Source organism: Lacerta agilis, chromosome 3, assembly GCF_009819535.1.
Source record: "Lacerta agilis isolate rLacAgi1 chromosome 3, rLacAgi1.pri, whole genome shotgun sequence".
NCBI classification, from domain to species: Eukaryota; Metazoa; Chordata; class Lepidosauria; order Squamata; family Lacertidae; genus Lacerta; species Lacerta agilis.
Window position 1 is genome coordinate 60,075,204 of NC_046314.1, and position 539,192 is coordinate 60,614,395.

Here is a 539,192-nt window from a genome sequence, read left to right on the forward strand (position 1 = left end):
AATACATACATGTTTATCCTGATTTTCTTCTGTCATAGAGTCCAGTGGTCACCCATCCAAGAGCTAGTCATAACCAGGTCTACTTAGCTTCAGCCAGATGGTGGCTTCTTTTTAGCCTTTGGAAAATATAACTGGAAGTAGAAAGCTAACCCTTTCAGGTTTCCTTTTATCTGATGACTGTAACAATATAATTGTATAAGTGGGTGTTATAAATAAGATAATAAGGTTTGTGATCATACTGTGAAAGCTAAAGATACGTTAATAATGTACTTAATTTATAGCTATGTAGAAGGCAGGGCATCATAAACCAGAAAACACAAATATGCCAACAGAAAGCTCATTATAAATACAAAATGAAAAGCTTTATAAAAGTAGGACTTGTCAGCTGTTTTCACTGCTGCATACAACTGAATTCCAAAAAGGACAATGCAATTTATTTGATGAAAGGGGCAGGTTAATGAATATGCAGCAGTTGAACTTTGATTCCACCATCATCCTTGACCATTAACCATACTGGCTGGGACTGATGGGTAAGGTTGCCATATTTTGAAGAGCAAAAAAGAGGACACATTTGCCGACTTGAACTTTTTAACTTTGGATCTCTATGGAGATTCTCATCATGAAAAAGGAGGACGTGTCCGGGAAAATAGGACATATGGCAATCCTACTGATGGGAGTTTGCATCCACCAACATCTGGGGGCCCAGCATTCCTCACCCTGCTTTAAGGTGTCCATGTGAATCACAAAGCTTTAAATTGGCTCTCAGCGAAGAACAGAAGCTTACCATGCAGTGACCATTCATAGGCTCTACATGGGAATGAACTATTATGAGTGCAGCCAAATATAAGCAGTTCAAAGTGTCATGGATTCCAAGAGAATAGTTAAATATGTCAAGCAGAACAAATAGGGATTCACTTTCCCTGACTAGTTCCTAGCATAGGTCATCCACCAATGTGGCCACAGCCATTTCAGTCCCAAACCTAGGCTTGAACGTAGATTGGATAGGATAGATTGGCATTGTATCTGTTTTGTGTGCCTCTATCACACCCTCTCTCTCTCTCTCTCTCTCTCTCTCTCTCTCTCTGTGGAAGCAGTGGTAGAAAGAGCTGCTTTGCATCTGGTGTTTTTTGTGTGATGTTCAATAGATGACAACCTGTGAGCATACTATAATTCACATCTCAGCAAAGAGTGAATATTATCAAATGCCAAATACCTTGGTCTGAGAGTTCAGATCTAATGAATACATCAGGGCAGGGAGAGAGAGGCTCCAGGATTTGCACATTCATGGCCAACTGTTAAATATGTAATGAAAGCAGCATATCTGAATTATTTATCGTGTATTGGCTCCTAGAGCTTAATTTCCATCTATTTATGTTTGTATACTCTCTGTTGTTATATATGTTGCACTCTGGTCAGTGACTGAAATAAATCGCTTCATTGTAATGAAAGCAGCTGTAGTTAATTTTAATCAACTAAATCATTTGGATCATCCAACACAGGTAGGGGAAAACTAACAGAACAGCAGGATTAATCTGACCCTTCATTTACTTATTGAAATCAGAATATAAAATAATACCTCACAAGTCCCACAGTATATTTGAGCCGATAAGTGTAATACCTTCCTTCTCATGGAATTAACTCCCATTCTTGCCCTTGCTTGCCTATATTTCCAGATAATTTTATTGGACCACTAGTTTCAATTTCACCCATGACTTTTCTAAAACATATAAAGTCAGCACTTGCTATAACAATTAACTTCCTAGTAAAAGGAGGGCAAAGGGGGCAGTTCTGGGCATTATTTTCCTACACACGAATCATGGCATTTTAAAAGGAATCTCTAGTTTCATTACATTTTCAGTTTTCTTCCTTCTGTTCTAACCAAATTCAGCTCATCATAGAGATAAGTGAAATGGTTGCAATATTTTTTATGTGCCACCTGTCCTTGGACAAACTACTTAAATTTTCCCAATAACGTATTTGGGTCCAACAATATTATTTTGTTCCAAGTCTTGGGACAACAAGACTTTTTTCTTCTGACCATTCTAAGAGAGACACTGCTGGAGACAGGAACATACTGAGATGCATACTCACGTTTGAGAGGCATACTAAATGAATTCTGTTTTCATGGTTTGGATTTCAACATTAAATTGTGGATAACTAGCAACTCTCCTATTTTTCCCCGCCATTTTCATGGGTTTCCTGCAAAAGCTATTTCTACTTTCTTCCTGTAGTCTGCCCTGCAACTTCCACCTCTTCTGTAGCTGCCCTGTTCTCAATGGCTAGGAAACAGAAATAAAACTGAATGTGTTTTTTTTTTAAAAAAAAACAAACAACACTGCAGATAGCTTTAGACCTAAGCAGTCTGAAAGATCAGATTTTCAAAAATGTTTCATTTGCTCTGTATAATATCAGCTACTTTATACAACCAAAGCACTACTTTTTCACAAGTTTCAAGGTGGTCAACAATCAGATAATTCAAAACATTTAATTCTTTTCATAAGCACAGGTTGCCTAAAACTTTCAGAAGAATGCATGCTTATGTGCAATCTGTGATTGTAACAAAAGGTTCTGATTATCAGGCTGCATCCCTAAACATATCAACTGGAAAGAAAATCCTAATGAACTCCATTGAAATTTATTCTAAGTAAACTTACCTATTATTTCATTTCACGTCAAGAGATTATTATTACTTATATTTTAAAACTGACCTTGAACTAGAGGTTCCTGTATCCATATATATTTCAAGAAAATACATGTGAAAAATATAAGATATCCAGGATTTGAATTATTGTCTCACTTGAATCCTTATCTCAGTAGAGTAGCTGATTCCATACAGGGCAAATCAAGCATTTTTGAAGATGTGTGATTACATGATTCATACTATTTGGGATGTATGAAGGGACTGCAGGCTTTGAATTAGCCTCTTCTAGGAGTTATGCAGGTTATATCCACATTTGCTTGGATGAGAAACAGAATGGCTGATCCTCAATTTTAAAAGATTAACATTCCAGAGGGGACTGGAACTACAAATCTCAGCATCCCAGGTGGGAAAGTAATGGTATACACATCACAATCGGTCATGGAAGGCCCTGCTCAGACTGCACCTAATTATTGGAAATTGAAAAGGGCAACTCATTTTTGTGACTGTTCCATTCCATTACTCATGACATCTCTGACCAGAATCAATACACCTTTACTGCAAGATTTTAAAATAATCGATGCTTAAGGCTCTATTTCTAGTGTGATGTACTTGGCTTGAGTGACCAACCTACTTTGATGTCCTGAGGCAATTTAAACATGATACCCAATTTACTGTGGCATAAGATTTCATAGACTTCATCGAGTCCATGAGATGCATGAAATATTATTCTGAAAACACACACACGGTGGGGAGAAAATAAACTGTTACAGATAGTGGGCCCCAAAAAGCCATGAAATGCCAAAGGTACAATCTGTTGACATTTGGACGTAGCTCAATGTCCATACACAATAGCAATAATTTTATTGTTGCCAATCTTCCTAGCATAATATAACTAGGAAGCCTGTGTTCTTGCCAATTGTTGTTCAGTCGTTCAGTCGTGTCCGACTCTTCGTGACCCCATGGACAAGAGCACGCCAGGCAAGCCTATCTTTCACTGCCTCCCGCAGTTTGGCCAAACTCATGTTAGTAGCTTCTTGCCAATTAGGTAAAGGTAAAGGGACCCCTGACCATTACGTCCAGTCGTGTCCGACACTGGGGTTGCAGCGCTCATCTCGCTTTACTGGCCAAGGGAGCTGGCGTACAGCTTCTGGGACATGTGGCCAGCATGACAAAGCCGCTTCTGGCGAACCAGAGCAGCGCATGGAAACGCCATTTACCTTCCTGCCGGAGCTGTACCTATTTATCTACTTGCACTTTTGACTTGCTTTCGAACTGCTAGGTTGGCAGGAGCTGGAACCGAGCAACGGGAGCTCACCCTGTTGTGGGGATTCAAACTGCTGATCTTCCAATCTGCAAGCCCTAGGCTCTGTGTTTTAACCCACAGTGCCACCCGCGTCCCATTCTTGCCAGTTAAAAAGGTAAGGGGACCCCTGACCATTAGGTCCAGTCTTGTCCGACTCTGGGGTTGCGGCGCTCATGGGCTTTGTCTCATAGAGGGCTGTTCAAATTTGTAGGATCCCTGTCCTCCTTTGGATTAGGTCATCTGAGGGGGGGGGGGTAAAAAAAAGATGGGGCATTTTTTTAAAAATAGAATTGCTCCTTATTTTGCAGATTAAAGAATGGCACTGGGTCAGAAAAAGCTGGAAGACAATTTATCTACATTGTAGTGTGTCAGACATAGAAAATGGATGAAACAAAAATAACCCATACCTGTGGCACATTCAGGGCACGTATTTGCTTATATGTATATAGCCAAATTGGTCAAGCAAGAAACTTATCACATGATACAAGGGCAGCTTAAACAGTAGTGGTTTTTGCTCTTCAGCTACAGAGAAAATTCCTCACTTTCTTCCTACTACAAAAATGGATTCCTTTAATATTTGGTACATAGAAAGCAGGTTTGTACCAAGACTGGGTTCAGCTGAGTCAATATTGTCTGCATTGGCTTTCAGCATCTTTCCAAGTTTTCGGATAGTGATCTTTCCCAGCCCCACCTGGAGATCTTTAGCAGGCAAAAATCATGACTCTGCCACTAAGCTGTGTTATTTACAAGTGAAGTACCAGAGTTCTGATCCTATGCAATGCTGTAATGAGACAATAGCAGGTTAGAAATAAGAATCTGAAACAAAGCTTTCAGATTTTAAGGAACAGGTTTCATTTTGCCACTATCACAACACTGCTTTGTCCTTTTTGTGCAGTCTGAATGACGTACTGAAAGTTCAACTATATTTGCTAGTTAAATCATTCTAAAATGCCGCAAGTTTGGCTTAAACAAGATTGTCACATGGAGAAAAATGCCACTCAGCTGGCAAACGAAATTGATGATGATGAGATAGGAAATGTATTTCCTTGCTATTTGCCCACTATTGAAAAGTGAGTAATTTTAAGAATGACATAATGAAGATAGAAAGGAAGAGGAACACATGTTCACTTGACAGTTCGGGGAGGAATGCAGATGATTCGGTAGACATTTCTGTCTGAAAGAGTTTGATCATGTTATCAGTGCTAACAGGTCTGTTACAAGAGTGCCAGGCTGCCTTGAAGTGAAATTGAAATGAGTCATGAATTCCATCTCATTTGGGTTTCATTTATTTATTTTAAATACATTTTCATTTGTGATTTGTTATATTGCAAGCCTGCAGGGATGCCCAGCCACTTGCATAGCAGCCAACATTTGACAGATTAAGACTGATATACCCCTCCTATCCTATGTGTGAGAATAGTTTTCTATATAAAATGGAGAGTAAGTGGTATGAACACCGTTCTCTCTGGCCCCATCTGCACTATGCATTTAACACAGGCCTAGGAACTGAAGTTTGTTAAGGGTGCTGAGGGTTATTAGGAGACAGCCCTATTCCCCTCACAGAACTACAATTCCCAGAGTTCTCAGAGAAGAGGGATTGTTAAATGACTCTAGGAATTGTAGTTCTGTGAGGGGAATAGGGCTCTCTGCTAATACCCCTCAGTACCCTTAACAAACTTCCCAGGATTCTTGGGGGGAAGCCATAGTACTGCTCTAAATGCATAGTGCAGATGGGGATATATTGTTTTCTATGTATATATTTATAAATATATTTCCAATGCTTTGTGGATTTCATCCAGCAATGACCTATGCTCGGATTTCTTGGATTTGGAAAAGTATTCTGTGGTGACATTCTTCATTTTCCTTCTACCGGTATGTTGCCAAATGTCCAGTGGGCAGACGAGAAAGAAGGGTTTGATTGTTGAATGTTATATACTAACCGGTACCTATAAAACCAATAACATATAACGTGTGTGTGTTGTGATATTATGACATGACGAGCTGCGAACGCTGCAGCAAGGTCACAAGACTCAAGAGTCATGTTTCCTCTCTGTGGGAATTACACTGGGCATACCAGCTCCCACACATGTGATGTCATTGTATTTTACTATTGTATTCTTTACTTTCTGTTTTGCATCGGAGATGAAGGTCGCATTTACAGACAGCTCTGAAATAATGAGCTGCTGCGCAGAGGCATACTCTGCTTTTTATCTACAATAAAGTAGATCTTAGCCAAATGGCTTGTGTATGTTGTTTTCAAGCTGGGAACAACTGCATATTACATTGTGCCCCTGGACTCTAGGAGCCAGAGGGCACGGAAGCTTCGTCCGTCTTGGGGTCAGTCTCTCAACTTGCCCCCGCGGGAAGTTTTCATGACATTGGTAGCAGTTGGCTGGTTTCCGAACATCGGACCTTTGATGACTTCTGCCTGATGTTTATCTGCCGGCAAAGAAAGCAGCCTCAAACTGCGTGCTTCATTCCGGGGGAGTTTTTCGAGCTGAAGACGGCCGTTTCCCACTGTGAGAAGACACGTTAATTGACTGTGAGTAGTACCGGAATGATTTACGAGGCAATAAACCTCAAAAGGCTAGGTTTGTTTGCTTAATTTGCTTTCTGAAGACAGAGGGTGAAAAGCCTGCTTTTTCGCCACAATGGCAAAGGATAGCAAGCAGAGCAGCAGCTCCCTTTGTCCAATGCTCACTGATGAAAATTATCAGACATGGCGTATTAAAATGGAAGCTGTCCTGACCAGGCAGAATTTGCTTGATGTTGTCACTAATGCCCCTCCACTGCTCCCTGGTGGTCGATGGCTGAACAGGGATAATCAGGCGAAGGCGACCATTGTTTTGCATCTTGACCAATCTCAGTTAATACACATCAGGGATTTGCTTCACGCTAATGATTATTGGGTTGTTTTGCAAAATGAACATTTGAGGATAGCGGCAGGGAGTTCCATGCTGCATTTCCAACGTCTCACCAACCTAAGGCTAAAGGAGGGAGACAATTTGCGTTCGCATCTTAACCATATGAAAGAATTAAGAAGTGAACTCGCACAACACAACGTGCAATTAAACGAAGATGTGTTTTGTTTCATGGTTTTGAACAGCCTCCATGCCGGTTATAGTGCTATTGCATCGCAGCTAGGTGCCCTGGATGCTCAAAACTTAACCGTTGCCAGAGTCTTCTCAACTTTGCTAAATGAGCAAGATCGTTGTGCTGCTCAAAATGAGGCTAATGGCAGGGGGAGTGAAGCGTCCTCAACCCCACCTAGTGGTCCAACTGAGCATGTGCAAGCTCTTAAAGTCATACGCTGCACAAATTGTGGTCTTAGAGGACACAGTTTCCAGACCTGCAGGAAGCCCAAGAAAGGATCTACTCAACAAGCCAGTGGATCTACAGGCAAGGCGCAAGCCAAAGTCTACAAAGGGCGCACAGTTGCATTGCTTACACAAGGCGTGCAGGAGCAGGATGACATTAACATTGACCTGGCTTTTGTTATTGATTCAGCTGCCAGCCACCACATGACCGCAAACAAGCGTTTATTTAAGACTTTTAAGAGGCTGGACTCCACCGTGTCGCAGGTGAGTGGAACACACCTGAAATCGACTGGAGTTGAAACTGTTTATCTTCAGAGTCTCCAGCTATCTATAAGCAACGTTCTCTATGTGCCAGAAATTGCCTACAACCTGCTAAGTGTACCGCAGCTTACCGAGAAGGACTGCGAGCTCAGGCTGCGCAAAGGACTGTGCACAATTTATAAGGATGGAGAAGTTATCCTTACAGCTCAGAAGAACAAAGATGGACTGTTTTTACTGTCTTTTGAATCTACTGACTGTTGTTATGATGTTGTTGACTCTTATTTTGCAGGTGCTGCGAAGTCCAAGGAGACTACCAAACAGCCACGCAGGGAAAAGGTCACAAGATGTTTCCAGCAGGTCTCTGCTGATGTAATAGGGCTTTTGCCACAATCTAGAGGCGGAGCTACCTGTTATTTATTGCTGTCTGACCATTTCTCTAAATTTTCTTGGATTTACACTATGAAAAGTCCGCAGCAAGTCTTGGCCAAGTTCACTGAATTTTGTGCTAAGATAGATTTCATGCATGATGGCAAAATTGAATGTTTGTATACTAATCAATTACCAGTGTTTGATTCACAGGAGTTCCAAGAGTTCCTAAGTCAACATTGCATTCAGCACAAAGTTGCTGTCAGTCAATCATCATGGAACAAAGATTTGTGTGTTAAAATTAACACAATACTACGTGAGGGTATGCAGGCGCAATTGCTAAGTGCAAAGCTGTCTGAACAGAATTGGGCTGAAAGCCTATCTGCCTTCACATATGCTTGGGTCAGGAGTATTCCAAAAGGAATGGAATGCTCACCTTATGAGATACTGTTTAACAGAAAACCTTCTGTTAAGCATCTTAAGGTTTTTGGTTCTCAGATGTGGGTGGAATCGCTTGAAGGTGCAACCATCCAAGGCATTTTTATGGGCTATGAGAAAGGTCAATACAGAATTCTATTGCCTTCCTCAAACACAGTAATTCTTACTCAGGAGGTAGAACCTACTGTAAAGCCGGAGACACAGGTTCTCCAAAGCTTTCCCATTGATGTCAATACATATGAGGATTCTGACACCAGCAGTAGCAGTGCAAGCTCAACCACGGCTAGTTCCGACACAGGTGAAACTGTCATTGAGAGAACTCATGCTAGTTCCAGGCCATCAGAACAAGATGATGTGCTAGGATCTTTAGAGCCACTGTTTACAATTGGTAAAGTTTCTCCAAAAAGTCCTGTTCAGGAGAAACTCAGCAAAGAGGATCTACATCTTGTGTGTAGATCTGAGAGAGTAACGAAGGGTCAGGCACCCAAACGCTACTCCAAAGAGTTTGCAATCTCAGCTGTTGCAAATGTAGCTGTAGTTTGCACTCAAGACAGAGACACTCAGGCTCATTTCACAGATGTGGAGAGGCCACATCAACAGGTTGCAAAGTTCAACACTGTTTCTGCCAACACACACAGAGCAAGTGCTGTGGTCTCCTGGAGAGTTGGTTATCAAAGGCTCCAACTGGTAGAACCAGTCTCAGAGAGTTCCAAGGATGGAACAAAGACAACAGATTCATACTGTGTATATGATAACTGTTTGTTTACTTCTCTTAATAATGCCTTAACTTTCGCCGCTCTCACATTGTCTAATATCGGGGGAGGATGTTGTGATATTATGACATGACGAGCTGCGAACGCTGCAGCAAGGTCACAAGACTCAAGAGTCATGTTTCCTCTCTGTGGGAATTACACTGGGCATACCAGCTCCCACACATGTGATGTCATTGTATTTTACTATTGTATTCTTTACTTTCTGTTTTGCATCGGAGATGAAGGTCGCATTTACAGACAGCTCTGAAATAATGAGCTGCTGCGCAGAGGCATACTCTGCTTTTTATCTACAATAAAGTAGATCTTAGCCAAATGGCTTGTGTATGTTGTTTTCAAGCTGGGAACAACTGCATATTACAATTGTGCCCCTGGACTCTAGGAGCCAGAGGGCACGGAAGCTTCGTCCGTCTTGGGGTCAGTCTCTCAACTTGCCCCCGCGGGAAGTTTTCATGACAGTGTGTGTGTGTGTGTGTGTGTGTGTGTGTGTGTATATATATATATATATATATATATATATATATACCAAAGCATCACAGATAGCAAGAGGTATGTAGCAGCCTGATGAGGATATGTGCTTATGGGTTGATCTTGAAGAAACCATTTCAAGTTCTATGTATGCTTTTAGCTGTAGCCTATACACGCCCAGTGTTAAAATACTGAAATTAATATTAGAGTTTTAAATATGTTGCTACTGCTGCATGTAAATTAATGGTGAATCAGTAAATTACGTTGCTCATGATATGAGAAGTTTGAGAGCAAATGTGCAAGTGGCAACACATCAGTTTAACCAGTGCTTTTTTCTGGTGGTACGCAGGGGTACACATACCCCTAAACATTTTGTGAATCTAATGGGAGAAGAAACATTTTTTGGAAAAAAAAAATAGTTTCTTGTCTAGCATAGTGAATTGTCACTTTCATTGCTACCCCCGATGGCAGCCTCATTTCCTTTCCCTGTGTTTCCTGAGTCTCAAACTGAAGCGAACGTTTAATGTGTGAAGTAGTGTGGAATGTGGATGTGCGATAATATGAGGTAATTTGAGGTAATGCATGTTCTTTGTACTTTTGTCCAATTACTGTATTTATTTTTCCCAATTTGAACTATAAAATAGTGATTTTCTTGAGTCAAAATGAGAGTATCCCTAAACATTTTTTAAAAGAAAAGAAGCACTGAGTTTAACTGTCACAAAGTACAGTGGTACCTCGGGTTAAGAATTTAATTCGTTCTCGAGGTCCGTTCTTAACCTGAAACTGTTCTTAACCTGAGGTACCACTTTAGCTAATAGGGCCTCCCGCTGCTGCCGCACCGCCACCGCATGATTTCTGTTCTCATCCTGAAGCAAAGTACTATTTCTGGGTTAGCAGAGTCTGTAACCTGAAGCATCTGTAACCTGAAGCGTCTGTAACCCAAGGTACCACTGTACATGTATCGGGTTCCACAAGCCTGAAGACACCAACTGTATTTGACTGTTATTCTGTGCTAATGGAATGGCATGCGAGGAGTGCCACAATATGATATCACCCTGGGTGGTATAATATTTTGTAAACCACTGCACGAGGCCATACCCCCTGAAAAGTGGATTAAGCCTTTTAAAATAAACGAGCTTTTATAATGGGGTTGTTGTTGTTGTTTGTGTTTTTTTACCGAACAGAGAGAATTGTATTTAATAAGTTCTAACTAATAACGTTTAGGTAACATATGTTTTATTCAAATAACATAAACAATTTTTTTAGCATTCAATGATAAAATAAAAGTATGTAACCTTTGTTCGGGAAAAAAATCTTCCTTATCTGTTCTTAAGTATGTAAATGAGTCTATCATGAACAAGTTTACATTCTAACACATGGAACAGATTTTCTGTGAAGTAGGAAGTACACTTATCACTGCAAGGAAAGTGCGGTTCAAATGATAAGATTGTATTTGCTTCACTGGGCTATCTTGCAGCAAATCTAACAGCACAGAGCAAACAATCCATTGTGGATGAAAACTCATTACAATCTATATCTAACCCAGCTCCTGAAACAGAAGCAGATGGGTGCTAACTAATATTGAAGTGTCATTTAATCTTCCATTGCTCTGAACAAAACCATCAGCTTCTAACTTTCCTGAATTAATAGCATTAGTGGAAAGGAAATTCAATACAGACAATGCATTTTAAGAAAATGACATCCAATATAAGCATGGTTACTTTTTCAGAACTCCTTTTATACTCTTTAAAATCCTATTTATTTTATGTAAATCTATAATTTCATTTGGCAGAAAAATATGTTAATGACATCTGCCTCTGGACCACAGAATGCAGATAGATATTAAAGACAGCTCTAGTTAAGATGAGGTTGCAAGTTTATTCTATTATGTTTCTCCTACAAATGGCGACGTTCAGTTCATAAGATGCCCATAGGAAGCCCGCAAGCAGGGCTTGAGATCAACAACATTCTTCCTACTTGCAATTCCCAGCAACTGATGTTTGCCTCCGACAGTGGAGGTAGAACCACTGGCAGAGGAAGAGGAGTGCAGGGGGAGCACACCACCCCTGGCAGTGCGATCCCGGCGGGGTGCCAGCGTGGCTCCACCCCCTCCACCCGTGCTGGGCGCACCACCCCCGCAGGTGGCCCGCTCTACCCCCAGGAGGTGCACCACACCCCTGCGGGTGGCACACCATGCCCCCGCCTGCCCTGGGCCTCAGAGGGCTTTGCCAGCTGGGGAGCTTCACCAGGGGCCAACTGTCAGTGGCCACACATCAATTGAACATGTGAAAAATTGTCACCGCCTGTACTTACCTGAGAGTAAGTCCCATTGAACTCAGATTGCTCTATGAATTATTTAGAAGTTTTCTAACAGGCATTCCAGGAAAAAAATTCCAAGGCAGCTAACATTTTTTAAAGAAACGACTCAAAATGGGGGACATTAAGGAGAGATGTAGGCCCCAGGGAAGCCAAGCTACCTCTGCTTAGCAAGGGTAGCGCCATGGCATTCTATATAATAGCAGTTTATAGAGCTCCCCTGGGAGAAGATAGAGCCTAAAGATGGTGGCCGCTGTCTGTGTAGTTACGTTGGTGGTGGCAGAAACAAATAGATAACAGTATTGGTGTCCTACTCCGTATAGAGGATTGCCAGTTGATAAATGAATTAACTGACCCATATTTATTTAAAAACTAACATGAGTTTTGGATTCACGGTAAAGCATGATAATAATTGGCAGTGTACCCTTAAGAGAAGACTGCTTGATAAACTCACAAAGTTTCCCTCCTCCAGGGAACCTCAGGGCCAGGGAATAAAAGCATCCCCTCTCCCCGGCCACTTTGGCTCTCTTTCACTGCTTTTTCCTGACTGGAATGTGTCTTTAACTCTGATAATGACTCTTATTTATTGCTTTCATTCATTCATTCTTTGTTTTATAATACAGTGGTACCTCAGGTTACATACGCTTCAGGTTACATACTCCACTAACTCAGAAATAACGCTTCAGGTTAAGAACTTTGCTTCAGGATAAGAACAGAAATTGTGCTCTGGCGGCACAGGGGCAGTGGGAGGCCCCATTAGCTAAAGTGGTGCTTCAGGTTAAGAACAGTTTCAGGTTAAGAACGGACCTCCAGAACGAATTAAGTTCTTAACCCGAGATACCACTGTAGTTTTTATTCAGTTTTACAGTTTTATAGTCATCACTATAACATTATCTCAAGAAAAAAGAAAAATATGATTCCCAAAAAAAACCCTCCCCCTGACTCCCCTCATCTTCCCCGTCTGGTTTGTTACATTATTTGTTGTAAATACTTAAATCAAAAGAAGGATCAGGAGCCACCTAATTGTGCGGACCGAAGCTTAATAGCAACAGCACAGAACTTTGCCACCGCAGCAGTGACCTTAGGGTTGGCATCTGATAGGAGCCAATGGGTGTAGTGTTCTTCGGGACATCCAGGAGACTCACATAATAGCGGAGAGATAAGTTTGTTCCGTAAAGCCCTATAAAAGCAGCAACGGAGAAGTACATGGTCTGTAGTCTCTAATTAATTTTAATGTACTTTAATTTTAATATGGCCAACCTCTTTTAGATCAAATCTCAGACCAATTTTAAATTGCATTTATTATTGATTCTGTATGTGTCTTTTTGTGTGTGTGTGTGTGCTGGTCGTTGACCGTAATAAAGTACTTAGACTTATTTGTTGTATTCTGCATGTATGTACACCACCAAATCTTTTTACATTGTTATCCTCCATATTTAAATCATTCATTCATTCTTGCTTGCCAAAATGAAGGACACAGAGGGCTATGTGACTGTGCATAGGAAATAACCACCATACAAAGATAAAATCCAACTTTATTGCTCTGCTCCCTTTTGCCTTTGATCCCACCCACCACTGTCATGTGACCCCCTAAATTGTTGCCCAGAAGGAGATGTGGCCCTCAGCAGACCAAAAAATGTTCCCCATCCCTGCCCTAGCTGATAGGGGACAGCTGAGCACCAGCACGTATGTAATACTGCGTAATAAGTAAATTTGCATTTCATAGGTAATGATTTTCCACCCAATATTCCACCCAGAACCTATTATGTCCCCTGAGGTATCTGTGCTGTAAAAAAACAACTGTGAGACTAAAGATTTGTTATTTCCAACACAGGCATCAAAGTGAACTGATTTCTAAAGGGCAAAGATGTAATATGCCAAAGAAAAATAGGGAAAAGGTAAGAGATGTTGAGACAAAAAGCAACCTCTCTGAGGAATGAAAGAGGAATGATACAGTAAAGGTAAAGGTAAAGGGACCCCTGACCATTAGGTCCAGTCATGTCCGACTCTGGGGTTGCAACGCTCATCTCGTGTTACTGGCCGAGGGAGCCGGCATACAGCTTCTGGGTCATGTGGCCAGTATGACTAAGCTGCTTCTGGCGAACCAGAGCAGCGCACAGAAACACCGTTTACCTTCCCACCGGAGCGGTACCTATTTATCTAGTTGCACTTTGACGAGCTTTCAAACTGCTAGGTTGGCAGGAGCAGGAACCGAGCAACAAGAGCTCACCCCGTCACAGGGATTCGAAAGAGGATATTAATTGTCATTCCCGAAAAAGGCATTTCCTTTACAGTTATTTGGATAACAACTTCATCTCTAGAACAGCAGAGACCCGGCGGCTCTGAACTCAAAATGAAAAGCCCGTATAACCGATGCTGTTCACAGATACTGCATTGTTATGAAATTAGATCTACATTTTGTTTGGGGTAAACATGGAATAATCTACCATACAATTCTTCTTTTATTTTAGTATTAATAAAAACAAGGGCTCAAACGCTGAACTGCGGCAGCTGATTTCCTGATAAAACCTTTGTGGCGTTTCGTTGGAATGAAAATGCCCTATCTATAGACATTCAGCAAAGATATTGCTATATTTATCAGGGAACACCATCTCAAAACACTGGCTTATTGGCTGATGGTGCCAATATTCAGAAGAAGAGGCATGAGAGCTGAGGAGTCCTGATAAAGTGGTGTGTATCAGTTCTGACTGGGGCTTCCCCATTCACCTCTGTCTCAGGGAATGCTCCATTTGCCCATTGTGTTCTGCTCGCCAGACACTGAAATGAATGGGCAAGTGTCTACTGACATAAAGTGGCAAGTGTGAATTGAAGCCTCATGAAGTTTTGGACAGAGGAGTGAATTTTGAGTGACGCTGCACACTTGGGGCCAAACTTGTCACTGCTTTAATGTGCCTTTGCATTTAATGTGCACGTTTTAAAAACAATTACCGGTATACAGCATCCCTGGAGGGAGGGCAGGCTGATAGCTATCTAGAGTGCAGCATAAAAAGAGCTGGGATTTACCGTAACCCCTTCCTGCTCCACTGACATCTTGGGGAAATTTTCCACTGTGAAGCTGTAACTTGTATTATAGGATGGAATCCCCCATTAGCATCTTATATGCTTGCTACTTGCATTTTTTTTTAAAGCACATTAAATGCAAAGCCACATTTTATATTGCACCTAGTTTGCCCTCAGGCATTTAGGTATCTAAAGCAGCCAGGTTTGTAGTGTATTGGTAGAAGGGCGGGTTCGTTAACGGTAGCCATTTCCTGGCAAGGAGACTGGGTGGTTATCCCCAAAAACCAGCTGTCCTTTCTGCATTGGTGCTGCAATCTTGGAAACTGGCTTTCTGATCCACAAACCAGGAGAATGCAAGGCTGTGGTGATATATCCCAACATGAATAGCATGTGCATCTCGAATTAGATGAGATGTGTCATAGAATGTGTCGCAGATAAAGAAAGAAAAATACACTCGGGAACAGCAATTACTGGAAAATATAAGCAAACTAACTTCCCACCATCTCAGGAGGCAGGGAATATACTGGCATGTCTATCTCCTTTGCAATTATGACTATGCATTGTGCTTGTTCCTATGTTGTTCATTCAGTACTCCATCAATTTGCTGAATGGTTTATTTAGGAACAAATTAATTGCATCAGAGATGGTTCCAAACAACTCCCACTGAATGTCAGGCTGCATCATTTTCTGTCACAACTCAAAACATTCAGAGTGACCTCTGTTTGCTTCTAGTGAAAAGGATTGATTTTCTTTTTAGGTTAGAAAAAAATATTGCAAAACACAGAAATAATTATGTATATTTTCCTGAAAACCTGAGACACGTCATGTGACCTTCTGTGAGTGAATTGCTTGGGGATAGGATGCAATGGATGGGAGTACAATGAACTGAATTGTGCCTTTCTTATTGCACTTAGGTTGTGGGACTCTCTCTCTCTTTCTCCCTAGAGAGGTTCTTTTGGCTATCTCCAGGTGAGCAACTTACAGCAGTGCAATCCTGCACTGACAGCTGAGGAGAGTGATGAAATGCCGGGTGGACTCAGAGGGAAGGGCAGGTATAGAGTGTCCGTTGAGAACTGCAGTTAAAAGAGAGAGATGGGCAGTGCAGGACAATGCAATGGAAGAGAGGAGGACAAGGATTTTAAAAATAAAATAACTATAAAAAGAGGAGTTGGGTACGGTATGCCAAGAGAGGTTGGTAAATCTATTTCTTACTCTTTGTCAATTGGCTCTTTGTTCTGAATAAATTAAAACAGTTTAATTTTATTAAATTAATGAAGGTGATCTGGATCAGTTCTTGAAATGAACCCATGACCCCTTGTGTTGATATACACATTTGAGCATAAAGAGAGAACTTGGAGAGCATAAAGAGAGAACTCTGGAACTTGGTAGGTGCTGGTAGCAGATTATTGAGCATTTTTCATGGAAATCTGGGCTCAGTGGAACAAATGGGTGACCAACCTGGTGTCCTCCATGGTCTTTTGGGTAGTCTTGAAATGCCACACTTATATCTGTACACTCAGAATCACAGAATCATAGAATGGTAGAGTTGGAAGTGGCCCTACGAGTCATCTAGTCCAACCCCCTGCAATGCAGGAATCTCGGCTAGAACATACATGACAGATGATCATCTAACCTCTGCTTAAAAACCTCCAAGGAAGGAGATTCCACCACCTCTCATAGGAGTCTGATCCAGCTCTTACTGTCAGAAAGTTCTTTCTGATGTTTAGTCAGAAGCTCCTTTCTTGTAACTTGAATCCATTGGTTCAGGTCCTTCCCACTGGAGCAGGAGAAAGCAAGCTGTCTCCATATTCCATGTGACATACCTTTAGATATTCAAAGATTGCTATTATATCTCCTCTCAGTCTCCTCTTTTCCAGGCTTAACATACCCAACTCCCTCAACCATTCCTCATAAGGCTTGGTTTCCAGCCCTTGATTATCTTGATCTTGACTTCCTCTGCACATGTTCCAGCTTGTCAATATCCTTATCTGTCTGAGAAAGCCTCTTTCTGAGATCCTGGAAAGCTGCCACTTGCCCTAGTCAGTGGATGGATGTTTAGTTTGCTGCTGTCCTTGCATGTCAACTTTCCCCACCTGATGCCCTCCAGACATTACTGGAGAATGTTGCTCATCCACCACCCCTCTGTTGGTGCTTAAGGCACCAAAGACTTTAGTATGTCAGGGCATCTTCTCTGAACCTTCCAAATAAGATATTAACTTATATTTGCTTTGCCATTTTGCCCCCCCCCCCTTCTCCAGAAATGATCTCCTTCTCATCTGAACCTGGCTAAGAAAATTGCTCTATTCCAAGACTCACAAATTTCCAGGAGGGAGAAATTTTCCAGCAGTCTCTCCTAATCTGAATTTGCTTGCAGGAATTTGGAATTGGGGAAGGACCATAGGTCAGCGGTGGAGCATCTGTTTTGCATGTGGAAGCCCCCAGCTTCAATCTCTAAGGTTGGGAGAGAGCCCTGTGTCTGAAATCCTGGAGACATGCTGCCAGTCAAGGCAAACAATAATGAGTTAAGTAGACTGATGGTCTCACTCACCCAGTTTAAGACAGCAATAGCTTTCATAGTAGTTGCTGCTTGTGGATTTAAATTGGTGAGCTTCCTTGGAAACAATTTTGATGGAAGAGACAGGACGGACATATTTTAATAACCAAAAGTATAATAATCATCCACACAAAATTCTGCAGAAGCCCACGGTACAGTTCTTCCATAAAACATATAAAATCACTGCAAAATTCAGGCATAGAAATGTTTGCACCCTTTGCTGATTTTGTTTTCAGGAATTCTGCCATTCTTGCTGCAGAACTGGGGCTACCTTTGTGCAAAACTTCATTCAGCTCAAAGGCCACCAAGGGCTGAGCCAGGCATGACGCCAGGCATCCTATTGACCCTAAAAGGCTTAGTCCCAAGCAAGAGCATAGTAAGGACTGCAGCTTCCTGATGCTGGAGAGAACGTGTGTGGCCCCATCATTCACTGGAACTTGCGTCCTCAGCTGCATTGGAGGATTATTATTAAAAGCTCTCAGTGACAGGAAAAGTGTTGTGTTCTCAAGGCATTGCATCCAGCATACTCCCTAGCAGATGCAAAAAAAAAAATGAAAGGCAGGAAGATTAAAAAAAAAAAAAGTTTTTATCAAATTTAATCTTGCCAGGAAGGAAAGTGAAATATTTGGTATTCCTCTGTGATGAGAACTTGTTTGGGATCCAAAAGTAGCTTGTAATTGGTTTTTGAACGTTGCTTTTTTATTTAGTCCACTCCATTTTCCTCCCATCTCCTTTCCTTTTCCCTCTCAGTGACCTTCTGTCATCTTGCATCCGTTTTCAACCATCTCTGGAAATCTTCAAAGGTTTGAGCCTGGCAGTGCTGTAGCTGTTAATACAGAGACTGTGTCCTCAATTTATCAAGCGAGCAGAGCTTTGTAGCTCAGGGATAAAAATGTTTCACTTGACTTTACTTCAACACCAACAATAATAAGGGAGTCCTACCTGCATAAATCTGAGCAGCTGGATAGTTGTTCAGTAAAAGCTGGAGCCACTGCCTTTTTCTATTACTCTAAGCCAGCATTCTCCAACCTGGTCCTTTCCGGATGTCACTGTGTTCCCAGCTCCCATAAGGCCAAGCCAACATGGCCTATGGTCAGGGATGATGGAAGTTGTAGTCCAACAACATCAGGAGGTTTCTGAGTTGGGAAAGGCTACAAAGTGAATAGGCTTTAAGTCTGTAAGTGTAGATTTATTTTTAAGGGGTCTGTGTGAAAGGGGAAGAGAGTCAGAGGTAAACTTGGGGAAGTATTCAAAGATGAAGAACTGTGCGAGACAACACCAAAACAATTTTCTTCCAGGCTACTGTGAGGGGGTTCCCTTTTGGCCATGCTTAAGGACTGCAAGCACCAGCTTCTTTTGTATGTCTGTAATGATGGCAAGAAGGGGTGGCTAGCTCACAGGCTGTACCTGTCCCCAAAGTGGTTTCTTGTGCCCCCGACAAACTCATTCAAATGTGTTGTGACTTCTTCTCTCTCTTTTTTTAATATTCCCTGTTCCCGGATGGCATGCCAAGTAGTTCCACAGGCTTTGGGGAGGGGAACCCTTAGCACTCAAAATGCCCCCATAAGCAATAAATTCTGAAAAGTTGCCTGCCTGGCTTCTGAGTACCTGGAAACCTTTGGTAGGCAAGCTTTTTGTAACTTGGTAAGACGCAAGAAAGATCATATCATTCATCAGAGCCACCCTTTGGGCAGCAGCGGCAGGGTAGGATGTGCTTTTAGCTCAGTAAATTATTCCATCATACTTTTGGACTGAGAAAAGTTTAAACCCCTCCACCATACTCAGAACTGTGGCAGTTGTGTACATGCCTGTATTTGTGTCCATACACACAGCAGGTGCACCCAAGAGCATTTGTGCCTTCATCAGTCCTGTTCATCACCACTGACACACAACCCTTGGTGTGTTGAAGTCAGGCCAGAAAAAGTTAGCCAGCTCTGATTTTAACCCATTTTTTCTTATTTTACTTTACACATTTTTAAGATATCTCAGACGTTTATTGCAGGGTTTTTAAAAAAACCTGTTCCCTCATCCTCCTGAAACTTTTGAGAGGGAAATAATTCTACATTTTCACTGAGCTCTAGCCCACATTATTTACCGTATTTTTCGCTCCATAAGACGCACTTTTTTCCTCCTAAAAAGTAAGGGGAAATACCTGTGCGTCTTATGGAGCGAATGGTGGTCCCTGGAGCTGAATTGCCCAGGGGCCAAAAGCAGATTGTGCTTTTTATTTTACAAAGAGAAAAGGGAGTGTTGAAAGGACCCCGCTCAGCAGCTGATCAGCAAGAGATCGGGAGAGAGATAAGAGTCCCGGCTCCCTTTCAGCCCCGCCCTCCTTTGTTGAATGAGCTGCAGAGGGAGGTTGTTTGTTTCCCCAGCTTCATGTGACTGGCTGATTAGATTATCTGTCTGGAAACTGTAGAAAAGGCTCCCTTTCCTTAAGATTTTTTCAGAAATGTGAGTTAAACCCCATAAAAATGGGGCTTTTCCTCTTTGCTTTTCCCCCTTTGCAAAAGGAGCTTTGCTTTCCCCCCTTTGCAAAAAAAGCTGCAAAACCTTTAGCTGATCCTAAAAAAAACCCCAAAACAAAACAAAACAGGGCTTTCCCTTTTGCAAAAAGCTGCAAAACCTTTAGCTGATCCTTAAAAAAAGGCATTTTGCCTTTGCAAAAACAGCTGCAAAACCTTTAGCTGATCCTTAAAAAAAAGGCCTTTTGCCTTTGCAAAAACAGCTGCAAAACTTTTAGCTGATCCTCAAAAAAAAACAAACAAAACAAAACAAAACAAAACCAGGGCTTTTAGAGGAAGAAAACCAGAAAAATATTTTTTTTTCTTGTTTCCTCCTCTAAAAATGAGGTGCGCCCTATGGTCCGGTGCGTCCTATGGAGCGAAAAATACGGTATACCCCGCCCATCTGGCTGAGTTTCCCCACCTACTCTGGGTGGCTCCCAATCGAATATTAAAAACACAATACAACATTAAACATTAAAAACTTCCCTAAACAGGGCTGCCTTCAGGTGTCTTTTAAAAGTAAGATACTTGCTTATTTCCTTGACATCTGATGGGAGGGCGTTCCACAGAAGGCCCTCTGCCTGGTTCCCTGTACCTTGGCTTCTCGCAATGAGGGAACTGCCAGAAGGCCCTTTGCACTGGACCTCAGTGTCTGGGTTGAACTGTGGGGCTGGAGATGCTCCTTCAAATATACTGGGCCAAGGCTGTTTAGGGCTTTAAAGTTCAGCACCAACACTTTGAATTGTGCTTGGAAACGTACTGAGAGCACATTTTTATACAGGAAAGAGGATTTATATATTTTGAGTCAATTGTGGGCACACCAAACTGAGCAATAGCAGTTTTACTCATGGGATATATATTTTTAGTAGATTTAATTATAATCCATCCTCTCCATCAAGCCTCTGGTTAGCTAATTGTCTTACCGTACAAGAATATTGATACATAAAAGCACCCACTCTGAAACAATAATATCCAAATGTATAACCATTTGTACTCTAGGTATATTGCCTAGAGAGGTAAGACATTGCCTGCAGTCAGATTTAATGCATGGTGCTACTTGCACAAGCAGCCTCAGGCTGTTTCCTCCTAAAGCACTGCTGCAAAAATGAGATTGGGAGGTTTTCGCTTCAATTTCCAATGAACTGTGGTTATTCATTATGTTCAGACTCAGGAAAACTGGGCTTGTGGTCCTTTAGGAGTGAGGAGAGGGCTTTTAAACAACTGAGGAGTAAAGAAAGAGAAATGTCTGGACTTTGAACTGTTGAGTTGTACTCTAGTTTTATATTCTAAACAGGCTATATGAGGAGGCCTCGTAGACCAGAACTGGCCCAGTAGCTGATGTTGTGATAAGGGTATTTTGCCTAAATGTCAGCACAACCAGAATTTATATAGCTTCCTCCTGCATAAGAAGAAACTCCCCACACCCAATTTTCAGGCAAAAGCAATAACAGCTGCAGAACAAGATATTGTTGTCTGGAAATTTCCTCTTATTAGCAGCATGCCTGCTATACATGCTTGGTGTCTCTGGTGGCAGGAGAATCGTACCCATGACCTCTACCCGGTTTGAACCCTTGCATGTTCTTTGGAAAGAGAGACTTCTAATCTGTGAATATATTTCTAAGATCAACATAGCTTGATTCCTCAAATGAAATATTATGACATCGCTACCATCTGTACATCTTTTATTGTATTGTATTAGCTGCTAAGTGAAAATTAATAACTGATAGTAGCATAATTTGGGGCTTAAGGCCCTGTCATTAGGAATGTGCTCAAGTGTGTGTAATATGCCTATTGTATGTGTTCCAAAGATTTCTAGGAGCTGACATCCAAAAATTCATCTTTCCCCTTTTTCACAAAATGAGCCAAGATCTGGAAGCATATTCAGCTGTGGGGCAAACACTATTATGACATCTGTTTTTTATCTTGTGAGCAAAAAATACAATTTTTATGAGATTATTATAGAAGTTATTTGTATTCTTTGAGTATAAGGCATAACTATAAACCGAAGGAACTTGCTATGCTTATCTCAGTGCATGATAAACAAAAAATTATAAATAATGATGCATGCACATTGTGCATTTAAAACCCCTCCCCCAAAAAAGAATAATGGGAAATGTAGCTTGTTAAGAGTGCTGGGAATTGTAGCTCTGTTGAGGACAAACTACAGTTCCTAAGATTCTTATTCAGGGGAGGGATGAGTTTAAATGTATGGTATGCATGCAACCAAAAACAGAGTGGTTGTTTATGGTGGTTAATTCAGTATTTAGATAGCAGTTCTGAATTTAAGTTTAGATATTATAGCTCCAAACAAAAAAATGACTCCAGCTGCAATACAGTGCTCATTTTCCTGGGAGTAAGCCTTATTGAATACTGTAAAACTTACTTCCAATTAACATGTGCAAGATTGGACTATCAGAATCACAAAACCTATTTTACAGATGCACCTAAGGATCTGTATGTGTGACAGCTTGCAGATGCTGTCAGCTCTGATGACACTGATTCCCTGTTGAGAAATAAAAAGATGGATTGAACCTCTCCATCCTCCAAAAAAAAAAAAAGATAGGTGCTGTCAAAGTTAACATGCACATTCATATGTTGGGATATATGCAATGGGGATTCAGCCATGGGAGCCTTGCACCAATGTGAGCACTGGGTCTTAAATGAGCTTTTCCCACCATGCAGCATGTTATATTGGTGAATGCAGACCAAATCCATCAAGAAAACACATGCTCAAGGCACTGACGGCACATGCAGGATGTCCTGACCTACAAAGATAGAGGAGCTACCTGCAAAACTAACTTCATAAAGTATTCTTAACAGTTGAATATTGCACTTTGGGTTCTAATCACATGCAAGTTTTCAGATCAAACCAAACTCCATAATGCCATGTGTCATTTAAAGTTTTATTTTATTTGCCAGAAAACTTTTAAAACTTGGACTGAGCTATCAACCGTGGAATCATGAAGCTAAAATACAGATTAAATTATCTGCAAATTTAAAAAGGGGAACTATTAACTCATTTATTATAATAAATGTTGCATGGTTGCTCTTAAGAGCTGATCATTTGAGGAAATCAGCTTTATCTCTTTAAGATGTTAGCAACTGCCCAAGTAGGCCTGAAAGATTTATGACCGAGAGAGGTTCTAAAAGAATTTCAGCAAGAATAATGTATCTAGTAAGATTGATTGCATGAATCATTTCTGCTGGAGGCTTTGGGAGACTCAGAATAATTCAGTTTTCCTCAAAGATTGGAGCTTCCACTATTTCCTTCTTCCATGGAAAAATCAAGTGAGAGGTTTTGGATTGTCAAAATTAATGTGTCTTTTTCAGTATTTTAATTTTAATACAGGCAATGTTGTTAAATATGCATTTCCTACAATATATAGGAAGACATTCCCCTGTTTACTGAGGGCACTTTCCACCCCAGCTTAAAAATAAACACCATTGCTGGAAATATAATTCTGCATCTTTTGCTTTTCCAGAGCAATCGTGTGCATCTCGGAAGTATACCCCATTAACTTCAGTGGGGCTTAATCCCAGGTAAGTGTCTAACAGGACAGCAGCCTTAACCAGTGAAGGAACTGTTTTTTTATATAAAAAAAATGGGTGATGTGGCATCAGTCCCAAGGCATTCAAAGAAGTATAGCCAGCTGCAAGCTGAAGAGAGTGCATTGTACCACTGTGAGCAGAGCAGAGTTTTTTTTAAAAAAAAGAGTCAGAGGCAATAAAAAATAGAAAACCTTTAGATACCGCATAGGTTAAGTAGGGTAAGCAGCAACCTTGACCCCAAAACAATGAAGAATTTTACTACTGTGTCCTGTTATTATTCTTTTTTTAATACCCAATCCTTGAGCCAAAAAAAAAAAAAACGGCTTTTAGAAAGGGTTACAAAAATCAGGTGGTACCTGCTATGAGGCTCAAAATCTAAATGTAGAAAAGGGAAGGAAGGCAGGAAGAATGGAATGCAAGCTAAAGCAGCCAGTGTCTGTGATTATTCTGGCTGTGCTTGTTTGAACAAAGTGCAGCTGCTCCCTGAAGCACTTTCTTGCCCCCTCCCCTCAATAAGATCCCTCAACATCCAGGCAGGAAGAACTTTTTCTCTTCCCACCCCGCCCCATGAATTTATTGCAGGGTTTCATTTTGGCCCTTCCACCCAGCAAATTTTTGCCTACGTGTTATTATTAAACTTAGTAGATGCTTGCTACCTAAAAGATCTTCAAGCAACTCACATTTAAAAACATAACATAGGACTTCCGGCGAGGACGCCATTGCGGGCGGTCGTGGGTCGTTTCGGCAGCAAAACGACCCAGGCCGGCCCGGGGGTAGGAGCCCCGCTACCGCACAGTGGGGCTCCGCTAAACCGCGGGTCGAGTGTCCCGCGGCATGGGCTCTCCAGCGAGCCCGCTATGGTGCTGAACCCTTCTCCCGTTCCCCTTGTAAAGGGGGAGCGGGAGTGAAGGGACAACGGCGCCGGGCTGTGGAGGCATGCCCCAACCAGGCCGGTGAAGCGGCGGCCGCCGCCTGCGATGAGCGAGATCGTTCTACCTGATTCAGAAGGAAAAAAGAAGAAACCCGCAGGCCGTGAGTACTGGAATAATCGGACCTAAATTTTCTGACATTTGGCGCTCCGGGAGGTACGTTAAAAAGGAAGCCCGTTCCTCCCTTTGTTTAAAGAAGAAATAACTGTTTCTGATTGTGACTGCTGCTGCAATAGTGGATACAAAGTTTTGATGCAGTGTTTCTTTTGACAAGTGAGACTGGCTGAACCCCTTTTAGGGGAGCTAAGTTGGTGGAAATATTTCTTCTTGAAGTTGTTGGAATGCAATCTTTTCACCCTGACTCCAGGGGAAATGGCTGCGGAAACTTATGATTAAAGATGGAAAAATACTGAAACTTGATACCCTATGCCCACTTCTACCATGTTTGGTTTCGTTTTCAAGCTGGCTTTAGATTCAGGACTGACTCACGAACAAAGGATTATTCTTTTGAACTTAGAATTGCTAAATCATAAATTAAACCTGTTGAACCAGGATGTCGAAGAAAAGTTATATCCCACAGGAAAGACTCTTGAGAATCTTGTTAAACTGGAAGAAAACCTTGGTAGGGAACTTAAGGAAATTTTTGAAATGCAAAGTACAGTGTCCATGCAACTCCGAGAAGATGAAAAATCCTGTTGGGGTGAGAGACCCAGGATTAGAAGACAATTTATATCCAATTTCTGGGGTGAGAGCCCAGAAATGATGGGAAGAAGATTTGTGAATCTACGATCAGAAGATGATTGGAACTTTGAAATGGAGATGCTGGAAGGTGATGATTTGTGTACCCTGAAGCTCCCTGCAAGGACTTTTATGGACTGCGTCTGGAACTGTGGATTTATAGAAAAAGAGGACATTCTGGACAATGGTGTTGGAGTAAGATGGAGAAATGTCTGGGGGGAGACCCCGAGATGGCGAAGGAAAATGGTCAGAAAAGGGATAGGGTGAAATATTTAAAGTATAACTAGGATGGTTTATTATGGTACCCTGAAGTCGGTGTGTTAAGATTTTAAGATTTTGAACTAGTGAAGAGATATGTTAATTTTTTTATTAGCAGCAGTTTAAGTGAAATAAGATGTATGATGTGAGTTAAGAAGTAATAGGTTAGTTTGAAGTAAAATTAAATATTAAGAACTATGTTTAGATTTTTTGGATGATTTAAATTTTAAAGATGAGAAGTTATTAAAGTAAATTAGAAGTGGAACCAAAGGAGAGAAAACGGGGGAAGTCACCCAGTACAGATTCAAACAAGAATTTTTGTTGTTGTTGTTCTAAACAAGAAAAAGAATTATTGGTGTTTTACTGGTGGTTTGTATTTGTTTTTCATTATGTCTTGATTGTTGTGTTTGTGTTGTTGTATGTGTTCTGTTGTTCTTTGTTGTGAATAAAACCAATAAAATTCTTATAAAAAATAAAAACATAAAAACATAACATAAATGCAGTATACCATTAATGTACATCATACCTCTGATAGTACAGTGCAGTGACAGGCACCTATGTTTTTGGTCTTTTTCTAAGTACATTCCTAAATGTGGGAGAAAATTATATCTCTTGATAGTCATGAGCACTGGTATGAAGCTGTAGCCCCAGCTTCCCTATGAACCATTGTGCCATTTCTTCCTTTAATTTGTGTTTTTATTGATAGATAGATAGATAGATGGCTGTCTAGCTCTTATACAATATTCTGAAATCAGAAACAGTTAGGCTTCCCTTGTCCTGGGAAAGGTGAAAAAGCTGTAATTGGATTTTGTGGGGGAACAGTTCAGAAGAATTAGAGCCTTTGATGAGACATGGAGAATAAATCAAGGAGTTTTACAGATCCTCATCAAGAGTCGCTGCAGTCTTTCTTTCCCAACAAGCTTATTAGTTCCATACTGTGACTTCCTTTCTAGTCTCTATAAATGTCAACTGACTGAGACACAGAAAGGATTGACGTGTTGTTCTCTGTTACTCAATTATGTGGATGGCTGTTGTTAGCTAGAGAGGCATTCTGCCCATGAATGAGAACCTGGCATCCTAACTGCTTAGCCAAACACTCGGTGACCATCCTTTTAAAGCTGGAGAACACATTCGTTTCCCATGAAGAGGCCATGGAAAATAGCCACCCTGTAGTGACTCATCCCCCTTCCTGTTACAACACGTTTAAGTGTGGTCTAAAGTTGCAGAATGGAGCCATCAGACCATGAAGCCCTCTTTGCATGTAACAAGCGCACATTGAATAGGGGAGTACGATTACACTCCCTGCCATCCTTCCTGCCACTGTTTAAATTCTGAAAGAACCTGATCCTATATAGTCTGTTGTGATTGCAGCCTCTGGCTGTGCAACATGGGGGGGGGGGTGATCCCAAACTGAGATAGACCAGCATTTGTTCTCAGGAAGGTTCTTTTAGAAGTTATACTGAATGCGTATGAGGGCAGAGGACAGACAGTTAAACTAATCCTACCTCACCCATCTCCATCATAATCTGCAAAAACTATTGTTGGCGCCACACATCTTGCCTGACGTTTACAGCAGAACCTTTTGCTCCCATCCAGCCAAAAACAGTTGCTCAGACTTCCAAGGACTGACCATCTGTTCCCTCCTGTGCAGACAATCCTTAGTTACAGCTAGGCAGCTAGGCATATACAGATATTCTTGCGCAACAAGCCCCATCTGCACTATATATTTAAAGCAGTATTATACCACTTTCAACAGTTGTAGCTTCCCACAAAGAATCCTGGGAACTGTCATTTATTCAGGGAGCTGAGAGCTGCAGATCTCTCACATTGCTCCCATTTCCAGAGTGGTTTAACAATCAGTCTCTCTTTCCAGGGAACATAATGTGAAGTCATTTTGGTAAAATGAAGAAAATTGCATTATGCTGCAGGAAATTCAGGGGCATGTATAAAAGTTGGTAAATGCTGACAAGTGTTAGCATTCATGTCTAAATATATATATATCAGAGTTGGACTGATCACCTACTTGTGGTTCTTGTAATTTGTGGGTTTATGTTCATGAAGTGGACATTTGTTGTTGTTCAGTCGTTCAATCGTGTCCGACTCTTCGTGACCCCATGGACCAGAGCACGCCAGGCCCGCCTATCCTTCACTGCCTCTCGCAGTTTGGCCAAACTCATGTTAGTAGCTTCGAGAACACTGTCCAACCATCTCATCCTCTGTCGTCCCCTTCTCCTTGTGCCCTCCATCTTTCCCAACATCAGGGTCTTTTCTAGGGAGAAGTGGACATTATGTAGATATAAAATATAAATGAACACTTTTAGAACACGTTATGGAAGCCAAGTGATTATTCATCTGGGACTGAAAACACATGTAAATATTGACTGTCATGGACTGGAGGAAGGGAAGAAGGCTCAGAGCCAGGGGGTCAGTTGTGGGACCGTGCTGCAGCGGCTATTCACAGGTACAGTGAATGGTAACACTCAAGTACCATAAAAACAAAATGTAGAAAATACCTCAAGAGAAACTGAATGAACATGTTGCTTGGTATTTGCCTCCTATTTGAAACAATAGGGAGGAAATTAAAATGCCCCATCAAACATAATAAGCATATCATGGCATACATGCTTTGCTAGCATCTAAAAACACCTCAAGACTTCAGACTTTCATTTAGTTGTCAGGGGAATGTATTCTGGAATTTACCTGATGTTGAGCCAAGAAGCCCATGAATGTCCTTAATTTTAAGACAAAATAAAATAAAAAATTCTTTCCAGTAGCACCTTAGAGACCAACTACGTTTGTTCTTGGTATGAGCTTTCGTGTACATGCACACTTCTTCAGATACCTTCAGATTCCTTAATTTTAAGGAAAACCAAACCATGTCCTGCTAATGAGCACTTATAATACCCATCATGAAGAACAATTTGCTTGAGGCTAAATAATACTTTTTCGGATCTTCAGCAAAAAAAAAAAAAAATGCTTTTGAATTATGGTGCTGGAGCAGACTCTTGAGAGTCCTATGGACCAAGAAGATCAAACCTATCCATTCTGAAGGAAATCAGCCCTGAGTGCTCACTGGAAGGACAGATCCTGAAGCTTAGGCTCCAATACTTTGGCCACCTCATGAGAAGAAAAGACTCCCTGGAAAAGATCCTGAGGTTGGGAAAGATTGAGGCACAAGGAGAAAGGGACGACAAAGGACGAGATGGTTGGACAGTGTTCTTGAAGCTACTAACATGAGTTTGACCAAACTGCGGGAGGCAGTGGAAGACAAGAGTGCCTGGCGTGCTCTGGTCCATAGGGTCATGAAGAGTCAGACACAACTAAACAACTAAACAACAACACAAAATAATACTTTATTGCAAACCTCCTACTGTGAAATTATTATTAAAGTCAGGAATATGAGGCTTCTTTACAAACTAGGCTTGTGACACATTGAATATCCCTTCTATAACGTAGACCTCATCTGCAGTATACATTTAAAGCATATCATTACTGCCATGTCTTCCCCCAAAGAACGCTGGGAAATGTTGTTTGACCCTGTTGATTGGTCCATGTGTACATCATCTCACATGTTGAGAATCTGTGGGTTATCACAGGACAAATTGCCTGTGCATTTTGTAGAGGGATAGGAACACAAGGAGTTGCTTTATATCAAGCCAGCCCATTGATCCATCTAGTTCACTGTTGTCTACCACAGACAAGCAGCACCTCTCCAGGATTCCCCACCCCCCATCTCTATCTGGAGAAGTCAGGGGTTGAACTTGAGAACCTTGACATGAAAAACATGTGCTCTACCATGGAATTAGGTCTCTTCTCCACGGTCTTGTTCTAATGCCGTCTTGAGCAATATTTCTGCTTCAAATATCCAAGTAATATCTGCTCAGTGCTCTCCCACATTTCTCTCCTAATCATAACAGATTTACTTTCTAGTAGGATGTTCAAATTCAAATTGCTTTTTTCACAATTGAAATTATTTCAAATACATTAGGGCTGTGCCGAGATTTCATCTTGAATCTTAATGAGCCCCCTTACCTGTGTCTTCAGTAATCCTCCCAATACAGGACTTTTATTCTACTGAGGCTTGTAGGAAGTCAAAATATTAATGGAAAGTTGTTTTGAGATTCAATAATATCAACTGGAGCATATTTAAATGGCCCGGAAGCAGGTTATCTCATTTTATTGAAATGACATTTTAAACAATGTTGTTGATCTAAATCAGGGTTTCCCAAACTTGAGTCTCCAGCTGTTTTTGGACTACAACTCTCATCATCCCTGACCACGGGTCCAACTAGCTAGGGACTCCCCTCCCCCCCAGCACCCTCCTCCAGACCCTCTTCCTTTCCTTCTCTCTCTCCCTTTTTCTGCTTCCCAGAGTCCCTCTCCCTCTGGGGGCTTCCTTGGAGCCTTCAGGCAGCTCAGTTTGTAGCGAGGGGGAAGGGAGATGCAGGCAGGTCTCGTTTTGGAAAAGCAGTGCCAGGGGCTGTGGGAGCTTCCAAGAGCCCTTATGCCACCTTCTCAAAGTCAGGCGGGCTTTGGGAAGGTGACAGGGTCCACCCCCCCCAAAAAAAAAATGCTCAACAACACTGCCTGGATTTTCGTTTTTGGAAATATGGCAACCCTAGGTTTAGGGCTGCAACTGGTAGTTGAGACTGTTCTACCCACACAGTTCCTGTGGTGATAATAAGAGCAAAACTGTTCCATTAGTGAGTATGTGAAGCTGGGGGGGGATCTATAACACCACAGAGAATGGCAGTGCAACATTGCATTTTTTAGTAACATTTGTTTGTTCCACACTTAGTCATCCATATAGGAGCAAAACTGGATCCTGCTAGTGATTTACCTGGTTTGGGGAACTTCTTTTGTTTTATTATTTCATAGTTAATTTGAGCAAATTTCCTTCTTCTTTTTTTTAAGACTTACACACATTTAAATTTGATTAGCATTGGCAAACAAGTTAAAAGGAAAGTATGTAATCAAATTACTTTGCTAATCTGTGTGATTCTCATCACTTGGTTTGGCTTCTGCCACAAAATGAATGACATACAAAAGAGCATCAGCTGTTGCCTTGTTAATTAAAAGAGCATCATTGTAAAAGCTATTTTAAAATATGTTAAACTAAAGCGAGCTTATATTACCAAATGTAGAAAACCTCATGAATCTAATGTAATGTGAAGTGATTAACCATGCTATGTAGGAAGATTTGTTTGGTTTCTGCTGTGAGACTAGGGTCCCAATCCATAAATCCTCATAGGCAACAGAAGGTTGTACATGGGGTCCTGGTCACAAAGTATCTCCACTCCCACCACACAGTCAACGCTTAGTACATTGTGCCATCAATTTAATCAATGTATTTTCAGCTCAGGATGGGCAAATTGACAGTTTCAGCTTCCATTGGTTTATCATTTATCCAATCTTAAATTCAGTTCTCCACTTTTCCACTTCAGTTTGTGAATATATATATTTTTTTAATCATCATGAAAATTCAACAGCATTTTAGTGTGAATTTCTCCTAATAGACACATTTTGGTAAATCAATTTTCTCTAATGCATTATATTCACTAATATATTAATTTATATGCACACTTTGTCCTAGTTATATGCATTCTTGTACACAGTACTTGGTTGAAGAAATGATTTGCAAAATTCAATGAAGAAGCGAATTTCAAAGGACGGCTGGGTATTCTTTCAAATTAGGTAGGTTCACCTCAAATTGTGAACTGAATTACATTTCTTCCCCATCCTTATATTCTGCTGAAGCTACTGCTAAATGTAGATATAACCCTGGAGAGTTTTCACTCAGGAAACTGCAGTGGCCCAGTGCAGGAACATTTACCAGTAGTTTATTTCTTTTTTCCTTTGTGCTTGAAAAAGTGCAGATAGTAACTGCTTCTGTTTTCCTGACAGATGGAGTACAGTAGCATTCTCCTCCTTATTCTCTCATTAAATTCAAGGGAATAAAAGTTAGCCATTTCCTCTCAGCCTTGGTACAAGCAGAGAGCAACATGTTCATTTCGCGCCTTCGTTGATATATTTTAGGCCTCTATTAAAATCCATCTTTTTCATTCATGCTTTACTTTTAATCATGTTCAAGATTTCCCCCCCCCTTTAGGTTCCAGAGCAGTTTTTACTGGGTTCAGTCCAGACTTTCAATGAGCGGAACTCCATTCATGGGAAAGAGGGATGGCTATTTTTTCCTATTCCTCCTTCCCCTTCCTCTTATGTTCCCTGACAATTTGTTATGGAAGGTTGAGGGACAAAGGAAGGGAGAATAAATTGCCTTTATCCACTGAGTCATATTAATTTCTATGTACATAAGAAGCCCTTTTGGAGCAGAAGAGCAAGTCAACAAATATGTGAGATGACCAAATTTGGAAAACTAACAATAAAATGCAAATTGTAAGCAACCTTTTAGAAACTATTATTATTGAAGGATGAAGCCAGAGCACAACAGTAAAATGGGCACAAAAAGAGGAAGACATATTTCTAGGAGGAATATGATAAGTCTTTGGAATAAAAATGACAAGTTCTTTATAAATAGAGAAATCAGAGAGGACTGGTATAAGGTCATTGCCAGGGTGGTATGTGTATATAACAGCAGTTCCAATACACAGAATAAATAAGAATTATAGCAAAAGATCTGTATCTTTCCTGATATGAATGCTCTACAGCTGTGGTCCCCAATATGGCATCCAAGGGCCCTATGGCACCCTTGGACACACCCATTTGGACTTGTCAAGGTCTCCTGCTCCTCAAATATTCTGTTTTTTTATTTTTAAGGGGAATTTTTGGCTGCTTCTTGGTTGGAGGAAATTCCTGTTTGAGGGGAGGGTGGTGATGGCCTGCTTTTTTGTCTGTGTTTTATTTGATTGGGAAGCATAGAAACCAAATTGCAATGGGTCTAATCTGCTTCCTCCAGTAGTACCTGCACTTGGCTGACCATCATCGTCTCTATCACCTTGTCCAGAAAGAGCATGTTAAAAACTGGGTGGTAGTTTTCTAAAACATCTGGATCCAGGAAGGACTCTCTGGGCCAGGCCAGTCAATCCTTTCCTACTATAGGCCAGGATCTGGATGGCACTCAGTTGACCTCACCACAACAAGCATCGTGTCCATGTCCTCAGACCACAACACTTAAACTGATCCCACATCAGTACCCATTATTCATACCCTCCAAGCATTTTCATTCAGCTCCCCAACCTACTTTCAGTAACACATTAAATTAAAATAACTGTAGCTTACTATTTATTGTAGCATTAGAAATAATGATAAGCAAATTGCAGTCACAAGCCTTTTATATCCCTTCCCTTCTCCGAAAGGATAATTCAAAGAACCTGGAACAACTCAAAGCATGACCAAAAGCTGTTTTGACATAAAATTAATTTATCTCAATCACATTCTGCTAGGCTGAGTATTTTGTTCTTAGTTAAATCATCAGTGACAGAAGACTGAATATTGTTTATGAGTTGCCAAAACTCATAAAACTATATATTCCTTTATTCAGCCATTGTCTAAAAGACAACAGAAAGATAAGGCAAATCTGATTTATAGCATAGATTCAACTATGAATCTGGCTCCATTTCACTAGCACTTTCTTGATTCCGCAAGTTGATTGCTTTGCTCAAATGGAATTTTTCATAACAATTAGGGTTTATTGACTAAGATGTAAAATATAAACTACTCGTGTATATAACCTGCTAGCAGAGAATTATTTCATTTGATTTCATTTTTAAAAAAATAAGTTTTTGTGCATTATATAATTTAGAAAATGCTTGAAACTGTTGTGATCTCTGAAATTGTGAGTATAATGGAACAGGAGAACTAGCTGCATCAGCTTTGGCTGCTCTTGTGAATCTTTTAGCTGCTAATGATTCTGTTAGCATAATTATACAATGAAGAGAGGCTGCAAATGCATCATGCAAATAAAAATACAGTAATGTGTAAAGATTACAGTTATTTGGCCTTCTAATTAAATTTCCCTCTTGGCCTTCCTGTCATAATTTCCTGTCATTTGATGGCCCATTAAGAGGCACAGATACAGTAAGCAAAGCTATGCACCCTTGTCAGTCTAATCACTTTCTATGCAACCTGCCTGTTCTGATGGAATTATTCTGAAAAGATATACTCTGAATCCTATTTAGACATGTTGTGCTGCACATACTGAGCCAAAACTTCCCGCTGACATCCCAGCAGTTTTGTCTGAAGCTCTAACAGCAATCACACTGACCCTTTGATATTTCAAACAATTTTTCAACTCACCCAAAATCAATTCTGTTGGCATCAATGTGAAGGTCATTTCTACTCTTTCATATTTTTATGGGATCTTGCATTACATAACATGTTGTTTTTGTGCAGCAATGATAAGAATTGGATCTGCATTTGATCTTCACCCAGGCAGGCTACCTCCTACTGTTTCATTGAGAGGATGTTATCAGGGAAGTATGTATTCTGTGCTTTTAAAAAAAAATAGCCTGTGGTGTTTGAACACTTCACAATGTTGTTCCACAGTGGGCTAGGGAACCTCTGGCCTGTGTCAAATGTGGACTTTCAAATCTGACCCTCAGGCCTTTCCTCAGACCACACCCTCTGCATCCTCACTGAATGTGGGAATATGTCTTTGAGCTTGTTTGTGTGAATGATAAAAGAGGGTGATGGAGAGAGAGAGAGAGAGAGAGAGAGAGAGAGAGAGAGAGCATTGAAATGTTTTATTTTTGCCTGATGGGAATGTAGCCTACTGGACAAAGCTAAGAGTTACATCTATTGTTCTGCCCGTGTTTGCCTATTGTTTCATCCAGCAGTGGCAAGTGTTTCCTGGCATTTGACTCACTAGAGAATGTGGCCTTCAGGCTGAAAAGAACTTCATCAGCCCTTCTGATGGCTTCACTCCATGAAAAACAACTTTAATAAAAATTGTATCCATTTACTTTTTGCTCTGATTGGGAAAAAAATGGCGGTCAAGGTGAGGAATGCAGAGGTTTCATATCTGTTGATGTGGCATGTCTGTATGGGGAGCATCTCCACCACACTCACTCACTGTGTTTCCTCTGCTGTCCTCCACCAAGCCTAATATCAAATCTGAGCACTTCCTTGGGCAAAAGTCTCTGGGTATCCTCCTCTCTTTCTGGGAAGAGGAAGCAGGTTAGTTCTTCAGACTGACAGCTCCTGATAGCTATTTGGTTTGCCTACACAGTGATGGCTAACCATTTTGAATGCATTCAGTGGTGATAAAATAGTTCTTAAATGATGAACATAACAGCATGGTATGCATACAAGAACAGAGATGTGGATGAAAGACAAATAGTGTGAGCAAAGCATTGTATATGGTTTACAAATTCAAGAGATTAGCAAAAACTCAGTGTTTTTAAATCTTATCAGCAAAGCTCAGGGGAAAACATTAGCAGCCTGGTATCTTACACTAAGGCAGCAGCCAGTCTACAAAACCCCTGGGAGCTTGTGGGTGCAAACTGTTTGTCAATCAGGGACTGGGCTACTTACTAATTGGAGAAAATGTGGTGCATTAAGTGGTTTTTAAGGGGTAGGGAATTCAGCATGGTCATCATCCTACAAATAAACAAAAAAGATCAATTACATATTGATTGCTAGACCTGATCAGTTGCCATTTTGGCAACCACATTAACAAAAAAATAAGACCTATTTAGGAGGTGTTCTAAATTACATGTCATGAGGAAATGAAATGCTCAGTTATCCTCTGATGTCTTGAATTTGCAACCAGATCTTTAATGTGCATTTCCTCCCAGCATCTGTGTGAACTTGCTGTGTGAAACTGCCTTTCTCAGTTCCATCATGAAAGGCTAAAATTACTCCTCCGGGAGAAACTCCTTGATCATCAACAAATGCAATTACAAACACATCCCCATTTTTCTTGTGCCAAATGATTACCATGACGTATTTACACATACCTCTTGCTCCGCAGATGCTACAGCACCTGCCTAATTGCACCCCCCCCCCCGCACTCCACAGGGATGTGTTATTGTACTCTTTAGACTGAATAATAAGGAATCGAGTAGAACCACATTATAGCAGTGGACTCAATCTCCTGTATCACACATTCATCTCACAGTCACCACAGGGGTACAAATCCCAGAGGAATTTGGAAAACAAACGCCTTTCATTTTTGTGGGAAGCAATATACTGTATGTGCCCTGCATAGCTGTATACTATGTATGCAGAATGAGAATGGATTTTGGTTTTAAGGACATGAACCACAATCTTTTTTTAAAAAAAAAAATTATAGTTTTATTTAGATCACCAACAACCAAAACACAAACAGTGAAACCCCCCCCAGCAGCCAATACATTGAGTATACATGAACAATAAAAACATATTCAAATCAACCATATGTACAATTCTATATATATTAACACTCCACAAGGTTTATTTAACTTTTAACATTTTAATTACCCCAAATTGTTCAAACCTACCCAAATAACTCAATATCCTCTCAAACCAATCCTCCTTTTCTCACTGACCTTAAACCCTTTCATTCTGTGTATCTTCACTGTTAGGTATTCTAAAATTATAATATTATTCAAAAATTAAACATGAACCACAATCTAATAAATGCTTAGGGTGTCAGATCCTCTAATGCACAAATGGAACTCTCCCATCTGGGAGGAACTGCCCTTTCCATTTCAATGGGAAGCAGTAAAACGACAGCACAGAAAGAGGCACCTGTGTCTGTTGGAATCATCAACATGAGCTCCCAATGTGTAAGAGCTCCTTGTGCAGGGATTGCAGTCAGGACTCTGAACCACAGTAGGGAATGTGAATCATCTGCAATGTCACATAGGATTCTAGACACCATAAACACTCTTCACTGTAAAATTGATGCATGCACAGTGAGGCCTATCATCATGGAGGGCTGACCATACCTTTTCCTGTTTTAAAAAGTTCGGTTCTTGGCAGCATTGCTGGTACAATGTTGAACACTCCTTAACGGTTACAACCTTGGCGGCTCCAGGCATGACAAGCCAAAGCCAAAGCTCAGCTGTCATCTATCAAACCTCCCAGAGGCAAAACGTCAATGAGATCTATTTTGCCAAGACTCACAGAGCTGTGAAAGTTAATTCTGACAGCCTGCAATCATCTGTGTATTGGGCTGCTGGGCAGTGGGGAGCGAGAGCATCTTCTTGCATATATGGCCTGCAAAGATCCAATGTATTGCATAAATCTAATCAAGTCCCAAATGAACAAACCCATAGGCATGTCCTTGGTATAAGTGTGTACATGCTCATTAGTTAATGTTGAATTTGTTATTGGAGGCAAGCAAGCAAATCGGGTAATCTAGTCTCAGAGTGTCGCTTCCAAAAAAATAAAAAAACAGTGAGGGTAAGAGGAACTCCCACTTCAATCTGGGTTTCTTTTACCACTGCACATGACTTGCCAAAATAAAAGAATTAATGTCCCCTTTGCCCAGAAGATGCATCTGGCTGAATGAGGTTGGTTTACAAGCCCAGGCACAGTTAACAGCCTTCAGTAATTAGTAGGTTAATCTCCTTCCATTTAGACTTGCTAATACCGTACACCAGAGAGCTTGGCGAGATTAATTAAAAATGTTACTGGGCTTTCACAGTTCCTGATTTCCATACAGAGTCTTGAAGGATTTTGTGCCATTCTCACTAACAAAGATACAGCTAGCGGCTATATAGGTGCTATAGAAATGGACATGGCTAGTGCAAGGGGTTTTCTAGAAGGCAACAGCCTATGCTTTGGACATGAATCTGAAATCAGGGCAATGGGCAAAGGGGGAGAGAAGAGGGAGAGTCATTCTTACTTATCTATGCATTGAGACCAGATGGAAACTGAGGTGAAGGGCTGAATCTGTACAGTGCAGATGAAGCCTCACATTGCCTCAGGGCAATGTTGTATCTAGAGCTGATTCCAAGATTAAAATCTGAAGCCCCTTTCAATGGGATGGATGGGTCTGTCTTTCTCTAGCCACTTTCACATGTGTTCATTCATCATCATTATGTCATGTGCTGTTCCCACCTTAATCTGCATTTTTGTGGGGGGAGCATGCATGAACAATTATGTTTTCACAAAATACACATTTCTATATTATTATTTTCAATCTTAAAATATACATTTTTAAATGTACTCGGTGTGTTTTTGAGTTGCTAACATTGCAGAATTTGGAGAAGTGCAAAAGCTGAAAAGGTAACTTATGTGATGATCCACATATTAGTCTGGGTGGTTGGTTCACATCAGAAAACGGAAAAAAATGAATTAATCAAGCCTCCCTATATTCCACATCACAACAAAAAGAACCAACATGTATCGTATGCATGAAGAGTCTCTCCTACACATACAAAACCCTGAATTTATTTGTCCACCCTATGCTGTGTTTTAATTTGTGAATATTATTGGCATGGGAATAACATTTTCAGGAATACAAAATGTGCTTCAAAGGCCTTTTCTGAGTTGCAAACAGTGTTTTCCCTTCTCTGCTGCTGCTTTGACACCATTTTTCAGGGTTTCTTCTCCTTCGTTGTTCGATCTCAACCTGTCAGGAATCATAGAACGAGTGTGATATCATGATGCTACCTATTCAAATCTGTCCGGCTACATAAAGTTGTATCCAATGCTAGTCAGAGTAAATCCATCTCTGAAGTTAATGGACATGACTAACTTGGGTCCATTAATTTCAATGAGTCCCCTCTGAATGATACCACAAAGGCACTTCAGAGTGAGAGCATGAAACATTGTCCTCACCCTGAATGGGTTAATGCTTTTCTTCCTGTGTATAGTGCCCCAAAATTCCCTTTTCCTGGAAGAGAAAGCTTTGATCAGAATTCCATCATTTCACCTGAGCCCTGTGTACGCCCCATGTTGCACTCAACATTTCTTGCATACACAAACATACTTGTGTACGTGCCACATCACAATGTTCTACATCCCATCATATGTGGAGCAGCATACCAGCCTTGTACTTTCTTCCTTTATGTTGTTATGTTTATCAAAATTCAGTAAAAGATTAATGCTCTCTGTTGTTAAACCAGAAACTCTCCTCCCTCACTCCCTCCTTCCCTCCCGCTCATTGGTAGCTAACAAACCATTGTAGTATTTTGGTTTCTTGCTGAGTTATTGTCTTGATGTCACAAACGATTGTGGCTTTTCATGTGAAGACAATGGAAAATCCATAAAGCTGTTCTTTGGGCAAATATAATTGAGCATTTTATTGAAAAATGATACTAAGGTTGAGACACAAATGAACAAAAGCCAAAGGCAAATTACCGTAAGCCAAGGCATTCTGTATTTACCAGCAACATCTGCAGCTGTACATTGTAACAGAAGCATTACCCTTAATCTTTCATCCCTTGTGTTCACAACTGAAAGAATAAGGGGAAACACAACAGATTCTGTAATCATTTGGTTATTTCTTCTTTTTCCCATTGTGTTCCATTGTTTGCCATGGTGTTCATATTGCTCACACTGTGGAAAAGGTGACTGCAATGGTCCAGTCTGTCTACTGTTGTCTTAGACTTACATGAGCCCCATTTGGGTGTTCTGTTCTCTTGTGGGACTGACACACAAGCAGAGAGAGCGGGGGTTGCGCACACTAAGCTTTGTCACTGGAGCATGGGAAGGCTATTGATTCTTTTGGTCCACTTCTCCCCCAGATCCACCCTTGGCCTGCTCAGTTCCTTTTTGCCTCTGACACCACTAAAGCTTTGACATCAGGAGGGCAAGGGTCCCTGAAAAGGTCCCTGCAGTGATAAGGAGGGGGCCCCATGACTTTCACACTCTCTGAAAGTCAACCTTTGTCTTAAGGCTCCTAGGACATCTTCTCAAGGCCAATAGAAGTGCAGCCTAAATGACTTGGGGGAGGAGCGAAAAATATCTTCCGTTTATCTAATCAGAGGAAATAGATAATAAGAAAATAGAACAAGGTGAGATGAAATGTCAAGAGGAAATGTACGGCCAGAGACATAGAAGTTGAAAATAAGGTCTTTCAAGAGAGAGTATAGAACCATAGTACATGGGAGTTCTATGTGCTTCTATCCTGGCAGCACTTACTTGCAAATCTATACCGACAGAATGTTGTTATCAGACCCAACATATTTCATTACTGAAATGAACAGCACCATGGGAGTGATGGCATCTAGGTAAGGGTAAACGTAAAGGAACCCTGGATGGTTAATTCCAGTCAAAAGTGACTATGGGATGCGGCACTCATCTCACTTCAGACGGACGGAGCCAGTGTTTGCCCACAGACAGCTTTCCAGGTCATGTGGCCAGCAGAACTAAACTGCTTCTGGTGCAACGGAGCACCATGACAGAAGCCAGAGCACACGGAAATGCCGTTTACCTTCCCATTGCAGCAGTACCTATTTATCTACTTGCACTGATGTGCTTTCAAACTGCTAGGTTGGCAGAAGCTGGGACAGAGCAACGGGAGCTCACCCCATAGCGCAGATCCAAACTGCCAACCTCCCGATCAGCAAGCCCAAGAGGCTGAGAAAAGGCATTGTTAACTTGCATTTATTAATTCAGATTTAAAGTCTTGTTGGCACTGATGCGGAGCTGTAAAAAAAACAAGGTTGTTCTTTGGAAGTATCCCATCATCCCTTTTGTTTGTGATTCAAAGCTAGCTGGTAAGCAAAACTTAAACAGAAGCCTTGTCCAAACACAGTTAATCTTCAGAAGTACCTCATCACCACAATATTGTAGGACAGGTTATGATAAGATACACCATGTGATTTGTGGTCTTGCACACAGAGGAGCTTCACATTGTATTTTTTGTAAGAGAAAATGCTTCATTTTTACAACACATTATCTATTAATGCCATTGAACAGAACAGGGCACCTATGGATTCAAAAGCTTTGCATGTTAGTCAAAAATGGATGTATAAAGCTGCTTTTGAAAGAAGTATATGCCTCATGCAGACATGTTGCTTTTTAATATAGTTGTTAGGGTTGTTGTGTGTTTATGTATTTTGAGTTTTCTTAAGGCAAATCATCTGAAATTGTGCTTATTATATGTCTGTATATGTTGATATTTTTTTTGAATTTTCAATGTAAATCCAAGATCTGTGAATAGTAAGTGATAGTATATAAATGGGGATGGTTAAATATATTGGCTAGCTTAATATGCTATTATTATTATTATTATTATTATTATTATTATTATTATTATTACATTGTAGTCTTCACTTTCATAGAATCATAGGATTGTCGAGTTGGAAGGGACCAGAAGGGTCATCTAGTCCAAGCCCCTGCAATGTGGGGACAAACCCAGAGTCCTGAGAGTAAGAGACTCATGCTCTACTGACTGAGCTATTTCATATCAGGGCACTTAACATGCCACTTTCTCTCTTGCACTTTTTGTTTTCATCCTGTTGACTTAATTTCTAAAGGAGAAAGCTCACAGTCCCCTCCCCCACCACTCTGAGTTTCATGTGCTCCATTGGGTATGGCTCACTTCAAATATTCTGTGGTGCTCTGTTCTCCTTGGTCAGATGTTATTGTTTTTGCAAGTGCTCTGCTTCTGCCAAGCGCTTTGTGCTCTTTCATTTGTTTCCAATCACAGCTTTCTTCCTCTGCTCTTGAATAATTATTGCTCCCCAGGCATGGGAGCCCAGAGTCATGGGGGATGAGCTGTAATGCTTTGTTGCAGCTTATGTCTGCCCTGCATTGTACTTTGCTTGATTTCTGGGCTAGTTGCACTCCTGTCTTATAGCCAGTAAGTGAATGGTAAAAACGGGGGCTCTGTGGAACTAAGCAATGGATATGGTATGCTTATACAGTACTTCCAATCCATGCTTTTTGTAAGCACAAGATGTCGTCTCCATCTGAGGATAATGAATAATTTGTCTCTTTCCCTGCTCATTTTTAAAACTTTGTTCTAAGTAGCTATGTTAATAGGCTGGCTTGGCTGCATAATTATAATTGTCTGGTGTTGATGCAACACAGCTTCCAATCAGCTGCCTCAGGACAACATACTGACTCATGCTCATGCTAATAGATCATGCTTAGATCACTTGATCTCAATTTTCCTGAATCTTACAGTGTCCTTTCCTATGTTGGTATTAGGAAAGAATAGGATTCTGCTCCAAATCTAAGCTAATGATAAATCCTAAATTCTGCCCTTTATCTCAGACTCGTTCATTTGTTCATTTTTTAAAATGCATTTTGCATTTACCTTTTCTAAAGATCTTCCAGTGTCCAATTTTCTTTCCTAATTATACTCCCAATAAGACAAATATTTCAGTTGATTTCTTTGCTTTTCATTCCACATAAATATATCCTGATCTATTCTGTATTAAACTTTGACATAGATTTGTACTGTTTTTCACCATGAAATGAAATAGTCTCTGCTGTGATTTACATTGCTATTCTCAGTTGTTGAGCACTTTTCAATTTTAGAGCTATTGATTTAATCATTAATACATATAATCCTCCACATAGTAGCAAAAGTTACTGATCAGACAAAAATCACAGACAAAAGGTCTCAGAAAAATTAGTTCCCCTCTTTTTCCAGATTGTAATCTGTGCTGTATTATTTTAATATATTTGCTAATAAATTCTATGCTGCTCTCAAAATTAACACAGAGGAATAGCAAATGAAGTGGTACCCATCCCTTAAATTACAAAACTTTGGAAGTTGTTAGTCTTAAAACACTTGAAATAATTGTGATTAGCATTTCAATAAAGTGATTCCCAAAGAACCGGAATGTCTCTATCTGAAGTTTCCCGATCTAAGTTTATGCAAGATATAAGAGGGTAATGACACAGTTGCATATGTCAAGCAGTCTACGGTTTGCCCATGCAATTGTAGTGTTAAGATGCCAAGCTTCTCTCTCCAAGGGAAATGATGAAACACTTGATCCCTTCCTGTGTGCTCACAAAAATCAGTATGGAAGTAAAGGTCCTAGTCAACTTATCCCAAACCATATGTGAAGATGTTATCTAGCTGATGGCTGATACAATCTGAGAAGCAATACTGAGCAACATCAAACAGGCAAGATATTTTAGTTTATCAGTCGATTCAACTCCTGGTGTTTCCTATGTTGATCAACTGACTGTCATTGTTAAAACATTCTGGAAAGGAACAAGTTAGCAATGTTTATTCCATTGCTGGACTTTCCCTAAATCTAGTTGGACGTACCACAGTTGACTCGTGCCTGGATGCAGTGATTCCCCCCCCCCCCACAAACACACACAATAAATGAGCTTTATATTATTTTTCTCAGCTTTTATAGAAAGTTGGGCAGTGCTAAAAAAAATTCTTGTCTCTTGAGTTAAAAGTTCCTAAACACGTATCAGACACAAGATGGGAGGCTCAAACCAAAGCTACTGCAGCTATTAGCAGAAGTTATGCTTATGTTGTTGAAACCCTCAGCCATACTGTGATGAAATGGAAAAAGGAGATACTAGAATTATGATAGGCTGAAAATCTTCTGCAGAAAATGAAAGAATTTGAGTTTATTTTCATGCTTCACCTTTGAACATATCTGCCAGACCAATTTCGCAAAGTTAGCAAGGCATTCCAAGGTTTGCAAATTTCATGGAGCATATGTGCAAATATTTACAGCTATTGCAGTTTGTATCAAACACTCAAGCTAATTTTGATGAAATTGTACAGCAGCATCCAAAGGAGCTTGAAAGAAACTGTTCTGACTTTGTATATAGTATACAGTGGTACCTCGGGTTGCATACGCTTCAGGTTACATACTCCGCTAACCCAGAAATAACGCTTCAGGTTAAGAACTTTTTACTTCAGGATAAGAACAGAAATTGTGCTCCGGCGGTGCAGTGGCAGCGGGAGGCCCCATTAGCTAAAGTGGTGCTTTGGGTTAAGAATTGTTTCAGGTTAAGAACGGACCTCCGGAACAAATTAAGTACGTAACCAGAGGTACCACTGTATACAATATAGATTTATTTATTTTTCCCCTCTCCTTACCCCATGTGCTGCTCTGAGGGTTCTCCTGACACTCCCCTTGAGCCAATTTTGGGGCACTCAGGGAGGGGAGAGAAGGGAAGCCCCATTGCACAAGCAGACGTCCTTGCTCAGGGCTTCCACTGACGGGACTCATTAGGTGAACCCCACACGTTCTTTATATACGTTGTTTATGCACTATAACACTGTGACACAGATGGCACTGTGGAGTTCTGTTTTTGCCAACCTCATACAAAGTTTGCATAGGGCTTCCTAAAAAAAGAACTTTTGGGGTGTCCTGGTTTTGGAAATATGGCAACCCTAGTTTACAATGTATTTAACTGAAACGCTTCTTTGTCTAGATCAGGGGTCACCAAACTAAGGCCCGGGGGCTGGATGCGACCCAATCACCTTCTAAATGCGGCCCGTGGACGGTCCGGGAATCAGCACGTTTTTACATGATTAGAATGTGTGCTTTTATTCAAAATGCATCTCTGGATTATTTGTGGGGCATAGGAATCCGTTCATATTTTTTTTCAAAATACAGTCCGGCCCCCCACAAGGTCTGAGGGACAGTAGACCAGCCCACAGCTGAAAAAGTTTGCCGACCCCTGGTCTAGATCCAGCATTCCCCCACCTCCCACATTGGTGCATTAGAGGCTGAGCAAAAAGAGATCAGCTCTCCCTGCCTCTTTCCATGAACATTGCCATTGCTGCCATTGTTGGATAAGGGAGAAGAGTTTGCATGGTCTGAGGGGCTCCATTATGATCATTTCTCCTTTGAGAGGAGACCTGGAAACTTGTAACTGGACCCCAAGCATCCAGCATCTCTAGCTGCAGCAGGTTTATCACATTGTCTTCAATGGGGCATGCAGCTCAACCCTATGCATGTTTACTTAGAAGTGAGTCACACTTTGTTCAAGACAGTGCATAGGATTTCAGCCTTAAGTGCAACTAATCTTTCCAGATTGGGGTTTATTAAGAGAGAGAGATAGCGCGTTTTGTAGCAAACTTGGTAATAGAGAACAGTCCGTCCATGCTTAATTTATTATTATTAGTATATAGATTCACCTCACATATAAATCTGAACATTGACAAACTTTACTGAACCACAAGCTACAGTGATGGGGAAAGACAATACACCATTTTATACCAACACAACAATTAAAAACTTTCAGGGCAATGACAATTCACAGATGTCATGCAGCATGGAAAACCCATTTATTTTGTTCACACTGAACTTGGGACAAGATGTTTGCAGTTCAATGCAGTCAAGATGTGCTCATTTCCTGTCCACAAGGAGCTATAAATACACAGCTGAGACAATGTTGGTTGCTGTTGTGTTTTTGTCTTCTGCCAAGATCCAAGGCTCACACCTTTTCAGTCTCTTCTACCCTCACCATAATTTACACCTGTTTAGCTCATGCTCCATCCATCCATGGGAAGAACTTGGCTCATGCTGCTCAGGCCACAGAAAATGAAAGGAGAGAGGGGCTGGAAATAAATGCCAATCATTAAAGCTGGCCATTCCTTTCCATTGAAGATGCTGCTTTCACCAAGGAACTCTCTGGCCAGAAATGTTTGGCAACATCCCAACACTGAAATGACACATGTGTTGTTGACCTCAAAAATGCTGCTGTTTACAACTGAAACCTTCTGTATGTTTTCTACACATAAAGGGGCTTTGTGAGTAAAAAATGAACTGGGGTGTTGCTAGGCCCACACTGATGCCATGCCCCTCCATCCCTTCATTGATGCCATGCCCCTCCAACAGTCCCACCCCAACACTGCATCCCCCTACTGACTCCAGCCCCTTGTGCTGAGTGGAGGTTAGAGGAAAAGGAGTCGAGATCAGTGCAGTTGCTAGTGAGATAGAGGTTCCAGAAGAGGTGGCATAAATGCAGAGGAATCTGACAAAGATAGTGAAGAGAGAAAGGTAGTGGGACAGAGTGAGAGGACCAGGAGAACTTGACAAGCCCTAAAAAGTGAGATGTATGGATTTGGGGCTGACAAGTGAGATAAATTGCCTTAGCACAAAAGCTGCTTTTGGCCGGGACATTGTCCACTGGAGATATTGCAAACCATTGCTATACAGGTAGATGGGATCCTGTGGTGAGAAGAGCTCTAATTTCAATCGGTGTGCTGAGTCCACCAAGTGTCTTTGAGAAGAAGAGACTTTCTAGTGTTCTGAGGATGCCTGATAGTTTCAGCACGCTAAGAATGGTTACATGCCCACAATCCTTTCTGACCAACAGCATATGGGACTATTCATCTAAGAGATGAGGAGGAACACCAAGAAGGGATTTGACATTGCTTAAAAGGAACACAGAGAAAGAGGCATTTAAAATTTTAAGGCCTTAAAAAGAGCCGTAGACTTTCCAAAAAATGACCCACGTATGAAATTACCTGCGTCGCGACAGAGGAGCCTGTCTGTCAGAGTTAGGTACAATTAAGAGCGTTGTTCTCAATGAATTATTTATAACCATCCATTTATAACCATTCATTCGTTCATTGTTAAATGACCACAGATGTTCACTGCTCTCTGGTGCAAAATGTAATGCGGAAAAACAAATAAAACGTGTGATGGTATCAGATGAGGTTGGAAGGACGAGGAGCTGGCAAGCCAGAGAAATGAAGCAAAGTGCGATAATGAGCGGCTTGAATTGTTTGTAAGATGAGATGCTATAAAAAGCTTGCACAGCTCATTGTAGCCGTCAGGCAATCTAGCCTTCTGGCAAAATGATCAAACTGCTTCACCTGTTGTCCACTGCAATGCCTGTTGGATACACCTAAAATCTTAGCATGTGCAGTGGGTGAGAAGAATTAGCCTTTATGATGACAGTTTGCAGCCGGTTAACACTGTGCCCCACAGGCAGAATCAAGAGTCCATAATCCTAGTGCATGTTCCTAATTTATCAGTGCTACCTAACCTAACCGTGCATAATATGTAGCTGTCCTATTTGCATATATAGGCACTGATCCATCTCTAATCATGCTTTGTTCTACATGGCTTGTGACCTGAATCAAGATGTATTTTCCCATCCTCATTAGATATGTGTATTAAGTTCAATGGTGACTGGAGAAGCATAGCTATGTGAAGCTACATATTGATATACATGCACATTAACAGAGTATACATATCTTATTTTCTGGATTGAGAGGATAATCTTTTGTGAGAAGATATTAAACCCAGCCACAGAGTTTCCAAAGCATCCCTACCTTCAAGTTATCATTTAAGTAAGTCAGTACTTTTTCATTTCTTAAAAAACAACCTATCATGCATGTTTCTTTTTATAGTGTGCATTTTTCTTATTTTATGTTCAGCAATTCCAACCAACCAAATACCTTTTTAAGTCAGGAATAATATTCCTAATTCCTACAAAACCAACATGAAGATGAATTTTAAAACAATCATCCCTGGATCAGGGACCGCTCATCAATTTTCTGTTTTAAGGAATTTTGATTGGCAACAAAAATATATAGCTTAAACCCAGCTCATTCCAAGCTCATGCATTGCACTGGTTAAATCACAATGCTATATCTTGTTTTGGGTTGTGCCCATTCAGTAGTGTTGTCATGGTAACAGTGTTCCTGGCATTCTCCATTGAAGTCATTCGAATGGCCGAGGAACTGTGCAGGTAGCTGCCAGATCTCTGTGGACGAGGCATCATGCGACAGCAAAGCTGACTGTTGAAATGCCGCCTGAAGCTCTCGCTGAGGAAGTAGAGGGCAAATGGGTTTACGCAAGAATTGCAGAAGCTGAGCACTCGGGCTACCAGCGTAACAACCATATGGCCAAGTGATGGGTCGATCTTCGTGTAGTTAAAGGACCGGTACATGTATAGGATATGGGTGGGCAACCAGCATACTGCAAAAAGCCCAACGAAGACAAGCACAATTTTGGCCAGGCGCTTTCGTGTTTCCATCTAAAAAGATAAAATGGGCAGAAATAATCAGTCACAGTACAATGTTATGCTCCACATGAGCTTTCACAATGCATTCAGATACAATTAGTAAAGTGAGTAGCATCAGAAGCCAAATGCTATTGCCAATGAAACCTGTTTGCATTAATAAGTTCTAAGATGTTTTCAGATACAGATCCATTGAGCTGCATGTTCTACTTCATATCATTCTACTGTTTGAAAACCAAGGTGCAGCTTCCGGTTGGCTGCAGGAGCTTCCAGCACTCAACTGGAAGCCACGGAAGTCATGTTGGATGTTCGACTTCCAAAAAACATTCTCAAACCGGAACACTTACTTCTGGGTTTGTGGTGTTTGGGAGCCAAAACAGACGAGTACCAAGGGATTCGAGAACCAAGGTATGATTGTATCTTTAATTTCACCAATTGCCTGTTAAAAGGGAGCACGGGGCATCCTTTGGTAAAGTTCTTCCACCCATCCCAAAAAGGTCAAAGCACACCTTCTGCCAAACTTCTGTTAGACCAGACATTTTCAACCTTGGGTCCCCAAATATTGTTGGACCACAACTCCCATCATCCCCAAGAATAGTCATGGATGATGCAAGTTGAGAGTCCAACATCTTGTAACCCAAAAATGAAGAAGTCTGCATTAGAGGACACACACAGAGGCATAATTAGACAAGAATCACTGTGTATGCAGCACTGGACCATCCAACAATTGATTATAGACTGATGAGAACTCAGTAGAGGGACAAAGGTAAAGAAATACCCCTTTTCTGAGGGTTTCTTGCCATTTACAGGATAGTTTTCCATTGGCCTAAATAGCTCCAAAAAAGTGAATTCCTGCAATTTTTTTATTGTGGAATAGTGCATCACATTCTACTAATAACTATAGTTTTATACTAACGTTGTTCACAAATATGAGAATTTTATACAAATTTTATGCAAATTGTATTTGTACAAATACATTATTCCACAGCAATTCCTCTTGGAACAAGACACATTGATTTGGCTGGACTTCACTTCTAATGAAGAGTGCTCAAAGCAGTAGCCTATAATAGCTGTGTGCAAATTATCTACAGTCCACTGGTTTGTGATCTATTTCCAATGCTTCCCTTAGGGCTGTATAAATTGCCTACTCAATCTGTTTTCATTTTCATTTTCATGAAACCAATCACCATTACTAAACCAATATCTACTCCTCTCATTAAGCATGTACTGTAATTCAGACTTGTAAAAAGCAACAACTAGTGTGCATCTTATTAACTGGGGTAGGGGAAAGTACAGCAGAGAAATCTGAAACACAATCAATAATGGGCTCCAGACCAGAATATAACTGGAATCCAGAAGGCCCCCCCCCCGACATCTAGCAGCCCTGCTAGACCTTTGCAGAGGCCCCTTGATGTAGACACAGAACATTATTTCATTGCTGTGCAGGGCCTAGGCCAGGGGTCAGCAACTTTTTCCAGCCGTGGGCTGGTCCACCATCCCTCAGACCATGTGGTGGGCTGGACTATACTTTTGGGGGGGGAATGAACGAATTCCTATGCCCCACAAATAACCCAGAGATGCATTTTAAACAAAAGCACACATTCTACTCATGTAAAAACACCAGGCAGGCCCCACAAATAACCAAGACCTGCATTTTAAATAAAAGGACACATTCTACTCATGTAAAAACATGCTGATTCCCAGACCATCCGTGGGCCGGATTGAGAAGGCGATTGGGCCTCATCCAGCACACAGGCCTTAGGTTGCCTACACCTTGCTTAGGCACTAGGGGGATCATGTTATACCCAGGCAAATCCTACAATGGAACCTGCAGATACATGTGAAAATCCACTACAGGTTCAGACTAGTCTAAATTACAAAGTCCAGAAAGAATTCTGCCTTGAGCAAATATTTTTATCCTTTTTTCATTGGCATTCAGCGGACAGTCAATGTGGTACAGTATTTCTCAAGCCAAGTTGATGGTGAGGAAGGATTTGGGTCTCAGGGGTAATATATGAGCAACAATAAGTATAAGTAGGAATACCTTAGTAGCCTCTTGGCACTTTGAAATAATAATTGGCCTGGCTTGCATGACCATAAGAGATTCCAGCTTACATACGGGCCACTTACCTGTCTTTTAGATTGTGCACTGTTTTCTCCAGGTAGATTATGTGCACTCTTAATTAAAGTCCTTGCAATATGGTAATAGTAAACACTAATGATGGTGAACGGGATAAGGAGGTATACCAAAAGTATCATCACTGAATGGATCCTTGGGTGCAAATCATCCTTCAAGGGATACCGTATGCATTCTGTGAAACTGACATTATCTGCGTCGTTGATGTTTGCTACTTCAGAGAATACTGCTTCAGGAACTGCTAGCAGAATGGATATTATCCAGATGGCAATAGCTTTGATACAGGTCCACAAGACAGCGTTGGGTGCTTGAATATCCATTGGATTGACAATTGCTCTGTACCTAAAAGCGTATGAGGGGAAATTAGAGTCAATTCTTTTTCAAAGAATGCAGCTTTTATTGAAAGGAAATTACTTCCTGCAGTTAACAAATAGGAGCCGCGTATGTCCATTCAAGAGACCTGGCGAGACATTCCCCATCTGTTTCTGTATTGCAGGAAGTGGGTGGAATTAGAAGCAGAGAAAGACACAGGGAAGAATGGAACAAGCAAACCAGTGACTGGCTACAGAAAAAGACATGTAGTCACCACATTTAGCAATGTATAAAGGTAAAGGGACCCCTGACCATCAGGTCCAGTTGTGTCCGACTCTGGGGTTGCGGTGCTCATCTCGCTCTATAGGCCGAGGGAGCCGGCGTTTGTCTGCAGACAGCTTCTGGGTCATGGGGCCAGCATGACAAAGCCACTTCTGGCGAACCAGAGCAGCGCACGGAAACACCGTTTACCTTCCCGCTGGAGCGGTCCCTATTTATCTACTTGCACTTTTGACGTGCTTTCGAACTGCTAGGTGGGCAGGAGCTGGGACCGAGCAACAGGAGCTCACCCCGTGGCAGGGATTCAAACCGCCGACCTTCTGACTGGATATAAGGGGGATGCGAGTGGTTCCCCTGCACAGGGCACCAAGTCAAAGGGGCACAAGATTGAGAAGATCCGTCATTAAGAAAACTCATTTCAGCCTCAGGCAGGGTGCCATGCTTCCAAAATTACCCAGGTCTGTGCCTTTGTGAAGTAATAATATAGTAGGACAAAGGAAGCTGCCTTACACTCAGACCATTGGTCCACCAGTTCAGCATTGTCTGCACTAACTGGCAGCAGCTCTCAGGTGGGGATCTCTCCCAGTAGAACCTGGAGATGCCAAGGATTGAACCGGGGAACTTCTGCATGCAAAGCATGAGCTCAACCACTGAGCTACAACCCTTCCCCTGGAAACTATGAACATGTGCAGAGCGCCACCTCTTCACCACTGAGTATCTTCTGACAGCCTTACCACATTTGGGAGTGCAGGAGAAGACGTTGACATCATGGAGCATAACGTTCAAGTAGGCTTGATCTCCTGCTTATCCATTTTATTTTATCAATTAATCCTTTTTAAATTAAATGCAAACATTAAAACTAGTTTCCCTTAAGCACAGCTAACGTCACTAGTACAGTTGGCATTTGACTCGCTTCAGGATGTTGAAATAATGCCATCGCAACCCTTCATGAAAATTCATTACATGGAGGACTAACCCCTGTTGATCCGTAAATTGGTCCCTAAGGACATGCATTTCAGCTTCACATAACAGAGACAAGCTCCCCCGCCCTCTGCAATTATTTCTACCCCAGTCTGGCAAGTGTAATGAAAACTATTTGTCTTCAGCCCTCGAGCAGCAAGTGCCTTCAAGCTTCCTTTTCTTTTTCTTCCTTACAATTTTTAAATTTGTTTTTAAACAAATACAAATACACTTTTAAACACTTTCCCAGCAGTAACAGACATGATTAATGATGTCCAGGAATTTAGAGCTGGAGATTCGTTCCTTTTATTAACCATTGTGTTAACCGATAAGCATGTTGATTAGATTAGGAAATCCCCTTAGTAAGTCTAAATCCCCATGTAAATCTAGACGGCCTTTTGCAGAGCATTTTGGGAGAGAGGAAAAAACACAGGCTCCAAAATCTCACATGCTCACAGGAGAGAAGCTCTGGTGCCATACAAGGGCAAATAAGAACTCTGTCAAGAGTTGTATGCATGTGTAGCTTACAGACCAAAGCTTAGGTTAGCAGTGTTACTATTTAATGCTCATGAACAGAAGACCATGGTGGTTAACTTGTTTGCTGCTAAAACCCTTCCTTGAAGTATAATACAGGCCAGAGAGGAAACTATCAAATGCAAATAATAGTCCTAAATACTAAGGGATGTACAAAATGCTCTTGCTTGTCCAGGGGGAGACTTAAATTTCGGGCTAACATGCTGGTTCTAAGACAGGGTGACGATACACATGCCATAGGCACAAATGCCATTTTATTGCACAAAGGGACTGGACTGTTTGATCTGTGGTGAATGTCTGAGCACTGCGGAGTCTGTACATGTGGGGGGGGGAGTAGCCACAGAAGATGCTCTTATGTCTTCAGTTATTACTCTTACATCTTCAGTTATTAGCCCTAATTCAGCCAAGGCCCTAACCCTGAGACAAATTGGGCTTATTTGGAGGGAACTGTGCCATGTTCAAGGCTGGTTGAGGCAATGTTTCACTCCCCATAAAATGTGCGTGCTCTTTCAGGGCTTGGAGTGGAATTCAAAGGTCCGTGGTTGCCAGCTTTGTTCAGTCCCATTCTTCCTTATTTCTCTCCCTCCCCCACTACAAACCAACAAGCCCATAGCCATCCGGGGCTGTTATGTGGCAGGGCATCAAGCAGGGAGGAGAGGCAGGCATAAGCGAGAAGAAGACAGAGAAACCAGAAGAAAGAGAAGCCTACTGGATGGCCTGCGTCTTTGTGCAGAAATGGGGGGGGGCTTTCCTGCCAGACCTCTCCTTCCCACCCTCTCTATACTGGTGTAACCCCTCCAGACCTTTTACAAGTCCTATTTTAATTGTATACTAAAATAGCATTTAAAGTAGCACACTAAAATCCATTAGCCTCGCCCCCTAATTGCTTCAGGGACAGCTCTGGGGTGGGTGGCTCCTAGTGTGGTGAAAGGCAAAATAGCCTGATCCAGGGGCCACAGATAGGGGCCACAGGGTGCATCAGGGGTCTGTGCACAACCCTACTAATTATATCTAAAGGCCAAATTAAACAGGAAGTTATTCAGCTTTAGTCCTGGAATGTATGCTTTCTGCCCCAAATAGTTGGGGGGTGTAGCAAGCTGGGTCAAGTCTGTGGGAAAGGGGAGGGTGTCTTTAACTTGTAGGGGCTCCTGCACCAGCTAAAAATATGAATGACATAAACATGAGCTTTTCAGTCCTGCAGAGAATCTTGTCACCAAAGAAAGGAATCTCCCCCACACACAGATTGAAAACTGAAATGAACCCCCTACAGAAAAGCCTGTGCTTGCTGTAGGAAGCCCAATCAGGCAGTTTTCTTTGCACTGCTGCAAACAGGTCACAGAAAAGGTCTGCTGTGTTCTGGATATGACCATGTAATCCGAGGGTGAGTGGCAGAAGTCGAAGGGCTTGTCAGCCACCCCCCACAGCCCCTGGAAGCACCCCCCACATTGCAGCCACAATATGTTACTGTCCCTTCGCATGACTGGCATGGCTACTTCAAAGCCAGGAAGCTAAACAAGTTCCTTACAGTGCCCTGAAGCAGATACATTTCAGGCCAGGAAGTGAAAATGTTTCAGCATATCAGTGTTCCCTAGCACGGATGCTTCTCCGAATGCCATTAAAAAGTTTGATATAGTTGGCTGTGTGCGCAAGCTCTTCCAATTGCATCGAGACGAATCAAGTGTCTTGAAGCAGACATGCTCAGATAAGCAAGATCAATGCCTATCTCCTAGAGACATAATTACTAGCAAAGAAGGTCAGCTGCACGTATCAGTTGCTTGCAAGCACAAATAGCTGAAAGGCAAGGCCAGTCGTGGTGGAAATGCTGGTTTTCTAACATTGTAATATTATTGATGCCATGGGACCATGTGACATGTTTCCTCTCTGGGCGTTGAAAGGGTCTGTGGCAGATACAGGAATTTAAAAGGAGGAATGAGATAAAGTCTCCCTGTGATATTGCAGAATGCTGACGGCTAGGGCTTGCCAAAGCAAATTTGTGGGGAGATTTCAGAGTCGTAGCCTGGATCCATAGAGTGCCAGAATAAATGTAATGTGCATAATATCTCTGTTCTTCATATTGAAAGATGCTTGCTGTCTCCTTTCCATTTCCTTTTCTTCTTTCTGCTCACTCAGAAAGTGCAATACTCATTCATAGAGAAAGAGATATGCAATATAATGTGTTTAGTATGTCTAGTATCTTAACAGGTGGAAACTGCAACAGAATTCCTTTGAGATTCCAGCCGGCCATGCAAGAAATTCCATTCTAGTCCCTAACCCACCCAACGTTTCTGCCCTACCAACAACAACAGGCAGTGAATATTCCATACCCACTGAGCATGCTCAGTCCTTAGTGAACTGTTTGGGGGCTTCCTCCAACTTTTCCCCAACATGTCTTTTTGTACTTCTGCAGACCTCAGGATTCCCCCAAGCCTGCTAATATTGTCTGTGAGTGATGCCGTTTTAGTTATATGGGGGATTTTTGATAGGTAAGTGTGTGGCTCCATTAAACAAATCCCTTACTAATGATCTCCAGAGGGGAGAATGGATGATCAGTTTTCAGGATACTTTACTTGGAGTAGTTCTATAAACACTGAAGGTTAATTTCTAAGAATACCCATTTTTACAAACAACAACTGTACATTTTCCGAAAGGACACTTTTGAAGAAGAGGGAAATTGCAGGGAAGTGATGCAACCCTACTACCAGCACAAATAAACGATTTATATGTTAATAGATAATCTGAAAGGGTTCATGTGAAATGGCTGGAGAAGTGGTTAGGTTCAATCAGTATTCATTTTTTGTGTGGAACTTCATGCCTTTCCACTTCTCAATGAAATTGGCATTCAGATGGAGGCACATTTTTGATGAGTCATGGCTATGAGTTCTAAATAGCATGGAAACAAAAGTGTAAGAATGTTTTCCCAAAAGGCATGCAACACAGAAAATGTCCAGGACCAATTAATTAATAAGGAAGCGGGAAAGGAACAACTAAAGAATAATTAGGTCTATATATAAGTGAAAGTTGTTAACAAAACAAAAAGTATTTTGGATCTCATTTCGTTTGGAACATAATGTGAATGCCACTCAGCAAAAATGCCTGTCCAGCTGAATGACAATTTCATACTCCTATTGACAAAATGATTCTGTGGAGTTAGGCAAAATCCTAGAATCTGGCCACCTGTTAAAACCTTGTTTGGATTGATATTGGTTCTCCTATTTACACACACATACACACACACACACACACACACAGGAGTAACTGGGCCTAGTATAGAAATAAAAATATACCCCTGACTTTATTCCACTCCCCATGTTCATAGAATCAAAGAATTGTAGAGTTGGAAGGAATCCCAAGGGTCATCTAGTCCAACCCCCTGCAATGCTGGAAACTCAGTTAAAGCACCCATGGCAGATGGCTAGTTAAATGTGAAAAGCAGTTTCTGGGAGCAGAGAGAAGGAAGAATGCTCTTTAATCAGGTTGTGCTTATGTAGTTATATAGGCATTTAGCTGGCCACAATGAGAAGAAGTTGGACTAGATGTGCTATTGGCTTGATCTAGCAGGATTCATCTTACATTCTTAAACCTTGCTGGGTATTGCACAGTAACAAAATACCTCTGCGAGGACCACTTCCTGCATTATGCTTTATTCAGAGAAGCTGGACTGCTTGGCATCTTGCAGTATCATCAACCATGAGAGCCTTCTGGGCTGCCTGGCAATACTAGAACTAGGAGGTTCAGTGTGTTGTGGTGGCATCGGTCCTTTCTGGAGGTAAAAGCCCAGAAAGCAGTAGTGGGGAATTACTGTTCCACTTCAACACCAATGGTGTTAAGGGCACCACAGTTCCATATCTTCATATTATTTTTTTTGTTCTGACCTACATTGGATCCTTAGAGTGAAGAGCAGGTAAGAAATCTTAGTAAGAAGAATTATGGTAAGGATAATACACAAAACCTAGAGGTCTGTGAGCACTTAGAAAAGGATGTTGTGATTACTATGACTTAGCATGGGTTTCTCAAAAACAAGTCATGCCAGACAAATCTCATTTCTTTTTTTTTCTTTTTTCTTTTTTTGAAAGAGTGGATCAGGAGAATGCTGTGGACATAGTGTATCTTGATTTCAGTTAGGCTTTTGACAAAGTCCCCATGACATTATTGCAGAAAAGCTGGTAAAATGTGGACTGGATGAGGCAATGGTTAGGTGGATTTGTAGCTGGCTGGCTGACCAAACCCAAAGAGTGCTTGTGTATAGTTCCTCATCATCCTGGAAAAAAAACTGACAAGTAAGGTGCTGCACATTTCTGTCCTGGACCTGTTGCTGTTAAATGTCTTTCTAAATGACTATGATAAAGGAATTGACGGCTGCATCTCCATCCTCTTGAAAACTGCCAGCTCAGCTTACCCTTAGGATCAGTTTAAGGCTGACAGGAAACCAAGGGTGGGAGACAGCTTCCCCAAAAGAAAAGGGCTGGTTACTTTTTCCATTTTGCCATATACTATGAAGATCTGTATGGTGATACAGTACTTCACTTACCCAGAAGAGAGCATTGTGGCTGTCAAAAATAGAGCATCCAGGGGAACAAGAAGATTTGACTCTTCTTGGTTTCCGTTCATAGCTTTTGTAAACATGGGTGTGCAGGGCATTTGGCCTCCTACAAGGTAGGAGTCATTTTGGTATAGTAACACTTGAGTTTCTGTGATAATGGCAATTTATAAATGACCTCTTGCTCTTATCTGAAGGAGAACCACTAACTCACAATGTGGTGTGTGTGGTATATATTGTGCATGGTGTTATTTTATTTGGCCTTTCAAAATTCAGTTCTATGGCTTTCTACTACGGAAAATACTTTTTTCTTTTAAAGGAAGAGGCCCCACACTGTCTTCAAATATATGCTGCAACCTCTTTTGCTACCTAAGCCACAGTTTGCCCAGTTTCAATAAGAAAGCAAGTTGGTGCCAGCATTGTTGATGAACCCTACTTGAAGTACATGTGGCAAAATGCTTGCTTGGTCATTGCTGATCTTTGCCACTCTCCCTTGAGCCTATGTATATTCTTAATTCTGCCAGCCTCATAGGGAGTGAGAATCTTCTTTACATTTAGGCAGTTGCATAAAGTCCTGAACACTAACGATTATTAACAACCCGATTCGCTTTTTATATAAATGGGGAAGGATGGTTTACATCCCAGTCCTTTGAGTATCGCACAGAACTCATTTCTGGTCATTAATTTTGGCTCACACTGTGTTTAGTTCAGATCAAGAGTGGAAGATTCAGTTCCCAGTACATTGAAGAGCCAAATATTTCATAGAATCATAGCATTGGGAGGGAGCCTGGGGGTCAGCTAGCCCAATACTCTATTCAGTGATGGATTGACAGAGCAAGATGCACCTGCAGCATCCCTGACAGATGGCCATCCAGCCTTTGCTTAAATGCCTCCAGTGCAGGAAAGCCCACCACCTCCCAAGGCAGCCTGTTCCCCTGCCAAACAGCTTGTGCCATTAGACATTCCTCCTCAGTGCTGAGCCTGTATCTTATTTCCTGTTATTTCTAACAATGGATTTTAGTTCTGCCCTTTTGAATGACAGGGAATAAGCCTGTTCCATCTCATGCATGACAGCCTTCAAAATATTTGAAGACAGCTCCCCTTCAGGATAAACATTCCCAGCTATTTAAAGTGTTTTTCATAGGACTTGGTTCTGGACCTCTCACAGTCCTTTGGACACACTCCAATTTGTCAATGTCCTTCTTAAAAGGTGGCACCCATAACTGAGCACAGCACTCCAGATTTGAAAGAAGCGTAAGATCCTTCCTAAGTTCTTTGCGTCCTGCAGTCTGTTTACATCTGCGGCCAGCCAAATGCCTCTGGGGTGCTAACAAGCAGGGCACAAAGGCAACCATTGGCTCCTGTTTCTCCCCTGTATCACTTGGGATTCAAAAATGCACTTCCTCTAACTAGGGAAGCTCCATTTAGATATGGTGACTGGTGGCCATGTTTCTCCGTGCAGTTGTCAAGAGTCAGTGTGGTGTTGGACTATGACCTGGAAGATCAGGGTTTGAATCCCCCCTCAGCCATGAAGCTCACTGGGTGACATCAAGCTAGTCACTATCTCTAAGCCTAACTTACCTTGCCGGATTGTTTAAAGGAGAAGGAAGAACTATGTACACCACCTTGAGATCCTTGGAGGAAAAGGTGGTATATAAATGAAGAATGAAATAAGATAAGCCCTCTTTAATCCTTTCTCAGCAATTTCCACACATTATTTATGTGTGATATGGAAACGTGTATGTGTGCGTATATTAAGAGATGCTTCACCTACAAAGAAAAAATTAAGAATGGGATTGCTACAACATAAGCACAGCCACACAGGAGCAGCAGTTCATTCCCATCATCTGTGGTTAATCAGTGGTCCAGAGAAGGACACTGCAGACCATGGGCAGCCAGCAGGGTGCCTTCCTGATGCTGTGGGACTTGAATGCCCATCAGCCTCAGGCAGTGGGACCAGTGATGGATGGGAATTCTGGAGAGCACACCTGCTGCACAGGACCAGGTTCACCTCCTACGCATGGGATGGGACCCCTTCCCCTTGCAGTCAAGAAATGATCCAGTGCACTGAGCCTTTAGGGAGGCAGAACTCTAATCCAGCCCTTCTTGGTGGGTAACCTTACATCTGAGCCAACAGACTAAGTTCAAAGGCCTGCTCAGATGGCCATCCCAGCAGAGCATCCGTGCCTTTAACAAGGGCCAGAAATTCACCTAATAAAGTGTTTTTCTATACCACAGGAAAATTATTCACCCATTGGACCGTCTGGCTCTCGTAGAACTATGAAAGACAGGAGACGCCGACCAGGACAAAGGTAGACTCATAGAATTGTGGAATTGGAAGGGACCCAAAGGATCTTCTAGTCCAGCCCTCTTCTGAAGTATCCTAGGTGTGGGTTAGATGTGAAAGAATCTTTCTCTTCCTCCCCTCTCCCTTCAGTCTTTTGTGGCTGGCAGTGACTTTCTTCTTCTCTGTGTCTCTCTGTACAGTTCTGCCAGAATAAGTTCCTGCATTGCAGGGGGTTGGACTAGATGACTTTCGTGGTCCCTTCCCACTCTACAGTTCTATGACTCTATGACTGACTGACTGACTGACTGACTGACTGATTGATTGATTGATTGATTGTGTGTGTGTGTCTTTCTCTCTCCCCGTGCCTCCTCTTCCGCCTGCCCCTCGCCTCGCCTTACCTGTCGGCGCTGAGGGCAGTGAGCGTGAAGACAGAGACGCCCACCGAGGTGAGCTGGATGGCCGGCAGCAGCTTGCAGCCCACCTCGCCGAAGAGCCAGTCCTCTAGGAAGAAGCGCGAGGCGTCGACAGGCACGCAGGTGAGCAGCAGCAGCAGGTCGCCGGCGGCTAAGCTGGAGATGAAGATGTTGGGCACGCTGCGCACGGCGCTTCTGCCCACGAAGATCTTCAGCAGGGTTGCGTTGCCCAGCAAGCCCACCGTCATGATCAGCAGGTACAGCGAGGGCACCACGCAGCGGATGATGAAGAGCGCCCGGGCTTGCTGCGACAAGGGCAGCCGCTCCAACACCTGGCCCAGAGTCGGGTCCACCTCGCCGCTGCCGTTGCCCTCCGCCGTCAGGTTGCCCCAGGCGGACGCGCTGCTGCCCAGCCCCGTCCAGCTGAGCGACATAGCCTCGCCCGTCGAAGGAGCAGGGCTCTCTCCGGGTTCCCAGACTTCTGCGCCTTCCCGCACCCCCAGACGGACAGGCACAGGGCGATGCGCTCAAAGGCAAACCTGTCTCTTCTTCCAGTCCAGGAGTGCCCAGGTTTTGGACAACCCAGACGACCGTCGGGGCAAGCTTTCCTGGGATGCTTCTGCAGAAGGAAGTCCCTCCGGAGTCCCAAAGGCTTTCTGTTCAAGTAAGTGCTGTTTAAGTAGGATCTGAGTCAAGAAATCGGTATCCAGTCTGTTGGGTCTTCTGCGAGGTGAAGCAGGCGAAAAGAGTCGCGCGATTCTGCTGGGCGATGCTGGCAGATCCTCTTTCTAGGAAAGCCTGGACGACTCTGCTCCTCTCTCCGGAGCGTGGAGCAGCTGAGGTTGGACAGCTCCTGCCCGGCAGAAACCGGGCTCGATTTCCCCTGCTTTCCGCGTAATACCAGCCCTTTATACGCGCGAAGGTCCGCCTCCGCAAGGAGGAGCGAACAGTTAGAGAAAAGCCACCAACTTGGTGTCTTGGCGCTGAATGGAGGGGGCGGCTCTCCTCCTTTGCATGGCACCCAAGTTAAAGACAGAGGCTTTCCCCGCGACAGGGACGGGGGTAGTGACCGTAGGAGGCTGCGGCTCCGAAAGGTTTTCCAACCTGCTGGACTTGTCTGGTCGAGTTTATGGACTCAGGTGTAACGGGCTGGCACGTCTAAGGCTGCAGCCCTTCTAGGCTCACTTCCCTGGGAGTAAGCCCTAGTGAACTCAGCAGACGTGGACAGCTCCGATCCTATGCATACTGCCTTTGGATTGACTTCTGAGTCAGCCTGCATAGGGCTGGGCTGCAAAGCTCTGTAGGAATGTTCCTTGAAGCCCCAAGCTGGCAGACACAAGAGTGCCGGGGACTGAGAGCGTCCGGGGGCGGCCAAGGAAATGGAGCTGTCCGTCTCTTGGTGCTGAAAATTACTCCGGAGCAGCTCCCCGTCTTAGCTTTCAACTACAGGGTCATTATAGAATCATAGAACTGGAAGGAACCCCGAGGGCCATCTCAGCTGCACCCTGGAATATGCTTTTGGAAGTAAACCCCCCATTTGGAGTAAACATGGCTAGGATCAAACTGCGAGCCATCTGCATGACACTCCGAGATCTTGCTGTTTTCCTGAACTTCCTTGACAGTAGTCTTTCCAGTCTTCGCGATGTGTGTGTGAGCAAAGTATTGCCAGCTGTAGGACTAATGCTGTGTGACCACAAGCAGCATAAGGGGAGGTCATCACGTTTCTTAAACATACGTCGGCGCAATCCTATACATTCCTATTCCGAAGTATAGCCCATTAAGTTCAATGGGGCATTGCTCCCAGATGAATGAATGGCTTTAGGATTGCACCGCATGTGTTAAAGCGTCTTCTCCCTCCCCCCCCTCGTTCTCTGCAGACAGGAACAGATTTGTCATAATGAAATACACACGGATTTGATTTCCACACATGCAAGCAATCAATAACTCTCACCCTGTGTGTGTTTTTGTGTGTTACGGGTGAAGGAGATGATAAGACATTGTTTCCAACAGAAAGAAGTGGGCCGCTGAATTGGTGTTTCTTACCTGGGAGTAAGACACATTAGACTCAATGGGACTTACTTCTGAGTTAATATCCTTTAGGATTGCTTGGTCAGGTCGTAGCGCTGCCGAAAAACTCCAGCCCCGCTCTGGCGCCGGAGCTGTCGAAATGGTGAGAGAGCAGAGGAACGGGGAGAAAAGAAGAGCGGACAGAACCTCCAAGCCAAGAAAATGATTTTAATTACACGCCCGTTTTGATTACTCACTTCTGCTTACTAGGTGTACCCAGGCGGCTGCCAAAAATCGCACTTTTCGTTCGTTTTATAATATTAATCATCCCAGCGATGCCACATCCCCGTGCAGTGTTATTTTTAAGCCAAAGAGAGGCCGAGAGAAAATTCCCTTCCATGGTCAGGAGGACGGAGGTTTCAGTGCAACATCAAACCACATCCTCCTAAGCACGATTTGGAGGGGTCTCGCGTTGCCATCGGCATGATTGCTGCATTGCGTATACTTTTCTACCTCCAAGGAGCCGCAAGTAGCCACATGAACACCATACAGTTGTGCGAGGCAATGGAGATTGAGAGGTGCCGATTCCCTGAGAGACGCGGGCCTCGCTCTCGCTGCAGTGCGGCACAGGACTTGCCCCACCTCTCGTGTAGTTAAGGTTAAAGCAAACGCCGGGCCCCGTGACCCTCCAGATGTTGTTGGGCTACAGGCAGCCTGCCTGGCCAATGGGCAGGGGGGATGCGAGTCATAGTCCGAACACTTGGAGGGCCGCGGCGCGAAGTCCTCACCTTTTCCATCACAGTGTGTTGTTTCCAGGGTTTAAATCACCAGGACTTCGGGACTTCTTCTCCCAGAATTTGGGTTGTGTGGAGACTATGCATGCTCCGAGGCCGTCTTTCTTTCTTTCTTTCTTTCTTTCTTTCTTTCTTTCTTTCTTTCTTTCTTTTCCTCCCTCCCTCTTCTACTTTTTTACTGTCAAAGGAGCGGTATCCCTGGCACCGGGGGGGGGGGGAGGCTGCAGCGGAGGTATCTCGATATCTCACTATAGCAACTCAGGAGAGTGAAGTAAGTGAGCCAAGCAGCACACCTGAGGTTAGTGAGGCCACTGGGGATATGAGGCCACAAGGAAGCCAATCCTGTCGGGTGGGGGGCAATGTCGTGTTGCAATGAAAAGGAAGATGTAGTAGGGGGTTAATCGTACTATGAAAGTGGGGGGGGGGGCGAGCGCCACGCACAAAATCACACCTTACCAACTATGGAAGCGTCTGCATAGTGTTGTATATTCTTATACAATAAGAAAGCAATCCTGGAACCCCATGGCGAAAGATAGACAGACCGATGAAAAATAGATGATAGATAGGTAATAGATAGATAGACAGATAGATATAGACATATACTTCTGTTTCTTCTTTGCTGCTATTTTTTATTGCTACTTGTTGGCCTTTTCCTGGTTTTGCGCTGACCTTTGGTTTTAAGCCAATAAATTACTGAATTGAAGTGGTGCATTAATCGGCTGGCACTCTCTTCGAAGAGACGCTGCTGCCTGGGACACAGCTCATGGAAATTCATACTTTACTGCTGGAGAACCGAGAGGCCGGAGCTTCCCTGAGGCCTCAGGATGCCTCTCGCCAGGGTCCCGCAGGGTCCCTCATCCTTCCTCCTTCTTTGAGCAAACTCCCCTTGCCCAGGGATGCTGCTCTCCTTAGAGAAAAGCTGCACACCCATCCTCAGCTAATGCGTGTCTTCATTCCATCCCATTATCTTATGATAATCAGAGTGACTGGAAGAGTTAAAAGACTTCGAACCTCCGTCTATCCATTTCGAACCTATAACCGTTGCTTTCGAACTTCTTATAGATTTTAACATCTAACTTAATGGGTCCTCAAGGACTCCTGGGTTGTAGGAAGCCGCGGCAGAGTCCTCCTTTGTTATTCCCTCCGAGTCCCACCCGCGGTGCCTCCTCAGCCTGCATGGCTCACAGGCTTGCTGGGACTTCTAGTCTATATCTGGAGGGAGCCCGGCTGACGAAAGCTGTCCTAACAGATCCCTTTGGACGCTTTGATCCCCCCTTTCGTGCCCATCTGGAATTGTAGGAGCTGCTTTTTAAGAGAAGCTAGATGGTCCTGGCTGTTGATGAAAGTGTAGTGAGAGACGCGCGCTTCCTTCTTGACGCGTCTGGGTCCGGCTGCGCAACTATGAGCGTCCCGGGAGAGCCGAAGCCACCACGCACTGGGCGGCGGGATCCTCCGGCCTGGACGGCTGCCAGGCTGGATCTCCCTTTCCCTGCCTGCCTGCCTGCCCCTCTCCCTCCCTCTCCGTTTCGCTCCCTTTGGGCGAGGCGCGAGCGTCCTCTGGGCGGGGGATAGCCGCCCCTGGAGCTCTTCCCTCGGGCAAGAGCGCATTTCCCCTCCAGGATGATCGCGACGCGCCTCCCCGGACGGTCGCCGCGGAGCAGCAGGCAGGCGCCTGGATGGGGCCCCCTAACAACGCCACGCCGGGGCTGCGGCTGGTACGTATCTGATCTCGCGTCTCCCCTGTCCTACCTGCTTCCGAGATTTCGCTTCCAGGGGCGGAAGGGGAAAGGGAAGTAGCCTGGGGGAGGAAGAGGGACTGGGCGGCCTCCACCCGACAGAGAGCAAAGAGGGCTTAGGAGAGGTTGCTGTGAGGTCCTGTGTGGTCTGAGGCCTCGATGGAGGGAAGGAAGACCAAGATCTGAACAGGGTCAAAGCAGGTAAGGGAGCTAAGGCGACGTTTAGGCCTATTTTATTTTATTTTATTTTATTTATACCCTGCCCATCTGGCTGGGTTTCCCCAGCCACTCTTGGCAGCTCTCAACAGAAACAACAACAACAACAACATTAATAATAATAATAAAGCGACAAAACATCAAACATTAAAAACTTCCCTAAGCAGGGCTGCCTTCAGATGTCTTCTAAAAGTCAGATAGTTTATTTCCTTGACATCTGATGGGAGGGCATTCCACAGGGCGGGTGCCACTACCAAGAAGGCCCTCTGCCTGTATGGCCTTCCCACCAGCTTTCAGGAAAGTTATCCTATCAAAGCAGCCTACAAGTACCGGTAATCTTCAATGGCATATTCAGTTTGGTAATGAGGGGAGGTGGTCATAGATCTCAAGAACCATGTTGAGGTTTACAGAATATGATGCCACCTGGGAGGTGAAGGAGATATTTGAAAAGGAATCATGGCAAGTCAGTTCAGAGGGCTGGGAGAAATTGCTTTCCCTGTTGCTTGAAATTCGTTTCAAACTACAATCCTGATGGCATCGCACATTACTAATCTTTCATATGGTAAGCTGCCTGTAAGGGGGTGGGTGGGGAGGAAGCTAATACATTTAGTATTAATAATAACAATTCAATACTAATACTAATACTACCAATACTAGCTGAGACGTTTTCATCCTCAATTTTGCCCGGAATGTGTTGCAAGACACATGTAGTTTCTGGAAGCTTTTTTCTTCTGTCTTCTGGAGCGCTTCCAAATGAGTCTGTCTGCTCAGCCTTTGCCAGTGCACATGGGGTGCTTTCAGGAACAGTGCGGGTGGCACCAGCCCAAAATAAAGTCTGCTTGAAAATTAAATTAAATATTAACTCTCCCGGGCTATCTCTTTTTCAGGGCACTGCACTAGCTCCTGCTGTTTCTGCTATGTTACATTAACGGTGGGCAAAGCAGGCATCTGGACAGGCCCTAGGAGCCAAGCCAGGAGGGTCATGTGTTTCTAGCACAACAAGGGGATTCCGTGGCCAGTTGCACGTTCTCCATCCTATTGTGTCACCGGCTGCTAGTTTATGGGGTTTGGGTGAAGGTTTTTGCTGACAACGTTCAGTGGGGATTATTGGGCAGGCCACATGTACACAGCCTTTGTTTGGGCCTTTTCTTCTCCCTCCCTGAAAGTGTAAGGTTAATTGGGGCCCCAGAGATAAAAAAAAAATTATAATTGTGCAGTGACAAGAGTTTTTCATAGGAAAGGTCAGGAGAGAGTAATAGCATCAGAATGAGCCTGAGGACTGCAAATTGGCAATGAGGCGTAGGGATTATACCACAATTGCACTAGGAGAACATCTTACAAGACATGTCTTTAAATTACATCAAGAACTTCTATGAAGGATGTGTAAGTATGGATGGGATAAGAAGTGCTAGAGAAAGAATAACAATCTCATTATGAGGACAGGTTTCCAGGGTTGGTCGCAAACAATTTATGAGCTACAGAGGTTCAAAACAACATCCCCAGCATACAAAATGGCATTTTTCTTCAGAGAAAGCATGTTTTATTACTAGCATTTCCCTCTTGCTCTGCAGCAAGTCTTACGAATGCTGCATATAAGCTGACACTACTTTTAAGACTAAATAAGAGTTGATTTTAATGATACCATTGTATTTGTTGCATCAGTAAGTGATCAGAACTGTATGTGAAACACTGTATGGCTGGTCTGTATGTGTGGAACAGCTAGATGTATGAAGGTTGCCAGTTTCTGAAGTTGCATACTGGAATTAGGAATGGATGGATCTGGAGTACATAGATGTTGTCCCCAGTGTGATGAGTCACAGGTTACTGGAGGGGGAAGGGAAGCATTATAAAATAATCCCTTAGATGAAATCTCTGTGAAGGGAGCCTTCTACAGCATGGCCGTACGTGTGTTGGCCAGGGTCCAAAAAAAAGCCTCCCAATAGGCATCTGATGCAGTCAGAAAGGGACTGTGATTGGAAGAGAAAATCAGTTGACATTTACTGTAAGAGAGGCTCTTCAGACCTCACCTCTTATGTGGAAATGCCCCCTTCAAATCATTGCTGGCCTTAGATTGACTTGAGTCAATGGAGTCAATGAAACTGACAGTGTATTTTCTCACTGACTCAGTTTTACTGGGTAACACAGCTTTCAGATTAATGTTTGGTGAAGGGTGTGCATAAAGTGTCTGCAATTCTGAACAAAATATATTATATAGATATACATTATTAAGATACATCTTGAATACTAAAAATGCTTTTGATTCCTACCTGCTCCCCATTCTTTCCTACTTAACCTCCATGTGATTCTTTACAGCTTAGGCCTCCAACAGTGGTCGGTCAATTCCACACACTCTTCTTTGGCTCAGTCCGAATGTTTTTCCTTGGTGTTTTGGGTTTTGCGGTCTACGGCAATGAAGCCTTACACTTCAGCTGTGAGCCAGACAAGAGGGACATTAATCTATTCTGTTACAACCAATTCAGACCTATAACCCCACCGGTAAGTCTTCTTTTCTCTTGTAAAAGGTAGGATGTAGCCTATGACAGTAGTGAAAATGTCCCTGAAAGATTTAAGGACATCCGAGTGAAGTTGTAGGCTGAGATGGTAGCATTTTGAGCAGTGCTATTTCAGACTGCAGACAGGCAATTGAGAGTGTAAGTGGTGACATGCTAGACCAGCATAAAGGCCTATCCAGTCCAACTTCCTGTTCTCAGAATGGCCAATCGGAATGCCCACAAGCAGAACATGAATGCAAGAGCAGTTTCCCATTTGTGATCACCAGCAACTGGTATTCAGAGGCATATTGCCTTCAGCGTTGGAGCCACTGATGGCCTTACCATCTACAAATTTGTCTTAAGTCTATTTTAAATCTGTCCAATTTTGTGGCCATCATTGCATCTGGGGGTAGCAAATTCCATAGTTTAACCATGTGCTGTGCTTTGTCTGTCCTGAAATTCTCAACTTTCATTGCATTTTGTGAATGCTCTTGAGTAGGAAGAATGGGAATGAGCAGGGGTGCACACCTGTTATGTCTGCTGAAACTGACCCTTTCCCTGCACTGTTCTCTACATCTTAGCTCAGATGTTTACATATGCTCTGTTAGAGGCAGATTTAGGGCAGTATAAGTGTGGGAGCACTGGACACACAGCAGAAAAGGACACCTTCTGAAGGAGACTGATAAGCACTTCCCAGGCTCCGGGAAGGAAGAGTACTGGCTCTGACGTGGTCCTAGAGTCCTCCTTCCTCCTTCCCAAAGCTGGGCAAGCACTTGTTGTTAGTATAATACCATCCATGTGCATTGCGCTTTCCAAAATTGGAAGACAAATCCATGCTCCAAAGAGCTTACAATCAAGAAAACAGCACAAAAGAAGCTAAGGGACATAAGAGCTGCCTTATACTAAATCAGAAAACGGATCTACCTAGCTCAGTATTGTTGACATTGACTGGTGGAAACTCTCCAGTGTTTCAGGGAGGGAATCTTCCCCAGCCCTACCTGGGCATGCCAGCAATTGAAACTTTGAGGCATTCACTCTGCCTCAAAGGAAGGTCACTGAAATGGAGGCAAAGCCAAGCATGGAAAAGTAAATTAATTGAAGCAGCTGGTATATGAAAGCAACAAGTGAAGTATTTATACGAACAAAACCAATCGTGCAAGTGCCAAAATATACTGCATTAAAACTGACTCACAGAACAGTCCACCACTATGCCAGCACATCTGCCATATTCTATAGCCTCTCAGTTGCCTTATCATGAAAATAATAATAATAATGTATTATTTGTACCCCGCCCATCTAGCTGGGTCTCCCCAGCCACTCTGGGCGGCTTCCAACAAATATTAAAATACATTAAATATATAGGGTTGTGCCCTTAGTTTTTAGTTTCAGTTTTTAGGAAGCTTAACAGTGACTCTTTAATGAGAAGGTGTGGTGGTAACTTATCAACCACTACCAATGTTCCCAGCAACATGAGGTGCTAGCAACAACATAGGGTGTGTTATTTGGTACACGCTTCATTCTTTAGGCAAAAGATGTGGTTCAAAAAGTATTGCCTGCTGTCCTTGCCTGAATTAAATATCTGCCCCGGAACATGGCACATGGAAGGGAGTTTCCAAAGGTAGAAAGTCAGAAAACTAACAATTTCCTTTTGGTTTTATCATTAAATTGATAAACATGAAATACTAATGAACCAGCCGAAAGGAAAAACATTTGGAGCAAAGGATAACAGTGATTTTTCATATGAATGCTATTTTTAAAGTAGTATTTTAAGATTATCTATGTCCTCTGATAAACAAAAGCAGTCACGAGACATTCTGGTTGATGTCTGTTATCAGGTAGCACAATATAGTGATAAATGATTTGACAGCCAAGTTTCTGCTACACTTTAGGTATTCTGGGCTTTACAGCTAGTGACCGTACTGGTACCTGGAGCCATTTTCCACCTTTATGCTGCATGTAAAAGCATCGCTCAGGAAGATATCCTCCAAAGACCTGCCTACACCGTTTTTTATATTCTTTCTGTTCTGTTAAGGATCATCCTTGAAGTTGTGGGCTTTTGGCTTCAGAGTCAGCTCTTTGGTTTCCAAGTGAATCCGCTCTACAGATGTGATGCAGGAGCCTTTGATAAAAAGTTTAATATTACCAGATGCATGGTACCAGAACACTTTGAAAAGACTATCTTCCTTATTGCTATGTACACATTTACTGTGATTACTATTATGTTGTGTATTGCAGAGATTTTTGAGATCTTGTGTAGAAGGTTGGGCTTCTTTAATAGTCAGTAACTACAATGTTATAATGAATTATTTCTATTTGTTTATCATCACATTTCTGTACAAAGAGCAGAGCTATCCATTTGAAACAAAAATTACTTTCTTTAAATAACAAAGTCAAGTTGCATCTTAAAAATATTATTTAAATATCAGCAAACTTCTACAGGGAATTCTTCGTTATGACTTTTTAAACTCATAAATTTCATATATATATATATAAAATCTCTCTCTCTCTCTCTCTCTCTCTCTCACACACACACAGAAAACGAAAGTATGCAGCACCTTAACTTGTAGCATGTGTACCCAGAAATAAACCCTGCTGGGCTTACTACCTTGTCTAAGTCTGCAATCCTAAGAATACTTATCTGGAACTGGAACTTTTCATGGAACTCAGTGGGATTTGTTCCCAAGTAAACAGGCATAATGTTGTGAATGTGAATGTTTCGGACAGAGGTTATCAATGTGGATGCATGTGGAAAATCTATTTAAAATACATGAAATCTATTTAACTAACATCCTGTATTTTCTACAATCAAGGGGAAATCCCATATTTTGCATATAATCATTTAAGCTGGGGTGGTCACACTGACCCCTGGTCTTGGCAGCCCCAGAACTTTTGGCAACACAGTATCCCAGAGGGTGACCTATGCAAACAGTCAGTAAGAAGAAAACTAATTAGTACAGGCCAGGGAGGGGGTCATGAAATTTTTTGGCATCATGGTACCCCAGAGGAGCAGTCAAAAACTTTTTTTGTTAACCCTCAAGTCAAACGAACTAAGAATTAATACTCATAAAAACAACAATAAACAACACAAGAAGCATTTTGTATTGCTCTAACCATCAGTCATCAATTACTATACTGAGACTCCACTGTATAATAATTGCTTTAATTATGTGTCTTTTTTTACAAAGTACAGTAAACTTATCTGCGCTATTTACCACTTGTGCCTTTAAAACCACAATTCTGAGACGGATTGCTGACCTTATTTGATTTTCCATGCCTTAACACTTGCTTAACTTTAATATAAGACTCTGATTAATGTTCTCCACTCTGGATGTTTTATATTCCTTGCTTGTATAGTAACTTGCCAGAGGTATTTTATGCACAGAAAATTATCTATGGTGGGGAGAAAGAGACCTTATGCAGTATTTCCTGTAGTTTTAGATAAGCAGAAATAATGGCATAGCACCCGTTTGTGTTTGTATCAGCACAGGTTATCAGCCTGATGGACAGAGCAGCGTAATACTGTCATGCCAATTGTACTAGTTTCAAATAAGGTTAAACACCTCTGCCATTTTCCTGACATGTGACCTTGGGCAATTCACTGGACATGCTACCTTTCCATACTGTTTCTTGATTTATTACTGTCATCAAGAGTTTTTGAAGTGTTCAAGAGAGGGGTTGCTACTTAAAATACTGAGAGCCACAGATGTCTCAAGCAAAAGCCTTTGGGCCTTACTTGAATACAGTTCAGCAGTAATTAAGGGATTTTTTTTAATCACCTGCAAAGTAAATAATCTCAAAATGATTCTTTTTATGGGCCAAACTTTAAATTTAGGGCCTCTCTGAGTGGTCAGAAAAAGCATCTCCCAAACTCATTGTGTCCTGTGTGTGGTATTCCTACAAGCCTAATCCATTATACTAAGTGCAATTATTGCCACAAACTGGAGTGCGCATCACAGACAACACTTGTAAGATTTGCCATCTAATATGGAATTTACAGAAAAAGCGAAGTTCAGCCCACAAGTCACCTTGAAGTAAAGAGGGACCATGGCTGAAATGAGTTACATTGCAGACTAAAAAAACAACAACCATGCTATACAATGTAATTTGTCATTGTCGTCCCCTTTCCTACAAATAGACAGCAAAGCATGGGAGAAATCTGAGGACCAATCCAAAAATTGGCACGCTCAACTGTACCCATGCACAACCTGGAAACTTCAAGTCAGTTGTACATCATCTGGCAGACAGTGTTCAACCTAAGAATACATCCATAGCTTTAAGCCAAATGTACAGCCTTTCTTGAATGAGGCACTTGCATACTTGCTCTAAGTGTTATCTTTAGCATGAGATGTAACTCTCACACCTTCTTTCTGTCTTCTAGCCCCTGTTGTATCTTCTGCTTGTTCAATTATCAATTCTGAGCTTCTCCATGTGTAGCTCTGCTTCTGATTTAAGTTTTTTTTAATGCAGTGTACATAGAACAAAGTGCATGCACACAGGAGCTTGAACAATATGCAGTCATCTTCCCAGTATCTGCACTACCATGGTGTCTTTCTATAAGCCAACAGACAAACAATTTAAAAAATATTTACAGGGAGTATAAAAGGTAGTCATTGGTTTGCATAAGCAAGTTGGAAGGAAGGTAACAGAGAAAGCTGGACTTGGTAGCATCTCCAAATCCCACACACATGGTGTAGGGCACTGATGGCCAAACTTTGTCCTCCAGCTGTTTTGGGACTACAATTCCCATCATCGCTTACCACTGGTCCTGTTAGCTAGGGATGATGGGAGTTGTAGTCCCAAAACAGCAGGAGGGCCAAGTTTGGCCATCACTGGCATAAGGGGTGTATGTCCTCTTTACAATCTATGTACATAACTCAGAATTTAAAATAAAAGATAAGAAAGGGACTTGAAAAGAAAGGGATTTGAAAGTTAGCTTATTTTGCAAAACTCAGGGGGAATTCCCAGAATAGTTATGACCAGTAGCTGAAACATTATTTATAAAAAGGGCTCAGAGTAGCACTTTTTCCAAATCCTATAGGTTAGATTATGAGAAAGATTATGATATGCCCAAAGTCATGCAATGAATTTCAGAGACAAGTGGGGATTTGAACATGAGTTTCAAGCTGTTGCCCCGTACTGGCTCCTATCTGACATCTGAATAATCTGTAAGGGTAACCCTTTAATCCACAATTACAAAATCAGCTCCACTGTTTTTAGTTGGTGAAAAAGGAGTGCAAGATTGATGTCTAGTGATCTTTCCTGTATAGATAAAAATATAGCATTTGTGATCCTATGTTCTAATTCAGTTTATACTATAGTTGAATATTTTGTGTTTCTACATGGATAGGAGTCACATTCTATGCAAGTACCATGTCAAGAAAATTAGGCTTAGAATAATAGAAATGTAGAGTTGGAAGAAATCCTGAGGGTCCTCTAGTCCAACCCCCATCAATGCAGGAATCTCAACATGTGGTTCCCCATCCAATCTGAAACCATACTGGGCTCTGCTTAGGTTTGCAAATGTGGCAGCAGTTTTATTGCTGCACCACAGGGATGGTTTGTCAACTCTTTTAAAACCAGCTTGATCTGAAGACATGGACAGGGGTAATGCTATGAAAAGCACCACTGGGTGATTTCTCCAGATTGCACTCTTATTAAAGTGACAGGAACTGGACAGCTGTTGTTTCTGGATTATCTGACAATCCTACATTAAATGGTTTGATGTATTTTGTTCAATTGCTACGTGTGTATTATTGTATCATATATCCATCCATGTTTGTACGTATACACAAAAGCTGTTTTATTTTCAATTTAATGTATGATCTCAGGTACAATAAAACTTTTTATGCATAACAATATGGTGTGAGTGAACATATTAAATAAAATCCATTCCTGTGCTGCATATTCCAGTGAAAACAAGAATGAGAATGTCAAAATCCATCCTGATTTCTGCACATGGTTGAAAAAGTTGCATGAAAAGTAGCATGTGTGCTTTCACAGAGGCACAGTCGCCCTGCCCCTATCTTGCAAAATCAAACAACCCAAAACCACAGGAGTTTAATGGTGTGAAAAGAAAAGATAAGAAGTGCTTTAGAAGCAGTTTCTTCTTCTTTTTTCTTCTTCTTCTTTTCTTTTTTGCTCTGTAGTGCTGCCATTTTTCTCCTAGCAGAGCTTCTGCCAGAAAAAGGTGTATGATGGGCAGGTTTTCAGTAGGTAAAAAGTTTATCATTCCTGCATAGAAAAACTACACCAGCTGAATTGCCGCCAGTTACCCAGATGCTAAAAGCACAGGTGTTCCATCAGAAAAAGGTGGTCAACTCTGACAACATGCTCCACTCTTGGGTAGCATTTCTCATTGTTACCCTCCCACCTGCTGCAATCCCACTGCATTGCAGCAGTCTCCTCATCTTCACTCCCCTACCCTTATTATTATCTAACATTTGTAATAAAGTGTCCAACATGTGCTGAGTGCTGTACATATATTAAAAGATAAGTCAGTCCCTGCCCCCAGGCTACCACTCTAATATGGTACAAAAGGAAAAAGAAGGGAAGAAGAAAGAGGAAAACAGGCATTGGAGCAGCTGCTTCTTTACTAGCCAATACTTGGGCCCAGGTTGGTCTATCCCATGCCTTGATGTTCTTCCTGGGAGTCCTGAGTGAGCATTAGCACTATTTCTCCCTTGTGCATCAGTTAGCAATCCAAACAACTGATGGGTAGGAGGAAGGGGTGCCCATTAGCTCACATGGCTTAAAAAGGCCAGCAAAATTAAGAACAACAGAAGCTCTTGGTTCATCTAGCTCAGTATTGTCTACACACCGACTGGCAGTGGCTCTCTGGGATTTCAGGCATGAGTCTCTCTCAGCCCTATCTGGAGATTGAACCTGGGACCAAAATTTTGCTTGCAAGGCAGACACTGTGCCACTGGATTATGGCTATGATCCAAATCTGATCCACCAAGTTCCCCACTTATGCAGGTAGTTAAAGGGGAAAGTTTATTGGATAAAGTTTCCTTTAGATGAGCGCACATTCAGAGACTTATGGTACTTTGGAAACATTTATGTACAAAATACATAGAGAAAGCATAAATGGAGGCAAAGAAAGACATTTCCAAGGCAGCAATGTGCAACCCTACATTACATCCTGAGAAGGAGGCAGTAACACACCCACAGCCCGGTGCTTCATGTGCACACCTTTGAGAGAAATAGTTTTTTTTTCAAATGTGCTTTAAAGGCATAGTGTGTGCGCGCGCATTAAGCAAATGTGCTTGTTGGAATGGGTTTAGCAATTTACAGTCGTGGTGTTGGGATTCAGTCGTGCCTTCGGCAGAAATTTCAGGCAGTATTTCAATAAGTAAACTGCTGAGAAGACATCTGGGCATTAAGCGATACTGTATATTACTTCATAGTTACAGCTTTCCCCACTGCTGTATCTCAAGGATAGGGAAAATACTGTGCCTGTTACTTTCTGTCAGCCTGTCATGAACTTTAACGTGCCCTGGAGCCTCTCCCGTAACATTTCAGCATAAGGTGTTTTCCAAGATGAGAACGCGAAGGCGAACCTCGCAGTTACCCCTATATTGTGTCTTTAAAACAATCAGGTATAAAAAAATATGTCAGGGAGAGAAATTAAGCCGTCCCCCCACCCTTCACCCTCTGAGGACATTGAACGTAATCATTCAAAGCGCTGCAACAAAAAAGCAGCGCAAATGCCTCTTTAGACTTTGACGCTCCTTTTTCCGTCTCTCGACCCCGCAAATGGTGACTCCCGTCCAGAGCCAAAGGGAAACCGGAAGTTTTTTTCAGAAGCTCCTATCGAAGCTCCTTTGCTTTGCTGCAGCTCGCCCGCTCACGAGATGTCGCTGCCGCGCCACGCCGCGAGTCTCGCGTTGTTCCGTCCCAGTCCGCATGCGCGAAGCGGACCTTGTGTCGCCGCGCCGGAAGCGGAACTGACTGGGCTTTACAAAGGTTGATTAGTAGTAACAGCGGCGGCGGCGGCGCTGGTGGTTTTCGCTAGCGAGCTACCTGCTTTTGGGTTGACTCCGTAGCACTATGGCGGCCTCGGGCCTCCCGCCGCTCCCCCCGCAGTTCAAGCCCATCCAGCACTTCCTGAGAACCGCGCAGGAGCTCGACAAGCGGGAGCCTGTGGTGGCCTATTATTGTAAGTGGAGGGGCGTCAAACGGCCCTGTGGGGCCCCGCCCACTTCGAATTTCGCAGCCTCTGCGGGAGGGGCCTTGGGGGAGTCACCCCCCGCCTCCGCCTTGTCACGTTGCAACCACCCCGCCCATCCTGCCGTCTAAATGCGCGTGCTGATGGGCGACCTGCTGTCACGGGGTGGGTGGGTGGCCGCTGGGGGGAGGGGGGTTGCACCGGGACTTCCTGAGTGAAGAAGCTTCTGGTTCAAGTTCCACCCACAATTCACAGCCCCAGACAAACCTCCAGGGTGCCAGCTGCAGTAAACAAGCTATAGCTTAGGGCCCCACTTTCTTGGGGGCTCCCCAAAAAATTATTTCATGTTATAGCAAGTTTCTAAAGACTAGATTATGAGTCTTCGTAAATTGTGTTTCTAAAGGAACTTTTGTTATTGCTAAATGCCAGTGTGTTTGCATTATTATGTTTGTTTTGAATAAAAAATCATTTTAAGTTAGAGCTTAATAATTATTTAACTATTAATATACTTCTTAATTGTATTTCATTTCAACAATTGCTTTGATAAAATACATATTTTGTTATGTGCAAATGGCTTTAAATACCTATTAGGCCCATAAATTACCATATAGCATATATTCAACACTAAAAACAGCAACAATTTGTTGTTGACAAAGGACAGCTGGATATATAAAGGGCCCCATTACCTTCAGTAGCTTAGGGCCTCATCAAACCTAAACCCGGCCCTGGATGGGAATCAACAGTTGTCTTTCTTCCTCTCCTCCCTTTCAGGGCTGATGCAGACATCATTGGGGACACACACGCTTTGAACACTTAAAGAGCCATACAAGTGTTAAAACGCAAAGTGGTTGTGTGCTTCTCATTGTGTGTTTGTGAGTACAGTCATACCTTGGTTGTCAAACTTAATTCATTCTGGGAGTCCAGCCGTTTGAAAACCAAGGTGCGGCTTCCGATTGACTGCAGGAGCTTTATTCACTCAGGCCTTTTGTAACTAAGCTGTACCTTTATGGTAGTGCTCAAAAAGGACTTCTCCTTTTTACTGTGTCATTAGATAACAATAGTAGAGTTTTTGTGTGGTACACTGGGTTTTAATTGTTTTGTGTATATTTTGTCTTAAGTCACTTTGAGATTTTGTATAAAGCAACTAGCAAATTTAATAAATAATAATAATTAACAGAAGTATCTCAAATTGGGGCCGGAAGCAAACTACTGGTAGCAACCATTCTAGATCTTTTTAAAACTGCTTTAATGTGCATCTAAGCAGTGGTTCCTCTCTGTATCCTTGCCACTGCATTCTGCACCAGTTTCCAATCCAGACATGTCTTCATGGGCAGCCCCATGTGGAGTGCATGGGCTACATGAGTACATGAAGCAGGAAGTTATCTGTTGTTTTTGCTGTTTAGTCATTTAGTCATGTCCGACTCTTCCTGACCCCATGGACCAGAGCACGCCAGGCACTCCTGTCTTCCACTGCCTCCTGCAGTTTGGTCAGACTCATGTTGGTAGCTTTGAGAACACTGTCCAACCATCTCATCCTCTGTCGTCCCCTTCTCCTTGTGCCCTCCATCTTTCCCAAAGGGTCTTTTCCAGGGAGTCTTTTCTTCTCATGAGGTGGCCAAAGTATTGGAGCCTCAGTTTCAGGATCTGTCCTTCCAGTGAGCACCCAGGGCTGATTTCCTTCAGAATGGATAGGTTTGATCTTTTTGCAGTCCATGGGACTCTCAAGAGTCTCCTCCAGCACCATAATTCAAAAGCATCAATTCTTCATTGATCAGCCTTCTTTATGGTCCAGCTCTCACTTCCATACACCACTACTGGGAAAACCATAGTTTTAACTATACGGACCTTTGTTGCAAGGTGATGTCTCTGCTTTTTAAGATGCCATCTAGGTTTGTCATTGCTTTTCTCCCAAGAAGCAGGCGTCTTTTAATTTCGTGACTGCTGTCACCATCTGCAGTGATCATGGAACCCAAGAAGGTAAAATCTCTCACTGCCTCCATTTCTTCCCCTTCTAAGTTATCTAGGGTGTGAATAACTGTGGCCAGGCTTTCCTTGTCCAGGAACAGCCACAGCTGGAGCTGGAACCACCTATACCTCCAGTGACAGTACTGGAGTCAGGAGCACCCCCAAACTACACTAGATGAACCCAGGGAACTGGGATGTCCTTTAGATCCCAGCCTTTACACAAATGTTTACTTTCTGGGCTTTTTCTTTGAAGATGTGAGTTTCCGAGGCTTTGTTTGATAGTGCTACAATCTGCATACTATCTTGGAGCCAAGATACTAAAAACTTCCTTTGTTTTTTGATAGTTGGTTGATTCTATTTTCAACATCAATCCCCTCCCACTCACCCCATTTGCTCAACTGGAAAAATACGTTTGAGTGCCTTAGAATTTAGCAGCTCCTTTAACAGGTGTATGTTAGCATATATGTTATTTTTTTCCAAAATTGAGTACACCAGTACAATCTTACATTGTTGTAATACATTTCATGCTCTTAAAATAGTAAATTAAGCTTTGCTTTGAGAAGAAAGCAAGTATTGCATATGCATTTTATTTTTTTACCGGGTGGGGGGAACTTGCCTGGGAAAAAATGAGTTATTCTTTTCATTACTTCAAATTTTCTGGAAACTACATTTCTATCCCTGCCCAGCATTTCAGTACATTTTCTAAGATCAGCACATTCTTCATATTTCCAAAACAAAAACAAACAAACAAAATTCCTTCCAGTAGCACCTTAGAGACCAACTAAGTTTGTTCTTGGTATGAGCTTTCGTGTGCATGCACACTTCTTCATATTTCCACCTCTTTGGTATGTTGATAGACATATACCGCAACTTTGTTTTGAGTGGCTGCTCCAGAACTGTAGAACTTGGTTCCATTGCATACTTAACTATAGTTACACTGTTCTTCAAACTATATTTATAGTGGAATTCTTTATGTGTCTCCTTTGAAGTCGAGTTTGACAAGGATCACTCACTTAAGTAGGTATGGGGTTGCAGTAGCTATAATGGTTAGGGCTGTATGGGAAAGGAGGTGGTATTATGCTATGGTACTCATTGTGTTCAATGGTATATGCTTTCCACTTTTTAATAGATTGAGAGTTCACTGTGTTAGGAAAATTTTCTAAAGCAAATTTTGTTCAGAACACTACATAATAGAAGAAAAATGAGCTGGTCAGAGAAGGTGGAAATGTAAAAATACAATTTTCATGCTAATCCGTTATACCCCTGTGACTTGATTAAGTGCTGTGCAGATTGATTTTTAGAGCTACTGAATTGATAACAATATATTTCCATTGTTTTATACTCAGGTCACAATTCATATGATTAATTACTGTTGTTCAGAACTAGTGAAGTGGCTATCAGAAGATGAGCAAATAGAGAAAAGAGTGCTTTTACCCTGAAACCAGTTGTGCAAGTTTTTGCTGCTAGAGAAGTGGGACTGAACTGGAGAACCAAGCAGCCTGAGTGGTGGTTGCTGGGTGGAGGCAATTACAGCCGAGGTTTGCCTTTTTCATAGCTGCCACCCACCGAATCGACATTTTCATTGAGCAGCAACCCGAAGATCTTTTTCCTGCTTAGCTACTGCCAGTTTAGACTCCATTAGTCTGTGGCCACATTCACACTATACGCTTAAAGCATTTTGATAGCACTGTAGTTTTGTTAAGGGTGCAGAGAGTTGCTAGGAGACCCCTGTTTCCTCACAGAGCTATATTTCTCAGAATGGTTTAATGATCAGTCCCTCTTCACAGGGAACTATGGGAATTGTAGCTTTGTGATAAGTGTTTTCTGGAAAATCTTCAGTCAGGGCAATTTGCACTGGAAAATGTACATTTTGACTTTGGAAAACATTATAATGTCTTAGATAGTGATCTAGTTTAGGATGCTTATTTTACTTTTATTTAGTAAACATAGCTGTACTCCCTGACACTGGCAAGCTTGCCTTACGTTATATTTGTAATTAGCATCCATTCATTGTTGCTTAATGTAAGTGCTGCAAGAGCAGACCTTCCGATTTTCCTAGTGACTGTGTATCATTTTTCAGATAATGAGCCATTACTGTCAGTAGTTGTGGTTTGCCCTGTGCATTCTCTTGGGTTCAGCATGGAGAATAGAAGTTGTAGGTATGATGGAGAGCTGAAGATGGTTGCTTTTTGAAGTATAGTTAAATTCTGTCCGCTTTATCAATTAGTATAGAAGACTTGCAAAACTTTGTTTATAGTAGCACATATACCGGTAACTCATTTTTTTTCAATTGTGTTGTAAAACAAGCTGCTGTATTCAGAGAACAGCATGTTCTTAGTTCTGTAGTTCATAGTTCGCAAACTGCATATGCAAGTTATTTGATGCAGTTTCAAACACTACCCTGTCCCTCAACAACATAGAATTAATTGGGGACAGGGCAGACATTGGCAGACTGGTACCTACAGTCATAGAATGGTGGGACATGAAGTGAATTCCAGTTTCTCTCGGAGATCATTGTGCCACCTTCCTTGCACTGCCTGTGAAAGGACAATTTGATCTCTTTGTGCTACATTTGCTCCACACTCTTTCAGTATATATTTATAGAGATGTGCAGGTCACCCAGAATAAGTGGTGGTGAACTTCAGCCCTTGAATTAATTGCCAGGGAGATTTAAAAAATTGTTGTTTAGTGCTTAATTAGATAAAGTAACAGGATATAGAGAAAACCCATTGTGCACAGAAAGTGCTTATGTTCACATTTTGGGTGGGGGTGCTCATTGTTTGGGCGCCACCCGATCCCCATCCCTCAAGAATGGAGGGGGACAGATCCGGGAGAAACAAATGAAACCCCCTGTGAGTTTCAATGTACCCTCTGTCCTGAAGACATTATGTTTTGTTTCCTAACCCCTGGAACTGACTCCAGTGTTGTAGAGTGTAGATGTAGAAAGAGGTCTGAAGTTACTGCATAACTTGTATTAGATGTTTTGGAAAGGGACATCTAGAAGAGAGATCATCAGGAGGAGCTGTCATTTTTGGCAATGTTTTTTGTGCAATGTAGTTCACCCTAAAAGTCAGTGTGGACTTCATAAGTTGATGACTTCAGGTTTTAAGTTACAGTGACTTATGAAAATGTTTCTCTGCACCACCACCCCAGCAGGGCAGAAAATGCTCCAGGAACAAGTGTGCATCAGATTTGTTTCTTTATTCATTACTTATGTTTATTCTCTAGAATAATATTTGCTCATTTGGGAAATAAACTGTTTTAAGAACTTGTCAGCCAACTGTTAAAAGATAAAATCTACCCAGATTGTTGTGAGTTTTCTCAGACTTGCTTTTAGTGTTCAGTGTGTGTAAACTGTTTAGTAGCAGTTGGAACAGCTTTCCACACGTAGGCAGTATCAGCACATTACTAAAGCAGCACATAGATCTTGAGATCTTAGTTCTTAAAAATCAAATTTTATGACATTGGCCAAACCTAGATTGCTTGCTAGGATCATGACTGCTGTGCCACTTGTTCCAAAGCACTCCCAATATGAGGATTTCAATGAAGGGTATGTTTCGGAAGCTGCAAATAGTTGTCAAAGAGAATCTGTGGCTAACACGTACTAATGTTAATAAATTCATTAAAAAAATATTGCCCTGACAAAACAATGGTTTGACAATGATTGTTGTATAACATTTCTTTTTAACCCGCTGGTCACTAATGCAGAGCATTCTAGTTAAGATGTTTAATCTTGCCACTTCAGTGTTTGAGTAGCAAATTGAGATATATATTGTTTGCTTTGGGGCACAGTGTTTTGTTTTGTTTTTTTTGAACATGCGCTTGCCAAGTGTTCATGTCTCTCGCAATATTGGAACACAGTCAAATGAAACACAGTTGAATGACTAGATTGACAAACATTCTGTAACCTTTGTTTTAACATTAAATGAAGCCAAGAATGGTCTGAGAGCAAGCAAGCACATGCTGGCTATAAGATTATTATTATTATTATTATTATTATTATTATTATTATTATTATTATTATTATTATTTCCTAAGTAATAAGCATGTGTATTTTAAAGCTTTCTTCAATTTTCAGTGTTTTGATTTTGTACAGTACTTTGTTTTGTATGCAAACACTTCTTAATTGTTGGGTTTTTTTCGAAACAAAAAACAAAATCATGTTTTGTAACCATTACTTTAAAAACTATTGTTTTGGAGTGTTTAAAAGGAATGGCTTGGGAGCAAGTACATTAAAGGTAACCCTCGCCTGCTCCCAAATGAACCCCTCTTGACTTCAAGATCACATCAAAGAAGCTGCTCTAAGTCCAAACCCCACCCCAGCAGCTGAAGTAAGGCAGTGATGAGAGACAAGGCCCTTTCAATTTACGGCATGCCTTAGGAATTCACTTAACCTGGTGCCATCTTTATTTTCTTTTGAGAGCCAGGTGACAGTCATATTTACTAAGGCTTTATTGTCTAATGCTGGAATTTTAAACTACTCTCTGTGATTTATTATATCTTTTTATGAGTTTGTGACTTCTCTAAACTGCTCTGAGAACTACAGCTGAAGAGTGGTTAATGGATAACTTAAGTAGAAATAAAAAACTGATTTCTTAAAATTGTTTAAAATTTAATGTTAAGTTTTATATCTGTAGTGGATTTCTCACAGCCCCTCCTCCTCCTCTCGGCTATTATCTGCCTCAGAGCCCCGTAGAGCTATTAGCTAGGCGGGGGAAGGTCTGTGGAGACCCCAAAAAGCATAACCAAATACGTACAGGTACGCTGCCACCACTCCCTTGCTGTGAAGCCGATAGAGGTGTCAGGGAGTCACACCTCCACCTTAATTACACAGGCTTCACACCTTGGCCCACTTTACGGTGTAGCCAAAGGATACTCAAGAACCTGGTAGGGTCCGAATGGTCAGACGCTGGACTCAGCTTCACTATTAACCAAAGGCAAAACAAGGCAACAGAACTAAAGTTCAAAAGTTTATTTAAAAGCAAAGAAGTTAAAACAAGGTTACACGTTTCTTAGAAAAGAGTACAAACAGAAAATAAGAACGTTGTAAAATATAACTAACTAAACATACTCACACAAGGCTTGGTTAAAGTAACAGACAGTTGTTCTCGGCTATCCAGCACGAACACAGAGTGAGTTTTCCCGGGGCAGCTAACCGCTTGCCCCCAGCTGAGAGTTACAGCCTCCTGGTCAAAACCAGCCACCGGTCTCTGACAATTAGCATCTCTAAACGCGGGATTAATATACATAATAATCCCCCGTGGTATCCCGATAATTATCCAACCCGATTTAAGCTTGAATACACATCCTCCAATCCCTAAGGACCTCAGGCATAATTCACAAGTGTCAGGTAGTTAACGCAGCTGTATGCATGTTATTTAACAGCGGCTCCGGGTGTCTGTATACTCCCCAATTTTCCCAGCCTCGCTGCTTTTCTCTAATGGTCACTGCTTGATCCTCAACTCTCCCTCCCAGCTGGGCAAGGACACCACTTAGCGTAAATCTTGGTTTGGCTAGATAGCCCCTTAAGAAGGGTAAGAGGGGAAAGTTTATCTTTAAAGGGAGCGCCAGGCACGGCAAGCAGGCTCACATTCTCAAGATGCCACTTTTATTATACTTAGCAACCTCTAATTCACCTCGGAGAGGCCCACTCGCACTACACCCTCCCGTCTAAGATGAAATTTGGGGTGAAGTCCCGAAATTTCAGCACTATTTACACAATGAGGTAGATCTGGCCAAGCTGTGAGTGACAAGCACCCTTAAGTTTAGCAGCATCACTCTACAGCTTGATACATACGAGAAAGAGCATCAGCAACAATATTTTTCTTCCCAGGAAGATGGGTCACAGTAAATTGGTAGTCTTGCAGTGTCAGACTCCATCTCAACAGTTTTTGATTTGTATTTTTCACCCTCTCTAACCAACACAGAGGTGAATGATCAGTTTGGACCTCAAAGACATTTCCCCACAAATATGGGCGCAATTTTGTCAAAGCCCACACCAAAGCAAGGCATTCCTTCTCAATAACTGCCAGATTGCGTTCTCGAGGAAGCAGCTTTTTGCTCAAATAAACCACTGGGCGCCACTCCCCCGCTTCATCCTGCTGAATTAAAACAGCCCCCAATCCTGTCTGACTGGCATCAGTCTGAACCACGAAGGGGCGACTTTGGTCTGGAGCAAGCATCACACGAGAGCTCACTAGGGCTCGCTTTAGCAACTGGAAAGCCTGTTGACACTTATCAGTCCAATTCACCTTAAGGGGTAAGGACTTTTTACACAAATCAGTCAGAGGACTGGCCAGTGTGGAAAAATGGACAATAAACCTTTTATAGTAATTAACCACACCAATGAAACTCTGCACGTCCTTCTTGGTCTGAGGGCGAGGCCACTCTTGCACACTCTGGATCTTAGCTTCTAAAGCCTTGATGTTTCCAGAGCCAGCTTTGAAACCCAAGTATACAACCTCCCCCTGAGCAAACTGGCACTTAGCAAGCTTGACCGTCAGGTTGGCTTCCGTTAGTCTGGACAAGACTTTCTGTACATGCTCCAAGTGCTCCTGCCAAGAATTGGAATAAATGGCAAGATCATCCAAATAAGCACAACAGTACTCACTCATATCATGAATTAATGAGTTAATTAACCTTTGGAAACAGGCAGGTGCGTTTCGGAGTCCAAACGGGAGAACTTTGAATTGAAACAGCCCCACATGAGTGGTAAAAGCTGACTTTTCAGCCGCTTCAGGGGTCAGAGGGATCTGCCAGTATCCTTTGGTCAAATCCAACACAGAAATGAACTTGGCCCCTCCCAGTTTCTCAATTAAGGTATCAACCCTGGGCAGGGGAAAAACATCTGGGGTAGTCACCAAGTTTAACCTCCTATAATCTGCACAAAAGCGAATTCCGCCCCCGGCCTTGGGCACCAAAACTATAGGAGACGACCACGCACTCTTACTAGGCTCTATGACATCTAGTTCTAACATTTCTTTCAACTCCGCCTCCACACTGCGGGCATGCGCCTCACTGACCCTATAGGGACGAGAGGCAATAGGAGCAGCATCCCCTGTATTAAAGTGGTGCTGCGCCAAATGGGTTCGACCAGGCTTGGTGCTAAAAGTATTCTCAAAAGGCTTGAGGGCCTCATACAGCTCCTCAGCTTGCCGTTCTGACAGTCCCGGCAACCGTAAAACATCTGAAATAGCACCAGCCTGCTTGTATTCTTCCAAAAGATCCATAGGTGCAGAAGGGGTATCCCCTAAACCCCCTGAAATGGCTAGGACAGGGACCCCGGGCTCAAAGTACCGTTTTAAGGAATTAGCATGGTACTCCTTTGGGCGCTCGTGCAACTCAGAACAATCCACCAAATAGCGCACAGTACTTAGCTTAGCTGTAACCACCCCTGGTCCACTCCATTTAACATCCAGTTTATGTGGGCGACCGGGTTTCAGGATCAGGACTTTGTCTCCCACCTCAAAATCCTTTTGTACTGCTTTCACATCATAATCCCTTTTCTGGGTCACACGTGCCCCTTCTAAATTCTCTTTGGCAAGTTCCCAGATCTCAGACAGAGTTTTTCTCAAGTTTACAAAATATTCTGACACAGAGGGTAACTTAATGCCTTCTTCTCCTTCGGTCCCCTCCCACTCGCTCCTGAGCATGGACAGAGGAGAATTCAAAAGTCTCCCAAAAACCACTTGGTTTGGGGCAAACCCCAGGCTTCTCTGGTAAGAGTCATTATATGCAGCTACTACAAAGGGCAAGTTCTGATCCCAATGGGGACCATGAGCCAAGGCATATTTCCGTAACATCTGGCCCAGGGTTCGTTGTACCCGTTCCACCGCCCCATTTCCTTGGTGTTGAAAAGCCACTGCAGGGTGATGGGAAATCTTAGCAACCTGCAAAACCTTTTGGGTCAGTCCTGCCATAAAATTCGTACCCAGGTCTGAAACAATGACTCTAGGCATACCCAGAGTGCAAAAAGCCTGCATCAAAGCTTTCACTAAACTTTGGGCGGAGGTATTAGGTAGAGGCACCGCCCACAAATAACGAGAAGCATAATCCAAAACAGAACAGATGTACATCTTCCCGCCTTTAGCTTTCGGCAAAGGCCCCAATAAATCAATTCCCCACTTTTCAAACACATGGGCCTCCAAAGGGACACTCTGCAAGGAGTTAGGTCTAACATCTCGAGCATTCCCCACCCTTTGACACACATCACAAGACCTTACATAATTTTTTACACTTTTATGAACATCAGGCCAATAGAAATAACGAGAGACACGTTCAAGAGTCCCCTTTACCCCAAAATGTCCAGCTAAAGCATCAGAATGAGCTAGAGTTAAGACTTTCTCACGCATGGACATAGGGACTACTAATTGCAAAACACAGTCCTGGTCTGCACTCCTCTTCGGCCAGAACTGTCGATATAACAGATCTTTCTGATACGAAAACCCCACACGTTTCTCCCCTCGAGAGGGTTTCTTTGCTGCCTCCCGACAATCTTGCAAGGAAGGATCAGATTGCTGCTCAGCTGCAAACACTTGTAGATTTTCCAGCACGGCAGGAGTCCCAAACTCAGTCACTGCGGCCTGGCTGGGTGGAAAGGGCGGCCCCCCTTCCTCCTGAGGGCTCTCAGCCAGCTGCTGACAAGAATGGCTCTGTTCCTCCCCCTCTGGCATTTCAGCTAGTTGAATCTCCGTCTTTGGGGTACACTCTGATAAAGTTTGCAGATAGGCTTTGTACCCAAGATCATTCCCAATCAAAGCCGCTGTCTTACATTCCCCAGGATCATGCAGGATTACGAAATGATCCCCCTCATATCCTTGGTAAGACACTGGCACAATCGCAGTAGGACGGTAGATAGCGTCCACCCCATATGGGGACACTTTCAAAGGCTTTGGCTGGATCTGCTGTGGCAGAACCAAGTTCTTTGCCACGCTGGTGATATCAGCTCCAGAGTCACGAAATGAGTTAACTGTAATGCGATTAATTCTAATGGGTGCAGAATACTCCATATTCGCCCAATCTATGTGTGGTGCCACAGCCACATTTGTCCCAGTCCCAACAGGTCCCACACTAGGAGCAGAGGCAACAGACATAATACTTCTAGGAGCCACAGCAGGCGGCTTCAAACCCTGCTCCCTCCCGTCCAGGTCGGTGGTCTCCCTTGCCATCTGGGCTTGGATTTCTGCATCCCAGTCTTCCTCAGGGGGTTGGATCATACGGACCGCCGGAGTAGATGAAGCTACGGGGCCCCGCTTTTCTTTCAAAAATGGACAAAATGCCTTGACGTGCCCCCCGCGCCGGCAATAGAAGCAGAGTCCCGAGGCAGGGGTGATTTTAGCCTTGTCGCCTCCCCCCGACACAGAGTCCTTAGGCACCACTCCAGGTTTTTCCTCCCACTCTCTGGGTTGAAAAGCAGCCTTCCCCACCGACCCTAAATTAGCAGATCGGCCTCCGGCCGGCTGGCTTTTATTGCCCAAATTAGTCCTGTTCAAGCGGAACGATTCTGCATACTTCGCAGCCTGCTCATAAGTAGTTGGATTTTGGTCTGCCACTAAGCTAGCCAGTTCTGCAGGCAGATAGCGCATAAATTGTTCCAAAATCATAGTTTGTCTTAACTTCGCAAAGGTATCCACTTCTGCAGCTGACAACCAAAAATCAAACTGCTGCGCAACTTTTGCTGCAACAAGAGGAAAGTTCTCTGCGGACGCTGACTTGTCCACCTTTCGAAAGGCGCGTCTATAGCACTCCGGCTGGCGGCCATAACGTTGAAGCACAAGCTCTTTATAAAGGCGATAATTTAAGAATTGTTGCGCTGGCATCTGGCCCAACAAATCAGCCAGCTCTGCTGTGACTAAAGATCGCAAAACAGTCATATACAGACGCTCAGGCACACCCACTTCTTTGCAAGTCAGTTCGAACAGTGTTAAAAAACTTAACACATCATTGGGTGGCTTGTAAGTAGGAAAGAGCTTCAAATTAATGTCTTGCAACGCCACCTCGCCTGGTGATCGTCTTGGGGCAACCCGGGGACGCTCTCCCTGGCTGTATTCTCGAGGAGGGGGGTAATACGCCCTACGTCCCTCCGGACGCTCTGCCTGTTCTTCCCAGTAGTCCTGCAGGTTCCTTGGGCGTGGCAGATAGACTTCCCCCTGCTCAGTCCATTGAGGCAGCCCCCTGGGTCCCCTCTGTCCATCCGGCGAATATGCTCTCCCAGGGCTACCCTCTCGATAAACAGGGTGCCCCATCTCCTCTTCCCGCTGGGCAGTGGCTCTGCGAGCCTCTCTATAGTCCCCCACATCCGTGGTCTGCCCTTTAAACTGTGGTCTCAAACCCTGATAGTCACTCACGTCTTTGGCACGGCCCCTGGGCTGATGTCCCGGCTCGCGGTAATCATCCACATCCCTGGCACGGCCCTCCTTGAAGCATCTCGGCAGCTCCTGCTGAATCCGCTCCCCCACGCTAGCTGGTCCAGCTGCAGCAGGGTGACGCTGACGCGCTCTCTGGACGTCCATAAGGCTGCCTGAACCCCAGCCTCGACCTGGCACACACACTGTCTGCTTAGGGCGTACTGTCGGCTCGGAAGTTGTGGAATATCTTCCCTCTAAGTGCACCTTGGCTGCACGAACCTCTTCCTCCCAACAAGTTTGGAATTGCTGCTGCACCTCTTCCCCGGCTTCTGCTAGAGGCCCTCCGGAACGGTGAGCTTCCTCCCCCTCCGAGTCGTCATCTGAGAACAACGGAGCCTCCGCTCCCTTTGAAGTTGGTCTCTTTGGTAACTCTGTCCCATAAGGCGGGGGACTGAGACTTTCTCTCGACCCCCATCGGTCCAGAGTCTGCAAAGTCTCGGTCGGGTCTGACACTCCTGCCATCCCTAACTTACTAATCCAATTAGAAAACGTTTGTACTCTTCACAAGAAATACGTGCCTACACAATTAGTGTTTCTTAGTTTGCCTTTGATCAGCGAAGTCGAAATCCCACCGCTTGCCAACATGTAGTGGATTTCTCACAGCCCCTCCTCCTCCTCTCGGCTATTATCTGCCTCAGAGCCCCGTAGAGCTATTAGCTAGGCGGGGGAAGGTCTGTGGAGACCCCAAAAAGCATAACCAAATACGTACAGGTACGCTGCCACCACTCCCTTGCTGTGAAGCCGATAGAGGTGTCAGGGAGTCACACCTCCACCTTAATTACACAGGCTTCACACCTTGGCCCACTTTACGGTGTAGCCAAAGGATACTCAAGAACCTGGTAGGGTCCGAATGGTCAGACGCTGGACTCAGCTTCACTATTAACCAAAGGCAAAACAAGGCAACAGAACTAAAGTTCAAAAGTTTATTTAAAAGCAAAGAAGTTAAAACAAGGTTACACGTTTCTTAGAAAAGAGTACAAACAGAAAATAAGAACGTTGTAAAATATAACTAACTAAACATACTCACACAAGGCTTGGTTAAAGTAACAGACAGTTGTTCTCGGCTATCCAGCACGAACACAGAGTGAGTTTTCCCGGGGCAGCTAACCGCTTGCCCCCAGCTGAGAGTTACAGCCTCCTGGTCAAAACCAGCCACCGGTCTCTGACAATTAGCATCTCTAAACGCGGGATTAATATACATAATAATCCCCCGTGGTATCCCGATAATTATCCAACCCGATTTAAGCTTGAATACACATCCTCCAATCCCTAAGGACCTCAGGCATAATTCACAAGTGTCAGGTAGTTAACGCAGCTGTATGCATGTTATTTAACAGCGGCTCCGGGTGTCTGTATACTCCCCAATTTTCCCAGCCTCGCTGCTTTTCTCTAATGGTCACTGCTTGATCCTCAACTCTCCCTCCCAGCTGGGCAAGGACACCACTTAGCGTAAATCTTGGTTTGGCTAGATAGCCCCTTAAGAAGGGTAAGAGGGGAAAGTTTATCTTTAAAGGGAGCGCCAGGCACGGCAAGCAGGCTCACATTCTCAAGATGCCACTTTTATTATACTTAGCAACCTCTAATTCACCTCGGAGAGGCCCACTCGCACTACAATATCCATTATATTGGTACTGTGTTCTACTCAGGCTAATTTTTATACATTGGAGTCCAGAGCAGCTACTTTTTCTATTGTATTTATTATTATTAATACTATTACTAATTTATTGCTCCTAGGAAACGTGGCTGAATGCAAGAGTTTGTCTTTAAGTTGCCCAAACATATTTTTTTAGAAAAACATGCTGGTTTGACACCAGTCTTCCTGATACTATTTCTTAAATACAAAGTAGGTTTTGTAAAGTATTTTAAAGTTGAAACACCCGTGGTTTCAGCTTATATTTTCTGAGGCACTGAGTATATTCATCATCCCTGGGCATAATTTCATTTCTTTACATCATCCCTGAGCATAATTTCATTTCTTGTTCAAAATTATGCCAGCTGAAACTGTCACTCCAGTCATTTTCCACTATCTTGAAGAGTTTCTTCATCAGCAGCTGAACAAAGTTGAGTAGTGGTGGCACTACAGGTAGTAGTACCAGTATGGAGCATGCTTCAGTCACCTGCTTTTGGCCACTTTGGAGTGCTCTGAATTGAGAAGAGAGGGTAAGAAATGCTCCTTGAGAAAGCTAGGCAGCTCAGTATACTGCACAGTGTTGCCTGCTCTCTTTTTGTCCTACTCTCACTGACTGCTTCACTTGCTCACCCCCTCAGTTTCTTTTTTCACTCAGGATGTTTCAGCTAACCTTCCAGAAGTAGGGCATTCCATAAATTTGGATCATCTACTGAGAATATGGCTGGGATACAAATAGCTTCATTAGATATGCTCTAGGATTTGGGCATTTCCACTGGGGTTATTATTTGTTCCTTGAGCAGCAGGCTGTCACACAAACTGTTTTGGAAGATCCTTCTAGCTTCAGAAGTTTGCGACATGACACACAACGGATGGGTTCAGAAGAGCTTTTGTGTTGAGAAATACATGCTGAAAGCCCAAGGGGAAGCAAAACTAGTTGCACAGTCGTTTGGATTCAGGTCCCTCTTTTGCTTTTTAATCACACTTAGATACAGGTGATAGTATTTATTTATTAGTTACATTCATTAAGATTTATTTTTTACAGGCCGTTTGTATGCTATGCAGACAGGTATGAAGATTGATAGTAAAAACCCAGAGTGTCGCAAATTTTTATGCAAGCTCATGGATCAACTTGAAGCTGTAAGTAGTACTGTTGCTGTATTGTTAATTTTTGGCACTTGTATATAAAGAAGATTTCACGGAGAATAATTTGACCATAATGCTGATGAATGTTCCTCAGAACACACTTAACAAATGCAGTGCACAACTAATCAGGGCTAATATAGCATTGTATGTTGATAGCATTATTTACTGCAGTAAGGTTTAAATTTGACTGCTGCATATCTCACATAGCTCCTGTATTGTTACATTCTGGTTCATTTTCGATTATCCTACAAACCATAGTTTGGAGTATTGATGCTTCAATACTACAAGAAATTCTCATTGAAACCAGTGAGACTTGATTCAGAGTAACACTGGTTAGTATAGGGCTATGGGAGTGTGTGCTGCCTCCTCTGCATCCTTGATAAACAAGGGAAGAGGCAAGGGGATGAATATGAAGTACATGAGGCCATGACATGTTCCCAATCCTTAATTCAAAGAAACAGAATGTGATCTAAACCGCCCACTGTGTGCTGCCAGTTTATAGATGCCTGGCCTCTAAATTTTGTTCCTGTACTACTTGCAAAATAGACTGCCCTCCCAATGTTTTCTGTACACTCTTGGCAGCTCAGGAAATATAAGAGTAGTCTAATATCCTTGGTTTTTGTTTTGTAAGACGAAACTAAGGTTTCTTTAAATGCCAACAGTAAGTCTATTCAGGAGCCCTAAATCCACCTGTTGTAACTGTAACAGTGTTATTTACTTTGCTGATTTTATTAGGAAACCTGAAGCTTCTTGTACTCTGTAACATCTTTGAAATGAGGTCTTTGAATCGCATTGCACTGCTTGACTAAGCATTACCGTAAATCTTCAGGTCACTAGAGCAGTTAGGTTGAATCAGGGACTCTCATTTCATTAGCTCTTTATTCATATTAAATGTTGCAATCTGAATTACAGGAGGCAACTATTGAGTCCTATTGACCTTCCCTGCCTGTGACACAGGTTATGAGTTATATAGTGTTGACTCTTTATACAAAGTTTTATTAAGTGTGGGTTAGGGAGGCAAAAGTGTTGTAGAACTTTTAGAAATCTGAACTGTGGCAGCTTAGCCACAGTCTGACTCTGTGGCACAGTATGTTGTTGTTTAAAAATCCTGAATGTGTTTTGCTTTTTTTTTAAAGGTTCCTAGTTTTCATGGTTATGGATTAAATAAAGTTTTAAAACATTAGGCAATAAAAAACCAGAGTGAGGATAAATGGTGATGACTGGTACTTGGTGACTGCATGGTGCCTATTCTTTACAAGCACTGCTTCCTTTGTAGCATGTGTTTCATTCCTTAGTTTGCAATGTATATTCAGTTGTTAAAAATATATTTCCCAACACTCCACATGCCTCCCACCGAATAGACTGCACAAATATAAATACTTGCTTAATGCTTTGAGGAGATCTCCCACATGTGTTACACGTCACCACTAAGTTTCTGCCAATAACACTTGATAATGTTGATCTACATGGTTAGCAACTCTTAAAAGAGTTGCAGTAAGTACCAGAAGTCTCTTCTTGGTGGCACCCCCATGTCAGGAGTAACTTGTTAAGATAGTGGCAGAAATATAGCCAGATCAAATGGGGGATGAGGGGTTATTGTAACTTTTTGTGCCTTTATCTTGTATTTTTATCTTGTGAACTGCCCTGATATCTTCAGATGAAGGGTGGTATATGAATTTTAATAAATAAATAAATAAAATGAGATGGCAAGGGGCTCAGCTATAAGAGCAATGAGTGAGAAATCATAAAAAGGCAACAAGTTTAATGGTTCTCACTGAGCTAGGAGACCCGCCTATGTGTTGTATGCAGGTCAAGGATCAAATTGTAGAATGCTTTTCCAAGGAAAAAAGAATGGTTTTCTATAAACAGAAAACTAGCATGTCAAGGAATCATCTAGGCTAGAACTCTTTAACACCTTCCTTTCTTTGTGGAGGGATTTTTCTGTATGGAAGAACATTCAGAAATGCAAGTTCTTACCTACTCTCTGAAGTGGCGTAGCCAATTTACCAATTTACTGGATACTAAATCAAGGACTAATGGGAAATCTCTATATTGGCACCCTCCACAGCACAAGGAAGCATAGGGAGCATGCAAACATATGATTAACTTGTATTAGGTGTTTAGAGAAGAGAATTAGTCTTATTTTCTCATTGAAGACATACAGTAGCATGAATGAATCAGAGTGCTTGCAGCTGTGTTGGTGCCTTCAGGCTATACCTTTGAGAATTAAGAATCTAGAATATGTCCTTGCAGTTTCATTTCTCTGGCCTAGTAAATAACCAAACATATCTTTACATTTTCTCAGACAAAGAAGCAGTTGGGTGATAATGAAGCTATTACTCAGGAAATAGTTGGCTGTGCCCATGTGGAGAATTATGCACTGAAAATGTTTCTTTATGCAGATAATGAAGACCGAGCTGGGCAATTTCACAAGTAAGTAGAAGAAAAGAGGCAATGTATACTGTAACACCTATATGAAATAAATATACAATTCAAGCAAAGTAACCTTGCAGTTAAATATAAACAATTGACCAGCCTATGCTCGTTTATTTATATGATGCAGAAGATAGATCTGTTGGTCTGAATGATCAAGGTTTCAGAAAGAGGTTGTAAGCATTGGGGAGTGGGGTGGCCATCTGTTGTCCCCTGTGGTAAAGTAATGCCTTCTTTCACATGCATATATCTAAAAAAGATTCATTTTTTTTGTTTTTAATCTTATTGAGAATCTCAAATTGTTTTCCCCCCAGAAATATGATTAAGTCTTTTTATACCGCAAGTCTTCTAATAGATGTCCTGACTGTGTTTGGAGAACTAACAGATGAGGTAAGTTACACGGTTAAGCAGTTTATGTCATTAATTGCATGAAACAGAGAAACAGATTTTTGTTTCTAGTCCAGCTAAACTTAGTCGTGACTAAATCTCATTCAGAGCAATGGGACTTCAGTTAGCTGTGACTAACTTGTTCCATTTGCTTCTGTTGCACATAGTCACAAATTACCGTATTTTTCGCTCCATAGGACGCACCGGACCATAGGGTGCACCTCATTTTTAGAGGAGGAAACAAGAAATTTTTTTTCTGGTTTTCCTCCTCTAAAAGCCCTGGTTTTGTTGTTGTTGGTTTTTTTGAGGATCAGCTAAAAGTTTTGCAGCTGTTTTTGCAAAGGCAAAAGGCCTTTTTTAAGGATCAGCTAAAGGTTTTGCAGCTTTTTTGCAAAGGGGAAAGCCCTGTGGGTTTTTTTTAGGATCAGCTAAAGGTTTTGCAGCTTTTTTTGCAAAGGGAAAAGCCCTGGGTTTTTTTTTAGGATCAGCTAAAAGTTTTGCAGCTGTTTTTGCAAAGGCAAAAGGCCTTTTTTAGGATCAGCTAAAGGTTTTGCAGCTTTTTTGCAAAAGGGAAAGCCCTGTTTTGTTTTGGTTTTGGTTTTTTTTGAGGATCAGCTAAAGGTTTTGCAGCTTTTTTTGCAAAGGGGGGAAAGCAAAGCTCCCGTTGCTTGGTCCCAGCTCCTGCCCACCTAGCAGTTCAAAAGCACGTCAAAGTGCAAGTAGATAAATAGGGACCGCTCCAGCGGGAAGGTAAACGGCGTTTCCGTGCGCTGCTCTGGTTCGCCAGAAGCAGCTTTGTCATGCTGGCCACATGACCCAGAAGCTGTCTGCGGACAAACGCCGGCTCCCTCGGCCTATAGAGCGAGATGAGCGCCGCAACCCCAGAGTCGGACACGACTGGACCTGATGGTCAGGGGTCCCTTTACCTTTTTACTTAAGGTAAAAGGCTGTTTAGTTGATGAAAGGGCCTAGAGATCCAGGAAAAACATGGCAGCTAAGTAGATTGTATGTTAAGAATGGCAGATGTTTCAGATCATGCTCTAGGCAAGTGTTTTTTTAAACAAAACAAAATATTTTTTTAGCCACACTTTTGCTGGAAGATCTCATTGATTGTAAAGGAGGGTTTGGAGGCTTGCATGCAACTTGTGCCTGTTAAGCAACCTATCCCTGGTTTTAAATAACTGGGGTAAATATAATTTGAGCAACTTCTCAAGGCAGATTTCTTATTTAAACAAAGGCTCTTTATTTTGGCTGAACAGGATTAGAGTTAAGTATGCCTAATAAAAGGGGGGAAATGGAAACCATCATAAAGACTACTTTAAAATAAAGATGTGTGCCAGCTCCTTAGTTAATTTCTCTTGCTTACACATGTTCACCAGGAGGTTTAGTCCGAGGCATGCTGGAACAGATAAATTCTAAACAAGATGTTCCATTTTCTGGCATGTCCTTCGGAAAATAAATTTGAAGGAATTGTGCAAAATGGTCAAAATTAAGAGGCCCGGATGGAAAAATATGTCAGAAATGTTGAAAGCCTTGTGCAGAAGTATAAAATCCATAAAGTTGGTGTAGGCGAATTTCAAAGCTAGTCAAAAGGGTTCTGGAATGAATATAAAATTAGTGAAACCCATGTTAAAATAATTCACATCCCAGATGCAAGATACATGAACTTGCTGTAATTTATGAAAAAGGCCTGCAGCTCTGAGATTGAAGAGCTTTTTGTGTGTGTGTGAAAATCCTAACATATCTTGACAAAAACCAGAGTCAGAAATCAAAGTGGTTAGCATAAGTACATTGTAATAATTTCCTGCTAGAAAATGTTTTGGTGATAGAATACTGCCTGTTCCAGATAATGTATAGTACATGCTTGTAAAATAGTTAAATCATAACTTTATTTTGCACATTCAGAAAATACGTATCAGTAAACTAGTCTCTTCGTTCAATGCCTCTCTGAGGTTAGAGGGATGATTCCCATTGAGATTCAAAGTCATGACCTTCCCTCCTCAGCAGCTTCAAATGTTCCAAGGAGCAAATAACCCAGCATCCGTAAGAACTACACTGCATTCCTGTTATTGTGACTGTTTCCTGTTAAGACGTATTTTGGAAAGAGCCAGCTCATGGAGAGTAGAAATTGGAGAAAACTAATAAGCTTCGATATTAAGTGCTACAGAACAGTGAGAGCAAAGAGAAAAGAGAGGGAAGCTTCAGAAATGTTTTCCTTGTGTCCAGTGTCTGTTGATTATTGGATAGCTAGCAGTGTGTTGCAAGCCCTAAAGTGCTGAACTAAAAAACAACTATATTATAGCCAAAAGCAATTAGTAGTTGCTGAAGGTATTAATGGGGGGGGTGCAGGGAAGCCCATTTCAGGACCTCATGCTTTATCAAAGCAATACCTATTTCAGCTTCCCAAGTGTTGAGTCAGAGTGTGAAACAGGCCAACCAACCTATGGAAGTCATTTAAGAAAAAGTACTTCACAAGTATGTTGTTATTTAAGGGACTTGGACCTAGAGAGGAACCAGTGGAAGGGGTATAGAAAAATGTGTTTTTTCTCATGCTGGCAGCCTCCACCCCAAAAAGTCTCTCCTAGGAGTCAAGAAACAGCTCCTGAATGGGGTTGGCTGTGATGCAAAAGGAGGGGACGATAATTGAAAATGGGGCAAAGGCACCTTCCCTAAGTGGGAGCCTCTTTAAATAAAAACATGTGAAGTTACGATTTTCAAACAAGTCCTGTAGGCTGTTTCTCATTTGGACTGAAGATTTGGGAGGCTGAAAAACATATTGTCTTGATAAAGAATGAAGCCCTGAAATTGGTGTCTATGCATTTCCCCCCCAGTCACACTTTTAGCAACTCACAATTCTAGCTAGTTTCTTCCCCAGCACTTTAGATTCTTCCCAGCCACCTTCTGCCAGTTCTTCTCTGGCTCCAAGCCAATAAGCGCAACAATATTGCTAAAAGCAATAATTGCATTGACAAGTAAAAACCCTGAAGGATATTCCAGATGCTTATGTGGAAGGCACCAAGGACTTTGTACATATGTGCTCAACACTTGGTGACTGCAGCATAAATGAAAGAACTATTGTACATCGAGCACCACAATCAGATGTCTTTGATCACCAAGGCTGTGATCATTTTTAGTGAAATCAGTATAGACATACAAGCAGTAAGTTATCGAGTTGTTGAAGCATCATGGGATATAAATACATGATGGACCAGTCTATTTCGTCTTTTCATGACTTGTATTATGCTGTCACTTACAGATTGCATGTTTTAGAACAAATCTTTAGGCTCAGTAGTCTATAGATTTGTTCTAAAACATGCAATCTGTTTTGGCAAGTTTTAATACCAAAGTTATTTCTTAAGAAAACATAGCAGAAACATAGTCTGTTCACATCCAGATCCTAGCACTTACCGTATATTCTAGCAGCCTCTCCTATAGTAGTTATTAAGCACCTTCCATGGACTTTTAACACCAAAACCCATTTTATAATTTTTATATAATAAAGTATTTTATGCGGTAAATTGCTCTTTTAGCCACAGAAAATGTCTCTATAGAATAGGCCCATGCTAGATTAGGGTGTTGGAAACATCAAGAAGCAATCAACATAGACAGAAGTTATAAGGTTTCTGGTTTTATAAAATGTGCTTTGACATTTGTTTTGAAATGTAGGAAAAATACACTATCCAGGAAACACTAGGTACAGAGAAATCCCATTGGCAGACATTTCTAAATTATACTGGATTGAGCCTTTGACTGCGAGTCTAAATAGGAAACATTGAGATAATGGGATCCAACCGCCCCCTGCTCAATACAGAATCTGCAGTGCAGGAGGCATCTACAGCATCCCTGACAGTTAGTCTGTCCAGTGTTTAACACTCAATCAGATTTTTAATGTCTTACAAGAAGGAAGGGGAGAAATGATTTTCCAAAGCTCTTTGCTGTATTGTATTTCTGTATTTTTGCATTCTGGTGTTATGCTGTTTTGTGATGTTATGTTCGTATTGCATAGAATTGGTTATCTCATGGATGGCAGAGGTGTCCAAGCAAGTAATGCTGGTTCCCTTGCAGCTCGGAGATAGGGAACACCTCCCCTCCTATTTAGGCTCAGCATGTTTCCTGTATCAGTTTGGAGCACCTCCTGCTAGTTACCTCTTTATCCTAACTCAGAATATTTTCCTGATTATTTGCTGTGTGTGTGTGTCCTCCTCCCCTGTTACATTCTCTTTCATTGTTTAACAGTTGCCAAACCAACAAACCATTTTTGTCCTCCCCCATCTTTTCTCTCCCCACTCCTGGTAGACAGAAATGGATTTTTTTTTTATGCCTACAGCCCTCACAGTGAGCGACACCTTGCCAGCTTCACACTCCAAAGCACCACCTATTATTAAACTAAAAGACTAGCAAGGGTGTGGGTCGTACTCAGTAGCCACAGTCAGTTCCCAGCCACTGGAATCTTCTGCCTCTGCCATGGCCACCATTTTTATCTGCAAACAGCCCTGAGGAGGAAACTTCCCAAGGCACCTGTGGAGGTGCTTTCTTGGTGAACAGCAGTGGCCCTATTGCTGACAACATGGCTATGGTCCCTTGCTCCATAGTCTGCCCCTGCCCCTCCATAGTAGCCCAGCTCTATGAGAATATCTGCTTCCTGTACAATGGCCTTGCTTCAGGCACAGTAGCCACAGTCTCCATCTGAAAACAGGAACTCTTATTCTCAAATGAGGAACCTGTAGAAGGTATTCTGTTGAATGTGGGTGTTTCCTGTCTCCGAGCTCCAAGCACTACCCGCTTGGAGACTCCTGGGAATCTTTGAACAAGTACCATTTATGGTAAGAACAACTGTTCCTTTTTATGTTTCCTATAACACTTTTGCCGGAAAGTTGGAATATAAAATGCCTTAAATTAATTAAAGAAATAAAAATCCATTTCTGTGGAAAGCATGAATAAGAAGGTCTATCAGAAGGATTTGTACCGGTGGGTTCTAGCAAGGTGGTAAAACTGTAAATATTTAGAGTTTAAAACTTTCTTTTCCTTGTATTATTTTGCAGCCCCAAGCTAAGAAATCAAATAATTTAACAATAAATGTCTTGCTTTATTTTGTAGAATGTTCAACACAGAAAATATGCCAGGTGGAAGGCAGCATATATTCATAACTGTCTAAAGAATGGAGAAACACCACAATCTGGACCTAATGGAATGGAAGGGGAATGTGAGTAACTATTTTGTGATATTAAATATTGCTTATAGTTTTGATTTATCTTTAAAGTAAACATCTTACATTTAAATGATGCAAGAAAAAGTACAAGCAGTAATTCTGCATAATTATTCAATGTAAAGTCAGTCCCACTTTCCAGTGTTTAGGTCAGTAGATGCAAGGTGCTAATATGACTGAGAAGTATTAATCTTCCACTTCATTTTCTTTTATTGCATATGCTGGGCAATGCAGAAGAGGAGGGTTGCCATCCTTTCCTCTCTTGTTAATGATTGCATCTGTTTAGACTCTAGTTGGCCCTAGCTACATTATCTTGGCTGGCTTCATTGATTTCCTTGGCTTGAGAGAAAACTGCTGAGTGTTTTGCACATTTAATTTTAATAGCATTAAAAATATTCTGTTCGAATTATTAGACGGTTGTCTTTGCTGTCTTGGAAAACATTTTTGACCATAGACCTGTGTCTGAATGTTTACTCCTTTTTTAAAAAAATAAATAGCATTGATATTTAAAATGCTCTAGATTACCTGTTTTCTTTTTTTGCTGTTGTGTTTATGTGCTATTTTTACTTTATCTGTAGGATAACAACTGGTAAAATCATATTTAAAGGCTGTTCATATACAGTAGTTCCATTTTACGTGTCACATAACCCAGAAGGTTTAGGGTCTCTTTAGTGCCAAAGTTCATATGGAAATGTATTTGTACTCCAAAATACCCAAAGAACGTCTCATAATTCTTGCTTTGTGCATTTGGGAAAGAAAAGCAGCATTGTTTAAGTGTACTGGAGGACTTCCCCCATTCCTTTCTGCTTGCTCACTTTCTTCTCTCTTCTGCAAGTGGAAAAAGTCAGTCTTGAAACAGAATGAAACTAACTTTCTGTATCTTGACAAAATTCCATGTTTTCTAAAAGTGTTATTCTCCCTGTAATTCTTGAAAACCATATTGTAAATATTTGCACTGTGACGTGGCATTCTATATCTGGTTTTGTTCTGGGGCTTATTGAAGCCCTTTGCTATGCCCTAGCATAGCATCTTATTGCCTGGGGATATATGTTCAATTAAAATAATCATAGTGATATTAGTCTTTCATAGTGCAGTGTTAGAGAGTGTTTTTGGTGCAGATGATGAATGTTGATCCTCTGTACCTCAAGTCATCTGTTAGCCTAAACTTTGCCCTCACACTCTTCTACATGTAATGGAGCATATAATCTTCCAGGGCAGTTCTTTTGTTTATCCTCCCAGTGATCTTGTAAAGTAGGTTAGGCTAGAAGACATTGATTTGCAAGCAGTGGTAGGAAATATGTTTGCAGGTAATTTCACTGCTGCTTAATGGGATGGGGGAAATCAACATGCCTCTGTTCTTTACCTACAAGATGATGAAAATGAAGAGGTTGGGTCTCCTGCTCCATTGAACCCAGGATCACACTCACCTTCTGCGTTTGAATCAAGTGATGTGCCCACAAGCAACTACACGGGCATACAAATCCCACCTGGTGCGCATGCTCCAGCTAACACTCCCGCTGAAGTGCCTCATAGCACAGGTAATATTATTTACATATGTTCAGTAGGGTATGACCCATAAGGCTCATTTGTTAGATTTCGTCAAATGTGTAATACAGTCGTACCTTGGAAGTCGAACAGCTTAGTTCCCAAATGTTTTGGCTCCTGAACATCACAAACCAAGGAGTGACTGTTCTGGTTTGCGAACTTTGCCTTGGAAGCCGAACGGGGCTTCTGCGGCATCCGGTTGGCTGCAGGACCTTCCTGCAGCCAATCAGAAGCCACGCTTTGGTTTTCGAACATTTTGGAAGTTGAACGGACTTCCAGAATGGATTCTGTTCGACTTCCAAGATACGACTGTAATTTAAAGCTTAAGTGAAGTTGAGCAGTATAAAATTAAAAGAGCAATGATATATAAAATAATATACAAAACCATATTAGTTATAGATGTTCTTCACAATTTTTTTCCCAATTCAGCTTTATGTTACCAGTCTATAATAATTTTCTTGCTTGCCTATTAATCCTCTGCCATAAAATAAAATTAGGTTATCAATTAAGCAAAGGTAACCACAATAACAATCAGAGGCAAAAAGTATATACCGTATGCATTTGGGGTGTGGTATAATGACACTTGAATTTCATGGTTCGGATCCAAAGACCTGTGCAACTATTTCTGCACACATTGTCTTTTTTGAACAGCAGCTGTTAATGCTACACAGAAAGCTGCAACTCAGTAGACTTTTAAGAAATGGTTTGTGATAGGACAAGAGGTTTTCCTGTTCATAGAGGAAAAACTCACAAATCCTACCGGCCACACCCAAGACCTTAGCCATGCTTAAAGAAAGTAACTCTTTGCATCTTGGCCTACAGGTCCTATTTTTTCTTTTTCTTTTATACATATGAAAGGAAAGGTTTGGCAACAGAGATGTGGATTTTCTTGGGGGAAATGTAATCGGAAGGTTTGCAGTAGCCAAAAGCAAGGTTAAATTAAACACTGGTACGTCTGAAAAAATAAAATAACATCATCTTGACTTAGTATGGTTAAACAAATTTAGGGATGGAAAATTTGAAATGCCCATATATAAACACTAAGGCTGTACTCTTACACATGCTTACTTAGGAGTAAGCACAGCTCAGCAGTGGGATTTCTTCTGAGTAAATATGCTTAGGCTCACACTATTAGCATTGTGAGTTGGTAAGAAGGTTGTTGTGGCTTTTTAAAACATTCACTTAGGTTCTAACAAAGAGGATCTCTTAATTTCCTTCCAGTTTTCTTTCAACACAGTAAAGGGGTCTTAGACCCTTAGGGATTTCTGACCCTTGTGGAGCCAAAGGAAGGCTGCTCAAATGGTCCCTTTTACTTAGTTCTATAAACTTGTTCACCACGGAATGTCGTGTGCACCAACCGTGTGTTATTTTTATGAATCCCAGAAGGCTGGTGTTAAGATATCTATATGGAGCTATTATTCCATAATGGTCTGGAACATAATATCCTCACAGCAAATCTGTGAAGTCAAATAGGAAGACAAAAGATTTGCAAATGTTGATATAAATATACAAATCTCTTATCTCTTTTGTTACAGGTGTAACAAGCAGTACAATTCAACCCACACCTCAGAATATTCCCATAGTAGATCCTTCGCTTTATAATGTCCAACCTACAGGTAAGCCCCACCCCCCATGATTTGCATAATTGGCTGCAGGCTGCATTAAAACAGAGTTTCATACCTAAAGCTAGAAGCACATCTATTTACTTGAAAGCAAGTCTTGCTGAGTCCAGTGAAATCTACTCACAGGTAAGAGTATTTAAGATTATAACCATCATTATAATCTTGAATCAGGAATTCAAGTTACATTTGTAGAGTAGCAAAAGTCTTGCCGACGTAACTGAAAATACTCTTTGGACTAGACATTCCAGCTTGTGCCTGAGAGGTAATGTGTTATGAAAGTGGCCTTGCAGGAATAATAATATGTGAAAGCATTTTTTTTTAGAAATATAACCACCCCCACCACTGTAGACCTTGGATATTTGGTAATTTTACAGCCAAGGAGTATGTTTTCAAATACTTTCTCAGAACAAGCCTGTGTCCTGTGGACTATAAAAATGAGGAGAGGATGAAGGGCGCCAGCATTGAAAAATTGGCTGAGGCTAAAATTCTTCCTTTAACCACTGTTAAGTATAGGTTAAAGGCTGCGCTATTGTACAGGCATCAGAATTGGCCTATCAACTTTGCATTGTCTGCCTGCTAGTTCATACTAAATGTTTAATTTGCCAAGTTATTAACCAGAATCAGAATGTTGATACTGTGTTGTCATTCTTTTGTTTGACTAGGAAACTTGGGCTGGTGAAATTACGTGCCGCAGAGTTTCTTTACTAACCTTTCTCCAAGAACAGCCATTCTGTGGGTGTGGCATAAAGCTGCCCAGCACTAATGTGCTGACAAAATAATGCATTGGCAGACAGATGTGATTTGGGGGCCTAGGGTTACCTAGCTATACAAGAACTACTGCTGCGATCATTTTTGTAATTGGCATGCAATCTGTTGCACTTTAATTCCATATACATATACTGTTACGTGCTGAGTTCTACAATCTGAACCCCACTCCATAATCTCCCGTTCACTAATAGGAAGTAGTTTTTATTTCTCCTTGTGCAAATTACCTTCAGCAATATACCCTTGTGTGTTTTATTCAGTAAGTGATAATGCAGTAATTATTGCTATTGTACCATCAGTGCTCACAGTGTTTTTACACAGCACAAAAGGCATGTCCCTGCCCATAAAGTTTACAGCCTATAATTTGATATAGAGGAATAGAAAGGGAGGAAAGTAAAGACAGGAGCAAGCAGGAAAAGAATGCCTTATTTCAGTTACATGTACTTAGGCTTGGTTACAGTACAGTATTTAGCGGGTTGTGCTAAAGGCATCGTTGAACAGATGGGATTTGAAAGAACCAACAGAGGTAGCATCACTCAAAGTGTCCTGGGATGCAGTTCTAAGCAGAAGAGGCAGCAAAAGGAGGGTGGGGTCATTTGAGGGTGATGGAGTTGGAGTGAAGGTCACAGGCATGGATGTATATGGACTATACAAACATTATGTGTACCTGGAAAATCAGGAACTGGATTTGCAAAAGGGCATTGGATAGCAGGTATTGATCTGGATTTGTGCATCTAGCACTTGAGACAATGCACACAATTCTCTTAATGGATCTCAGATGACGTGGATTGTAGCCTTCAAAAGCTTATGTCCCAGCAAAACTTTTTTTAAAAAAATTAAGGTACCACATGACGGTTTGCAGCCACAGATAAATGTAACTACTGTTTTGGAATAAAAGTATGCTTTTCAAGCAAATTCTGTAATCTCAGAGGAGCAAGTGTGAAGCCAGTTTTTAAATAGATACTAGTTGTGTCAGACACCAGTTTTCATTTTAAAAAGCTTTCCTTCCTTGTTAGCCTAATTTCTTTATCCCTGATCTAAATGCCTTTTCAGTTTCCATATCAGGTCCTTAACTGCCTAGCTGAAAGATTCATATTTGGTGGAAGTTAACTCTGCACTGTCACATTTCAAGTAATGAATATAACTACTATACCAATATTATCCTTGGATTTGAAGAGAGTCTGGCTTCTTTCGGGCTGCATAAAGCACAGCTTCACCCATGTGTCAATATTTTTGGTATTTCAGAATTTAGTCCTTTCAAATGATGCAGATTTAAAAGCAGCTAGCATGTAAACTAACTTTCTAAATGTTCATTTTTTTAAAATAACTCCAGTTTTCTCTCCCTTTCATTTACAAATATTATAAACCCTTTCCTGAAATGTTGCTATAATGGTATCTGAAGTGGGCCTCAATAATAATAAATAAGGCCTGTTGCCAACAGAACATGTAATAGAGTAGGTACTGTAAAAATAAGATTAGATTGGTTAATTTAGGCTTTGTTCCAGAAAATCAGTTGAATACTGGACTGATGCCTTGGCTGTTTTCTAAAAGAATGATTTTCAAGTTGCTTTTGGCATCATAATACGAAAAAACAAAATGTCCTCAAGATGGTCTTTGGGGTAATTTGTTCTTGCTGTGTTTTTCAAAAGGAGGAGAGGTCACTATTGACTAAATGTTAAATATGAACTTGAACAGTCATCAGTTTGTGCACGTCACAATTGGAACTGTGTTAGTATTTTAAATTAGGAAAGTAATATAAGCCCTGTGTATTCAGCATTGAACTTGGTCTATTTGACAGTGATTGAGTATTTTACACAATAATTAGTGTGACATTTAATGCTCTGGTAGAATGGCTAGTTTATATTCCTGCATTTGCCCTATGGCCTTAATGTGTGGATTCTGAGTTTGGCTAACCCACCCTAGGATGACCTGGGAAAATCCTGTTCCACCCTGGATCCTGTTCCGAATTATTTCAAAGGTGGGGCTAATGTTTGTTTAGGGGTTTCAAAAACCCTAATTCAACATGCATGTGTCAATTTAATGGGGTGCTCTTTCTCAAAGCAGCACCCTTGACCAGGCAGGATTGATACCTCCATTGAACAGCTGTTCTAAAATTGAATCTTAGACATCACTCCAAACAAGCTTTCTCAACCTTGGATCCCCAGATGTTTTTGAACTACAACTCCCATCATTCCTGACCACTGACCATGCTGGCTAGCAATGGTGGGCATTGTAGTCCAACAAAATTTAGGGACCCAAGGTTGAGAAAGGCTGCTCTGAACAAACTTCACGAGCAAGTCTGCAATCCTAAACACACTTAACTACTGGGTACCAGAGCAACCTAACCCCCCAGTCAAGGGAGTGGTGAGTGAGTTTGAATTAAACAGAGGTATATCTCCTCTCAGCCCTGCTGGCATCTACCAGCCACCATCTACAGGGTGACACCAGTGTCACTTCATTGGCACACACCTTTCCCTTCTGCCAGCAGAACACTGGGGCAGAAAGCAGTGCCACCTGTGGGATCCCTGCTGGCAGCTGCCAGCAAAAAGCCCCGAAACAGAGTATACCAAGCATAGGGAGCTAGCCTGGGATCCATTGGATCCTGAGCCTTTCCTGCTGTCATCATGTAACAGCATTGGGCCCAGTCACTGCACCAACTCCAGGCTGGCATGCCTACCCTTCCCCACAGCCATTGTTCCACCACTCTGTTCAGTCCCACCAGGCAGTATTCAGGATTAGGAATGCCCCCTAAACCTCAAATGGACTCATTGGACTTTTATCTGAGTAAATATGACTAGGATTTTGATGTTTAGCAAAATACAGCAATTATTGAAATAAGAAACACCAGTTTTTAAAGGCAGCTGGCCTAAGTAGACAACAGGCCAATTCTTCGAGCACCATATGCATCATGGATTTTTGAAATATTTACCAATATTCATTTGTGGTCAAACAATAGATGGTGAATTGACATATATTTAACCGGTCAGTTTGTTGGCATTATTAGTTTGGTGGTGGGCATAGCTTTAAATTGTAAACTGTATGTATAAAATACTCTACCACATTTGAAGCAATTTCCTGGGTGTAGTGTATACATACAAAATACTATTTATAAATAAATAAACAAACAAATAAATTTGACCTGCCTTTTAGCACAACAGAGATCCTCCAAGGCAAATAGCAATCATAAAAAATACAATAAAAAACACATGTGTACATAATACTGGAGACTTGCAGCTAGAACATACTGCTTCTGGTTCTTTATGTTCTGTCATAACCTCTTGACTGGGATTGCTGCCTTAAATTTTCAAAATATGTGCCAGTTTTGAACTAAGGGCATACAGAGAGGTGCTGAGTCATCCTCTCAGGGGGCGTTCTTCAATATGAGTAGAATATTCTTTCCTTTGGAAACTTACCAAAGCTCAAATATGAGGATCTTCCAAAAGCTGTGTGAGATACTCTTTCAGCTGGTGACTAGGACTAGGGCAATATAACTGCTGAAATTCAGGATTTGTAAAGATGTTTTAACATGCTATTACTCATATTAAGCCTTTGGAATGGGGCAAGCTACAAATGAAATAAAACTCTAGTGGGTTAGTTTAAGGAATAAATCTTAAACTTCCAGGAGGAACAGCTGAAGGTGCTGCTGGAAGCTGTTTTCCAGTGGAGAGGGGGAGGTCCATTGATGGTGGCCTCCCCAGTGTAGTGGGAAGTGTTTACTCTGTACCTGTGGTGGTGGTGGTGCATAGACAGAGGGCCCAAAATGGAGCATTCCTCTTGGGCTGCATTTTCAAAGGCCTTGGTCTACCAGTCCAAAGCTTCATTGTTCCCCAAAAGTACTCTAGTCCTGGGACAGGCTTAGTTATTTTCCCTCTCATTAACATCGAAGGGAGGAATTTTAAAGGGCTGAATGGGGAAACCAAACGACAGAAAATCCACACATGCCTTTTGGCATGAGCTGGCCGAGCTTCAGAAGTGGCAATTTCTCTACCGTCAAATCTACCACCACCTTTAGTTTGTTCTGTAAATCAATATGCAGAATATACTTCACCATACCTTCTTGGTCTCCCTGACCGCAGAACATCATAAAAGATAAACAGATATTTATTTTTTCACCTACTCATATTCCTTTGGTTTGTTTGCCTTTGTTCCTGTTAATGCAGCCTCAGACATGGCATCATTTGTTGGCATTCTGTTGGGAGATTTGTGAACATTTTGTGTTGTTGTAGTAGCTCAGCTAATAGTTAAGTTAGGGGAGTTGTGATCCAAAGTCAGGAATCTGCTGTTTCTTACTTTAGCTTATTTATGTAGGCTTGTTTCTTTGTCACTAATCACTTAATATGCCATCTTTATTCAGGCAAGTATCAGCCCAAGGCGACTTACTTAACAATTACGCAAACAAAATGAAGCAAACTTTTTTAAAAAAAAAATATGGCTAAATACCACTCTGACAAAACAGGCCAGAGGATTTATTCCACCTTTCCTCTTACCTTCTGCTTTGTGTAACACACTGTTGAGACATTAATAATAACAAACTTTCACAAGTATGGAGAACTTGTATCATTTTATTACAAGTGAGCACCTCCCTGACATTTTCTTTTAATACAAATAGGCAGAAGTATATCATTCTATATTAAATTGCTGCTGAATTAAGTACATATTTGACACTGTTTAACCTGAGGACAGAAATGTGACGGTGTGCATATCTTGCATCAAGGAATGGGTGTATCTTGTAACAGGGGATGTTCCCATATCTAGACAAATTACACTAAGGTGGCATGAATGGCCTTAGTTGTGTTCCAGGCTGGAGCAGGAGGGAAGGAAATGTAAGGTTAACGCATGAGACATTGTCCTTGTTTTTGTGCACATTGTAACATGATTACCCTTAACTGACTGGCGTTTTTAAAAGCTTCCCTTAGTGGCTTCAGATAAAGGGCAAATCTCTCTCAAAGTATTGGCTTTCTCATAAAGGGTATCAGACAACTTTAGCATTCACCATTGATATTTCCAAAGCATTTCAAGTGGTTAAGTAAATATGTGCATAATGTAGTGGCCTTGATTCTTAATCCTCTCTCTTGATTTTCACAGGGGAAATTCATTTGAGTCCCGAAGACTTTGCCAAGGCCCAGAAATATTGCAAATATGCTGGCAGTGCTTTGCAATATGAAGATGTGAGCACTGCTGTGCAAAATCTACAGAAAGCCCTCAAGTTACTGACTACAGGCAGAGAATGACGCCTTTGTCCGCCGGATTCATGACTTGCGCTTCAAAAACTTGAACAGTCCATTACTCCTACCTTCAGCCTGTCGGGGAAACACGGTTGCACAAAAGCTTTTGATTTCTGTGACAAGAAAACAAAATCTGTGTCTCTGTTATCAGATCCTTCTGTAGTCTAGTCTGGAACTACAGCCTGTCTTCATTTATTGGCAGAGAAACAAGAACCATCTGGGGACAGTGGTTTGAGCATGAGATGCCGAATTCTAGGCATTTCTTGTCCAGTGTTGCAGAATGCCCCAACATTTGAGCTACTCATACAAAATACATTTAATTTTTATTTATTTTAAAATGAAAAGGGGGAGTTAGTGCGTTTGGAATATGTTGGAAGTATAAAATAAAAATATTTGGAAATGCAAAAGGGTTTTAAAGTTCAGGTGATGATTTTGGAGCAGTATACCATAAGATTGTGATATGCCAAAAAGAGGCAGAAGGAGGCTTTTTTGAGGACTAGAAAGGTGTAGGAAGCTGTAAAGATACTTGAGGCAAAAGCATCTTAATGCTGTGTGATTCCAGCATTCATCAAAGCTCTATGCTGTACTTTGTTTCTGGTTTCTTTCCCCTTTGTACAGTTTATTTCATGTATGAAGATAAAAGGAATCAAAGGAAAGATGTGTCTGAAGTCCAAAAGCCGGCTGCATCCTGAACTTTGAGACTATTTGTGTTTAGTTCTGAATCTTAGAAAGAGGCCATAGCTATAACGAAGTATCTGGATTTGCTGTTATTTGGGTTTGGGGCTCTTTTATTTTCATCTGTAGCCATGAGGAAATTGCTACATAAATTTAAGTTTTCAACTAATAGTAGATTGTAGACTCCATTAAAGCATCTTGCACCCTTTACATGTGGTGTTGAATTACTCATATAATGTTAACAGGTGTCTATGCTTGTTTAATAAGGAATAAAAGCCTTTTAGTATCAAATGCACTAAATCGCTAGTCTTAGTTTTAGTCCTGCGTATTTTCTACATAATGGGATAGGGAGTGCACCAGATTCAGCTGAGGCCCAAGTCAGATCAGGTGTACTCAGAGGGCCTTGTATGAGTCAGGTACACACAGCCACGGATCACGGTGAATCGGATTGGATGGCCCAGGGCTTTCTTTAGTTGCCAGGTGGGACATTGGGCAGGCAAGTTGGGAAATCACACAAAAGGCAACCTACCTGGTTCATGGCTGCATCTTTCCAAGAGACAGTAGGCCTGTCGCCACTGCTCTCCTTCCTGCCTGATGCACCACCCCATAGGATCCACTCAGTGGCTGTTGAATGGAGGCATCAACCCTTCGTCATTTTGGTTGATCCATGTTCAGATCAGCTGGTTCAGACTTAGAAGCTTAATAACTTTCTGAAAGGAATAATCAGCTCAAGGCTAGAACTGCAATCTTGCCTGGAAGCAGGGTATTGAGTTAAATCTATCAGTGTATATTATACTAGACATTTCCAATATATTCAGACATTTATGTTCCACAAGGTGTTTAGGCTCCATTAAACTAGAACCAATCCATAATATGTTCGAACTCAGCAGTCACTTGCACATGCAGGAAGAGCATCCATGTGCTGGGAGGGAGCAGGCTTGTCCATTTCTTTTATCCATCACTTGCCCATGCAAAAAGAAAAATATAAATTCATGGAGGATAAGGCTGTCAGTGGCTATTAACTCTGATGGTTATGTTTTGCCACCACTGTTGGAAGCAGTATGCTTCTGAATACCAGTTGCTGGAAACCCAGGTGTGAGGATAGGATGCTGGACTAGATGGGCCATTTGTCTGATCCAGCAGGCAATTCTTACTTTTAAAAAAAGTTCAGCTGATGAGCGTGTGTGTGTGTGTGTGCGTGTGTGTGTGCGTGTGTGTGCGCGCGCACAGTGACAATGAACTTGGGTTTATCATATTAAAGCCCTTTGCCTTTGGCAAAGGTGGGAAGGATGGATGGTGGGAAGATGAGAGAGTCTGCCACTTCTACTAATCACTGCCACTGCTGCTGCCTGCCCTCTTACGGGAGATACAAGTAATAAAGGTTCCTCTTGCGATATACTAGTGGTTCGGTGCTTGGATGTTGTTCCGATAATTCAACGTTTTGTCGCTAAATATCTAAAAAAGTAAAAATACATTGATTTTCCTTATTTTGATTTTTAATTTTAGTTTTCTTTATTCTACTTGTTAATTCAGTGGAATTCTGTTACAATAGATTTTGTCAGCTCGATGACCAAGATATTTAGTGACAAAACGTAGGATTACTGGAACGATGTCTGAGCACTGAACCACTGGTAAATCACAAGTGGTTTGCTATTGTTCAAGATCTATTTTGGAAAGAAGAAATGAGCACTGAACCACTGACATATTACAAGCAAACTCTTTATTTACTGTGTTTGCTATTGTTTAAGATAAAACTGATGTGGGAAAGAAACTACCATTTTTATGGATGCTTATTTACAGATAGTTGCCTTGTGTCTATTGCAGTAGCCATTGTATTACCACCCTGTTTATTGTTTTATTGCTTACAGGAGAAGCAGTGCAAAGCAGCATTAAAAAACGTCGCCCTGCCCCTTTAAAGGAGGGGGAAAGCTGCTTCAAATGGATGCTTTAATACGGTTCCTGCGCTCCCAATGGAAGCGTGTGGACTGCTTTAAAGAGCAGCCTCCCCACTCTTTAAGAGAGGAGAAGGGTTTCAAACTGCACTTTGAATCTTTAAGAATCCCTGTGCTTTTCAACAGAAGCATGGTGACTGCATTAAAGCACTTAGCTGCAGAGATCAAGAGCTTAAAAGTGGCAGTAAGAAGCTTGCAAAAGCCTTTGTGACTCTTCCCACTTCAAGTGGAACACAGGGTTTTTCACAAGTTTGCAGCCCTGCCCACCTTGGATGTTTGGCCCACGAGGCAGATCTTGAAAAGGGACTGGCCCATGGAGCCAAAAAGGTCCACCTACCCACTGCTTCCTAGAGTCAGGGAATCCTCAAGAGCAGCTTGGATGGAGGATGGCTGTTGAAAAGAAAATGGGAGTTGTAGTCCAATAATACCTGGTGGGCACCATATTGGATATGCCTGCATTACGCAGTAAATTGAATTCAACCTCAGAGAGCACTTCTCTTCACCAGCGCTGGGGTATTATTCATTACCCTAATCATCATGCTCAGTGGCCAGGAACACTGAAAAAACACCATTTTGGCTGTTCCTGGCCTAATGCATAATTGAGGAATTATGTTTCCCATCAAGGAATGACGTTGATTTTGTTATATATATACATTGCTGCAATGATAAAGACCTGTGTTTTAATTGTTGCTGCGCACACCCATACACACGTATGCACAGGTAATCCGTTACTTGGGTTCAGCTTTCCTGAACTGTAAGCATCTTTCAAAGAACTCGCTTGGGAATCCTCTGTTCTCTTTGTGTGTGGAGGTTCAAGTTTTACCCAGTTTAGCAAAGCCAGGAGAAACGTCTGTAGTATTTTTCATCCAAATAAAACCTGGAACACTTGCAGATTCCAAAAATAGAGAAGACTACATCCTCCAACTTTCTCTGGCGTTAGTTGAACATGGAAAACTCTCTAAAATGAAATGTTTTTGCCAGTGATATACAACTGCTTCTCGAGCACTTAAGTGCAGTAGCCAGTTGAAAGCTCTGTGGGAGTGCTGAAGGTTAGGCCTTGGCTCCTATCACTTTTGCTCCGTTCACAGAAGCTTCCAGTCACAGAAGCAGAGCTGTGCTTACCGAAAAGCTGCTTCTGCCCATGGAATCTTCCAGGGATTGTCATTTAAGACCTTGAACTCTGACCTTTTAAGTAGAACAGGCTTCTTTTTTTATTTAGCACCTTTTCCTTAAAAGTGCCACACTCCCCCCCCCCCCGGCACTCACTTAGACCTTGGTTTAACCCCCTACAGACTGGTACCCACTTCAGATTCATCTAGCTGTCCTCCAGTGGTGTTACCTTTGTACTCATGACTAGAAAAAACACATGGAAGTGGGCAGTCTGAAGTTAGGGGATGAAGTCACCAGGCAGAAGCCAGTGGACGTGCCTGGATGATGCTATCAGATGGTAGCCACCTGTCTCCTTGTCTGGCCCCATTGTCTTTAACATGAAATGGGCACCAGGTGGTTGAGTCATTTGATTTCCTACCAAGTGCACAGGTGCTGCTTATTGCTGGGAGAGTTGTCTAAAAGGGTGCTGTTTGTTGGATGACACAAAATGCACACCTGTTTCAGGATGGAACAAAATATCTTGTGAACCAATTTCACTTGCCCATTATCTGTGAGCTACTCTGTTTGCACACAACAAATAGGAGAAAGAATTTGGAGTGGTTTATTTTCACATCAAATGTCAAAACATTTTGGTTTTACTTCCTGATACTTAAACCCATAGCCTTGGCTTTCTGCATTCCAAAGAGCCATAGCAAAGTGGAGCTATGAATTAAAGTCTGTGTTTGAAGTACAAAGGAAATTTCAATAGCAAGGAGGTTGAAGACATGTGCTCCAAAATTTGCAGAGGTTTGAGGATTCCTGTTAGTGCTCTCCTCACTCTCTCTGGTGCATGAAAACCCAGCACCAGATCTTGCAGTGCATTCTGCCCAGCTAGCTTGCTGTTCTGCCCCATTAAAATTAACAGGATACATGCTCCAATAATGTTAACAGGCTTGCACCTGTGGACATTAATTCCCAAGCTGTACCAAATTACGTCTCTCTCATGTGTCCCAGGTGGACAGTGCTGCAAATTTGATTACCATGTGCTGATATTCCTGCATTGTAGGGGGTTGGACTAGATGACCCTTGGGGTCCCTTCCCTTTACAGTTCTATGATTTTAAGAATCCCAAGCTCCAGGACTTTCCCTTAGTCCACTAATTCTTTCGCCACCCTGATCAAGGGGCCTGCACATGGATATATTTAATGTTAGAGTGCAACAATAAAAAGTGCATGTCAAAGCAATTTGCTGCAGCTTCTTACATACAGGTGCTCAATCCTGAGGAATGATCTCGGAATCTTCAAGAGAGTGCATGGCAGGAAGCAGAAAGAAAAGGTTTTATTCTCATAATGCGGAGTGCTCTGGACAGATGAAAGTGACTGCCTCAGGCAACAGATTTTTAAGGTGTCACAAAAAAGGGCAGCAGGTTGCTAACGATTTACTGTATCATTATTGTACTTCAGGGAGGGAGAGAGGCACCTGCACAATTTATATTTTATTTATTAAATGCTTTATAAACCATATTTCAAGGCACGATTCCCCTCCTATGGTGGTGTACAAAATTCCTTAAGACATAGTATGCAACGATCATATGCACTGTAAATTTTCTGCCTTAGGTGATCCCATAGAGTGCTGAGCATGTGTTGCTCCGCTTCAGGCAGCAAAATGCCTTGAGCCAGCCTGAAGAGTTTCCCAGTAGAAAACTTTCCCTTTGTATAATCACATCATGCTAAAATATCAAACATGAAGCAGCCCTCCCTTAGGCAAGCCAGTTTGGATTTGGGTGATGGAGAGGTTCCTTCCTTATACTCCTTGCATTGCATACAACCCATCTGAAATGATTTAGCAGAAAATTCTGAAAAATGCACAAGTGGCTTTGCTGCCCTGGGTGTTGTGTCATTCTTCATGCTTGCCAGGACTTAGAATCCCAAATTCATTGGCCAGAAAAGGAAAGACTGGAATAAGTTAAACGATTAGATTTATGTTTGTTGCTGTGGATCTCGGCAAAGACAAAATGCTGAAGTTTTACCTTTTAAAAATCCATCTCATCTACTAATAGCAAATTCACTCCTGGGTGTGGATCAGCACGGTCCATGCAAAAGAAGGAAGACCTTCATGACTCAAATGGATCTTTAATCGGGAAGCTGGGGAAATGAAGAGTGAAAACAACGCAACAAACTGGAATTCAGCAATGGCAATTTCTTGCTTGTAGTCACATTTTGAAGGTATCCTCTTAGTTAACCATGTGTGCCAATAACAGGGCCCCCCTAAGATCCGAGGAGCCTTAACTGTATGCATACTTTGCAAGCCTATAACTCTGTCTCTCCTGAAAACTTGCAAAGCAAAGATGGATGTAAAAAGGGGTGCCTAGCACTGCAGTCAAAGTTCTCTTGCTGCCAAGCGCTCATTTGTTTCATGAAGAAACCAGGATCCTCTTCCTTCCTGCTCACTGGTTGCTTTTTTCTCCTTTGGTTTTTTTTTTAATGAGATGCTCCACTTATTTTCTGCCATGTGGACGCTATAATAAGATGAAGATGTCCTGTAAATGGTTCAAAGTGTCAACTGAAATGCAGTTCTGTTCAGTATAGTGGCTATGTTTGTGTCTCGTCGGGGATAATAGAAAACAGAGGCTATATCCTTTGAAACTTCAGCATGATAAATGACACATAAGGACGAAAGAAGCATGGCACACATCCCAGAGCCTCACTCGCCCATGGTGTAACTTTACTAAATCCTATAGAAAAATAAAATTGGCTTTTTGGGGATAGAGATGCAGAACATCATAGACATGTTGCATCCAAATAATTTTATGCAGACAGCTATCAAGAGGAGCAGGAAGAAAGATGCAAATACTCCAAAAATTTCAGTAAAATCGAGCTTAGCTAAAAGGAGGCTTACGGGGCCTTCTCAGCAATGGCACCCCAGCATCCCCCCTCCCTTACTATTGTCAGATGTTGAGCTGGCACCAACATTGGCTGTATTTCAGTGCCAGCTGAAGACCTTCCTCTTCCGTCAGTAATAAGATCTTTGACTTCTGTTGAACAGTGGGGTTATTTTGCCAAAAGTATTTAGACAGATTGCTTTATTGCAATGTTGTGTTTGATTTCTCTTTTCTTAAGCCTTGCTATTTCCCTGAGCTCTTTAGATAAAGGGGTGGGATATAAATGCTTAAATGAATAGGATTGCCAATGTGTGCCCCTCACTGCCCTCTACAGCACATGCAGAAACCACCTTATTGACTGTTGGACCCACTGTTGGTCTTGTCCACTCAATGCGCTGAACCCTATCTTTGCATGCAGGGGAAGTCCTCAGCTCACTGAGGGTTTGAGACTCATTGGCTACTCACACCTGGCTTAGCTGGCCAACCAAAGCTATTTTCCAGGGTGTGGCCACAGTCACATTCTGACAGCTTCCAAGAGCCACAGGTGAGAGCTGAGTGCACGTGGGGACCAACAGTGGACAAACTCCCCAGAAGGAGCATGATGTACTACCCCTCCCTTAACACCCCACAATCAGAGCAGATTGCAGCCCCCATCATGCGCTGCTCATCTGCTTCCCTGTAGAATGTTGGACTAGATGGATCTTTCATCTGATACAACAAAGTAGCTCTTGTGTTTTGAAGTGTTAACATTTGACAGAAGTGAGTAACGGGGAAGAGAGGGAAGCCTTTTGGGTATCATAATTTGATTACACTTTGAGCAAGCCGCAAAGCATTCCTTCTTTGCTTCCAAGACTGGCCCGGAATATTAACAGCTTTCTCAATCTGGAAGTGGAACTGAGTTTATACCACATTCCACTCTGAGTCTGTTAATAATAATTTGAATAATTACACCCATAAATAATGTTTTAAGATCACTCTCCAAAAAAAATTGAACTATTGCAGGAAATGTTTTGGTACTTCTGACAGAACTGTCCGAGACTCCATGTTTTAAACATGGGCAATAGATTTGAGTACATAAGCTACTTAGATATTGTCTCTATGTGGACTCCGTCAAATCACACTTTTGACACTTCTGTTTTTCAAACTTACTGTACCAGGTAAAAGGACCTAGGTCAGAAGGCCTTATATTTGGGGGCAGAGGGGTAGTATCTAATCATGGGGTGTTTTTTCCCCTTATGACAGCTGCAAATTAGTTGTCATTTCAGCAGCAACTCCTATCATCAGGGTATTCAGCCCTGTCATGTATGGCTTGAATCAAGATTGAGGATTTTTATCAATCTACATAGCTTATTTAACTTGGTGATCATGTCATTGCCAATGGTTGGTTGAGGGCCCCAGTGGCTTAGAAGGGCCTCTCAACGGCCTGAATGGGCCATGCCATGTCTTACGGCCCTCCCCTGCAAGACCTTGGGCAACAGGCAGCAGTGCCTCTTCTGAATGGGAACAAAGATCAGCTCCCATCCATGTTGGATGCCCACCATCTTAATTTGCCAAACAGACCATGTCCCAGTCTATATAAAATGCATAGATGCTATCTGTAGATTAATAGCACTCCTTTCCAAATCTCTGGATAATCTCATTCAACAGTTTCATGTAGATCAGGGGTGCAAAAATGGATCCAGCCGATATTATAGATCCTTATCTCTACCCCACCTACCCACACACCAGGTTTGACAAATGAGTTGGGCCACCAACTGGGCAATCACCACTTAGACATTTTATCACTACCAAGTCATTCGAAAAGCACACCAGTGCAGGTAAATAGGTACCGCTGCAGCGGGAAGGTTTCTGTCATGGTGTTCCGTTGCACCAGAAGCAGTTTAGTCCTGCTGGCCACATGACCCGGAAAGCTGTCTGTGGACAAATGCTGGCTCCCTTGGCCTGAAAGCGAGATGAGTGCAGCAACCCCATAGTCGCCTTGGACTGGACTTAACCATCCAGGGGTCCTTTATCTTTACCTTTTTACTACCAAGCGGTATATGCATTTTGTTAAATAAAAAGCTGCTTGTCAGGACTTCTTTTCACTGTGCATTGTAAGAACTGAAGATCAGCTGATAGGCATTGCCTAGAAACTCCCTTTCAGCCTTGCCACATCTTTACCTGTTATTTTGTTTATATAGTGGGTAGGTGGGCATGGTCTTGAAGGCCAAATGGGGAGACTTGGTGCGCCAAATTGTGTTCATGGGCCAAAGGTTCCCACTGCTGATGTAGACAATAAAAAGCATGGAAAATAAAAATCTATCACCCTGGGACACCAAAGCATAACACCAAGGAGAATTAGACAAATCAGTGGAGGACAAGACTATCAACAGCTATAAGCCATGATAGATATGTTCTGCCTCCACTTTTGGAGCGATACTATTATCTGGGGACCACAAGTGGGGAGAGTTCTGTTGCACTCATGTCCTGCTTGCAAGCTTCCAGCAGGCATTTGAGTGGCTACTGTGAGAACAGGATGCTGGACTAGATGGGCCATTGGTCTGATCCAGCAGGCTCTTCTTATGTTCTTAGGAGATGAGTAGAAATGGTGCCACCTTCTAGAATCAGCCACCCAGAGAGCAGTAGAATTGCCCAGAAACTGTCACCCAACCCCTAGCTTAGACCTGTCTAGAAGGATACCATGGTAGGTGGTGTCAAAAGTTGCTGAGAGACCCAGCAGGATCAACAGGATCATACAACACCCCTGTCTCTTTCCTGGCAAATGTCATCTGACAGGGTGATCAGTGCAGTTTCTGCACCAAAACCAGCCCTGAACCTGATTGAAATGGATCCAGAAAATCAGTTTCATCTAAGAGTGTGTGGAAATGACCCACTTAAAATACCTTGCCCAGGAAGATAATGTTAGTTGCTGAAACCTTCCAGGCTTTTGCAAAAAAATAAAAAAAAAATCTTCACATGAATATGTCCTGGAATGGAATGGATTGGTTCATGCTGCCCATCCTTTGTAAAATATATGGCTTCAAGTTTTCATGGAGAATCTGTTGGAAAGCAGAATGGAAAAAGCCACAAAATTTTGCACAATCCATTCATGTGGTAATTTGACTTGGCATAAAGTACTAAAGTAGAAGCCAAAGGAGGTAGAGTTGACAACAACAACAACAAAAATATTTGGCTGATGTGGAAAATGGGGACTAAGGAATTGCACGTCAAGCAGATGTACAAATATCTGGGAAAGCAATGGCTGCTGATCTTGGAAATTAATCCCATAGACGGTCAGATAGCTAAGAAGAAAGGCTACTAACCCAGTATTGAAAACAGCGCTGATTCCATGTATTGCACACCTGATCTCATGGTGCCTTGAATGAGAGAAAGTGTACAATGCAAATGGGCTGGTCACAATGAGAAGATATGGCAGCATCAGCATGAAACAAGCCAACCTTGCTGCTGCTGCCTCCTTCCCAAGATGTTACACAAGGGCATTGTGGCAAGCTGTGGAAAGGGAAGAGCCTGCTCAGACTGGAGGCCAAACTAGAAATGCCTAGTGACAGAAGAGAGACAACAGTAAATCACACAAGCAAGTTGGAGTTAACTATTTATTAGCAAAAACAGGATCTGCAAAAGAGGGTCATGCCTAATAAGCACAGCAATTCATTTCCAGAAGGTCTTGCCACCATGAAGCAGGTGCTGAGATTGAAGGTCCCTGCCTCCCCACAGCTGCCCAAGTCACCTCCTCCCCAGGGTTTCTTCCAATCAATTTGAGACTGTGCCTGTGTGGAGCTAGTATCTCCTGTGCCCTCTTCATGCCTCTCCTGGTTCTAGGAGACCAGAGGAGAGGAGAGAGACCCCTGCCTCTTCCCCAACCAGACTCATCTCTGCCTCTTGGCCTCCTTCCTCTCCTGCTTCAGTTTCTGCCTCTGAATCTGGACTGCTCTCTCCACAGACTCCACCTACTCACTAAGTCCTGTTACTTCTTCAGCTTCCAATACCTTCTCCCAGTCTTCTCCCTCTGACCACTCATCATCATCCTACCACCAATCCCCTGGCTCTGAGCCTTCTTCCCTTGGGGGTTCCCCAGTAATATTGGGAGGAATAAAAGAGAAGGAAGGCAGAGACTCTGTGTCCAGTTGAGCAAACTGGACTGTGATTTGGGGATTGACCCTAGGATTCAACTCTGGATCATCTTCAGAGATGGGAATCTGGCCTCATGACTTGACTTCGAACCTTTCTCATTGCATCGGACCTGAATCTGTATTTGACCATTGGACTGTCTGACTCCTCTCGTAGTGTTGCCCTTGGGACTGTATGCACTGTTGGGACTTGCCTCAGAGTACATCAGGGTTCAGTTCAATCTTCCAGACAGCTAGAAACTTTGAGTTGTTAGCAGCAGTAACTCATTGAGAAAGCCCTGGTCTTAACATGTGCTGCTTCAACAGTCCATTCCAGGCCAAGTCATTCAGTTGCAGAGTGGCAGCTGGAATGTTAGAGAACCAAGGGGGAAGCACGGCTTTACCAGAAACCATTGTAATATTGTCTGTTTTATTATATATTGAATATATTACAAGTCACCCTGAGAATATAAGAGAAACCTACTGGGTCAAGCCAGTGGCCCATCTAGTCTAGCATCCTGTTCTCACTGTGACCAACCTACAGACCATGCCTATAGGAACCCCACAAGCAGGAACTGAACACAAGAGCCATTTCCCCTCCTGTGGTTTACAGCAACTGGGATTCAGAAGCAAACTTTTGTGGGGGGGGGGTACAAATCTTCCAATATAAATAAATCAATAAATTGTTTTTAGTGTCTTCTGGAAGCTTGAAAGTCTGCACGATGCTGAGTGTCTCATATACATATAGCTTCGACCAAACTGTTTTCTCCACTGTTAAATTTATCTGGAGTAAAAATGTTGCCCGCTGTAACAGTAGTAGCTGGAACTAATTTATGTTTTATGAATTCAACATTAAAAAAATCAAGCCCATATCCATATGCTGCTATAATTAAGTCTGTCTTTTATGGTGGTGGGAAGGGGGGATCTATTTCTTTGAGTCCATGCAAGATCACAGCAGGGGGGTGTTACCCAAACCCATCTTTTGCATTAGCCTCCCACAAGAATCCTACTTTCCATTTGGTCAAGCTGTAATCCTTATTTCATAGCATTGCTCAATGCTGTTAGCTGCCTTGATACCATATGGGGGAAAGTAGGGCAGAAACGCCAAGGAACAGTGGCTCTGAGAGACCTCCACTCTAGTCCCACCTTGAAGCAATTTTGTCTTGTTCCAAGGTGGAACATGACTAGAGGTCTCTTGGGACATTTGTTTTGGAACATTTCTGTCCCACTTTGCCCAAGGTAAGTCACAGTACCTTGTATTAGAGTGCACTCTATCTGCATGCATCACCATGATTTTCATTGCCCGCATACAGGTTCCAGTGTGGTGTAGTGGTTAAGAGTGAATCTGGTTCGTGTCTCTGCTACTCCACATGCAGCTGCTGGGTGACCTTGGGCTAGTCACACTCACCTCACAGAGTGTTTGTTGTGGGGGAGGAAGGGAAAGGAGAATGTCAGCCGCTTTGAGACTCCTTCGGGTAGTGAAAAGCAGGATATCCTCCTCCTCCTCCTCCTCCTCCTCCTCTTCTTCTTCTTCTTTTCCTCCTCCTCCTCCTCCTCTTCTTCCTCCTCCTCCTCATTCCTCCTTACTCTTGGACAGACACACACACACACACACAAAGAGAGGGGGGAGGGAGACAGGCCTCAGTTTACACACATTTGTCTGTACAGTCTAGTTAGCTGTTTAGCTTCCCTTCATTGTATTTCAGAGGCTATATTCTTTCTCCCAGTTGCCTTTATATAATAGAGCCAAAGCCCCAATTATCAATTTCCTTTCACTCCTAAAGCTTTTTCATGCCCTTTCTGAGAAACCGCTTGAGGAAAACAGTTTGTTTTACTTGCTTGCATATTTTGTTTTACTTGATAAGAGTTTTCATTTTACTCTTTCCTTGAGGGCTGAAAGATGGTTTAAATGTTGCGCTTATGGTTTGTGGATTTGGGGGAGTGAGTTAGGATGGCAGTCGGCAGCATTACATGTATGCCCACACAATCAAAAGATTCTTATAACCTTATAATCTAGTAGTAGACTTCTGGTGGAATTGTTTCCCCTTCTTAATAAATTGTGCTGCTTTTGGTGGGGCTGAACAAAAATCAATATGATGAATTGTCTCTGTGTTGCAAAAGTAGCTTTCCCTGCTTTTAAAGTCAGGGAACCAGAGGAAGTTGAAATTTCACATGGACAAATGTTGCTGTTGACAAAGTGCCACAATTGCCACCCCGGTGCAATTGTAGCATGATGTGTTAATCTAGAGAAGGGCTGAGAAACCTGTGGCCCTCCAAATATAGGACTACAACTCTCATCATCCCTAGCTAGCAGAAGCAGTAGTCAGGGATTGTGGGAGTTGTAGTCCAACAACTACTGGAGACCCAAGTTTGAGAAACACTCTAGGCCAGGGGTCAGCAACCTTTTTCAGCCGTGGGCCGGTCCACCGTCCCTCAGACCTTGTGGGGGGCCGGGCTATATTTTGAAAAAAAATGAACGATTTCCTATGCCCCGCAAATAACCCAGAGATGCATTTTAAATAAAAGGACACATTCTACTCATGTAAAAACAAGCTGATTCCCAGACCGTCTGCAGGCCAGATTGAGAAGGCGATTGGGCTGCATCTGGCCCATGGGCCTTAGGTTGCCTACCCCTGCGTTAGGCTACCTTGTGGACAGAACTGAACTGTTTGGGGTGCTCCTGTTGCTGCTACATTGCCACAATACCTCTATGCCTTGTGGAAGCTGTGGCCCATCTGTTGCGTACCAAGGATTTGGGCAGATTCAAGGTAAAAGTGGAAGAATCTGACATCCACAGCATTTTGGCAACACTCAGCTGTCTATTGCCAAACTATGGCACCCAGTCTTTGGCCATAACCTTTTATGTGATTCCATATCAAAGCTTTTATCCCTTGGCCTCCACATTATGCAGTTATGGCTAGTGACATTTGGTACCTGCAACCCCAGAGTCATTCGTGACTGGACTTAACTGTCAGGGGTCCTTTACTTTTACCTTTACCTAGCTGAATTTCTAATCTTTGGGGGGGGGAATCTTTCAATATTTCCAAATCTGAAAAATCCAGATTTTGAACCCAGCATAGGAGCCAACTTCCTTTGCCCCCCCCCCCGTAAAATATTTGAGGGGGTTGCCCCCTCCAACGTTGATGGGCATTGCCATTCAAATGGTGTGCATGTTCCATGTCTTGTGATTATGTGAGGCGGGACTTACCTGGGCCCTCCCAATATTTTATTCAAGTTAGCACCCCTGGAACCAACTTGACCATATGCTCTATGGTTCCTATGCCTATTTTATTCAAAGGTAATACCCCACTGACTTAAGTGAGGCGTGCTCTTCCTTGCTTCAGCTTTAGATTTATAAGATAGCCTGTTAATTAGATACTGTCAAAAGTTGATCGTTCTGTCTATTTGTGATGTTCAGATTGTGAGTGCTATTGCTTACTCAGCCAAAGGCAGTGAACAGAAAGAGGGAGAATGGTATGGGAGGCTGGGGTGTAGAAGTACAAAAAATATTCCCTGTGGGGCAGGGCCTGAAGAGGAGGAACCAAAAATGACACAACTCAGTGTCGATGATGAGGGATGGTGTTAGAAAGGATAACCAGGGAGAAAGAGGGTGAAATGGGAGAGACCAGCAACTTTTGACTTCACATCACAATGGACTGTTTTCTATTCCAGCTTCTCATTTATAAGAAGAACCTCGTCACAAGCAACAATGCCTGAGTTCACTTTCGCCCTCCTTCGTCCCAATATGTTTTCCTTTTGTGCTGTACTCCTTTTTGGATTGTGAATATGAAAGCAAGGCCCATCTAATGAAACTGCTCCGAGAGCCTCTTTTGACTTAAAAGCAGGATGAAAATGAATTAAAAAAATAAAGTTAAGTGTGCACAGCATTGTAGCCCTAAAGTGCAAGGTTCTGCATGTCTATTCAGAAATCAAATTCAGTTCAATAATTACTCCCAGAAAAGTGTGCACAGGATTGTGGTCTCAATAAATAAACGTATCAATTTTAGGGTTTGATAGAGGAATGTGGAAACTAGAGGAGAGATGCATATTCTGCACTTGCTTCCCAAAGACCTTAATTAAATCATCAAAGGGATGCATCCAGACAAAGTTAAACACTTTAAAGTTTCCTTCACTTCTCCTGGAAATATTTATGCAGCTACTTAACCAATCGAAATCGCTAGGGCCTGCCACCTGATCTGAACCATGCTTATAGTTTGTCCCACTGATGTTAATAGTTTCCACTTCCCAAATTAGTATGCCGAGGGTTGCCGCAGGAACTTAACTATGGCTTGATTGCTCCCCAAATAAATAAGTTGTTGAAAGATCCATCATGAAATGTCTTCTGCTCTGGCAAAACACCTGACATCTTTAAAAAAAAGAAAAGATCACGAGGATGAAATAAACAGCAACCAGGCATTCTTGATTATTGAAGGGTGGGTGGGTGGGTATACAGGTTTCTTGGGAATTGGCAAGGGCCAACCATGAACCACATGAGTTCTAAGAATAGTGTGGCATGTACTACAGCAATGACCTATAATAGACACCGTATTTCCAAAGGAAACTGCAGTTATTAAATGTTGTGCCAGAAGGGTCAGCTGGTATGTATAAAGATGAACTGAAGGCGGGGGGGAGGAGAGAGAGGAATTGCTGTGAACGTTCTGCTTCCTTGTTTCTTTGACACACACACACACAGAGAGAGAGACAAACATGCACACGTAACCACTTATTCTCAGAAATGTGGACATCTTCACATTATGTTTTTGTTTTGTTTTTTGGTTGAAAATATCACTTTCCCATGACCTTAAGTAGCCTTCACAGGTTTTAAACCAATTTAACAACATATTTTTCCACAGAATTGAAGATCCCCCTTTAGCATACTGCAGAGAAAGAGAAACATATGAAAAAATGGTGATATCCTCTCAGAGATGAAAATTAAATCTAAGATGTCTTGTGGGACAGCTGTGGGAATCTTGTTTTTTGGGGGGAAGAAGTGAAGTGAAGAAAACCACTCAAACTATAAATCTAGCAAGCAACATCATTTTGTCTAGTTCAGCCATAAAAGAATATGAATCCATGCTGCAGTTCAATTGCCTCAATATTTATTCTCTAACAGGTCGTTGAAGCATATGCACCCCCTGAAGCCCACCTTTTCTTGGGCTGCCTACAAAATAATCACCCTTCATTAATGGCAATTACTAATGGCATCCAGATGTGAAGGATTGAGATAACAGCAGAAATTAAATTCACGGGCTCCACCCTCAATACTTCCAAATTTTAGCAAAAGCATGTCTCTCCCCACACCCCACACCCACAGCCTTGTAGGCACAGCACTTGGGGGGCGGGCATGGCAAAGTGTCAGGATCAGGCTCCCTCTGCTGCCCCTGTAATTTGAGCATTAACTGTGAGTGGATCTGGATAGATAAACTGAGCTAACAAAGTAATACAGAAGTGGAATTGGGCCAGGAACATGGTTATAGGGCAGGGGCAGAGGGCCAGCTACTCTTTCAGGCTACTTTTTGAGGGCCACATGCCAATGGTTGGTGGGGCCAGAGGGAAAAGTAGGCAGGCCAATTTGTATAAATTTTACCTTGTACAATAGGCTACTTTCCACACCTGCCCCCCTGCCCCTCTCTATCCTTAATCCAAGTAAGCAAGAGGCTTTATCAGAGTGGAAGGACGCATTTCAGCCAGCTGAAAACACACAAGGAGGGTGTGAAGCAAGGCTGCTGAGGCAGGGGGCCTGGGGAGAGATCCGAGGGACACATAGAGAAGCCTGAAGTGGGCAGTGTTTGATCCCTGGCCCTGAGATTAGCTACCCCTGCTGTAGACCGACATGGAGGAGAGATCCAAGCAGGAATGGCACACATTGCCTTGAAGAGAGGAGAGGAGAGCCAAACCATCACTTCCCCAGAAGCTGCCTAAAACAGTAGCTGGAGGAACCATTCCTAAAGGTTGGGGACTAGCTCCTAACTGGCAGCAGTGACATACAGCATTGCATGGTAAAAGGCCTTGGTACCCACTTTATGTCTCAAACCCCTCTGGTGCAGGAATGATATTGGTATAGAAGCCTATAATTTTAAAGAGATGTTCAAGGAACAAAGAGGGAGTATTCAAACTCTCAGTCTTTACCACACATCCCCAAATATGTTTCACACCAGGATCTTGAGGTTTCCAGCCTGCTGATTTTTCAAGGTTCCAATTAAATGTAACATACAAAGGCTCACATTTGCCTCCTGTCCCACCATGGAATGTATGTCCTGGGGGTGGAAATAAGACATTGCCGACTCCTTGGGAAAGTACAGATTATATAAGAAGCTTTGTCTGACGGTGGCAAGATGACCGGACCTTTGAAGAACTATGATTCTTCTTTGAAAAGAGAAGAGTCGGAGGAATAGAAAGGCACACAGAGCATCTGTTGGAACAGGGTGGCATTGGGGCACGAGCGAAGCCATCATTCAAACCAAAACAAAAGGGAGGGTAAGAAACATGGAAAAGGTAATACTAGGGTGGCTCTCTTTATAATCACTGTACTATGTCTCAGATAGTTGCTGAAAAAGGCTAGCAAAGAAGGACTATCGGTATATATTGTAAAATTCAAAAATATGCATTAATTTTGACTGCTACCATACAGTGCTATTAAAAAAAAATGATTCCCCACCCCCCACAAGGTTATGATTCTTTGCTGTAAGGGATCATATGCATGATACATTTGGCACCTCAAAGCATTGGTTTCTTTTTTAAAAAACAAACACAACATAACACACACTGTCTCCTCACAGCTCCTGGCAACTTACACTTGAATATATCCGAAGGCGGGCCTTTGACCCTTCCTGAGAATCTGAATGAACAAAACCATTTTATTTGTTAGTCAAACCTCATGAAATTAGTTACCGGTAAATCAACCCCTCATAAGATCAACCATAGTAAAACAAGAGCAGGGGTAGTAGGTGTATGCTTTGCTTCGACAGTTTTCCATATTTCATACATTGTGCAGGTTTGGAAGAGAGAGAAAAATCGTAAGGGTCACAAAGCCACCAGCTGCAGCCCAATCATACAAACCGCTATTACTGAGGGAGGCTTTTGTTTTGTTTTTTAAAGAATGGGCATTGTGAATTAGATACAAAGATGGAAGAAGCTCCTGTCTGCCAAAGAAAGGAAAGCTTTAGATACCACTAATTGGAGGGAAACCCCAGGGGGAAAAAACAGCAAAATTTTAAAGTCTTGTTGATTCCAATGCCCCTTTAAATCAATGGAGATTTAAAATGCTTAACTTTGTTAGGATTGTACCCCAGGATTCCAGCACCATTGCAAGCTGACAACTTATGTCTTTATGCCCAAACATGTATTAAAGTCCTGCTAGACCTGATACAAATAAAGCTGATCCATTATACTAAGTGGGAAGTTCCTAAAAAAATATAAAATATATATACTAATTATTTCCTGTTTTCCTTTCCCTAGCTTGGGTCAATTTGCAACCCCAGGGCACTGTCCAGTTAAAGTCAAGCACTTTGAAAATAACTTATATCAGTGGGAGAGTTAAAAGATATGTTAAACATTGCAATCCAGGCCCATCACATTGTACTCCCAAGTAGGACACGGGTGGCACTGTGGTCTAAACCACTAAGCCTAGGGCTTGCCAATCAGAAGGTCGGCGGTTCGAATCCCTGCGATGGGGTGAGCTCCCGTTGTTCGGTCCCAGCTCCTGCCCACCTAGCAGTTTGAAAGCACGTCAAAGTGCAAGTAGATAAATAGGTACCACTCCAGTGGGAAGGTAAACGGCATTTCCGTGTGCTGCTCCGGTTTGCCAGAAGCAGCTTAGTCATGCTGGCCACATGACCCAGAAACTGTCTGCGGACAAATACCGGCTCCCTCAGCCTATAGAGCGAGATGAGCGCCGCAACCCCAGAGTTGTCCGCGACTGGACCTAACGGTCAGGGGTACCTTTACCTTTACATCACATTAAGTTCCCTGGGGCTTACTTCCAAGTAACTGTACATAAAATTGCAGTTTCAACCTCTTCCACTGAAACAAAGTATTCAGACCCTCCAAGTGTCCCTATTTTCCAGGAATGTCCCTGATCTGGAGATGCCATCCCAGCTTCTGATTTGATCCCGGAATGTTCCAGTTTTCCTTAGGGTGTCCCTATTTCTATTGGAAAAATGGTTGTAGGGTATGGAGTTATCCAGCCCCCAAGCTGTCTGAAGTCAATCCAGAATAGGGAAGTTAAAAAAAAAAGTTTAAAGTTTTATTATGTTTTAATACATGTTGGAAGCTGCCCAGAGTGGCTGGGCAACCCAGTAAGATGTGTGGGGTATAAATAGTAAAATTATCATTATGGAATGGGACATCACTATTTTCTTCAGATAAATTTGGAGGGGTATGAGTATTTCCAGCTACTTAACTTTGTTGAGGTTATTTCTCTATATTTTCTGTGTTATTGCGCTTGCTGCAATAAGAAAAAGAAATAATTGTAAGAGAAAATATGCTAATGAGTTGGTAGAGCATTAGAATCTTAATTTCGGGGTCATGGGTTTGAAAGGTGCCTATAAAGGTCTCTAAATAGCTTCAGAGTGTGCTACAGAGTGCTGGATGCTAACTAGATAGCCTTTTGACATTTCGACTTAGAGCAATGCCACATCAGGTAGCGTTTCACATCTTCTTCACCAGGCTCTGCAAAAAAAAAAAAAAAAAAAGGCTGGAAGGAAAAGACACCCATCCCACTGCCAGCGGATTCTGTGTGTCGCACAATCAGAAAGAATGCATTTTGGAAGCAAAGTTTATCAGTCCTTCTCCATGCTGCAAGTTTTGGGAAGTCAACTCCCAAGCCTGACCTGACCCAGTCTGCAATGAAACTGTTTCCTGCCTGGCACATGCAAGGATTGAACCACCACCACCCAAGTGATCCAAATCAAACAGCTCTGAGAGAGGAGAGTCAATAACATTATTATTATTTGTCATTCACATCATTTCTTTATGGTCTAGAAGCCAAACATTAGTTGACTTTATTACTCATGCTGAATGTAGATGGAAATAAAAACACAACCATAGCTATAAAAACAATCAAATGAAATAATAATACTCAAGATGGGTTTGTTTTGCAAATGACAGGAGTATCGAACACAGGGGGGGGGGGCTCACCTGAGGACCTCCAGATGTTGCTGGACTGCAACTCCCATCATTCCTGGCCATTGGCCATGCTAGGTAACACTGATGGGAGTTGGACCAGTTGGACCAGTTGGAAATCCTAGACAGTCACTGCCAGTTAGACAGACAAAACTCAGTTAGATGGACTACTAATTTGACTCAATATATACTAAGGCACCTTCCTATGTTCCTCATATCTGGAGGGTCACAGATTCTACCTCTGATTCTAACCTGATCTGTTGCTTTACAGCATCTCCACAACAGCCTGGGCAAGGAGGGACAAAGTAACACATGCATTTGTTTAGTGACCAAAACACCTATGGGCAAATGTGCCACAAGTCACAAATGTTAGAAAGTTCCACGATTAACAGGGCCAGCATTTCTCATTTGAGGTGTGCCCCACTCTCTGCTTATACTAACCTCATCAGCTGCAGGATTCTTCTTGGCCCTAAGAATCGAATAATACTAATCAAATAAACAAATAATTGCTAACTTGCGTATCGAGGTCCCGTGACCACCCTGTAAATAACCAGGCATCACACAGGATATTGGTTTGGGATCAAGTAAGGCCACAACTTTATTGGTTACAGATGGGTTTGGCCATAGACATTGTGGTAAGCAACTGCAGATATCACTCCTGCCCATCTGCTGGGAGTGTTTCTAAGGGTGAAGCCAGGGTGGGGTGGGGGATGACACACATCCTATGACCTATGTCAAATCTGGGCATCCCCCAAGCAATTCCTGTTGGAGGAGTGGTATGGCCCTATCCCCTGTCTGGGCATAGGACAGGAGTCACTCTTCCCGGATCCTTTTAACAGGATACCCTTACTCATGGAGGGGCAGCCGGAGGCTACAACCTCGCCCTCCAACTAGGTTTACCCAACGCTTACCCACCTTACAAAGTTGTCACGATTGCTATGAGGCAAGCGAAAACCCAAATGGCAGTGCTTATGCTAACCTCATCAGGTGCAGGGCTCTTCTTGGCCCTAAGAATCGAATAATACTAATCAAATAAATAAATAATTGCTAACTTGTCATAGCCTTGAAAATCGGTTGCCTGAGGCAGCTGCCTCATTCTGCCTAATGGCAGAGCTGGCCTTGATTCTAGTCCTCTGACTTGGTTTTTCTGCTCATCTTGTTGATTGGGGAAGATGACAGCAACATTGGGTGAGGCAGCATAGATAGGAGTGCAGGGCTGACTATGCCATAACTACTAGGCACACACAGTTTCCTGTTCCCGCCCAGAAGGGCCACATATCATTGAGGCCTGTGCATAGTGGCTGACATAAAATTTGCTAGGACTATTACAAATGTGGATCAAACATACTTAATACTAGTAATTTTGTTGTTCATTAGTCAGTCCAGGAAAGAGGCATCAATAGGCACCAAATATAATGGAGATAATTATAAATCACTAACCTTGTTAATCACTGTTAATGCTTTTCACTGACATTTTTAAGTGGTTTCCTCACTATTTCTTTTCCAGTCCTGGAATTGCACATCTGCAAAATCTCCTGTCATCCCAGCACAGACAAAAGGCTGGCAGTTAACTGTTGGTCAAAATCTTGCGTTGTGGATAGTGACATTTTCTATAAGGATGTTTCACTCTTGGTGTCGTTTCCATGGAGAGGGGCCCTTTGTGCTGACCACCCACCCTGTACTGTTCTTCTTCCTTGTACAGGAAAAAGAAAAAAGTAAAGTCATGCTCTTTCCCCTGTTTTTGCCAGAAGAGTTTCTCTTCTGGAGGAAAGAAAGAAAGGAAACTAAGTGCCTTACAGCAGCAGCAACAAAAATGATATTCTCACAAACAAACAAGTCACAGAATTTGGAGATCCAGGACAAGACTTGATGGTTACTGTGCCAGTTCTCATCACCTAGAAAGGGGTAGGCTTCTAAAACTGGGCAAATATTGTTCTTGGCTGTTCAGAGCAGCAAGCTGTCAAATTCATTACCCTTATGAGATGCCCAATATATTCTATCACTTTTTAAAACTTTAATAAGTTTAAATCAGAGTGTGTTTACATAAATTAAGGAGTTTACGCATTCTTCTTTTCTGCAGTGTTTCTCCAGATGGTTTTATTTTTTCCTTCCTTTCCCAAATTCAATCAAAATTATTTAAAGTTGATAAGCTTGAATTGTTTTTGAAACAAAATGAGCCTTTGGCCCATATTCCTGGGAATCATGGAAATCTCTGGACCTACATTTCTGTGGTTCCCTTCAGACAAGAAATTGAGCTGTGAGCCATGTGTTCATTGCAGATATGTTTTAAAATTCAGCAGACAAGAGTTTTCAGCAAACCTCTTTGTAAATAGCCACTCCCTGTCCAAGCATCCCTTACCTAGGCTGAGTGATGGCAAGTTCTGGTCAGTGGCAGAAGCAGCAGGGCAAGTGGCGTGGGGGGGGGGAGCAGGGCAGTGCTTTTGAGGACTTCTGCTGCCTGAGACAGCTGCTTCACCCCGCCTCATGGGTAGGCCGGTCCTGGTAGGAATAATTAACACTTTTCTTGTTCAACATGTGGTACCATCTGTGACGAAAAAGTTGGGTTTTGCTGGACTGGTTGGATCAAAAAGTGTTTCTTTTTTCTTTCTTTCTTTCCCTGCCAGCAAATGGTTAATGAACCTCTGATTGGTCGTGGTTCCAGGAGGGAGAGTTTAAAAGGAGGGGATTTGAGAGACAATTGTGGGTTGGTTGAGAGGGTTGGTTGAAGTGGGTTGAAATAGAGGTTGGGAGATAGGTAGGGAGACAGGTTAGGAGACAGGTTGAGGTAGAAAGAGTGAATGCGAGAAAGAGTTGGTGCTGGGAAAATAAAACAACTTCCACTCTGAGTGTATTGTGAAGGACGGAGTGTGGTGTCCTGTAGGAGGAATAGACCAGAATTTTACTGGGAGGCAGAGGTTGAGCCAGGAGAAGTAGGAGCTGGAAAGGAACAGCCTACTTCGGACTCAAATCTAGTCTGGAGGGGAGAGATTCTTCTAAGGAAACCCAGTGAAGGGAGGGGGTGTGGAGAGCCCTTGGGTCTATTGCTTAAGGTACCTCAGGAGCTGGATTGTTAAAGGGGGTGGATAACTGAAAGAAAATATCACCGTTTAAAGGATCCAAACCTATAACGCAAAACAACTGAGAACAAATTAAAGTGTAATCGTAGCCTACTGTATGCCTGAAGTAACCTAAGTTTAATCTATATGTATTATATACTATCTTGCCTTAAATAAATCTTTATTGTTTATTTAATGAAAACCTGTCTGAACTTACTAAATATCCCCTCACAAAGGTCCCCCGCAGGATACTCTGGGCTAGAATTTTAAGAGGAAAGTGAAAGAAACCTTTGGGTAAAGGGGTGTTCAGTGAGGTGGGGGCAATTTATCTAAGTGACAGCAGGCCCAACGGCGTGAGAGGAAAAAGTGCCGCCGTGCCCGTCATCACACCACCACATTTAAAGGAAGCACAGTTGTGCCTCTGCTGGAGAAAAAAACACTCACTGAACTCTGCGCTTTTAGGTAAGTATCTGTATCAACTGAGAATTACTTTCTCATTTCTGAGCACGGTGTTTGAGTCTGTGGTAGCAACTCAACTCCAAGCTTTCTTGCCTGAAACTGATAGCTGGATCCTTTGGTCACATTGGTGGGCGATTTTGCCAGGAAGTGGACAGTGGGAATGAATCCCTGTTGTTTCTCCTGGAGCTGACAACAGCTTTCAACACAATCAACCCATATGATATATATGTCTGAAAGAATCATTTACCAGTAACACACTGACGGATATACCATGACTTGTTTTCACTTATAATGTGGTGAGACTTTTGCTGGAAACAAAAGCCTTTGATGTGCATCTTCAGCTGTGGAAAACACTATGCGTACAAACTACCGCAGATTTCTTTGTGGTGAAATTACATGCAAGACCACCCTAAGGCTACTTGACCTCATTCACTGGATAAAATGAATCCTGATCACTATGTTCTGTAAACAAAATCAGAGTAGTTTACATCTGTAAACATTTTTCTTCTTCTCTGCAGTTTTCTTTTGAAGATAACATAAAATATATACCTCAAAGGGATATTTAAATCATTCATAGAGTTTTGGGTTTTCAAAAAAATCAGTAGTCTATCATTAGCGACATTATCCAAAACAAAAACTGAACAAGATCCCAAGGTCCTGATGATCATATGCATCTCTTTTATATTTAAACAAACATGCACCAAAGCCAGACAAAGTTAAGCTTTTTAAGTGTGCCCTTTCTGTTCCAGCACAAAAGCTGAGTTCAGGATGTTACAATTATTCAATCTCTGCCTTAATTTAATAAATGGAAACAACTGTCTGGGACACAACAGAATGAGCTCTGGAAAAAACTGGGTAGGATAATAAATTGCACGCTTCCAAGAGAGTTCATCTAGCTGATAATCACATAGTCATCTTTAATTATTATTCTTGTCTATCTGTCTTCTCCAATTTTCCACACTAATATTTCAAGGATGATTTTATCAGGGCTGTTTAAAGTTACCAGGGGTGGGGGGACATTGTAGACAGCGCACTGGGGTGGGGAGGGTTAACCCTTCCTTCCTCAGCTGCAATCTCAGTGAAGATCACCCAGCTATTTGGGAGGGGGCAGTGGGCCAGCAATTGAGGGGGAGGGGCAGGGAGATAAAAAACTTAAAGTTTAGGATGTTGCTGGGTTAATTTAAAAATAAAATGTAAAATAACAGTGCAGACTACTGGGAATGTTTTTTGGTTTTTTTAAGTTTATGTTTGTTTCATTGAATTTCTGAAGGAAGTAGTTACTATGTTCTTGTGGAAGCTGGTTCCAACACTGTTTGAAGTGTAGACATGGAAAGCACCCAAGAAACCACACAATGTAAGGAAATCTTCACCCTAAGATGGAGAAAATGTCTTTCAGGTCCCTCTGACATCACTGTTTACAATTCCCCCCACCTAAAAAAAAAAACCACACAGAGAGAAACCAGGATGGCTCTACATGCATCTAAATGGACTGTAGCCCACAAAACCTTGTGTGAGTATAAATTTGATAAAATATTTAAGGTGCCACAAGACTCTTTGTTTGTTTATTTGTTTTTTGTATTCTAAAACAGGTAAAGATTGTGTTTATGTGTGTGCATTTTATGAGACCAGCTGTGATAATGTAAAATGCACTGAAGCTCGACAGAGTGTCCTCATTTTGATAAGAATTGGAGGCAAATATAATAACAGAACACAATTGTAGTTACAGGTGGGTAGCCGTGTTGGTCTGCCATAGTCGAAACAAAGGTATCTGAAGAAGTTTGCATGCACACGAAAGCTCATACCAAGAACAAACTCAGTTGGTCTCTAAGGTGCTACTGGAAAGAATTTTCTAGAACACAATTCATATATCTGTCTCCTTGTTTGCCCTTATAAGACAGAAATTTCTTTGGTAAGATGAAGTGGGGTAGAACTCAAGTTATACCTGTGATCTCAGAATCTAATGTCTTTAACTATCCAGCAATACCCCTCTATACATGCAAGGAAGAAGTGATATAATAGGATGAGCTTTCATTTAAAGAAAGCTCCCTGGGATTCCACACGTCATGTGATTTAAAACCATAGCTGTCAACTTTTCCCTTTTCTTGCAAAGAATCCTATTCGGAATAAGGGGATTTCCCTTTTTTAAAAAAAGGGAAACGTTGACAGCTATGTATTAGAACCAATCAAAAATTATTCTTGTTACCACACACACACACACACACACACACACACACACAAATACATTTTACCCAAGAACAGAAGATTGAGAGGGATAGGTCAGTAATATCTGGCCTCTCAGCCAAGGACATGATATAAAAACAATTGTCATGTATATGGAAAACAAATAGTTCAGTCTGGCATTTATCCACATTGTACTCTAAACAAATGTATTAGGCTCTGTGGAAGTTTAGACTACAGTCAAGATGAAATATGCAATAATAGAAATCAGGCATATTTCTGTATCTAGCAGATCAGTTATATTCATACCACACTGACAAATTATTAATTGGCAGTAGTGCTATTGTGTACACACTTGATGCATAGCAAATCTGAATTTGTTGCCATGTAATACATGGAATCACCCTAAATCTTCCAACAAATGAAGTCCTAGATTGCAAGCATTACTAGAGGCTCCAGTGCTTTGGCCACCTCATGAGAAGAGAAGACTCCCTGGAAAAGACCCTGATGTTGGGAAAGATGGAGGGCACAAGGAGAAGGGGACGACAGAGGATGAGATGGTTGGACAGTGTTCTCGAAGCGACTAGCATGAGTTTGGCCAAACTGCGGGAGGCAGTGGAGGATAGGGGTGCCTGGCGTGCTCCGGTCCATGGGGTCACGAAAAGTCGGACACGACTGAACGACTGAACAACAAGAAGAAGATTGCAACCAAGAAAGGTGGGCTATATTTATTAAACAAATGCCTATCATTTAACCCTTTCACTTCCAATTTCAAAAATTGCTTATATTCTGCTCTCCTCTAATCAAAGAAGTATTTTAGTGCTGTCTTAGATTCTATATAGCAGAATATATACATCTTAGAACAGGGGTCAGCAAGGTTTATCTTGCCTGGGCCAGATCGGTCCCGTGGAGATCCCTCTGTGGGCCGGATTGCACGTGCGCACGCAATTTTCGGCGCAGCACACAAGCAGGCAACTTGGTTCGGGGGCGACTTGTGGGCTGGTCAAACAACCTCCTCTGATCACTTCTGGCCCATGGGCCTTAGGTTTGTGACCCCTGTCTTAGAATATATTTCTCTTCAAGCAGTAAATATGAACAGGCAGTAGAAAGCTATTTGAGAGCTATTTTCTGCAAATGCTCAAAGACCAACAGGATGAGGATAAAGGAGGGTTTGTATGAAATTTGAAGTGTTGACAGTTGATCACTGATACAAAATTAATGAAAAGGTCTAAAAAAGGAAACTGCTAAAATTTATGCGGTCCAGAACAACAAAATGCAATTGGAGTTTTGCTATTAATTTAGATGTGATGTGGAGTGGATTCTCTCTCTGAAACCAATATGCAAGAGTATGGAACCATGACAAACTAGTGCCATGGTCTCTTTAGCTTCAATGGTCAGCTCTGAGCCCTGAGCCTGACCTAGCTGTCCATCTGGTGCCCATGCAGCCTCTGACACTAGGTGTGGATTTCTGCTAGATTCTGGGTTTATAACAAACGTAAGAGGCAACATGACAGGGAATGGGGAAATTAGCGAAAACTACCTCCCTCCTGATCAGAAACCCCATTCCCTAAGTAGGTGAGGGCAAGTCTGCATCCAACCTCTTCTGTTCAAAAGAGGAAAAATATTTGAAAGTTAAGATTTACTTTTCAGAAAGTGGCTTCCTTAAATCTTGGCACCAAAATGCAAACTTCCAAACACAGAAGTTTGCCTCCAAACCCGTAATCCTTAAAAAATAAAAATAAAAAAACACTTTGAAATTCTGGAGAGAGAATCTATTACCCCATTTCTGTTTGCATAAGTACCAAGCCTCAGCAAAGGAGCCATCTCATGAATCAGAGATGGAACAGCACATTTGGTGTTGTGCCTAGCTGTCTGGGACTAGTAAAAAAGCCAAAATTAGCCTTGTTTTTGTGTTAATTCATATTTATAGCATTCATAGTAGATCCAGAATTGGCCTCCACTTATGGACTCACTGTTAAGACCATGTTCATGGAAGACAATCTTACTTGGCTATGAGTGATCGCCAAAGAAGAAGAAGAAGAAGTACGAAGCAGGACTGAGGCTCTTCCTATGTCACATTCCTGAGCTAGCTCTGCTCTCTTTTGTTGGTGCTTTGAGCATGGTCTGTGCACAAAGGAACACCTACATGAGCAGGTGCTTGTGCTTAGGGGTTTCAAGCAATTGGCACAGTTGCAGACCCTCCAAGTGTCCCTATTTTCCAGGGACAGCCCTGGATTTACAGAAGCCATCCTGGTTTCTGATTTGATCCTGGAATGTCCTGCTTTTCCTTAGGATGTCTCTATTTTCATCAGAGGGTATGGTAGGACATCCCTATTTTCATAGGAGAGATGTTGGAGGTTATGGAGTTGCTAATGTGTAGGTCCTGTCGGGGTTCCCTTGGAGAGGGAGGATCTGATGCAGTGTTGCTCACAGTGCTCACAGGCACTGCTGGGTCCTTGAGAAATAGCTTGGTGGACCAACATTCCTGGTAGAGGCAACAAGGCAGCCTGAATTTGTTGACCTTACAGGGTGGAGCCTTGGCCTTCTGGAACCTACTTGGAATCTGCCAGCTTCTCATCACTCCTGCCACGACTGGTGGAATCACAGGGCCTATTGCCTCTAGACCAGAAGGTCTGCTGTTCTTCCTCACAGGGCATGTGGAACTGATGTCCCTGTGAGGGGCAGGAGGGGTCCAGTCCATCTGGGGACAGAGCGGCTGTGAGCAGAGTTGGCAGTTCCTGGCTGTTTAGCTGCTGCGTCTATTAATAATAAGCAAAGTTTCACACATGGAGATATGATCAGTTTTCTTAAGTTTCCCACTATTATTTTATTATTTTTATGGTCTGTCTGTAAAAATAGAGAACAAGTTCTGTTGTTAAAGGGGAAAAAGGGCTTTCATCCATTCACCACATTCAACTGCTCTTTGTGAAAGCCAGCACAAATATTATTATTCACAAGGCGCACCTCTTGACTATTTCTATGGTTTTCTTTCCCTTGCTGAGCTTTGTTTCCATACATCTTGTAAGTTTGCAAAATGCGGGAAATGGCTACATACTTATAATGTGATCCCATAGCCGCAGGTGCTGAGATCAGCAGATCTTGGATCAATATATCACAGCGGTGTGGGTCTGGAGGGACCAGGAGCTGTCAACTGATCCACTCTCCTACACCGAGGCAGGATTTTCCCAAGCCACAAAAACGCAAAAGTAATAAAGTGCATCCAGTGAAGAAATGGAGAGTATGAGCTGCAATCATAACTTTTCTGAAATCAATAGGGAAAACTACCATCAGTTTCAATGGATTGGAACTGCTTCATAAGAGTTATTCATTTCAGTGGCATACACTGCCAACAAGGATTTACTTGGGAACCAAAACTACTTCTTTTGCCTTCAGGATGAAGCACTGTGAGTCAGAAGGCTTATGCTACATGTTGATTCCCCCCCCCCATGTTAACATGTGGCATTTAGTTTCCATCTTTAATACAGAAATGTACATTATTACTATTACTATCATCATCCCAAGTATTTGAATCAATTGGCTGTAAATGACCTGTAATATGACTTCCTTTGTCACTTTGGGACTTGTAGACTGTTACCAGTGTACAAACAAAAATATGCACACAAAAATATTGCAATGAACTTCAAAGGTTTTAGAGTTTAGTTTAGGTTTGGATAGTCTTCCAAATTTGGAGGTGCTCATTTAAAACTTATCCAGACTTTCCAAACTGCTCAATCCTGCTAAACTGGGCTTAAAACACAGAACTGAGAAGACTTTTCCTCGTGAGGTTTCCAGTGCTTTGGCTAATGCACCCCTGATGGAAATATTTTGAGGTCAGCCTTCCTTGCATATTTCTAGACTTCCACATCTGTTCAGAAAATGGAAAATAAGGAAAGTCAATGCAGAAAATGAACTGCATGAACCTTTCAGTAATTCATCTAATGCTTGGTTTTTAAAACTTGCAAAGATTGACTGGATTTTTACCTCTTTTTCAGGCTATTTTGCACAGATTACTTGTAGAGCTTAGAAACAAGAACAATGCAAACATACGTTATTTCAGAAGTCTTACAGAATCCAATAAACTTACAGGAACAACAGTGTCACACTTAAGTGCTAGTTCATATGTTCAGCTGGGGAGAGCAAGAACTTAGGAGGATGAGAGGCACAAGCCCCTGCCCTGGACTTTGCAGATAGCAGCATGTACTGTGCCTGCTCTGCGAGTGTTCAAAACATGTAGAGGCAACGTTCACACTTCACACGATCCACTTATTTATTTATTTTTAAAGAAGAATCATGTCCACGGGGCCTCTGCTAAGCAATCTGCTGAGTAACCAGGTGATGGGCACAGTTTCTATTGCAGGCTATTGTGCATGATTGAGAGAAGGAGCATGTGCAAATTGTATTTGATGCTGTTAGCTGAATGCATATACTGGATTTTTGTTAAACCTGGTATAACCAATCTGGTAAGAATCAAATTAATGCAGGGTGCAAGTGGGTCACATTTCTTAACTGCAAGTGCTGTACTAGTTTGTGCCTTAAATGGTACTTGGGGGCAGTGAGTGATGTTTTCTTTACAGCAATATTGTCTATTCCATTGTCAAGGAACATTTTTACCCAAATCTATCTACTGCAGAACTCTTGTACTGCAGAGGATTCTGAAGCATATTCTAGAGCACATGCTCAGTTCATGCAGGATGAAGTCCAAGCCTCCGGTGTTTCACTTTTAGCTTCATGTGAAAATAGAGGATGTGAAAAGCAGATGAGAAGACCAAAGGTGGTTGAGGAAAGAGCACCAGGTTTTATGTGGGCACCTGTATGGGGAGAATTGCAATTCCACTAGTACAATTGGTAATCCCTCCGAAGTAGAGAGTGGAATGTCCTCCAGTAGAAGCTAGGTAGGGAAAAAGCAAGGAGAGTCATGGTCCAACAGCAGCAGTCCCAGAAAGCACTCTTAAGATTGTTTGGCAGTTATATATTTCACAAAGCATCACATAACCCCATGATGACACCACCACATGATTTTAAGAGTATGTTTGCCTATGGGTAATTGTTATGTTAAAGACATGTTTTTAGACTGCATTTGTTTATTTGTGTGTAGAGGGCTCTAAGCAATTAAGAGGAGGCAGGGCTTTAGGGTACCTTCAGTGTATGGTGTGAATAGTATAACTTTGGAGTCGCCAACTCACAGGAGATCACAGAACTGTGAACTTGCAAGTGTACATTGTGACACTTTGAGTTCCTGACAGATGAACACAATCTTGTGTGAATTTGTTGCACAGGGAAAAAGTATTTCTCTTTTTTTAACACTCTGTGGCAGCTAGTACATTAGTAGTCTTCAGTCTTTTCAGGACCCACCTGAAGATCAAACGTACATTTGGTGAACCCACTTTTTAATTTTACACCATCAATTTCTATATTGCTAGTGTTGTTGCTACAACCCACTTTGGGTGAGGCTGTGACCCAACCATGGGTCTCCACTTTAAGACCAGTGCAGCACATACACAATGGTAAGGGGTGATAGGGTACTCATCTAGCGCTCTGAACTAGGATGTCACCTCTGCAATCATCATGCAATCATTAATTATAATGGAACTGGTGCTTGATTAGAGTATATAAACACTTATGTATTATTTTAAGCTGAAGGGAAAACCTCTGAAGCCGGGGTCATTTTTTATTTTTTTATATTTGCTAAACCAATCCAAAACGACAGCTAGTGAACTTGGAGCCAATGGTGGTACAGTGGTTTTAGAGTGTTGGACTAGGACCTGGGAGACCAGGGTTCTATTCCCCACTCGCCCATGAAGCTCACTGGATGAACTCAGGCCAGTCACTGCCTCTCAGCCTAACCTACCTCACAGGGTTGTTGTGGGGATTAAATGAGGAACGGGAGAACTATGTAAGCCACCCTGAGATCCATGGAGAAAAAGGTGGCATATAAATGCAACAAACAAATAAAAAAGTCATACAACTGAAAATGCATGTGGTGTTCACTGAAATATGCACAGGACTGTATATTTATAGGCCTCATTTTAGGGTTGGAGCTTCTCAAGGCTGCTTCCAGCATAATTTACAAAGCAATAATATATCAAAAACCACAAACACTATAATAAAATTTATAATCACCATAATCAGCAATAACACTAATCACTAGCCCAATATACACTATAGATAGTGTTTGTTGTGTAGATAGAGCAAACAGATTTTGGATTTAGTTCATTTGGAGGCAGGGGGCAGGCTGGACATACTGTTAGTATGTTATGGATTTTTCTTCTCATGTTTTTCAGTTTGGAACATTGGTCATGAAATTCTTCAGGCTCATTATCATATCCTATGCATTGCTTCTTGAATAGGGTGTCCCTCAGGAACAAGAGGATGAGTCAACCTGAAGTCAATCTCCTGTTCCCAGGAAGTGTGCATGCATGGGGGAGGAAATGTATTTCCCTTTGATCCCGGCAGAATGTTGATAGATCTTGAGTTAGTGCAGCTGGCACATGGCCAGTGATTGTGAAACAAATTAATCATGCTGATTCACAAATGCATGTTCATTGCTTGAGAGTTCATCACTCAGTGACTTGCAGGGGTGTGCGCGCGTTACTTAAATTATGTATTTTCTTCAACCATCTATCTATATACCACTTAACACTGTAATTTCTAAGCAGTGTACAGTAAGATTAGATGCAATATGAAAACTCAGTGATGTTAAATTTCTGATTATCGTGCCACACATGGCAATATTCACTTAACACAGCAGTTGCAACATGTATGTTTCAGTTAAACCTTCCAAGGGAAGTGTATGGCACGTACAACATATGAATGGAATTGCCACTTGTTTTTCTGCCAGTAATGCTGTGCCTCCTTGAATAACTTATGAGAAACAGAAGGAAAGAGGAAAAGCTGAATCTACATGCTCTCTAGAGAGATTTACATGGAAGCCGTGCAAACTTGCGATCAAATGAAAACTAATTTCCACGCTCATGCAAAAAATCACAGACAGACCCAGCATTCTGGGGTGCAACCATAGTCCAGAAAGTGATCCTGAGTAAAAATCTCAAGGATGCGTGGGGATTCTCCCCTTGGCTCTATGTTTTTGTGCTATGGAGCCACGGAAAAGTGTCAGGTTAATGCTTTTCATGATGCAACCCATGAGCATGGCTCTGTCATTTGATGACGATTTGGGGGTCTCCGTCAAGGGTGCCAACTTGAACAAAATAGGGAGGGGCTCAAGTAAGCCCCGCCCACACTATTGATCTCTTGACGTGGCACACCCACGCTATTTGAATGGCAATACCTTTTAACTAGCGTGGGGGGGGGGCCCCGATCACTCAAATATTTTTTGGGAGGGGGGTTGCAAAGAGATCTCGACCCCTAGGAGTTGGCTCCTAAAATCCCCGTCGAAACCATTCCAGGCCAAATGCAAAATGTCAACAGGTGCAGCTTTCATCGGAAGCGAAAAAGACGCCTTCGCGTGATTTTCCTAACGCACATGTTTCAGGGCCCTTTGGAAGTCAGGCCGGTGAACCTGGGGAAGAAACTGCAGAACTTCCCCCCACCCACTGTTTCCAGCACGTGCTTCTCATTGAAAAGGAGATTCCAGCGTGTCGGCTCGTGTGTGAAGCTGTGCGGCGGCGTCGGTGCTTGAGAAACTTTTGGGTCCCTTCCCTCCACCCGCCGCTCTAGGGTGGGGCTGAGCGTCGTAGGCCGGCCTCCTGAGGCGAGAGGGGGCCAGCCGGAGCCCGCCCGGGAGTCCCACAGGCGAATCTTGAGGCGCGGCGCGGCAGCTACCTGAGCGGCCGGCCTCTAGTTCTTGGCCCTGCCGCCCCTGCGCGGGAGTCACTCCACTGGGCGGGAACGTGGCGCAAAGGAGCCCTTTCCGCCTCGTTGTGTGGGGCTCCTTCGCCCTCAGAAGAGACGCAGCTGCTACTGCTGCTGCTGCCGCCGCCACCACCACCGCTCAAAGTTTTCCCTGCGGTGTTTTGTGCCGCTTTCTTCTTGGTTTTTTTTTTTTTTTTTTTAAGCCTGCCCCTCAGGCGGGGAAGAGGCGCGAGCCGGTATACCGCCAACTTTGCGCGTGGAGGGAAGCCCTGAGGGGGATGGAGCAGCTGCGCTCGTGAACTTGTCCACGGAGAGGTAGAAAAGCCCGAAGTGGAGGAGGAGGAGGAGGGAGAGTGCCAGCCAGCCCTGGGCAGGAGAGGATGGTTGCGCGCACCGAGTAATGTGAACATGTAAGTTTCGCCTTCCTTCTCGGCTCTGGGAAGGGAACGCGCCCTGCGTTTCTTCTTCTTTCTGCAGCCTCGCGAGTGGCTCTCTGATGCCTTGCCAGCCCTCGGGAACCAAATAAACCGGTTTAGCGTTCGTCTGCACTTTTCTTCCGCGGCATATTTAGGCCAGACACGACAAGATCGTATCTCCCCACGGCCTCCCCCGAGACTGAGATGGTGACTCTTTTCGGGCCAGAAAGGTAGGCAGGGCCAGAAAGGAGGGACGGAAGGAGCCTTTCCCCCCCTGAAGAGCAGGTAAGAGGCTTCGCACCAGCCCCAAAGCTCGTGATACATCCCCCCTTCTTCTTCTTTTTTATTAAAAAGAGGGAACAAATGATGACATTCCCCTGCTTCTGGATTTCTGAATAGCAGCGGTGAAAGATTTAGTTTTAAAGATACCACAAACTCACATTTGACGCTTGTTAGTAACTTAATTTACTTCTGCTTTAGGGTTTCCTGCTCTCGTGGCTGAGGTAGTTGCGCACTTGTGGGTTTTTGTTAGCACTTCATAAAGATATGGTGACATATCTCTGTAGTGATTCTGTAGAGTTTTAAACCCCAAACTTTCCCTGAGTCAAAGTGGGAGCGAGATCTTGGTTAATAAAGGAGCTATTTCTAGCTGAAAAGGTGCTCTGCCAAAAAAACGAGAGAACCTAAGGTATTGAGCTCCTTTGGACTTCCAGCCTTTCCTCCTGCCTGCTAGGCTGTTAGACTTTTTCTTGGAGAGAGAATGTCATAGCATTAGATATGGGAGTTTATGCATTTGTTAAATCTCCTAGTGGCTGGCTGGACTTGCCCATTTGGCTACTATTTGTTACTGCACTCAAGCACACTAACCAAAATCCTCTCGCCTCCTTTGCTTGGCACTGGGGTAGTCTGCCTATATAATCAGAGGGAACTGGGATTTTTGCAGACTCAATTATTTTGTGAAAGGAGGTGAAGAATAAAAGCTGTCATTTTCAACATGCTCCTGTATTAATTCTTCCATTTTGGTTGTAATGCTTGGGAGGCTTGGAAGTGGTAAATAATAGATAATATTTTGCTACCAACTTCAGCATCTTTTCCTGTGATTAATTCACTACCTGCTATAAGTTAATTAAGAGAGAACAGTTACATACCACCTTTCATCATACCAGATTTCAGATGCTGAAATTAATACATTTTTAAAAGGTATCAGATTTATATCAGAGCAACAATGTCATGCTTAATATAGCTATAATGACAATTTCATCAACATTTCTTTTGGTTCCAGTACAAAATAAACAAGCTCCAGTTCTTTTGAAAATCCCTGTCATCTGGGTTCTTCCCTCCCATAGTTGTTTGAAACTGGTAATTTTGGTCAATACTATACCGGTAAATATAATGTCCCGGGTCTTCATCTGCCATTGATCAATTTTTGGACCCTTAGTGCTTCTCCAAGTTTTTGCAGTCATAATCCGCACAGCTGTTAACATGTGGGATGCCAACACAGTCCTATATCTCTGAACCTGCTGTTTCACATGACTTAGGAACATTGAACAGGGTCCATTTGGAGATTACCGGTACATCCCATTTTCTCTTTAACAATACAGATTCTTTTACAAATAAAGACAATTCTATGGTGGTTGGTTGGTTTAAAAAATCTCTTATATCATTTGTTACTATCCTACCAGTTTTGGCAGTGTTCATTTCCCACTGTAGACAGGTGTAATGACGCAAACTAGGGCACCATAATGATACTCATAAGTGATATGACACTACTGCAAAATGAAGTGGGATAGAGGTGGCTGCGATATAACGGGATTGAGGACTCCTGAACAGAATCGATTTACAAGAAAAGGGGGAAGTGGTGAGGCATTGGGAGGGAATGCCACCCTGGACTCCTTATGCAGGAAGGGTGGGATAGAGATTGAATAATAAATAAATAAAAGGTTAAACAAAAAAATTCTATCATGTACTTTGGTCTCCCCCCCCCCCCTTTCGGGGTTTATTTTCAAATTGTGAGCTTCCATTGGTTTCAGCAATAAGGTGAGATAAAAGCTGCAATCCTATGTGCTGGGAAATATGCCTAATTGAACAGAGAAGTATTATTGTTGCAATGCGTTGTAATGGACACTGAGCCCTTGAAAAATGTTTGGAAGCTATCTGTGTTGCAGATATTTGCATTATAACTAATGTCATTCTTGAATGTTAATGTTATAAAACTAATAATACATGGTTCCAGTTACAGGTGGGTAGCCGTGTTGGTCTGCCATAGTCAAAACAAAATAAAAATTTCTTTCCAGTAGCACCTTAGAGACCAACTAAGTTTGTTCTTGGTATGAGCTTTCGTGTGCATGCACACTTCTTCAGATGCCTGAATAATACATGGGTTGGATTAAATTCTTTTTATAATTTATATATGCATCATTGTTTAGCAGTTAAAATCTTTTATAATCACATTAGTCTTAATATTTGGTTTTGTTTGCCTTCATTCCACAACTACCCCTTTAAAAAAGCACCTGAGACAGCAGTTTCTTCTAAATCTATTGCACAACATCAGCAAAAGTTAGTCTTCAAGAGGAAACTTATATTTGCATGCTCTCTTCTGTAAGTGTACATGTAACTTCATCTGAGGTCAGAACTTCACAAATTCTAGTTCTGGTAACTAATCATGCAGGGTCACAGCAGTTAGATGAATGAAACCAAGGAAACTCTGTGCTCACCCTATTCATTGCTCTCACCAAAGTCAGGCTTTGTAACATTCAGCTTTAGAGGGTCGCACTGAGTTCTTTGTTCAATACATCATCACAACAGTGCAATGCAGTCTTTGGCAATCTTCTTCTCTGTGAATGACTTTTCTTGTTATATTGTGCCTACTCAAGACCAACTACCTAATCCACAATTCATGTACATATGTACATTTTAAAAAGCAGTTGGATTAAAGATGATTGATTCCATTCAACTGTCATCATTTTTCAATCTCAAGACTACTTCATTTTAATTGGGCATTGCATCAGACAACAGGGAGGTCAGCATTTTGAGTGAAGACAAAATTATGCTACTTTCCTGAAAGCTGTGATAGACAATGTAAACTTAAATATGGTCCAGGAAGGAAACAGAATGAGAATATAGTTATTTGTCTAAATATCTTATATGGAAATGTACTGATTTTTTTTAAGAAAAAATTATCACCATTATCTCTACAGTAAGAACAAATAAAAATAAACATTTCTGTTGCATTTTCCACTTTCACTTATATTAAAGTAGAAAGGTCTCTCTGAAGCCCGCTGGTTTGCCTCCACCATTGTGGAGCCATCAAAACTCTTAATGCTCATTATTCATCATTGCTTTGGGGTCCCTGAGGCCTCCATGCTTGTAATGTCTTGGAAAGAATGTCAAAAATTACAATTAGAAATATACTCAACATACCCTTCATAAAGGATGTGTTTTCTATTTCAGTGCTTTAAATGTGAGTCACTGAGCTCAGGAAAGTTCTTGAAAAAGAAAAGCTCCCACATATAGCTCCATCTTTCATTTTATTTTCTTGAAACTTAATAAGCCATGCTAGTCATATATTACAATTCAGTAGGGTCTCACTGAAACTTTCCCCCCCTGTCTGTCTAGTATTTCAAAATTAGGGAAAGGTATGATGCCAGAATACACGTTTGGTGGATTGTGTTTAGCATGATCTCTTAACTGTGTGTATTGTGGCTATTGTTTTTCCATACCCAAGCAGGCAACAAGAACAGTTATTTGCAAATGAAGTAACTACAAATTGAGTGGCATGCAATTTAACTCCACACAATTTTATTCTGGATGATTTGATAGATGGGTTTGGCTTACAGTTAGGATCTGATTGTGGAAGTTTCCATAGCTTAGGTCAAATTGAATGGTGATTCTGGAAGAGGTTGCCTTCCCATTCAGATGTGGTTTGCATCTGAATCTGCATTAAGTTTTATTTGGCACCTTTGGCTACGTTTTGTGACACATTTGGAACTTGAGTGCCTTAGCTGATCTGTGGAGAGTTGGTAGCAGAATGGTCTGCTTTGGGCAGAGTTTAGACTATATGCTACATAGTCACTTTTAGTCTCTGACTATGCAAACTAAATCAGGAAATCAAATAATGATTCTCTTCTAGATGCTACTGTGTTTGTTGACCTTAGGTGAGTGTTTTAAAAACCGATATGTGTGTACATGTGAGGTAACATTACAAAATAGTGTCCATTGTTGGAAGCCAAAGGAAGATAATTATGTGCAGCAGTCAGTAGGAAGGAGCAAGGGAGGATGTTAGGAATATCAGTAGGCTCTCACCTCACAAAGTAAATTTGGCAGGTCTGTTTGAGCGATGTAATGTCTCAGGCCTGCTGTAGTCAGTCTGTTCAAATTATAATGATTTTTTTCAATCCATTTTTAAAGCACATGTCATATGTTAGTCCAACAGATATTTTTGCTCAGAGTGCATACTGGCCATCCTCACTTTCTGCCACTTATACTAACATAGAAGGTTATTATGTGGGTAGGTGAAAGGAAAGAAAAATAAGTGGGAAAGAAGTATTATTAATATTAGCTTTTGGTATGCCTCAGTGTTTGGAGTACACATGTTGAGATTTAAATATCTGTATAAAAACAAAATAAAGTAGATGTAACTTGAGACATAGACCCTGGATTGAGTAGAATAATTAATTTAGGACGACCCAGTCCTTCTTGTCTTCAGTGGGAGGAATTTGGTGTAGCAGAAGATAAGGGAATTGAAGGCAAACTTCTAGGTCTAATAAAGAACCCAGCATATTGGTACATTTATTAACTATTCGTTACAGATTTCTGGCATTCCATTTTCAGGGTTTTTATTAAGGATTTAGTTGCAGTTGCACTGAGTTGCAGGACAATCATTTTGTTGTGTGCTAATCTAGTTTTAGAGTGTCTGGCTTCATCAAAGATCTTTTTACCGGTATGTCTCAAAGTCCCAAGCAGTGTATTTCATCTTCAGTGCTATTAAGTTTATTTTTACTGCATGTCACAAAACTCAGTTCTTTTAAGTTCATAATTTAGAACAACCTTCAATAAAGAAAAACCATGTTTCATAATCATCTGCTTATTTATTTAAAGAAAATAAGAAGCAGTTAGAAAATTTAACAAGAATTAGGTTGCAATCCTGTATACATTTATCTTGGAGTAAGTCCCATTTAATTCAATAAGGCTTACTTCTCAGTAGACATGAATAGGGTTGCACTTTTAGCCTCCTACATGAAATTCAGTTTTCATTTGAAATGCAAGCTGGTTCATTTTTAAAAGATAGCTTGTGGTTGTGATCTAGAGAGAATTATGGAGCGATCCTATATACTGTATTTATGCTGGGGGTGGAGGAAGACATGTTGCCACTGTACTGGTGAAATGACCCCCATATTCAGTCCGGGCTCAGGCCTGGTTTTGGCACTGAATTGACTTTGGTTACTGTGATGGATTATCTTCTCCACAGGAGAGATGCTGCTCTGTTGCTCCTGCTGGATCTCTCAGCAGCTTTTGATACCACAGATCATGGTATTCTCCTGGACCGTTTCTGTGTGTTGGGGGTTGGAGGCCCTGTTCTTCAGTGGTTTCACTCCTGCTTGTGTGGTCAGTCACAGAGGATAGCATTGAGGAACTATGTGTCCACTCTCTGGCAGCTCAGATGGAGGGTGCCACAAGGCACTATTTTATTGCCAGTGCTACCGTATTTAACATCTCTATGATGCCATTGTGAGCAGTTTGCAGGAGTTTTCGGGTACAGTGTCACAAATAACCTGGTGATACTCAGTGTCAGGAAACCCCCCTCACCCCAGCAGGTAGCATTCCCAGGTCCGTTGCGGTACAGGGAACCGCCGCCCCCCCCCTCCGCAGTTCGTCATCCTCCTCCTCTGGAGGAGGAGACCACTCCTCCAGTGGGGAGGGGGAGATGGAAGCAGGGAGTCGGGACAGGGGCTGTGTCAGGATCACAGAGCCTCAGCACCAAGCAGGAAGCGGGGAACAGGGACCTTTTCCCGCACTCCGAACTCGCAGGGAGGAAGGACGTGGAAGGGGGAGGCGGGGGTTCAGAATCCCGCGCCTTCTGTCCTGGACCAAGAACCGGAAACGGTCATTCCCGGACTCTGCTGAGGGATGAGATGGACGTTTTTACTTTAGCTCCACTGTAAATATTTGCACAATAAAGAACTTAGTTGTTAGAAGTTCGGCTTCTGGCTGATTACTCATGAGCAACCACTGACGATCTTACACTCAGCTATATTTCTCTGTTAAGTCTGAGTCAGGAGAGGCTGTACACAAGCTGAACCAGTGCCTGGTGGGCTGGATGAAGGCCAATAAACTGAAGATGAATCCTGCTAAGATAGATAAACTTTGGGCGAGTTGTTCCCTGGTCTGTGAATTGGGCTTTTTGCCTGTTGCAGATGAGGCTGCACTTCCTCTGAAGGATTTTAGTGTTTAGGGATGCTCTTAGAACCACCTTTCTCCATGGATGCCCCGGTGGCCTCACTGGCAAAGAGTGTTTGCTATCAGTGGCAGCTTGTGTGTCAGCTGTGCCCTTTCCTGCACAAGGATAGCTTGGCCACTGTGACTCACACACTGGTAATCTCACATTTAGACTGCTGTCTTGCACTCTTTGCGGAGCTTCCTTTATGTCTGGCCTGGAGGTTGCAGCTGGTGTAGAATGCTATGGCTCGGGGTTGACTCTTACCAGGTTCATCATGCCAAGTCCTGTAGCAGTCAGCCAGTGGAACCCAAATACTGTATAAGATTGCACAATTAAGCTGCAGTCTTAACACTAATCTTGTGGTAACCTCATCAGAATAAATGGAATAATTCCTGAGATAAGCATTTCAAAGTGTGTAATATAATTTCCTTTAGAATTGCTGCATTAAAATGACATTCTGTTTGTTTTCTTCCAAATAATTGTTACTGTTTTTCATCTAAATAAAAGAACAACATATAACTACAGAAACTTATCCAGTGGTACATTCTTACTAAGTTTCATATGTAGTGCACAGTACACAAGCAATACGTTTATTTATGTATTATCAGTTTAAGTATCCTCTCCACAGAGATTCTTGTGTAGTGGGTAGAATAAAAATATCTAAGTCTCGCCAATTGAAGTGCCTTTAATTACCCTTCTGTGACTAATTACAGCCCAAGAAACCATGACGCAAGCTTTGCACAACTAGCTATAGTTTTAGATTTCTCTTTCATGAACAGCAGCTTACCTCACTATGTGGCAAAATACTTTTGAAACTTGGTGCCCTTTCAAAACCATCTTGTGAAATGGCTTTGCAGAGTGTTGTTCCAAGAAAGTGGCAAAACATTAAAATGTTCTGGTGGGTATACATTGATAGATCTGGATAATACAGTTCTACCTGAACTTCATCATGGACTGAATCCATTGTGCTGACAGAACTGGTGCTTATCTCATGGTCATGTAGTTTGACATTGTAATGTTTGTTTTAATTGTGAAAAAATGAGAGTGAAATTTATATATTGTGCAAGAAGAAGAAAAAGGGAAGATTAGGGGAAGGAAGCCCTGTTGCAGAGTGTGCAGCAGCATGTGGGCAGTCCAGAAGTAGCTTTCATGATCATGACCATTGTGCTTTTCAGAAAAAGGTTATGGAAGTGGTTTAGCAAATCGAAACCAGCTTCTTTTTTGGTGTTGTGTTTTTTTTTTAATAACATCCAACACATTCTAGAATGAAAACAAAATAAAATAAAAAATTCCTTCCAGTAGCACCTTAGAGACCAACTAAGTTTGTTCTAGAATGGTCTGTCAGGCTTCAGAGTCATGCAGTGACTGAACCTAGGAACAAAGCTAAACATGTTTTATTGGTCAGCATGCTTAAATTGAGCCTAATTGACTTAGATTCAACTCCATGTCTCTAACTTACCTCTTGTTCAGTGAAGCAAAAATCCTATCAACTCTTTAAAGCAGGGGTGGAGAACCTTTTCTAGGTGGTGAGCCAGATCCTTATTTCCCCTCCTTAGAGGGCCAAATTTGACAGGCGGCCAAGGCCACCCACTTTTCAGACACCTGATGTCGGGTGACACGGTGCTTTAAAGCTCCAACTATGGGGACTTCAATTGCAGCATAGATCTGTTTTCAAAAGTGATTTTAAACAGCTTACACTACACTTTGACTACATGCCTGATTGCCGCAGGGGAATAGACATTTGCAACCAACCTGAGCCTGGTGGAACTCTGCGCTCACCAGTTTATGAGTGGAGGGTTCAACACTGCTGACTACAGTGGTGTACTTCACCAGAACATTCCCCACAGGGAACATGATGGCAAAGCAGACTCCAGTAGGATTCAACCCTGCCCTCCTGCCCACTAGCTGATGTTACACAGTGAAGTTAGCTGATGGACAGGTGGGTATGGTTTTGGGAAATTGCTTTATGGGTCAACTTGAACCCCCTGGAGGTCCAAGATTTGCCCATATCTGGATGTTCTCCATCCCTGCTTAAATGAATGTTGCATTTGTTAGTGATTACATTTGTATTCGTAATAGCAGATTGCTTGCACTAAAAAAGAAAAGCATATTTTAAAATTTCTAAATTTTTATTTTCCTAGGATGTCTTATGAGAGCCAAGTGTGGTGCTACCAGTGGAAGTGGAAGTGCCATTTGCTGTTCCTATTTACTCTGTATCTTATATGTGTACAGTATTCAGGTAAGAGAGATGTTTTTCTTCTCCCAGTCTGCTAAAATGGGTGAGAGTCATAGAAGAACATTATCATGCTTATTATACTTGGGTTGTGCAGAACATATTTGGAGTTGATTGTATCAACATTGATACGGAATGTGACCGAGTTCATCATTTGTGCTCCCTGCATATTGTTGTGTACACCTTGTATTATATGCAGCTTAGAAGTTTTGGTGTTTCTATGGAATTCACAACTTTCTTTTCATTACTCAGTTCTTTAAGCTACTGGATTTCCAAGAGGTGAATTCATGGAAGCAAGAAAAAGGATTTCATTACTCTATATAGTCTCTACTTATACAAATTTCTGCATGTCTGTGCTGGGGACAGGATGCTGGATCAGTTAGACTGCTGGTTCAGTACAACAGTTGCATTCTGCTGATTTACTACTGCATTAGGTCATTATTGAAACACTGTCTGTTAAATACAAGAAAGATGCAAGAAAGAAAAAACTCTACTAGGACTGTGAGGGTTTATTTAATTGTTTTAAAATTTACTATCTCACTAACAACAAAATATTCATGCTTGACTTACAATACATTAAAAGCAATAAAAGACAGATCAGTAATAAGTTATAACTGATAACAATCAAGCTATAGATAGCATAAAAGTTAGTGTGCCAGGAGAGCTAAAATTAACAGCAAGTCATAGAGTGGTACCTCGGGTTAAGAACTTAATTTGTTCTGGAGGTCTGTTCTTAACCTGAAACTGTTCTAAACCTGAGGTACCACTTTAGCTAATGGGGCCTCCCGCTGCCACTGCGCGATTTCTGTTCTCATCCTGAAGCAAAGTTCTTAACCCGAGGTACTATTTCTGGGTTAGCAGAGTCTGTAACCTGAAGCGTCTGTAACCCGAGGTACCACTGTACCTGCATGAAAAGCGAGGTCTTCCCAGAGCTGGCATTGCAGGGAGATGGACCTCCCTGTACAGGGAATCCCAAAGCTTCCATAGAATAATTTAACACAGATTTTAAGGACTGCATGTTACTACAGTTAATTTACTGTAATATTTAACAAGCTGTTGTCTGGCATTCTTAAATCATGTACCTTAAGTAAAAGCCAAAGATCCTATCTGCGAGTGAGTGGCAAATAAGTAAGTGCTTGTTTTTCATCCTTGGGTTACAAAGGCAGAACAAAATAACTGCAATTCCAAATACGGTGCCAAGAAGAACGGAATGTTTATATAGCATTGTTACTAATGCTTTGTGAAAATTATCTCATCATATCACCAGGGTGTGTATCGGTATGGTTCTGATTCAGCAAGACTTGTTCCTCTATATGCTTGGTATTTCTATCTTTAATAATGCTGACTGCCAGTTTTCTTGAAATAGACACCAAGCTACCTGGCCTGTAAATTACAGAATATCATCAGTATCTCTTTTTAAAAACTGATGTTAACATTGCCTGCTTTCCATTCCTCAGGTACAGAGGCAGATTTTAGAGACAAGTTACATTTTGTTGTTGTTAGAAGATCGGTAATTTCTCGTTTACGAACTCTTGGGTTTATACCATTGGACCCAGTGATTTGTCAGTTTTTAATCAGTCAAAACGTTCTGGGAGAGTTTCGCATTTAGGGTCATAATTATTCCAAAACCAATATTAATAAGTACTGTTCAACATGCACTATGCAAACATGTATAATATCTAACTGTGTCTAACTGGAAAACGTATTAAAATTTGGGTTTGTAATGTGGTTTTGTAAGTCTGTGGGATATAATTGGTTCTAAATATTAAGAAAAGTGAGTAACATTTCTTAACACAAAATAAGGTGTTTTCACCCTGTGTGCTCCTTTCTCATGAAATGGAATGAAATCCTTATTTATTTCATAAAATTTATTTACTACTTGATTGTAAAATAAACCTTCAAAGCAGTTTTAAAAGAACATGGTACATTGTCTTAACATTTTCTCTTAATTTCCATTACAGTGGTACCATGGTTGTCAAACTTAATCCGTTCTGGGAGTCCGTTCGAGTCCTGGAACGGTTTAAAAACCAAGACGCGGCTTCCAATTGGCTGCAGGAGCTTCCTGCACTCAATTGGAAGCCGCAGAAGCCATGTCGGACATTCGGCTTTCAAAAAACATTTGCAAGCCGGAACACTCACTTCCGGGTTTGTGGTGTTTGGGAGCCAAAATGTCTGAGTACCAAGGTGTTCAACCCAAGGTATGACGGTATTGTGTTTAAAACCTGCACACAGGGATGCATTAGTTGTGATTCATGCATTGCAGGGTGTTGGACTAGATGACACTTTGATTTCCTTCCAGCTCTACAATTCTTTGATTCTATATATTTATGACATCAATGTTGGCTTATTTGAGAAAGGGGGGTTTGTATGTTTATAGGTCAGATCCAACAGGACAGTGTGTTGTTGTTTTTAAAAATAATTATGCATAAACACAAAGTGGGAGCAGAGTTTAACTTGAGCCTGAGCCCATCAAGGCTTAGTTGTGGTCTGGAGCCTGCTTTCAATAACATTGTTCCACAGCTTTGGAACAGGCAAAGCGGTTATAAAGAAAATGTCTAGGATTGGGTGAATTGAGTTGCCTTCATTTTCATGTTCTGATCATGACAAAGAGATAAAATTTCTAGATATCCAAAGTAACTGTGCTCCAGTTTATCATGGAACTGATGAGGGGTTGGCATGCCTCGACTTACAATTAAGTGGCACATGGGACATGGTGAAAGATGTACGTGTTGTTGAAAGTTTTGGGAGTGGTGATCATAACACTATAAAATCAAACATATGTGTAAGCAAACAGTTGTCAACAAAGTCCAGTGCAGTCACATTTGACCTTAAAAAAGAAAGCATCTCAAATAGGAGAGGATGGGTAAAAATGAAGTTGAAAGGGGAAGTCAATGAAGTCAAATCTCTTCCTGAATGGTTGGGGGTTATTCAAATTCACAATAATTGGGGCTCAGCTAAAATGTATGGTACAGATCAGCAAATGTGCCAGCAAGGCCACGTGCTTTCACTGTTTCACTTCTACTCATAGAACCAAATGAAGGCATGCATGTTGAAATGTAGGCGAATGGAGGGCTAATAGGATATTCCATGCATATGTCAGCAAACTTCTTGGACTGTAATAGCCAGATTATGCTTGGATTGTAATATCTAGACTACACTTCCATTAGATCCTTCCATTTTGGCTAGTCCACCATCTTGGACACTATAACATATGAATAGATTTTTAAACAATTCATTAAAAGTGCAGATTTTTAAGGTGTATGTTTACTTGCTACTGTTCCTCCCCCCCCCCCCGTGGTTTTTGAATGACAAGGGTAGGGTTTTTCAGAGAATCAGATTTTTTTTTAAGCACTGCTGCTGTGATGAGAAGGAAATGGAACCCGTGTTTCAGTTGCTTTCTTTTCTCTCCTCATATTTGTCATATAAAGTGCTCTGACAAATAATTTTAGACTAGAAACTACAGGACTATAGAAAGATAGGAATTCAATTAATTTAGTAATGAATAATGGGATATGATCATAGTGTTCCTGGGGTGTTTCCCCCCCCCCCTTGCTTATTAACTCAGCTTGAGATGACTGTTCAGGCTAGCTGCTGCAGTATTCCTTGAACAGAGTTGGTTTTGTTCAAATGCTAGCCCTGACCGTTAAGTGTTCCTTTTCCCCTAATTAATGGTGCAGTGACAGGCTCATACTATCAGACTGAAGTCATCTTTTATCATAAAGTGATTATTAGGTGCAGAAAAAGAGCTCATGGGTTAAGTTATCACAAAGGAATGTGTGGCAAATGACAAGATCCTTAGTGCTTCCTTTGTATAAGGTTATAGAAAATGGAAGGGGAGCCTGTTCCAGATGTGGGAAAGTTAGTTACTGTATTTATTTATTTATTTTAATGTTCAGATATAAAATTTCATCTGTAAAATGCAAGTTGATGTGCTTGTAAAGATATCCCGGTTATCATCCTAAAGGCTGTGGATTCCAAATCAAGGTTCACTCTCTCCAGTGTATACCCCTCCCCCTGTGCATGATGTTGCCACATCACTGCCTCTTATTCAAAAGGCAAAGAACAGAAACTTCTTTGTGTTAGAATGAATTTAGGTAAACATTTTCCCCACTGTATAGCAATTTTTATAGAAATACCTCAGTCTTGAAAGTGGGTTTAACATAATCTTGGCTGCCCCAGCACATACATCCTTCAAGACTCCAAATGAGATTTTCAGGAACATAGTGGCAAGAGCACTGAGATATACATACCTGAAACTGCTATTCACAAACATGGTATGTATCTCCACCAAGAAGATGCTTGGGGGGGGGGGGACCTTATTACAGAGTACCTGAATAAGGTCAGTAGTCATGAAATAAGAGGTGTCTTCTTATGGATTGAGAACTGGTTAAGACATAGGAAGCAGAAATTAGGAATAAATGGACAGTTCTCCCTATGGAGGGATGTAAAAAGTGGAGTCCTCCAATAACCAGTATTGAGATGTGTGCTTTTTAACTTGTTCATAAACTACCTAGATTTAGGGGTGAGCAGTAAGGTACCAAGTTTACTGATGAAACCAAATTGCTTAGGGTCATTAAAACAAAAAGGGATTTGTGAGGAGATATCTCCAAATAGGATGACTTGGCAGTAAAATGGCAAATGATATTCAATGTAAGCTGTAAAGTGACACAAATGGGGCAAAAAAAAACCCACAACCTAATTTCAGGTGTAAACTAATGGAGTCTTGGCTGACAGTGACTGACCAAGAACAAGACCATAGGGTCATAGTGGGTAGTTCAATGAAGACATGAACTATGTGTGTGGGGCAGCTGTGAAAAATAGGAGTTCCATGTTGGGGATCATCAGGAAAACAAAACTGTCAATATCTTAATGCCTATATACAAATCTGTGGTGGAACCACAGTTGGAAGACAATGTATTGTTTGTGTCACCTTTACTCAAAAATCAAAGTGCTGAGGTGGAAATGGTTCTGTCAACCAAAGCATAGTTCAAGTTAGTACAGCTATGCTTTGATTGACATTCCCAATTTACAGTTCAGAAAAGGGCAACCAAAATGGTCAAATTCCCCTGTGAGGAAAGGTTACAACATTTCAGACTTTGTAGATTAAATAAAAGGTTGAGTAAGAAGGGAAAAGGAGGTATGGCCAATAATTCATAGTGTAGAGAAAGTAGATGGAGAAACGTTTTCTCGTAACACCAGAATTTGTGAACATCCAATGGAGCTGAATGTTAGAGGGTTCAGCACAGACAAAATAAAGTACTTCTTCACAGAGCATGTAACTATAGAATTCAGTTCTACAAGAGAAAGTGATGGCCACCAACTTGGGTGGCTTTCAAAAGATGGTTAAAAGATGGTTGGACAAATTCATGGGGGGAGGGTCAATGACTATTTGCGTAATGGCTGCATTCTACTGTTGGAGGCAGTATGCCTCTGAATGCCAGTTCCTTGGAATCATAAGCAGAAAGCGCACTGCTACATTCAGATCCTTCCTGCAGGCTTCCTATAGGTATCTGGTTGGCCACTGCGAGAAAAGGATGCTGGATTAGATGGATCTTTTGTTTGATCCAGCAATGCGCTTCTGGTAAACATGGAGGGAAGATTTCTAGGAACCCTCATGGAGCTAAATAGTTTGAGGCAGATTTTAGAAATGATGTTCCAGAAATGGCTCCAGAACTTGCAGACTGTTGCTTCATTGCCACAAATGCTGCAGTGCAGTTAAAGCCACAGATAACTTGGGCAACAGGAAGTCAGTTTTATGCAATAATACTTGAATAGACAAATATGTAATAATGTCTGTTTCTGAATTCACCTGTATTAGTGTTGATGTTTACATCCGTGAGACTTGTTCTTGCTGAACACTTAGTGACCAGGACTGGTCTCTCTTAAGCTCACAGGGTTGTTGTGAAAATAAAAACGGGTAGTTCAATTTCATAACATAATGGATGTGATTTTTTTTTTTTAAAAAAACCTGGGTATTAGGTAATTGGACATGGATTTTAGTCTATGTATATGTTCACTTTGTATAAAAGTTAAGAGACTGATCTGTGGTGTATATAAAAGCAACAACAACAGATTCATATCAGGCAGCTGGGGTTGGGGCTCTGGGATAATTTATTCACAGAATCTTTGGAATAACTCGGCTGCCCGCAGGTTGGGAACCACTGCATTGGGGCATATGCAACAGTTTTGTTTCTTAATGAAGATAAACAACAGTGCAATCCTAAACATGCATTTTCAGAAGCAAGTCCTGTTAAATTCATTGGGGGTTTACACCTAGATAAATGGGATTAGGATAGGAGCCTAAGCAAGAAAAATAAGGTGTGATGCAATCCTTATAGTGTCTATATTATTACAAAATATATACATTGCTGCTGTGCTTTTTATGCTGCCTGACACAAACACTGTAAACATTGGGGTTGAAAGAAAATGTAGTATGCACCGAATTTGTTATCTTGATTATTATTATTTTTCCCAGTTCCCAATATTTTTGAACAGAACATGGTTAGGGCATAGTATAAACAAATAAATAATGTTGGGCCAAAGCCAGGTTATATTTCAAAATAAAGTTACTGAATACAATTTGAAGTTTGTTTCTTTTCATTCTGGCACCTCCATTGCAACTGTTTTGCAGAAACTGATTGCTTAACTGCATCCAGCCAGTGAACCAACTACCTGTATTGTGTACTTAGGAAAGTGGTGAAATCCTTCATACCTTCCCTCTAAAACCCTGCTGTTTCTCTATTAGTCTGCAGTCCTTACCCCCATTTACTTGGGAGTAAGTTCCACTGAATTCAGTAGGACTTCCTATTTCACTGCCTCCTTCAGTATTGCCTGCTTGGCGTCATCTGCTTTCACCCAGCCAGTTTGACACCTCCTTCATTTTTGCTTTACTGGTCAGTTTAGCACAAGCAGGCTTCTGTATTGGGTCCTATGGTGCGCATGCCTGATAGCCATTCTATTGCATGTGTTAGTTTGAAAGCATTTATATACTGCTTAATATCTTTCAACTCTCTAGGCAGCGTACAGTCTAAAAGCAAACCATTTATCATTAAAACAAAATTTCAGCCTTAAACCAGTAAAACATCAATATAAAACGGCAAATAAAACGGAATTCAAAAGTTTCAAACACGTAAAGGGGCCAAAACTTCGACAAAAAGAAATATTCACAAGATGTCTAAAGCAACTGGTGGTTGCTGCTTCACATATGGCAGCAGGAAGAGCATTCCACAGTACAAAGACAACAACAGAAAGTGCCCATTTTTGGGTCACCCAGTGTCGTCGTCCCCAAAAAATAGGTGCTGGTACTCACCATGAAGTTGTTATAGTGCCACACTTTTTAACAACAAAAAAGAGGTGTTGGTACTGTGTACCCTTGAGTACCCCCTGGGAAAAGCACTGGGGGCACCCCCTATGATATTCTGTAAGGTGTGGTGCCACAAGAATTTTCCCATAGGCTGTTTTTCAGGTACTGAGTTGCTTAGGGCCTTATATGTTAACAACAAGGTCTTGAACATGGCCCAGTAGCTGACTGGTAGCCAGTGCAGTTCCCTCAGCCCAGGTGTAATGTGTGTGTCTAGGTGTGTCCATATTTTTTTCATAGCTGAAGCCCCATGGCTCACTCCCAGGCAGCAGTAGTCACCCAACTGACTGTAGCTGTCCACACCAGGCCCTGGGGCCGGACAGTGAGGTTGGGCTAAGGCCAGTGAGAGACCCTTCTGAGTTCCTGAGCTCTTTTGAATGGTTGGTCACTGCTGCAGTGATAATGATAGGGTCTACTGCTGGTTACCTGTTTTTGTTCTTGATAGTTTTATTGGTTTTACTAGTTGTTTGTTCATTTTTTTGTATTTTATTTTTGGTTGTTTAAATATTGTTACCCACGCTGGGATTGATATGAAGGGCAAGATATAAATAAATGCTGATCCAGCCAGTGGACATTTGTAGTTTATGTTGAAGTAACACGACACTACTGGGTCAAAAACGTTGGGGGACTCCCTTCCAAACATTTAAAGGGCTTGGTTTTTTGCGTTGTTTTTTTACTGTTGTGTTGCTATTCAGTTTTCATACTGTGAAGGGCTTAGAGGATTTCAGAAGAAAAACTTGCGCATACTTGGCAGTGAAATGTGCTGCCTTTTGTGTTCCGCAGGTTATTGTGATCTTTTTAGTCACATTGCTTGAAAAGAGAAGGGATTTTCAAAGTCTGCTTTTCATCTGTGTAATCATCATGTCATAAAATGACAGTGAAGTTGGGTTTAGGCAATGATTTCACTCCCTTTTTGCGAAAGACGTAAAAGGACAAGTCCCATTGGGGACTTTGGTATCAAATGTTTTTATTCAGTTCTGTTAAGTCTAAATAAGAACCGTCCTAAATTCCAATATTGTATTGGCCATGTTTTCTGCTGAGATCTGCATCATCCAGTGGTTTCAATGGGGCTGATATTGGCTTAGAAGCTCTGTTAATGAGGCCAAAAATAAGAATGGGGATTTGTTTTCTTTCCGTATTTGTTTGACAAGTGTGTTTCTCCAGCTGAATCTGGGGATGTGCAAATTAACTTTCTAGTTCCTCTAATCTTTACTTACTTCAAAGTAAACTTTAAAAGATTCTACTGTCACCCATTCAGTAATTCTCACATCCAGTAAAGCAATAAATTGAGTCTGGTTAACCATCCATGTTGTTACTTACCCATCCATGTATAATCTGGATGTTTTTAATCCAAGCTCATTGAGAGAGGGAGAGAGAAATGTTTTCTTGGACATCAATTATTTTTGTTCACATTGTGGCGAAAGATTTATTGTCGCTTTACAATCAATTTACTGTGGTGTGCTGGCTCCCAGTGATAGTAGTTCTGCTGTCTAGGCCAAATTCTAATCTTGGATACATAGCATGGAATGCTTCTTATCTTAAATAATCAGCTACTGCTTTTGTTCGCTCCAGATGCATGAAATGCTCCATGGACATCTTGTACCCAGCAGGAAGAAAACCACACTACCAAATAAAATAAAAGTCTTAATGATTCATCAATTTAACTACTTTTTTCATTAGCCTTGTTTATGGTCTCGGTTTGAAGGAATTTGCTTTAAAGGATAGTATGAGACTGATTGTGTTTATCACGAATTCTGTCAAAGAGAAAGTAAAATCTTGTTCAAGTACTGTAGATATTATTTTGTATTAATCACAAGAATCATTTCATATGGTCCTAATTTCTTGCATAAGAAATAGGCTCACAGTAATTGATCCATTGTAGCATGTTGACATTTAGTTTGTCTCCTAAAAATTAAGTAACTCTTTCTCTCATTTGTTGCTCCTTCACCATTGTTGTTTCCCCTGTTTTAGGAGAATGATTAATTTGGATTACTTTTGTTATCTGCCTGCCACAATTTACACTTATTGGGGATAGTAAATGTTATAATTTTAAATTATATTTCATTGTACCAATTTCCAAAGATATTAGCTGTAGCCTATTGAGCTGTAGCAAAAACAGTGTCTTGTGGCGCCCTAAATAATTTGTTATGGCATGTTTCTCTAGACAAGATTATATATCTGATGAAATGAGGTCCATGAAAACTTAATCTGTCATATTAAATGTGTAGTCATTTTCTTGTTTTTTAATGATCTATTCTATTTTTAAATATTTCCCCCCCCCCCTCCTCATTCATCTTTTTGGATGCTACTAGATAATTCCTAAGGGGGATATTGGGAAGTAGCACCAGAAATGAAGTAATGATAGGATGGCTTTTTACACTACATTTTGATAGAAAATTGACCTCAGAAGATTGTGAACTGCATGAAGAGTTTATGCAGACTAAGTGAATGGCAGAGTGCCTGGAGCTTATGTACAGATATTTGTGTGTTCTAGTAAGCTCCAAAATAAATAAATGCTCTGCACAATATGGTACTTTTGATGTGAAGGTATTCATCCAGATGAAAGAGCCTAGTTACAAAGCTAGGATGTAATGCCAAGCTTTTCTGCTTCCTCAACACCTTTCATTCCAACATCTTCCAAAAGAGTGAGGTTTGCAATTCCACTTCATATTTGAGGCAAGAATTTCCTTTAGATCTAAGAATTCTCTCTAATTCTCTCTAAGCAATTATCATGTGATTTAACACATACATAAGATGTGATTCTCAGATACAAGGAGAACTGAGATAACAGCATGCTAAGATCTGGATAAGGAGAGGCTGTGACCGTTCTGAACCAGAGCATGGATGCAGTGGGGGGGCTGGATGGGGACTAATAAACTGATGCCAAACCCTGGTAAGGTGGAAACTGAGTGAGGGGTTTCAGGGTCCATGGGTTTGGGAGTTTACCACTTCAGGACAGGATTGTGCTCCTTCTAAAGAAGCAGCTATGCAGTTTTGAGGTGCTCATACATCCATCTTTGTCAGTGGAGACCCTTTGATGAGGAGAACCTATTATCAACTAGTTTTGGTGTGCCAACTACACCCTTTCCTGGACAGGGAATGCTTTGCTGCTGTATTCATGCACTCATAGCCTCACAGTTGGATTACACAAGTCTTCTATATGGGGCTTCCATTGAAACTGGTCTGTAAGATGTAGGATGTTACACCCAAGCCTAAACCAACTGGAGTATAAACAGTTATTTATCTATTGCATCAAAACGGTAAACCTTTTATCTACTATATTTTGTCTGGAAGAGCAACTTGTAGAACAGGACAAACCCTCCAAGTGTTCCTATTTTCCAGGGACAGCCCCAGATTCTGATTTGATCCTGGAATGTCCCACTTTTCCGTAGGATGTCCCTCTTTTCATTGGAGAAGTGTTGGAGAGTATGGAGTTAGGCAACCCCTGAGCTAAGGCGATAAGTAACTATACAACCTTCGGAAGACATCTGAAGGCAGCCCTCTACAGTGGTACCTCTGTTTGCAAACGCCTCTGGTTGCGCACACTGCGGGTTACGAGCTCTGGTAACCCGGAAGTAGCCGCTCCCGGTTGTGAACTTTGCCCCAGGATGTGAGCGGAAATTGCGCGCCAGAGGTACACTTTCATTAATGGTGCCTCAGGTTATGAGCTGTTTCTGGTTACGAACAGACCTCCGGAACAGATTCCATTTGTAACCAGAGGCACCACTGTATAAGGAAGTGTTTTTTAAATGTTTAAATGTTTTCACATATGTTGGAAACCGCACAGAGTGGCTGGGGCAACCCAGTCAAATGGGCAGGGTATAAAACACAATATGATTACTATTATTATCATGGAATAGGATGTCCCTATTTTCATCAGAGAAATGTTGGAGGGTATACAGAGAGATACCCGCTGTTCCCTGAGTGGGCTGCCAGCTAGTGCTGCTGATTGGATTTATAGGCTCTGTTACATGTGTGAATGAATGAGTTATGCCTGTGGTCTCAGTGACTCTGAATCCTAGGGGAATTCAACAGTGTTTAAGTGGCATTCATCACTTGCTTATAATTAATGTACATACATTGCATATGTATGTGTCTTGTTATAAATGCAGATCAGCCAGAAATTTAAGAAACGTAATGTTTCTCAAAGGGTCATAAATTAGCTGACACACACTAATCAACTGCCCAATTTTTCAAGCAGACAACGCCTTTCATAATTGGGGGATTGTAGAAATAATGCTGGGGCAGTGGCACCAGTAGTAAATTCTGATCCTGTACATTGTGTTAAAGTTCAAGATAAGGAGCATTGCAATAAATTAAAAACATAGGCATGCAGTCAGTTTTAAAACAGTTTGTTCAGTTGGCTTCCTTAACAAAAATGGCATTAAAAACGTTTTAAGTCACTTCCCAACTTGCTTAAAGAATCTCTGTGCACTTGTCATCCGGCTTCATAAATCTTTTCAAGCCTCTTTAAAGTATGTCTCCAGAGATAACAAAATGCCATTTTCCTGTCTGTATTACTTTTAAATACATAATCATGAAAGAGATTTCCTTTTGGCTAATGTGCTTGGTTTGGTTTCAGAAATTGTAAAGCAAGTCAGTCATAAAGCCCGGGCAGTTACAGAGGGTAATTTAAAGTGCAGCAGCAGGTCAGACATTTAAACAAGCCCATTTGTAATAGCATGTTTTTTCCTCTGCACCTTATGTAACTTAATTGTTTGGGATTTTTGGCAATAGGAAGTTGCTTTTTCCTTTCTTTTTTTAGGAATGCTAAATCCAACATGAAGTCCACTTTTTATTTCTGACTTAAAATATTGCATGTGTTCAGGGAAACTTTTGTAGCATTTCCTATTTCTTTTGTAAGGCTTTACAAATTTCCTACGTTTTCATATCACATATGATAATAATGAATGGGGTAGCTGACGTGGAAGTGGAACCATCTTTCCTGGAATACTCATTGTCAGGAAAAAAGAAACCCTACTTGTCAAAACCAAAGTTAAGGAAGTCACTTTTACAGTAGGTGCCTCACTTCCAAAATATATGGAAGGGAAATATCTATCTATCTGCTTGGAAGTAAATATATCCTACACACTGGCATGGAAGGTGATAACATACATGATGACTACGTAAAACATTATTGCATATTCTCATATTGCATTACATTATTCTTATCACTTGTCATCTTTTTGTTGAACCCATCAGGTTGGAGATGTGGGTAAGAGACATCCGGAGAGAAGACAGGGCACATCAAGGAAGTGTGCAGAGCTTTCTTCTCACCATTGTCTCTTATAATGGTCTAGCTCCACTGGCCGAAAGGAGAAAAGGCTGGGAGCCCAGAGATAGATTCACTGAATACTATTATAATTCTGGAATTTATAGGCGTAGGATGAGGGTTGACCTGGAAACTAGGCTAGAGGGCCAATTCCTGCACCATCCATGCCAAATCTGGATGTCTGGAACCTCCATTGACAATTTGGATAAAGTTTGACCTTACTGTGCAATCTATTATTGTATGGAATATTTTTTCCAAGAGAAGTGGTGGAATCCCCTTTTGGTAAAATTGTTCAGAAATAGATTGGAAAAAGTTCTGCTAGGGAAAATTCTACAATGGGATAGATGAAGCAATTTTAATAGCTTTCTCCCTTCTTTCTTTCTTTTTAAATAAATGTATTAAAAAAATAAAAAGCCTACATCCAAAAGGTTGCTAAAGCCAGTGTAGAGATTTCAGATACTTTCTGTGTATTTTGGAGCAGATAAGGGGAAGGACTGTAGTTTAGTGGTTTAGTGGGAGTGCATTTGCTTTGCATACAGTTCAATCCTCTGCATAGCCAGGTAAATATGTGAGAAACACCTGCCTGAAACCCTGGAGACCCACTGCCAGTCAGTGTAGACAGTATTGAACTTGATGGACCTATGGTCTCACTCAGTATAAGGCAGTTTCCTATGTTCTTATGTTCCTAAAATGCATAGATATCCAAAATAAACTTTTTTTAAAAGAAGTCAAAACACAGTACTGTATTCTGGCCTTCAGATTCCTCCCCTCCCTCTCATTTCTTAGACTCAGTCTGGTTATGAGTTCTATGAGACAGTTGCATGTACTTGTAAATTAATCTAGTAATATGTGAATACCTGTGTGGGTTCTGAATTTGATCATCGAGGTTCAATGGCAACTCATCATGACTGATGCCTTTCCTTCAATAATCTCTCTCTCTCTACTCCTGTAGGGAAAAGTATAGTGGATTCTGCATGTATAGGCACAGATGTAGAATGGGTTTATTGGATATCTTCAAACAGTTCATGGTGCTGTAGAGTTGCCATACGTTTTATCATGATCGTGGGGTAGATGGGGCTTGTCAACCTGGGAAGGTAACCTACGTAGAAGGAAAATTCTGATCCTTAATCTCTGCTGCCTTGTGGCTATACTCATTCATGAGAGAGGCTTCAGGAGGAAAAACCCATACCCACTGCCTTACGGGACACCTTTGGGAGAAGAAAAGGCTAAGGAGTAAACCTTACACAAATCCAGAGTAGAGCCTCTAAGACGGTTGGTTGAATGGCGTCTTGTATGCCTCCTTCTGGCAACTCCTGCAGCATTTGGTGCCAAATTTATTGCAGCCCAGGACCTCCATACACATTGCCCAGGCTTGCACCTTGGGGTACTGCTAACGCTGCAAAAACTATGTGGGAGGCAGCAGCTGCGAGTTACCAGTCTGAAGCCACAGCAGGTGCTTTGATTCTCCAAGTGTTTGACTTCATCCCTGTAGGCATACTCCACTGTCCTTTGAAACAGAGGAACGCCAATGAATTGCCGTAGTTGCTTTTCTTGTGTGCTGCTGATCTTACAGTAAAATTATGCTGCAAGACCATCTCAGCATACTCCTTGAGCTATCCACAAGAGACCACACTATTCAACAGGTAATCTAAGACTGATCTATGTATTTTGCCAGAGGAGTTGGGTGTGAAGAACAATATTTATTTATTTAGTACGTATGTACGTACATATGTACGTACGTAGTTTGGAAGAAGTAACTGCACTACTTTGCAGTGGACTGAATTTGTGGATAAAGAGGAGCTATGAGCCAGAACTTACCATAACGTTCACTGGCCCCTGTTCAGTAAAGCACAGCTAGGTTGCAGTTTTTTTGTAATGTATTTCAGTCTACTGACTTTTAGTTATTTTATAAAAATGAAACTAAAGTCAGTGCTAGCAAGTCAGTCTTGTTACTTGTATAAGCTTCTTGCAAAATTGCCAATGAAAATATTCTAAAGTTACATTGGGCGTAGTGCAGGATTTTCACACTACCCCTTCCTCTGGGGGAAATCCACAACTTTGCTTTCAGTGTGACCTCTTCACAAATTGTGTATTGAGCCAGTCAATGTGTTTAGCTTCTACTTGAATTTTCACTGGCATGAAACCAAAGTACCAAGGGGAAACAGGCAGGGCAGGGCCCCAACCCTGGCTCTGAAAATATTTTCTCCTTTTATATCTGTTTCCTGAACTTACTAAAGGTATAACTGGTTAATTGTCAGGATTGTGAACAAGTATAGATCTTCTATAATCATAGCAAGCATTTGCAACCCTTTTATATACCCTACATAGGGTATATGTATTTTTCAAGAAACTTTGTAGGGATGTATTTGGCAGATTCTGAACTGGTGTCTCCCTCACATCTTTTCTAATCTCCCAGTGGTAGAAGCAGGGTGCATGACAAGGGTGCAGGGGGAGGTAAAAGAGGTAGAGGACTCTGGGTAGCTACTGGGGGAAACAGCAGCACGGCTGTGAAGGCAGGGAGCAGTTGGCTCCTCCTGTCAGCCAGAAATCTCCTCATGAATAATAGTCTCTGTGTGAATAAGGACCTGCTCCTGTGTAGAAGTCTACTTACAAGTAAGGCAAGGGAGGCAGCAAGCAACCTTGGCTGGAGAACACAAAAAAGGTGAAAGCCCAATGCTGAGCTCTGTGGTTCTTCCTGGTTAGAGACAGGATTCCAAATGAACCAAAGGCTTACCCACTTTCCTCACAGTGATTATTTATTGGCAGAAATGCAGTCTGAATCACTAGAAATATATATAGATATACTCTGATGATTTGTTCTCAGGTTTAGAAATAGTATTGACACTAAGTATAGGCTCTTCTGTGAATTAAGCCACTCCATAATACAGCAAGAGCAGGCTGAAACCCTGCATAAATTCCAATTGGGCTGCAATAACAAAACATGGCATATGAAACGAAGAAGGTGTGAATAATTAGTGAAGAGAGGGAAAGGGCCAAGACAGGTATGCAACAAAACTTCTAATGATCATATGAATAATTTCCATCACAATTTGACTCTTGCTACCATTTCAGTTCTTATTATGCTTGCTGAATTATAGCCACCCAAGTCATACTCATAGTAGTTATTTAAGCTCATTGAATTCAGTGGGTCTGTTCTGGGTATGACTAACCTTGGTCACTTAGGGTGTATATAAATTTCAAGTCACTTGTTTTTAAGGTAAGACATTTTTGCATTTAGTTTTTCTCTAATAATGCAAAAATGTCTGTTGCCCTGTTGCAAGTAACTGTTTCTTTCTTCTATGGATCAAAGAACCTGGGCTTAATTTGAAAAATAAGGGGTTCAGTGTGTCCAACCTGCCTGAGAGCCAGGCCCTCTGTCCTTTTTTATATTCTGTGGATGGACAACTGGAAACACATGTCTGTGCTGACTGGTGATACCTAGTTTGAATTAAACTTGGCAAAATGGACAAAATGATTTAATTTGATTTTTGTGTTAGTTATCTTGAAAATTGTTATGAGTAACTCTGACAACAAAACTTCCCAAATAGATTGGATTAAAAACTAAAGCTGTGTACACACTGTATCTTTAGAGCACACTCTTTTCCAACAAATAATTATGGGAGCTGTAGTTCACCCCTCATACAGTTACAGTTCCCAGCAGCACTTAACAAACTACAGTGCCCAGAATTCTTTCCGAGTAAAATAATATGCTTCTAATGTGCTTTAAAATTATAATGTGTACACACAGCATTAGTATTCTTTGTAAATGTCAAATATAACTATGTGCATATCCACACCTTCTGCTGGAGAGCCTGGAAGTGTGGCTTTATGCATCTACTCTGTGTCAAGTTTTGGTCTGCTAAGCACACTTTCTTCCTAGTATTAATGGGGGGTGCGTTGTTGATTTAAATAGGTGCAGAACTGTGTCCCATTTTTGCCTCGTTACTTTCATGTAAAATTTAATCTATGTATTCATTTCTCACTTCTAAGTCTTTAAAAATGGCATGGTATTGGGACAATTAAGCTCTATTTTTCACTGAAAATTGAGCCTGGAGATTTTAGCCGACAATTCTTTTAACACTGTAATTTATTTGGTTTCTTCTCCCAGTCATAATTGCATTGCTAACAATAGTAGAATTTTTTTTTGTCAGCAAAGCATTTATTTTGGGTTAGTACTATACAAATCAAATTTAAGATTCATTGTGGCATCTACAATGATACTAAACATAAGAGAACATAACTATCAATCTTTCAGGAGGTCTTTTGACTGATTCACTCACTCTTATGTGCACCAAACAGTTCAATCATAGTACGAATTCTCTCTAAGAGACAGAGTATCAACAAATGAAGACGTAAAGCAAGCTGATAGGGCTGGAGATATAATGCTCTCTTTGTTATCTGGCATTAGTGGCCAAAACCCAATGGTTGCGTAATATGTATGAGAGCACAATCCTGTCTTTCATCAAATTATAAAAGATTTTGGTAGGCTTGTGCACTATTTCTGGTCTAGGATAGGAAGGCTTCATATGCTCCCTGGTTATGGGAGTATTATTTTGCAGATAAAGTGAAGGGTAGCAACTCATAATGCAACTGAAGCTTAAACTAAGGTTTAAAAGTTTATAAAAGTGCATCTAGGGGGCTGTGTGTCCAATTGGTGCTCATGTACAAGCGGAAGGCCTTTTGATTCAGCGCGAGGCATCTGCTAACGGAAGGGGAGGAGGGGCTGCAAGGTGGGCAAGGAAATTCAGCAAAAATTGCCTCCCCTTTTCCTCGGTTAGTGGGTGCCTCAACTAGAACAACAGCGCTGGTAGGACAAATTGAAATTTGCCCAAGATAAATAAATAGAAAAGTAGCAACATTTGGAGTTGGAACAGTGCAGAGAGGTAGAAAATTATTTTCTTACCGCTTGTGGCATCAGTGGAATCTTGTTTGGAACTTATGCTTATGCATATGCATTTATGTATTGGTAGGTTTATGGGAAATATGGTTTTAATGGCATGTAATGATTTCATTCTTACATTGCCACTTGATTACTTAAGCATGGCACAATTAAAGGAAAGGTTACCCTATTTTAAGAAAAAAATTGTGCAGAATTTGAGGAGGGGTTGGAGAAAAGAGAAACTACCATGTGCCTTGATAACATCGTATTGTCTTTTAAGTGCTTTATGGAATCCCATCTTCCAGCTGTTTTCAGAAAAGCAGTGCCTTAGGGACTGTTTTGTGGAAGTAATCAACCTACGTGTTCTTACCAAAATAAGGACTGTTTTTGCCCATTTATTGTGCATATCTTAGGTGTTGTTCATGTTCCCTGAGATCACACTTCCGTTGAGGGGATATCTTAGAATAATAGAATTGTAGAGTTGGAAGGGACCCCAAGGGTCATTTAGTCCAACCCCCTGCAGTGCAGGGATCTCAGTCTTATTTCCCTTATACTGAAGTGATATTTGTGTCCCTGAGAAAATGGGTTATATGTTATGATTGTTCTGTGAATACCATGGGCCTCAACTGAATATTTTCTGTCATGTCGTTTGTGACTTCTTTGCAGTTTTCTGAATTATAAAATGTGAATGTACTTGGTGGTTGTAGGCACACTTAAAAACAAACCCATCTGTTTAGTTTCCTGAACAACAAATGTTTCCACTAATCTCCTAACCTCTTCACACTTTGTTCTTAGGTAAATATGTAAAAGAAGTAGCAACATGTACCAGTACACACTACTTACTGCTTCACAAATCTTTTTTTTTTTAAAGTAATATTCTCAGTGGCTATTTACTTCTCCCCTGTGAATGTAGCTCTAAAGCACACATTTAGCCTAATTTAGAGCTTCCCCCTGCCCAACTCATCTTATCCATGTGCCTTCAGATTTTTTTTACCATTAAGTTTTGGGAGGCTAAGTGCTCAAATGGCTATTCACTTGCCTAATAAAAGGTGAACTTTAGTGAGGTTGCCTTTGTCTTGGAAGGCAGCCCATGTGGAGACAAGGCATTTCACAATAATTACTGACTGGCACACATAGGATTACTGCCCTAAGAATAAAATTGGGATGCATCTTTTTTTAATTAGGCCAAATGGCCATTGCATTTTCTGAAATCAGAAGGAGATTAGCACATTGCAGTCTTGCATTTTCTCTCCCACCCACAGTTCTAAAAATGAGGCAGTGATGAGGTTTGCCCTGGACTATGTGCCTGACACACTGTAACTTCTTTTCGTGATCTCTATTTGTGTCTTATATAGAAAAAGAAGTGTTGTGTTTGTCCTGTAGTCAGTCCAGGCCACATACATCATAGTGGTTTGGCTCCTTCTCTTGTTTGTCTGCAGGTGTGCCTTCCGCTGCCCTTATTCATCCACTTGTTGGGAGTCCTAAATTTAGAAATGCATCTGACCTGTGGTTTCAGCATTTACACTGCAGAGCATATATCACCACTTAAATCTAAAAAGTTAAAGTGACATGAAATTTACTTTTAATAGCTCAACCTAGAACTTTGTCTCTTGGCACCAGAATTTGTCTTAGTGTCTCATACTGAATCCTTATGCTGGAAAGACAGATGCAAACTATTCCTTCAGTTTCTCTGCAATCTCTTTTCCATCTTCAGCACACTTCACCAACCACCTCCCTAGTTGGTTTCCTGCTTCTGTTGTATTTAAAATTTTTTGTTCTTTGTTTTTAGTGATGTGTAATTTAGATTATTCTTTCATGATTCATATTGTGCACTTGCATTAATAAAACTGCTGGCACATTTGCAAAGATACGCAGGGTCCAGTATGGTTTCAAATTGGTGTGTTGAGATTCCTGCATTGCAGGGGGCATTGCAGCCTACATTATACATTGTAGCCGAGCTCCTATTCTTGTGGTTTTGAACAATTCCCAGCATTATGGAAAGAATTTACCCTCTTAATTTTCCTTTGAACATTTTTTTTAATGAGCCCCTCATTTTTTTTGGAAGTTTCTTCTATTGAAGTCAAATGTGACACTGTCAGACTTTCTCAGGAATTGTCCATAATACATATGTTGCATTTTTGTATGTTGCATGTTTTGTATGTTGCATTTTGTAGCTCAATGTTTACTGTTCTTAATCAGTTCAACAACACTTAACATCTCGCACCAGGTCTGGGGTGCCACTCTGGTTGGTTCCATGAGCAGCTGCTCAAAGGAACCATTATTTAGGGCGTTGTGTACACATGCACCTAGTCTGTATGATGGTAATTGAAACCACTCATTATTATAGCACTTCCTCCTTAAAGTGACTCTTTGATTTCTTCCTCCATCTCAAGATTGATTTGAGATTTTTGGTCAGAGGGATGATAGTACATCCTGAGTACTAAATTACTCTTATCGCCACCCACAGTGACACTAGAGGAGTCTGCCCTTTGTAGGATTTCTAACTTCCTGAACTCTATATTCACTCCTTTTAAGGAGGACAGCAGCAAAAGCAGAGCATTTTTTTACCTGCTCTGCACTTGTCCCAGCTGCTGCTCCTCTCCTGCCTCTGTTCAGGGTCCACTGTTTGTGATCCCAAAGCAGAAGCAGATCCCCCCCCCCAGACTGAAGCATCATTTTCCCTGTTGACTTTGGAAAAGGATCTTAAGAAAGTGAAAAATCATAGTGTTGTAATTTGCTTGTTAAACCAACTTTAAGGCAAATGTAAAATCTTTCAGAAGCAGGACAACGTGTTACCCTTCTGCAAGCATTCAGTTTAGTAGAGGTGTATACTTAGAACAATACATTCATGAACAATTGCACCAAAATCAGTAGAATGCGCTCTCTCTCTCTCTCTGTGTGTGTGTGTGTGTGTGTGTGTAATTAGGGCCTAACTTTTAAGGTTTTCCATCTCTGGAAAATCTGGCTTAATACTAACCAGTAGTGATGGAAAAAAGGGGGGGGGGAGTTGAAAGTCACACTCTGAAGTCTGTTCTCATATGGTTTTTTGACCATGAATGTAATGAATTTGTTCAGAATGTGTTTCCATCTCAGAAACCCTTGCAAAATTTTGCTTGTTTCTTCAGTATGCACAGCTCCAAGTTTGCTCAATCAAATAAGATTACAATCTATTTCTCTGCTGTGTTGTCAAAACACACACTTTTTCATATTTATTCTTCACTGTGGTCAAATGTTTGAAAGCAGAATGTTTGCTACTTAAGGTGGAGACTATGCCAAAAAGTTAGTATGTAAAAAATAGCAAGTTCCTTGTCGAAAAGTTTGAGCTAAACACTTATTCCATGAGATTGGTGCATGGGTGTGTGTATGTTTTAACTATTTAACATTGCACTGCAGCATATTCTATCCCTCTGGTGTGTGTGTGTGTGTGTGTGTGTGTGTGTGTGTGTGTGGAGAGAGAGAGAGAGAGATAGAGTTAAATATTTCCACAAAATCAAACACTTTCACTCAACTTTTATCTATTGGGGAAATACTATGTTGTTTAGTTGCTTCGCACTGTACTTTAAATGCATTTCCTTGAAAATACCACACAGAGGCTAATCATGTTTCTTTGCTACATGCTATGCAGAACATAAAATTAGACACCTGGAGTTTTCCAATACTATTGCAAAGGGAGCCATAAGACATTAAGAACATAAGAGACAATGTACTAGATCAGGCCAAGGCTGATTTAGTCCAGAAGGCTCACAGTGACCAGCCAGATGCCTGTGGGAAGCAGGGCCTGAGCACAAGTGCACTTGTGATCTCCAGGAAATGGTATTCAGAGGCATGCTGCTTATGATAGCCTTTTCCCCCCCATGAATTTGTCTAAATCCATTTTAAAGCCACTCAAAGCCATTACTACTACTTCTGGTAATGAATGCCATAATTTAACTATCTGCATCCATCTTGCTGGACGTTCTTCCAACAAGGAGATATGGCTCAGCTGTTGAGCTGCACCAAAGTTTTAGTGAATGCGCCCCTTTGTTTTCTGTCCTGTTAATGTCAGCTTTAACTCTGGAAAGGTTTAAGCACTTAAGATCTCAAGGGTTGCTTCAGTTCACAGAAGGGACTCCTTTAGAGCAATGTCATTTTTTCATTTTGTCTTTGAACAGTTAATCAACATGCCACAAGTCAAACCCCTTGCTTTCAAAACCAGCTTGCCATGGGGCAATTAGTGAGGGTCTTCCCTTGGAGAAGAAAAACACACACAAGTCTCTTGCGCTTATGAAACTTGTTCCATTTTCTGCTTGAGGAACTTGCATGTGTCCAGAGACCCAAACAGAATTGATTAATTTCACAATTACCCTCTTGTCTCTAAACAGATATAATTATGTAGGCCAAAAGATATGTGGCTTGAATGACTAAAGGCTTTGGATTACGATGCCTCTATTTAGTTACAGTACTGTGATGGACTCCATGTTACAGTACTATAACACACTCTATGTGGAGCTGACTTAGAAAACCATTTGAAAACTACAATTGGTTTTAAATTCATTTTCCAGGTTATTAGCTTGCACCTCCAGGTTATAGCATATAAACACATACATTATCTTGCCAATCTTTGAAATCTCAGTTCAAAGTGCTGTGTTTCCCTGCCCCACCTCTCTTTAAAGCTCTAAATAGCCTAGAACTAGAATACCTCAACAGCAGCCTTCTTCTCAAACCAGCCTGAATGTTAAGATCTACATTCTGCCCTGGGCTTCTTTGGAGGAAGGACAGGATATACGTTTCATAAACAAATCAAATGTCAGATTCCCTGCTCTGTTCATTCTGCTGTTGGATATGTGCATGTGGTGGACAGGCCCTTCTCCTTCTTGACACCAAGACTATGCAATTCCTCCTCAGGGCAGTTAGTTTGGTTCACTTCGCTAATGCATTTGTTTCAACAAGTCTTCAGGATGAGTTGTTTTGAGATTATTGTGAGATTAAATATATTACATGGTGGCTGTTACCTGCATTTTTAATTTATATTGGTTTTTTTCTGCCAGAATTTTGAAATCTTAAACAAGCTTTATTTTAACATGATGCTCTCTTTTTGTGTTGTTGGCACTTTGATGGGGCTTTTGAAATACAAAAACAGGGTATAAGAAAATAAATGGGAACTGGTTATAAAAATGGAAATAAACCAGTTAACAAGCATGCTTTTTAAAAAAATGATTGAGGTACAAAAAAGGGAATATTTTATTTAAAATGATTGAAATCAAGTTTTCTATTGATGATCCAAATCACCTTACTTTAAAATTATCTACTCTGGTTTGTGCCATTCATGTGCAGCCTAGTAGTGTGTGGAACTGCATACATCCAAGAAGCAGCTTCTATGTTTGAAGGTTTTTTATGTAAAAAGGACCAATTTATGTTAGCAAAATGTAGTGGAAAATGATGCCTAGTAGTCATTCATAGGTACGCACCTTAAATTCTCCTGTCCTTAAATTGCATCTTACATCTTAAATCTTTCTCTTTTGTATCTTCCATAGCTCTCGGGTGTTCTGAGTGTCGTATGGTGCTGTCCAGCCCTACAGGGATTTTTACCTCCCCCTGCTTCCCTAGTGTCTACCCTAACAGTCAAGCATGCAAGTGGACCATCAGGGCTCCTTCTGGATTCATCATTCAGATAACATTTGTTGATTTTGAGATTGAAGAAGCTCCCAACTGCATTTATGACTTTTTAACAATAGGAGAGAAAAAAGTTTGCGGTGTCACTGCCAAAGGTTTATCATTTAACTCAACTGGAAATGAAATGATTGTAACTTTTACAAGTGACTTCAGTATCCAAAAAAAAGGTTTCAATGCCAGCTATACCCGAGGTAGGTGTATGTAAGACATTTTTTAAAAAAATTCTTGTCTCTACCTGTAAACCTTCAGAATTTATGTTGAAAGTGTGCATGTTTACACTGTAAACCTCCTAATCTTGTACCTGTTAGTTTCCATTTCATTGTCCTTTGCAGTTTTTCAAGGTAAGTTGGAATACGGTCCTTTCTCAGAACATTTGAAATAAAAATACTATATTGAAATATGGGGAGAAATGCTAGTGAATAACAGAATTAACTACTTTTAAATATATAATTTTATATCTGTATAGCAATTTATATATTCTGTCTGTGCATGATAGCCAATAGAAGTACCAACAGATTAAGATACTGGCATATTAGGCCAGGGGTCCCCAAACTAGGGGCCGGATGCGGCCCAATTGCCTTCTAAATCCGGCCTGCGGACGGTCCGGGAACCAGCGTGTTTTTACATGAGTAGAATGTGTCCTTTTATTTAAAATGCAACTCTGGGTTATTTGTAGGGCATAGGAATTGTTCATATTTTTTTTTCAAAATATAGTCCAGCCCCTCACAAGGTCTGAGGGACAGTGGACCGGCCCCCTGCTGAAAAAGTTTGCTGACCCCTGTATTAGGCGAACAAGAGGAAACCCTGCTCTTAATACTGGCACTGGTATGCTTGCCTTTTCCTGCTTGGTGATGCAATTTTTGCCCTTTCTCTCTTGATGAACTATTGTTGCAACTCACTGATAGCACCAGGGTGCCACTATTATAGAACAGAGTTGTTCAGATTGTTACAAATCTACTAAGTGCAGTGTTCTTTTTTTCCAGACTCCTGAAACAGACATACAGACCTTGAGTATTGAACCCAGTGGGCAACTATACTAACAAAATGCCGTTCAACATGGTAGATGAGTGAGAGGAGAGTCCTTCACCATTTCCCTTCTAGTTCTACAGCTCATAATTTAAACTGCCATCCTTGTTCACAGAGCTGAGTTCATTGTTCTGTGCTGGAAAGACATCATCATAGGCAGTAGAGCTCAAACCAGTCTTGGAGAACTGGACTTTCCCTTGCCCTCATTCTGCCAGAGTAGCAGCCTACAGACCACATAGTGAGGGATTGAATGGGTGTTGCCACTCCTCTAAGTAAAGATGCAAAGACCTATGAATATAGAATACATGGCATGTTTGTTTTTAAGGAAATGTGAACAGATTTATTCAACTTAAATCCTGAAGTTTGGAAACAAAGGCCTTTTATTTGCAAAATAACACACTAAAAGCTCTCTGCACACTCTGAAAAAGACCTATGAATTCATTTATTCAGTGTAAAGCAGTTATGCAAAACAAACCTTCAGGAATACGTAGTACTCAGGAAAAACAAAAACTTGTTTCATGTTACTGGTCTACTTCATTGTCTGATATAGTGGTTCCCAACCTTTTTTGGGGCCATGCCCCACCTATGCATCTCTAAAATCCTGATGCCCCCCATGACATATAGTTCTTATTATTCAAAAAGTGAACTCCTATTCACATGGAGGAAGCCTAAAAGGCCATTAACTTGGTCTAAACATTCTCAAATTGCCCCCTTTAAAAATCAAATTGCCCCTCTGTGAGAACCACGGGTCTAATATAAACAGGTAAAAATACTAAGTAGTTTTGCAAATGATTGGTTTGCAATTTTGTAGGAGCCAATTGCCGTGTTATATTCACAATTTAAGATATCCTAGTAGCTGATTATAGTAGCTGCTGAAATTACTTTGAATATGCTTCTAATCTGATGCATTTGCTGGTTATTTGTAATAAGAGAAAAGGTGTCAACATGAGCTTCTGTAATATTAAATGAATCAAATTTTCTTTTTATTTTCTAGTTGCTGTGTCTTTGAGGAATCAAAAAGTTATCATTCCACGATCCCTGGATGGTGATTCTGTGTCTGTGGCAAATTCCATCCAAGTACCAGAACTGAATCAGTTCACATTGTGCTTTGAAGCAAAAAAGAACAGCAGTGAAAGCAGTGAATGGAAGGTTTTCTCCTATGGTGATTCTTCTACAGAATTCTTTGGTTTTGGAAGGACAAAAAATGGGCACTTCATATCTATCTCAGGCATCAAATGTATTTTAGATGATTCACTTGACACCAATCCTGAAGAAGGAGACTTCTTCACAGAAATGTTTGAGCAGCTTTGCATTATATGGGATAGCCTCTCAGGCACTGTAGGTATCAGCGTCAAACACACGTACAGAACAGTATCCTGTTCAAATACTCATAGGAAGGTCATTCCTGGTAATGGGATGCTGGTTCTGGGCTCTAATAGAAATGATATAAAGCCTCTCAATGGGGATATTTACAACTTCCGGCTTTGGAATTTTACAATGAGCTCCCAGACACTCTTTAACCTCAGCTGCGATGTCAAGGGCAACATTGTAGACTGGGAAAATGACTTTTGGAGCATCCCAACATCATCATTAAAAGCAGAGAACAACCTGAGTTGTGGTAAGCATCTTTTATTTCATATTTCCTCTGGCATAGCTGTGAAGGTGTCACATGTCAGAAAGTAGCAGTGTTTGTAATGAAAGTGAGCTTGGTTTCCCAGAGGGAAACCTCACCTTTCCTGGGCTTGTCAACTCATCTCATAAAATATGTACTTTGCTTCTGGGTATGTTTGTTCTTTTGGTGCATCCAGAATCACATTGTGATGTCTAGATGGAGCTCAGGCATTTTAAAAGATGGCTAGCAAGATTTGCTAAATGATAAGTGTTCATTTGATTGTATTATGCAAGCCAGACTGAATAAATGTATTGCCTTTGGTGTGGGACATGTCATGCTCCTTCTGGGGTAGTTTCTCCACCTTTGGTCCCTATCCTGCACTCATTTCTCACTTGTGGCTCCTAGAAGCTGTCGGCATATGACAGCGGCTGCACCACAGGAACAGCTTCAATTGGCTGGCTAAACCAGGTGAGGGTAGCCAATGGGTCTCAAACCCTTGGTGAGCTGGGGGTGCATGCAAAGGCAGGATCCAGTGGATTGAGCGGACAAGACCAATAGGTGGTACATAGGTCAAAGAAGGCAGTTCCTGCACGTGCTGTAGGCAGAAGTAAGGGGCAGATGGTTTTCATTAACCTAGGAAGGTAGCCTATCCAGGAGAAGAAAAAGTCTGATCCTAAACCTCCACTGCCTTATGAGATAACTTTAGGAAAAGAAATGGGGCAGTCTCGTCATCTGGGCAGCCCCAGACGTCCATACAAATTGCCTGGGCTTGCACCCCTGGGAGGTCACTTCATTGCTGCTAACACAGCAGTTTGACTTCACCCTCAGAGGCACGCTCCATTGTCTCTTGAGACAGAAGGATGCCAACCATTCTGTAATCTCTCTCACATGTCCTTAAACTAAACAAGTGATAATAAAGAAAAATGAAGGTCTGAAAGTGAGGTGTAGTGGCTAGATTGTCAGACTAGGACCTGGGAGACCAGGATTCATGGCAAGCATGGAGGGGAGTCATAACTGAAGCATTGTGACTTTACCCAACAGAGCAGTTGTGTGCATCTTTAACATGTACTTTCCCCTTTCATATAAAAAGCAAGAATAGGGGTCTATTTTTTACACCCAAATGAGTGCATAGAGGAGGGCAAAGTTGCTCCTCTGCTGTCTTCGCTTGCTGTAGCTTTTAATTGGTTTTTCTCGACCCAACTTTGATATTGGGAAGGGGGGAAATGGACTGCAGTCATATGGACTGCAGAAAAGGAAATGTTTCACTCTCCTCCCTCATATATTCCTTTTTGTGTAATACAGTGGTACCTCGGGTTACATACGCTTCAGGTTACAGACTCCGCTAACCCAGAAGTAACGCTTCAGGTTAAGAACTTTGCTTCAGGATAAGAACAGAAATCGTGCTCTGGCGGCGCAGCGGCAGCGGGAGGTCCCATTAGCTAAAGTGGTGCTTCAGGTTAAGAACAGTTTCAGCTTAAGAATGCACCTCCAGAACGAATTAAGTATGTAGCCAGAGGTACCACTGTACTGCTATGTGAATGGGCATGTTTAAAGTACATACAGTTGCACCACATGTTTTGTTCGACCCTAAGGTGCAGTTTTATTTCAGTTTTAGTTACAATTGAGGAAACTTTCTTTTTCACAATTGCACCATCAAACACAGAAGGGGCATGAAGTTTGTTCGCTCCCACCCCTGCCCAGCCCAGTCTCAAATCTTTTCTCTGTCAGTCAGATGATGAATTTCACTGTCATCTTTATTTACAATAAAATAGCAGTATGCTTGTGCTGATACACTTGTGTTCCTTATAAACACTGGCAACTGTGTTGGAATCTGCAGGAAAAGGGCTTCCTTTTTGGTATTTAGCTGTGAGATTACAAAATAGATGTATGTTCAAAGGGAAGAGGTTAAAAAGATATCTAGCTGTAAACGGATGAATGTGGGGTAAAGTATAGTATCTGTATGAGAACCTAACATTAGTGCTAAAATGCTGGAGAGTTGGTCAGAACAGGGCATGGAATTATATAGAATAATAGAATAGTAGAGTTGGAAGATACTCCAAGGGTAATCTAGTCCAACTTCCATACTATGCAGGAATAGTACAACAACAACAACAATCCCATACTTGAAGATAATCATACTCATTAATTTCAGTGGATTTATTCTGCAAAGGACTAGTATTGGCTATAACCCTTAATTCAAATATTTCTAATGTTTAATTGCAGCCCTCTTTCTGGCTCATAACAGAGTCTTATTTATTCATTTAAAGCTAACACTTGCATTAAATGACTTAGCAGTGGGTTTTAATAGAAGGCGGATGATGGTAGCATATTAAAATAGTTTTCATAATAAAGAAGAATGAGCAACAAAGCACCCATGTAAGAATCTGAACTGATAACACATTATTTTAGTACTTTTACTAAGGAGTAGAAAGATGATTATGAAGAATGGAGAGATGAAGATAGCAGCAAATATAACATTATTTAAGATGTCTAAAATTGACTTAATTGAAGTTGTAGAAGGAATAAAAATGCCAGGAACCCAATTGTATGTGAAATATATTTCTCACATAACATTTTTGGTGAATATACATTTCAGATATGCTTTGTATCCGCACTGGGTTTGTATAGATGATCAAATTGTGACATGATAAGCTGAGATATGAATTGGCTCCATATACCTGCACACAGTTCTTTTGCAAATGATTTAGAATTGATTGCATCAGTTAGGTGTCTTCTACTCTCCGTCTAACAGGCTGTCTTCAGAGTAAGCCATGGGAAGCTGGTGGTGATGGGACATCCCATTCCATTTCAACCTGACACAATTTCTGTAAGAAAATACCCTCATTAATACAGGAATAGCCATGACTCCATTTCAAAATGAATTTCATGTGCACAACTACTAATAAAAGGCTGAGCCTTAACTAGAGAAGATGCACAAGGGAATTTTCTTGTTGGGGAAATTTAAAAAAATGTATTTTAAAAGTGCCCTTTGGAGCAAAAGTGATAACCATGGCTATTTTTCTAGAAAAAGAGGTGCTGGGACTCACCACGAACACCTCCCTTGTTCTTTTAGAATGGCAATGGCACCCACCTGAGAAATGCTGGAACTGAGTTCCATTGAGTTTTGGCTGAAAAAGGACCTGGTGATAACATATGTAATAGATCAGAAATTAAATATTAACAGTGTTACATTGATTATCTGTGTTGATTATTCATTTTGTTGATAAGGTTATAGAAAGACAGCCATCCTGTGCCATTCATTGCAATGATATGACAAACAATAAAGGGACCTTCCTATTTGCATATAAATGTCACTGCTATTATCTCACTCATCAGCAAACAGCTTTTATTTCCTCATACAGTTGCTGATTTTCCTGGTTAATGGACTTAATGAGCATAAGCGTATTAACATATTGACAAACATAATCCTCCTGAGAGAACAATGTCTCCTTCTGGTTTAGTATGCTGTTTGAAATTGATTCCTGTCATTTATGTAGCTTTAGTTTAGCTTTTGTGGACTTATTCACTGACCTAAAAATAACTTGTTAGTACCCTACAAGTGAGTAAACCAGACATGAATTCTCCAAGACCGTGTTCCATAGGCAGGTATTGCCCAAGACATTTTGCTGCTTAAGGCAAAGGGCAAGAGGGGGATCCATGAGATAGAAGCTCACTGGACTGGCAGTTTAGTATTATTTTGACACGTGGGTATAGGGCAGTATATAATTTCATAAAATAAAATAAATCTACCTACTCACTTTTTTTCTTAATTAAATGTGCAAACACCCTCTACCTTTCTTCATAGGGAAAGTGCCACAATAACAGACAAGAATTGCTTATAGTGTCTCTTTTTTCCCCTTTTGAAAAAGGTTCATATCTCATTCCCCTACCTACAATTGAACCTACTAGCTGTGCGAACCTGGGAAGCCTGTGTCAAGGTAAGAACCCAACAGTATTTTGTATACTTGGAATATATCTCCATATTTTGTTTGTTTGTTTTTAATTAAATGTTTATAGATTAACAGGCTAAGGCCAAAAAGGATTGTAACCAGAGAGAAGAAACAATCTTAACAGAAAAATGACTATAAGGGACATAGGATATGTGAAAGGAATGTAATAACTCACTTGAAAACACCCTTTCTATAAAATCATTTTATTATAAAACCTAACAGACAGATTCTATAGAAAGGAGGGCTAGCTTCATTTCTTCCTTTATCCTAGCCCCATCACCACCTTCTTCATTTGAAGTTAGTGTGTTTGAATTACGTTCAGGTACTGCATTGAGTTGATTTTTAATAATATTCCACCCCCCCCCCCCATATATATATTTTTAAGTAGTACTGTCTTTAGTTGCTTTGATGAAAATGTTTCTATGTTCCAGTGTTCCAAAATGACAGGCTATTATGAGTATTCTTCTTTCTGTTGGCTCAAAAAATGCATCACTTTTTGAATGTTTCCTTTGTGGTAACCTTTTAATGTTTATGTGTGGTGCTTTTTTGAATGCCATTGGGAATTAGACAGCTGAAATCCCAAGCAACACTTTGAAAATGTATCCTTTTCAAATATATCCATTTACGATTTTAATTCTGTTCTTTATTCAGACCTTAGAAGATTTAATTAGATCCTTACATGGATGCCCTGTAGAGGCTATTTTTATGCTGTTTGTAAACAAGTGTTCTTGTTTAAAGGCCTTAAGAGAGGATGATTCAGAATTTGTGTACCCACAGAAGGGCTGATATTGCAGCTGTTATTTCAGCAAATGACATTTTGCAAAAGACAGATCTGGTGTTCACTTGGTTATTGTGTCTGTTTACATCCTGAGCCTTGACACACTTCTAATGTAAATCTGTTTAAGACTGGGGTGTGGAATTTATAGCCACCTACTTACCTTAATGGCTTCATCTCATTCATCATTATAAAACTCTTTGGGGGTAGATCTATGTTGCTTCCATTTTACAGGTGAGCAAATGAAAGTTGTTCAAGATTATCAGGAAAATACATGGTTGAGTTGGTATATAAACCCAAGTCTGGCACATTAGTCAGGAAACCATACTGACTCTTTAATTCATTTATACTTTAAACAAAGTGTGTGTGTATGAGAGAGAGAATTGTGTAACTTATTCAGTAGTTAAAGAAGCAATTCCCTCCATTCCCTGTTTGTGTTTTCATGCATTATTCCATGACCTCATTAACATTCATGTTCCATACAAGTTCACTTCTTTCTCATCTTTGTTACCAGCTACTGTAAATTCCACCACTCCACCACCCACTGTTACCACTAACATGCCTGATACTAATAGAACTGATAACCAAAACTATGGTAAGAAATCCAATGTTATGTTTCATTTGTTATGTGACTGAAGCTGCAATCCTATACCCACTTGTCTGGAGTGAGCTCCACTGAACTCAGTGGGACTTACTTTTGTATAGGATTCCACTGTAAGACATTTCATTGCCTTTTAAGTATACTTGTATATGTCAGATCTTATATAAAGGACCCTGATTGATTCTGCTATATCAAGCACTGCTGAAGTTGCTTTGTGTCAAATTAGTGAAAATGTGGGAGAAGAGAAATTAAACATATTTCCTGTATATATATTTCCTATTTCAGACATTTATAACATGACTGGAGTTGTTTTTTCATTAATTTTCAAATGCTACATGTCAAGATCAGTGACTTGCATCTAGGGCTGTCAGTGCAAGAGTGGAATCTAATGTTGTAGGAGAGGACTCCAACTCACACCATGGGACTTCACGTTCCTCTCCTCTCCCCTGCAGCCCTCTGTGCACCCTTCAAAATCTGCTTTGGGTGGTTGGGGAATCCTCCAGACCAGATTCTGAGGGGCACATATAGAGCTCCAGCAGAGTGAAGAGGAAGGTGAAGTCCCATGGTGTGAGTTGGAGTCCTCTCCTACAACATTAGAGTCTGCCACTTTCATACTCTGCTCACAGGGGCTTCATTTATGGTTACTGACGGGTCGGAACAGTTCAGATATGCTTGTGAGGTTCATTAACTCAAGCAGAAGCACTAGAAGCAAAGAAAATCCCCTCGAAACCAATCATTGCTTTTCTTTTGAATCATTTCATTTGTACAACAGGCATGGAAAATGTCACTTATCTTAGAATTCTAAATGTGGACTGTGGCTAAGAGTCAAGTGGCATTGGTGAACTAGGACCTAAATCCAGAGAGTGCAGCATTCTAAGATAAAGCAAGAACAACTAATATTTTTTATATCATTTCATACTGCTTTATAAGTAAAAAAAAATGTCAGCGGCTAACAAAATGCAAAACAAACTTAAGAATAAATATGTAAAAACAATATAAATCAGCATAAAAGCAAAGGCCATTTTACAAGAGGCCACACCTTTTAAAGATTACTACAATCAAGGGTTGCCTCTTTATCATTGTTATATGCTAGAAGAGATTTCTCAGCTCTCAGAAAAGATGGGATAGAAATCTAAATTTAGAGAAAGGCAAGGGGTTGGAATAAGTGGAAGGCTGAGACTTAGAAGAACCAGGATAGAACATGAGCTGGAGACCGCCAGTGGGCTTTACATCTGAAATATGCCACGAGGACCAAAACGTAGCATAGAAAACTATGGGTGAGACAGTAAAAAAGGTTGCATGAGAAAAACAGGCCAACGTATTAATGCAAAGTAATACTTGATAAAAAAATCAACTAAAATGGGTGCTCAAACTTAATAAAGGTCAAGGATACCAAATCAGCCATGGTCATTTCATGATGAAAGACTACTAAGGGCTGCCTTTAAAATGCTATTTCTTGAGCAGTTCTGAGGAGACAAAAAATATCAGGAGATAGCAGATTAACGTGGGTTCTCTTGATAATAAATGCTTGTTACTTTTTAATTCTAACATTTCTATCAAGTAGACTGTGATAATAAACTGTCCTGGACTTCCCCCCTCATGAAACCTCATAAACCTATGCAAAAAAAATCTGTTTTAATTTCATTTTATGTTTTTAACGAAAGTATATTTGTTAGAATACAGCTATTCTTGTGCAGGTGATGGTTGTTTATAACTTATCCTTAAAAAACCATAGGGCCAAGTTATGAATGTTATTGAATGATTTAGGTCGGTGAGAATTGCTGATGTTCACAGTGAGCAGAGTAACTGCTCAATACCCCTTTTATGTTTTTGATCTCTCTGAATATCAGAGGAGACTCAAAGTTGGTATACATCAGTGCAGTTCCCACTAAATTAAGAGAGAATTCCTTTGTTTATTCAGTCTCTAAGCCTGATATGAGGGAGAGGTAATTCATTTTTATAAGTAACCCTTTTGATCTTTTAACCTTATGGCTTACTATATACAGACCTGCAGGCAATGAAAGCTCCTGCTACAGTGGTCTTCAGAGTCAAGAGAAGTTCAGCTGATTCCTCTCAGCCAGTACTACAAGGGCAGGAAGATTCTAAGATCAGAGGCGTCAAAAACATAGGAATTATTTCAACTCCAATAGTATGGCCTGTGAAGCAAAGGCCTCTTCATGCCAGTAAATCTGCATCAATTGAACAAAGTCCAGAAAGAAAAAACGCACCCAATTATTTTATCCCAACAACACCAGAGGTCACATCATCTGCTCCTGAGGAGCAGTCGATATCTCAAGTGAATATCTTGGGTCCTTTTACAGAACAAGTAAACATAGACAATAATTCTTCCATGAAGTACTCCATCTTTAATAATGTTTCAGGGCATTCTAAAAGTTTGCTAATTGAGAGTAGTAACCAAAGAGAAATACCAACTATCCCTCTTGATCATATCAGGAACATGCTACTTCCTCTTCAACAGAGTGAAAGTTTTGACAGAGAACCAATATGGACTTGGGCACCTCAGTTAGAAGTTCCTAAATCAGATTCTTTATTTCCTTCTCTGAGCAAGAGTATCTTTCATCAGCCCACAGAAGATACTCAGTTCTTGTTATCATCGAATAGTTACACATTCTCTTCTGCTTATAAATATGCTTACAATTTCTTACAGTCTTTGAGTGAAGTTGCAACATACAATCAAGCTGTTTCTGATATTTCAGAAGAAATGCTTCCATCTCTTTCTGTCCAGTTTTCTTATACACACCATATGCAGTTATTTCAGGAAACAAACGTAGACTTACTAGAAAAAAGGTCGCTTGGAAATGTCTACCTGGAGCCCACAAAGAGAATTCTACAAGAGGATTCTATTAGAAATGGGTTTTATATTTTTGGTGAACTACAGCCTACAAAATTTAATTACATCAAAGACTATAATTCAGTACATTTTAAAAAACAAGTTTTTAAACAGAGTGCAAATCCCTCTGGCTCCTTACAAAACATGAAAGCCTGGTTTCCAGATGTTGTGCCCATAATTCAGCCAACAGAAGTTTTCCTGCCAGCAGAGTACAGTACAGAATTGCAAAGTTTATCAGCTGTTCTACCAAAAAGAGAGACACACTCAGAAATTCAACAGACTGTTTTTGTTTCATCATTGTATCATGGAACTTTCAACACTGCATCTTTAAAAGGTGGCTTATTTACATTTAGACCTCTAGCTGAAGAGGAGGTGATAGAGGCCTTTTCCCCAGAAGATGACTTTGAACTCCCAGATACATTTCTTGCTTATACCAACTCCGTGTCTCTTTCCTTAATTTCCTTGGAAAATAAGCTTCCAGGATCTGGACATGTAGAAAACAGTGAACCTGATAAACCACATAATGACACGACTCTTCTCCCAATTGATTCTAAACGGATGGATAAAATCACTAAGTCCTGGAAGCCTGGTGACTTAAGTCTTCCAACACAATATGTAGATAATTGGATTTTGGGAAAAGATCCTCTAGTGCCTTCTGAGGACTCTACAGAAAGGTGGTGGCTCTTCTTCAGCCAGTCAGTTTCTCCCCTAACAGAAGGAGTGTTAATGCCTGCCACAGAAACAGATGACATCATCATGCAAACTACCCCTAATAATAGCACAGTGGACCATGGAACTGAACAAATAAACACTTCTACTTCTGTGTTAGAAAAGAATAGAGAGAAGCATAGTTCAGTTGTTCCGATACTCTCATCAAGGATTTCAGAAAGTATGGAAAGAACATTTCCACTGGAAACAAAACGAGACCTTCCTCTTAACATAAGTGTGTCCATGAATGATGAATCTCCACTTTATTTTCCTTTGACTTCATTAGAAATACCTGTGATTCAGCCTTCCATGCATTTGCAAATAAGTACTTCTGATATGCTATATGTAAAGTTGAAAAGTACTGCCAGGTTAGCCACACAGCAAATTTTGGATAAAACACAAGCTGGCCAAATAATAAATGCATTCCCTTATCATACTGATCTATTAACACTATCTTTTAAGCCTCCATGTACAGAAAGTGCCTGTACAGTTTCAGCACTGAGTCTAATAAATGTGCAATTTGGTAGCCACTCAGCAGCACTGATGGTGTCAACACCTTTAATCTCACAAAGTCTTCTAAGTGACTTTAGTCAAAATTCTCCTGATTTGGGCAATTCATGGAACGAAGACTTAAATGTACAAACAAGCCCACTGAATGAAAGCCATATAACTGTCAATGAAAAACAACCTTTGGAAGATTCAGAAAACAAGCGTACTCCTTCTCTTCAGCTAGGAAATGTTGATATAGTTGTTGGTGATGTGGACCATGAAAGTATTAAGCCTAATATAGAAGCTACCATTTCAGGAGAGGAATCAGTTTGGAAGGTGCATCGCTTTAGCAAGCATACCCATAGTTCTGCAAACAAAGTATTGCCCTCCTTTAATCCTAATAACAATTATGCTACTGATTTGTACATTTGGACAGTTTCCCCATCTTTTGAAGACTTCCTGGATTATGATAAAACAACAACCTACCATTCTTTTTTGGAACCAACAATTTCACTGGTAACAGATGTGATAGCAGAGTCACCTCCATTTCCCGAATCCGTTATTCATTTTAATGAAAGTACCTTAAACAGCGCAAATGTAACAATTGGAATGACACTCCTCCATAATTTGCAAACCCAAGGCTCTGTGGAAAAGGTGACTCATGAATTTTTTTTGTCCAATGTGACATCTAAAGCAAACCAAAGTATTGTAGCCCACACAACACTGAGTCCTAGCACCAGCTCTCCCAAATCTTTGTTGTCTTGTTTTTTATGCAACATCTTCATTGACCGGGACTGCCCGTGTGGACCTGAGGTCAAGCACAGTATGTCAAAGTGTGAAAGTAGATGTAGAAAACAATCAACCATCTGTTAGATCTTGTAGAAATTGATTTAGAATAACTAGGACTAGACTAGACACCACACACAGTATTGTAAGCCTTTAACAGTGTGATCCTATACATGTCTACTCAGAAGTAAGTCCCATTGAGTTCGGTGGGGGATACTTCCAGGTAAATGTGTATGGGAATGGAGGCTAAGTGAACTTGATTAGGAGTGCATTTACACCATTTTTTTTTAAAAAAAGATTAGTAATGATAATATAGATCTTTAGTATGTAACTCTAATCACTATCATCCCATCTACTAACTACAAAAACTTTGAGGAGACTATTATGACAAACATATATATTTGATTCACCTATTCTGCCCATGCACATTTTGGTTTGTGTTCTCTGTGTATATTTGTGCATACAGACGTACATTTTATAAAGAAAATACAGTTTGGTCAAATGTGGGGCCTCATTTGAGGCTTTTAAATTCTACCTACCCAGCCTTTCTTCATTAGTGTTGCCACATCCAGGGATCCACAGAACTAATATTTGTATCTTTCTCCCTCTCTCCTGGATTGTGGGAGAGGAGAGAGAGAGAGAGTAGAGAATCTATGGATGCTGCTACACAAACACAGCTCTGGTCTGAGATCCTGAAAACATTTCTGGTTTTATTTTTGTTTACCACGAGAACATTGTTGAATGTATTCAACAAGGTAAATCAAACCCTAGCAATTATACATAAGTACAGTTATATTAAATTGCTTAGATTGCCCCTTGATATTTTACAACAGTTAGAGTTCTAAAAAAAGAAAATAAACATAATTTCAAATAATAAAATTGTATCTTAAGAATCCTTTCGATTTTGTCATTTTATAGTCTCCTGAGAGATGCTAGAGTCTTCTATACTAATCTCAATGAAACATGTTTTCACTCACCATGTGATATATCTTAAACAATTTAGCTCTACTTTATAGATGGTTTATTATAGCTTTTCTATTAAGTATGATATAATTTATCATGTATTTCTGTATCTCCACCTAACCTAATGCCAAAAGTGTTTTTCACTGAAACAGAAGTGTGATTTTCATAGAAATTGGTTTATACATCACTGAGGGCTCATATAAGTGTCCAAATATATGATGTGACAGAAGACCGCCAGTAGCATTTGGTTCAGCAAATGCTATTAATCCAGTCCAGTGCGATAGTGATCCATACATTGGGGGTTAACTGGGCAGGCGGAGACCCCAGGTATCCCTTCTGGGGGAGGGCGCAGCCAGCCAAACTGCCAGGTGTCGCCCAGGAATTCAGGGGGCTGCACGCGACCACACAAACGTCGCCCCCCATTTAATGTGGGGAGCGGTCATTACTGAAAATTATACACTCACATTCTAATAAATATGTTTAGGCTTTTTCAGTTGGTTATTAGACCCTTTCATATTATTGCTTTAGTGGGAATGGGGACCTTGTAGTTCCCCAGATGGTTTAGGCCTCCATCGCACAATAGTCAGGTTTGATGGCAATTGCGGGCCACAGATTTCCCATCTCAGTTTAGCAGAGAGATAGTGATTGGCCCAATATTGCCTAATGAGCTACATGGCTTAGTCAGGATTTGAACCCTAGTCACCCAGGTCCTGGGCCGACACTAACCACAATTCCACATTGGTTGTTGTCACTTTTGCCATGAAGGATCAAATGTATCTCTGTCTTGAAAGTAAACAGACTGCCACAGCTGCACTATGTATTTTTTATTATTAGATTGGTATCTTCAACTATATCATGTATTGAGTCACTGACTCACCTTATCTGGCATAGAGCAATAGGCCCTATTATGCAAAACAAGATAAATTTTTGCTTCAGTGAATATTTGTAATAGTTCATAAAAACAGCCAAAGGAGGAGTTTGCAATTTGAGTGATCATCTTTTAAATTCTGATTTATTTATTTTTTACTATTGATGCAATGGCCCAATATTTGTAAAACATTATCTTAATTATAGCAATGTTATATAAGCTTTCTGCTAACCTGAATGATACAGAGTTTTTCTCCTTGGGTTTTATTATGAAAAGCCAGAGTAATCTATAGTTGCAAATTCTTTAAAGAAAATTAAATGAAAGGCAAATTTGACCTAAAACAAAATTTAGGTTTAAAAATTAGTTGGGCTATGTGGCAGCAGTCTACTATTTCAAGCATTACCAGCATCAAGATTTAATGGCATAGTTGACAATGTGATTTGATTGGTTATTTTATCATTGTTACAATTCTATCTGGTGATACTGGGCTGCAGTCTTTGCACACCTAAGTTTCATCGCTCACGATGAAAATAATTGAAACTTGGGTATAGTCTGACTAAGCTATGGGTTGCATCCAGTGAAGATGTCTTGTTCGTGCAAGGACTTCCATTTGCGTGATATAATTTCTCCCATCTCTCCCTGTGCTCACTTTCCATCTCCCCAATATGCCCCAGAGGATATGGGGAAACCCCTTAGAATAGATCAGGGGTGGGGAGAATTCTTTTGTATAAGTGGAAATCCTTTGACAAACTGGACAAGTTCATTGAATACCACCCTATATATTTCAATACACTTTCAAACAGGTTTTTGCAGGTTGCTATAAAACTTGTATTGTGGTTCTAACTTTTACAATGTTTTTGTAATATATAGGGGGACTGTTCTACAGAATTGCCATTACTGTGTATACTTCCAACCTTGAATCAGAGTCAAGTGTTCAGAATGCAGTTGCAGAATGGGTAAGTTAGGCTTTTCTATAAACCTCTTCCTCTACTCATTATTATTCAAATTCAATTTAACAAATACACAATTCAAAACAATGCACATGTTAGGACTTAGAAACTTTTTCTGCAAAGTATGCTGTAATGTAGTGATGTTTCCGGAATCCAGTCCCCATAAGCCCCAGCCAAAAGTGGTCAGTGCTCAGAGATTATGGGAGTTGCAGTCTGGCAGCATTTAGAGGGCAATAGGTTAGCCTCCCACTGTAATGGCTGGGGTGCAAACAGTTCTCTGTTGCAAAGCAAGGGGCAAGCCCTAACAGCTGTGATGTAAACAGTTGTTTTCATATTTTGTATCTGCTTATTTTGTATTGTTGGATTGAGAATGAATATAGAACCTACTTGACTGCCTCATATTGAAGCAGAATGGAAGGATTAAAACCATCAAATGCAAGTTCCATTAAATAATTATATGTGGAGAATCACTACAATGCTTTCCCAGTTGCTCTGTTCATGGGCACTCTGTCTGCATCCTTGGTTAATTTGACCAAAGCAACTGCATTTGTAGGATAACAGCTTCCATAAAGTTTGTCCAAAAGTGGGGAAGACAACATACTTCTGTGACTATGACTATGCTGTGAAATCTGAGATCTCTCATTTTCTCTAAACTAGATTCAGTATTTTATGGCTATAGTGAGCATACAGACAGGATAAAGTTTTGTACACTAGTCTCTACATGCTATTGCAGAGTCCTTTATATGCCTGTGATTTCCTCGTTGTTGTCTTGCTGTATTTGTCGAGCATGGATCTCCCTGCCTTATTTTTCAAGCATTTTTGAAGACAGTGTTTTAGCTATTATTGAGCCATTGCTCAAGACAAAAATGTGGTCTTCACTCTGAATGTTCACACAAGGTCACATATACAAAATTGGCACAAAATTGCTTTTATCATACAGCACTATAATGTTAAAGTGAAGGCAAAGCAAGATGTACATTTCTGCCATATAGTACATATCTTTCAACCTCTATGTTGTTGTCCTTTTGTTTTCCAGCTAAATCACACCTTTCAGAATTGGAATTACACTGTATATGTGGTCAATATAAGGTAAATGCTTGATACGAGTGAAACAAAAGACAAGTTACCATTCTCTTGAGTAAGGTTATTTCCCCTCAAACTTTAACATTTGTGTCTCTTGTTTTTGTAGCGTTCAGCTGAGTACTGTGAAAGAAGGAGTAAGGGAAAAGAGAAGCACAAATCATCAAAGGTAAAATTATGTTGATGGGCTCCAAAATAATTCAGAGAATCTTGTTAATTTCATCAGGTGCTGAAATAATTGTTTAGAATGTGACGGACAATTTACAGTTACGTGGTAGCAGGGTGAAAGATATTTTCCATGCTGCCCATGATCAGAGGCAGTATGCTTCTGCGTACAAGTTGCTGGAAACTACAGGAGGGGAGAGTGTTGTCCCCCCACCCCCAGGTCCTGGTTGCAAGCTTCCCATGGGCATCTGGTTGGCCATTCTGAGGGCAGGATGCTGGGCTAGAGGGGCCACTGGCCTGGTCCAGCAAAGCTGGTCTTTTTTTCCAAGCTGCTCTGTGTTTGATATGAGGAAATTCAGTGAGTGGGGGCCAATTGCATAGTTCATGTTTGAGAAGGTTAGAAAGCAGCATTCAGATGGTATGGAAGCATACATTTGGTCCCATCATTGTGGTTGCTGTATTCAGTGGCCTACACACACCCACACCCACAAAACAGTGGTAACAGCAACATGGAAATTTACTATATGGTCCCACACCACTGGAGAATGTGTGTAATCAAAATGGATGGGACAAATTATGTAGAACCATATTGATTTAAATTGACTGCAGGAAGGGCGACAGTTGGATAGGAAAGACCCATGTGTCTCACGGAGCTGTGATATTCACATGTGCTGCTCCCAGCACCATGGGATTACACAAAGAGAGAAGTTAAATGGGTGGCATTTCATCTGAAGGGGCAAGTTGGTCCTAGACCAAGGTGAGAAGAGGCCATTTGTGAATCAGTTCCCACACTGCTGACAGAATAATGCAAACTGCGTCTATATCTTTGCTTAATTTGTAAAAATTAAAGTGCCTTCTACCTTTCTATTTTTTGTTGCTGCTGCTCTGTTCTCTTGCACTTCACAGCTACCTTCAAAAAAGTCCCCCATTCATTCATCCTCTCAGTAAGAAAACCTATATAATTAGAAACTGAACTCTTCAAACACAGGGATAGTGAAAGAAGTGACACGAAAAATTACATCCTCAGGAAGAGTAAAAGAAAATGCAATATAGAAATACTTGGTCATCTTACATCACTTGGTAATCTGCATCAAAGTGATCCAAAGTACATACTGCTCACTATGTATGAGCCAATGACAGATGCATGTTTGCCCAGTGCCAAAGTGCATGTCTTTATCAGCACCTGGTGCAGCCTAAAAATATATCTGGACAGCAGAAGTGTGACAACACAAATTTTAGTTAATTATTAACTGAACAAGATGGTGACATTTACCTGGTTTTTATTGTAATGTGTAATGTTTAATTTTCCTATTTCAGTATTTCTCTGTTTCCCAATTTGAGGGTCCAGCTAAAGAGCAGAGTTGAAAGGAAGATTCATATGATGATGAGGGCATTTGTTTCTGGTACAGTGGTACCTCTGGTTATGAACTTAATTCGTTCCGGAGGTCCTTCTTAACCTGAAACCGTTCTTAACCTGAGGTACCACTTTAGCTAATGGGGCCTCCCGCTGCCGCCGCGCCACCGGCATATGGTTTCTGTTCTTATCCTGAGGTAAAGTTCTTAACCCGAGGTACTACTTCTGGGTTAGCGGAGTCTGTAACCCGAAGTGTTCGTAACCCGAGGTACCACCGTAGTTTCTTTGTCTCCACACTTTCACACACAAGTATTATTTGCATATGTATTGGTTTAATTCATTGATGCCATGCCCTTTTTGACATCACAGTAATGCCACACATTTCTGTTCCTGCTGCTGCTGCTTTTCCCTGAAAGATCCTACAGATCCTAGGTGTAGCCATATGACCAAGATTGGGTCACATGGGTAAGAAATACATCTTCCTAAGGGCTCCTCTGTTTCCCTGTGTAGATTCCCCATTTTATTTTGCAAACAGCTTTGCAGTCTTTCGACTTCGTTGTTACTTATCAGCTCAATAAACATGTGCTTGCTTCAATTACCCTACTTGATTATAATATTTTAGGCCCATGGTCTATGTTTAATCTTACTACAGTGAATAGATGTTCTTACTACTGATTAACCAGCAACCCACTCATATAAAAGCACCAGTCATATTTAACAAACTGTTGAAGAACAATTTCCTAAAACTGCATATTTTACAAGAAAATACTTTTTAGAATTGTTTTAACTGTGAGCTGCTCTGAAAGTCTGGATTAATAGAGTGGAGTATAAATATCTGTAATAAAGAAATACATTCATAAATAAATAAATAAATAAATAAATAAACTTCCTGCCTAGGAGTAGGTATCCTTGAATCATAGATATGATGTTGATAACAACAATGAATGTCAAAGTATTCAACAATAGAATATTGAAAGAGATTAGGAATCTCTGACATGGCTCAAAAAAATTATGGATGAGCCCCTCACTCACTGAAATCAGTGCTACTTCTATTAAATCATGACTAATTTATCACATTGATTTCAATAGAAGCACAATGAAACTAAATAGAAAAATTGCCCCTTTACTCTTCTCTCATCAGGAACAAATGATGACCAGATATCTGTTTATAGAAATGTAGAATTCAAGCCTTGGTATTTTGTGTAACCTGAAGCTGAGCATTTTTTTAGGTGAGAAAGTATCAGTCTGAGTGCCAGACATTCCCTATCTTTGCTCCAATTAAAAAAGAACTCACTACAATGCAAAACATATAAAACTGAGGTGTGAAGTTGACTTGTTTCTGCTAACCATAGTTAAGTTTCATCAGTTTGTCCACTTCAAATGACATGGTAAGCTGTGGTTAAACCTAAAACGGAAGTAAATGCTTCCAAACTCTTCCTTGCAACCACGCCAGGGGGAAGGTGCTGTCCCAATTTTTGCCTAGTATCATTCTCCAAATGCTAAACTGTGCTTTAGTATTATGTCTGAGCAAAATTCCCAAGGAAGTTTACTGGTTCCACTGCTGTTTTCTTTTTGGTACACAATGGAAATTTGCTGCTTTCAGCAGTCTGTTCAAGGTTTTTTTAATGCTGTTCTTTGGATGTTGACTTTTATGTTTGTTGTGAATCTTACTGTGTTTTTAGTTTGATTGTATACAGTTTATTTGGAATATGCTGGTTTTAAAGTTTGGGTTATTTTGATTGCCACCTTATGTACACTTTTTTTTAAAGAAAAGTTGGCTAGAAATTTGACTCCTACCATTTATCCCCTTCCTACAAATAATCCTATATAACTTTTTGGCATTTCATTTTCTTCCTTGAGTTTTTTTTTTTTTTTTTTTTTTTTTGCAAGACTTTAAATCCCTATTTTCCAGGAGAGTAGGTGAAATCATAGGAAGGAAGGTAGGAATTGCAAAAACGGCAGCATTTCTAACATGACAAACTGTAATGTTGTTGAGTCCATGGAGTTTCTTCATTATTTTTGGTGAATGATAGAATGCAGATCCTATGATTAAGCTCTTCTTCCATATTTAAGATGACCTGTTGCCAGTTTTATTCTGATTCAGCAACTGGACAATTTTCTTTGCAGTTTTGATGTTCGGGCTCTTCTGGTTTACAATTCTTCCAGCAATGTAAGTTTAGAAAAGCATATGATAGAGAAGAAACTCAAAAGCAGCAATGAAACTATGGGAAATGGCTTGAAACTTGATAAAGTGGATGTTAATCCAATTGGTAAGCACAAAAGCTTTACCTTTGTGGTTCTCTGTCTTTTGGTTGCCTAATAAAAATTATTATTCTTCCAACATGTTTCTATTCACTGTGTAAAAAAAGTTTGCTTTTTAAAACAGGAAAAACATTTTGAAAGTGCTGTTTCAGATTACGCTTTTCATAAAAAATGTGTTTAAAGTAGTGAACTGTGATCATAGTATTATAGCACCATTGAACCAAAACTGCTGAGTCATTACAAAACTCTTCTTTAGCCTGAGGAAAGACAAAAAAATTGCTAAGATGTTTTTAACCATATATACTTCCTTGAGTGAGAAAATGAACAAATACATCATAATTTAACATGTTGTGTTTTATTGTATTACAGTTGGCATTCCATATAATTCAGATTGTAATACAATATAAGAAATAAATGCAGCAATAAAAATAAAAGTAAAGATCAATGTGAATATTTAATGTGGGTATGCCACAGGCTACCTGATTGAAGCTCACACACCGTTGGAAGCCTACAGACCACAATTTGTGTAACTTTGATGTATATATTTATGAATTTTGGATTAAGGATGACTCCAGTTCCAAAGTTGGTCACGTGTGTGTCTAGGCATTTCTCCCTTGATTTTGAAGGGTAAATATTGCAGGATTTTAGGTTTATCTGTATATGCACAGATAAGCATGTGCATGTGTACATCATGGGCATACATCATGGGGTGGTAACAGTGAACTTGAGAAGGATTGGAATGAGCAATCTCAGGACTTCACTGTATATTCAGTTGATACAGTTTGCCATCCTTCTGAATAGGGCCTTTGTTAATTCATGAATAGCTGTGCACAACTGAGTTATACAGTCTGTCAGTCACCAGTTATTTACCTCTAAATTCATGCAGTCCAAGCATTACATTTTGAATATTGCAAAAGTACCAATTCCGGAATAAGGAAACTGAAAATTATTTGATGAACTTCAGTATTGATTTAGAAAATCCAGATGAATAATTTATCAGATTATAAATTAGCTTTAAATGGGAGAATTCTGGTGTACAGTTTCTTATTTTTCAAGCTCTTTGTTTTATATCACTCACCAATGGGAAAAGTGTGGAGCTTATATTCTGCAATATCTGTAAACACAGGTGTCTGTCACAATGGCTGATTCAGGTAGCTTTTTATAGGTAAAAAAATGGCAGTATAAAAGAATCAGAATGTTTCAAATGAGCCTAATTTAAGACAGAGAGAGTGAGTGGTTTTGTTGTTCTGCATCATTGTTTTCATTTCATTCTATTTTGTAGAAAAATGCGAGAGGGAAGAATACCCGCTAAATTACTTGTGGACAGAAACCAGACCAACAGTGACTGACTTCACACCATGCCAAGGCAGCTCTACTCAGAATGCATCAAGAACATGGTAAGAGCTCAAAAGTTGCACAATGAGTAGTGGTGAAAGAAAGATGTAGTTATTTAGAATACAGTTGTACAAGCGATAAATGATGGACTGCATAAACATTACCATGGAAGAAGGCAGGGACAAAACATGGGTAGTACTTTTAAGGTCTATCATAGATATATATTTTACCTGCATCCTGTATATGATCCAGTACTGTACATTTCTGAACCATTGATTTTATGTAATGCTTATGAACAGAGTTTGTAAAATACATGACTTACAGTTTATTAGATTGTACACTGGTGGAGAATTGCTGTTCCCTGGGCTGGATGCAGCCTGTAGGCATCCCAATCTGGCCCACAGTCTCACCTCCTCCATAATTAGGCTTTTCAAGGCTAAACAGCATGGGGAGGCATTTTCAGAGAGGGAAGATTAATCTTCCCTATGTGCTGTAACCTGCCAGCCACAATGGAAATCCCCCATGCATGTTTGAGGTTTGAAAACACATACTTTGAAATCAATAATAGACTATTTTCAAGCTTAATTCATACTCATGTAGACTACAGCTGGGGAGAGAAGAGTTAAATTTCTCCTTTCCGTGTGCTATCACGCACACACACACACACTCTGATAATCTCCCTGCATGGCAATTGGACTTTAAAACAGCCTCCTGTTGGGTTCTAATCTAAGGCTGTTGGGGGGAGGGAGGGAAAGAGGGGTTGGTCTTTGTGAAGAGTGTGACTGGGGGTAGGGAGGGTTACATGAATATTCCCACCCCCAGCATTTAGGCTTTAAAAAGCTGAACTGTTTATATCAAGCCCAGTTGTGAGGAGGTGTCTATATATGAGCATGTATAGATGGATTTAAATATGTATGTACTGTCCACGTGTGAACTTTGTGTGTGCTTTATGCACATACGTAGTTCTGCAGATATGTTTGGACTGCGCTCGTAAGCATACCAGCTCTGACCCATCCGTTTTGCTGCCACCCCCATTGGCATGCAGCCCCTGAAAGTCTTGCCACCAGGCAGTATGTCCTTCATCTTGAAAACCGTTCCCTATCCTATGGTAGAATAAATAAAGCTATTCTGTTGGAATTAAAATTAACGCATAACAAACCCATTTTATTAGAGCTTATATTCTTGGCTAATATAACAATTCCCAGCTCCAGAAACATGCCTTTAATTTTCATGAGCTGAGTTCATACCAATCTAATGTTTCAGAGTAATCCATAATAATAATAATAATATCATCAGCATCAGGTTTATTCCCCATACTGGGCCCAACATTTTGAACAGCAACATATTGAACATCATTTGCTTGAAGTTTTCCCAAAGTGCTGAAAAGAATTCACAGAAGATAAAGGATTGAGCTAATGTTCCTTGATTTCTATTTCCTTGAAGCACAAAGTAGTATGTGAAGTGGTATGAAACAGGAGCAATCAAGTGAGGGTGCATAGGATCTAGGCACATCCAGTTTTTGAATAGCAGAACTATAAGATGCTAGAATAGAGCTTTCCAAACTGTGTGTCACGAGTCGGCTGCAATGTGTAGGTGTGTCACGCAAACACTCCCCACGCTCCTCCCAGGGCTGGAAAGGGGTTAGTTTAACATCCGGTTTGCTAGTAAAAAATGAATTACTGTGTCACGAAATGATGCAAGTCTAAAAAGTATGTCACCAACATGAAAAGTTTGGAAATCTCTGTGCTAGAAGTTTAGAAAATACAACCTCTGTACTCTATTGTTCCAAACAATGTTGTTACTATGATCATGCTTGTTTTATTTTTAGCTTTCTAAATCTAGGAAATTACACATCATATTGGGGTGCTCCTGACCTTAGAAACTGCACAGGCAAGTGTTTTGGTTTTCGTTATATAATAAATTTAATTTTGAAGCATTATCATAGACCTTGGTTACTAGACTCTGGCTTTTTGAAGTACTTTGCTGAAGAAGTATGAGTGTTTTCCTAAAGTCTAAGGCGGGGGGGGGGGGAACCTTTCTTGAACAAGGGTCACATTCCTTCTTGATCAACCTCTGGGAGGTGCTTGCCAGTGGTGGGTGGGGCCACTGTCTCACACACATACAGCATAAACAAACTCACACGCACACTTAGGAAAGTACAGCACTGACATATGCATGCATGCACACATTTAGCACATATACAGATACTCCCCTGTGCCAGGAAATAGGCTTGAAAAAAGCATTTTAGTTTTTTGTGGGTTCTCCCCCCCCCCATAAATGGAAGTCTGCTTTCAATATCAGTTATGTGTGTGAGAGGGAGGTGTTTTCAGTGGGTGATCACAGTTCATGCAGAAGGTGCTCTAATTCCCCCTCCCCCCCAAAATACCACCCCCATGTTGCAATTAAGCTTGGGAAAAGGCTTGAGACAAAAAAGGCTTCAAGCCCTAAAACCTGCATGGAGGTGAGATGAGGATGGGGTACTGCAGGCCTAAATCAGTCCATGAGCCACCAATTCCCCACCCTTGGTCTAAGTCAGGCATGGGCAGACTTGGCCCTCCAGCTGTTTTGGGACTATAACTCCCATCATCCCTAGCTTACAGGACCAGTGGTCAGGGTTGATGGGAATTGTAGTCCCAAAACAGCTGGAGGGCAGAGTTTGCCCATGCCTGGTCTAAGTCCATAATTCAGCGCAGAATTTCAACTTAAATCACCTACAGCTCCAGATTCACAACCTAGATCTGGATCAATACACAATGCATATTGCTTTCTTTATGTCATATTCTCTTGTAGTCAGGTACAGAATGCTTTATATTTCAATCAAGGTTTCCCCCCACCCCCGGTCTGTTTTTTTATTAAGATTTTGTTTTGTGTGTGCAACTTTTCAGATAATGCAGCTGATATAGCCAATCAGCTTCTGAATCTGACAGGAGAAGGGCAGCAGTTGACTTCAGACAAAGTCAATGATGTCATCCAGAAGCTAAAAAAAATTGTGAATGATGAAGAAATCAATGAATCCCTGGGTTCTACTGTGGTCACAATATTTTCTAATATCCTGACCAGTTCTGATAGTGTTTTGGCAGCATCGTCTTCTGAGTAAGTGTTCCTTGAAAGACAACAGAAAAATAGTGGCTTATAAGAACATTTATTTGCAATATATTCTCCCCCCCCCCCCAGAATATTTATCTTTCATAAATTCATAGCGCACAAGGGACACATACTGTATTCAGTGCACTCATTTATTTCGATTTTTTAAAATGACTTTCCCAAGTGAAGTGAATAAAGAACTAAAACCAAATTTCAGACATACTAGCATTGGGATTCATGGGCTTGACAGTAAATCCATTATTTCGATGTTAAAAAAGCATTTGCTGGAAATATAGCAGTTAAAACAAACAGAAGTAATAACAAAGACAATGTGATGTGACATTGTCCTAATATTGATAAACATATTCTCAGGCTATAGATACAAACACAAAGGTGCTCTGTTTAAAATGATTTAAATTGCACATTAGCTAAAGCTGTATCCCTGTTTAAGGAAGTTTTTAATGACTGATGTTTTAATGTATTTTTAATCTCCTGTTGGAAGCCACCCAGAGTGGCGGGGCATAAGTAATTAATTAATTAATTACTATATCCGCTAAATAGAAACGTAGGCAAAATGAACAGATGTGACCAGGAGCCCAATGGGAATCATAATGTAGGTAGGTGATTGCTGTCAAGAGCAGTCATGATCAGGTTACTTGCGCAACAGTAGTACATAGGGGCCCAAATGTCTCACAGGAGTTGATAAGTCTTTATTGTGTAACTAGTTAGATTATTAATAAATTCCAGCATCTTTACAAATGATTAAAACATTTATTATTATTATTATTATTATTATTATTATTATTATTATTATTATTATTATTATTTGTACCCCGCCCATCTGGCTGGATTTCCCCAGCCACTCTGGGCGGCTTCCAACAAAAATCAGACACAAAATTTTGTAACAAAATTGTACTCAAATTAAAGACAAGAAACTAAAGAATGCACATAAACCTTTTACCCCAGGTTTTTAAAAAGTAGGGAAAGTTGTTGAAAAGGAGGCAGCACTGCTTCTTCGCCTGACATTGAAGGAACAGTGCAAATCTGGAGCTGTGTAGCTCTGAACCCCCTTCACTCCACATCTGAAATGCAGGTGTTGAGAGACTGGCCCAATGTGACTTCCCTAGGGTGAATCTGGGTTGTGGCTATTGGGATAGCCTATGTTTCAGGGTTTTATTGGCATTTTGAAAAATTAATGGCAGGACAATATTTACTTCCTACTGGGTACCTGCTTGAACTGCAAAGACAAAAAATCTTTCCTTGAGGCAGTCATGGTGTTTTTATTCTAATTGTTGTAATGATTAAAAAATGATGGTGATGATCTGCTTGATTTTAGAGCTATAAAGACAATTGATGCCTTAGCACTGAAGATTCAGTTTGCAGGGCCTTCCATGAGCATCTCAACACGGAACTTGGCCCTTGGTGTTTCATCTTTGAATTCAACTTTGTTCAATGGCTCCTCTTTCAGTGTTGGTCCCCAAAACAATGCTTCAGACTTTCAGGTACAGGACACATATTCAAGCATATATATATACACAAACTTACCTTTAATGAATTTGCATTGGCAAAAATTCCATTGACTACACTGAATGCCTTATATTGAGATTGTGAATGTAAAGCTTTTAGGCGGTGCCCTGCCTGCCAGATTTTTCCTCCTAACTCATATGGCCGCTGCTGTGAACTTTCAACAGCACTTTAATTCAAGGTGCTGGAGTTCAAAGGCCATAACTTTATTGAAGAAAGCAAATATAGAAAGCATCCAATTCAACTTAAGCCATCACAATTTAACTTCCCAGTCTAGGCTATCTTAAGTGGGGTCTGTTATGGATAAGTCTCCTTGTCAAGCTTAGCCTTGTTCAGTGTTGAAAAAATGCTCTAATTTTGTTTTCCAGATTGGTTTTGACAAAAGTCAAGATGATTCCCTGGCTTCGGTTGCTTTACCTCCAAGCTTACTAACCCAGTTAAGTCCCGAAGAACTTGAAGCTGTATCCAGAGCTCAGTTTACTTTTTTCAATAAAAATGGACTCTTTCAGGTAATCATGAACATTAATGACTTCGTTTACATAAAATCAAAAGAACCATTTAAGAATACCATGAAACACATTGCTGTTTATCTTGTGTGATGCCAGTGATATATTATTGATTATATCAGGCATTATATCAGGCACATGGAAAGTGGGGTGGCTTTCATTTGACATTCATGGAGACTCTATGAGACTGGGAACTTTGAAAAACACAAAACAGGGATCATAGTTGTGTGAAGAGAGCCCTCCAAGCTTACAGTTGTTAAGCACAAGGATTCTTTCAGGGACAAACTAAATGTCATCTTAATTGTGCGACTGCAGTTATATGTAAGTTCTCAATAATGTAAATCACATCTACAGATGGTCCTGGGCAACTGCAGGAGGTTCTCTCCCCCACCGCCTCTCTCTCCCTCCAGCAGAGGTCCAAACAAAAAACGACCTGCAGCCTCTGTTTAGTAACTTAAATCCCATTGATTTATATAGGTCTCCTGAAAGTTAGGGTTGCCATGCGGCCGAAATTTCCCAGACATAGCCAGAATACGGCAGTGTCTGGAAGGAAATGGCTAAAATGTCCAGGAAAATCCAGACATGTGGTAAGCAATGTCGGAAGCTTAGATTTTGGCAAATTTCCATTAAAAAAAGCTCAAAAAGCTTAGATTTTGGCAATTTTCCTTTAAAACAGCTCAAAAACTTGAGGGGATTTTTGAGTGGTTTTTCGTTTGTTTGTTTTTGGAAATTTTGACAAAAACGCTCAACAACCTTTTGAGATACAGCAACCCTACTATAAGCATGACTTCTAAAAATGAAATGCTTTTTTTTAAAAAAAAAAAAAAAAACCTATATGTAAATTGCATTTATCTATGCAATTAGGATCACATGTAGTTTGTGCCTGAGACCATATAATGAATGTCAAGTTGACCATACATGATCTGCTTTATGCCATATATAGTGATATAATGTCTGAATAGAGCTTATGGGTTGCATCCAACCTAGACCTACTGAAATCAATTGAGTTAAGTTGGCCATGCCTATCGATTCTAGTGAGTCTATTCAGAGTATGATATGGTTGCATTCAGCCCTACGTATCCACTGGGAATAAAAATAATAACAACTGGTCATGGATTATAATATGGTTTTCAATAGACCTCTGATGCCACTAAATTCAATTTAACCATGGCAGTTTGAGGGACAGTGTGTTCTTAAAATAAGTGATTTGGAAGTTTCTCTTGTCTTCAAAATGCAGATAAGAATTGCTGAGTTTTAGTAAAGTCTCAGTAAAAAAGTATTTTACATTGCAAGAAGCTCTGCTCAAGAAAGAAGCTTTGTTTTTCAATGAGCTGCCTGTTTCCTATAAATCATTTCAAATGACCTTTGCCTCCAGTGCATCCGCAGCAGAACTCTGCAGCATTGTGCTGGAATATATTATTGTGCTTTTTATTGGCACTGTGGCTAGATATTAAGCATAATCTAGCCTGGCAAATCACTATGACCCACCACTGCCTTCCTAAATATTCCCAACAATATCTATAGAGTCTTTAGTCTCTGCATTTTAAAAATTCCTTTGTAATGACAGCAAAGAAACTTACGGTGAACAGCAAAATCAGGGTCCTATAACTGTTGCGGAAAATGTTGTTATGTAATGGTAACATATAATTAATTTCGGCTGCAATCTTCCCTCCTCCCTTTTACATTCTTTTTTTTTTAATTTTACAATAGGGAAATAAATTATGACAGCTTCAGGCATAGCATATTTTTCTCTTTGATTTGGGGGCATGTCGGGAAACTGAGAAAGCTGTGTATGCTTTGTATCTATGCTTTCTGCCAGCGCACTCTCAGGGTTGTGGGGGGGGGGACATTTGACAGCAAAACTCTGTCTGTGATTTCTCTCCTCACCCTCAGAGAGTGATATCTGATGCTAGTAACTCTATACCTAGGGTCTTTGGGTGCCATGACACTCTCAGAGACAGCCCTTGGAGCATGTTATGGTTCCTTGCCCTCCTAATTTTCCCATTTTAAAAATATTGTGGTGGGTTGGGAGTGTTTTGTGTGGTAGCCTGGTTTCTTTGTGTTTTATGAGGGGTTTGTGTGTTGTTGTTGTTGTTGTTGTTTGGGGGGGGGGTTTCTGAGCATTACCAGTTTTTCTGAAGGTTTTTTTTCCTGGTGCTCGCAACAGTTTCTTTGATTTTCAAATGTGTCCCTAAGACCAAAAAATGGTTGGGTATTCCTTCTCTAACTATAGTTTAGCACTACATTCACAAGCAGCAGCAACCTCAAAATCACATACATTTTCCTTTCTTCTCAAAGCAGATCCATGCATCCCCTTCCACTTTTAATCCACCTAGTGTTCCCTGTTTAGTCCTCACTTGAATGAACTCTGGCTAATTTCGCATATGGATTGCCCAGACTATTGCGGACCGATCCTTGGTTTATGATCTGTTAACAAACCATAGTTTAAACTAATGGACATAATGGGAGACCCAAGTTTGTTTAATAGTAAAGGGACCCCTGACCGTTAGGTCCAGTCGTGGACGACTCTGGGGTTGCGGTGTTCATCTCGCTTTACTGGCTGAGCTTTACTGCTGGTTTTGTATTATATTATTGTTTGTGCTATTACTGTGATTTTAATATGCCAATCACCTCAAACTATGGAGTGGATTAAAATGGATAGAAAGGTAGATGCACAAGGACCCTCAGTGGGCAGTTCTGGGAAATATTATCTCTGTTATCTAGGTCATTCATTGCATGGTAGCATGTACTAATAGAAGGAATAAATGCTTTATGTTACAAGCAACTTTACTGCCAAAAATAAAGATTACCTCTTTCCCCTGGAGACTGTTTTGTTAATAAGATAAGAAAACGATTGCGTTCTTGGTTTGGGAAGTGATCTAACTATGTCAGAATTGGATATAATCAGCATTGTTTGAGGATTAACTCTGCTTAGCCTCAGAACAAAGTGACTGAGAGAATTTTTTATGGGTATTATGGTACAAGCTGTCCTTATAACACTATAAGTTGCAATAATAAGGGAAATAGCAACGGTTCTGTGAGGAAAAGCAAAAATCTAATGTTGCAAACAGGATGTTCTTATAATGAGCTACATTAAGTGTTAACGTGCTGGCAACTTAAGTATTTTGGCAAAGCAAAGAAAACTCAATTACCAAGCTAATAATTTTTATTTCTGCTGTAAACATTTAAATTGATTTTCCAAAGGATGCAGAAGCTCACACCAACTTAACCAGTTACGTGGTGGCATGCAGTATTGGCAATAGTACCATCCGTGATCTTCAGGATGCTGTGAAGATAACAATTAAGCATACAGTTAAGCAGGATAAAATCCAGGTGAGAGAATTGTATCATTTGTTTGCTTTTAAAAATCAGTAATGTCACCCATAGCCAAATGAAATTAGAGGAAAGTAGAAATGTGGATTTCACAAACACAAGTTCTTTTGGCAAAGCTGTAGTAGCCATAATAAAGTCTATTAAATCTGTTAACATTCTCTTAACTTTTTTAAGAGCAGCTCTGTACAGTTATTGTGTTTGCTGTGGCAACAGTAGCATTTATCTCAGGAAACTTGTAAAGTTTGAGCAAATGAGTGCATGTTCATAAGCAACTGTGTTATGGATGCCCAAGCACCCCTAAGTTTGCCGCTAAAGGGGGCAGAGCTTTGCACATGTTGCAAAATATTTCAAAAACTCTCAAAAAGAACCTGTGGTTCTCATCTGTTTGTTAATGCTATTTTTATTTTTATTTTACATGTGTAAATAACTAGAAGGCTCCTAAACCCACCTGTGTATTTTGGGATATGAACAGAAACAGTAAGTTTTTTTAAAAAAGAAAAATATTTGTTTATTATATTGGAAGAATAATGCAATTAATTTTTTTCTGCTGTTTGCAATTTCTCTAATACAATTAGAAATGTTCCAGAAATAATCTTTTCTTCAAAAGACAGTATAATAATACCTAGAGGAAACTTTCAAAACCTGAAACTCAGGTGCTCACTGTATACTGTTGTAATCTGTGTCCTTATACAACCCTTAAAAAATCAATAAATATAACATGACAAGCTTTGTGTTGAAAAATAGAAAATGAAAACTATGCTTTAACAGAGTTAATAGACACATAATTGTGCCATTTGTAGAAGAGAGGATAAGCCAAACTATATTTATCACGCCCTTCTTTTGGGACCAGTCATAAACAGATTTGAGCAGATCCCATTGATTTTTCCTTCCTCTAGAAATCCACTGAGCCCACCTCTATTTTAGTCAAGCAGTTGCTAAGCCCCTTTTTATTTTAGTAGGTTTTATATAGTAAATTAATAATTAATTTTGTATTCAAGTTGAGTCTCCTAATTGCTGTTCTACACTTATAATGCTTTTATTATCGATTTTATATTATTTGTATTTTTAACAATCCTTGTAAGATGCTGTGCACGTTGTGTTTGAAACTGGAATTATTCCGGTGGTAATAAAGAATATAATTGTTTGTATTTCCCAATTTATCTAGAGGGCCAAGGTGGGTGGAATCCCACAGGCTGCCTTGCGCAAGCAGAATCAAATGAAAATGAGACTGTCTGCTTATGCAATCATCTCACACACTTTGGGGTGCTGATGGTAAGTGATTGTTTACCACTCCTGCTTATTCACTGCTGCAGGGGGAAGCAGTTGCTGCAAGCCTGAACATGATCTTGCCCCACCCCTGACTTTTAAGGTCAGCACCAGAGACTGGGCTCATGGTCTTGAGAGACAGGCAGGCACTTGAGGCAAAGTTGTCGCCCCCCCCCCCCATAGTGGCACCACAATTATGAAATATGCTTCCCCAGGATATCCACTGGAGATTAAGAAAGTGTGTAAAAATAATGGTCCTGAAAGGGGACTGAGCTGCTTTTTGAAAAAGACTGAATCCAGTGAGCATTTTCATGTAACATTCCCCACATTCACTACCCAAAATACGGAATGCAGCACTCGAAATTCTGAATGCCTTATTGGTCATTGACTGTAATAAAGGGATTGGTTGGTTCCACTGCCACCGCCTCCTCTGACCTGGAGATAGGAGGAAATTCTCAAAGCTATGAGTGATTAGTATTAGTTATGGAGATGAGAGAGCATCCAGCACATTACCTCTTCCCCTCCACAAAGCAGGGAAGCTTGTTTTCCTCAAATTCTCCCTGGACTTGAATGAGTAACATGGGTCAAAAGGATCTTGGCCACTGTGAGGACAGGATGTGGGACTAGATGGGCCATTGGCTTGATCCAACAGATTTTTCCTTATCTGGGCACAATGGGGAAAGCAACAGTGTCTCATGAGCAGTCACATGAAACCCCCAGCAGCCAGTTTTCAGACAGGTTACTAAGAACAAGGTTTAAAAGAAATAAAAGGGAAAAGGCAAAGCCGTGTGTTGAAAAAACAAAGCAACATTTCAAGTTCATCAGATCCAGAGATAGCCCATTGTTTTCAACTATGACACCTGTTGGCCCAACAAAGTTGACTACTCCTAATATGCCCTGTGTGGCTACTTACATTTAGGCATATGTTATCCTCACAAGTAACATAGCATCTAGATCAAATGGATAAGGAGGAATTTTGAGAGAGAAAGGAATGCTTGCAACATCCAGTTTTTAAGGGCTCTTGACCCAGGTAGGTCTGATTCACAGATGGTTGTGAGCAGCCAATCCTGGGAGTTGCACATAGTGTTGGAGGCTAGAGGATGAAGTAATCAAGGTGTCCATGGTAAGGACTAAAGTTTAAATTACTGCCAGAGTGGTCCAGCTTCCCTTCCTGACTTAAAAAAATAATAATAATTCTTGCCCCATCAAACTACCTTTAACTGAGGTAAAGAAACGCGCGGGGGGGGGGGGTTTCATGTTAAAAAAGTCTGGCTATTTTTATAAACTGAACAAGATTTCTTAGGGTTCTTAAACCCTCTTCTCAATAATTATTTCACTTTTGCTGATATTACTATTCCATGCTTTCCACAGTATTCTTCTACCTAGGAAGAAAATTAGGAAGGTACATCTGATTTGATTTAGCTGATTTAAATAGGTTTTTTAAAGAGCTATAAATATTTTAAACACCAAGAGACAAAGTGTAAGAATTGTCTTTTTCTCCCCTGCATATGATTTATGGCGCATTAGAACCACAAGGTTCAATATCTGGCTTCCGCAGGCCTAGTAATATATTACCTCTTTTCACATCTTGCATGAATTTAAATATGAAAAATATCACAAGCCCTTTCTGTTCCCTTTTCAGGCTTCTTCTGTTCTACTTTTGCATATTTGTGGGGAAAGGGAGCATTCTTAAATTCAATGTGTCCTTTCTCCGGCTGTGAGTGCTTTTGTGGAGGATTCCGAAGTGAGGAGAACGCCGTCATAATCCTGGCAGTATTCCAGTTGGAGAATTATAATATTTTTCTGGCATTTTAAATTGCCAGTTCTTTTTCTCCCAGAGATCTCATTTGGATTTACATATAATAGCACCAGCGTAGCAAGGATCATTGTGTGCAGAAACATATGCAGCTTCTCAGTCTACACCCACATATGATTAAGTTATGGAAGTTATGATGCAGTGATATATACCATCACACCACACAAATCCATTCACCTTCCCTCTCCTTCAACAGGATGTTAGAATGGCAGGCAATGGGGAAGACCCTTTGACATACAAGTATATGTGTCATTCATTACTGTGCACAAAGTCCACTGCCTTTAGTTAGGCTCTGGATTAAAATAACATTTCATCAGTAAGTGATGATGCTCATTCACTTGCATGTGCTGGTTGGATGTGCCGGGAGCATGAAATGTCAGAGGTCATCAACACTTACTCAAAAACAATTAAACAGTGGGTTCAACTACATGATTTCTAAGATCCCCTCCAACATTCTGTGAATCTCATAATGCCGTAATTTCAATCCCCCTCCCTGCATTTACATAAAATGAAAAATACTGTTGCTATTCTCTGTGCTTTTTAGAGCTAATATATAGTTACTGGAATGAGAAATGGGGACTGCTGAAAAGGAAAGCAGAGAGATGGTCCCTTTCTCAGTTTTAACACTTGGTGACATGGTAGTTACTAGATTGTGGGTTAAGGTAAATTGTAAAGTTACAAGGCATATTTATGTTCTAAGAACATAGACGATAAAGGAAAACAGGACTGTTGCCAAAGGGGAACATTTCCTATGTGGCAGAAGTGTTAGGTGAGAATGGTGAGGATCACACAGTTAGATAATAGAATCTTGAAGGAACTCTGGCAGGAAGCCACAATGTCTCTGAAATCTTAAGAGAAGAAGATGAAATGCTTGGTCTTTGTTGGCTTCACCCTGGTAGAACTTGTCACATTTGATTTCAAAAGAGGAATCTTCCCCAAAATGAGAAGACTGGTAAAAGGGAAGTTGAAAGGCAAAGCCAAGAGGGTCAAATAACTCCAGATTGGTTGGGAGGTGTTAAAAAAACTTGAGTGTATACCGCAGATTAGGAAAGATGCTGGAAGGACCAAGAGGATACCAGTGTGATTAATGAGCAAAGAAGATTCCTTCACAAAACTGATGTCAATAGGCAGGAAGTTCCAAAGTATGGATGTTACCTCACTGGAATAACGATTTCTTAAAAATGGGGAACAAGTATTATGTGGCACCTGTAACTGACTGATCCACAGATCAAAGCACTAGAGTGAACTTACATGGGGTAAGGTGATTTTGCAAGTAAACTGGTCCCAAGCTGTTAAGGGTTTTATATGCTAATAGTAACACATTGAACTTGGCCTGGTAGCAGATCTGCAACCAGGGCAGGTCTCTAAGCAGAGGTGTTGTATGCTGACGGTCTCGCTCCTACTGTCAATCTTGCTGCAGCATTCTGCGCTAACTGCAGCTTCTGGATGAAGTTCCTCATAGAGCAAATTGTGCTTATCCAATCCTGAAGTAACCAGTGCATGAACTGCTATGGCCAAGCTCTCCTGATCCAGGAATGGTTATTGATCCAAGATGGTCACAGATGCTCAAACAAATGACCCAGCCACATACATAACCACTACAGTCAGTACCCTCTAAAAGAACACATCACAACAATTCATACCATTTAGCCAGCCTCCCTTTGTGTGAATTGCACCCCGTCATTCACCTGCGTTTCTGCAAACATGCATCATTCCCAATCTTACACACATGACATATTTCCTGTACAAGGATTATTTCTATGTAGGAAACATGGGTTTCTCAATCTGTATAGATGTGACATAATTCTCAGCTGCTCTATTAATGTGTTTACAGACATGGAGATAATCTTCATGTAGGAAATTGTCATGTGTGAAGGGGCCATTTGACAGATTTTCTGAACATTGAAACAACGTGATCCTGCTCACAGTATTCACAAGGGAGGAAATCCTGGCTCCTAAATGTGAGGAGTTCTAAGGAAATGGGATATTGCAAGTGGAAGGATTTCCCACAATATAGTTCTTAAGATCTGCATAATGACATAATATGAACAATAGAGGTTTGTATATCGATGCTGTTTCCAGCTGTTACACTACTTACCCTCTGAATTTTTTCTTCTCAGGAGTTGTAGGAAGGAAGCAGAGGTGTGACAGTTATGCACTAAATATATCAAGTGCAGTGTAGCCAACATTCTCTGGAATTTACCTACATTGTTGTTGCAAGAGAAAAATAGTTGTGCTTCTCAAAAAAAATCTTATTTCCAACAGTTTATATCTTTTTGCCTTATGTGTAGGACCTGCCAGGAACTGCTCTACAAATAGATACTGAAAACACCAAAGTCCTCACTTTTATAACATACATTGGTTGTGGAATTTCTGCCATATTTTCAGCTGCAACTCTTCTGACGTACATTGCTTTTGAGTAAGTATTTTGTCATAACAGGTCAAATAATTGTTTTTAATTCAATTGGTAGTCTCAATGTCAGGAGCAGATTTAAAATTCAGATTGTGGTCCGTGAACATGATAAATTGGAGCCACTTTATGCACCGTAAATTTAAAAGGTGTCCAGCCTTATCTTAAAATCTGCTGTGCTAGCAATTAGAAGTTACGACAGGACACAGACATATATGTGGCATTATGCCAGTGTAGGGAAACAAAGCAGAATAGATGCCTAGAAGCAGGATGGCTTTAAATCAGTTAGGAATTTAGGAACACTTAAATGTATGTATACATCATATGAAAACACGAGTTTCTATAACACAATAGGCACTTTTGGCACTCAGACATAAATCTTGATTCCCCCCCCCCTCCTTGGATAAATAAGATCCAAGTCAAACAACAGAAGAAAAAGCTAGCCGCTAAGAAACCAAAGTGATTAATTACAAATAAATAATTAGAGATGTTGTTTTCATATGGCAGTTGCAGTTCACTAATAACTTTAAACAGCATAATAAATGGTAGATGTAATGAACAGCTTCAGCTGGGGTGGCTAGTTCACAGACCACATATGACCCTTAGAGATTTTTTTTGTCCCAACATTTGTCACTTAAATTTGTTTAATTCTGTTTTTGACTGGATGCTATAGTGGCCCTGCTGTGATGTCATAAGGTTTTTTGCAGCTCGCCAAGGCCCAAATAAGTCAATATTAAATAAAAATAAAAATATTTTTTTATTACTGACTACTCTTGTGGGTCCCCTTCTGTGATTCTGTTATGCCAGAAGGTTTTGTGGTTCCCCAAACACAAACCCCCATGATACAATACCACACCCAGTCCAACATTGACTTAAGCCTATTCAATGAGCAGGTGAACCTGCGTGTTCATTCATGGACTAAGCAGTTCAGAAGTCCAAAGAAGACCAAAAGTTAACCTTAATAAATTGGAACCTACATTTCGTTCTATTACTATTTGCTGTCTATTTATCACCAGAAAATTGCGAAGAGATTATCCCTCCAAAATCTTAATGAATTTAAGCACAGCCTTGCTTTGTCTCAACCTGGTCTTCCTCCTCGATGGCTGGATTGCATCATTTGATGTAGAAGCCCTTTGCATCGCTATTGCTGCCCTGTTGCATTATTTCCTTCTGGCGACCTTTACATGGATGGGCTTGGAAGCTGTTCATATGTATATAGCTCTAGTAAAAGTATTCAATACCTACATTCGCCGATACATACTCAAATTTTGCATCATTGGGTGGGGTAAGTAATACTTTTGCATCCTTTTTTTAAAGTAATCTGGTTTGATTACATTTCTCTGTTGCCTACAGCTCCTATTCAAGTCAAGACAAGAACTACTAGGATACTATAGAAAAACTAATCTTGTGTGTTTTTTCTGCTTTTCTTTCCACCCTTCCCCTCTCTCACACACACGCACACTTCTTTTTCTTTCCTTTCTTTTTCTTGCAATATGCAGCTTACAATGTTATGGCATTTAAAAGATTCTTAATTCCCCTCTCTCTCCTTTTGTGTAACTTTCACTCTGTACATTATTCCCTCAATCCCCAAATCCTAAACAGAAGCTTTTCTTGTGAAAGGATGGCATATCATTGCTTCTAGGTGTCCTCTGGATCTGCTTCCATTTACCCACTATTGGTGAAAAGCACCAAAATATCATTGACTTAGTACATGTAGTGGCAGCTCTTGTGGAAATATGGCTTGCTTATGCTAAGCAGTGATGAAAGTGATGGGGTAACCATTCCTTTGCTGGAGGTGTTGCTTGGTGGGAGAAGCGGTGAAAATGCAGCTGTTCAATACCATCGTATCCAGTGTGGATACAAGCCACACTAGCAGCAGCAGCAGCAATAGTTAAGGCCTGGAAAGTGACCACGTTCCATCTTCCTCCCAGACCTTTGATCAGGATTCCCTCCAGCTGCCTGTGTGAGGAGATGCTGCATTCTTTAGGGGCTAGCATGTCTAAGGTCTGGGGGGAACATTTTCCTTCGTTTCCTCTGCAGATCTTTAAGTCACCATACCTCCTTTTTAAAAGATTGTTGTTGTTGTTGTTGTTATGCATTCACTTTTCATTTATTGTCAGATGCCTTGAAGTCACATAGAAAGATAAGTTATGAATGAATGAAGGAATGAAGGAATGAATGAACTCATCTAAAATAGTGCAGGCAACTCCTTCACAGTACTGCTCCATTCAACCATTGTCTCCACTGCCACCAAGTGACACCTTTGGGTAAAAGTAAAAGCATGAGGCCTCTCTCCTCTTATCTTCATTTAGCAGGAGCAGCCATATATTTCATTTGTGCCACATAGTGACTGATGGCAGATTCACACAAGTTCTTGTGTTTTGCGGTGAAACTGCTTGTTTTCAGTGCAGGCTTAAAACCTGGTGAATTAATCATGTGCAATTTGTCACCCATTACCATTTTAATTTGCACAGTGTCAAGAACCTACCTAAATGGTATGAATGGTGATGTGTCAAATCATAGGGGGGATACACATTAAAACTGACTAGTTCACCTGACAAATTTTGAGCCTAGAGTGAAAATTAGTAGGATTTCAGGATTTCAATAAGCATAAGAGCTTTATGAATTGTAACTGTACTAGGAATTGTACATGACCATTTGGCACATCAATAATTGTACATAACTATTTGACGCATCAAAAATTTATATAGTTCCTGATTTTTTCAATTTATTTGAATCCTATTCCAAGCTTCATAGATGAATTCTATGGACATTTTTGCATTGATAAAAGTGGGAATCTCTATCCTTTTTATGGCAAATTACATTTGATATACAGTTGAGATTAAACCAACAAAAAAAAATTAAAGATCATATTGAATTCCTTTTTGTTCAGCTAGAATAAATGTGATTGCATAAAATGCATATTGGTCCTGTCATTCTCCAGGGAATGCAATTATTAATAACTTTGGGGTTGCTCCGATTCCTTTTGGCAGGACAGATAAACACAACAGTTTGACTTTAGGTGAAGTTTGTTCTTTTACATTAATTCATGTAATTCTGATTTATTTTCCCAATACATGGAATTTGACTAAGGACCAGCAGGGATGGTTGCACAGAAGTTTTCTGATTTGCTCAACATATAATTCTAAGGCATTGGAAGTTTCACTTAGTTCCAGATATTTAATGCTTGTTGAAATAGCTTCTTTCAGGCTTAAAGAGAGAGTAATGTGTACTCACAAATAGATATAAGCAATTCTTGCGGGAAAGCTTATAAGCACAGATCCAAATATCCTGCTACATAGGTAGAAGCCACTTCCAGCCATGGAGAGCAGGTCACATACATACATAGACATCTACAGTTCCCCACAAAGAGTCCACAGGTCTCAGAAGCCTGACATAGAAGGTTCGAAATGGAGGCTACCAAGCTCCCACCACCCACCAGTGGTGGAGGAAGAGGAGTGCGGGGGGAGTGCACCGTCCCCGGCAGCACGATCCCGGTGGGGTGCCATCGCGGCTGCCCCCTGCTTGCACTGGGTGCCACGCCCCTGTGGGTGGCGCACCACGCCCCCGGGACGTGCGCCAGCCCTGCTCCCGCCTGCTCTCTGCCCCGCGGTGCTGGAGCATGCCCGTGGCAGGATTTTCCGATACACGTCATAGACTTTTGTTTTAATGTGTATTTAATGTTGTGTGTATGTGAAATACCATTTGCTTGTATTGTTTAACAAATAAATTAAAACACTTTAATGGAGAGCAGAGAAAGGAATTATCTAAAGCTGATATTGTAACTCGGAGAAGGAGGTAGGCATTCTGAGCTGACTGTCGTCTCCAGAGAACAAGGGATATGCATGAACCAATTGCAAAGCAGCCAAAGATGGAGAAGCTCTATACACTCAGCAAAAACAAGACCTGGAGCTGACTGTGGCTCAGATCATCAGCTTCTTATAGCAAAATTCCAGCTTAAACTGAAGAAAGTAGGAAAAACCACTGGGCCAGTAAGATTCAATCTAAATCAAATTCCTTATGAATACACAGTTGAAGTGAAGAACAGGTTCAAGGATTTAGATTTGGTGGATAGAGTACCTGAAGAACTGTGGATGGAGGCTCGTAACATTATACAGGAGACAGCAACGAAAACTATCCCAATGAAAAAGAAATGCAAGAAAGCAAAGTGGCTGACCAATGAGGCCTTACAAATAGCGGGGGAGAGAAGACAAGCAAAATGCGAAGGAGATCGTGAAAGATACAGGAAATTGAATGCAGATTTCCAAAGAATAGCAAGGAGAGACAAGAGGGCCTTTCTAAACGAGCAATGCAAAGAAATAGAGGAAAATAACAGAATGGGAAAAACCAGAGATTTATTCAAGAAAATTGGAGATATGAAAGGAACATTTCGTACAAAGATTACCACAATTAAGGACAAAAGTGGAAAGGACCTAACAGAAGCAGAAGACATCAAGAAGAGGTGGCAAGAATACACAGAGGAATTATACCAGAAAGATATGGAGGTCTCATACACCCCAGGAAATGTGGTTGCTGACCTTGAGCCAGACATCCTGGAGAGTGAAGTCAAATGGGCCTTAGAAAGCCTTGCTAACAACAAGGCCAGTGGAAGTGATGATATTCCAGCTGAACTATTTAAAATTTTAAAAGAGGATGCTGTTAAGGTGCTGCACTCAATATGCCAGCAAGTTTGGAAAACTCAGCAGTGGCCAGAGTATTGGAGAAGATCAGTCTACATCCCAATCCCAAAGAAGGGCAGTGCCAAAGAATGCTCCAACTACCGCACAATTGCACTCATTTCACACGCTAGCAAGGTTATGCTTAAAATTCTACAAGGCAGGCTTAAGCAGTATGTGGACCGAGAACTCCCAGAAGTGCAAGCTGGATTTCGAAGAGGCAGAGGAACCAGAGACCAAATTGCAAACATGCGCTGGATTATGGAGAAAGCCAGAGAGTTCCAGAAAAACATCTACTTCTGCTTCATTGATTATGCAAAAGCATTTGACTGTGTCGACCACAGCAAACTATGGCAAGTTCTTAAAGAAATGGGAGTGCCGGATCACCTCATTTGCCTCCTGAGAAATCTCTATGTGGGACAAGAAGCTACAGTTAGAACTGGATATGGAACAACTGATTGGTTCAAAATTGGGAAAGGAGTACGACAAGGCTGTATATTGTCTCCCTGCTTATTTAACTTATATGCAGAATACATCATGCGAAAGGCTGGACTGGATGAATCCCCAACCGGAAAAAATATCAACAACCTCAGATATGCTGATGATACTACCTTGATGGCAGAAAGTGAGGAAGAATTGAAGAACCTTTTAATGAGGGTGAAAGAAGAGAGCGCAAAATATGGTCTGAAGCTCAACATCAAAAAAACTAAGATCATGGCCACTGGTCCCATCACCTCCTGGCAAATAGAAGGGGAAGAAATGGAGCCAGTGAGAGATTTCACTTTCTTGGGTTCCATGATCACTGCAGATGGTGACAGCAGTCACGAAATCAGAAGACGCCTGCTTCTTGGGAGAAAAGCAATGACAAACCTAGACAGCATCTTAAAAAGCAAAGACATCACCTTGCCGACAAAAGTCCGTATAGTTAAAGCTATGGTTTTCCCAGTAGTAATGTACGGAAGTGAGAGCTGGACCATAAAGAAGGCTGATCGCCGTAGAATTGATGCTTTTGAATTATGGTGCTGGAGGAGACTCTTGAGAGTCCCGTGGACTGCAAGAAGATCAAACCTATCCATTCTCAAAGAAATCAGCCCTGAATGCTCACTAGAAGGACGGATCCTGAAGTTGAGGCTCCAGTACTTTGGCCACCTCATGAGAAGAGAAGAATCCCTAGAAAAGACCCTGATGTTGGGAAAGATGGAGGGCACAAGGAGAAGGGGACGACAGAGGATGAGATGGTTGGACAGTGTTCTTGAAGCTACTAACATGAGTTTGGCCAAACTGCGAGAGGCAGTGAAGGATAGGCGTGCCTGGCGTACTCTGGTCCATGGGGTCACGAAGAGTCGGACACGACTGAACGACTGAACAACAACAACAATTTTTGTATCATGTGATTGACAACCTAGGGGCATAAGGAGCACAAAACCTAAGATCCATATATCTGTAACATGGTCAGTGGTAATTCTTTCATCATTAAAGCTAAAAGAAAAGTTACCCATGCAGCCATAAAAATGAATTCTTTCAATCTCATAAAGTAATAAACGACAAATATGACAACATTCTTTGGATCTGAAAAATATTAGTTATGCATGTGAAAAAACGCCAGATTATTTGAACTATTTTACATAGCTTTTCTATTACTCTTCTTAAAAACTGTGCCTGGATTTCAGAAAGGTTTGTGAAAACACTGCAAGGGGGATACAATTTTCATAATTAAACCATCTGTTGTTGTTTAGTCATCTTAGTCGTGTTCGACTCTCCGTTACCCCATGAACCAGAGCATGCCTTGGAAACTCACTTTCTTCTCAAAGCTTCTCCTTTTTTATGTCCATGGAGTTTTCTTGGCAAAATACTGGAGTGGTTTGCCAGTTCCTTCTCCAGGTGGATCACATTTAGTCTAAACTTTCGGCTATGACCTGTCTGTCTTGGGTGGCCCTGCACAGCATAGCTCATAGCTTCTTGGAGTTATTCAAGCCCCTTCGCCACGACAAGGCAGTAATCCATGAAGGGGTGTTAAACCATCTAGCAAAGGACAATTCTGATAACTTACTCTAGAATTCATAACACAAGGTGCCTGTTCACTTATTTTCTGCATCTAGAACTTTTGGGTTCTGAAAAAAGCGGTGAAGGCCTGAATGCAACCATTGTGTGCAAAATAATGCAAAGCAACACAAGGCCATAAACCAAATGAGTACAGCAGTAATTTGAAAGCAAATTTCACATAATTGAAATTGGCCCCGTCATTCGCCCCCATTACTAAGATGCTTTCCAAAAAGATCCAGCAATCAACTGGAACAGTAGGCAACATTTTGCGATCAGTTCATTGACTCTGAATACTTGAGACTCAAGGTTCACTTGAATATAATTTTCTATAACATGTAGTGGTTAAACAAGCCCTGAAGTCTTATAATTCCTTCTAATATTGAACCTGGGTGGTCTGGTATCTGTCAGCGTAACATAGAAATGGGTCCAGGGCCACCCACAGACAAAGTAGTGGTTTCTGCATATTCAGTATTCGTTTGATATTAATATCCTGAATATTTTACATACAGCTGCCAACTTTCCCCACTTTACAACAGTTAACTTTTGGTAAACACTTGTCTTTCTTTGGTGATCGCTCATGGCTGAGTAAGATTGTCTTCCATAAACACGGTCTTAATGGTGTGTGTGTGACTATGGAGGCCAATTCTGGATCCACATGTCCTTCCACAGTGAGGACATAGGTTTCCAGGTGGGAGTTGATCATGGTGAGGATTTGCCAAATGTGCCTTCCTCTTAGCTCATTTCCTGAGTTCGTACTTCTTCAAAGTTCATGACATCTTTGGGTAAAGGCTGTTTCCCAATATACTGCATTTTTAAAGATTTGCCTAGGTAGGCACTTGTCTTTCTCTAGTGAATTGCATACAGTAGTAATGTAATTCATGTAATTGGAGTAACACACGGAAGCTACCTATTGGAACAGCATGGCATACAAAATTAGGTCCTTAGTATTACTTCATTTAGCTCACTGTCACATATTCAATTGTATTAAGTTGGACAGAAACAATAAACTAAGATTGATTTGTACTACACTACAATGATCGCTAAGTGATGCATTACCTTTTGGTAGACTTTTGCTTACTGCTAGTGAATTAGAGTTCATATTAAGCTGTTATAGTAAAACATTGCTGTTATGATAAATGTGTGAAGTTGGATGAATGCCTGAAAATTTTGAGATACATCATTGAATGCTGACAATGCTCTAAATGGGCATAAACAGAGATATAAAACAGCATTACAAATAGAATTTTATTGGTACTATGACCTAGTTTGGCAGTTCTTGTATTCTTTAAAGTTAGACTGTTATGTTTCCTTTTGTTACAGGCTTACCTGCGGTAGTTATAATAATTGTTCTAGCAGTCACAAACACAAATGCAAATAGTATTTACAACAAAGATCTGTATGGCAAAAATACGAAGGGGCAAGGTGGAGATGACTTGTAAGTATTTTGTATATGACTTGTAAGTATTTTACATAAAGTGGGTACAATGTAGGACTCCAATACATGCTTAGACCTCCATAGGCTAATTTCAAGCCATCAGAAATTGTGTGATCCTTTATTTACAATTTGACTGACCATTCCAGTTTAACTGTCCAGAACAAGCTGTTTTTCATCTCGCCACTGCAGTGTGCTCACTGCTTCTAGGTGGTTGGGCCTCATGCTTTAGCAGTCATATCTGCATACAGAACCACGTGGAACAGGTGAATAAAGAGTTTACTTCTGAAAGCACCATCAACTTGAGGACCCAGCCATGAAGAAGCAGTGACCACACCACATGAGTAATGTATGGATCAGCCCATAGTGACAAAAGTAACACAGACAACCAATTTTGTAACAGCAGTATCGTAACAACAGTTTATTTATTTACAGCTGCTGGATAAAAAACACTAGTGTGTTTTATGTGACCTGCGTTGGCTACTTTGGAATCATGTTTCTCATGAACATTGCCATGTTTGTTGTGGTGATGATGCAAATCTGCGGGAGAAATGGAAAGCGAAGCAATCGGACTATGCGGGAAGAGATTCTGAGGAACCTCCGTAGTGTGATTAGCTTGACCTTCCTACTAGGCATGACCTGGGGCTTCGCTTTCTTTGCCTGGGGGCCATTACATCTGCCCTTCGTGTACCTCTTCTGTATTTTCAACTCCTTGCAAGGTAAGTGGAGCTCTACTTAGCAAAAACAAAACGAAATTGCTAACAACCTAGAGATGGTGAATATAAAAAGACCTCTCTGTTTGACCGCTTAGACCACACACCACTGCTCCCCTGACCATGTCCCTCACTGGCCTTGCTGCATGCCCTTATTGAATGCCTTTGCCCAATTGGAATGTGTATATATGATAATTCCTCTTGCTTGCCTAGATGGAATGGGAGAGATTGAGTGGGTACCACAATCTCTAGCCTACTCTTGAAACCAATACTAAGCTTCCTGAGAAGGTTATTTATTTAAACAAATGATTTTCAAAATCCCATATTTCAGCTGTTTCTCCTGTTCTTTCCCCATTGTATGAGCTCAGCTTTCTTGTGCTTGTTCTCTAATGCATGTAACCAAGAAACTGATTTCACTACATATTTTTATTCAGTTTTGAACATGTACCATATTTAATATCAACGTTATTGTCACGCAGAAACAATTCTGATATCTGAGTCAAGAGCTTACATACATCACATGAATCATTTTATTGAATCATCAGGCAGTTTTTCCTCCTAAAAAGACTGATCTGCAAAACATATTGCATTCAAAGGAAGCCACAGGCCAAAAAATTTTCATCAGAGCTACCCAGAGGCTTGACTTTAATGGAGTTGCACATGGAGTGTTTATGGAGAAGGGTGACGGAATCTGGGTTCCAATCCAAAGCTCAACAGAATTATTAGAGGATGTACACTGGAAATCCAATGGTAGCTCCAAAACAAATTCAACATTTACAGCTTTCCCAAAGATTCCAATGCTCTTAGGAAGAAATATGTTCCCAGTTTAACAGATCATCCTAGCAGTGTGTATTAGTTATTCATTCAGCTGGTTATAATGACTTAAAGTAAACTAGAACTGTAATTATTCATTCTCGATATTTTTTTAGTAGTGACATACTGGGATATTGTTAGAAGATGCCACTGTACCATAGGTATGCAATTCTTAAACAGTTATGCTGCCATGCATATCTAGAAGGCTAGTACACCACTGTATGTTTTTAACTAATGTACTTGCAAGTATGTCCAAACCTAACTAGGTACTAGCTCAGCAGAGTTATCTTGGCTGTTTCTCTCATAAATGCACAGGTAATATACCTGTTCGAAAACATTCATTAATATGCTTGCATAACAATCTGAATACTCTATGGTTTTGTGAGGTTGGGGCATGGCACCCTCAAATTAAGTAAGCAACGTGATCCTTTTTTCATTTCCTATTTTTATTATGCAGTTTTTTCTTCCCATGTTCTGTTTTCAGTGCTAGCATGCAAAGATATATCAAATGATATTAATCTCCCCTTTATAAAACATATATTCTGATAATTTCACTACCACTGCCCCATAGAGAAATTACGAGCCTTTTGGCCACTAAATTTTCCTTTTGAGCAAAACAAAGCTGGTTAAGCCACCCCTGGGATTTGCCATGACAGAAGAGACAGAAGCAGGCTGATAATTTACAGCGAAGCAGCTTCTACCTAATTTGTGAAGCTCAAGATACTGCTTCTTCCCAGCCAGAGGACTCAGTGGGTTACAGCCTGGCAATTAATAAGGGTGAAGGGATTTCTTTACAAAATGTGTCTCTTGCACAGGCTTTTCGTAGGAGTATACAGATTATCTCGCCTCTGGTGGCATTTGTGAGCCAAGTGAGCATCCAGAGCTTTAAAAAGTCACTTCGTGCAACAGGTTAAAAGCTTTAGTCCCTGTGAGAGCCACTTGATCCGTTGCTCTCAGTTCAGATCTGTAGTGGTATCAAAGATGTCTGCAACACCTCCAAGTTCTGCTGCTTCTCCGAATGAGGACTTGTGTATGGAAACACTCTACATTGGACCTTTGTTGTTGCCCACCTATGCCTTCGCAGCAGTACATGGTAGATTTTTTAAATCAATAATTTATTGAAATTTTCCACTATGTCGAGTAATAATATACAAATAACAGAAATAATAGGCAAGTGTTTAAAACTTGAAATTCAGATAAGAAAATACATTATCTCTGTTGGTATCCTGAATAAAGTTATCCGGAACAAAATAAGATGCTAATATTTTTAATTATGTGCTGTTGTGAAATGTACCCATCATTTGACCTTATAGCCAATCTGCTCACTGTGAAACCCCAGCCTATGTGTTGGAGGAACCTAAAGGAAGCAAACATCCATATATAAGAACTAGAGACTTCATGCTGCCATATTTCTTAGAAATACAGTAAAGCGTTGGGAAATTATTTGTAGTGTCCTACAACAGCAAAAACACACACACAAAAACAGAAAATCATTCTCTGTAAAGTGCTTTCTCTGTCTGACAATTGTTATGAGCATTTAATTATTTCATTCTTTTCACTCTGATTTCAGGGTTATTTATATTTATATTCCATTGTGCCATGAAAGAAAATGTCCAGAAACAGTGGAGACGGCATCTCTGTTGCGGTAGATTCAGGCTTGCAGACAACTCAGGTAAATAAGCTGCTTACAATGGTTTTTCATGCGGTCTTCCATCCTGGCAATGACCAGACACAGGTATAGTCAACTCTAGCAAGGCATTGTATTACCCTCAGTCCACACCCCGGGACCTTAGAAGCATGAGTAGAGGCAATTGACTTATTATCCAGTATATATGGCGGGTTGTTTGTTTATTTATTACCAGCCTTTCACCATAGCATCCCAGGACAGGTTTCAGCCATAAAACACAATGCTGAAAACAGTTTTAAAATAATGTATAGTCTGATTCCCACTCCCACCCCCCCACCCCGATTTTTGGTGTTTTTTGTTGTAATCTTTGTGGGTATTGTTAGAGAGTGAAAGCTGAAAGGGTCAAACACTTTGCTGATGTTGTCTTCATTCTCACTGGGTTAAATCTGAGTTTATCTTTTAAGCCTGTAACAATATTCTCATTGGGTGATTGCGTGGAAAATGCAGAAATTCCTCCTTTTGTCCAGTAGTCATCCTTTTACTGCTTGCTATTTAATTAAGCCCTGTTCTGCTACAACTATGTCGTAAATAATTCCTGGAATAGATTATTATTTTTTTAGAAAAAAGAAAAGTTAAAGTGATCCACTGTAATAGTAGTACCAGGAGGCTTTGCATGAATCTGTGCCACTTCTGCTATATGGTGTGGACTTCCTAAAATCTGACCACATGGCTTAGAATATGCTGTTTCTGTCTGCATACAGTTCAGGGAGGTCAATGGCTATTTTCCCAAGACTGGAAATGTTTAAATACTCTGAGCCTGCCCACTGTGCCCAAAATGAGAAGCATTCATGCTTTCTTTCCTGATTGAATCTTGGGGCAGATGGAGATTTTTCTCGGACTTGCTTTTGTGTAGTTAAATAGCTTCTGTTGCATGTTTGAATGCTGGCAAAAGAAAGAGTGTGGCTTATGAATCAGACACACATAAATGATAGTTCTTTATTTTTTTTACAACCCCCCCCCCCCAATATCCTTTAGTATGGCCTTGTGTAATAAGAGTTGAAAACGTGATTTGGCCACAAAGTGTCCTTATAAAGTGAATGCACATATCTGGTTGAAGTCTACAAACAGTAAAATATGCCCAGCTATTAAGTTCACTATGAGACTTTGGCTTCTTTTTCATAAAAATATGAATAGACAGGGCAGAAAGATGCTGTACTGAGAACAACAGCCTTTTCCCAATTAAGATTTTCCTATCAGCTAAAACTTGTTGGACCTTTTTTCCCCATTAAGATTATTACTGTTCACAGAGATTTATCCTTCAGCACCTTTTTGAGGCTTTGCCACATTTATTTCTTTACTTGTTCACTTACTTAGCTGCCCAATAACATAGGCTTTCTGGGCAGCTCACAAAAAATTAAAATATAAAACAGTAAAAGCAGCATTTAAATTGGTTTCTCTGGGAGGCGTACAATAAACTATGAATCATAAGTTTGAGAGTCTCAGATTAAAGCACAAATTTTTAAAACGCCTGGATAAATAACAAGGCCTTGACCTGTTGCTGAAAAAGACCATAGTGATAGTGCCAGGGGAGATAGCCTGGACAGGTTGTAACTATTCTTTGCTTCCTTTGATCTTTTGGCATTGCTCCCTTCTCCTCCCCCCCCCCCCAATTATTTTTCATAAAGCTCTGGTTTTATTATCCTGCAGTAGAGTAAACTTTGCCAGTGTATTATATTAGTAATGTTATGAGTTTATGGAAGTCAAGCATCTTAAATTTCTGGACCCAGTAAGTGTTAGTTTCTTGGTGCCAGACCCATGTGTATTAAGCTGTGTGCTAGACACTTCTAATCCCCTGGAATCAGTGAGTGTGAAAGCTAATTAAGCTAGGTCAAGATTCTGTGTTGAGGTGCTAGCCTGGTTGATGGGTCATTAAGACAACTAAGGATCAAAAGGGACTCTGTGTGAGGCAGCAAATACCCTGTTTCTCCTAAAATAAGACATAGCCATAAAATAAGCCATAGCAGGATTTCTATGCATTTGCGAAATATAAGCCGTTCCCCAAAAATAAGTCATACCCCGAAAATAAGCCATAGTGACGTGGTACCTCCCATTAAAACAGCCTGGGGAGGCGTGGCTATGCAGCGTACCGATGTGACACGGTTAAAATAAGACATCCCCTGAAAATAAGCCATACTGTGTTTTTTTGAGCAAAAAAAAATATATAAGACGGTGTCTTATTTTAGGAGAAACACGGTAGGTGAGGCCTGTCTCCTCAACAGATAAAGCCAGAGCTTAGAGAGGCTAGAGGTAGGAGTAATGTGACCGGAGGAGTAAAACAGCAGGCAGGGCACAATGTTGGATGTCTGTTGGAATCCAAGGCTGCACCTATGGGAGAAGTAAAACCCTCTTGGGATGCTGTGAACTCCATCATAGACTGGGGTTGTATATATGTTATTTACACATATATACACATAAACCAAATTATTATTATTATTAATAATAATAATAATAATTACCGTAATTATTTATACCCCGCCTATCTGGCTGGGCTTCCCCAGCCACTCTGGGCGGCTTCCAACACAATATTAAAATTATTCATCAGACATTAAAAGCTTTCCTAAACAGGGCTGCCTTAAGATGTCTTCTAAAAGTCTGGTAGTTGTTGTTCTCTTTGACATCTGGTGGGAAGGTATTCCACAGGGCGGGTGCCACAACCGAGAAGGCCCTCTGTCTGGTTCCCTGTAGCTTGGCTTCTCATAATGAGGGAACCGCCAGAAGGCCCTCGGCGCTGGACCTCAGTGTCCAGGTAGATTGATGGGGGTGGAGACGCTCCTTCAGATATACTGGACCGAGGCCATTTAGGGCTTTAAAGGTCAGTACCAACACTTTGAATTTATGAATTTGAACTTATGAAATATCATAAAGACACCATAGTCTGTGCTGTGCCTTATTATCAAAAGCAAGCACAAACCCTGGGTAAGTGCTTGGAACCCCTGGACTCTTGCACCACTCTGAGGTTGGGGTGATGTGCAACAGTATGTAAGTTTGGCAGGGTGTTGTATTAGTGGCATTATACAAGTGATGATAGGGTAAGTACAGGTCACTCATGTGTCCAGTGTAATGTGCAAGGCTAAGTCTTGGGCATATGCCTACACAAGTGGAAGTTCTACACCTCACCCCATAATACGCACACAAGGAAGAAGTGAAAGTGACTGGTGCTTTCTTTATCTGTAAGGCCTGAATTATTTTAAGCTGAAATACTGTTACAGACAGCTTACTTTTTTTCATTTCATTTCAGACTGGAGTAAAACAGCAACTAATATAATTAAGAAGAGCTCTGACAATCTGGGGAAGTCCTTATCTTCCAGTTCCATTGGTTCTAACTCAACTTACCTGACTTCTAAATCAAAATCTACATCCAATACGTACCTTCAAAGAAGCAGCCATTCTGGTGAGTCATGTAAAAGAAAAAGTAAGAGTCTTTAAACTGCAGTAATTGATTCTGAGATCCCATGATCATTTGATTTAATTTGGCATGGAGCCTTAGATAAGATAGCTTATCCCATTCCCTCCTCTTTCCTCTGTAGCCCCTGAAAAGCTTGGGGGGGGGGGCAGGAGCCCTCTTGAACAATGTGGGCTGGGGCTGCAAAGGAAAGAAAAAATTGCCTCAAATTGGGAAAATTCCCACCCCAGCGGTAGCCTTTGTGCCAGCCCACATTGTTCATTTACTCACATGTGTCAGAAATTGTATAAGCACTCCATGGACCTTATCTTTCAAGGACTCTGGGGCCAGAGATGCTGCACAGGCCTCTTTATATCTTCCTTCATCCAAGGATCGCAGGCCAGTTTACAACATAAAAAACACAACACGGTAACAGACAAAAGCAATTACCCCTCCTACAGTTTAAAGGGCCATAGATTTTTTTAATTAGCCAAAGGCCTATAATAAGGGGAATGTTTTTGCCTGGTGCCTAAAGATGTGTAATGAAAGCACCAAGTGAGCCTCCCTGGGAAGAGCATTCCACAAGCGGGGAGCCATTGCAGAAAAGGCCCATTCTCCTGGAACAATTTGCTGTCTCTTCCTTTGGAAACCTCTGGAGCAGTCTAGCCTCAATTGAAGTGTGCAAAGATGAGACCACCCAGGCCTTTTTGGTACTAATTACGTTATTTACCTTTAAGGTTTCCAAGAACTGAGGCTTAACTAAAACAAAACAAAACAAAAAACAAAAAAAATCCTTCCAGTAGCACCTTAGATACCAACTAAGGTGCTACTGGAAGGATTTTTTTTGTTTTTTATTTTGTTTTGACTATGGCAGACCAACACAGCTACCTACCTGTAACTAAAACAAAAAGAGATGTGACGTCAGTGGCTTCTTCAGTGGAGCATTACTAATTGCTCCTTTTACTTTCTTGCTTATCACTTTGTGTCTAATATATGAGATGTTATTTTATTACAGAGCTCATTAGAGCTTTCTCTGCCAGAGTGCAAAAGCCACAATCATTGACTTATTACCACGCAGTGGTGGTTTGTTTAAAACCATGTTTATCATTTAAGTATCACCATATCTGTCTTATCTGTGGATTATCACAAATCCAAAGCTCCTAGGCACAATATACTAAATCATGTGTTAGATGTTTTCTTTGACTAGGCAGTAGGCCTCCCTGATGTTGCTGGACTCCAACTCCCATCATTCCTGACCATTAACCATGTTGACTGTGACTGATGGGAGTTGGAGCTACACAAGTTAGTCACACTTTCTGTGGGCAATGCATTGGCGCTGTGGTCTAAACCACAGAGCCTAGGGCTTGCCGATCAGAAGGTTGGCAGTTCGAATCCCCACGACAGGGTGAGCTCCCGTTGCTCGGTCCCTGCTCCTGCCCACCTAGCAGTTCGAAAGCACGTCAAGTGCAAGTAGATAAATAGGTACCACTCCTGCAAGAAGGTAAATGGCATTTCCGTGCGCTGCTCTGGTTCGCCAGAAGTGGCTTAGTCATGCTGGCCGCATGACCCGGAAACTGTACGCCGGCTCCCTTGGCCAGTAAATTGAGATGAACGCCACAACCCCAGAGTCATCTGCAACTGGACTTAACGGTCAGGGGTCCCTTTGCCTTTACTTTTATAGCCCAGATAGCATTAATGCTTAATGCATTATGTTTCATTTTATGTGCTGCTTTTGTAATTTGCTGTTTCTTCTTCTATTTATTCATCCCATCTGAACCTAGTTATTACCTCTTTGTGCAGCGGTCCAGTTTAGCGCTTTAAGCTCATCTTTGATATCTGTTGAATGTTATAGTAGATGTATATTTCCACAGCATTTATTTATACTGGTTATTGTTCCCTGGAATTGACTCCGAAACTCATATGTTTATGGTATAGATAATGTCTTCTAAGAACATTTCTCCATCAGAGGTGGAATATTCAAGGTACAGTGTGCATCACTTTGGTTGAATGCATGATTTTCAAAAGCTGGTGTGAGGACACTTGCATGAAGTTCCAACTCATGGCACAAAAGACTTGCTAATCATACATACTGCTTCATTTTCAACTATGCAACTTCTTCTGTCATTAATTCTGATTGCCAATGATACAAGACACAAGAACGCTTCACATACTGGTTAGCTATCAAATGTAAATCTTGTTGTAAATATAAATATACTTACCAGGTGGCTGAAATCAGGTTCAGTACTGTTTTATATTCCATATATTTTCTGTAAGCAATAACACAGCTGATGACATATTTGTGCCATAGATGGTAAGTCACACTACACAGATTCTTTTCTCAGAAAGTTCTGCTACAGGGTTTTTTTAGAACTCAAAATACATATTTTAGTAGGTTATGGAGAGAAAAGGGTACTATTAAACAGATACACTTAATTGAAAAAGAAATTACTCTATTATATTATCTAGTTCTGAGGTTTTTCCCTATCCATTTTCAAGTTTTTAGTTAACTGAACCAATTTTTGTTTATAACTTACTTGGTTAAATTGTTGTGTCTAAGTAGGTTCAACGGGTATTGATTAGGATACATAATAATAAAATGATTTTTAAAGTACCATATGGATCATGTGGCACAGTCCAGCAGTTAAATATTAAAAGATGCTCTAGGTACAAATAGTGTCTTTCTTAAATGTCCCATTTTCTCTATTAAAGGTCATGACCAGTTTTACATTTTTTGTTGATTTTTTTTTAAAAAAATGCTCACATAGTTAAAAACGTGTTTGTTTATTAAACATACGAGTATGATATATAACAAACACAAATAATGTGAAATGAAATGTCATCCTCAAGCCTTTTCAAAAACAATAAAGAGAAACTCAGATCAAATCATAAGCTAGGAGACCTAGCACTATTTGAATGTTTGCAGAGGGGAAAGGTTTGTCTGCTATGCATCACTGAACATACTTGCCTGCTTTAAAAAAAAAATCACTCTGATAGGCTGTGGCATGCTTGTTCTTCTTTCTATGAGATTAAAAAAAATTATTTGCAACCTATTTTTCTTCACTTTCAGATCAAAGTAATTCCTGTCTTAAACTCCCTTCATTATAATTTGGGATCATCATACATTCTTTTGAGAACTGCTTTTGCCTTTTGTTTTATATCTAGTGACTGGTTTGCCTCATCTAGAGTATTGCTTGTCATAGCAAGCAGAACTGAAAAGGAGTTTTCTTGTCAATATATAGTTTGGTAACATTTTTCATGAAGTAATTATTTCAAAAGCTGTTAATAGTAAAAAAAAATTAGCAACTGTTTCAAAAGCCTTATGCTAGGTCATATAAAGTAATTACAGTTTGGTCTTATTTGCTAATTGTTCATAAATATAATATGCTCCAAACTATGGAAATGATTGCTCATTACTTGAGCTCCACCTAATGATCAAATTCAGCCCAGCAAAGCTTTACCACCATAATTTCTAGCCTGCTGTTAATATCTGAATCATAAAAATATTGTTCTAGAGTGTGTACAAGCAGTAGGATTGAATTTTCAGTGGTTGGAAGTGATTTATTGAGATTTATTCAGTACATCTCTAGCTTTCAATACAAACTCAGGGTGATACTGATTATGATGGCATAACGAGATTAACAACCAATGATTGATTGATTAAAAAAAACATTTAGTTTATTTGCATCATTTATATACTGCTTGGTTGTATTAAAACCTCAAAGCAGCGAAGCCAGTGAAACACAGAAGCCAGTAAAAAACTAAGTTCTGAAACAGTCTTTATTCTGGATGGTGCAGGATCAGTTTGATTCCTGTTAGAATCTGCAAGTATCAAATTCCGCAAAAATCCCTAGTCATCATGTTATGACATAGGCACTTCTTTTTTAGACGGTGTCTCTGAGTCATGATGTGTGCATTTCACTGACACCTAGTAATGCACAGATTACGATAACACACATCATCACAATGTAACAATGCAAGATATACAATGCTGCAAATTGCAGCAGTGAACTTTCACACTGGGCTACAATTTTCAGTGGCAGATGCAAATCTACTTTAGCATGTAGTTTCATCCTCATGTGTAAACCTGCAGGCAATACATGTCCACAGAACAGCTGAAGAGTCGAATTCATTTCAGTGGAGATGTACAGTCTGCATTCACAAAGAAACAGAAAAGAAGGATTATCTGTTCCAATTTAAATTAACAATGAGGCCCTTATACCAGACTGGGGAACCTGTGACCCACCTGCAGTTGCTGGACTACAGCTCCACTCATCCCTGATTAGCCATGGTGACCAGAGCTAATGGGAGTTGGAGCCCAGCAAAGTCTGAATGCCTACATATTCCCTCCATAAGAGTACAATCTAGAGAAAGTTAGGTTGGAGTAAAAATAATAGCATTTTCCTCTTTCTGAACTGCCTTTGTATAGCCAATTCTAATTACGTGGCATCATTGCATTTACAACGTGAGTCCCAGCTGGCTGGGATCACAATTCCAAGAGCAAGAAACCAAGGACTGAAAATTCAAGCTAGTTTTCCAGCTGTGGAAAATGAACAACAGAAGTGAATTCATACAACAATATAAATTACACAAAGGCATATTATTCAGAACATTTCTTAAGAAATTAAAAAAAAAGTTTGATGTATCTATGACTGTGCATACTAGGGGATTGCCTGTGGGTGGATAACTATGCAGTTAGAAAATAACATTACTGACTAATGGATTCTCTTCCTTTTTGTTAGACAATGTTTTTCTTGACAAGCATTCACCAAAATATGTCCAAGTGGACACAGAGCAGACATCAATCATCCCAGTTCATCAGGTTATTGACAAAGTGAAGGGATACTACAGTACTCACTCAGACAACTTCTACAAAAACATCATCATGTCAGACTCCTTGAGCCACAGCACAAAGTTCTGAATTTCTGGACCTCTGGAATAACAAAATTCAAAAAACAGCATGAAGATTAAGAATGAATAAGGGCTTGATTACAGAACGAGGAAAAAATACCAAAGTCTTGTGCTTTATCCAGTTATTGTTTGTTTAGCAACTTCAGCGGAAAAAGACAAGTTTTCCTCGTTTAGGAAATATAACATCTGATTAATGTCTTCACTTTCACAATATTCACGCTGGCACTTCTGCATCACGACACTTGTCAAACTTCTTCTTTCCCCAGTGGTGTATTAGTTATATGTTGACCCCATCTGTATCTTTGCAAAAATTAAGAAGACCCTAAAAACTCCAAATTTGTGACTTTTTAAATTTGCCTTTATTTAAAAAGAATATAGATATTATATATTTTTAATTCCTTCTTGGGTGTTCAGTGCATAGTGTCTTAGAGATTTTTCCCCCTACAAGAAAGCCTATTATTGGTAAATTAATGAATGCTTGTGCCTAAAGGCACAAAGCCAAACTATTCAGATAAGATACCCTGAATCTTGCTTGCAAAGTCTGGGCCATATTTATAGCTTTGTGAATGGCAAAAGTGGGGAAGAATTTTGCTAACTTGAAAGTTTGCATAATCCTGGACCAAAAGGAATTTGGTCCAACAATAGATCACCTTTCCTAATCTATTATCAAACGAGAAGGTTTGCATGCCAAGCACTAAATGTAAATCTTTGTTACATTTTCATCCATTGTAGTAACAATATTTTCACATAGTTTGCCTTAATCTAAGAGCTCCCAGTTAGGACCCAGGTGGCACTGTGGGTTAAACCACAGAGTCTAGGCTTGCTGATCAGAAGGTCGGCAGTTTGAATCCCTGCCACAGGATGAGCTCCCGTTGCTCAGTCCCAGATAAATAGGGACCACTCCAGCAGGAAGGTAAACAGCATTTCCGTGTGCTGCTCTGGTTCGCCAGAAGCGGCTTAGTCATGCTGGCCACATGACCCGGAAGCTGTCTGTGGACAAATGCTGGCTCCCTTGGCCTATAGAGCGAGATGAGCGCCGCAACCCCAGAGTCGGACACGACTGGACCTGATCGTCATGGGTCCCTTTATCTTTTTAAGAGCTCCTTACATACATGAGAACGCTTGGTTGGAAAATGAATGGACACTTTCCCAAATGATAAGAGGAAACTCAGCGGTATCCCATGGCCTACTGAAGGAATGGAGCTATAGAGATGGGGCAGCTCTCTGTGCACAGCAGAATATTGGAGCATATGGTTGTTCACATTTACACACTTTGCTCATATGCACATGAGCGTACTTCGTGTGCGCTAAGGTATATCAATCCAACAACACAGTTGAGGTGATCTCATTCACGTTTTTTATTTCATTATTTCCTTTCACCAAAGCACTCAAACCATCCTGATCAACACTACCATTCACATTTGTACTTCCCCACATTTTTATAAAGTGCTTTGAATTACAACTCATGGCTGTAACAATCATGCTTAGATCCACTGGAATCAGTATGCTTAATTCTTGGAAATTATCTAGTACTATTACTGTAAATATATACATTACATTTATCGTTTAGATAAAATTTGGGTTAGAAAAGGAACTCTCCAAATGTAACAAAAATTAGAGGAAAACCCCCCAATGTTATCACTGTTCAGCACCAGTACAGTTTGACTCACTTCAGGTAAGTTTGTATAGGATCGCAGTTCCTACAAGTGGCCAATCATAGATTTCCCCTCATATTATATGCTGCTGCTATTCCTAGGTATGCAGAACAACAACAATTTGAGTGCTTACCCTTAATATAATTTCAAATATTTTAAGGTTAATTACAACACTTTTCTACTGCATCACTTATATTTAAGAATTAGGATTTTGTTACACAGAGGTCACTTGAATTGGAAACTGCTTAGGTCCTATTTAGAATTAAACAGCTAAGCCAAGTGTTTCACCTCAAAATGTGAACGAAATAATTCCCAATGACAATAATCTAATGGGGTTGAATGGCTTCTCCATGGAGAAGAACAATTTGTATCTGAGCATTGACCAGATTTATATATGACTATCTCCCTTTCTTAATGGCTTTCAGAAAGTAGTTTTAGTGTGAGATTTCTTTTTAAAGTGAAAAATAAGAGAATAGAAATGCTTGTGAATTAAAATTAATAAAATACCCTAGTTCAATAATTTGAATTTGTAGAATTTTCCTGAGTCCTAGGTATTGTCTGACCAACAGATTAATGTATGGTTTGCCTATATTTTCACTAAGCACATCTTTTGCTTTTACTACCATGTAGTAATCTTAAACTGTCTTATTTCACTTATACATTTTCAAATACTGTTTTTCCCCATTGTAAATCTTTGGTTATCTTGTTGACAAAGCATCACCTCTCTTGTATATAATTATTTATTTTTGAGGTTTTAAAATATGTCAGCATAGTGTTAGCTGCATACTGGCTTTGTCTATGATTATATGCAACTGTTAAATGCATCTTTCCACAAGAGAGGGAGGAAAAAAATCATCTCAAATATGCATATATATGTATTGTATTTTCTACATGAAAAGTATATTGTGTATGATATTGCTAGCAGTTTGAGGGAAGCAGTGGTGTAACTTCAAATACTCGTCATTAAACACTAGTGAGGTGGATTTAAAGTCTGACCAAAAGCAGAAATACTTTTTTAAGTATTCCATTTGTTAGTACTCCAAATAATTAAATTTTTTAAAGCTGTGAGTGGCTTTGTTTCTTTGCAACTGGGCAGAGAAATTGTTACATAAAATTCTGGGGAATAACCTATTTTTCCTATTAATCTTGAGTAATGGAAGTTTATTTCTTTATTAGCAACATTCGTGTTACAGTGAGATGGAGAAAGGCACAGTGGATAATGACATAAGATCTATGAAATGTAACAAGCATCTGAGCATACACAGTTTCAGATTTAGCATCGAGATTTTAAGATAGGACTACAGATTTTCCCCTGCAAACGGGGATTCTGACATCACTGCAGTGGTAGATCTTAGTTCAGTATTGGTATTACTTTCATTACTCATTAGAATACCTGTATATACCTTTCAGAATGGGCTCATACCATCTATATGTTAGATAGAAGCAGGAGACAGCTTGCCCAACTATGAGTGAGACATGTTTGGGTAGATGAATTTCATTTTTCTCCCCAGACTCATACATCCATCATTTTATTGGTATGCTGCTTTTCCATAGTTAAAGCCATGCCCAAGGCGGCTTACAACATGCGGGGAAATACATAATTACAAATAAAACAGAGTCATAAGTTGCAAATAAAATGCATCAAAAAGTACACAACCAAATTGAACAATTTCCACATCATATCTTAAATAAGTTCCAAAAAATGAAGATACAAAAAAAAAACCTCTATAGGAATATGTTGATTACTGCATTCTACCTCACTGCAAAAAGATAAGGACAGAGAGTGATGAATGGATGTCAGATCCAAGAAGGAAATCATGTATTGCACTATGGGCAAAATTGAGATGTGGGACAGGTACACAGATATAGGAAGTGATGAAATGATGAAGCAAAAAGGCAACAATAATCGGATTTGGGGAAGAGCTTCCTATAGGTCAGTATAGGATTCCCAAGAAGAAGAGCCTTGAAGCTACAGGGTTTGAGACTAGTGTTGAAACAAAGTGGCAGAGGCACACTGGGGGATTTTGTGGTAAGGAAGACAAGTAGGACAATGATCACTTGCTCTACTCTATACCTAGTTGGCTAGAATGGAGATGCACATTGGGATAGATGTTCAAGTAAGTGTGAATCCATTTTGCAAATGGACAACATATTCAAGTGGACACCCTAGTACAATGTTATGCACACATGCTGAATTATCTCCGGTATCCATAGGCATATCCCCATCCATGTTCAAGTCCAATTAGTACACCTGGACTCAAACATCTTTGTGCACACGAAATTACCAGTGCAGTGTGGGAATGCAGAAATCATCATTCTGGTTCATACCAGAGTCTGAAGAGCAACCAGGGAATGGTTATAACCTTAACTCCTATTGTGAGCCTTTCAGGTGACCCTGGGTGGCCACTATTTGAGCCCAGGTGAGCCCAACCACTGGAAGCCCATTCAAGGACTTGTGGTAGTGCAGTGGGGGGCAATGCACCCAAACTGGCATGGGGGAGGGTCAGAAGAAGTCCTGGAGCAGCACACTGGGAAAGGAGAAGACAGACAATTCCATCAGGCAAGCAGAAATGCTCACAGAACAATCTGCTTAGCACCGTGTTGGATTCCTGTTCAGGTGCTGAAATAGGTGGGACTTCAATGCTTCAAGGCAATTCTTACGTTGCTATTGGTTCTTACGAACCAGTTATATGGAAACACCTCCACTTTAGCCATGACTTGTCTGAAGAGCCCTTCATAATAAATTATGTTTTCTACTTCAAAAAGTCTTTAAGTGTTTATTTCTTCCCAAATGAAACTAAAATTGGGGGGGGGGGTAGGGTGTTGCGTATTCACGAAATTTTATTGGTATTTAGAAATTTATTCCTTCCGGTTCAGAATCACAGTGTGATTAACCATTTTTAACCATTGGCTGTGTGACTATTCCTGCATTGCAATAGGTCCCAACATGCTCCTTTCAGGGTAGAGTAAAGGAATTGTATTGAAGCCCAGTTGGCTGTCTTGCCTGAAACTATCCATCAGAGGGCAGCATGACACTGTTGTTTGTAAAGCATCAAAACATTCATCAAGATTTGTTTATTTTCTTTATGTAACTGTAAGTTACATTGTTAGGAAGATTCACATACAAACTGTAAATTTGGTTATTAAATGTCCACCATAACATATAGCAAATTTTAACTGTATGCATATTTGGGGATTTGTAGCTATTTGTGTGAGTTTGGATATTTGAGGGTACCAGTAGAACACTTTAAATTACTGCTTTTGTGGGTACAGGTGTTAAGATAAAAATGGAAACTCTGTGGGGGTTTTACTCATGGGGTAAGCCCAGCTTCACAGCTGACATGACAGATAAGTATACCAGCAACTGAATACACGCTCAGCTGTTGGGTAGCATCTCTCTCCACCCCCTAATGAAGGCTTTGTTATTTTTAAAAGTGTTGCATGAGTGCACTTATCCATCACCTTAGTTTATATAAAAGGAACTCTTTTTTTAGAATGCAAAACTGCTCAAAGGATGAAGAGGGAGATTTATTAGTGACATCACAGGGACCAACCAATCAGCAGCACTGTGCATAGCTACTAGGGCTGGGCGATATAACAATACAGTGGAACCCTGGGTTACGCACACACCAGGTTGTGGACATTCGAGTTAAGAACGTCCGCAACCCAGAAGCGTTTCCGGAGCACGCGCAACCCCCAGATGTGCAGAACGCTTCTGCGCACTTCGCGCACGCACAGAAGCTCTCAAATCGCGCTAATTCCGGTTTTTCTTTCCGTGCGTTCGGGATATGCACACCCGCGTTATGCACGGCGACCCGGAACAGATCACATGCGTAACCCGGGGTTCCACTGTATGTTGTCCAAAACCGGTTTGAAGTTCACGTCGTGATAATTGTTTCATAATATTTGAGCTGGCAATATACCGCGAACCCCAATGTGTGTAAGGGCTAGGCGATATCTGGTTTTCAATATCGCGATAACTCGCCGTGCTCACTCATTTCATGCCATATAGAACATACACCATTGAGATGATCATAGTGTCTTCATTCCTTTCTACAACAGAGCCACTTCATTATCTTCCTAGTCTCCACCACATGCCAAAGCCCAAGTGAAAAACTAAAATGTGGCAATCTGGGAGAATCCAAAGAGGTAAAAAGCTGGACTGGAATTATTCCCTCCTGGGCAAGAAACTAGAAACTGAGTTTATTAGGAACTTGATGGAAACATAGAAGAAAAGGGTATAAACACCTCTTAGCGTTGCTGAGAGATGTGGCTGCTGAAATTTAGACCAGCTGAGAAAGCAATTCTGGGATATTACAAAAATGCCAAAAATTCTCATATACTGAGAAAATGCAAGTACTGATACTGAATTTTTACTCCCAATTTGAAAATTTGATCAACTTTGATCAACTTTGTGTTAAAATGTCATTTGATGTGATGGAGTTAAGGGCATTCTCCATGGCTGGCTAGTTGTGAAGGGGCACGCTCATAGGTGACCAAAAGGATGGGGAGATCTGGCTCCCGAGTGGAATTGCTAAGGAGCTGTGTGCGTGTTAAGATCGTTAAGATCACAAATGTGTAATTCAGTGTGACTGGAGGCAGGTGTTTATTTTTATTTTTATACTGTTTTGATTGATTTGTTGTTCATTCATCTCATCTTTCTATGCTATCAATATGCTATTCCTGCTGCTGCTGCTGCTGCTGCTTCCTTCTTGAATTACATGCGGGGTCTACCCCTTTATTTATTTATATATATTTATATTATCAATCAATCAGATTTGTAGACCGCCCTTCATCCAAAGATCATGGGGCAATTTACAACATAAGAACACATTTGGGGGATGTGAAAGAGAAAGAAGTCCTCAAGGCTCATTTCCCTAAAGTATAAAGACGTATTTCCATAAAATAATAACAAACAAACAAAATACACACACACCCCAATAAAATCAGAGATGGCACAATGAAGGGATATGACATTACAATATTCTCTAATGTTTGGCGTTATCAGTAGGTGCAAATGAAGTCAAAGCAAAAGAAAATATTCACAGCATTCTAAAAAAAATCCTGAAAGACGGAACTTCATTAAATGCTTTCAAAACATAACAAAACAAAACCTGATAGCAGTTCCCACTCAATTTTAGAACATTGGTCTGATCCAGCACAGCTGCTCCTAAGGACTATCTAATGGCCAGCCAGGTGTCCCAGAAAAGCCCACAGGACAAGAGTGCAAATGTTGTAACCCAAAAACTGGTATGCAGAGGCGTGTTGCCTCTTATCTTCTTATAAACATCATGATTAATAGCCACTGACAGCTTTATCCTCCATTTAAAATTTTCATTGAAAATGAAAGTCTATGCCTGGTGCCAAATATTTAAAAAACCACAGAGATGTATTTTCTTGTTTGGCTGATTCTTTAAAGGCTGAATTAATCATTACTCTCACGATCAGATTTTTAGTTAAGCTCCATCAAACTGTAGGAGACCCAACATCTGGACCACATCTACATGGGCACAAACAAAAGCCAAGGCTTCATCTATTCTACATTTAGACAGTTGTCTGTGTCACTATAGAGCCGTTGCACTCAGATTACACTGTCTGCACTGCATTTGATAGAGAGGCTGCTGTGGCTGACATCATCCCACAGCACACAGATACATCTTTGCTCAGAATACGCCATCAAAACATGTCAGTTTCTCAATCTGCCGGTTTAAAAGAAAACCTGCCTGCCAGAATTCAAGGAGCACATCAGCATGCTCATGAGAGAACGAGCACTGGCAAAAGAGACGGGAATGAGAATGTGGCAGGTGCTTCCCATGTAGACAACTCTCTTGGAAACCAACCATTTTGAATGAAGGGATAATAATAAAACTTGAGCATTGCATCCAGTCTGAAAGTGAGCTTCAGTTTTCAAAGCGGCAATGCCTTCCTTTACGCATACAATACATACATGTACCTAAACATATAATGCAAAGCATTTACCTCAAAGTTGTTAGGCTTGCCCTCTTTCCTCTGAAGCTGTAGGCCGCAGCTGGATAGCTTGAACTAACATGTGGGAAGGCTTGGCAGACTCTTTTCTTCTTCATTCACATCTGGAGTTGGAAAGGGATTTTCCCTGAAGTAAAAAGAAAAAAGGAAAAAAAGGCATGAGGTAATTTGTTCAGAGTCTTTGGTTATGTTTTTTCTTTCTTTCAGGGTTTTGTTTTTGTAAATCTAGTAATGCCAGCTTGCATTCAGAAAGCATAGTTACAATCCTGGCTGCCACTGAAAATATGCCCTCTCTCAGACCAAGGATTTTTGTCTTTAATGTGTTAAAGAGAACTCCAGTAGCATTCAGTTCTGTCACATGCACTAGTGGCACAGAGCCACCTTCCTGACACCAGTATTGCTGCAGCTTACCTAGGCAGGGATTGCAGAGTGGTGCTGAGTCGGGGCTGTGCAGACACACTGGCAGAGCTAATCGAGTCTGCATAGCCTGGACCTCACCTCCACCCTGTCTATCCAGGTAATTGCTGGTAATCATGGGAGTGGCTCTGAAATGGCTTGAACCAAACTTCTATCTAGCTTGCCTCACTTCTGCAAGCAGCAAGAAGTTCCAGGTGGAGCAACACCAGCATTATTTCGCACCAACTGAGAAAGCAATAGGGACTTCCATGATGCCTTTGTAGTATTTGCTTTAATTATAAAGATTAGAAGAGCACAGTAGAGGCAAACCTACTTATTCTACACACACACACACACACACACACACACACACCTGTCCAAGAGGTCACCCCAGTTTAGCTGACCTCCAATTAAATTCTCCACTCCTCTCCAAATTCAATATCAAAGCTGGCTGTTTCTCACAAAATATATTCATTTGCTGAAGACTGCCCCAGGTCTGCAGGTAAACTGACTGTTCAGAAAAGCATTCATAGTCATTGATAAGCATGAAGTAATTTTGGCAAGTTCCTGACTCCCACAAGGCAGCCTATTAGGAAAAGACCATAGTAATAGAGGCAAATTCAAAGTAATCAAGACAGCCCAGACACAAAACGCTATGTTGTTCCTCACATCCACCCTAAAAAGAGGTTGATTCTAACAATGTACGCAGAAGGAGAGGACGTGAGGAAGTCAGTTAAGGAATGAATGATTATAGTTATTATAGGTGTTTTTTGTTGTTATTGTTATTTTTTTTCTTGATTTTTGTATTTTATATTTTTGTAAAAAAAATTGTTATAGTGTGTAGTGTTAGTTCTTCATGTTTGTGTTATATTGTTGAAAACTCAATAAAATACTATTTTAAAAAAAACAAAACAGAGGTTGATTCACAGTTACAGGTGGGAACACACCCCCTGCTGCACTTCAGCTTCTGGTAGTACTTTGCTGTGTTAGAACTGCATCCCATACATGGAAATAATAAGGCAAATTGATAGCTCAGTTGGTATGAGACTTGGCATAAGACTCTTAATCTCAGGACTGTGGGTTTGAGCCCCAGGTTGGGCAAAATATTCCTACATTGCAGGGAGTTGGACTATGATGCTAAGACTGGCGTTGATCCTGAATCTTAGCTGTAATTTTTTCCTCAAGGACTATGTGGAGGGAGGGCAGGGTGTAAAAAGTAGTGGTTTCAACCCACCTTTTAAAATCTACTGGAAAAATCAGGAATGGGTAGAAGTTGTTATTCTGAAGGAAGTGATAATATTTGGACATTGGTTTCTGTTTTAGATCTCCTCTGAAACAGGTGAGGCTAACAGTGCAATAATAAAGCACCTGGCAAGTGTTGAATGCATTGGACATACAGCAAACCTTGAAGCAAGCCTCAATATTACAGGGTAGTATTCATCCTAGGACCAAGGAGATTGGTCCATCAGCACAAGCATTTCTGCTTGCCCAACAGTACAATCATCCCCCTGTCAGCTGTACTGGGGAGTCGCCCAACCCTCCAGAGCAGATCTGAAGGTGGGGCATGGAGTGAAGTCCTTGTACTCACTTCCACTCGCAAAACTACTTAGATGAATATGCCCCTTAATCCCCATGTTGCATGTGGAGGGGGAAATCTTTGCTTAAGGCCTTTCAATTAGCTTTTAGGAAGTAATCAGAGGAGCAGAGTTCTTCCATGGCTGCCTCTGAATTGCAATACTCAGTTCCTCCTACTGCTCTGATCAATTTAGGTGAAAGGCACTGGGAAAAAAATTAATTATAAAAAGTGCACTCAAGGTTGAAATGAGATGTGAACAATGAATTTCCAGCTCATTCTCTTAGCTACTGCACTAAACTATAATACAGTCTATTGTCTGAAGATAAAGGTATTTTGATGGTTATGGCTGTTGGTGTTGTGTAAATCTAATTTACATTTAATTGCAACTACAGTTGTCATGATTCTTCAAAAAATGTGGTTCCCAGATCTGTTGTCTTTTCTGCAGAGACAAGATCAGGCCCTGGCCAACATTTTAAAAGAGCTTGGATTTGCAGCTTGGGTCTGTGGCTTAGGTCTGTGGCTGCTGTTGCTGAATACCAGGTCCACTCTGAGTGAGATCTTCCTAATCCAATATCTGATTATGGATCAGGAGGCTGGTCTGTTCTGCATCACTGAGATCTGGGTGGGTGAGCAAGGTAGAGTTGGTCTCACCTGTGCCCAACTGGCTACTCAGTGCAGAATCAGAGCAGAGGATCGGGGGGGGGGGTTGCTGTGGTCTATAGAGATTCCATCTCTCACTCCAGGCTCTCTGCCCAGTTGAGGGGGAATCTAGAGAGTGTGTCCCTGGTGTTGGGCAATCAGGCAGGTTAGGGATTTTGCTAGTTTATTTCCTGCCTTGCTGCCCAGCAGTCTCCTTGTCTGGGCTGACAGAGCTGGTTTTGGAGGTGGTGTTGAGGACTCCCAGACTTCAACATCCATGCCAAGGCTCAAGACATAATGGCTGCCATGACAACTACAGGGCTGTCCCAACATGTCACTAGCCCAACCCATGTGACAGGCCACACTCTGGACTTCGTTTGCTCAACTGGTCAGGAAGAGGCACTTCTCTTCCTGTGCCTCCCCTGTCAGAGGTCTGGAGGGTGGGAACACGAGAACTGTCCTTTTCTGCAGTGGCTCTGCATTTGTGGAATGCTCTCCCCAGGGAGGTTCAGCTGGTGCCTTCATTATACACTTATAGCCACCAGGCAAAAACGTTCCTCTTCTCCCAGGCCTTTGGCTAACTAAACAATCTATGGCCTTTTAAACTCTGTGTGTGGTGGGGTATTGTTTTTGTTTGTTATTATGGTATAATCTAGAAACACCAAATGCCAACCCCCCCAGAATTGTATATACAATAGTAAATTCATTGGATATAGTAAGCTAGAATGTCTGGGAGACAACGAATCTGGTTCCCTTGCCCCTGCCAACTAGCTTTCTATAGGCAGAGATTTCATGATGTTATGGGGTATTTTATCAAGTATTCAGAATGACTGCCGTACTGTGGTCTCAGAGATGCTGTACCTCATGTTACCTAATGAGCATGTGGCTTTTTAGATAATTGGAAATGAACACACTTTAAAATTCACCAACCATTCATTTTTGTGCACTAGTTCTAGAATCTTGGCTGAATGAAGTTGAGTCCCAGCTGGCCAATTACTGAAATGTACAATTCCTGTATAGCACTGAATCAAAGTGAGCATTTCCAGTGACTGGTGGAGCAAATACCAATTCACAAAAGTACTCATAAAACAGAAATTGCCTTCTCCCCATCCCACACCCCCTCCTAGCCTTATCTGGGAGCACAGATGAGCTCTCAGTTCCAAGAAAATATATTAGCAATGTTAAAAATAGAATTTCCACCAGACAGCAAAGAAATTAAGAGACACGGCTATATGGCATGCTCAAAATCTTCATGCAAGTTACTTGTACACTGAGTACATGTATAAAAACTGAGAAGTAAAGAAGAACCTAGCATTGCCTTATTATGCAAAGGATTAGCAAATTTGATTGATGTTTAGTACTATTAAAGCAGTAGATCCTATAAATTTATTGTGCAATAAGGTTAAACTTTCAAATCTGAATGTAAATTGACATTCTTAATAACTTCAGGTGTGTGAGAGAGTGGCCTATTTCAGAACTGGGAGTGGGGGGAGAACATATGATCCAATGCTGCTGGGCTCTAATTCTCACCAACCCCAGTCAGCATAGCCAAAGGTGATGCTGGGAGGGTTGATGGGAGATGTAGTCTAACAACATCTGGAGAGCCACATCTTCCATATCCCTGTTTTAGAGGTACAAATGTGCCATGTTCTTGTTTACTTGCAGGCAAGTTGTCATGACAACAGACATAGTTGTCTCAGCTGGCTTTAACCATTTCACTCACTTTTCCATAGAGCCTCTTCCTGCTATACCAGCACATCTTTCAATCATTTGAAGGCATCCATTGATGCTGCTGCCTCACCACTCAGCAATTCTGCAGCTGGCCATAAACTGCACTTCCTCACAGTGATAACATGACCATGGGGGTGGGCGGAGACTACAGGTCTCAGCCCAGGCCCAAGGCCCATTAATATCAAGAATGGATGGGCTTGTTGGCACCCATCATGGGGTGTGTGTGTGGTATCCACCAAACAAAAATACAGCCCCATTTTCACAGAACTAGAATTCCCAAAGATGCTTCCAGCCACAGAAAGAGGCACTCAAAAGATAGTGTGTGTATATCTGTACTGAAGGAAACTAGGCCTCTTCTGCAATACTATGTTCCTGCTGATTTGTGTGCTCAGCTGTGGTAAAAGAGCTCCCTTCATTTCAGAATGAAAAAATAATGTTTTTGGCTGGTCAGAGGTATAATTTTAAATTTGTGTTTCCCCACCTTAAATAATGTGGTTGTTCCATGGTTTCTGGTACATTGCTAGTAATTACGGCAGCAAGGCAATATGAAATAAAAGGTAGATTTCGTGGCAATATGAATGTTTTTTTAAAGAATAGTTTAAACAATTCTTTAAACTATTTTGTGGTTTTAATTTTGCTGATATGTTTAACGGTTTCATCATTTATTTTATTGAAGGATACTAAGTTCTCTTTTTATGTATGATACTGTGAAACCAATTCTAACTCTGATATTGTGATTTTTCAGCAGAAAGGAAATCTCTAAGTATATTATTTATCATTTCAGCTAATACAAATACAATGTTTAATTTATGGTGGCAAATTCTTACCACCAGAATTTACCACTTAAATATCACAATATCATTCAAGTAATCTGCTGTAGGTGCAATAGTTTTAATGCCTGCTGCAATAGAATCCCTTTCATTTCAAGGCAATTAATCAACCCACATGCCCATTTCCATCACATGTGCAGATGGGTTCCTTCCACTGAAATGAATGGGCACTATTCTCCATTTAGGAGTGACATTGGAACATATGTAGCATTCTGGATTGAAAGGCAGGAGATGTTTCAGAAATAGAGATATTCTAACTTGACTCACAAATTCAATCTTAGGAAGTTAAAAGCTTTCTCCTAGTTTTTAGGTGAAGCCATTAATCATATCAGTAAAAAGGACTTCAATTAACGTTCCAAAAGTAAGTATTAATTTAGAGAAGATATCACCCTTCCCAAAGAAATGTCCTTCACATGGCCTGAAACTAATCTGGCTAAAGCACTAGGCTATAGCAACACAGTGGAATGGATTCAGGTGCTATTTATGTGGTTCTGACCTCCGTTTTCAGTCGCATTCCTGGCAGTCCCTTGGAAATATTAAGAGACATGCCAACACATTACTGGGCTGTGTGAGCTGTGGAACTGAAAAATTCCCCCCTCCCTTTTTCTTCATTGATCATTTATTAAAATCCAGTGAGGAGGGAAAGCCAACTTTTAAGTGCCTGCCTAGTGTCCTCATTCAAATTTGTGAATCTTTCCTGTCTTACTTAATGAATGGTCTGTAATTTTCTTACATTTCAAGGGCAGGTCTGCATAAATCCACACTGTGCTGGAAACCTCATTTTGGATTCTTCCAAGGAAAGTTATTTTTACAAAATATTTTTCTTCCTCCCTTCTCTTTCAACAGGATTATCTGGCTTTTTTCATATCTTATGTTTTCCTGCAGTCACTTTTGCTTCGGGAAAATAAATCGCTCCCAGATGGTATCCTCCTTAACGAGTCTGCCAACCCAAATAAATGGCATGCCATTTACTGGCAAGGTGGCGGTACTGATTCAGACCCCTTGGATTTTCCATCAGATCTCTCTTGGCTTGTACAGAAAAATTCACACAAGGATGGGGGGGGGGTGTTCAGTTCGTTATATATTTATTTGACGGCTAGGCAGATATGTGGCATGGGATTGTTATTCATCTAACAAGCAGGTTTCACCCAAGTAAGTAGGCAGTGGCTGTGCTGCCTTTATTTCAGTCCCTCACTGAGAAACGACTTGGTCTGATGACAGATGCCAACCATTCATTACAACTGCTTTCTGAACTCAGCCAAATTTAAAGCTGGTTCATGCATGTATGTTCATGTCTTGAGTACTCCACACTTGTTGACCTGAAACTGAGTGTGTGAGAGAGTGTGTGCAGATATAGATTCTATTTGGACATAATGTCAAACTATGGCTTGGTGATATGAGAATGAGCCTATGGCGTGTACACTCTGATTTCCCCTTGAGATTAGGTTGTACAATCCAGGATTCCCCATCCTTGCGCCCTCCTGATATTTTGGATTACAAATCTCTGATCATGGTCATGCTGACTGAGGCTGATGGGAGTTGTAGTCCAAAACATCTGGACAGCATCAGGGTGGGGAAGGCTGGTGCAAACCAAAGTTGTCGGTGTGGACTCTGAAAGAATTTTTGCAATGAGCCACAAACTGGAATCTTGGCACACAAGATTGCAATTCCCTCACTCCAAATGGATGGAGGTTTTTTTCCCCTGTTCAACATTGGCCCTGTGAAATAGTCCAAGGGGAGTAAAGCTTCTGAAAGGGTTCGTGGAAAGTGCCCCCCGTGATGAGCTGTTCCCTCCCTCCTCCGTGCCAAACAGCTTATTGGCACGATTACCAATTGTCTTGGAACATTTACATGTGGGCACCATTTGATCAGAGCTTTCACTGTCAGGCTAGTATCATTCTGACCTAATCCTTCCTAATTATGCCTTCCAATTATTATTATTTTTTATATATTTTAAATCCATATGTCAGCAGAAGAGAAAAGCAATTAGAAAAAAAGATTCTTTTTGGCAAGGATTATTTGTGAGCAGACCAAAAACTACGTGAGTCCAATAAGCTTTAAAGATCTCCATAGTCTTCTCATCACTCACAGCATAAAAATTGGAAACATTCCTGGCCTCCCTGAAGTCCTTATAAATCACATATCTTTGTTAGCCTTGACTTTGTTTCTTCTGAGGGAAGGATGTTGGCAAAACTGAACAGCGCTGGAGGAAATCTAGTCATCTTACAAAAAAGGGGGGGGACCAACCCCCCCCCCCCAAAAAAACCCCACATACCATGTATCCAGCACAAAAGCTTAATAATGAGTTTTGAAAATCTCGTTCAGGGAACACTTAATATTTTTCAACTGGAGTAATGAATTCCACAAACTTCTATGATTTATACGTACATTTTGTAAGTTTGGCAATTCTGAAAGGAGAAGGTTATTGAGGCCAGGAGGACTGCTTAAAGTGGTGCGGAGGGTGCATTTCTGACAAGGGATGCCATCCAAATGTAGGCTCAATGCAAAGTGGGCAGTGCCAAACACTCACATAATCTCTCTCTCTCTCTCTCTCTGAACACACACACACACACACACACACACACACACACACACTGTCGTTTGAACCTCAGAAGCTGCCTCCTACTGAGGCAAACCAGCGAGCTCAGTATTGTCTACACTGAGTGGCTGTCCAGAATTTCAGTCAGGAGATGCTGGAGATTGAACCAGGGACCTTTTGCATGCAAGGCAGATGTCCTACCACTAAGCTATTAGCTGTTCATCACTGTATCCACATCCTGAGCTCTGTGTAAGCTTTCCTGAACAGGGTGGCTAGTTACAAATTGCCAATTGTGTGTTCAGACCCAGAGACCTTCCCCCTAAATAAAAACACATTTGACTCAAATTTTAGTTTGGTTTTTGGCAGAATTTAGGCCACAACTTTATTGATTATAGAAAGTGAGTTGTTGCATAGGCTCTGGTTCGACTAGCTCCCTACACCCTTGCAGGTAGCGCTGACCCAGAGCTCTATCATAGGTCAGCCAAGGGTGAACACCTGAGGTAGGTAGAAAGCCCGGGTACAGGCTATGTCCACTCCCCCAGATGCTCCCCTGGACTCAGGCATGGGCACAACCCCCTCTTGGGGATTGACCAAACCAAGCTGAGTACCTGGATTCCTTTAACGGAATACCCTACACATAGGGATGGCGAGACCGTTCTCCCATCCCTATCACCTGAACCAGTGCCTATCCGCAACCTTACAAGTTGTGACGATTTGCTACGTGGCAGGCAAAACCCAAATGGCAACAGCCAATCAGCCAAGTGTGGAAAATTTCTGCCGTGCCCCTGTCCCGACGACAGATGACACACGACGGCATAGCAAGGTCAATCGCAAAATGCCCTAAAAGTAGGGAGAGGTGGGCAGGTGTTCCGATGCACGAGCCGAAAGAGGAAGCTCTGGGTCATATGCATAGGTATATATAGGTCCCTTGATCCATTTAGACTGCACCCCATTGGCCAGATTAAACCCAGCAATGAGGGACCTACTAGTCAGGTGTTGTGGCTGTCCAATATACCCATCCCCAACACGAGGGTCAGTCTCCAGGTCTCACCACAACACATGCCCTCTTTTAGGGAGGACATGCTTAATAATAATAATAATACTGAATAATAATAAATTTTAATTTATACCCCCCCCTCCCTGGCCAGGGCCAGACTCAGGGCAGCTAACACCAAATATGAATTACAATAAAATGTAATAGAAAACAATAACAACAAACAAACAAACAAACAGTTAATTAAAATACAGCTTGAAATGCAGCCTCATTTTAGTAGTAGCCCATAAATCAAGACCATAAAGGGAGGAAACATCAGATATTCACCCGAGCCAGCTATCTATGCTGGTCCTACATGGGCCAGCAAAAAAGCCAAGGGGAAATTTATATACCCCATATAAGGGGTCAGAGTGAGTCTAAGCCGAAGGCCAGGCAGAACAGCTCTATCTTGCAGGCCCTGCGGAAAGATGTCAAATCCCACAGGGCCCTAGTCTCTTGTGACAGGGGGAAATGTGTCACCCACAAAAGAAGACATAGATTTGCATAGACTTTGTCTGGGCTAATTTATATGTAGCAGGTGCACATTTAGAAAGAATTAGTAAAAAAAAAAATAGAAATACAGCACCTGTCACCATAAGTGCAGAAGGCTGACCAGGTGACCTCTATGCCTACTCAGTCTCCTCGCCAGGTGATGGGTGCTGAGGGGCAATTTCAAGGCCCCTGCTCCCCCTTTCTGGTGGATTTTTTAAAGAAGAATTGAAGCAGACAGCTTTTCGAGTAGAGGACTTTTCCACTGTAAGAGGTTACAGACTTTGAAACAGACTTTGCTTTTACTTCATTTCATCCAGTCCCTCAAACCGCACCCTGCTAGTAAAAATCAAGTAGACTTCAAAGAATGTTCCAGCAGCTAAATGCAGTGGTGTAGCTAGCTGCTCAGGCGCCTGGGGCAATGCAAATGCCCTGAACCCGAGGGCGGGGGAAGCCAGGGCAGAGCACACTGCATGGAACCTCCATGGAGTCCGCAAGTCCCATGCTGCCGTTTCGGGCAGCGCGGAGCCTGCAGTTGCCCGAGCCACCGCATCACTCCCCAGGAGAGACGTGTGGGTCAGGTGCGTTGCAGGCCAAGCCCCGCGGTCACCCCCCTCAATGATGACACTGGGCTGGACCACAACCACCGCATCCCCCTTCCTATGCCACCATCTAAATGTGAGCTCTGAGGAAATGGTGGTGGGTCTCTGTGCTGTTCTATCTCATCCAAATAGCAGTGCTATTTTTCTAGAAAAACAGGTGCTGAAACTCAGCGTGAACGCCTCCTTCGTTCTCTTATAATGGCAATGGCACCCACCTGAGAGGTGCCAGAACTGAGTTCTGGCGAGTTCTGGCTGGAAAAAAGTCCCGAGTTACAGCACTGAAAACTGCAAAATATACTTAACAATGATTAGCCAAGTCCCCCCCCCCCAAAAAAATTTTTTATTAAAGAAAGATTAGAAGTACCTTGCAAGCAATGAAGGTTTTTAAAATAAGCTCAAAAAGCAAAGGTTTGTCTGCTGGGAAAAGATGATATCACATGATGTAAGGAGGATATTTCTGCCATTACCACCACAGCAGTGAATTGCCAAGGATAATTTAAAAGAAGAATTTGGAAGCCTTCTTTCTATTAGCGGGTAGAGATGACCCATGTGTCAGCTGCCTTTTTCTGCTTGTTTCTCCCTATGTGGCCCTCTAACGTGGTAACACTGGGCAGAAAAATGATGATTAGTCACTGCCCTGCTTGAAACATAATGAGCTATCATTTTTCACAGAGCCATTTCAGATGATTTTCCTGCTGAATGTGCCAGCTTTTACTAAGGCCACTCTTTGTTTTCCTGGTCTGCTCCTGTGCATTGAATAATCTGGTCCAACAATTTAGCAAGTGAAGCTTTTCTGCAACTTACCTCCATGCCAGGAAAACCTTCCGTGTAGCCAGCTGCTGTTAAATCCCCAGAAGCAGAGCTGTGGAAACAGATATCAACTTGATTCTGGACAGCATACATGTAAACATGAGATTCATACCCCCCCAATATATATATATATATATAGAGAGAGAGAGAGAGAGAGAGAGAGAGAGAGAGAGAGAGAAACCCGAAATTAAATACAACTATTAGGACGGTTAAACTAATAAAATGTCATAATTAAAAATAGAGACAAATCTAAAATATGTATCAATACTTACAAGCTGGTATTTGGTGATGCAATAGACAAAGCTATAGACCAAAAAGAGATAGCATGGGGTACATTCTTTTGATGAGCTGGTAACAAATTAGTCAAACTAACTGAACACAAATTATAAGCACACAGAACAAAAACCCTCTTCAGGAATGCAGAAGAGTGTGTGTGGGCCCTGCCCCCTCCAACTTCCCTGTGTGTGAAGGCCCCACCCCTCTGATCCCAACTTTAATATATACAATGTGGATATCTGAAGACTGCAGAGAAGTCATACCACATCCAGCTTATTGCACTGGGTTCCCTGATTGCAAGAGGAAAAACTAGCTATGGGTCAATGGAAAGAGGTGGAATCCCCCTTTAAGACCCTCACACTTAATCTGCAAAGGTTTGGAGAGGAACCAAACAGATGTCAGGATGTTCAGGTGGGGTCTATCTCTACTCCATCTTCACTTTAAGCACACCTGTGTTATTTTGGATGCCTGAAGAGGGCTATAGTCTTTCCTTTATTGTGTCATGTAGGCATACACACACACACACACACACAATCCTAGTGATTCTTATGAGAGAGTTGATAACAGCTGTGGCATGCAGAGGTTTTAACAAAGCCACATGCGGTAATTCTAAGCAAATCTGTTTCCATTTTTTATCCTCTTTTTGATGGTGTATGAATAGCCCCCCTTTTCAAAAATTGTGTGTCTCAAGTACAGGACATATACCGGTAAATGGGACTGGTGAGGAATGCCCATGTATTCACAAATGGCATTTCTTAATGGATAGAAACTCAAGAGTAATTATTCAATTTGCAAGAAAAAGTAATGTCTGAATTGGAACTGAGCTTTGTTTTCATGTACATGTTTACCGCTTGATCTCTGGAATATCAAAAGATTACTTACATGTGTGAAAGGGAAAATAAGTAAAAACAGATAGAACTATCGTACAGCCCAATGCTTTTCACAGGAGTCACTTTCAATATTAAACTATTAGCCATCAAGTATACACTGCCATAATTAAGCATAATGACTCCAAGTGATATTTGTGTATGTGTGGTTGGCGGAGAGAGAGAAACAGTCCAAAGAATGATTATGACAGATTAGTCAGTTTCACACCGAGTACATTTCTGTTGAACAGACACACAAGAAATAGAGCAATGTTTGGCTCAATATATCTACTGCAGAAAACTGAAATGTCATTATTTCTCTTCTATTATTTTCCACTAATCTTATTCAAAACCAGCACTTCAGGTTCTTTTGTTATTAAAAAAAACACAATCCTTAAGTGTATACAGTTTTACTCATAAGGGGAGGTTAAAAGATTTACAATGAATAATCCTGTTTCTGCACCAAATCCAGTTTTGCTTAAGGGCCAGATTTCCATAACATCTGCTTTTATAATAGAACTCTTTTTTTTTTTCATCATAAAGTAAATGAACCAGCTGAAAAAAGTTCCTTTGTTGTCCTTTCTGCTAGGAATCTGAGAACAGCCTAGGCAGTGCCTGCTGACATGTTCCATGTGCTGAAGCTTATAAGGGAAAAAAGAGAATTCAGAGCAGCACCTATCCCAGCACTTGCATTTCACTGCTAATATTTCACTCTTCAAAGAGTGCATTGAGGAACCAGCTCCCACTTTATACATATATGTACAATTTCAGATCTTATCAGTTTGGTCTGTTCTATAACATAAAAACAGTAGGTTGCATTTGCGGTAGCCTTGTCTTCTTCACACATGTTTGGCCCTGGGGTCATATTAGGCACCCTAGTTTGGCCCATGAGACTGTTATTCCAACATTTGGAAGGGGAATGCAGGAATAATAGAAGAGTGCCTCTGTTAGGGACCAAAAAGGGTTGAACTGAGGAAACTTAGTGATATGCGTAGGTGCCAACTCTATGGGACTGAGGACAGCTCAGCGCCTGCCTGCCCCCCACAAGTATATGGGGATGGGGCTTAGTCCCTCCCCCATTCTTCAGGTGCAGGGCCCCACCAGGCCTTCCCGCAGTGGCGGAGGGCCTCCCCAGGCTTCATGGCCTCCTCCTGTCACATATGTGTGTTCCACTTGTGACATCACATGCACCCAACAAGCCCCCCCCCCAGCAATGCCATTTGGAACTCGGCACCTCTGGTTACATGTGAATTGCACCAGTCAAATGAGAGGGAAAGTGTTGCTGAAACCAACGAGTTGTCTGGCTGTGAATTTGTGGCCCCAGGTGAAAACTTGGTAGTGTGGCCTGTCACAAGCACTAAAGTTTTTGACTTTCTAGTCATTTTAACAAACCTATTTAAACCCTCGTGTTACTTGCATGTACTTACAAAGCCAGTTCAGCTATTTCCCATTCCCCAAACAGGTCTTCTTTGGCTAAGGTTAAATTAAAAGTTTCTATTAAAAGGAGTATTTCTAGGGCTGAATCGGGGAGTCTTGCTCTGCCACTGTCCATGCTACACCTGTTTTGTGGATAAATGGGAGATTTGTTTCCAGTGTTGTCCCTTTGGCATTTCTCCCCACCAATAAACATGCCTTCTAATAAAATTTTAAAAGTCACTTCGTTGCAGGATTTCATCATTAATCTTGTTCCGCTAGACCATTAGGATGCCAAGATTAACACCAACCTTAGAAAAAGCAATTGAACTGTAAAGGTATGTTGGCATCCTGTCTGGCACACAACAGGCATTCATTCTGGGCAGCCGCGTGCTCCCCGAGCTTCTCATAAAGGGGGGCTTTAAGAAGGCTATGTACAAGATCCAGATATAGAAATGTGAGACCAGATGGCGAGGTAGTGCTTGCTGCATTGACATCAATGAAGCAGCGCCAGTTTGCACTAGCTCAAGCCAGACCTAGCATGACTTGCTAAGAGCAGTTTGTTGTATAGAAGCGACATGAGCTGAATGATCACATTATGCTCCCTTCCAGTTGACATAGGCAGCCATTGCCATGTGATTGTTTACATGATCCAACTCCAGATGGCCTCATGGGCCACAGTACGATCTTAAAAAGACCATAAATGTGCCTGAGATGTATATTTTTAGGACCAATCCTATTTTTTGTGTGACTACACACTTTGTAATTGCAAGTTTTTTAAAATTGTTGCTAATGTCTTAAATTGTTGTGATCTGTCTGGGGGGAATCTTAAGGTGAAGATTAGGAAATAAATTAAAATATAACAACAACAGTAACAGTAATAGTAATAAAGTCGTACCTTGGATCTCAAACGCCTTGGCTCCTGAACAAATCAGCTCCCGAATGATTGAAACCCGGAAGTGAGTGTTCCGGTTTTTGAACGTTCTTTGGGAAGCCAGATGCCTGACGGGGCTTCCGCAGCTTCTGATTGGCTGCAGGAGCTTCCTGCAGCCAATCAGAAGCCACGCTTTGGTTTCCAAACATTTTGGAAGTCGAACGGACTTCCGGAACGGATTCCATTCGACTTCCAAAGTATGACTGTAGAAGAAAACACCATCGTTATGTATCAAAAAGCAACTATGAATCAAGTGTTCCAATAGTTTTCAGCTGTAGGGCTGCTAAAAGTGACTAAATTACTGGTACAGTGAGAGTCATGTGGCTAAGCATAACTAGGTCAAACCTCTTCACATGTTGAGCTTCTCAGGTAGACTGGGGGCTTGACTACTTAGTTCCTGACAAAGTGAGGGGAAGTGGACATAGCTAAGCTGGGTATGACAGCTTACTCTATGGTATTAACCCCTACATGTGTTAATTAGACTTGGTTATATGAGGCTGGTTATCCCGCAGCCTTGCCTTAGAATAACAGGCTCCTTTTGTGTTCCGCTTTCTCCACAATTCCATGCACAGACACTAGGATCTACCTCTCCTCCCTGACTCAGAGGACTCTAGTCCCAAGATCCACATTCATGCTGCAGTGTTTAGCAGCCCTGTCAGGTCCAGCTTTCCTGGGACCTAGAATCAGATTTGACATAGAACTTGCATCCACTGGGAATTCAGACCATCTCCTTTCCTAAATGGATGTTCCTTTGTGCTACATCTCGATGGGACTATAATATCATCCGAATCATTTTCACAGTGAGAGTTAGTTCAGTGTTTTGCTCCACTTTGGGGTACACACCATAGGCTGTGTAAATAATGGCATGGGGGTAAGGATACTCTTAAAATAAATTGAAACATTATGATAGTTGAACACTTAATCCTAAAAAAAATTGCCAAAAAAGGTCCTCTGTTGTTTCTTGGGATGCTCCTTAATGAGTTGACCAGAGTCCAAGGAGACTGAAGTGCAGCAGATGTTTAGCACTTCCTTTTGTTGGATGCAAACGCAGTCCCCATTATTTCCCAATCATGAGGAGCCTCGCCTCTTTCTGGGAAAGAAACCCTTTGCTTTTGCTGTCTAGCAAGTTCCTTTGTTTATCAGTGACATACTCAGGCTTTGGCAACCAGCAGTGTAATAGAGATATGTCAATGGAAACTGAACAACAAAATGGGAATTCCGAGAGGAGTCCTGGCTCCATCATTTTGTCTCTAATTTGGGTGATTTACAGCTTTACTGGAAACAGTTGACATCTGGGATTATCACATTTCATTCCATGGATACACAGAAGGCTGATAATGCACCTAATAACAGGCCTGGGGAAACTTTGGGCTTGGTCTGATACATACAGAAAAATGTTCAGTTATGACAGCAACTGACATCATTTGGTTGTGTCTCTGAGCAGAATATGCTGGGAGAATCTTGGGGTGGTGCAATTGGCTATGCCAGTTTGGACTACAAGTCTACGATGCTGCTTTTGAATCCACTAAGCATCTCCTTGCACCTAAAAAGCTAGTGTATCAGGGAAAAAGGAGTTGATTATATCTGGGAACATTCCTAAATGTGACACACACATCCCCGCCCACCTGCAGTGTGTATGAATAGCAAAGTCATGTTTTCACCACCTCAGAGCTCAACACCACATTCTACTGCATGTGTAGGACCAGGACTGAATCTACACTGACCTTTTTAACGTTATTAGAACGATAATAGCCATATCGTTTTAAAACGGCAGGGAGAATACTGCTTTAAAGAGTTTATTACCTTAATGTTGGTTCCTCCATAACAGCAGTTTCCCTTACTGCCTGGTTTCTGGTCACTCTGCAGCACCCTCAGTGTCACATTTTAATAACGCATTATTAATGTTCTAAGCTAAACATAATGTGTCACTTACATTTTGAAAATCTTTCCTTAACCCTTTCTTAACATTATAAACCATGAATGTACATCTGCCCCAGGTCCACTTTCTCTGCTGAATCACACGCATTGGCCCATTTTGCAAATTGTATGCAAGAACAATAATGAACCTTGGGCTCGCATGCTCTCTCACATAGTCTCCTCTCCTACACAGCTGTGAGGAGATGGGAAACATCAGTTTCCACTTTTAAGCTAACTAGAGTTCCCCATTAGATCCAAACTTAGGTTAAGCTATGGGTTTGCTAACAAGCAAAGAACATAACTATGGTTGATCCTGGCTTGTTCAAAGAAAGTGGAGTTTAAACTAACCAGAGTGACCTATTAGCAATTGGTGACCACGAAGAATGGCAATAGTTCTGTAGTCACAAAGGTGTCAAGCAAATAAATTTTATTAATAATATTGTGTCATCTATACAAGTGCTCCTAATATAATTTTCTATCTAACTATTCCATTATTCCGAAAAAAAGATCTTGTTTTGTACTGGCCATTGCCAATTCACTCAAGGGAAGACCCACTGCTTGCTTTAGAGTAAGTGGGATGTCATTTGCATTAATAATTGGCAGGATAAAAGTGATGAACAAGGGGAAAGCATCTGGGCCTGCTGTTTGTCCAGATGGCCTCATCTAAGAATTAGTATACAAAGGGGTCTTCAACATTATTTATTCAAATTTTAGGGTTGCTTTGCAGTACAAGGACATGAAAGATAGTCATAGGATCAGCAAAAGAAGCCAGCAAAAGAGTTCCAACTTAGCTTTCATAGTTTGTCGTTTGTAGGGGATCCCATACCTGGAACTGAAGCAAAACAGGTAGAATAAGCTTTTTGTGATGGTAGTTTTTTGGTGTTCTTACTGCTTTTAGGGAATAATCCCAAAACCTGGCGTTGATGGTGAGGGCCAGGATGACACATAGCGCCTCCTCATATAGCTTTCAGACTATGGCTTTTCTTCTGTTGGGTTTTGTAATTTTCCATGCAGAAATTACAAGATGCACCATAAAATGGTGTATGACAAATAGGGCAGATGTGGTACCTATTGTCTCCTCTACATTTTATTCATTCTGCATAGCTAATCTAGATTAAATTTGCTATTTTGATAGACTGAAGAAGAGACCTATGTAATGCTGAATGAAAGGGAAATGAAAAGTTTTCACAAAACACTGAGTAGCATTATAGTCTGGCAAATTTGCTTATAACTTACAATAACATTGCACAGTATGAGAAGCATTTTGTCCAAAGCTTGTATAAAGCATTGTATTCAGCACATCACATCTGGGAAATCCAATGCGAAGGTGCCATTTTATAAACTATTTTCAGTGCACAGTAAAGCAAGTTTTCTTTGTGAAACACATAACATGTGGAGATGTATTTTCCCCCAGTGAGTGTTCAGCTAATCTCAATATCAGATGCCTGGTGTCAGGTGATTAGGACAACGCATGAGGAATTTGTTATAGACAAATGTGGACGGCAGGAGGGAAGGGCGGAGGGGAAACCTGCACATCTTTTTCAGCCTTGGGCTCCTAACTACAAATGGAATTTATTATCTGAAGACGTGGAATAGCTCTGTGTAGAATATTATCTGCAGTTGCTACCAGACAACCAACAGTAGCAACAGAACTTCCCTATGATTGGTGGTGAGCAGGCAAAGCTAAGCGGTTGTCCAACAAAATGCAACCACTAACTTCAGTAGAATTGTTCAGATGATTAATATTTATTGCTGAGAACTTTATTTAGTGATTTTTATTTGCACTGAAAGTTCTATAGGCACAACCTGTTGATTAATTTTTGTTCTGAAGCCGGAACATTTCCCCATAGCATCTACACAATGTCGTTGGCATAAAAATGGAAGCTCAGGATACTAAATCTAGAGGTCTAATTTCAAAACAATATGAATTTCTCCTAGAAAATGAATTTAGCAATTTAAATGGTGCTAAACTGATGTGGAAGAAAGACCTACATTGTTCCATCAATGAAGATGATTGGAATAGTCTGTGATGACAGCCACCATACAAATCCATCTCCATGAGAAAAAGATAATTAACTCTGGAATTAATCCACAGGTGGTATTTAACCCTTGCAGACTGCCATATATAGCTCCTACGTCCTTGCCAAGATGTTGACAAGAAACATATACATATGTGATGGTCCTGTGCCAACATACAACCCTCCTGGAACTCAATTTTTCAAGAAATAGGTAAAATTATTAACCATGTGATTGCTGTCTCCCACCAGATGACACTTATAAACTTATCTGAAACAGCACAGTTACTTACACACTACAGAAAGGTGGTGTCCCATTTATTATTGGCCCCCAGGACTATTATTGTCAGACACTGGAAAGATTTAAATGAGGCTAACCTCTTCACATGGTACAATAAAGTATGGGAGATAGTCCTATTGAGGGGGAAATCTACTTGCAAATTAGAAGTAGCAAAAGGATGACTCACACAATTTAAACCCACATCAAACATTTGGATGTCTATGGTTGCTTTAAGAAAATACAGATGACAATCTGCCCTCTCTACATGCAGCAATGTATAAGTGCAAAACAGACCATGGTTTTATTTTTCTGTTAAGAAATGTATAAATAAGCTTCTGATTAGTATCTTTCCATGGCACCCTGACCTTTTAATTGTTTATTGAATAATTCTTCATTATTATTTTCAGCTGCAATTAAAAATTTGTAAACTTTATTCCACAATTATTTTGAATCTCTATCTTTTTAAAATAAATAAAGATTACTTTTAAAAAAAGAACACCCCAAAATGGATGCTCATATTTTCTCCCCATTTAATCTGCAATTATCCTTTCTGGGGGAAATCTGCTAAATTTAAAAAGAGTTGAAAGGAAAACACCCAGATGGCTATCACCTCTAGAAGCAAAAGTCCATAAAAGAGCAAATATGGACAGACAATGGCCGAAATACAGTGACATTTTGATACAAGAAGGAGAACATTTAAAACTAAAATCATATGAACAATTGAAAGGAAATGTAACGGATTGGTTACAATATTATCAGATTAATGAATTATTTAAGTCAGATAGAAAAATTGGTTTTCAGTTAGAAAAATCTAAGTTGGAGACGGAATTGCTAGAGCCGAGATCAAAAAATTTATCCAGAATGTATAATTTATTGCTTGAGTGGCATACAAAAGATGAAATGGTAAAATCAACAATGATAGATTGGGCTAAGGATGTGGGGCACAATATTATGTTGGAAGATTGGGAAAGATTGTGGAAAACTGGTATAAATTTTTCAGCGTGTAATATGCTTAGAGAGAATATTATGAAGATGATATATAGGTGGTATTTGACACCGGTTAAATTGGCAAGAATATACCATGGACAAAGTAATAAATGTAAACACGTAGAAGGAACTTTTTTCCATATGTGGTGGATGTGCCCAAAGGTAAAAGACTTCTGGGAAAGGATTTATAATGAAATGAAGAAGGTGTTGAAAAACACATTTAAAAAGAAACCAGAAGCCTTTTTACTGGGCATCCTAGGCCAAGAAATCCCAAAATGTGATAGAACTTTATTTATGTATGCCACAACAGCGGCTAGAGTTTTGATAGCTAAAAACTGGAAGACAGAGGAACTACCAACGATTGAAGAATGGCAGATGAAAATGATGGACTATATGGAACTTGCTGAGATGACCGGGAAACTCCGTGACCAGAGGGACGACGCGGTGGGAGAAGAATGGAAGAAATTTAAATTGTATTTTAAAAAGTATAGTAATGTTGAAATTTAGAAGGAACTTGGAAGAAAAGTTAGACTGCAGATTTAGAATTATGTTAAGTGTTAAAGAAATGGGAAATAATGAATTAAGATTATAGTTAAAGAAATGGATAGGATCTTTTGAAAAATAAGGTTTGTACAATGTAAAGAAATTACTAAAGATGAATGATAATGAACGCAGGAAGGGCAGATGGGAGGAAGTGAAATTACAATGTTAAGGGAAGAAGCAATTTTTAATGAATTATTTTTTGTTTTTGTTTTTTGTAGTTTGTATTGGTTTTTATTATTTTTGTAGTTTGTATTAGATGTCTTTGTTTGTTGTATGTATTTTGTTGATGTTTTGAAAAAGTTAAAAAATATACTTAAAAAAAATTAAAAAGAGAACTTGGTGCCAACAACTCATTTGCAATGTTTCAACAACCCTTTTACAATATGCCTCTTGATTTGCAGTCAAACTCTCTATTACTAAGCTATTCCTTCTCACGTGTACATGAGATTATGGACTTCTCCAGGAAAACACCACAAACGTCCTGCCCTTAATAGTCTTTCCTCTTTGTCTAGGCAAATGTGCCAATTTCAAGAACTGCAACTGAACCCCGAGAGGAATAAGGGCAGAAAGTTGTAAGCTGCCTTCAGAGGTGAGAAGAGGCCAGGAGGTCTGTCTGTAATGCTTTTGAAAGAGGTTTACTAAACTAGAAGCTGTGAATGGCCACCCAAAATTTAGACTGTGTAACCACTGGGACTCTCCCTCCAAACACTCTCCCACAAGCAAAGTCCTCCGCCTTGCTGTAGCTACAACTAGAACCTTCTTTCTGAGAAAAGAACACAAACATCACATACACAGAGAGATCTCTGGTGCTATTCTTTGGGCCAACACTTCAGATTTCTAGGAGCACCAGGGACTCCTGCCAGCAAGACTGGAAGAAAGCTGCTTCTGTTCACCAGCACACACAGCATCTGTCTGCTTGAGGTTTGCCGGCAAGTGGAAAGTGCAGGGCTGTCTTCAGTCGTTTTTGTAAGAAACATACTGAAGAGAAGGCATGGAAGGAGGAGATGCCCAGACTTAAAATGGTGGCTACTCTACCTTGTTTTGGGTGTTCAGCGCTGCACAAGATTACAATTGCACGAAGGGGAGTGCACTTGTTGGTCACCCTGCCCTGTCACACCCCAGACAGACCACCCCTGCCACCATCTGTTCATTGGGACTATTCTGTGTACATAGGTTTCCCTCACAAATGAGAACCCTGATTAGGCAGGGGGTCAAATCGTTTGGGGAGTCTAGATATGTAGGGCGGGCTCCCTCTTTTATACCTTCAGCCCCAACTCTTGGTCATGGATGGAACCAAAGGATATGTCTCAAGGCAAGGCCAGAGAGCATGACCCCACTCTCCTCCTTTACATTATGGTAATCACACGGCCCATAATGCCTGAATAAGTCTTCTAGCTCTGAGCCATGCCTTTGTACACTTGGGACTCAAAGTGTCTCAGAGAAAAGGGAAGTAAGGGCAAGTAAGGCAGGATTTTTTGTTGCTGTTCTTTTGACAAACCTTTCGGGTGTCTATAAGATTCCCTGGGGACCCAGGAAAATACAGAGAAATGCTGCAAGCTTCTTTCAGTTTTGTTACCACAGTTTTCATATCAAATAGGTTCTTACATTAAGATCTACCAAGATTATTCATAGGTGTCTGCCTGATCGAGGGGGAGAGAGAGAGAGAGAGAGAGAGAGAATGAGAATTTGAGTCCTAAATAAAACCTGGGTCAGAACTACTCCAGATTTTTGTATGCTCGGACATACCATCCAACTTTTTCAGACCCAAAACTGGGATGTGCTCCCAGGCAAGTCACATGACCTGTGCCTTGCTCTTGCCTGGAAAAAGTGCTTTTTTGGGTTGAGAGTACAGCGTGAGAGTGAGAGACAGGCAGCCCAAATGGCGACTGCAATCTTGCACAAAGAAACGGCATGTCTCTTTTTTCGGGGCATTTGGCAGGTATGCTTGGACTGCGAAGGTAACCTCCGGACTGTCAGTATTTTGAAGGGAAAGATTAAAGTGCATACTGGAAATTTAGGCTTGCACAACTAACATGGGTAACACTGTGTTTGCACAACTAATGTGGATAACCCTAGTGCAATAAATCCACTTTTTAAAAATCAGATTTATTTACTTATTGTGTTTAAGAAAGGGACTGGGAAATCTATGTACTGAAAAGTGTGATATGAATGATTAATGAGAAGATGTATAAGCACCTCAGAGGAATGCTTGTTGCTGTCTAACAAACCAGAACAAATGCTCAATAAAAACAGGGCATAGTCTGACTTCTACATAAGCATAGTGCAAGCAAATAAACAGATCATGGGGAGGAACTCAAGAAAATTTCTAACCATTCCTATATCAGCCATACTCCCCTCATGAACACTGCAATAAAGTTACTATTATGAGCCACACCCAGAGCCTCACTCACCAGGATACACTGGCAAAAGGAAAGGAGTAGTCTATTGGTCCTCTTGGCTTGCTTCACCTGCTATGTTCAGTTTTAGTTCTGGCATTACAAGCCACAGTCTGCCTGTAGGTGTGCTGGCTGGGGCAAAATATCTGGAGGGCTACAGGTTCACAAAAGCTGCTTGGACTAATGGTCCAGTTTTCTAAGACTTTAAAAACTCCGGATCAGAACAGTGGGAAGAAACTAATTTCTTAGTTTCTTTCCTTGAAGCTCCATCAAGGATTCCTCTGCCCAAGATGCAAAAGCATATTTTACCTTATTTTGCTCTAGGGATCTGGGAATCAATTCACATGCCCTCTCTCTGTCCAAGATGTGCTCACAAGAGGAACAGAGAGTGCTGTCTTTGCTGGTTTTGCAAGAGGTTTACTAAAGAGAAGGCACTTGAGAACTCGTGGCTGCTTCCTCTAATACATTCCTTGGAATTAGTATATCTTTGCTTTTCAGCTGTTCTTGAGAAACTGCAGAAACCCCACGTACCCAAGAGGCCACCAATTGCACTCATTTCTAGAAAAACTTTTTTAAAAAAGTCTTATGGTCACATTTCTAGTTTTCTAGTTCCACACTTTTCTGAGAAATAGTCTCAAAAAGCTTATTTTTTAAGGTTTTATGCACACGGTATTGTCTCATTGCAGCAGAGCAAGACCCAAAGTCACAGCAGGATCATTCATAGCTGACTAGCAGCCTTGAAAATGTTCCATGAATTAAGCTAAGTGTTGTAAAAAAATGAAGACTCCCTCATTTCTGCTACAGAAGGTTCCATATATTACAGAATATGGCTGTCACTTCCCTGTTCTAATCTAACTCATGTCACCTTTGGGACATTCATATTATTCCATATTCTCTCTATCTCTCTCTCTCTCTCATTTGTAAGAGCCAAATTTAATCCAGAGTTTTTCCACACTTATTTACTAGGCAGGTATAACTAGCCCAACATCATCTTCTAAGGGCCCATTCAAGTGGCTTGTCATTGTGGTTGTGGCAAGTTCTCGCGGGATTACATATAAAGGTGATTTGTTGCTGTGGCCGCTGTTCCTGCTTGCCTGAGTACTTGTACAAAGTGCTGAATAGTCCATTCATAAAGGAGGCCTCCCTGCCACCACCACAGCAGCCGTTCGTACTCCTGACAATCTGCAAGAGTCAGAAAGCTCTGCAGTATGGCTGAGCTGGAGCTTGGTTCCTTCCCCTGTCCTTACATCTGGTTTCAATATTTCTTGCCTTAATTTTCAACACTGACTCTTCTTGTTTGGCCCTGGACCTGGGCTAGTAATTGGAAATCATCAGGAAGACACTTGGAAGAAGTGCTAGGGAAAATGCTTACTTTTTATGAAGGATGTGTCCCAAACTGGTTACATAATATTTAATTTCAGCTTCAATACAGTGGGTTTTTCTTTTAATCTCATTATCCTACTGCATTCAAATCCTTTGCTTCTGTCTGATAAATGAACGAAACTCTGTACCCCAAATCCTCATCCCTAACTCAAAGCTCAAGGATAATGGTAAAATTTGAAAAACAGATTACAATTAAGTTGTTTGAGGGTCCCTTCAGACTGGTTTTTATTGTGGGTGTATTCTGCATCATGTTCTTAATGCAGTAATAATCCATTAGTGGCGGATTGATTCTGCTTTAGTTTGTTTTGCAATGTTTCCTGTGTTTTTGCTGTCTGGAGAGGCTGTAGCAGGACACAGTAACTTTTTTTGGTACAAGAAGTTGCAGTTGCAGTTGGAAGTTATGGGGCAAGCACTGGCTAGAAGTGAAGCAGTGTGACCACCCCAAAACTTTTGCAGTGACAAAGTGGAATTGGAGGGTTGCCATATTTTGAAGAGCAACACATTTGCCAACTTCTACTTTTAACTATGACGACTCATTTTACATGCCCATGAAACAGAGGATGTGTCCTGGAAAAAGAGGGCATATGGCAACCCTGCACAACCCCCTCAATAGCACCAGGAACAAAAAGCATCCTGAATGTGCAAGAACAAAGATGTCAGAGGGTTCCTTGATCTTTCCCACTGGAAATTACAATAACTAACAGAATACTAGTTTTGCATGGTTTGTTCTTCAAGTTTAGTCAACTAGTTTTGTTTTGCTTGACCTTCCTGGTTATTTTTATTCTTAATTTCATGACTATTTCTCTTAGCAACCCTTCTATTATATATATGATTTATTTATATTATTTTGTTTCTAGTAGAAATGCAGCCTTAGACCAAAAATTTAGGACATGATCCAGTCAAAAATTAAGCACTAATAAGTCCATTGGTTTCAACTGGAAAGAATTAACAGTGCAATCCTGTGCACGTCTACTCAGAGGTACTGTAAGTCACATTGGGCTTATCCCCAAGTAAATGGTTATAGGACTGCAGCTTTAAGAACATCCAAATGCTTCCACATAAATTAATTGGATGAAAAGGTCATTCTCTTTGGTCGGACTGTGATTTTGTGCACATGGCAGGATTCTTATTGTTTAATGGTTTTTTTTTCAAGATTTGTACATTCTGTAGCTTATAGAATGGGGCACCTGGGGATTTCCAGTTCTATTCCACATTGCTACAAATGAGCCCTTTGGGGCTGGCCTACAAACCATTTCTTGTGGGACAAGAGTCAGACCATTGGCGAACCTACCTCAGTTTTGTCTATACTGACTGGCAGTGGTTTCAAGCAAGGGCATTCCCAGGCCTACCTGGGGATATTGGGGATTGAACCTGAGGCCTTCTGTATCAAAGCAGATCTCACTGATACACCCTTGATATACCACTGAGCTACAGCCTACCCGTGTTGTTTTGTATGAATAGTATGAATATACAGTATCGTAGTAGAAATATCATAGTTCAATAGTATAAGTGTGCTGAATTTCAAACATTCAGCTTTAAACCTGTGCGATACATAAATCCTGCTGGCATCTCTCACCATAACTTCATACAGTAACAGGTGTGGTCTGCCATAGTAAAAAAAAATAAAAAATAAAAAAATTCCTTCCAGTAGCACCTTAGACACCAACTAAGTTTGTTCTTGGTATGAGCTTTCGTGTGCATGCACACTTCTTCAGATTTCTTGGTCTACAAAAATATCTGCAATGTCTCTTTTTTTCCAAGTTACATTTTCTACAGTTTCATTTGTTGAGACATTAGTGTTACATTAGGAAGAAAAGGGGGAAAGAGGTGGAGGGGGGGCATGGTGAGTGGGAGTGGGGAATTATTTAAGTGACAATGGGCTTCCATTTTCCTGCCAAAGTAATGGATAAGCAAAGAAGAAGTGAAAAGTCAATATAGTCTGTAGACGTTAGACTGGAACCAAGACAGACCTGGGTTCAAAGCCATAAGGCTCACTGCATTGTTGGATGAGTCATTCTTTCTCCTTCTTTCCTACTTTCTCAAGGTTATTATGGAGATGTAAGAGGATAAAATACCCAGCCCTGAGTGGGAGATGAGAATTCTAATGTAATGTCAACTTTCCTGAAACATGTGGGCTCCAGCCCAAGATATTTTGTTTCCTCTTCAGCTGCTGGGGAACCATGGAGCAAAATTCACTTAATACAAACCTGGTTATTCTTCCTGAATTGAACTCTGTTGTGCATCTGAAACTAATTTGCAATTCAAAATCAAGATGCTTTATAGCATTCCTACTTCCTTGTGCATATAATGGGAGCGAGTGCTTCTACTGGCTTCAATTCCAATAACTCTGGCAAGACTGGCTTGGGAACAACTGCATTCATGGTGATATTCTAGTTAGGTGATAATGTCTTCTCCATTTGGATTATCATGTCTAAAAGTATCTGACGAAGGTGGAGATAAAGATTCTTCTATTGTTCTGGAACAAGCTCCCCACATCAACAGATCCCACAGATCTGTGATTTGCATTTTTGTCCACACTTTTCACTTCTGTGTCTCTCTCTATTTAGTCACCTAAAATAGGCAAAAATAATAAGATCTCTGCCCTGATCTAAATTTCCATAGGGAGGGAGAAAACAAAAGATGAATATAAGGAAATGCATTCATATCTGCTTTGGGTTCATCTCAGTGGCATGAGGAACAAATATAATGGCCATTATAATGGGAGCACATGTCGCTTTGTTAAAACCTCTGCATGCCACAGCTATTATCATAGAACAGGTACTTCATGTACCACATCTATTTTCCATACCAAATGCAAGCAAAATTTTTGCAGAGGTAGTTTTTTTTTAATAAAAAAAAATCCCAGTTTGCATGGAGGCAACTTCCACATGAAGCTATTTCAATTAAAAATTTAATGTGTCCCAAACACAATAAACCCATTTCTTTTCACCCTCATAGTAGCAACTGAAGTAGCTATGCAGAGTTTGTTGAGCCATTAATCCTGGGCTGAACTTAACATCTGATAGTGTCAAAAGGCAGTAACTGTTTAGGAGACACAGGGTAGGGTAAATAACTGGGCAAGGCAAGCACAGAGGATAAGAGGTGCTTCCTTTTCCCAAGACAGTAGAGCCAAAAATGTCTTGCACTGCCTCTAAACCCCAGAAATGGTTTGTATAGGTGGATGTAGGGCCAGTGTGGCACAGAAAATCTGAAGGAGAATCTCTGCTTCATCTGAGCAGTCTGTTGGGGTCACCTCTGTAAAATGGAACATGCAAGAGTGAAGAAGCTTGGGCTGGGTAGCAGAATGAGTCAAGGAGAAGATGGTGGTCCTTCTCTAGAGGGAAAACTTGGTATAGTCTGAATATATATTTTGCGGCCCTAAGAAGAACTCATTTGCCTGTATGTCATACCCTGAGACAGGACACCAAAGTTGACTCATGGGATAAAGAATCTGCTGATTTGGCAGCAAGGCAACACTGGTAACCCTGGTCTCCATACATCATAGAAAGCCATGCAGATGTCAATGATATTATTCTTCAAGTGAATTTACAGAAACTTTCTTTCCCAGATGTCATGCCTATGCTCCAGTTTTCGTTTATGTATCCCCTATCCATTCCAGACAGAAATGAAATATCCTTTGGTTAGTGAATTTCAGTGGGAAATGCAACAACGAGGATTCTCTGAAGACAAAAGTGAAGGATGGCTTGTTTTGAAGTGGTTTTTGTTCCAGGACTTTGGTTTCTTCTGTTCATTTTGGATTTGTTTAGGCTTCTTTGTGTCTCAAGGCTTATTTAATTTTCATATATATATATATATATATATATATATATATATATATATATATATATATTCATTCCCTACTTTTAATGAAATTTCCAAACCTGTTTGTTGCAACCTGGGGCCTTCTTCCATGGGAACTTTAAATTGCTTTCTCTCCCCCCACCTTAAAAAAAATCCATGAACTTTAAATTGCTTCCTAGTTACTATTTTTTTTTTTGTAGATACTAATTTTGTATCTGGATAATTTTTTCCCTAAATATCCCCAAAAAGCGCTAGGGAGAAAGCTTCAATATTTGAAAGAAGTTTCAATATTTCAAACAGAACTTTTGTGAGCTGCCTATTTGTGGAATTCCCATGCCATCAATAACAACAAAGGCTTGGGAAGCCATTCCCCCCACCTCACCTCACCTAAAAGAGCCAACAATTACTGCTTTCTGATTAAATGAGATCATTTTTACAGTGAGAACTTTTCAAAATAATGGTGTTAAAGTCTACTACAGCCCACCGAAATGAAGCAGTAAATGCCTTAACCAGCCACACAATGTCAGGAGAATATTACTGCCCAATGGCAAAGATTGCTTTGAAAAATGAACATCATTCTAAATAAATGAATCCAGCCTGCCACTTGCTACCAAATTTATTCCTGTTCTAGGGTCAGGACAACTCTTCTGGTTTTTTTTCAGTTTGATTTTTGGTACTTTTGGTCGAAGCATGTAAATATTATGTTTCCTACAGTAGGTGGCAGAGAAGTGCTGGTTCACCCCCCTACAATTTCTGAGTGACAGAAAGCTAGAGCATTCCACTCAGCCTGTCTACGGGCAGAATTCCCACTTGTTCATCTCGTGTCCATCAGGAGAAAATCTGAAACCCTGCAGGGATTCCCCCATTGCTTTAACATTTTGTGCATTCTGCTCTCAGCTTTCCACTCTGGCTTAATAATAATAATAATAATAATAATAATAATTTATTTGTAGCCCACCCATCTGGCTGGGTTTCCCCAGCCACTCTGGGTGGCTTCCAACAGAGATTAAAATACATGAAAATATCACATGCCTGATTTGGGTCTCCTCAGTTGCCACCCATGCATTTCCATTATTGAAATGGATCCGGTAGCAGCACCACAATCCCCCACTCGTTTCTTTTAGGTTTGCAGGGACCCATGCAGAAAACAAAGGGCATCTAGGGTCTGTTCCTCACCAGATTTAGTATTGATGCATTTCTAATGCTGCTCATTTATGGCGCTTCTCAAGTTGCCTACTTAAATTATTTACACTATAAAATAATTACCTGCTATAAAATAATCATGAAAGGGAAATGAACTCCTAAAACCTGGCAAGACAATTTGCACACTGGGTGTGGTGTCACATTATTGTAACATTTGATGTAGCATCCTGTGATGGCCTGTTTGAAAAATGAAGTGCTCTTGGATATTTGTCTCCCATCCTTCCTCCAAGGAGCTCAGGCTGGCGTCTATGGTCTATCTCAAGGGTTCCCAAACTATAGTCCACAGACGACTAATGCTCCATGTCTCTTATACTGTGTTTTATATGGCATTCTACGTAATTTAAATTGTAATACGATATATGGAATAAAAGGAGCAATGCAAATAAAGTTTAAAAAAATATACAGCATCTAGCACAGCAGATTCCAATGCTGGAAAAGGCAGAAAAAACCATTAAGTGGCCTGCCAAAACTCTCTGCAATTTTCAAGTGGTCCAGGTTGGGGGCGGGGGCATTTGGGAATGTCTGGTCTAATTCAATGGCTTATTCAAAAGTTTATCCTAGCCACATGAATGACAACTCCCATCACGCCTGGCCATTGGCATTTTCTTCTGGGGAGAGGCATGGTTGCACCTCAATTCTCATGATCCCAAGTGGGCTTTTATTCGAGCACATCATGCCTTCTTTTCATATTATCAACTCACTGATCCTTGCTTCCCTCTTTTAGCATACATCACAATATTTTCAGGTTGGACCCTTTTACAGTATTACAAATTCAACTGCCTGCTTCTGGGGCAAGGATATTTGCCTCCCCCCAGTTTCTTTTATTTTTCACATTTGTCCTGAAGATGCCTGTTGGATACGAAATGTTGGGCCAAGTCATGTTTTCTTTCTATTCAAGCAGCCCAGTACACTTACCACTGAATCTGAGACCACTTCCATTCCAGATACTTTGAAAACCAGTCACCAGATCAGTGTCCCTTTGCACACTCATCTGCTTCATTCATCTCACCACCTTGTGGAGGCTCCACCAAGAGATACATATCCTTACCAAAAGGGAAACGTTCTGAGTAGCTTCACAACCGCATTGACAAGGTCAAGCATGGACTCATAATTCATGAATGTACGTATCTAGTTCTTGATCAGATCCAATGAGCTATAAAGCAGTAAAGTGCTTTTTGTCTATAGCTGTGATTTAAGGCAAGTCCTTAAGAAAACACCATCTGTAGTAGTGCTATGGAAAAATAAGTGTTTCACACTCCATTATATAACTTAGTTTCATATTGCATGAAGCTCAGTCCATAATAACGGTTGGAAAGACATACCCCGAAGGGCAGAAAGGCAAGGCAATTTAGAAAGGATTCTTACCAAATCAGATAAATATATCTAATAAAACTAAAAGTACAGAGTGCATTTTGTTCTCTGCAATACCAGCTGATGTTGGTCTAAATATAGCCCATCTGGCATAAATGGGTTACATGATGTTGTGTGGTGCTATAAAGTTTTAATAGATGCTTATTTGATTAGACCAAGATCATTCATTCGTAACTCAACTACTTGTGAGTCTTGAGCAATGTGGTTGGTTTGTACTTGGGGCCATTAGAAGTTTTTTATTACACCCCATGCCATTATATAGCCTTCCTAATAGTTCCTCCTGCTGCCCCCATTGGCCACCTGCACTCTCAGAAGGATTAAATGAATGGCACGTATAAAAACGGCAGCCTCCATTTTATATTATATTCAAGGCTACGCAGTAGAAACAATCAAAAGGCTTAACATTTTCTTATATGCTCCAGAGAGCAAGATAAATGTAACATGTCAACAAGACACACCACCTGTGCCCCAGTTCACGCTTTAAAATATGTGTGTGCAGCTAAACTGACAAGTAAAATAAAACCACCCAGTATGTGGGACTTTCCAAACAACCAACAGGATAGTTCTGTTTTTGCAGGCTGTGGGTGACTCTGCCAATCTGACATTTTGCATCAGGCTAATTGCATATAAAACAATGTCACATGCTGTTGTTTTGCTTTGTTAAGTGTTTTATAGATTGTAATTGTTGCATTGATGACTTGTTAATTATTCTGCATGATTTATGCTGCATTTGTGATGTTCTATTATGTTTTATCCTGTTGTTGTTGTTATTTATTGCTTTGGGATTAATTTGACTGAGAAGTGGCATAGAAATAAAACCAATCAATCAATCTCTCATACACGCACTCACACCCCTCACATGATTCGGGTTTCATACAAGACTAATTTCCTTCACGGATAATATGCCTGGGTAGAAGACTGCACATGTACATATAATCATTATGTGATGAGCACACACATGCCTGCTCTGTCATGCCTACGTGTATCATGAAGTCGCTAATGGCAGGCACTTCCCATGCTGTATGCATGTAATCAATGAGAAACTCATGCTCTTAACACTCCTCATGTGTTTTCTGCTTGAAAAGCAGTTTTCTGCTTTGATGCAGAATCCATTTGGTACAGTCATATTGTAGGCTGTAGTCCTAAGTCCTGGAATGGCTTCTGTCATCCCAACAGAATTTCCCCACCCACAAGGAGAAACCACAAGAGGAAGCTGGCACAGGCCAACACTAAGTGCTGCCTGGAACTCCAGACTGCAACAGTTTACTGATTCATTTGACAATTACCAAAAGGGGCCAGAACTATCAAACCAGTCAGAGCTGGAGATAGGCAATCCTAGCCACTCAAGCCACCTGGACCTCAAATGACAATGTTGGATACAGAAGTAGCCCCAGCAACAAATCTTCTTTCAGGGGAATGCAACCCCATCCAGAACAGGCCATCTTCCCACCTCCTGCTATCAAGAACTTGGAACAACTTAAACAGCTCTGTCCTTTCAGGATTCAGTTTTGATTTGTTGGCCCACATCCAGCCAATCACTGCCTCCAAACACCTGTCTTCTACTACAGCCATCCCTCCTGATTCAGATGGAACAGAGAAATAGATATGGGTGTTATCCACATATTGATGATACTTCACTCCAAAGATGGCTATTTTTTCTCCTGCTAGTGTAAGTACTGTGTTCTGCTAGGGTAAGGGAATCTTTGAACATTTCTACCATATCCTACCATTACTTTCTTGGGTTCCATGATCACTGCAGATGGTGACAGCAGTCACGAAATGAAAAGACGCCTGCTTCTTGGGAGGAAAGCAATGACAAACCTAGACAGCATCTTAAAAAGCAGAGACATCACCTTGCTGACAAAGGTTCGTATAGTTAAAGCTATGGTTTTCCCAGTAGTAATGTATGGAAGTGAGAGCTGGACCATAAAGAAGACTAATCGCCGAAGAATTGATGCTTTTGAATTCTGGCGCTGGAGGAGACTCTTGAGAGTCCCATGGACTGCAAAAAAGATCAAACTTATCCATCCTTAAATAAATCAGCCCTGAGTGCTCACTGGAAGGACAGATCCTGAAGTTGAGGCTCCAGTACTTTGGCCACCTCATGAGAAGAGAAGAATCCCTAGAAAAGACCCTGATGTTGGGAAAGATGGAGGGCACAAGGAGAAGGGGGTGACAGAGGATGAGATGGTTGGACAGTGTTATCGAAGCGACTAGCATGAGTTTGGCCAAACTACGGGAGGCAGTGAAAGATAGGCATCCCTGGCATGCTCTGGTCCATGGGGTCACAAACAGTCAGTCGATGGGGTCACGAAGAGTTGGACACAACTGAATGACTGAACAACAACACCATATCCAACAAACATAACAAGGATATGATTGCTTTGCTCACGCTCTGAAAAGTATCACATTTTATTGTGTGTTTAACTAAGTTGCAGTATACAAGCAGTATACAAATAACATAAATAAAGGTGTTCTCTATAGGCCAATTGGTGTATTGTTAGTGGCACAGAAACCCAGCCATGCCAATTTGCTGTGGTCAGCTAGCAACCATAGCCCACATTCTGATATAATGCTGGGTTGAAAGCCTCACTTGTTTAAAATAAGATGCATAGTTGTGAGAAGACTCATTGCTTTCGTATATAACACTGACAGAGTTTTATCTTCTTTGTTCTCACTGCAACAGCTCTTGGTCTATTAATATGCCACATGCGCAAAACATATAGTCTAGCACCATGAAGTGGGAAAAAGTGGTAATGAGGAGTATCTCAAACCTCAGGTTCTTCTGTAAGGCTCCAAACTAACTCTGAATAATCAGTAGCACAGTTGGGACTGCAAATTTTAAGAGGGTGGGTGGGGAAATCAGCCTAAATTAAGTAACTAACTCACTAACTCTCTCTCTCTCTCTCTCTCTCTCTCTCACACACACACACACACACACACACACACACACGGTGGCCCATAAGAAAAATGGCATGTCTGCTACCTCCTCCCACATCCCATAATTAAGACTGGGATTAGATGCAGACTCCAGGACTCCATCAACTCTCAACTATCTTGCCTGAAGTAGCATTCTAGAGAACTCAAAAGCTTGCACACTTGTTTGTAACATTTTGGTTGGCCTAATAAAGGTATTGCCCAAATATAGATTCTTAAAATTAAGAAATACCATGTTCTGAGTTAGTTCAAGCCAGCTAACTCAGCCAAGAACAGTTTAGGGCCATTTCAGCATGTAGGTGTGACCATTTTTTTGCAATCATCCACACATGGCTTTCATGTTACCCAGTTTTTTGTGTGTAGATCACTGCAAGTTACAATTACAGATGTATATATACAGTAAATATGCACCTTGAGTAGCTATGTCTGGTGTGGGTGAAGGTTCTTGAGATTATACTGGATATCAGCAGATCATACCAGCAAATTACACATGTTCACTGGCACCATAGGTGCCAGCTCCTGGGGGGCTGAGGCACTTTCACCCCAATTTTTGTTAGGGGGGCAGGCCCCCCTCAATGTTCAGAAGGCATTTGGCTCTGCCCCCTGGCTCCTCACAACATCATGTGTGTGGTGTCAGGTTATTAGAAGATGATGCCTCTGACTGACACAGTGTAGCTTCCTGAGCCATAATAAGCTCTGAACCAAAATATATGCATTTGTCATCTTACGTTATACTCACTTTCACCATGTCAGGAGAAGTATTGCAACAGTCACCCCTGGATCCCTGGAAATTAGCACCCTTCTTACTTGCGCATAAGCAGAATCAGACACAATCTGTGAATTCTGGTTTTGTATGCAAAGAGTATAAGAAATATCCGAGTAGAAGAAAAGGAGAGGGCTGACTTGTTTCTCTTCTTCATCTCTCTCTTATCCCGGAGAGGTTTCACATTATATTAGTGTTACCGAGGGTCCCCTCTGTACTCTCAGCAGCCAGTGCCTAGAAGCAAACCTGATGATAGTCAGTCTCTAAGAATGAGAATGGGAATCTTGTCACAAAGTGACAGTGTTAAGAGCCTTGAGCAGAGAGTCTGAAGTCAGCCAGCTGACAGCAGCAGTGACACCGGACGGCAGCTCTTTTCAACAAGACCCACCATTTCCAGCTGCCCCGAGGTTGGTGTTTCTCAAGGCAGCTCTCTGATCTGACTTTGACAGCATGTCTGGCTCAGCGTCCTTCATTGTACATCTTTCCCCATATGCAGAAGACAAAGACAGAGAAAAAAAGGAGAGATGGCTACACGGTCATTCTCACATAAGCCGGAGAGCTTATCTTCTGACATTACTGAATCTCAACAAGATGATAATGTTTCTGCGTCAGTCAGGGCACCATTCCATCGTCCATTTCTCACTCCTTGCTTTAACCTTGGGCATGAACACTACATGAGCTTTGTTGAGAGCTGAAATCACGTAATCTTCCTTACTGGTGGGGGTTGGAACTAGTTCTGTTATGAACAGATGGTCTACACAGAGATCTCTGCTTGTGCTATAAGGGACTGCCTTTCAAAAACAGACCAGAAACTTGCATGGGTTCAAAATGCAGAGGCCGAAGTTTGGTTCTCATTACTCAGAACACATAACTCTGTTTCTGTGTCAATTTCACTGTCTATTGGTTTCTGAGCCCAGCAGAAAGTACTGGTCTTGGCATTTAAAGCCCTAAATAGTCCAAGACCCAATTACCCAATTGAGGACCATTTTCTCTTATATAGTTCTCCCATAGAGGCCTTGCTCTCCATGCCATTGTCTCAGGCCCTTTAATGAGTGAACATGAGTCATGAGTCCTTTCTATTAGCAGCTTTGTGGATGTAGAAAGAGTGAGGAGACCTGTCAGGAATTTATTTATTTTGTTGTTGGTTTGTTTGTTTGTTTGTTTGTTTAGAACAGCGATTAAAAACTTCTTTAGCAACAGAGATTTGATGTTTGATTGTATTCCTTCTCAGCTCCAGCATTTTAGACTGCTGCTTTTGTTCAATATAATAGTTTGTTATTGCATTGGCTTTGGCTTTTGGGGGGTACCCACAGATGGTCAGTATTTTGCACATACCAGAACTTTAGGTCTGCACAATTAAAAGTGGTGTAAAGCACTCTGTCACACAGAGCACAACAAATCCACTAAAAAAGAAAAAAAGAAAAGAAACAAAAAAATGCCTTTTGCACTTTGGAAAGTGACTGAAAAATGCATTTAAAGTTGTGGATTTAATAGAAGTTAATGGGAAGATGTGTAAACATGAGCAAAATCAGGATGAATTTAGGCTGAATTCTCATTATCATATACTGGTCCAATAAACAAAACCAGAACAAATGATCTGTAAAGCCCAGGCACAGTTTAACCACTGCGTTAGTTTTGTGCGAGCAAATCAGAATGAGGGTTGAAGAAACAGGTCATCTGGGGGAGCCCTTGATATGCACCTCTGCTTTGTTTGAATTACTTATTTCATCTAGTTTCTCTGAGTGCCATGACACTGCAATCAGGTACTTGTAGGGCTGCCTTACATGGTCCAAACATTTGAGTTGGGCAGCATGGATGTTAACTGGGACCAGTCAATACAATCATATTATGCCAGGCTTCCACTATTTAGATATATATCTATATATTGCACCAGTCCATTAGGATTCAACAACATCTGGAAAGCCACAGATGTTGCATCCCTGATATAAGCACATAGTACCTCACCTGGTTCAGAGGCATTTTTATTTTGGGGGGTATACAGTGGTACCTTGAGTTACAAACGCCTCAGGTTACAAACACTTCAGGTTACAAACTCCGCTAACCTGGAAGAGTTACCTCGAGTTGAGAACTTTGCCCCACGATGAGAACGAAAATCGTGTGCCGGTGGTGCAGTGGTAGCAAGAGGCCCCATTAGCAAAAGCACGCCTCTAATTAGGAAGTTTCAGGTTAAGAATGGACCTCCGGAATTAATTAAGTTCGTAACTAGAGGTACCACTGTACATGAAAAGCAGGTAGCAGCATTTAGTCGCAATTACATGCTTTAAGATTTTCCAAGTTAAATCAGTGCAAGTTAATTGCATGCTTAATTATCCTGTGATACTTTTTATTGCATAGGATTGCAAACAAGATTTGTTTTCTCTGTTTTTGTTGTTTAAGCACTTTAATCCTACCTGTCCCAATATTTAAAAATAATAAAAACATAACCCCCCCCCCAGCATGGCCAATGATTAAGGATGCTTGGAACTGTAGTCCAGCAACATTGCTTGTTTTGCAAGCTATTTTTAATCTGTAATTTATTAAAATATTCTTTTTATTATATTGTATAAATGGCCTTAAGAAAGTTTTTATAGGGTAGGATATAAATCCTGAAATAAATCGTGTCCGCCCTAAAAGAGGGGACATATTGTGGTGAGACTTGGAAACCGACACCCTGTGTTGTGGGTGGGTTCGGTTGGTCAGCCACAACACCGAATTGGAAGGTCCCTTGATGCGGGGTTCAATCTGGCCAATGGAGCGCAGTCTAAGTGTATTGAGGGACCTACTGTATAAGTGCCCATGCATGTGTGCCAGAGCTTCCTCTTTCGGTGCGTGCATCGGAATACCTGCCCACCTCTCCCTACTTTTAGGGCTTGTGCGCTTGACCTTGCTATGCCGTCATGTGTCGTCTGTCGTTGGGACAGGGGCACGACAGGAATTTTCCCCACTTGGCTGATTGACTGTTGCCATTTGGGTTTCACCTGCCATGTAGCAAATTGTCACAATTTGTAAGGTTGCGGATAGGCTCTGGTTCAGGTGATAGGGATGGGAGAACGCTCTCGCCATCACTATGTGAAGGGTATTCCATTAAAGGAATCCAGGGATTTGATGGTCCCCTGAGAGGGGATTGTGCCCGTGCCTGAGTCCAGGGGGACATTTGGGTGACGGAGATATTCTATTCCCGGCTTTCCGCTTATCCAGGTGTTCACCCTTGGCTGACCTATGCTGGAACCCTGGGTCAGCGCTACCTGCGGAGCAGGGAGCTAGTTGAACCAGAGCCTATGCAACCACTCACTTGCTGTAATCAATAAAGTTGTGGCCTAAATTCTGCCAAAAACCAAACATAATACTTGAGTCATGTGTGAAATATTTATGGGGAGGTTTCTGGATCCGAACATGCAAAGAAATACTACAACAGCATAATTCCAAAGTGCTTAGTTTGAGCTGAATTATGTCCATGCTTCCTAACAATACTACTGAGTAGAATGGGATTCCCTCCTTTTCCCAAAATGGCCATACTATATCATTATCCTCTTCTTGTTTTCTTACAGAATGTAACTGTGTCTTACCAGTTCAATGAACATTAAGGGACTGGAAATTAGAATGTCACGTACATAATGGAATACACTGAAGAAAAACAGTGAAATGGGTTGAGAGATGTGAAAACAGCAGCCCACACACTCTCAAAATTGTCTAGCAACAGGGATATTAATAACTGCTCTCAGCCATTCTAGAATATTCTTCTGTGGCTCTTGCTATCACCTACTCAGTTTCACTTTGTAAGAGAGATACCGTTCTTTTCTTGGGTCAGAATATTTCGGTCTCTTCTAATTCTTATTTAAACCCCACCGCCACCTTCCAAAAATGAGGTCATGTCACAAAGTATCAATCATGCCACAATGTCCAAACCAGAATGCCAGGTACCTCTTTACACACCCCATAAGAAAGCAGTGATGTCCTTCCTGCTTTGCTACAGAAATGAAGATTCAAAACAAACACAAAATAATAGCTTCAAACCAACCTCCCACTATGTAATGCTTTACATATGCTTTGGATCGCAGCTCCCATCAGCTATGCTAGTTGGGGCTGATGAGGCATCACTCATGGGCACACGAAACAGCCTACCAGAAAAAAGAAATGTATATACATCATAGGCACATCAGTGCTTAGTCAATAAGTAGTGCAATGCAAGTGGTTCAAAGCAGGGCAATGCCTGCAAATCTGGCATCAAAGTGGTGAAACAAGCTAGAAAAGCAGTAAAGGGCAAGGTAAGAATTCATCATGTGAAAGGTTGAACTGGATGAATCCCAAAATGGAATTAAGACTGCCGGAAGAAATATCAACAACCTCAGATATGTTGGTGACACAACCTTGATGGCAGAAAGTGAGGAGGAATTAAAGAACCTTTTAATGAGGGTGAAAGAGGAGAGCACAAAATATGGTCTGAAGCTCAACATAAAAAAACTAAGATAATGACCACTGGTCCCATCACCTCCTGGCAAATAGAAGGGGAAGAAATGGAGGCAGTGAGAAATTTTACTTTCTTGGATTCCATGATCACTGCAGATGGTGACAGTAGTCACAAAATTAAAAGACACCTGCTTCGTGGGAGAAAAGCAATGACAAACCTAGACAGCATCTTAAAAAGCAGAGACATCACCTTGCCGACAAAGGTCCGTATAGTTAAAGCTATGGTTTTCCCAGTAGTAATGTATGGAAGTGAGAGCTGGACCATAAAGAAGGCTGATCGCCGTAGAATTGATGCTTTTGAATTATGGTGCTGGAGGAGACTCTTGAGAATCCCATGGACTGCAAGAAGATCAAACCTATCCATTCTGAAGGAAATCAACCCTGAGTGCTCACTGGAAGGACAGATCCTGAAGCTGAGGCTCCAATACTTTGGCTACCTCATGAGAAGAGAAGTCTCCCTGGAAAATACACTGATGTTGGGAAAGATGGAGGGCACAAGGAGAAGGGGACAACAGAGGACGAGATGGTTGGACAGTGTTCTCAAAGCTACCAACATGAGTCTGACCAAACTGCAGGGGGCAGTGGAAGACAGGAGTGCCTGGCGTGCTCTGGTCCATGGGGTCACGAAGAGTCGGACAAGACTAAACAACAAAAAAGCAAACTTTGCAGAAGTGGAGAGGCATGGCACCTTTGGGTGTAGGACCACACTGTGTAAATTAGGATCAAAAACATGGAATTGACTGAGAAATCATGGGGAGATAAAACACAACAAAATTTTGGGATGATTTTAGTACTCCTTGGTGCCAGAGCACCCACATTCTCAATCCACATTCTTTGATCTAACAAAAAAAAGACAATGGAATTTCTTAGGCAGTTTGTGGGCTATAAAAAGACCTCTGTGCATTGCAAGTTGCCAGGCATATGTTGCCCACCTGAGAGAGTGAGTGCTTAAGGTTGCAGTGGGTTTATATACTTCAGAGTTAAGCTATGCAAGGAGATTCACAATACCTGGAAAAAGAAGTCCTTTGGCTGAATGCAGGGCTATAACAAAATGAAAATGGGCATTTCTATAGCTCCTTTTATCCAGAGATATCCCTCTAGTGCTCTTGAAACCATTAAGATAAATGTAAAAAAGGGAAAGAAACCCTGAAGCACATGATGCTGACAAAATGAAAAGCTATGTAGTTTTCTATTTAGCCAGAAATAACCTCCTTTTTAAAATGACTCCTTTTCAAAACCAATGTCAGATTCTCTGTTGATGTGCGTACACAGGAATTGAGCCATTAAAATGCATGAGCCTGCCCCAGTTTCGAAGAGGAGAGATTTGGGATCTTGATGGCTGTGCAATACTGGCTATAGGAATGAACCCACATGTTGGAAAAGCTACCACTGAATTTCAAATAGATCTTAGAAAATAGTAAATGCTCGACCCTGGCTGTCAAATCAAGCAGTAATACTCAAATATGAAGAATTAGACATCAAATATTATTACACATCAAATAGTGATAACAAATATCAGGTGTCAAATATCAAATACTGACAGTACAGTCAAATGTTAAATGATCACCATAGTCTATTCCTCCTGACAGCATGTCACAGTATGGAAAAATGGAGAGAAGCAAAAGTGAGGAAATACTAGGCTGAGACTAAGAGCCAGTAAGTGAAAAAATTAAGAATGGAATACTAATCTGAAGGTGAAAGATGTTACGTATGTATCATCCCTGCCCTGCAATGAGGCACATCCTTATTTCATGTGACCCCCATTTTTACTCCTTACTTGTTTTTTTCTTTCATGGGAACACAGAAACCTAGGAAGCTCCCTTCTATTGGTCCATCTAACTCAGTATTGTCTACACTGACTGGTAGCAGCTGCCAGGGGTTAAGGCAGGCTTGTATCCCAGGCCTACTTGGAGATTTGGAGATTGAGCCTAGGACATTCTGAGTGCAAGGTAGATGCTATGGCCCTTCTTTTTTTAACACTTTAAATCAGCCTTCCCCAATTTGGTGCCCTGCAGATGTTGCAGGACTACAATTCCCATAATCCCCCACTGCAGGCTGTATACTACGGGATGGGGGTTGATGGTTGGTATAGTCCAAAGATGCCTAAGGAAGGGCTGGGTTGTAGAAGGCTGCCATTCAGAGCACCCTAAGTAAGAGTGACTTCCTTCTGCCGTCTCTGTTATTTTCTGCTGTGTTTGTGACAGACAGTAGATGAGGGAATGACAACAGACAGACAAAAACATGGATGGAATTCTCTAACCAGGGAAGAAAAGGGTTGGCCTTAGGTACATCTTGCAGCTGTTTTACTCTGTCCTTTCACATGAGGAGATAAGATTTCCTAGAAATCTGGCTGATATGGAAGGCTCAGGAAGCACACGGTTGCTTTTTCTTATTGTTGCCATGCCTCTTGAAACAGAGCATTTCAGAAACTGCTCTTGAGCTTAATTTTTCATTTGTTAGTGTGCAGACCACCGTTCTGTACAGAAATCTTCAAGGCAGCGGACAGAGCATAAAATCAAGCTATTCTATGTACAGTACAGCCAAGTGTTCCCTTGTAGGCTTTATTCTGCTGTGCTTGTTACAGTGTGCCCAGAAGGGACGATTCTGCCACAGTGAGAGCTGGGAAAACTCTTGCTTTGTTTATGAAAGAAACTTTCTGACAATATTGCCAGCAGAGAAAGCGCTACTAGGATGGGTAAAATGCAGAGACATCTTTTTTTTCTGGCTTTAACATTGGAATTGAGATTTTTGTTATATCTGCATTCCATCCTTGGGAAGTCTTGCTTAAATCTTCTCCAGTCTGACCTTGGCATCGGCCTATTTGCTTCAGTTTATGAGTCTGGAAAGGTGGGAATGTTCTTGGGGTTTGCTCTCCTGTTCAGTGTCTGAAAGTCATGTGTATAGGGTTTATGAAAGGATCTTTGTCCTCCTAGGAATGCTTTCAGAAAGCCTCTTTCATAAGTTGCATGTGCATTGCATTCTCTCAGTAGCTACAGTACCAGAAACATGCAGCTGGTGTTTACTTTGGGGGCAAATCCCCCCATTGACACCAGTGGGGTTTTTCCTCTCAATGCAAAACCACCTTCTAGATGAGGGATTTCCTTCAGCACTTCAGCAGGGGAAGAAAGGGTTAAATTTCCCTTACACAGCTGACAGTGCTCCTGCTACTGGTCAGCCACTGCCATCCCCAGCTGATGCTAACAGCACCTTTCAAAACCTGCACCTTAAGATGCAAGTAGCATCGCATCAAATTTGACCGGAAGACATTGCACATGTGAAAATGCAACCTCCTTCTTAATTACAGTTTTGCTGTTTCTTTACGGTGACAGGCATCATCAATGTTTCTGGACTAGTGGGCACATTTTGAATTCTGAGGGAATGCTAGGGGTGCCAGTCACAAAATGGCTGCCATGGAGGGGGCGTGGCACAACACAAAATGGCTGCCACAGGGCGCATAGCATAACACAAAATCACAGAGAGACAACAACAACAACTAAGAGCCCTAGGCTTTCCATAGGAAATCAGCTATGTCCTGCTGGTCCTGACTATGGAGATCACTCTCTCACACACAAACATCAATGTTTTTGCTATCTAATAACAACAGGGAGAATTCCTTGGTACCAGGAAAAATATGAAAGGTAGCTGCACCAATCTCATTTCACAGAGATCACTCAGAGTGTATCTGCATTTTTTTTGCCTCATAACTTTCTTTCTATGAGGACTGGAGACTTGCTTTTTAAGAAAATGAAAGCTTACAGTTTGGGGCACCCACCCAGGGACCTTCAGAGGTGCTTTGTGCCTATGGACCTCAGGTTGGTGACCTCCATATGATATCAGGAGGAAAAGGATTCTAAGTGCATGAAGAAATATTCATTTGAGGCCCAACTGATTTTAGAATAATAGCAATTGTGAGGGACACAATAGATATGAGAAATAAATGGTAGTGGCGCCCGCCCTGTGGAACGCCCTCCCATCACAGGTCAGGGAAATAAACAACTACCTGACATTCAGAAAAAACCTGAAGGCAGCCCTTTTTAGGGAAGTTTTTAATGTTTGATATTTTTGTATTTGATTTCTGTTGGAAGCCGCCCAGAGTGGCTGGGGAAATCCAGCCAGATGGGCGGGGTACAAATAATAAATATTATTATTATTATAAATGGTAGTATACAACGTGTTATCAACATCTTATAGTAAGTAAATATGAAAGTAATTATAAAATTGTTTATAAGAGCTCTTGTTAAGCAAAAACTAGAAATATAAAACAATATACACTGAGGACAAAAGCGAATTAAAAACAGAACAAACATCTAAAGATAAAACAACCCCTAGATCGACACAAAAAACCCTAATTAATAAGGATTGCGATTTAAGCTAGAAAATCTTTCTCAAAAAATCTAAAAAATGATGTTCAGATTAATACAACCAAATATCTGTAAACCAGTGGTTATGAATAATGCTTACCAAGTGGAGAACTCCTGCTGCAGGAAGCACCGGAAGGCCAGAACCAGTTGCCTCAGGAAGAAACCTTTAACAGGTGCAATGATTAGAGTTAATGGGGGGAATGTTGAGAGTATTTTAACCCTTTAATGACTTAAAGGTACGGTACTTGAAGAGCTAAATGTATTTAAATGCCTGGGCATAGGTGGCAAAAAATGGGTTTTCTCCAATTTGACATTTGCTCTTAGTTACAGCTAAAGACCAGGTAAAAGAGCAGGGCAAGGGGGAAACTGCTCGTGGGAATTGTGGATGGGCCCTCAGGAGAAGGTGTGTGGCTCAGCTCAGCAATGCACATCTACCATACCATGCCATGTTATCAAGTGAGATACAATCCACTGCTACCACTATTGAGCTGAAATAGCGCTTAGGATCTGACAACTAAAGGCTGTGGAGTTTTATCACTGTATCCTTCATCTGAACACTCTGTGGCAACTTCTCGTCTGAAAGGATTTTTCTCTCTCCTAATTTTAAAGGATTAGTATACATGCTGGGGTCCGCGCCCCGCCCTCCAGGCCTGGAGGAACAAAGTGGGTAGCTCTTTTCTCCCACTCTCCTGCTACCTAAGCACAACTGTGCAGCTGTGACATTTCTCAATATAGGAAAATGTGATCCTTTCACTTTCCTTCGGGGATGAAGCAGACCTTTCAAACACAGAAAAACTCCTCCCTAGATGATGGACACACCTAAGAGGGTTTCAGGCTGAAGCACAAACTATGCCATCGCTTTCCACTGCACAATTTCATTATTTGCTCATTGTCTGGTTCCTCAATTCTGTGTTCAGTTTAACACTGTTGCTTTCAAGGGCTAATGCATACCTCTGTTTTGCTTTTGTTCAGGTAGGGCATCATGTCTTCCCACTCAAATATGCATGAGCTGCTCAGCTGGCACTCAAGTATATAAAGTAGCCTTCGCCAACCTGATGCCCTCCAGCTGTTTTGGACAGCAACTCCTAATGGCCCCATCCAGCTTGGTAGGACTGACTGGTGGGAGCTGTAGCACAAAACTTCTGGAAAGCATCAGGTTGGTGAAAGTGTCTATAAAAGTTTGGCCATGCTGACTGGGGCAGGGACAGGCAATCAGATTGCCTCCTCACGTATAGGAGCTCTCAGCGTGTACATCTTTACCCCAAATGGCTTCTAGCCCTGTATACCTGAAGGAGCATCTCCACCTCCATCATTCAAAAAAAAAAAAAAAAGCCATGAATGTGCAGATTTAATCTGCTCCCCTCAACAGAGTTGTAGCTAGGGGGTGGTGAAGTGGGCCTCCGCCAGGGGTGCAGGCAATGCCCCCCCCCCGCAAAATTGGCTAAAAAATATGCCCATAAATATAAATATTGATTATTGCCTCATAAGAAACAGTTTTAAGTAGAGGGTGAATTGAATGGGTGGAGGGGGGGTGGAGGAGAGGCGGAAAGAAGAGCTAATTTGTTCGTGGCTAGGGGGCACAATCTGGATGGTTCTGCCAGGGGCACAAGATCACCTAGCTACGGCTCTGCCCCCAATAGTGTAAGGTTACCAGATGTTCCCATTTCCCGGGGACAGTCCCTGGATTTACTAATCAGTCCCCATACAAAATCCATTGAAGTTGAAAAGTGTCCCCATATTCATTGAAAAAAATCTGGTAACCTTACTGGGCTTAGCATCAGGAGTAATAATACTGATAGCTATTTAAGGACAGTTGCAACCATCTATCTTTCTTTCATAACTTGCTTTATTTTTCCTTTGCATCTGGTTCCATTTATGACTCATACTTCCCAAACATCCATATGTTGCTGCAGAAGGACTTCAGCTTTACTTGCTTCATAGTGAGTTGTAGCATTGGCTGCCAGCCAAATAAATGTAATAAAACCACCACCCCTCCCCCAATCCAAAATAAAAATGAAATCTCATTTGCAGTGAGAGTTAATTAGCAGCCTGTAAGCCATTTCAGCAACTTGTGTTGTGTTGTTGCCTGATATGCACCTTCCAACTCTGTTGTGGCATTTCATTAGCTACAATATGGAAAAGGTTGGCTGTACATTCCAAACCTTGGCTGCTAGAGTAAATTTTGGACAGTCACCCTGTGGGCTCTCTGGGTGTCACTTTTTGCATCACCTGTTCAGAGCACAGTGACGCTGATGAATCTTAACACTTGTCAAGAAGCTTGCGTACAAAGGACTTGGCATGACATTAAAAACACTCAGAATACAAGTGACTAAAAACATCATCACTACTGAAGTTTTAGAATCTGAAAGACGTGTGTGTGTGTGTGTGTGTGTGTCTCAGGGGGAAGAGTGGGGGAACATCATTTTCAAATTACTTTTTAAATGTGATGTTTTTCATTCCTATAATTTAGCAAAACCTTGCTAGATATTGTGGATGGTATTTCTATAGTCAAAATCACTCCTAGCATCATTTAAATAAAAATATATATTATTTATAGGGACGTGGGTGGCGCTGTGGGTTAAACCACAGAGCCTAGGGCTTGCTGATCAGAAGGTTGGCTGGAGGGGTGGAAAATCTCCTTCTCCCACCTCTCTGTGAATTACTCGGGTCATAAATTCTTGTAGTAGCATGGGGATAATGATTTCAGCAAGTGATTTCAGCTCTCTGACGTAGGCAGGAGACAGCTTCTTCGCGTAACATTCTTTATTCAGGCAAATAAGACTGGAGACTGAGGAGAGGGAAGCTACATTTATAGGGACAGAAGACTGGCTAGAAAGGATACATTTTGGAGGGAACAAACTAAAGCAATCACAAAGCTGCCTTTTGGTGGGAACCAATAAGACTGAGGATCCAAATGCAGCAACTTGAATGAACCAATAGTAGCTGTTCCTTCTGGAACAGAAAGACAGTTACTTTCCCCTAATGTGAATACAGACAATAGTAATACAGATATGAATGAATGAATTTATTTTACGGTCACAGACCAACTCACTAAATCAACAATACAAAAGTGATACATTAAAATTTGCACAGCAAATACCATACACGTATATGCACGTATACAGCAGCATCTAAAATATATAGATTAGAATCGGGGCATTTAAAATATTGCCTAAAAATTGCCATTTAGGGTTCTGTTCATAGCGATAACACCGCTTGTTCTCTGAGCCTCATGGCTGCTACACAGTATTTCGCTACTTTCAGGGTAAGCTCAGGGTCCCTGTCCTCCACAAGGCATTTAAGGCATAGGAATTCATTTAAAGGATTTTGCATGACTGGGGAAATACAGATATGATAACTGGAGTTAAGCGGGGGTGGTAGAAAGAGCAGTTCTAAGCGTGAATGGAAAGTAAAGGAACCCAGGAGACTTGAGTAAAGGATTGCAAATGGCAAGTGTCTGGAAGCATGAGCAAGAAGAGTTTGGTAGATACAGCAGGACTTATGGAAATTATGTTTAGCAGAAAAATGCGAAATTCCAGAACATACAATGAAATTTTTCTCGACCTTTTTGTTGATTCCTGGCCAGATGTCTATTTCTGAACATCTGCAGTGCTCCCAGGTATCACCCACCATTTTTTTGGTGCTGATGTCAAAAATTTGATGCATATAAAAAGAAAAACAAAAAGAGGCAGCAATGAGAGGCATGCCATTTGGAAATGCAGAGATATTTGTGCTGTGTTAGAATTTAGTATGCAAATCTTCAGTTTGGAAGACAGTTGGGACAATGTTTCTGCATCCCTCTGCTTGTGAAAACTTAATTGAACCCTTCGGGACAGTACTAGAAAAGCAAGAGTGTGTTTAGAAGTGGAATCCACTTGCTTAGGGTAGGTATTCAGATGTCGTCTTCTACAGATATTTTCACTTAGTGAGATGCTGGATGGATGATATCATAAAGACTGCACCAGATGTTTCTCTGGGAATGCAGAAAAAATATTGGAAGGGGCTAGAAATGTGTAGGCCTATCTTTTCTTCATGAGTGTTTGGAAGCCTGAATAGGTATTTTATTTATGAACCACTTATAGCAGGAAATCAGAAACACAATAGCAGGAAATCAGGATCACACCTCCCCTATAGACATGATGCACTAAGGCAAGAAAGAAAACTTTTCATTGAAACTGTTTACAGATATTTACTTTTTGAAAGCATAAGCCTTATTTTTTTTGTTACAGAATTGGAACATCCTTTTTGTTCATGTTTTATTTCTAGTTTGATGATGGATACTAAATGCAAACACTTTAAAAGTATCTGCATAGAGCTGAATAGCTTGCTGGGATGTCTGAATTGGGCCACTCTCCCACAGCTCCAGTTTACATTTTTATGCGCAGATCTCAAATCCCTTGGAAATGGATGGCCCTGTTCTAGGACTTGTCTGCAAGAGGGAAGAATTAGTTTGATAGTACAATATGCAAACTGGTGTTTGCAAGATGCAACACTGCTGCTTACACAGAAGGCTGCCTTACTGAGCCAGACCACTGGTCCATATTTAGCCTTGTGTTCATCAACTGGTAGCAGCTCTTGAAAGTTTCAGACAGGATTTTTTCTCAGGCATAACTGGAGATATCCAGAATTGTATGTGGCATCTTTTGCTTGCATGCAAAGCATGTGGTCCAATACTGAGCTACATTCCTTTCCCCAAGTTCTGGATACTCTTGCTTGAAAACAAGCTCTTCTGGAATATTCAACTCTACATAAATGAGTTAAAATTGCTACCATATAATGAAGCCTAGGGTGAGAGAGAAATACAAAGATTATGGCACCTACCATTTCTAGGAACGATCCCATATAACTATTGGGTCATGCCGAAGGGGTTGTCCCTGAGAAGTGATATGGGTTAACCAATCCAAATTAGCCTTTTCGTGTTTATGTCCGTCCAGGAATGTGTTCTATATATTACTGTGCAAAAATGAGTGGGGAGCTGGAACTATGTTGGAATTATTGTTATTATTTATTAAATTTGTATACAGTCCTTCACCTGTAGTTCACAGCAATCAGCTCAAACACATAGCAAGCACAATTAAGAAGAATACCACATTCCTGTGCCTTAATTTAACCAAAGATATCCACATTTCATTGACATTTTACCAACAAATTAAAAGAAAATGAGCCTAGGGTAACAATGACACCCTGTGTCTCTTGTTAAAAGCTGATTTAGCCAAAGAGAGGTAGGTCGTCTTTTACCACCATAGAACATGGTATCTGCAGAGACTTAGCGCTGCTAATTCCTGCCCCCCGCCACTCTTAAGTACCTGGACTACAATGGAATGTAGAGGTAAGTGCATTGCTTATTTAACTCATTGCTGGCTTGTAACCCTGAAATATGTGCAGATTAATAATTACAGATTTGTCAGGTTGTTTACAGCTGTTGTAGACTCATCTCTTTGGAAGATATTCAGGTCAAGAGGTTTAAACGTTTGAGTATGGGTGGTGCTCAGATGATGATTTATGCTGATCTTTTCTTATTCAGAAGTGTGCAATAGATATAAAATATTTGGCAAAAACGGAGCAATAGGCAAGACAGCCAAAGCTGTTATTTCATGCAAAACCAGGCCAGTTACATGCGTGTCATGCCCAACAAAATGTCACATTATGCAACATGCCGTCCAATCCTATAAGTCTTTATTTGGAAGTAGACTAATTTCTATGGGGCTTATTCATAGGCATAGGATTGCAGCCTAAAAGAGCGTCATTGCTAGCCTGGAAAAAATATATATATTAAAACACATGAAAACTAGACGCTAGATATGTAATGTAACTGTATATTTATTTCTTTTTTTAAAGAACACTCCTTAAATGTATTGCAATTCAATATACAAACTTTTTCACAGAATTATAATCCACTAAATAGCACAGAAAAGACCCCAGAATTTTCTTGACTTGGGTGTATGTATTTATATTGGGGAGGGGCAGGGTGAAGGGAGCGGCCTCCATCATGCCTTCCAAACAAGTAAGCAATGGTTCTTTCCCGTCTCCTCCTGATACCACTGCATGCTATAAATGCCCTAAATCTTGAAGGAGAGAATTCATTGTCTCCGCTGACTTTTTCCCTTAGATGAAACATACAGGTATTGGGATGGTAATTTTTATTCTGGTGAGAAAATGCCTACCGGTTGTCTTGGCTGTCTAGAAATGGCTGCCAAGCCTTCATCTAATATTCCCTCCCCTAACCCACCCTAAAGTCCCCACATATGAGTGAGATAACTTGGCAATATGACTAGGCTCCTTGGCTATCAACTAGTATGGAGGCTCCGCCCCCCTCCAGTTCATTTCCATGGCTCCACCTTCCTGCATGCAGTGCCCAGCACTGACGACCACAACTACCGGCCCCGCCGATAACAGAGATCTATACAGTCAAACATGCTTTCTCACCTGAGCTGGAAGCCTGATTCCGCTATAGTCAAAGCCAAGGGAGCCAGAGTTCCATTCTTCTTCTTCTTTTCTTTTTTAAAGACACTTTAATAAAGATATGTGGTACCTATCACCTGATCCTGCTTCCGTTCAAGTCAAATTCATAACTTCCGCAGACTTCACTTGGAGCAGGATGAGGCCTCTAAGTGTCCAAACAATCTAATTGCACCGCTTTTTTTTCCTTTTGCTTTTTTTAATTCGCACATATTTACATGGGGTGGAATGTTTTCCCATTTTCTTTTAAAGGAGCATATAGAGCAACATGTTCACATGAGACCAAATACTTTTAATATATTTATAACTGTTTTATAAAGCTTTGAAAAAACTCACAATAGCACATGGTTTTACTTTAATGCTTTACGGTACTATCTTTTTAAAACCACAATCAGCACTTTTAAGTTATAGTCGATCCAGCAAACAAGAGACAAAAAATTACAAGAGTTAAGAATGGACTGATACATCCTTTTATCTTATTTTTGTTTTAAACTAATGCATAAGTGCAGAATAAGATACTCTAGTTTAAATATCTTGTTTACAATATACATTTTTTTTGTTCTAATAATGCAACAGTAAATCCCATGCTTCACATAGAAAAGCAATCCGCAACATTAAGAAAAAATGTACAATTTATGAAACAAAGTAAATAAATATTAGTATTACAGAATCAGAGCTGTACATAAAAGCTGTTCAGTTTTAATCATATAAAAATATTTTAGTGCAACCTCACATATATATTGATGCTTTTTTTGTTTTTTGCTTTACATCGTTTAGGTCAAAGTGTCCAAAAAAGGAAAGAAATTACATTTATTACAAAGCAGATACACAAATTCTAAAATATGTACAAATTACCGCTAAAAAAATGCTTATAAGAATATAAGCAAAAGTAAAGAAAAGGCACAAACATCTGTACAGGTTAAAAGTACCAGACCCAATAAGAACTTTGAAATTTCATTTTGGTCAGGCTCATGATGACTTGTAGTTTTACTCAATTCTTTTGATATAACAAAAGTATATATAATAGCAAACTACTGTAACTTAGAACCGGCATGCTATAAAGATGAATACTTCCTTCTATCACTAGGGGAGGGGAGTCAGGGGTTGGAGTAAACACATGTATTAAAGTCTTCACACATTTTCGGATCACTGTGGGTTGCTTTTTTCGGAGGGTGGTTCTCTTCTTTCCGGTGTGCTTGATGGGGAATCTTTCTTACTAAGATAGCCTAACTGTCTGACATCCGCACTGCTTTTGCTGTAAAAGGTGGAATGAGATAACGCAGTCTGTGATGTACCAAAAAGGTCCTTTTCGACACTGTGCAAGTCAGGGGAGGTGGCTGAGGCACAGATCTGGCCTGGCTCGGAGCCACTAAAGTGTTTAATGCTAAAATGTGCACTTTCCGAGGGTTTCTGTGGAGGCTCAGAATCCCTCTGCGACTGCTCTGTCCCATGTAGGCCTTCCTCGGCTGCGATTCGGAGAGAAGCTATGGCTTTTGTACAAGTCTGTATGTTTTCCTCCTGCTCCCTCTCGATGACGCCATCTTCCGAAGTGCTTTGTTGCAGCAGCAGCAGCTGAGAAGGCAGTGCAGCGCCTTGAGCCGCGGAGTGCAGAGCGTGAGGGCAGGTGCGCTTCTCGTGGTGCTTCAAAACAATGCACGATTCTTGAGTGATGGTTTCCGAAGCTGCCCTCTTCTTTTCACCAGAGCCCTCTTTGGGGAGGGACAAGATGGACGGAGGATGTAAACCTGAAAGAGCTGCAGGTACCGAGTGGACCATTTGGATGCCACCAATGGGCATCATTGGGATGGGTGCGCGAAGCTGCTGCTGAGAGTGTAGTGGGAGGTGGCTGAAGACATAGTCAGTAGGACCCTCAGGGAACAGGCTAGATCCGTGATGCTCCAGAAGTCCCTTTTCCCCAGAAATATTGAAATAAGGTCCCTGGAACAATCCTGGTCTTGAACTCTGCAAGCAGAGAAAGATGTTCACAATTAGCAGCAGCTATCGCAAGACTAGCAAATCTATTCTACAATGCTATCTATGGTTCAGCAAAATGTGTTGTTAAAGAACAAGAGGTAACATGCAAGAGACATTGTGGCTATAAAACCTTGCCACTGCCATCTAGAGCAAATTGCCACGACTATAAGATGCTCTATAAGGTTCATGCAACAGTAGCCCTATTTATACATTTTAAATTCGCCTTCCAAAATATCACACACAAAGGCTCGGCTTATAAACAAATGTCAATAGCTCAGACACACGTGAAAGCAATGTTGATAGATCTGCAGGAACACAGACATCTCTCCTATTCTTTGTTTTGCTCTATTTGTCAGTTCTTGTAATGTAATATTGAGAAGGAGGAGGAAAACAGCTGAGGCCAAAATAGTCGAATGGTTAATTAGAGGCAATGCGCCCCTTTCCTTTCTGTGACAGTAACAATGGTGATTGGTTTTCAGTTGTTGACTTCTTCCACCCTAAGATAACTGAAGGCAATAATATTTAGGTCTGTGGGGGTGCTCAAATGCATCAGGAAGCCCACTCAATGGTTCAAAAATTGCTACTCTTGTGCATCCAAATTCAATTCTTTACATCCACAGGGAATAATCCTAATTGTGGAGATCAAAACAGACAGATGACAGAAGGGCAGCTGTACTAGCTTGTTCTAGGAAGGATCTTGAGAGTTTATCTCCTGGCTTGCCCTTCCTGGGACCCTTTCCTGAGAAGCAGGGGGTAAGGAAGTTAATCTCAACCAGCCATTGCCAACCTGCTGTCCTCCAGGTTGCATTTTTGATCTCTGCAAGGGAAAGCTACATATTCCTGCATTACAGGGGGTTGGAGATGATCCTAAGGGCCCCTTCCAACTCTATGATTCTAGAGTTCAGATCCAATGATATTTAGACCACAACTCATCTTCATTGTTCTTTCCAGACAAAATCCAGCAAGTCAAGGCACACTGAACCTTCACTTGCCTATGTAAATGGATGTTTTTTCTGGCATTTGCCAATGGAAAGAATAATAAGGTGTAGAGTCATTTTAAAACAGTACGATAACTGAAGGGACATGGGAGAAGGGTTTTTTTTTGGGGGGAGGGAACTATTCAGCTCCCAACAATTGCAACAGGACTACCAGGATGCTGTTGAGGGGACCCCTGTAGATCCTTCCATTAGTTGTCCGTGCCACATGGTTTTCGGCACTCACTGTGGCATGCCAGTGACTCTTCCATAAGGTTCTGTTGTACAAATCACTGCCCCTTTTATCCATTGTAACTCTGACTAGAATAAATAACACAACTCTGTTTTATGCTTTGCTTATGCCAACCACTCATAGTTACAGAACACTATCAGACAAATAAAGTTCACATATTGGATTAGCATGTTCTTTTCAACTCACCGACTGTCCCAATGGAACTGACTCCGACTGCAAATACTGGCCCATGGGCAATGTTGGGTTATGGTACAACCCTCTTCGGGGTGATGCTGCTCTAACTGAGGCCATATACCTTCTCTCTCTTCGTGGAGACAGATCTCTTCGGGAGGATGCGTCTTTCCCAGGTGACATGGGTCTCCTTGGTGATAGATGGCGTCTTGGTGACACATCTCTCCGTGGTGATAACTCTCTCCTCAGTACAGCTTCCTTCCTTGGTGATACGTGTCTGATGGGCGAAATCTCTCTCCTTGGTGATAAATGCCTTCTAGGTGACAAATCTCCTTTGGGCATCAAATACCTCTTTGGCGAATTATCTCTGTACGGTGAAGAATCATACCCAGGTGAGGACTGTCGGCTAGAAGATGAAAAGTCTCTAGGAGAGTTGGACTCCAAAGAAACAATGTAGTCTTCATCCATGCAGCAAGGTATGTCAAGCCTATCTTTGTCCGGTTCTGAATCTGTACTTTTGTTCTGGAAAAATCTCTGATATTCTGTCATCTGTGAATCATCACAAGTGTCACTTGGTGTGAGGAGCTGAGTAACCTGAATGCTTGGTAAAGTGACCAGATAACTTATCAAGGATGAATGTCCCACTGAACTGTCAGGAGAACCCCCATAGGATGCTGTAGCAGCATTCACAGATGAAGAGAACCTTGGGGGTTGGGGGCTAGTGCTTCGGGATCTTGTTTTGGGTGTTGAATCTCCAAGGGTGTCATCAAAATCATCCTCGTCTTCATCATCGTCATCGTTGTCTTCTCCATCATCTCCATCTGATTCCTCAGCATCAGAGAACTGGTGATCCGTTGACGAGCCAGCCATGCTGCTCTTCTTGACTTCATGATGTGTGTCATCCATATTTTCTGAAACAATTGTGATAAGTCAAAAGAGCATAAGTCAGAGGCATACTTCCAGACTTGACCATACAGCTTTCCCACACACAAAGCGGCTGTCACAATCATGCACTAAAATACCATTGTTTTCTATGGCTCTCTAAAACTTCTGCAGGGTAGGATGAGAACCCAAGTCACATGGTGACTGGTTGGGGTTTGACAAAATAGCGCTTACAGGGTCTTGAAAGGCTACACACCTGGGAGTAACTCTCAGTGAACTCAATGGGACTTACTTCCAAGTAGACATGTTTAGGATTGCACAGTTAGCCAATCTGAGTTTGGCATCTCAAGTCTACCTATTAAAGATTGTAAGTATGAGGCCTAAATTAAAAAATTTCCCTCCCAACAGAATTAGGAACTAGGATTCTCAAGTGCCCAAGGATGCATCAAACTGACAGGAGTATAATCTGGATTCCACAGTTTGCAGAAAAAGTCTGCCCATTATCACCTTGTACACACAGCTTGCACAGGTCTCATACAGCTTGTGAGGTGCAGAATGTTTTCACACTAATTGGGAATGTGTTTGAGGTGTCAACCTATAATAATACTCTGCATGCTACGACCAATGTTTATACTCCATTCGGGATGAGGAGGGGGCAGGGAAGCCATTTTCACAATCAAGGAAACCCTACACTCAGTAAGCCTTAGAAAAAATGTCAAAATTGTTTCAATGCTTTGTGTTGACATGGGGTGGGGTGGGGTGGGGTGGATTCTTAACACATCCTCTCTTGTCAGCAAGTGATAAAATGTGATGCATCATTTGCATATTGCAAAGGCCACAGCAAGTCAGTGAACTCATTGTGACATACCTGCTTCTTCTGTTTCAGCATCATCCACCGATGTCATAGATACCCCCAGCTCCAGGCATTTTTTCATGTGTGCTTTAGATTTCATATGTTTTGTCAGATTTCCTGTGGAAAGATGACACTAATTAGATGGCGCGGGGGATGGGGAAACTTGTTGGCGTTATGCAGTCTCCCCCCCCCCCCCAATAGATAGAGAACAAATAAACTGGACAGACAGATGGAACATATCCACTCAATTTGAACGCCACTGTAGCAAGAGTAATTGCATATACAATATTTGCACGTATATTCTTAGGTGCTGGTATTCTTAGTCCTGGTGCTCAAGACTGTTTAGCCTATCTTCTTTTTACTGTGCAGCTCAGACAACCCTATTACAGTGGTACCCCGTGTTACGCACGCAGTCCGTTCTGGATCGCACTACGTAACACGGGCGTGCTTAACATGAACGCCCCCTCAATAAAAACCCGGAAGTTTGTGTGTTTTTGAGCTTCTGCGCACGGCGCATGGGTGCACAGAAGTGTTCTATGGGGAGGACTTGCGGGTTGCAGAGGTCCGTAAGTCGAATGTACGCAACATGGAACGTACGCAACTCGAGGTATGACTGTATTATTATTATTATTATTATTATTATTATTATTATTATTATTATTATTGTGTTTAGCATCATCCTTACAATCCGTCGGTGATTAGCCAATGAAAACATGCTGGGAAAGGATTGCCACTCATGTGTTTGCATCGGATCCTAATACAAGGCCCTAAAACAGGGCCTTTAAAAGACAAAGCACTAAGGGACAATCTAGAAATGATTTAAGACCAGACAGGGGTGAATTCTGATGCTGCCTTTCCACGTGCAGAATGGCTTTTAATTCTGCAAAGGTAAGATAAGAGTAGAGAAGGGGAGGTGATTTTTGTCCCTCTTTCCCCTGCAGATCCCCCTCAACTTCTGAAAATTAGTTTCCAGGTGGTTGTGTGACTTTCCAGAATAATGTGGCAGAAGGTGACACAGTGGGCTGCAGAAGACTCTAAGATGGTTACTTCCCTTTCAGTTGTGTTAGGGGATGCCTGTGCTGAATCAAAGCCACTCTGCAAGCAGAACAGCAGCACTGGTTTTCAGCCCCTATCTTCTAGCTATGGTGGCTGAAATACAATTCAGGAAGAGACTTGGGGAGTCTCTTATGATCATACAAGCTTTTGTGGACAAAAGTGGGCTTCATCACACGCTTCACTTCTACAGACTCACGAAACCTTACACAATAATGACTCAATACGCTTGGAGGTGCCAAAAGAGCCTGTCATGGTTTCTGCCACAACAGACTAGCACAGCCACCCCTTTTGCAATTTGTTACTGAAATAAAATCCATAACCATATTTGCCTGAGAATTTGAGTGCACAAAGAATTATATTAGTTTTTTTCTGCCTCCCCTCGGTTCTTCGTTGTCATGGGTAACGCCTCAAAAATGTACAGCCAGAATATAGGTAGCATTTAGTTTTAGCGCACTATTCATTTTTGTTTGATTATTTATTTTGCAAGCTACCCAGAGTAGATGCAATATAGAGAGCATTTATTTATTTGGAGCTGTGAGGCCTAGGTTGGAAAGTTAGGGCATAAGTACAATTAATTTAATAAATGGAATGATGGAAGCCAGGTCTTGGGTCGGCCCCAGCTGCGGCAGTGTTAAAGGTATTCTCGGCTGCTGAAGCTACTGTCTCCATCAACAAACCCAGCACCTGTGTGGCACCAAGGACCACCTCCCAAACACACGTGGACTTCTGAAGGAAAAGCATAACGCCATCAAAGACGGGCAATGTTCCTGACTGCACGTTCCTGAAACAGCTAACTATCCACCATCTTTGAATCGTAAGGCGCTTAAGAGAGTTGGAGCCCAGCGACATCTGCCAGGGCCACCAAAGCAGCTTCTGTCATATTAATGCTGCAAAACCGGCAAGGACCTGCATCTTTCATGCAATACGTGCACACACACTAGAACGTCGCCATGGCCAAGAGGTACATTAGAAGCAGGGTTTGGCCAAGATTTAGGGAATGTAAACAATAAAAGAAAATGCCAATGCTTTAAAGGATCTGGTTCCATGGGAAATCCTGCTCCAATGAGTATTGCTATATGTAATGCCTCAGGCTGACAAATGGAAGTCTCTCCACCATCACTACCCCCTCTCTTGAGCTGGTAAGTACATGTAAACACAAGCTATCAGATCTCAATCCATAATTAATACCACTGTGGATGGAGTGGCCCACCTGGAGTCTGTGGATTTCTGCATTATTTATCAATGTGAAACTGACCCACCATAAACGCAGATCAGGAATTCTCTGCCCTGCAGCTAATGTTCTGCTTCTGCAATGTGCCACTGCAAATGTACAATCCCCTAATGTAATTAATACTTGCACCATAACATTTGGAGCACAAAAGTAACATTTGCCAAGGCAGTTTTTATTTTATTTTATGCCACTACATTTCCTTTGCAGACAGATGGGCTGGGCAGAAGCCCATATTTCTTAATTAAGTTATACAGAGTGGCTCTCCGTCTCACATAAATCCTTGAATCACTTAGATAAAGAGGGGAAAGTTGCATTTCAAGAGGTCTCATTTTCATAAATAAAACCACCTTGCTTTAAGAAAACCTCCTTTGCATTTGGAAAGATGGTTGGCAGAGAGCCAAGAACAGATCACCCCACCCCTACCGCCCCAGCATAAGAACAACTAAGTACCTTTTGTTTTGAAGGCAAAATTGCACAACTTGCATATATAAGGCCGTACGTCTGTATGAGTTCGGATATGTTTTTTGAGCATGCTTGGCTTCTTGCAGCGAATCCCACATTCTTCACAAATGTACTTTCCACGCCCTCGTCCTCTGACATATACATAATCCTCGTTGGATTTATACCTGTTAGAAAGTCAATATCAAAATGGTACTTTTAAGCATCCAGATACACAGCCAGTACCTTACAGCAGCATCTTTAGTTTTAGGTCACATTCTGTGTCTACTATGCATGGCTCCACTAAGAAAATCAATAAGGTTTCTAAGCACTGAGCATTTGCAAGATTGGGGACTAACTTGGACTTGGAAGAAATGCTACACTCATGCAGCTTGGCACCCAGCCCTCTGAAGAATGCATTCTCTGTAGGGCTGCCCTTCGTCTTGGCCTGGAAGCACCAGCTGGTGTAGTACATGGTGGTTGGGCTGCTGATGGCAGCACGAGGCTGACAGCATATGACACCTCTGCTAAAACCTTTGCACAGGCTACCCATAACCTACCAGACCAGAGTCAAGGTTTTTGTGTTGCTATAAAAAGCCCTGAACAAACATGGGTCTAGGGTCCATTAAGGACTACCTGAGCCCTTATATCTCAGTTCAATCACTGAGATCATCGGGGAGAGTTTATAGTGCCCCCAGGCCCATGCAGTGGAACACTCTTTCAGCATCCTTACTTTTGACTTTTAGGCATCTCTTGAAGACCTATTATGCTGCTGGGCCTGTGCAGTTGTTTAAATTGGTTTAGCCCAACACTTTAATTATCATGTGTATTTTTTTTATGGTGTTTTACGCTTTATAGTTGTGCCTTACCTGGGTATTTTATGAGGGGGCAGTACAGAAATGCTTAAATAAATAACCAAGAGCCTTTACTTTCAAGACATTCACCAAAAGGGAGAATCTGATCTGACTCCTAAGTCAGGTGCTAGAACTTAACTTAAACAAAAAAAATCTTCATGATACATATGTTATTTTTATTGTTGTACTAGCTAAGACCCCATCAGTATGATACTCTGAATTTTCCTTCTCCTGTAAAATCTCATAGACTAACCTCCTTACTCTTAAAAACAAAACAAAAAAAAAACCCTCTACACCTCTCCTATTTGCCTGAGCTGATTCTTTTGGATGGCACTGGATAGCTGCAGAATTCAGAACAATATCAACTGAGCTTACTAAATTAGTGAATTTCCTGAAAGATGGCTTCTGAAATCCTCTTGGCATTTGGAGTTGCAGGTCATGGAAAGCAAATTTTGCTATTCAAATGTCTTCATTTGAATCCTGCTATCTATCAGTGGCTAATGCTGTTTGAATGATGATAACAAGACAGCTTGCATCAACCAGGCACACTAAGCGAGCTTGCAAAAGAATAAGCTCATTGCTGATATATAAGTTTCCAGAAGATATGTGAACTTCAAACGATAGTCTCAGAAGCTGCCTCCATCTTTAAGATTAACCATTTCAGTATTACATCCAAACCCTAAACTGTAGTTAATCTAAAATAGAACCTGAATCTGCTCATGGCCATGCTGGAGAGAAGAGGTAAGGGGTAGCCTATGAGTCCAAGGCTGCTTGTTCTTAACATGCTAAGCCATGTGAACCCTTCCATTTTAGTAAACCACAGTTAAGACTAACTATATTTTCCTGGGTTTGGATGGTACAGCAAGCTGTAGATAGTTTTTTTTAAATGGATATGGATGCTTCAAAACTCCTCCTTATGGTTGTATTGGATGGGAAGGACAGAGCTGAGAACTGTTCTCATACATCTGAACTACTTCAATATGCTTTATTTTAAAATATTTTTGAAGACCAAGGGGGGAGTTAGTATTAAAATTTACTTGGGCAATAATGGAGCAAAGACTTTTGTCTACAAGTTATCCTTTGAAATTGTATAAGGAAGTGTTTAAATAAGACACATGAGGAGCTGGTGGGAAATGTGTTGGCTGCGGTTAAAACAGTAGCAGCAGGAACTGGAGAAGTAATAGGAAGTTGTCTGTTGAGGATTGTCTTGGAAAAGCCTCATCTGGAATACCAAATGCAAGCTGACTGCTAGTGTATATATATGACTGGAAAGGGCAAATGTTGGTGCTTAATTTAAAGCAATGCATTGTTTAATGTTTACTGGAATCAGAGTCAATCTACAGAGGAAATGCATTAATGGATCTTGTCAACAGTTTAATGAATAGTACATATCAAGGGAAATCATAGGAGTTATTTGTTTATTAGCATGTGACTCTGCTCTTTTACCTAAAGGGCATTCAGAATCCCTTTAGTTCCATCTTCTTTGTTATATTCTGGTGGCATGCATTTTTGCAGTTTTCCCATACAAATGTTTTATTGTAAGACCACTATCTACCTGAACCCTTATTTATAAAGGCAAAAAGTAACTTACAAATGGCATATTTCAAAATTACAAAAGAATAGCTGGGATACAAACAATCTCTAGACTTTCCCCCATAAGTCCAATCTAAAGAATTTTAGATTCCTTTTCATGACAGGGCAATTTCTCCCATCCTGTCAATGCCTGATAGTAGTTTCAAAAGTCAGAGGTGGTTGATGGCTCAACTATTTAAAGAAGAAGAAGAAGAAGAAGAAGAAGAAGAAGAAGAAGAAGAAGAGCAAGAATTCCAGTGGATTTTCTAATTTCTCGCCTTTACTCCCTTAATTCATGGTGCAATATCCCAGATTTTCAGCAGTTGTCCATCCAGGTAATGATGAGATCCAGACCTGCTTCACCTCAGTTCACTTGCCCCATCACATGGACTAAAGACCATGATCTTGGACCTAGCACAAGCTGCTTGCATGAACCCTAAAAATCTCATTGGACCCTGTTCTAAAAAATAACAGAACACACATATTTCCAAATGTATTTCTTACCCTCCTTCAAAAATCTTAATTCGCATTGGCTCAGTTTGTTTGGATACAATATCTTTATCACCATGGCTGTCTCCTTTAATTCTTTCCTTGATAACATTCCCCGCTACTTTCTTTTCAAACTTGCTGCCATATAAGAAGAACGGCTCCTGTTTCATCTGTGAAATGGAAAAACAACAACACAGAGTCACTAATTGTTGTTAATGCTTGAAACTCGGAATCAATGCCACAAATGTAAACAGAGTAACTGCATTGTGTCATATTACTGTAAATGCTTTAGGACATACTTAGACCTTACATCATGCTCAGACTCAGAAAAGCCAATTAATCTGGCCCTTTGACTTTGTCAAGGAATAAACAAGATAGGCAAGAGGCAGCAGAGGAAAGTTTTTGAAGTGCCCAGGGATGCTGTAAGCACAACACCGCATCATGCCGCCATATAAACACAAAAAGGAAAGATAAAGAAGACTTACTAGGCGATCAAAATCTGTCCACTGCTAGCACTGGGATTTCAAGGCACAGTCTGCTCAAAGCCATCTGGCCCATCGGGGTTGGTGTGGTTAAGACACACTAGTTTCTCTGCCTACAGTTCAAAAGGCAGTGATGTGGCAACAACCCATGTCCAACTGCCTTTGATGTCCCCAACCCAAAGCATTAGGTACTCATTCATAGCCGAGACATAAATCCACAACTTCATGGGAAACAACCATGTGCTCTAACTAGGAGGAATAGTATAGTCATGTCAGGGCTGGAAATATCCTGGGCAATTCTACATTTGATGCTAGTACCTCATTATCTAATTTATTTGGGCTTTTAAAGGATTGTCACCTACAATGTTTTGGTTTGTGTTTTTTTAAAAAAAGGCTGGTGCGTAGAGATGGACATGTTTTTTCCAGCCATAGTCGATAGCTTCAAAGTTTCTAAGCCCACGACTAAGACATGCAGATTTATCTTTCATACAGCATTAACTTTTGGCAACAACCTAGAAGCTCCTGTCTAATTTTCATTTATTCATATTTTAACCAAGAGGTATTAACAACACTGGAGAAAATGAACACAGAAACTAGGCCTCCAAAGTTGTTGTCTAGATTTACCAGTTTTTCAAAACCATGAATTTTATCCGAAGGCACCATGATATACAAAGAGACAACAGGGTTAAAACAAAAAACAAAAAAACAGAGGCCACAAGCCAGTTTTAATGGCTCTCTCCAAGGGAGCGGCTTTGGAACAATTTCTGAATATACTTGGAAAATGTTGAAATCGTTCAGGGGTGAGATCCATGACCAGGATGCCACATCCGTGTTTGCTCCTGCTTCCTGAGAAATCCCCTCAGAATTTGCATTCCAAAGAAAGGTATTCATTACTCTAGAGGAACTATTCCAAAAGCATTACACTGAAAAGACTTGAATGCATTTCGGTTTGCTGTATACTGTAAGGTCTAAATAAAAACTGGTGAATCTTTAAGAATTGGTTAGTTACCTGAGCAAACTGTTTCCATGCACTTGATGATGTCAGTTTCCCTGTTCCAGGCCTATACATTGGAGCCAGTGTATAGATTTCCGTCCTGTTTTTCTGCTTGGACCGCAGGAGTGCAAGGGTAATCTTTGTATTCAATCCTGATGGGTTTGGGTTACAAGAACTAATGCACCATGAAGCATAAACAGACGATTTCAGGGTTGTTTGCTGAACAAAACTAGGCTTTGTGTAGTTTAAGAAGCACCAGCTCACCGTTGTGGTAGTGCGCAAACTAGGGAACTGTAGGATTTGCTGGAAGTCCGTGAGATCTGTCAGGAGAATTGTCGAAGTCACTGCTTTCCCACTTGGCTGCGATGCCATTTGTACCAACATACCAAACGGCAATTTCTGTTGCTTGGGTTCATCTTCTATCTGGCTTTCCGCTGATGGCAACCTGGTGGGGCTGAGACTCATGTCAGATGATGCTTCATCTACATCCAGTTCTTCTGGGGATTCTCGGCCTTCTGAGGTACCACTAGACTTTTGCCCTGGAGAAGCAGAGTCAAAGCTGGGGAGCTTCTCCCTGCTTACTGGGGAAAGTTCAGTGGGAGGCATGTTGGTAGCTGGCGAATCTTGAGATGATGTGGACGGCAATGGAGAGGAGGACGGCACACTTTCTTTTGGCTCAGTAGTACAGCTCTGCCTAACAAGCTGAGGCTTTTGAGGTCTGGGGAAGCTTTTCTTTATGTCCGAACTGGTGAGTTCTACAGCACTTAGCTCCTCAACAATCTGCCCATACATCTTTTCATCCTTTACTCTCTTTTGTTGCTTGGTTTCCATGAAGAGCTCCAGGCTGCTTGCCGGTGAAAGCATTCGCTTGTTTCCGCCTAGGGTAGAGGCACTATCTGAGCTGGAGGTTAAGCACAATGGGATGGAGGGATCTAAGTTCAGGGACAAGGTCTGTGGTACTTTCCACAACCCTCCATGCTGGCCTAACATCTGCGCTATGTTGAATCCTATGCCATGCATGGTTGCACTGGTGGCTAATGTCCTTTGAGAAAGAGTTTCGTCGACTTTGCAAATGACAATGGCAGGACTGCTGCTCTGAGCAAGAATCTGGGAAATGCTCGTGTACATAACACTACCATAGGATGGCACGTGGGTCTGGATCCTAACGGGAACAACTGTGCCCGGTAACGATTGGGCAGGCCCAATATTCTGGGTTTCAAAATCCACCTGTAGCTGTTGTTCAGAAGAGGTATTGGTTGATGTAATGCTACAATCGGGCTGGTATGTTGCAAGTGCATTTTTAGAATACTGTCCTGATGTTCCTGAGTAACGCTGGTAGGTTTGCTCTTTAGTGTGCACATAATCAGCAGTTTTCTTTCTGATATGCTCCTGAGCATATTCCAGGTGGTAACCAGGGTGGCTTTCAGTTGAGAAAGGTTGCTTGGAGTAAGTTTTCTGAAGCTGCTGTACAAAATGATGTGGAAAGGGGGACTGAGAGAGTTCTGAAGGCCACAGGGGCTGAGACGGCAAGTGAACCATGCAGACCGACGGATACGGAAACTGCAACAACGTGTTCTGGAAGGGGAGAAAGGGAACCTTTTCCTGCAGTGCAAATAGATGTTGCTGTTCTGTTGAGTATTTGCTTGGAATATAAGGTGCTTGTGGGGTTGAGGAATGGGAAAGTGGAGATAAACTAGTGCTGCGTGGGGGACAAGAACCAGCGGACTGCTTCCCGGAGTCATCCGATTGGACAGAAGAGGGGGAATGAGGCCAAGCCACGTGGGAAGACCGAAGGCCAGCATGCCCGTGCTCCGTTTGCTCTTGCTTTATATTTTGTTCCATGCTTGGATCAGCTTGGGAAATCTCCGGAGAACCACTGAAAGAAGCCTGGCGAACCAAAAAGCATTTTTTCCTTTCTCTTGCTGGAGATAAAGAGGTAGGAGGCGGACCTACTGCAGAAGCATGAGTCAGATTCCCGTAGTCAAAGGATTTGCTTCGGATCTCAGGGATTTCAGCAGGGTGGGGACCGGGCATCTGTTCGGACGAGCAACGCCTCATCTCCTTCTGTTGGTGATGCCCAGGGACAGAGAGTGAGTAACCGCCAGCTGGGACGGTTAAAAACTCAGACTGTTTGCCAAACTCATCCTGCCTTGTTGACGTTACGAACTTGACACTGTCCTCCCTCTCAAAGGACATGGACAAACTGGAACTATGGGACAAATTGCTCTCTTGGCTAGGGCTCCGAGAAAGGCTCGTCCCCGTGGACTCAAAGCTGGACTCTCCAGAGGAGTGCTCCAAGTCAGCCAGCCGCAAGCGTTTCTTCTTCGGAGGTAGCTTCTCGGCCGGCAGCTGAGAAAGGGTTTCGCTTCTCTGTGGCCACTGGAACTCTTCTGCAGGCTTCTCCGGCTCTTTGGCTGGGGCTTCCCTCTCTCTCTCGGGTTTATCGGGCTCCTCTGTGACACGGATTTCAGGTACCTGTATATTATGCTGGCGAACAAGCCTGGGCTGCATGTGATATGATTGAGAATGTTGGGACGAAGAAGGCTGTTTGCAAACAATGCTGTCAGCATGTTCTGTTTGCGGGACCCTATCTGGGCTCATTGGGGAATCTGCAATCTCACTTTCACAAGTCTCAGATGACGAATACATTTTATCTTGCTGGCAAACGACAAGCTCTGTAGATTCGGACCTTTCAAACGAGTTGGGCCGGCTTAATGAATTTGTGTGTTGAATGACAGAGATTACGTTGCCTTTTCTGCTCAGGGACTCCGAAGCCTTTTCTTGATCACTTGTCAAGGAGCACTCTTCTAAGCTTGTGGCTGGGCTTCCAGACTGCAGGTGGGGTCTGCAAATTTCAAAGCGGTCCGGGTGCACAGAACTGTCGTGGCTTTGGGCGGCATATCTGGTCCTTGGCCCTTCATGGATTTGTAATTTAGGATCAAAATCACCACTCATAGGGCTGCCGGAAGCACCGCTGCACAGGGATGGGGTGTCTTCCTCATCTCCAACACTCTTTTGTATTCTGCGCTTTCTAGTTTCAAAGGTAATGCTATATGTAGAAGACACCGCCTGCAACTGTGCAGATGATTCAGGATAAAATTCTCCCCCTTGCTTTGACCCGCTCAGAGATGGTGTGTCTCTATAGCTTTGCTTCAAAGGCCCATAATCTTCCCATTTCCTGTAGTGCTTTCCAGAGGCATCCCCCTCGTAAAAGGCCCTCTCCCCTGTTAGCAACTTCTTCTCTCTCATGCCCGACCCTTTTTCTCCTACAGTTGACCTGCTGGAAGCAACCATAATGTTCTTTGCTATTCTCCCATGGTACTCTGAATCTGAGTGTCCTTCTTGCAGCGATGGCAGCTCAAAGGCCGCTTGTCGTATTAGCATGCGCTGGTGGGGTGTTCCTATTGTCCCGGGGTAAAACACATCATCAGAACCAGTCATCCTCTCGTCAAATGAATGGCTTCCTCTTAAAGCTGAAGGGACATTCAAGTTGGTTGCAGACGACGTCGGCATGGAGTTGCTTCTAATAAGCGGGTTTGTATCTGCTGGTGGCTCTAGGAGAGATGAATCACTTGGGTGGCTTCCTGGATAAAAGCTTGATTCACTTTTGATGGATGATGTGACATTCTGAGACTGTTTGGATTCCATACTGCTGTTGTTAAAGACTTGGCTACTTTTTATAGTGCTCATTTTGCTAGGATCAATTAGTGCTTCTTTATTCGGAGACATTCGCTCTTCAAGCATCTTCATTTCTAATCTAGGGTTTGTGAGAGGTAGGGGCTCTGCCTTGCCTTTTCTACCCATCGAGCTACGATCCTGATTGGCTGTCGCTAAAGGTTGTGCCATCCTTTGATTAATCCTATAGAATTTTCCAAAGATTATTTCTTCATAAGACTTTGCGTTTGTATTTGGTGGGCTTATTTGCTGCTCGGCACTCTCTGAGCGCGAAAAATAACCAGAGTCAGTACTTCCTTTGCTGTGGGGGCTCAAGAGATTTAATGACTGCTCAGAATCCTGCCCTTTTTTCTCAGATAGTCTTAGTGCAAGTCGCTGCTTAACTGTGTGAGAGTCATCAGACTTACTAATTAGCGTGTTCTGCAGATTGTCAGATCCAACGTGTGGGGAGCTTTCACACGGTAACTGCACGCCACTTTTGGGAATAATCAAAATGGGGACTTTCATTGGGCCTCCCAGGGATTCTTCTATGGATGAGTGAAAGCCACTTCTGCTACTGATGTCCAATGGAATCTGTGGAACGGGGCTCAGTTTGTCAGAACCTTCGACAAACAACGAAGTCTCTTCATCAGTATCTGTACTCTGCTCGCCATCTGAATGTATCTCTGCCTCCACATCGATAAAACTGGCGTCTAGGTCCAATTTAGATACAGCCGACTCTGTGAAAGGTACTAATCCTGCTTTGATCGCATGGGCATGCGATTTCCTGTGCTTGTATAAATTGCTCTTTGTCTTAAACGAGAAGCCACAAGGGACACAAGGGTACGGACGTTCCCCAGTGTGAGACCGAATATGTTTCTTAAGTACACTAGGTTTGGCACAAGCCCGGCTACAGTACGGGCAAATGTATTTGCCAGGCTTTTTGGGTTTGTGTTCTTTCTTATGACCATCTTCCGACTGTTGCTCTATACACTTCTGAGAATACTGGCTATAAGCAGGGTTCAGACTCGAAACCTTCTTCCTGGAGAAGCTTCCGCTATGGCCATGCACGTGAAATGGAAACAAGTCCTCGGAGGCAACTGGCTGCAGGTGGCCAGGAAACTGCCATTTGTGGCCTTCTAGGCTCTGATGCGGCTTCAGGTTGTGCAGGAATCCTTGTGGCAATGAATGCTGGGGGAAAGAAAGCGAATGTTGACATGAGTAAGGACTCGGAAGGTGCTGTGGGTATTGCTTGTCTGTGGCTTGCTGGGCAACGTCGCTAGATGACACTCCTTTCCCAGAACTGAAAAGCTGTGCAGATGCCGGGTCCCCCATGTGTTCGGGGTCCCTTTGTGTCTGTCCTTCCAGGCTGCCAAGTGCGCTCATCTTAACATTAGCCGAATGTTCCTGCCTCCATCTACTTGGTACTTTAGCTGTTTCTCCAGACCTTGAGGTAGCATTTTGCCCTACAGCTGTATCTCCGGAGTCCATTTTGTCGCGCAAGGTCTTAAGTGCTAGTTCACTCGAAAGCTGTTTAGGCACATGAAGTGTCTCCAGTGCTGTGCTTTTTTAAAGTTAAGTTGCTCCCATTTCTCCAGAGCTGTTCCAAGTTCACAGACTTCTCTTTCTCTGTGGAACGGTCCACGCAGTAGTCTTATAGGCATTAGACCTTTCGTAGCTCTATGCTAAATAAAGGTTAATTGTCACACAGTTCTGTTCATGGCAGGAAGTGTCTCTGAACAGTTTTATTATACATCCATCAAGACTTGATGTGGCATTTGAACATTATCCATGGTTTATAAGTGTTCAGAAGAAGAATGATCCAGGGGGATATATTTGCTCGTCAACTAAAGCAGGGTTCTAGACATTCCTCCCCAAAAGATGCAGTAGTCTGTAGGAGAGAAAGTTAAAAGAGAGAGATCAATGCAACAAAATACTTAAGAGAGAAACATTCAATCAAGTGAATGAGGCTGGAACTAGATGTTCTCTGAGTCACTTGGCTGTTGCTGAAAGCAGCCGTCACCCATCTCTTCCTCCATTTTCCTCAAGATATTCAACAAGCCAATGTGGTGTGCAGTGGTTAGAGTGCTGGACTAGGACCTGGGAGATCAGGGTTCAACTCCCCACTCAGCCATGAAGTCTCTTGGGTGTCCTTGGGCCAGTCACCAACTCTCAGCCTAACCTACCTCACGGGGATATTGTGAGGGTAATATGGAGCAGGGGTGGGGGAACCATGAACACAACCTTGAACTCTTTGGAGAAAAGGTGGAATATAAATGTAATAATTATTTTCTTTAAAATGGAAAGTGTGTGATGCGGCGTTACTGAGCTCTGATTTTCCCGAACCTTGCTTCCACTTGATAACAGCTGCTTGGAGGTGCCAAAAGGCTCACAACATCATGCTGCTAGATGTTACAGAGGAAGGGGAGACCAAGGACCGCTGTTTACAGCAATAGCAATGCAGCTTCCACAATGTCTAGTTCTGGCCTGATACCACCAAATATATCTATTAAGAAACAGTGCTTCCGCTTAACCTATCTGTGCAGACAATATAGGGAAAATACCCATATGGAGAAAATCCTAAAAACAAAGAAGCAATAGCTTGAATGGAAGTTTGTGAAGATGCGCACAAAAATATGTTTGTTTGGGTTTTTGTTTTAAAAATAAAATGACGTAGATTGGAATAATAATAATAATAATAATAATAATAATAATAATAATAATAATTTATTTATACCCTGCCCATCTTGCTGGGTTTCCCCAGCCACTGGGTGGCTTCCAACAAAAGATTAAAAATACATTAAAACATCAGTCATTAAAAACTTCACTAAACAGGGCTGCCTTCAGATGTCTTCCAAATGTTAGATAGTTGTTTATTTCTTTGACATCTAATGGGAGGGCTTTCCACAGGGCGGCACTAACCAAGAAGGCCCTCTGCCTGGTTCCCTGTAACTTGGCTTCTCTCAGTGAGGGAACTGCCAGAAGGCCCTCGGCGCTGGACCTCAGTGTCTGGGTTGAACGATGGGAGTGGAGATGGTCCTTCAGGTATACTGGGCCGAGGCCGTTTAGGGCTTTAAAGGTCAGCACCAACACTTTGAATTGTGCTTGGAAACATACTGGGAGCCAATGTAGGTCTTTCAAGTATTATGTGGTCTCGGCGGCTGCTCCCAGTCACCACTCTAGCTGCCACATTCTGGATTAGTTGTAGTTTCTGGGTCACCTTCAAAGGTAGCCCCATGTAAAGCGTGTTGCAGTAGTCCAAGCGAGAGATAACTACAGCATGCACCACTTTGGCGAGACTGTCCGTGGGCAGGTAGGTAGGGTCTCAGCCTGCGTACCAGATGGAGCTGGTGGACAGCTGCCCTGGACACATAATTGGAAACCACACCAGTAAGCATATATTATCTGTGGAACAATATCAGTAATTGTGATGGGCAGCAGGACTACCTCATGTCAGAAGCAGCAAAATGATATAGTGCTGGAAGGGACTATGGGAGATAACAACCAACTAAAAGGTACTCTGAATAGACCTGCTGAAAGTAGTCAGCTTAAGTCCATTGATTCTACTCTAAGAAGGATCATCTCTGTGTTTCCACTTGGCTCACAAAGTAGGAAGGAGAAGCTATGTGTCCTACCAGACGTTGGCTTTTAAGGGAAGGTGATTACAAGATATGCATATGCAAATCTTGTTCTTGTGGTTCCCTACTCATATCCACACAGATTAAGTCATGCTAGGTCCAACCTACGTGTGACATACAGATCCATGCAGTGGATCTCTTAATGTTTTAAAATTTTACTGAAAAGCAGCAGCAGGGGGCACCAAACTAGACCCTTTCCACTGCGGATTCTATTCCCAGTCTAAATCCCCTACAAACTGCAGTTAGCCCACAGCTGCTCTGTTCCAATTCAGAGCCCCTGATATATGGTTTAACATGTAAAAAAATAATATACCAGGAATTCAGCCCATACATTAGCCTAGTTTGGTCCTTACAACTTATGCAGCAGCATCCAGTGCCAGCCTGTTTGTGGAAGATCTGCAGCTAGCAAGATTCTTTGCAAGTCTTTGAATGCAGAATATGCAAAACTATCAAACAACTAAGGCAATTACTAGATCAGGCCATTGGCATCTAACCCCAAAAAGCTGCATATGTCTAAGTTTTACTTAAACAGTTTCTGCTTGTTTTCCGCATAAATAAAAGAGCCATGATACATGCTACCAAGGATAGGATGTATTCATTTCGTTTTGAAATCTTTCCTGTTCTAGTGCCAGAGCAAAGGATATATTTAATTTGAGTATTATTGTTTTTAAAGTTACCTGCATCTTCTTGGCATCTACTGTACATGACTATCTTGAAGCTTCCTAGAGGGAAAGAAAAAAACAAAACAAAAATAATTAGGAAAATGTTAAAAATCTATGTGGACCTTGGAGAGAGAGAGAGAGAGAGATTTTAAAATTGTTCCAGTGCTTATTCATCTTCAATGAATAGCAACTGTTTGGGTTTTTTTTTGGGGGGGGCTGACACATTACCTTCTGTTCTCAAGAATATGGTTTTTTAAAAAAGTCCTAGCCAATATAGCTTTTTATGTTACACCTTTGAGTATACGGTCAACAAACTCCAATATCTCTGCCACTGGCCTCCCCAGCAGTGCTAAATAAGGAAATGAAGCTGCTGTATAGTGAGTCCAGGATGGGGGATGAGAGACAAGAACTGACAGAATAAACAAGGGATGGAGGAGGGGAAAGACCTCTGCAGGAGATTAGTTCTTACCTGTGTCGGTGGGTGTAGCCGGTGGGGAGAGAGAAGTGGGGAAGACTAAAGAGATGGAGAGATGGAAGGGAAGAGGAGAAAGAGGAAGAGAGAGGGAGGGAGGGAACAGGTAGGAAGGAGAGCGCAATGCAATTCTGCAACATTGTAAATCCCACCTACATTTGTCTTTGGCTCCACACACTTTTGGATCTAGATCTGCCCCCCAATGGTTGAAACTCTGTTTCCCCAGTAGTCAAAATGTCCTCAATGGGGAAAAGGCCCCACACCCCTGTCATAAAAGGAACGTCTATTCAAAAGGATGGGAGAAATCAATAAAATATTTTTGCACCATACTTATTATGCTTCTGAATACATGGCTTCATATAAAGAACAGATGTTGGCTTACAAATAATTTTCAAATTGCAATGTACAAAATACTGGCTTCATTAATAAGCTAATTAATTATCTCACTAGCCAAGCACCAAATAAATAAAAAGGCACAGTTGCTTGGGGGAGGGAACTGACTCTGAAGAAAGCCAGATGGTTACGAGCAAAATAACGATGCTATTACATAAATAAAGGAAATAACATCTTTCCTTCTTACCAAATATCTCTGTCAGCCACAGTGATGAAAATGTCAAAAGCAGCAAGAATCCTGCCTATTCTATAGCTGCCCTGGTAAACAAACTGACCGCAATCTAACAAGAGGGACCCATGTGAGGCAGGTCAAATACAAAAGGCGGGGTAGAGAACTGCCCCACGTGCAACAGTGTGCCTCGCTCAGGCAGTTCTCCATTTCAAAGACCTGCAAATGGAGCAGCAGGGTGGGTACCCATCTTCCCTCTTCAGACGCCCCACATACTCCATCCCACTAACCATTTACTCAGTACAGGGGGAGGAGAAACTCCCGAGATTCTTTCTGCACATTACGCAGCAATGAAACCAGGTTACCCATCTGAAGCTGTGTACACATTCCCATTTACTCTACAGCCACTGATATGGGAAGTGGAGCATGCAAGATGTTAGCCACAATCCACATCCACCCTGTATCTGTCCTGCATTTGGGTGAGTTCCCCACTGCCGCCACCAAAACCTGCTTCAATCCCCACCTGATTAAAAGAGCAACCTAGGTGTGTTTAAAATGTAATAATAATAATAATAATAATAATAATAATAATAATAATAATAATAATACTCCGCCCATCTATCTGGGTTTTCCCCCTGCCACTCTGGGTGGCTTACAGCATATATAAAAAAATAGTAAAACATCAAGCGTTAAAAACTTCCTGATACAACGCTGCCTTTAGGTGTCTTCTAAAAGCTGTGTAGTTCTTTACTTCCTTGACATCTGAAGGAAGGGCATTCCACAGGGAGGGCACAACTACACAGTCTAAGTTCCAGGAAGGGCTCAGTCAAGCTGATTCATCCACAGCCACCATCGGTACCACTAATAAGCTTTGTTTTACCCGTTTTTATCATGGCTGGTTAACTCAACGTTAACTCAGGTGGGGTCAAATGCACCCTGCCAACGCTTAAAGAAATTCCTAAAACTTTTATGCCTGCCTTTCACAACCATTAGCACAGCTGGGTGGGTTTTTTGGGGAGGGGGGGCTCTTATGGGACTGAGGTCACTTGTCTTGTCTTGATGGATGGGTTTTACCCATAATTTCATAATCAACTGAATTGCTTTAATGGAAAAAAGTGCTGTTTTAGTAGTGGTTCCTATACCTTTGAACAGCCTGCTTACAGAGGTTCATCTGCCTCCATGCAGCAGGTCTCCATAAGTCAAGTTCAGCATACTGTGCCTACAGCATCCACTAGAAGTTATCTGTGCACACTGTCACGATCTGATGGAGAGTCTCTCTGCTTCTGCCAGTTGTGCCTGGCAGCAGTGTGTGTGTGTGTGGGGGGGGGGTTTACCATCATAGCTGTCAACTTTTCCCTTTTCTTGAGAGGAATCCTATTCGGAATAAGGGAAATTCCCTTTAAAAAAAGGAAAAGTTGACAGCTATGGCATAGCTCAGTGACAGGAAAGATATCCAGCTCAAATAGTCTGACCTGGTATGAGGCATCTAACCTTCTGACTAACACATGAGGTTCTCCAAGCGACAGTCAGGCAACCCCAAGCAGTATAACATTTGGACTTCAAATTGCAAACCTGTAATAAGAGTAGGGTCTGGTATTCTACTCTTCTCATCAAGCATTATTGAGAAACAAAGAGAAAACTTTCTTTGGATCTCCCAGTGACGGGGAAGTATTTATTTTACCAGATCATATACATTTTATTTCAGATGTTCAATATTTGCTAATAGAGCAAGGGTAGAGAGAGGTTATAAGTCTCTTGTGATTGTGGCTTTGTAGCTGGCAGTCTACACTGTTTCCCAAGTTTTTCCATGTAGGAATGTAATTTCAAGGACTTTTCACTGGCTCTTCATGAAAGATTAAATGGTTGTGTCACACACACACACGGATAGTTATACCAGCTCATTTGCTCATATAGAATCATTTTCCACATGCAGAATGAACTCCACTAGTAGAAACTTTTTAAATGTAGAAAAGGGTAGGCCTACATTCTACTTCCAAAACTTACTGAGTTTCCATTACTTGAATATTTTTAAGTTCTTCCATGCTAGAAAAAAACAAAACAACATGATTCATTAAGCTTAAAGAAAGTGATTTCCCCAAAGTTGCAAAGCATGTTCCATGACCAAGTGGGGATTTGAACTTCAGCGTCCCAAATGCCTGGCCATCATACTAGCAACTGCACTACACTGGCTCTATCGCAGGCTTGTCCGTAAATATTTACATACAGGCAGCAATTGTTTGGGGCGCATCCAATATGTGAGCAACCACACGCATCACATTGAACCTGGAAGTGACCCAAAAATGTCACCCAAAAGGGGCGGGGTGGGGTGGCCTTACACAGGTCAAGCTTGCTGATGCATGCAAAGGCCTGGAACATAGCAAATCTGTCACTACCTGTATATGTTTGCTCATCTGTGTTATATATGCTGTTCCATCTAACTAGATGCTGGTTTTCTGAAGCAAATCGTATATTAAAAACTAGGCTAGATATATTTGATTTAGGACTCTTTAGCATGTTATTTGTCAACAAAGGCACATCTGCCAAAATGCGCACATGGGAAAGGGCAATCTGATGCAATTACACCTATGCTGCATGCCTATGTGACATGTTCACATGCAATGTGTGAAGCAGCCCTTGTGCCTTGCTGCTGAGCCGAGCTCTGCCACTCAGAAACATTTAAGAGAAATCAGCATGCATACGTCTATTCTCTTCTCCCTTCCACATTTTAGGGCGCCCTGAGATGGTGAATCACTACAAGCCAGTCTTCTTGCTTGTTTCCTCAAAAGACACACAATAGTTGCAAAAATAGTTCATGAAAATGAAGCTCCTACAGCGTCAGCAGCCAGATGAGCGTGGGTGATCAGAGAAGACTCTGCAGTTGCAAAGAGCAAACTGTTTAAGGAGAGCAGTTGTCTTTTTTTGCTGGGTGGTGGTGGTGGTGGGAAGAGAGTTTGCTCTTGCTGTTCACTGTTATATTAAGCTTTGTTCTTCCTACCCCAAAAACCACCCATTTGCAATGCAATGATAAATGACACCTGACAAGATCTGATCCTCTTTTCCTACTAACACAGGAAGCTGAGAACTGAAGGTACACTGGAGGTGTCGTTAAAAAATAAAGGCAAGCATAAAATCTAAATATAACCAGGACTACCCACTGGGTATGACTGTATTCATATTTTTAGCAAGTCTAACACTTGATGTTTTAGGTGGTGTGTGTTTTTTTTAACCTCACCTAAATGCAAAGCAGCATCCTGGTTTTCAATATACTTGTCTGCTTGCTCAGTTACATTCTTATACATGTCAGTTTCTCTGTGGTGCTGCTAAGCATAGTGACATTGGTCTATCTAATGCACATCGTTGAGATCTATACTGTACTAACTAAAGCTCCTGCAATTGTTACTTTTCACTCTCTCTTTTTGTAGGAGAAAAAGATAAACACTCACGTTACTTCTAGATATCTCTAAAGAACCAGGGAACAGCTATTTATTACAAAATTCAGACAAGAAAGCTAACTGACCTAAGGAACAAAGGCTAACAAACATAAAAATCTACTGCCATTTCAAAAACGAACACCTAACAAGCCCAACTGCAAATCATAAAGGTATTATATACTAGATGACAGCATGCTACAAACCAAGAGAAGTATCGAGAAAATTCTACCTGAGCGGGCTGAAGGAATCTGATGTATTTCCATCTCTGAAGCTAATGTGGTCTAGGGCCCATGTAGTAAAAGGGTGAGAGACCTCTTGGGGACACCCTCTCATCACCCCACCCTGGCCTCCTCACAGAGAAGAGCAAGTTGCAAATGCATCAATGAAATAAGGAACAAATGTTAAGTTCAGGTGGTTCAAGGCATGCCCCCACACGACTGAGGGAGAGGAAGGAAGAATGTCACCAACCCATATGACTGGGTCTTTCCACTTCCACCTATGGACTATAATTAGAACAGCGGTAGTCAACTTAGTTCAGTGAAGGGCCAGACTGCAGCGGAAGGAACTGTGAAGAGAGGCACAGATTTGTCATACTGCACATGTAGTAAGGTCACAGAAATCCACATAAAGATTTATTCTGAATGTGGGCACACTCATCTCCCCTGTATTTAGTTTCCTTCTGCCAGCTCCAGCCATCCAGAAGCGATGTAGTATATATGTCTCAAGAGAAGACATCCTGGAAAATCCAGAGTGGTTCACAAATCTGAATCTCTCATGGCAGCAGGTAACTTCTTCCCAGTACCAAACATGTGGTTCCCCCTCTTCCCTGGACGTAACATTTTTAGCACATGGTCTGTTTTCTGGGAGTGGAAGCAGCTTATCGACAGGTTTCTGATTGTCCTCATTCATTTCCTTCTCCCACATCCACCAGCACCATCTTCTTGGACTGTCCTCTTCCTCCACCCTCTCCCTCCTCTCCCAAATCACATGATGCTACTTTCTACCTGCTGCTTCCTGTACCTGGCAAGCCTCATGCTCTCTCCTGTCCTCAAATCCGTAAGCCATTCATGGCATTGTTACCGTCCCCCGGCTCTCTCTGTTCCCCTGACAGGTTAGGCAATGTTTAGAGAGGGTATCCAGACTGTCAGATAAGGGCCGCAACTACTTGTTTCATTCCCATTTCCCTTTCTCTAGGCCTCCCTTGTTACTGAGGACTTGTTCAGCGGGAACCCTGTACATGGCTGAAGACTATGTGCGATCTAGCTTTGCTCTGAAAAATGAGGGCATCGTGGTGGTCATGAGAGAAAGCCTCTGTTGTGTGAGTAAGTGCTGATCCAAGCCTATGCCAATTACAAATAGCATTGTGTGTAAATGGTTCCCAGCCCTCAAGCACAATTTGCACCATAATTTCTCCATTTCCTTAGAATTCCCAAGTTTTTAGCGAAAGCAGGAGCACTAGTAGGGCAGAGCTGCCCCATGGCTTGGCTTTCATCTTGTGGCATGACACTCAATTAACTTGACTCAGGATGCCTCCAGAATTTCCTCCACTTGAACTTAACTTGACACATATCTTTCCTCAACCCTCCCCATGACCCGTTACTTTGGGACTACTTAGGACTCTGCTATGGATCAATACCTCAACAGTGTTTTTGTAAAGGAATAATCTTTATATTTTAAAGCCATATTTTGGTGGGTTCACAAGGAACCCAGAGACCATCAGTGGTTGAAAGGGAGGAGTCACGCTGCAGTTGCACAACTAATCATATCAGGTAAACAATAATTTTACCAACATTTTGACAGGTGGAAATATTATTTAAACAAACTCCCTCTCTCTCTCTCTTGGTAAGAGAGCCCATGAGCCATAGGTGATGACTCCCTGGGGCCCTGAGTGCCCAAGCACCCACAAAATTCAACATGAAGGGGCTGGGCACCCACAAATTTCAGTGCCATGGACATAGGTCCCCATGATCGCAGAGTTAAGCTGGCACTCCTGCCATGAGCCGTGAAGGTGAACCCACCAGTCACAGTAAAAGATCTAAAAGTTTGGGCTCCGTGTCTACCCCCAGCATGCTGGGACAGGTAACTTCTTTCTTTCATGCCATGTACTTCTTACTGCCTTCTGCATTTTCTCAATTTTGCCTACATTTGCTCTCGTGAGACAAGAAAACTACTGCTTTGCATGTAACCTTTCCCCCTTCCTGATTCTTTCACTTTCCTCCAAACAAAGACTCTGCCTCCATATTCAGATATTCTCTGTCTCAGTTTTCTGCAATAGCAACTAAGGTTAGGGTCCAGGCAACAAGTCAAGTCAACAAGTCAACTAGTCAAGATCAAAAGAAATGTAGCCTACTGCTCATTGCTAATTCTCCAGTGAATACATGGCCAGAACAGTTGTTCACATTCATGTGTGTACAAGGCACACTAGAAGATCTTGTAACACCTACTAACCTTCTATAATTGCCCACGAGTTTAAAAAGCAGGCAGGATGGGCATGTATATGCAAAAGGAAGATATACACCGCTACTAGATACATATGCATGTATGGCATTGCAGGCAGGCAAGATTATCGTGGTAGCAATTAATTATTTACAGCAGACGAGGCAGTTCCTGTTGAAGTGATGAGCTACGCACAGTGGGCTGAAGTTCTTTAAGTTCCTGATTGGTTAATATAATGCATAATGTATAACACAATGCAATGAAGTAATGTGGTATGTAATTAGAGATGCCATAAAACTCTTGTGTCTTAGCTGGCCATAACTGTTTGCATCCTGCAAGCCAGGCACATAAATATTTTGTCCAGTCTAGGACAGATATTTCATGGGATATGGTTTATTATTCAGGGGTGCTCTAACCCTTTCATTGATGTGTATTCAAAGTATCCTTCCAGTCTTCTTTCGGCATATTTCATGACTAGCTGTCAGGAAGTGCCACAGCAATTTCTGCAACATGAAAGTTTATGTGTAATTCCCACCCTGCCTTTTTATGCCCCCCTCTACACCTAAAAATAAAGTTTTATTGATAATGTACCCATTTACAAAGTGAGCACTTACTGTTTTCCAGATATCGCCCATGCATTCCAGAGACACCACCAGAATCAAGGAAGGGTTTGAAAAGAAGCTGTAAGTCATGATACAGAACACTGCTGAGATCTGCCCTACCTCCTCATTTGGCTTTCTTCAGAAGGAAAGTCAAAAGGAAAAGACCGAATTTGCAGGAAGAGTTATTTCTTCTTCCAGCCCTCCTCTCCTCCCATGTTGAGGTGGCAGCACTTACCTGACCACCTGTCACCTACTCACTGGGGAGTACCAGGAAGGAGAGGCGGCAGGAAGGTCATCATGGTGCGAACGCACTGGCAGAGCCAATCCAGGGCTCCTCCTGGTGTGTTTGCACCACCAAGTCCTAGCCCCTCCCGCTGTCACTCCCAGTGTGCCACGGCATCATGGGTGGCTAATGGTCAGATAAACGCTGTAAACCACTGTTGCACCTATCTCTTCTCAATACCACAAAATGCCTCTTACGTTTCAGAGAGAAGACAGTGGCAAGATATTCTGGCTAATTATTGGACAATGGCAAAAGGTTCTGAAGACCCTTAAATGGAGGAAATTGCATCATCATCATCATCATCATAGTGATTGCTACTCGTTTTTCAGGGATTAAATTATAGCGGTTTGGCACCCATACAAAGCTGCTAGCTAGACAGTGGAGATCAGGTGCATGTGATCCCAATTTTTCCAGTTTTTTCCAGGGCATCTCTAAAGACACACATCCTCCTTGTGGTCAAATAGCAAGAATGTCACTCTTCTCCCCAGAACTTGCTGATCTCCTGATGTTCCCTCACAATTTCAAGCTCCAGAAGTCACTAAGGTCACTGCTGATCCTTGTTTGCCCAGATAAGACACCAGCCAACACAGCAGCATCGAGGTCTCTAGCGCCATCATGTAGCAACACCCCAAAGGCCACACTACATTTATTTAAACGTAAGGTTTCTTAACCTGCCCTTCACCACAAGGTACCAGGTCAGGTTACAATGCAATATGCAAGTTATAAAAACAAGCAAAAGATTTTTTTTTAAAAAAAGTAAGACAGTAAAAACAAACAAACAAACAAAACATAACAACATAGAGTCAACAAAAGCAGTGGGTCCCACAAAGCAAAATAGAATAAGTGTCAATGGCCAGGCTAAAGTTATGGCGTGGAAGATCCAAACTAGATTGAAGAAACAGTTCAGTCCTTCAACTGGCATCATTTCCCTAGTTAAAAACCGACTACACCCTTCCCAAGCTTGCCAACCATCTCCAAAGTATCTGAAAGCACCAGATTTTATGGTTTGACAACTGGACCATATTTTACGTTATTTATTCACATCTATAATTTTGTGGAATAAACCAGGTGTGGGTTTGTTGTTGTTGTTTTTTGCTTTGTTTTTTTTGAAGTAGAGGGTTTAATTTAGCCTTCTAATGAGCTGGTGCCCAGACCTGCCAGGCTTCAACCTATAACCTGTCAGACACGGCTATGCTCTCTACCTCCCGACCCACCCAGACCCAACTAGTGTCCACTCAAAACCCACCCCTGCATTTACCCACTGACCAGGTATTTTTAAAATACATGGGGAAAACCGTGAAGCCAGCCAGTGTCTCTACATAACTCCATCCTTATTACAGACATCATGATATATCGGTATATCACAATGTTTAGCTGGTGATATATCGCAATGTTGAAAACCAGATATTGTCCAGCCCCAGACCTGAGACAGAGAAAGGACTTTCCCATTCCCTGGATGCCTGCCCTTTATAACTAGAAGTGCCCAATGTTGAGCCTGGAATCTTCATCATCCAAAGATTGTGCTCCATCACACCTCCCTCCCCAAAAGAGAGGACAGCCCTGCTCTCCACCTAGGTAGCATTTAAATGTTTATGTGTTTGACTGACACGTCGGATAAGAAGCTTTATTCCTAATGCACAGAAATATATGTGGATGATTTCACCCAGGAAAGCAGTTCAAACATGGGAAGCACGGTGCCACAGGCACTGTTTGTCCTGGAGAATGACGTACATCTCCATTGTTTGAGGAAAGGGCAGGGCCAATCAGGTGCCTTGTATTATTGAAATTGCGTTCCCTCATTTGCTCATTACGTAGGCTATTCTCTGCCTACGTACTTCACCAGGCTAAATAGATGCACTTGCATTGCAAAGGCACACTGACCTTGAAAAAGGCTCCCCAATCACAAAAACAAAACAAAATAAAAAGGGGTATAGAAAAGAACCGTATCAAACCAAGTCAGTTTAACTGGGATTCTCTGGCTAAAATAGGAGAAATATGAGATGCGTGCCTGACAGAAGCAATAATTATAATGCATTATTAACAAAGCTCTGGTTTCATCATTAACAGTGCTCATGTTTCCACAAAAGATCACACTTTAACCATGCCCAAACCTGCACTGAAGGCAGTCCTCACTGAACATCAAAATTATATATATTTCAAGAGCTGGAAGCACCAAGCTGATGACTAGCAGGACAAAGGTTCTCGGTAAAACGGCCATTATTTATTTATTTGGGAAGCTTTCCGCACTCAACATCCAGTTTTTGTAGCAAATATTTATTCAAACAACCCTATGAGCATGGTTAAAATAATACATATATTATATATTTAAATTTTGTTTTCTATCCCACCTTCCCTCCAAGGAGTTGCGGGTGGCATACATGGTTTCCCTCCCCATTTTATCCTCACAACATCCCTGTGAAGGAGGTCAGGGCTAAGAGACAGTGGCTGGCCCAAGGGCACCCAGTGAGAATCATAGCAGAGCGGGGATATGAACCCTGGTCTCCCTAGGCCCTAGTCTGACACTCTAACCACTACACCACCACTGGATCTTAAAATAATAAATAAATGGTAGCACTTAACAGCACACACACTAAACTTAATGAAGATGACTAAGTTAGGCACCTTAATTCCAGTAGTTCTACTCTGAGTACAACATAGTTGAATACCACCCAGATATGTAAGCTCCTTGGAGCAGAAACCTATATTCTCTCTATGGATGGATGGAGTGTCACACATACCAAAGATGCTGAATAAATAACCTCCCCATTTAAGCAAAAAACACAAATATTTAAGCTCCTCTTCTGCCTGAAAAACATATTTGCTCTCCCTCATTCAATGTTTGTCGTTGCATACTCCTTTGCCCATTCCCGCATGCAATCTTTTAGCCCTTTGCCTATCGAACATGTGACTAAGTGGCTAATAGGAGCAGCAGTGGTATTCTATAACTCTACTTGTGGCGTGAGTCAGAAACTTCAGTTAAGATGATCAACTCCAGCAGGGGAAATTTATAATCCCATTTAGAGATAAAAAACTAAGATGGAGTGTCACCTGCTTCGGACTTTACAAAAGCTTGCCATTCAGCATAGAATTGAATACAGCCCCATCACGTTTGATTTCTACATGCTCTTTAGCAGATCGCACTGATTCAAATTGCACACTGATGAGGTCTCATTAATTTGGCTCTTTGTGAGCAACGAAAGGACGCATAAAGACTTAAAGACCATCTCAGATCACAGTCTAAATACAACACAAGGTGCAGCTGGCTCTCTGTGGAGCCCTTAGAAGACTTCTCCAAGCCACAGGCGAGAGCAATCTTTCATGCGTGTCTAGGTGGGCGGGTGGGTGGAAATCATGACCTTAACCGCACATGAATTGCTCTGGTCACACGATGTGACCAGAAGTAAATTCTCAACATCCATCTAGCTGTAGCCTGCCTCAAATTTGCATGTGATCAGGACTCAGGCACACAAGTAGCATTACTGACACCACAGTGGAAAGGGGGGGGGGCTACTTCCTAGCACTGACTTCATTTTATGCAATCCTCTGCTGGGTCTGGCAGGTGAGTGACTCAAACTACAGGTATTACCCTTTTACTCAAATGTCCCTCCAACTCATTCCACAGTTTCTCGTGGAGAAAGCTCCCTCATCTGTCAACTGGCCTGGTTTGGGCATGAGGTGGGGACAAGGTTGGAAGGCAGGATAAATGTAAAAGGAAACAAGAGCTGAATTCAGAGAGTCTGAGAAACGCTATCTAGACAAGCACCTTATATCTTTTGGCTAAATAAGGATAAAGCTTTCTATTCCTTGATTTAAATATTGCTATTAGCTTTCTACAAATAATTTGCTATGGCCTATCTAAAATGGGACACGGGTGGCGCTGTGGTCTAACCCACAGAGCCTAGGGCTTGCTGATCAGAAGGTTGGCAGTTCGAGTCCCCACGATGGGGTGAGCTCCCGTTGCTCGGTCTCAGCTCCTGCCAACCCAGCAGTTTGAAAGCACGTCAAAGTGCAAGTAGATAAATAGGTACCGCTCCGGCGGGAAGGTAAACGGCATTTCTGTGTGCTGCTCTGGTTCGCCAGAAGAGGCTCAGTCATGCTGGCCACAAGACCCGGAAGCTATATGCCAGCTCCCTCGGCCAGTAACGCGAGATGAGTGCTGCAACCCCAGAGTCGGACACGACTGGACCTAATGGTCAGGGGTCCCTTCAATTTTACCTTTACTATCTAAAATGTAACATAATATACATGCTGTTGCATCCGTACATATGTCAGTGGAAACAGAAGGAACATCTGAAACCGGCAACAAAACAAAAAAGCCACTAAAACTTTCCATTTTGCAACCATATTATCAGCTATAGCAGAAGAAGGACCCTTTATGTAATGATTGTGCTTTCCCTCTTTTTCGGATGATGGAAGGGTGTGTGTGTGTGTGTGTGTGTGAAATTAGAATTAATCCATAGCTAACCCAATTGCCAGAATAAACAGATTATGTTGCAATCCATGCACAAGTGACTTATGTTCGACTGCCTTTGGGACCGCCACAAAAATTGCTTCGGAAACTACAACAGGTGCAGAATGTGACTGCCCACCTACTGTCTGTAGTGGTGAAGCCAAAATAGGTGAGTGGATACAGCTGGGGTGTGGTCCACAGCCTGCCTGAGTATATAAGAACAGACTCCAATGTGGACGGCAGGGTCAACCTGTGGCAGCATTGTCCCCCAAGGGAGAGACACCAAATGGGATTTCCCTCCCCCCTTTGGGTCTACACTTCAGTAAGCTTCCGGTGTGCCCACCTTGCCTGTCAGGATATGAAATTGTAGGCTTTGCACTGTGAGCAATAAGCCTGTGACCTTTACCTAGGGTGAGAGCCTGAGAGATGGGACATTTGGGTTGGTGATGTTCACCCTAAGTGAGAGGCAGAGAGAAGTGTTGCAATGGCACTATTGTCTTCTGCCTGGCAACAAGAGGTACATAATACAGCTTATTATCTGTGACCCTATTTGCCCAGCTGCATATAGTCATGATGGTGCTAGGATTTGTCTCGGTGGGCGGGTAGCAGGAAGTTGCAAAGGTGCTGCCTTTCAGTGGTGGTGGGCAAGAAAGGTAAAGTCTGAATGGAGGGGCTGACCACAATCTGAGGCCCGGGGCCAGAGTCTTGTTAGAATAAAGTTATAAACTCAAACGACAGAGCCGCTGGTCCTTGGCAGGAGCCCTGGGCTGAATTAGCTCTCCAAGGCCCTGGAGAAGTGTACCCAGCTGCTCCCCCTACACAGGCCTGCCTAAATGTCCCTTCAACTCTCCCATGTCCCCACAAGTTGCAGGTAGTTTATCTGTTGCATGTGAATGTGCACAAATTATATAATTTAAGTATGCCATGTATTTGGGTCTCCATTCCATGAGAACTATCTGCACTAGCTTAGATCAGCAACATTTTCTACATCCTCATTTATATTTGGTCTTAACTTGAAAAAGTTAAAGCTATCAGAAAATATCAGGACAGGAAAGCTTTGAACTCTTCCCTCCTACATGCAGTCATCGCACAGCTGCTTGCAGGTTACCGTTGACAATTTCCTGTGTAGGGCAAACTGCATGCCACCTCCCCTGCAGAAATAAAAGACCCAACTTGTTCTTAACTGCTGATGGAAACACTGTCATATTTTCCACGAGTCGAGCTTGGAACCATTACTGAACTAACATTCTCACATTTTTCCATATTTTGCACACAAAAAACTTCAGTAAACAGCTGCAACCAGAAACAACCAAGGGTTCCTGTCACTGTCCTTTCACTGCACAATGTGGGTATTTTTTTTTCCATATTGGAAGCCCAGTTCTGATGAATACAAAAATCTGAACAGGACCCAACTGTCCAGGTTTAGCTGTGCAGACACTTTTATGAGCTGCACAATAACTTGTACAGTTTGGAACGGCATACTTATAGGAAAAGATTGCTTCCTGCAGATTGCTCAGCTGTGTCTTTTTTGGATGAAATTCAATGAAGTTCATGACTTGCAGTCAAGTTACATTTGCCAGTCAAACTGCTAAAACTGAATGCACACAGAAAAACAAACACACATACACACCAGTGTTTGCTGCCTTATTGCCTCCCTCGAAATACCCTCTCCCTCTCTCATTCAGCTATACCATGTGGCCAAGATGGCCACTCAGTGCATTGCATGGGGTTGTTGTTGTTTTTTTGGCAAAAACAAGTGGAATAGTATACCTCATCAGCCCATGTATGCTTGTTCCACTGATGCTTAGTTCAAAACAGCACACCACCATCTGGCGAAAGCTGCTAACATGGATCCGAGCTTGCTTGCCAGCTCGGAACATATTCAGCCTCTGAACTAGATGGCAAAGTACCAATGGATCAAAACGAAGACACTATACAGGACACAGGATTGTCACCGTGCAATGAGCTTTGAGACTGCAAATGTTAGCGAGGCAAGCATGCACCTAAAAGTATAAAGTGAGTTAGCTCCCAGTAGAGAGCGTTCGGTAATTATATCATTTGAAATTTTGACTTACAGGGTAGCGACAATCATCATATGCTGCTGCTGCACTCGTGATTCAGAACAGGAGGACAGAAGGGCTCTCACTCTGGAATTTGTCCCAAGATCAGTCACTCCTGTTACTTGACTTAAATCTTGTGGTTTGTAATTCCAAGTATTGTACTGCCAAGACGTTTAGCATTGGGAACGCTGCGGCAGCAGGGGTTCCACAGAACAATAATAATTCAGTCCCCACCCAGGGAGTTTGCAATCTACATTAGACAGATATGACTAGGGGAAAGGCCGGGGAATCAACAATGAGGAGTGAGAAAAGGAGTGTCAAATAGCAAGGGAAGGGCAGGTGAGGTGAGGCCATTACAGTTCAGGAAAGGCCTTTGGCATGCTTGGACCAGCTGTTCTCTCCCTGGGCTGCGTTCCAGGGACAGCCGCTGCAGTCAACACTGCACTCTAGAATAAATTGCTGGTTGGGGCTCCACTTCTAGGTTCAGATGTTGACTTTGTAGCTCTGTTAAAGAGATACTGGGTAAGCTGACAGTGTTGGCTCTCACAACATTGAACGGCAGGCTCAAGGTGTGCACGTTTAGCAAGATATCCTCTTGGGAAGTCAGTCACCCAGGCCTCCTGGTTCAAACAGCAAACTGAGCGATGCTCCCCTGCCAGTGAATGTGCTGGCTGGGTCAGAGTGGGTCTACTCTTACGTTGTAAAGATGAAACCCTTACTCGCACCCCTGGCACACTCATATGCAGGTCAGCCTCTGACTGGCTTCAAGGGCATTGCATCTCAAAATCTTGCCCAGAATAAGATTCAAACACTTATGGTTCTTTCAGGAGAGAATGTTAGCTATTTCTAGAGACAGGAGTGCTTCTAGATGTTGGGATCAGAAGCTCACTTTGTATTTGTCTGAATAGGCATCCATGCAGACAGACCCTATTCAAACAGGTTTGCATGGCACAGTACAATGTAAAGGTCTTTCTCCTCATCAGGTGTTTGGTACAAAATACCTAAATCACAGAGGCAAACTCCAGAAGGGAATACTGATTTCCCGATTACTGACAAGTAACAAAATATATTATCTAAACACTTGTAAACGTAAGCTACCCCAGGCAATAAATCAATGTGAGCATATGAATAGAGTATACAGCTAGTTCATCAATGAAACTTAAAATGATTTACCACACTGCAGTTGCTTTTAATTATTCACATTATTAATTTGAGTGTGTTTAGGCAAGTGTGTGTGTGTTTAGGATGAAGGGCCCAGCAACACTTCCTCTTAAGTCCATATCTCTTTGCCCTGCTTTCAATATCGTCCTAGGCTGGGTTTTCCCACTTGTGATTTTTACCTCAGATTTTACTTGGCCAAATACTCTTGAAACCCTTTGTTTTCCCGTTCATTCTTCCTACAATCAATAGTCTGCTTTTTGTGTCGTCTCCACCTTCAGCTCTGCTTATCCATGGCAGAGAGTCAGAGAATCAAAGAACTAGAGAATCAGAAACCCAGAGAATCAGAAACGCAGAAAATCAGGCAATGTGAAGGTGGGAGTTGGGAGCAAGTCAGCAATAACTCATGAGGTGTCTTTATTCAAAGAAACAAAACAAGCCTACAGTGACTTTTCTCAGTAGGTCTTGCCCCAATGAGGCAGTTGTCAGGACTGAAGTTCCCTGCTTTCCACCACTCTCTAAGGCTCCTACTCCCTCAGGTCCTTCCCCAGCAACCTGAGGCTCCATCTAGTGTCTCTTTGCTCTATACTCTTCATACCTCTTTGGGTTCTGGGAGACCAGGAAGGAGGAGAGCTAGTCATTGCAGGATGTGGAGACTCCCTGGATTCTTCAGCAGCCTGCCTCTACTCTGCTTCTGCTTCAGAGTCTGAATTGCTCTCTGCCATAGCCTCTTCCTGTTCACTATACCGTTACCTCTTCAGCTTCTGACATCTCCTCCTACCAATCGGTACCCTCTTCTCCCTCTGACCACTCATCGCCGTCGCACTACCAATCCCCTAGCTCTGAGCCTTCTTCCCTTGGGGGTTTGCTTGGGGGTTACCTTCCCACCACTCCTCTGCATCCAGCCAATCCATGGCAAACAATCATTGAACATAAACCAAAGGAGCCAGGACCCTTCCGATACATCAGTGGTGGTATTAAATAATATGTATCGCAGTGGTGGCCAAACTTGGCCCTCCAGCTATTTTGGGACTACAACTCCCATCATCCCTAGCTAACATGACCAGTCATTAGGGATGATGGGAATTGTAGTCCCAAAACAGCTGGAGGGCCAAGTTTGGCCACCACAGTGATACATATTTAATACTTATTATTAAAGACTGAAAATAAAGCTGTGACGGGAACCATCACAACCAATCAAAACAAACAAGCTGGAATGAACACACACACACACACACACACACACTTTCCATACATATTGTTTAATTGCAATTTAAGCCTGTCAAGAAAACTGGAAGTGCACTGCTTGAAGCTGGAGAGACAACTGGAAAAATTATCCTGCAGCAGTAGGCAGAGATATAATGAAAGGAGGTGGGAGTGGACCGCCCAAAACACAGCTTGAATAAACAAATACTGTTCAGGAGTGTTTTAAGACCAGTTCAGAAGAGAGACATATTTCTCTTCAGGTTTTCCATGGATTGATGTTTGTTCCAAATCAGCAGTAAACGGTGGGTTTCCTCAAGGAAAACAGCAGGTCAAAAGAAAACACCTCAGACACATACAAAATATTAGAACTCACAGGACAAATGAAACCGTGAATGGGCCCTAAATGGGAGAGTGGGGAACTTAGGCTCATTTACATGGAAATAAGTTCCGCTTAGATCAACAGGACATGCTTCCAAACTAATGTGGTTACAAACAGGGTGTCAGGCAATTTATACACACAGCAGAATTTTGGATTGCTCTATTTACTATTGTACGAGGAAGAAGACTGTGTAAACATAGTACTCTTAATGGTTTAGTGTCAAGACAGAATTTCTCCTTCAGACTATCCTTGTCTGTCTGCATTTTAGTTTCAAAACCAGAGGTCACAGTGCCAAAAGGATTTCAAGGACTGTCTCCAAATACACATAATATGAATGCCCTGCAAGCACTCAGAATGCTTCCTCACATTGAAAGCTGAAATATATGCAACAGAAACACAGATGACTTATTATTTCCCCCTAAAATTTCTTTAAACATTTTTTTTTTATCACGGTCTCATTCTAAGAAACCCAGGGAAAATAAACCATTTGCAGTACAAGTCCCCAGCACTTCAAAGTTGAATGAAGAAAGGCTGGCATCGTCAGATGTCTAAGCAGCAAACAGTAGTGCTCATAGGTTTTGGGAAAAGGTATGATTACAGACACATTTGGAATGTATATCCCAGGTCTGGGAAACCAATGGCCATCCAGATGTTGCTGGGTTGGGTTTAGTGGGAGTTGCAGCGCCACACAGCATCTGTAGGGCCACAGCTTCTCCATGCTCTTGCTCTTCGTTCTGGAAAGCAGCAAGTACTATAGACAGAAGACAAGCAGGATTTCCTAGTCTATGAATCACTGGAGAATCGCCAGAAAGATGCTTGTAAGCATTAGTCAAGGCTAGTCAACCAAAGCAGAAATGTATCTGCAGAGTGAACTCCAGAATGTTCTAGATCACAGGCTGTTCTGACCTACTGAGTTATGCAAACCAGAATGATTAGACACCAAGAACTAATACCAAGGCCTACATACTACCTTGATGGTGTCTGTGTGTCTATGGCTTCTTTGCACTGCAAGGAACGTTGTTAAGGATTCTACCCACATGCCTGCATAGTCAACAGCTTCATCCTAAACAGATGTCAGACACTTGTCTGCAAAGACAACACATTCAAAATGCAGGTCTCGGGAGACTCAAGTGACATTCCCCCCCCCTTCCCCCATAAACTGCGTATGAGTCAACATTCTCTAATACAAACCAATCCCTATATATACAAAAAAAAAAAAAAAGCACAGCAGGGACAAGGGTTCTCCTCCAATCTGAAGTAGCATAAAAACTTTACCTCTGACAAATATATGAAATGGCTCTTAGTTTTCTTGCCGGAAATGAAAACTAGAATCTGTTTTCAGTGGGGGGGGGGGGGAATCACTACCACTATCTCACTTATAGAAGATTTTGCTCACAGGTTCAAGGCAGCAGGAGGTTTGCCTGCACTCTCTGAACCTACTAATGGAAATGAGCTTCTCTTCTTCACATGCAGCACTGAATTAGGCCAAGGCCTTTGAAGACACTCATTTTCCCCTCCCTGCCTGCCCACTGGAGAAAAAAAACTGTTACATAGATCTATAAACCATCCTGCAAATTGCTCTATAGATCTATAAACTACCCCGCAAACATTAAACATTTGCTTTCCATATCAGCAGCACCACCGGCATAACCTAAATTAAAACCACCAATAATGTGTACCTAAAAATCCAACCACATGCATGTCTCTTATATTGGGAATAGATAAGATGATGGATAGATGGATAGATAGATAGATAGATAGATATCAAGCATACTCATTATCACTGATAGTCTTCTAAAGATACAAAAGCTCTATCTACATGAGCCTCAATTCACAGAAGGACCATAAACTCCAATGCTAATGAAAGCTAAAAGCCCTATTTTAAAACACCACTTAAAAGGAACCGATGAAACTCTTTAACAGGCTGCATCATAGGAAAGGGCATGTTTTCCCTAAGGACCGCTTGTCCCAATGCTGAGAGGTAGCCATTCATTCTGATGGCTTCCTATTTAAGTCCCTGCTGACCCCTCTCTCTGCGCTGTTTCAGTAAGTTAGAATTGGCAGTGGGACTGGACTACATTCCTCAACAGACAAACGAAAAGCGCCCCATGCCGTTGTTTACATTTTTAAATGGCAAGTGATGTTGTGTGCATATGGCGTGTGCATTCTCTTAGAACACGGAGCACTCTCTGAAGTTCTGGGAGAAGAGGAGAGATGCTGCCTCTTGTTATCTTTTTCAGACAATCGCTACAGAAGCACAGGACAGGATGTTATGCCTAGATAGGATGTTATCTTGCTTCCTCCCCAGGCACTCCATTCTTTCCCCTCAGCATGCTTGGTCCTGCCTCTTCCCGATTTGATGCCTAGCAAAAACTATTTGGCCAGACTCCAAGATTTGCTGGGGGGGGGGCACACCAGGCTGACGTATTATATTAGACCATCTTAAGCAGTGAGAGTAAGAGAGGGAAAGACAGTGCAAGCTTTGGGGCTTTACAGAGAACTTTGGCAAACATATGTTTCTACTTAGGAGAATAAAAACTTTCCATTGTGGTTGCTTTAGCCTGTGGTCTACAGGTTTTATTCTCTAAGGTCTTGTAAGGTAACACACTCCACAAACTTCGGAAGCAGTATTTTGATGTTTTCACTGGTTATCCACCAGAAGCGAACAGCACACTGGAGATAACTTTGGTCCCTTTCTGCGCAGAAGTGAGTGGAGTGAGATGCAAATGTGTGTGAATGCGGAGCCAGTTTTTCCCAAACCACAGCAGAGTGTTAAAAATCAGCCTAGCGGATGCTGCATTTGTGCTGGAGAAATCCAGACACACACGCAACATTCAGGGGGAAATAAAATATTTTCTTAAAGGTTTTAATGTTATTCTACATAATACAGTTCAAATAATTTTAAAGATGTTTTTCATATGTGGCTAACTTTTGAAAAACCATTTCTAGCAGCTGTAATTCTAATTCAGATGTTACACTGGCTACCTTTTCTAAATGACCTTTGCTGGGAACTGGATGGAAGGAGTACATTCCTGTTGATTCGCTCAGCAGCATTCGATACCTTTGACCAAAATATGCTTCTGGACTGACTGGTATGGGATTAGCAGGAACTGCTCTGCGATAGCTCCAGTTCTTCCTTGAGGGATGGTTCCAGGAAGTGATACTGGGAACTCCTGCTCAGTGCCTTAGCCATTGGCTGATGGTGACCTGCAAGGTTAATCATCCCTCACCTTATTTAGCAGAGACTGCCCAAAGATTTAGGGCATGGGCCGGCAAACTGAGGCCCGCAGGCCAGATCAGGACCAATTGCCTTCTGGATCCGGCCAGCAGACGGTCCGGGAATCGCCGTGTGGATCGCCAGCATTCGTGTTCTTTCCTTCTCCCTTCCATGGTGGTGGCGGTGGTACCTCCTCCCTCCCTCCTCCTGGCTTCTCCCCACCCTGCCTAGAGGAGGAAGGGGCATGGGCTTTGTTGGTGCCAGCAGCAGCAGCGCTTGAGAGGCCGCCATTTTAAGCAGCCTCTCTCCAGAGCCCTTTCGCGTGCCACTCATTGTCCCTCCGCTGCCGCCACCAGCCCCTGCTACTCTCAAGACACAGGTAAGCAGCCACCAGGGCTCGTGGTGCTCTTGCATCATTCCCCCCCAAAAAACATAGTCTGCCTCCCCCACAAGGTCTGAGGGAGTGGACCGGCCCCCTGCTGAAAAAGTTTGCTGACCCCTGGTTTAGGGTGTGTTATACATAATCAATATGCAGATGACATGCAACTCTATTTCTTCCTTTCACCTAATACCAAGGAAGATGCCGACGTTGTGTATCAGTAGCTGGCTGGATGAGGGCTAACATATTAACGCTTAATCCAGACAAGGCAGACACCCTCCAGATCAGGAAAGGGCCTGACTCAGGCATAGGGATTCAGAGTATTTTGGAGGAAGCAATCACTCCCCTGAAGAAACAGATTTGCTCCTGGATTTAGCTTTACACGAGGATGACCTGGTGGCAGCTGTGCCAAGTGTGCTACACCAGCTGTGCCTATTCCTGAAGAGGTCAGAGCCAGCCATGGGAACACTGGTCTTAGTTGCACCAAGGCAAAAAAAGCTGTACAAAAGGCCACCTTTGAAAAGTTTCTGGAACTTCAGCTGGTCCAGAACACAGCTGCAAAGATGTTACAGGCATACAAGATCATGCTGCACAACAACAAATACTATAATACAACAACAACAACAACAACAACAACAACAAGCTGTCAATGTATACCTCACATTATATCATGTCAGTCCCCTGCAAAGGCTAAATGAATAGAAAAGTTTGCAAATAAGCCGAAAACTAAGCAATGACAGCATCAATCGTACTTTAGATATTAGTTGAAGCTAGCTGCCTTGAGCAATGCCTTTGCACCAGAAGGGTGCAATACAATGTTTTAATATGTTTTATATATTTAAAAGTACTCTTTCATTTTCAGTACCTAATCTCTGAAGGTTTGACCTGAACGTTATTGTGTGTCTTTGGAAAGTTCTTCCTACAGAGAAGAAGAGGTCCTCTCATTTTCACAATGGATGAATCAGATAATACTATCAGGATCAAGACACTTGCACTGTAGTTTCTGCCTTGCCCCACCAAGTCAGGGTTAGGTTCCACCAGTACTAAGCTGCTTCTAAAGACCATGTTGCTATTCAGAGCAGGAGGTGGGGTGCTTGGACTGCTTTCCAGACACTCCCCCTTTAAGGGAACCCTAGCAATATCTTCTAGCATATCCAGGACTGAAGCATAATAGGGCATGTTGATCAACCTGTACTCTTAAGTATAAAAGCAGTTAAGTCCTGAGTAGGTAGTTGCTGTTACTACAACTTTCAGGGACCCTGCCAGCTCCCTGATAGCCAAACCATTCTGAGCATCATTCTTGACCTCATTCTCCTGGTGCCATGATATTCTGCAAAGGTGTAACCTTTTGATTCTTCCCAATGATATGCTGCTATTGGTGCCCCCTGAACCCAGCTCCAGCGTAAGGCCAAGATACTGCATTAACAGCATTCAGAAGTGATGCGTTCTAGACAATAAGTTGTCTTAGTGTGACATGTACAAACAAAAACAGCAATTAGTGTATAAACAGTGTCAATCTTGCACATGAATGAGTATACCAAAGAAATGCATAACTGAAACATTGACACATAAAAGCAATGCCCTCTCATCATAGCTATGTTAACATGCTGGAAATAACATACGGCAACTGTTAGTTTCTTACCTCTCTGTTGATGTCAGAGATGAAAGTGAATAATGGTCCGACGACTACTTGGTTCATTAATCCAGTTTAGAAATGGCTCTCCAGAATATTCTGCACCTATTTAAAATAATAATAATAATAATAAAAGGTTCAGAGGAGGTTGAGCAATATCATCCATTTTTTTTATCATTTTATCATTTTTTATCAAATCCAAACTCTTCACAGTCTAATGTACACAATACTGTTGAGGACTTTACAGAGTTTGCTTTAGAGTTCCTGAGTAATTTTTAAAAAATAAACTGATAAATAGAAAGCATAACTTCTTAAGCAAATTCCACTTCTTAGCTCACTTTCTGTACTCATGTACATTTATCTGAATACAAAATATACACAAATCAGGTCTGTTTGAAGGAGCACATGTGTAGACACAGATACTTCTCCCTTTACGAGACAGGAGTAGGGGGGAAAATATGACCCTTTTTTGGTTGTAAATAGGGCGGGGAGAGCAATTTACATGTGTGTGCAGGTCAAAGATGACAGGCTCTTTTGGATACACAATGCAATAAGTGTCCCTACGTTACAATACATATGCAAAAGAGGCTGCAAGAAAGGTACTAAAATGTGGTGTTAGCACCAGCAAAGGATGCAATCTCAGTCACCAGCCATGGTACCATGAGCCGCCACAAGACTGTGGCTTTTCCAAAGGAGTAACTGCACAACCAGCTATTATCAGTTGTCCAAGGGCACTGGCTGTTTTACAGTTATTTATAGAATGTTTTGGCAAATGATTTTCTCCCCCCCCCCTTCCTTCCATTTTTTTAAAAAAAGTGCAATTGCTGAAGGAAAAATACCCCTCCCCACAAACACACCCATCAGAGACTAAGGGAGATGGCTAGACATAAAACTAAACAAATAATTAAATGACACATATCAAATAAAATTGTTCGTTTCCCCCACCCACCCACAAAGCATATAATTTTAACAATGTGCATGTGCAGATTTCAAATTATGATATAAACATTTTCCCTAGGCTTGGGCTCTAACACCGTCCTAACTGTGGTTTTAATAACAAGTTCTTTAAAAAATAAAATAAAAAAATTAGCTGTTGCCAACTGGAAAATGTGCTTTCGAAAATCTGGGATTCCTCATTTTGTATGCGTATCTCACAGTCATTTGTTCTTAAAATGGCTCCTTTTACACTGCATTAATTGCCTTCCAAGAAGTTGTGGCAGCATCTTGCAAATTTACATTCCTGGTGCTTTAAGCTCACAAAAAAACTCCAAATGCATTTTCAGGGCAGTTATTCCAAATTGTTTTGCAACAAATGGCACCTTCATGTTTTATGGATGTTCCAAATATGCACTGAGATTTTAATATCTATAAAATACTTCCTTCCGCTTATATTTCTAATGCATGTTAAATTCAGTAAGTAGGTAATAATCAACAAAACAACCCCAGTTGAGCAACTTGAACCCAGGGTATGCTGCCCAGGAGCCTAAAAGCTGCTTGCAATTTACACACAGTACTTCCAATTAGTATGCTTTTAAATTTCAGATGGAATTGTTTTCTCTTTAGGAACAACACTTCCAAGAAATTTAGTGTCTTGGGTTAAAAATTTCATGTCAGCCCTCACAAAACTAATTAGCCACATCTCAGCTCAACTATCTGTCCTAGGAAATAGATTGTGGGGAAGGGATGAAAGAGAGTAGAAAATATAACATCTATTGCTGTTTCTAAATTAAGGCAATTTAATCTCCTCCCCCCATGCTTTCCATTAAATCTGAGAAAAAAGAAGGTTTTTTAAGGTATATTGCTAAGGTAGAATCTTCGAAGGTAGGCAGGAACAAGCTATATTGAATTCTGCTGTGCTGATGCAATGGAACAGAAAGAATCCTGTATTATACACACAGACTTAAGAAACCTACTTCTGGTACAATGACAGCGAAATAATGGAACCGTCAGATGGGTTTCAGAATTTACAGTGAGTTTCTTGAAAATGGCCAGAGATATTGAACAAAGGTGTGTTACCAACTTTGGGGAATCCTAGTACAAATATATAATTGTTACTAAATCAGGATAATAATTTCAGGCAATGAAGTAAAGAAACAGAAGGGAATTTGGAAATATGCCAGCTGTTCCTTTAGAACAGAGGTAGGTCAGGAGTCTGTATCCCTCCACATGTTGCTGGACTACAACTCCCATCACCCCGACTACTGGCTATGGTGCTATGGCTGCTGGGAGGGTAACAACTTTAGAGACCACAGATTTGGCTGAAGCTCAAATTTTCAAAAGTTCTGGCTCATGTTTCCAGGGGCAAGAGGGAATTTTCTATTCTCTGCCTCGGGTTTGCAAACTCTGAGCTTGAGATTTTTTAAAATAAATAAATAAAAGGAACACTCTAACCCTTGCAGAATGAAAATTATGCGAGATGTGCAGGTGCTATTCAAAGCAATTGTTTTGCGAGATACGAGCCTGCTCCTGACTTTCAGTGTTTTTAGCCAGTGTGGTGTAGTGGTTAAGAGTGGTAGACTCATATGGGTGTTAAGTTTACCGCATGCTATGTGTTGAAGGAAAATATGATGAAAATGATGTATAGATGGTACTTAACACCTGTAAAATTAGCTAAAATGTCTCATACATATGATAATAAATGTTGGAAATGTAAAGAGAAAGAAGGAACTTTTTTCCATATGTGGTGGACATGCCCAAAGGTAAAAGACTTCTGGGAAAAGATATATAATGAAATGAAAAAAGTATTTAAAATACATTTATTAAAAAACCAGAAGCCTTTTTACTTGGAATAATCAGTGAAGAAATGCCCCCAAAAGATAGAAGATTCTTTTTGTATGCCACGACAGCTGCAAGACTATTGCTTGCCAAAAACTGGAAAACACAGGACATTCTGACGATAGAAGATTGGCAAATGAAGATGCTGGGCTATATGGAACTGGCCGAGATGACTGGACAAGTCCGAGACCAGAAGGGGGAGACGGTGGAGGAAGACTGGAGAAAATTTAAAGTATATTTAAAAAAATATTGTAATATTTGAGAATTAGAAAAGATTTTGGAAGTAAGTTGTGGCTTAGGTTTATAATTAAATAGTAATTAGGGGGAAATCAAGATAGTAAAGATGGAAGATGATAAAAAGGAGTTTAATTCTGATGAATTCGAAAGTTTAAAAATGAATTTGGAAGACTGCTAAGGATGTATTATAATGAAATTCAGCAAAGAGGGATTTGAGGAAGTCATGTTACCAAGTGAGGAAAGATATGATGCAAAAGTTTATATGTGTATAATTAGAAGTGATTATGTATTTTTAATTTTGTTAATGAAATTATGTTATAATTGTTTTGATTGTGGAAAATGAATAAATTTAAAAAAAAAAAAAGAGTGGTAGACTCATAATCCAGAGAACCGGGTTCACGTCTCCGCTCCTCCACATGCAGCTGCTGGGTGACCTTGGGCTAGTTACACTTATTTGAAGTCTCTCAGCCCCACTCACCTCACAGAGTGTTTATTGTGGGGGAGGAAGGGAAAGAAGAATGTTAGCCGCTTTGAGACTCCTTCGGGTAGTGATAAAGCGGGATATCAAATCCAAACTCTTCTTCTTCTTCTTCATAGCTATTGAAAAAATTAAACATGCATCAGGGAAGATCAACCAAGAGGCAATGGAGAAGAAGCTTGTTGATTTTGAAGCTGTTTGGGGGGAGGGCTTCCTGTATACATGTACATTTTTTTTTTTTACAATCAATGAAGAAGAGACTACATGTGCAATTTTAAAGGCACATCTTAGTTCATTCTGAAGCTGCTTTTTCTTTTCATTGTCCCTGGTAGAGGAGTATTATTATTTTTGTCAATTTGAAAACATTGTAGCTGTGATTGAACAGTAACGTGTCCTTCCAACAGCAAAACGTGGCAGAAAACTCATGCGCTTTCTATAACTCAGGTTTTGTTTTATGCAAAAATGATACTGTTGTTTTATTAGTATGTAAACTTTTTTTAAAATTACCCCGTTAATGTGAATGTAAATAAACTCCATACTGAGTTGATCCATATTGCTGGGGATGGACCATTATGGTTCAGAAAGTGTGGCCTACATGAACCCCTGCATGAACTGATGGAAGACCTACAGTGACGTAACAGGTTTACAACTCATGAAACTTGAGGTCACTGCCTGGTTTAGGGTTGGCACTGAAGAAGAACAGGGCTCTTGTGAGAGGCATAAATTAAACTGGTGAAGCCTTTTCTGACACGGAAATGTGCTTCTGGAGAAAGTTTCACCTGGTCACCTTGAGCTTAGGGCAAGTGTGTGGGCTCTTGGAGAGATCACAGCTGCTGTGCTCCTTCTTAAGTCCTCTTCCTGCTGCACTGCTGTGACCTAAATCATGACTGGGCTTACCTAGTCATCCAAATCTAGGCTCACGATTTGCCTCACCTCCAGACAAAACCACGAGCTGCAACCAAGTTTTGTTCTTCGGTTTACATTTTGTGGTTTGGCTGGAGAGAAACAAACCACAAACCTGTATGTACAGCAGGCTAAGCCAAACCATTGCTTAGCTCACAGTAGCACAGTCATAGGAGGAGCGTCATAGGAGGAACTGCAACGATTGTGATCTCTTCTCCAGGAAGCCTTGCATTAAGGCTGAGCTGCGGTTTGGCTTAGTGTTAACATACTGTTATGGGCTACTCCAATCTCTGCTGAGCAGTGCAAGACTCCAGGCCTCTTGGTACTTAACCAGGGTTTATGTTTCCTTTAGATAAATGAGGCATAGCAGAGACTGTAGTGTCTTAAGAGATATTGTTTTATTTACACATATATGCTCTGGTCCATGGGGTCACAAAGAGTTGGACACGACTGAACAACAACATATGCACCTGAGCCTTGATGGAGGAAGTATTGAGCATTACACACCAAGAATGTCTCTTGTTGCTTCTCCCATAGCTTCAGCAAGCTTGAGTCCAGAGTAGAAGCCAGCCATGCCCCCTAGTCTCTGGGTACAACCTCTCCCAGATAGTCCGCATGGAGTCCTGTCCTCCCTACCTTTCTTCTTGCTCTTTTTAAAAACCTCCTGCAAAAGGACACTTTCTTCCTGTGGTGACATCATGCCCACTGTAACCCTGGCAACCTCCCACTTCCCAATTTTCCTGTCTCTGTCCATTACTCAGAGCCAGGGGAATGGCAGTATTTGCATTTTCAATTGCTCTCAATGGCCCAGTAATCTGATCTGTTTCTTAATGGCACCTCTATTAGCTGATCTCCTGAAAAGGAATACAGGTATAGCCTTTATTTATTTTTTACACTGTACCTGGCATCCCATAAAATATTAGCTAAATTGTAACATTGGCTAAATTAAGAATTTAGGGGGATCTGCCCCTCCAAACCCATAACATTACAAAATACGTCACCGTGTATGACCCCCAATTTATTTTGGAGGCCCTCCACAACCTCTGCAAAAGGTGATACAAAGCTGCATATGCAATGTTGTGTAAGTCTGTGCACACTTCTGTCTCCCCATATAGTGTCCTGGAGCAGAAAATCCTGTTGTTGGCACCCCTGCCTCCAGTTTCTTTGCCCCCACTCCCAGTGTTGATGAGATGGTAGACAGTCTGTCAGAAGACCTCTCATGTTTATGCAAACCAGCTGCCCGTACTGTACATGCATTTACATTTGCAGTAGTTCTGCTGCTTTCACATGAATACCTGCCACAAGCCACAGGAAAGACTTAGTGGGCTCATTGCTCTGTTTTCATCAAAAGAGTTAGATGCATAAAAGTATGTAGACAAGACATCAGATTAGAAAAGGGATTGCCACAATCATGCAGAATGCAGATGTGGTTTCAAAGGAATACAGTGTCAAAATGTAAAGGATAAAACAGGTCTGGAACACATTTGCAACTGGAGGATTCTGAGTATTATTCCCCCTCTCTCCCTTCAGTGTTTGCTATCTGCAGCAAGAACAAACCGACAAATGCGTTACTAATCAGTAATGTAAACAGTGGTCTCTACAAGCATTTGGGCATATAAGAAAACATATGTTTTGGCTTCAGACCCCTTGCATTTTATCACTTCATTATGTAATTTTCTAACAACATTTATTTTGTAGCGGAGGCAAAGAAACAACAGCACCAGCACATAACTGGATCCCAAAGACTATTATTGGCTAGACTTAGTGCATGCTTGTCCCACCTCAGGAAGTTGTGATGCGGGCAAAGGTTGGCACTACTAAAAATAAAACAATAAAGGACTGGTAAGAACACGGTGGGTCTAAGGTACCGAGTTCTAATCGGGCCCATTGTGATGAATATTCATGTAATATTCATTTTTTTTATTCATGTGTCTGGGAGGCTTTGGAATTAAGTTAAAGTACTGGTGCAAAGAGAAAATGCCATAAAAAATGACAGTGGGGATTAAGAAGTCTCCTGTCTACTGCCACTAAATAATAATCCCCTATACAATTTCATTTTATTTTTTATGTTAAATTGGAGGGATTGTCATATACACCTCATTGTTTTGCTTTGTTTTAAATAAATGAGGCCTATTTTATTCCAGTCTCAGATTAGGCAAAGTTAAATTTTGCTTTCTTTTGAGTCTCTTTGCTCCGTTTTCCGTAAACCTAGTGTTAAAAATGCACAGTATATACTGTATATTCTGGCATATAAGACTACGGTACTTTTCAATCCAGGAAAATCTTCTCAAAAGTCAGGGGTCGTCTTATACACCGGGTGGAGAATCTGCGGTTGAGTATATCTCAAACTATATTTTAACTGGGAAAGTTGGGGGGTCGTCTTATACGCCGGAAAATACGGTACATAAAAATCTAGAAGCAGCCTTCACTACTCTCTTTGCATAAAGATGCACTATTATTATTATCATTGTTGTTGTTTATTAAGTTTATATCCTGCCCTTTCTCCCAAAGGAGCCAAGGAGGTATGTATAAAGATTAGCCACCAGGTCACATTCGGGATTTCAGATTGATTTATAAAGCCCCAAACAACTTGCGAACAGGTTACCTGAAAGTCTGTTTCCCCATCCACAGAGCTGTTCAGCCACTTAGGTAACTGCGGCAATCCTTTTAGTATTGCAGGGAAGTGACACGGATGGTGGTCCCTGAAGTCTGAATCTACAGAGTTCCCCCTGTTAAACCATCTTTACAAAACTGATTGGCATGGTGGTATGTTACATGACTGGACACTGTCTATTTCACAGGTGGAGAACCTCAGGGCCTGGAGACTGGATGTGGCCCTTCAGACCTCTCCACCTGGCCCTTGGACCACTCCCCTGGCCATGCCTCCTTTTCAGGACACACTCTCGCTTCCTATGCCACACCCACCAATACTCCTCAAGTGCTTTTTTCTGGCTAGAATGTGTTCTTGAACTTTGAAATGCCTCTTGGTTGTCTGGTTGGAGAAAGGTGTATGTTTAGAAACCATGATTTTTGCTGAAGCATAGCCACCTTCCTTGCTCCACCTACTTTTTGCCTCTGGCCCTGCCTACCACCAGCATGCAGCCCTGGGAAGACTGTTCAGGAAGAAATGCAGCTTTTGGCCTGAAACAAGGTTCCCATCTCTGCACTACTTCCACAAAGAATTTGCATTGCCATTTATAAAGTAACCCATCCGTCTGCAGAAAATAACAAATCAGTCATACTGCTTTCCATTCTATGTCAGAAAATCCATTACAGCTCAAAACAGGCACACACTCTTTTCACTAAACAAGTTCATTTAACCTAAGGTATCATCTTAACTATTCTGGATTTTATTTAGATCAACAGGCAGCACAATAATAGCACTACACTGTTGTTGTTCAGTCGTTCAGTTGTGTCCGACTCTTCGTGACCCCATGGACCAGAGCACGCCAGGCACGCCTATCCTCCACTGCCTCCCACAGTTTGGCCAAACTCATGCTAGTCGCTTCGAGAACACTGTCCAACCATCTCGTCCTCTGTCATCCCCTTCTCCTTGTGCCCTCCATCTTTCCCAACATCAGGGTCTTTTCCAGGGAGTCTTCTCTTCTCATGAGGTGGCCAAAGTACTGGAGCCTCAACTTCAGGATCTGTCCTTCCAGTGAGCACTCAGGGCTGATTTCTTTAAGGATGGATAAGTTTGATCTTTTTGCAGTCCATGGGACTCTCAAGAGTCTCCTCCAGCACCATAATTCAAAAGCATCAATTCTTCGGCAATCAGTCTTCTTTATGGTCCAGCTCTCACTTCCATACATTACTACTGGGAAAACCATAGCGTTAACTATACGGACCTTTGTCGGCAAGGTGATGTCTCTGCTTTTTAAGATGCTGTCTAGGTTTGTGATGTCTCTGCTTTTTAAGATGCTGTCTAGGTTTGCAAACAGGGGCCAGTTGCTACTGTAAGGATAAGGGTAAAGCTCCAGCAAAGCAGCACCAATGGTGGTGCTGTGGCCAGTTTCAACCACCAAAGTGTCCCTGGGGCTAATGCTTTGAACCATCCACTCCATCCTGTTTACTGCTTTGCTTCTGCAGTCTCTCCTGGCATCATACTGTGAGATCCTTGCTAATCACAGGGCTCAGTACAGAAGATGCTGCTTACATTCAATTGCCTGTACATTCATCCATAATCTTTTATTGACGTATTTGTTTTGAAATAAAATAGCTCATTGAAAACAAACTTCTAAACAGCTGGTTGGAACTGTATTAAATGCAAATCTCCTACAAACTCCCTATAAATAAAACCATTTTTCTGTCTGTCCAGAGCACCATTTTTATGCTGCTCTTCATAAAGCCAGTTCCTTTATTCTAGCCAGAGGCTAAATTAGAAAGTGCACATCCTCCTAACCGCAAACTTCAGTGCAAATAGCAATTTAGACACCACCAGCTGGGATTCATGCCCTAGCTAGCCAGGCTTGGTGTGCAAAAACAGCAGGATGGCTGATGCTGTATCCACATGTAGAAAGGAAGGAGGAGCAACACCAAAGAGCAAAACACATAGGGGCAGAGGCAAAGCCTCAAACTGGTAGCCCCCAAATAATGATTTCCCCCCCCACACATGCAAATTGCTCATTCTGTTTGGATACAAAAAATATATATATTCAGGAACACAGTAAATTAAAAACATACATAAAACAATCATGGAAGTGAATATAAAATGCTAAAGCAAATCAATGAATAATGTCTGGCCCCAATGTTCCCCATGCAACTCAAAACGCCAATAAACAATCCTGTATCATCGTATGTGGAACAGGAAAAACATGTAATATGGTGACATCATAGGATGGGCAAAGTATTTCTGTAAGCTGCAGGAGGAGAAAGAAGAACAACACACAGCAGCAGCTGCCACAAAACCTGGGCTGGAGGAAGGAGCAGTTGCCATCTCAACCCTGCAGTTCCTTCTGCCACTATGACAAGTAAAAGATAGCACTTTGATGCCACAGATGTTAACATGCCATCTCTGCCACAGTGACCTCAGGCTCAAACTCATTTTTCCACACTGCTGAACAGGAATAACAACCTACCAGGGCTGTTAAAGGGTAAAAACAATGAAAGGTGAGCACGATAAAGACCATCAAGTACTTTGCAAATTCAAAGCACTGCAAGAACTTGCCACCGCTAAAACTTCCAGCTTGCCTCCTGATGGCTGGGAAGCTAGAAATGTGCCACACAACTGAGAGACAAAATTGGAAGTAAATATAGAGGCCTTTGCAGCTGTCAACAGGAAAGGCTGTGGAGCACCAAGTGCCTAAGATGCTCCTAACAACCACTTAGAATGGCAAAAAAGTATCTCCCAGGAAAGGCACTCTGTGGGAGCCTGATCCCACTGCAAAATAGCTGGCAGAAGCACTAGATCTCAGCAGGCAGAACAAATGCTAACCTGCCCTGAGAAGCTGGCAATTTGCCAGGGATGGAGAGCACCAGCCAGAAAGAGAGATGCCCAGGAACAAGAGAAATCTGTCACCATGGAAAACCTGCGAATTCCTCCAAGCTGGCCTTCTCTCCCTACCCCCACCCCGGATGTTTGCGTTGCTAGGCACAGAAATTGTTATCTGAAAATAAAATAGAGACTTTCTATCTTTGCATACCACTGCCCACCCTTTGTTCCCAATGCAGCTAAAATACGTTTGTATCAAACTTCTAAAAGCTGTCTTTTGTGCAGAATTCAGCCTGGGCACAATCAAAACATACGGTGCCAAATCCATCAGACAAGGCTCCTGTGTACAGACACATTACTGCACTGAGGTTTCATTAACAGATGGGAAATGAACCCTGTGACCTGTATTTTCGCAGAAGGGTGAACAGGCATGCCTGTCACACCTGGCCATTTAAGCCCAGCTAGGTGGAGGAAGGATGACCTTATTTATTTATTTATTTATTGAAATTTTATGTAGCTGATGGAATGGATGGGGGTGGGAGTAAGCAGAAACAAGTTTAAATTTGTGGGCTAAGACCAAATGTTTAACAAAAGGCTTTCTTTCCAAACAAAAACATCTAAAGAGATGGAATGTGCTCCTGCACATCATGGCTGAACGTGAGAAACAACAGTATGCGAGTCATAAACAAATACTGTATATTCTGGCATATAAGACTACTTTTTAATTCAGGAAAATCTTCTCAAAAGTCGGGGGTTGTCTTATACGCCGGGTGAAGAATCTGCGGTCGAGTATATCTCAAACTCTATATTTTAACTGGAAAAGTTGGGGGGTCGTCTTATACGCCGGAAAATACGGTACATAAACATCTAGAAGCCGCCTTCACTACTCTCTTTGCATAAAGATGCACTATTATTATTATTATTATCATTGTTGTTGTTTATTAAGTTTATATCCCGCCCTTTCTCCCAAAGGAGCCAAGGAGGGATGTATAAAGATTAGCTACCAGGTCACATTCGGGATTTCTGATTGATTTATAAAGCCCCAAACAACTTGCGAACAGGTTACCTGAAAGTCTGTTTCCCCATCCACAGAGCTGTTCAGCCACTTAGGTAACTGCGGCAATCCTTTTAGTATTGCAGGGAAGTGACCCGGATGGTGGTCCCTGAAGTCTGAATCTACAGAGTTCCCCCTGTGATTCACAAGGCACCATAGATGTTATAGGCTGCTCCTGAAAACTCCCCTCCCCCTCCCCTCAAACCTTTCCTGGCCTCTAATGTTGGACTTTTCAAATCTCTTTATCTTTGTACTTCTGCCAAAGGTGGCCCACAACACAAACCTGGGGGAAAAAACCCCAAAGAATTTTGCAAAGTGGTATTGAAACATTTATCCTTATTTTCACATCTCAAATGTAATTATCATGGGACCCAGCCACTCACTGCCTTTTGGCAATTTTTCACCTGCCATTTTTATCTTTCTCTGTACTTGTAGTCCTGAAATGAAAACCAAAGATGTGGATAATAGCTTTGCATTATACAAGACAGTCCAGCAGAGAAAGATAGGACAGACTCATAATATTGTTAGAAAAACATTTATAAAACAGGAATGGTGTGCTGTATCATTCACATTTCAGTTTTATTTTCATTTAACAAAGGAGGTGACATTAAGGCAAATACCTTCATAGCTCTACATTCTTCAATAGCAGTGCCTTTATTCCATCGTATTACCAAATATCATCACTGGCCCCTAGCTGTTTGGATGCAGAGGCCACCTATAATTTATGAGGTTATTCCCTATTGCAACTAAGCAGACAAAACAGCTTTAAGTCCAAGCCACTCTCTCCTATGGAAGTCATAAATCTCTTCTGCACAGTGGCTACAATCCAACAATATGTGCCTGCCATGTTGTCATATGTGCATTTTTGCTTGTCAAGTCAGAAGCACACCAGCTGCTTTTACATTCCTTTGAGTTTAAAAAGGCAACTTGTAGTTTAGCAGAGAGCTGCTGGAGAAAAGGAAAGATGAACTTGTCTATTACTTGTCTATGAGTACACCTCAATTGATTGGGGGCAGAGTTTAAGACTGAGGTGTACAGCATTAATTTAAGGTACACAGGGTGAAGCACAAAGTGTTAAAATGTGTTGTGCATGTGAAAACACACACACATTCAAATATAATTGCTAATAAAATCACATTTTTTTATTTAAAATGTTTATCCCATATTTCCTTCCACAATGAATACCAAAGTGTCTAGCAGCATATTTTTAGCTACACACATCATTAAAAGTAATAATGCAACACGTAAAAGGGGTGAACAATACTATGAAATATTATCTTTTTGTTGTTATAAGCAACAATATGAAGCTAAAATCTCAGCAACAGCTAAAAACCAAAGCACAATGAAACTAGTTCTTCATGCTTAAAGGCACTTTGGGCTTATATACTTCAAGCCTATAACTAGAGGGACTTTTAAAACAGGTTCCTGATATGGCTTTTAAATTGGCTGTTCCAAGGGGAGGAGTAAATAATTCCCACATGGTATGATTTAGGAGTTCTTTGGATTCTGGACAACATGGCTAGGCTGTGTTTTACAAAGAATGTCATTGGTCCAAGCGCCAAAGAGTTACTTGGCTATGGATAATAGGACATTGTGGCATGTCTTGATTAATTATCCTTTTAGTTTATGCTCATTCTAATCACCAATTTAAACTTGTCATGTGTGGGTCTTTGTCCATACATGCCACACTGGAGGAGGGAATGACTTCAGACTTTTGGTTTCTATCCAAGCTGGGATTGCCAAAACTTGGAACTTCTGAATCTTGAATTACAACATCTTGGCTAAGCAATCAGCTATAACGTGTGACTCTTAAAACTTTTGTGGCTAATGCTGAGGGTGAAAGGGAGTTTTAGGGTAAAAAAAAAGTTTTAAATGATCCTATTTTAAAGTATATCAGTATGATAGATATTTATGCAATGTTGGAGCAAGCAGGACAGGGAGTACTTAGCTCTCTTTTTGTCCCATAACCCAGGGGATTGCTGCTGCCGTGAGTGCTGGAAGGAAGACCAGCTCCCTGCTGCAAGGCCCATTTCCACCTGGCCTAAAGGGTGGGGCCCAGACTCACCTTGAACAGATAAAAGGTTCCTGGGAGGCTGGAGGGACATTGCTGGAACAACTCTAGGGTTGGGGCAACTGGCTAAAATGTTTTACAGTTCTAATTTTGGTTCCTGTTTTGGTTTTGTTGGGTTGGTGTTTGTTAAATGTTTAGTTGGGGTTGGCAGTTATTTAATTTGGGTATAACTGCAAGCTGCTTATTATTGTTGTTATTATTGTTATTGTTATTATTGGTTTCTATTGATTTATTTGTTGCTTATATAGGATATTTTGGTTTTTAATGTTTGATGTTTTGTTGTGTTTTTATATATGTTGTAAGCTGTCCAGAGTGGCTGGGGAAACCCAGCAGATGGGCAGGATATAAATTTTAAAAATGTTGTTGTTGTTGTTGTTGTTGTTGTCCATTCAGATATGAAAAGGCAAATAAAAGAAGAATGCAGCTAAATTCTCCTCTATGTAAGAACAAAATTTCTCCTGAGAAAGAGCGCTTCCTTGATATGCAGAAGGTCTTTTCTAAACAACGTATCTGTTATGTATTGAAGTTCTCACCCTAGGCCACTAGGGGTGTGTGTATATAGTTCATTCTGCTGCAGTTTTCACTCAGGTCCGCATATGCAAAAGAGGGATTGTAAAGTGACGTTCAGGGATTGGTTAACTACAGAATGTTGTTACTGTTGCTTTGTAGCTGAGTTCTATATAAGCAGGCTGCTGAGGCCTTCAGCTCACTTCTGTTCCAGCCTGAGAATAAACAAGAGCTGCTTGGAAATCACTGTGTCGTCTGCTGTGTCCACCCACAACTTAACAGTATCAATGTACAAGAAATATACCTTGTGCCTTCAGTCTTGGTCTTTTGGGTCAGAAACATATTCGTGGTGGCGCACGGTTTGAAGAGCTGCCAAACCACCCCTTCAACACAATCATCACTGCTGCTTGTCTGCATGGGGTTGGGATGAGGCAGGACAGGAGCAAGGTTGGGACTGTTCAGGTACATTGCCTGTGCGCCTACAAATCTCACCGACACCCAGCCCCAGTTCTTTCCAAGTTAGAAGCAGAAATACTGGCATTGGGAGGGCATCTCCACCCCACCATACATGGCAACTGCTGGATTTACCATCAATTTACTATAAACAGAGCAATGCAAAAAGCTAGACTGAAATAAAGTAGCTGCCAGCTTGTAAGCTTTTGAAAGGAAAGCTCTGTGCTGCAGTGGGCAAATAAAAAACCCATAGGGATTAGAAGACCACTCTGCCACCTCATACATTCAGTAGGATAAATGCAAGGAACCCACCCCGCTGAATATTCTCCAAAATTCTTCTGCACACTGCAAAAATGGCGAAAAAAAATTCACAGGAAGCAAAGACTTTTGCAAAGGTAGGTGCAGCATTCAGCACAGCAATAGCATTATGCACAATTTGTGGTTCAGACAAAGTGGTGAACTGTTGTAACTAAAAGCGCAAACTCCAGATCCTCTCAGCTGTGTCAGAGGAGGAGAGGGGAGGAGCGTGCTATTTCAGGAAGCTAGTCTCATCCAGGTAGAACTAAACAGTCGTCTAGAAAACTCTGTCTTCATGGATTAGAAACCAGTAACATTTTTACAAGTCCTATTACTATCATTTTTTTAAGGTTGAGCATGGATGGATTCTATTTCTTTTCATATCCTTTTCATCTTGTTTTTCTTTTATCTCCAGCACATAAACAGCACTGTGAAGAAACATGGTGACATTTTCAAAGCTGAACAAAATCATTTGGTTCTTGGCCCATGGGATGACTCAACAATGTATATCTTAATATTCAGACCTCATATGTTCATCAGCCTAAGCAGAATATTTATTAATTGAAGGTTTCAAATTGGAAAGTGCCATGACAAAGAGACATACATACCAATCAGTAAGTTCAGTTTGTTAGTTTTAGCTCAGTTCTCCAAACCGTTAAGGTCATATTGAATCCTGATTCTATCTTCTGGGGTATTATTAGCTACCCATGAAAACATGTGATGGAAGCACAAACAAACAAAAACGCATGCAGAAAACAAAACTGCCTACACAACTTTAGAGGGAAAGGTAAATTTAATGATAAGTCAAAATGAATTGAATTAGAGAGCACCACAGGGAGAACGTGCGATGAGCAACTGACATGATGACCCCTCTACATGCTGCTGCTGAGTACTTAATAGTGTAAAGTCATCCTTTCTTGAGAAGCCCTTGACTAAGCAATTGATTTCCCTCCTTGATTTGGGAGAGACTAAAATTATTTTCTGTGTAAATATGACCTGGATTCAAAGAATGCTTGATTACAACACAGCCCTTTCATATTAACTACTTCATAAGAAAATAACTCTGACTCCTGCACATTGTCACTGGCTGTGTTCTACCAATATGATTTTATAATTCGTCTGCTGCAAGAGCTCTGGACTACTGTTCTTTGAAATAATCAAAGATGCTGCTGCGGCCTAAACTGACACACCATACCAAAGATGAGTATCTAAGGGACGTGGCAGAAATCAGATGAGATGTGGACAAAGGAAGGCCAAGCTTGGACTAGAGGCAACTATTTCAGACTGACTTTAATCCTACAGAACAGTATGGAATGCAGTGCTATGTATTATGAGGAACACCTATGCAGACTCAGTCCTGAGAATGTAGCTTTAGATAGCTGGAATGGGTTCATAACTGAAACAGAGCACAGTAGGAAGGAACTTCCACAGTGCTACCCTCAATATGTCGCTGAAGCTATGTCAGTCCGTGTCTGTTACACCTTAATTTATCAGGGAAAAGAAACTAAAAAGCTCGCAGCAGAAAAGGCTCATTAGCATATGGGTGTGTGTCATAGCTGTCAACTTTTCCCTTTTCTTGCAAGAAATCCTATTCAGAATAAGGGAATTTCCCTTTAAAAAAGGGGAAAGTTGACAGCTATGGTGTGTGTGTGTGTGTGTGTCTGTGTGTGAAGTGTATTTATCTCTTAAATAAAACAACATTACATTTATATATTAAGTAACTGAGATATGCTTATCTAGCAATTAAACACGAAGCTTGCCAACTACTAACTAGTGAAGAATCAAAAAGTACAAAGTTATGAGCTATTGTTTAGGGATTGGTATGTTACAGATAATTATGCTTAATTAATACAGAACTCTGGGAAGATGACAAATATAGATTAACAAACCAATATTCATTTGATGGAGGAAGCCCTAACCCCACCCCACCCCCTACAGGAAGGAAGAACTTGATTGTGCCAAGATAAGGTTATTTGTTTTATGAGTCAATTATCCAACCTTGTTTGAACCCTACAGAAAGAGGAATGTACCCAGCCACTCTACAGCATATAGGAGGGGTGTGTGCCTGCACTGTGTTTACTCCAAACTACGAAGCAAATTAGGGTGATTTGAGAAATGTTTCTGAATTGGACTGTGCAGTTACAAAGCTGTCTTGGGGTGGATTAGGGACTCCCTAACCTTTCACATAGCTCTGTGGCCTTGGTTATCCAAAAAACCCACAACAGTTTCTTCTGTGTCTTCAGAGAAATGAAGCCAATCTGACTTGGGAAACACCCACATCTTGAGAGGGGCAGGGGAGGAGAGCTTCCTTTTTTAACAGACAGGTCTAGCTTTAAATCACAGTGAATTACTGAACTGTTTTCTGAAAATCACTCCATTCACATTGATTTGAGCTGTATCTTTTCACATTAATCTATGTGTTTCCCAATGGAAAGATCATGACTGTATCCCTAAAAACCCATCAGGGCAGATGCCAGTTCCTACCAATAACCTTTGGGGGTAACAGAGTGTGAACTGGGAGGGTGACGTTTTCCCTTCCCCAGCCATTCCTGAAAATTTATATTAATTTTACATCACTCCCTTCTCCAATACAAGTCAATGGAGAAGTCTCTCACTGAGAATATGGGGTGTATCCCCCAAAATCTGGTGTGTGTGTGCACACAAGCACGAGTGTGCGAGCACAGAAGCCTACCCCACAGCTACAGGACCCTTGGAGCAACCAGTTCCCCAAATCTTCCTGGGAATTGTGCTCTCCTCAGCCCTATAGTATCTATTCTTCTCATGAAAGAAGAGCAACATTTGCCCTTGGGGAGAAACCATTGCAAATTTCATTTTGAAAATGGGCAAGTTTCATTTCCTCAGAAGGTATATCTCACCTCCAAACTACCCAATCCAAATTCTGGCATATATATATATATTTAATCCATTAAAAAACCAGACAAACTGGAAAGGTACCCTGCACAAAATTCACTAGATAAACCTGCCTATGATTAGGCAGGCTTAATGCACTATTGAGGGACTGTGGCATCTGTAAATTCCATCTACTTCTGTGAAAAGGGGGGGGAAAGTTATAGCTGTTGTAGGTTTCGCATTATAATGAATAGGAAGTAAACAGTGCTGCTTCGTTTTTAACAAATCTAATGTGGTCCCAAATAACAAGTTGACCTGAAAAGACACAGAGTGGCTCTGAGACAGAGCTGGCTGATTCTCAAAAACTACAGATACAAGTCTTGTGACTGGTGTACACCCCTATTATATATCTATTTACCCCTCACTTCTTCCATCTTTAGAAGGAATTCCTGAAGATGCTGAATGGAGGACCACTTCAAAGAGTCACCCTCCTCTCTGTCCTGCAGCATGGAATGTGCAGCTGGCAAGAACTCCAAGGAGTCTTTTCATTGGTTGTGCCCAGACATTGGAACTCTACACTAAGGGAGGTTTGGGGTCAAGGGCACTATGTCTCTGAATATCAATTGCTTAGAATGACAAGTGGGGAGGGTGCTGCTGCACTCATGTCCTGTTTGTGGGCTTCCCAGAAACATCTGGCTAGCCTTTATGAGAACAGGGTGCTAAGCTGGATCAGATGGGTGTTTCTTCTGATCCAGCAGGGCTCTTCTTAAGCTCTTACGTCTTCCACCAAAAGGTATTAACTGTTTAGTTAAAACAAAATAAAAAATTAAAAAAATTCCTTCCAGTAGCACCTTAGAGACCAACTAAGTTTGTTCTTGGTATGAGCTTTCATGTGCACGCACACTTCTTCAGATTCTTCAGATTCACACGAAATCTCATACCAAGATCAAACTTAGTTGGTCTCTAAGGTGCTACTGGAAGGAATTTTTTTTAAAAATATTTTTTATTTTGTTTTGACTATGGCAGATCAACACGGCTACCACCTGTAACTGGAACTTTTTAGTTAAACAGATACAAGAACTAGTGTTTGCTGGTGCTCCTGTGTTATGATCTATTTTATTTCATTATGTTTTTAACTGACTGTCATTTAAAGCGAATCTTTTGGCAGCATTTTTTTTAATGGAAAGGCATATGCATACAGGCATATAATCGGGGCTGCAAACCTATGCCAACCAGACCAATTTTTGTGGCTGCCGCATATTTGCACTGCATCCAAGCACCTAGCACACAACCTATTATATTGGCTGGAATATAATGCTTCTGTTAAGCCTGATTTCAGGTGGTGTGGTGGTTTTGAGGAGAGGATCCTTTGGTTGCCAAGTAAGGCCACGGGTGCATGTTAGATTAAACAGCAGGAAGCTTGGAAGAAAACAAAGAACCTGGAAAGAAACAACTGATGGGAGTGGCACAATTATAATTAACACAGTCTGCGTAGCCTACACAACATCAATCTGTCACCCAGAGATTACTTCAAGTGGAGGATTAGATCTTCTGTTTAGATCTTGGAAAGGCACTGGCCAAAGATATGCACAATGCTTCCCACGTGCCACAAAATGCCAACGCTCTCCAAGAACTAGTAAATATTGTATGAACACCTAATCCCATTTACACTAATTTTTTACTGAAGGCTTTGGAAGGATTTCTCACCTATACTTGTTCTTGCACATAATAACATTCATCAGTATTGGTTGACTTGATATTCCAAAGCCTCAGTTGATGTCCATGTTCCCTACTCAGAGCAAGCATTGCTGCATTTGCAAACAATTCTCCTGTTAGCTCTGCTTCTGTCATCATCCCTTCCTCTTCCTCTGTTTGTCTCCCCATCTGTCAAATTGCAAGCTCTGTGGGGCAGCAGTGTGTACACTGTTCTCATCCTGAGGTAAAGTTCTTAACCCGAGGTACTACTTTCGGGTCAGTGGAGTTTGTAACCCGAAGTGTTTGTAACCCGAGGTACCACTGTATTGGAATGCTGTGCTTTTTACATTTAAGATTTCACTCCTCAGCTGGGCCAGTCCTATTGGGACGTGGGGGGGGGGCACTGTGGGTTAAACCACAGAGCCTAGGGCTTGCTGATCAGAAGATCGGCGGTTCGAATCCCCGCGATGGGGTGAGCTCCCATTGCTCGGTCCCAGCTCCTGCTTTACCTAGCAGTTTGAAAGCACATCAAAGTGCAAGTAGATAAATAGGTACCACTCCGGTAGGAAGGTAAACGGCGTTTCTGTGCGCTGCTCTGGTTTGCCAGAAGCGGCTTTGTCATGCTGGCCACTTGACCCGGAAGCTGAACACCTGCTCTCTCGGCCATTAACATGAGATGAGGGCTGCAACCCCAGAGTTGGACACGACTGGACCTAATGGTGAGGGGTCCCTTTACCTTTAACTTACAAATATGAGAGATAGATCATTACTTTCTTGAAGGATGAAACAGAGGAAATCTAAGTGCTCAACTCACTTATTAATAGGAAATTTCTGTGACTAAACGCATAAGCAGCTTGTTTTCAAAGTCCATAAAAATAAGTGAGACTTTATCTATATTTATTACCACAAAACTAGTGTATATGCCCGAATAATCAATGTGAAAAGAGAATATCTGTGTGATGCTAGCTCAAGAAGCTGAAAACATGCTTAGCGGTACCGTGGCATGAACAATTTATTTGTGAAAGAGATAACTGCAGAGTCTGACACAAACAGACAGGCGTTAAGCTGCCAAAATATAGCTTAGCTGAAAGGCTTATTGACCATTAAAATGCATTATATAACCCAACTTGCTTTATGTCATCTCTGAACTTCCACTAGTCTGATAGGCTTTACTCATCTTTCCCCCATGCTATTCTGAGTAAAAGGGGAAGTAGCCTTCCTTACACATCACATTGCTTTGGAGCATCTCTGAATGTAACAGAAATTTTATGTGCGCAAGGGTGTGAAGATGTCAGGGAGAAAGAACAAAATTACCATAATTATAGAGCTCAACAGCTGGCAATAAGGCTATAAGCTGCACATATGCCATGAAGTCATGATTCCAGTGAAATTAGCAGGATGTCCAACATCTGTTTCGATGGAAACACAATTTTAGCATGTGCCCACACCCACACACACCCCTACAGTCCTTATTTGTTTTAACAAAAAAAAAATCCTTACTTATGGCTTGGGAGTGCATTTCTACATATCTACTGCTGCTACATTGAAGTTGCTGCATGATTAACAAAATTTCAAAGGGCTTTCATGAAATGTGTATTATTTCATTACCAGCAATTTGTATATCAGTTTAACTATGCAAAGTGCTTTACAGTCCCAAACTTGGGCTCAACTGAAATCAACATGACTTAGTGGCTGTGGGTTTCAAATTAACCATATGTGCAACGGCTTCAATTTGCCGTGGGACGTGTGTGTTGAATCATAAATAATAAACACTGTATATGGAATAGTGACTCTTGCTTTCATGGTGCTGCATTAATTGTGAATCCTTAACTCAGGCTGTCTCTGCAAATCCGGGATAACTGATTAAGCTACTGTAAGTGGTAGATCTAATGGGGGAAACTATGCAATGTTATTTTGATGAAGACAATGTTGCGTGGAAGTTGCAAAAAACGTTCATGCATGAACAGAACCAAGTCCACAACAAACTGGCACAAGGAAGCACACAAATATATTCCATGCTGCTTTGTGGAAAGGAAAAATGCAAATGTCAAATTACGTTCCATGGGTAACGTTTGTCACTCACAATATTGGGAGTGGCTTCACACACACACACACACACACACACACACCATTTCAATCCCACCTTTCTTCCAAGAGGTCTCCCACCAGACACTGATCATCAGCCCAGGCCCACGTACCTACAGCAAGGTTGCTGCTTCATGTGTGTTCGGACCATGCCCTGGGACTTTGAGTAACAATAACGTTTTGCTGTGGTTATACACTTTATGTATTTATCGTGAGCAATACCAATAGATTTGTGTAGCTGTGATGGCCAAGTAGAAGACAAAGCAGCTTTCCTGCAGGCCCTTCAAAGAGATATTACACTGGAGTCTCAAGCTTCATGTTTTACTTGAATAAACAGCCACATCCGGCTTACAGTTCATGAAGCAATTCTCACCTTATTATTTCAACTTTCAGTTTTATAGCATCATGCAATGGTGCTGCAACATTCAAAAACCTGCTAAAGCTTGTACGGTCAGAAGGCATTGCCTTTAAGAATGATTGTTATCATTGAAGAAAATGTTAACCTTAATTCCTTCCTTCTTGAAACCATTAGCTAAGATTAAGCCAGATACATACATTATGGTTCTCTGCAGAACAATACATCATAACAGCCATGACCGCAAAGGCCCTTTCAGGACCACACAGCACCACTGGTCTTGTTGCTGCTCTACTTCCAGGAGCAGAGCCTGCTTCACGGCATCTCAACTGGGAGACAGTTCCAGAAAAGAGAAGCTCAGAACAGAAACCATGATGCACACAAAGTTTAGCCAGAGGGTTGGGGTCTGCAACCAATTCTATACCCATAGGAATCAGGGAAAAAACAAAACATTTTTATACTGCAGCTGCATTAAGATGCAATCCTAACATAAACCCATTGGTTTGGGAGTAAACCTCAATAAACTCAATAGGACTAACTTCTGAATAGAAATGGGGTGGTATTCAGAGTAGCCCCATCAAAATTAATGGAACTAACTTAGTCACGTTCATTAATTTCAGCAGGTTTATTCTGAGTAAAATTTAGTGTAACACCATCCACTGTTAGGATGGCACTGTTTATCAAACATCACCCCAGTAAGAGATTCCATTCTGGGGAGTTTCTAGCAAGCAGAATTGGAAGACAAAGCCCTACTCCTGATTTACCGTAACTTTAATGCTGATGTGGGGAACTCCCCTTTCGCCCAAGTCTATGAGCTCACACTTAACAGTGTTTTAAAAAATTATAAATAAAGTTCCACTGAACTCAATGGCACTAATATCTGAGCATATAGCGCTGTTAGACTGTAACTTTCCCACATTTTTTTTGCTCCTTCTTGTCTTTTTATATGTATTTTGCATTTCACGCCAAACACACTACCACAATAATTTCTCACAAAATTAATTTCATTAATTGTATCAGTAATATATTTTAAAGTCATATTTTTAGGTATCTGTAGAAGTGTGCATGCACACAAAAGCTTATACTCAGAACAAACTTAGCTGGTCTCTAAGGTGCTACTGGACAATTTTTTTATTTATTTTATTTTATTTTTTACGTCATGTTATTAAGAAGGAGGGCTCAGCTTATTAAACCAAGAAGGGCAGTGACAGAAAGCCCTTTTGTAATGGCAGTTTCATTCCTTTCCGATTTTACTTCATTTGAACGTTCTGCATAATTAATGTTGCACTATTTAATAAATGCTTATGAAACTACTACTTCTCTGCTCTTTCAGTTTAATTAGGTGATTGACTTTAGGAATGGCATAAATTAGAATGACAATTTAATTACCTTTTTTAATGGGTTCAGTTAAAAGATTTATAAACACGAGCAACACTGAAAATTAAAAAGTATGGCAAAATTAACCAGAGTTAAAACTTATTTAATACAATGCTTTTTAGAAACATCAATGACACCTATGTCAATTAAGTCATAGACCATTCGTGATCAAAGTGTTAAAAAAGAATCCTGCATTTTCTACCAGAATCCATATGGTACTTTTAAAATCATACATTCACATGCACAAGCTTATGGTGCTTTGACGGTCATTCGCTATCAAACTATCCCAAAGCTAGAGGAAGCCACTTCACATCATTCAGTGCCATCTCAAACACAATACCTTTCAGTAACTTGGATCCAGAGATGACTGACTTGTGTGTGTATGGAAAGGAACTTCCACTTCTGCAATACAGTGGCCTAGTCCCCCCCCCCATCCCACTGTGCCCCTTCACACACCATTCCAGAGGGACCCTTAACCTCAAGAGTGGCTTTGTGGGGTATGGGGGACTGTAGTGCAGAGCAGGGGGAGACAGAAAAGCCCGGCTGTATGAGCAGGCTCATGCTCACCTTGTTCTGGATCCAACTCAAAGAATTAAGTTTGCACGCTAGAGCCCAGCTCACATACACAAATATACTGTTTGCTTACACACTTATACAGAACACGTGGCTATATTATGCCCATTGCTCCCACTCCTATCCTCCTTGAAATCAGCAGAACTGATGAGCCATCACACAGATATGCTTGATACCTTGGCCATATGATTCTGAGTGTGGCATCACTACGACCCAGTTTGCATGTCATGGTAAGCCGCAGTCTAAACAAACCTTGTCGTACCAAACACTCAGGATCTCCTCCTGGTTGGTTTGGGAAGAAAGCAACCATGAGCTATGCTAGCACTCTCGTTTCTTTCTTCCCGGCTTGGAAACGGCAGGAGTGGGGTGGGTGCAATGTGAGTAGTATGCAGCAGCATGCTGCCTGTTCATGGTAAACCATCATTTGCTTTGACTGGGACTGTGAACCAGGTTGTCATGTAGTCAGTGTCTTGGTTTACTTTCTTCAAGCATCTGCTCTGCATGCAGGTTATTTCCTCCATTTGGATTGTGGCACAGTTGTAGTCTATTTTGTGTTGATCTGTGGGGGCTTGATATCATATGCGTATTCTATGGCTTGGTGACGGATGACTTGCAAAGGCGCCTGCAGTAAAGGGGTAGAGGCACCAGGGTTCAAAAGTGGTCCATGAGGCTGTCTCCTCCAAACCATGCCAACCTGCCCCCACATCTGACAACATGTAGGATGTCAGATGTGGGGCAGGGAAAGATGCCTTAAATTGTACATTAGCAAGTGAAAGCAGGCTTCAGCTATACTGTTCATCAGCTGATTGAGTGGTAAAGCCACAGTCTGCTTTGGCAGCCCACCTGTCAAATTTGCCTCACAGAACCACAGAATTTCCCCAGCCTTGCTGTACACCTTAGGCGGGTAAAGGGCATGGCAAGGTGGGTGGGTCCTATAACACCTCCGCTATTTCGAGGCACACAACACTTTCCCTCCAATTCTCCCACACAGTCCACTGCATTCACTTTTAAACACCCCACTGTAACTGTTCAATAATGTGTATCTCCACTCATTGTTATGCAATTCATAAGCCCAACAGCACAGAGAGAAAAGTACAACAGAAGGAGCCCTGGTTGGGATAGTGAAAGGCTGCCAAAAATATTTATAACCCATTTATCAAAATGTGCTCTGCACAATGAGCTACTTCAATTTTAAACTTCGGTAGGGTAAATATTCTGCGAAAAATCTGTCCACACAACTGCAATACTTCTCAAGAGTCCTTTGTTTTGAGCAACACTCCTCACTTAACAAAGTTCAATTGGCTCTCTAAGTGTTCCAGAATGAGCAAGATGAGCTTTAAGATTTATGTATTTTTAAATTCTTAGAATCTGGTATAGTATTCAACTGAAGAGCCACTCTCCTTGTCAAAGACCCCTCACACATTCCAGAAATACCAGGGACATACCTTTATAGCCCTTTAGTGGCAGTCGTTCCTGAAACATGAGAGATAGCCATATCACATGAAAATATGTTTGGCCTTAAGTTGCTCTGCTATTATATATGCTGAAAAAATATGTTTGATATGTTCCACAGGAATACCACAGGCATCTGCGATGAAGCAGTCTCCTGAAACATGCAGTTGAGACTGAGGGTTGTATCAAACGCTGCTGTTCCACTCACACAACAGATTTCTGCCTCCACAATGTAACTTTCAAAGACATTTTCAAAATCTGCTTGAGGGAGCTGGGGACTCCACAAAGCAGATTTTAGGGATGTGAGGGAGAGGAAGGGGAAGTCCCTTTGTTCAGCATTGGATACACAACTCTGAAACTTTTACTGGATCTACTCTTATTTGTAAACTATTTCTGTCAAGCATCAGAAATGAAGAAATGGAGTTCTGTTTATTTTGCATTCAAAAATATACTGTATCTAGAATTATCCTTCTGTATACAGATAACTGGGAATAAGACCCACTGAATACAACAAAGTTGATTTATAGAAGATTATATTCATTCTTTTCTTTATATAAAAAAGAAACGTCTAAGTTTTTAAAACAAAAGAAATAAACTCATGGAAGTTTGCAATAATAAAATATCTATTTATAAAGAAGAAACAAGGTATAAAAACAACAAGACAACATTTTATATTGGTATCTTCTATTTATTGTTGTTGTTGTTGTTGTTTTAAAAATTCAAGCAAAGTTCTCTTCCCATACACAATATACATAGCAGAACAAATTTCAGCCTCCCAATTACTACCGTATATACGCGAGTATAAGCCGACGCAAATATAAGCCGAGGCACCTAATTTGACCACAAAAAACTGGGAAAACTTATTGACTTGCGCATAAGCCGAGGGTGGGAAATGCAGCAACTACTGGTAAATTTCAAAACTAAAAATAAATAAAATTACATTAATTGAGACATCAGTAGATTAAATGTTTTTGAATATTTATTTCAAAGAAAAACAGGGGCAAGGAGTTCCATAGGCTTGACTCTGCACCACAGGAATAAGCGCTTTCTTTTATTTGCCCCCTCCCCTCTTCCAACAGTTAGGCTTTCCTTTTTATTTCTTTGGTGTATTTTATGTCCAATATTTCCATCCCCCTACAACCTCTATCAATAAATGGGACTGATTCCTGAGTGTGAGGGGGTTTATTTTCAGGCCCTTTTCTTCCCTCCCCAAAGAACCCTCCCTTCCCAAACAGCCAAGCTGTGAATGGATCCAAAGGAAGATAAGAGTTGCAGAGCCCCTGTGACCTTGCCTCCTCCTGGGCTTTGCAGAGAGGAGGGGGGCAAGAGCCTCTGTTCCTTGACTTGGGGGTCCTCCCTGCACCCTCCCCTTCATCCCAGGGACCCCCTCTTCTCCCCAATGGACCCTTTGCAAGATGAGCAGAGACTCACTGGATTCAGGAGGCGCCAGGGATGCAGCACATGCAGAAGAGAGAGACAAAGGCCCCCTCCTCCTTTTGTAGGTGGGCTTGGTATTTCCTGACCTCTCTAGGAATCCCACTCAATCCTTTTTAACCCTTGGCAAGCCAATGCCCCCAGCTTCTCTGATCCTGTCCTGTGCCTTTTGCAGGAAAGAGCTTCTCTCCACTTCTCCCCCCCCCCCAACTGACAGAGGGGGAAGCATTGTGCAGTGCTTCTCCGATCCTCCATGCTGTGCCTTTCTGCTGGTGAGTGGAGGCAGAGGCGTCTTTACCCTTCTAGCTTGTGTCTGGAGGCGCTAGGACCTCGCAGACAGCTGCAAACGCACGGGATGGGATCGTGCGGGATCGGAGAAGACGCTCTCAGATCTCCATCCTGCGCATTTCCTGGTGGGGTGGGGGGGGAGGGAAGCGGAGAGAAACTCTTTCTCTCTGCTTTTCCTACCCAAGGAAAGCGGAGAGAAGCTCTTTCTCTCTGCTTTTCCTTCCCCACCGCCCGCCTCACTTGCGCATAAGCCGAGGGCGACTTTTTCAGCCCAAAAAATGGGCTGAAAAAGTCGGCTTATGCGCAAGTATATACGGTAACTTGTTTGCCTCCCTGCAATGCAATAGATCAGCGTTAGGCTAACACAGTGTAAAACTGAGTGATCCAGGGTGCTTTGTCTGGAGTTTCCGTTTCCAAAAAAGTTGTGCAATGCTAAAACAATGGCTCTCCTATTGGGCTACTGTTTCATGTAACCTCACTGTACAGCTGATGATTGATGATGGGTCAAGAGGGCAGTAGACTTTGGGTGCATGACGCTTGAATGCTTTATCAAAAATGGCAAGGGGCCATGTGCTACAATAACACAGCAAATACTTCCTTTTACTGTACAGCAGACAAATTCCTTCCTCTCAGTCGGCTAAATCTACAGCTGTAATTCATGACTTGCAGTTCAGAGAAGGCAAGAATTAACAAGCCACACACTGTCCGCAGGTAAAAAACGGTAACACAAACTCCCAGACTGAGCGGCTATGAGAACTCTTACTGCCCCGATACCTCCAGCCAAAGAGAAAACTCAAGCTCATCACCAACATCCGCTTAGAGCGTGTCACTGTTTTCTCATAAAGCCAAGTCTCTTGGGAGACGCTGGATCGTCAGATGTGCACAAGGAAATACAACATAAAATAAATACGACAATATATATGCACTTACTTCATCGGAAACACCCTTTGTATATAAGACAACCAAGACTAAACAAACCTATTTAGACTATGTTACACAAGAACAAACAAGGAAAAAGAAGTTAATATCAAGACGGCGGGGGGTGGGGCGGCGGACACTTTCTAAAAAGGCTAATATTTAAAGCATAAAATCTTAGAGCAGCAAGCAGCTCTGCAGCCTTGTGGTAGCCTCTGACTCAACCTAGAAAACCCCAGGAAGTGGTTTGAATGAGAAGCTGGACCAGGTTTCTGTACGTAATCAGCTGATGTCATAATACACACATAGGTATGTGGGAGAAATTCAGGTCCATTCGCATGAACCTACCTCATCTGTTCTTCCCAAATGCAAACAAGAACTCAGACATGCTTTGAAATGCACACATCTCTGAATTTTTCAGTGCAGTTATTCATCAAAAAGTGTACAAAAATGCACGGACTGAAATAGGACACTAAAATGCACAATATTTGAGGAAACTGCACGTAAACTGTGTGCATTGGGCAAAATGGCATACAAAAATGAATATATTAGGTAGAAGCATGCACTAAAATGTTGAAGAATTTATGTGGGGACTTAAAAAAAATCACAGTGATGCTAAAATGTGGCTAACTGATGTTAAGATTAAATTAAAACACACATTAACACGTGTCTTAAACATTCAGTTCTTCCTTTAAAGCAATTTTAACACACACCCCAAAAGAAAAATTATGCTCAGAAATTATTTTGTTAATATCTTGCAGGAAGAGGGTAAAAATAGTTTTCAGTATTTGGAAGGGGTGTTTTGTTTTGTTTTTTAAAGTCCAGTGGAACATTTCTCTGACTTTCAAAACAGTTCTGTTGTTTGATGTCTGCAGCCAGAGGTCCATTCTTTGCCTCAATACTTTAGCTCAAAATTTCACTTTCAGTAGGTTTTACACATTAAACGAGAACCTTTCCTCAGTTCCTTGCATGTCCATTCGCATTGTGCAGCACTCACAGTATGCAGGCACACATTTCAAGTAGCAGGACCCGGAAATGTTAAAAATACAGTTTTCATTTTTATTCTACGATGTAGCCAATTCCGGGATGGGAAATGAGCTTCTGCTACTCAAAACAAAAGAACTTTCTCAGAGGAAAAACAGCTGCTTGCTTCTGCTGGTTGTTAAAGCCAAGAAAGCAAGCTTAAGTCTAGCCTGGGACCAATGCAATTTTTCAATTGATCAAGTTACAGGTAGGTAGCCGTGTTGGTCTGCCATAGTCAAAACAAAATAAAATAAAAAATTCCTGAAATGGAAGTCACCAGACCCTTAAATATAGTGAGAGAGTGGGGAGGGGTATTACTCAGAAGGGTGGTGGGAATGGGTGATCAGCTGATAGGTGTGGAAATTTTTTTACAGGGTCTTACAGGGAAAGGCAAGAGGTGAGATGGCTAAAGATAGCTTTGTCATGTATAATGAGATAAGAATCCAATGTCTTTGTTCAGACCAGGTTTCTCCATGGTTTTAAGTCTGATGATTAGTTGCAATTCAGCCACTTCTCTTTCCAGTCTGGTGACTTCCGTTTCAGTGTATCTGAAGAAGTGTGCATGCACACGAAAGCTCATACCAAGAACAAACTTAGTTGGTCTCTAAGGTGCTACTGGAAGGAATTTTTTATTTTATTTCAATTGATCAAGTTCACCACGGGTGGTAGTACATTCCTATCACATGGTTATACTTCCACTTTAATAGATCATATATACGGAAAATTGTAAACAGTTTTTAATTGTAGGGTACTACCTCGGGGGTGGGGAACTTATGATTCTCCACATGTTGCTTAACTGCAACTCCCATAATCCCATAATCCCATACTGGCTGGAGCAGATGAGAATTGTAGTTCACCAACATCTGGAGGTTTATAGGCTTCCCACCTGTGCACTACCAGGTCATTTCTTATAATGGCTGGATCCCTGCTGCTACCTCCTCCCAACATCAATGGGAACCACCTGGGAGGCAGAGACGATCCAAAGTTTTCTCAGCAACTTCACTTGTGAACCATTATTCACACATATTCTAATACTTAATTCATTCCGGAGGTCCATTCTTAACCTGAAACTGTTCTTAACTAGAGGCGTGCTTTCACTAATGGGGCCTCTTGCTGCCGTTGCGCCGCCGGCACACAATTTCCATTCTCATCCTGGGGCAAAGTTCTCAACTCGAGGTAACTCTTCCAGGTTAGCAGAGTTTGTAACCTGAAGCGTTTATAACCTGAGACGTTTGTAACTCGAGATACCACTGTAATTGCTTCCTTCCCACAAAGGAACATAGGAGTTGCCTTGTGCCCAGTACTGTCTTCTATGACCAGCAATAGTTCTCCCGGATTTCTAGTCTTTCCCGTCACCAGCTACCTGATCCTTTTTGAACTGAAGATGCCAAGCCTGAACCTGGGACAATCTTCATCCAATGCATGTACACTACTAGTGTGCGGCAGCCTTTCCTTCTCACCTTATTCATGTACCTGAACAGGTGTGGCACCGCACTGGCTTAATGTCCAGCAAAAGCATTTTAACCCATGTGTTCCTTAAGTTAATTAAATGAGGGAAGGAGGCAATGAATGATTGGGAGCACAATGTAACGTAACAGGACATTGCAGATGACCTGTCAATGACAGGCCCTTCGAACGGTCATGAGCTGAATGGGGAGGGACAAAATAGAGAGCTGAGACACAAAATTTCTGTCGGTCATTTTAAGCTGTAAGGGGGAAGAGGTCCTTGCAATCTCCTCATAATAAAAAGAGGCAAAAACGTTCTCACAATCAGCAAGCACAGAAGAAAAGGAGGAGGAGGAGGAATACTTTGCAAGGGCGTAACACTTTACAGAGTGCTGACCCTCAAGCTGGTAACTCTCAGAAGATGTACTGAACATAACATTTAAATTATATTCACACAGTATGATCCTAAGCAGTGTATCTGAAGAAGTGTGCATGCACACGAAAGCTCATACCAATAAAAAAATTAGTTGGTCTCTAAGGTGCTACTGGAAGGATTTTTTATATTTTGTTTCATCCTAAGCACACTTTGGGATGTCGGTGGTGCTGTGGTCACAGAGCCTAGGGCTTGCCGATTAGAAGGTTGGCGGTTCAAATCCCCGCAATGGGGTGAGCTCCCGTTACTCAGTCCCTTCTCCTGCCAACCTAGCAGTTCGAAAGCACGTCAAATTGTAAGTAGATAAATAGGTACCACTCCGGCGGGAAGGTAAACGGTGTTTCCATGCGCTGCTCTGGTTCACCAGAAGTGGCTTAGTCATGCTGGCCACATGACCCGGAAGCTGTACGCCGGCTCCCTTGGCCAGTAAAGTGAGATGAGCACGGCAACCCCAGAGTCGTCTGCGACAGGACCTAACGGTCAGGGGTACCTTTACCTTTATGCACACTTTAGACCGAGATGAGCATGCAACTGCAGTCGTCCATGACTGGACCTAACAGTCAGGGGTACCTTTACCTTTACCTTTTTAAGCACACTTATTCAGAAGTTCATTCCAGAGGATTCAATGGGATTTCTTCCCCAATACATGTTTAGGACTCCCTAAGCATAGTATGTTTCCTTTATGTAATTTTCTATTAATCGTCTAAAACATTCTCTACCTAGGGCAAGTAAAGCACACACAAATTCAGTATGTCTCAGGGCTCATCCACACTTGTGCTTGCCCTGTGCCTATAAATCATGCGTCAGAGCAGCTTTACCTTTGCCCCACAGCTTTCCCCCAGAAAGCTTACTCTTTAGTGCTAAATCTGAGCAAGCATCAAAGCGGAGAAAACTCAACTGACATTTGTTCCGATTCAGCAGTAAAGAGCAGGTTTCCCCAGGGGGAAACAACAGGGCAAGCAGAAGTGTGGATGATCCCTCAGTTCTGTCGATTTCCTTAGAACATAAGCGTGTGGATTATTCATGCATTTTAACTGAGAGGGCAAAAAACAAGTGTTTAGCTCTGGATTCCTTGGGGCACTGAGAGTATTGTATGCTTAAAATCCTCTCTCTGAAACTGACTGAGCTAAAAGAAAGTGTCTAATTTCACTTGGATCATGCCCATAATGTAATGTCCCTATGTTCCTATTTATCCAAACAAAGGAAATTCAGTTTGATTGTGCCCATAATTGTTAATATATTGTCTACCACTTACTTGATTTATTCAAACAAAATAACTTCCCTTTCTTTTCAACACCAGGAAACATTAGCAAATGTCATTTTGAATTCCTATTGAGTTAGTTGTTAATATTTCAGTGTGGTTCTTAAAATATTACCAATCCTTATTTGATATTCAGATCTTTCATTTTTTTAAAAGAAATCATTTGAAAATTTGCATGACAATACTTAATCTAAATTCATAGAAGTATGGGATGGGGAGGCTGAAATAAATAAAAATAGAAATACCCTCTGGTTTAGGGCCAGATTCTGCCTGTGTTATAGTCAATGGCATCTTTCCAGCTGGGCCTGGAATGAATTCAAGAGTGTCAAAGCATGCCAAATTTCACACTTCAAAAGAGAGGTTAGGTTTAAATCAGAAATACAGCAGCTGCACTACTCAACCATAACCATGTTATGGCAGGGTGGCTACAAGGTCATGATTTGGGATGAGAATATGACAGAGCATCCAATTAAAACATCGAGGGCAGCTTTGATAAACTGACTTATCAATGCTTTGCAGTATTTACACTGAAGGACTTCTAAAATTTCAGAAGCAGGCTGTGCTTCTGAAACCCACTGGGGATAATTTTGCTTTCATTTTAAAGGTGGTGTCCCTGATCCCATGCATGCCTACCTGGATGCTGAGTTCATACACTACATTCCCAAGTAGGTGTGCATAGGATTGCAACCTAAGTGAAAATACTGCTCCAAAATTATTGATTACAGCAGGCATAGGCAAATTCGGCCCTCCAGATGTTTTGGGACTACAACATCCTATGCCTGGATTACAGTGATTTTAAGAATTCATGCCCAAAGCGCTTGGTGAAATATGAACACATCTTCCAGTTATTGAACAATATGCTATGATGGGATCAAATATCCCCGAGAGGTCCAGCGACATCAGGGTCACCTCATACAATGTGCACGAAGGCAGTGGTTTCAAAACCATTTCCCCCAGCGGTTCTCTTAAAAATTGCTGAGGGCCTTGGCAGATCACTTTATGATTTTTCTGCCTGTTGTAGCAACTGTAATGTGCTGTGCAAGATGCTGCATGATTTTTAATTGCAATTTTACAGAAATACTGCAGGCCACCTTAACGAAGATTCTGGATGCTACACTAAAGCAACCCAACTTCAAGAAATCTAGATAATTACCATCATCAATGAAAATGTGGAGCTCAACCCCACACATCCGCAAACACTTTGTCCAGTAATGGAATATTGTATACTGGACAATCATGATTTCTATCAGAGGGTTCAAATGCTGGCTTCTTCAATAAGGAACATACCACCATATCTTTTAATGCAGAAATGGAACAAGCGTTTGTTACTTCTGTTGTCTAGTCCCAGCATAAGGTAAAGGGACCCCTGACCATTAGGTCCAGTCGCTGACGACTCTGGGGTTGCGGTGCTCATCTCGCTTTACTGGCCGAGGGAGCCGGCGTACAGCTTCCGGGTCATGTGGCCAGCATGATTAAGCCGCTTCTGGTGAACCAGAGCAGCGCACGGAAACACAGTTTACCTTCCTGCCAGAGCGGTACCTATTTATCTACTTGCACTTTGATGTGCTTTCGAACTGCTAGGTTGGCAGGAGCAGGGACTGAGCAATGGGAGCTCACCCCCTCACGGGGATTTGAACCGCTGACCTTCCGATCGGCAAGCCCTAGGCTCTGTGGTTTAGCCAACAGCGCCACCCGCGTCCCACATAGCTATCCTTATTAGGCAAGGCAAAGACCCACTAGTCTGTTCAGCAGCCTCAGCTGTTGTAGCTGGAGTCAGTCAGGGACCTGCCCTCCCAGGCCAGGTGGAAAAGGCAAGCAAGGCAGGGAGCATGTCTTCCAGAACTCACAGCCAAGGGGGTCTGAAAAGGTATTTAAATCATTTACCTTTGAAGTACAGCAGCCAGGAATGGAATTAAGCCCCACAGCAACTCCTGTTGTCTGATTTTTACCAGGTATTGGTTATGAAACAAGTCCAGGGATTCTTGGAATGCTGCAGCCAGTATAGTGGAAGGAACCAGTTCTGTCCACCCACTAGCAATGGTTTCCTTACCAAATCATCTCCTTGCAAAGTCATTCCACTCACCCAATTAGTACTGCTCCCAAATCGATCTACAGTGTAAGAGGTCTGCACAACCTGTGCCCCACCTAGCCAAATTCAGCCCACAAGTCACATGAGGCAGCCCACCGGGGGGCTTGATACACACACACACACACACACACACTGCTTACATAAGTCTCCCAAAATAAGGTAATTACTGACTGATTTGCAATTGGTTTTCAGGTCAAAACAAAGCATATAGCAGGAAAAGATGAACACAGACCAGGAACACTAATCAATCCAGTCCCAGGACAATTCTGTTAAATCCTAAATGCAGCTGACTGTGAACAAGCCTGTCCACTGAATTCTCCACATAAACTTTGATAGAAAATCAACAGTAATACCCACATCCTATTTCTAGATGAGCCTTTGACACCACCTGCTAAGGGACCCGTAATACACAGAAGCGCACACATAAACATTACATTTCCTAAACACAGAATCCCAGAAGAGTTCAGTGATTGGTTTTCCCAGCAAATGACTCACAGTCCCATCAAGATTTTGAGTTTAACCTTTTACTGTGAATTATATAACCAGCTTGCATTAGTCATCAAAGGTTCTTGAAATAAAAAAGCAATACATAAATATATACCTGGCAGTCAAACCATGGTACTTATTTGCATTTTCTGAGGCTTCAGCTTGTTTGCACTTACCTGGGATCGCTACTCCTGAGTAGTTATCGGACTGCATTATCAAACAGTTAAGTTAAGCTCAAAAGTTTGCTAATGATAAATGAATGGGAAAGGTGAATCTGGAGTTGCACAATTTCAGAATTATACTTGGGATGTCAATTGGATTACTCAAAACCAAGCATTATAAATTACAGCCTTATACTTTGGGATACTTAAATCCAGCATGAGCTTTGCCTGCTAGTCTCAGAGCAAAGCTATCCAAGTGTCAACATTGTATTCTGTCTTTGTCTAATAGCAGATATATGAATGGATGACAAGAAGGGAGTTGTTGGTATAATATCTTAATAGGGTAAAAGAACATTTATGGATATAGATCTATGGGCTTGAGAAGGAATTTCTTCGTATGATTAAAGGAACCTCTAGCACCTCTGATCTTACTGAAGGCGTAATAGATGGAAGGGTTGCATCCTTAATACCACAGAAATAATAAAAATAAAAGAAGTATAAGACTGGTTTGTTGTTGTTGCTGCCTGTTTTGCAACGACTCCTGCAAAATACAATGCAGGGCTCCGAGGAATCCCACTCATAATGAGAGAGGCACCAAGGAACGAGGAAAAGCCCATTACTGTGACCCTCCAATTATATAGCTTCACAAACAAATGAATAATATTCTCCTCCATGCAGAGGCAGAGTTAGCTGCTTAATTGTTTTCAGATCCACACAGAGCACCTCACCCACTCGGTATTTCGTGCACCTTGTTGTCATTCTCTTGACAGCCTGAATGCCAGCGAAAGAGCTTGACAGTCCTGAGGTCAGAAGTCACTAAGAGTTGAACGTGGCATCCGCTGCCATCACGTTTGTGTCAAATGGAGTAAACATGAGGGAGAAAGGAAGGCGAAAGTGCTTCAAGCTGGCTCCAGCTCTTAGCTGTCCTCACAGAGTGTGCTTCAACAGAGATGGAGAAGAAGAAGAAATCTCACAAGCCTACCGCAGTCTCATTTACACATGTCATAGAGGGAGGGGGGAGGTGGCAAGGGTGGGAGGAAAAGGAACAGAAGGGGTCATTTACTAATTTGCCTTTTATAATCGCTACTCATTTCCCTACCAGAAATAACTTAAAAGAGAGCAGGAAATTAATTGCTACCAAAAGCTCAGCAGGTCACAGAGGCAGGTGTAACCTATCAATTTAAGAACTGCCTTGCTTGCTGCATGCTACGATTTCACCTGGAGAACATCTGGACTGAACGCCCTGCATCAAACGCTCGCCATTCTGTATTCTTATATTTTAAAAAAAACAGACGCAGAAACACAACAACAACCTGAAAGAGCACAAAAACACTTCCCTCCTCTGCCGCTTTACATTCCACAGCATCACTCTCAGCAGAGCTGCAGGGGGGGGGAAGCAAGCATTCCTTGGATAAAAGATCAGCTAACTGAACCATACACATTGCTCCTGCTACACTCCAGTACATAGATCACTAGGAAACAATGCAGCCAACACATCACGTCCTGAAATCCAATTGCAGTTTCTTCCGTAGGTTCGGGAAACATACCTTTCCCAGTGGAAACTGAACAACAGAGATAGGATTTACTGCCGTTCAGACAAGGAACAGCTCCCTTTCTCCCCCTTCCCGATTTCCCAGTGAATGCCTTCCCCGGTACTACCTGCATTTATCAGCAATGCAATCGTCTCATCTCTCCAGTCACTCCAAAGAACATAACAGCCTGGAAATTCCAGTTGTCCATTATTCGAGGTCACAGATAAAAGCTAAACAGCAGCAGTGACTCCCATCAATCATAAGTCACTCAGTTATAGAATGTATGGTAGGAGACCTACTGATGTAAGCTAGTCACCAGAGAAAATACCCACTGATGACGCATATCCAGGCATAAAAATAGTTACAGGGCCCCCAAAGGGATTATTCAACAGCCTACATTTAGATATTCTTACAAGAGACCCAAAGGCAATTTGCTGCTCTTAGGTGGCTGTGAAAGGCTGGAGTTTAAGCATATTCAGTGGACAGAACCACAAGTGGCTGGTTTAAATAAACAACTGCAATTACAAGCTGTTTCTGCATTTTTTGACACTGCAGTATAATGACGAAGTATAAAGGGGGAGATGCAGACTACAAAATTCTACCTATAAGATGTATCTTTACAACGATGGTTTTCGTTTACTAAAAAAAATATTATGCCGTGCACAGCTTAACATTTGCCTATACATTTCTAAATGTGCTTTCTATCCTCCTCCCCTTGGCCCCTGCAGAGCAGCCTGGCTCAACACTTGTATAAAAGCAACATCATAAAAAAAAACTGGTTTCGGTTCCCTAAATCGCTTTACAACAAAAGTAGCTTCCTTTAAAGAAATTCGAGAGCAAAAACGTAGTCCCAGATTTAAGGATCTAGAACGGCATTGGGTGAAATGAAGTTTCTGAATCACGTCTTCTAGAGACACTTGGGGATGAATTGCAGCTCTGTGTGGTTTGTGCACATATACGTTGTGCCTCAGAGAAACCTGGACCGTTCAGGATTGCAGCTCTCATCATGCCAGTCCCCCAACCCCACTGCAGTGCTGTACTTTCCCCCATGGGACTAAACTTAACCAGTCCCACATGTATACCGGAGAAAGTAAAGGAAACAATTTAGGGTTGCTACAAGGGTTTGGAGCTAAACCTATTCCGTGACTGAAGAACCCAGCTTGCTCTGCCATCTGCCTAACTCCGCCTTGGGTCACAACTCTTAGTTGCACTCAACTGTAGACTAGAGCACTGGGGACTGGCTTTCTGGTGGCTTGCACAATGGAAGTCCACTTACACAAGTGGATTATTTTCTTTTTTCCCCTCTAGCCCCCCCCCCCCCGTATGCATTCAAAATTTGTTCCAAAGGGTCCTGGAGCAGATTTTAAGGGTGCAGGGAGCCTGCAGGGACAGGAAATGACATAGAAGGCCTTTTACAGCAGCAGAGACCTGCTCAAGCTTTGTTGGAGTTCACCCAGTGATAGCTTTTCAGTGCTACTGAATCTTATGATACAAAAAAAACAACACCTTAAAAGGAAAATGGCATTTCTTTCAACTTGGGCTCATAGGACAATGTGAGGCAGGATCCATTCCTGATTCAATTATTATAAACAAGCAGAACATTGGATAAGATCCATTGGAGCAATGAACATGTTGCCCAAAAGTGGCATGATAAAAGGAATGGGCTCAGATACTGGATCCTATTAGAAAAATTACAAGCTGTTCTTTCCCTTGAAAACCAGCTTAATAGTTTTATAAATTGCCTTAATAAAGTAGAAGAAATTCTGTAAATCATATCAGATGGTATGAAATTATTAGTCACCCTAACAAAAACTTCGGATTTCTCAATAGTGGAAAAATGAGCAACCCTTTTCACTTCAAGGTTAGTATATTTAAACAGGGGTACATCCCAATAATGGACAAGATTTTCCTTCAACTAAAAATACATTAATTCCTAGGCACCCTGATAATTTTATAGGAAAATGTTTTCTTTTTTACATGCGCAAAGTGGATGGAACTTTTTCCAAAAGGCCACCAAGGCTGTAATCATATACCCACTTACCTGGGACTAAGTCTCAACGAACTCAAACAGAACCTATTTCTGAGTAGATATGTAGAGAATTGTGTGGTAAAATAATGTATTCCTATATTGTGTCATTAATAATGCAAACCTATGAAGAAGCAAACTTGTTTTAGTTCAGTGGACTCTACTCCCAGGTAAGTGTTGCAATATTGTAGCCGTAGAAAATTAATTAGGGAATATCAAACTCTTGACTGAAACTTATGAAGATAACTAGTGTTGTCATACATTTAAACTTACTCTTTTTGTATATGGTAAACCAACAAAAATTATAAACTAAAAAGTGTTTCAAAATGTGAGTTACAGCAGCTGGTACATTATACCCATGTTTTTTGTTAGAGCATGGAGCTGAAAATGCCAAGGCATTTGAACCCCATATGGGACAGCTGCATATTCCTCCATTTCAGGGGGTTGGACTAGGTGATCCTCAGGGTCCCAACTCAACAACTCTATGATTCTATTGTTTAAAGATGGCTACAATCATTCATATTCTGCTTCTCAATATGAAGCCGTATTCAATACGAAGCCATGTTTTTAAAAAATCCAAGACATAAAAGAATTTTGGAGTGTACTTGGCACCAAAATCCATAGGAATACAGTCAAATATATAGTCGATTCTTACTCAGAGTAGCCTTATTTGAATTCTTCTGTGTAATGAAAATCATTTGGCTTTATGAAGCAGCCAACAGTAACAACTGACCCTCACTTATAGCAGAATGCAAGTCACTGTTATTTAGAACAGTGAAAAGATCTGTGTCTTTATCCCTGCACTGCAATAAGCAGGTGAGAATCTTTTTTGCCCTGCCATGCACAATTCTGCCTAACTTTCCTCGACGATGATAACATTGTTATAAATAAAAGTGCAAATTATTTTTAGCCCAGAGATTTCGCTAAGCACTCACGTTTCTCTCCTGTGTGTAAACGCCGGCAGTTCTGCTTGCCCTAGTTTAACAGCCCTCTTTAGAAATATTCATTGGTGGCTTGTAGCTGATTTATCCCAAGCAAGTTCCCAGGAGAAGTCTGGTGCTTATTCTCTCCTCCAGTCTCCTATCAGCATCTCGCCTCTGTTGCCCCCTGTAATTGTCACCAGCATCCAAGAAAGCAGCAATTCATTTCCTGCAGAACATGGGAGATAAAAACAATCAAATTTTAGAGCAGGGCAGGGCAGGGCAGGAGGGAGGCCCACCAAAACAAAGATTAACACAAAAATATTAGATGGGTTCAAAATGTACACAATATGTCATCAAGAAACTGGGAAGCTTTATGTGTTCTTTCAACAGAGTGAAGTCAACCCTACAACATTATCACCAAAAAATCTCTCGCCAGCAAGAAGATTGAACATTTTCCTCCTCCCACCTATGAGGATCTTGAAATACACGAGAGGAGCTAATGAACTCTAATCAGATGTCTTTAAAGGAGAAAAGATATTCAATTCTGAAATATATATTTTGAATGAAATAATCCATAACATTTAGATTTGATTATCTGTTTCTACAGCTTTATATTTTTTCCTATTCTAACTCCTGCCCCCCCCCCCAGTCTCTTATGTAACTTGGATCATACAAGCAAGGATGTCCAAGGTTGGAAAATTTCCAACTGACCAAAAAACAGGATTGAACTTGATGCCTAAAGACCATGGAAGGAAGATGACCCATGCTGTAATCTGCTCTTTGGAAAGGCTCCTTATACCATTTTTTTGTCAAGCTTCCCTGGATAGCAATCCTGCTACCCAACAGACAGTGGTGGGGAAAGCCACCACAACTTGCAATGCACTCTGCCAACACAACAACAGCCCTGGGTCGCCTAGCTCCAATCTATGCTATTAGTCTCTTTTCCATTTTTGAGCCAAGATTCCTAATGTAGAAAGTAACTAGAGGCAGCAGCAACAGCAGTTTTTGCCAACCTGTTCTCTCATCTGCCTGAAAATTGGACACAAATGCTGCTGAATAGTCTGAGCAGGATATAGTTGGGTTGCGATTCCCATTGAGAATTACTAATTTGTTCTCTTTTGTAAAATATAAGCCCCGCTCAGGAAGGAAATTCCGTAACTCAATGGAATGCTTTCCTTTATATTCACCAGGTTATCAAGCACAAAACAGTTAAAATTGGCTGAGCCAGCTGGCAGGGGATTCCCTATGCCCAGGGAAAGTCATAGCTCAACCAGCATAGGCATGACATCAGCAGCTACCTGTACCTCAGTCATCTGCCAGTCAAGCTCAGTTCAACCATCACTTGAATGGTGGGGTTGCTGCAGACCTACAGTTGCTCCTACAGAATAGCTTGAAGCATGCCTGTCACCTGACTAATTCTACATAGGAACTAAACAGCAGTTTTGAAGAGTATAGCAATGCTTCAGACTGCAAAAGAGATAAAAGTCGAAATGGGTGCTATGTCCAAAACATTGTCATACTGATGGCATCTAAGAAGGCATAGTATTTTGGAGCTGCAAAAGCCATCCTGTCTGGGGCCCTTCATAGAGCTCACCATGCTCCTAAGTTAAAGCTAGGAACCTTCTCTCAAGGACATCCCCAAAGAGCTTTTCACAGTTCCCTGCGCCCTAGCTCCTTTCTTGCCAAGCTGTCATATGCCTAGGCAGCCCTGCATCTCTCTTACCCTTCTAATACCTTCACCTGAATTAAGATTTTGTACCTAGAAAGAGACTAGCTCCAACTGCAGGAATGGAAAAGCATTACTACTACCCCACAGTCAAGCCCAAACTCATTTTCTCTGTCACATCATTGGTTTCCCTTTCATTAATATAGCTATGAAAACAGTTTGACTGATTAGTCACCCAAGACTAAATTCAATTCCTATGTGGGGTTGTGTTTTTTTAAGGTAGAAAATAATCACAGCTATGTTGTACAGAGTGACTAAGTTCTCAGTGTTCAACCTTGAAAGCTAGCTCTTAGACTGAGCTGAACTTTGAACCTCCCATTTTCACTTAATTCTGAAATAGCACTCCTACGGAGAAAATGAATCTGGCATGCCATAAGCCAGAGAAGAGAGATGCAGCAGGAACTAAATATTTATTAAGTATCAACATTGGTCGATTCTACTTGTCCACTCTTCCTCAGAAACTCTGACTAGCTAATACTTTTGAGTTCCAGGGTTCCAAAGACATGCCACTAACGGATAGAGGAAAAACTGGTAGAAATAAAAGCTATATTAGAAGACTAACTTGCTTCCTTGAGATGTGCTGGGCACATGTCCACCAAGGAAGGGAAACACTCTCTCTCTCTCTGCCATCCTCAGTCTCTAACATTGACTGTGATGGAATAGGACTTGAAGCCATTTTGTACTTGAGTTTTGGCAGAGAGCATACAAGACCTTGGACAGCAACCTGCTATGGCAATTAACAAGCAACGTTGTCTCTGCTGGGAGCAAGAGCCATCTGAAGCCTTATCTAGGCTGCATAGGCTTGAAGCCACAGGAGCTGGCTAACCGACTAAACAGCCCTCACCTTATTTTGTAACCTTTGGGGCTTCCATGAGGCTGTGAGCTCTGGGCCAGCAAGGCCCTGAATAAGTTACAGGAGGTTCTGCCCCTGGGAAAGTATCCAAACATCTGAGTTCTCTACAGTGCCATGAAAAGCCCCCAGCTTGCAGATCACAATACGGTCCTCTTTGGGATCTATAAGGAGCTGGCCCTTGCTCTGTTTATCCTAGGGCCGTCTATTCATACTAGTACCATCTCTCCAAAGGTCTCACCTATTCCTGTTTCTGGAGATCCTGGAGATGACAATGAACCAGGGACATTCAGCATGCTGTACATGAGCTATGACCCACCACCTAAGAAGCAGTGAATTCTAAAATTAAAAGTAGTAAACTCCGCATCAGAGCAGGAGAGGCGGGCAGTATTTTGTGCTTTCCTGAAGAATGACACCCAGGGGAACAAAGGGAGCAGAGAGTAAGAAAAGCCAGAGGGGGGTATTTATTTTTGGAAGAGTAGCGGGACCGTATTTGATGTCACTGTTTCACAACTGCTCTGCGCTCTGCTTACAAGCAGGCAGCTTTCAACAACAGGAAGCCTGAGGACTTCGAGCCCCATGAGTGGGCGTATCAGCAGGCAAGTAATAATATGCAGAGAGCAGCACTGGCAGCGACTTCATCCCATCTCCTTCCAGCCACTACAAAGGCTCATGCTGGCAGGGCAAAGCTTGCCAGGCATCTCTCAACTCCCACAGGTCGAGACTGTAGCGTTTGCTGCTCCGCAGGCAGTCACACGTTTCATGTTTCCAGTACCAGAAGGTGCTTGACATTTCCACTTTAAAAGCCAAGGTGCCCTAAGCCCCAAAGTGAAAAAAAGTTTGCCGTAATGATAGAGACACAAACAGAAATAGGAGGCACTTGAGAGTCCAGAGAACTGGCTTCACCGCCACATTACAGTAACCTCTTGAAAACTGATACTTAGGGAAGAAAGTGAGTAATACAAATTAACATGTGCTGTGTTGCGGGGCTTGGCAGGTGGGAGGGAAAGGCGTTACACAGCAACCTGCCGCATAACAATAGTGGAAAATACTTCCTTCATTGTAAAAAAAAGAAAAGAAAAAAGGACCTGATCTGAATTATAGGAATAGTTCTCATAGATCCTGATGTGTCTAGTGGGTAACTAATTCTTTGTTTGTCCTTGGAAGTCTATGACTATATATACAGAAAGCATCACACCACCCTCCAAGCCAAACACAACCCCCTGATCCTTTATTGTGGCCTCCCAGGTGTTTTTCACACACACAAACAAACAAACACCTATTCCAATCATGGGTTGCTAGCGCACTGCCACACATGGCTGTGGTCTACTTTCAACTTCAGTGGAGCGGGATGGCACAGGTACATAAGCCTGGTGCGTTGAGACATCATATTTACTAGTTTCCAACCCCAAGGTATACCTCTTCAACAAGGTAAAACATAGGAAGTACAAGGCCCAAACTGAATATCAGCATGCAGATGCATGTGTAACTTTCAGAGAAAGAAGTTTCAGAGCCCCAACTCCTTCCTTTCAAATGTATTATTACCTACAGCTTCAACGTAATTGGGAAGGGGTGGTATCTCTTCTTCCACCTGCCATTTATCTAAACCCTTCCCCAAGTTATTCCTTCGCCATCAACCCCAGTGGGGTTCTAAATGTGAGGATAAACCTTACAGAGAACCTTGTAAGAGGAGAGAAAGCAGTTCAGATCTGTTTCAAAAAGAGAAGCAGGAAGTGAAGAAGGGATTAAGCATTCTTCCCTCTCTACTGTTTGTGCTGCCTCTTCCCAAAGCTCCTTTTGCGGTCGCCCATCATGTATCTGCTACATGCAACAGCACATACTGAGATCAGAGGAAGTAAAAAATAATTGATGAGGGAGTTGAAAGGTCAGCTGCGTAAGTCATCTAGTCCCACCACAGTTGATGAATTCTATTGAGGACAAGATGCTGGAATAGATGGGCCCCTGGCCTGATCCAGCAGGCTCTTCCTATGTTCTTATATAAGAGACACACGGCAACTATACCTAGTCTAAGAAAAAAGACAGCCCATATAAAAGACACATTCCTTACAATTAGCCAGCTAAATATATACTGTAACAGAAGTGCATCAAAATATGCTATGTATTTTTCTGAAAACTATCTTGTGTAATTTATTCAACCTTCTAACACATTAAACTTCCAAAATACAGAACCCCAGGCATTCTGACCCACTACACCTGAGTATTGTATATAGCTATTTATTTGGTATATGCAGAGTGTTTTCACAAAACTCAAGAATAGATACATTTTGAACGCTCAGCTGAAACCACAAAACTGATTTTTCCTGCTTGAGGTGGCTTGATCTCAGCTGATCCAATGTAATAATTTTACTCTATTACAATTCACCTGATCTACATGGAGCTTTGATTTCAGTTCTCCTCCTGGGATAGAAGAAATAATATATTTGCCATCAGATAACATAATATATGGGGATTCCCTCCTGCCACTCAGCCTACACAGAATACTAAGTGTTCTCCTTTAATCTCGTTTCCCAATACAAAGCTGTTTGGCTTGCTCTCTTGAGATGCCCTGCCTTGCTAACATCACCTCACTGACCTTGAACCCACAGTTGAATATTCTGGGTCCTCGCCATTCCTCGATGCTCAGCTTTAAAAATGATATATTAGCATTTCTACATCCTGTTTGCCTCTCAACTCATAACTCCTTTCCCTCATATTTTCCTTCATCTTGCTGTAGCTTAAAGCCAGACGTACCTCTCCCCCGCAACCCCAGCATTTTTCAGCTTGCTTTCTCCAAGTTCATGGTAGATGGGAAGCTTAAACAAAAATAAACAAACCACAAGCTACAACAGCATCCCACTTTTGTTTTGCATTCTCTCCATTTTTTGGTATTTTATCATTGCTGGTCATCTCCATATTTGCATCAGTTACATATGTTTAGCTGTCATGGTGCCCCCCCAAAAAAAAAACATTCTGTGGGCTGCAGGTTGCTACAGTTCTGATAATTACCTGCTAGAAATCATTAGCTTCTTCCCATCATACAAACCCAGATCTATAGCTCCAAAGATACCCAGGGAAGAGGAATGACCAGGAAACTAGTTTTAAGTCTAATGTAGGCACGCCATGTATAATCTTTTTTCCATTCTTTTTCCCATTCGTGTCTCTTACTTTCCCCCCTTTCCTTCTAAAGCAATTCTCATTGGTTCATCATCTTCATTTAACCCTGAGAAGTGGATATTTGAGTAGGTTCACAAAACCTGCTCTACTCAGATTACAATCCCAGTTCCCCTGAAGGAAATGCTGAACCTGATTTTACAATGTACAACTCACAAGGCCCCACAACCAATTCATATTGGATGTATGTTCACTATAAGCAAAGAAGTGAGGAGGAAGATGCCGAAGGAGCCACACTGCTAATTTTACTATAAATATTTTAAATCACACTATTTGTCAATTTGTTTATTCTGAACGGAAACCACAAAGTGCAGTATGCAGAAATTCTGATTAATTTTTTTTTGGGGGGGGGGTCAGTTCCAAAGGTACTCAGTTCTTCAAAATGACAAAAATCCCATATTATTATTTTTGTTAAATCTGCCTTGGGACTTCTTAAATGCTGTGTTCCTGCATGTGCACAGGCTGCTTAAATCCAACAGACTTTGATGACATCTAGTCCACCAAACTATGCCCAGGTCCACAGCTTTGACATGACAACTATATTATTATTATTATTATTAATTATTATTATTATTATTATTATTTAGATCTATATACCGCCCTTCATCAAAAGATCTCAGGGCTGTTCACAAGATAAAATAGTCATGATAATGGTCTTCCACATGCAGCTATGGATTTTCCATCATTATGTTTAATAATAATAATAATAATAATAATAATAATAATAATAATAATAATAATAATAATAATTTATACCCCAGCCACTCTGGGCAGCTTCCAACAAAATATTAAAATACAATAGTCCACCAAACATTAAAAAATTCCCTAAACAGGGCTGCCTTCAGATGTCTTCTAAAAGTTCTTCAAGAGAAGCTAGGCCAAGTCAAACATGACATACCGGTACTTGCACCCACACTGTTGCTTTTCCAAAATGATCTTGCAAGCACATACACAGTTACAAACAATTCCACAAAAGTTACTAGACCACAAAATATTTTATATGCTTGGCTGCATGCATACACTTATGTTAGCAATTTGTGGTCTTTAAAAAAGCAATGTAGTAAGCTTTGCCTGTTGCCTAGCAGCAATTCTTACTCACCACAGGTGACCAGGCAAGTGGTTTTTACAAGCCTGCACATAGACACTTGCTGGAGTGGCATATGCAAGCAGAATCTGTCATCTCTGCACAGTGGCACTTGCACATTCCACTGGAGAAATCTTACATTGCCTTATGCCTATGTAACGTCTTCGTACTCCCTTAAAAAGCACACAAAACATTATGTCAGAATGAATCCATTATAGCTCCTGATATTATTCTTCCTACCAAAGAGTGAACACAAATAGAAAGTTTAGTGACTGATTTTAGTGTTTGGGATGTATATAGCAACAGATTCTTTTCAAAGAACACAAAAGAACAGAGATTCCTATTCATCTCACAGTTAACACTTGTGTTACCCTAATGAAAACAAAATGACATATTCTACTTTATTGCAAATACATCTTCATTTACTCAACAAAGCCAGATTTATGTCTGCCTGGTTAACTTACTAGCACTGGCACTCCATATGCTGCTACTGCAAAAAGCAGAGATTCTCCATCTGGCTGCTTTGAAACCCTGACATTCTCAACGAGTCCCACCTCTGCACTGCACACAATAGACCAGTGTCAGAATCAGAAACAGAAATACTGTAGAGTGTCAGGGCACTATTTGCTTGCTTATAGCTTCTGTAACAAAAAGAAAGAAACAGACCACTGGGAAGATCTCCGCTTCTCAGTGAGGGATGGCAAGAGGAAACCTGCAGGAGGCAGAGGGAAAACAGCAAGGAGGATACGATCAGCAGGAAAGCATTGTGTCTCCGGGAAAAATACATTCCTCTTCTTCTGTGTACCCTTGCCTAAACCTGCATTTCTTGGGCAACACCCCATAATCTCAGGGGCTATTTTTATTATCTTGAGCTCATATTTCAGTGCTACAGCCAAATAAAATGTGCAACGTTGTTGGTTTTTAAATCCCTTTATCATGTCAGTATCTGCAGTTTGTTCTAAATGATGTGGGGAGAGAATATGTCTACAGTACCATGAAGACCAAGGGGAATGTGTAGGTCGCATCACATTTTGCCAAAGTACACGAACTTTTATTCTAGATTAAAAGGATTAAATAGAAGTAAATATTCTGAATGCTTACTTCCTGTTCTCCCCCCTCCCCCCAATAGACACACACACACACACACACACACACACACACACACACACAACCTCTCCTTCTGAATGTATTAATAATACCTACACCTTGAATACAATTGGTCCTTCTGTGTTGCCATGGAACTGAAACCTTTGCAGCTTAGATGGTGATGTATTCCAGGAAGCAGGCTGTTCCTACACTTCCTATCACAGAGGTAAAATCACTGCATACCATTAACTCCTTTCGTATCACAAGCTTCTTGTCTGCACATCACTTCACATGCTCCCCGCCCCTCCTTTCTCTTCCACCTCAATAAGCAACATATATCATGCTTAGCTTGTCTTATCTCATCAAACGTTTTGGAAATACAGAGCAGATAGCATCATGCTGAAGAGCACAATTCTCTCTCCCCCGGTTCAGGTAATCACTTCAAGTTCGACTGCAGTTTAATTAGTCACTTGTGTCAGTCATCTATTAGATGGATAGAGAATTGCTCGTGTGCTGCTGAGGAGACTGTGACCTGTCTGGTCCTGGTCTACTGGAGGAACGACAGTTATTGAGGTCCAAGTATATGGGCTGGATTCTTGCACACGTGTGGCCTACCGAATGTAGTGTTGGCCCTTCTGGATCATAACACTGGACAAGCAGGGATAGGTTGGTTTGGTCAGAGGCTGCGTAGATTCCTCCCTGAGAAAGGGTCCGTTTTAGCCACTCTGAAAGAGAGGGTTGTGCAGCCTCTCTTGAAAATCCATCCCGAGATGAGGAGACTGAAATAACTATTTGGATGCCTGAAAACAATGCCTTTCTTGACAAAGTGCTCAAGTGGGTGGTTACTCTGCAACTTCAGGATATCCTTGTTAAAACAGACTGATCTAGATCCATTTCCACTGGGTTTCAGCAGTTTTGGCAACACCACTATTGCTATAGCTCTGCCCCCTTGAGCAAGCCTCTGCAGTTCAGTGGTCTTATTGAAAAAAGGAGTTTTATGGATACTAGTCTCACAGTCAGAATGTTAGATTTTCCTATGTACAGATGTTCTGAGCAAGTCGTAATTTTACAATTAAAACCAAATGTTGGAGATTCCTTCTTTCATTTTCCAAGAAGTCTGTGACGCAAGTGTTGCGGGTTTGAAGGCAGTAATCCTCCAAATCTTGTTTTATATTATGTGTTATGAAGAACATACTGTATTAACAGTCCTGCCCAGGTTTTCGGCTTCACTGTTTGCCCAGCATTCTCACTTTGGTTATTGTCCAAAACCGATTAACAAAACACTTTGTGCTATGAAGGCATGCAGAATATTTGCCATGTACATCTGGGCTTCTGTCTTTCTTATAGTTCTCAACGATGGATTCTGTCTTTCAGAAGTCTGAAATTTACTGAACAGAGTTGCCTTTACATGAACCAAGTATCTGCCTTCCCATAACTGCTGATTTGGGTCACTTCCAGCCGATCAATCTTTTGTGGGTGGGATTCAATCACACACCGGCAAATTTAGCTTGTGCGGTTAAATTGAATTGTGCTCTCTTATGCAACAAACCCACTTCCCAAAATTACAAATGGCTTTTTGCTGTAAGAAAAGTGATGAGGAAATGCAGTGGAAGGTGTGGGCTAACAAGTAAGAATGAATGTTCAACAAACAGCAGGTGTAGTAAAACAATCACACAAATTCTATGAAAGCAAATCAAGACAAATGGTCAATAAAAAGGTAGTCTCAAATAACACTTGGGGTTATTGGGTTGTGGGGAGAAGTGACAATTAAGTTCCCCACACAGACGAGCACCGTTTTATTTTCCAATATTAACACAGAAGAAATTTGTGTTCATCTTAAACACGTCTGGCTATTTAACTACCATAATAGAAAAAGAACCAACACATTGCTATTGATATGCAAAACTTGTAGAATCTATGTCCTGCTTTATTTTGTATCCTTTTTTTAAAAAATCCACCATGTTATACACCCACCAAAATACAATCTGGGGTTTCAGAGTCCACCATGACTGCGGAAAGACATGCATTAGTCCTCTGGCCCATAGGGAGAATAAATGTATATTCTAAGAACCACCTGATGCTAAGCGTTCTGAATGTCATGTCTCTTCACATGAAGGAAAGCATCTTCTAATAAAGTGGCTGTTGTGGCACAATCTGCTAAAAGCAAAGTATGCTGAAGAATGCTTCTTTAATAATATACTTGTATTCATATGCGAATCTATGCAGATAATCAGTTAATTAATGACTTGAGTCAGCAAAAAACACAATGAGGTCTTCTGTAAATTCCCCAGTGACATAGAGGAAAATGGGGAGAGGGGTCCCCAATCTTATAGAGCAGTCGTATGTGTATATATATGCTCAGTATTAACAACTGAGGTAATGGAACTTACTCCCAGGTAAGTATGTATGGATTACAGTATAGCCTCAATTGCCTGAATACAATGGGTTTTCACCAACTAGCGTCACATGCAGTTTTCCATGGAAAATTGATCTACACACAAACAGTTGTGTGGTCTACCATGAAAAGATGTCCAGAGTTCAAAAGACATCTTGGATCAACAGTAGTTGTTGCAAACGACAAAAAGCAAACATTAAAATATTTATGATTGCCGTGAAAAAAATTAGCTTTCACGCTTGAGGTCAGTGCTTTTTTTCTTTTAAAAAAATGTTTAGGGGTACTGTCAGTTTGACTCAAGAAATCACCATTTTATAGTTCAAATCAGGGAAATTAAATACAGTAAATGGACAAAAATACAAAGATTCACAAAATGTTTAGGGGTATGCGTACCCCTGTGTCCCCCAGGGAAAAAAAACACTACTTTAGGTCATGAAGATTTCATTACCCAATATTTAAATTTCTGTCTTGAAAGCAGAGATGGGGGGGGGTAATTTGCTTTTATTTGAATTTTAATTAGACTAGGCAATGTGCACTTATCAAACCAATGTGCAAACCGAAGCACAACTCTCCTTCAGTATGCTGTTCTCTAATCAACCAATGATTACAAAAATGTATATATCATGGTCAAGCATATATAAACGTGTGTGTGTGTGTGTGTGTGTGTGTGTGTATTACTGAAAATAGCATACTAAAATGAATTTTATTGGGGGAAATTGTTTGCAAAAATGTGTCTGTTACCTGAAACGGCATACACAACATTTTCATGATTTTATTATTATTATTATTATTATTATTGAAAACTGCTGTGGAAATACGGAGAAAATTTAAGACTGGATAAATGAGCAACTGAAAGAAATCAAGATTGACAGAGCTATCTATCTCTACTTGTATGCCTACAAAGGGGAGTTAGAACTGTTTTTTTTTCACACATGGCATAATTTGTAATTTACTAAAGAGACTTTCTCAAAGTGAAACTATTCCAAACACCTTTTGGTAACAGGAGGAGACAAGTTCTTCTGAGGGCATGATTTTTTTAACAACTGCACTTGTGCAGATTGGTTTTCTGTAATCTTGTGCAATGCAATATAGATAGGCTGCCAAAAGAAAACCCATTCCTGTCTTTCCCTTCTGCAGGCTTTAGCAGGCACAGAAAAATTCAGGAGTATGAGCTTCATAGAGAGTGCCAAATATGCAAGAATACAAAGCTTTTGTCTTTTATATAACTTCTTATCACTGAGACCTCAAACAAACCCTAACCAAAAGTAAAACTGCAGCAGGTACGATATTCTGTATACCATCTGCTTAACAACACAGATGGCTTAGAAGCAAATAACACAGAATTATGCTCTCTGCAGCTGGCTGCCTCTTAAATACAAATTTCTGTTCAAGACTTCTTTCCTGCTACATTGTGAACTCTTGCGTGCAACAGACAACAGTCAAGACATATTTCAGTATTTCCATTTCATACTACCGGTACTTTTTTATTTTTTTCAAGTCATAAAACAGAGGGTGATATCTATTGTTAGTCATTCCCAGAGCAGACCCATAGTCCATCCATTTCAATGGGTCTACGAGAGACACAGAATATTTAATCCCAGAGGCATATTTTCACAATGAAATAAAGTGTGACTGCTGAACCCAAGCTCAGGGAAGACAGGAATGACTACAGATCCTACTCATTTCTTTCAACATGTATAAAAAGTATTTATTTTAATATTCACATACCTAGTTTAAATAAGTACATTTTTAGCCAGGCAGACACACACACGTTCAGGGCTGCTGATATGGGGAGGAAGTCTGAGTTGTTACACAGACATAATGTTTAATCACAATTAGTCCTAGTCACAGTTCATTACCTTAACTTTGGTTAAGATCCCAAAACATGCAGTGAAATTCTGATATATATATATTTATGGATTGCTAAATTAAGCCCTGACCTAGAAAAATATAAGGAGGCATGAGAGGTCCTTGCAGCTGGAGAAGCTGAAGAGGTGGAACAATGGGTTCACTGACTGCCATTGTGTCCAAAAGCAGCAAAGTACAATTTGCCGAAAGAACACTTTGTCTTCAAGCCAGGATCCCAAACCACATCTTGATATTGGTTTATATTGCCCATATCTGCAAACTATGGTCTTCTGATAACTTGAAAACACATGCAGAGACAGGGGGTGGGGTGGGGTGGCGAGGTCACGTGGAAGTGTGCTAACCCAAGGTTTGCTGCTATACTCCATGCTGTAAGCTCATGCCATCCAACTGAATGAACTCTTTGTCCTAACAACTTCAAGCTATGGTTTTACATTATTCTTTTCTTAACTAATCCTTACATACAATTTAGATATTCAGATGGCATCATTAATAATATTTAAGTAGTACAAACCAAAGTTAAGCATTATATCTACATCCTAAACTAATATTACAGACTCTTAGGCTGGAGTATTGTTTAGGGGATTTTGTTGGAGAGGGGGTTGCCGCTGTTATCAATATTAATTTTTGTATCTTTATTTTAGATCTTATTATGGGGAAATTGTTTTGTTTGGTTGTGTGCTTTTGATGTTTTATTTATTGTTTGTGAATACTTTTGTTACATTTGTAATTATGTGATTTTTTCAAAATGTAAGTTGTCTTGAGCGTGGTTTGAACTATGGAAAAGTGGCATACAAATAAAATTATGTAAGAAGGGAGGTAGGCATGTGTCGGGGTTTGGGTGCTGGAGCTCCTCGTGCACAAACTTGGACTGCTCATGCACGAGGTACCAGTTGCGGGGAAAGCGGCCAGCGTTCCGTGTGCTTTTGAGCACGGGCGCCGGCCAAGTCTCACAATCCGAAGGAAAGTGAGTAAGCCGGGTGATGACTCCGAAGGTGCATGAGTTCTTAATTGCCTTCTAACCAAAATATTGCCTCGAGAAATAGAAGATACCCTGAATCTGAATAAGTAGATCAACTCAAGGAAATTAAAAATTTTACCTTAAACCTTTTACTCCCCTTTTTACCCCAAAGACAGACAGACACCGGTTATATCTTTAGTGGCTTTGGCAGAACCCGCGTAGGCTCGTCCCCTAAGCTAAGTTCTCCTAAGCTCAAAGTCCCTGCGCGCCCAATCTTCCGCGAGGCTAACTAAATAATACTAAAACCGAAATATCTTCCGCAAGCCTAGCCCTAGGCTAAACCTAAAAGAAACCTAACTAAAACTAAACCGAATGATCTTCCGCGATCTAACTCTAACTAAAAGGAAAAACCCATCCAACCCATCCAGCCCGCTCCCAATACCCTTAAACTAAACCCTGAACTTAACTAAAACCCAACTAAAGCAAAACGTGAATGAACGAACGTCGACTAACCCAAACTGAACGTGCCTAAGCGGGGAGCCTCAGCCTTTTATTTAGGAACAAACGTGACATCATGATCAATGCCTCAACCAATAAAATCACTGTTGCTGCCCTCCAAAAAGGCGGGAAGCAAGTTTAACGCTCATTAATAACTTTGAACATGACCGGAACTATAAAATAAAGGCGGATTAATCTCATTGGTGAACCAAACTATTCATTCTTACTTTCGCTTTTGCGCGTAGTGATACCAAAAGTAGTTCCCGAAAACCTCATTAAACAAATAAATAAATGTGGATCCTATGGCGGATCCGTGCAACGTATCCCGACAGGCATGAAACTATATCAGCCATATAAATTACAATAGCTGAGGAGAGCTTAAAATGGCGCCAAAATGTTTGCCTGAAAGGCATCCAGGATTGAAATACACTTTCTTCACTATTTAAGACAATATACCAGTCTAGTGGTGCTGAAAGTTTAAAAATGGCGGGGACAGAGAATGCCTCCTTCCCTCAACCAAAAAGGAAACTGCCACAGGTGAGGGATTCTGAGGCCTCTTGGCTCTGTTCTCAAAAAGCCCCTTGGTACTACCTTACCTACAGTGCATACATAATCAAATTACTTTACTGTTGCTGTGTTGTCCTTGGGTAACCCCTACCTTGCTGGGAATTCTACAGTGGGTAACTCTCATTTTGGAGGATATATTTGAAATACATAGGAAAGAACTGATATATCATCCCAATAATGCAAACAATTTCTTTGAGGGGGCGGAGCAGAATCCACAAAATTAGAGAAGATTTATCCTTTAAATTCCTTGCTTCAGTTTGTTTGCTTTTATACTTTTCCCAGACTTTAAGATGAAGAGGACAGAAATATAGTCAAACTCTCAACAAAGAGTCCGCTTTAATTATAAATTCAGAACTTTCTAGAGTTTAATTCTGCTTTTGAACTAAGCATTCCTTGTTCTCTTCTTCCTTTTTTGTTTTTAATTAGAAAAATGTGTTCACTAATGTGTCCCGCTCTGCTTCTTTTAGAGCTCCCTTCCTTTAACTGTTAGCTTCTTACTGCAAATTTTCAGGAAACATGATCACAAACTGGCCAAACACGAGAACAGTCTCAGTCCTCAGATAGCCTCAAATTCAGAGATAAAACCAATATTAAACTGTACAGGCATCTGTGACAAGAAGCCCAAAGAAGAATCAACATCTCTGAGAACACCAGAGATCCACCAATTTGTCCCCTATCTATACCACAACAACCGCCAATTTTTATTAAGGAGAGTGACAATTCATTTTTTATTATTGTTATTCCGACATCACCAAGATATAAAGACTGCTATTTAAAGATCCAAAGAAAGGGGCATGTGATACATCACAGTCTGCGCTGAAAGAAAAAGATGCTACCAAAGTGACATAGTATTTTTGTTTTTGAGGTTATGACATTTGATAGTATGGCAACTAGAACAGCAATAGAATCTTCAATAGTAACATATAGAAATGTAAGTGTCTGTCTCAATGTCCCGTCTGCAGACTGTTCACAATATTGTACTCAAATGCTAATTAAACTTCTAATTACTGCAAATGTTCAGAAAAAGCATAGTGACTACCACTGATCTTAATCAGGGGCATGAAAACTAACCATAGGGCGACTCCAACTCATGCTGCAACTTATACTTATCAATATGGCTACATTTGCATAGCAGAATGCAGCATACATACAGTATCAGCTTTCACTCTGTGAGCCTTGAGCTGCTTCTGAATTCATTGTTGCATGTGGATGTGGTAGGGTGACTAGCAGACCATTTCACAAACTTCTTCAAAGAAGAAATGCTGTCTTTTCACCAATATATTCAACCATCCATGCCATTATTATTATTATTATTTGCAACACATCACACACACACATCTGCATTTGTCAGCTTATGCACAAGCCCTTCTGTCAGGGGGCATGTTTGGTTTACGTGTCGACGGAAAACTTTCCTTTCAAAAAGTCAACAACAAAAGCAGAGAATGATTTAGCCCTCCAATGGTCACTGTAGCACATCTTTGAAAAGCAAGATTCCCTTTTAATTTGTAAAAAAACCAAAAAAAATCCTCTCATCCATTAAGTATATCACAGGAAACATATGGAGCTATGGCATATGGTAACATTGCTTGAAATGTCTGCTAAATTAATTAAAAGTATACTTTAAAAACTAATTCACACACACACATAAATTCGACATTGCAGATTTTCACATACACATAAAGTCATGTTTCTGTTCTCCCCTGCAGCCCCTCAACACACACCAAATCTGGTCCATATGGTGCATGTGTGAGCTGCAGAGGAAGAATCCTGTTGAGTAACTGTAAGTCTGCTCTATTCACCTACAGACACTGTGGGGTGCAACAACCTCGTGTGTGTGTGTATGTATATATATATATATATATATATATATATATATATATACACACACACACACACACACACACACACACCACTTTCCTTCACCCTTTTACATACTATTAAAATACTACAAAGATATATTTCAGGTATTAATTTGAGAGTCAAATTTTACAACTCTTGTGAGCTTTCTAATTAAGTACATGACTGCATCTTAAAGCAGCACATACAGATCACAAGCTTGTGTTTTATAAACAAATAGCATAATCCGCTTTTATCATCCGCCGTGTTCTACAAACGTTAACATAATGTTGAAGTGAAACTGAACACCATTAAGTAGCCAGCTGGGGTAGTAAGACTCACTCGTTCTGCACAGGAAACATAAATGGAGTAAGTTTTGTTTGTGTATATGGTTGCATTTTAAAAAATTATTTTCTGTCAGATATTTAAATGGTGTTTTCTAGTGATTGCTCCTCCCAGAGTGATTCCTGTCTTTCTACCCCTTGCTTGACATCCCTTCCGTCAGGTTTTTGTTTGTTTGGTCAGCTGAGTTCTGCATAATTTTATTCCGGACATGTTTCAAGGTAAACTTTTCCTCAAGAAACTATTAAGCAAGTCTATTGAATCTGCTCAGCCTCTCAATAATGCTGCTTAGGCCAAAATAGTCCTTTTCTCTCAGTCAGCATTTCTGGCTGAGCAGGTCTACTTCCTCAGTTTCAGAGTCTGAAATAAAAGGCTTTTTGGCACCAAAGTTGAGAGGGTGAGAATATTATTGTGCCTTAATTCACTCTGTTTACTTTAAGAATTTACTTTGCAACATGTGCAACATCGGGAGTAAAAGACCTCCTCCCCAGCCCCCGGAATATATTTTAACTTACTTGATGAATTTATATCACATTTTCCAATCAGAGCAGCTGACGGGGGGGGGGGGTGCAACATACAAAATTGGAAACGATACATGCTTATAAAGCATTTTTAACAGACAAAAATACAAATAACAAACCAATCATAAAATACAGAGGAAACAACATTGACAAAACAATAACACAGTACACCAGTACCAGACAAATAAATCCAAAGAGCAAAGAAATACACATAAAGAAGTTGGTAAATATGACAAAATGACATTATTGGAAAATATCTTACTATTATCTTGTTCCCTAGCTAGAGTGATTGCAAAACTATTTTTGTGAAAGCAGCAAATCACCATCATTGAGCCTGTAGATAATAAAACACAGATTAAAACATCAGACTATAAAAAAATTAAAACAAAATTGAAAGGCCTCCTGTAATAAAACCAATTTAACCTGGCATTTGAAACTGAACAGGGACAATGCCTGCCTGATTTTTAATGGGAGGGAGTTGATTAATCTCTCTTGTTGTTTCAATATACCATAATTTCCCCTTTTTAATTTATAAAAATGTAAATTATAAACATAGTGTACAATCAAGGTTAAAAACAGATTTTCGGAAATAAAAAGGGAAAAGGAAAAATGCAAAATAATTGAGGTTTTATGTATTACATAGCAGTATTCCAAATTCTGCACAAGCATTATTTTGAACTTTTTAAAAAAAGGAATTGTTGTCAGACCTTGGAACTCAAGTTGACAGCCCAATCCCTTAGATGCCTACTCAGAAATAAGTGCTACTGTGTTCAGTTGGGCTTACTCCAAGTGTATAGCGCGCTCTCTCTCTATACTATATATATATGTTCAATTCGCTAATGTTATAACAATGCTATAAAGTTTCAACCTTAACTTTTATCTTTTGGGTTAGTGTCTTACTGAATAATCTGGCAAAACCATAAAACTATTCAGCAGAGGAAGGAGTGTTGATAATTACCCCAACAACCCCATGAAACATCTGATGATGGCATACATTTTACCACACAATTGTATACTATTGCACAACATATGCCCATCTATACTCATTAGTTTCATTTCTCCAAGAAATTTCTGTAGAAAGACAGTTGCCAGTGCAGGTTCATACATATGTAAACTCTTTGACTTGTATCCTAAATTTTCTTCTGTGAACAGGTGCATCCATTCACAAAGCAAAATGTTAGGATCCACACCTTTCTCTAAAAGTTAAAGAGAGGAAGCCTTTTTCATAACACATACAACTTTGAACATGACACAGTTATCTCTTGGGCTTGGGAAATATGGCCCCCATTGCTAAAAAAGAAAAAAGGTACCCATCATTTATACCATATATTTTCCTAAATCCATATTAGGGCAATACCTCTAATAGGACAACCAACGTATCACAAAATAAATGTACAAACATTTAGGTCCTCCCATTTTGATTGTGCCAATAAAGGAACTTCCCTCCCCTGTATGACTTTATTTCCTTTGGGGCCAACACCTTTAATATTTTCCTAGCAAGCAGTGCATATCTTCCAATATTATTCCTTGTATCCTTGGGATTTTTCTTAAGCAGTTTCCAACCTTTTTTCCTTCATACACCCTTTGGTGCCAGAGATCACAGAAGACAATCTGATAAAGAACAAACTGGGAGCTTTGTCTGTACAGTATTGTAGAAGACCATTCAGATTCTGCCATGCTAGCTCAGTGACACAAGGTCACTCAAAGACTGGGATCACCATTGCAGTGGAGGTGAAAACTGTCCATGGCATAAAATGTAAAGGTAAGCAGTTTTCATAAGATTTCTATTCCCGGCTCCAATTTGTCAGAAATAGTAATCAAATCTGAGTTTCCAGAAGCACACAGCTTTAAGTGGAGCATCTCATCAAATGTAACTAAATGCACTGAGGCTATGAGATTGCAGGAAAAATAATTCTTAAGATTGCAAGAGTAGGTGTGAGACATGGAATAAGGGTGGGCTGGGGAAGAGAGAAGAGAAAAAAGGAATCTGTCTGAAGCATAAGGAAGCAAAGGGATCATTACTAAGAACCAAAACGAAGGGATGGGTAGGACTGGCTCTGCAGAGACAAAAATCAAATTAGTTTAGTGCTATATTAAAAAATAAATACAATTTGCCAAGACAATGCAAGACCAATTGTGTTACTATTTTTACCCACCAGATGCCTCTATAAAGACGCATGATGGCTGAATTCCTATTTTTCAGTGTTCAGGTTATAGGACTTTTTACTGCATTGAATCCTACAGCCTTAACTAGCAATCTAGAAATTCAACTTGAAACATATAATGTATGGTACACAACCCATTAGACTTGATGGCCTGGCATTACTGCTCTCAATTTTTTCTTTAAATCGCAAGGCAGTTCTCATTTCTTTGTGACACTGGAAAATGAAAGCCAGTTTGAGCTCAGTTGAAATTTCAAAGCAATGTGGCATAAAAGGAGAAGGAAACCCAAATGCAGTCAGGTCCAAAGACTACATGTGAAAAGAAATTCCTGCCTATAAGATCCTGAGTATGGAAACTGCCAATGATACTTTTCAGTAATTCATATTAAGTACAGGGTTGTGAGCCTGTGTGTGCGCATCACACTCCTCAGCCTGCTGCCCTTCAGGTGTTTTAGAATATTGCTGGCTGGCACGTTTCTGGGGCTGATGAAAGTTGTATTACAAAAAAAAAAAAACACCAGGAGGGCACCAGGTTGGAGAACACTGCTTTACAGCAATGCTGAACTGCACTCAGAAATCACCTGTCCTTGCTTAAATACACATATTGATCACGCTTTTGCCAATATACATATTGGTTAAAGAATGGCAACAGAATGACTCTACAGCCATCTTCTGAAAATTAAGCCAGATTGCCTGTAATCTAAGCTAGTTGTATGAACAATTTCTGTCACCCTCCTAGATCCACCTTACTTTACCCATTAAAAATATGTGTGAAATCATGTTTTCTAAACAAGCACAGCAATAAACTTTCTATCCCATACAACCACTCCCATTTCCATGTTCAGCATGAAAAATGTAATAAATGAAATTATGGTGTTTTCTCCTGTAGCTTGTAAACACAATTACCTTTCACTGCATCCATGTCTACAAGTACAACACTAGACAGTCTTCAACTACAAAAGGGCAGTTCGGGAGACTCTACCAAATGTCACAAAGAATATTGCAGAATTCAACAGCTTATATGCTGCTTCACCCAAAGAGTTGATAAAGTAATTCTTTTAAAAATGTTTACAGTGTTTTCTTCTCCTCATTTCTAACAAAGATAGAAGGCAGATATTGGGTTTTCCATTGGAATATAAACTATCTGGTATATGGATTTTAGTTTCACCAACATGGAATTATTACCCCACAGAATGCTTCACTTGCCATGTATAACTCTGTCAAGGTGGGTGGGTTTTTTCTGTCTGTGGTCTCTCTATGTAAGGTAGTTTGTGGCACAGTATTCCCCATCTTTGCTCTCCAGGCCAAGCACTCATGCATAGGAATGTAAGATTGGGGGGGGGGGGTCACCTGGCTTGCCAGTAGTGCATGTGAAAAGAATCTAGGGGTCTTAGTAGACCACAAGCTTAACCCAAGTCAATAGTGTGATGCAGCAGCAAAAAAAAAAGCTAGTGTCCACATCAAGGGAAGCCACAGTACCGCTCTAATCTGCCTTGGTCAGACCACACCTGGAATACTGTGTCCAATTCTGGGCACCACAATTTAAGAAGGATGTTGACAAGCTGAAACATGTGCAGAGAAAGGCAACCAAGATGATCAAGGGTATGGAAACCAAGCCTTATGAGGAACGGCTGAAGAAACTCTATATGTTTAGCCTGGAAAAGAGGAGACTGACAGAAAATTTGATGGCCATCTTCAAATATCTGAAGGGCTGCCGCATGGAAGATGGAGCATGCTTGTTTTCTCCAGGGTAGGACTTGAACCAATGGTTTCAAGTTACAAGAAAGGAGATTCCAACTAAACATCAGGAAGGATTTTCTGACATTAAGGGCTGTTTGACATTGGAAAAGTCTCCCTCGGGAGGCTGTGGACTCCCGGTGGAATACAGGATTTAAGGTGCTGGTTTTAACCTTCAAAGCCCTATACGGCCTAGGACCCTCGTACCTATGTGACCGCCTCCTCTGGTATGCCCCACGGAGGACCTTACGGTTTGCAAAGAATAACACTCTGAAGATCCCAGGCCCCAGGAAAATTAGACTGGCCTCAACCAGAGCCAGGGCCTTTTCGGCCCTGGCCCTGGCTTGGTAGAACACTCTCCCACAAGAGGCTAGGGCCCTGCGGGATTTGACATCGTTCCGCGGGGCCTGCAAGACGGAGCTGTTCCGCCAGGCCTATGGCCAGGGTGCAGTCTGACCTATTTTCCTTTATAGAAGAACAAGCATGAAGGAGGCCTCCCAGCCTGTTTACAGGTCCATATATGATCAGTGAAAACAGTAGGTCCTGGCAAGTGTTAACCACTCTCAATCTTAACCTGATAACTGCCATTTGTCCAGATTTTAATTTGTCTGAATTAATTTTAAGATGTATTTTAATTAATTGATGCCTGTTTTTATGTACACTATGTTATTTATATGATGTTAACCGCTCTGAGCCAGGCTCCGGCCAGGGAGGGCGAGGTACAAATAAAATTTATTATTATTATTATTATTACTATTATTACTACTACTACTACTATTGGGTTTTAAGCAGATGTTGGATGGGCAATCTGTCATGGATGCTTTAGCTGAGATTCCTGCATTGCAGGGGGTTGGAATGGATGATCCTTTGGGTCCCTTCCAACTCTATAATTCTATGATTCTATGAAACAACAGCTGCCACTATTAAATATTTTTGCCCTCTGTCAAATATGCCAAACCTATGGCTGAAAAGAAGAAAAGATGCAAAGAATTGGAAGATTAAAGGTGCGAGTGGAGGGAGTGACGTGACTTAAATGCAGCACAAGATGCTGTGTCTAAACAAAGAGCTTTGCTGAATTCAAAACTTCCTTAAATACAGACAGATACTAAGTAGAATCAACAACCCTACAATTCTATCATAAAACACGTTACAAGCAGAGTTTCAAGGGGTTTGAACAAAAGATTTAAACCAGAACCTAACTGAAACCAACCTTTAATATATCCTAACAAGTAAATCAGAACCAAAACTAAAAAAATGGCTCACCTCTGTTTTAAAATCAAACCTAGCTGATGACTTGATTAGAAAAAGCACATGTCTGTCTTTGTGTTCATACAGCCCTCTTAGCCGTCTCCCATTCTGTTGTTTACATGCAAAACTATGCTCCCTATCTTTAACGCTATACGCAAACATCATAGTCCGTTGGAGTGCATTTAACTCTCTCTCAAAGCCTTTGTGAGTACAGGGAATGGCATGTATGAAACAGTCCTTGCTATATGGATTTATACAGGACCTAACCAACCATAAATTTTAGATAATTAATATTTATAATATTTATATTATAAATGAACTAATAAAGCTTAGATTTTATACAGCATTTGGGGCTGCAAGCTTGAGAGTAAGTGAACTCAATGAGACTTGTGTCTGTGTTTATATCCATATTTTACTACATTTACCGGTATATCCTGCTTTTGCCAATATACATATTGGTTAAAGAATGGCAACAGAATGACTCTACAGCCATCTTCTGAAAATTAAGCCCGATTGCCTGTAATCTAAGCTAGTTGTATGAACAATTTCTGTCACCCTCCTAGATCCACCTTACTTTACCCATTAAAAATATGTGTGAAATCATGTTTTCTAAACAAGCACAGCAATAAACTTTCTATCCCATACAACCACTCCCATTTCCATGTTCAGCATGAAAAATGTAATAAATGAAATTATGGTGTTTTCTCCTGTAGCTTGTAAACACAATTACCTTTCACTGCATCCATGTCTACAAGTACAACACTAGACAGTCTTCAACTACAAAAGGGCAGTTCGGGAGACTCTACCAAATGTCACAAAGAATATTGCAGAATTCAACAGCTTATATGCTGCTTCACCCAAAGAGTTGATAAAGTAATTCTTTTAAAAATGTTTACAGTGTTTTCTTCTCCTCATTTCTAACAAAGATAGAAGGCAGATATTGGGTTTTCCATTGGAATATAAACTATCTGGTATATGGATTTTAGTTTCACCAACATGGAATTATTACCCCACAGAATGCTTCACTTGCCATGTATAACTCTGTCAAGGTGGGTGGGTTTTTTCTGTCTGTGGTCTCTCTATGTAAGGTAGTTTGTGGCACAGTATTCCCCATCTTTGCTCTCCAGGCCAAGCACTCATGCATAGGAATGTAAGATTGGGGGGGGGGGGGGTCACCTGGCTTGCCAGTAGTGCATGTGAAAAGAATCTAGGGGTCTTAGTAGACCACAAGCTTAACCCAAGTCAATAGTGTGATGCAGCAGCAAAAAAAAAAAGCTAGTGTCCACATCAAGGGAAGCCACAGTACCGCTCTAATCTGCCTTGGTCAGACCACACCTGGAATACTGTGTCCAATTCTGGGCACCACAATTTAAGAAGGATGTTGACAAGCTGAAACATGTGCAGAGAAAGGCAACCAAGATGATCAAGGGTATGGAAACCAAGCCTTATGAGGAACGGCTGAAGAAACTCTATATGTTTAGCCTGGAAAAGAGGAGACTGACAGAAAATTTGATGGCCATCTTCAAATATCTGAAGGGCTGCCGCATGGAAGATGGAGCATGCTTGTTTTCTCCAGGGTAGGACTTGAACCAATGGTTTCAAGTTACAAGAAAGGAGATTCCAACTAAACATCAGGAAGGATTTTCTGACATTAAGGGCTGTTTGACATTGGAAAAGTCTCCCTCGGGAGGCTGTGGACTCCCGGTGGAATACAGGATTTAAGGTGCTGGTTTTAACCTTCAAAGCCCTATACGGCCTAGGACCCTCGTACCTATGTGACCGCCTCCTCTGGTATGCCCCACGGAGGACCTTACGGTTTGCAAAGAATAACACTCTGAAGATCCCAGGCCCCAGGAAAATTAGACTGGCCTCAACCAGAGCCAGGGCCTTTTCGGCCCTGGCCCTGGCTTGGTAGAACACTCTCCCACAAGAGGCTAGGGCCCTGCGGGATTTGACATCGTTCCGCGGGGCCTGCAAGACGGAGCTGTTCCGCCAGGCCTATGGCCAGGGTGCAGTCTGACCTATTTTCCTTTATAGAAGAACAAGCATGAAGGAGGCCTCCCAGCCTGTTTACAGGTCCATATATGATCAGTGAAAACAGTAGGTCCTGGCAAGTGTTAACCACTCTCAATCTTAACCTGATAACTGCCATTTGTCCAGATTTTAATTTGTCTGAATTAATTTTAAGATGTATTTTAATTAATTGATGCCTGTTTTTATGTACACTATGTTATTTATATGATGTTAACCGCTCTGAGCCAGGCTCCGGCCAGGGAGGGCGAGGTACAAATAAAATTTATTATTATTATTATTATTACTATTATTACTACTACTACTACTATTGGGTTTTAAGCAGATGTTGGATGGGCAATCTGTCATGGATGCTTTAGCTGAGATTCCTGCATTGCAGGGGGTTGGAATGGATGATCCTTTGGGTCCCTTCCAACTCTATAATTCTATGATTCTATGAAACAACAGCTGCCACTATTAAATATTTTTGCCCTCTGTCAAATATGCCAAACCTATGGCTGAAAAGAAGAAAAGATGCAAAGAATTGGAAGATTAAAGGTGCGAGTGGAGGGAGTGACGTGACTTAAATGCAGCACAAGATGCTGTGTCTAAACAAAGAGCTTTGCTGAATTCAAAACTTCCTTAAATACAGACAGATACTAAGTAGAATCAACAACCCTACAATTCTATCATAAAACACGTTACAAGCAGAGTTTCAAGGGGTTTGAACAAAAGATTTAAACCAGAACCTAACTGAAACCAACCTTTAATATATCCTAACAAGTAAATCAGAACCAAAACTAAAAAAATGGCTCACCTCTGTTTTAAAATCAAACCTAGCTGATGACTTGATTAGAAAAAGCACATGTCTGTCTTTGTGTTCATACAGCCCTCTTAGCCGTCTCCCATTCTGTTGTTTACATGCAAAACTATGCTCCCTATCTTTAACGCTATACGCAAACATCATAGTCCGTTGGAGTGCATTTAACTCTCTCTCAAAGCCTTTGTGAGTACAGGGAATGGCATGTATGAAACAGTCCTTGCTATATGGATTTATACAGGACCTAACCAACCATAAATTTTAGATAATTAATATTTATAATATTTATATTATAAATGAACTAATAAAGCTTAGATTTTATACAGCATTTGGGGCTGCAAGCTTGAGAGTAAGTGAACTCAATGAGACTTGTGTCTGTGTTTATATCCATATTTTACTACATTTACCGGTATATCCTGCTTTTGCCAATATACATATTGGTTAAAGAATGGCAACAGAATGACTCTACAGCCATCTTCTGAAAATTAAGCCCGATTGCCTGTAATCTAAGCTAGTTGTATGAACAATTTCTGTCACCCTCCTAGATCCACCTTACTTTACCCATTAAAAATATGTGTGAAATCATGTTTTCTAAACAAGCACAGCAATAAACTTTCTATCCCATACAACCACTCCCATTTCCATGTTCAGCATGAAAAATGTAATAAATGAAATTATGGTGTTTTCTCCTGTAGCTTGTAAACACAATTACCTTTCACTGCATCCATGTCTACAAGTACAACACTAGACAGTCTTCAACTACAAAAGGGCAGTTCGGGAGACTCTACCAAATGTCACAAAGAATATTGCAGAATTCAACAGCTTATATGCTGCTTCACCCAAAGAGTTGATAAAGTAATTCTTTTAAAAATGTTTACAGTGTTTTCTTCTCCTCATTTCTAACAAAGATAGAAGGCAGATATTGGGTTTTCCATTGGAATATAAACTATCTGGTATATGGATTTTAGTTTCACCAACATGGAATTATTACCCCACAGAATGCTTCACTTGCCATGTATAACTCTGTCAAGGTGGGTGGGTTTTTTCTGTCTGTGGTCTCTCTATGTAAGGTAGTTTGTGGCACAGTATTCCCCATCTTTGCTCTCCAGGCCAAGCACTCATGCATAGGAATGTAAGATTGGGGGGGGGGGGTCACCTGGCTTGCCAGTAGTGCATGTGAAAAGAATCTAGGGGTCTTAGTAGACCACAAGCTTAACCCAAGTCAATAGTGTGATGCAGCAGCAAAAAAAAAAAGCTAGTGTCCACATCAAGGGAAGCCACAGTACCGCTCTAATCTGCCTTGGTCAGACCACACCTGGAATACTGTGTCCAATTCTGGGCACCACAATTTAAGAAGGATGTTGACAAGCTGAAACATGTGCAGAGAAAGGCAACCAAGATGATCAAGGGTATGGAAACCAAGCCTTATGAGGAACGGCTGAAGAAACTCTATATGTTTAGCCTGGAAAAGAGGAGACTGACAGAAAATTTGATGGCCATCTTCAAATATCTGAAGGGCTGCCGCATGGAAGATGGAGCATGCTTGTTTTCTCCAGGGTAGGACTTGAACCAATGGTTTCAAGTTACAAGAAAGGAGATTCCAACTAAACATCAGGAAGGATTTTCTGACATTAAGGGCTGTTTGACATTGGAAAAGTCTCCCTCGGGAGGCTGTGGACTCCCGGTGGAATACAGGATTTAAGGTGCTGGTTTTAACCTTCAAAGCCCTATACGGCCTAGGACCCTCGTACCTATGTGACCGCCTCCTCTGGTATGCCCCACGGAGGACCTTACGGTTTGCAAAGAATAACACTCTGAAGATCCCAGGCCCCAGGAAAATTAGACTGGCCTCAACCAGAGCCAGGGCCTTTTCGGCCCTGGCCCTGGCTTGGTAGAACACTCTCCCACAAGAGGCTAGGGCCCTGCGGGATTTGACATCGTTCCGCGGGGCCTGCAAGACGGAGCTGTTCCGCCAGGCCTATGGCCAGGGTGCAGTCTGACCTATTTTCCTTTATAGAAGAACAAGCATGAAGGAGGCCTCCCAGCCTGTTTACAGGTCCATATATGATCAGTGAAAACAGTAGGTCCTGGCAAGTGTTAACCACTCTCAATCTTAACCTGATAACTGCCATTTGTCCAGATTTTAATTTGTCTGAATTAATTTTAAGATGTATTTTAATTAATTGATGCCTGTTTTTATGTACACTATGTTATTTATATGATGTTAACCGCTCTGAGCCAGGCTCCGGCCAGGGAGGGCGAGGTACAAATAAAATTTATTATTATTATTATTATTACTATTATTACTACTACTACTACTATTGGGTTTTAAGCAGATGTTGGATGGGCAATCTGTCATGGATGCTTTAGCTGAGATTCCTGCATTGCAGGGGGTTGGAATGGATGATCCTTTGGGTCCCTTCCAACTCTATAATTCTATGATTCTATGAAACAACAGCTGCCACTATTAAATATTTTTGCCCTCTGTCAAATATGCCAAACCTATGGCTGAAAAGAAGAAAAGATGCAAAGAATTGGAAGATTAAAGGTGCGAGTGGAGGGAGTGACGTGACTTAAATGCAGCACAAGATGCTGTGTCTAAACAAAGAGCTTTGCTGAATTCAAAACTTCCTTAAATACAGACAGATACTAAGTAGAATCAACAACCCTACAATTCTATCATAAAACACGTTACAAGCAGAGTTTCAAGGGGTTTGAACAAAAGATTTAAACCAGAACCTAACTGAAACCAACCTTTAATATATCCTAACAAGTAAATCAGAACCAAAACTAAAAAAATGGCTCACCTCTGTTTTAAAATCAAACCTAGCTGATGACTTGATTAGAAAAAGCACATGTCTGTCTTTGTGTTCATACAGCCCTCTTAGCCGTCTCCCATTCTGTTGTTTACATGCAAAACTATGCTCCCTATCTTTAACGCTATACGCAAACATCATAGTCCGTTGGAGTGCATTTAACTCTCTCTCAAAGCCTTTGTGAGTACAGGGAATGGCATGTATGAAACAGTCCTTGCTATATGGATTTATACAGGACCTAACCAACCATAAATTTTAGATAATTAATATTTATAATATTTATATTATAAATGAACTAATAAAGCTTAGATTTTATACAGCATTTGGGGCTGCAAGCTTGAGAGTAAGTGAACTCAATGAGACTTGTGTCTGTGTTTATATCCATATTTTACTACATTTACCGGTATATCCTGCTTTTCCCTGCCAGATTCTCAAGGTGACACACATGGCTCGCCTCCTCCCCATTTTATCGTCACAACAACCTTCTAAGGTTGGCTAAGCTGAGAGAAGGTGTTTGGCCTAAAGTCACCCAATGAATTTCATGGCCGAGTGGGGATTTGAACAGTCCAACGCTCTAACCACTATACTACACATCATCTACACATGTTGAACTCTGCTGTTAGTGTTGCCAATGCACTTTGCGTTATCTCCGTAGTTATTAAGCAACCCTATAAAGATAACATACGATCACAATTTGCATGGGCTGCGGTCGAGAGAACAGTGGCGTGCGTTCATCTTTCATTCATCTTCACCCTCCTCCATAAATAAGTTTTTTTAAAAAAAAAAACCTCTGAAAAGCATCTCCAGTAAAGGATCCTCCCTTAATCTAATCGCCCCTCTCTATTTTTGCTGCTAAATTCATGCAGAATTTAAATGGCAAGCACACATGGGACTTTTTGCAGATGCAGAACACGAATTGTTGACTGCCAGCCATGTCCCACTGTGCCTGCATCCTGCTGTTGTTCACAGCTCTCGTCTCAGCTCTTTAAAATGTAACTGCACTAACGCAGCTCAGGCTAAACCACATGCTATCTCAGAAGAGCCTGACAAGGCCACCCCATATACATATTATGCTGCCACAGTGCCAGCAGTACAACTGCCGTATCAAATGAATGCTCAGACAGGGAAGGGGAAGGGGAGGGGAAGTACGTGCACACACAAAGGTAGAAAATATTTTAAAAGTGGGGAAATGAATACACTGCTGCAGTCCAGCAGTCAGGGACTACACCAGTCACAATGCCCACATGCCATCGGACTTGAAGTGAGGTTGAACAGGCCAATTCCCAGACATCACCATGCCCCACCCCTAGATTAAAAAAACCACAGGGCTTCCTTTTTAATGTTTCGCTGGTTGACACTGCAACAGCAAGGACTGTCTGGCCTAAAAAAACAAAACAAAAACCAATAACTTTTGCCTGTTCCTCAGCTCCTCCTTGTGTTTCCTGACTTTGCTATGGTTGCCAATAGTTGCCGTATTCCGAGCCGGGAACGGATTTGCCTGTAGACAATTTGCTCCATCTAGAGATTTTGCCTTTCCCATAACAAAACATCACAACTCTGGGCAGTTGAGGCATTGGGTGGAATCCTAGTCATCAAGCTTTTGGGTGAAGTGGTGCATCACCCTATCCAGAACCAGCAGCGTATTCAGGGTACCCCATTAGGGTATCACTGGAAATCTCTTGTCCAAAAGCCAAGCATGTGGCAGACGGGCTGTAGAGCTTCCAGCAGCAGCTTTTGGATGGCCACTTCAGTAGATGGGCAGCTTGGGGAGGCCATAATCCTTGGCACGACGCTGAAAAAGTTTCAGCCCTCTGGCAGAAGGCTCAAACAGATATACACCCAACGCCTGAGCCAAAATTCCACCTACAATCAATAAAGCTACGACCGTTTTTAATCCAGACTGTTGCCTGCTTCAGTTTATTATTACTTTAGTCACTGCCTCAGCGGAGGGTAGCACTGCGACTGGGACCGCAATGACCGATTTATGCACATCCAATTTATGCACAGCCGCTCATGCATGCACCGCATCGCCCTGCAAGTGGCTGGAAAAGGGGGTGGATCAGGGTACAGAACAGGGTGGGATGGGGGCATAACAGGGCGGAGCAGGTTTATGTGTGCTCCGCCTTGCACACAATGACCAGGTACGCATCCACCACGCAAATCAGGGGTTGCCTGTACTTTACACTAGTGCAATGTATCCTTCAGCAGAATGGGGAAAATCCATTACCAATAAGTACACTGACATTTATCAACAGAAGGGTACACACCAAAATTAATTGTGGCCATATATTTTCTTAAAAAGGAACATCAGAGAAAAACAGATACGATTTATTTTACTGAACTTATTTATTTATTTCTCACAGTTTCACAGAATTATCTATTGGACAGAATGGGAAGAGGATTAACTTCCACCTATTATCCTTGTCATTCCGAATTATTTAGTTCTCAGGCATGCTGCAAATTGGCTACTTCTCCATTCTGCTCAGCTTAATTCAAAAGCTCACAACCTCTTTTGTCACTATTAAGGCAGATAACATGCTTTGAGCAGAGGACTGCTAAAAGTGACCCTCCCACTGGGCATTTTCCTATAGCCCCGCGTTCCAGGATTTATAGTGTCAGGGCACTGGGCACAATACTGTCTTGCTCTTTTGACCAGAAGCAGCACACAAGCCTTTGCAAAGCATTCAAGGATCCAAGCAAACTGACTGGAAAGAGCTCCTTAGCCAGACAGGTTTCACCAACTTGCCCTTTCACCTAGCTTTCATTGAGGATACTTTGAGGACCTATGCATGACCCAGCTCTCTGGAAATGTCTCCTGCCATTCATACAGGCAAGTGGTTGCATGCAAACATATGTTTGTCAATACTGTCATATTTAAAGATAAACAACTATAATCTCTTTGGGTAACATTTCTATGCATGCAGAAGAGGAGGAATTTGCAGGGAGATGGGTGATAAAAGTAGTGAAGGTCTCTAGTCAAGGTAGAGAGCCCCCATAATTGTCAAAAACCAATGCCCAAGAGGAAATTCCTAGTAGCAGCCGGGAGGGTCAAGCAGATGCAACCCTTGCCTGGTCAGGATTCACTGGCAGATTTGGGTCTGGAGTGCTCAAGGGATGAAATATGTTCACTGTGTTTAAGAATGTAAGAAGAGCTGTGCTAGGTAAGACCAGTGGCCCATCTAAGACAGCATCCTGTTCTCACAGTGGCCAGCCAAGGTGTCTAGACTGAGGAAACCTGTAAACAGGACTTGAGCTCAGCAAATGACTTGAGTTTCCAGCAAATGGTACTCAGAAGCAAAATGCACTGACTGTAGAGGTAGAACACAGCCATGTTGGTTCTTTAAAGCAAACCCCTGCAACAGAGCGAGGGAATAGGGGAAAGGAGTACAAGCTCAGACCTGAACTCATTTTGGGGGCACTGAGAACCAGCATTACATCTCTCAAGAATGCTGGGAATGTGGCACCAACCTCTCAAGGCTCATCTCACCCATCAAATAAGGAATTCATGGCAGAAGTTGCTTGAAAGTTCTTAATTGTGATTTCATGACACTTGTCTACCTTAATTTGAAACACCCACATAAATCTGTACAGTACTCCAGTTGCTTGCCTAACCAAAAGTTGGGTTAGCTTTCACTTTCCTAAACCACTTCTCTAGAGAACAGCTAATAAATGCATTCAAAACCAAAAATTTAGCAATATCTTCTTTTCTGCTAAATATGACTTTCCACCCCTCCTCCCCTCGTTAAATTGAACTTCATTTGCACCTGCTAATTTCCATGCAGCACATCCTGTGCAACTAAGTAGTTAGTGAAAATTATATTTTTACAGTTTTTAAACTAGCAAATGATAAGGTATAATTGAGAAGAATTATTTCAGCTTCCACAGTGGAAAATTCCTAGCATTAGATGCCAAATGAGGATTTAAAAAATAAAAAAGAGGTTTCAATACAGAACCAAGGTAGCTTGTGGTATGAGCCAAAAACTGCTACAGCACAAGCTTCTGCTAAAGCAGCCAACATTGTGCCACAAGCACCATGACAATACTATTCCACCCCTTGGTAATACCTTGTACAGGCAACAACCAATTTACACACGTCCAATTAATGCACAACCATTCACATGTGCATGGCAGCAACCTGGAAGTGGCAGAAAAGGGAGCAGAACAGGGCGAAGTGGGCTTAAGCATGCTCTGCCATCGCCCGTGATGACATGGAACACAACCCCCGTGAAAATCGGGGGTCACTTGTATCCAGCAGGAGAGAGGTGAGGTTATTCCCAAAGGAATAGGGGCCAAGGGTTATCCATTCCCTTGGTGTTTCTCTTTCCTCCTCCACTCAAAGGCCTTTGTGCAGCAGTTCTGCAATGCACTGAGAGTTTCCCTGGCAAAGAAGTATAACTGGCTACTACTGCCATCCTACAAAATGTGAAGCCATCTCCCAACACTAGAATTAGGGGCACAAGGAGGGTCCCTCTCATCCCAATTCTGGAATACCAGCACAATGTATAGCAGTACTGCAATGAAATGGATAGTGAATTATTTGTCAGATCTCAGGATAAGCATGGGGGATCTGTACCTTGCTTTCATAATCCAATTAAAGTTATATTAAGAGATTCTTGCTGCTGCCCCGGCAAAGAACTTGAGCACTTAATTATTATTTATTTAATGCTACTAAGTTGATAATTGGCTTTTGAGTTAATAGACTTGGTGCCACAGGTAACCAGCTGTAATATATAGCATGGCCAAACAGTGGAACAAAAGTTTAAAATGTTGTCTCCTAGATCCAAAACAGGGTTTTCATCCAATGTGGACAACTGGTTCACAAAATGGAAAAGAAAAATGCAAGAAACATGCTCTGGAAAGTTTGATAATTTGGATAAATGTGAGAGGAAGCCTGCCTCTCTGGGTTTTTTTTTTTTTAACCGTTCATGCAAATTGTAAAAAGGAAATGTCACTCGCACAAATAGTGCAGTAAAACAGAACAGAACAGAACAAAGCCACAAAACAAAAAGGCATAGCGGCCAGGGTGTCACCCACAATGAACGACTGTTATGCTGCTTCTGCTAATTTCCATTTTTGTGCTGCTTATACAACAGCGGTGCTTGGGAGACTCATCTCTACAAGACAGCCTCAAATGTCCTGAAGCAGGGGTAGCCAACGTGATGCTCTCCACTTGTTGTTGGGTGGACTACAATTTCCATCTGCCCTAGTCATCACTGCCAATGATCAGGGATGATGGGAGTTGTGCTCCAAAACATCTGAAGAGCACCATGTTGGCTAACCCTGACCTAAAGATTACTTTCAAGCCTTAAATGGAATAAAGCCCAAGTATCTCAGTCCATGTGAGTTCAGCTCTAGGTCTCAATGCTAAATTCTTCGCGCTACCAAGTGATTTAAAGGTAAAGGTAAAGGGATCCCTGACCATTAGGTCCAGTCGCAGACGACTCTAGGGTTGTGGCGTTCATCTCGCTTTATTGGCCAAGGGAGCCGGTGTACAGCTTCTGGGTCATGTGGCCAGCATGACTAAGCCACTTCTGGCGAACCACAGCAGCACACAGAAACGCCGTTTACCTTCCCGCCGGAGCGGTACCTATTTATCTACATGCACTTTGACGTACTTTCGAACTGCTAGGTTGGCAGGAGCAGGGACCGAGCAACAGGAGCTCACCCTGTCGCGGGGATTTGAACCGCCGACCTTCTGATTGGCAAGCCCTAGGCTCTGTGGTTTAACCCACAGCGCCACCCGCTACCCACCACAGTAATTTAAACAAGTGATTTAAACAAAGGCCAAATTTTACATTGTAGCCACCATGTTGAAGCCACAAACAAATGCTTCCACAGTGCACTGGCTCTGCAGCTGTAACAAGAAAGTCCTCCTTAAATGACTAGCCCCCTGTGATCTGCCATCACATAGGTGGCTTCCATAGAACCACCAAGTATCAACAGGTACAAGTAGGCACTGATATGAAAACTGCATGCAGCAGTGGGTGCAAGGAGACAAGAACACCTGAAATGGTCAACTCCACCCTTGTGCAGTTGTTGCAGGGTGAAAGTGACCTCCAACTATTGAGTTATATTTGCATGGTTAGTGAAGAAGTACAGTAAAAACAGATCAGAACAGCCAAATGCTCAGTTGCCAGGGAATTGCCAAATTATGAAATGGAGCGACCTTTGGGTTTGCTGTTTTCATTTCTTGAACCACCAGGAGACTTTACAATAAAAAAAAATTAGTTGGCTTACAAAAGAATGCTATGGCAACCTCTTTCCCCTCACGTTAAAATATTATGCACACCCATGTATCTCCCAGGGACCAAAGTTTCTTTGGAATGGAACTCAAAACTGCACTCATAGATGCTTTATATAATTTCTGCATGACAAAATGAGGGGGAAGCATCTCTTGGAAGAAATTGGGGTGGAGAAGGGAGGAGGAGGGTCTTCTTATAGTTCAGGTCACACAGTGAGGGACTTGGTTGTTTGGCTACATACATTATCAGTTGCCACAGAACTTAACTAGACTGTGTACACACCACACATTTAAAGCACAAATACCCCCCCCAAAAAATATAATCATGGGAACTGCAGCTTACAGAGCTACAATTCCCAGCACACTTAACAAACTACAGTTCCCAAGATTATTGGAGGTGGGGTGTGTGCTTTAAATATATGGTGTGCACAGAACCTTAGTGTCTATCCATGTTCTGTGCTTAAAATCGTCTATTGCCTGGCTCCATAGTTGTAAATAATTTCAGCATGTTATTAATAATTATTATAAATAATATTATAAATAGTGTTGTTATTGGGATAATGGTAGAGTGATACTTTAAAATAAGCTGTGTGTGTGTGTGTAAGAGAGAGAGAGACAGAAAATACCATACTGAAGAAAGACTGATTCCGAAAGCAATTATTCTTATTGAGAGTGCACTCACATAACCCTCCCTTTCCCTCTTACATAAACCAGCTATAAACTCTCCCAAGGGGTATGTTTGTCGTAATACGTTCATGCCTAATGACCCTGCGGGGAGTTCTGTTTTAAAAATTATAGAGCAAGTGTTAAGAGCAACAAATGACTTTATTTCTTCTCTTTAGCCATAACTAAAGAGACTTTAGACACATTATCCTGTGGTGGGGTTTTTTGCCTGGAAATAAAAACAGCCCCCCCCCCCAAAAAAAAACATTTGTCTCTTGAATCTCAACATAAGCAATCAAATGTTCATCCATTCAAATCATTCCTGCTTCCAATCTCAAAAGTAGTTATAATATTCAGCCATAAAACCTAATGATATAGTTCTATGAAAGAACAGCTGTACCGTTTCCTTTTTGCTCTGCTCATACATAGTGAAACTAGTACAAAATTCTGAAGTGTGAGAGATCTAGCTGTAATCCTCCTACTTTAGGGATGGCACTAACTTCCATGGAACCTCCCAAGAGAAGCACCAGAGACCCTTTCCTGCCATACTACACTTTTGCCCACAACCACCTTGCTATAGAAGAATGTGAATATGTATCTCTAGGCCAGTGGTGGGGAACCTGCATCTCTCATCCACAAACCACAGCTATCCACCTACCATTACCCAATGCGGCAGAACAAAATGAACCAGCAAAAAAGGGTTTAGTAGAACTTCAAGGCCGGCCACTCAAGGCTTCCTGTAAACTTCACAACATGGAAGGTTATTGGGTTGTGGAAGAACGCACCTCATAATTCTGACATCTTCACAGACTGGTATCAAATGCAGCTTATTCTTTTTATTCAACAACGAGTATGTTGAACGTAGTATTCAGAAAATACAATTGATGCAGAAAGTAATTAACCCCATGCAATGGTAATAACTCTACCATCTAACCAATATTTATGCAAACATACAGCTATTCAAACCAAATTGTCTACCAATGAAAAGAGAAAGAATGTTAATAACAATAGGTACAGAGATAAAGGTAATTATATGAATACGTCCTTAATTTTGCTTTCATTAAGTTAAGAGCTAACATATCATTCCTTTAACTAATTACACCTGTTATCATCAAGCAGTTAGAGCTGGCATTATCCATATATACTGGACATGTCCTAAAATAAAGGAATTTTAGGTACAAGTACCAGATCGTATGAGCAGTTATGTTGGGGATTCTTTTTTTGTTATATAAACATTGGCAATCCCCAAAGAAGACTGGGAAATGTTCATTTGTCTCTTCACAGCCACTGGACAAGTTTTTAAAGGCTATCAACAATCCAGCATATCTTCTGCATAAGAACTTATGAAGAGCACTATATATCACTAAAATTCATTTTTCAAACTGGCTGAAACGTATTTTCACCACTGCTGACCCTGATCCATTGCATCCTCTAGGAAGACAAGTAGGACCTGCTGGATCAGGCCAGTGGCCCACCTAGTCCAGCATCCTCTTCGCAGAGTGGTTAACCAGATGCCTAAAGAAAGACCACAATCAGGATTTGAACACAACAGCACTCTCTGCACTTGTGGTTTCCAGCAACTGCTATTCAGAAGCACGATTAACCAATTTTGCTAGACTAAGGTAAGGAAGATAAGGGCCGACGAACTTTCTACAGCATTTCACCATGCTCAGCTCAGCTAAGTTTCCAGACCTATTTCCCCAAACCAGATCTACTTGAAAAGAAGCCACACATCATCCCAAGCTCATCAAAAGTACAGTGTGTGCACAATGCTATTGTTTGCATACGTCCAGCCTACAAACCATTTTGCAGAACTTCACAGATCCCCAATGGTCACTATTAATACCAGTCATTTTTCTAGGGGAAATGCTGAATACACTCACTGGCACCAAGTGTTGATAGTCAAACTCAGTTAAATCAAGACATTCAAACTTGGGAGTTAATTAACGTAACAAATAGTTACCGGTAGCAACAGAAAAATCCATTATAGCTGTAGTCTTTAAAGGGAACAGGGAGGAAGGTTAAACTGGTTCTCACATACAAAAACTCTGCTCAGCTTTAATACTTTTAGAGAACATATTAAAATAGGGTTCTCTTTCAACCATTAGCTTAAAATGTACCTATTATGCTTTTATTTCTAAGTGCTGTTTCTGCTACATTGCATCACCAGCAAGGGGCTAATCAGGAGATTTCCAGTTGCTGGATTTATTTTATTAAATATTTCATGGGGAATCCCATCAAAGAAAACAGTAGTTTTCTCCCCTGACACTTTCCCAAAGAAATGAGGTAGCGCTGGGGGTTATCTTATTTCTGATCCTCACTAAAGCACAGTAGCTGCAAGCTGATTGGATTGTTGTGCTGGATGGAGACATCACAGCAGTGTGCTAGGAGTAGCTCAATGCAGAGTGCAGACCTGAAACTAGGTCTCAGCCAGCTCTAAGGCAAGGGAGGGGGGGCGGACACTACTTTCTCATAGCAGGAAGAAGGGGAGGCCACTAGCGTTTCCTGTTGTGCAGATGAAACAAGTAAAGACGTCATTGCCTTTACACTCCCTTAGGGTGTCAGCAAATTAAGGGCCAAAGTTCAACCATTTCCAATGTATTGGGAAAGGAGAGGGTGTTCTCTCATGTCTTTGTTATATAGAAGCATCTGCTCGCATGCCAAACAAATAAGAAGATGCATTTTGCCAGGCTCAATGGCAAACCCGTCTCTCTTGATAGAAACTATTTTTGCTCAGAATAGAGCAGGGCTTTTGTGTGGAGCGTTCATGACTTCCAGAGAAACCCAAAGCAAATTTGCAGCTTGCCGTACCTGTGCTGAAGAACAGAAAATCCTATTTTTGGATGCTCAGCGCAATCCAAGTTCCATGCCCATGTAAGTCTTATCTACACAATTAAAGGGGAAAGGAAGGGAGAGAGAAAAAGACATTATGAGGCAATGTTATGATCAAAAGTGATGCCAATTTTTAATATCATCTCCTGTGTTTCTGAGGTATGAGGCAGGAAATGGAGGGACACACTTCTGTGTTTTCTGATGTAGAGAGACCTCCTCACAAGCATTCAGACAATCACTGCCAAGTGCTGCGAATAGGAGCCAAAAAATACTCTCCTGACTTTGTATATAGCACTACCTTCTGTTGTACACATGAACATTTGGAAGATGGCAAGAGGCAAGAATAGAGACAATTCTGGGTACTAACAAATTCTAACCTTATTAAATGCCTCAAATTGAGTCATAGAAACATAGAGGTGGAAGGCTCCCTGAGGATCATCTAGTCCAACCCCTGCAATGCAGGAATACGCAGCTGTCCCTTACAGGGATCGAGCCTGCAACCTTGGCATTATCAGCATCACACTCTAGCCAGCTATATGAGACAATTGGTTCATCTAGTCCAGCCTATTTTAACCTGGTGCCCTGCACATGATTTTAACTACAACTCCCATCAGTCCCAGTCAGCATGGCCAATAGTTCAACAGTCAAGGATGACAGAAGCTTTAGAATCTAGACCAAGTTGAGGAAGGCTGGATTCTGGTTCATTGTCAACACTGATGGGCATCAGTTCTCCAGAGTTTCAGGTATGGGACTGTCCCAGTCGTACCTGCAAATGCCAGAGAGTGAACCTTGAAAGAGAGTTACTGGTTTGCTTTTGTTTTATTGTGTATTTTGTGTTATTAGTTTGTATTTTTATGTTGTGAACTGTCCTGCGATCTTTGGATGAAGGGCAGTACAGTTGTGCCTTGGATCCCGAATGCCCTGTGAGTCGAATGTTTTTGTTCCTGAATGCCACAAACCTGGAAGGGAGTGTTTGGGTTTGCGAACGTTCTTTGAAACCCGAATGTCCGACGCAGCTTCTGCGGCTTCCAATTGGAAGCCGCACCTTGGTTTCTGAACACTTTGGAAGTCGAACAGACTTCCGGAACAGATTCCATTCGACTTCCGAGATACAAATGCATACAAATCTAAGAAATAACATACTAAATAAATTTCGGGTGCAAAACATGTACCGCTACTCTGACACTAAGCTATGGTCCTTCCTCATGTATTTTGAACCTGAAACGTTTGCTTGCTTTCGCCAGATTCAGCATGAAAACAACTAGTAGCTTAGGTTTTCAAAAATGTGATAAGGGAATTTATTATAAAGCCAAAGGTAAAATGAAATTCCCAGCACAGCAATTAAGGGGGGGGGGGAATCATGGGAGCCATTCACACACATGACAGAAAGTGAAAAAGTTCATTTAAGGACACTGATGGATTGAGGTCAACATAAAGGGTGTCCTTCACAGACCCAATGGCAGATATATCTTAAATCAGGACAGCTGAAATACAAGTAATCACACAGAGCAAAGAGAAACAACATGCAACGGTAAGGAAGAAAGAAAAACAGGAAAGAATATTATGTCTTTGTCGTTTTAAGGTCAACAGCAAACACAACAATGGAAGCACTAGAGGTGGACATGTTAAAACCCATTGCTGAAATGCTACACGTGTTAACAGCAAAACGTAATTAGAAGCTGTAGTACAAGTATCCACGTGCTGAAAGTTAATCTTTTGGTTAATTATCTCATGTTGATCTATGTCACTGGGAGAACTGTATTAAACCATCCCTGGCAAAGATCTGGTGTAGGAAAACACCATCTGCTTGTCACAGTAAAATACAAATCTTGAACCTTATAAAATAGTATTCAAACAACCAATACTAATATCATGGTGGTTTATGACCCACTGAAACCACAGTTCATACAATCCAGACTGAACAAATTAATTACCTTGGTTTATCCAGTGTTATATTTGAACTCTGGGGTTGGAAGGGGACTCATCTAATCTAACCCACTTACCCAAAGCAGAAGACTCTAAAGATAGGTACAAAGAGCAGTAACTGACTCTTTGCAGAGGGGAGAAGCGCTAGCACCTTTAAATATGCCCTGCCTGGATCCAGAAGACTGTGACAACTAGCACTCAGTCAGTAATATCCCCTCATTTAGCAAGGTGGGAGCATCAGGCACAGTGAATCTGCTCCAGCACTTTCAGCAGTAATAACATAAAGTCATAAGACCGCTCAACCCTGTGCAGATTATCCAGCGGGGTCCTGCAGGGTTCAACCTGGTCACCCGTGGTTTTCAACATCTATACGAAGATTGGGAGAGATCCTTGGGGATTTGGAACGAGGTGTCACAAATACAAAAATACACTCAGCTCTATTTCTCTGTATCCTATGAAACAGGTGAGGGAGAACAGGGTCCGTACCACTGCCTGAAAGCAGTTATGTAGGCCAACAAACTGAAAATATAGAGAGAAGCTCTCAGGTCCAGGAACTGGAAAGAAAGCCTATTCTAGATGGAATTGCACGCCTCTTGAAGAAACAGGTATGTAACTTGGTAGTACAGCTCAGTCTTGCCTTCTCATGTAAAGCCCAGATGTCAAGTGGCAAGGAGCACCTATTTCGAGCAACAGCCATGGCTGCTCCAGCCTAGCCATAGCAGCCTCCACAATGGATTGCTGCAATGTGTTCTACATAAAGCTGCTCTTGAAGATGGGATTTTAACTGGTAGAGAAGAAGAAGAAGAAGAGGAGTTTGGATTTGATATCCCGCTTTTCACTACCCGAAGGAGTCTCAAAGCGGCTAACATTCTCCTTTCCCTTCCTCCCCCACAACAAACACTCTGTGAGGTGAGTGGGGCTGAGAGACTTCAGAGAAGTGTGACTAGCCCAAGGTCACCCAGCAGCTGCATGTGGAGGAGTGGAGACGCGAACCCGGTTCCCCAGATAACGAGTCTACTGCTCTTAACCACTACACCACACTGGCTCTCTAGCCAGAAACACTTAACACCCTGAAGGAACCGCACTAATTGATGATACGTTTCTGAGCCTAATGAAGTTGACTGGATGGCCCTTGTGGTCTTTTCCAACTCTATGATTCTATATGAAGCCCTAAGTGACTTGGCACCTAAATATCTGAAGGAATGCTTCCTCCCATATCAACCTGCCTGTGCGTTACAATCAGCAGAGAAGGCTCTTCTTGTGATTCTACCACGAGGGAATGTTAGGACATTGTTAGTGTTGGCCCCTTTCCTTCCAAGGTGCTTGTGGCACAGACACTGTTGACTTTTCATTGGTGGCTAAAGATGTGTCTTGGTGCCCAGGCCTTTGGGGGGAGATAATAATATGCCAGCCAGTTAGAGTTACTTTTCATTGCCTGCTTTTAACTATATTGTCATGGGTTTTGCTGATGACTATTTGTAATGCTGAGTGTTTATGTTGTTGATGTCTTTCTGTTGATATTTTATTTTATTCTATTTCAATGCTATATGTACCCCACCCTGGGGACACCTGCTGAAGGGCAGGTATATAAATCCAATAAATAAATAAATAAAGCTTGTATCAGTTCTCCTCAGTGTAATTGAAGGTGATTCCATAACCTCTGCAGGACATTGTTTCCCACTGTGGAACTGACCCTGCAGTTAGGAACACATTCTTAATATTTATAATCTATGCTAGCTAATTAGATATGCCTCAGTTCTTCATGGATAGGATTAAACCATCTGTTCTGACATCCATTTTAAACTATTTTCTTCGCTGTTTTTTTCTGCCTGCAGGCTAAGTGCACCCACTTATAGGGAAATGATGACATCTATGATGGGCAGGCGTTCATGTCTGCCTAAAAGTGAGCTTGGGGTTGGAGAAAAACACCCTGCAGAAAGACAAGGAATGGGGCAGGCTTTGCTCCGCATACTCATTTCCATGTTGACCCCCCTGCCCCGCCCTCGGTCCTCAGCCCCTTCACTTCATATGTGAAAATGGCAGACACTGGATAAAGCAGATATAGCTGACCCATCACATAAAGTTTGGCCCTAGGACAAGATGAGTATACCTGCTGCATATACAACAAATTGCTTGTTTCACATATCCCACAAGTTTAACTCTGCTCTGTGATAATTAAGTCGAACATAAATAGAAGGCTATGGAATGAATTCCAAGAGACAATGCTTGGAACGAGTGGGGAGAGGAAGTTTAAAGTGCATGTGGGACTGCAATGAAGCCTGAACCCAGGAGGCAATATAATTGTTATCACAATTACACACAACCCACTTGTTCAATCTACCACATCAGTAGGAGGAAGCAAAATACTGGTCTTCAAAGTAGATATCTCCAGGCCTCTTAATCTCTGCCCTGAGCACCAAGGAGATGTGTTTTGGGGGTTGAAACTCTAGTTTCTCGCGGGCATACATTGCAAACGGGTTTTGAGCAAAGAGGGCCCATGCAGCTGCTTTTGAAAGATCTCTGCTCAAACTCCTACAGAAGTCAAAACAAGTCCTTCTGTAAACTTCAACAGGGTTGAGATAGAGCTCTAAGGAGCCAGCAGAATGTGGCTCACCACAGAAGCTTCTTTCCTCACCACACCCAGTCACCCTGAGCAAGGGTGCCTTGAGCCAGCAAGAAGGCTGCGGTGGTATTGTTATTCGCCTTCCTTCACTCTGCCTCTCTCAAATACAAGTTTTTGCAAGTGTTTACCTTCAGATGCAACTGAAGAACTTCGCATCAGCAGCGAGGACTGTAGCAATTGTACAGAGATGGTTCAACTGAATGAAGGAAGGGAAGAACTCGTATCCTTCACTGTTGCAATGGCATGTATTTTACTCTCACACATGGAAACAGATAAACAATGTACACACGCAAGCCTTACATAAGCCTATATGCTGATGTAAGAGAAAGGCAGGGTAGAACATACTTCAGAAGAGCTGTGAACACTTCAGTGAAAGTTTTAGAATTAAATCTCCAACTATAGCAGAGCAGATTTCAAAACAAAATCAAGAACTGTGGGCTCAAAAAAAAGAAAAGAAGAAGCAGCAACCACAGACTTTCAAGCTTACAATATTTCCTGAACATTTCATTCATGGAAACAATGAGAAAAACTCTGTAGGAAAAAAATAAGGGGGAGGGGGAGAGTCAGCTTCATAGCTGCTGTCTCATAAATTCAACTATAACCTAGGCAACAATAATATTTACAATAAAATATATTTCACAAGGGAGCGAGCATTTTCACTGAAAATGACCAGATGATATCAATTAAAAGTAACAGAATGGTTACGGCAGGCCAAGCTACTGAGTATGTTTGGGTTGATTTCTTTCCACTTGATTATTGCCCATAAAGAAGCATTTTGAGTCTCTCTCTCTCTCTCTCTCTCTCTCTCTCTCTCTCTCTCTCACTGTTTATTTATTTTTATAATTTCTGTCCTAACCATTTTTTCTAAAAAGACAGAGGACAGCTAAAAAACAGTAATAGCAACAGAACAAACACGATCAGTTAAAGACACAATATATACTCAAAAGATCAAACAAACAATATCTAATATGTTAAACAAATAACCCAGAACTAAGCCAGCAAAAATGACATAACCAATTGTTGGGGGGGGGGGGGTTAAGCCTGAAGCAGTATAGTGATGAAGCCTGAAGGATTTCAGTCAGCATGTTGTTCTACAGAAGAGGTGCCACAACTGAAAAGGCCCACTCCTAGTTGATACCAATCTTGGCTCCTGAGGTCAAGGAATTTGGAGTAGGGCCCCAAATGATTACTGAAACATGTGAGGAGGAACATAAGGGGTGGGAGAGTTCTTAAGGTATCCAGTTCCCATGCTGCAACCCATATTTGGTTTAATTAATCATCTCCTTGGCCTCCCGATCTTTAGTTTGGAATTGGTTGACTGGGAGGTACTGTCCCTAAGCAACATAGTTTATGTGCTACTTCTTCCTTCCCACAAGGAGGAGGCAGGGGAAGGAAGGCACACATACAAAGACCTACACCAGATTAAGAGTTTCTTCACAAAACTTAATGAGAACAGACCCTAGAGCAGTGGTTCCCAACCTTTTTTTTGGCCATGCCCCACCTAAGCATCTCTCAAATCCTGATGCCTCCCCACCCTGTGACATATAATTCTTATTATTCAAAAAGTGAACTCCTGTTCACATGGAGGAAGCCTAAAAGGCCATTCACTGTCAATAACTCATTCTCAAATTGCCCCCCCCCCGTGGGGTGTGTTCCCCACATTGGGAACCACAGCCCTAGAGTCTCATGGACTCACTTGTGCTTACAAGAGTTCAGACCGATTTTCAGAGAACTGAAGAAAACAGAACCAAATCCAGTTAATGCATATATTGGACTGCAATAATTTTCTAAGCTCCTTCTGTATACCAAGATAGAAATACTGTTTTGCATTCTTTAACAAGCCTCAGAAGAATGTACATCTCCTTTCCATTAATTGGAAGAGAAAAACAGAGGCATCCAAGCCTTTGATGCTCAGTAGGAAAAAGAAAGGTGGGGAGAGAACCCAAAGCTGGATCAGCAAGTGCATAAACATGGAACATCTTGGAAAGTGCCAGCTACAGCCCCCCCCCCCAAAAAAAAGTAAATTAGATGGAATCGGGCATAAGGATGGCTTGAGATACTTGTACCCAAATAAAAAATATCTACATGGAAATCAAAAACTTGTAGATTATCATGGCATTCCTAATGGAAAATCAAAAGGAATGAGAAAACTTTCAACATAATATGCCATCTGCTCCATGTAAAAACACCATTAGAAAAACCACAGAGGATACAGCTATGAAACGTCACTGCAAAAGAGCCAAAATTGGGTACAGTACAGCCCTGGAAGCTAGCACAATTATATACCTGCAATTATAGAATGTGGCCAGAATCAACATAAAGCTCAAGTAAGAACCCACAGCTTTCTCAGCACACAGAAATGAAACAGATACTGCCACTTCATCATATACTCATTCTTGAAACCAATTTGTTAAAGGTTAATATGGTACTACCAGGATAAATGCCACAGTACTGTTTCAATAACATATGATGACTTTTTTGTATCAAGCTACACATTACTTCTAGAATTTCATATAACCTTTACGTATACATTTGGTTGGAAGCTTGTGGTGGCTGGAAGATATAATTTTTTTTCTTATAAAAAAAAAAACCTGCTCCAAATAAGCGACTTCTCTTTTATACTCTTTGTATATATATATATATTTAAAAGATCCTACAGATATGTGTTGTTTTATATAGATAGTTACTGATGTACAGATATATCACACAATATTACATAAGTTTCTGAAATTGTTTTCCTAATATATAGGCCATTCCTGAACTAAGTGGAAATATCATAATTGTTTAAATATTATATAACAAGCAAGTCTTTACTAGCAAGCTAGTAAACTCTAGAGTGCGCAATCATTGCAGTTCTACTGACATACCTCCAGGTGTGCAATAAGGAAAGCAGTCAAAACAGAGTGCTTCCAACTCTGAGTAACTAGTTCTACAGGTTCAGATCTTTCATTTATCAGATAATCTGGTTACTCAGTAATATGCTTATTAACTGACCTCTTTTGCCCAAGGTTATATTTTCGTGCATTCCAGCATTTTTTCCCCCAGTGTTATTTGGTTACAACTGAATTATTGCCCTTTCTTTCGTTCAACCAAGCCTCCCACATTATCCAAGGCATACAGTTAAAAATGGGAAAGCACACGTGGATGTTCAACAATGCCCAATTGTTGTGAGCATTTTCTCTGTTTCAAATTACTTCTTATTATGCTTAATTTGTCAGGGTTGGACTAGATTACCCTCACAGTCCCTTCCAACTGTACAATTCTATGATAGGGCGCAACACTTTGCAATATTCTGTCACAACCTGAGTTTCTGCAGCAGTCATTACTTTAACTCTTGCCTGTTAGTAACAATACAGCATTGCATTTTCAATAAATCACTCATCCAGTGCAGACTTCAAATTGCTGTACTTCTACAAAGTATAACGATGTGGGAACAAAAATTAAGGAAACTGGGTTAAGAGATGCAGGTCTGTTCATATTCTTTAGTCAATTTCAACTTTCCCAGCTACTCTTTAAAATGTCTTTACCCTTCCACCATATTTGGTGATACTGTGTTTTTAATATTCGGTTGTGAGCCGCCCATTGTGGCTGGAGAAACCCAGCCAGATGGGCGGGATATAAATATTATTATTATTATTATTATGATCCATGGATAAAGTATCATCTGAAAAGCATACAGTATTGCCCTTTCCACAGTAATGTTAATGAAGGTATTTCAGCTCTCTTTGTTTTAACTCAAGAAACATTTAATAATAATGACTGTTTTATGTTTCGTATACATTATCACAGAAATCATTGCAAATCCTCGTAAAAGAGCCCAATAACATGATCATGCTTGTATTGGGAGACAGGGGAAGATTTCAGAAAATAACAGATTAACTAAAGCCACTTCCCTAGTAATGTCCATGTAAGATTTGAATGGAGGATTTTCCAGTTCATGCAAACAAAACACTAAGACTGCAGTCCTAAACCCACTTACCTGGACATAAGGCCTGCTGAATTCAATAGGACTTACTTCTGAGGAAAACATGGCTAGGATGATGCTATAAGCCCATAAATCTAGATTTCGGAACTTTTCTATCAAATTCTAACATAGATCTCAAATAATCTGGAATAGTGGTGGGAACTGCCATGAAGCATATGCAATGGCTCCCATGTATAAAAAGACTTGCCAGTCTTTGGAAAAACCACTGATTATCATGGGTGTTCTGCTGCAATCACTATTTCATACTCACACTGGACAGCAGAGCCTGCTTTTATGTAGATCCCATTCATCCTGTACCACTTAACACAGAAAAGCTCTCTCAAAAGCTCTCTCAATGGTACCCAAAGGACTACATTTACAAATAGCTGGCACATATAATATTATTATACACTTCATTTATTGACAGTATACAAAAATAAAGCATTATGCCACTCCATGCCAGAGAAAAGCACTGTTGAAAGGAAGGTGCTAATTAAATGTTTGATCTACATTAATGCATTGCAGCTGATAACATCTGGCCTTCTCGAATGTTGAATTTATTTATTTATTTTCACAAAATATCACTGCAAAAATCGATTTCTACTATACTATCTAGAGAGATGAAAGTTGTCTTTTTCCAGTGAGGAGCTGGGCCAGATTTCTTCCTTGTTGTCCAAATAGAAACAGCTTAACACCTTTTTAAGTTTGTTGGGCTGTTTCTGCCTAGGTAGCAGAACTGCAATTAAAATTATCACCGTATCGCCAAGGTGCAAACATCAGCATCTACAACACACACACACCAACAACCTCATGAAGATACAGAGGACAGCCTATACCGGGGGTCTGCAACCTGCGGCTCCGGAGCCACATGTGGCTCTTTTGCACCTTTGCCGCGGCTCCGGGCAGGGCCGGTGCGTTTAGCGCCGAAATGTAGGGGGCGCTGCGCCGCGCTGCTGGCCCACCTGCACCCACCCACTTCTCTACATTGCCGGCGGCTGTGCTGCTCATGCGTGCCTCGTTTCGTGCCAGCGCAGGAGCAGCAGCAGACCGCAGCAGCTTCCCTCCTTGGCGCCTGTCCCGGCGCTTGTGTTTGGCTGCTGCTGGTGGAGCTCGACGAGGTAAGGAGGCAGCTGCGGGCTGGGCCAGGGGCAGCGGGCGGCGGGTGAGGGGGAAGCCCTCTTTTAAAAAAGTGGAAGGGCCTGGCTCCAGGAGACGTGGCAGTCTGGGAAGGAAAAGGAAGCCCGGCTGTTCAGCTAAGGGCGGCCCAACGGGATGAGATGGGCGCGGGGAAAAGCTCAGGGGACGACTGGTCCCGGGCTCTGTTTTGGGGGCGCGCAGGAGACTTCCCTTAAGCAGCGTGGCGAAAGGGGCCCGAGCATGGGCGTGCCGACAGGGGGGGCAGTGCCCCCCCAGAAGCCCCCTGCCCCCCTAGAAGCGGGAGTCCCATGTACTGAAAGAAGGGTTTTATCCATTCTGAAGGAATGTTTTCCCGCGCCTGCAGGGGGGACGTGATCAGCCCCCTGCTTCAGCCCCTCTCAGCTGCCTTGCCCAGCCCCTCTGCTGGCCAATAGTGATTGGGGCAGTGTGCATGCTGTGTGCTTTTGCATAAGTTTGCTAAACTTTTAGGGTTGCATTTGTGCTGTTCATGGGGCAGAAGTATTCTGGGGGGTTGGATTTCCCCTTCTAGATTTGCCCCTGCAGCGTCAGGCGTTCGGACGGTTCCTTTAATACAGTGCTTGTTGTTTGGCTGGGGGGGGGGGAGCGTTTCGTGATATTTTGCCATTTTGCCTTCATTACCTGCTCTTCATTACCTGTCTAAATTGTGCTATGAGCTTCTGAGTGTTGACATTTTTGTGGGCCGCAATGGTTTTGCGGCTCTCAGTTTTTTTTCTCTTCGGAAACGGATCCAAGTGGCTCTTTTTGTCTTAAAGGTTGCAGACCCCTGGCCTATACTCTGTAAAAATACGGAAGAAACATCTGTATTGACTCCCAGAGACATTTCCTTTTTATCACATCACAAGATGTTATGGTTATTTCTATTTCAGACCTGCCTTTCTTGTAAATTACAAATTGCTCTAAAGAAACATTCTTTAAGTATAACAGAAAGCCAAGTCTTAGTAAATATAGTTTTAGGAAAGACAATTAGCTAAGTATGCATTATCAATTTGGTTTCCAAAAAACTCCAGTTACCAGAAGTTGATTTCCAAGTCTTATGCAATCCCAAACCTATCTGCATCTGTGTAAGTAAATCTTTCTGTCTGCATCATCTAAAGTGGCCCTGATCAGGCAGACAATCTCTTGCAGCCTATGATCCTAATTTTGCTTACACTTACATTCCCAATAATTATTGGCCCAAATTGGGGTTGTTCCAGATATGCTCAGCAATTTGACTAACAGCCCAATCTATTTATGCATATTCAGAAATATATCCCATTCATTTCCAAGTAAATTTGTATGGGACTTCATCCCAGCACAGACCCTGACCAAACACAAACCGAAGGCTGCTAATAATAAAAGTTAGGTGTTGGACAGTCATGTAGGCTTTGGCAAACTAGCTTATCTTAACCCTAGCCATTCATCTGCAACAATGGAATAATAATACCCCCTTGCTTTACATGAATGTTGTAATGGTAAATAAAGTAGAATATGCAGTCTTGAAGTGGGAAGGACTTTATTTTTTAAAAATTGCTGTAAGCTGGATAGATCCAAAGATGTGTTGCCTAACCAGAAAAGCACTTCCACTCACCCAAGGTGGTCCCCCAAATTCTGCTACATGCACTCTGCTGTGCCCCATTTCAGGGGGTTCCTTGACACAGGAGGCTGTTGAAGGAAAGCAGCACCAAGAAAGCCCCAGTGAATTAGCAGATTTCTGCTTACACTTCCCTAGATCCAACCCTGCATGTATGGGAGACAACTCCTACCCCCATTGCCATACACTCATCACTCACGTCCAGGAACCTGGTGCTTGCAAGGGATACATGTCTGGAGTAGAAAGAAACACAACGTTTTGTCAAGTGAACAGCAAGCTGTATAGAAACAAAGACCAGATTACAGAGGTCCAGATGAAAGGGGTTTCACTACATATAATTTCCAATATAGCAGTTTTAGAAGACACTATTTAAACCTGTAAACACGCATTCAAAGGGAATAAAAAACAACTATTTGCAATCCTTCCTCCCAGACCATGACACTAAATGGCTTTTCCATATCATCAACCTGAAACATACGAGGACCTTCTGTGCTCCAGCACAAACAGACCGTAAATAATCACAGAGTCTATTTATTCCTTCCTTTGGATTGCCAACCACAATCCACTTGGTTGACAAAGTGTCATGTGATCCAAATTGTCCTCCACTATTATAGCCTGTCTTGCGGACTTGAACTATTGACCAGGATCAAGTGACACGCTGCAGATATATTAAAGCAAAACTGTGCTAAACAGAAATAGGCTTTAAACACAGTACATGAGGCACAGAGGCCTGGCTTAACATTCTTCAGCAAAACTGAACTAGTTTCTATATAGTACGAAACACGAAGTGTCAATACAGAAGAGAATTTAAAACTTAATAATAACAGTAATAATTTGTATACTGTCTTCCATCCATAGATCTCAGGGTGGTTCACAACATAAAATTCAAGATAAAAAAGCACGAAATACATAATAAAAACAAGAACAAAAGCAAATTCTGAAAAGATACACTGTATAAACGTCGACCACAAGCTGTATAAAAATGCAAGCTGTGTAAGATTTTGAATCTTCACATTCTACTAAAAACAAACCTGGGATGGACTTGTTGCATAGAAGTCTTTTTGCAGGGAAAATAACTTTTCTCCAGATTCAATCTAGAAATAAGTAGTTGGAAGCATTCCCACTTTTCCATGTATATAGGATCCTAATTCGAGTACCAGTTTCAGAACGGGGTCAACAGCAAATGCCTTACTCCTAGTCCCTGGGGCAGAGCTGTAACTATAGCGGGGTTAGCCAATTTTTTGCCCCAGGGCGCCACTGAGACTCTCAGCCTGTGTGTGTGTGTGTGTGTGTGTGTGTACACAAATGTGCATGAGTGGGTGTGCCATACGTTCATAATGGTCAAGGCCAGTCAGCCAGACTCCATGCAATTCCTGTTTTGTGGCCACCGTGCAAAAACTGCCACAAAACTCTGTTATGTAGGCAACTCCACACTGTGCCCACAACATGCAAGAGCTACTGCTACAGCTGCAAGTCTCCATATAATTGCAGCAAGTAGCATGTCTCCACACATCAAAGGTGCACAATAGTAGTCTCAGCTAAGGCTAGCATGCAGGCTGTCTAGACAACATGAATTGTGAATTAATGTAGTGAGCCAATCTCATACATCATTACTGCCATGTGGAGCCACTGCCACACAGCAGCACTCCTAGGAGATTCCATGTGGCAGCCATATCCTAAGCACAGCTCCATATCTTTGTGGTCTCTGGTTTGTATAGGCATTCAGGCAACATCCACTTTCTTAAATTCATAGCAGAGCTATACAAACTATTAAAGACAAGAGAGAGAGAGAGAAACCCTAGCATATCTGCTCAGCCCTGCTTCAGTCCAAGGTCTAGCTTGTTTTCTGCCAGATTGATGCATACATACCCTCAGCCCTGCAAAGGAGGTCTTTATTTCCAGTTGCCTTTGTTACTTCCATCTGACTCAACTTTTCCTCTGTTTGCCTGGTAAGTTCAAAGTTGCCAGATATTTGGGGATGACTTGGCCATTACTTACTGGGGAGGGCAGACAGGAGCTGTTACACTTGTCTGGAACAATTACGTCCTTGGATATGAATGCTAGAATGGGTTTTCTATTTAAAAAACAGCACCCACCCTACAAGATTAATGGGCCAGAACATATCAGTTGGTAGACTTTCCAATTTTACTGGGAAATAGCAAAGAAAAATGAAGGACTCATCACGACTTTGCAAGCAATTTTGTCGTGTACCCACAGCAGTGACTAGAGAAGGAATGTACTCTAGGAGGGGTGCAGAGAGAATAAATGCCATGATGCATCTGCAATAGCACAACCTTAGTTCTGCACTGGAATGGGAAACGGTTCTGAAGCAAAGGTGCCCACAACAGGAAATGGATGCAAAGGGTAACAAGAGAGCACCGATTGCTCAGACTTCAGGAGACCAGGAACAAAGGAAGGATACAATTAGTTTTTCTTCGCTCAAGTCAACTAGACTAACTGTCTGTCAAGGATCAGTGGCAGGAGAGTCCAGGTCTCAAACAAGGTATACTACAATAGATCAATAGATGATTGGCCAAGGAGGAAACTGTCACAACCCCTCCCCCCCCCAGAAAACCCCCCAACTCAGTCAGATATGGAATGTATAGCGCCTGCATTAATTCATGCATAACCAACTAGTCAGGATGTGGACTAAGCTGAAAAGGCTACAACATATTAGTGCAAACAACTTGTAGTCCTGGATGCTGATGTTCCTTCTTAACTCTTCCTGCTATTATCAGCTCCCTGGCAGTGTGGTTATTATAAGAAAGTAGAAAGTACAGGGAAAGATAGTTCTCAGACAACTCCCATCATCCCTGATCAATGGCCATGTCGGCTGGGGCTGATGGGAGTTGCAGTCCAGCAACACCTGGCAACACGTTGAGATCTGGGAACCCTATGACCCTAAACTCCTTGGTTCCCAGTTTCCAGCTTCTTTCCAAACAATAGTCTCTATGCCCCTCTGTGTAGCTACTTTCCAACTGGCTCGTCGTTTTTTCAACTCCACATTTCCACCATGCCCCACATCCTTTAACAACATGTCTTTTGAACCAGCTCTTTTAGCACTTTTCTCTTTCCTCCCACACTGTACAGCCTCTCCTCTCTGTAAGCACTATGAAGCTTTTTCAGACACTACTCCTCAGTCAACTATTTCTTGCCTTAATTTCCCCGTCTCCTCTGCCCTTTTAACTCATTCACCACCTAACCTTCCTTCAGATGCGGTTTCCATCCTCTGCTCAACACCCTTCCTTCAGCATAAGCTTTACCCTGAGCTCCCTGTGTTTTAGTTTCACTACATCCAGAGACTCTTATTGGTCTTCATTCTGCCCTTCTGTGCTGTTTTAGCCCCAGCCAAACTAGCAATTTTCCTTCCTTTACTGAAGCTGGACTGCACTGCTTAGTTCCCTCTGCAACTGAATATTTGGTGCCATCACAATCACTGTCAGAGAGGGTTCACTGCCAACGAAGCACAATATACTATAAGCTGCCCCAATAAAGGGAAAGCCCCCTCCCCCCCAAAAAACAGAAGTTTGCAACCCTATTTTGACAGTTTTACATTGCTCTAAATAGCTGTCATTATCTTGTGATGAGTTGTTCATCTGCAGCAACTCATTTCCCCCCACATCACAACAAATGGTTTATGCAAGTTTGTAGTGATGTGAAGAACAGAACCCTATAAATCCACTGCTTGCAAATGGCTCACCATGTAACAGACACCATGTGGAGCAATATAAAAAGACTACTATGTAGATAAGTCCCAAACCTGTATGGAGATCCTTGAACGAATGTTTACTAAATTATTTAAGTCAGGACAGAAATCAGATGAAAACTATTAATATTCAATATTTTTACTCTGAACAAGCATTCATATTATTCAATACTAAATAAAAACCAAGCATCTAATTTCAGTTCCCAAAAGTGATTAGCAGCCAGCAGCAATATATGGAATCCCAATACATTTCAACACCTACGAAGAATACAACTCTTGTTTTTAAAAACTTTAAAACACGTTACTTTTCTCATATTTACATTCATCTTCCTTGCCATGTAACTGATCTTATTGACAAGCCTCCTACAGTGAGTGGGTTGATTTAAATCACCAATAAAAAAGGGCAAATTTAAATGAAATTTCCAACTTAATTATTAATAACTTCCTTAACAATTATGCATACTAATATGTTGCTATAATAAATAAACCATATCTGTTCACAACAGAATAGAGTCTTTATACTACTCAAGAAGCACATCTTTTGCACTACTATTTATATATATTTAGAGCAGGAATAGCCAACATGTTTTTGGGCTACAATTCCCATCAACCCCAGTAGCATGGCCAATGGTCAGGGATGATGGGAATTGCACTCAATAGCACCCGAAGGTTAAGCAATTGGCCCCCTTAATGAAGAGTGTTTTATTTGCTGAACGATTGTAGTAACATTGTGGAGAATGTAGCAATATTTTTGAGTGACGCCATGAAATTATGTCACCACAGGTCCTAGGAGCCATTTTCGTAACTCACGATGTCTGGACAGTTTTATCCTAAAGTATCTCCTACTATGTTTTGTTAACTGTGTTGTGTTCTGATCCATGCACTTTTTCTATGCCAATAAAGGAGATTAATTGATTGAACATCCGAAGGTATCACATTGGTTAGAGGAAGATTAATCAAGAATTGTGTTTGGTTTTCTCTATACATATGCAAAGCCATGAACCAAGATTACTTACTATAAGATTTAGACTGTAATCCTAAACACACTCACTCTCAAGCAAGTTCCACTGAACTCAATGGTACTTACTTTTAAACAGACATACATACATACATACATACATACATACATACCACTGCATTATAAGTGTACAGAATTTTACAGAAGGGCTAGTAAGTTATTGGGCAGAACAGTGTTACTCCATAACAGGGAAGTTAAATGTTCAAGCTGTTCACAATTCACACAATAATATGTATTATTTTGATTGGGCTAAACCATGATTCATTGTGATGGGAATGAGCCACAGAATCCTCAAGCTTCCTCCTTTAGTACAACCACAAGGAGGGGATCTGAAGCTTTTGCTTCCTTTATGATTAAATACAGTTTAGTGTTACATCCAAACCCAATGGTGGTTCATCTTACCTATGGTTTATTGAAACAGTTCAACTTCATATCCCATGGCTTGGAGTTTCCTTGTTGGAAACATTGTGATCAGCCACAATTTATTGTGTTACAAGCTGCAGCTGATCAAAACGACAAGTGAAGGCTTCTGAACTCCTTGTGGTCTCACCATAAGAGAAGATTGCACAAGCCGAAGGGACTCACTGCTGCTGCACATTACTGACACAATAAACCAGAGAGCCAGTGTGGTGTAGGGGTTAAGAGCGGTAGACTCGTAATCTGGGGAACCGGGTTCGTGTCTCCACTCCTCCACATGCAGCTGCTGGGTGACCTTGGGCTAGTCACACTTCTTTGAAGTCTCTCAGGGCCACTAACCTCACAGAGTGTTTGTTGTGGGGGAGGAAGGGAAAGGAGAATATTAGCCACTTTGAGACTCCTTCGGGTAGTGATAAAGCGGGATATCAAATCCAAACTCTTCTTCTTCTACCATGGTTGATCTTAAACTTCATCGTACCATCCATATGTAGCATTTATGTCATATTTACATTCTTTGACCTCTCAAGTCAAATATTTCATCCCTGACCTCTTCTTTTACATAGAAAGCCTTTAACACAATGTTTTTGACAGCCATGAATTCAGTTTTAAGATATCATTAATATAGATTTTAATGCATTTGCACTATATCCAGATATGATTTTGAATCAAGTTATTTTTAAAGGACATATTATATAACTGGCTTTAAATAATAAAATCCAAATTATACAAAATTTTGAATAAAAGCTGCATCTTTTACTTAAAAATAATAATTATATTTACCCTGCTACAGTAAAGTTTTTCAATGAGATTTAATCTCTCCTTTAGATTTATATTACAAAACTCTGTTAATACACAAAGATTTATATTCTAGCCCCCTTTTCTACAACCTTAGCACTGATAACTTCACACTTTCCCCACTAATGGGGAAACTGAAGCAAAATGGTACTTGACTCTTTTACGGTTGCATAAATTACATTTTTCATTAATTCTCAATATAAATAAAATATGTACATCTGGTCAAGTGCATAGTGTAGTGATAGCTTTCCCCCCTTATATCAGAGGATATCTCCAAGGTTTTAAGGCCAAAGTTTATTTTGATTACTAGTCCCCCCCCCCCCGAACTGATTGAAAACTATTAAAATTCAACTCCTCATAACATTGTGGTGTGTGTGTTTTTCTTGATGGAAGGCCACATTAGTCTACCAGTAGATAATATAACTAATGATCCAGTATAAGACAGACAGACGCACGATTACTCAGCAAAGCCAACAACATGCATGCATGTTTCTGTGTTTTGTCCTCATGGTAACAAGGACTATAAACAGATCTCACACATGAGAAAATATACAGTAATCAAAATCCTTTTGGGCCATTTCTACATTGTTGCCACAGAGTTCGGATTAATTATATGAATATTAGGGAAGCATATATTCCAAATTTGCTTTCTTTGGCAGAGTTACATTTGGTCATTTATGCCAACTGAGGAAATTGGAACATTTTGTGTCAGTCTTTTATAAGTGAGATTTCCGGTCAGTGATTTAGCTGTTAACATCCAATCAGTAGTCACCTTATCCCATACTTGGCCACCCTGCCCCTTCAACTTAATCTATGGCCCCTTACATGCCGCCCCTCCCAACAAATATATCCTGAGTCTCTTAAGGTTTACAGAAGATATCCTACCCCCAACTTTCACACTGCCCAGCTCTGTTCCAGCTTCACAACTCTCAGCCTACTTGCTTCCCCCACATCCATGCTTCACTTGTTATAGACTGTCAACAGCATATTCAGCCCCACCTGGCCCTAGGCCTCACAAGGTCTACCTTAAATTAACCGGTGGTTTGCTTCTTCAACATAGCCACACTGTTTTATCAACAGTCTACCAAAAACCTTTCCCACCCAATGGAAGCAAAGAGTGTGCAAAAATACATATATTAAACACACAGACGGAGCCAGTGTGATGTGGCTTGAGTGTACAGCTTGGATGTGGGAAACCCAGATTTGAATCCCCATTTAGCACCAAAGTTGACAGGGCACCCTTATGGAGGCCACTGTATTTCAGCCTAACCTATTTTACAGGGCTACTATGAAGCTCAAATGCAACAATAATACTGTATGCAGAGTCATATTTGCATAGTCCGCAATAACTCCTTTGTCTCATATATTTGGATACTTGTAAAGATACCATACACAAGGCTGGCCTTCCAAATTTATGGCAGAACCTTTTAGACTTCTACAATGGTAGGACAGAAGGCAGCAGTTGTGCTAGTACAGTGGTCAGGTTCTAGCAGCATGGGATAATTTGTCCTCACATGACAGTATTAAAAGATGTCAGTCCAAGGAATGGCTTGCAGAACAGTGTACACAGGCATGGACTGTGGGATCCTGTGGGTATTTTTACCAGAATCTGGTTCTCAGTTGTGTGTGCACATGTATACACCTGTACAACTTCCTGTTTCTTAACTTTCATGCAGAAATTCCTATCATCTCCAATAAAAGCACATCTAAAATTAAGAATAACAGAGCTCAAAAACCATATTGGAGGTAATGCTAGAGTCAGAGATTAGGAAATGGAAATATTAAATAACCTTAAGTACTAAACAAATATAACTTTTACAACAAACATATAAATGTTTCCAATAATACATTTTTATTAATGAAAAACTGACAAAATACAGGAGCCCAAGCAAAATTTCAGAATGTTTACATGAGGAAAAAAATTGAACTTAATTTTTTTTTATTTTATGAACTGGCATCAAATGCCAACTATGATCAGTGTTTTACCAATGACAGTGCCAAGATTCCCATAGATCTTTTGCCCACAGATATTCTTTGGACCAATAACTTTATTTAGATAGCATAATAAAGGTAACACTGTACCACATCCTGCAAACTTATGCATAGACATTAATTTATTTATCTTGAAAGTATGGATATAAATCATGTTCCCTCTTAGCAAGCTACAGGATATACCATACTAAACTAAAGCTCTACTATGCTAAAGCTCCTAAATTCATTTACTATACTTGTAATTCCACTGAAACCAGTGTCATATAGAAAGACCACATCATTATTAACATTCATTATTAACATTTGTATAGCACACAATAGCTAATGTTCTCTAAAACACATGTCTATTAATTCTGTAAAGAAAAAAACACACCAACTGATCACTTTCTGTCAATATAATATATATTAGCACATGTGCAGACTCAAACTCCAATAGCAATATTTCAATTTAATTCATTTGTCTGATAATGAAGGCCTAATCATGAGTTCAGGAGAAAAAAATATCAGTCAGTAACTGCATCCCAACAAAGTAGAAGTGTGTGTGTACTCATATACACACACACAATGACGTAAGTGCTTCATGTTTTTAATAAGTACAACATACACAATTTAAAAGGAAAAGCAACAAAATTATTGTGGCATACAGCAAGTGTGGAGGGGGGAGACCAGGGTCTTACTAATGTATAACAAATAAACAGATTCTTACATTAGGCCTCTGTTACTGGATCGGTAGTAAACATTTTTTCATATTTTTCTTAAGAGCTACAATAAGCATGGGTGGAGGGGAGCTGCCTTCCTTTTTCACAGCACTCTGTATAGTGTATCTCTGCATGGGGTATTATAATATTTATTGTACCTCAGGGACATTGCAGGTTGAGAATCATGTTTAGGGACCCCTTTCGAAGCCTGAAGTATTGCCGTCCAGACTAAACCAGGGATTTCCCCTTGAAATGCCAGCTTCCCATCATTACAGGGGTAATAAATTCTAAAGGGAAATTGCCAGGGAAACCGGCTATATTCCTGCCTGCCTGCCTCCTTCATCCCCCAAAGGACGCTCTCAGGCAAGTAGATGCTTAAAGGGGGAGGGGGTTCAGCACAAGCATGGATGTGCCCGTTACATAATCATACCCAAACATCCATATGCACACGCATTATATAAGAAATGCATTTATCTGCAATCAAATAGGAGAGGGCTGGAAGGGAAGGAGAACGGAGGGGGTGGGGGGCGAAACCGCCTTCGTTCCAAACCCCTCAGGGGAGCCCATGTGCAGAAGAGGGGAGAGAGAGGGAGATCACATCTGCTTTCGCAGCAGCAGCAGCAGCAACAGCAGGCAGAGCCCCTTGTTAACCCCCTTCCTGTGGCTTTTACACGTCATGGAACATTCCCGGAACGGGCCAACGTTCCACCCACTTCAGGGAACAGACATAAAGGCGCAACACACCAGATAGCCTTCTCCTTTTACCCCTGTCCGCCCTGCGCACATTCGTCGCAAACCAAACCACCACCCCCCACCACCACCACGGCGCGCGCAGCAACTCCGCGCGCGCTCCTCCTCTTCCCCCGCGCGCACAGCTGCTGCTGCCACCGCCACAAGCTGCTGCTGCTGCTGCTTCCTCCTCTGCCCCCCTCCAGGGGCTCCCACATGCCACCTCCGCCCCACGGCCGCAAGGAGAAGACGACGTCGAGCCGAAGGCAATTCAGGCGGCGGCGGCTACTGCCAAGTCACCCTGAGCCCTTGGAGGCGGTGACTGAAATTCCTTCCGACAGCAACCGTCCCCCCCACCCACCCCACACACACACACCACGCGCCGCCCTTCAAGGCCCCCTCGGCCCCCTCAGCGAAGCAAGCGCGCGCGCACGCGGAGGGGGGGGGTTGCCCTCCCCTTCACCTCGCCGCCAGCTACCTTGACATGGGCAGAGCGGTGCCTCAGCCCAGCAGCGGCAGCCGTGTCGCGTCGCCTCCTCTGGGGCTCTCTCTCTCTCTCGCGCTCGCTCGCTCGCTCGCTCTCTGCTCTTCCTCCGCCTCCTCATCTGCTCATTAGTAACCATGCACATACTTCTTCCCCACAGGAGGAGATTACGCAAGGCAGCCTGCGCCTCATCTGCATACACTTACATGCTGGGTATTCCCCACATTCCCTAGCAGTAAGGCCACTAGCGAAGACCTTCCCCTTTGCGCACAGAGAGAGAAAGAAAGAAGGGGGAGGCAACGGCGACTTGTGAGGGAGAAACGAAGGGTTTTCTGGAGGGGGGGGGGGAGAGAAGGAGATGGGAGGCGGTTCCTAGCGAAGGTTGCCAGATATGAACTTCTTATAAACACGAAGCAAAAGCATAGACCCGAGCCTTTCCCGAGGACGTGGTGGTGACAGAGCCTGCGGCTGCCTCTGTCCTCAAGGCTTCCATTAGTCGCTCTATCGACAACATCGGAAATGCTTGAGCATCCCAGCGCAGCAGCGAAAGGAGACCAGCACAAATTCCTAGCTCCCCCCGGCCCCTCCTTCCTCAGCACCATCTCCCCAAAGGAAACTGAGCAGTTCAGGGAAATTGGGGGGGGGGATAAGTGATGCTACCCACCCGAAAATACTAAGTCCCCCCCTTTTCACCCCGCTGGCAAAACCTTGAGCTCTCACCCCTGTGTATATATATTATTTAAAAGTCTTCTTTCAGTACATGCACGCAAGCCAGCAAAAGCACTTGCTCTCCAGGGGTGGGGGTGGACAAAAACAACCAGTGACATGGCACTGCCTCTCTCTCCCCTCCACAGTGACTGTAAAACCCCTGACCGTGGCGATCAAGACCACCTCAAAGGGTTGTCAGTTGCTTCGAGCCCCACAGGAAAAAGAAGGGGGTGAGTATTTGCAGCAGGAGCTCACCTGGGAGTCACCGAGAAGGAGGAAAGCCCTCTAACTGCCGCCCTTCTTGCTGCCGCTGCTGGTGTTGTTGTTGTTGACGACCGTCCCGTGTGTGATTTCTCGTTGCTCTCTTGCTAAGCCCGGGTCTGCCTTTAGATGCCTTGCTGCATTGCTTTATATAGAGAGGCAGAAAGAGATATTCCGACAGCCAAAGGGCGTCTGATTCGTGTGTTTCTATTCAAACCGATCATTCATCTTGCTTGGCTCTTTTCCGCCTTCTCTTTTGCCTTTCTCTCTCCGCGTCAGCTCGACTTTATTACAAAAAAAACCTATACACGCACATAATATATATATATATACACACACATACATGCACACGTATCAAGGGCAGGCCCGAGAAGCCGCAGTTGTTGTGTCTGTGTGTGTGTGTGTGTGTGGTGTGGCGTGCGCCCCCCCCTTTTCTCCTCCCTTCTGGATGATAGGAGCCTCTGATCTGCAGACAGACTGGGTTATTCCTGGCACCACTTCCCAGAACAGAAGTTACAAGGGGAGAGCGAGCGAGCGAGGGGAGAGCTCAGCCAGTGATGTCATCGGATCCCCCAGCGCGTCCCAGGGAGGGAGGGAGGGAGGGAGAGAGGCAGGAGGCAGGCAGGCAGGCGAGGAGGCTGAACCAGAAGGCCAACAGCGCGAGAGAGCCGCCGCGGGCTCCGCTGCGCGCCTTTGACAGGAGGAGTGCGTAGGAGAGGGGCACCAAGGCGGGGCTGAGACTGAGAAAGAGAGAGGGAGGGAGAGGAGGAGAGAGGGGGCGGGGCCTCCCTGAGAGCGGAGAGCTACGCGCCTCCCTCGCCGGTCAGGGGAGATCTCGCTTCCTCTTCCCTCCCCCCGCTGAGGGAACTCCCAGGAGAGCCGGTCTCAACTTGCCGGGCAAAAAAACAAAAAAAAAGTTGTGCGACTTCCTCGCATGAGAATTTCCTTTAAGGATGTGGGTGGGATCTTCTTTCCCGCGGCCAGGCTCCCCTTCCTCCTCCTCCTCCGCCGCCCTTTTTGGTTGCTTTCCGTCCCCGGTCTCCGCCTCCCTCGCCTGGCCAAGGTCATTCCTGCGGCATTTCTTAATTGCTTTCTTTTTTTAAAGTTCGCCTTTTGCGGCTTCTTCCGGCCTTCTGGTGCAGGCGGCTGCGCGGAGAATCGCCTGCCCCGCTGCCCTTATCCCTCGATGCGCCCGGGGGAAGTTCGTCTGATGCTGGCGGGACCTCGTTGTTGCTCTAGCCGGCCTCGCTGCTTCTGCCTTGTCCACGGCGCCGTGCGATTTTTGAAAACAAAATGTCTCACTTAGCGGCGATGCTTCAGCAGCAGCCGGTGTAGATTTCCAGGCGGGAAGCGATAGTTTAGGGAATGTTCTTGCTTTGACTTTGGTGATTAGCCGCAATATTTACTTGCGTTGTGGTGGGGGTCTTTTTTTCTCCCCATGGCAGATTCATTTTAAAATTTAAATTTAAATTCATTTTAAAGAGGTGAGGGGGGGGGGTCGTAATAAAAAATATTTTTGATTGATTTGCAGATTTATAGAAATTGTCCAGGTCAGATGACGTTCTTTCATGAATGTTAGGGGAACGCCAGCAACTCTCTTTTCAAAGGACTGTCAGTCTGAATAGTATGAACTTCAGAGTTTGTCTGCGCTCTCTTGAGCCAATCAAAATTTGCAGCTCTTTACCTCCGCTGGGTTTGAGCCATTCTCAAGCAGATATGGAATGGAATGGAATTTGGAAAATGGGGTCTAGTAGAATCTAAATTCAAATGACTTAAGTTCGGATCACACAAAACCACCAGCAAAGGGTGCCATAAAACTTGTGGAACCAAAACTTGTATGTTGCTGCAGTGGTATAAAAAAAAATACAGGCTGAAAGAGACATCCTTGTGGTTTTCACATGGAGCCCCATCCCCCAAGCCATCTTCAAAGGCACATCCTTTTCTATGGACTTATCATAACTTAATAAAAAAAATAACCTAATACTAATCACCATGGATTTATGATTCAGAGAAGAGACATAGCTTTGGGGTCTAGCATCTCCTTTGCATGCAGAATGTCCCAGGTTCAATCCTCAGCATCTCCAGGTAGGGCTGGGAGAGACCCCTGCTTGAAATCCCAGAAAGCTGCTGCCAGTCAATGTAGGCAATACTCAGCTAGATCAGGGGTTCCTATTCAGGTGGTCCACGGTGCATATGTGCATTTGTGGCTGAAGATGGGAGTCATCACATCTACCACATTAAATACTGGTATTGTTTTTACTTGTACTTTTCTTGTTTCTTTTATTTCTTATTTTGTATTGGAATTTGACTTCTATGGAATTCAAAATGTAATACTGCAATTGTATTTTGTAATACTACAAAATATGATTTATAAGAAATAAAAGCAGCAGTAAAAGTACAGCCCCTAGCACATTACATTACAATTGCTACAACAGGCAGAAAAATCATTAAGTAGACTGCCAAGACCAGCAATTTTCAAATAGTCTTTTTTTTTTCTTGGGGGGGAGGGTAGTTTGGGAACCACTGAGCTAGATGGGCAGTGGTCTGACTCTGTATAATACATCTCCCCATGTTCCTTTCTACCAAGTGGTATCTGGCATTATGTGTCTTTTCCGAATATAACTAAAGTTGCATATCCCACACAAAACCAAGAATCTGAAGCATGACACAGTCTATAGACAAAGTTGTGATTTGATGGTGGATTTGGAGAGACTCCATACAAAAGGCTACGCCTCCGGTTTGTGTTTTTGTGCCACTGTGGCATTACAAAACATTGCATTGGTTATTTTTACAGTGTGGTCTGTGGGCATGGATTTGAGCTGTTGATCCATCTTTTTCAACATAGTGTACAATTCCTGTAAGAAACTAAAAGGAAGCACACATTATTATATTTGAAATGGAAGCTCTTGTAGTTCTCTGATTTCTGGGTAATTTGCAGCTACTTTCGATTTTCACACATCCTGCCAAGGTTTGGCATTTGCTTCTATAGCGTAGAGTTGTAATTTAAAACCACCGCCTCAAATTAGAGTTTAGCCACACTGCCACAACCTTGGACTGGTAGTTCGGAAGAACTGCAATCTGTTTGTTCATACCAAAAGCCCTTTCCTGGCTATGTGAAATGCAGTACCCTCTGGGATCGGTCCTGAATGTCTGTAATAATAGTAGGAATTAAAATGTTATGTGAATAGGGGCATGGAAAGAAGCAGCTCTAGGGAACTCCAACCGAGAAATGTGACCTAGGACAGTAATTGTTCTGAGATCAAGTTGTTAAGAAACACACAGTATTAAGTAAAGTTTCTACCACTCTTGGATCCCCTGTGGCATCATTTTATACTGTTTGCAACAGCAAATATTACAGTGTTTCAAGAGGAATTTTAAAAACAAAGCAAAATGGTCTAGTTAAAGCCTCCAGGTCATTGTTTAAAAGAAACACTGATTTAAAAAAAAAGCTGGAAAAGATTGGGAGGGGGGCATTTATTTACACAGAGTTGCAAATGGAGAAGATAAGGATGACAAATTTCAGTCAGCAAAAATAAACAAGAATTGAGAGGAATCATAATTTTCCATTTGGTGAGAGAGGGAATACAAGTTTTGACATATCTGAAGCGTTCTGAGTACCCAGAAGTGGTACCCTGGGTTGCGTACGTAATTGGTTCCTGGTTACAGTTTGTAACCCGAAAAGTACGCAACCCAAACAAGCACGCGAAAAACCCGGAAGTAGCGGTTTGCGCATGCATGAACTGCGCAGAACACATCTGTGCGTCGTGTGTGCTTCGGGTTGCACTTCCAGGTTACCGGAGTTCGTAACCTGAAAAGTACGTAACCCAGAGTGTACGTAACCCGAGGTATGACTGTATATACAAGTTGCAAATTGTTCACAGGAATTCAAAGTAAAGGAGACCATAGATACTCCTTTCTGGCTCATTCAAAGCTGTTTGCACATATTTATTAATTTGGGGAGGTGTGTGAATCACTTCCAATAAGTGGCTTATTAAAAACTGCATAGTGTGTGTCGTATAAGAACACATGGTGTCTAGAATATTAGAAATTGTTTAATCTTGGAGTACACCAGATACTAGTGCATCCATTAAGTACATGCCCAAGTCATTCAACTTTCAGGCTGATGGCACCTTTGTTACATATCTTTAGGTTCCAAGCAAAAACATTTCTCTTCTGCCAAGCTTTTGGCTAATTAAACAATTTACGGCCTTTTTAACTGGGGTATTGTTTTTGTCTGTTACTACGCTATGCATTTCTGTATTTTTATATTGTAAACAGCCCTGTGATCCTTGGATGAAGAGAAGTATAGAAATTTAAATAACAAAAACAACATCTTACATATAGCTCAATACATTTTAAGAGAAATGTATGTGGAATATCTTGTGCAAATGCATCTTATCAGTTCTGAGGACCTTTGGGACCCTCCCAGTTCTCTAATTCAGTGATGATATTACTTTATTCAAATCTCCTCAAATAAGGTGAAGGGTGAAGGATCTTAGCAAAGGGGAATTAAGATGAAGGGATATGCTACAGTGTTTGCATAGCAATGGCTAGATCAAATCATTTAGCTGAGGAACATGTGTCCCTGCTCTGGAGCGTTGCATTCTAAAAGCAAGTTTTATCACAATATATATACATAAAATCTATACCTACATATTAAACAAGTTATGAGCAGAACTAACCTATGCTGCATTAATATGTGTTATTATTTGACATAAATGATAATGACATCTAACAGAATACAGAACAGGTAGGATTATTAGAAAACTGTAATTATGGATATTGAGCCCTTAATGGGGGCAATCATTTTTAAGTTCTCCAGACCCTGAAAAAGTTGAATTTAAATGATGCAGTTTTTACTTGTCAGATCCCCCTTTCAGCTAAGTAGCAAGTTGAACAGGAGCTGCCTGAAAAATCTGCCAAACCATTATGAGCACTCCAAATTGAAGATAAATGAATCTCTTGAGTGCCAGCCCCAGCTTGTCTTGAATATTCATTTTTACATTTTATTTTTACAGTATTTGATGAGTGAAAAAGTATTATTTGACCATTTACAAATGTGCTGGTATAAAAAATGCAAGAAGATGTATCGAAGAAATAAGATGTACATGAGAACAAAGTGACAAGTTATGAAATATTAGCAGAAAAATGGGTTGTAGGCAATGTTACTTCAGTTGTTATACTCCTTTAGGTTTCACAGAATAAAGGAACAAATGAAATTCTTTTTCGTATTGGGCCAAGTATTTGTATAAATTGTGCCCCTAATTTAAGGCTGCGACCCTAAGCAAACTTTCTCACCAGTAAGCATCTTTGAATACCTTGGAACTCACTTCCGAGAAAACATTCATATTAATGTGCTACAAAAGGTGTAACATTTGTCAAGTGCAGGTAGCTGATCTAATGTAAGATGTTATTTCACCTGTTCTTTGTCTCTCTTGATTTTTGTTGTTTAATCTTCACCGAGACAGAATGTGGCCAACTCCCTTGAATGCAGTGTTTGTTTCCCAATATTCTGATGGGCATCAGTAGAAACTATAAGCTTCAAACATTTATTCTATTTTGCCCTCATCTTTTTTGTGTTCCAGTTTCTATCTGGTTGTACTGTAGAGCTCAACAATTTTCCTTAAAGATTTTCAGAATTGCAAAAGCAGAAAAGGGACTGAGTCAACTACAGCACTATTGTGATCTGCAATGTAGCTTTATTAGAGGTTGTTTTGTTTTTTGTCTAGGAATGAAATTAATTAACAGCAATTACAGTGTGTGAAGCAGACACTCTTAACACCTTTATATTGTGGCTGCTTCAGACAAAAGCTGTCAATGCAAATGGAGTTTGAATACCAGCGCGAACATTTGGTTTACAGTAAGGTTCAACTAGAACACTTTGTATATTGTTGAAATTCTTTATATCTTATCTTCAGAATAGCCTGCTTGTGTAGTAAGATCTTCTGTAGAGGCCTTTCCCCAAAGACTGCTTTAACAAAGGTCTATTGCGTAGTCATGAAGGAGAGAGCCCTTTCTGTGGTGGCTCTCCAACTTCAGTATGTCCTCGCAAAGGAGGTGTGTCTGGTGCTGACTTCACAATTTGTTGGCCTCAAGTTAAGATTTTATTATTTTTCCAGGTATTTTAGAAATAATTGCAGTTGGAACTGCTTTTCAGGATTTATATCCAGCCCATCAGCAAAAAAAAAAAAGTCTCAGAACGGCTTACAAAATTCAGTTCAAAGGTGGTCCCTTCCCAACAGCCTACCAGCTAAGAAGATATGGCACACAAGGAAAAAAGAATGGGAAAGAGGAGGAGAAAGGAAGCTTAAGCACAAGTTCTTATAGCTGCAGTCTTGGTAAAGAGCAGTTCCTTCCCCAAAGCTCTCTTCCCTCTGATGAGATCCAGGAGCAGAACTGATGACAACATCCAGAAGATCTGGTCAGCTCCTGCCACACAGTTCATCCCTCAGCTGCCTTGATAGCTATTGAAGATTCAAAGGAGGGGACATGGTGAAGTTATCCTCATCCACCCCCAAAGTCAGTGGCAGTTCAGAAAACTCTTCCCTGCGTTTATAACCAAGACCTCAGCTGTACTGCAGAGGTGGCAACAAAGCCATGTGCCAGAATTTCCAGAAGACCTCAGCGCTTTAGCATGTATGTTGGGTGTTGATCACTTTGGAAAAATCTGGCCCTCATTTCTCTGCTGAGCATTTGACAATCTGGCCTCAGCTCCTTGATGTGAAAATCTGGCTCTGTACGTGGCAGAAATTAGTCAGAGTAGCATTTAGCACTGCAGTTATGCAACAGACAAACTGAGAAGCATTTGACAAAGCTGCTGAGTTTGTTCTCTTGCTGCGTGTCAGTTCTGTCCTTGATTCCTCCTCAGCTGCCTGCTTCAAAATGTACTATTATAGGACAGGGAGAATTGAATATTTATACTGGGTATATTTGCTTTGGGGGTGGGGTGACAGCAATGAAAACTCTACCCTTTGTTTTTAAAAATCAAATTGTTTTTGCTTATTAACCATACCTTTTTTCTTTTTTTCTTTTTTTTTTTGAAGAGGCATACTAACATTTCCCTATTTGAAATGTGGAGAAAGACAGTAGCTCAGTGGTGGAGCATCCATATTGCACATGGAAGGTCCCAGCCCAGGTTCAATTCCTGTCATCTCTAGCTAAAGCTGGGAGCATCCTTTGTATGCAATCCTGGAGAGTCACTGCCAGTCAAAATAGACAATACTGAGCTAGGTGGACCCATGTTCTGACTTGGTAAAAGGCAGCTTCTGATGTTCTCCACTTGTGATTAGACGTATTAGCACAGTAGTGGAAATGGCTCCTTCTTATGATGAATACATGCAGCCTCCAGAGGCAGTGTTCAGAGGGGGGGGGGGAGTACCTCAAAGTACCCATTGCTGGGGAACAACTGTGTGAGATGGCTGTTGCCTTCAGTCCTCCTGGAGGATTCTGAATGGTCATTGTGGGAGGCAGGGTGCTAGACCAGATGCACCCTTGATCTCATTCAGCAGGGTCCTTCTTAGATTCTTAAGGAGGGATGTTAGGGAAAAGATTCAGTGCTGCTTTGCAAATCTTTCAGCAAACTTATTCTCCCATGACCACTGCCTGCCACGTGGGTGCCAACCATGGCAGATTACTGTGACTGCCCTGTGGCTGATGTCCTGCATGAAGTACTTGGGCTCAGATTTTGTTTTCTGCCACAAACTTTAATGTTCAAATCAGTATGGAACATAGGCAAGCCAAGGATCACTGGTGGAACAAGTGTATGGCAGGGCTAAGCAAACAAATACATTCATTCAGCAGCTGACACACACAGCTTCTATCATAAAAGGAGTGGGCAGGCATGACTTTAGAGTGGCAAACAGGATGTGGCTCAGTTGCAGGCAAACGGGAACTCCACCTTGCAGGTAGGGCCTGAGCAATCAGTTCACGCCAGCCCTGGCATCTCCATGGGGACAGACAGGGCTGGTCCTACCATTTGGCAGAATGAGGTGATTGCCTCCTTCCCCTTCAGCCTGATTGGACCTGAAGGTCGCTGTTTCGGGGCTCAAGACAGCTGAGCTAATTATATGCACTGCATCACCAGGTCTGAAAGCTCTTACTAGAGAATAAATACAGCAACACATAAAGATGCCATGCTAGTGTTAGAATTGTATATAATTGCAACTGAACTGCACTATATGGACACTCCCCCCCCCTTTTTATTGATTGACTTGCTTTTTCTGCTGCTGCAGTGAAAATGTTCAGTTGTAGAGTCTGTTCTACAGTCTGTCCCGGTTGTTTAAAAATATAATGCAACCACGAGGAGAATTGCGGTAGTGCCGTAGCTGAGAAACTGTGCTATGAATCAAGAATCGTGTTTGTTGCACAAGAGAGCACCACCAAATCCGTTTTAAACTAAAGTTGGAAATTTCTACATCCAAATCATGTGCTCTACCAATGAACTATACTAAGCACCTCCTCCTATACTGCACCACTTTCATTCTTGATTTTTGCTCAGTATACTCAGATTTATGTTCATAATCAATCCATCCTGTAAGTGCCAGTCCTTCAATTGGCAGAACTGCACCATCCACTCACCACCACCACCATCTTAAAAATATCCTGTTCTCCTTTAGACAGTACATATGGGGTTCCTAATAGTATCCAATGCAGGCACTTCCCAACAACTGCTGGAGGGCCATAGGTTTCCTGTCCCTGTAGTATAAGAACTTTACAGTCCTTAATCTCTGGTAATGTGTTTTAAGTAGATAGATATAAAACACACACACAACTAATTTCTTCTGAGTTGCTCCCTAATCATGATGAATAAGCCACACAAATCACTATGCCAGAGCAATAAAGGTATGCTAACATCGAGCACTTTCCCTCCAATTTATATCTTCTGTGTCGCTGTAGAAAGGCTCTATTTTGGCTGGCGTGCATTGATAAAAATGAAGTAAACGAAGAATGATAAGGGAATCTCATTCACTCTCACTAAAGCCCAGTATGATAATTGCAAAAGGCAGGTGGCATAAGCACTAAAGTAAGGATGGAGACGGCACGCTCCAGAGAATCAATCTGCTACATTAATGGCTAATGGCACTCTCTGTATTTATTCATTATTTATCACCCAAAGAAGTACATCCCGTCTAGACTGCAGGGGTGCTTTCGTAGGGGAAAGGCAAAAATGAACTTAATGAATTAACTGAAATTAGTGAGTTGTAAACTAACTCAATCTGGCATATAAATTCAAAACAACACTCTACTTATAGTCCCTAATTTAAATGTCAATAAATACTTCCTCACGAAAATTAAATTAATTAAATCATTATCCACAACTATCAAGGTTCCAGAGCTCCTGACATAATGCAACAATACTTCTAGTTCAAGTTTTGGATTAAAAAATGCAAAGCAGGTGGAGGTTTAAGAGACTGGAGGTTTTGTGACAGATTTATGGAGTTTTAATCAATAATAAAGTGACCAATATTCCACTCTGAAGCAACTCATGGAATTTAATAAATAGTTCCCAGTTGTTATTCATAGTTTATACAAGGCAATATAAGGAGAACAACAGCTACAACCCCAATATATTATTGTATTAATGGTTTAAACACCTACTTTTCCTATTTCAGTGTACACAGTGAAAATGCTACATTGAAAATCTACTTATTAGATCAAGCTCTTGTCTGGATCCAGAGATTCATTTGGCATGGGGATGGGAGCTCATCTCTGATGCTGGCAAGATCTGCATTAATTTAAACGGAGAGGAGATGTGTGAGATATTGCATTGCTCCACTAAAATGCCTGAGAATCCATGTGTATTTTTTGTATGTGAATCTGAACAGTGAATTCAAGTTAGTGGAGCAATTAGACGTTTTCCAGTATCACAAATAATTAAACTTTATGAAGTTCTTCTCCACATGTATTCACAATATTGGCAATACAGTAAAGAAGAAAAGTAATTAAAATGCAATAGGTTCTTAAATACCTAGGTTTGGCTCGTTCTGTAAACTTGCTACTATGACAGGATAAGGAATCAAGATGAGAGAAGGGACACAGGAAGCGTAGGAATATTTTGGGGAGCATTTAAAGAGATATAATAGTCAAAGAAACTTCCAAGTAGGGTTAGAAATATGAGCAGCAGTTAAAAAACAACTAGGTTAGTGTACAGAAGGACTTGGGTGGTATTAGAAGGATATGTAGCAAAATAACGAACAAACAGGGAACCATTGAAGGGTGGACATGGAAATCTTCTGATGCAAGAGTAATGAAAGTAAATGTAAGTTGTACATATCAAGTTTTGGAAAATGCATTAATCATAATTGAATACCATTGTTTGGCTTCATAATTATAGGTGCTCTGTGACAGAGACTCCAGGGCTAGAACCAGGCTTGGACCTCACTTGAAGAGTTGCCTGTCATTTAATGCCTTCTTCAGGTACAGAAAGAATATACAACACTGGACCTTGTGAATGATAGGTGGCATAATTTGGCATCAAGGAACTGCCAGCCTACGGACCTCATTCAGTCCACCAAGTCTCCCCCTCAACCCAGTTTATTAGCATCAGCAGCTATAAAGGTTCTAGTCAAAGTATCAGGACCCTAACCCACTCTGCCTGGTTATGGAAGTAGTGCAAGTATTTCTTAAAGGAATTGGGAGTACAATTCCTTTTGGTACCAGTTTCTACACACCTTTCAGGCCTAGACTTTTGTACAGCCATCCATGATCTTGACGGGGTCTTGATACTCTCATATTATCTCATTGTTCTCAAAGCAGCCCTGGTGGTCAGTTATCAACAGCCTGTAACTGCATTGTGAAATTCATTATGCTCCTTAATTACTATTCACAGCTTCTTCCTTCTTCTAAGTACTTGTTAGGGCTTCTGTATTTAGCTTCCTCCCAGCACTCTTCCCACACTTTACCTCCAAGTCCAACATTTCTTGTCACCAGACATTAGTCATCCTAACACAGAAAGGGCCGAGTCTTGCTTAAACAATAGTTCGCCCAAAGGTCTTAGATGACTCAGAATGTCAGGATTTTCTTCTAAAGCAGCACTTAATATATAGTCCCTAAAGATTAATTCTCACGCTTGGCAGTTCACACATTCTATGAACAGATGATAGGTTGTCATCAACATTCTGTGAAGAGTCAAGAGTGAGGCTGAAATATGGGCCACGAAACTTTCTGGCAACCATTAAAGAAACAGGATTCTAAAGCCTTTAAGACTTATATAGAAGACCTCCCACTGCCAAATAAGTTATTGAGATTTTCTATATAAACATAATATAAGCTATCATTAAAAACAATCATAAATATGCAGTAAAACTTCCTGCTAGCATATTTTATTTTGTAGTCCAAGTCTGTGTGCACTTACATGAAAGTTACCCCCACTGAGGTAAATGGGACTCACTCCCAGATAAGTGTACATAGAATTGCAGACTTGGGGATTTTGGGAAATGTAGCTTGTCAAGCAAGCACAAGAAAAGGAGTTCTGCTTGAATTTCCTTTTCTAACCATTATCTATCTGGACATAAATAATAATTATTCCAGAAAGTTGAAGGGATAGGGGAGAAATTTGGCTAAGATTTTAATGTGACCCTACACAACATGCACTTTCCAAAACAATAATCAAATCAAAACATAGCTACCCTTTGAAATTTGCAATTCTCCAAATTTTGTGATGTGAAAATGTTGGTGAATCTTAATTAGGACATATATAAAAAAAGTAAACTGCTGAAGAAATGTGAAGACCAGAATAATTTAAGACAGGAAAGATGAAAACCTGAATGAAACCCAAATTGGCAGATCCATGCCTAGGTAATTCAAGAGGCTTTGTAGTTTATGGTGTACAGTATATTGATGTTGCAGACATCTCTGATAAACAGATTTTGCAGTGTTTCATTGTGCTTTAAAAATCTGCTCAACTTGCTTTAACAGAGTTCATAGTAGAACAAAATAAATGAGGGTTTACACTAGAGTAAATATGCCTTTGCCTTTGTCAGTCTGCTTTCATGCCTCTAAACACAACTGTCTATTCTCCTTGACCTTTTGACACCTACTCCGTTCCTCCTTGCTTTTCAAGTGGATTCCAAGCAAAAATAATTATAATGCATTTAATACATATACTGTACAATATTTTACAAGTTTTGAAACCACTTTACTGCAGCACAGCTGGAACACTATTTTAGTTCAAAATATTGAAGTGAACTCATAAACCCTTTTATAGAAAGTTTATATTTTTAGCAGATGGTTAATACCCTATCAGACCATGGAACTAGCATCCTGCACAATTAGATTACAGATTTGTAAAAGCTATTTACTTGCACTTTCCCTTGGACTCTAGGCTTTTACTAAGCAAGAGACCATCTGACTCATAGACTATTTGTAGACACCTGTTTTAAATGAGCCAACAGGATATGGCTATGTTGTCTTTTTGTAATTTGATCTCACAATTAGTTGGATGCAGTATTGTCACCTGATCTGTTTTAAAACAAATTTTAAAAAGTCCTCCACAGAATCTAATGCAATGCCGTCTGAAAACATATACTGGAGGGCATAGAAACACTGCAACACATGCGATCTATATTTTCATTTTCAAAAGGAAGTATACTGTGTAAGGCAGGGGTCCCCAAACTAAGGCCCAGGGACCGGATGTGGCCCAATCGCCTTCTCAATCCGGCCCTCGGACGGTCCGGGAATCAGCATGTTTTTACATGAGTAGAATGTGTCTTTTTATTTAAAATGCATCTCTGGGTTATTTGTGTGGCCTGTCTGGTGTTTTTACATGAGTAGAATGTGTGCTTTTATTTAAAATGCATCTCTGGGTTATTTGTGGGGCATAGGAATTTGTTCATTCCCCCCCCCCAAAAAAAAAATACTCTGGCCCCCACAAGGTCTGAGGGATAGTGGACCGGCACCCTGCTGAAAAAGTTTGCTGACCCCTGGTGTAAGGTATTAAACAGTGATTGCTGATATACAGCAAAAATGCTTTCAACATTAGCTTAGTTTGAAGAAATAATTTATGTTCAACAAATATCATGATTAAAATAAAATTAAAACAAGCACCACAGCCTAAATTAACCTCAAAACCCCCCCAAAACCTAATGATTCTCTACTGTTTTGTAGACATGACCCTTTGCCAACTGGGTGAATGGCTCAAAAGAAAAAGAAATTAATCCAAACATGAACTGGGGTCATCATCCGTTAGAATATGTTGTTTTTAATTATTAAATCTGTATACCGCTTTATATCCACAGGTCTCTTATATCCACAGGTTCACAAGATAAAATAACAATGTAAAAACACAAAATAAATTAAAAACAAGAACAAGAACAAGAACAACTCAATAATCCCAGCCCACCAACACATTTTAAAAGGGCATAGGATATCAGCCAAAGGCCTGGTTAAAGAGGAATGTTTTTGCCTGGCACCTGTAGTTGTATAATGAAAGCTGAACCTCCCCGGAGAGAGCATTCCACAAATGGGGAGCCACAGCAGAAAAGGCCCGTTCTTGTGTTGCCACACTCCAGACCTCTCATGGAGGAGGCACACAAAGAAGGGCCTCAGAAGATGATCTCAAGGTCTGGGTAGGTTCATATGAAGAGAAGTGGTCCTTGAGATATTGCAGTCCTGAGCAGTTTAAGACTTCATAGGTCAAAACCAACACTTTGAATTGGGCCGGGAAACTAATTGGTAGCCAGTGCAGTTAGATCAGGATCAGTGTAATATGCTCAAACCGCCTTGCCCCAGTGAGTAACCTGGCTGTTGAATTCTGCACTAGCTGAAGTTTCTGAACCATCTTTAGAGGCAGCCCTATGTATAATGCATTGCAGTAATCTAACCTCGAGGTTACCAGAGCATAGACAACAGTAGTTAGGCTATCCCTGTCTAGATAAAGACGCAGCTGGGCCACCAGCTGAAGCTGATGGAAGGCACTCTGCGCCACTGAGGCCCCCTGAGCCTCACGTGACAGCAAAGGATCTAGGAGTACCCCAACTATGTGCCCACTCCTTCAGAGGAAGTGTAACCCCATCAAGAGCAGTTAACCTCTCAGCAATCCGGTCTAGAGGACGATCCACTAAGATTGCCTCAGTCTTATCTGGATTGAGTTTCGGTTTGTTGGCTCTCATCCAACCCATTATTGAGGCAAGGCACTGGTCTAGCACTTACACGGCCTCACCTCCAGATGTAAAGGAGTTGAATGTCGTCAACATATTGCTGACAAATGTGAGAATTATGTTTAATACCAGATTTTATAAAGAAAGGTGAGATTTATTTATGGAAGATTGTCAGTGTGAAGACTCCTTTGGATGGAAGGTCTATCCTTACCCAGTAAGCTGCTAGAGGAGGTTCTTTCTTTTGGGACAGTCTTACTGTTGAGTAGTGGGAAAGATGGATGAAGACACAGCTCTTAAAACAACCAGCTCTTTATTTCAGCTCTGAGTCCTGGACTGAACAACAGCTTAGCTGCCTGGTTTATATAGTACTCAGCAACTTGCAACAGTAACAAACTCCCTCTAGCTACCCAATCCGTGAACGGCACTCTCAATCCTTCATTTGCATGTTGGGGACTGAGTGAGAACCGCAGCCACAGTGGGATGAATGAGAACTGCAGCCACAGTGGCCAGAATGAGTACTGCAGTTAAACTTAATACATAACACCCCTTCCCACCAGGATGAGGTGTTAGGCCCCCAATTCATAAAAGGTTATAGCTAGGCACCATAAGCGTATGGTTGCTAATTTCATGTACAATCTTATTTGTTTCACAATGGCATTTAAACATATGGTTTCCACAAGTTTTGACAGCATGTGTTTTAACTATTTACAAGTACAATATACTGGTTCATTATGCAACATAATCCTTAAGATGGGCTGGATGACTAGTAGACCAACGAGGTATTACTGGAGAGGCAGCCGGGCTATCCGAGCCTGGGGCTATGATGCAATATCTTCAAAGACAGAGATGGAAATGTTACAGGTAGGTAGCCGTGTTGGTCTGCCATAGTCAAAACAAAATAAAAAATAAAAAAATCCTTCCAGTAGCACCTTAGAGACCAACTAAGTTTGTTCTTGGTATGAGCTTTTGTGTGCATGCACACTTCTTCAGATACATACTGAAGTGTGCATGCACATGAAAGCTCATACCAAGAACAAGCTTAGTTGGTCTCTAAGGTGCTACTGGAAGGATTTTTTTATTTTTTATTTTGTTTTGAGAGATGGAAATGAAACTTTGTGTGCATATTCAAGATAATATGTTAACTTTCATGTTCAAACTACAAACACCACTCATGACTGGATTTCAAATGGGCCAGAACAAGCAAACCCTATTGAAGTTGCTAATTTGCAGGGAAGGAAAATTAAAAATCTGTGTATTTTATTTCCTTTTTTTTCTTAACCCAGGAAGCATTTGCAGGGCAATTTTTTTAAAAAATCTCAAAATACTGGCATTTTATTTGCCACAAGAAAATCTAGATTGGGGGGGGTCGATAAGACATGAGGTTGTCAAACCACCGCACATCTAACATTGCCTCCCACGTCTAGAAAGCACTGTAAGCTTGAAAAAGAACCCGGAAGTCCTGGTTGGAATACTGTAGTGCTCTTGGTTACAGAACAAGGAAAATGTAGAGTGACAAGCCAACGGCCTGGAGGCGAAGTTTCCTGGTTCCTTTGGATGCTGTTTCTCAAGAGAGGAAGCGAAAGCTATCAATCGGAACACTACCGAGGGACGTAGGATTTTAGCAGAAAAACATTTTGAGACGGAAAAGCAAAGACAAGAGCTCACACTTCTCATTTCGTGTGGGAAACGTGTGTGTTTGTGTTTAGTTTTCACATGACCTTGCAAGTGTGGGAGAGTATATATACAGTACAGTACTGCAAGGTAGGCAGGAGCTTAGCCTGACCATACAGAACACCGCTCATATCTGAAGGCTGTCTTTGGGACTGAGGCAGAACCGAAAACCTCATCAGAGAACCCCCTTCAGATTGCTGTAAAGTCGAACAAACGCCAATGCCCCCCTCAAACCGCCCCCCCCCCAAGTAAAAAGCAGGTAGAAAAATCCTCATGCAGTTGTGCGAAGACGGTTTGTCAAAGCACAAAGCAAAATATAAGTTCTATTCGCGCGGCCTGTGGATTTCGCTTCTACGTTGCCCCATCGCGGACCTATCCTAAAGTCAAAGGGGACCCGGAACCTGAGCCCTGTGCGCGGGATTGCAGCCCTTAGCAGCCTCCTCAGAGGCTCTCAGCAGGTTCTTCCTTTCTTTCTATGGGAAGTGGCCAGCTGGGCCGGCGGCGCGCGCTCCCCTTGCCTCCTGCTTTGGCTGGCGCGCGCGCCGCCCATCCGAAGGCTCCCTGCTCCCCGAGCGCGTCTCCGTTGCCTCTTTGCTCTCTCTCCACCGGGCGGGTTCACTCGGGAGCTCCCGCCTCGCTTGTGCAAAAAAGGGGGCGGGAGGCCGCAGCAACATGGCGCTCGTGCCGTGCCAGGTGCTGCGCGGCGCCATCCTCCTCTCCTACTTCTCCATCCTGTGCAACTACAAAGCCATCGACATGCCCGCGCACCAGACCTACGGAGGCAGCTGGAAATTCCTGACGTTCATTAATTTGGTAAGTTGGCCGCCCGCGCCGCCTTGCCCCTGCACGGGCGTGCGCACCTGGGAAGGGCGGCCGGACGCGTTCCTCCTCCGCCGCCGCTGCCGAGCGACGAAGGCCCGGGGAGAAGCCCCGCTGGGCTCCTCGAGTGCCTCGCGCTCCCTTCGGCTTCCTCCCTGAGAGGAGACCTTGCCTGGGGCGGGGCGAATGCCCCTTCGGTTCCCGGGGGTTGCCTAACGGAGACGGGGAAGGGGAGGAGCCCGGGAGGGAAGCTTCAGTCATCCAAGCGGCGAAAAAGAAGAGGTGTCCCCCGCCCCCTGCCTTTTATCTTTTGTCTTTTGCTGTCAGTTCACTAATCCCCGCAAACGGAACAGATCGCCAAAAAAGGAGGGAGGTCCTTCATATCACGGTCTGGTTTTCTGGGCATGTCAACATTGATCCAAGACATGCTTCCTAAGACAGCTCCCACTTCAGGAAGAAAGGATAAATTGCATCAATGGAGAATGTTGTAGTTATAGTGGCAGGTCATGACAGTATAAAGCACCAGCATGTTACCCATTAAAGGATTTATTCCCCTCCCCCCCAAAAAAATAATAATCAGGGAGAAATAGTTCATCATATATTTCTTTCGAAATGGCCACACTCTTCATGTACGAAATTACATGAACTGGTCTTCAACGGGTGGGTCGTGGCCTGATCCAAGCTGGGTCACAGCAGGAGCGCTTCCACGGTGCAGGGTAGAAGATTAAAAAGGGGGCTCTCAAATGCATGTTTGGGTTAACAGTGGTTCCTGGGTCTGAAAAAGGTGAAGATCATGCACTACGAGAAGGCTTGGGAACCTGCTAATCTCCATGTGTCCTTGGGCTACAACCCCCATCAGCCTACCATGGTTGGCAGTGGGAGATGATGGGAGTTGCTGGATCATAGAGAGCATCTGGAGGGCCAGAGTTCCCCATCCGTGCACTAGAACAAGTCACCCCTACACTAAACACACAATTGTAACTGCTTCTTCCCGATATTATCACATATGCCATTGCCATTGCCATCACATACAGTAGCAGCAAGTGCCATTTTGTCTGCTGTTAGTGAAAGGCCCAGAAATTCCACACTCAGTCTGTGCGAAAGCGGTATCTTAGGAACATAGCAAGTTGCAGTGGTCCACCTAGCTCAGTTCTGTTGTTGATACTGTCTGGCAGCGGCGTTCTAGGTTTTCAGGCTGGAGCCCTTTCCAGCTCCACCTAAAGTGGCCCAGGATTGAACATTGCACCTTTTGCATGCCTTTGGTACAGCCATTCCCCCAGATAATGTGTTTTGCCTACACAATACTTAATGGTGTTTATAAGTTACTCATGGACAACAGAGTTCAAATTCTTAGGTCGCCCAATGATGCTCCAGTGTGCCTGGTTGCAGGCTGTCTAGCCACCTTGTGACAAGGACATGACAGCAAAGTCAGTAGCATCAAGAGGGACCTTTACAATTTTGTACTGCGACATCAAATATGAAGAAAGGGAGTTCAGGAGATGGCTTCAACGTGTTTTGTACAATTTGTCATTCTGACATACATGTGCACCTCTGACGTCATATGAAATGGATGCAGATAACAGGCTGTGGATATATTACCGGTAGTCGTCATCATCCTATGTCTCTAGTAAAATTATCACCCATGTTGGCCATTGGTAATGAGTAACTTTCATAACAAAATCCCACTTTTAATTTTGTGAGTTTTTAATAGCCCAAAATATGTACTGTCCAGTTTGGGGCTATAGGTTTCACATCTTTTACCCAAAGATCCATACTGTATTGAAATTTGGTGTAGAGTGGGGGAAATTGCTGAAAAGGTACAGAATGGTAATGAGTATCTTTCAATGAAAAGGTTTGTGGTATTGTTTACTCCCATTTGATTATTACATACTTTGGACAATTTTTTTTACGCAAGATGTTATTTCAGTGAAAGCTACTGATTAGGCTACTGACAGCCATCATGACTAATAATTTTTACTACAATCATAGGCTATAAAAACGTAGCTTGTCCAATTGTTCAAGATGGCACCAACCTCCTACTTAATTGGAAGGAACAAATCTGAAAAAATTATATTTTTCCCTGCACGAGTTCTGTATCTTTTTTTTTACCATGGCTCACCAAAATATTTCAGTCTTTCCATTCTCTGAAGGATTCTCTCAACTTCAAAGTTAATCTGATACTGATAACTGATTGCTTTAAATGTAGAAAGTGATTATTGTATAACTGAGTAATGCTGTACTCTTTCGTATCGTGTCAATTGAACAATTAATCTTTTTAAAACTGAATTGTGAATTCTGTCAATTCTTCACGAATTTATTTGAGTTGATGCTGCTGATGAATATTTGTACTGTGTTTTTCCTTTTATATATAGCCATTTTTTTTGTCTTTTTTATTGGGCATGATTGGTTTAATTGCAACCATTTCCCTATGTTAGCTTCTATTCACTGACAATGAAATTATAAGGCCTCTTTATTATAAGGCATATTTCCATTGTTTGCAGGAATTTAATCAGACCTTAAGATAGGACTGGTTTTCTTATTGATGGATTGTCTACCTTTTCTTAGCTTGTTTATTTTACTATTCTCCCAAGCATTAAAGTTTGTCAAGTTACATGATTGGGGGGGGGGGATTACTGCAGTTGAGAGCTGTTTTTTTATGAATTGTGCAGTGTTATTTTTGCAACACTGATGGGGCTGTTTAAAATAAGGACATACCTATTTAAACAAGTTTCTCCTACCATATTATAAGTAAAAAGTTGCCAAATTAACTGCTTGAAACCATTAGTTTTCACAGTTTTCAAGGCTAGCACTGTTGCATTTTGTCACATTCCATTTATCTTCATGGCATCACAGAAAGTGCTTTATTTCATAGGCTGCATTCATATGAACAAAAACAACAGCATTGGGAGTAGTTAGGTCTGTCAGAATTGCATGACTTATTTCTAACTATATTATACCTTTGCTTTATGTACAGTGATGCACAGCTCACATTCCTCTCAAAAGTAGGCTTATGTGCACTGAAGCTCGGTGAGGATAACTGGAGTTTCTTCTATTAGCTTTCTAGAAAGGAAGTGATCATAGAACTTGTATTAATGATTAATCTATTCTGAGAGCTTTCTTACCCAGGGGTAACTTGGTCATTAATAGCATCCTGCAAACTGGTAATGCAAAACTATTACACATTGGGAGCAGATGTATGTGTGTGTGTGTGTTGGGGGGGGGGGGTAAATAGCCTTCTTTGTGTTCTCATTTTCTCTGCAGTAGATTATTTGAATCCTGCGATGGGTGGAGCAAGGCATATTGATTGTATATGGGCTCCCTTTTAAAGAGAAGGGTGATAAAGAGCCAGATATTGAGCAAATGAAGCCTTTTCAGCCATTCCTATTTACTGCTACTTGTATTTTTGAATTTTTGCTTGACATGCAGCCTCTAAAGTCATAGAAGTTATATTAGAAAAAAAAGAATTGGGAACCAAAGTGAACCCAACTGGTTTGGAAAGTAAGGTATTCTAGTTTGCTTGACTGTGTTTTGAATTCCTGACTACTAGGCATAAAACAGTTTGGGTGTTTTTTTTAAAACAATACTTAGTGACAGCCAGACGGCAATTCTATTTAAGAAACAAATGTTTTCCATCCTATTAGTACCACTTCGAAAGAGTATAACGTTGGATAAACAAATAATATAATTTATTTTGGACACAACTTCAGTCTTGGGCAACCAGTACACAACCTCAATCCACAGGCAGAATTTAGGTTCTTGATACATTTGAAAGCTACAGGCAATTTGTGATGAGCATGTCATTTAAAATAAAGGCTGACTTTGAGGCTGTAATGGGTCAGTAATCTCTCTCAGCATTAGACTTTGAGAAGCTGATTGTAGTTGTGGTAATGTTATATACCCTTCATGTCAGTTGTTTGTATCTGAACTTTGTTTCCTCTTGAGAAAAACACATTATAAAATGTGTCTGGGCTTGGGGGGAAATGTGAAAAATAACTATATTTAGTCAAAAGTGCTTTCTTGCTTTGTCTTTACTGTACTTCAAGGGAAGATCAAGGGAAGTAATAGTACCACTGTATTCTGCTCTGGTCAGACCTCACTTTGATATAGTGTGTCCAGTTCTGGGCACCACAGTTCAAGAAGGATACTGACAAGCTGGAACGTTTCCAGAGGAGGGCAACCAAAATGGTCAAAGGCCTGGAAACGATGCCTTATGAGGAACGGCTTAGGGAGCTGGGTATGTTTAGCCTGGAGAAGAGAAGGTTAAGGGGTGATATGATAGCCATGTTCAAATATATAAAAGGATGTCATATAGAGCAGTGTTTTTCAACCTTTTTTGGGCAAAGGCACACTTGTTTCATGAAAAAAATCACGAGGCACACCACCATTAGAAAATGTTAAAAAAATTAACTCTGTGCCTATATTGACTATATATAAAGTAATTTCCCACGGCACACCAGGCAACATCTCGTGGCACACTAGTGTGCCGCGGAACAGTGGTTGAAAAACACTGATATAGAGGAGAGAGAAAGGTTGTTTTCTGCTGCTCCAGAGAAGCGGACACGGGGCAATGGATTCAAACTACAAGAAAGAAGATTCCACCTAAACATTAGGAAGAACTTCCTGACAGTAAGAGCTGTTCGACAGTGGAATTTGCTGCCAAGGAGTGTGGTGGAGTGTCCTTCTTTGGAGGTCTTTAAGCGGAGGCTTGACAGCCATCTGTCAAGAATGCTTTGATGGTGTTTCCTGCTTGGCAGGGGGTTGGACTGGATGGCCCTTGTGGTCTCTTCCAACTCTATGATTCTATTACTCTACTTTGACTGATACTATTGAAGTGCATTGACAACCTTTTTCTGTTATTCAGTTATTCTGTTATTTGTATGCCTCTTTTCCACAAAAGAACCATGCTCAAAGCAACTAGCCACAAAGAAAGAATGCAACAGTACAAAAACAGTACAAAAAATTTTTTATAATAACATAGCAAGTCAATAACAAAGCAACAATTTCATAACATACCAAAATAATAACAATAGCAATTTCATAACACAGCAAAACAATAGCAAATATAATAACTTATTAAAAAACCACATTCCAATACTATAAATATTACAAGATTACACTTAAACAACATGCAGCCTCCAATAGCGAAAATAACAAGGGAGCTTCACCTTCATCTTAGAAACACCCCTCCTATGATGTCATTCACAGTCCCTCTCTTGCAGCAGCTTCGTACAGTATAAGACTTCCAGGTCAATGGGTGGTGTAGCTGGGAACACTTCTCCCATGGTGTTTATAATAGTTTGTGTAAGCCCATGACTTTTTCTGTCTGGTTGCATGTGTACTAATTTTTTCTTTAAGGTAAAATAATAGATTCTCAGCAAGATCAATTAATTTGCATTAATGACACAAACTATGACCAAAAGTGCTACAACTAATCAGATTAGAACTGTACCCTATCTATTTGGCCGCACACTTTCTCCTTTCATCACAGACTAATCCTTATGTTATCTCATTTAATTATTAAACTTCTCTCCCACCTTTTCTGCATCCAAGGAAGGTTGCAAAGTTGATGAAACACCATAGGCTAAAACAACGAAAGCTAAAGAGTAAAGCTGTTATAACTGGCAAATCTGCTGTACAATTAGATTAATGCAGGCTTGGGTTGTTTCTGTTGGATCTCAGAGGCCCACAGGATGTAATGCAGAAGGACTCACAAACCCTCCTTTCTAACTACTACCAGGGTTGCTAAAGTGCCTTGTGACACTTTCCACACACTGATAGGAAACAAGCTTTTGTGCAAGTATATCAGTTGTGCCTAAGCCTGCTTGCTGAGACTCCAGTCCTGTGCTTTTTTGCAGCATGAATCCAGGGAACAGTTCAGGTCCCTTGGTTTTAGAAAACTGTAGATCTGAACGATGCATATTTTGATTCTAAACTCTTCTCACACATCGGGTTTGCATTGCTCATCAAAAACCAGTCCTACATTATTTGGCTTCATACTTCCATCCACAGCAGCACAGTTTAAAAAAATTGACCATGGTATTTTGATTTCATCTGCAAAAGGGATTTACTAATTTTAACAACTCTTCTGGAAATTGTCTTTGAAAAGGAGTTGGTTGGTTTTGGCCAATTGCCTCGTCCAGCGTGGCAGGGGCATACTGTGTGTCTGCATGACTTGAGCAAACCTGGAAACACTTTGTTCCTCAGCATTATTTCCATCAAATTGCAAGTGGTATCTGCTTCCTAAAATGAGTTAGACCGCCCAGATGCTGCTTGAAAATATGCTGCTGTTGAAGTGTCTGGAAATTGGCTTTCTCTGAGTTTTCCTAGTCTCAGTTTTAAACAAATCACCAGAATGCAGAATTCTGTTCAAGAGTTCTCAATGAATGTTTTTAGACTGAAGGATTTTTTTACGGGGTGATTATAATGTAGTACTTGAAATAATTTTGTTTCTAGATAACTTATTGATTGTTTTACCTTTGCACTGAAGCAAGGCACAGAATATCTAGTTTGGTAACACCCATAATCATTGGCTGAGTTGCTGCGCTATCAGAGAGTGTCTTAATGTTCCAAGTGCTGTAGGATGCTGGTGTTAACAATAGAATGTAAAATTAAAAAATCCTGCACAATGAATAACTTTTGCTCAGAATATGGGAGGCTGTATCTTTGTTTCCTGGAGTCCTGCATGTTACTCACTATATACTGTCTAGACAATATCTGTCTAGTGGTAGCTCACCTCTGTATGCTTACTGTATATTTATTCCTGTCCCGTTGTCTACAGGCCTGTTAAGCATAGCAGTCTTTGTCCCTTTGGTTTGGTTGCTTGGCATGCAAATGTATCTGAGATAAGACTGGAGAGTGATGTCATCCAGAACATAATGCCTCTCATCAGCAGTGGGAAGCAATGCTGCTTCATTTCCTATGGAGAAATGGTGTTTAGGGATGGGATGGCTCTTTTTCAGATGAAAGGTGTCAGATTACCCAACAGTGACCATTAACTTCTGCTGCTTTTCAGCTTTGCGATCATACTTCTCCTAGCTTCATTGGCAAATTGTTGTTTGATAGAGAAAGCCTATCTGACTTAAAGAACATGGGATATAATTATAGAAAATACTCCACTTTCATGATTTTCATGTTAATGAACACTTTCTTTCACTAATATATTAGTGAAATTGTTCATTTGGTCAAATGCTCAACCAAACATTACTATAGTCATACCTTGGATTACGGCCGCTTCAGGTTGTGCGTTTTCGGGTTGCGCAATGCGCCAAACTTGGAAGTACTGGGACGGGTTACTTCCGGGTTTGGCGCTATGTGCAGAAGCGCCAAATCACAACCCGCGCATGCACAGGCGCTGCACTGCGGGTTACGGACGCTGCACGTTGCAAATGTGCCTCCCGCATGGATCGCATTCGCAACCCAAGCATCCACTGTATTATAACCACTCTATGGATTATTGGCCAGCTAATAATAATAATAAGAATATTTATTATTTGTACCCCACCCATCTGGCTGGATTTCCCCAGCCACTCTGGGCGGCTTCCAAGAAAAATCAGATACAAAAATATCACACATTAAAAACTTCCCTGAAAAGGGCTGCCTTCAGGTATTTTCTGAATGTCAGGTAGTTGTTTATCTCCTTGACCTGTGATGGGAGGGCGTTCCACAGGGCGGGCGCCACTACCGAGAAGGCCCTCTGCCTGGTTCCCTGTAGCTTTGCTTCTCGTAGTGAGGGAACCGACTGAAGGCCCTCGGCACTGGATCTCAGTGTCCAGGGTGAATGATGGGGGTGGAGACGCTCCTTCAGGTATACAGGACCGAGGCCGTTTAGCTAACCCATTTTCATGACAATCCTATTCATGACCTTCAGACAATTGCCCCCTAATCTTATGAAAGAAATTTCTGAAAGCTCTTGTTGTTAATTACAATAATACTTTGCTCTTAGGGTTGCAGATAACAAACATTCTGTTTGTTTATTTACTGCTTAAAATGTAGCTGCAGTCTTGGTTGATACCATATCCTGGCTTGCAGAAAATAGAATAATGGGATATTAAATATGTGGGACGTGGGTGGCGCTGTTGGTTAAACCACAGAGCCTAGGGCTTGCCGATCAGAAGGTCGGTGGTTCGAATCCCTGTGACGGGGTGAGCTTCCGTTGCTCGGTTCCAACTCCTGCCAACCTAGCAGTTTGAAAGCATGCCAAAGTGCAAGTAGATTAGGTACTATAGGCCGAGGGAGCCGGCATACAGCTTCCAGGTCATGTGGCCAGCATGACTAAGCCGCTTCTGGCGAACCAGAGCAGCGCCCAGTGGGAAGGTAAACTGCGTTTCCGTGCGCTGCTCTGATTCGCCAGAAGTGGCTTAGTCATGCTGGCCACATGACCTGGAAGCTGTATGCTGGCTCCCTTGGCCTATAGAGCGAGATGAGCGCCACAACCCCAGAGTCTTCCGCGACTGGACCTAATGGTGAGAGGTCCCTTTACCTTTAAATACATTCTTTTCAACTTCTTCTTTTTCCCTAATAGATTATATTAAAGCTTTAAAAAAGATATGCAAAATATCAAATACCCAGTATCTTTTTATAATTCCAAAGATAAAAGATTAATCTAAATAAAAAGCTAAACCAAAAAATGGAAAAGAAAAAAAGAGAGGAAGGTGGAGGAGGAAGGGAAAAGAAAAAAGAACTTCCAATTCTTCTTCTATATATATAAATTGTTCAAAAATTCACTCCAAGGTAACACCCAACTATTCCACTTTCTATAAACCAATATTTTCTCCAATCCTCAAACCCAGATATCACAAGTTCATTTTCTTTTTCACACAAAAAGTCCATAAGGGATTTCCAATCTTTAGTAAATATCAACAATGATTTTTCTCTAATTAAACACGTCAACTCTGTTATCTTGGCTAAATCCAATAATTTTTGCAACCATTCCTCCATGGTAGGTAATGATGATTCCCCTTCCCCCCCAAAAATCTTTATGCATGTAAAGGTCTCGCCACTGTGATCATAGATTGAAATTCTTTTTTCAGCTTCCTAAAGCAGCAGCGACCAGGCATATTTGAGTAGGCTGTGTGTTTCTGTTGGCTGCAAGGGAGTCAGGTAGTTGATGCACCCAGATGGAATCTTTGAAATATGTATGATAGTGGCAGCTGTGTGGGGGAAGGGTGGTTTGAAGTGTCCTGAAGAGGAGGGTCATTTATTGTGTGGGGTATAAAGCTGAACAGAGAGAATGGAGCACTAAGTTTCTAGCCTTTACTTACTTGATAAGATCCTTGAATGGGTGCCTCTCCCACCTACTCACTTCTTTTGGCAGTGCTATGCAAATTTGTCACGAGACCTCATGGTGTGGTAGAGAACCCCTTTCAGTTCCATCCTGCCTTGCTGTGACAGACAGGGCTTTAAAAGAGCACTGCCAAAATCTGAGACTGGAAGCAGGCAAGCCCACTTCTTCCTGATTTCTCCATCTATCCTCCCTTCTTGTTCTTTGGGTTGTCTGTTGCAGCAGAAGGTGAAGAGAGGGGAAGAGGGCAGAAGTATCAAGCCTAGCCCTCTTGAATGATTCCTCAGTGACCAAGTCAGAGACTTGCTGAAGCAGCTGCAGGTGGAGAGGATACTCATGGATGCTTTTGGAGTAAAAAAAACCACCACTGACTCCTCCTATGGCCTGCACTCACCCTGACGCTTAGAGATTAGACCAGGGCCAGAGACCCCAATTCCAGAGCAGCAATAGTGAGGCACGCCTATTCAACCAGACTGGCTTGATAAGCCAAGTTCATCTCTGCTGGGGGTAAGCATGGTTGCCCTGGAAAGAAGAGGCCACAGTAAAACTTAGTAGAATCCACCACCCATAGTTTTGTGGTGCCTAGGAGCCTGTGTCTGTTGTCTGAAGGTTTAGAATCTAGCAGAGGGTCAAGATGGCTTAGCCTTTAGTATAGGAGATCCTGTATACATTTCATTACTTGTTTTGTAATTCACTTCTCTCCATAGTCGGTGGAGTAAGGGAGGCTGTGCACAGGCCTGGGGACAATCCTAAAGTCAGGTGTGTGGAACGTTGACTTTTCTTTCCAGAGTCCCCAAGTCCCCTTAGAACAGTTTGTACGTGGCAGGATGGGGGGTAAATGTAGAGAAAGCCATATGCAAGCGATAACCCTAATGGTAAACATTGTTTTCATAGCCTGTTTGCTTCATTCTTTCTTTAGGAACAAACACAAGGGAGAGCAATAGTGATGTTTGTAGTTAGCCTGCTTCTGGTATATAAAAAACAATGTTTTAAATTGTCTTTACAGCATCTTCTCCATAGGACACTATGTCAAGAGGGCCCAAGCTACTTGTTACCGTCTATTTCTTGAACTCTAGCTAATTAAATAAATATATCAAAGTTTTACTTCCCGGAGGCATGTAAAGAATTGATCAAAGACTGCAAGCTATCAAGAGCAAATTTTAAAAGCATTTGTTTCTTTACTGTGCAAGAACAACATCTCTAGAGCACTTCAAAGAGAATATGTTGCTGGAAATGGTGTTCGAAAAAATTACTGTCTTAATTAGTGGTAAACAGTCAGAGCAAAACGATACTTTTTAGAGGTATAATAGTGTTTATTCATCATAGCCCAAAGTACTTTGAGGATTTTCAGATAATTTATTGTTCTCCAAGTTCTTCAGAATAATAAGAGTTTGAAAATTTGGCTTCTTCTTGGTTTCTGAAGTTACTTTGATCCTGTATCTCAGACATCAAAGTGCTCTCTCTCCAGCTCTGTTGCTAGTTGGTTTCTTTGTTTTTTTCCACTTGGGGCTTGCTTAAGTTTATGTTATTTATTTACTTTGGGTAGTGCAAACGTGGCTGCATTGTTTTAGTAATATCTTATATGTGTATTTAAAGCTGGAAGTAGATGATCTAATGTTTGGGTCACGTAGTGAGGGAGAAGTGCAGAAAGAAATGGAGCCTGCAAGCTGGAGTGAGGGGATGGGACATGAACAAATGGAATACCTGAGGGGAGAGAGATTATTAAAGGAAGCATTCCAGAAAGGCCAATGAAGTGAGGAAGAGAACACAGAGCAGTTGCTAGCACTGATGGTGCCTGAGCGGGAGGGGAATCCCATGCCTTCACCTACTGGCCAACTTCTGCTAGAATGCAGCTGAGGAAGGGGCTATCTTCTGTAGATATCATGTATGTATCATGATCCATACCAGCCACATGTTTGAACGTAGTTTGTGTACTAGAATGCAGATAGGTGCTCTTTTGCAGTCACTAAACTTTATCTTCCATTACCAAAATGAGGGAAAGTCTAGAAAGCCATCTTCATTTTTAAGGGCACAATTACATCTTGATCCTGTGCAGAATTAGGCACACTTGATCCTGTGCAGAGTTTGGTTTCAGTGTGCTTTGGTGCACTTAACATTGTGTAGGACTAGGCTGTAAAAGTAGCATGCTACTGAAAAGGAACCATGGGGCACACACCAATCACACCATGCATACCCATTTGGGGGGGGGGTCAAAAGTGTGTAAATGCAGTTGCCCTCATGCCCTCAGTTTTTCTTCTAGTAAGAAAAGCAGGCTATGTTTGTGCATTCTGACTCACTTTCTCTTCCCGTTCTTTAGAAAGCCTGGCTTAGATGTTCCATTGTTTAATTCTCTGGAAATCTGAACTCATAGTATGACCTGTCGATGGTGTAGTCAATCTATCTTCTTCTATCTTTTTCTTTTCAGGATATCCTGGAAAGTATGTTTTGTCCCCCACCCACCTCATGCCAGTTCCCCTTCTGTAATGGTGTTTGTATCTTCATCTAGTTATCTGAAACTATTTGCAGGCATCTGCATTCTGCTCTTGGTGTACTGTGTTCTGTGTGTTGGTCTTAAGGGTAGGGGGTAGGCTTTTTGTAGTGCTTCAGAGCAGGGAGATGAACTAGCTTGTTTTCGTTGCTTTCCAGTTCTTTACCAGCATTCATGTGTTCAAAACCCAAGAAGTCTTCATAGCACGGAGAAGCCATTTGGAATGCAATGACAATATCCCCTTGTTTGCTTTTTGTTGTTGTTGTTCAGTCGTTCAGTCATGTCTGACTCCTACTTATAAAGTGCAGCCACATTATGCTATCTCACACCCATGAGAACCTTTACTAGCCTTAATCCATGACATTTTAAAGCACTCCTAAAATGCCATCAGGAATAGTTTATAGTCTTTATTTTTAAATCACTTACAAATACAGTGGTACCTCGGGTTAAGAACTTAATTCGTTCCGGAGGTCCGTTCTTAACCTGAAACTGTTCTTAACCTGAGGTACCACTTTAGCTAATGGGGCCTCCTGCTGCCGCCACATGATTTCCGTTCTCATCCTGAGGTAAAGTTCTCAACCCAAGGTACTACTTCAGGGTTAGCGGAATCTGTAACCCGAGGTGTCTGTAACCCGAGGTACCACTGTACAACATATTGATGCTGGACAACAGTCCTAACAGGAAATGTTTTTAATTTCACCTTATTTAAACAAGTATTATAAGAAGCCATTTTGTTTTGGATTAAGTGTGCAATCTACTCTGCATGTTAGAGGAAGTTCACATATACAATTTCTCTGCTATGTATTAGGGGAAAGATTTCACTAAGCTAATCTTAAATCAAGCTTACCCCCTCCCTCCAACTGAGCAAGCAGTTTATTCATAAAAAGTTAGGGGCTTTCCTCCCACTGGAAACCTTATCCTTAAGCCCAGTTTAGTACAGACAGCTGCAATGCATGTCTCTTCCCCCCTACTTAACTAGCAGTCCCAAATGTTACCTAGTCTGTTACATGGCCTTTCCCACTGTTTGTTGATTCTTGGCATGCTTCCCAGGATATATCACTGATCATATTTGTAGCATTGCATGTAATATTAATATTTAAGTAAAAATAATGGCGTAGCCTGCAATGCTGAGTAGGAGCCAAACAAAACTGAGCTTTAGAAAAGAAAATGTAAAAGATGTAATCTAATAAAAAAAGTATTTCATATAAATATATTTGCTGAATGGATGATATAGATTTAATGAAATTATCATGCCTTGTAAACAGGATATGGAAAGCAATAAAGACAGATTTTGTATGTGCAGCTAAACTGAAGGGAGGAAAGAGGGGAATAGCAATTATTAGAAAATGACTTTGGCTAGAGGTTTTCTATTTTAATATATATATATTAAAAATGATGTTCCTTTAAACATGTGCCTATGAAGGTAGATATTTGGCCATGGTCACATGTGACAATAAGCCAAGAATGTTGGTTTAATAAACTATACTGTGAACATAGTTCGATCACTTCCATTTCACTCCTTCCTTGACATGAGCAGATGAACAAACCAGGTTGTGTCATATACAGACCTGAGAAATTGCTGGCCCTCCCTTGTGCAAACAGAAGTGCAGTCCGTAGGGCCCCCTTGGTGGATCCATCCTGTTACAAGCAAGTTTAAGGCAATTGTAAATAGTTAAATAACTCGTGGAATAAATCACCAGTGATATCTTTGTTCAGAGTGATGACCTGATGAGACAGCCTGAGTTCTTCTGTTTGCAAAGGCTTTGGTGTCATGGAGGCATTCCCATAATGCCAAAGCCCTAAGTGCTTTTCTGAAGCATCATATTAAGTAAAGCATTGTGAGTTGTATTCAGCTAGCCTTTATTCAGAATAGGCCCATTAAAATTTATGACCACGACTAACTTAGGCCTATTAATTCCTGTGTCTCTACTCTGAGTAAAAATTAGTTGACTACAAACTTATGTCAGTATGAATTCGCCATAGCCTTCCCCTACACCGTAGTGGTTAAGAGCGGTAAACTCGTAATCTGGGGAACCGGGTTCGCGTCTCCGCTCCTCCACATGCAGCTGCTGGGTGACCTTGGGCTAGTCACACTTCTTTGAAGTCTCTCAGCCCCACTCACCTCACAGAGTGTTTGTTGTGGAGGAGGAAGGGAAAGGAGAATGTTAGCCACTTTGAGACTCCTTCGGGTAGTGATAAAGCGGGATATCAAATCCAAACTCTCCTCCTCCTCCTCCTCCTCCTCCTCTTCTTCTTCTTCTTCTTCTTCTTCTTCTTCTTCTTCTTCTTCTTCTTCTTCTTCTTCGCCAATTTCAGTGCCCAACTGGCCTGACTAGAAGTACTGGGCCAAGTTATGTGAAGTGCTGTTGGGATGACTGTCATCACACAGTTCCCCCCGGGTTCAGTTGCAGTGTCTCTCTTCCAACCAGGCCAATACATGGATCTGGCAACTGAAAGGTTGGTGGATAAGGACCTCAACTTCCTCTTACCACATTCTCAAGTTTTTGACTGTCTGTGGTGACAAAACAGCAGCCTGACTGGAAATGCTAGGCGTAGACACTCAAGGCTATGTTGGGTTTGAAATGAAAAAAGAGTTACCAAAAACACACGTTTAAAAACAAGGACTGTCTTCCTCAGTTGATGAAAGGCAAAGCAACACAGCCTTTCCCCTTTGTTCCAAATTTAAATAAATGTTAACTTTGGTTTAGTAGGTTCCTCCCAACTTCTTGAATTATGCTCATAGTTAATGTCAATGATAGATGATAGGGTGGGGCAGCTGTGCTCATCTAACCTCCAGTCACCCATGTTTGCTGCTGTATACTGAGATGGAGATGGGGGAGAAGCAAGAGGACAGCAAGGTTGGCACAGTGCAAACACATTGGCGGAGCCAGTCTAGCGCATCTGCTCTGCCAGCATCGCTCCTCAACTTCTCTGTCCTGTAGCAGGGATGTGGACAGCTGGAGGTAAGGTGAGCACCCTCTTCACTGCTGATTACGGTAATGTGTATGGTGGGAAACATTGCTTGCTGGGGACTAGAACAACCCATTGGTGACCTGAAGCAAATGAGAAGGGAAAGAAGCTTTCACCTGGCATAGATATATAAACATTGAACAGCTTAGTGTCAGAACCATGTCTTAGTCCCTCGTGATTTATCTGAACTTAAAAAACTGGATTCTATAGGATTAGGTGACTGTTGTCCATTTAATGTCAGTCTAAACTTTATAAGCAGCGAGATGGAAATAAACCCGCTGAGGAACTAACTGGTTTGATCTCAAGGACAGTGGCCCAGTCAATCACACTTCCAGTAGTAAAAGAGATAAGTCGTCTGACTTAATGTTTCCTTATTTGATAGTATCTTCAACCACATTTTCTGCTTAAGCTTAATGTGTGTTCACCTCACTACACTATGCCAAAGGATTGACAAATGACTACAAGAAGTACACAGAGGTGACAGGAAAAGTCATAACAGATAATCTGGAGAAATAAATCATATTCTGCTTGCTTCAAAGGAAAAACACACTTGTGGATCTGGCAGACTTGCAAGGTGAAGGTTATGTGACCTGGCAGGTTTTCAAGCAATTTGTTTTGCGTGCTGAAAGATCTAAATGCTTTTGCTACAATTTCCAGCTGCTGCCTTTTTGAGTTGATAGTATATCCTTCCATTCAAATCATCCTTCTGGGAGAAATGTTTCTGGGCATTAATGATCTCCAGAATGCATAAAGATCTGGATCAGGTAGCTATGTACCATCATGGTGGTTTAATTATAGTCATCCATCTATATCTATTAATTAAAAAGGTTTGCTCTGACTATAACGTTGAGGAATTCACCTGAATCTTCGTTGATTTTCCTACTCGGTTCAATGGAATCTACTCCTAGGTAAGGAGGGCTAGGATTAGAGCCTTTGATTCCTATTCACAGGTGGACAGAATGTAGGCAGCCATTTAGTGTGAGGCTTAATCGATTCACAGGTTTTAGTAATCTAGCTATCCTTGATTATTCCTAGAAAAATATTGGTCTCTTAATGTGGTCACATCTTTGAGATGGTCTTCAACATCAAGGTGTTGTTTATTTTAGGGTCTTCCTGCAAATTGTGTTGCTGTCCTTCACATTGCTCTGCTTCTGAAGGCCAGTTGGTCAGGCACAGGAATATAATTCTAAGCAGGTAATACTGGAAAGAATCAGTTTGAAAGCCAGCTTGCATGCAGAAGAAATGCTGCATTACAGCTTGCTGTAATTTATTTAATAATAGCAATAATATTTTTGAAATATATATAAAAATTAAAAAGCCCAGTAGCACCTTAGAGACCAACTAAGTTTGTTCTTGGTATAAGCTTTCGTGTGCATGGATACTTCTTCAGGTACACAGATAATATTTTTATTATTTATACCCCACCCATCTGCCTGGGTTTCCCCAGCCACTCTAGGCAGTTTACAGTACATATAAAAACATAGTAAAACACCAAACATTTAAAACTTCCCGATACAGGGCTGCCTTCCAGGGGCGTCGCTGGGGAGGGGCGGTGGGGGCGGTACGCCCCCAGTGACAGGGTGAGCAGCGGCGGGTGGGGGCGACCCCTCCCGCCACTCCCACGCGCCGCTGCGCCCTCCGTCACCCCGGGAGCAGCAGCACACGGATGGGGTGCTGCCGCCGCTTTTTTTCGGGGGGGGGTCGACCAGCGAGGGGGGTGTCACGCTTGTCACCCCCTCATCACTGGTCACCACCCCCCGCCGAAAAAAACCGGGGGGGGGGGGGCCGGGAAAGGAAGCAGAGCAGGCGCGTTTAAGCGCCGCTCTGCTTCCTTTTCCCCTTTCCGCTGCTTTTTTTCGGCGGGGGGGGGGCCCACCAGCGAGGGGGGGTTGTCACGCTTGTCACCCCCTCCTCGCTGGTCACCCCCCCGCCGAAAAAAAACCGCGGGGGGGGGCGGGGAAAGCCTGGAAAGGAAGCAGAGCAGGCGCGTTTAAGCGCCGCTCTGCTTCTTTTCCAGGCTTTCCGCCCGCTTTTTTCGGCGGGGGGGGGGGGGCCGACCAGCGAGGGGGGGGTCACGCTAGTCATCCCCCTCCTCGCTGGTCACCCCCCCGCCGAAAAAAACCGCGGGGGGGGGGCGGGGAAAGCCTGGAAAGGAAGCAGAGCAGGCGCGTTTAAGCGCCGCTCTGCTTCTTTTCCAGGCTTTCCGCCCGTTTTTTTTCGGCGGGGGGGGCCCGACCAGCGAGGGGGGGCGCGCTTGTCACCCCCTCCTCGCTGGTCACCACCCCCTGCCGAAAAAAAGCCTCGGAAAGGGGGAAATCCCCCCTTTCTGCATACACGTGCGTCGTGACGTCATGATGACGTCACGACGCACGCGTCGTGCCCCTCCCCCAGGGGGGTGCCTCTGCGCTGCCGCCGCCCCCAGCAGCGCAGAGGCTAGCGACGCCACTGCTGCCTTCAACCATTATTTAGACAAGAACACATGTTTATATGATTGTGGACCTGCTAGCTCAATTACTGGGTTAGATTACAGGAGGCATTGGATTTCATTGCTGCAGATAAAAATGTGCAACCTGTTGGAAGCTGGATCCATGTCCATCCTATATTGGAAAGCCAGTCAAGAAAATCCAAAGTTGGAGTTCTTGATAGAAGCCATGCAGAAAATTGTAGAGAAACGAGAACTCAGGCCACAAGGGTACAATTGTGCAGAACTGGTGATTTAAATGATTCAGGCTTTTCAAGTCTCTTACATACAGAAGATGATTTCTTGTTTTTTGTTATATGGAAGCTGTCCCCAGATCGATTTCACCGCAAGAATACTGATAAACTCTTGTTACGACAAGAAACCAGATTCGTTCATCTTTTCAACATGGTTTCCCCCCAAGGTTTAAATACTCATCAGGATTTTACTCCTTTCTTGTAATTTGCTGTGTTTTTTACTGAAACTTTATGATCGTAATTGTACTACTGCCGCTTTAAATCCTTATTAGGACATACCTTAATTTCTCTTTAAATATTACAAACGTACTCTGAGCCTCCTAATTCTAAGCAACTAGTACACGTTGACCTTAAGACGTTAAGATTCTACTGGGTAAGATTAATTTTTAATTTTTATTATACTATTTCGAATATATGTTTATAAACTTTAGACGACTTTATACTGCTTGTATGATAATTAACATACGGGCTCTGATTGTTCCAGCTGATGAAGAATCTCCGAAACAGGGCCTTGTCCTGGCATATTAACTCCATCTGGGATATAAACTTCAAAAAATAAATTATCCATAAGAGACTTGAAAAGCTTGAATCATTTAAATCACCAGTTCTACACAATTGTACCCTTGTGGCCTCAGTTCTTGTTTCTCTACAATTTTCTTCAGTCAAGAAAATCTGGCAATACAATTGTTAGCATTATTAGTACCTCACCAGTTGGCTACTTATCAGTTGGCCGTAAATCTCTAATATTCCAGACCCTCACCAGGATGAGATTACTGTCCTGTCTTCAGCCCACACATTTTGGGAAAAGCAGCCAAAAAACTTTTATGTCCTAAGCATGTTAGCAGATTCTTTGAATTCTTGCTGAATTCTGATCAGGCCTATCAAAGGCTCAACTTCATAATATAATCTAGGGTAAAGTGTTAATCATAACAAATTATGTGGGCTACACTTGAGCAGTGCCATTTCTTAAGTGTTTCAGGTGTTGACAGGGAAGCTCCAAAGGTTGAAGATAGCTGCCACGCATTCTCTTTTATTCAAATTTCATCAGGCTAGGAATAGAGTTGAGGAGCTGGGAAACACTTGGGACTTTGAAGTAGGTACTTTTATAGTGGAAATCAGGACTTTTACTGTGTTACTATGTTAGCTTTCTGGACAAAGCTATCACTGCTGTGCTTTAGCGCCACCTCTGCAGATGGCCAGATGGTGGCATTGCAGGGATCAGATAACCCAATTCAGCAGAGGTTTGGTAACAGGAGATCAACAGAGTCCTACCAGGTCTTATAAAGCTGCTAACTCTGGCTTAGCTCTTCGTTCTGAAGAACTTAGCACCGATGGAGCTCTATACCACAAGCCCTGACACCCTTGGGTCCCTTTGCAAACAGGATAGTCATGTTCATCCATCAGCCCTGATTCTGTCCTGAATTCTCAGCCCCCTCCTTTAACTCTGTCTGCATCGTGTTCTAAAATTCCTTTGTGATGGCCTCTTTTCTGCTTCCTCATTTCCATGTTAGTGGTTTTTCTGATGTGCCTGATTACTGCCACACACACCCTGTCCTTGTGGCTTTCTTTCTGCTTGGCTTCCTATGTGAGAAGATTCCTCACACAAGGGTAACCTCTGGTATTTTCGATGTGTATCTTAGAAAATGGCTTAACAAAATCGCTACTGTAAAAACAACTGCATTGGTCTTATTTACAGTAGAGATGGTGTATATTGGCACGCTAATATTTTAATCCACAGCCAGAATGGAAACTTTGGAGGTCCTGGCCTGGCTGCCGCAACATCATAATGAAACTATTGGAATTTGTGTTACATTGTACAGCCTTCAAGATATACAGTATATATATATATATATCTTTAATTTTTTAATGCAGGTTATTCAAGCGGTCTTTTTCGGAATCTGCGTATTGACAGACCTTTCCAGCCTCCTTACTAAAGGAAATGACAGCCAAGAACAAGAAAGACAACTAAGAAAACTCATTTCCCTCCGTGATTGGATGATGGCTGTCTTAGCTTTCCCTATTGGAGTTGTAAGTACCATGCAAAGTAATTAACTTCCAGTTTGAGACATGTAGCCCCCACATAGCTCATAGTATACAATCGACCAGCAACTTGCACACATTTAACTTGTTCGAAGTCTCACGTGGACTCTGGGAGGCTCCTGCGATATCTTCAGAAAGGTAGGGGTGCTGCTGCTGCTGGGGGGGGGGATTCCTGGGTTGTTCTGACTATACACAATTTCATATTTCTCTGTGTGTTGTTTGTTCTTTATAGCCTATTAAACATGCCTCGAAGGACCACTTTGTGTAGCTTGCAACACAGTATTAAAAACAACAGTTGAATACAATAAAATCAACCACAAGTTTGAACACACACGCATCACAGAAAGCACAGTGTTTTCAAATGTAGCCACACTTAAAGCATTTTGTAGTGTTTTAGATTTACCAAGAAACACCTCATAGAGGTCAGTAACCAGTAAGCCACTCTGGCTTATAAAAGCTAGCCGGGAAGGGCTGGCCGATGGGCTTTGCAGGGTGGTGAATGCTTCTCTCTGTGAGGGAGCCTTCCCAGACACACTGAAAGAGGCGGTTATCAAACCACTTCTTTAAAAACCATCTTTAGATGTGGCCAATATGGCCAACTATCGCCCAGTCTCAAATCTTCCATTCTTGGGCAAGGTGGTTGAGTGAGTGGTTGCTGAACAACTCCAGGCACGCCTGGACCATTTGGATCCCTTCCAGTCGGGATTCAGGCCTCATCATGGGACTGAAATTGCCTTCGTCGCACTGGTCAATGATCGCCGGTGGGCTATGGACAAAGGTGAGAGCTGGTTCCTAGTTCTGCTGGATCTCTCAGGGGCTTTTGATACCATCTACCATAACATCCTTCTTGACCGTCTAGAGGGGCTGGGAGCTGGGGGCACTGTTATACAGTGGTTCCGCTCCTTCCTCCTGGGCCGTATTCAGAAAGTGGTGGTGGAGGATGAGTGTTCAGACCCCTGGGCTCTCACTTCTGGGGTGCCTCAGGGTTCTGTCCTCTCCCCCATGCTTTTCAACATCTACATGCAGACGCTGGGAGAGATCATCAGGGGGTTTGGGCTAGGTGTTCATCAGTATGCGGATGATACCCAGCTCTACCTCTTTTTCAAATCAGAACCAGTGAAGGTGGTGAAGGTCCTGTGTGAGTGTCTGGAGGCAGTTGGAGGATGGATGGTGCTAACAGATTGAGGTTGAATCCTGACAAGACAGAAATACTGTTTTGGGGGGACAGGAGGCGGGCAGGTGTGGAGGACTCCCTGGTCCTGAATGGGGTAACTGTGCCCCTGAAGGACCAGGTGCGCAGCCTGGGAGTCATTTTGGACTCACAGCTGTCCATGGAGGCAGACGTCAATTCTGTGTCCAGGGCAGCTGTTTAGCAGTTCTATCTGGGATGCAGGCTGAGACCCTATCTGCCCACGGACTGTCTCGCCAACGTGGTACATTCTCTAGTTATCTCTCGCTTGGATTACTGCAATGCGCTCTATGTGGGGCTACTTTTGAAGGTGACCTGGAAACTACAACTAATCCAGAACGCGGCAGCTAGACTGGTGACTGGGAGTGGCTGCCAAGACCACATAACACCTTGAAAGACCTACATTGGCTCCCAGTACGTTTCCGAGCACAATTCAGAGTGTTAGTGCTTACCTTTAAAGCCCTAAATGGCCTCGGCCCAGTATACCTGAAGGAGCGTCTCCACCCCCAGTGATCTACCTGGACACTGAGGTCCAGTGCCAAGGTTCTTCTGGTGGTTCCCTTGCTGCAAGAAGCCAAGTTACAGAGAACTAGACAGAGGGTCTTCTTGGTAGTTGCACCCGCCCTGTGGAACACCCTCCCACCAGATGTCGAAGAGAAAAACAACTACCAGACTTTTAGAAGACATCTGAAGGCAGCCCTCTTTAGGGAAGCTTTTAATGTTTAACAGTCTATTGTAATATTTTAATATTTTGTTGGAAGCCGCTCAGAGTGGCTGGGAAAACCCAGCTAGATGGGCAGGGAATAAATAAATAAATAAATTATTATTAACCACCCTGTAGGAGCAGGCACAGATAGAGATGCTGGCAGAGTTCTCCCCAACTAGTTTCAGAGAAAAACTTCCCGAGTTTATAAAACCTGACTCAAAAGGTGAGCTTTTAAAGCCGCAAATTCCCAGATTAATCAAACCTCCCACCATCAATATCTCTGTCCTGTCTGGATTGAGTTTTGCTACATTCACTCTCATCTAGTTCATCACCGATGCTAGACATTAATTCAAAGTTTTCTCTGCTTCTCACTGTGGTGAAAAGAAGAAATAGAGCCAAGAGCTATTTGCACACTGATAGCATTAATCTTAAGTCTTTGGACAGCTTCTTCCAGCAGTTCCATGAGGGTGTTAAAAAGTGACGCTGGATGGAGAAAATAGAATCTTAGAGCACTCCGTAGGACTGCTCCCATTCCAACAGTCCCTCATCTTCTTAAGCAAGGACAGAACCTATACATTTCTTTGTTATTTCTATTTGTAATTCATACAGCAGTAATGTGTAAAGCAGAAAATTCCACAATTTATTAATTCAAATACTGTGTGCAATAGTGGCTACCATATTATTGTTATTTTTAGAAGCCCTAAGTGTGCCAGTGTGCAGTAAAGAGTGGAAAGCATCATTTAGTCGTTTCCAATATTTTTTTTTGTCCTTTAACCTTATTTTCAGTTTCTACTATTATATTTCAGTTAGTTTTTCTTTTACTCATAGCAATACAGCATCATAACAGATGATGTTAAAAATGAGGTAAAACAGAAATGTAAGGGGGGAAACAACCCAATGCATTGGGTAATCAAACTTGCACTCTTATACATGATCACTGAAACTATAGCAGCCTAAATAAGGGAGAGGCTCTCCAAAAGAGTAGGAAAACGTCCAGAAAATGGCAACTGTCGGAATACACTGCGTGGATCCGTTAAAAGATCCGCGGTTAATTGTTTATTTTAATGGTTATTGAGAACTACTTTTTGTATCCTTACGCGTAAAAGCGAAAGTGAAAGTAAGAATGAACAGTCGGTTTGCCAATAAGATTAATCCGCCTTTAATTTATAGTCCCGGTAATGTTTCAAAGTTATCAATGAGCGTTAACCCTGCTTCCCGCCTTTTTGGAAGGCAGCAACAGTGGTTTTATTGGTTGAGGCATCGATCGTGATGTCACATCTGTACCTAAATAAAAGGCTGAGGCTCCCCACTTAGGCACGTTCGTTCAGTTTGGGTTAGTCAATCGTTCTTTACGTTTTGTTCTTTTGGGGTCTTTTATGTTCAGTAGAAGTCAAGTTTAGTTTAAGGTGTTTTGGGAGCGGGCTGGATGGGTTGGATGGGTTTTTCTTTTAGTTAGGTTTAGTTCGCGGAAGATATTCGGTTTAGCTTTAGTTAGGCTTTTAGGTTTAGCCTAGGGCTAGATTTGCGGAAGATATTTCGGTTTAGTATTATTTAGTTTAGTATCGCGGAAGATTGGGCGCGCAGGGACTGAGAGCTTAGGGAAACTTAGCTTAGGGCAAGAAACGAGCCTACGCGGGTTTTGCCAAAGCCACTAAAAATATACTCGGTGTCTGTCGTCCTTTGGGGAAAAGGGGAAAAGGTCTAAAGATCTTTTTTTGATTTTAACCAAAACTTAGATAACGTCCTTGGTTTGGTTTTCCTGGTTCAGATTCAGGGCATCCATTGGTTTTCGAGGCATCCATTGGTTTTCGAGGCATCCATTAGTTTTCGAGGCATTATTTTAGTTAGAAGGCATTCAAGAACACACACACCTTCGGGGTCATTTTCCGTCTTACTCAGCTTCCTTCAGATTGTGAGACTTGGCCGGCGCCCATGCTCATAAGCACGTGGAACGCTGGCCGCTTTCCCCCCGCTACTGGTACCTCGTGCGTGGGCAGCTTAAGCTTACGCACGAGGAGCTCCAGCACCGAACCCCGGCAGGCAACCAAAATAATCAGTGGAATGGAGCAACTCCCCTATGAGGAAAGGTCGCAGCATTTGAGCTTAGAGTAAGAGGTGATAACGATAGAAGTTTATAAAATTATACATGGCATGGGAAAAGTAGACAGAGAATGCCAAAAGATTCAAGAGAGATAAAAGAATGCCGAAAGATTCAAGACAGATAAAAGAAATTACTTGATGTAACACATGGGTATGGTTCTCACTCCCACAGGCAATGATGGCCACTAACTTGGATGGCTTTCAAAGACGTTTTAGAGAGATTTGTGGAGCATGGTGGCTATGCTCCGGCTCCATGGAGGCAGGAGTGCTTCTGAATACCAGTTGCTGGAGACTGCAGGAGGGCAGAGTGCTCTTGTGCTTAGGTCCTTGCTTGCAGGTTTCTCACAGGCATCTGGTTGGCCACTGTGAGAACAGGATGCAGGATGGACCATTCCACATGCTGTAATTATGTTCTTTTTAAAAACTACACTGAATTCTGTTCTTTCTAATGAAGCTTTTAAAAAAGAATCAACATTTATAGAATGACAAATTGCAGTTACATCTTGTTCAACCACCTTTGCACTAATGTGTGTTGCTATTAAGAAGAACCCTTTCCTCTTTTTGAATCACTGGTTTGTTTCCTGATTTTAAATTCTTAGTCAGATGACACCTTGTTGCATTGCTTTCCAAAGCTTTAAAGTAGAATAGGGAAATGGAAATATTTTTTCACCATGGAAGAGGGACATTGTTTTGTTCGTATTATTCATCACATTGTCCATGCTGCTGGGAAGCAAGACTGGATATTATAAGCTAGCTGATTCTAGCTATATTAATCCTTCACAAGTTTTGTTTAGAAGCCGAAGGAACTGAAGGCCCTGGTTGTAGAACTATTTAACTTTATTGCAACTTCGCCTGATTGCTGGATGTATTTGCGGGAGATGCAGAAACTCACAGGAGATGCAGAAAATCACATTTTAATTTTGCATGACTTCACAGTAATGTCACAACCTCATGCATTATGCACGTTCACAAGGCAGCATTTCCACGCATTGGGCATGATTATGTAAGCCTTTGTCTCACGATGAAGAGCTTTGCTACATCCTGCAAATAAAGCTGTGGCATCTAATTGGTGCCACTGCTGAAAAACAGTATTCTGCATTTATTTTATTTCTAATAAAGACAAGTTCTTGCAATGCAGTTTACAATATAAATGTTTAAACTAAAGAACTGAACAAACATATAATAAAAGCAGCACCAGATAAAATCATATGTAGAGGGCCAGCAATGAAATCAATAGAAAGCTTGGTGGGATTAAGAAAAAACGTTTTCGGGACTGTTTAAAGGCTGCACAAGAGGGAGCCAAGCAGGGTTCTCATGAAACACATATTCTCTGTTTTGTCTTTTTTTTCCCCTGTGTTCAACAGTTGATTGGATAAATGTGTCAGGCACCGTTTTATGATTCTGATTAGTTTCAGAGTTACTGCACTAATTAGTTCTCAAAGCATTATCAGCTATTTTCTGGGCTGGTTTCACAGGATTTTTAGAGGAGCATGATGGTTTGTAGGGGTGTTCTAATTTTGTAAGAGATTTGAATTGTAAAATCCAATCTGATCTCTCTGAAATATGGAGTAGAGGATCCAAAGGCTCAAACAAACAAACAAATTACTGCCCTTCATCCAAAGGTCAGAGGTTGGTTCACAACATAAAAATACAAAATGAGAACACAAAATGCATAATAAAACAAAAAACTCATTTAAAAGGCCACAAAATGTTAATCAGCCACAGGCCTGGTTAGAGAGAAACCTACCCATTGTTGTATGTGCATTTGTAAATAAAATAAAATTGATTCGTGTGATAGCTACGTGCCTATATTTTCTGGAGTGGAAACTGACTAAAATTAGAATTCTTCTTTTGTGCATCCTTTTCGTACCCCAGGCATACCTGTGTTTTGGGCTTTCGTTAAACAAATCTGGCCACCTGGAACACCAGATGGTTGCAGCCAGTTCTGCTGAACCATTTCCATCCATAGGCTGACTTTGGTTAGGAGACAGATGGAACTTCCTATCTTCTATCTTTTTTTCTTTTTTCTTTTTTTGCTTTTACCTCTCTGGCAAAATATAAGTTTTCGTTGCTTCACAAGATACTTCATGTGCTCGCCAACTCTGTTGGACTCACTCAGTTATGATTCAGCTCAACTCACTATAATCCATTAATATCAGACCTGTTTTTGTTTCTTTAATGCAGCCCTGAAAGTTCATTTCCTGATGCATATGTTTCATATGCCAGTTGTGTTTCACAAGGTCACCCTAACCCCTTGCAATACAATATGCCGTCTTGGAAAAATGGGGGATTTGTATCATTTTCTCCATTGTCCTGCCTTTCAGTCAGTTGCATGTCAACTGCATCAAAGGGGGGGGGGAGGAGGGATGTGTGCCAACCCCAGTATTGGCACAAGAAAGGGAGTTACTTCTTGCAGAGCATTTTTACTTGCATTGCCTTGCATGTGGTCCATCATAACTTATTTTTCCTGGCACAAATCTTAAGTTAGCTTGAGCAGGCATCAGTACTCATCCTAACAGATGGACAAATATATTTGAAGCTAGGGTGCTATGCATTGAGAGAGCATCTTTCTAGTATAGCACTGAGAGAACAGCTCCCAAATTCTTCTTGTATGGCTAAGAGAAGATCTGTTTTCCTAAGCAAACGTTCCGCTCTCAGGTGAATGAAAAGGTCACAATAGATGTTCGCATCAAAAACTCAGGCAGTTGAACCTCTATTGTAGGGTATTTACCGTAGTTCATATTCACGACACTTGCAACACTTATTCATTCCAAACTATAACAGCAATCCTCTGTGCATTTGAAATATTGGAGCACAATAAACTATTTTATGTATGTATGTATTTATGTACGTACGGCTCTATCACAGAAATTACCAAAGCGGTTTACAACAGTAAAAATAAGATAAAGCCATACAATAAAAGCATAACACAGAGCTTTCCAAACTTTTCATGTTGGTGACACCCTTTTTATACATGCGTCATTTCATGACACAGTAATTCAGTTTTACTAGCAAACCGGAGGTTAAACTAGCCCCTTTCCAGCCTTAGGAAGAGTGTGGAGAGCATTCGCGCAACACACTTACACACTGCAGCCAACAGACTAACATGTCGTGACACACAGTTTGGAAAGCTCGGGCATAACAAGTTAAAAACAACAAAGTTAAAAACAACGATCAGTAATCAGATGTGCAAAGGTAAAGGACCCCTGGACGGTTAAGTCCAGTTAAAGGTGACTATGGGGTTGCAGTACTCATCTCGCCTTCAGGCCGAGGGAGCCGGCATTTTTCCACAGACAGCTTTCCGGGTCATGTGGCCAGCATGACTAAACCACTTCTGGCACAACAGAACACCGTGATGGATTTCAGAGCACACAGAAATGCCATTTAGCTTCCCACTGCAGTGGTACCGGTACCTATTTATCTACTTGCACTGGTATGCTTTCAAACTACTAGGTTGGCAGGAGCTGGGACAGAATAACGGAAGCTTACCCCATCGCAGGGATTCAAACCACCGACCTTCTGATCAGCAAGCCCAAGAGGCTCAGTCATTTAGACTGCAGCACCACCCACGTTGTATTCCGCAGGAGTGAGCCAATGACACTAAAGGCTCAGTTTCTCATTGTTGTCAAATAAATCTCACCAACTCGGGGAAACGATCAGAGACACTGCTGCAGATGATCTCAGTGATCAAGCTGGGATATAAGGGTTCAGGCGATCCCTGAGGTACCCTGGACCTAAATTGTTCAGGGCTTTGTAGTTTAATACAAGAACCTTGAACCTTGGCTCAGAGTAGATGGGCAGCCAGTGCAGATATTTTCACAATGGCATCACATGTTCCCTACCTGAAGCTGCCGTCAACAATCCAAATAATTTCTCTTATAGATTCAGATTATCCCTGTTCTCGTGAACTGGCCTGTGATCTTTGGATGAAGGGCAGTATATAAATTTAATAATGATAAATTCATTCATTCTTGGTCAATAAAGCCAGCTGGCACGCATTTGACTTTAGCAAAATGGAACATATTTTCATTGACATGACTTGATTACAGTTCTTGCTGTGTTCATAAATGATGGGCAGGGTATTCAAGTTGTTCTTATTTTGAATCAGGACAATACTTACTAGCTCCTTCTACTTCGCAATAGACTCCTTCGCATGCGTCACCATTATTGACATCACAAAAATTGTGTGTGATTGTTTCTATCTCAGAGGCTTGTATATCAAAATATGTGTTTTATAACCTGAATATAAAAAGTAGGAGAGAAGATGTACATGCTTTTGGAATATGAAATGACCAAATAGTTAGATGCCAAATCAAGAACTTAATGTTTTTTTTTCAATTAAAGAGTAGTTAAAAAAATCTTGCCTAAAGTTTCACTTATTAAAAAAATGTGGAAATTTTGAAAAGGAAGAAAACAATTTCCCATGTTTTAATATTATGCCATTTCCAGATTTTCTATGTAATGTCTCAGGATAGCATGTGTGGATAGACTGCTTTATGTGGCAAAATTCACTTCTGACCACAAGACCGCTATCTGGAGAATTGTTGTTGTTGTTCAGTCGTGTCCGACTCTTCGTGACCCCATGAACCAGAGCACGCCAGCCACACCTATCCTCCACTGCCTCCCGCAGTTTGGCCAAACTCATGCCAGTCGCTTCAAGAACACTGTCCAACCATCTCATCCGTTGTCGTCCCCTTATATCTGGAGAATAGGCAGAGAGATTATCCCCAAGGACACAGCTTTGGGCTATGCCAGATATATACTGTGCATTTAAATCAATTAAAAGGAAAATTCTCTTAGAATAACAGCAGTGTATTTATTTTTACACCATTAAAAGGAAGTGTTAAATGTTAATACAATACTGTGCCTTTCTTTAACAAAGAACAAACAAACATTTTCTTTCTTTCTTTCTGTTTCCCTCCTTGCTCCAGTTTGTCGTAACAATGTTTTGGAGCATCTACATCTATGATAGAGAACTAGTTTATCCAAAGCTCCTTGATAATTTTATACCACCTTGGCTGAATCATGGAATGGTGAGTAGAATGACCAGAACACTTTACTGTACTTGCTTTTAAAGAACATTGTTAATTGGTTTATTTCATTTTTGAGATCATATATGCTGAAATGTGCACAATGAAAAATATCCAAAGATGTTTACAGAGAGGATTTTTTTTAAAGAAAAAAAAAGTTTTCTGCAACAGCTGGAGGATCAACCCTCATCTAATTTAAACTTAACTCTGCAAATTCTTGTGTTGTGTATATGACACAATATTAATAAGGTATCTTTTTTACCAAAGATTTGAGCGGTGTTCGTGTAGAAGATAAGTACGTTGAGAGGTGGCTCTGAGCTGCATATTTACCCTGCCCCTTGACCTATCAGTTCTATAAAATGCACAGGAAGCTTACACACATGAAGAAGACTCCCATTTTGCTGAAATTAATAACTGCAATAGTGGGGACAGGAGGAGAAGTGTGACTTTGTGTGCAGGGCTAAGTGTGTGACCCAGAGTATTTTTCAACACTATTGCGCTATATTCTGAGGAACAGGTGCTATCTTCTGGTTGCCTGTAGTCAAATAATATTGGAACACATAGTAGATAAAATTTAAAATACAGCTTTTGCTGTGTTATCTTTTCATATAAACAAATACTTCTGTACAGAGAAGTGCCCACTGAAGTGAGGCAGTGAAAGGTGACTTGTCCACCCCTGACCGTCTCTCCCTGGTGGCCCCCCTGAGTCACCCAAAAAGCACTCCTAGTTTTCAGTGATTATCTCTTTCCCCACAGCCCATCTCATGTAGGAAGATGTCCCAACCAACGGAAGAGATGTTTTGGAGGGATTGGGGGCTGCCAGTGGGAGAAGGGGATGGGAAAATTGCCTTCTACTGACCCCCACTACCAGAAATGCTCTAGATTGGGGTCCCCAACCCTTTGGACCTTGGGAACACAACTGGAAATCACAGACACCACAAAATACCCAGTTTGCTGAAGAAAAACTGGTGATGCTCATAAGCTCCACCTCAACCCCCCCCAAACTGGAAATAACATATATACACACACCCTCCAAATAAAACACAGGCAAACAAAGCAGTATACCCTCCACACAAAAAGCAGCCAAAAGGAAAGGGGGGAACAGTCTCAATTAAAAAGAATGGGGGGGGCACTAATGTGCCTGGCACACTTGATGTCACATCACATCGTTCGTATACCCTTCTTGAAGTGTAGGTTGGCATGTTGCTTTATTTCCAACTTCTAACACTGCAGCAGGCCTCATTAAAAGCCCTTTTAAAAATCAAATGGTTAAGTCCTGTCAGTTTCTGTTTATCCAAGTGTTCCTATGACTAAAGAAACATTTGGCTGTTGGGGGTTTTCACCACTTCACTGCCTAATGGCTTCTGATGCGTTAGCTATCTCATTATCTTCATTGATAATTCTAATTCAGTCTGATGCTTTGTCTATCATAGCATCACATCTGGGATGAGATGATGAAGTTTTTTTCCTTTCCTTTCCTTTGTAATAGAGAGAAATCTCTTATTTTTAGCATGGGGCCATATTAACACTTTACGGAGGAACAGAGCCATCATTTTGGCATCAGCTTTTGAGGTAAAAACACAGATGAAAAATAAGGGAATAATGTTACCTGTAAATTAGCTGACTTGTTTTATTCAATAACAGCTAGGGTGTTTGTTCTGAGCACTTTAGGGACTGACCTTAGTAAGTTCAAGTAGTTCACAATAAGCCATTTTAGGAATCATTCAAAAATGAATAGTTTGAGGATTTAATTTCTACTATCACTAGTGACAGATTTATCTTATCCTTACAACAACTCTGTAAAGAAGAACAGCATTAATTACATTACAGATACGCAACCGAAGCTAAGAGATAGTATCTTCCCCATGACTACTTATAGTACAAGCCCTAACCAAGTCTTTTCAGAAGTACGGTAAGTCCTGTCAAATTCAATGTGTCCTACTGCCAGTAAGTGGAGTTAGCAGTAGCAGTTGGTGGTGTGGGGTAGGCAGATTCGCTCTGCCTGCCCCTCTTCCTCTCGGTAATTGGCAGTGATGGGAAACCAGAGGGTTAGCATCGAGGGCTTCCTAACTTGCAGCCGAGTGCCTTGGCTACTATGTTACAGTAATTCCACCCACAGAGTAGGATTTATGCCATGGATGCCACTGGAAATTTCTCTCTCTCTGCCTTCCATGCAACTTTCTGGCCTGAGGGGCATCAACCCAACAGTCACCTTTACTGTTTATACTCATGTGGCTCAACTGTTGACATACCATCCACCCATCCATTAACCTTGAAACTCAAGTCCTTGGTTTGTATAATTCTGACATCTTCATACTTATTTGCAATTCATCAGTGTTTTTTTTTTTGTTATCCTTGCTTTAATTATGGATCAAAAACAGGAATGTTTTCATGGAAAGAGCTAAGAAGGGTATTAAAGAACAAAATGGCTGGGAGGAACAAGCAGAGCTTCCTTAATGGTTTTTTGAATATTTGTCCTTTTAAAATACGTGAATTTCCTGGTTAATTTAAAACAAATGAAGGTTTGGAGTGCTGTGTTGGATGAGCTCCAAGAAGCTTTCAAGTTTATGTGCTGGTCCTAAACAGTTTACTTAGAAACAAATCCAGCCAATTTCAACATAACCCATTTTCAGGATATAACCTTACAACCAAACCCCATCCCCACCTGTAGCTCCACAAGTTTGTTTCTAAAACTATAGGAAAATCCCATAGTTAAAAGTATACGTACGTATTGCTCTTGCTGCTTTGGTTACTTAGGCTACTGGACCACCTTCCAAAGCATCTAGCACAGAATCAGGTTCTTGGTCATATTTGTGCCTGTGTTTGAAAAACCAACTAATTTTAAATAAATTTTATCTTCAGAACATGTAATCAGAATTAGTGGAATTCATTTTGTAGATTCCCTAGCCCACCCACCACAGCATGTTGCTGTGTTGTTTGATCTATAAATCAGGTTAATAAAAACAAACAAACATAGTCATTGCAGGGCAGTTTCCAACACAGGATATGATATCTGGGACTTTGACAGTTAAATGACATGAGCTAGGTAAGAATCTGCCACAGTTGTACTAAAATTTCTGCTTTAATTTTCTGATACTGCACATTAAGGGGAAATAGTAACAATGATATAGAAAAGGTAGATAAATAACTCTCTGTAAACAGAGAGAGATAGAGAGATATATACATATATATAAAGACACACAGTATATAGGGGTTAAATGATCATGTGCTTTTATCTTGTATTTTTATGATGTGAACTGCCTGAGATCTACAGATGAATGACAGTATACAAATTTAATAATAAAAATAATAACAATGGGGCCATTTCTGATTAAATTAACCTCTTTACATTCTGGCTTATCTAAAATAGTTTCCAGTTTAATTGTTGCTGAGGTGATAACTATGTTGAATAAGATTTGTATGGGTCTATATTGTAGTGGAATAAGAAGGCAAAGATAACAAAACAGCACGGGGAGGGAATAAATGGGAAATGCTATAGGTGGTAACTTCTGGACTTGAATTCCTAATGAATGCTCAATCTCTTAGAATCAGAATTGCAGAACTCCAAAGATCATCTAGCCTTAAGCACATATTTTTCATAGCTTATATACAGCTGTGCACTTTTGAAGGTCCGTATTGAAGTGGTCAAGAAGAGATGAGTGTGTATCATTTCACACTTACTTACACTGAGTTGCATTTCCCATTTGGATAGATACCTGTTGATACCTCTAAAAGGTTAGATAGATCATACGTACGTCTGCAGAACCCATGCTGCCTCTACTTCACCAAGACTTGTTTTTCTATATGCTTTTAAATTCTATCTTTACTAATGCTTTCCACCAGTTTTCCCAGAACAGATGTTAAGCTAACCTACCTATAATTTCCTGGATCCCTTTTATTTAAAAACAAACAAGCTGGTGTTAAATTGGCCACTTTCCAGTCCTCTGATGGCTACTGATCTTAGCGACAAGTTACATATTTTGGGTAGAAGATCAACAATTTCAAATTTGAGTTCTTTGATGAATCTTAGATGGATGCCATTTGAACCTGGTGGTTTGCCCATTTGTCAGTAGGGCAAAAGAGTTAGTCTCTTGTTACCACTCTTTGCCTTAGTTCCTCAGACTCCTTTCCTGAAATACAGTAGTTAAGGCACAGGGGTGTACCATACATCCTCCACTGTGAAGACAGATGCAAATAAATTATTAGGCTTCTATGCAGTGTCCTTATTCTCCTTTAGCACATCAGTTCCTTGTCATCTGAAGAGCCAACATTCCTTTTAACTATCCTTTGCACATGTAGCAAATGGCATAGTGTTACCTTCAGATTCCTTCCTTGGTAAGCATTCAGATCAATTTACAAAGATTTTTTTTTTTTACAAAAAAAGTAATGTTCTCCATTGCACTTATTGAATCCTGCTTAGTAAGCTAAAACCTGCCTATTTACAATTAACAAATGTGGCAAATATGACTTAATCAGACCACAATATGTATGTATATATTGGCATTTCATAGTAGCTCATTTATTTGTTTAATTTGCTGCCATAGCAACTGGATTCCTTCACTTGATTTTAGAATTTTATTGGTGGTAGTGTAAAGGTTTTTTTTCTTTCTTAACAAACCTATGATCAACTTGGTTTAAGTTTGGCAGGCAACATTTCCTTCAATTGAAGACATATGCAAGAGCTTTGTGGACTTACTGTCCAGTGATCTCCCCCCGCCCAAAAAAGCCTTCTGTCTGTAACAGAGTACAAAAAAAGAAATAAAATCATGTATGGGTAATAATGAAATCAAGTTAAGTTTTTGTAGGTTAGCAGCAAATCTTTCATTCTACTTAAGGAAACAAGCATTTCTGCAAAAAAGCATTGCATTCAAATAATAAAGACTATTGTGGTATTGCTATAGTGCTGGTGCGGTTGTTGGCATCCATCTGTCTCAATAGAAGAGTGTGCCTTCAGGAGTGAACTCAAACTGTTGGAGAGTTGCAGTGCCTGCTGTGGCTGTAGAGACTGATATGGGAGATACATGTTTTGTTGCAACTGGGGCAGATGTAGGTGTCTGGTTGTGCTGGTGTAGGTGCACCATGACGTTTCTTCTTTTTGCGCTCCTCCCAGCAATCATTCCTCCTTTGGTCACTGCTGTGGATAGATGACCTGACTGATTGTCTCCAGGCATTGCGGTTGTCTGCAAGGGATTCCCACAGGGCAAGTTTAATGTTACCTGCCTTCATGTCATGTTTGCAGACATCTTTGTAACACAGTCTGCCTACCAACTGGTCTGATGCATGATGCCAGCTCCCCAATAGAGCATGTCCTTGGGGATCCTGCCATCTTCCATTCTGTGGACATGACCAAGCCAGCATAGACCTCACTGAGACAGGAATGTGAACATGCCGGAAATGTGGGCTTGGGAGAGCACATCTTTGTTGAGACTCTGTCCTGACATGTGCTCATGGTAGATGTTTGAAAGTGACAGTGGGCTGTCTTCAGAGGTCAGTCAGAATGAAATGGTGAACATGATCTCTTACCTTCTCTACCTCCTGGCTTACTGAGTAGATCTATGCATATGGCAAGTCATTACTTGGTAAATTGTTGCCTATATTCACTCAACTGTTGTATGCCTCAACTGGGAGGCAAAGAGTGCAAGTTGTCACAGCACCTTGCAGATGCCTACTTTTCATAAGACTTACTTCCACAACTTCTTCAAACATTAAATAATCAGAGATCTACAACCTCTCGTAGACAATGACAGTTCTCTTTCTCAAGCTCTGGGAGGAAGACCTTTCATCTCCTACAGACAGCCACCCAATCTTAAAAAACCCCTCACCCAAAATAATACAACATCAGGACTCAACATGGACACTGGTACCAGAGCCTGCAATAAACCCAGATGCCAACTTTGCTGCCACATAAACCCGGACAACACCATTACTGGCCCCAACAACATCAAACATACCATCTCAGGACTATTTAATTGCTCATCTTCTAACATTGTGTATGCAATCAAATGACAACAGTGCCCTTCAGCTCTCTAGATTGGACAAACAGGCCAAACCCTAGGCCAAAGGATAAATGGACATAAATCTGATATCAGGAATCACAAGACAGAAAAACCAATAGGAAAACACTTAAGTCTCCCAGGACATTCTATACAAGATCTCAAAGTAGCTGTCTTACTACAAAGGAATTTTAGAAATAGACTGGAAAGAGAAGTTGCTGAATTGCAACTAATTACCAAACTTAAAACCATGGAGAGACCTGGTCTGAACAAAGACATTGGATTCTTATCTCATTATACATGACAAAGCTATATTTAGCCATCTCACCCATTGCTTTTTCCTGTAAGACCAATTGCAGTCGTTAACAGTCGTCAACAGGTTTCCCACACCTATCAGCCAATCACCCATTCCCACCACCCTTCTGAGTAATACCCCTCCCCACTCTCTCACTATATATAAGGGTCTGGTGACTTCTGTTTCAGTGTATCTGAAGAAGTGTGCATGCACACAAAAGCTCATACCAAGAACAAATTTAGTTGGTGTCTAAGGTGCTACTGGAAGGAGGTCTTTTATTTTTTATTTTGGATTAAATAATGCTGTTCTGGTGTGATCCTTGCCTTTCCTTCCTTCTTGCTTGCTTGCTCCTATGAAATAGGTGACAATGAATGGTGTCAAGTGCTAATGTTTGCTTCATTTGCAGTTGGGTAGGTGTGGGCAATTATTTTCATGAATTGGGGATGTTCACTATGACAGTGGTTAAAAACCATGGCCTCAGAAGATTGCTTGCTCTACAAGATCAGAGGAGTTACTGACTGGGTGGTTCATGGCATAGGAATGCTAATGTCTTAATACAATCAATCCTCAATCACAATGTTGGACTTTTTTCTTGGTGATACTCAGAAATACGAATCAGGTTAGACAATAACTTTCACTAGAGGAGGGAGGAAAGCACTCATGGCAGGAGAGCAGACTGATAAAGCCCCAGGTACGTGGGATAAGTGGCTTCATTGTAAATTGAGCTAAAGAGTGTCTCAACATGGTAAAAATTAGCAGGCATCTTGGACACAAACAGTTTCACTTGCAGGAAAGCCACAGCTTGTGCTGCTTTGGTATTTGTATGTGAAAGGCAGACAGATTGGTCTTGCTACAAGGCTTTGGAACAGGAACTTTGGCACCAAAGATCTACAACCTATGTGGCAGTTATGGCATCTTGGTAGAAGGGAAAGCATTTCAAACTAAGAAAGGTGTCTTTGTATAGCAGAAGCAAGGCAGCAAACAACTATGCTAACTTCATTAAGTGTCTTTTGTAATATATGAAATCTAGTTAATCTCAAATATAAAACAAGAGGAAACAACGTACTGAAAGGAGGTGACAATACCAGTAGACTGGCAAGCTTTAATTTTATTTATTAAATTTACATCCTGCCCATCCTCCCAATGTGCTTTACATTACTGTAAAGTGCTTTACGTTACTGGCTAGAAAGCTTACAAAGGAACAGAGAAATATTTCAGATTATATACCGGTAATGAAGGTCTGACATTTCATTTAGCCCAACAAGGCATACATTCTTGGAGTTTCATCAAGTTTCCTAATAAAATTCTCATAAAGAATAATCGATTTTACAAATAAATTTCTCTCATTTTCCTGCATATTCTGAACTTAAAGGGAGTATGAATGTTTCACCCTCCAAACTATAAAGCCATTGTTCATAAAAAAAAACACCACTATTATTATGATAATATGTTTAGTACATATTATATCTGAGGCTTTGACTGAATCTAATTTGTTCTCGGTTATCTGATTGCTAGATAGTTGCATTAGTATATGCCTGAAATACTTGTTCGTGCATTCATGCTATCAGAGAGAAAAGCAGTGGCTTAAGTTTTAAATGGCAAGGATCCAAACAACTCACAACTAATTCCATTTCTTGAACAGCAACTGTCCTCTCACCCCAGTACCACATGGCAACACACTTTTGAAAATGGGCAGATTTCCAAAATGGATTCTTAATATGGCATGTGAGCATTTGCCATTAAAAGAAAACAAGTCAGAAACCGCAGCGCATATGCCCAAGTCCTTAGGCACACACCTAAAGTAATTATTTGGATCCCAGCTGCCTAGAAGCAGTAGTCAGTATTATTTATTGATAGCATGAAGATGATATACTCCATGTGGATATGTCCTGGGTACATAGCCTATGAGACCAAGACTTTGTAAACAATGGCAGATTAACATGGGAGAAGATATGCATTATTCCCAGTATAGATCTATCCAGCCTTCTACCTCAAAATAACCCTCTCCCTTTGTTGTAAAAGAAATGTGGACTGCATCCCATTGTGATACAGCACAAGCACTGCATTAGCTCCCTCCTCCAAACCATGGTTTGCAAATTGGGAATGAGCCTCAGGAACACATGCTCTGTCTTCTGGCTTCCCAGTGTAGTTTCGTCCTCTTCTGTTGTTTGCTAATGCTCTGTTGTGGTTAAGCCAGTGTTCCACTTCACCTGGATTTCAGAATTATACTGAGCAGGAAATTAGAAATGCTGATATAAATAACATAAATCTTGAAGAAATCACATATATTAGACTGTTCTTTTGATCTATACCAGGCAACCCCAAACTCGGCCCTCCAGATGTTTTGGGACTACAACTCCCATCACCCCTAGCTAACAGGACCAGTGGTCAGGGATGATGGGAGTTGTAGTCCCAAAACATCTGGAGGGCAGAGTTTGGGGATGCCTGATCTATACAATCTGTCATTACTTGACACATCTCCATCAGTCATTTGCATCTGATTGCCTTGAAAGAAAAAAACTGCAAATGCTTCTCAGTGGGCATCTGCTGGGAGGAAAAAATTAAGTGAAATTGCGAAGGTCACAAAGTCAGAAATAAAAGTTTGCTTCTACTTTGGAAAATACCCCCTTACAAATAAGGCACCAGTGTTTGCTAGTCATTTCCCTAGTGCTGTGGCTGTGCCGTAATTGGCAATATAACAAATATTCACAGCTGTACAAATGATGTTACTGGGATCACAACAGTAGCCATGGATACTTGCATATTTTCATTTCTATATTAATGGGCAATTCATTTCCCCTCCCTGGAAATAACATTACTGTATAAGAAAATACAATGACGCTCCAATAGAAGGCATTGTGAGTGTGAGAGTTGTTCATATGGAACTGTATTTTATGCAATTTGTGAGTTTTCACCTGTAGGCAAGAACAGCAGTGTGCCCAGTAAAATGGGGGCAAAGGGGAACCTTGAACATTTCAGACTGTTTTGATTTGATAACTGTTACTAATACAGAAAAGGCTATTTTAATTTTTTTGGCACTGAAGCAACCTATGATTGACATGTTTGGCTCCCTTTGTCCTTGAATGCCCTTATTTTTTTTTTTTGCTAGATTGCCATTTCCCATGTTTCCTTAGCATGCTCTCTTCTGGTTTTCTCCTTCGCTTTCAGGTGCTGCTTTGAAAGAGTATCCTGGCAATTAAAATTACACACACACACACACACACACACACACACACGTGTGTGCGTGCGTGCAGTATCAGGTTCTTGCAGAAAACGGAAGGAAAAGTAGCCAAGATCTCCCATAATAGAAGACAAGCATGATCTAGTCCAGGCATAGGCAAACTTGGCCCTCCAGATGTTTTGGAACTACAACTCCCATCATCCTAAGCTAACAGGACCAGTGGTCAGGGATGATGGGAGTTGTCATCCCAAAACATCTGGAGGGCCAAGTTTGCCTATGCCTGATCTAGTCAATCCCAGGAGAGAGAGAGAAATATTGTGGTTTTGTTGGATATGCTTAGTTCATATTTCTGGGTAGAGAGGTGGCCATGAGGGAAATAATAACTATAACCATAGTTGTTATATTTATCCCTCCCCAGAGGATCCTCAGAGCACCAAAGTACTGTTACTTCAGGTATACCGAGTGGGGCCATTGCTTTAAGAGCCCAGACTCCATTTTTGTCGCTGGACTCCTCCGCTGCTTCCACAAATATCCTGCTATAGGCTCACCACTTGAACTTGTTATACTAGACCTTGACTCCAATAACTTTTTCTTGTTCCTTTCTTATTTGCTCAAAATATGAGCTCCCCCCTCCAAATTCCATTTCTCTTCTCACCTTTCATTGGATGCTGCTTTACAGGGCTCTATCCTGTTATCTCCTTTCCCCCAAGCTACCCACCCTGCAAGTGGAGTGAAATGCATCCTGACAATTCTCCTCTTCCTCTTCCTCTCCAGTCTCCTGCTTCTCTGATCTTTCCTCTATCGAGTTCTTCATGAAGTCCACGCCTTCCCCACAGCACTTCTGCTTTATCTCTGCATGCTGAGAGGAGAGTGACCTCCAGCCTGACCTGATTTATTGCTCTGTCCTTCTGCAAAGACTTACACAGACACGGAAGCATTGCTGCTTCCTCCTCACAACAGCATGTAGGAATATTGTCATGAAGGAATATTGTAACTTATCCTGAAAGATTAACCATCCAGGATCAAAGAGATGAAAAGTAATAACTGAAGATTTCCTCATAAATCTTCCCACATAAATTATCCCACACCTAAAGGGTTGGATTCTGCGTTTTCAGTAAGCACACATAAAATAAAAAGTGGGAACTCAGTGTTGCACTTGCCAAACGGAACAAACTTGTGCTGTTGTGGGGGGTTCTCCTGACCCTCCAAAGTGGATATGGGGAAGGTGTAAGGGGGCATGGGAGCAGGACAAAGGGGCAAGCCCCATTATACTGGCAGGAGTCCTTGCGCTGCTAGGGCACTGGATTAGTTGAATCTGGCCTTTATTTTCAAGAGTTGCCTCATTTTTAACCATATATTATCTATATAGCACAATTGCTATACAAAATATCACGTACCGGTAATTTGTGAGCCCTCAAGTACCTCAGGATTCTGTACACACTTACTTATGAGTAAGCCTCTTTGAACACAGAGGGATTTCCTTTTGAGTAAGCATGCATTAAATTGTGCTGTCAGTGGCCCACTCTAATACAATATGTGTGACATCCAATGATGTCCATCCACTTGCTTAAAGAAATTTGCTTGTGCAACAGGATGCCCAGCACCTTTTCTCCCTGTTCCAGCTCCTGATGTGCCCCCTCAGCTCTGTTATGAAGGGTCCCTGAACCCTCCGTTGCATATTTTAAGGGGTACACAAGGGGCTGCAGAGGGGAGGAGAGAAAGGAGAAGGCTGCTGTCACTACATCGGATCCCATCCTGTAATTTTTCTTTATTATCCCATGATTAATGTTTATCCTACTGCTGTGTTGATTTTTCATATAGTTATACGGTCTGAATGTGGACAGTGATATTGTTCTGCTGTGTTTGACTATTCTATCAGACATTTTGTGTACCGGGTATGTTTGCTGCTGTTGTCTTTTTAAGACGGCTTCAGTGGCAATTTGATTATGAAGCTCCTGTTCCAAAGCCTTGCAGCAAGACCGGTCTGTCTGCCTTTCACACACAACCCCAAAAGTCACTTGCCTGCCAGTGATTGTGGCAATTGTTTGCTTTTAATAGTGAAAGACTGTCAAAACCCATGATGTGATGTAATGTGCAAAGGAGTTATTCACCCTCCAGTCAGAGAAAGCAGTCTTATCAGTGTCTGCTTTCACACTTCAAAATTAGACCTTTGCAGTGTAATATGAAATATGTGACCACCTGTCCATACTTCCCAGACATCTTTTGCAGCTGCTGGTAGTCGGAAGAGCAGGGGGAGGAAGAGAATTTCCTCTGAGATAGTTGCTACTGAGAGTGGGTGGGTGGTTTTCATGCTTTCAGACTCCCTTTTGCTACTCTTTTCAAAGTTCCAATAACACACTGCCTGTCTCATCGATTGTACTGACACTAACTCTTTCCAGAAACCTTTTATGTTTTTTTTAAAGTGATCATTTATGTTTTTACCTTTTTTTCCTTAAAATAATTTACTGTGCTTAAATTTTGTTGTCAATGTAAATGCATTAATTGCTTTGATTTGCCAGTTTGCATGTCCCACCTTTAGAGCACCCACCGTTATTTCTCTCTAACACAACTGTTATGAGTTTGGGGGTGGGGGCAGGCTGTATGCCAGACTCTTCTAAACCCTGGATCCAGCAAGTGTTAAAATATAAGCAGGGCTAGCCTCCTGATGAAGTGATCGCCTGGGTGATGGACCATCAAGGGGAACAAAGCAAAGGGTTTTGTGTGAAACAGCAGGTGGGTGCTCAATACGCTGGTAGTTAGAAAGCCAGAGTTGAGAGTTAAAAATGAATGTGAGCTAGAAGAAATGCAGCAAACTGGGGGGGGGGGGGAGAGAGAGAGAGAGAGAGAGAGAGCACAATGTTTGATTTCTGTTTGAATTGAAGGTTGCAGTTATGGGAGAAGCAATACCCTTTTTGGGTATTGATGCTGTAAGCCTCTGCATCGCAGGCTCAGGTTGTATAAATGTGTAAATAAACCATATATCACAAAGACACCACAGTCTCCACTGTGTGTCATTCCAGAAGGAAACATGAACCCTGGGTCAGTACCTAGACCCCCTGGAATCTCATGCCACTTAGAGATTGGGGTGGCATGCAACAATACATTGATAGTTCTTTATGGAAGTGAAAAGCAGTATATAAGTTTCCTAAATTTACTACAGGAAGCTCTCTTTCTTTGGCTGAAACTAGAGTAAGGCCCAACTTGTATCTTTTCATGTACTGGATCATTAAGGTCCAGTAAAACCACACTGTCATCAAACTCATATTGCAGAGGTGTATTGAGCATAACCAAAGCAAGCTGCCCCCCTCTCCCCACCACTCCAAAAAAATGTGTAATTTGTCTAACAAACTTTGTTTCAAAGGATACAAATTCTTGTCAGAAGCTGGATGCGAACATTGATGGAATGACTGAGACAGCAGGAGGATCAGAGGCAAGAGAGCAGCTGTGGCCTTGAAATGAAGATTCAGTATTATCTAGTCTTAGATCTGAATCAAAGAGAAGGCATTGGATAACAGAAATGATTGAATGTAATGTCAGGAAGCAGGAGCTGGAATTGTTCCGAGGCCTCCACAGATCAGGGTTTTGTTTTGTTTTGTTCCCAGGCTGTTCCAAGGAGGGTTTCAGAACTGAGTTGTTTTAATTTTTTCCATCTTTCCCTTCTTTGATGGAGCTCAGAACAATGTTTTTACCTCACAGCGAGTTTGTGTGGCATATCAGTTTACCCAAGGCCTCCCAGCTTTACTTGCTATCATCCTCTCAGCCAAGAGTATTCAGTTGCCATGTCAATGGACCACCAAGCTGGTGCTAAATGCCAGGTTGCTGAATGGGAAGACATCTGCAGAAAGAACTCCCTCCTGAATCACACTGCTAATAGTCTGTGTTATTAAACTTCGTTGCCTGAGATAGCTGGCATTAGTCTACTTCCAGTTCTGTCTTAGATTCTTTGCACAACTGAAGCAGTGTGGTTTCAGTGGTTCAGGCAATGGTGTGGCTATAGCTTGTAAGAGTTCAATTTTCCTCTTCAGAGAGTGGGATGAGGGAAATGCAACCTTGTTCCTGCTTATTGATCTCTCTGTGGCTTGCGATATCACTGATGATGGTAGCCTCCTGGACCAGCTGATTTTAAAGCCTACTCCATGGGCTAATCTTCTGCCACCATTGTGCTTGCAAATGGAGATTTTGTGTGTGGTGGAGCGCTTATTACACTAAGTTGTTACCCACAATGATATGTTTTGTGAAGCATTTTAATGATGAAATGACTAAAATCCACTCCAGCTTTGATTCTGCTTAAGGTGCAATTCAGTCCTCATTTTGCCACCTATGGGTGGCAAAGTGCTTGTGTTTTCCTCTGTCCTTGTTTGACATTAAGCTTTCATGTAAATTAGTTATTTGTTTATTTTTTGCTTTGTACATTTAAAATTTTTTATATTTCAGCTGGTGTGCCAGCTGCACCCTCTTCTGAGGAAAGAAAATCTGGCCACAGTTAATCATGTCTTGGCAATGAGCTTTCCATGAGGCTGCCTTTAATAAGTATTTGGAAAGTACAAATGATCCAGGACATGGCGACCAGGTTTTTCAATCTGAATTTCCATGGGAATTTCCATACTGAGTGCATTAAACCTGTGCTTAAAGAATTTTACTGGCTTCCAGCTGGTTTTTAAGCACCAGTTCTGGTGTTGACTTCAAAGCTCTAAGTATCCCTGATACCAGGATAAGTAAAGGTTTGGCTCCACTCATATTGTCCTCCTTATGTGCTGAAATCACTCTTGAAGGCTATGCTCCTGCTATCAGAAATAAAGCCAGTTGCAATCAAGGACAGGGACTTTTCCGTAATGGCTCCCAGCCATTGGAATATCCTTCCCAGAGAAGTTGGCTACCCCCACTTTTCTTTTAGATGGCAAGTGAAAGCAATTTTATTTTGGTGTAATTATGGAGAAGGGGATGAAAAGCTTTAAGAAGTTGTGCACTGCTTTGTAGTTTTGATAGTGATTGATTGTTTTATTATTGTTGTTTGGAGGGAGAGTTCTTCCCACAGCAGCACCTTTTTATATACATATGGGGAATTCTCAGGTATCTTCCCTCTAAATACGCTGAGAGCATCTGTTGTAACCTTAGTTCAACAAATGCCCTACACAGCTGCTGGAAAGTCAGTGTCTCAAGGTAATGGGGCCTTGAGTGGTTGATCTTGATTTGAGGGTACCAAATAGAATAATATGTGTGTGTGTGTGTGTGTGTGTGTGTGTGTGTGTTCATTGTCAGGATAACCTTCTAAACAGTACTCCAATTTACTTGAATTTCAGGTTAGCCAACATCTTGGGTCATTAACATGACACAAATTACAGCATATTCATTTAGGACATCTGCTTGTCTATGGCCAAATGGCCACACCTTTTGAAACAGCTACCTAATTTTGCTACCAATATTTGCAACATGTGGGTTTCTGTTTCAATGTATTTGTTAATTTGATACAGGCACAATTTTACAGTGCCATACAGCCATATTTCCTTATCAAATTGGAATGTTTTCTGTTTTCCTCCATCCATAGCATAGTTCTGCTCATCAGTAGCAATGTGCATGCTTCCCATTAATAAACCATCACCAGTTGGCTAAACAATTACTGGAGGAACTTATTTTTCCTGTTACAGAAATTTACTTTGATTTTAAAACCTGCACTGCAAGGGGGAAGGGTGGACTGATATGAAAAGATTCACTCATCTTTTCCTGAATTGGTTGAATGGCTGGTATTTCTGCTGGCCTCTGAAGTATTTTACCAATCAGAATCTGGAACAAAGTTCTAAAGCAGTTTCCAAGTCTCCCTGCTGAATTTGGATACATTGCTGGGCCTTGCTCTGTAGCTCATCCTTAACAACTGACAAAATATTTACTCTGCTCAGTACAGAAAAGGGTAACTTTTTCCAAAATATTATACAAGGTTGGAGTCAGAAAACACAATGAAGTTTAAAAAGAGAGTGAGAGAGAGAGTTTGGATTTATGCACCAAGCAATTTTGTTGAATGGTTTTCCAGAGAGCAGTAAGACCAGGAAATCAGCACATACCGGTAATGTTGCCCTGTATTAACAATTCCATACAATATTACAGGGAGATGGGGAAAGAATACCATAGTGAAGTGACAAAAGATATTCCAGATACTATTAGATATAAGCAGCTGAGTTTTGATACTCTATATGTGTGTTCTATGAATGCATAGCTACACAATGCAACTCAAACAAGAGCAGTGGTTTACTCACTACTCTGCTTTTAAAATCTTAACAAATACTATGCTTTTAAAATCTTAACAAATACTTTGCACTAACTAACTAACTTTGGGGGTATGAGCACAAGAAAAGAGGTTCTATTTTAACTACACAAATAGCTAGTAGTCCAGCTTCACACTTGTACTGAAAAAGATCAAATTGAATTATGTCATTTAGCTTATTGCAACTGGTATAGTCTGGTGCAGTGTTTTTCAACCTTTTTTGGGCAAAGGCACACTTGTTTCATGAAAAAAATCATGAGGCACACCACCATTAGAAAATGTTAAAAAATTTAACTCTGTGCCTATATTGATTATATATAAAGTAATTTCCCACGGCACACCAGGCAACATCTCGCGGCACACTAGTGTGCTGCGGAACAGTGGTTGAAAAACACTGGTCTGGTGGAACTAGCAGTCAGGAATTCCCAGCTCATTGAATCTCACTTCACTTAACTGACTAAATTACCGTAGGCAAGCCACTCTCTCTTATCCTCAGTCCAGCTTCAGCAGTATGGGGATAATAATACCTTGCAGGGTTGGTGTAAGGATTACAACAAGATTATGAATGTGAGAGACGCAAGAAGAGCCCTGCTGGATCAGGCCAAAGTCCAGCTTCTTGCTTCCCACAGTGGCCAAACAGATGCCTCCAGGAAGCTCACAAGCAGGTCATAAAGGTAATAGCCTTCTCCCGCTGTTGCTCCTCAGCTGCTGATATGCAGTGGGTGTCCATAGAGCCATTATGACAAATGGCCTCTGGTAGATCTGTGCTCCATGATTTTTTCTAACTCTTCTTAAATGTAATCTAAGCTAGTGGCCATTACTGCATCTTGTGGCAGTGAAGCCCATAAATTAATTGTGTTCAGGGTGAACCAGTACTTTTCTTTTGTCTTTCCTAAATTTACTACCAGACCCTGGACTCTAATATTACATGAGCAATTGAAAAGCTTCTCTCTGCCAATGTAAACCATGTATGATCTTATGTCCTGTCATTTTAGCCTTAGTAATTGTGGCGTTTCTTAATTTAAAAGCTCCACACACATAAAAGTTTTTTATTAGCGTGAAGGTGTTCCAACTCCCCAACGATTTTGGTTTCTGCAACTTCTACAAATCGACAATATTCTATTTGGGATGGGGGCTTCCAGAACTGTACACGGCATTTCAAATGTGGCTGTATCATAGATTTGTTTAAGGGTATTGCCAACCTGGCAGTTTTTATTTTCAGTCCCTTTTCCCTAGCGTGTAATCTGCCCTTTTCACAGTGCTGCTCATTTGAGTTGAAGTTGTCATTGAGCTAGTCACCATGAACCCCAGATCAGACCCCTGGTTAGCCACTTCTACTTCAAATCACATAAAGGTATGCATGTAGTTATAATTAATTTATTTTTGGTCAGTGTGTGCATTACTTTAACACATACTTACATTGAACCTCATTTACTATTTTGATATCCAGTCACCCAATCTTGAGAATCTTTTTGGAGTTCTTCACCACAATGCAAAATCTGATATAATCTACAACCTTGATTACTTCACTTGTCACCTCTAACTCCAGATTATTTATGAAGAAGTTAAATGTCACTGGTCCCAATACAGTATTTTAGGGGCTCCCTCTTCTTACTTCTCTCCATTGCACAGACTATCCATTTCCTCCTAGACTCTGCTTCTGGTTGTTTTACTAAACCCATCAGAGAATGCATCCTCTTACCCAATATCTTTGATGAGACATTTTCCCAAATGATTTCTGGAAATCAGCTGTACAAACTGCTTTTACTAGATCATTATGTAGTAGTTGAACACCTGGGCACACTCTTCAAATGCCAAGTACTGTTTGAGGTAAAAGCAAAAAATACCCTTAACAAGTTCTTCTTCAAACTCATGTGCATTTAGTAGTTACTCTTTTAAACATAACTTTCTTGTCTTTTGTTGTTGTTGTTCTAGTGGGGGAGCAAAGGAGACTCTCTATAGAAATAATAAGACTGTATTTCATTATATTATTCAAAATCATTCACTATTTGTTAGCTATATATAGTTTTCATAGAAGTACTCCCCCCCCAAAAAAACCAGCCCCATAAAAGTTCTGAAATAAGAAGTAGTTATTCAAGTCATATGAATCACAGCCAAATGTTGCTAGTTTTTGGGTGTTGTGTGTGGAGTGCGGTTTGTTTGTTTTTTAGTTAATGATTTTTTGGCAAAAGGTACTCATAGTTATCATTGCATTTCTATGCATTGATGTCATGTAATACTGTCTTTCTCCTTGCTTCATTAAAAATAAACATCTTCCTTGTTGCGCTAAGAGACTAAATAAATGTCTGGTGAGGTCTGTGTAGAGATTGAGGATGCTTCTTAAAAATAAAATTCTAATGCTAGTGATGTAATTTGTGGCTTTGAATGACTGCACACTGTCTGTAAAACAGTGTAGCATGCCTTCAGCATCTTGCCTCAGCCGAGAAAAAGAAGCAGCAGCTGCTTGCTAAGGATCCGGATCAAAGCTATTGATAATGGCCTAAAGAATAAAACAGTATTTATATGGATGATGCAGGCAGTGGCTGAAACCAGAAGATTAAGAGATCTGAAAAGCGGATAACTTTCTGCCATATTTCCCGCACCAATGTTTGCCTCTTCCTCCCATTCTGAAGTGACAGAAAGGGAATATGAGCAAGTGGATTCTTCACCAACACAGCTCAGGTTATTATTATTTTTACTTTTTTATTGCACTTACTAGTTGTTGTTGTTGTTTTTTTACAAAAAGTAACTCAAAGTGACTTACAAAAGAATACAGAGAATAAAAGCAGCATTAAGCTAAAACGGAATACAAACTTTAAAGGCAGGTCTAACATATCTAACCCACTGAAAAGGCCAGATATACCTAAAACACTCCAAATTAAGGGCCGAAAGCCTGGCTAAAAAGAAAGGTTTTTGCCTGGTGCCTAAAGATGGGTAGTAATTGTGCCAGGCATACCTCCCTAGGGAGAGCATTCATAAGCAGCAAGCCAATTCTGAAAAGGCCTCTTCTCGAGTCACAACCCTCTTCCTCTCCTTGGATGCTAACCACAGGATTGGTTCATGTGCAGAAAGGTGGTCCTTGAGGTATTGGGGTTCTGAGCCACATAAAGCTTTATATGTCAGAAGCAGCATTGAATTGAGCCCAGAAACTAATTGGTAGCCACTGTAGTCATGACAGAATTGGTTTTATGTATTTGGGCCATCTTGCCCTAGTCAGTAATCTGGCCACTGAATTCTGCGACAAGCCTTGTGTATTGTAAACCACTGATGTTTTAATATTCAGTAAAACAGAATGTTTGTATTTGTGGGATTAAACAACTGAGGAATATTTCCCCCACCAAGTACATTTGTTTTATTTATTTTTGAATAAAATGAGATGTTTTCTGCCATAGCATAAACATTCTTTCATTGAATTAACATTTCTTGCGGAATACAGTCTTCAATTACTTAGGCAGAATCTGCTGGCTAGTTCTAACATCACGAAGCATTCTGAGCAGCTCAAAAGGATGCGTGGCCCTGCTCTTGCATTTTTTATTTTTAAGTAAATTATTTTTTGCTAATCATAATAGCATATACAAAATACTCCAAAACAGCATGATGCCATCAATAAATTCAACCTAATTCAACAGCTTGCCTTTTAGAGATAAGGAGGGATGGGGAGGAAGCACCAAATAAAAATAAAATGATGAGATTAAAAGAAAGCAGGGGAACAAATGAGTAGGAGTACTAACATACCAAATTGGTTCAAGTTCAAATTTCAAATCATCATAAAGTAAATGTCTGCACCAATTTCCCATATTGCTCATGGTATTTTATAAATAATAATAGGACATAAAGGCCATATAGTTTGTTAATAATAAATGCTTGTATTTGTGTTCATTAAGGTGGGCTACTCGTTAAAGAACTAAGCAACTAGTCTGAAGTTTGTTAGCTTTGAAAACTGATAAAATTATTTGCTTTTAATAATCCCATGTACAGTTTGCATCACCACCCTGCTTTTTCAGATATCTTCGCCTAATTTGTTATTTAACCTATCCCGGGTTCTTTCTGCTTGCTGAGAACCTTCATGGAATCTCTACTTTAGGACCATATGTTAGCTATCTAAGCCAGCCATAACTGAACAAATGCTGGTGGTGAGGTCCTGGCAACTTGTTGCTGATTTGTGTGAACCAAACTGTGGTTTCAAAACGTCTATTGTCATTTGATGAGCTGCCAAGTTGCACATCCCTGACAATTTTTCTTGTATGGCCACCAGCCAGTTTGGGTTGTATCATGCACATGCTGATATGTTTTGCAACCTTTACGTTAGTGCTTGTTGTCTCTTCCTTATCAGTGTTCACGCAAAACTTAAGATTCGTGATGAACAGGAATATGAGGATATCTGCAATGTGGGACATTGTTCCACATGCTCTGTCTATTCAAGATCACTTAATAAGGAATTATAATCATACAGCAATTTTTAATTTAACATATCAGATAAAGTAACCAACGAGCAATTCTTTCCTGCCATGGGCCATCTCTCCTAGGTACAGTACTTGTATGTAGATGCATCATTTTTTTCCTTCTGTGAAATGTTGGAGGGTTTGAGTGTATCTTTTTGATTATGTTTTCCACCATAAATATCAATGAATAGTAGTTTTAAAAGAGAGTGGTCCTATTTTTTTTTAAATAGCTACATGTATTTATTACTAGCATCTTTTTTCTAACCTTCATAAAAATATTTTTCGTTAAAGGCTTTGTGAAGCAGGAAATATAGTCATTCCATTGTGCTAATTGGAATCAGGTTCCCCCCTGTATACTGTCTTACCTATGCCTGGTATAGCAAGGTCCACTGTCAGCATAAAAGCTTGTCCTAGACTGGTTCCAGAAGTCCTAGTCTCCTGACACTAATTCACCTTCATCCTTCTGTCACCCACGCAGAAAAGAAAGGTGGAATACAGGTTTTAGAACAACTTGGAACTTTTTGCAGTGGCTCTGTTCTGGTACCTTGCAGCGTGAGTGCTGTTATAAATAATGAATTGTGAATCTTCAGCTTAATCCCACCGAGAAGACCACAGGGCTGCCAAATGTTCCACTTACTGTACAAGCAGAGCAAAGCAGTTCTATATTTGGATATTTATAAATATAGACCCAAATTAAAATCAAATCATTTCCACCTTTCCTGCTGTCGTCAACAGTATAACCTGTGTGACTAGTTGTTGTGTTTTGTTTTCATGGAAAGTTGCTCCAAGGATCACTGGACGTTCTCATTACAGTACTATCTTCCTCTCTTCTAGAGGACCATCTCCGGAAAGCAGCCATCGTGGGAAAAGGCAGAGATTGTTCAGTTAATGTGGGGACAGTTGATTGTGTATTAGTCATATAGCACATTTTATATCATCTGGTGCACTTAAGGCAGACCTGTAATACAGACCAACATCATCATTCCCATAGTGCAGATGAGGGCCTAAGGCAATAGTAGCTTGCCTAAGTCCTCCTGATGTATTTTTGACTGAAGTCATATTTTTATTGGGCATCACAGTTCACCTTTTTAGCCAATAGGCCCATTGAAGATGAAAAACCACTTCACAGCTTGTCCCACCAGTGGTGCAGTTAGCAGCAGTTTAGCTTCTGTGGAAAACTGGTCTGGTAGCAAGACCTAAGCAGACAAAAAAAAATAAGTTTAAGAAACTGCATTTTGCAAAAATGAATTGCTTTGCGTCTGACTTAGGGACATTTGCAACAAGAACAGTCCGTGAAAATACAACCATATCTAAATATGTGTGTAGATTGGTCTGTATCTCCAAATGCCAGTGTTCTACTCTCTTTCAGTTATACTATTTTATAATACTCAACTCATTGTTAAGTGGTGATTTGCTTAAGGCTTTCCATAAAGAGTTTGTGACTGGGATGGAGCAATGATTGGAAACCAGCTGTAATGGTCCATGCACACAAGTGGCTTAAATTGATGTGCAAGGTGAATGTGAATAATTCAATTGACTAGATTTTCCCAATTGTCTGGCACCCCAAGCAGAAGCCTCCTCTGGTAGGTCTATCTCAAATTTGCCCTATTTGGCCATTCTTTTCTCAAAGCCAAAGTATTCAAGGTTTCGTACTTAAGCCCTTCAGACGGTTAGCAGATTATAATAGTTAGAAAATCAGGATTGGCTGCTGCTTCTCCCTCTTGCAAATGAGAAATACCACTCCTGAAGTATGCTCTACTTTCTGCATTTTATATGCAACTTTTTCCTCACTCTTGCTCTTAAATGCCAGTTCTTGACTTTTGCCTCCATAAAGATGTCTGTTCTCTGCTGAGGGCTTCCATCGTTCTTGCCCTTGTTATGTGCATTTATGAGAGAGGCCAGCATAAAAGGTTGTCACTGTGTTGTGTTACTAACTTGCCAGTGATTTATGCACTTCTCTACCATCTTGCCCTTCCTGAGTCTGCTGCACGGTCTGTAGGACATATCTCAAGCCAAGCCAAATTGGCAGCCATAAATTTCCATCTCTGCTGAGCCCAGCAGCAGTAGGCATCCGTTCACTGTGGCATCCTTGGGCCATCTGCTCCAGGTTGTATCCCTTCCACATACCGCTTTTTAAGGCACTATGGATGTGGAGGGTGGGGAAAATAGATGAGACTGATTAGTGCCAAATAATGTGATTCATTTTGCATGAGCACCTCAACTTTTGGCATGACATTTTTGGTAACAATATCAGAGAAGGTTATATAATGCTTTCTGTTATAATTATTTTACATTCTACTATTGCTTAACATTTTGTCTGATTTCAAGTGTAGGGTTAATAGACATAAACAGACATTAGGCTACTTCACTGATCTATTATTGGCTAAGGAATGGGAAAGTGTCCAGATCATATGTATAAGCTGTTGATTATCTCAAGGGTCAATAACAGTTCTCAAAATGGAGTTTGTTGTGGCAGCTGATGCTTTGTCAAAACAGTTCTCGTAATTTGGAGCTGGAATGGAAGAGTGAAAGAGAAATACTGCTTTTATTTTATTTCTCTGTGCAATTGTCAAGCTTTTGTGGATGATGATGATGACTATTATTATTATTATTATTATTACTACATTTATACCCCACCCATCTGGCTGGGTTTTCCCAGCCACTCTGGGCGGCTTAGATTATATCTAAAAACATAAAACATCAAGCGTTAAAAACCTCCCGATTCAGGGCTGCCTTCAGATGTCTTCTAAAAGTTGTGTAATTCTTTATCTCCTTGACATCTGAAGGGAGGGTGTTCCACAGAGAGGGTGCCACTACCGAGAAGGCCCTATTTGCAGATAGGAAGCATCTACTCTGGACTGAGTGAGGCTCAGAGCAAGGGCTTTTGCAAATCTGAGAGGTCATTGGGGTGTAGTAGTTAGAGCAGGATGGGAACCTCCAGCCCATGGGTTCAGTAAGGCCCACCAGGGGCCCTAATGTGCCCCACAAGGGCATTTCCTGCAATCATGCCCTTCTATGCCTGGCATCGTATGCTGTCAGGTGTGGGACAGTTAAAGCTCCAGCTGTTAACGTAAAATCAGGAGCCTTCAGGTGTACTTCCAGTGATCTTTGGCAAGCTGAGCCGTTACCTTTTAAATTTGGCACCAAACACAAGGCCAACTGGGGTTGGTTCCATTCAGGAGCTCCTAGTAGGAGTGATGCAGAACTTAAGGGAAGCTCTTCAACCCTGTTTTTAGAGTCTGACTTACCATCTGAAAAGGTGTACTAAACTATCTAGCAGTCTCATGCTTATGAGCAAGGCAATAATACCTAGCTTAATAGAACACGTTGACATGTCTAGAATCTGAGGAGAACACAATAAAGCATAAACAGTGAATAGAAGACATATCTGGAATAAGAAAGCTTATGTAGTTAGTAGATTTCTACAGTTCCACTATTGCATGACATCTCATCTGTTCACCAATTGGAGTGCTCTCTTGTTTGTTTGGTGATATCAGTACCCGCTATTAAAATAATGACTGTGGTGAAGAACTTCCCTTCACCCCTGGATTCCCTCTGCCAGTGATGGCAGATGGAGCTCTGACAGCATAGGGCATTCTTTTCCCCCATAGTTGGTCATGGGGAAGCTCTGCTGGGTTGTAGCCAAGATTTGTTCAACATACCACTGTTTTGCTACCACTTTACTTGGGCATTTGCCCATGAAAACCCCTATGAATCACTGTCACATTCTTTTCTACCTTGATTTGCTTGTGCCTCTGAAGAGGTCCTTAGCCATATTTCCTATTTTCGGTCCTTCAAAAGATCATGGGCATGTAGGGGCTGTCTTGCCAAAATGTTTCTCTAGTCCCAGGAGCCTATTTGGGGATCTCGTCCGGGAAAACATGCGAGGGCGTCGCAGCCCTGGTGGCAGGGAGCCATTCCCGGGCATTTAAGAGGAGCAACTGCTTGGCCCAACAGACTGATCATCGTAAGGGGATAAAAGATGAGGTCATGTGGGAAAGTGGTGTAGCTGAACTGAAAGGAATGTACGATCAAGAAGAAGCCAAGCCAAGATTATTGCTGTGTACAGTCATCTGCACCTGTGACTGTGGAGGTGGGGGGTTGTGACGCCGCTGAACAGTTCAAACACAAAAGATTACAGGAATCCTCTTTTGCTTTCTTTCCCCTTCTTCCCCCGTCTCTACCAGCAGCCAGTCATCTAGCCCGTGTGTAGTTAATCTTTGAGAAACCTGAAAAACCTCTTGTACAAGGAAGTAATTTGCAGTTTGCTGTGGATGACCAACTGCTGATAAATACAGGTTCCAATGGGGTGAGGAGGAAAACAATAGTTTTCTTTCTCCTATTGCTGATTACCACAGGCTGTTAATTCCTTTCCTGTATGTTCTCTAGGAACATAGGAGGTGAAGGCACTGAGAGAGACCATCCGTACATCTGCTCAGTGCAGCCAGAGTGGTGCCCTCCAAATATTTTGGACTACAACTCCCACCATCCCTAGCCATTGACCAACCTGGCTGGGGCTGATGAATGTTGAAATCCAAAACAAAATACCATGTTGGCTATACCGGGTCTACACTGATTGGCAGCCACTCTCCAGGGCTTCAGACAGAGGATATTCCTAGCTAGATCATGGGACCTTCTGCAGTTGCTCTGCCACCTAGCTGCAGTCCTTTTGTCACATTCTGTTCCATTGAATGAAAGCCGTGGCCTGCCACATGCATGAACACAAATGTGCTGTCCTCACTCCACCTCACGGTGATTTTCGGTTGCTCTGCTTTATGCGGTGAGACCACATTACCATAAAATCAACTTCAAGTAGCTGTTTCTGGCTTGAGCTCTAGGAAGTTCTAGGAAGAGGAAACCCAATGTTTATGGTTCTAAATTGTCAATCTAATCATTATGTTAATAGTGTCAGAAGGCCCAGGCACTGTCTCAAATCATAAACCAGAGGCACCAGCTCCTTATTTTGTATGCTCTGTGGTTCAGAGAAGAAAACTCCAGGCCCTAATGGGAGAGGGGGAGATTTTTAATGCTGAGAACTACATGGACTGCAGTCCAGCCACGCAAAAGCCAGAGATTTCCACACTCAGACACCACACTACACAAGCAAGCAGCATTAAATTGCTTAGACCAGGGGTCAGCAAACTTTTTCAGCAGAGGGCCAGTCCACTGTCCCTCAGACCTTGTGGGGGGCCAGACTGTATTTTGAAAAAAAATATGAACAAATTCCTATGCCCCACAAATAACCCAGAGATGCATTTTAAATAAAAGCACACATTCTACTCATGTAAAAACACGCTGATTCCCGGACCGTCTGTGGGCCGGATTTAGAAGATGATTGGGCCACATCCAGCCCCCGGGCCTAACTTAGTTTGGGGACCCCTGGCTTAGACATTGCCTTGAGTCCTTTTGCAAGGAAGGTGTGTAGTAAAGCCAATGAGGGAGGCAGCCTGGGGGCAAATAGAGATTCATGGAGGGCCACGTTTGGGTCCCTGGCCTGAGGTTCCTGCTGTAAGTACTTCCTGGAAATAGTTGCAGCAGGATGCTGCAGCTGGGTGCTGAGAAGTGGATTTGCTGAATCCGTAAGTCAAGATTTCGCCCCTCCTTCCTCTGATAGTGAGCACTAACAATAAAATAATAGGGAATGGACCGTCAGCGGATGTCAGTCTAATTTTATCTGGGGGCTGAGAAGAAAAAAAGGTGGGGGCAGAAAGCAAGAGAGAACGAAAGTATCCCATCTTCTTTGGGCTCTGGTCCTGCCCACTGCTGGTTCCTGCACCATCCAGTGCTAGCATGTAGTGCAGACAGATTACTCCCAAAGAAATGTAGCCGTTAACAGGAAAATAGTTCACCACCGCTGTTCTAATGATATAGACTCTATATTATAGAGAACCATTGTAGACTAATATGATCTAGGGGACAGAAAGTCAGGTTTAGTTTTGGGAAACCCAGCCTGTGTAATGTTCATTAGGCGGCCTTGGACAAGTCATTCTTTTGTATCGTGCCCAAATGAAATTGGTGGTGCTTGCATATTTGGGACTAGGGGTTTAACTGAGAGGCAAATGAAAGTTTAAGTGTGTGTATTTCCCCCCCCCCTTGAAAATGAGACATGATTAGGAGAGCATAAATGTAGAACTAGGGCTCCCTAAGTGACAGAGAGCAAGTGTAGGGGCTTGTGACAAGGTTAACATAGTTAGGCAATAAAATTATTTTAGTAGCAGTATTCTGAATTTATTGAAGAGGGGTAATATGTCAGCAGGAAAGGTCAACAAGGCAGAAGCAAAGGCCTGGCAAAGTTGTAGGTACAGAGGGGAGCGCTCGAATTGGAGAACAGCCTTTACCAAAGGTGTCATGAATTTTGAAAGCACGTGAACTCAGGATGAAACGAGCTAAGAAGAAGGCACGTTTGGCAAATCCTCACTGTGATCAACTCCTATCCTATGTCCCCACTGTGGAAGGACGTGTGGCTCCAGAATTGGTCTCTAGTCATTTACAGACACACTGTTAACACCATGTTCATGAAATCACAATTGAAGTATTTAATAACTTTTTGAATTACAATTTACAAATTTGGCTGGATTATCTGCTACTGTCCTTTTGCATTCTGGCAACTTGGGAACTTGTTTGAGTGGTGAGGTAAAAAATGGTAAGAATAAATGTTTTAGCTGCCTTTAAAGTAAACTTTTATAGAATGATATGCCTGTGTATGTGTGAAAGATTCTATATATGTAGGCGAGACTGTGTATATGTTAGCACACATGAGGAAGAATTCTAATTAGAAGAAAAGAACAAGGAGTTTAGTATGGATGAGCTGTGTTTATGCAGTCTTACAAAGCCAAGCCAATTGTAGGATTTATAATGTCACCACATTTTCTTCCTCTGCAGAAGTGGCATCCATATTAGTAATAAAGAGTGACATGTTTTCAAGAGAAAGAAGGACATCCATTATCTTGGTTTTGTGAGCCTTGCAGCAGCTTGAACTGTGTTTGAGACTGCGTTAAATGCCATGTGAATGGAGAAAACTGGATAGTATTGCTGTTACAGAGTAGTATACACCAGATGTCAATTCTTATAATGAATGTAGAGCAAAGTTATCATGTTAGAGCAATGTAAATAAGGTAGAAACGTATGGGAAGTATTGGTCAAATGACCATTTTGAGACTCAGTTGTGTGGTTGCTGCAATACCATTTCGCTCTCAAGCCCTATTAAGTGATAAGGGAGGAAATGGAGCTCGTGTACCACCTCAGCCAAGAGCTCTGCTTTGTACTGTGTTCTGCTTGATCAAATTCAGCAATGTCTTCTAATCCTAAAACATTTCCTCTGCTTCGTGACTCCTGCTTCCTCAGGCAAACACCTTGGGGACTGGAGAGAATAGCTAATTCCGGAGGTGGTGATGTGCCTGGAGTTTTCCTCTTTTGATGTCCTCAGGTGTTCCCAAGGACTTCTGGGGCTCTTTGAGCTCATTCTCAGGTTGCCTTCCTGCCCTGTTGGGTGCTACCTACCTCTTCAAAGAGCTGCTGCTGCTTAGTTATATATGATGATCAAAAACCTTTAAAATAGTTGCTGCGTTGCTGCACTGTCCATATTCAGCATTGAAGAGGAGGGGAGTCACCGCTGAAAACGCAAAAGCTCCATCAAAGGTTCAGAATCCAATAGTCAGATGGAAACCTTTTGAGTTTGTTTTTTAATTGATCCCTGCCTTGTGAAGCTGTGTTTGTTCCCTGGATGGAACTAAAAGGTTGTGGCCTCAGTAATATCATTTTTTAAAAAAAAGGAAAACAGGTGTCTGTTATGGGAATATAGGCAAAGCTACTGAATCTCTTTAACAGTAACAGATACCTGTAAGTTTCATTGTTAGTAGTCTGAAGAAGTGACATAGTAACTCACTTTTACTAACCAGTCCAGAATGAGGGCTGCATCTCATGCTCACTTGCTTTTTTTTTTTTTAACCATTTCTGTCCCACTTTTGACCACCAGGCAGCTCACGTAATAAATAATAATTAAAATACTACTGGAAAGGGTTCTAAAACAAAAAATCAATGTTACCAATAAATCCACAGTGAAATTAAAACTTAAATCAGAGACTCAGAACGTAGCTGAAACCTGCCAAAAAAACCATGTAATGGACAAAAATTAACTAGACATTGAGAGGTCAGCAACGACTTACCAGAGCTGCCCTATATGCGAGGTTGACTTACAAATCTTCGACACAGAGAGGCACATGTCCACACAGATTGTTAACAATAACAAACCTCTAGTAACACAAAATATAATAAAACAGCTGGATTTTATTAATATGTTACTAGAGGCATGTTGCCTCCATCAATGATACATGCAGATTTGCAGCTCTTTGTATAATAGCCCCAGAATCTGAACCCCACACATAAAAACCTCCTAAAAATTATAATAGTAATACTTCTGGAGATTTGGGGATTGAATATTTGGATCTACTCACAAATCCAAGGGCTATTCTAACACACTGTGGTAGTTAGGAATTTGAGCCATCTTTGGACTACATTCTTCCCTTAAATGGACTGTGCCAAGGTGATCGTCATTGTTGATGGTGTCTTAGGAAGGCATTTGACTTAAGCCTTTGCAAATGTCTCCCAAGCGTCTCATATTATGAGGAATGTTAAACCTTTGGCAAAGTCCTCAGCTTTCTAAATTCTGAAGGGTCTGAAAGATAGAAACAAACAAAATCATTCTCAGCGGACCTTAAAGCTAGTGGAAACCCAGTAAAGCACAGATGAATGTATACCAAGAACATCAGTGAGCAGGGCCAACCCATGGAGGAGATTAGATCAGATGGCCCAGAGAATGAAATCACATGATGTGGTTCAGCTGCTGAATCTAAAGGGGTCTGGGCTGAGAAGTAACGGGATAAACCACCATCTGGTAATCATATATAAGTTTTAAGGTGGTTTGCCAGACCTAACACAGACCAGTTTAGGTTCAGCAATATGGCTTCAGTCCATGCCCTGGGACTGCTGCACTCAGGAGTCACTGAGAATGGAACTCATAGTAGGACTCTAACCCTATGCAGGGTCATGTGCATAGTCAAAATCAGAAGTAGCATTTTTTCCCTATCACAGACCTTTTTATGACTATAATAAATAGGAAGAACTATCTCATTGTCTGAAGAGGTCATTTCCTGTTTTACAACACGACGCTTTTCCTAATTGTCCCCAAGGATAGGGGAGAGAGAGAGCTGCCCATAAATATCAGTGGAGAAATTAAACAAACTAATGCAGTTGAGAATGGGCACAAGTTTATCTTTCCCCTTGCCCAAAAACTCGGAGGGGGAGACACCCCAAAACATCCCAGTGAGGGCTGAGCACAGTCAAAGGGCAGGGAGTTCTGATTGGTTGAAAGAGCAGGAGAAGGTGGCTGGAATGCAGTGAAAAGATTCCTGAAGAGAAGCACTCCACACTGAAGTATTTTGTTGTAGGGCCCCAGTTGGTGGGTGGGAGTGGGTGGTTTGTGTTGTTGTTTTTAAAAGCCATATGCAGCCTTCCATATAGACTTAAGGCAGATTGCATTAAAAGACAGTACAGTGGTACCCCGCAAGACGAAATTAATTCGTTCCGCAAGACTTTTCGACTTGCGGAAATTTCGTCTTGCGAGGCACCGTTTCCCATAGGAACGCATTAAAATTTAATTAATGCGTTCCTATGGGAAAAAAAGTCCGGGGGCCCCTTCCGACCGTCACCGGAGCCTCGCCGCGCCGTGTTTTAAAGCTACAGGGAGCGAACAGCAGCACTGCTGTTCGCTCCTTGCAGCTTTAAAACGTGGCGCGATGAGGCTCCGGTGGGGAGAGGCGGCGTCGGATCGCGCACGGCCATCCAAAATGGCGGCGCGATCCCACTCCGCCCCCCGCGCACCGGAGCCTCGTCGCGCCGTGTTTTAAAGCTGCAGGGAGCCAACAGCAGCACTCCTGTTCGCTCCCTGCAGCTTTAAAACGCGGTGCCGCGCCATTACAGGGAGCTGTAAAGGCTTACCTTTTTCTCCGGTCGGGAGGGGTGTTGTGCATCGCATCCATCTTGGATCGACTGTGCATGTCTGGAGATCGCAGACATGCACAGTCGATCCAAGATGGATCGGGTCCATCTTGGATCGACTGTGCATGTCTGGAGATCGCAGACATGCACAGTCGATCCAAGATGGACGCGATGCACAACACCCCTCCCGACCGGAGAAAAAGGTAAGCCTTTACAGCTCCCTGTAATGGCGCGGCACCGCGTTTTAAAGCTGCAGGGAGCGAACAGGAGTGCTGCTGTTGGCTCCCTGCAGCTTTAAAACACGGCGCGACGAGGCTCCGGTGCGCGGGGGGGCGGAGTGGGATCGCGCCGCCATTTTGGATGGCCGTGCGCGATCCGACGCCGCCCCCCCGCGCACCGGATCCGCGTCGCGCAGCATTTTAAAGCTGCAAGGAGCGAACAGCAGCACTCCCTGCAGCTTTAAAACACGGCGGGGCAAGGCTCCGGGGGGTGGGGGGGGATCGCGCCGCCATTTTGGATGGCCGTGCGCGATCCGACGACGCCCCCGCGCACCGGATCCGCGCCGCGCCGCGTTTTAAAGCTGCAAGGAGCGAACAGCAGCACTCCCTGCAGCTTTAAAACACGGCGGGGCAAGGCTCCGGGGGGCGGGGGGGATCGCGCCGCCATTTTGGATGGCCATGCGCGATCTGACGCCGCCCCCGCGCACCGGATCCGCGTCACGCAGCGTTTTAAAGCTGCAAGGAGCGAACAGCAGCACTCCCTGCAGCTTTAAAACACGGCGGGGCAAGGATCCGGTGCTTACAGTGGTACCTCGCCAGACGAATTCGTCTTGCGAAAAAGAGCCATAGACGAATTCGTCTCGCGAGTCAACTAAAAACTCGCAAAACCCTTTCGTTTTGCGAGTTTTTCGTTGTGCGAGGCATTCGTCTTGCGGGGTACCACTGTAAAACTAGCTAAAATAAGACAATAATAAACTTTTGTCAGCATTCAAAGGTTAGCTGCATTTAAAAGTAAACCCTGTCTAATTTATTATCGAAGGATTACAGAGTTTGTTACTTTAAAACCAAATGTTCTCGTTCACTTTTTAGTGTGTGGAATGTGGGTGGGTGGGATCCACCACATTGTTAGGAGGTGAGTCGACCTATGCGTGGACAGAAATAGGCCCTACTGAATTAAATGGGGTGAGTGTGCATATAATGGTAGCCTGAGGATGCAAGTGTATTCATGTCTACAGAGAAGTAAGTCCAATTGAGGCTGCAGTCCTGTACCCAGTTACTTAAGAGTAAGCTCCAAACAACTCAATAGGACTTAAGCTTTGAGTAGATATTGTGTGTTGTAAGTAGTGTATTCTGAACATTAATTTGTAAGTGTAAGAATGAATAGAAATGAGCAACAACCTTTTGTTTTTCCTTCAAAGACGTTCAAAATTCACAGACATTGAGGTGATGCAACATACCTGGTCTGATTCTAAATTAGGGAAGTGTTTGGCCATATATAAAAGAAATACTAATTGTAAGCTACCAGTTCCACACCCAGGGTTAATTATAACGTGTGTGTGTGTGTGTGAGAGAGAGAGAGAGAGAGAGAGAGAGAGAGAGAGAGAGAGACATGCATCATACATTACAAAATATGCTTACAAATCTGTGCAGTGTTTTGTACTACACAGGAAGAAAGAGAATGTAGAAAAAGGATTTGCTGTTACTGCCAATGATCTGCATTGCTGTGTTGCCATTGGCTGCAATAAAAAGCCCAGAGGTTGCAGACTAGAAGTGTTGAGGGTTGGATTCCATTCTTGATTTACCGTAGATATCCAGTGTTGCAATGATCTTGAATAAGTCAAAGGTATTTATAAATAACTGTGGGATTGTGGCTGTCATATTGTCAAAGCATGTTTCTGAAGCAAAGTGTAGAAAGCATTCCATTGAAGTGAATGGTTGTAATGCCAGCTGTGGCCTTGCAAGATGGTGCTGGCTGCCCATCTGTTGTTGTCTGGAATCTTCATCTGACAAATGAAGGGATAGTTTTGTTTCCTTACTTCATGGGGTCAGGGGGAATGGAGCTACAAGCACCAGACAGCAGGTCAAAGATATTTGTGCATGTTGTACAAAGATATCAGCTTCACAGAAATACTAGGTGCTTGTATTTTCAGTGTGGGTTCAGCTGTCACTGTGCAATAGGTGCAAAAGTATTCGCAAAACAGCCTGACAATATGGAAGCACAGATGAATGACGTAGAGGAGAAATATGTGCCCAGAAAATGTGTTTATCATGTTCTGCTTGACACACAACAAATTACATAATGTCTCAAGAGTATTGTTAATTCTAGGCATTTAATTCCTTCGTCTAACATATTACTAAACGCTAAAATCTTCGTCATGTGTGTGTGTGTATACACATAGATAAAGATGTATAATTTTACTTGATGTCATTTGTAATGTCACCCTCTCAAAACCTGCCCTTGTACATATCTGCTTTCAATTTATGTTCAAAGTATACAGAAAGTCTCCTGTACTAATCTTGTCCAACTTTGAAGCCACATAGCTCATCCATGAGGCTGTCAGACATGAGTAGTTGCAGATGTCAGTGCAGCAGTGGCAGGAGGCCAAGAAGATGGATTAAGGCTTAGTCAGTAAAAAAAATACATGCCAGCACATCTGAGACACAAGCATTGCAGCACCTCATAAGGAAAATGTGTCGTGACAAGAAATCGATAACCTCTTGGAGGCAATTGGTTTATGAAATATTTTTGATTAATTATGCTGAAGCATGTTTGGCAATGTAGCTTGATCCAGCATTAGTTTAATGCTTTTTACATGAAGCAGTGTTGTAACTGGTCTTGTAAGTCAAACAATATAGTTTAAGTCAGCCTTTAAAGTTTCACGGCATAGATTTTAAAATGTCCCTACAGCAGACTTAATTGCATATATTGGTGGTTGTCGTTTTCACTGATCAATCAAAACAACATTCATTTTACCAGAAACAAGAGCAAAATAAAATTAGAACAAGCTTGTTTGTATCTGGAGTGAAGATGCTGTAATGTATCACGCAGGATCTGTAATAGATCAGGCAGGATTAACAATATGTTAATTCATAAGACTTTACATGATTATCCTTTTAAATGGAGAGGATGCTATTTAAATAACATTTTAGACATCATTCAAAATAAATTTAGAATCAGGATTGCTGATTTTACTGATAATGTGTGACATTCACCTATTTGTGAGGGTTTCTTGTGATTTAAGAAACAAAATCTCAGAGCTATATAGCAATTTAGAAAAACTGCTGCTGAAAAATACACACACACACACACACACACACACAGTCGCGTTAGGTCCAGTCGCGGACGACTCTGGGGTTGCAGCGCTTATCTCGCTCTATAGGCCGAGGGAGCCGGCATTTGTCCGCAGACAGCTTCCAGGTCATGTGGCCAGCATGCCTAAGCTGCTTCTGGCGAACCAGAGCAGTGCACGAAAATTCCGCTTACCTTCCTGCCAGAGTGGTACCTATTTATCTACTTGCACTTTGACGTGCTTTTGAACTGCTAGGTGGGCAGGAGCAGGGACCGAGAAACGGGAGCTCACCCGTCACAGGGATTTGAACCGCTGACCTTCTGATCGGCAAGCCCTAGGCTCTGTGGTTTAACCCACAGCACCACCCGCGTCCCTATATATATATGTAGACATACATATATGTATATATATAGTATCGTATACCATGGCTCTGATCCAGAAAGCTTTGTGTGCAGCACCATACTGTGTACGTGCTGTGGCACACAGATGTCTCCTTGCAGAAAAGGTGAAGTTCCTAAAATTAAAGATAAAGATACCTCCCTGCCATGGCTTCCCTGGCAACAGCACTCAGTGACACCAGTTTTCTTCCTTCTAATAGGCACTACCCATAGCAACTGCTTTGGGAAAGTGCCAAAGATTGAACTGGAGCAAAACACAAAGTAGTATGTGAAATACAGCAGCGACTTTTTCTCTCCTCCCCCTTCTCCATCTTGCCAGAAGAGGTAGCATTATCTCTGAAACACTGGTCTTTAGTCCTTGTCTTCGCAACTATCCTCTCCTGAGACATTAGGAAGCTGCCATAACTGAAGAACTAATTAGGAGAAGCTGGAGCCACAAACTGACACCCTTTCATAACCTTAAGCATACCTTATCTCTCAGCACATCTACTGCAATTGACAGCTGTTCTTAGGATGTCATTTTTGTTTAGAGAAGATGCTCAGAAAGTTGGAGTAATTTCAATCTGTTTTAGTATTTTAACCTTTGTATGTTTTAAAGTATGGCTGTGAATTTTTATTGATTTTATTATTTTATATTTTTGTAAACCGCTTTGAGATTTTTTTTAACAATCAGCAGCATATAAATTTTATGAAATAAATAAATAAAACAAATAATATTGGCATAAATCATGAAGACCTATTTCCATCTTGGCAGAAGCAATCTGATTTCTGTCAGCAACTTGGTTTTGAAAACTAATTCTGATATATGAAAGGCTCTCGAAATAGCAAGTTAAGGTCAAGTTTTTCTTTTAAAACTTCAGTTGCAAAAATTCCGCTCTGTCCACTACACTTAACAATATTTTTGATCTCATTCCACTGGCATTTTGTTTGGATATATAATGTAAGTGCGGAGAAAATTATCTGGTCCTTAATATCGCTAAGACCAAGGAACTGGTAGTGGACTACAGGGGGGAAAAGGCGGACATTCAGCCCTTGTATATTGGTGGGAACCAGGTGGAGAGGGTGGCTGTATTCAAGTTTCTGGGTGTTACTATCGAGCAGGGCATGACCTGGAGCGCTAATACCATTGCTCTGGTAAAGAAGACACAGCAGAGACTTTATTTCCTCAGACTTTTAAAGAAGAACAATCTGAGTGAGAGACTGCTGGTGTCCTTCTATCGAGGCAGCATAGAGAGCATTCTTACATACAGTATCTGTGCTTGGTTTGCCAGTTGCACAGTCACCGATAGGAAAATGCTCCAGAAGGTCATAACCAAAGCCCAATAGATTATCGGTCATCCTCTCCCATATTTGGATGAACTATATAGCTCCCGTTGTCTCAAAAAAAGCAAACAACATTTTACAGGATTCATCTCATCATGGATATAGTCTGTTTGCATGGTTGCCTTCGGGCAAGAGATATAGAACAATTAAATCAAGAACGAATAGACTAAAAACAATTTTTATCCAAGACCTGTAACTATTTTAAATTCTGTAACCAAATGATAGGATCTTGGGGAGTCATGATGGATGGTATGTATGTGTATGTATGTGTGGCTGTAAATGTATAAATGCATATATGTGGCTGTAAATGTGGGATGGCATTCAATTTCGTTGTACTATGTACAATGACAATAAAGTATCTATCTAAGTCAAAAGCACAAATCCATAAAAATTGGACACAGATTTAACTGTGTTGATACAATTTTTCTTCTGTATGTCTCCAAGTGTGCATAAAGTGTTTTTCACAAGCGATGGAGACACACCTTTAACATCTCATGGTGTAGTGGTCTACACTTGTGAACAATTGAAGGTGTAGTTCAGGAGTGGAAAATCTCAGGCCCAGAACACAAATACAGCCCTCCAGCCTCTCATTCCTGTCCTTGCCCACACCCCAAAAGTGCAAAACATCGGGCCCACAGCTGTAATTAGGCCTACCAGACATACTGATTTTAGGCTGCCCACCATTTTGGTCAGGCCACACCCACCGTCCTTAACACCTGATGTCACAGTATGTCATACTGGGGCTTGGGCAAAAGGGGCTTTGTAGGCACTGTCAATCAGCTGTTGGGAAATACTTGAGAAGCATTCACACCCTTTTTTGTTTTCAAACCTCATGGGTAAAAATGAGTCACCTGACATAACTGTGATATCAAGTAACTTGGCCACCCAGGGGGTATGGAGATAAAGATTTGGCCGACCAGCCAGATGCCATCCGTGACTCTGCCTTACATCTGGAATGCCCCCTTTATCTCTAATGATTATTCTTGCTTGCCTGCATGCAGGATAGAGAGGGGGGTGGGAGTGTGTGTAAAAACTAGCAATTTACATTGACTGCTCTGCCAGCTTTTGCCTCTGGCTCCACCAACCAGTAGCACATGGCTCCTGGAAAAGCTCCCCTGCCCTGATGTAGTTTAACATTTTCAAAATATTCATTCTTAAATTGATTGACCCAACTGGAAAGTGGTTATTGTGGTTGCACTAAGCATTAGTACAGTCTTTATATCCCCAATGAACAGAGTCAGTACTCAATAGGGACCTTAAACATTTAAATATAACCATAGTGCTCCGCTTGCTGTTTCTGATTGATGGCCTCTCCTGGGGCCTAACTAAATGTTATGTTAAATGTATCGCTTGCAGAGATGCCAGTAGATTTATATATGTATATATTGCGCCTCTAATCCTGGGTGCAGAAGGATTTCTGTTAGTTTAACCCTTCCCTCTCGTGTTGTGATCACATCAAAAACCACACCCCTGCTTCCCCCATGGTAGTTAGCCATGGGTGGGGGGATAGTTGCCAGTGGGGGCATCATTTTTATTGTTTACTGCAGCATGAGGGTGATTTTGGCACAGACACTGCAAAACCTCCCCTCCCTGCATGCTGATGGAAATTGAGGGAGCCCATAGTGACATTCCCAATGTCAACAGTGAACTTTATGGCTGAGTGGGGATTTGAACCTGGGCCTCTCCCTATCCTAGCCTGACAACCTAACCCAGGGGTCAGCAAACTTACCGAGTGCGCACATGCTATTTCCGGCGCACTTCCGGGTCAGAGGAGCACCGGAAATAGCTTGTGCACATGTGCACGGGCCTCCTCCGACCCAGATGTGCACCAGAAATAACGTGTGCGCATGAGCACAAGCTATTTCCAGTGTTCTCCAACCCAGAAGTGTGCAGCCGCGCCGGTAAGAGCGGGCAGCGGGTGGTGGGGGTCGCCACGGGCTGGATAAATTAGTCCCTCGGGCCTTATCCAGCCCGCGGGCCTTAGTTTGGGGACCTCTGACCTAACCACTACAACCAGGACAGGCATTGTCTTGTTCCTGTCTCACAGTGGTGCTCACAGGGCAAGGCATGTGAGTTATAGCAGCACCAAGGATAGCTCCTAGTGAGCAACTTGCTCTGACAAAGGTTAAAAATGTACTGAGACCTTTAGAGTCTGGTCCACCTCTCCTAACTTCACCTTCTTTTGTGCAACTAAAGGGTCTCTTAAAGGGCCATCCTCTTGATTGAAGATAAGCACTTATCATATGTGCTCCATGGCCTACTGCCTGGTGTGCAGTCTGTAGGGAAGAAGCACATGGGTGCCAGTAAAGGTCCTGGCTCTCATCCTGTGGGCCCTGTTGCTGTGAGATTTGGCTCAGTGGTCTCCAGCTCAGTGTCCTGGCCACTCCTGGGCTCTGGGATTACAACAGACACCTTGATTTGCAGAAGTGTTCCCTGATGTGCCACATGACCTTCCTTTTGAATACACTTCTTTGCCCAAGCTAATGAGTAAAGTGGAGACCAAATAGGCTCAATGCATGGCCTGATTAATATGGTAGTGGAGTGCAGCACTGGTGTGGGATCTTCTGTATGATCCAAACATCCTACATGATTTCATTCATTAGTGGAACAGCGTACATTGTACATATTTGGAGAAGTGACGGCCATTGATGTCATACATGAACTGGGGCTAAGGTTCACTTACATATACCATCAACATTTGATGGTTGCAATTTGAACTTTTCATCTTGCCTCGTCACCTCATGCTTAATGTTTTACACTTTACACATTCAGCCGCAAGTCAAGAGTCTTTGGATTAAGTAGGTTTGTGATCTAATTATCTGGGTTGTCTTTACTACAAGAAATAAGAAAAAATACCTATTCTATATCAGCTATTGCACGGCAGACATCATATTTGACAGAAACTGTAACGACAGTATTTTAGGAAAGGTTTCCCCACCGCCACCTCTTATTTTCAGTTTTTAATTTTGGCCCCTTAGCAAAGATAGCAGATGTATTCTAGCATACATTGCTTTTGGGCAATCACCTCCCGTTTCAGTGAGATTTCTGCAAGTCCCTTTGAAATGGCCAGCAGTTGCAGTGCAGTAGTGGTTGCTGACTTGTGCCCATTGCCACAGCTGCAGGTGCACTGTATGTGGTTGCACCTTATGTATTGTTTTGCCAAAGCAGCAGTGAAGAGCAAAGAGTGATCTACTATGCCACTCTGTTTATTTCAGATTTAGTGTATCCTCCGTAGCTATAACACTGCGGAAGAGAGGAGGTTGCATTAAAAAAGGAAGTGTTGCTAAATACCCACAAAGCATTAACCTCCTACATCGATTTAATTTGTTATCTCTGATTCCTGTGTTTTCCAAGTCATCGTCACAACACTGGCCTTTACTTAGATAATGTACTGCTAACACCCATGAACTATGCAATAATAATTAATGAAGTGCTTGCGGCTACTGCAGAGAGTGCATCCTGTGTCTCAGTTAACGGTAATAATCCTCCATAAAAGGATGAGTGCTACTACCAGGACTCTTATCCTCAGCGGGGTTCAGACTTACTCATGGATTCCCATTAACTAGACACCCACTTTGAATATCCTGCTTTTCCATTATAGATATAGGTATCATCCGTCTCACGAAACACGTTCTTCTCAATAACAGTTTCATATCGTGAAAGTTTTACCAACAGTACTTCTGCAGTAGTATCACTTTTTTAAAAACCCAGAGATGGCTAGATTGACACGGTTATGTGTAACATATTGCAGATTCACACTGCACCTGTTTCCTAAAACTTGCAGAAATTATTATATTTTGGGTGGAACAGACTGTTGCAAGAAAACCCTTAACTATTGCTATGCCATGTTTCTTTTTGTCTTCTTCCCAGCCAAGTGTGTTATAATAGCACAGGTGTCTTTTAAAGCTCTTCTGTTGAAAAATCATCAGCATAAGGTATAAGACAGCATGTGACGTAATGCCCACATGCTGTGCATTTTGCCTTCCCCGCGGCATGAGAGATGAGAGCAGAGAAATGCACAATCTAATGGCATACTATCAGGGGTTGTCCTTTGCAAATGGCTATGTTCACACATAACTTTGGCCTTGGTAACCCATATGAATAGGGGTTGTGTGCTGGTGCATGTAGCCTGAGCACTCCTGCCTTGCTCTTCCATTTTCATGATCATGTCAGCAAACTACTAGGTGGAGAGCTTGACGTGGTGTCTGGTCGTAGGATCACACTTCGTTTCACCCTAATAAGCACATGGTTGTTAAATCAAAAACAATCACAATTTAAGGTGCAGGTGGGTAGCCGTGTTGGTCTGCCATAGTCGAAACAATAGAAAATTCTTTCCAGTAGCACCTTAGAGCAGTGTTTTTCAACCACTGTTCTGTGGCACACTAGTGTGCCGCGAGATGTTGCCTGGTGTGCCGTGGGAAAATTACTTTATATATAGTCAGTATAGGCACAGAGTTAAATTTTTTAACATTTTCTAATGGTGGTGTGCCTCGTGATTTTTTTCATGAAACAAGTGTGCCTTTGCCCAAAAAAGGTTGAAAAACACTGCCTTAGAGACCAACTGAGTTTGTTCTTGGTATGAGCTTTCGTGTGCATGCACGATTCAGATACACTGAAACAGAAGTCCATTTTGTTTCTATTTTGTTTCAACAATTTAAGGTGGTTAGGGATTGTGGATGTGCTGGGGTAAAACAAATCACAATCCCAGTTTAGGCTGTTGTGCTAAATCTACTCACGCAAAGGGAGGAGCAAAGTAGGACCATTCAGTCTGCTTGCAGTAGCATGCAGTTCATGCGCACTGTAGCTTATTAAACCATAGTTTTATGGTCTAGAGTTATGTGCAAATGGGGCCATTGGTGGGAAGAAGAAAGAATTGAATGGTAGCAGTAACTGCTAAGCAGTTCCATGTTTCTTCTAATAGCTAGCTCCACCCTTTGCATATAATGTTCTTTTCCCAATAAGTCCACCATTATTGGTTTACTATTCAGTTAACATCCTGATCACAGCTTGCATGCATCTACCGTAAATGCGTAGATTTATGCTGATTCTGCCCTATTAGCTGTGAACCTGAAACCATAAAATATAGCTCAGCAGGAATCAAGTTTCTCCTCTGCCAGAGGACAGACTGACTGTTCCTGTTTTATTGAAAATGTTGATCGAAGCAGCCTTTTTCTAGGTAAGCTTAAAAAAGAAATATGTCTTTGAAAATCTTCTGCCACATCCTAAAAAGATGTTGGACATTATCCAGTTAAAGTTAAGCACTTCTGGGGCTGGAATCCTAAACGCTAAGGAGTAATCCCTATTGACCACAGTGAAACTTACTTCAGCTGAAACGCAACAGAATTGTGCTGTATCCCATTAATTTCAGTGGAAGAGTTAAGCCTTGCCGTTCAGCTGGAATTGAAGAATGGAAATTGTTAAGTTTAGTTGTAAAGTGCTCATTACTTATAGATTATCCTAGAAATATTCGATAATATTTTTATTAATGGACATTTGGAAAGTTCTTGCATGAACTGTTTTCTACCATTTTGTTTTCATCCTAGCATACAACCGTTTTGCCTTTTATATTAATTGAGATGAGAACAACACATCATGAATATCCCAGCAGGACCTGTGGATTGGTTGCTGTATGCACCTTTTCAGTTGGCTACATATTGTGGTAAGAGATACATTTTCACATTGTGAAATCTGATTATCTATTTCATTGTGGACATAACCATGGATATACACGCAGGTCCCGCTTTCCAAACACAGTATGTTCCCAGGAAATTTTTCATTAGGTAAGTGTTCACATAACAAGTTGACGGTTTCCATTCTTTCCTATGAGGCCATTTCTAAGCCATGATCTCTCTCCCCCTTCCCATTATGGTTTCTTCTTAAAATGTCTGCAGCCAACCAGCAAAAGAAACAAAGGAAAAACTGTTTTGTCCAATCTATCCTGCTCTCTGATTGGTCCGATCTCCCCTACACTCCTCCCCCCCCATAGTATCAGCCTGAAAATGACTGCTGCCGACCAGCCAAGCACATACAAGTAAGGAAGCAGGCAAACTCAGACTGTTTGGATATCTGAACCCATAGAGTATATAGCAAAGCTTGGCATTATTTTTGTGTTTGGATAAGTGAACTTTCACATAACAAGTGGGTGGATAATGGGACCTGCGTGTACTGCTTGCTTTGTCTTGTGTCTATGCTGAGGGCTTTCTGATACTATATAGATCTTTCATACACATACCTTAGTCAAGCATCTATTTCCACCAAGCGTGAACATTTCCCCTTGCAAGATGGATCACTTTTAATGTATCCATTCATTTATCTTGGCTTCTTCCTGGCTTTCAGATCAGCTAAGCCATATTACAGATTGGAAATGTAAAACCATCACATGAGTTTGAAGCATGTATATTTATAAGTATCCTTAATATGTAAGTAAGCATGATAGGAAAAGCTGTTGATAGATCTGGATAAATTTATTTATGTATTCTGTTCCTTCTTACTCATCGATCATGCAGTAAGACGTTTCAGGATTGAAGTCTGTATTTCCATAATTTGAAACTTGTCATAATAATTCAAGTTACAGGTGGGTAGCCGTGTTGGTCTGCCATAGTCAAAACAAAATCGAAAATTCTTTCTAGTAGCACCTTAGAGACCAACTGAGTTTGTTCCTGGTATGAGCTTTCGTGTGCATGCACACTTCTTCAGATACACTGAAACAGAAGTCACCAGATCCTTAAATATAGTGGGGGAGTGGGGAGGGGTATTACTCAGAAGGGTGGTGGGAATGGGTGATAGGCTGATAAGTGTGGAAAACCTGTTGACGACTCTAAACGGCTGCAATTAGTCTTGCAGGGAAAGGTAAGGGGTGAGATGGCTAAAGATGGCTTTGTTATGTATAATGAGATAAGAATCCAATGTCTTTGTTCAAACCAGGTTTCTCCATGGTTTTAAGTTTGGTGATTAGTTGCAATTCAGCCACTTCTCTTTCCAGTCTATTTCTGAAATTTCTTTGTATTAAGACAGCTACTTTGAGATCTTTTATAGAATGTCCTGGGAGATTGAAGTGTTCTCCTACTGGTTTCTCTGTCTTGTGATTCCTGATATCAGATTTATGTCCATTTATCCTTTGGCGTAGGGTTTGGCCTGTTTGTCCAATATAGAGAGCTGAAGGGCACTGTTGGCATTTGATTGCATACACAATGTTGGAAGATGAGCAATTAAATAGTCCTGAGATGGTGTGTTTGATGTTGTTGGGACCAGTAATGGTGTTATCCGGGTTTATGTGGCAGCAAAGTTGGCATCTGGGTTTATTGCAGGCTCTGGTACCAGTGTCCATGTTGAGTCCTGTTTTTGTATTATTGTGGGTGAGGAGCTGTTTGAGATTGGGTGGCTGTTTGTATGCGATGAAGGGTCTTCCTCCCAGAGCTTGAGAAAGAGAATTGTCATTGTCTAGGAGAGGTTGTAGATCTCTGATGATGCGTTGTACTGTTTTAACTTGGGAGCTGTATGTGATGACTAGTGGTGTTCTGTTATTTTCTTTTTTGGGTCTGTCTTGCAGCAAGTTCTCTCTGGGTATCAGTCTGGCTCTGTCGATCTGTTGTTTAACTTCATCAGGTGGATATTTTAGTTCTAAAAAGGTTTGCTGTAGATCTCTTAGGTGAGAGTCTCTGTCTGTAGAGTTGGAACAGATGCGGCTGTAACGTAGGGCCTGGCTATATACAATGGATTGTTTGGTATGTTTGGGATGGTAGCTAGAAGCATGTAGATATGTTTGTCGGTCAGTTGGTTTACGGTATAAGGTGGTGTCTATGTGTCCATCCTGTATTTTTATAGTAGTGTCCAAAAAGTGTATTTCTTGCATAGATTGGTTCATAGTTAGGTTGATGGTGGGGTGAAAGTCATTGAATGTCTTGTGGAAGGTGTCCAGGGTCTGTTGACCATGTGTCCAGATAATAAAAATATCATCAATGTAACGCAGGTACAAGAGAGGTTTGAGTGGGTAGGAGTTTAGGAAACGTTGTTCTAAATCTGCCATGAAGATGTTGGCATACTGTGGGGCCATGCGGGTGCCCATTGCTGTGCCGTTGATCTGAAGGAACAGGTCCTCACCAAATTTGACGCAATACCACACTAGATCTGTACATCGATTGCTTCCGCCGCAGAATCCAAACAGATGTGACCAGAAAACACCATCGCTTACAACAAAATCTAAACCATGCTGAAAGGAGAGCCATAGATAATCTCAGGAACAACCCAGACATTATAATTAAAGAGGCAGACAAGGGTGGAGCTGTTGTCATCATGAACAAAACTGATTACATCCAGGAGGCTCACAGACAACTTTCCAATACCACCTTTTACATAAAATTGGACTCAGACCCCACGGAAGAATACAAAAAAGAACTGAACAAGATTGTTAAGGAGCTACCCCCACACATCCAAGAACAGATCCTCATGAACACACCAGCAGAACCTCGACCAGGAACTTTCTATCTTCTACCCAAAATACACAAACCAGGAAATCCAGGACGCCCCATCATCTCAGGTATTGGCACCATTACAGTGGGGGTTTCCGGTTATATGGACTCTGTTCTGAAACCATATGCCATCAGTGCTCCCAGCTACGTACGTGACACCACAGATTTTCTGAGAAAAATACAATCTTTGAATAACCTTCCTAATAATACTATTCTAGTCACTATGGATGTGGAATCTCTGTATACCAACATCCCACACAACGATGGTTTACAAGCTATAAGGAACACCATTTCAGATAAAACCACAGCAGACTTTGCTACGAAACTCTGTCATTTTGTCCTTACCCACAACAACTTCAAATTTGGTGAGGACCTGTTCCTTCAGATCAACGGCACAGCAATGGGCACCCGCATGGCCCCACAGTATGCCAACATCTTCATGGCAGATTTAGAACAACGTTTCCTAAACTCCTACCCACTCAAACCTCTCTTGTACCTGCGTTACATTGATGATATTTTTATTATCTGGACACATGGTCAACAGACCCTGGACACCTTCCACAAGACATTCAATGACTTTCACCCCACCATCAACCTAACTATGAACCAATCTATGCAAGAAATACACTTTTTGGACACTACTATAAAAATACAGGATGGACACATAGACACCACCTTATACCGTAAACCAACTGACCGACAAACATATCTACATGCTTCTAGCTACCATCCCAAACATACCAAACAATCCATTGTATATAGCCAGGCCCTACGTTACAGCTGCATCTGTTCCAACTCTACAGACAGAGACTCTCACCTAAGAGATCTACAGCAAACCTTTTTAGAACTAAAATATCCACCTGATGAAGTTAAACAACAGATCGACAGAGCCAGACTGATACCCAGAGAGAACTTGCTGCAAGACAGACCCAAAAAAGAAAATAACAGAACACCACTAGTCATCACATACAGCTCCCAAGTTAAAACAGTACAACGCATCATCAGAGATCTACAACCTCTCCTAGACAATGACAATTCTCTTTCTCAAGCTCTGGGAGGAAGACCCTTCATCGCATACAAACAGCCACCCAATCTCAAACAGCTCCTCACCCACAATAATACAAAAACAGGACTCAACATGGACACTGGTACCAGAGCCTGCAATAAACCCAGATGCCAACTTTGCTGCCACATAAACCCGGATAACACCATTACTGGTCCCAACAACATCAAACACACCATCTCAGGACTATTTAATTGCTCATCTTCCAACATTGTGTATGCAATCAAATGCCAACAGTGCCCTTCAGCTCTCTATATTGGACAAACAGGCCAAACCCTACGCCAAAGGATAAATGGACATAAATCTGATATCAGGAATCACAAGACAGAGAAACCAGTAGGAGAACACTTCAATCTCCCAGGACATTCTATAAAAGATCTCAAAGTAGCTGTCTTAATACAAAGAAATTTCAGAAATAGACTGGAAAGAGAAGTGGCTGAATTGCAACTAATCACCAAACTTAAAACCATGGAGAAACCTGGTTTGAACAAAGACATTGGATTCTTATCTCATTATACATAACAAAGCCATCTTTAGCCATCTCACCCCTTACCTTTCCCTGCAAGACTAATTGCAGCCGTTTAGAGTCGTCAACAGGTTTTCCACACTTATCAGCCTATCACCCATTCCCACCACCCTTCTGAGTAATACCCCTCCCCACTCCCCCACTATATTTAAGGATCTGGTGACTTCTGTTTCAGTGTATCTGAAGAAGTGTGCATGCACACGAAAGCTCATACCAGGAACAAACTCAGTTGGTCTCTAAGGTGCTACTAGAAAGAATTTTCGATTTTGTTTTGATAATAATTCAAGATTCCTGAACTAAAGCTCTAGTTACCTAAAACAGTTGTTCCCAATTGGTGGTCTGCGGATATCAACCTTTCAAAAGTAGGGGGTCCATGGCTTGGCTTTTGAAAAACAGGGATTCTAAAGTACTTAGCAAATTGGGAACCATTGACCTAAAGGATTTCCTTTCCCTTATGTCCTACTGTAGTTTTGAAGATTGACCAAAAGCACTCTCCTGACTAGAATCTACTGGGGGCCACAGTCTACTGGGGAGTTAGATTTCTTGCATGCTTGAGGACAGCTATGTGCACTTGGCCTTTGCCTGTAAAGGTAGAAGGCGAAAGTTTCTGAGACATCAGCATAAAACCGGAAAACAAAAAAACCATTTATGTTTTCTACGTATCCTTATGATAATGTGAAATATTAAAGCCATGTATATTTAAATTTAAATATCATTTCACCTCATTTGATGAGATTTACGTTTAGTATACTTCCCCTGAAGTTCTATTTTTTGTTCTTCTTTCCTCCTAAGGAATACTTAGCACTAAATGGTCTGCTTTTTTCTAAACCTTGCAAATGGTAGAGATTCAACAAAATGACTCTGGCCTTGCACTCTAAAGTGTGCCTTAATGCATGTTCCCTTGTGCTTATCTAATAATGAGATTGGACAGGAATTGCAATGTTAAAGACATTCATTAGAATTAATAACAACTAATCTTGTGCAGAAGCTTTATGCCTAAGGTTGATCAGCCCATTATTGTGCAGTATTGAGTTAGCATGTTTTCAAGGACAATGAACTCCTTAACAAAGGCCATTGGGTAATGTTTCCATGGTTGCACTGTTACTTTTCCTTCTCACATTTGTAATATAGACAATGCAGGACTACTCATAATGCTGCCAGTCCAGAGAAGGGCAGGATGGAAGGATTCTAGTGTAGTAAGCAGGGGCGGGTTCTGTGTTTTAAATAATGTCAGCCTGGGTAGTCATAGGTGGTTCTGAAGCCTGTTCTTGAAGTGGCACATAAATTGACTTGCTCTTTCCCATTTAACTTTGGTAATAATTACTTTCCATTTGCTTGTTCAGTCACTCTGGGGTCAAGCATGCAAAACCTAAATGGAAAACTTGCTTTGCAATTACCATGCTGCGGGAATCCCAACGGTGTAGTGTAGGGAATAGTCACTGAAGGTCCTTGGCCCAGTCATGGTCTTGTGCAGGGGTCAGCAAACATTTTCAGCAGGGAGCCAGTCCACTATCCCTCAGGCCTTGTGGGAGGCTGGACTATTTTGGGGGCGGGGAGTGAACAAATTCCTTTGCCCCACAAATAACCCAGAGATGCATTTTAAATAAAAGCACACATTCTACTCATGTAAAAACACCAGGCAGGCCCCACAAATAACCCGAAGATGCATTTTACATAAAAGGACACATTCTACTTGTGTAAAAACATGCTGATTCCCGGACTGTCCGCGGGCCAGATTGAGAAGGCATTTGGGCCGGATCTGGCCCCTGGGCCTTAGTTTGCCTACCCATGGTCTTGTGGGACAAGCTCTTGTTCTTAATCCTGGGCGGATCTACACTCATTGTTTTTAATGCTAAAAAAGGAGTGGTTCTGATAACCATATAGCCACATGACGTTCTTTTTTAACGTTACTAATGTGTTATTAAAGTGTAACACCAGAGGGTGCTGCAGAGCAACCCCCTTCCAAATACAGGTAGACCTTGTGGAATGGGATTTTTTCAGCCTTGATGGTATTTTTAAATATTATTCTAATAACATTTAAAAGGTGAGTGTAGATCCAGCCCGTCTTTGCTCCTGTACTGGTACATGTAAAGTCTGTGAATCAAATCGTGATTAATGCTTCCTGCACTCTCCTCTCTCCCCACGCCCAAAGTGTCATGGTTTCCCAAGCTTGTTTATTCCTTCTTCTATCTTACTTTCTCACACTGGCAATGGAATCTCCTACTAATCATCAATACATTGAAAGAGAGAGTGAAAAGAATCTACATCTACATATGTGCATGTTTTGTCTGGTTCCAGCTTGCTTCTATAAAGGTTTCCAGGATATACACCCATAATAGATACTTATGGTACATTTTAGGGAGTAACTTCTTCCCCCTAATTCTCCTCATCTGCTCATCTGTTCAGGTGAGATCCTGCTTTCCATGCCTCTGCCTTCTTAAGTTAAGTTTGTTGCTAGGAGGAACAGCGCCTTCTCTGTAGTGGCACCTTCATTGCATCCTCTTCCCAAGGAGTCCTACCTGGTTTACTGTCATAAACCATTTTCGGAACTGAAATGACATGGGGAATTTATTAATCCGCTGCAATCTGAAATCAGAGAGCAGTACTCTTTTCTCCCTACTTTTTAATATTGGCTTTTATTATAATTAGGGTAGAGCTGCATGCGATATGGGAAACATGATCTGATGGTGCCATGTTTTTATTTTTACTCTAAGGCATCAACAGAGGCCTCCAGCTTAGATTTGTTTTTTTTCAGGGGCTTGCAGTATATCTTTAAGAAAAACCATACAAAGGTTTTGTGCAAGACTTCCTTGGCATATGTGCTGCAATTGCAGTCTTCAGAGATCTTTGGGGCATGTCCTAAGCATACAGCAGTCAGTAGAAATAGGTACACTTGTATCATTTGGGCTGCTGGAAACAAAATGACTAGATTACGTCCAGGTAAGCAGCAAACAGAATTAGGGGTTGTGACGAGAGAGGCAGCCCATCTGAACATCAGACCAATGCACTGAGGCGCTTCCACACTAGCATTGAATGCCGATGTCATTCTTATCTGCAAAACGGGAAAATTCTGGCTAAAACGTGAGGGGGAATTGTGATTTGAGCATTGTGGAAAACTTGCCTATATGACCAACAGCAAATCCACAGTAGACAAGCCCAGCATATAAATAGACAGATGCGTTGCAACTCTGAATACGCCTAAGTTTATGGCTATCTGTATTTAACGATTAATCCTAAATAACAATAAGGAATCAAAAAGTGTTACTATAGTTGCAAATACTGGGTTGAGACCAAAGGTTTCCGTCTTCTTCTTTTGGGGGAGGGGGGATCCATCCATTGCAGCAAGAATCCATCATTCAGAAGAAGGAGCCTTTGGATCCAACCCATTGTTAGTGTTATTAATACTACAGCCCAGTTCCCATATGCATAATGGTAAGCCTCATTTATATCTTTTTTTCAAAACCATTCAAAAAGGGTGTTTGTGTGTGTTTCGTAGACGTATACCAAAATCTCACCAGACAACTAAACATAATCAATTGAGTTTACTTCTGAATAGACATAGGATTCTGCTCATAGAAAAATTTTTTTTGCTATTGTATAATTTTATTTATTTAAAGAAAACTTCTGATTTCTCTCTGTATTTATATTAGGGTCTGTTGGATTTATCATGTAACAGGTGTTTGGGTGTACCCTCTCTTGGAGTACCTTGGCTCAGGTGCTAAAATTATCTTCTTTGCTACTGTAACTGCAATAATTAACATCTTCTACTTGCTGGGTGAGATCCTAAACAACTGCATCTGGGATACACAAAAATGTGAGTATTGTTTTGAGAAGCACTGATGTAACTATGAAACAAGGGCTGATTCACATATTGCCATGGACATTGTAAAGTTCTTTGAGAGTGACTCCACCATGTCTTTTTCATGTGGAGAGGTGTTTAAATTCTGTCACAAGGTGGTTATTCCATACAATGTTACTTTGTCAGGAAAAAACCCTATAAATTTTATTCCATTTTAATCTAATCTGGTAGCATTCAGTTATTTCCCATTGCTGCTGTTTCATGTAAACACCTTTCCATACAAAATGATTGCATTGAAATCAGTACATGAAGTTGCTTGCACACTCATGCATTGATGTACTTTTGGGCTTAATTTGAGGCTGTGTGTGATTATCATTGCCTGGACATTTAGCTGAGAGCATCAGATGACATCAAATTAGAACATAAATCCAGAAATTACTGGGGAGTTAAAGGGGGAATTGGCAAAAATCACCTTCCGCCACCACTTCTATTCTTGGAAGCCTCTGCTGGATCAAATAGCATTCCATGAAAGAAACAACACCATTGGATGATACTCCTAGTCACAATAAGTTCTGCAAAGGTGATTGAAGATGTGCCTGTTGTGATCCAGATAAGATGTAAATTGAATGTTCTTAAAATGGTTTGACAAGAACACCACATATCACAAAATTATACAATGAGTTTATGCCATCCTATAATAAAGGTTGGGGTGGAAAGAAAAAGGCATTTTCAAGTCTGAAAGATTCCCCCCTTCCTTTAAGAGTTACATTAAATAAAACAAAAAAAAACCACTACTGACAAAATAATTTGCAGTTACTTTTTCCAAACTAAACCACAAACATGGTAGGCAAAGAAAAATCTTCCCATTCTATGGGCCAGAGTCAGCCCACAGGTCTGAAGATAACATAATTTCTGCCAGGGTATTTGATCCATCAGCAGTAAAATGCTTCTCAAGAAAGGATAGAGGCTCTTTTATGAAGAAAAATGAAACACTACAGCTTGAAACCACTGGAAAAGTTTCCTCCAGCAGCAGAGAGGACACAGGAGACCAGAACTGGCATCAGCACAAGATCCAAAGCCAATATGCGTTTCTGGAGCAGAGCCATTGTTTTGTTTTCTTAAACCTTTGACTGACTATCCAATTATTTTTGGTTTGTCAGCAACACCCAGCCCATTGTGTGTAGACTATTGGCGATGTCCAGACCAAATTGCTTCGTTACTCTGTCTTTCAACAAAATCGACACTACCAGATGCTTTTGCCCCTCTGCTGTAATTTGGGCAGATATGGGTGTGTTTTTCAAAGAAGCCCAAGGTAAGAAATCTGAGCCAAGCAGATTTTCCATTTGAAAAGTACTGTGATTTATGGTCAGGTTTCCTTTTGAGAGGTTCCCTCTCATCTCTGCCCACCCTCTAGACCCCTGTCCTATTGAAAAGAAAGATAAGAAATTTCTTTTTTGGAATATGCAGCAGCGCTGGAAACTTCCAAAAGAAACACTTTCAGAATAGATCGGAGGTGTTTGGCAGGGTGGTTTGGTCCAAATTAGCAAAACAGACAAAAGAACAAAACTTTTGCCAGATGCTAAGAATAGAACTTTGCCCGGGAACAAGCATTTGAAAGAGACGAATGTTTCCATTGCCAGAAAAACACAATCAATGGCCATGAATCAGTTACACTGTGAGTGCAATGCCTGCACATGGAGAATCCCAAGGGGGTTCAACAGAACCTGCACCCCCCCACCTGAACAAGCGTATGGACACACAAGCAAGCAGCATGAATGCATCTAAAGGCACATGGCAGAGTTCCTCTTACACCTCTCACAGCCCCATCCAAGCCCCTTTCTCTGTGCCTTGCAAGTTGCTTATGCTGGGCTTTCACTGCCTGGATTGCTCAAAAAGAATGAGGAACACAGTAAAGGATGCTGTTGGCAATAACTGGATCTTTTTCATAGATAAGGTAAGTGTTGCTGCCTGTAGATTTTACTTAAGGAAAATAAGACGGGGAAATTATGCATTTTTTAAAACCCCTTATCAGCTGCTGTCTCTGGTTCCTGTGGTGACTTCAGCATTTGAGTGGCTAGCGACATGTTTACTGCTTGCCACATTTCCCTCTATCGCACCTATAGTTTACAATATGTTGTATCTGTGGTGGGGTTTTGTTCTGTTTTGGTTGTTTCTGGGAATTGGTTTTGGTTTTTGAAGGCTGGAGCCAGGCAATAGTTATAAAGAAACTTTTTAAAGAAAGAGATTTTGGTGAGGTTTTGCTTCCCATGATTTTCACACTCTTTATTTTGCCTGATGGTTAAATAGGTTTTGCAGGTTTTGGAACAGTAAGAACTCTACAATTTGTTTTTATTTTTATCTCCAGCAACAATGAGTAGTACACTCAAGAAGCAGTGATCCTTCTTTCAAAGTGTCTTCAGCTCTCTGAAAAAACAACAACCTGGTGACTGTTTCCAGGCTATGTTTTGTCCTTGCTGTGCTTCAATGTTCCTCTATGGATTGTGGGTTTTCTTTGACCACATTACTTTTAAATAAAATTAACATTAAAGGCCAAATGGACACCTGCGAACCTGCCATACTAATAACCTGGGGGAGGGGAGGTAATTTAAAAAATGGTTGTGTAGGAAAGTTAACTTCTGATGTCTGAGATTGAGCAGAAGTTGTGCAAGATCAGAAGCACCCCTTCCCCGTCACAAGAGTCAAGGCATTTGTGTGGGTATTGCTGAACTTAGAGAAAATTGTGCCATCAGATCTGAAAGGGGAAGGAGGGCTGTGTCTCCAGTAGTGGAGAATGAGCAGAAGATGGGCACCTCAGAACTGCACCTCTAGAAGCAAAATTATTTGTATAACTCTGGTAAGGAAGGAGAGACTGGGGCAATGATCCTTTATCACTTTGGGATGTTTTATTGAAATCAATAAACCTTGCAAAAGGTTGGCAATCTAAAAGCTAAGGCTGCCACAATAAAGTTAGTACGTAACCAACTGCACAATCCTATGCAGGTCTGCTGTGAAATAAGTCCCATTTAATCTAAAGGATGGCGGTCTTAGTGGAGTTAAGTCTCTATACTATGGCTGCATAGCAGGGGGGGGGGCTTACTGGGAGTAAGCCCCTTGAAATCGTTGGGATTTACTTCTGAGTAACCTTTGATAGGATTAACTGCAAGAAATCGACTAATGGAATACTACTCTGGCAACAGCTGAACTTTGCAAGCTGCTTGCAGCATTTTAATTCATGGGTCTCATTATAATGAGTTAATACAGATATATTGTTACAATTACAGATCCAAGTTATTGGTGTGTTTGAGGTCTTTGAAATCAAGGATGACTGTGGACTGGTGTCACAGACAGCTGGTATAAGAATCTGGACATTTTTGTGTGGGCATAAATACATATTACAGTTAATGGCTTTAAAAGGATGCCCCCAAACCTACCCATCAGCAGTTAATAATATGACTTGGAGAACCTCAAATATTTTGCTCCTTATCCCAGCATAGACATTGTTTTGTAACCATGAATACAATACATGCTCAAAAGTAAATGGACATCATGAAGAATGATCTTCACCACTATTCAACAAGCAACAAGGCGGAGGAGCTTCAAATGTGGAAGAAATATATCAGACAAGCTATTATTTAACAGCAAAAAGCCAGTATGGTTGCAGATTATTTGGTTAGTCTGGTCCCATTTTGTCAGCAATCTGGTGCCTATTATCATGCATTGGGAAGGCACCAAAGGAGAAACAAAGGGCAGGGTTTGGCAGATGAGTCTTAGCAGCAGAAGATCTGCACAATGGGGCTTCCCCCCTACCCACTCCCTTGCGCACAGCCCAAAATTGGCCTGGGGGCGGGTGAGGAGAAGCCTTGGAATAGGGCATGGAGGGAGGGGCAATCATTCTGCTTGGAAAACCCAAATGCTTATACCCTGACAGAATGATCACCTTAGGATGTACAACGTTAAATTCCTCCCAAAATTTCTGCAGAAGATGCATAAGGAATACAGGGCCTTCCGATTTCCTCAAGCATTTCAAAAGTTCTTTTCTGTTTGTGCTCAGGTATGGAAGAAGGAAAGGAAAAGCCTAAATTGGACTGAACATGAAGGAGGAAAACAAGATTTGCTGCTACACAGAAGACATCTCAGTGTCAAGAGATTGGCCATTTACATGAACAGTGCATCCAGGATACTTTTATTTTTTCTTTAAAAAGAAAAGGGATATTGATTTATTGTCCCACTCCTTCCTGATACCTGCCTCTGCCCTTAACACTATATATGATAGATTTCTCCACGACTCTTCTACACATGTAATTATGTATGTTGTTATGTTAAGTGTCTTTCCTGTGGCAGCATTACTGGAGTCTGCTCTAGCTCTGATTTGGAAATCAGGTTAGGCAGGCCAAAAGTAAATCAGTGGGGAAATTGTTTGCATATCTAGCTGTATCATAAAGCCACGTCTTCAAAAGAGTGGAAAACTTAACACACACATGCAAATATTTTGAACCAGGGAGTTCTGTGGAATTAACAAATCAGAGAGTTCTGTGAAATTTTAATCATCACGTTATGGACAAGAAGTGTTTGGGACAATGGGGGTCAACTTGGGCTATAAAATTGTTAAAACAAACTGATTTAACTCAGTGCTGCTAAAGTACAAAACCACATCAATAAAAAACAAAAATAGTCTCCCTTCAAAAAAAGTTATTGCTGCGCAGGTACCTCTTAAAAGCACCACCTGGTTTTCTTCACATCAAGAGGAATGGCAGAACTTCAACATACTCCTTCCAGGAGCAATGACGAGATGGACTCCTTTTATTTAATATTTGTTTGGCACTGGACTTAAATTTTACAGTAAATTAGGAAGACAGGGATTGGTGAATGGTAGGATTGGAATAGGAGAGCGTCAGGTAAGAGGAGTGGCTGAGTCAGAGCCAGTCCCAACTGCACAAACAACTCGGGATCACTTGGGGGAGCAAACTGGAGCCAGTGAAGTAGCATGCAATCTGCAAAGCATGCCCAAGGCCCCTTGCGTCACAGAAGCAGGATGTCCAACCACCGTAGTCTCAGGGATCACCAGTCTCTAGTCAGTGGTCTAGGGTCTGGGAGTGGTCTACATCTATTGAGCAGGAAACGCTTCACAGCGTGTAGAGAATATTGTCAGGTTTAGTTTTTCATATAGCCAAATAGTAGATGTCACAATAAATTGTGGAATATCCATTTTTAGTAACACCATTGGGGAGCAGAAAATTGCTAATCTGGCCTCCTGCACTTTTCAAACCACCAAACTGGCCACCTCTGTTCTAAATAGACGTCTGGGGGGCAGAAGTGGATTCCTCAAGTGGTCAGGTTTTGCAATAAAGTTATTCTAAAGTAACAGTAAGGACTTTTTACATCTCTGGGTCGTGGACACAGGGCCTTCATGCAAACCCCGGAGAGCAACAGTGTGAAGTGCATATCTCACATCATTTTTGAAAACAAATTTATTTTCCTTACAACTGTATGGAAAATCTTTACCACGCTTTCATTACAGCTTGGCAGAGCCTTCGGGTGCAGCAAGATCTCACTAACAAAACTGTTCCATGAGCTGCATCTGCCCCTAAAACCTTCCACTGGTCCATGCTTTTCACACAGGATACTAGAAAGAAAGACTCCAGCTAAACATCAGGAAGCGTTTTCTGACAGTAAGCGCTGTTTGACAGTGGAATGGACTCCCTCGGGAGGAGGTGGACTCTCCTTCCTTGGAGGTTTTTAAGCAGAGGTTGGGTGGCCATCTCATATATGCTTTAGTTAAGATTCCTGCATTGCAGGGGATTGGACTTGGGGTCCCTTCCTGTTCTACAATTCTATGATTCTATATCCATCTCCCTACAAAAGAGGAATTTAGAGCATAATCCTATACACGTGCAGACAGAAGTCAACACTTTGATAGTTCAGACAGTGTTTCCTCTTGGGTAAATGGGTATAGAACTGCAGCTTCAAATGTAGTTGGTAAGAGAGGCTTTCCTGAGCAGAAATAAATAAAGATCCTCTCTCTACCTCTGGAAAGCAACGCTTTTTAAAAATGTAGTTGTCAGAAGCAAATGCACCAAAAAGGCTGAAAGGCCTCACTTTGGCCACATATCTCTTTGAGGAAATATTTATAGACAATGCTCAAAAGTTTAGCACAAGATTTTTCAACACTTGAGTGGTGCAATGTAAATTGAGGCTTCATTGTCAACAATGTGAAGTTCAGGTTGGTAAAAAAAAATAAGTCTGTGCCGTTTTGTTAATAGTATTTGAGTGCTTTCGCGTGGCAAGGCTCGCATAACTCATTCTTTGCTGTTGGGACTTGCATGTCTGCAGTCTAAGTCTGTGTTTCTCATTGACCTTTTATTCGTTAAACACTGGATGCTGGCCTTTGTACTTTACTCGCTCCACAAATGGCAAATAATAATAAAAGAACTTATAATACTGAAGCATTTCAGAGCAGTTTACATTCTTTCTGCCTGCGGTGGCTAGTGTAGTCTTCTACTCTTTGGCATTAGGCATGCTTCCCCGAGTCTCGTTTGCCAGTTAACTTTTTTGGCCAGGGAGTTGCTGCAGTGTGGCTCCTTCCTCTGCCACAAAGTTCATGTCAGAGGCCTGAGGCCGTATGGAAGGTGGTCCCAGCTGCAGCTGCTTCCTACACCAGTGTCACCCCAGTTTCCAAGAGGGTGATGCTGACATGGGTCAAACCACATGAATTTCTCCCATGCGGTCTGGGGATTTTGATGCTACCTTTGTAATATGAAAACTCGTTGGATGGTCACATGCTGAACCTGAACTCAAAGCACCAGATTGACATCATAATGATGATGTGTTCCAGACATGCAGTGTGTTTACAATGGCAATCGGCTGTTAAAATCCACAGAGTAAAGTCTCAACCTCATACCAACACAACACCCAACATAAGAAATTTTATCTTTTTTTCAAAAGCTAGGGAGAAATATTTATGGTTAAGGCACCTGTCTGTAATATGCTATGCTAATATGTAGGATGAATAGTATGTATTTTCTTATTGGTAGAATGAAACCATAGAGCTGGAAGTTCCTTTAAGGCCACCTACACAAACTCCCGGCACCCAAATCAAAGCTGATATATCTAAAGATTTGCCTCTAAATCTAGATCAGCTCACAGCATCCTCCAGGTTATATATAAGTCTTGTTACAGGCAGAAAGCATATGCAGACAAGCATCTCTAAGGCTTGGTAGAAGAATAAATATTTGCCGCATGCATACAGCCTTAAAATCCACATAAGAGAAGTGAATCAGCTAGCCCTAAATGTGCTTTGCAAGTGTCAATTTCTCCTATAATTCCGGTTTATCAATTTATGGCTACCCAGAAAGCCTTTTGCACTATATATCCCCATATCATCAGCTACCTTGTTGTCAAGTAGTTCCTCAGTTACATGCTGCCCATTTATCTTCCCTTCACAATAATTCATTGCTCATCTTTCTTAGAGCAACACTGATCTCTTGGGCTGTGTCATGTTGATATGTGTCCTCCTAGTGAGAAACCACCATCCTAGATAAGAGTTGCAGTGATGACATTGTTTTGAGCAGATACCAGAGCTTTGTGGAACACTCTTAGCAGCAGAGATCATGACTGCCGAAGATCAGCATGTGTGCAATGCAGTCGCCTTGGTGAGTTTCCACTCAAATTTATTTAGTGTTTAACTGCTGCTAAACTGTTCTTAAAGCAAGCATTTGTCTTCAGTTCAGAGCATCTGAGATGGCAAGAAGATTGGAAACCTTCTCAGTTGTGGTGTGTTTTAAATATGACAGTAGTGCCCTCAGGGGAGCTTTCTGTCTGTGCTTCCCACAACCGTCCTTTAATGACTTAAAGATCTTGCTACCACACATGCAGTACCCTTCCCATGTGTTTGTGGGCCTTTGAACTAGAGGCATCAGAGGAACCCATGGGGAAGCACCTCCTACAAAACTAGCTTAACATTTCAAGGGCGTCTTGACTGTGGCACAAAGTTAAAACTAGAGGTGTAAAAAGACATCATGTTTTGTTCTATATTCATCTCATGCAGCCCTGTTTCTGTTCCACTACAATTCCTATTCTGCCCCAAACTGCTTTTTGTGTCTCTGTCCTCTGTGGCAAAATTATATAACTTCCATAATTTATGTAATTGGTTACATAATTTATGCAAGTTAGGTTGTCATTACGTTATTCTGCCCCATTCATTTCACTGCAAAGGAAATGCAATGCAAATAGAGGAAGGGGAGAAAAGCAATCAATAACATATCGTTTGTGGACTGAAAGCTACAGCAACAAAAAACACCAATAGTTTTTGCTGGGTTGATATCTGTTCTGGACATGGGACAAATAAGCAAACATCAGCAATTTCCATCTCTGCTTCTGTTTTCTGTTGAATTCTCTGACATCCTCAGTTGAAACAGCTTGTTTTCATTGGAGAAATGTGGTTTTGAGGTTCATTTCCCTTCCTTGAAATGAGAAGTGGCAAAGTGGATAGAATATGTTAGCAAAGTCTCTTAAATAACACAGATGGAGTCCAGAGAGGAAAGGGGTCCTGATAACACTTTACTGAGGAAACCGAACAAAAACATGTATAATTTGAGGAGAAAGAAAAGCAGGGAGACATTCAACCAAATGTACAGAGCAAAAAACCTCTCGGAGCTACACAGCCAATCAGGGCACACACACCCTGGTTGCTGAGCAGCACCTCCATCTGCCCCCCCCCCTTGGCTAGCTGATTTTAACAGTTAACACTTAAGTTCCACATGGAATGTTGCACTTCCAACAAGGAGTCGCAAAGCGTAAATGCTGCCACACTAACAAATCAACTCCTCACAGATGTGGAACAAACACTATATGGCACCTATAGAAATACAAGTTCTGCAAAAAGAAGCTGTCAAGTAAGTACAAAGGGAACAAGGCAATCCTTCAAGTAAGCTGGTCCCTATTTGTGAGGAAAAGGTAGGGCATAAATGTTTAACAGAGCAATCCAAAGTGGTTTGGAGGAGGTAGAACTGATTTTTTTTAAAGGTTGCCCCCTGCATGAATACTTATTTATTTAAAGTTGCAATTCTATGTTCCCTTCAAGGGAGTAGAGAAAGAGCTCTGCCTGCAGAGGGAGTGATCCATCATGAGGATCAGGAAGGATCTTCAACCAGTGATCCTCTGAAGTGGAAGTTCCAGTGTCAGGTAGAAAAGGAGGCTTGCTGGAAGGGGGTGGGGGACAGATCCAGTGGTTACAAAACTTAAAAAAAAAAAAATCTCTGAGAACAGAGTGAAGGGCGGGGAGCTCCCCAGCCCTCCTGCCACCTTTTTTTGCTCTAGGACTACAAATCCAGCAGGACATAGGAAAATACAGTTCTCCCACCCACCCCTTGGATTGCTTAATCATTCATAACCTGCCGTTCATTATAAAAAGCTCGTTGCTAAAACAAGTAAAAACAACTCAGCAATCGGCAAGATTAAAGGTGGTGAATGAACAGATGAACACATGAAGGTTCGCGTTGTGCTTGTAAACTATTTTAAAAGGCAGGTGGTTTGCCTGGCGCATTGCAGGGGGGTGGGAGTGGGGGGGGCAGAGAAGCCGACAGCTATGCCAGTGTTTGATTAGTTGGTTTGTACATCTCCCATTTCAGCTGCGGCTAAGGAACATGCTGCAAGCTCTCTTTTTAATATTGCAATCTTTGTCTCCCTCTTTCATGAGTGCTGTATTTATTCCACAGAGCTATTACACCAGGCAGGAGGGTCTGGAACAGCAGAAAGTGCACAACACCAAAGGCCAATTTAACACCACACAAAAGTATCCCTGCAGACTTGCTGTGCCAAGTTGATTTGAATGTCAGTCTGCAGCTGGTCCCTGCAGAAGAAGGAGGGGGCTTTAATCACACTTAGAATTCACACAATCATTCCTGCACAATATTGATCTGATGGTGTGAACAACAGCTTTGATAGTCAAAGCATGCTAGGTTAAAGTCCTGAATGTGCAACTTGAGTACAGGGCCGGATAAAGTATTTCTTTTTTGCATCCTACACGTTTTTTAATTCACCTATAACTTTTCTGTGAATATTTTCCCCCTGCCATTGCTTGATATTGATTCACATGTTAGGGAAAGAATGAAAAGGCCTTGTCCATATTTAGTGGGGAGGCCGTTCCTGCTGAACTGGCTGGCCACGTCTTGCTCAAATGCATGCTGTTTCAGCAGTCCTGAGACATTTTTTAGCAGTATAACCCAAAGCTTCTATGGCTCTGGTCAACATCACCCACCTTCACTTTGGCCAGTCAAAAAGAGCCCTTCTTAAGTCTCCTCCTTTCATTAGGATTGTTTTGGAAATGGTTTCCATTGGAGCAAGAAAGCTGAGGCTCACTGGCATTTCACAATCCGAGTGTTTATCTTTATAAATACACAGGTGGAACATAGATGGAGGTACAGCATGAAACACTGAAGTAGACCCCACACTTAAGTTCACTGCTGCCATATCCAGGGCTTTTTTTCAGCTGGGGAAAAAATGTTCTGGCGCCTCTCAGGTGGGTGCCATTGCCATTATAAGAGAACAAGGGAGGTGTTCATAGTGAGTTCCGGCACCTCTTTTTCTAGAAAAATAGCACTGCCCATATCAGATCTTTTAGGGCAGTGTTGGATTACCCATGATCCACAGACTGTATCCGTTCCCCAAATATCTGGTGGTCCCCAAAGTCCCCTAATGATTTGGCTTATTTTTTGTAAAAAAAGCATGTGGCATTGTTGAACCCTGGTCTCATATGCAGAGGTAGGGAGCAATGCCAGCTATTTTTACCTTTATAAAAGGATCAATTTTCTGTCACATCCCCATATCGCAGAGAGGCTTAGGAAACGGAAGAAAGCACATATCCCTAATTCTCCTAGAAAGACCTTCTTCTTTCTTCTTTTGTCTCCCCATGCCTGGCTTGAGGATGGCTAAATACTGCTTAGACTGCAGCAGTCCAAGCTCTACATGCATGAGAGTAAGTGCCAATAAATCTGAGTAGACCTAGGGCTGCGGCTGTGTTAGACTTCTAATGCCGTCTTCACACCACCACAGATCCTTGCGTGCAGCAGCAGCAGACTGCATGAACACACAGTTGCATGCAAGGACCTTTGTGCACCGCAGAAGAGTGGCGCTGAGCAGAGGAGCCCCAGAAGGCACCATAAATTTATAAAGTGGGGGTGAATGCAGAAGCTTGTGAAATTATAGGGGCCGTTGCTTTAAGAAACAGGGAGAACAATGGTGAAGACAAAACTGTGACTCGCTTAAGGGACCACAGAGTCAAAACCCAGTCTTATGTATTAGATGTACAGGACAATCCTATGTATGTTTACTCAGAAGTAAGTTTCACTGGTGCTTGCATCAAAGTAAGGTAACTTGGATGCAAATTAAGTTAGTTAATTCAGAGTCAACAAAGGCCTGCTTGCATTTGCATGGAAATGATCTGGTGGAATATGCAAACGGTGGCACACCCATTTCTGTTGGATCAGAATTCTCCAACATCCCTAATGGGGGGGGAGCCAAATATTATCCCTAGTCTCTACAATCTTATCTTGTTAACTTTTGTGCCCAGGTTTCTATGCCCTGATCGGTTTTGCTCTCAGGTCAGCACTCACCAAATCCCTGTGGCTTCACAATAGCACTGTGTGCCAGACATTTTGGCCATTTTCTGGGGGATTGAGGATTAGAACCTTATAAAACTGGGGTGGGGAGGGTGGAAGTGGAACTGCAAATTTCTCCAAGGTTTGGGCTGGGGGTGGGGCGAGTCTGACTCATTTTCAGGGAACATAGAGACCAAGATGGAATGCAGACTTTCATGCATCTCCCAGCCTCCCAGCTGCACATCTTTTAAGAACAAAAACCCTGACATACCCGCCTTCATAAATGTTGGTTCTATTCACATCTATCAGAAAAAGCTTCCAACTGCCCACGGGTGACATGCATTGCTGCCATTCTGCTCACTGGACAGCTTTTGATCCAGCAGAGGTGTTCTCTAACATGAAAGAAGGGGAGGCGATTTTCTCCAGTTCTTCATGATGTTGTGGATGTCAACGCACACCAAATGCCACATTAGGGAGCATTAGGAACAGAACTGAAAATAAAACTACCAAGATCATAATGCTACCATACCAATCTATGGTGCAATTGCATTTGGAATCCATTGCACAGTCCTGGTTGTCTCACTTAAATTAAAGAGAAAAGAATATCGCGGAGCTAGAAAGGGCTTAGAAAAGGACAGCAAAACTAGAGATTTGGGAGGTGAGATTTAATGTGCTTTTTGTTATTTTGATAAATTTATCCATGCCACTCAGTGCAGTGCACCAGCTAATGATTATCAGACATCTTGAGAAATTCCAAAATCTGCCTTCTACACAGTTCCCTCATTTTGCCTGCCCAAATGCCCCATCACTACACGTAAATCCAATTTCTTTCTCATCCTCTACCTGCTTCTTGCCACTCAAAGGTCCACCTGCCTCCAGGACTTTCAAATAATATTGGCCCATACCTAGCTTCTCTACTTAGATGGGGAAAGGTGGTGTCCTTTCATTCATACAGGGATTCATCTAATGACAGAGACACTGTGTGGGCACTAAATCAACCAATCCATTTGCAAATGTGATGTCCTCAAAGTACTACTGTCATTCTGTTTCATTTTCAGTCCTTAGAAACCTACCAGCTTTCCAAAATGTACACATATTTAACCTTAGCTTGAATGTTAACATACACGAAACTTCATGAAACTGAATGATTGCTATTCAAGCAGTGGAGAATGTGTGTCTCCCCCTTTAGCAATTTTACTTGTACTGTTCCGTTCCAAGGACTGTGCTTAAAAATAATATAAAGTGGATTTTCAGTTTATACATTTGCATAGCGTGGGATTACTGTCAGGAATTTATAGCTAGAGATCTGGAGGTGGCATGAACCACTGCCAACACTTCAGTGGGATGGAGATGAACCCAGCTGAACAAAGGAAGGTCTCTTTATTTATGAGATAATAGAGTATTACAAAAGTTTGAGAATGTGCAAATTGCTTAAATGACTTCCTCTTGCATGTGGAAATTCTGATGTTTGCAGTGTGCAAATCTGCAAGTTTTAAGTGTGTGGTATGCATTTTCAGCTGCATGGTCTCCCATTATGGGTTTTGGAAGAAAAATGTTGCTATGGTAATTGCTCCTTTTTGCTGAATATTTAATTAAATGAAAAAGCAGGACATGCTCTGTAAAATATATACATGATATAATGTAACTAAATTTGGTCATGGCTACAGCTGCCGACCTTTCCGCAAACACCTGGGAATAAGCCCCATGGAACTTGGGCCCCAGGCCAGTTTTAAGAGGAAAAACAGCTTTGCAAGAGGGGAATTTAAAGCAGAGAAGTGGCACAAAAATAGATTTTTAACCCCCACCCTCAATTTCTGCATTCCAGATAGCCCCCTGGGGAGGGGAAGGTGAATCTGTTGCTTTTGGTTTCTATCAGTTTCTAATTTATCTCAGTCTTATGTTGGGTTCTCCCCGTTTCCACATACATTGTGGGGTTGTTTTTTTAAACAACCACCAACAACCCTGTATGCATGAAAATTAATATGAATTTTGTGTGCGTTTATCTAAATCTATGTATTTGTGTACCCAGTTTTTACAGTCAAGTACAAACTTGTTTCAGTCAGCCATTGGAGAATGAACCGTTGTGCTGACCCTGTTTTTATTCGGATTGCTACACTGCTGTTTTTGGTTTATGTTATCATTTTTAGAGCTTTTTGTTGTTACCTTAAATGTTTTAAACCACTATAGAAATTTGGGTGAAAAGCAAATAAAACAAATAAAAAGAGAAGTGGCAGGCCATTTGGATGGAGGCTTAGACCTTGCCTCCCAGCCCCTCCTAAAAGTCACCAAACAGTGCCATGGGCTTATTGGGCTGTGGGGGGGGGGAATCTTTTATCATTCAGCAGAAGCAGTGCTCATGTTGCCTTTTAAAAATCAGAAAGTGCTGAACACGAGGAAGGCTTCTATCTCTCTTTACAACAATGCCCCTCCATTTCCTAAATCTTTCATTTTTGTTCTGTGTTCTGGCACTCTCTCTAGTGCTGGAACACAAACCTTTGAATGTTTTGGGGTGTTTCTCATCCCTCCCTCCCCAAAGATGGTTAACACAAGAGCAGCTCTTCCCCCTTCAGCAAGGCTTAGGAATCCCCACCCCATATAGCAGAAGGAGTTGTCACCCCCCTGGTGCTGGACATGGGCTAATAGATATTTTGTGCTACAGGAATGGGGGAGCATTATCATCCGGAAAGCTCTTAATAGGGATACAAAGGTTTAAATGTTTCATTTCCCACGATGCTTCTGACTGATAGCTTAAAATATTCAAATGCTAGCCTGACAGAATAATATGAATAACTGAAAAGCCTGAGCAGTTGTCGTGGAAACCAAGGAGAACTTGTTTTAAGGGGAAGAACTTGGGGTAGTTAAAGCTAACAGTTGAACTGCGAAGGGGGGGGGGAGCCCTACATTATGAAGGAAGTTAAGGCAAGGTATGTTCAGCTTCTGAATTACAAAAAGAAATTCCTAAGCCTTAGGGATGTGGATTTTGAGGACCAGGTGGTGAAAGGATTGCAGGTGGCCGGAGAAATAACAGACAAACTGTCTAACAAGTTGTTTCACCCTATGACATGCGGTTATCCAGGATCAGTCCTCATCATCTTTACCTTCTCTGAGGTAATAGCAGCAGCCTGGAGCTCTTTTAAGCATCGCCTCATCTACAGAATAACTGCCATTACCCTTAAAATGGAAGACATTTTTATGAGTTACTGGTTCCAGTGCATGTGGTCTGGCACACAGAGCACATACTTCACACACGAAACAACAACATTAACATCCAGAATCTGGCTTAAACTGACCCAAAAATTAAATAAACGAAAGAAACCTACAAAACTCAGAAGTTCAGCTTCAAAATGTGTCCTCAGTTCACCCTCTGCATACCTCACTATTGAAACTCTTTGGTTTTGGGAAACTCTCTGACTCCTTGATTAGGTCTGGGCTGGCTGAGTTCCATTTGACACAGGACTTTTAGGGAGGATAAAGAGACGGTGGCTCTTTGCCACTTTCATATTGTCTAGATTTCCATGGTTACTACATATTGGCCCAACCCTTGACAAGGCTGCTTTAAATCACAGGACCTAAAACTAAATAGAAAAAGAAAGAAAGAATGCTTAAAGGACTGGGGGGAGCCTTCTAGAAGGATTACAAAATATTGCAAGATCAGAGAACCATCAGCTGCAGCCACCTCTGCATGGACATATAGTTGACTTCGAAGTGATTTCATACACTCTGGGAACAGCAGGGAGACTGAACAGTGAGGTAGGAGAGCTGAAAAAATCACATATGGCAACGAATGCACCCCATTGGTTTCAAATAGTACATGAGTAGATGAATCTGAAAGGCCCTGGACCCAAATTTTCACAGCCCTCTAGCTGCTATGGTGGCTCATTTACCAGAAGTAATTATTTAGTGTTAACTCTAGAAGTATGTACTCGATTCTGATCAAAATAAGCCTCCTGGTGTGTGTGGGTGTGTGTGGCCCTGGCTAGCATGAATGCTGGAAGTTGTACCCTGTACTTGCCTTAGAGCGGGTGTTCCCTGTGAGCCATGGACCTGCTTTGCCTCGCAGTGTTCAACCATGGACACTGTGCAGAGCCTTCCACTGTGTGAGCGTGCATATCTGGCTTAAAGCCACATTTCTGTGTAATTCAAATATGGATACTCATTTCTGGCTGTTATCTGAAGTCGACCTGGATGGCTTTATACTAGAGTGTTGACTTTTATTATGAGGTAAGCCCATGAGATAAACCATTAAGTGTTTTCAGCTGTCGAGCTAATATGAAAATACCTTTGCTGACCTCACTGAAGAACAAACACATCAACTATTATGAGGTAAATATGTACAAAGTTTTAGCTGTCTAGGTAATGTGAAAATATCAAAACCATTTGAGGGTATTCTTTCTTCCATTTACTTGTATGAATGTTACCTTTTCATAATTTTCTAGTAATGGGCCTATGTAGATACTAAATTTCCAATTTTCAGCTCATGGAAAGTACATTAACCTTTTTATCTTTCTGAACAGTTAAGTCAGTTATGCCTAGAGCTTGGAAAGTTCATTATTTAAAAAAGAACTAGTTCAAGGTATCAAAGAAGGAACTAATTCTAGTTCATATTCACCCCTTTACAAAATGAACTTGTTTAGTTCACAGTTCATCCAAAAGATCATTGGCATTTCCCCCCAGTATTCAGAATGTTACAAGCTGCTGTGTTGAAGTTTAAAATATTCTTTAAAAGCCTGAGGAAACATCAAAACATACACACAGTGGAATGTGAACTTTAATTAAGTTCCCCCAACAATTATAATTTTTAAAGGCCAAAAGAGTCTAAAGAGTAAACAACACATGTAAAGTGAATGAATTTGAAGATGAACTAAAAACCAATCAACGTTCTACCCCAGAATGAACTTAATTCATATATAGTTCACCTGGAAATTATGGGAACTTTCAGGTGTAGTTCAGAGATTTTTGAACTAACTCCGTTCAAAATGGAACTACAATAGCTGGTTCCAAACTTAGATGGATATGGTAAAATGCGAACTTTAAAAAGCTATTTTTTTAAAAAGGCATTTTTTCATTAGTGTATTAGGATCAAAATCAGCTGGTGTTAATTAAAGCACACAACCAGCTGTGGGAAGCTCTGCATATTAAAGTGGAGAAGCGCATGGCAGAGCAATGTTGATGGTGACTGTTGAAGGCATTTACAAAAAGAATATGCCTCCTGGGACATTAAGCCTCAATAGACTGTCTCATTTTCTGGGGAATACAGAGCTCTCCTTAGGCAAGGAGATATTTCCCGAGTGTCTGCCCTCATTATACAAATAGCAAGGGAAATGCAAAGGGGAACAATCCAAATAAGTATTTTATTAAAAGGCAAAGACAAAAGCAGAAGACCAGAGGCAAGAGGAGCAGCTGCATGAGCTGTGTTGTCCCTGAGTAGGAGGGAGATGTTTGTCAAAACACTGCCCACGGGACCATTAGAAGATGGTGTTTATGACTTACTCTTGAACACAAGCTGTCTAAGACACAACCAAAGGCAGAACCAGCACAGGGAGATCTCAAACCATCTCCAGATGGGCTCCCTGTGCTCCATATTTGGACAGGGGCAAATGAGGACACAGACATGTTCTAAATATAAATATATTGGGACAGTCCCCTTTCTCTGGTACCTGTGCCTGAAAAATAATTGTCCCTATTTTATGTTATCTAGAGGCCTGGGAATGCCCTGTATGTTCCTCTGTCATTAATGCATACAAGATAAATGAATTCTACTGCAATATTGGCCCTATTTTGCCTTAAAAGGGGAAAGTTGTCTTTCTGGGCATCTTTGATATTTTAAAAATTATTTGATTTATTATTTTCACTTGCCTTCATAACTGGAACCAAACCGGATCCTATAACTTCTCAATCAAGCAAAGTAGTCTGTTCTAATACCTAAAATTGAAATGAAGTTCAGCATTTAGTGGAATGACGCTTCCTAGCCTAGGAGTTTTCTGTGAGCACTTGGAAATCCTTGATGCCCAGACAGCACTGCTACAATTTTTCTGGAAAAAGGATGTGTCTTTTCCCATTGTTGCATTGTCAGGATGGAAAGATCTTCGAGGAACCTATAGCTCTTAAAGACTTGCTGTCTCTTTCCATAAAACATTAGCATTGGCACACCTACCTTGTTCTGCCTTCTACAATTTCATCTGATTTCCTCAATTTTACACATGCACATTTCTGTAACTGATATTTTCTCCCCATCTCACCCCCAGAAGTTAGAATGGTGTACAGTCAGGGGTCCCTTTACCTTTACCTTTAGGGATTTTGCTTATGATCATTATTGATCAACCTTGGATATCAGAACCATGTCTGCTCTATTGGTTGTGGCTGATCTGAAATACGCCCCCCACACACACACACACCAAGCCTGCATACCAGTCTGCCTTACAGACATTTATTGGTTTTGTATTGGCTTAATAGCATTGATTTCTATAAAAATAATTCCCGTGAATGCTTGATGAGGACCATGAAAATTCTTTGTAAGAGATCCTTCCTAACCCTCCTCTCAAAACTAGGGTTCCCTGACATAGAAGATTTATTGCTAAGCCAAGTTGACTCCATCATATAAACACACCTGAGACCATTTTGAAGCAAATTCTGTCAGTCCATTTGAAATGGAGTTCACAAGTCCAAGTGCCAACTTAAGAGAAAACCACTAATGCCCAACATTATCCAGACCATGGTATACCACAAAAGCAGAAAGTAAACATAACCCAGAATGGTTCCTGCTAAGCAAATATTTCTGATTCAAACAAGGGAACCAAGCTACATACCATGTTGTTGTTGTTTAGTCGTTTAGTCGTGTCCGACTCTTCGTGACCCCATGGACCAGAGCACGCCAGGCACTCCTGTCTTCCACTGCCTCCCGCAGTTTGGTCAGACTCATGTTGGTAGCTTTGAGAACACTGTCCAACCATCTCGTCCTCTGTCGTCCCCCTCTCCTTGTGCCCTCCATCTTTCCCAACATCAGGGTCTTTTCCAGGGAGTCTTCTCTTCTCATGAGGTGGCCAAAGTATTGGAGCCTCAGCTTCAGGATCTGTGGTTCCAGTAAGCACTCAGGGTTGATTTCCTTCAGAATGGATAGGTTTGATCTTCTTGCAGTGGATAGGTTAGATCTTCTTACATGCCACAGGGATCAGAATTAATAAGATAAAACAGAAATGAAAATATGATGTAGACATAAATACTACAACGCAGGTACTAGCCCTATGCAGGTACTCTCCCTGTGTGAGAGAATATATTGTCTAGTTTGTTCTGTCCTGAAATATGAGGCTGAAAACAGTTCAGTATGCTCTTCAAATAGCAGCCACTGGTTTATCAGTTCACACATCACACACACCAACCAGTTACTCAACACTTAATTTGTATCTCAACATGTGAACTACCTCAGTGTAGGAAATACTATTTTTCTGCTGTGATATGAAACCTCAATCTGTGTTGGCTAATTTGTGATGGCTCTTTCACAAATGCAAGTCATTCCAGTCATGAAGTGGTGACTGTGTCACATGAATAGGATCATAGTTGGCAGATGTGCTTAGCAAGCAGTGTAGCTAAGGAGGAAAAATGCCAGAAAAGAAAACAGGATGCAACATGGTTAGATCCACTAAAACTCAGTCCTGTGGCTCTTGCATTTCACGCAGGGGAAAATGTAAGTTCCACTTTGGGTACTGGAAATTTATTGGTTTGCAGGAAATGAGGCAGGCTGTTCTTCTTCATGCTGGGTGGGTCCAGTTTTTAAAATATGTTTATTGCTTATGGTCCATTCTTATGGCCAATGAAAGAATCACTTCTCCATCACTCCCATTAATCTGTGCAGTCTTCCGGGTAGTGCAGTGACTGCATTTGTTTTGCTTGGTAGTGAAAATTCTGAAAGGAAGACGGCGGTGACTTTTATTGGATTAGGCAACTAGTGATTGGCTCAGTTTGTTATTATCTGTCTTTATCTCATTCTTCAGACTAATGGGTTCTGTCAGATACAAAACAATTCGGATAGGAAATTAGCATAAACACTGCTTATTCTCCCCAATAAAGCATGTTCTTTCTGCTGTTTGACACAGATGCTAGCCAAATTTGGCGCTTATGGAGAATGAGGCAGGTCCTCCTTTCCAACTGTTGTATTCTAGAAATTCCCCATTGAAAGCAAGTTATTTTTAAAAGGCTTGCCAACTTCTCTCTCTCTTTCTCCTAGCTGCACTGGAGGAGGATTCTGCTTTGAGAAAGGGGATTGGTCTCAGGCTTGAATTTTCATGGGCTCTCTGCCTGTCTCATCTCCTAAATCACATTTTTAGCACATGTGCTGGAAAAGAGAAACCTAGAGATCCCACCCACTGCCGCCAACAAGGGTTTGACTAAAAAATATTTGGTTCTGCTTTTTTTTCACTACAAGCTTAAAGTAAGCTTCCTCTGGAGAGCAGATAACCCCCAATTAATCAAGTCAAAGGCTACTGAAGGAGACATCCCTCTGCCACCCAGTGTGACCTGGAGAAAATTGCTTTCTGACCCCAAGGCTGTTAGTTCATCAGAACTTGAGCATGGGTAAAATTGAGCCACCAGACCTTCCCAGCAAAAATTAAGCTGGGGTGCAAGTGCACTATTATAACTCTGATACAATGAGATCAACTCCTCATACCTTCCTGTACCATGCTGCTAACCCTGAACCAACAACAGTTGTGGGATAATTGTACAAATGTAATAGAGAATGCAATGGAGCCCAGAGAGAGGGAGAAGAATATACCGGTATCTATTCAATTTTCCTAACTACAGCTACTCCACACTGATGGAACTTTAAAAAAGGTTCAGAGTATGCTTCCCTTAGGAGTGAAGTATTCTAGAAG

At 41.4% G+C, this 539,192-nt stretch overlaps 6 protein-coding genes and 1 long non-coding RNA gene across 13 annotated transcripts; 4 read left to right on the forward strand and 3 right to left on the reverse strand.

Moving 5' to 3' along the window:
* Positions 1–46,000: 46,000 nt before the first annotated feature.
* Positions 46,001–49,815, reverse strand: NMBR (neuromedin B receptor). The gene is made up of 2 exons (XM_033143904.1): positions 49,374–49,815; positions 46,001–47,258 (listed from the first exon to the last, which is right to left on the reverse strand). Exons 1-2 carry the CDS (start codon positions 49,698–49,700, stop codon positions 46,860–46,862), a joined length of 726 nt encoding a protein of 241 aa, XP_032999795.1. The 5' UTR covers positions 49,701–49,815; the 3' UTR covers positions 46,001–46,859.
* A 14,559-nt stretch (positions 49,816–64,374) lies between these two features.
* GJE1 (gap junction protein epsilon 1) lies at positions 64,375–68,374 on the forward strand. Its single transcript, XM_033145517.1, has 3 exons — positions 64,375–64,838; positions 65,769–65,951; positions 67,837–68,374. The coding sequence occupies exons 1-3, from the start codon at positions 64,800–64,802 to the stop codon at positions 68,230–68,232; spliced, it is 618 nt and encodes a 205-aa protein (XP_033001408.1). The 5' UTR covers positions 64,375–64,799; the 3' UTR covers positions 68,233–68,374.
* A 5,558-nt stretch (positions 68,375–73,932) lies between these two features.
* VTA1 (vesicle trafficking 1) lies at positions 73,933–107,407 on the forward strand. The gene is made up of 8 exons (XM_033143905.1): positions 73,933–74,105; positions 89,158–89,252; positions 91,564–91,691; positions 92,006–92,081; positions 97,176–97,281; positions 98,655–98,822; positions 100,365–100,445; positions 106,302–107,407. Exons 1-8 carry the CDS (start codon positions 73,997–73,999, stop codon positions 106,445–106,447), a joined length of 909 nt encoding a protein of 302 aa, XP_032999796.1. The 5' UTR covers positions 73,933–73,996; the 3' UTR covers positions 106,448–107,407.
* A 32,502-nt stretch (positions 107,408–139,909) lies between these two features.
* ADGRG6 (adhesion G protein-coupled receptor G6) lies at positions 139,910–227,405 on the forward strand. Of its 3 annotated transcripts, none has more exons than XM_033143908.1 (25): positions 139,910–140,178; positions 148,762–148,859; positions 171,878–172,207; positions 174,037–174,660; positions 178,524–178,592; positions 181,987–184,851; positions 187,516–187,601; positions 188,632–188,684; positions 188,785–188,844; positions 192,322–192,464; positions 193,739–193,853; positions 195,620–195,681; positions 196,677–196,884; positions 198,212–198,377; positions 198,768–198,908; positions 202,110–202,238; positions 202,670–202,715; positions 203,404–203,510; positions 207,612–207,739; positions 208,747–209,015; positions 215,770–215,884; positions 216,317–216,600; positions 218,978–219,079; positions 222,333–222,485; positions 227,216–227,405. In XM_033143908.1, coding segments are annotated over exons 1-25 (6,534 nt in total). In that variant the 5' UTR covers positions 139,910–140,176; the 3' UTR covers positions 227,395–227,405. The 3 variants fall into 3 exon arrangements, with proteins under 3 accessions (XP_032999799.1, XP_032999798.1, XP_032999797.1); XM_033143907.1 differs by lacking the exon at positions 181,987–184,851 and adding an exon at positions 179,894–179,974 and having other exon boundaries at positions 139,916–140,178; XM_033143906.1 differs by lacking the exons at positions 139,910–140,178; positions 148,762–148,859; positions 171,878–172,207; positions 174,037–174,660; positions 178,524–178,592 and adding an exon at positions 224,412–224,458 and having other exon boundaries at positions 181,347–184,851; positions 227,216–227,352.
* LOC117043819 lies at positions 224,695–277,729 on the reverse strand. 2 transcript variants are annotated; one of them, XR_004426237.1, is made up of 5 exons: positions 277,683–277,729; positions 245,664–245,721; positions 235,019–235,151; positions 227,332–227,406; positions 224,695–224,743 (listed from the first exon to the last, which is right to left on the reverse strand). It is a non-coding gene; the product is annotated as an uncharacterized LOC117043819 (long non-coding RNA). The 2 variants fall into 2 exon arrangements; XR_004426238.1 differs by lacking the exon at positions 224,695–224,743 and adding an exon at positions 226,412–226,625.
* A 5,655-nt stretch (positions 277,730–283,384) lies between these two features.
* Positions 283,385–424,894, reverse strand: HIVEP2 (HIVEP zinc finger 2). 3 transcript variants are annotated; one of them, XM_033143913.1, is made up of 10 exons: positions 423,624–423,914; positions 365,109–365,322; positions 326,496–326,591; positions 304,234–304,278; positions 296,280–301,809; positions 294,804–294,958; positions 291,886–292,061; positions 289,164–289,265; positions 287,429–288,324; positions 283,385–286,003 (listed from the first exon to the last, which is right to left on the reverse strand). In XM_033143913.1, exons 5-10 carry the CDS (start codon positions 301,407–301,409, stop codon positions 285,188–285,190), a joined length of 7,275 nt encoding a protein of 2,424 aa, XP_032999804.1. In that variant the 5' UTR covers positions 301,410–301,809; positions 304,234–304,278; positions 326,496–326,591; positions 365,109–365,322; positions 423,624–423,914; the 3' UTR covers positions 283,385–285,187. The 3 variants fall into 3 exon arrangements, with proteins under 3 accessions (XP_032999804.1, XP_032999800.1, XP_032999801.1); XM_033143909.1 differs by lacking the exon at positions 423,624–423,914 and adding an exon at positions 424,593–424,894 and having other exon boundaries at positions 285,188–286,003; XM_033143910.1 differs by lacking the exons at positions 365,109–365,322; positions 423,624–423,914 and adding an exon at positions 362,275–362,740 and having other exon boundaries at positions 285,188–286,003.
* Positions 424,895–440,909: 16,015 nt separating this feature from the next.
* On the forward strand, positions 440,910–523,405 carry AIG1 (androgen induced 1). Of its 2 annotated transcripts, XM_033143914.1 has the most exons (6): positions 440,952–441,178; positions 460,510–460,665; positions 469,604–469,705; positions 510,419–510,534; positions 518,583–518,746; positions 522,783–523,405. In XM_033143914.1, exons 1-6 carry the CDS (start codon positions 441,038–441,040, stop codon positions 522,818–522,820), a joined length of 717 nt encoding a protein of 238 aa, XP_032999805.1. In that variant the 5' UTR covers positions 440,952–441,037; the 3' UTR covers positions 522,821–523,405. The 2 variants fall into 2 exon arrangements, with proteins under 2 accessions (XP_032999806.1, XP_032999805.1); XM_033143915.1 differs by lacking the exons at positions 510,419–510,534; positions 518,583–518,746; positions 522,783–523,405 and adding an exon at positions 485,962–486,114 and having other exon boundaries at positions 440,910–441,178.
* Positions 523,406–539,192: the final 15,787 nt, after the last annotated feature.

Excerpts from the sequence above, each read along its gene's own strand:
- NMBR (XM_033143904.1), bottom strand. The coding sequence starts at position 49,700 with ATGGATATTCAAGCACCCAACGCTGTCTTGTGGACCTGTATCAAAGCT. Across the intron at positions 47,259-49,373 it reads GTGCACAATCTAAAAGACAG|ATGGAAACACGAAAGCGCCT; the intron begins GTAAGTGGCCCG and ends TTATCTTTTTAG.
- GJE1 (XM_033145517.1), top strand. The coding sequence starts at position 64,800 with ATGTCTTTAAATTACATCAAGAACTTCTATGAAGGATGT. Across the intron at positions 64,839-65,768 it reads AGAACTTCTATGAAGGATGT|CTTAGGCCTCCAACAGTGGT; the intron begins GTAAGTATGGAT and ends GATTCTTTACAG. Across the intron at positions 65,952-67,836 it reads TCAGACCTATAACCCCACCG|GTATTCTGGGCTTTACAGCT; the intron begins GTAAGTCTTCTT and ends GCTACACTTTAG.
- VTA1 (XM_033143905.1), top strand. The coding sequence starts at position 73,997 with ATGGCGGCCTCGGGCCTCCCGCCGCTCCCCCCGCAGTTCAAGCCCATC. Across the intron at positions 74,106-89,157 it reads GCCTGTGGTGGCCTATTATT|GCCGTTTGTATGCTATGCAG; the intron begins GTAAGTGGAGGG and ends TATTTTTTACAG. Across the intron at positions 91,692-92,005 it reads CGAGCTGGGCAATTTCACAA|AAATATGATTAAGTCTTTTT; the intron begins GTAAGTAGAAGA and ends TTTTCCCCCCAG.
- ADGRG6 (XM_033143908.1), top strand. Across the intron at positions 209,016-215,769 it reads ATTTTGCATCATTGGGTGGG|GCTTACCTGCGGTAGTTATA; the intron begins GTAAGTAATACT and ends CTTTTGTTACAG. Across the intron at positions 219,080-222,332 it reads CAGGCTTGCAGACAACTCAG|ACTGGAGTAAAACAGCAACT; the intron begins GTAAATAAGCTG and ends ATTTCATTTCAG.
- HIVEP2 (XM_033143913.1), bottom strand. The coding sequence starts at position 301,409 with ATGGACTCCGGAGATACAGCTGTAGGGCAAAATGCTACCTCAAGGTCT. Across the intron at positions 289,266-291,885 it reads TTTTGCCTTCAAAACAAAAG|GAAATCTGACAAAACATATG; the intron begins GTACTTAGTTGT and ends ATCTTTCCACAG. Across the intron at positions 288,325-289,163 it reads TGCTGAAACAGAAGAAGCAG|AAAATATGGATGACACACAT; the intron begins GTATGTCACAAT and ends CAATTGTTTCAG.
- AIG1 (XM_033143914.1), top strand. The coding sequence starts at position 441,038 with ATGGCGCTCGTGCCGTGCCAGGTGCTGCGCGGCGCCATCCTCCTCTCC. Across the intron at positions 460,666-469,603 it reads TAGCTTTCCCTATTGGAGTT|TTTGTCGTAACAATGTTTTG; the intron begins GTAAGTACCATG and ends TCCTTGCTCCAG. Across the intron at positions 510,535-518,582 it reads TCAGTTGGCTACATATTGTG|GGTCTGTTGGATTTATCATG; the intron begins GTAAGAGATACA and ends TATTTATATTAG.